General features: G+C 35.3%; 10 protein-coding genes, 2 non-coding genes and 3 pseudogenes across 28 annotated transcripts; 7 read left to right on the top strand and 8 right to left on the bottom strand.

Annotated features, from left to right (window-relative positions):
* Positions 1–5,985: 5,985 nt before the first annotated feature.
* Positions 5,986–196,702, bottom strand: Nbeal1 (neurobeachin like 1). Its single transcript, XM_047546399.1, is given in 56 exon segments — positions 5,986–13,898; positions 16,619–16,754; positions 19,000–19,148; positions 19,913–20,074; positions 20,461–20,577; positions 22,241–22,335; positions 23,435–23,607; positions 24,933–25,042; positions 26,581–26,670; positions 29,954–30,070; positions 31,636–31,733; positions 32,682–32,799; positions 36,052–36,161; positions 38,865–38,995; positions 42,100–42,240; positions 44,265–44,389; positions 45,144–45,239; positions 46,845–46,946; positions 49,108–49,241; positions 49,817–49,965; positions 54,643–54,769; positions 62,442–62,566; positions 64,706–64,832; positions 64,835–64,858; positions 73,878–74,043; positions 74,136–74,441; positions 79,277–79,405; positions 79,694–79,847; positions 80,813–80,988; positions 81,432–82,004; positions 84,448–84,536; positions 87,250–87,409; positions 89,164–89,322; positions 91,308–91,464; positions 92,353–92,455; positions 92,562–92,721; positions 93,167–93,300; positions 93,727–93,895; positions 96,477–96,566; positions 100,433–100,518; positions 102,415–102,718; positions 103,792–103,911; positions 104,669–104,801; positions 105,504–106,084; positions 106,174–106,272; positions 108,358–108,441; positions 131,922–132,028; positions 141,849–142,155; positions 146,525–146,610; positions 156,077–156,159; positions 162,295–162,422; positions 163,943–164,024; positions 164,713–164,874; positions 172,567–172,658; positions 195,308–195,579; positions 196,505–196,702. Coding segments are annotated over 55 exon segments (8,088 nt in total). The 5' UTR covers positions 195,359–195,579; positions 196,505–196,702; the 3' UTR covers positions 5,986–13,796.
* Positions 91,562–91,635, bottom strand: Trnae-cuc (transfer RNA glutamic acid (anticodon CUC)). Its single transcript has one exon. It is a non-coding gene; the product is annotated as a tRNA-Glu (tRNA).
* Positions 113,947–115,605, bottom strand: LOC124980619 (importin subunit alpha-1-like; annotated as a pseudogene).
* LOC124981315 (ADP-ribosylation factor 2-like) lies at positions 123,212–123,802 on the top strand. Its single transcript, XM_047547611.1, has one exon. It carries the CDS (start codon positions 123,239–123,241, stop codon positions 123,800–123,802), a length of 564 nt encoding a protein of 187 aa, XP_047403567.1. The 5' UTR covers positions 123,212–123,238.
* A 37,144-nt stretch (positions 196,703–233,846) lies between the features above and the next one.
* LOC124981255 (pre-mRNA-splicing regulator WTAP-like) lies at positions 233,847–236,794 on the top strand. The gene is given in 4 exon segments (XM_047547499.1): positions 233,847–234,042; positions 234,045–234,297; positions 236,056–236,621; positions 236,624–236,794. Coding segments are annotated over 4 exon segments (1,185 nt in total). The 3' UTR covers position 236,794.
* Positions 236,795–257,924: 21,130 nt separating this feature from the next.
* Carf (calcium responsive transcription factor) lies at positions 257,925–342,590 on the bottom strand. Of its 13 annotated transcripts, none has more exons than XR_007107941.1 (18): positions 342,445–342,590; positions 315,275–315,441; positions 302,450–302,568; positions 296,403–296,523; positions 295,680–295,907; positions 291,410–291,584; positions 290,257–290,386; positions 289,297–289,381; positions 281,314–281,503; positions 276,490–276,610; positions 273,347–273,490; positions 271,240–271,473; positions 269,186–269,348; positions 268,105–268,168; positions 263,493–263,623; positions 262,757–263,126; positions 261,793–262,118; positions 257,925–261,036 (listed from the first exon to the last, which is right to left on the bottom strand). XR_007107941.1 is itself a non-coding variant. In XM_047547451.1 (17 exons), the coding sequence occupies exons 4-17, from the start codon at positions 296,478–296,480 to the stop codon at positions 260,939–260,941; spliced, it is 2,211 nt and encodes a 736-aa protein (XP_047403407.1). In that variant the 5' UTR covers positions 296,481–296,523; positions 302,450–302,568; positions 315,275–315,441; positions 342,445–342,589; the 3' UTR covers positions 257,925–260,938. The 13 variants fall into 13 exon arrangements, 4 of the variants coding, with proteins under 4 accessions (XP_047403407.1, XP_047403408.1, XP_047403411.1 ...); XR_007107940.1 differs by having other exon boundaries at positions 261,797–262,118; XR_007107944.1 differs by having other exon boundaries at positions 261,797–262,118; positions 295,680–295,802.
* On the top strand, positions 319,460–347,627 carry Wdr12 (WD repeat domain 12). Its single transcript, XM_047547461.1, is given in 17 exon segments — positions 319,460–319,808; positions 323,190–323,287; positions 326,405–326,461; positions 326,464–326,498; positions 327,303–327,409; positions 328,601–328,653; positions 328,656–328,715; positions 329,237–329,320; positions 329,323–329,390; positions 330,688–330,703; positions 330,706–330,732; positions 337,659–337,744; positions 343,349–343,489; positions 343,602–343,707; positions 343,819–343,951; positions 345,919–345,991; positions 347,322–347,627. Coding segments are annotated over 17 exon segments (1,263 nt in total). The 5' UTR covers positions 319,460–319,767; the 3' UTR covers positions 347,400–347,627.
* A 9,072-nt stretch (positions 347,628–356,699) lies between these two features.
* Ica1l (islet cell autoantigen 1 like) lies at positions 356,700–416,912 on the top strand. 5 transcript variants are annotated; one of them, XM_047547459.1, is made up of 13 exons: positions 356,701–357,086; positions 374,575–374,684; positions 376,445–376,613; positions 379,488–379,560; positions 383,838–383,961; positions 385,523–385,721; positions 387,394–387,519; positions 388,961–389,059; positions 390,267–390,352; positions 392,729–392,772; positions 408,936–409,193; positions 411,226–411,303; positions 416,056–416,912. In XM_047547459.1, the coding sequence occupies exons 3-13, from the start codon at positions 376,452–376,454 to the stop codon at positions 416,169–416,171; spliced, it is 1,365 nt and encodes a 454-aa protein (XP_047403415.1). In that variant the 5' UTR covers positions 356,701–357,086; positions 374,575–374,684; positions 376,445–376,451; the 3' UTR covers positions 416,172–416,912. The 5 variants fall into 5 exon arrangements, with proteins under 5 accessions (XP_047403416.1, XP_047403415.1, XP_047403414.1 ...); XM_047547458.1 differs by having other exon boundaries at positions 356,704–357,086; positions 376,431–376,613; positions 408,933–409,193; XM_047547456.1 differs by having other exon boundaries at positions 356,705–357,086; positions 408,933–409,193.
* A 6,350-nt stretch (positions 416,913–423,262) lies between these two features.
* Fam117b (family with sequence similarity 117 member B) lies at positions 423,263–536,728 on the bottom strand. Its single transcript, XM_047545666.1, has 8 exons — positions 535,926–536,728; positions 465,109–465,260; positions 459,716–459,808; positions 458,137–458,250; positions 434,699–434,842; positions 432,542–432,767; positions 430,719–430,839; positions 423,263–426,982 (listed from the first exon to the last, which is right to left on the bottom strand). The coding sequence occupies exons 1-8, from the start codon at positions 536,524–536,526 to the stop codon at positions 426,664–426,666; spliced, it is 1,770 nt and encodes a 589-aa protein (XP_047401622.1). The 5' UTR covers positions 536,527–536,728; the 3' UTR covers positions 423,263–426,663.
* Trnav-cac (transfer RNA valine (anticodon CAC)) lies at positions 461,275–461,351 on the bottom strand. Its single transcript has one exon. It is a non-coding gene; the product is annotated as a tRNA-Val (tRNA).
* Positions 472,272–472,513, bottom strand: LOC124980275 (cytochrome c oxidase subunit 7C, mitochondrial-like). Its single transcript, XM_047545668.1, has one exon. The coding sequence runs from the start codon at positions 472,498–472,500 to the stop codon at positions 472,309–472,311; it is 192 nt and encodes a 63-aa protein (XP_047401624.1). The 5' UTR covers positions 472,501–472,513; the 3' UTR covers positions 472,272–472,308.
* LOC124980274 (mitochondrial import receptor subunit TOM40 homolog) lies at positions 511,224–512,384 on the top strand. The gene is given in 3 exon segments (XM_047545667.1): positions 511,224–511,470; positions 511,472–512,295; positions 512,297–512,384. Coding segments are annotated over 3 exon segments (1,095 nt in total). The 5' UTR covers positions 511,224–511,287.
* Positions 521,240–521,749, top strand: LOC124981314 (transcription factor BTF3 homolog 4-like; annotated as a pseudogene).
* Positions 532,728–533,498, top strand: LOC124981310 (intraflagellar transport-associated protein-like; annotated as a pseudogene).
* Positions 536,729–557,966: 21,238 nt separating the features above from the next.
* LOC124981372 (60S ribosomal protein L37-like) lies at positions 557,967–558,259 on the bottom strand. Its single transcript, XM_047547696.1, is given in 2 exon segments — positions 557,967–558,079; positions 558,082–558,259. Coding segments are annotated over 2 exon segments (291 nt in total).
* Between the last annotated feature and the right edge of the window lie 9,222 nt (positions 558,260–567,481).

The raw sequence follows: 567,481 nt of genomic DNA, 5'->3' as shown, positions 1-567,481 counted from the left end.
CTCCCAGTATGTTGTATTGTCGAAAGGCTTGATTAAATAAGTACTGTTAACTACTATTTCTTGTATTCAGTTCGTAAAATCAGCAGCTACACGTTGTTTGAGCAATCAGTGCTCGGTGCTAATGAACTTGACTACTATTCACACAATGAGCTATGTTTTATGAATTCTGTGCCTCATCCAGACCCAGTCTATTCTCACTACCACACAAATGGGTGTTGTGATGACCATGTTGATTCTGTTTTGATACATCTAGCAGTAAAGAAGGGGAAAACCACTTGGAACTCTTCAATGTGCTAGTGAAATGTATATGTTTGTATTTGTATATATACATAGCTTAATTTATACCTTATGGCAGTTCACATATTGAAATTATGGTTTGCTAATTTTATTGGAATTTATATAGTTATGAAACTGCAATGTGGCTATAAAAGAGTAAAGGATCATTATATCTGTATTGCATCTATGTACTTAATGGTTAAAAAAACAATGATAAAATTGGACATTAATGGAATTCATTTTTGGTTTACAGTTAGAATAAGTTTTAGACCAGAACAAAACCAGAGGCATTAAAGAGACTTTGAAGGATTAGAAATATGAAAAGATAATGAGTATAGGAAAAATTAGTAGAACAAATGTCCATATAACCTGGGATAGAAATTAAAGAAGAAAGTTCAAAAACAATAATGCTGAAAAGACTGTTGGTATAAAAGTACCAGTGGAAATAGGTTTCCTACAAATGCACTTTGAGAAAAATATTTACATTCTAAAGCAATTTCAGAAATCTGATATGGTAAAAGATTTATGTAGACTTGTGTTGTTTATAGTATTACTAGATAGACAACTAAAATGAATTTTAAGGAATTCAGATTTTATCTACAAGTGTAATGTGTCTTGAAACAGGGAAGAGGTAGGATGAATTGAATCAAATGTGTTATAGAGTTGTTGGGAAAAGTGGAACAAAGTACCCCAAAAGAATGTGACTTGAATATCAGGGTGGAAAGGAATTTCCTGATAGTGAAGTAGGATGTAGTCCCATTTCTAAGGAAAATGTTGAACTCCATCCCTGCTAGAATTTAAATTGAAAACTGGACAAAACTCAAAGAATTTATTATCTATTTTCCTTTGCCCAAGAAGAAAAAGAAAGAAAATCTCCATGCTGTAATGCATCTTTGCCATCTCTGTTATCTAGAATTAGACTTTTCCAGAAATAGGCTATTTCTTAGGAAAGAATTTAGCTATCACAGTTCTCCTAAATACAACTCTCATCTCATTTGATTAATACACATTTATTCCCACAGGTTTTATAATAAACATGGTTTTAGTGAATAACCATGTCAAAGATTTGGAGGGAGTGAAATTTAAATACTTCACTGAGATTCCTACAACTTTGTAATGTTAAGACCCAATTTCTTTTGAAAGAGGCCTTCTTTTGAATTCTTGACAGATTCTAAAAAGTAAACAAACTCCTTGACCCTCATTAAATTCAACATCCTGCATTTTGTTAATCACATTTTAAGATGAGAAAATCTTAACCTGGTCTTCTTTATTTTTTAAACATACTTTTCTAAGGGAAAATAGGCTCTTCATAATCATTATTTATTACATATGGGATTAATAGCCATAAATTATAGTAAATAAATCTTGTACCTGTTCCTATTATAAATATAAATTAGAGAGGTACTATAATAGATATTCAAGATTCTAAAGCATCATTGAGCCAATAGATCCAATCTGTTTCCCTGTTCAAATAGGGGATCCAGGTTTCAAAAGTGTGATAAAATGTTAAGCACATAACTGTAATTCCATAAATTTCCTTTGTATATTTTATTTAATCAGGTTGAAATAAACTGTATATAGAACTGAAAAAAAATTCTTTTATTCAATGATAACAGTAAATTCTGAAGGCTAGCACCTCATCATCAGAGAGTACTGCCTCCGAAATGATGCTCAAACTATGTCTTCAGCATGCTATTCCAGTGCTCTGTCAGGATGGTAGTTTGGGAGTGTCATGGGCTCTCTCTGGCATTTGTTTGCAATAAAGTGGGTCCTTTGGTCTGAGAATGTTATGTGGGATCCCTTGTCAGCAAATCAAATAATTCACAGTCCTCAGATAATGGTGCTGGTTGAGGTCATGTAGAAAGAAAAGGCAAACCCTTCATGTGTCTGTTCCTTTGTGGATGAACTTCTACCCCTTCCAGGAATGGAAGGGCCCCCAAATGGCTATCTTGCCAACAACTGGTCCATTCTTGAAGAATGATGCTATATCAGGGGCTAAACATTAATCTTTGTTGTTGGACATTTGGCAGTGGTGATAGCTTGATCAGCTTTGGTGAAAATTCATGCTGTTGTGCCCAAGTGCAGCCTCCATTTTTGACATTGTGGCCATAAGAAATCATGTGCTCACTTTGGAGAGGCCAATGAAGGGGGTGCCTGACATGAACCAGATTGGTCATTTTGTCCACTTGCTTGGTTAGTGCCTTTTTTCAGGGTGGATGCTCTGTGGTGGGTGTTAATTTTTCACATTTTCACATACCCAGGTACTTATCCTAGAGATTCCTGTCCCCAGTCTTTAAAAAAAAAGTTATCGTATTTTTATACTTTTATTTACTTACTTTTATGTGGTGTTGATGATTGAACCCAGTGTCTTACACATGCTAGGCAAGTGCTCTACCAGTGAGCTACAACCCCAGCCTCCCTGTCCCCAATCTGAATATCTGTTTTCCATTTGTGCCTCTGACCAGCTGCCCCAGGTATTCATCACTCCATGATTGTGTACGATTCTGTATGTAGTCTTAACATTAAACTTCTTTCCACACAAAGTGAACTGCATGGCTTATAATTGAAGACCTGTCTATTGAGATGGTTTTCCTGTGCTACCATCTTTCAATGCCACCATTAAGTTTTCAGTTTAGCTGCTACTCATTTTTGGTTTTGCTGAACATTCCATCTGTAAAATGAGCTTTGGCTTTTTTTTTTTTTTCTTTTCCACCAGACCACACAGGATCACCTATACAATCTCAGCATGCACTGGGCAACAGTTGTCTATTTACGGAATCTGGACTACTCTTGCCTGTGTCCTCTGGTCTTTGGGGGTCTTGGGCTGGGCATCAAGCACAGTTAGTAGAGCATTCATCCTGCAACTGGGGGGAAAATTGGTAGTCTAACAAGACACAACTGATGAAGGTAGTGTTGAGATACTGTTTCTTGGGAATAAGATATTAACTGCTATTTTATTTTCGACATATATTTTCAAGGATGTTTATAAAGCAGATAACCTTGGAAGGTGGACATACTCTTCTGAATAGGAGACAAATTTGCTTACTCACCAGTAAAGATAGTATCTCCTTTCAGAGCAAAGGATGGAGGTTTGATTGTGGTTTATTATTAAAAATTCAACTTTCCTAAGCTCAGATTCTTGGGCTGTGACACAACTATAAAATGTATTTTTATGCTTTTGTCTAGATGTATATAGTTGTGGGTTTTACACTTAGGTCTGTAATTCATTTCAAATTAATTTTTAAGTGAAGAGATCATTGTATTACATGTGGATAACCAGTTCTAGCACCCTGTATTCCAAAGAATGTTCTTCCTACATTGAATTATTTTGGCACATTTACAGACAATTCACCAGTTATGCTCAGGTGCAGATGAAGTCTTCTGTTGATCTATGTGTCTATGCTCATCCTATTTCTACTGTCTGGAATGTTATATATTGTTTTGAATTTCAATTTTTCATTACTAGGACATAGAAATACAATTTATTTGTGTGTATCCTGTGACTACTAGGTTCATTTATTAGGATTGTTTTGTGTGTAGATTTCTTAGGATTTTCTACACACACACAATTATGTTAGCTGCAGAGGACTCTTTTCTTTCAAGTAGCTGTAGATAGACAGCATGAGTCTATTTTATTTGTTTATTTTTATGTGGTGCTAAGGATCAAACTCAGTGCCTCACAAGTGCTAGGCAAGCACTCTGCCAATGAACCAGCCCTGCAGAAGATTATTTTTTCTGTTAATGTAAGAAACTAAGAGAAATAAAAGAACAAAAGCTGTCTCCAAAGACAGTGAGCACTGGAAATCAATGTACACATTAAAAATTAGCAAATTTATACTGTAGTATATATATATATATCACTCTTGTGAGCTTGTGTTAATCAGCATTCCTAAGTTTGATCATTTTTAGAATGCGGTCATATGCAGATCCTAAACCATGGAAAGTTCATGAAGGTAAAATCATCCTGAGAAAGTCTGCATCTGAAATCCACATACATTATTATGAATCTAATTGGTAAGACTATTTATACACAAATACTAATATACTTTTTTCTTTTTTGTAATGCTGGGGATTGAATCTAGGGCTTTTTACATGGTAGGCAAGTGCTCTAAAACTGAACTACACCCCAGACCCCTCCCCTATGCTTTAAATACTCTCTAGATTACATAGTACCTAATAAAATGTAAATGCTATGTAAACAGTTAAACTTTTTCTTTAAATGTCTCTGCACGTTCAGCACACATGCAATTATTTTTAAATATTTTTTATTTGCAGTTGGTTATTGAATCCATGGATGCAGAACCCTTTGGCCCAATAGGCTGTATTAATATGACACAATTGATCATATTAAAATGACCTTTTTATAGACTTTCTCAAAATTTTATACTCAAATAATTAAAAGTTCCAGGTGATCTGCATATTCCCTATCACATGCAAAATTTGATTTAAGTTTTTAGACCACCAATGTTCATTTCAACTTCTTTGACAATGTGCTCAAATTATGTAACCAAGTTCTCATCTTCTTCTGATTCTGTGATATACCTGGATGGCATTCTGATAGAAATGCTCACACAGGATTTTAGAATGATAATTCCTGGTTGGATAATTAAATCTATCTTCTTGCCATTAGTCATCATATCATAAGCATTTGAATGATTTGGCACATTGATTTTTCCTTCAAAATCCATGAGTTGTTAAAGGATTTGGGGTACAAATTTGAGTTGAATATATCTAAGAAGGTCCTTCTTTTAAAAAATTTCTATCTTGCTAAAACATGAATGATAATACACAATTCTCTGTTGCCTTTGCCTAACTTTTTCAGTGATTACGAAGTTATAATTAAACCATCTTTGAATGAATACACATTTCAGAGAATACTCCAAGTACGAATCAGGTAAAGAGTTTTACAAGAATTGAATAGACTAAAAATCATTCTACATTCAGCAATGAGTAAAGTAAAAAAAAAAATCTGGATAAAAGAAGTTTTAGAAGATTGTTTAATCTCATATTCTCATCAATTGAATGATGTGATAGTAAATGAAAAGAAAATATAGGTTCTAGTATTATTGTGTGAAACAAAAACACATTTATTTGATGCCTGATATGATGCTATGGACTTGTTCTACAAAAGCAAGGAAGCTTTAAGTAAGCCTATAACCTGGCTTTGATTGTCCAGTGACTCAGAAATCTCCAGATGAATTAATGCAGAAAATTTTTTAATTCTAGTGACATGTCCTTATTAAATCTTAGTACTGGAAATAGTGGCAATCAAGGATAAAGTTCATTCCTGTTGTTTTATTATTTTGGATCTACAGACTACAGTATAGGCAAGAACCTGGAACACAGTTTGAATTCTGTCTTATTGTGGATTAGGTTCTACTAATTTAAAAAAAAAACAGGATTAGGTCAATATTTAGAGTGTCAAAAGTTTCTGGAAAATGGCTGGAGGTGGGGTGTAGCTCAATGGCAGAGTGCTCGCTTGAGGCCCTGGGTGCCATCCCCAGCACTGCAAAAAAAGAAATTAATGAATAAAAGATTTTAATTATGAAAGAAAATAAGGTTTAAAAAACCCTAATGCATTATCTGATCAACTATAAGTACAGATTTACAATATATGATCATTTGCTAAGGGAAAAAATGCAAAATGTTTTTGAGGTGGTTTTGAAATGAAAGGCTATTATGTCAAAATCTGATTAAAGTAATATTTATTTTGCTTACATAGGACTACCAAAGAACTTCTACTCATATAAGAAAGAAACAATGGTCTATTTATTTTCGGCTTAACAAAGAATTTCGCCAAGGCTAAGTTCTAATTAGACTCTATAAATTGAGAATTACAGATCAACTGCTGAAAGTAACATCATCTTTTTATTTGATTCAAACTGATTTTCATATACAAAGCTAATTTATTATGTACAAAATAAATGTACATTCTTAAAAAGTGTTACAATACAAATTTCCAAGGGACTAAAAAAGTGCAAAATTTTTAATTATCATCTTTGATCATACTATACAGAAACAAATTCAAACATTAACTCATGTACACACACAGAATTTTTGAAACACATCACTTAATGGAACAAAACATACATCTTAATATACTTACTTTTAGAAGGACAAGGAGGGAAAGAATGTATTGCACCAAAATAACAGAAACTTCCTTGTACTAATCAAAATTATTTACATACCATTAAGTCTAAAACTTGCTTGAAAACTTTAAAACCTTTTTTTTTGGCATACGAATACCGAATAAGTCACAGTTTGCACAATCAATAATTAGATATAAATAAGGCTTAATGTTCTCTTTTTCATTGTCAATTCCAGTAGAATAAATGAGAAGGAACGCTTTTAAAATAAATACACAACTTTTTGAATTTCTTAAATATTTAAGTAGCAGCACAATTTCTAAGTACTTTTCTTTCTTTAGCAAATTATTCTGAATTCTCAGTTAACTCCTCTAAATATACAAGCATTCAAGACTGTCACCCTCTGTTAATAAACAGTGAAATGCTCCTACTCTTCTGGGTCCTAGAACACTGGCAAAAGAGACTAATCAAATATGCTTGAATTTTTCTGCCTTAATGGATTCTCATAGAAATGAGTCTGACAGAAAATGGCTGGCCAGACATTTATTTTTTGCTAAATTTTTGCTCCAAGTGTGTAAAAGCAAACAGTTGGGGAAGGATAGTCTATCTCTCAAGAGTCTCTGAATAAAACAGTCACATGGATTTATAACAAGCTTTCTTACATAAAGTTAACTATAAAATAAGCAGTAGCCACAAATAAGGTTTGGTGATCATGTTTATGAATTAGTCTTTGAGATTAGTAAGAAGAGAAGAGGAAAACATGGTTTAAAATGTAAAAGGTCTTCAACAGTAAAATCTACTATAATAAATCATAATTTTGGCAGGGCTAAAGAAACTATTATAATTTAGCCACTAAAAATTTAAAAACAGCAATCTAATTTCCAAAGGAAGAAATCAAATTATTTTCTTTAACCCCTACATAAGAACTGAAGAAGCTGAAATATTTTTCAGTTAAATTTGACTGCTGGTATATCCTTGCCAGAACCACTTATTTACTAATATAATTTCAGCATTCTGAAGAGCAAAATAGTTGTCTATTATAGATAAGGGCTCTTTTCCCTTCAAAATACAAGAGTAGCACTTATAAATCTGTAGGTCTAGTTCACTAAATGGTATAATACATGGTTTAGATAGTGTGGGAAGATGTTACCAAAAGAAAACATCAAAAATAGCATTTTAAAGTTGTCTAGTACACTATTAGAGAACCGTTAATTTTAATTTATCTTAAGTTGAAATATATTACCAAAATTAAAACTTAAAAGAATTGGAATAATAATTGTTTTAAAAATAGTTATATTTAAATCAGTAAAATTCTCAATCTCTTCTAAATTCTAAACTTTCTTAGGCTCACATCATAATGTGTTATAAGCAGCTAATCACTCTATCCACTCAAAAATGGTTATAAATAAATTTAAATAGTATAATCAGAAAAATAAGAGATTACACTCTATTTATGTATGATCTATCAAAATGTATAAAAGGATTCTACTGTCATGCACAACTAAGTAGAACAAATAAAAAAATTTTTTAAATAAAGTTAAATAATGAAACAGCGATCATATAAGTGTCACTGTAATAGTCAACTTTGAAATACGAATAGATTCTTTTTTTTTTTTTTTAGATAGGGTCTCACCATGTTGCGCAGGCTGATCTTGAACTCCTGGGCTCAAGTGGTTTTCTCACCTTAGCCTCTCAAGTAGTTTGGACTATAGGGGTGTGCCATAGTGCCCAGCTGAATAATTTTTCAAATGACAGAATTGTTATTATTATGGTCATATTTGCAAAATGTTTCCAAGGAAACATATGAAAACTGTACCATAGAAAAATGCTGAATTAATGACTTTCTACTTGTTCTTTTCCATCTGAATTTTCAGCTTGTAAGATGACAAGCATTAACAGGAAGATAAATACTACTGAATTTATGTGTTTTCACTTGTCACTAAAACATGTTTCATGGGTCTGAATCCTGCAATATGTTTAGAAACCACAAAAATGTGACAAAGGTCAGTGAGATAATAATCTAAGACGATGTGAGGAATTACTACCATATATCAGAAAAGTCTTTTAATAAATGATCATTTTTACATAAAGATCTCATACTAAATAAAACCACATCACTCCTATATTCTAGGATGGTCTTATATTTTCTTACAAAGAAAATTTAATTGTATTCAATTTAGGACTAAATATCTTAAATGTTAATAATGCTCTGTTACCCCTAACACTTATGGATAATTAAAGATCATGTCCATACAGAGGCTGTACCTAAGAATTTGTTAGAAATACTTGGAGAATTTATACAATGCTTCTTAATTAGGAGAATTCTATTGATTATAAGCTTCAAGACTACAAGAGATCTAATTATGTTTTAAATTAAGCATTTGTTACTCAGGGTTTTTTTAATTAATTCTCTTATTAAAATGTTATCTAATTCAAATGTGTAAAATAATGATTAATATTGGGAATTAATATTAGCAAACAGACACTTTTTTTAAAGATAAAATATTAGTTAAAAATTTCAAATATGAAAGGTCTGTGGAGTGTTCATGATAATAATGAACTGAGAAGGAAATTTGGTTGTTTCTGTACATGAGAAACAAAGATAATAAAACCAAGACAAAATGTCTCTCAGGATATTATACCTGATTTGTAAAAATAAATGGATATAATTTCTACAGTGGAAAACACTTCAAAATGTAATAATCCTGAGACATAATTTTTTATGCCAAGAATATCAAGTAAAGAGATTCAGTAAGACCAAAGCAGTGCCCGGACATCGTATATTTATAAAACTCTATAGACAAGTCTAATCTGCAATCTCAATTAAGAACCACTAGCCTAGAAAATGCTCATTTAAATTAAAGAGGTAAGGCTGTTGCTCACAGACTGATAACACTATTGTTGTCTTAATATCATCAGGCAAAGCACTGCTACAACTCTGATAAATACAAGAAAAAACTCTATAGAACAATGTTCTAGATGGGGTCATTTAAAACAAATCAAATGCTGAGTATATACAATACAGGCATGCATTAGGAAAAATAATGAGAATCGGTATTTGTTGAGAGTGGTAAAAGTGTTTAAGATTGCTTACTTATTAGAAAAGAACCGTTTCTACTGATGAGAGGAATACTTAGGGCAACCTATGAGTCTGGCTGAAAAATGAACAGATTAGATTTATAAAGTAAAAATAATGTTTCCTTTTTTATATACCATTCAAAAATTGTATGCTAAAGACAGATTTAAGAACTTGTTAATAGGGGCTGGGGTTGTGGCTCAGTGATAGAGAGCTCGCCTGGCATGTATGAGGTACTGGATTTGATTCACAGCACCGAGTATAAAGGTCCATCAACAACTAAAATTATATTTAAAAAAAAAGAACATATATTTATGGAAGGCAGACTTAAAAACATATTTGAAGAAACCAACAACCTTAAAATACATGTGCATGTACACATCATATTATATATTCAATATTATATTTATATTCAATATAGTATATTTAATATAGTCCAAGCACTTGCATCTTTTCATTGGAAAGACAGTTAAGATAACGCTGCTTATTTTATAATATAAATATATAAAAGGAGCTAACCTTCTTAAATTCAATTAAAGATTTCCTTAGTGATTTCTTTAGCAATAAGAATATAAAATATACTTAAAGGCAAAGGCTATGTCTCTATCATCATTAAATAAAAATCGAGTATTTAAGTTAATGCTGTTTGCCTACTTCTATTCAAGCAAAATATAAAGTCTTGGGTTAAGATTCAACCTTCGAATCTAAATTCTAATTATGAGGACATATATTTCTTTCAGAAGCTTAACACATGTTCAATATTGGTTCTTTGAAGGATAATTTTGATATACTCCAAATAAAGGAAACCTCACTGATACCTTTTTTTTTTTTTTTTTTTTTGTGGTGCAGGGGATTGAACCCAGGGCCTTGTGCTTTCAAGGCAAGCACTCTACCAACTGAACTATATCCTCAACCCCACTGATATTTCTTGATGATGACAAAAAGAATACTTGGCATTTTTTTTCCTACAAAAGGAATCACTGTAACATAAAGGAAATGAGCAGACATTTATTCAGAGCTGGTCTGAGCTTCACACACTAAAAAGATTAAACTGGTCAAATGTCATTTTTACACGTTTTCCTGATTTTCATGTCCGGATCTATTTTTCCTTTTCTCTTCCAATTTTATTGAAGTAATGACAGAATATTGATTGAGGAGAGTTGTAAAAATTCTTATAAAACTTATTTTTTAAGTACACTTAACAATTTTATTGTAATACTTCACCTCGCTTTCCAAAAGTAAAACATCAGTATAAATCGTTCCCATCATGAGGATGTTGAGATTCTTACTTTCATCATCACCAGTGTCAAGAAACAGAAGCAGATGAAAAGTTTTACAAAGATAACAGACTTGGTAACAGCCAAGGTGAGATATTATATTCATCAACAAAAATGCCCACCTATTATTCCATTTTAATATAGAGGTAATTTCTGCTATTATATAATATAAAATAATTTCTATGGATAACATCTAAAAGTGTATCTTATCAGTGATTTTATCTACTGATTTTTAATTCAGTGAGCTCTGCTGTTTAAGTGAGGAACATATTCCTCAACTAATAGTTCTACTATATTTGCTTATTTTAATAAATAAAAATTAAGTTCCACTCTTCTACACTGTTGCTAAACAGTCTCAAAATTCCACAATTTTCCCACTGACAAGTGAGGCTCAGGCAGAAGGATTGCAAGTTCAAAGCCAGTCTCAGCAACTTAGCAAGACCCTGTTTCAAAATAAAAAATAAAAAGGACTGGGGTTTTAGTTCAGTGGTTAAGAACCCCTGAGTTCAATCCTCAGTACAAAAGAAAAAAAAAATCACAATTTTGGATTTTACTTTTGGAAAACAAATATGAGGAGTAATTCTACTACTCTCAACATCTAGTATTAGTCTACATATTATACCGTGAACAAAGTTTCTTATTTGCATTATAAATACTGCTTATTCGACTTCTCTAACTCAAATGCAGCACAGTAAAACATCATCAATTTAAGAAGTTTTCTCCAATTATCTAAGTTTTTTATAACTTCAGTATCTAAAATAATTTTCAAATCCAATATTAAGTGATCTTAACAAAAAGGAAGGTGGGACTGGGGTTGTAGCTCAGTGTTAGAGCACTTGCCTAGCACATGTGAAGCAATGGGTTCAATCCTCAGTACCACATAAAAATAAATAAATAAAATAAAAGTATTGTGTCCATCTACAACTAAAAAAAAATTTAAAAAGGGAAGGTATCTTATATAGAAATCTCTAAATAAATAACCAAAAGAAAATGTACAAAGCTTTGATTTAGAAAAAAATTCTCTCAAAATAAATATTTTCGAACTAAAAAATCAATCAACTTGAAACCTCCTGAAGGAATTAAGATGAAGAATGAGATGGTTCTGTTGGCAACATGGGTGAAGCACTAGACTGGGAATCAGTTAAAAAGAAGCAATAAATCTCACTTTTAAATCATAATTCTCTATATTAACTTGTTAAGATTTTTTTCCAACTCAAATTCCTGAAGTTCTCAGAAGAGGACTTCACATTGACATGTCCTATTTTTGCATCAGGTGATTTCAGTGTTATTTACCTAAAGTGCAGCTATATTTTTCCTGAAAAAATATTTTAACTTGTTAGAAAGAAAATTATCCTATAATTTTTATTAGTCCTGACTCATAAACCATCAAACTATTCAAAAGTTTCCCTAAATAATCCTTTATTTCTTAAATTGTTTTTTACTCATAGGATTGTAAAGAAAAGGGTATAGAATACCATGGTCAACAGGAAAGAGAAAACCGAAAGAAAATTTCTCCAGGATTCAATGGAGAAGATGATCAGATGGAAGGAAATCTATGATTTGTGGAATAAAAAGAAAATTATTATTTTAAGAAGATATTACTGTAAAAATGTTTTGTTTCTCTTTTGTTTATAATCCCCTTTAAGAAAGTCATGCAATCACTCTTTCCTGAAAGGGCATTCAACATACAAAATTTCTGCACAATGTTATGGATTCATAAATTCCTCCAAACCCATGGAACCTCAGATTAATAATACTGATATACATAAAAGCTCTCTGACCTAACTCAAAAGATGATTTTATAAAAGAATTAGGCTTAACAATATTTTGGAACTCCAAATTAAATCAATCAAGCCTTTTACTTCAAAGTCTTGAATAATATAATAAAGCATAATGTAACATTTAACTACCAATAACAAAATTAACTGTAATCCTAAAAGTAATATATAAAATGAATCAGAAATATGTTTCTAAAAAAAATCACATCATCTGAATGGCTACTTTTAAGTCATATGTATCTTTTCAATTTGTTCATTAATCACAGAGATATTCCAGGTAAAAAAGTAATGCATTCCAGGTAAAAAAGTATGATTGCTAACTCTTCTAATTACCAGAGCAAAACACACTATTTGCTTAGCAAAGAAAAAGCCAAAACAGTTTGAATTTTGCAGATGTAAACTGTGCTGCAAGTGCCACTTAAAGGGTCCACTATCAAAATCACAATCAGTATTTTTGCTTAAATATACTATTAATAAATACATCCAGGGCTGGGGAGATAGCTCAGTTGGTAGAGTGCTTGCCTCATAAGCACACAGGCCCTGGGTTCAATCCCCAGCACCACAAAAAAAAAAAAAAATCCATAAAACGTCATTTTTAGTTTCTTCTTACCTACTCAACTTTTATTATTTAAAAATAATAATACAATCCAATACCTTCTCATTAGTAATGTGTTAAATAGTAGCAGAATGGGTCAATTTAATAGTTTCAATATTCATATTTTAATCTTACCATGCAAACCTGGAACTTTTGCTGAGTTTTGAAAATCCAACTGTGCAACAAATGGTTTTAAAATTATTCTCTCCAATCAGGCATTTCATAAAAATTGATATTTTTTATGTTGTGGTGAGTGAATAGAAAAATGATTATCTAAAGAAAGTCATATCTCTCAACTGTCCATTACCTTTACTCTTTTAATAGAGATACCTTAAATTTTGCTATTGAGAATAAGTGAATCGAACCTAATTTCACTTTAGAAGTTAGTTTTTTAAAATGGATCCTGTGATCTTCAGAAACAGGTCACTAAATTGAATCAAATTTATTTTCTCAAATTCATCTTAGTGTACATCAAGAATTGCTTAATAAGACTTGATTCATTAATATTCATTAATATTAACCAGAAATTTTTAAAAGGATAATAATATAACCTATATCTTTATATACTCCATATCAAACTGTAGCAATCCCTAAATTATTTTCAGGGATAAAGACCTTAAAACCTTTCAGAGAGTTGAGAGATGTGGTTAAAGTGACAAAGTAATAAATCAAGTTTCAGTTATTTATCACGGAAGATGGAAATAATAATCACTTGGAATCTTGAGTATTATATTCCGTTTCTCCAGCTGAAATCTGGCTGAGTCGCTTGCTAGATCCCCACAATTTTCGAGAAAGCTGACCTGAGCGCATCTGTTTAAAGTAATCCAGAAAAATGAAGAATAGATGTTAAGAAATTTAAAAAGGATACATAAAATCAATACATAAGACACTGATTTTGTAGAATAAAGAATAAATAAAGTTTTGTTAGCATAATCAGCATGATTAATAATAAAGTCTTGTGATTGTCATTTAGGTGGGAAAGGTCTAATATTAATATGTAAATTTAAAAAGAAAATGTCCCAATTATGTAAAAGTTACCAGAGTCATTTAACAAGCTTCTTACACTATAATCTACCAATAAGACATACAGGTTTGAGGATTTTCTTTTTGGTATTTATACTATTAATGCTACTCATAAAAACAAAAATAAAGTAAAACAATATTTTGATGAAAGTAATCTAAAAATATTTGATATAAGAAAAAATATTTAACAATAGAATGATTAAAAGTAGTTTAGAAAGCAAGAATAGCAAAAGGTAAGAATCACATTTTGTTCACCATTAAATCTGCAACACCTACCACCTTTCCTAGTACATACCAAATATTAATTAAATCAGTGTGTAAATGTCTTTGAAAACCACTTATACAGCTAGGCAACTAAAAACCCATATGATTTGTGTAATCACTTTTCTATGTACAATATTTTATTTTTTTATGGTACTAGGAACTGAACCCCAGACATCAACATGCTAGACAAGAGCTCTACCACTGAGCTATATCCCCAGCTCTTTTCATTTTATCTTAAGACTAAGTCTAAGTTACCCAGGTGGGCCTTGAACTTGTGATCCTCCTGCTTCAGCCTTCTGAGTAGACAGGATTACAGGTGTGTACTACCTTGCCCAGCCTACAATCTACTTTTTAGATTGGTGATTCCTCTGCCACCCTTTTCTTAATAGTAACTTTTCTCAGGTACATTTATTGGAGTAATAAAAGATAAGCCTCATACAAAGATACCAGTGGCTTTGGATGCTTGTTTTACATTTTTGCTTCCACATGTATTTTCTGAAACAGTATTTTCATTAACCTATTACTATCTTACCATCTGATCTATAAATATGAATTTCGTACTGGCAGAATAATATATAAGTATGATATGTGATTTTAAATATACTAATCAAGATTTAATGTTTTAGATAAAAATAAATCTGGAAACAGAAATGACTTCATAACTATTGATCTAGCTCATATTCTATAATATATTTATTTATATAATAATACCTTATATAATAAATTATATTTATACAATAAATTATATTTCAATTATGAAAGACTAAATATTCAATTCACTATAATAGATCCATAATTCAGTTAATACATCTAAAGATATAAAACAGATAGAAAATACTTTTATTGATGATTTATACAGCATTCAGATTCTACATATTGTAGACTACATAAATATTACAGTGGGAAAAATTATCAAAATTATTTTGGTAAGTAGTACAAAACATTTAATTTAGTCCTACAAAATGTACCTGCTTAGCTGTTTTTTCCAATCAATTTTTTTAAAAAAATGTATGTACATAACGATCATTTCACTAAAAAAATTTAGTAAGATCAGAAACTAACAAGCTTACCCAAGGTGGGGAAAGCATGCAAATTTAAAAGGCACTGGGGTAATCCACACAAAGTGAAACACTTGAAGAGTAAAGTTTGAGTAGAATTTTTATGTAATCATAACATTAGCAAAGGACAGGTGGGTATGATTTGGGAAATTCATTAATCAAGAAACTAAGTGTTTAATGGATATGTGCTCAACATGGCTTAAATTAAGTGAAATACTGAGATATAGAGCTGCTCATGTTGTTTTAGGGGATTAATACCTCTGAAACTAAATGTAACACTTTTAAGAGTATCCTGGAAAAAGAGTATAAGGACTAAAGGAATTTTAAAACATTTATAGAGCAAAAGATTCTGCTCTAAAATAGATTATAATCACTGATAATGTAATAATTTCTTCTCTTGAAATAACTCCTATAGATGCCATATAGATTTCTCAGAAAAGATCAATAATGACCTCCCCAAATTTATAATGATTAATTTAATTCTATGTAATAAATTCCTTGGAAAAACCACAAAATTACCTTGAGTAAGTCACTAAATTTTCCTATTATGATATTTAAATATTTAGTAATTGATAAACCATCAGTAAGTTAATTTACAGTATAGGAAACTCACTGAGAGTAAGAACATTAATATGGGGATATTTATAGTTCTAAACAGAAAATGATGATTTTGCAAAAGGACACTCAGTCATGTTGGGTATTTGTCAAAATTAAATTTAGTAGTTTTACTGTTTAGGCTAATTATATTTTATTTTTTTATTTATTTTTTTTTATTTTTTTTTTTTTTTGCGGTGCTGGGGATTGTACCCAGGGCCTTGTGCTTGCAAGGCAAGCACTCTACCAACTGAGCTATATCCCTAGCCCTATATTTTATTTTTATAAAGTCTTTAATGAACTAACATTCATGCAGTGGTCCTGAATCTAGATTTGAAATAAAATAACTTTCTATTCAACTACAGTGGTAGACAGAAACTGCCAAATGTGTATTTTCAATTATATCACAATATAAATATCACTCTTGAGTAACAACTTTATCCTCTGTTTTCATTTACTGCCCTTTGAAAAATCAAATTTGTTTTTGAACTTGTTTATCCATAACGGAGACTTCTGAATCAGTTGGAATGAAGGAGAACCAAAGGAATCCCCAATAGTACGGGAAATAAAATCCATGACGCTAGGTTTTACCTCAGCTGGCTTGCCAGCACCCACTACAATCAATTTGCCATCTTCTAAACCTACAAGAATATGGCTGTATTCTTTGGTTACACAAACACAGTGGATAGGCAATCGCATAGCTAATGGAGTGATGCTGAGATTCAAACTAGAAGAGAAATAAAAAAACACAGACATTATTACATGCATATATAATGGATTCACAGAATCTTATACCTGGAAGATAACTTAATGATCATCTAGTTCTACACTGTAATTTTACTTAGGTTCAGACAGTCTCAGTGACTCATCCAAGGGCCCACATTTACAGCAATACTTAAAATACTTGGTAAATCTTTATTCTCACTATGTTTTTCTTTTGATCGTCTATAATCAAACAAAATATTAATAAAACATCCATCAATCTAGTACATGAAAATTATTTTTCTTACTCTCTACAGAATCTCTCTTTTTAAAAAATATTTTTTAGTTGTAGATGGACACAATGTTTTTATTTTATTTATTTATTTTTATGTGATGCTGAGGATCAAACCCAGTGCTTCACAAGTGCTACCAGGCAAGCACATGACCACTGAGCCCCAGCACCAGCTGGAGAATCTTATTCTTTTTCCTCAGTTTCCAATCTATTCTATTATTACAAATCCTCTTCTGATTCATCAAACATCTGATGCAAATATCCTATCTGTTGCCTTACCAAAGGGTTGCTGATGGGATTAGGGGAAAAGTAAGAGACAAAGAAAACAAAACCAAACAAAAAACAGATAGAATTCTCTATGTAGATATTAACTACATTCTTGTCCTTAGTGACCTTCCTAAAACACGTGGAAATAAAGCTCTTGCATCTATCATTATTCTCTGAGTCTCAGATCATCAGTGGGCATTTGTTCTACTCCTACCTTAACCTTGTTGCTGAAATCTAGTACAGTATGTATCCTATACCTTTATGCTTTATTTTCTTATAGGTCACCTCCCTCACCTCCAGAAGATGGCCCTCCATCTCCATCTCAGTTCCTACAAATCCTTCATGGAGACTCTTTTTTTTTTTTTTTTTTTTTAGTTTTTTTCTGTAGTTGTACAGAATGCTTTTATTTTGTTTATTTTATGCAGTGCTGAGGATTGAGCACAGTGCCTCACACATGACAGGCAAGCGTTCTACCACTGAACTACAGCCCCAGTTCCTTCATGGATACATCTGACTACTGAGATCCACAGTAATCCTTACCGTCTTTAAATCTCCTCCTACACATGTAACTAACATAATATAATTTAGTTTTAAAATTTGTTCTTATTATTTCACAAACATTAGTACTTCTCTAACTAGTCTTAAACTCTTTAAGGTCAGTTATTATGAATAGCATCATAGTACTGGGCACACAAACCTCTTTCACTAAATGTTTTTTACCTTGTGGACTAATAAGTGGAAGTTATGTAAGAAAGCCAAAAAAGTTCAAAAAGTGTACACGAGTGTATGTGTTTTTGAGGTCAATAAAATTGGTCTATTTGCTTTGTCTGATAGTCCATTATGATAAATGCCTGTGTTTGCTTAATACAGAAGAATCCTATGATACATGAACTATATTCTAGAATAAAATGCTAAAAGATTCCATTGATTTTTCTAATTTTAGATTCTGTTAATAGTACTCCAAAACCAGGCTGTAAAAAATTCTTGGAAAGCTATAAGTGGAATGGATTTTATTTTTTTTTATTGTGGTGAGACAAACTAAAGTGTTTTTAAGGTTAACCTATTTGTGCATGGGGACTCTTCTGTTATTTAATGCAGTGAAGGAGAGGGATGTCTGAGTAATGAATATGTGTTAAAGTTTGGTATTCTTTGATTACTAGTTTAATTACACAAAGCACTTTTATTACATATATATCCCAAATATATTCTTTTCCTTTTCCCCTTTTTTACAAAATGTATTATGATTCATTTATATGCATCAAACTATCTTGGGCTGCCTCCTACCCTCAAAAATCTTTCTTATAAATTACTTCCTGGTCTAGAGTACTCTATCTTATTATATCCATATCAGATTCACTTTTATCCCTCTATTCCCAAATTCCCTTTGTGTTTTCCTTATTCTTACTAATTCAGGAATCCTTTATCTTCCTCAATTTTTCCACAGCTAGGAAATTTATAATAAATTTACATTACAACTAGAAATTTTAGATTCCTGGTTTCCATTTATGCTGGAAGTACTATTACCTTTTATTTATTTAAAATTTTTTTTTTTAGTTTTTGATGGACCTTTTTATTTTTTATTCATTTATTTATATGAGTACTGGGAATCAAACCCAGTGCTTCACACATGTGAGTCAAGTGTTGCTCTACCACTGAGCCACAACCCAGCCCCCTTTCATTAAGTGATAGTTCAATAATTTTTATTACTTACCTGTGGAGGTATCTTATAGACAGGAATCCCTGTAAGCTGCCTGTGATGATGTGCTCTCCAAATATACACATATCTGATATTTGTTCCTGTAGAACTTGAGATCCCAAATACTTGCCATTTATAGAAAACAAGTGTAATGCATTCTTATCCTGCAAAGAATGAATGAGGAAAATTTAATAGTCTTGAATAAAAGTTGAGTTTTTATATTGTTAACTAATTCTATGACTATAACAAAATGATTACAATTTGGGATAAAAATATGGTTGTATTTAAAGAGAAAGTGGGCTGCAGTGGTAGTTCAGTGGCAGAGGGCTTGCACTCACAGTGTGAGGCACTGGTTTGAGCCCTAGCACCACATAAAAATAAATAAAATAAGGCATGATGTCCATCTACAACTACAAAAATTTTTTTAAAGCTTTAAAAAAGAGAGAGAGAAAATGTATAGATAATATTAGAGTGATTTCAAATCAAACTGTTTAATAAACATTAAACAAGAAATCTCATCCCTAAAAAAGAACTAAAATCTCTTTCTAGTCCCAAAATACCCGGCATTCATAAAACAAAAACATTTCCTTAATATTTAAAAGCTTTATCACTGAAGGGAAATAAACAAATAAAATTCAGGTTTTATTTATTTATACCCTGCCTTGTGTGAAAAGAATTTACATTGACTATCATTTCCACATAATCAGAAATTGTTTTTAGAAATCATGTGTTATACAAACCAATACAAAATACAAATGTGAGGCCAAGATTATAGAGGAAGTCTAATAGTAAGGAAAAATGATTAAAAGAAAAACAGTCTTTTAAAAATATGGTGTTCTTTCCTTTCTCAAACTGCTTCATACATGTTATGGGAAAGAAAAGACATACTATCTGTAGTCTACACCTACTACATTAAAGTGTTACATACCTTGAGGGTAGTCTTTTCTTCGCTGCTGGAGTAGATGACAATATGTCCTTCCCAAGATATAGCCAAGTTGGGAATGGTCAGAAATAGAGAACTCTCACAAGGTGGTCGTAGAGTCCTCATGTACTGACCTTTCTGAATGGTGTGTACAATCACAGTGCCATCCTACAAACAAGAAACATTACAAAAGGAAAAAGAGAAAGAAAAACAACAACCACAAAAAAAAGAAAGTAAAGTGGTTGGAAAATAAACATGGAAAGGGAACTGGAAAATGATTATTCTACCAAGCACATATATACCTTGGGAAAAATTCCAGTTTTGGATTTCAAGTAGTATGTTATCTCATAGAATGCTGTCTTCCTTTAACTAACAAGACACATAAAATCCCCAATAGAATTCAGTATCTATGATTTTTTCCACTTTTCAATGTTCTACACAAACATGATATAAAATTTCTTTCCCAATTCTCCAAGAAAAAGCTTTTTAGATATAAATAATACTACTGAATTTCTATAACAAGTAATTAGGATTTCTTTAAAGTGAACTCTTACCCTTGATCCTGACACTGCCATGTCTAATTCAGTGCTGATGCCGACACTCAATACCTCATCAGTGTGTCCATAAAGAATGTGAAAAGGTTTAGATGCTAAGCCCACAGGGGCGCCTCCCTAATATTAAAACAGGAAAGAAAACATAAAGAGTTTATTACTTCTTTTTAATAACAAAGTTCATTCTACATTTAAACTTTCTATTAACAAAGTAATACTATAAGTTGTTATAACCACTGAGTTGAATCATAGTAGTACTCCTTACATTTCTCCTTGAATTTCTAACTTATTCTCAATTTTAAAGTCAAAAACTCAATCTGAATGGTTTTAATGCTGGCTGTCTTAGATTAATTTTTTCCAGGTATGTTACTGGTACTTTTAATTTATAGATTTATTCTTCATTAATTCCAAATAAACTTTTGTTTTGTATCTCTTCTCTTTCCCCATTTATTGAAGGTCTTCACCTCAGGGACCTCAATTATCTTTATGTTGATTTATCTTTAATATCCAGAGTTATCATTCTTTCTCTGTTATAATCATTTTACTTTTTCATTTGTATTCACTTTGATTACCTTAAATTTTTCTTTCATGCCATGAATTTGGTTTTAAAAACACATCAAATCTGTTTCTTCCTGTTTCTGTTTTCGATTTGTTTACATACGTAATGGCATTGGTTTTATTCTGTTTGATTCTTCTGTAACCTTCATTTTCATTTTACTATGTTATTTTATCTTCGAGCTTCTGTTTCAATGAACTGTTCTCCTAATAACATAATTTTATTGCAAGGAATCCTCTGTCTCTAAGTTGTTTTCTTCCAGAAGAAAAAAGATTCCTTCTTCATGTCTTAAGCATACTTTACTTATATGTTACTTTTTATACTATGGAATGTTTAAATAATTGACAAGTTATTTGTTTTATTCATGATTATTCTAGGCAACTCTATTCACACCATCTAATCCTATATAGTGTGCACTAACTTCTATGGACACTATTACCTCAGACACACTGTCTTCTTTCCCTTTGAGTGTCTACCTGTGTGCTTAGTGTATTTAAACTTACAAATCAAGTAGTTTCTATATTATTTAAATAATTTTCATTACCAAAAAATAGATATTCCCCAAATTCATTTAACATATTCATTTCATATCCTAATAAAGGCAGAACAAAAACTGATAAACATGATAAAGACAGAATAAAAGCTGATCTATTTCACTTAAGAGTAGATAAAGCAAGTGCAAGCAAATAAAATATGGCAACAAAATGTAATAGCAATACACCATGAATTATGCAGGTTTAATATAGGAATTTAAGGATGGTTCAAATCTGTTAAAGCAAGGTAGAAAGAAAACCAAGACAACTTTAAAGAGAGAGAGAGAGAGAGAGGCTGGGGTGGGGGGTGAGGGGAGGGAGAGAGATACTCCCTGAGTATTATTGAGAATATAAAAGGATGATGAAAATTATATATCTATAATTTCTAGAGAGTCCAATAGAAACGGTAGTAAGAGTATTATATTATTGAGACAAAAAAATCACCATTTTCCTAGGAAAGGTTAACAAGGAGAAGCTTTTGGAAAGTGTAGGGGAATAGGCAATGAATAAAAAAATAAACCTAGAAAAAACCACAGTGATCAGGACAGGACAGAATCTAGGTAAAAGAATGCAAGGAGCTCGAAAAGTTGTCATTTACTTCCAGAGAAAAGTTCATTATCCTATTAGAACATCTTGTTGGTTTTCTCAAAGTGAATCTATAATCTAATCCAAGAACATTTAAATGTGTGACTACCTGTTGAATTATTTGCCATATCATGCATGTGGTATCTCTGGAACCAGAAATCAAATGTATTCCACAATAATCTGTAGCTAAGCAAGTCACAATATCTGTAAGAAAAAGGAATATAACAAAATGAAACCTTGGTTTTGCTGAAAGATAACTTTAAGAGCAATTTTGGTTAATGTTCAAACCATTACTAAAGTTGTTATTCTAACAGGGAGGAATGTAGAAATGGCATTGGAAAACTACTGGCAATGTGTGACACATGAAAGAAGCAATATGAAAAATCCCCTAGGACAGCTTTCTTTGACATTATCCTTTTTTTTTAGAGTGAGGTGCAGATGTGGGGTATGTACAATGTCAATTAGAATCTGGGGAGGAGGTCAGATAGCTTGAAATGTATCCCCAGTTAATTTTGTTATACTTTTCTCCTCTCATCTCAATCACTTTCTCCTTCCACTGGGCATTAAAATCCTATGACTATGTGTCCTTGGGGTTGGGGGAAGGACATATTATCATGCTGTAAATTCGTAAATATAAAAAAATTTTTTCCTGAACCATAAACAGTTGAGTTATGTATATGACATGGGAGGAATCGCTGGTATAGAAATAGCAGCTGATTCCATTTCCCTTCACTAATAGGTTTATTTAAAAAAAAAAAAAGTCTGCTCAATGTTTTTATTTTAGTATCAAAGACTAAAATACTTAGATGTATCAGGGTAAACTACATTCAACAACTTTATCTCATGTTTTATTGTTAATAGAATAATAGGGAAGTTGATATTTTATTTAATGATGACATTTTGTTATAAATTTGTCTTTAAATCCTTATTTCTGTAAGTCAATTAAATTTATTCTAACATTTCTAAACATGATGAAGGTATATGCTGGGCACAGTGGTGTATGCCTGTAATCTCAGCAGCTCGGGAGGCTGAGGCAGTATCTCAAGGTCAAAGCCAGCCTCAGCAAAAGCAATGCTTTTAGAACTCAGTGAGACCCTGTCTCTAAATAAAATACAAAATAGGGCTGGGGATACAGCTCAGTGGTCAAGTGCCCTTGAGTTAAAAAAAAAAAAAAAAAAGGGGGGGGCGGCTGGGGAGATAGCTCAGCTAAAAAAAAAAAAAAGATAAAATTTAACACTTTATAGGAAGCATGTACTACGTTTAAATAGTTCAAAAAATTATGGAAAAAAATGTTAGTGCTTACCCATATGTCTGATGTTGTGAGAGATAACTTTGCCTTTTGCAAGTGACATAACTTGAATGCTGTTATCCCAGTGTCCAGCACTGAAGAGCAACTTTGCATCATGTGATACCACAAATAGCTTAGAAGTGATCTCCAGCCCTGGAGCAAAAGGACCATTCATACTACGCTGAGTTCTGTAAACACAATTAAACATTAGACTTTTTCTTGAAAGATTACTTGGTTTGATACCAACTATTTAAAAAATTTCTCTAAGATAAATAAAAAAAAATCTCTGAAGTTGTATTTAAAATGTATATTAAAAAATGATAAAATTTCAGAAAACACATTAATCTTACTTTCTTCATAGTCTTCATAAGCTAAATATATACATAACAAATAGTCACAATAGTTAAGCATAAAGAAATTGAGATTGATGAAGGTGTGAAAAAAGTTTAATCTTCAATTTCAAGTCAATTTAATAAAATTGACAATTCTATAAATGGTGACCGCAAAGTATAAAGGCAAGAATAGGACCAAGAAAATCAGTAAAAAACTAAAATCAAGGATCTCCTACACAAGGTGATATATTTGAGATAAATCAAATAAATGAATATCTAACAATGCTCACGATGACCTGATCTTCCATTGCAAGCAAAGCAAGCTTACAGGTTTTACCTGCTTCCGAATGAAATACCTATGAGCCTAGACAATTTTTTAGATTCTGCAGAAAGATACAGTGATTGCAGTATGTGTATAAAAAATGAGGAGTTAATTCTGACAGTTCAGCTACAGAACTGTTATTCCACACTAATTTGTTGAGAACATACTTTGAGCAAAAGATAGCATTACTGTTTTATGTGGGGTAAAAGGAAAAAGACATTATCCCCTAATCTTACAGAATTTTATTCTAGTTGAGGAAGATAAGAAAGATACAATGATAACAATTACATCATTTTAAATAGTTTTCAAATATATGATGCAATTGATCCTCAAAAAAACACTGAATGTGATTTAGTTAGAAAAAAATACAAGTAAACATAAAGCTAAGACAATTTAGAGTAAGAGAAACATTACCTTGAATTGGAATATAATTTTTGATTTAAAAAAATCACTAAGGTGATTCTTACTACCTAAAACACAGGAGATTTATTTGGAAGTTATAAAGTAGAAAATAATTAAAATTAAGTTTACAAATATTTGTAATTTTTTCTTTCATAGCTGCAGTTATAGAACTTTAATTTTGCCTTTAAACCAGCATCAAGTCAAGATATAACTTCAAAAGAGGGAAGGAAAGAGAAGTGGTGGAAAAAAGAAGACAAAATCTGGGTCTCAAAACATTACTTTCAAAATGAACATAAAAAAATATTTAACAACAAACTCCACTGTAATGTATAATTATAACACACCAATAATTCTTTTTGAAGATTTAAAAAAGAAAAAAAAAAGGTCAGAATCAATTTTTTCCCCAGCAATAAGGTACTGACTGTAGCTGTTCTGCCTTAAATGTTCATTTACTTACTTTGGATTTGTCACAGTTTGATCCTTGATGAATGTAAAGTAATTAGAAATGTTTCTGTCATAAGGCAGCCATCCATGAGTTCCAATAACATAATTCATGCTTACTGTTATCTAAAAAAAAAAAAAAAAGAAAAAGAAGACTTAAATGAAAGATTAAAGAAAGTAGTGAAGAATAATCAAATGGTCACTTATTTGGGGAATATTATGGGACAGTGTATTTAACATATGAAACCCATTAAATCTTCAAATAGTTCAAATGGAAAAAGGTCTATCTTATTGTAAGAAAAGTTGTCAAATATATCTTTATTTTTTTTCTCATAATTTCTCAAAGTTTATTAGCAACTACTGGCAGTCAGAGAAAATTCAAGGTTAAGCCTTATCATAAAAATATGACACATATATCATTTAGAACATATATCAGAAGAATTTATCTACCTACCTATTTATTTTTTTGGTATTGGGGATTGAGAAGTAGAACTTACGATGAACTGCTAAGGACTCCCTGAATTGACATAGTGAATACTTCATAAAGCTTTTTTACCTCTTGATCATAAAAGATAACAAGCTACCCCTACTCCTTGATTCACATAACTTTAAAAAAATACAGGGATTAAAATTGAAAATCACAAGAATTTTACTGCTGAAAAACTACTGTTATTTTCACATATCTTTCTAGAAATTTTTTTCTAAGCAAACATAATATGCATAATTATAAAAATAGGTCTAATTCTAAGTGACAAAATTAGAATAATACAGACTTAGGTTGTGTCCATGTGCCAAGGTCCCAGATGTCTTACATGCTAGATCTGTGACTTTGGGCAAATTACTTCTCTGAGTTTTAATTTCTTATCTGTAGAAGGGAAGTGATAGTAGTGCCTATAGGATCATTAGGTGAATTAAAGAGTCATATAAAACGTTGACCAAAGTGCCCTGAATATATGCTAACATATTCTGCATTATATCTCATTATTATTGTTATAGCTTTATAATAAACTTTAATATAAGACTCTATCCTCTATTTTCCCTGTATAAAATTTCCTGGTTCTTCTCACATATTTATTCTTCTAGATATTTTCACATATCCACATATTTATTTTTCCATATTAGAATTAGAGTAACTACTTAAAAGCCACATAAACAGAAGATGAATTTTGTACTTCATCAAATTAATTCTATAAAAATGTTCTCTGTTATTATTATCATTATTATTACTTTTGGTACTGGAGATTGAACCCAGAGCCTTGAGTAGGCTAGGCAAATACTCTATCGCTGAGCTGTTACCTCTCAGCCCTTTTTTTAAACTTTAGAGACAGGGTCTTTGCAAGTTGATCATGTTGGCCTTGAACTTGCAATCCTCCTGTGGCAGCTTCTGGCATAACTGGGATTACAAGCCAGTGTATAAGTTAGTCCTCTATTATTCTTAAAAATAGCTCTTAAAAATATAACTTTATATGTTTAATTTTTTTATGTGGTGCTGAGGATCAAACCCAGTGCCTCACACATGCTGGGCAAGTGTTCCTACCCCTGAGCCACAACCCCAGCCCAAAAAAGGTTTTTAAAAAATGTTATTTCCTCTTTTTTTTTTTTTTTTTTGGTAAATTAGAATGGATATAGACACCACAGCATGACAAAGGTATAAGTCAACTTACCAGTAACTCAGGGCTGCCTTGAGACATGAAAGAACGAGACTGATTTTTGGGAACAATGGCTTTTAATAGTGGAATACCATCACTAATTCCCTATAAAATAAAAGAGGTTCAGTTGTTGGCTTTTCTCACATTTATTAGGCACAGATTACTAAAAACTTTTGTTTCTTTAAAGAAGGATGAACCCTATGTTATGGCATTTTACCCTATTGAATCATATAATCATTTAATTTAAAATGTAGGAAAGGAATTATATACCATGTTTGGAGGGCATACTTGAAACTTCTGAAACCCATCACCTTCTTCTATTCCACTACTCTGCTGTTAAATAGAGATGTAGATTTCAAGGAGCAGCAATCATTTAAAACAGCCAGTGATTTACGATCTTTCCTTTTCCCTTGCTATACTGACATGAATATAAAGTAGAAAATATAGATCACATAAGAATACATTTATCAAATAGGTCAAATGGAAAAACTGACTATAATTTATAGAAAAAGTCTTTTAGGTTTAACTTCCCCAAAGTAGACCTCTTTTGTTAACTGAGGGTACTTCCTAAAAGCCCCAATGTTACGCTCAGAAATATAATTCTCAGAAAACATCTACTATTATCTTATTACAATGTGAAAGACAATGAGAATTTGAACTTAGTTCCCTAATATGATAATAGTTCATAAATGAAGCCTAACATTAGATGAACAACATTATTTGGTATCTACTATGTACCAAGTAGGAAGTGATGACCTACAGAGGGTTCTCTCTTTTCACAGGAATGTATGGAGAAACATCTCTTTTGATGACAAAAAGAGACTAATAAGTTATTAGTACCCAAGGATATCTTTTGTGTTTTTTAAAATAATTTTTTAGATGTGGATGGACCTTTATTTTGTTCATTTATTTTTATGTGGTTCTGAGAATCAAACCCAGGGCCTCACACATGCTAAGTAAGTGCTCTACCACTGTGCTCTACTCCAGTCCCTCTTTTGTGTTTTTATCCTGCTCCAGATAACTATTCTTGGGGGAAAGATACCATGTGATATGGTGCATACAGAAAAGGATAAATATGTCATTGCACATTTATATATCAGAGTATATTATCATATAAAAAGCTGTCATGAACATGTCTCCTTATGTGCTTTTTCTCTTTGCTGATGACTAGACATAATGAAAATAGTTCTATCAGCATTTATGTAACAAATATAATAATATATATCCATCAGACCATGGGTCAAATAGATTTTTACAGATTGCTTTATGGGCAGTAAAAAGAATACAACATTAGTATGTTATCCTTAAAAAGGCCTACTTGCAAGGTTGACTCTTGGTTACCTTCTGGGACTTGGCAGGTAAACAGCTCCTTACAATGCCATGAAACTTTTCCCTCAATGATAAGGATTGTTCCATATACCTACACTGTGTTGTGTAAAGTTTATACTGAATACCGGCTTTTCTCCTAGAGTTTGGAGTTTTAATATGTGCTAGGTATGTGTGACTAACCTCCAATAATAATCTTGGGCACGGAGTCTCTAGTGAGCTGCCCTGTTACACAAAAAGGTGTTTTCACATTTTATTACTGGAATAATTAAGCATATCCTGTGTGACTCTACTGGGTGATGACTCTTGGATGCTTGTGCCTGACTTCCCCTGGACTTCTCCCCATATGTATTTTCTCTTTGTTTATGTTGCTTTGTATTCTTCCACTGAAATACATTGATAGATGTTGACTCCTGTGAGTTCTCTGCAAATCTCAACCTGGGGGCCACCCAACACATCTTGGGAATTAGTCACCACTGCTCAGCACCATTTCTATGTTGTTCTGAGTTCTAGGCAACTAACTTAGATACTTTTGGAAAACTACCAACATTGTAAAGTTTGTATTGTTAAACCTGACATAACTATGTGAATCTAGATAAAGAGTGATTTTCCAAGTGCTCTCACAAAGATGTGAAAGTAAATCTATATTAAAATATAGTGATTACTACAACAAAATTCATTTAAGTAAAACTCATAAAGACATAACTAGTATAAATCCCATAAGATTTTTTACATTAAATTATCAAAACCTCCCTATGTTTTCCCATGGTAATGAACCTAAGAAACATTCTACAGTGATGCTTTATATGCAGGGTTTTACAAACTACAGCCTTTGAGATAAATCTAGTCCACCACCTGTTATGTAGGCGGTGAGTGAGCTAAGAAAGCTTTTTATGTTTTTAGATGGTTACATTTTAAGTGGTATTATATACCTACATAATACCCTTCATTTTACCTCATGGCTTACAAAGCCCAGAATATTCACTATCTGATCCTTAAAAAAAAGTTTGCCAACCTCTGCTGTATTCTGTGAGTGGTAGCTTGTTCTATGTATATCTCCAAACTATTTTTATTAACTTAGTAACTTTTAATCTTCACTTTTCTTTTTGCCAAAATAGTTAAAAATCATCTGTTATAAACAAATTCGTATGAATTTGCTCAGGTGTGAATGCATTTCATTATCACATTCTGAACTACCTGAAGTATTTCAATATGTATATTTAAATATTTGAATTTTTAATTTTAAATTTGAAGGTACGCTTTCACTTATAGTATTAACTATTCCTGTTTTGTTTGACTATTCCTTCTTTTTATTTATTTATTTTGATTCATGGTACACAAATGGGGGACAACTGTTGTTTCTCTGGTAGTACACGAAGTAGAGTTGCACCATTTGTGTAATCATACATATACAGAGGGTAATGATGTTTGTCTCATTCTGTTGTTTTTCCTTCCCCCTACCCGACTATTCCTTCTTATACTATCAATTAACAATTAGACTTATAGGGTCATATTTTATTGTTAGGCAGACAGTATATTAATAGCTATTAAAATATTAGCTCTCTACATATCAACTCGATCGTCACAAAAAGTTCGTTTTTTTTTTTTGTATGGGGATTGAACCCAGGAGCACTTTACCACTAAGCTACACCCCCAGTCCTTTTTATTTTTCATTTTGAGAGAGGGTTTTACTAAATTGCTGAGGCTGACCTTGAACTCATGATCCTGCTGTCTCAGTTTCCCAAACTTTTGGGATTACTGGTGTGTGCCACTGTGCCCAGTTCATAAAAAAGCATCTTAAACACAATTATTTGTTCTTCTTTGTCAGCAAAATATGAAGTAGAAGAAAGCAAGCCAAGAGAAATAGTTGAGACAATGACTCAGCTCAAACAAAAGCTTTCAATAAAAATGTTTTAAAAATCCAAGAATAGATTATTTCAGTGTAATGTACCATTTGGTATTAAATATTATAATACTTCTGCTCCATTTAAGAATTAAATAAACTTTAAGGTATACAGAATACACAGAGAAAACTGTTTGATATTACCAAGTCGTATATTACCTCTATGAAAAATGACTTGAGTTCAGGGAGATGTTGAAATAGATTTAAGGTTGAAGCATCTGTTTTGGTCTGCTTCTGTACTGCTTCCTCTGCTGATAATCTAGGAGGGTGTGGCTCCTTCAAAATAATTTTAAGAAAAAATTCCATAATTACATTAAAACATCTCTCACTGTGTTCCTTCACACAAACTGACTGCATATGATTATTCTGTAAAAAGCAATGTTGGAGGCCAATTGTCACTAAAGTATAGTAACAATTATAAAGTTAGCCTAAAAATTGAGTTGACAGAAGTATAACTATAAACTTGAGCTTAGATGCCCTATTGCTGTATAGCTGTGGAAATTTCAATCAATAAATAATTTACTTTATACATACTATATGCAAAAAAATTTACTTTATACATACTATATGCACAAAAGATATAATTAAGAGAAGGTTGCTGCCTTTAACATATTTATAATTTAGTGAGGAATAGAGATAAATAGCTAAGACATAAAGTGTTATAGTTAACTTTTAAACTAAGGCCTATAAGAACAACAAAAAGAGATACAGTATAACAAGGGGCTTATAGCTACTAATTCAGAGAAAACATGGCATGGTAAAAAGACTTTGGAGTTAGTCATGCATATATATCTTACCCTTGTCACTTTTTAGTTGGGTAAATGTAGAAAAAGTATTTAATAAGCAATTTTTAAAAGTATTTAAAAATATTTAATAAGTAAGGTATTGTGGATAGGTATTACTTTCTGTTAGGCTTGGCTTTATCATTTAAAATATGAGGATAATTGGATATTCACTCTGAGGGTTTAGGAAAGTATCTAACAGTGATTGAATTAGAAAGCATTTACTTAATAAATGGAATATTATTGTATATTCCTCATCTTTAAGTTCATATGTTATCAAAGATCAAGACATCTCTCAAAACTAGCAGATTGACTCCTCTGAATCCAAATCTATGGCAATAAGGAAGATAATGACTTAACTTCAGATATTGGAATGGGAAAAGACCAATACCAATATTTAATAATTTGATCACGTTATGTATTTTATAATTTCATTCTTAGGATTGGGCTTGGGGCTGATTTTAGCAGCTATAAACAACTGTAAGTTTTACATATGGAAAGAGTCTTTAAGGGTAGTTTTAACAGCAAACACTGGTACTGTTTTTCTTCTGTCAGAAATATGAAGTGATTGGCTTTCTGGGTAAATATAAAAAACCCTTCTTGTGATTTGTAACTACTTGGCTACTGAAATGGATTTTTATCCTTTTGCCCTGCTGTTGATGCTGGGAATAGAATCCAGGTACATGGTTGGCAAGTGCTCTAATAAGTGGATTTTTTTTTTTTGCTATGCACGGGTGGGGGAGGGCAGTAGCGACAGAATTTCATTTATGTTGTCCAGGCTAGTCTTGAACTTGAGGTTCTCCAACCTCAGACTCCAAAGTAGTTGGGACTACAGGAATCAACCATAATACCTGACTTCATAAATGGACTTTAAATGAAATATTTTATTATTTAAAAATAGGAATAATCAATTAAATACAAGGTAATTTTTTCCAAATTCTGGATAGTAACTCTGAAATAAGGTTTTAAATCATTAAAATTCTTAAAAATAATGGTAATACTATTCCTTAGCAATTCATTTCTAGACATCTTTGGTTGACAATAGCTTATATAATTTACCTTTAACAATTGGCAAGGTGTTTGCCCAAAGTTATTAATCATCCCTTCTAAGGCTTTTCTTTCTTTCTCATCTGTTAAGGCATCCAGATCCACAGCTCCTAAAACCAGAAGTAATAAACTCACTATAGAGTGAAAACAAAACAGTATGCTACAACACGAATATGTCAGAAATAAATTAGAATACAGATGTGTGTGTGTGTTTTTTTTTTTTTTTTTTTTTTCTGCAGTACTGGGAACTGAACCCAGGGACACTCTACCACTGAGTACATTCCTACCCCTTTGTATTTTTATTTTGAGACAAGGTCTCACTAAGTTTGCCCAAGCTAGCTTTGAACTTGCGATACTCTTGCCTCAGCCTCCCAAGTGGCTGGGATTACAAATGTGCACCACTATGTCAGGTGATTTTTCAGCCTTTTAAAGCAATCAGAAAACTTTTTTAAAAAAATTTTTCTAGTTTTACACGACAGTAGAATGCAGAAAGCATTCTTGATCCTGAGCTAAATAACATCATTTGAAGAGTTTGTTATTGATATTTCTAAAGGTCTTCTTTCAAAGATTGTTAGCAATTTAATATGTAATATTTAATGTAGAACTAACTAAGACATATATGCCAGATATCAAAAACTCTTAAGACAGCCAGGCATGGTGGTGCACACCTGTAATTCCAACAACTCAGGAGGTGGAATTGCCAGCCTCAAGCAATACAGTGAGTCTCAAAGTAAAGAATAAAAAGGATTTGGGATGTAGTTCAGTGGTAAAGCACTTCTGAGTTCAATTCCTAGCATCTAACCAAACCAAACCCCAAACCCTCTTTTAACACCAATAATTCACATTTGTAATTAGATTTGCATGCATATGTATACATGCACACACACACACTTAGTTACTATTCCCCAAAAAAGCAGTATCTTACTCTTTCAATCCAAAAGCTGTTTTGTTAATGTATTCTTTCCTGTATTAAACAGGTTCAAAATACCACAGGTGACCACCTACTGAACAAAATTTCCATCATGATAATGTAAGAGAAAAAGTATACAGGGTTATACCTTCATAGCTACAGTAATAGAAAACATTGAGGGCCTCCACTGCAGCTGGTCCCCTCTGTTTATAACCAAAAATCAAATCTATCCATTCATGAAGATGAGCTGAAACATACTCTGATTCCTAGAAAAAGAACAAATTTAATAATTGAGATACCATTCAACTACAATATAATTTTTATTCTTTAAAAAGAACAAATGAGGGCTGGTGATATAGCTCAGTTGGTAGAGTGCTTGCCTTGCAAGCACAAGGCCCTGGGTTCAAATCCCCAGCACCGCAAAAAAAAAAAAAAAAAGAGAACAAATGAAACATTTCTACACATAAATCTTTTCATCTGTACATAAAATTCTCTCAAAAACATGTTATTATTCAATAAATATTCACATATAGAACAAGCATTGATAAAAACTCTTGGAATGCATTCATATGTATCAAGTCTTTGTAAGTAAAAATTCATTAATTAACCCTGTATTACTGGACAGTGAAGTTATTCAGTTTTTGCATTAAAAAGAGTTGTGATGAAAAACAAAACATGTTAAACATTTATTCAGTATCTACTACATATACTGACTATCCATATGTACTGTAAGGTAGATGATTATTTTTTTGGATCTTGATGTATATATCTCCTAACTACTAGGGGTAGAAAATAACATAAATAAGCTAGTAACAGCCCAAATATCTACAAGAATTAATTAGAACTGTGAAATGTATCATTGTGTTATAGTTTCCATTGAAACAGTTGTCTAGAATTTTTCAGTTCAAGAAAAAAGAAAAAAAATTTAATTCAAGGAAACAATGAACCTTGGGGTGGAAAATGTAGCTGCACACACCAAGAGGTAAACTGAGCTGGGGAGCAGATGGAGAGTTTTTGGAGGTTATTGGCGATGAGACAGCGAGGAAGGATGTTACTAGAGACAGGAGAAGAAGGGACTCCTGTTCCAGATACATCAAAGACAGAAAGGTATCTGCCTGTGGATGTTTTCCAGATAGAAAGTTTTAAAGTGTCAATTGGCTTCTTTCAGTTGCCTATAATAAAGTGAGGGAGGAGTAAGATGGGTTAAAAATAAACTATTTAAGCACAATTTTAAGAAAATATAAGTAAGTCAGGTCTTGCTGGATTTGAAAATAAAACAATTTCAGAACTCTAGAGAGAAAATATTCTCAAACTGAGAAATGGTCTGAGACAATGATCAAATCAGATCATTACCATTAAAATATAGCTTTGGGTAAAAGTTTTCAGGGATTCGGCTATAAAACCATCTGTTAAGACTTCAGAAAGATTCAAGGTTGTACCTCTCAGTTCAACTAGAAAATGTAGAGTCTAAGAATCTTAACAGCATTTTTCTGGGATGATATCATTTGGCCCAAAGTAGAAAAGGGACCATTTTGTAAAGTAATGCAAAATGACTTTTGTCCAATAGAGTTAAGAAAACTCTTCAACAGGTAAATGGATAAAAAACTGTGGTATATATATACACAATGGAATATTATTCAACCATAAAGAATAATAATATGGTATTTTCAAATAAATGGATGGAACTGGAGAATATCATGCTAAGTGAAATAAGCCAATCCCAAAAGACCAAAGGCCGAATGTTTTCCCTGAGAAGTGGAGAACGATACATAATGGGGGTAGGGCGGTGGGGAGTGAGAAGAATGGAGGAACTTTGGATTATGTAGAAGGAAATGAGAGGGAGAGGGGGTATGAAAAATGGTGAAATGAGAAAGACATCATTACCCTACGTACATGTATGATTACACGAATGGTAAGAATCTACGTCATGTACAACCACAGAAACGAAATGATATACCCCATTTGTGTACAATGAATCAAAATGCAGTCTGTCAAAAATTAAAAAATAGATAATTTAAAAAAAGAGACTGAAAAAAGAAAAAGGAAAAAAAGAGAGTCCTTTGGCTTTCAACTTCTATGGTTAGAAAAGAAATTGACAAAGATTTTATGTAAACAAAGGTCTTTTTAATGGGAAAGAAGGGAGGAGGGGTGCTGGGATTGTAGCTCAGTGGTAGAATGCTTGCCTAGAAGGTGTGAGGCACTACATAAAAATAAAGAAAGAAAGGAGGAAGGGGAAGAACCAAAGACAGAATTGCGAACAATTGAGAATCACCCTCTGGGAACATAACTGGGCCCTAAAGAAAAAAATCTAAAAACATGTTCCTACTAGAATTTTGAATTGCAATAAACCAGTAATTACTGGGAGCCTCCTGTCATGCCCTCCAATTTTTGTTTTAAACAAGAATTCTACTGAAGTTCTTCTGTTTTGTCATATCACTGTTGTTATATGGAAGCAGATAATTTACTTTAGTCTTGAGAGCCAAAAGGAGGAACACCTGAGTGATTTTAGACACTTATAGACTTTATTTAGATATCAAGATACTAGACTTTAGGACTCAAGTCTTAATGCAGGGATAAGCTAACTACTGCGTGGGGGTCAATGTGATCTGTTGCCACTTTTGTAGATTAATAGAACTCAGTCACATCTAATTTGCTTTGACACAGCAAAGGCAGAAATTAGTTGTGACACCAAAACTTTCTGTTGGTCTACTGTGGGGAAAAAATAAGAGTCAATTATATCATCTGCAAGATAGTAACACAATTATCAATTTAAACTAGCCCTCACTAGTCCTTCAATTCCAAATTGAAAATTTAACTGAAAAACTGTAAGCTTCAAAAGGTGGCATTTAGAATTTAGTTGCTTTTGTTAGACACTTAATATATTCATTCTTCTTGAGATTTGAAACAAGTTCAAAACATCAAACTATACCAGTTTGGTAAACGGAACAGTTACACATACAGCAGGGAGATACAGAACTGGAATATTTAATAAAAGTTGAGTATTCCTTATGCAAAGTGCTTGGGACCAGAAGTGTTTCAGATTCTGTTTTTGTTCACTTTTCCTTTCTTTATTTTCTTGAGACAGCATCTCACTATGTTGCCCAGACTGGCCTCAAATTCCTCAGCTCAAGGGATCCTCCCCTCTCAATCTCCCAAGTAGTTGGAAATACAGGTGAGTGCCACCAGGTCTGCCTTGGATTTTGGATTTTTCCCATTTTGGAAAATTTGCATAGACTTGACCTGTTGAGCAAAAGTCCAAAATCCCAAATGTTCTAAGATCCAAAGTTTAGTTTAAATAAGTTTAAGGATGCTCAATCTCTCTTTGGTTATAATCATGGACTATAACATATTCTTACTGTATCAGAAGATTCTTATCTTAATAAAATTACTATATTGTACATTCTAAACATAGCATATATTACAAATTAATTTAGAAAAATAAAAATCAGATATTTTATCTCATCCTTTGGAAAATACATCTGTAACTTATTAATCTAATAATTAAACAAAAATCTTACCAGAGCTTTCCTATGTTTATAGATGAAATCTTCAGCTGACTTAGCCCATCTGGGGAGGATGACATTATTTACTAGTTCTTTGGAAACTTGTAGACGACCCAAGTTAAATTCTAAGACATATAAAAGATAAAAACATATCATTTTAGATTTAAATATATGAAGTAAATCAAATATAAATGAGGGCACGCTGCTAAGCAAAATAGATGGCTTTCCCCATCTTTAGTTTTTATCTATTGGCATATACATATTGCATTAATTTAAAAAGTATTAAGTTAACTTTTACAGGGGAAATAAGGATAAGAATTCTTTTATTGAGAAAAGGAGGGGGGATAATAATTACAACCCTCATGTTAATCTGAACAAAAATGCAGTATTAAGTATTCTTTTTACACTAAAATCAATAACATAGTTCCGCAAAAGGTAATTTGTAAAATGTAATTCCTTAAAACTTTTTGGTATAACTTATACCTTAAAAGTCACTCATTGGAAGAGTTGTATTTGTTTTTTGGAAGAATAATATATTTATATACCACTATTCTAAACAGATATTTGCATAATAAAATTTTGCTCATATAGTTAGAACATGGAATTTTGATGAAATTTTCCTAAATGTGAGGTTTTCTTGTGGGAGGAAAAGCGTTAACATAAAAGACCTTCAGAAAAGAAGGTCTTAAAATACCAGCCTTAAAATAACAGTGTGCTGCTTTAAAATACCATGTGTCCAAAGTTGGAGTAAGGTTTAAATGTCATAGAATAACAGGATGCACAGGATCTTTGGCTTTATGTTAAGCTAATCACTGTGTAGCAGATATTTTTCATTGTCCAAATTTATGGTTATTTCTCCTTTTATCTGCTAGCAGAACCTTTATTTCATTTGTGTCTTCATTTCTGTCCCACATTTCACATTCATTCCTGGTGACTGTTTTAGGGAATGACCCAGCTCTGGGGAAGGAGAAGAGGTTTCAAGAAAGGGTTCCTCACTCTGAAGAAAGGACACAATGGGCTAGGTACAGTGGTGCATGCCTGTAATCCCTGCAGCTAGGTAGGCTGAGGCAGGAGAATTGCAGTTCAAAGTCAGCCTCAGCAACTTAGCGAAGAAGCCCTAAGCAACTTAGGGAGACCCTGTCTCAAAATAAAAAATAAAAAAGGGATGGGGATGTGGCTCAGTTGGTTTAGTGCCCCTGGGTTTAATCTCCAGGGTCACGGGCTGGGGATATAGCTCAATAGCTCAATTGGTAGAGTGCTTGCCTTGTAAGCACAATGCCCTGGGTTCAATCCCCAGCACCAAAAAAAAAAAAACAAAAAACAAAAAACAAAAAACAAAAAAAAACAATGGATTAATAGTCCCATTTCTTTCTAAGGTACTGTTGTATCTACCTATGATGCTTAACACTGCTTCAGTCATTTGTAACTATGAGAGAGGAACTAGTCTTAGACAAAGTCAAAATACTCAGAATGACAGAGTGAAACACAGAAAGAAAGCTGGCTTTGATGATATTAAGCTATCTAGAACTACCATAAGTGTAAGTTTCTATTATTGAAAATACTAAAATTTCCTTGTTTGTACAATTTTAAGTTGGTTTTATTAATATTTGCTCCTGAAGGCATGCTACCTGATATATTTACTTTCTCCTACCCAGCTCATTTCAAACAAAAAGGCAATGTATAGTTAGAAATGGAAGCCATCAGAACACAGTCCTCAGCACTGTGTTTCTCTGATAAATGTCATGAGTTGTTGAGCTAAAAGTACCTTAGAATTTTCATTCAAATTTAGCCTGTTCATCCCTCCTATTCCAGATACTCTGGCTTTAGGAGACTTCAGTCTAATGGCTGACTGACCTTGGGATCAGACTCAGTCAACAGATCCACCTGAACTTCTGAATGTCACCAATTCTAACTGTATTACTCTGAGAGTAAGATGCCCTGCCTCTAAAACCTGTTCCAGAGTGCATGATCAAAGCAACATTAAGCCCTGCATATGCTCTTCCCAGAATGATAGACTCTTCTGATCAAGTAAAGTGTCAAACATTGACACTGCATGTTAGAGGAAGAAAGAGTATCTGGTAATGACCCTTTAACACTTTGGAATTGCCCTAAAGAACACCAGTAGTACCAATCTTGCCACGTTCTTTATTAAAAAAATAAATGTAATATTACTTAGAAAGTGTTCAGGTATTTTAAATGACTAGATTTAGCTCTATGCTTGTGTACTTCAAAAACAATAAGAATTTTCAAATGGTGTGATAAACTGAAGTCATTATTCCCAATTTGACTCCTCTCCTATGTTCTAAATCAGGAGTCTATCAACTTTTTCAATAAAGGAACAAAATATAAATACATTTGGTTCTGTGAATGATACAGTCTCTGCTGCAACTACTCAAGCATACTATTACTCTCTGAAAGCAGTCATACATAGATGACATATAAAAGAATTGGCTGTGTGCCAATAAAACTTTATAAAAATACAAGTTCACTTATGGATTTGGTCTGTGGACCTGTAATTTGCTGACCCCTGGTCTAAATCCTCATCTTATCTAATGCAAAGACTCTTAGTGACAGCATGTGGTCATTTTTGCTTCTCTAGTAACACTGTGCAGATAAATTTTCATACCAGTTCAGATTTGACTCATTAATCTTAGTTCCCTATAGAACTTCCCTAGAAGGGCATCAGTTAAATCCTGTCACTAACTAATCTATAGATAGAATGAAACTTAAATAAGCTATATGACATTATAGCCATGTTCTGAAAGTTATTTTTCAGGTTCCACCATTGGAATCTGCTAAGTTAATTTTTTAAATCATCTATTTCTTACGATTTTGATTTTCCAAAAACTCTGGAAAATAGAAGAATTCAGGAATAAGTTCTTTCACATCATATGGATTATCCATGAGAGCTTGCCAGGTGGCAGGGATGGAATGAAACTGTCGATCTGCACAGTCAAACCTGCATGCAGAAATTGAAAAAGAACAGTAAATATTGGATGAAAGCAACAATGAGGCATGAAACAAAACCTTCAACTCCCTTTAGGTTTCTGAATGATTAGAGCTGCTCTTTTCTTCATCTTTTTCTTTCATACCTAAAAATGTAATTTTCTCTTTGATAATAATCTTTCTTTTTTTTTGTCAAGAGCTAAGTACTATAATTTTAATTACTATTATAAACAGTTAAGATCACACTGGAGAAAAATTTCAAGTAAATGAAATATAATTTTTTTAAACATATTTTTTAGTTGTAGGTGGACACAATACCTTTATTTTATTTTTATATGATGCTGAGGATTGAACCCAGGTTCTCATGCGTGCTAGGCAAGCACGACAGCACTGAGTCACAACCCCAGCCCAAGTAAATAAAATATAATCTTAAGATACTTTTTAAAAAGGCATAAATTTTGCTGAATGTGTAACATAAAGTGAATGTTATTTAGATATTTGAAAATCAGAGTTTAAATAAATTCTAAACATTACAATATTAATATGTTTGGTTAATAGTTTTATAGGAATGCTGATTTAATCCTCGATACATGAATCCTCAATACAAACTTTTCTCAAAACCAAAGGGTAAGTTAGGGAGACAGCTCTGTGGCTGAAGCTTTTATATATTACTTGTACATACTATTAGCTTAATTTTATTTATTTTTAATTAATTTTATTTAAGTTTCATCATGGGTACTTAGAGCCTATGGTAGTTAGAAGAAGCTCAAGTGGTAATGCTGCAATTGTACTATGCTTTCCTTAACCATGAAAAGCATAAACTCCTCTGTTTTATTTGCTTTGATATTATGTTTCTGGTTTTACTTAGTAATAATGACCCGAGTCTAAAAAGTTAAGTCTCCAATAAAAGAAAAAAAGTGACACGATGATAACTTGGCTTTTTTTTTTTTTTTAATTTAAATGCCTGTTAATGTAGGTTTGAGTAGAATTGATCTTACAAGAACTTTGAATCTAACTGAGGACAGAAATTGGACCTCTTAAAAAGCTTAATGCTGGCCTGCCCACATTAAAGAAGAGGTACAGAGTTAACTGAGATAAAATTAGCGTATAAATATGATTCACTAATTTTAAGTGGCCAACTCAATGATTTAACTTAGTATAATCCTAGTTGTGCAACCAAAATCACAATTAATTTTAGAACATTTTCACTGCTTCAAGAAGAAACAGTGTACCTGTTATGGCTTAGATATTAGGTGTCCCCCAAAAGTTCATGTGTGTGACAATGCCAGGAAATTTAGTGGTGAAACGACTGGGTTATGAGAACCTTAAACTAATCAGTACATTAATCCAGTGGCATGGTTTAACTGGGGGTCAGGGTGACTATAGGCTAACCACAGGGTGTGGCTGGAGGAGGTGGGTCACTGAGTTGGTGTGTTTGTTTTTTATACTTTGACGCCAGTGAGCACAGCTCTGCTTCCTGGTGCCACATTCAATGCTGCTTTCCTCCACCACACACTTCCACTATGCTGTTCTGTCTCACCTCAGGGCCAGAATGACAGATTCAGTCATCTGTGGACTCAGAAATCTAAAACTGTGAACCCCAAATAAACTTTTCCTCCTCAACATTATTTTTGTCAGGTGTTTTGGTCACAGTGGCAAAAAAGCTGACTAAAACAGTATTGTATTAGCAGTCTTTTCCCATTCGCCTTATCTCGATCTCTGGCACCTAAAAATCTACTTTCTGATTCCATAGATTTTTCCATTTTGTACAGTTCACATAAATTATGAAACATGTGGTCCTTGTGTAGTTCTTCTTACATTTTATTTTGAGACAGTATCTTGCCAAGTTGCCACGGCTATCCTCAAATTTGTAATTCTCTTGCCTCAGCCTCCTGAATTACTGGTATTACAGGCATGCACCCTTGCACCTGGCCTCTTTATATATTTTAGATACAAGTCCCTTATCAGATTTTCACTTTCCTTTTTTTTAAAAAACTTTTTAATTTGTTGTTGATGAACCTTCATTTATTTATTTGTATGTGGTGCTGAGAATTGAACCCAGTGCCCCACACATGCCAGACAAGTGCTCTACTACTGAGCCACAATCCCAGCTCCAAGATTTTCACTTTCCTGATGGTATCCTCTGAAGTTAAAACAGCTCTGTAAAAAATCATTTATTCATAAAATCATAAAAAAGCTGAAATCCCATTTATACTTTACATCTTATGTAGGAAAAATTAGCTGCTATCATGGTAAATGTAATATTTTAGTGATGTTAAGTGATATTGGGACAGAGCTTCTTCTTGAAAACCAAGGTTTAAGATAGTGATAGAGGATACAGGATAACTGTGGGGGAGAGAAACTACACAGGAAAGAAAATAGTATGGGCAGTGTTTACATGGTTTCTGAATAGGTGAGGAAGACAAACTTGTAAGGAATAAAGCAACACAGAGACAAAATGCATATAAGTAGGAGCTCCCTGGAGGATACATTAAGAACCAAGTATTCATGGAGAAGTTAGTTTGTTAAGAAAACATGAAATAAAGTCAAGCTGTAATATTCACAGATAATATGTTAATACTGTGGTATCAAAGACCTATTTAAACAGCTGCTGTAAGAGCCCTGTACTGCTACTTCTTTCTTGTTTTCTTGATGAATACTCTTAGGAACATAAGCATTGCTGAGATTTAAATCTGTAGGAAATTTAGATTTAACTCTAAATCAACTTGAATTGTAAATCTCTGATGGATTCTCCAAATAGTATGAATCCCAAAGGTACACTGGGGATAACAGTAAAAAAAGAATTTTCCTTAAAGGTCATTTCTGTGAGTCAGTTTGAGTGACTCATTCTCAAACTAGTTTGGCTATTTTATCTGAATCAAAACCTAGTAGAGAAGAATAAAAAAGACATGGCCTGGTTGTGGTAGCCATGCTTACCTAGCATGTGTGAGGCACTGGGTTCGATCCTCGGCACCACATAAAAATTAAGATAAATAAAGGTATTAATGTTAAAAAAAAAAAAAGACATGGCCCTATTACAGAGAAGATGATGACAAAGCAAACAGTTTTCTACATCAACACAGTTGTAAGAAAATAGCTTATTTACTCCAAACATACCTTCCACTCTGTAGCTGGATGTGGAGGGTGGTGAATGGTTCTACACGAATGAGATAGTGCATGACCCCCGCAGAGTTTGAATAGTGAGTTCCATAATGAAATTTATCAATTGTTCCCATAGGATCCTCAAAATTTTCGTATCTAAAAAAAATAAATTACAGTTTTATAACCACAATAGCAAACTTACATAAGGGGACCAAAGTTTATGTGTTGAAAACAGTTTTTTTAAAAGTCCTTGTTCATATGCTTCATTATCAAACTATGTAGTTGTATCATCACATCATAGTAACATATAGAAAAAGCTTTATTCCTTAATGCTTTCTTCCAAACATCACCAACATGGGATTCTGAAACAATTTCATATTATACAATAATATTACATGTTCACTGTGGAAAATTAGAAAACAAAATTAAAATAAAAAAACTTCAACTATAATTCTACTTCCAAGAGATAATTAATATTAACTTGATGAATATCTGTCTTTTCTAATGTATAAGTTAATACATAGTGTTTCTTTTTGTTAGCATGGGGGATCAAATTCAGGTCCTTGCACGTACTAGGCAAGTGCTCTACCACTGAGCTGCACTCCCAGCCATGCAAATATTTTTCAACATAAAGGTGTTATATACATAGTTAGAAACAGTGGTGCATGCCTATAATCCCAGTTATTCAGAAGTTTAAGCAGGAGCTTCACAAGTTCAAGGCTAGCCTAGAACAACTAAATAAGATCCTGTCTCAAAATAAAATTTTAAAAAAGGGCTAGGGATGTAGCTCAGTGGTACAGTTCTGCCTAGAAAGGGCAAAGGCCCTGTTTTTTTGTTTTGTTTAGTTTTGGGGGGGTGGTGGTTGGGGGCAGGTACCAGGGATTGAACTCAGGGGCACTTGACCACTGAGCCACTCCCCAGCCCTATTTTGTATTTTCTTTAGAGACAGGGTCTCACTGAGTAGCTTGGCGCCTCGCTGTTGCTGAGGCTGACTTTTTGAATTTATGATCCTCCTGTCTTAGTGTCCCAAGTCACTGGAATTACAGGTGTGCGACACCGTGCCCGGCAAGGCTCCTGGTTTTGATCTTCAGCACTGGAAAAAAAAATCTGTACATAAAATTTAATATATAAATCTTATGTTTTAATAATCTTCTATTAACATCTTTCCAAATGATAAAATGTTTTTAATGGACATGTGGTATTTCACTACAAGGATGTGCCACGATTTAACTATTTCCTTACTTTTAGACATTTAGATTTCCATTTTTCTGTTATAAGCAATGTGATAATTAGACATCCTTTTGTGGCCAAGCTAATGGACAAATATATGGAATAGTAGTCAATAAAAGTAGGAAATAAAAGCCTAGTAATCTAAAAGAAAAAGGAGATGGTATATAAGTAAAAGGACTAAACAAGATTATTAGCAATGGATAAATAGTGACTCTGTAAGTTTATCATTAATACATGTATGACCAATCTGAATGATGACATCTGAATTAGTGTGTATAAAATAAGAATGAACAGTGTTTTGAAAGCAATAAACAAGGAATTTTTTAAAAACTGAAACAGTATAATAAGTTCTTTGAATACAGAGGTTCTGCATCTGCAGATTCAACCAACTGCAGATTGAAAATATTGAGAAAAAAAATTTTGTCTGTGTTGAACATGCACAGACATTTTTCCTTGTCATCATTCCTTAAACAATACAGTATAGCAATTATGATGTAAAGTATACAGGAAGATGTGCATGTACTATATGCAAATAGTATGCCATTTTATATAAAAAAACAAGCATATGCAGATTTTGGTATTTGCTGGGGTCCTGAAACCAATCCCCATTGATACCAAGGGATAACTGTAGTCAGTTCATCAAGGTTAGGTCAATTTACTAGTTAGTATTCAGTGGATTAAAAAATAATTTGTCAAAGTCATTTGTTCACGTGCAAAAACAGACTATCAAAATTTAGAACAACTTGTAGCCTTGATTACCAATAAAATAAGCTGAAATATAATTACTTGAAGAGCAACCAATACTTAGGAAAATTTAGTGAAGAATTATTGGACTGATAGCCAAAATTAGTCATACATTAAAAATAAATAACATCCAGCTGGCCTTGGAAGAAATCATTACAAACTCAAAAAACTAAGGATTTCTCTCAAAAGAGTTAAAAAGCACTTACTTTTCTCTCATAGCTTTGGCATTTTTATCATTAACTACCCCAATTGGTTTGGAAAGATCTCGAAATACAGTGGGGTTATTAAGATCCAATTCTTCTGAAGTATAATCTTGTAAAATCCAGGGAAACTAAAAAAGTCACAATTTACAATTTAGACATTCCTTACTAGAGAAGTTAATATCACCATATTTAACATCAAATGCTTACATAAAGACAGAAAGAGTTTCTAAAAATACCTTTCCCCTATTGCAAATACTTTAAGTATTTTAAACATTCATCTTTCTTTTTTGCAGTGCTGGGGAAAAAGAAAATATTCATCTTTAGTTCAATAGGGTTATTTTCTATAATCACACTGGAATACATTAAATAAATATTTTAAGTATTCATCTTTAGTTCAACAGTGTATTTTCTGCAATTATACTGGAACATTTTCAAGGAGGTAAAAGAAAATGACTTTTACTTTTTCATTATTCTTCATGTTGATATATTTCTTAAAAATATTAGGGGAGAAATATACATAAAGGTAAAAGGGTGTGTATATATGTGTATATATGTGTGTGTGTGCTTGTGTGTGCTGTACTGGGGATCGAACTCAGGGCCTCAAACACAGAAGGCAAGCACTCTACCACTGAGGTATGTCCCCAACCCCCAGATATATATATTAAAAAATAAAAACTATCATGCATATAGTTTTCTTTTTCTTTTAATTATTTTTAGTTGTCAATGGACCTTTATTTGTTTATATGTGGTGCTGAGAATCAAACCCAGTGCCTCACACATGCTAGGCAAGTGCTCTACCACTGAGCTACAACCTCACCATAGTTTTGTGTATTATAAAACTGTAAGGTAATTTAACATTTATGACATTTATACAAAGCTTACCACAGGATATTGTGCAAGGTCATTATAGGTTCGTCCTGCCATTGTATTTATTTGAATGAGGTAGTCAAAATTTGATATCTCTCTGTTCACCCATTTCTAGATAGTATGAAAAAGAGCAATATCAGAATTAGATAATCTATATCTCTTAGAAACTGGCAAGTATTACTAACAAGACCGACACAATCTTTTGTGAACATTATCTCTACCTTCTTGACAAAAGGATAAAAAAAAGGCTTAACATGGAGATAAATTGCTTTTCCTCAATTTACTTCCTTTTAAAAATAATCTCTAGGAAATAAAAACCAAATACAAATTTTATAATATAGTCTGAAAGGTCTTGATAAGAATAAGTCTTTAATTAAATGTTTTATTTGAATACCTTAAAATTTTAAATTCTCAAAAGAACATCCCAATCAAAACCTGAAATTTTCCTAAGTATATATATTAAAAAACTGTAATATAACAAAACTACCCTTAATGTGCCTAAAACTTAATATACCATAAACTAGTATTACTTCAACATTACAGTAGCTATCTAGAGAAAACTACCACTAGAGAGCAATTGTAGATGAGATTTTACCTATTAGAAAATTTTCTCAGGAAAGAGATAATGAATCACCTCCCTGTACCTGGCCTTCTAATTACTTTACACAGCAGGGGCATGGTTGAGTCTTGCTGATAGATTAGCATTAACCTTTAAGTTTACTATGTGCCTTAAGCAAAGGAAATACTTATAATGAATAGTGAGAAATGAAATAAACACACACACACACACACACACACACACACTCTTGCAATTATATATGTTCACATTTAAAGGATGCCCAACTATTTTAAGTGCCAGGTTGAGGAATCAGTATTTAATAAAGTATATTGCATAAGCAAAAGAGAATGTACTTTATTAAATAAAGCTTATTTCACTGGCAATAGTAACATGACTGGGTATAGTATAGACCATGGTGAAGTTTAGCACACATGAGGCCCTGTGTTCAATCTCCAGCACCAAAATGAAAGAAAAAAAGAGGAAGAATTGCTCATAGCTCGGGAACAAGAGCAACACAGAAGAAAGATGCATATCGGTCGAAGAAGAGAGCCAACCTGATTAAGAAACTGCTAACAATCCTAGAAAGCAAAAACCAACAGCCTTCTTTTGGGTTCTAGAAGTACAAATTCAAAACACATTGAGATATAAGCGGGAATATAATTCATGAGAGCATTAATTAGCTTTAGCTTGTAAAAGGGCAATTTTTTGATTGCCTTTTCCAGGATACTTTTTTCTATTTTCCTATTTGTTTGTTTTTTCTTTCTTTATGCATGGATTATTTTTATTTTTATGAAAAAAATTCCATATTTTTTTTTTTAAAAAAGGACGAAGTTATGAAGGGTATGCCCATGAAATGAATGATATGGCAGCTGAAGGGATAAGAAATTGGTGTATGTGAAGGAAACAGAAGAAGATTTAAAGAATTCAAAAGATGAGATTGGAAGAATAATAGTTGTAATAATCAAAAGAAAATAATTACAAGAAGCATGTTTTACTTTTTTTTTTTTGGGTGGTGCTGAGGATTGAACCCAGGGCCTTGTGTTTGCAAGGCAAGCACTCTACCGACTGAGCTATCTCCCTAGTCAAGCATGTTTTACTTTTAAGCAAAATCTCTGATATAAAATGAGTACAGTGATTCATGATTCAAAATTCCTTACCTGTGTCAGTCCTGATGCTTTGAATAACTCCTGTGGTGATCTTGTTCCATAACTATTTGGAGAATGAAGTGACAACAGTCTGCTATATACTTTGTTTCTAACCTACAAAAAATACCGTTATGTAGTTTAAAAACTGGTCAAACAAACTTGGGTTATGATCTTTGTAACAGCTTTATTGAGATATAATTCACCCTTCTAGTATAATCAAGAGTTGTGCAACTATCACCATTATCTAACTTTAGAAAAATTTCATCACTCCCCTCCATAGAAAGTCCATATTTATTAGCAGTTATTCCCCAATTCTGCCTCCTTATCTCCTGAACACCACAAATCTACTTTCTATCTCTACGGATTTGCCTATTCCAGACATCTCATATAACAGTGGATTATGGTTTTAACTTCTCTATTATATTTGGTGCTATGGTTTGAATATGTTCCTCAAAAATTCATGTACTGGGGCTGCGGAGATAGCTCAGTTGGTAGAGTGCTTGCCTTGCAAGCACAAGGCCCTGGGTTCAATCCCCAGCACCACAAAAAAAAAAAAAAAAAAAAAAAAATTCATGTACTGGAAACTTAATCACCAAATTCAGGTATTAATAATTGAAGGTAGATAATCAGGTTAGATGAGGTCCCAAGGGTGGGGACCTCATGATGGCATTAGAGGATTTATATGAAGAAGAAAGATTCAAGTTAGCATTAATTGCCCTATCTCACTATGTGATGTACTCTGCCATGTACGGAAAGGCCTTTACATGCTTGTACTGCATTCTTGGACTTCCTATCCAATAAAACCACAAACCAAATAAACTTCTATTCTTTGAAATAACCAGATATTTTGATATAGCAACATAAAATGGTAGTTGGTGAAGTTAAGCCATCTATCTTCTGCCAAAATTATACTGTATAATATAAAAGCATTAGATTTTGAATGAGAAAACTTGTTCAAGTCTGGTTCAAACTTAGTTCTGTTATTTCTTAATCATTTTAGAAAATAAAATAATTCAATGACTTTTATTTATGATAAACATAATTTCTACTCTTATAATGTTATGAATTATTCAGAGCTATATAAATGTAAAGTAATAAAATTCACCTTTGAATTTTAATTTCCTCATCTATGAAAAAAGGAATTAAATTTGCCATATATAACTGCAAGGTTGTAATAAAGATTAGATACTACATACAAAGGTGTTTTAAAAACTGTAAAGTAATTCAAAAAGTATTTAGCAGAGGCAATCTTGGTTTAATTGCATGACACAGATTTTCATAAAACATAATTAAATTTTACTTTTAATAGTGAAAGATATCCTTTTCTGAAAAGAGAAATGCATTTAAAACATCAGAATCAAATCATCTACAAGCAAACCTGGGTCCCAGAGATGAACAGAAAATTAATTATTGTCTGTGCTAATCTGGGTCTTCTGAGAAGCAGATGACAACATAGAATTAAACATGTAATTTTACTAGAGGAGAGCTAGCAAGGTGAGGAGAGCTTCAGACAAGCCTGTCCCCAAGTGAATGAGAAAGGGGAGGAAGGCTTGAGTCAACATCCAAATACCAGGCCCAGAGTAGTGGCAGAGATAGTACTTGCACCCAGGCAATCTAGCTACAAAGACTGTGTGCTCAACCACTTACACGATGTAAGAATTTACTATTCCTAGAGAAAAAGATGCCCCATTATTGTTGAATTTGAATCCAACCAAACAAAAAATTCAGTCATAGCTTGTATATTGCATGTTATATTACAACTGGATACTGTGAGGTATCTATTGGTTGACACACTCAAATTTTCTACTGACTACTTTACATAGATGTTTAGACTGAAAACAATCACTCTCCCAACATTCAAACATAAACAGATCCCAACAAAAATTCATACACTGATTAGCTCCCAAAGTGTGTGTGTATGTATATATATGTGTATGTATATGTATATATATATATGTACACACACACACACACACACACACACACACACACACACGTGGGGAAGTACCAGGGATTGAACCCAGAGGTGCTTCACTGAGCAATATCTCCAGTCTTTTTCATTTATTTTTTTGAGACAAGGTCTCACTAAATTGCTGAGGTTGTCTTTGAACTTGTGATCCTCCTGCCTCAGCCACTCCAGTCTCTGGGACAAAGTATGTATTTTTCCTCCAATATTCTAATCTTGACAAAAGACTATTATCCAAAGTCCCATATAGCTTATTAGCTGGAAGATCACAGTAAGCTGTACTCTGGGATTGCCAGAAAGGTAGCATACCTCTTTCTTGAAATTTAGAAAGTAGTTGGATTGATCAACATGAAAAATCTCAAGGGCCGATCTCCTTAAGTTGTAACGCCGTAAGTGAATCTCACGAACTTGAGAATGAGGCCATTTGAAATCAAAACCTACTCCTGAATAGAAAAAAAAATATTTGAATTACTCATGTTACACAGAAAGTATCTTCTTGTTCCAGTCAAAAGTAGCACTTAGGGAAAAGGTATTCTCGATTATAAAACCATTTACTAAATTTATAGGATGTTTAAACGGTTTCTTTTAAAACTATTTTAAAGTTCAACAGCTGTTCTACTGCCTACCCATGAGAATAGAGAATAATTCTTAATATTCTTAGAAACAGTTTTCTATGTTGGCATTTTAAAGATGTAATTAGTCTTTTATTATTACATAAAGGATTAGGTGAGAAGCTTATAAGATTAAGTATACATGCAAAAGTATAATAAATTACTATTGTATTTTATAACCTGTTTATTATAATCCCTTCAAGACAATTCTTTCAAAATAAGTAAAAAATAAAAGCATTCCCCTTTAACCCATTATTGAATAAATTTAAATCCATAATGAGTTTCCATTTTTAATTTTATATAACAGACTACAATTTCACTGTCCCATCTCACTGTACTCTTCTCATTCATGATTAAACTGGACAATTAATTATCGAACATAAATTTATTTCCCCAGAACTCCTTACCATCTTCTTTTTCAATGCTGCCATCATGGAAGTAAATATGTTGAGTAGTGATTTCTAATCTGCCAGGAATTACATCAATTATTGTAATGAGTTCACAGTCTTCTGTCAACACCAGTTTTTCTTTCTGATCCTGTTCTTCTTTCTCATCCCTATATAAAAAATAAAAATAAAAAACCCCACCCATAAATTTATTCTACTTAAATGGAAAAGAGTATCATATTCAAATATAAACCTCATGACTATAAAATTGATGATCAAGAAAGACTATTTGAGTTTCTTATAAGAAACACTTTAGTTCATATTAAATTACTTCAATACTACTCTTATTATCCAATGATTTAGTTTCATGAATAATATGCTTCATATTTTAATTTTATATGACTCATTTAAACAAAAAAAAATGAATAATACAACTGGCAGAAGACAGTTAAAAATGCAGCAATAAGGCTGGGATTATGGCTCAGTTGTACAGCGCTTGCCTAGCACGCTTGAGGCACTGGGTTCCATCCTCAGCATTACATAAAAAATAAAGAAAATAAAGTTTAAAAAATGTAGCAATATTGGTCATGTCACTTTAGTTATACTGGAGATAATAGTTATGTGTTCTGGAACACGTGAATTGACCCAGGGAATATATAAATCTGTGAATAAAAGAGTGCATTTTAGTGGTGTTTTGTAGATAATTATAAGTACTAATTTTGATTTGTTGTTATTTTGAGTTTTTTTTTCCCCTGGTTCTGGGGATTGAACACAGGACCTTGAGCATGCAAAGCAAGTGCTCTCCTACTGAGTTATATCTTCAGCATCTTCCTATGTTGCTGAGGTTGACCTTGAACTAGCTAGAAATACAGGAATGTACTACTGTGCTCAGTATCTAATTATGAATTTTAAATTGTAAAATGAGACTGTGAGAGTAATTAAAACTAGAGCATCACCATTATAGTATCCTCACAACAAAGGACCTAGAAAAATAAGAAGAGTTACTGTTGTAATTGTATTAAAGGAATGTTATCATTTATACTTGTTGGAAGGAGTAACTAGAAAGGGAGATTCTTCAGGTTGCCTAGGGAATTTAATTGCTGGGTGGGTAAAGAAATGGGAAACCCTCCCACATAGGAGAATGTTATTCAAGAAAATCTCTCAAGCCAAGTCAGGTGTATGTAGTGTTTTTGTTTTTGTCAGTACTGGGATTGAACCCAGGGCCTTGCATGTGATAGGCAAGTGCTCTACCATTGAGTTATATTATCAGCCCAAGTCAGCTGTTCTTTAGGCCTAGATATTTTTTTTTAATTGGTACACATTGATTATACAGAATATACATTTCACATATGTCTCATGTCTAGAATAACAACGGCTAAGTCTAATTTTGTTTCCAGTGAATTTTCATGAGGATACTCTACCAGTATCACCAACTTACCTGGTAATATTAAAACCCTTTCTTTAAAGTTAGAGCATTAAAAAATTACTAGAAAGAATGTTTTCCTAAGTAGTGAAATTCTAATATGTACAACAATAATGAAGTAGTGAGTAACTTAAAAGAAAAAAATAGTCTGAAGGCTATTTATATATAATAGTAGAGAATGTTTTGGTTCTTCAGTTTAAAATGAATGAGCCTGACATCCAGTAAATTCAGGTCAGAAATGAGGTATTTGAAAATGCTGAAAGAAAAAATTCTGACAATCAAGAATTCCATATCTAGTAAAGGCATCCATAATTAATAAAGGCAATGATTCTGGGACAACTGGATAAACACATGCAAAAATATGAATTTGGACTTTGATATCACATTATATACAATAAATTCAAAATCTGTGAACACCAATATATAAGAATAAAAAAAAAAACTCTTAAACCACAGCAGTAAACTTGAATAACTTTAGATTAGGCAAGGGTTTCTTACACATGTCACTAACAGCTTATGAAACAAAGAAAACAATAAATCATCAAAATTGGACTTCTCTACAAAGGATTAGTAGTGGTGTGTGCTTATAGTCCTAATTACTTGGCAAGATGAGGCCAGGAGTGGTTTGAGTAACATAACAAGACCTTATCTGAAGGGTTTTCTGTGTGTGTGTGTGTGTGTGTGTGTGTGTGTGTGTGTGTGTGTGAGTGTGTGTTTATAAATACATACATATATATTTTTTAAAATGAAGTGAAAGACAACCATCCAATGGAAGATAACATTTGCAAATTATACATATATAAACAATCCTTAAGACTCAATAATAAAAGACATATAAATGTACAATAAACACATATTCACCAATAGGGAAATATAAATACAAATTAGATACTATTTCAAACCCTCTAGGATGGCTGAACTAAATTTTTAAGAAGCACAACAAGGAAAATATTGAGTTGGGATACAGATGGAGAAATGAGAGAACTCAAACATTATTGATAGGAATGTAAATGGTGTAGTCATTGTAAAAACCAGTTTGTCAATTCTTCAATGAATTAAATATCATTATCACATAACCCAAAAATTCAATTCAGGTACATACCTAAGATAACTGAAAATTGATGCTCACACAAAAACTTATACATGAATATTTTCTAGTCATAATAGCCCAAAAGTAGAAGAAAACCTAACTACCTATCAATTTATGAACAAATAAACAAAATGTGGTATCCATAAATGGAATAGTATAGGGGCCACACTGTATGATTTATAGAAAATGTCCAAAAGAGGAAATCCATGGAGACAGAAAGTAGATGAATGATTGCCTGGGAATGTGGGGAGGGGAAAAATGGGGACTGACTATGAGAAGGTACAGGATTTCCTCTTGGGGTGAAAAAGTGTTCAGAAATTACACTGCAGAGATAACTGTACAACCTAGTGAATATTAAGAAATCAGTGAACCATACACTTTACAATAGTAAATTTTAGGTTAGATGAAGTATAAATTGATTTTATAAAGGAACTAAGGGAGGTATGTAATCCCAGTTATTCAGGAGACTGAGGCAAAAGGATCTCAAGTTGAGACCAATCTGGGCAACACAGTGAGACCCTGCCTTGAAGGGAAAAAACAATGAACAAAAGTAACAACCAAAAAGCAAAAAAATGAGCACAAAATGAAGACTTTCATGGGTAACAAAGACTGAGAGAATTTTTGGTCATCAGATCTTGCTTTAATACTAGGGTTGGAGTTGTGGCTCAGTGGTAATGTGCTCACCTAGCACATGTGAGGCACTGGGTTCAATCCTCAGCACTGTAAGGAATCCCACGGAAACCACACTGGACACGGGAAATCTCATAAGGGAGTTTATTAAGCAAACAAAGTGTCTCCCTGCAGGGTAATAGAGAAAATGAGAGGAAAGAAAGGGAATGAGAAAGGGCACGCGCTAGAGAGAGTGGAAAAGCAAGGAGGATAGAGAAAGTGAGTAGGAAAGAAAGAAACGCAAGAAAAGATGGTGGGGTAGCTATAATGAAGCAGTTGAATTCTGCTAACAGGGGACCGATAACCGAGAAGGATACTTGCAAGCCGTCTGATGAAACAAAGCTAGCTAGGATGTTCACAGATTGACAAGTGGTTGGGAGGTAGGGAAAATGGCTGCACCGGAAAGGGCGGGGGAGCAGCTTTATACATTACAAGCACCACATTAAAATAAAGGCATTGTGTCCATCTACAACTAAAATGTAATAAAAAAAAATACTAAACGAAGTCCTTCAGGTTGAAAGAAAATAAACAAATGGTAACTGAATGCATACAACAGAAATACATCTGGTGATTATATAGCAAATATAGACATGACAATAGTAACACAAAGGAGAGATGAATATATTTAATATTTACATATTCAAAATTTTAAAATGACTTAAGCTATTTAGGTCATCTATTTCTTCTTAAGGGTGGTTTGTTAATTTATGTGTTTCAAGGAATTTATTCATTTAAATAGCCAAGTTTATTGGCATAAAGTTGTCATTAATATTCCTTTTAATTACTTTAATATTTCTGGCAGTATCTCTTCTTCATTTCTGATACTGGCAATTTATGCTATGTTCCCTTTATTCTTAATCAACCTGACTGGAGGTTTGCTTTTCTGCTCTAGGCTTATTTTTTTTTTTTTTTTTGGGTGCTGGGGATCGAACCCAGGGCCTTGTGCTTACAAAGCAAGCACTCTACCAACTGAGCTATCTCCCCAGTCCCTAGGCTTATTTTTAAATAGCTTTTCTTTTTTAAATCTTTTTTGTTTTCTCTTCCACCAATTTTGCTTTTTTCTATATTATTTTCTTTTGCACTTAACATTTTATGCTGTATATTTCTTATTTCTTTTGGCAGTGCTGGGGATCAAACCCAGAGCCCTATGCATGCTAGGCAAGCACTCTATCACTGAACTACATCCTCAGCCCCTATGCTGCACATTTTTATCTAAACAGTTTTAGCTACATCTTAAGGTCTAGTTCCAAGAGATTCCAATTCTAAGAAACCTTCCTCAATAACTTTGGATGGTCTAGAGGAAAATGGGGTGGGAGGGAGTAGGGGAAAGAAAGAAAGTACACTGAGACAGGATTATCCTATGTATAGGTATGATTACATGAATGATGTGAATCTACATTGTGTACAACCATAGAAATGAAAAGTTGTACCCCATTTGTGTATAATGAATCAAAATGCAGTCTGTAAAAATAAAAATTAAAGAAAAAAGAAACCTTCCTCCATAATCCCAGTAAACTCAGATAATCAGATAAATTCCTAATTGCTGGTACAGCATTAACTACTGGATCTTGGAAATACATGGTTAGAATTTTAAGTAAATTCAGTTTTGCAATCCCATTTCTTAAAACAAAATCATTTCAAATTCCTTCAAATACTTATACATACATGTTTATTCTTGCTGTTATGTCCTCTTCAAGAAGTTCTAATTTATCTTCTTCCATATCACTAACTTTAACTTGTTTCACTACTTCCAAAAGCAATGACTCACTGGAAGGCTGTGAGTGCTGAACACCTGTTTAAACACAAAATATTTATTACACATGAAATAAAAAAATAATATTATAGTCCTTCTATAATTTGATTATTAATCTAATAATATGTGGTTATACAAAAGTACTTTTGGAATAATCTATGATATTTACTGATGGTTCTTATAATTATTAAACATGTTGCTAAAGAAATAAATTCTTTAAAAATATGGTAGTCATTATTATTTTGGCAAATGTCAGGAAAGTAATAGGGAATACTACTATTTAAAAAATTTCTAGATAGAAATAATTCACAAAAAAATGTCTGCTACATGAGAATTATGTTTAAATTTCAAGGAATAAAGTACATTAGACTCAGGATACTGAGAGAGACAAGCGACAAATAATTGCTGCTAAGTAAGATACAATCAAAGTGAGGGTTTGTATCGTGGACTGGGAAACTAAAAATAGCATTAAGAAAAACCACCACAGCTGATTTATTTGAGAATGTAAGACAATGATAGGCATCATGACTTTCTTGATTAATTTGAGGTATCATATGTATTGGTCAATATGTTAAATTAAAAAATAAGATCTAAATGTTGGCATTCACTTCATCTATAACCTATTCATTGAACACAAGATGCACAGGTGGCTATGGTAAAATATCTACAATTTAGTATACATATGACTCCCAGTGACTTCACAAACAATATTCTGGAGTATTTCACAGACCTATCTTCAAAAGGAGAGAAATGACAAACGAGATGGTTGGAAAGGGAGGGTTTCCTAAAAAGTAGTAGAAACCCCTTAAAATCTGTTCTGAAATACTGCTAGGTTAAATACATTAACGTACTTGGTTCTAGAAGAAGGCACTGACTCTCCTAAGACATGAAGAGTCTTGAGTTCTTTAAAAAATACTCTATTTTTATAAACAAAGGTTATAATGGAAAGGGCTGGAGGATTGCTAAGAATTCTAATTATATCAAACATTAACTTCTCTAAGGGAGAAGGACATTATTTCATTATAAGACACATACCAATTGATCTGAAGTATAGTATAATTTTATAATTAAAAACATTTTTTCTTTGAGAAATTACAATAAATGAAAATATGAAGTCAACTTAGATTTAGGACAAATACAACACCATTGAACTCATACAACCATTTATATATCAATTATAAATTGCCACCCTTCAGGTTGAGGTTGTGGCTCAGTGGTAGAGCATTTGCCTTGCATGTGTGAGACAATGGGTTTGATGCTTAGCACCGCATATAAATAAATGAATAAAATAAAGGTCCATCAACAACTAAAAAGATATATTTAAAAATGCCACCTTGGCAATCCAAGATGGCGGACTAGAAGGTGACTGCATTTCCAGTCGCTCCAGAACCCAGGATTCAAGAAAGGGAGGCAGTGAGAGACTCGGACTAAAATAGAGCCAGGGGTGAGTCTCCTCGACTGGGTGAAGCTCGGCCTGGACGGCAGGCCTGGATAGAGGTGGCTTATCAGAGTAGGGCAGGGAAGCTAGAGTCTTCCCCAGGCAGCCCTGGCACTTTGGCAGTGGGCTCCTCCCACACAGCCAGCTTCTCCAGCTTCTCGGAACAGGCCCCCCAGTGAGAGCCTTTCTGAACAGAACCAGCTCAAAGTCCTGGAGCCAGCGCAGCGAGTTCCAGCCCACAAGCGATTCAGGGACCAGGACAGGGCAGCCAGGGACTTGCCCAAGCAGCCCGGCCCCCTCCAGCAGGAGGCGCCTTTCAAGGCTAGCTTCCGGAGCAGACTACCGAGTGAGAGCCTTTCTACACAGAGCCAGTCACAAGTCCCCGAGCCAACGGAGAGCTCCGACCCGCAAGCAGCCTCTGGGATCAGGGGAGGGCAGCCAGAGACTTCTCCAGGCAGCCCTGCCCCCTCCAGCCACAGGCTCTTTCCACCAGGCGATCCAAGATGGCGGACTAGAGGGTGACTGCATCTCCTGTCACTCCAGAACAAGGATTCAAGAAGGGGAGGCATTGAGAGACAGTGACTAAATTAGAGCCACGGGGTGAGTCTCCCCCACCGGGTGAGCTCGGTCAGGGCGGCAGGGCCGGATAGGGGCGGCTTATCAGAGCAGGGCAGGGCAGCTAGAGTCTTCCCCAGGCAGCCCTGCACACTCTGGTGGTGGGCTCCTCCCACACGGCCAGCTTCTCGGAGCAGGCCCCCCAGTGAGAGCCTTTCTGCACAGAGCCAGCTCCAAGCCCTGGAAACAGTAGCAGTCTAGGGGCAGCTTTCTTTGGAAGCACTGCATTGTCAAGTTCCTCCAAGACTTCAGGCTACTGAAGGCTGGGAGGTGATACACTGGAGATCTACAGTGACACTATAAGCCAACAGAGGAAATCTGCAATATCTCAGAGTCCCATCTGAGATCTGACCAATATGAGAAAATAAGGGAAGAAAATGTCCCAAACAAACCTAGATACTATATCAATAAAACCCAATGACAGCACAACAGAAGAAATGTCAGATAGGGAGTTCAGAATGTACATAATTAAAACAATCAGGGAAGCAAACGAGGAGATGAAAGAACAAATGCAGGTATTGAAGGAGGAGATGAAAGAGCAAATGCAGGCATTAAATGATCGCACCAATCAACAGTTAAAAGACCAAATACGGGAAGCAAGAGATCATTTCAATAAAGAGTTAGAGATACTGAAAAAAAAGAAACAGAAATCCCTGAAATGAAGGACACAATAAACCAAGTTAAAAACTCCACTGAAAGCATAACCATTAGGATAGAACACCTGGAAGACAGAACCTCAGACATTGAAGACAAAATATTTAATCTTGAAAACACAGTTGACCAAACAGAGAAGATGGTAAGAAATCATGAACAGAATCTATGAGAATTATGGGATATCATGAAAAGGCCAAATTTAAGAATTATTGGGATTGAGGAAGGCTTAGAGAAACAAACCAAAGGAATGAATAATCTATTCAATGAAATAATATCAGAAAATTTCCCAAATCTGAAGAATGAAATGGAAAACCAAGTACAAGAGGCTTATAGGACTCCAAATATACAAAATTACAACAGACCCACACCAAGGCACATTATTATGAAAATACCTAACATACAAAATAAAGACAGAATTTTAAAGGCTGTGAGAGAAAAGAATCAAATTACATTCGGGGAAACCAATAAGAATATCAGCAGATTTTTCAATCAAAACCCTAAAAGCTAGAAGGGCCTGGAACAGCATTTACCAAGCCCTGAAAGAAAACGGATGCCAACCAAGAATCTTATACCCAGCAAAACTTACTTTCAGATTTGACGACAAAATAAGATCCTTCCATAATAAACAAAAGCTAAAAGAATTTACAAAAAGAAAGCTGGCATTACAGAACATTCTCAGCAAAATATTCCATGAGGAAGAGATAAAAAATAAAGAAGCAAATCAGCAAAGGGAGGAACTACCCTAAAGGAAGAGCCAAATAAAGGAGAAACCAAATCATGTCAAAAAACAAAAATGAGTCAAATAACTGGGAATACAAATCATATCACAATAATAACCCTGAATGTTAATGGCCTGAACTCATCATTCAAAAGACTTGACTGGCAGATTGGATTAAAAAGAAAAATCCAACAATATGCTGCCTGCAAGAGACTCATCTCATAAAAAGAGATACCCATAGACTAAAGGTGAAAGGATGGGAAAAAACATACCATGCACATGGACACAGCAAAAAAGCTGGAGTATCCATCCTCATTTCAGATAATATGAACTTCAAGCCGAAACTAGTCAGAAGGGATAAAGAAGGACATTACATGCTGTTTAAGGGAAGCATAAATCAGCAAGACATAACAATCATAAATATCTATGCCCCGAACATTGGCTCATCCATGTATGTCAAACAAATCCTTCTTAATTCCAGAAATCAAATAGACCACAACACAATAATACTAGGCGATTTTAACACACCTCTCTTACCACTGGATAGATCTTCCAAACAAAATTGAATAAAGAAACCACAGATCTCAATAACACAATCAACAATTTAGACTTAACCGACATATACAGAATATACCTTCCAACAAAGAACAAATACACTTTCTTCTCAGCAGCACATGGATCCTTCTCTAAAATAGACCATATTTTATGCCACAAAGCTACTGTTAGCAAATACAAGAAGATACTACTTTGTACTCTATCAGACCATAATGGATTGAAATTAGAAATAAATGACAGAATAAAAAACAGAAACTTCTCCAATACCTGGAGATTAAATAATACACTATTATATGATGAATGGATAACAGAAGACATCAGGAGGGAAATTAAAAAATTCTTAGAAGTAAACGAGAACAAAGACACATCATATCAAAATCTCTGGGACACTATGAAAGCAGAACTTAGAGGAAGATTTATTTCATGGGGCGCATTCAAAAAAAGAAGTAGAAATCAACAAATAAATGACTTAACACTACAGCTCAAAGCCCTAGAAAAAGAAGAGCAGACCAACACCAAAAGTAGTAGAAGACAGGAAATAGTTAAAATCAGAGCCGAAATCAACGAAATTGAAACAAAAGAAACAATCGGAAAAATTAACAAAATAAATAGTTGGTTCTTTGAAAAAATAAACAAAATTGATAAACCCTTAGCCACACTAACAAAGAGAAAGAGGGAGAAAACTCAAATTACTAAAATTCGGAATGAACAAGGAAATATCACAACAGACACGACTGAAATACAAAACATAATTAGAAGCTATTTTGAAAATCTATACTCCAACAAAACAGAAAACCTCGAAGACATCAACAAGTTTCTAGAGACATATGAATTACCTAAACTGAATGAGGAGGACATACACAACTTAAATAAATCAATTTCAAGCAATGAAATAGAAGAGGTCATCAAAAGCCTACCAACAAAGAAAAGTCCGGGACCAGATGGGTTCTGAGCTGAGTTCTACAAAACCTTTAAAGAGCTCATTCCAATACTCCTCAAAGTATTCCATGAAATAGAAGAGGAGGGAACCCTCCCAAACTCATTCTATGAAGCCAATATCACCCTGATACCTAAACCAGACAGAGACACATCAAGGAAAGAAAATTTCAGACCAATATCCTTAATGAACATCAACGCAAAAATTCTCAACAAAATTTTAGCAAATAGCATACAAATATATATTAAAAAGATAGTGCACCACGATCAAGTGGGTTTTATCCCAGGGATGCAAGGTTGGTTCAACATCTGGAAATCAATAAATGTCATTCACCATATCAACAGACTTAAAGTTAAGAATCACATGATTATTTCAATAGATGCAGAAAAAGCATTCGATAAAATACAGCATCCCTTCATGCTCAAAACACTAGAAAAAACTGGGGTAGTGGGAACATTCGTTAACATTATAAAGGCCATCTATGCTAAGCCCATGGCCAATATCATTCTAAATGGTGAAAAACTGAAAGCATTCCCCCTAAAAACTGGAACAAGGCAGGGATGCCCTCTTTCACCACTTCTATTCAACATCGTCCTTGAAACTCTAGCCAGAGCAATTAGACAAACCAAAGAAATTAAAGGGATATGAATTGGAAAAGAAGAACTCAAACTATCACTGTTCACTGATGACATGATTATATATTTAGAGGAACCTGGAAATTCCACCAAGCAACTTTTAGAACTCATAAGTGAATTCAGTAAAGTAGCAGGTTACAAGATCAATGCTCATAAATCCAATGCATTTTTATACATAAGGGATGAATCTTCAGAAAGAGAAATTAGGAAAACTACCCCATTCACAATAGCATCGAAAAAAATAAATACTTGGGAATCAATCTCACAAAAGAGGTGAAAGACCTCTACAATGAGAACTACAGAACACTAAAGAAAGAAACTAAAGAAAACCTTAGAAGATGGAAAGATCTCCCATGTTCTTGGATAGGCAGAATTAATATTGTCAAAATGGCCATACTACCTAAAGTGCTATACAGATTCAATGCAATTCCAATTAAAATCCCAATGATGTACCTTACAGAAATAGAGCAAGCAATTATGAAATTCATCTGGAAGAATAAAAAACCCAGAATAGCTAAAGCAATCCTCAATAGAAAGAGCGAAGCAGGGGGTATCGCAATACCAGATCTTCAACTCTATTACAAAGCAATAGTAACAAAAATGGCATGGTATTGGTACCAAAATAGAAAGGTGGATCAATGGTACAGAATAGAGGACATGGACACAAACCCAAATAAATACAATTTTCTCATACTAGACAAAGTTGCCAAAAATATACAATGGAGAAAAGATAGCCTCTTCAACAAATGGTGCTGGGAAAACTGGAAAACCATATGCAACAGAATGAAATTCAACCCCTATCTCTCACCCTGCACAAAACTCAACTCAAAATGGATCAAGGACCTCGGAATCAGACCAGAGACCCTGCATCTTATAGAAGAAAAAGTAGGTCCAAACCTTCAACTTGTTGGCTTAGAATCAGACTTCCTTAACAGGACTACCATAGCACAAGAAATGAAAGCAAGAATCAATAACTGGGATAGATTCAAACTAAAAAGTTTTCTCTCAGCAAAGGAAACTATCAGTAATGTGAAGAGAGAGCCTATAGAGTGGGAGAATATCTTTGCCAATCATACTTCAGATAGAGCGCTAATTTCCAGAATATATAAAGAACTCAAAAAACTCTATACCAAGAATATAAATAATCCAATCAACAAATGGGCTAAGGAAATGAACAGACACTTCATAGAAGAAGATATACAAGTAATCAACAGATATATGAAAAAATGTTCAACATCTCTAGTAATAAGAGAAATGCAAATCAAAACTACCCTAAGATTTCATCTCACCCCAATTAGAATGGCAATTATCAAGAACACGAGCAACAATAGGTGTTGGCGAGGATGTGGGGAAAAAGGTACACTCATACATTGCTGGTGGGGTTGCAAATTAGTGCAGTCACTCTGGAAAGCAGTATGGAGATTCCTCAGAAAGCTTGGAATGGAACCACCATTTGACCCAGCTATCCCACTCCTTGGCCTATACCCAAAGGACTTAAAATCAGCATTCTACAGAGATACAGCCACATCAATGTTCACTGCTGCTCAATTCACCATAGCCAGATTGTGGAACCAACCTAGATGCCCTTCAGTTGATGAATGGATAAAGAAACTGTGGCATATATATACAATGGAATATTACTCTGCCATGAAGAATGATAAAATTATGGCATTTGCAGGCAAATGGATGAAATTGGAGAATATCATGCTAAGTGAGATAAGCCAATCTCAAAAAACTAAGGGACGAATGATCTCACTGATAAGCGGATGAGGACATATAATGGGGGGTTGGAGGGGTTAGCGTTAGGGTTAGGGTTAGGTTTAGGGTTAGGGATAAGGAGGGTGGTAAGAATGGAGGAAGGAAGGACTGTATAGAGGGAAAAGAGGGGTGGGAAGGGTGGGGGGGAAGGGAAAAAAATAACAGAATGAATCAATCAACATTACACTATGTAAATTTATGATTACACAAATGGTATGTCTTGACTCCATGTACAGAGAAACAACATGTATCCCATTTGTTTACAATAATAAATAAATAAATAAATAAAAATGCCACCTTTCTTTCATAAAGAAACATTTAAAAAATAATGAATAAAACAATAATAACCAGTCCACCAACACCCTGCATTCAACAAATAATTAACAGTCATTGGAACTTACCTAAATTATCTCTCAAGGCACTAGCTTCCTCATGGGTTTTGAAATTATAATTTGGCACCAGTTTAAGTCTCATACGAGAATAATTTTCTACATTAGCTAGTTTCCAGTGGATTGGATTCTGTTTCCTAAAAAATATTCATAAGCAAACAAGTAAAATTTTTTTAGTTTTGAGTTATAAAGATTGGTTGACTGAAGTAGTATAAGAAAGTATTGAAGACTTTACATTTGTGCTTAGTACCATTTTATAAAAATATTTATCTAATATAATCCAACTAACCATGAGAGAATTAAGTTTATATATCTACACTTAATACACAAGGAACCTAAAAGGCTAAGCTATTTGCCTAAGATGCCATGAGGTTTACCAGTAGCAGAAATAAGATAGGAAAGGACTTTCAGAATGACAGCTTGATACCTTACTCTTTATCTGTTGAATGGAAGTTCTTAATTAACTACACAATGGGTTTATATTTGCAAACACCATTTTAAAAATAAAATAATTTCATTACAAATAAAAATAAAATTGTAAATGGATACAAGGTCTGAATATAAGGGCTAAAACTATCAAGGGGAAGAAGAAAAGATAAGAATAAATCTTTATGACCTTGGGGACTTAGGAATGGTTTCTTAGATGACACCAATAACATGCAACAAAAGGAAAATTACATAATGTGGACTTCATCAATGTTAATTTTTATATGTCAAAGACCACTATCAAAAAATGTGAAAAGATAATCTACATATTTACAAATAATCTGTCTGATAAGGACCTGTTATTAAAACTATGCATACAGAGCTGGGTGTGGAGGTACATGCCTATAATCCCAGATACTTGGGAGGCTGAGGCAGAAGGATCGCAAATTTGAGGCTAACCTGGGCAACTTAGCAAGACTTGGTCTTAAAATAAAAAACTAAAAGGGGTGGGGTAGCTGGGATGTAGCTTCGTGGTAGAATACCCCTGGGGGTTCAATCCCCAGACTGGCAAAAATATGTATGTAAATGAAATATATATAAATAAAAGAAACTGACAAATCAACAAGAAGTCAAACAATCCAATTTAAAAAATGTGCAAAAGAATCTAGTAGACATTTCTCCAAAGAATATACACAAATGGCCAAAAAGTAGAAGAAAGATGCTTGGGATCCTTAGTTGTTAGGGAAAAAAAAAGCAAAATCATAAGATACCATTTTTTTTTTTTTTTTTTGCGGTGCTGGGGATCAAACCCAGGGCTTTGTGCTTGCAAGGCAAGCAATCTACCGACTGAGCTATCTCCCCAGCCCATAAGATACCATTTTATACCTACTAGAAGAGACATAAAAAAAAAATCAGAAAATGACAAGTATTGATTAGGACGTGGAGAAACTGGAACCCTCATACAGTGCCAGTGGGAGCACAAAACAGTGCAGCTGATATGGAAAATTATTTGGCAATTACTCAGTAATTTAAATACAGAATCTTATGACCCAGAAGTTCCCCTTGTAGGTATATACCTAAAAAGATTAAAAATACTTTTACACAACTAATTTTAGCAGCACTAATTATAATATCCCCAAAGAGGGAAACAGCCAAATGCCCATCAACCAATGAACAGATAAACAAAGTATGGTATATACATACAATGGAATATTATTCAGTCATAAAAGGAAAAAAATACTGATATATGCTGTGATACAAAGAAAAAGCAAACACAAAACGCTACATATTGTATAATTCCATATATATGAAATATTTTGAAGAGGCAAATAATAAAGACAAAAAGAAGTCTGGTGGTCGTCAGGGGCTAGGGATAATGGGGAGTAACAGTATAAAGGGTATGAAGTTTCTTTTTGTAGTGATGAAAACATTCTACAGACAGTGATGATGACTGCATAATGTGTAATGTACTCAATGCCATCAAATCGTACATTTTCAAATGATAAATTTATTTTAAATGTATTTTACCACATTTAAAAAATGACTGCAAAAATGATAATATAACACAGCAAAACAGAAATTACTTCGAATCAATAGAATAAACTGTAAAATATTTAAATGCATAGCACCATTAACCCTAGCTCAAAGAGGTAGTCAGAAAGACAGAAGTAAACTGGTTTAACACTAAGAATTTAATGTCCAATATATCTTTTATTACAGGATAGGAAGGAAAGGCAATAACTGTATGATGAAAAACATACACAAACTTCTAATCATTCCAGACGTAATTCACAAAAATAAATTTTAAAAACCATACAAATTGGAATGAAAATAAATTATTATACTCCTACCTTTCAGCCCAAGGTCCCCTTTCACATGTAAGATAGAGGCGTACTGCCTTCCAGTGTCTAAGAGAGGCTAACTGTTGACTGCTAAGTTGTTTAAGCATATTATTATACCTCAAATTCTCCTGGCGTGTTTTCGATTAAATGGTTCCACAAAAACTCCTAAAAGAAATAGCAATAAATAAGAGCACTGAATCATATTTATAATATTGTTAATTTGACCATTAAAATCACATAATAAGAAAGAAGTTGGTGACCAACATGCTTTTATTATTCCATTACAATAATCTTTTAATGAACATGATGTAATTCTAGCTATCTATTTAGATTTTTTTTAAACTTAAAAAACAACCTGTAGCACTAAACATGTGAAGAACTTCAAATATGGAAAATGCCTCAACAAGGGATTTATAAAGTTGGGTTAATTAACCTTCTACTATCAGGTGAAATAATTTACCTTCGATTTATAAGGAAGGAGATGCAAGTTTAAGCTTTTTTTTTCATATTAAAACAGCTAACTTTATTGTCAATGAAAAGATACGCACAAGTAAAGCATTTTTTAAAAATATTTTTTTAGTGTTGATGACCTTTATTTATTTATATGTGGTACTAGGAATTGAACCCAGTGCCTCATGCATGCTAGTCAAGCACTCTAACATTGAGCCACAACTCCAGTCCACAAGTTTAAAGTATTAAGAAAAGTAATCACATTCCATATTGCCACCAATGGCCTAACAGTCAATCCCAAAACAAAACAGGAAGTCTTTCATAATGAAAAAAGTCATCTCTTAGCCTGCTGCTCTCTAAACAGCACCCTGGCTACCAAATGAATTCATATACTTATTCCAGTTTTCAGGGTAAAAAAGACTGGTAATAGTTTCTACCAAAAAGTATCATTAAGCCCTGAATTTAAATTTTATAGTTTTCTAAGAGACAAGTGGTAAAACTGGTTTATCTCACAATGACACTCATCTATTAGGATCTTAAATGACAGCATTGATTAGTTTCAAGCAAATCAATACTGAATTAAAAGAACCATTAAAGACATGGATCAAACATTTAGGCAGTATAACAGGACATGGTTAAAAATATAAGCCTTGGAGTTAGATCTGAGTATAAATCTTAACTACTACTCTAAGCTAATTCTCTTATCTTAGTCTTCAGTTTTGTCCTAGCTAATTCTCTGCAGAAAATGTCCTAATCTGTTAGGAGGTTGACAATAACAATCATCAGAAAGATTAAGATCTAAAGTGCTTAATAAATGCCAGAAAAATAAAGCTTTCTCAATAAATTGCAGCTGTTTTATATATATAAAAAAATTTGTGTGTGTGCTGCTGGGGATTGAACCCAGGGCCTTGTGCATGTGAGGCGAGCAACTGAGTTCTATCCTCAGCCCCAATATATTATTAGTGTAACTGTTACTCAATTTGTAGAAAATCCATGATCTGGGTTACAATATTATCAAATTTTAAAACAGATAATTTCTGAGAAAATCCAGGAAGTCAGGATAGCTCCATGAAAATCATACATTGATTTCAGAATTTTAAAGTTCAAGCATATATGGATATTCCTAAATTAGGTGTTTCTGTTAGAAATCTAACAGAAAAATAATAGGGGAAATGTTGATGAGAGTATAAAATGGTAGAATATCACTCAGGGCAATTTAACAGTATTTATCATAAGTACTATATACTACTATTTCCACCATCCTAGGGAAGTCACAAAAACATAACCATAGGAATATTCAATACTATACAATGATGTGAAAGGGTAAATAAGGTCCAACAATGGGATATAAATAAAAGACATGCTCTAATATCTCATACAATGGAATACTATGCAGCCATATAATGGTATAGGAAGATAAATACATTCAGCCCTTTTAATCTATGGGTTCTGTTTCCACAGATTCAGCCAAACGTGGATTAAAAATATTTGGAAAGGCTGGGCACAATAGTGCACTCTTGTAATCCCAGCAGCTCAGGAGGCTGAGGCAGGAGGATCACAAGCTCAAAGCCAGGTTCAGCAACTTTGCAAGGCCCTAACCAACTCAGTGATACCCTGACTCTAAATAAAAAATAAAAAGGGCTGGGGATGTGGCTCAGTGGTTAAGTGCCCCTGGATTCAATACCTGGTACCAAAAAAACAAAAAACCAAACAATTAGGAAAACAATTGCATCTATACCAAAAATGTACAGATTTTTTTCTTGTCATTATTCTCTAAACAATACAGTATAACAACTCTGAAATAACACTGACATTGTATTAGCTATTATAAGTAATCTAGATGACAAAGTAGAGAGGAGGATGTGCAAACACAGAAAACAAAAAATATAACATGGTTATGTGCAAATATGACACCATTTTATATAAGGAACTTGAGCCATCTGTAGATTTTGGAATCCATATGGGTAGGGAGATCCTGGAATAAATTCCCCACAAATACAACTGTATATTTTAAGATAAGAAAGGATTAGCACTTTAGATAGTTACATTTTGGTTTAACCAAATATATACATAAAAATACAGGAAAGATACATACCAAAATGTTAACAGTGATGGAATTACAAATATTTTTATATTTATTTTATGGAATGATAATTTTTATTTGGTAATAGGAAAATTAGGAATAATGTTAGGATATAACAGGAAATGGTAACAAGAAGGATAAAAGAGCTCATATAGAACAAGGTCACTTATCTGTTTAAACACACATACCCAACCACAAAGGGGGAATAAAGATCACAAGATAGTACTCCAAAATATTAAAAAATAACAACTAAGTTAGATTATAAATTCTTTCATTTTCTTTTTAAAACTTTGCACATTTCTTTTCAATATATTTTGCTTTTATGACCAGAAAAATCTTAATTAGTACTCAATATAATTTAACTTATTATTACTTAAATTTAAATAACTTACCTAACAATAAAAATTAAGTCATTTTTTAATTCAGAATGGGGCATTAAAGATAATCTGGTCCAAACTCCTTCTTATACAGATATGAATATTGGAGCCCAGAGAGAAGAAATGTTTTGCTTCTATGATTATCCAGCTAATAAGTATGAAACTGGTACCATAAGTCAGATATTCTAATTCTACTCCCTCAAATAGATGATGGGTAAGAATGAAAGAAAAATGGATTGGAAAATATTACTCTTTCTTTTTTATTTATTTTTTATGTGGTGCTGAGAATCGAACCTATGCTAGTCAAGTGCTCTACCACTGAGTCACAACCCAAGCTTGGAAAATGTTACTCTTAAAAGCTTCCGAGGCAGTAAAAACAATGGAAACATTTCCCCATTTATTCATCTCATTAGTTTTTTTGATAATACATTATTTTTCAGGATTACAAATATTTTTATATTTATTTTATGGAATGATAGTTTTTATTTGGTAATAGGAACATTAGGAATAATGTTAGGATATAACAGGAAATGGCAACAAGAAGGATAAAAGATCCTATGCTACCTTAAATTAGTATTTTTACCACTTTCAAAACAACGAAAAAAAAAAAAAAACCCACCAATTCTGACTCCATTTATCCTTTTAATGTTACCTTTTATTTCACCTCTATAAGTGTTTTAACCCCACAATAAGTTATTGATGTTTTTTTAACTATCATGATTCACTTATGTCTACTTAAATACTTCTTTCTTGAACTATTCCTTCTGCTTTGCAGTTCCATGCTTCTATGTGGCCTGAAGAAGGTCCTTTAATATATCTTGTAGTATTTTTCTCTCAACTTTTGTACGAAATGGTTTTGTTTTCATTTTTAATGCAAAATATGATTTAAAATATAGCAATAGTTAAAATAAATGTAACCTTAATTGTTTATGATTACACCAAATATGCTAATTAATTCTTCTTAAATTTGGGGACAAAATCTTCACAAAAATGTAGGTTTGGATGTTTGAGCTATATGCACATATTCTTTTTTAGAGACTGTACTTTCCAATTCAATAAGTGTTTTAAAATTGTTCTAATAAACTGAATATGCTCAAGTCATTTTATTGTTTAAATAATAAATTTAGTTACTTTAAAGATAACAATAGTTCTAAATGATGAACAGGTCTGTGTAGGTCTAATTACTTCTGAAAGACCTACTCACTTTGGACAACATGAAACTTTATGGGGTAACCAGTTCAACCACCAATGACATTCTTGGAAGACAATATCTGCAAAGGCACAAAATGCTAATAGCCATTTCCATTTTGAGAAATGAATGAAAAATGAAGTCTTAAAAGCTGCAGATCCTCAGCCTGAAATCGACTTCAGATCCTCAGCCTGAAATCATCAACTATTTCAACTCTTAGAGATTTTTAGTTTGGAGAAAGATCTTGGTCCTTGCTGAACCAGAGCTGTCCGCTGTAATTCATGTGAAAACAAACACATCCCAAGGAACTTGCTGAATAAAGTTCCTTAGCTCCTGCTTGTTATTTACAAAATCGAATAAGTGAGCTGGGAGCAGACAGTGATACAGAAAGCACCCTAAGACCTGTCTTTTGTTGCCGCTAGCAGGACAGCTTACTATTCACTACAATGAAGTGGCAAAGAATATAGCCAAGCCTTGGTGCCACCAAAGGAAGATCTTTTGAATTCCAAACACATGTTATGATTATTCTTCCACAGGGTTGATTTTGATTATATTAGTAATTTTGGCAGTTGTTCTGTTGATGAGATGATAATAGTATTAGTTCACTTTTGTATTCTGTCCTAAATGAAACTACTAAACAGCCATAAAGTGCCTTAATATTCTCCTCTAACAGAAAACCAGGCTGGAAAAAAGGTTTGGGAACCACTGATTTTCAAGATCTTTATTTCCCTGGAAGATAATTCTTTGGTATTTGTGTATCCCTTCATATACCACCAAACTCCTCCAAAACACTCTTCCAGAATATGTATTTGATTGGTAATAAAAACAAAAACAACAAGAAAATTGAAGCAAGCTTGTATGCTTAACACAGAGTGCTGTTTGCTGGCTAGATACTCATCTTTATATCTGTAGCAAATGATGTGTTCAATTTGCTCTAGATACTGCAGCCTTCCAAGCAGCCACAGCTATACTCAGGATTCAGTGTGCATCTGAACTAGCAAGTGCCCCCAAGGCTACACCCAGTTACTTGGGCAGCAGGTAGCAACAGCCCAGAGGGAGCCTTGGAGCAAAGGCCAACCCCACAGCATATGTGTTGCAGTTATTGCTATGAAAATCAACAATGGGGAAAGACCTGAACATTTAAAGAAATAATTTGTATGTATGTATGAGTGAAATGTAGCAGAGATATCCCAATGTCAGTAAACAGTTCTGTTTCTTATACCTTATAGAGCTACATTCAGTTATAATTGTTGATTACAACATACTTGAGGCATTTGAAATGCACAGCATCAAAAAAATACTATGGTTTAGATCTTAAATGCCCCCAAAGGCCATGTGATAAAGGCATGGTCACCAGGTGGTGGCACTATGGGAAGGTGATGGAACCTTTAGATGTGGGGCCTAATGGAAGGAAGTTAGGTCACTGGATGAGTGCTCTTGAAGGAGAGCCAGGGCCCCAGCCCCTTCCTCTCACTTTTGCTTCCTGGCTGCTAGGAGGTAAATAGACAAAGTAACAGTGTCAAGAAATCATGAACTGAAACCATGAGACAAAATAAACCTTTCCTCTTTATTTCAGGCATTTTGTCACAGCAACAGACAACTGATTAAAACAAACAGACTGAAAGGAAAATGAAGCTGCCAATCTAGCAAAAATACCATTTGAATGTTGTTTTTTTCTTTTCAGAAATTAAAGGATGCCATTCCCTTATCTTTTTCATAATTACTCTTTTTGTGTGTGTTTGTTTGAGATATTGGAGATTGAACCCAAGGGTGCTCTACCCCTGAGCTACTTCCCAACCCTTTTTTAAATTTTATTTTTAAATTCTGAGACAGGGTCTCACTAAATTGCCCAGGCTAGCCCAAATTTGCAATCTTCCTACCTCAGCCTCCCAAGTCACTAAGATTATAGGCATGCAACACCTCGGTCAACTCACAATTACTCTTAAAAAATCAGTTCTATAGGTTTTTACACTTAGAGTTAACAGTTTAATTGTAGCCACTCTAACACATATGTAATAGTTTCTGTCATTTAAATCAGCATTCCCCCAATGATTATTGATTTAAACATCTTCTCATGAGTCTGTCATTTATATATTTTCTTTGTTGAAGACTCATTTCAAATTATTTTTCTTTATTCTGTATATAAGTCCTGTGTCCATGACCTTATTTGCAAATATTTTCTCCCAGCACATGAACTGTTTTCTTACTCTTTAACAGCATCTTTCAACAAAAGTTTTTAATTTTGATTAAGTCCAGTTTTTAAATGTTTGTCTCTTATGTGTTATGTCTTTGGTATTTTACAGAGGAACTCTAATTTTAGGTTATAATTATTCTTTTTCTGTGACTCCTTCTACAAGATTTATGAAACTTGCCAGGTGAGATCTTAGTAAAAGTTTTAGATTTCACATTTAAGTGTATAACCCATTGGAGTTACAATATGAAGTGTAAGTCAGGTGCTTCCATGAGAAATGAAAGAAAACCGCAAAAAAATACAGATATCCAGTTGTTCCAGGATCATTTGTTGAAAAGAATGTTCATTCTTCACTGAATTGCTATTGCAACTTTGTCAAATTTCACACACACCTATGTATGACTCGATTTCTATATTTTCTATTTATTCTGTGGGTTTGTGTGTATATTCTTATGCCAATAGCACACTGTTTTTGATCAGTGAATTTAAAATACATCTTTAAATAGTAGCATCAGCCCCCAAATTTTGTTCTTCTTTCCCAAAATTCCTGTGTCTTTTCATATAAATTTTAGAAACTTCTCTTTATGTACAGAGAAGCTTCCTAGCATTTTTAATAGTATTGCATTCAATCTAGTTTCTTAGATACCTCAGGATTTTATTCTTTTTAAAGCTGTTGTCAATAGTATTCTTTAAAAAATTTTTTTTCTAATTAAGTTTTGTATTTTGATTTTATGCCCTGCAATCTTGCTAAACTCATTAATTACAGGTTTTAAAAAATAATAGATTCCTTGAAATTTTCTACATACAGAACCATGCTATCTGCAAATAGTTGTTTTGGTAAATAGTTTTATATGAGTGCCTTTTATATTCTTTTCTTGCTGCATTTGCTAGGATTTAAATAAAATAGTGACTAGGTTTAGGAAAAGTGGACATTACTACTAATTCCCTATCTGGAGGGAAAGCCTTCAGTTTTTAATCTCTAAATATGAAGCTGCTGTAGGAATTTTGTAGGGATTGAGATAGTTCCTCACTATTCCTAGCTTTGACCATAAATGGATGTTGAATTTTGTCAAATGCTTTTTTTGTAACTGCTATAGTTTTTCTTGACATGTCTATTAATGTGGTCTCCTATATTGATTGATTTTCAAATATTGAACTAGCTTTGCATTCCCAGAACTTTCTCCATTTTGTTGTGAAGTTATTTGTATGTGTACCATTGGATCTGGTTTATACCTATGTTCCTGAGGGATAGTGGTGTGCAGTTTTCTTGTACTGTTTTTGCATGGTTTCAGTATGACAGCAACACTGCCCTCAGAAAATGAGTTGGGAAGTATTCTTGCTCTTCAGTTTTCAGAAAAGACTATAAGGAATAGATATAATATCTCCATTAAATTCAAGAATTTGAGATTGAGACCACCTGGGCCCAGCGTTTTCCCTTGTGAAAGATTTATAACTATAAATTTAATTTCTTTAACTATGCAAGTTGTCTACTTATTTTTAAATAAGTTCTAAAATTCATGTCTGTCAAAAATTGATCAATTCAAGTTGTCAAATTTCTGGGCATAGAATAGTTTGCAGCAATCCTTTTTTTTACCATATTAATATCTGTGGAGTCAGTGGTGATATTACATTTTTATTCCTGGTATAAGTAATTTTTCATTTCTTTTTTTTTTTCTGGCTAGAAGTTTTATCAATTTTATTGGTTCTTTTTTTAGGGGGTATTGTTTTGTTTGTGTGGTGCTGGGTATTTAACCTAGTGGCACACCACCACTGAGCTATACCTCCAGGCCTTTTACATTTTGATTTTGAAACAGGGTCTAAATTGCATTGCTGAGGCTGGCCTCAAACTTGCCATCTGCCTGCCTCAATCTCCTGAGTCTCTGGAATTACAGGTGTGAGCCACTGAACTTGGCTTTGCTATTAATTTTAAAAGTTAGATTTTGGTTTCAGTGATTTTCTCTATTGTTTTTCTGCTTTACATTTCATTGATTTCTCTTATTTATTAGTTCCTTATCTCTGCTTGTTACAGGTTTAAAAATACTTGCCTTTTTCTAGTTAATTAAGGCATGAGCTTAAAATTATTAATTTGAGGATTTTCTTCTTCTTTTTTTTTTTTGGGTGCTGGGGATCGAACCCAGGGCCTTATGCTTGTAAGGCAAGCACTCTACCGACTGAGCTATCTCCCCAGCCCCTTCTTCTCTTTTAATATAAGCATACATTGCTATCATTTCCCACTGAGCACTAATGTGTATATTGATTCCTTAAAAGTATCTACTACAGGACTTTCAGTTTAAAAGACTTTGTACGAAATCACTATATAAAGAATACTTTACTATTATTTCAATTATTATTGATTAGCAGTTTTTCTTCTAATTCTGAAATAATTTTCAGACAATTCTTGTTTTCAAATTTCAGATTTGATATTACTTTCATGTAAAATTTAAATCCTTGGAATCAACACAAAAAACTAACATTCTTTCCGTTTTTTGATCACTGTGACAAAAACCCCAAACAAGGAAAAGTTTATTTGGGGCTCATGGTTTCATAAGTCTCAGGCCATAGACGGCCTTTGTTGCTCTGGGCCCAAAGTGAGTCGGCACATCATAGGGGAAAGGCCAGAAGAAAGCTGCTCAGTTCAAGGCAGGGTCCAGAAACAGAAAGGGGAGGGAGGAAAAGGGCTGCAGGGCAGAGGCACACTTCCAGAGCACGCCCATGAGGACCCAATTCCACCAGTCATACTCCACCTGCATAGTCACCACCCAGTCAGTCCATTCAAACTAGGATGGACTGATTAGGTCACAGCTCTCATAATCTAGTCATTTTACCTCAGAGCATTCCAGCATTAACACAGGAGCTTTTCAGGGATACTTCCTATCCAAGCCATAAAAAACATTTAATAAATTTTACCTGAAATTTGAGCTTGCTTTCTCCTCCTTCCCGGTCTCGTTTATGCATATTTACCATTAAGGCTTCATAACAATTCTTCCAGTAAAGTGCCATGTTCTCATGACCATCATAAAATGTATGAGCTTCATACTGCTTCATATAAGGTATGATCTTATTTAAAAAAAAATATACAGAATTTGATATACACTTCTATAAAAATGATAAATCAATAAAGCAATGTTGCTCAAAAAGATAAAACTTACATATTTTTCAATGTAAACTTGCCATTCATTTGAACTGCAATATTCTTGAAAATCTTCAAAAAATGAGGAGCTACCATTGGTAAAAGGTAAAGAAGGCAGGTGCAAATTCATGAAGAGAAGTTCATAAATTTTGGAAACCAGAGTACGAACAAGGGGAATCAGAAATGAGTAGATTTCAGTCTGTTCCTTGATCGACTGACTGAGAACATTTTCCAACTTCCCTAAAATATAACATGCTTCATCCTGATTTTCAATCACTTTGGTCTGAAGAAGGGTATTTAGCTTAGCTGACGCCACTGCACAAACCTGGAAAAAAACACGTCAGATAAGAAATAGACTAAAGTAGACATTTAGTGATAGCAAAGGTTCTGCCTCACTCTGCAAGTTCAGAACTTTCATACAATAACTGTGAAAGAATTGTGAGACCTGAAATATTACCTTATATCCAAGCTAACAACTTGCCCTGCTACACTTTCATAGATGTTGACAAACAAAATGAAGATTTTTATGTTAGGGACAAAGATTTACAGCAATAGGAATAGGTGCAGTATCAGCATTTGGACTGGTTCCCCAAACCACAATCCCCAACATGAGAGATGAAGAAGACTAGATGATACCTGCACATAGGTAGTGGTTATTTGGAGAGGAACAACAAGCTCAAGGAACCTGAATCTTTTAAATGGGCGGTCAGCTTATCTTACCTTTGCCATGGAAGGAGAGATTACCTTTATTATACCAGGCAGTAAACAAACCTGCCTCTTGCTCTATGAAGAAACATGATCTTTAACTTCCAAAGTTTTTTACTATGCAAACATTCTCAAAAAAATTTTTATTGGGCAGCTAGAGCCTCTACTGACTTGATATGCAGAAACACAAGAGACTCTTGGAGAACTGTCTTACCAACAAAGACTGCAGGAAGTACTGTCTTTCTCAGGTTAGGAATGAGGGAGCATACATGCCCAATTGACAGCCATTTTGTGTTCAAAATGGAAGCCAGCTTAAGACAAGCTGACACAAGACCAAGAGAAGTGGAGTAAGAAGAGAAAACAAGTGGAACCAGAGCCCTGACTGAATCATGACTTAAATTCATCTAAACTATGGAATTCTCAATGATTTGAGTCAATATATCTTAACTGTCATTCAGAATTGGGGTTTCTGCTATTTTGAAACCAAAGTATTCTAATACATGAAGACATATAGAAAATTGTTTACCAGAAACCTAAATTACTCTTAAAGTTCCCAAAGAAAATACATACTCAGAGCAGAAGCCAGGCCAAAAAAAAATGCTATACATTACTATAAGATTTGTGATAGGCTGCAAGTTTAGCTCAGTGGTAGAGTTCTTGCCTACATGAGGCCCTGGATTTGATCTGAAGCACTGCAGAGGGGAAAAAATTGGCAATAAGACCCCATGCAGAAAGGTAAATTAGCTCATTAAGGGGATTTATATTTTCTAGGCTAGAGAAAGATCTAAAACTTAACTCCAAACCAGGAAAAATTATATAACTGTATCTCCTTTTCCCTTAATTTCATAACCTTATTTTGAATTATTATATCCAATGTAAAGAAGAGCAAGAGAAAGTAAGAAATTATGAGAACCAGATAGTACCTCAAAGTTGTATTTGTGCCAAAAGCTAGTTTTGTTAGTACCAACAGTCTTTGCAGGCCAAGGTAATAAGACTACACGCAGTCTTTCCATGTAAATCTTGACAAAGCAAACAGCACTGGAGGAAATAATCTCTGAGATGGTTCAAAGTTTTAACTTCTCCACTAGAACATGAAGCTTCTCTACCCTCCTCACATCCCCCATTCCCAATTTAGTCTTTGAATCTGATTAAAACAATTTCAATATAGAGGTTTATATGAAAGAAGTGATAAAATCCCTACATTCAGAACAAAACCCAATGCTAATATTCAGTATTAGATCAGTATTTGCTGGATACTATATTTGATATTAATATTTGGTGTTAGCAAAGGTGTTTTTGTCAAGTGTTTTTAAAAATAGTGTACACATAAAATGTTGAATATCAAGTGCTTTGCTTTTAAATTAACATCATGGCATTCAACAACTCTACGTTTATACATTCATTTAAAAGTACTAAGGTACTTTAAATAAGTACCAGATAATTTCCTTGGCCTTCATTTTGGATATACACATAGCACATACATACATGTGTTCACACTGCCCTGACCCCCATTATACAGCACAACATTAGTGTCACCTGAGAAATTACAAAAAATATTGAATGAATTACTATGGATGATGCCCTACACAGTTATTTTTAAAAAGCTTCTCTAGGTGATCTCATGTTCAGCCAGGGATGAGAATCACTGAGCTAAAAAAAAAAAAAACCTGGAGAAACAGGGACTCCAACTAGAGATTATATGCTGTATCTAAATAAATAACCATACAATCCTACTTTGGAGGCAGGCTGGGAAATCTTGGTTTCTACATGAAATCTCCTAACACTTAAATAATATGGTTAGGCCAAATAAAACAAATTTCCTAGATAGATTCATTTTGCAAGTAGCTCTATTATAAACTTTATAGAGGTATTTCTGTCTTATCCTTTAAAATGTGCAACTTCAGGGAAGTACACTTTTATTTTTGAAAGGGGAAAATTAAGCATCAGACTACTAAGAAATATTTGAGATAACTAACTATTGGTAGATAGGATTAGTCTCATTTCTAAGTGTTGTACTTGTTTGCTCATTGAATAAGTATTTATAGAGCTCCTAAGAAGAGAAGGCACTGGATATTCAAGGTGAACTGCAGAAATAGACATTCTGCCCAGGGAAATGTCATTGAAAAAACAAACACCAAGGGTAACTACTGTAAAACAAACAACAACAAAAAAAAAGAGTTCTAACATCTAAAATAAATAAGTACCTTGCATGTTAGATGCAACTGCTTGGACAATCATTAGGCTAATATTAATGATAAAGTCAAAAAAGCTATCCTTGTTCTATTTCTGGTGGGAGGAAAAAAAGATACTATGACGAACATAAAAGTATATAAGGATTGCAATAGTTTAGATTATCAAAGGATATAGTATCAGTAGGATTAACAGACAAAGAACATTATTTTTTAAAGTTCTTAGTTTATGTATTTTTAAATAGTACTAAAAACTGTACAATTCAAACTTTTACCATCTATGTGTTTTTGTTTGTTTGTTTGTTTGTTTTTTGTACTAGGGATTGAACCCAGGAGCACTCAACCACTGAGTCACATCCCCAGCCCTTTTTATATATTTTATGTAGAGATAGGGTCTCGCTAAGTTGCTTAGGGCCTGGCCACGCTGTTGAGGCTGGCTTTGAACTCTCCTCCTGCCTCAGACTCCTGAGCCACCGGGATTAGAGGCATGTGCCACCATACCTGGGCCCTATCCATGTGTCTCAATACCCATTTTCTTGTTTAGTTTTTTTGCTAAACAATGAAATTCTACAGTGAATATGATACATTCATGAAGAAGAGGGGGAGAAACTAATTAATGAAAGTAACATGGGATGCCAGGTGGGATGCCTGGGAGGCTGAGGCAGGAGGATTTTGAGTTCAAAGTCAGCCTCAGCAAAAGAAAGGTGATAAGCAACTCAGTGAGATCCTGTCTCTAAATAAAATACAAAATAGGGCTAGGGATGTGGCTCAGTGGAAGAGTGCCCGAGTTCAATCCTGGCACCTGTCCCTCAACCAAAAAAAAGTAACATGGGAAAATTAGTTTATATAATAGTAAGAGAAAGAAAAAGAACTCAAAATTACCCAAATAAATGACAATTTCAATAACATGAAAAAGATATATTCATAAAAAACTACACAACAAAAAGGGAATTGTATACTATAATATTAATAGTGTTTTCTCTTAGGATATGGAATGTTGAATAATTTATTTTTTCCTCTTTATGCTTTTGTGCTTTTCCCCCCAACAAGCATGTGTTATATTTATGATCAGAAGAAAGTATTCACTAAAAAATATAATCATCAGATTATGGTCTCTTTTTCCTTGGTACTGGGGATTGAACCCAGAGGCCCTCTACCACTGTGTCAAGATCCCTGACCATTTTATTATCTTTTGAGACAGGGTCTTGTTATGTTACTGACACTGGTCTCGAACTTGTAATCCTTGAGTCTCAAACTCCTGAGCTGCTAGGATTACAGATGTGCACCGCTATACCAGGCAGATTATGGTCTTTTTAAAGTAGGGCAAACTTATGTCAGAATTTTAACTTTGCCATGTGTTTAGCAATATTATAACTAGTTTATAAATGGTATTAGAAAACAGTCCCATCCTGATTCTCTTACAACAAATACTAAAATTGCAATATTAGAAGAAAATAAAGGGCTGGATACCATTGTAGCTCAGTGGTAGAGCACTTGCCTAGAATGTGTGAGACATGGGGTTTGATTCTTAGCACCACATATAGAATAATAAAATAAAGATCCATCAACAATTAAAAAAATTAAAATAAATAAATAAGAGAAAATTAAAAGGCCAGGTAAATAGCTGTGGGATACTTATGATGAATCCAACCCAGGTCTCATGAATACCCAATGTAAACAGAAAAATAACAGACTAAAATTCACATGGAATTTTTCCAACCTTTTAAACTTTAAATAGAAATTTTAAATATTCTTTGTGAATATACTTAGTTTGTGTATATTTCTAAAATCTAGCACATTCATTAACACTTTGGTGTCTGATGAGTGAAAAAATAGGAAACACAAAGTAGAATTGTAAATTAGTAAAATAGCATGAAAAAACTTGAAAGGACCAATACAAAAAATCATTTTCTTAAAAAGGCAAGCCCTAAATTGTGTGTGTGGGTATACATGTATATATAATCTATGCAGACTATCTAGCACCTATCAAGTTATACTGAATGTGGATGATATGAACAATGCTTTTAATATAAGCTATTATCCTATAAAAGGAAACCTTAAAATTACATGGAGTCATAAATATTAGGAAGAAATAGTCAATTAACTACTTTTCAAGCTCTTTTCTGATCTTACAAAATTGAAATTTCAAGTAAAGTTAAGAATATTTTTTGAACTAATAAAACAGAGTACTGAAGAGGTATTATCATTTAGTTGTTATACAAATAACCACACCACATCCATATAGAAAATAAATTAATTGACAAACCTGCAAATTGCCCTTTTCAATGAATCCCAGAAGCAACTGGATCTGAATTTGAGAGAGCTTTACCCATAGTGGACTCTGAGAATACCAGACTGACAGAGAGTCAAAGAGCAGCATGATATCCTCTAAAAGCTATCATAAAGGAAAAATTGAGAAAAGCATTTAGTTTTTAATCTATGGATGGCATGTTTTTCTAAAACTAATACAAATCATAAATATTTCAAAACCAGTCTAATATATATCTGGCAAACACCAAAAGAATCATCCTAGTAAAAACTAACAAAATCTGTGACAATTCATCATATCTAGTCCATGCTTACTGCATTTAAGTATTAATGCTCTAAGAAAAGGAGATACAAAATTTCTCTTCGAATAATCCTTAAACTACCCAAAATACAATTTCAAAGGGTTATTACTGACCTTCTCAGTCCACATGCTTGAGTTAACTAGTCCCTCTGACTGCAGAAAGTCCTGTATGATCATCATGAGTCTGAAGGCATTTTCAGCCGTTACTGGATTAGTTTTTGTTTCTCTGTTTTCTGTGACTGCCCACTCTAACATCTTCTGTAATAAACTAAATGTAAAACAAAGTCCTCTTAAGACCATTGTAAGGGAGTGGGGGTTGTAGCTCAGTAGTGGAGTGCTTGCCTCTACTGGGTTCAATCCTCAGCACCACATAAAACAAATAAATAAAATAACAGTACTGTGTCCAGCTACAACTTACAGTATTTTTTTAAAAACTATAAGCTCGGAAAGATAGAACAAGCAAGGAAAAAATAATGACTATTGTTTATTTGCAGCACTGTCTATCTCCAAAGCTACACTATCGGTGGCAGGTATTACTAGGATATGTAGCTGTAACTTAACAATAAAGGAGGAACTTTTTAATGTTTGGAGTATCTGTCTTTAATACACTTAATATTAAGTCAGTTACCTGTTTTGCTTGTCTCTAAATAGGTCAACACAATAATATATATTCTATCTCTATATGATACTTTAAGTAGTTTCTATAACAACTAGACATTGGGAAAGTTAGGAAAGAAAACCTTATTATGTCTTACAGAGAGTCTAAAGGAATACAAAGAGGTAACTCTTCCCTAGTGTGCTATTGCTACACAGTCTTGTCATTTATAAGGAAATCTAAATACTTCAGAGGAATTTTTATGAAAACACTACTTTGTCTTTAGCATGCAAACATTCAAATTTGGACAAGCCTGTGTTAATATAATGCACCAAGTCCTGAGATTCTACAGAAAAAAATTTAAATAAGAAATGTAAAATCACTTAAAACTTAATTTATGTAAGATTTATGTATTCTCACATTAGAGTTAGTTTTGTATTTCTCTCTAGATTCTACTACAATGACAAAAGATAGGAAAGGAAATTGAGTATGGTTTCTCCTCCCACCCCCACAACTATGGAAACTGAATAATGAATACTGAGTGTTTAATAACTAATGTTATTTTAGACTCATGCCTACTCCTAAATGAGGGTAAACAAAACAAAACAAACAAAAAAACAAACTAACTGAATGCTTACGTTAGTTTTATTTCATCTGATGGTCGAATTAGCTCACTGGATATTCCTGGTTTAGTTAGTGCCGAAAATACTTGACCCCGTTCAGTCCACGTATCATCATCAGACTTTTCTAGTCCCTTACACAACACATAATTTAAAATATTTGTCACCAATTGAAGCAGCTCCTCCTCACATCTCTATAAAAATGATAAAGTAATATTAAATTATTGGAGAAAGGAAATGTTACAAGCACATCATAAGAATCATCACATATACTGACTATTTGTATAACATATTTTTAAAATGCCTTGAACCTGGAACCTCAATAGTCTCTGAAGATTCTTGAATATCCAGCATAAAACATGGCTTTGTTCTCAAGACATAGGTTTGGGGATGTAGCTCAATGGTAGAGCGGTTGCTTAACATGAAGGAGGCCCTGATTTCAATTCCCAGTACCACAGAAAGAAAAAAGAAATAACACATAATTTAGTCACTTCTAGACTTCTAAACCTTAAATCCTGAGACCCAGAACATGAATATAATATGAAATTATTAATAAGTGATTAATATTAATAATAAGAAGAGTGTATAAGTGACATCTAAAAATAAAAACACCACTTAGAAAAATAAGGAATTTTACCTCTTGGCTTTGAAGTGAAGAGAAGTCGTCATTAAAGCCCATATCATTTGTGATGCTACTTTCTTTGTCAGACTGAACAGAAAATGATTTAGTAGATTCTATTGGGGATGGTGTGCTAGGTAGGCTATCTGTCATTTGATTTCCACTATCACTCAGTTCACATGAATCAACTCCAGTGAGATCTAAACTCAAATGTGAAGGGTTACCATGCCAGAATTCTTCCTGATTCTCGGACTTGAAAGACAATTCTCCCACAGAACTATCTTCTTGAAACAATGGTGCATTTGAATCTAGAGAGTGTCTGTCCTCTAAACTCCACTGATCTGAAGACACACTAGATGAAGCAAAAGAGTTGATTTTTTCCTCATCTGTCTTTTCCTCGAAGTTCTTCTTAATATCTTCAGTTGATGTATTTTTATTTTCTTTCATTAAAACAGCTCTACTGTGCTTATGAAGAGAATTTCCATTTTCAAAATTTTCTTTTAAAAGAAGTCTAACTAGGGTGTCTTGCCAACCCACTTGTTGTGATATATGATATGCTGCATCTGGCTGGGAATGCAAAATCTGTAAAATCTGCAAAGAGATTAAGAAATAAAATTCTTCAAAAAGAACACAGTACTTTATATCAAAAAGTCTCTTTTCAGTTATTTTAATGACAAAGTAATTTAATGAGAAAATGTGAAAGGCTATACTTTCAAAAGATTATGTTTTTAATCAAATTATGTAAACTACATGGATGACTGACATTGTAGATCCAAATAATCTGAATATTACTTATGTACAAAGTAGGGATGCACTGAAATCTTTGTGAAAGATAAAAAAGGAAAACTAAAATGATCCTCCACATACCTGTAACCACTCATTTGTTCAGGCAGAAAGTATAAATAGGATGATGGTATATGTAAGATGTAATAAAGTGATATTATCAACAAAATACTTTCCATGAGCCTACTACATATGCTCAGCAAATATTACTGACCAACTGACTATGTGCCAGCATACTTTTAGGCCTAGGTTTATGGGAATGAATAGGACACAGGCACTTTCACAGAACCCAGGTATACCAAGAATGTTTTCTGGTCTCACTTTGTTTTTTTTTTCTCCCCAAGTAAAAAGTTAGTGATTACTCCTGGGAAAACTTTTTTTTTTTTTTCCCTTAGACAGTACATTAGAAAAATGTAACAAAAACTGAACATTAATTCTAAGATGGATGCTGTTGTTTAGCTCACATAAGTAGTTGAGATTAAACAGTAGATACTAGCGTAGCAATATGCATAATCTCTACTACCTAATTAAGTTAATTTTTTTGGATGAAAATAAGTTCTTAAAAAAAAAAAAAAACAGCCAGAGGGCTGGGGTTGTGGCTTAGTGGTAGAGCGCTTGCCTGGCATGTGTGAGGCACTGGGTTTGATTCTTAGCATCACATAAAAATAAAAAAATAAACAAATGGTAAAATTTTTTTAAATGTTAAAAAAAAGTCAGTAATTCAGTTAAGATTTTAAGGCATTTTTATCACAAAGTCAATAAACTTCTATGTAGATGAAAAGGACTTTGGCTCCCAGGGTACTGAATATCTTTCTTAACAGAAGTTCTAATTTTGACAAATTTTATAGATGAACAATGTTGAAGTAGATTTTAATATTAATAGTAATAGCTGGAGGTGGTGATACACTTCAGTCTTTCCAGCAACTCAGGAGGCTAAGGCAGGGGACTCACAAATTTGAGGTTAGCCTGGGCAACTTAGCAAGACTGTGTCTCAAAATAAAAATTAAAAAGGGCTGGGAGTAAAGGGTCAGCAGTAAAGTGCCCCTGAGTTCAACCACAGTGCCACCAAAAAAAAAAAAAGTACCAATATACATTGATAGAGAAAGCAATGAGTCAGTGAAGTTTCTCTCTTCACTAATGTCATCAGTCAGCAAGCTTCATTATTCTATAGCAAAGTACAATTTTTTTTCTTTCAGATTAAGTTTTGCTTGGCAAAGGAACTTTTCAAGATTTCATGACTTCGAAGACTTCATAAAATATTACTTCTATTTTACATGTATATAATGGATATAAGCCAAGTTACACTGAGAGCTGTTTCTATGTAATTGCATACTGAAAGGAAAGAACCACTTTATATGAAATATTTCAAATTCTTAGGATTAAGCATGAAGGGAGTCACTGTTACATACTGTAGAAATGAAAGTGGTACAGTTATTTTGAAGGACAATATGGTACAAATCCATCAAAATGTAAAATATGAACACTCTTTAACAAAGCATTTCTGTCTCATGGAATATGTCCTGAAATGTATTATTACAAACGGGCAAAGAGACATTAAAAAGCTATTCTTAACATCAGTTTATAACATGGAGAAACAAGAAACAACTTAATTGTCTACCAATAAGGAAAGAGATGATAGCTACAGAAGACTCATAGAATGAAAAACTATACAGCTATTAAAGACAAGATAGCCACTCCTATATATATTTTTTTAACCTACAGAAAAAGTACTAACATAATTAGGAGTAATAATTAGGAAGCAAATAGTAGAATGGTTAGAGGTTACCAATGAAGGAGAGAAAAGAACATAATCAGAAAGAGGCGAACAGAATAACTACCTCTTAAGGTTAAATGTGTACTCAGGAAAAATTATTGTTGGAAAACTTATAAACAAACCACAAAAAAACTTCAGCAATGTTGAAAAGATTCAGAAATCCTAAAATATGATGTATCAATTAAACATGGTTATAATCATTGATGGTTCTTGTTAAAACTCTGGTAATAAATTTTTGATTCTGGAAAGGGAATATTTCTAGAAGTCCATGTATAACTAAAAAGAACAAATTCTCATACTGATTTCTTATTGTCATATGAAGTTAATACACTTTAAGAAGGAAATTTTTATTTATAAAATAATATCATTTATAAAATAAGTGAAATTAAAACTTTCATCTGTTGCAAAATGTGCATGCCAAAGTTTTTCATAATTTGTTGATGTCGTTGTCAAAACAGATCTCGAAAGTTTACGAACCTTTCTGCAGAGGACCACTCTGACATTTATATATGTCCTGTGAGATATATACACCACAGATAACAGATCTTTGAAATTAATAACAGGATCTATGGCGGGAAAAGACAAAAAGTTAAAATTAAATTTCATAGATAGCCAAAGAAAGAGTTATAGGTATTATTTGTACAAATGCTAAAGTAATTGTCTCATTTTAAAATAAGAATTAAAGATATATTCAAATTTTACCAAAAACCAACAAAAAACCAGGTTTTAGACTGTCTGACACCCTCCTGAGTCAACCTTTAATTACTGTTCTTTTCTTGATTGTCTGAACATGAAAATACCTTCCATACTAAATGGCTCTAATAATATTTTTATCTTCTTACATATAGGTCTTATCAATGACTTCCAGCACTGGGAATAAATTCTAGTTTGTAGTAGGTACTGAAAAAAAAATTATTACAAAAAATAAAAAAATAAAATAAATAAAAAGAACATCTGGTCAGGCATGGTGGTGCATGCCTGTAATCCCAGCAGCTTGGGAGGCTAAAGAAGGAGGATTCTGAGGTCAAAGCTAGCTAGCCTCAGCAACTTAGCAAGGCCCTAGGCGACTCAGTGAGACCCTGTGTCTAAATAAAATATAAAAAAGGTCTGGGGATGTGACTTAGTGGTTAAGTGCCCCTGGGTTCAAGCCTTGGTACCAAAACAAAAACAGAATAAAACAAAAACCACATCTTATTTTCTCCCATTCTGGAGGCTCTATCTTCATGTTCTTGATTGGTTTTTAGTTTGATACTATCCCATTTATTGATTCTTGATTTTACTTCTTGTGCTTTAGGAGTCTCATTGAAGAAGTCAGTTCCTAAGCCAACATGATAGAGTTTTGGTCCTATCTTTTCTTCTAGTAGATACAGGATTTCTGGTCTAATGTCTAAGTCTTTAATCCACTTTGAATTGAGTTGATTTTTTTGCAGGGTGAGAGATAGGGGTTCAATTTCATTCTACTACATATGGATTTCCAGTTTTCCCAGCACCATTTGTTGAATAGGTTATCTTTCCAACAATGTATGTTTATGGCATCTTTGTCTAGTACAGATAATTGTATTTATGGGGGTTTGTCTCTGTGTCTTCTATTCTATTTCATTGGTCTTTATGTCTGTTTCAGTACCAATACCATGCTGTTTTTGTTACTATAACTCTGTAGTATAATTTCAACTCAGCTAGAGCCTAAGTCTCCAGAATATATTTTTAAAAAACTTAATATCAAAAAAAAGTAACCCAATCAATAAATGGGCTAATGAACAGACATTTCAGAGAAGAAGAAATATGACTGATTAACAAATACATGGAAAATATGTTCAACAACTCTAGCAATTAGAGAAATGCAAACCAAAACTACACTGAGATTTCATCTCACTCCAGTCAAAATGGCAATTATCAAGAATAAAAGTAATGATAAATGTTGGTGAGGATGTAGAGGAAAAGGTATACTCATATATTGCTGGTGGGACTGCAAATTGGTGCAACCACTCTGGATAGCAGTATGGAGATTCCTCAGAAAACTTGGAATGGAACCACCATTTGACCCAGTTATCCCATTCCTTGGTATACACCCAAAGAACTTAAAATCAGCATACAACAGTGACATAGTTACATCAATGTTTATAGCAGCTCAATTGACAACAGCTAACCTAAACAGCAACCTAGGTGCTCTTTAACAGATAATGGATAAAGAAAATGTGGTATATATATACACAATGGAATATTACTCAGCCATAAAAAAATGACTTTTGACAGTAAATGGATGAATCTAGAGACTATCATGCTAAGTGAAATAAGTCAATCCCAAAAAACCAAAGGCTTAATATTCTGATAATCAGATGCTAACACACAATGGGGATGGGGGTAGAATAGAAGTTCACTGGGCTAGAAAAAAGAGAATAAAGGGAATGGAGCAGGGATGGGAATGGAAAAAACAGTGGAATGAATTTGACATAATTTTTCTATGTTCATATATGAATACACCACCAGTGAAACTTTACCTCATGTACAACCACAAGAACGGGATCCTAATTAGAATAAGTTATGCTCCATGTGTGTATAGTATGTCAAAATACACTCTACTGTCATATATATCTAAAAAGAAAAAAACTTCAAACAAAGAACATCTGAAGTTAATTTTCATTTTGCCTTTAAGAAGAACATTTTTTAGGGGGAAAGGGAGTACTATGGATTGAAACCAGGGGCATTTCACCACTGAGCTACATTCTCAGTCCTTTTTATGTTATTATATTATTTATTTATTCATTTTTGTAGTTGTAGAAGGACAGCATGCCCTTATTGTTTCTTTTTATATGATGCTAAGGATCAAACCCAGTGCCTTGAGCTCTGCCACTGAGCTACAGCCCCAGCCCCCTTTTTATTTTTTATTTTGAGACAGGGTCTCACTAAGTTGCTTGGGGCTTTGCTGCTTTGCTAAGGCTGACTTTGAACTTGTGACCCTCCTACCTCAGCCTCCCAGGTTGCTGGAATTACAGGCGTGTACCACCATACACAGCAAGAAAAAGAATCTAGTGTCCTTTTCTTGTTTGAGGACTCAATTATTAACTTGATCACTCAATCAGTAAACATTTACAAGGTAAGGCAATGTGCTATATGCCCTTGGGAGACTAAAACAACAAAAGAATAGAGACTCAGTAGCTAAGAAAGGCCCTGCTGAATCAAATAACAGGTAATTTTAAAAGCAATCTGAGAAAAGAGGTTAAAAATCTTTCAGGAAAAATTACTTCTTAAATGTATTAGTATTATCAGCCTTAGTCATACCTGTATTTATGATTTGATTGGTAAGGTTTTTAATGAGAGAAGTGTTAATGGATGCTTCATTAAGGAGGAGTCCCAATCCTGAGTATCCAACTTCTCTAAGTCGAATACGTTGTTTACTACGTTCGTAAACATTTGTGCATTTCAACATCTGTTCCATAACCTGGTCAAAACAAGTAATATATTCTTCTCAATATAGAGTACTTAAACAGTTGACACAAGTTAATATTGAATAAGATATTATAGTACATTGAATTTTGGAGCATCATTTTATTCCTTAAGTATAAGAAAATGCCTGAGTGCTAAAAAAGAGAGACATGTCCTTATTAAGCTATTCTTAAAAAATGGATTTAGGAATAAATTGGACATTTGCAGTTCAGTGATTATTATGCTTGAAACTTTAGTTCAAATATGTCAAATGAAAAACATGTTCAGTCGGTAGAGTGCTTGCCTCGCAAACACAAAGCCCTGGGTTCGATCCCCAGCACCACAAAAAAAAAAAAAAAAAAAAAAAAAAGAAAAACATGTACACATGTAGGTCAGAGGAGGAACAACCTCTGGATCAATCTAGTATTCTATGTAACAGTTATAAAAATAATTTTCAAAAATGAGGAAACATTTATGAAGTAAACAAACCCATATGCTAACACAGGATACTGAATTAGCTCCATATTTATAAGGGGAGGTCAACACTTTTCAATAGAGGTGCTATATTCTTATATGAAAGGGTAATCCTGGCTGAATATCATGAACAATCCCTTTAAGATTGTTTTTGGAAAAATAACATTTAGCCAGGTATGGAGGCACATGTCTGTAATCCCAGTTATCTGAGAGCCTGAGGCAAGACAATTGCAGGTCTGAGGTCAGTCTCAGCAATCTAAAGTGATTCTGTGTCAAAAAAAAATAGGCTGTGGATGTAGCTCAGTGGTAGAGTGCCCCTGAGTTCAATCCCCAGTACTAGGGTATGTGGAGGAGTAAAGAAATAACATTTAATTTCTATAAAGGAACCTTCATGAGAGCAGATGCTTTAAAAAGCAGCTTCAAGAGAGATTGTTTCTGATCACTTTTACTCTACCTTGTTTTCTAAAATTTAAGAATTTCGAACACAGGCAATCCAAACACAATCCCATAAGTAGACTTCATAATATAACTCTAAAAATGAGTAACAACTGCCACCAAGCAATTAAGCATAATGAACAAGAGTATTAAGAAAAAAAAATGCATTGTGGTTATATTTGACCCCTCTATTTTTATTAACAAAAAGGTGAAGTAGGTGGCTTCAGGCAAAGTTCAGTCTTGGACATTGTGGATAGTTTAATAAACTATATCCTCTGTCCTTTGATAAGTCACTAATCTCTCTGACTTCAATTTCTTCACCTGTAAAATGGGAATACATATAATACTCCTTCATAAAGTTGTTGCAAGGATTAAGGAAGCTAATATATTAAAAGTACTTAGTGCCTGACACAACAGTGGGTACCACAGGAAGTTAGTTATTATAAACTGTTAAAATGTTCTGAATTGCCTACCCAGACTCACTATACATCAAAGAAGAAATGAGAGGTTTTATCTGAGGATGGCATGACAAAGTAGATATTCCACTGAGACAATTTATTAAATAATTAGTTGGGTATGTTTCTATTTGTTTTTGTTTTGCTTTGGTTTTATGGTTAAGAGGATCAAATTGCTGGTCTCATATATGCTAAACAAGTACTCTACCACTTGGTTATATCCACAGTCTGAAATATAATTGGTTTTTAAATATGCAAAGAACTAATATGAAATATATGTATCAAAATAAGAGGAATTTAAAATTAGAAAGATATGAAAAAGAAATAATAGTCAAAGAATGGCTAAGTTGCACTCAAATCCACATACTGAAAACATCACCAAATAAAAAGATGCTTACAAATGTACCTTAAAAATGATTTCCCTTAGTCTGTCAGAGTACTTCTGATTTAACAGCAAGGCATAAAGTATGTCAGCATTTCCTGGTTCAAACAGCAGTAAGAAAAGCTGACCTCTAGTTGGGCTGGTATGTAGGAGACTGAGGAGTACATCCAAAATTCCCAAGAGCTTTTTAAGTAAAAACAAAACAAAACAAAAAGAATCACCTCTATTTATACAAGAACAAGTAAAGTCATAAACTATGAAATAGTTGTTTAACTCAATCCTACACAACCTAATGCTTCAGCTTAACTGTACTGTATGATGTCTTCTGAACTAGCCCTGCTTTACTCCTGACATGCTGCTGGCTTATTCCATTTTCTCTTGCACATCTCTTGTTATTCATATTTGACAACTTTTTTTAACTTTATAAAATGCCAAGCATCAGATATTTTATTATGGCAATAAAAAATGAAGAAAAATAGTCATCTTTTTATCTGGCTCCATCTACTCCCTCCTAGTCAGAACCAAGTTGACATTCCCATCTCTTTTAACTCACTGGCCATTCATTTAACCACACCTTGACCTCTATGCTTTCCACTTAGTGTATGGTGAGTCTTTAATCTTTCAACACCTCTTAAAACCATACATATCAGGGCTGGGGTTGTGGCTCAGTGGTAGAGCGCTTGCCTAGCATGAGTGAGGCACTGGGTTCAATTCTCAGCCCCACATATAAATAAATGAATAAATTAAAGGTCCATCAACAACTAAAATAATATGTAAAATAATTTAAAAACAAACAAAAGACCACACACATCACATATCCTATGCTGTCCATTTGAAAAGGCACCTCTTCCACAAAGCCTTTCCTAGTCTTCTCAACATGTAAAACCCTCCTATGAAAATCTCACAGGATTTATACATAATATATTTCTTATAAATCTCCCTTTTAGATATTATCATACACATCTGTTTCATAGGTATTTGGTAAACTTCTGTAACTGCCTCCCACCCCCTTGAGTCTAAAAGTAAGAATGAAAATTTGTTCATCACTGAATTAACTGCAATGTCTAATATCATTCTGTATACACAGTAAATTCTCAACAAATAACCCTTGACTGAATTGACAAAGAAAATATCATTGGCCATGAATCAGATACAGTTATCATGAAGTAAAATAGCTATTCATCACTCCTAGTTCCAGGTATACTAGCTGTGTCACTTTTAAGTTGCCACATAATCACTTTGAATAGACATTTTCAAAAGTATAAATGAGATTAGTCATTCCTTGACTGTGCATTTTATATTAGTGGCTCTAAAAGGTTCTAAAAGACCTAGAGGGCTTAATCTAGTAGCTGAATCAGTAGTATGTAGTATTTACATTTCTTTCATTTATTTTTCAGACAAGGGAATATTCAAAAATATATATTTATTTTAGTTGTAGATGGACACAATGCCTTTATTTATTTATTTTTATGTGGTTCTGAGGATTGAACCCAGTGCCTCACTCATGCTAAGCAAGTACTTTAACACTGAGCTACAACCCCAGCCCTGAAAGAGTATTTTGAAAATAGATATTTACAATTTAATCCTTATGCAACATGTTTATGAACCTATGCTAATAATCATGTTAAAAAGCTACCCAGTAGCTGGGTGAGGAGGCGTATGCCTGTAATCCCAGTGACTTGGGAGGCTGAGGCAGGAGGATCAGGAGTTCAAACCCAGCCTCAGCAACTTAGCAACACCATGAGCAACTTAGCAAGACCATGAGCAACTCAGAGAGACCCTGTCTCCAATAAAATATAAAAAAGGGCTGGGGAAGTGACTCGGTGGTTAAGCATCCCTGGGTTCAAGTCCTATTAAAAAAAAACAAACTACACAGTAACTTTGTTGATATACACCAAATAGGCCATGAAAACAGATTCAGAAATGCCAGAGAAAGCCAGTATTTCCACATTTTACACATTTGAGTTAATTAGAATATTAAATTACAATGTCATCTACTTATTAAACTTTCAGATAGTAAATAAAATTTACTTCTTTAATTATGTAATATTGTATGTAATACTTTATAATCTTATTCTTGAAATAATTAAGCAAACATGTAAGTTTACAAGATGACAGAGCAACTTAAATATTAAAAAGAAAGATTAGATTTATCTGTGGCATAATACCTGTTCTTCTTCATTAGTAGCAGCTATGTAACACATTATACTTTGTATCTCTTCATGTGTTCCACCCTTGCACAGAAAATATTTAATTAGTCCATACAAAGAAGTCCTTATTGTTCGAATGTCATCTAGAGACAGCTCATTATATTTACAACTACTCCTAAAAGAGAAAACAAAAGTAAAATTGAAAATTTAACTTTTAACACTTTTGTACATTTTATATAAGACTTCATAGTTTTTTTTTGTTGTTGTTGTTTTTGTAGTACTGAGGATTGAACCCAGGGCCTTGTGCTTGAGAGGCCCACACTCTACCAACTGAGCCATATCCCCAGTCTAAGACTTCACAGTTTAAAAAGAGATCTTTCCATATAATTATTATAATTCATGGTAGTTTTGGCTTCTTTTCATTTTAAGGAAAATCTTTTTTGGGGGTGGTGTGGTAACCAGGGATTGAATCTTTTGAAGAGTTTTAGTGACAAAAACTAAAAATGTTAAAACAGCTTACATTTATACGACACTATGTAGCACACACAGTTGTATGTGCTTTTTACATTAGTAACCTATTTAGTTCTTATTTGTTTTGTTTGTTTTGAGGGTGGTGGGGGGTACCAGGGATTGAACCCAGGAGTGTTTAACAACTGAGTCACATCCCCAGCACTTTTTATATTTCATTTTGAGACAGGGTCTCACTGAGTTGCTCAGGGCCTTGCTAAGTTGCTGAGGTTGGTTTTGAACTCCTGATCCTCCTGCCTCAGCATCCAGATTACAGGTGTGTGCTACCATGCCTGGCGGAGGTCACGCTTTTCAGAGAGGAAGAAAATTCAAGCACAGAAAATTTGAATAATCTGCCTAAAGCTACACAAATAAGTAAACCAATGTTCAAAACTACTGTACGTGGATCCACTGTTGATCATTTTAACTTCCACACTATTATGCTTCTCTGAAGTTAAAGGATGTTAGAATTGCTGGTAATGAGAAAATCTACCCATTCCAGTCAAGCAGCAGAATAAAAACATATCAACCTAAGGAAGGACCAAGGATGTCATACCCATAATAAATCCTAAGTGTATCAAGGAGAAACTGCACACCATATTTCTTTCGGAAAATTCTCCTGCTGTCTTTAATGATAGTTGAAAGATATTGTATATGACCTAAAATAGAAAATTCACTTGTAAATGATGTTATCTACAATAGTCACATAGGTAGTTATAAGTTTCTAAAACAACTACAAAATTTTATCAAACAGACTACACTCACCAATTCTAAAGGGAAAATCTCCACGATTCCAAATACGGAAGTCAAAGAGTAAACACTGATACATTTGTTGCAGGAGTGGCATATTTTTCTCTAATGATACTTGTTCAATTAGTAATTGAATTGCCATCAATACATTGACATCCATTAAGGTGCCTGGCACCTGAAATCAAACAGAAAAGGGTTCCATAAATAACTGCTAATAAACTATAATTTCAAATCATTAATTCAGAACATCTACTAAATGTAAAAATTTTTAAATCTAGGGTATAAAAATATAAAACCTTAATTTTTTGCTGTAACACTAGAACACATTTTTCTAATGTCATATTCTTAAAAGTCTTATATTTCTCAAACATTCCACATAATAAAGATAGCAAAGTCACACACTTCAAAGATTATATACTGCTATTTAAAGTAAGTACCTCTTGTATAAGATAGTTCCATAAAGGTTTTTAAAAGCTGCTGCTGAAACAAATCATAATACAACCTGGAAGATGTAACATTGCAATCTTTAATAATGTATTTATTTAGTAGGAAGAATAAATCCTAACACCAACTGCTAATTACAGTCACCAGCTGTATGAACACCATGCAGACAGGCTCACCTTCTGAAGTAAGGCACCAAGAGTTGCAACTCCATGGGAGTGAATAAGATTGTCCTGGTTGATGGGATGTCTCTGAATAAAGTGCTTTATAATCAAGATAAATGTTGCAACCAGATTTTTCTCTAGTCTTGACTCTATGGAAATGAGAATGTCATTAATTATCATAATTCATCACCTTTATTTCCATTTTCTATATCATAATGCTTACTGTAACAAAGAAGAAATCTAGTTCAAAAGTTTGTGTCCCAGACTGCTTTGCACAATGAAATAAAAAAAGCAGCAATAAAATGCTATATATTTAAATGCATATATAAATATTTTCTCTACCACAAATTTAACAATGTAGTATTTTTCCACTAAGAGTATAACATACGGATAGTCAAGAGTAAAACCACCACCTTAAGTGTTTGGACTAAATTATTACAAACTTCCTGACCTTTATTAGTAAAATTAGGGCAGCTGCTACTGCTATAAATGGTTAAGTTTCTTTTTAATATTGGTATTTACTTTTCAGTAAATTCTCAAAATTTTCAATGACCATTTTGTTATCATCTGATCACCTGATGCCTTTGTGGAGGTCAGTAACATACTATCTCCTTCTACAGGTGTTATCAATTCAGGAACTATGCTTTCATTCATTGCTTCAGGAATCTGTTCTTCAGTAAAGTGGCTTATTTGTTCCAATAAAGGAAAGAGTACATTTAATCCACCTATACAGTTGATGATGTCCTGAAAAAAAAAAAAATAGTAATTTCTTAGACTTATAAAACAAGGACAAGGGTATCATTTAGTATCTACATAGCATATATAAAGTTATAGTACATTACTAAAACTTAAGTAATGTATAGGATAGTCTAATTTGAAGGAACCCTGGTGAGGGTAGATGTTTTAAATAGCAGTCTCAGGATCCACTGTAATCAACACCCAAAAGAGGCTCTTTCAGATCATTTTTAGTGCATTTCCATTTTATATAGTTTAAGGATTTCAAACACAGGAATTCCAAATATAACCCCATAAGTAGACTTCATAATGTAAATCTAACAATGTCCAAACAAACAACTATCACTACACAATTAAGTATCATGAACAGGAGAATCAAGAAAAAACGCATTTGGTGGTAGAAATATGACTAACTCCTCTACTTTTAGCTAACCAAAAGGTGAACAGGTGGCTTCAGTCAAAGTTCAAAGTCTTGGATATTTTAGACAGTTCAATTAAATGTACTCTATGTCCTTTGGTAAATCACTAATCTCTCTATAGTTTCTTCATCTGTAAATGGGAATAAAGGCAATCCCCCTTCACAACATTGCTGCAAGGATTAAGTAAGATAATACATTATGAGTGCTTTGTGCCTGCCACACAATGGGTGCCATATAAAGTTAGTTGTTGTTATTATCAACTATTAAAATGTTCTGAATTTTCATGTGGACCCAGATTAAGTCTGTAAACAATCTCTTCATATTTTTGTCTGCTGTATTTTTAAAATAAATTTTATTGTATAAATTTGATGTTTACAACATGATGTTATGGGATAATACAGATGGCAAAATGGTTACTATAGTGGAGCACAATAGCATATCTATCATCTCACAGTTAATTTTTTTGAGACAACAGTAGCTAAAATCTACTTATTGAACAGAAATCCCTAATATGATACAATTTTATGAACTATAGTCTTCATGTTGCACTTCAGATCAGATTTTTTCATCCTACATACTAGTCACTTTGTTTTGCCTATTTTTTATACCGATTATTTAAACATTTTCATTGATAAAAAAACAAAAATAGTACATATTAATAGGCTATCATACTGATTTTAAGAGCTTTTTATTTAGTAAATAAACTTATTGGATGGCAAATATTATTTCCCAGTGGTCATTTCCTTCTTGCTTTTGGTCTTTGATTTTGTTGTAGCAACAAATTCTATCCCTTTTTAATTTTCCACATCAGGCAAAAATCTGACCACTTAATTCACAATTCATAACACAAGGCACCAAAGATTGCTTTGATTTTTGAATATGTTTAGCATACCTGAAATAATTAGGTATCTATATGTAATGCATAAATGCATAATGCACTTGTAAGTGAAGCAAAAGTTAACTCATGAACTGTCAATACATCATACTATGTACTATGTTAACACAGGAGAATAAATGTTTTTATCTGAAAATCACAGAGAAAAATGCTTTGCACACCTTAAATAACATGAGATTAATACTCAATTCTGTACAGGCAAAATTATCCATCAAAAGAATAAGCATTTTTGAGATGTTAACTAAAAAAAATTCTAGCTGATTTACCAATAAGTTCCCTTATAACTATCTTTTATATTTCTTTTGATTCTACTTATGCTGTAACTGCTATTTAAAATATCTTTAAAGAAATACTATATTTAGGGAAAAGCAGTAATTACTTATTGTATATCCATGTACCAGGCACTGGTATAACAAGCAGTGGTCTCTCCTTTGAAATTCTTAAGGACTACTGGAAAGTCAAGCAAGCAGTTACTATCCACAATGGCATGTGAAATGATAAAGTGCAACAGATACCATGACAAGAGCAGTTAAAACAGTCTAGATAGAAGTAAAGTTGTGAGTTGTGACACACATATAAGATACAGAAGGCAAACAAGATTTGACAGCTAGAGGACAATGTGGGGAAGAGGAAAAGTGTTTTTTAATCATTGAGAGTAAAGATTTGAGTTGTCTGAACCTGATGTATACCAGACTGTAGAGAAGGAGGTGTCTGATAGAAAAGAGATAATCAATGAAATCTCTGGGAAGATTTAGGAGGTTGAAATGTGATACACAATTTTAGGGATTAAATACCTTAATGGACTAAAATAGCATATTTATGGAGATTATTATGCTCATGGCACAGTTTATAAAGGCAACTTAAACTTCCAGTGAATCAGTTATTCCACTATAGTCATTCAACTAATTTGTTTATCTTTCAAATTGTATATCGGTAAAACATTTTAAATGAGACCTATTACTCAGATCAACCTGGAGATGCTTAAAAGATAAAACCTTGCAGGTTGTGGTGGTGGTATACAGTAATCCCAGTGGGTGCAAATTCAAGGTCAGCCTCAGCAATTGAGTAAGGACTAAACAACTTAGTAAGACTGTCTCAAAAAAAAAAAAAAATAGGGGATAAAGATATAAAGATGTGGCTCAGTGGCAAATTGCCCTTGGGTTAAATCCCCAGTACCAAAAAAAAAAAAAAAAAAAAAGTCTTAAAAGGATCATTAAATTTATACTACGTTATCATTAAATTATAGTATGTTGCTCATCATTTATTATTAATTTACCTTAATATCCCAGTTCACTACTTTGTTTCCTGTTAATCTTCCATGCAAACAATTAGCAGATAAATCAAGGCAGATTGAATTCTTGCAGGCCTAAGAATAAAAGAAATCATACAACAAAGTACAATTAGAACAAAACCTAACTTTAAACATATAAGGAACATTTCACTACCATTTTAAAAGATAAATAATGAGAAGATGCCTACTATTTGATTTTCTTTCTTTTTTTACCCCACCCCCAGTACTGGGGTTTTGAACCTAATGTCTCATACATGCCAGGCAAGCACTGAGCTATATCCCCACCCTTTTTAAAAATCTTTAGACAGATCTTGCTAGATTGTCCAGGGTGGCCAAGAATTTGTGATTCTCCTGCTTCCACCTCCTAAGTAGCCTGGATTACAGGAGTGTTGCCACCACGCCTGGCCCATCTGAATTTTAGTATTATTGTTCGCTGAATGTCTTTTTTAAAGAATCATGAACTATATCTTAAAGCACTTACTCATCAAAATTAGGTCACTGAGTCTTATCAACTGATTGATGAGTTATACCTATAACTTCTCAGTTACCTGAGAGTCTAATTTTTTTTCTTTTTAAATCAATATATACAAACAGACTTATGGCTTTAAAAAACACAGCTGAACATGGTGGTACATGCCTGTAATCTCAGCTGATTGGGAGGCTGAGACAGGAGGACTGCAAGCTTAAGGCTAGCCTGGGCAATTCAGTGAGAACCTGCCTCAAAATAAGAAATAGGGGCTGGGATTGTGGTAGAGCGCTTGCCAAGCATGTGTGAGGCACGGGGTTCGATTCTCAGCACCACATTTAAATAAATGAATAAAATAAAGGTCTAGTAACATCTAAAAAATTTTTTTTAAAATAAGAAATAAAAAGGGCTGGGGGTTATAGTTCAGAGGTATAGCTCCCTGGGGATCAGTCTTCAGTAATGGGAAAAAAAATCAGTATTTTATTCCCATTACTATTTCCCTAGGCACAATTTCTCAATATACAAGAAATGTGTAATTCTAATGTGAGATAGAGAAATCACAAAATAATATATTTTATTTGATAATATGAAAATCCAATCATGGGCATAAGACACTATTTTCCCTTGTATTAACAACACACAATTCTGGTTTAATTCAGATTAAGAATTTAACCTGCAATTCAAAAAGTTGTTAAAACCATTTAACTTCCTTTCATGAAGTCATGTAACTTCACATTAAATCTGTGAATCTGCAGGTAATGAAGCATCTTCGAATTTGATCCCCATTCCAAAAGAAAAGAAACATACATTATATGGCTACTGCTTTCCTCTTAAAGCAACTGAGAAAATTTAATTTAAAAAATAATATTTAACAGTCTACATCAGTCTCAGAGACAGAAAGGTCTTCCTACAGCTGCTTCTTTAGTTTGAGCACTATTTACATATGACCTTTCTTAACATGATAATCTCCTAATGGTATGACTGCCTGCAGTCTCCTACCTCTCCAAGCCAACTTTTGTATTGCAGTTCAAGAACTTTTTCTAAAATTCAAACCCTAACATACTACTCTTCTGTGTAAAACCCTTAACCTGGCACACAAAGTTTGCTATTATCTGGTCTCTACTTGTTCTCTAAACTCATTTCCAGATATCTTCTTCCCCTGCTCAGATACATACATGAAAAATCCTATTTTATAGTCTATGCTTTTGTAGACGCTGCTTACTGTAATTCCTCCTCAAAACTGCCTTTTTAAGATACAACTCACATGTTCCTAGAAGAACAAACCACTTCCTGCTTTACACACACTATATTCTGTACATAACTGCAACACAGAAATACTGTATACTGGTTCAGGACATGCACTGAATGGGTTCTAAAGTTAGCATTACCATTCACTAGAATTATGAGGTTAGGCAAGTTACTTATCTTTACAGAGCCTAAGAAAACACAAAGCTTAGAAAAGATACCAATAATACCATATACATCTCAGGGCTTTTATGAAGATTAAGTCAAACAGTATAGTATTAGTATATTATAAATACATAATAAATTACAGCTAAAAAGTTCATAAAATTACATTATGCTTTTTTACATATTTATCTCACTTAGACAGCAAGATCCTTAAAATTAGAGACTTTAGGTCTTAAGTTAGTCATCTTTGTTTCCTAAGAATTTGCACAATTTCTTGTCAATTTGTCATAGAGAAGACAATCAACTGTGAACAAATAGATGACCAAATATCCCCTGCAAGAGGACAAAAATGAAAACACTGATGACTACTAAACAATTCCATACAGTTGCTTTTAGCAAATTTGCATTTGTTAATAACTAAGTTGTTTTAAAAAAATGTTTTATGCTCAAATGACTTAGGAAATAAAGGATAAAACTAAGTGAAAGGGGTTTTTTGGTAGGATTTTTAAAGTGTATCATTAATCTCCAAGAGGGTTATAAAGAATGCACCAGCTCCACAAACTTATTTAACCATGGAATCTTTGTATCATGATATCCCACAGTTTTGGAGAAACAGTCCTGTAGTAAACTGTTTTGTTTATTATGATATCAATCATACTGCAATTCTTGGGGAAAACCAATAAGGTAATAGCTATTTTTAATAGTGCAGAAATTTTAACTTTGAATAGTATAAAATCCAACCTTATATTATCCAGTTCAAAGTTATTTTAAACATTATAATCAACGCAATGCAAAGATCTTGACTTGCAAAGATCCAAGGTTAATTTTTAAAATGCTAATAAATATTGTAGGAAAAACTGAATACAGATTATATATGCAATTATGGATTAGTTTCTTATGTAGGTAAATGATTATATAGAAGTATTAGGGATGAAGTTTTGATAGTTTGTTGTTGTTGTTGTTTTGGTCTGGAGATTTAACCCAGAAACACTTTACCACTGAGATACATTCCCAGGGCCCCCAACCCCATACTTTTCTCTTTTTACTTTGAGACAGGGTCTAACTAAGTTGCTTAGGGCCTCCCTAAATTGCTGAAGCTGACCTTGAACTTGCAATGCTCCTGTCTCAGACTCCAGAGTCACTGGGATTGCAAGCATGCATCACCACGCCTGGCCTGACAGCTATTTTAATTTCCTTTCACAAATGATTTGAGAAAGCTAGCAAGTACAGCAAAATGTTAATAACTGGTGAATTTAGGAGAAGAGGATACTGCATATTTTGACTTCTCTCTGGGCTTGAAATTTATCAAAATAAAAAGTTGGGAGAAAATAAAACTGATCAGTTCATTTTATTAGGTCAGATATAACAAACACACACTCAAAAGTAATAAATTATGATTACATACCAGATTGCTAAATTAGAAAAACATATTCTATAATGTAGAATACCCCATTAGCAAAGCATTTCCTGAGTCAAGATAATATTTAATATAATGAAGACAACTTATGTTTGTAGTATCTCCTTTTTCTTTCCTCCCAGTTCTAACTTTTATCTTCCTTCCTTTTGCCCTTGCTGCCTTCAATTACTTTCATTATTTAAGTCCTTGAAGGAAAAAGGATGATAGGCATATAGAAAGTTTCTCTTTTCTCCTTTAGTTAACATTTCTTTTTTCCCTTCCTTCCTTTCTCCCTCTTTTGCTGTATCACATTTTTTTTAATACCAAAGTTTAATAAGCACAATTGTTTCATCTCTCCTTCCAGAAAACTAGGTGAATACAAGTTCAAACTGTTTCATTTACTGAATTCAGTTCATTAATACAAATTCCACCTAAAACTATTTCCATTTATACTATCAGAATGACATAATGATAACATTTGAACTCTAGTTGGAGATGCACCTTAATGTTTGCTGCTTCTCACATTTCTCTGAAAAATTGATAATTCAAAAAATGGCAACTAAAGCCCCTCCATCTCAACTATCCACTGAAATAACTAAAGGAATAAAAAAGAATTTTAGTTCACAACAGAGGTATAACTAGATGGACAGTCCATGCATTTGCTCTCACCTTTGCTGTGTAGTGAAGAAGGATGTTACCAGGCAGGTCAGACATGTCAGACTCTTGACATTTCCAAGGGCTTAAACAATTAGGACCTGAAAATTATTTATACACATACATACGTATCATTAAATATTTATGGTCTCCTTGGTCTGTGTTATCAGAACAAAATTTAAATTTAAAGAGTTTTAAGTTATGCAAATAATACAGTAAAGCATACTAGCTAAAACATTCTTAAGGGGTTTTGTTGTTTTGGCTTTTTTGGTACTGGGGATTGCACCCAGGAGCACTTATCTCTTGCCCCTTTTTAATTTTTTTTTTTTTTTTTTTTTTTTTTTTTTTGCGGTGCTGGGGATGGAAACCCAGGGCTTTGTGCTTGCAAGGCAAGCACTCTACCGACTGAGCTGTCTCCCCAGCCTGCCCCTTTTAATTTTGAGACCGGGTCTCAATAAGTTGCTTAACGCCTCACTAAGTTGCTGAGGCTGGCTTTGAACTTGCAATCCTCCTGCCTCAGTCTCCCAAATTACTGGGATTACAAGTGTGTGCCACTGTGTCTGGCTTTACTTTAGTTTTCATATCACCTCCAATATATCCAAAACCTAGAAAAGTTAGGGAGTGGATCAACCTTCACTCCAGAAAGGAAATTGTATATAGCATTAAAAAAATATTGTCACATATAACAAAGTCCACCTATTAATTTATCAAATGTCCACAAATTCAAATGAATAAAAAGACAGTAAAACATTCAGTCAGTGTGAATAAACACCACAGAAATGGAATAGCTCATGAATAGGAAAAAAAAATTCCCAACTTCACTAAAACTCAAAGAACAGAGTTGGGTTTGTAGCTCAGTGGTGGAGTACTTGCCTAGCACATGTGAAGCACTGGGTTAAATCCTCAGCATCACATAAATATAAATAAAATAAAGGTATTGTGTCCATCTACAACTAAAAAAAATTTTTAAAAAAAGAACAAAATGTAAACTACAAAGCCATGACTACGCAAAATGATTTATTACTAGCTTTAATTTATTTGGATTATAGACCCATCTTTAAACATTCTAGTGAGTTTCAAAGGTTTACCATAAACTTTGAAAGTCTGGAGAGTCCTATTCATGTCAAAACTCCTATGCAATCTAAAAAGGATATTTTGACAAAAAAATAAGCCATTCTGCAAAGTTAATGCACATGACTCTTAGAGACATAACATCTGAACATCCTGCTAGAATACAATTTTGTAAGTAGTTATGATCCATTGATAATGAATGTATGTGCTTTAAATCATGGTCAAAAGAAAAGGCCAAAACAAAGAGTATAACCTTATTTTCAGGTATCTTAATACATAAATTGTAAAAATGACAAGTTTTAAAACAAAATTTATGATTTCTTGTGGAAATAGGCTTATATTTTGTTTGATCAATTCATTAAAATCTGAAGAAAGAACTGGCAGTGTATGGATGGACCTAAAATTCAATGTAAAGATATACTCTCCAATATGACTGTTTGGAAATAGAGCCTTAAGGAAAAAAGTTAAAGTCATAATAGTGAATCCCTAATCTGATATGGCCCCTCACAAGAAAAGGAAGAGACACCAGAGGTCTCTTATTCTGTCCCTGTGCAAAGAAAGGGAAGACCATGTGAGAACACTGCAATTGGCAGCCACCCACAACTTGGAAGAGAAGCCTCACTAGAAAACAATCTTGATGCACCTTGCTCTTTGACTTCCATTTTCTAGAACTGTGAGAAATATATTCCTCCTGTTAAAACCACCCAGTCTGTGGTATTCTGCAATGGCAATTCTAGGAGATTAATTCAGGTAGTGTTATGGATGATATTTGAAATATTTTCCAAAGGCTTATTTTATTCATGCTTACAAAAAAAGGTATGATATGTGGGGGACTTTTTTCATTGAAAACAAATATACTCTTCAAATCAAACAATTTCTTTAGAAAAACTCTAAATTTAATTAAACAGTATAATGTACAAGCTTACCTGCTAAATACAATGCCTTCACCTGAGGAGGCTGTAGTGCTTCATAAAAGATAATAACAGACCCTAGTTGACCCTCTAGGGATGTGGGACATCCCCATTCACTGTCTTGGGTTCCAGCTGATATCAATTTGGTAACTAATTTTGATTTTTCAGTTGCTCCTCCCCAGGAGGCTGATGATAAAATTCCACCAAATGACGCCCGGTGAGGGGTAATGGGAGAAGAAAATGGTGGGTCTGGGATTTGAGACGGTGGAGGAGTGGTGGTTCTTTGTCCAGCTGAACCAATACAACAGGAAGTAAAAGGCTAAGAAACAAACAAAATATTACACCATTTTAAATAAATATCAAATTTCATGTTTAAAGTTAAACAGTGAGGGGCTAGGGATATACCTCAGTGGTAGAGTCCTTGCCTAGTATTTGCAAGGCCCTGGGCTTAATCCCCAATGATGGAGAAAAAATTAAAAATAAATAAAAATAAACAGCACACAAAACTAAGCAAATAAGTAGACTGAAAGTTAAAGTGAAAAGTTGTTTTTTTTTTTTTTACTGGATCATGATGTATGTACATGTATATACATAAGAAAACATTACCAAAGATCCCCTTGGCCAATAGAATTCAGATGTATTATTTTTATGACTCATTGTACATACTTGTGTTTTTTAAATATTTTAATGAGTGTTTATTATTATTTTTAAAAATTTTTAAACAGCTTTACTGTTATCTAAAATAGAGAAAACTACTTTGCCCCTTAAAATTTACAAGGAGAGAATTGCATGTCAGTATAATGCTCATTACAGGCTATCCTGAAATGGTCATCAAGAACAAGAAGAAATTACTCAACTCCTAGAAGGATTTAAGAAATAATCTACTCCATTCCATTGCCTTCAAAAACCTTTCTCAAAATTATCCAAAAATTCTCAAAAAACTTTTATATAAGTGGTCACTGAAAACCACCTCAGTAAAATTCTATCTTACCATAACATGCAAGATTTAAGTTTCTTCATTGTTATTTCAAACTTAATGTAAATGGAAGAGTTCATTGTAATACTCTTGTATGTCATAAGAGAGTTTTATTAAATTATCTAATCATTTCTTTGGCTTTCCTATTTTAAGTCTTTTTTTTCCCCTAAGTCTTTGATTACATTTGTTTCTTCCTTGAGTTGTTTTTCTTTTCTACACACAGTCTGACATCATCTAATGATAGATTGACAAATATTAATTTATTACATCTTATTATATAGACTAGGACCCCATATTTAGAATATACAAGATTTTAGGACCCCCTATTTAGAATAAACAAAATCTTCTACATTAACTGAAATATTTAAGAGTTCTCAATAAATTGGGCCTGAAAAGAATGGGTTAGATATACTTACTTCATTCATGGAAGGAAATCTGAGAGGGGCAGAAACTTTCTGTTGTCCATTGTCATAGATATAAACAAGACTCTGACCAAAGGGCCTTTTTCCAGGCATGTGAACAATAGTTATGTTGTGCTGGTGAAGTAAAACATACATTTAAAAGGCTAAAATTACAGTCTTTGGAATGACAAATGTTTTCAAAGTATTACTCTATAACTTGTTTGTGAGAACAGAACATTAAGATTAAACACAGTTAAGCACTGATTAAAATGACGTTCTTAAAGTGAGAACCATTTTTTTGTAGTACTACAAAACCATTAAACCTTTTCCAGAAAACTCTCAAAAATTATTAACATAGTGTCTTTTCTTCATTTTCCAAGGCTTTGAGTATTTTTTCAGAATCAATCTTTCTAATAAAGACAAATTTTATATTTTTAGAATAGCAATAGAAATGCATTGTTTTTCATGATTTCTCATCTCATTCTGAATTAAAATTCAAAATTAAATTTGCTTTTAGAAGACAAAGAAATCAAAACATTTTAATTTTTAGCAGAAATTAATACTATCAACAGTATTAACTTTCTGATAGACAAAACTCCAAAATGAATAGAACCTTAAAGTGAAAATTAACTAATTCAAAAAGCAGATGAGGGCTGGGGTTGTGGCTCAGTGGTACAGCACTTGCCTCATGTGTGAGGCACTGGGTTTGATTCTCAGCACCACATATAAATAAATGAATAAAATATAGGTCCATCAACAACTAAAAAAAAAAAATTTTTTTAAAGATGAAAAAAACTCCTTTTGAACATGCACCAAATCTTTTAAGATTAAATACGATGTTAAATACATCGATGTTTAAATATGAGTTAGATACGATGCCCCAAAGCCTTACCCAGAGGGAATCACAGAAACTGTGGTCAGGAAGCATAACTGTTGCATATTCTCTTTTGGTGCACACTGCCACAACCAACATACCTGAATGGGTAATAAAAGCTTCAAAACCCATGCCACCTCCTGTAAAAAAGCTAACATAAATATATATTATCAGAACTCCTGAAGGCAGCTGATCTGTTTCATCATCACTGAAGCCCACAAAATCATCATGAACATCTTTATCAGCACTGCTGTAGCTTAAATTCTACTGCCACACATCGGTCCAACCTTGTTTCAGAGACATTTTAAAAATCTTTTTTTTGTGGTATAAGAGTTAACAAATTATACAAGGCAGCATTATAACTAGAATTTCATTAGCAAACTATGGCAAAACTAAAAATTTTCACTTCTTCAACATTTTTCCAAATAAAATTCAGAAAGCACACATAAAGGTCTTAAAAATCACAAGTATTAAAAATTATTAGGTATTGCAGTCTGGATAGACATGCACATAGATTTTAAGGTCTTTCATATAAAAAGCGTATAATACCTTCAATGGGACACAAAGATTATTATTGAAGTTTATTATTCCCTTCTACATTTTTACAGTATTGTAAGAAGAAAACATGTTTCCAAACTAGCCTCAGAACTTAAGTAGCAAAATATTTGAGATATATAATTATTATTATAAAAATACATAACAAAGCACTTATAATTAAACTGTATGCAGCTAACAGACAAAAAAAGCTTCAGATAAATTGTTGTACATTAAAATATTTATAGAGGCTTTTTCCTATTTAAGAATTGTAGCATATATACTGCTATTTATTTATATTCCAAAATTGTACCATTACCTGTATAATTGTTTTCTTTTTCCTCCTTTGTTAGCAACACCAAGAGTCGACTGATCCTGATCTAAACAAAACCAAGCACTGAAAGAAAAGGCAGATCCTGGCCATTTCTGTATGGGAGGAACAGAAATTCCTGTCATACTATGAGACAAATTAAAATACTGTAGTGCACTCTCTAGACTAAGTTTTCGGGCCATTGTCAGTATTGCTCGAGTCACAGGAGTGGTGTAAGGGTGAATAAACTCAGATTGATCCACTCTCAGCAATCTTAGTAAGCAACGGATTTCTTCTGAGCTCACTGACTGACTCCCCAAGGAACCATAGATAGCAATCAAGTTCTCAGCACAAGTTCGATGAAGAGAAGAATGGGAATCAAGAGTTTCAATGATTCTAATTCCCATGTTTGCATTGACACATGTAGTTCGACTCTGCCTGTTAATGCAACATATTTTTTTCAACCAATCAGAGATGAAGATTTGTAGGTCATGGGATTCAAGCTCTGGAAGCCACTGGATAAGAAGCAAGAGAGGCTGGACATTACTAATGCCCAAAATTCCAACTGAAGTATGATCACCCTCTACAGCCTGAAAAAGCAACATAACAGATAAAAAGTTAGTTACCATTTTTTAAATGGAGATAAATTAGCTTCTTTCAAAAAAGGTTAAAAACTTACCATGTTCATAAGTTCTTTAAGTAGTTCCAGTGGGGGCTGACCCAGAGATTTTAGTACTTCAAACATATGTGTATAACCAATTCTTTCTTTAAATATTTCCTAAAGGGGAAAACAATACAGGAAAGCACATTTTAAATGCCTAGATTTGTTGAAATATTAAAAATATTGAATACAGATTTAAGCTAATGAACAATATTAAATAAAAAATTATAAATTCAATATTCTCTCATATTGCATGTGTTCATCTTTACATAGAATCTATACATCTTCTGGAATAACAAAGTTATAATAATCTATCAAAATGCAAAACAAAGTAAGCATAAATGTGTTTTAGAATTTTTTTATTATTTGCAGATTAGGGCAAATGACACTTAACTTTTTAAGTTGATTTTTTATTAATAGAGTATTAAGTGAAATTGAAACAAAAATAGAGGAAAAAATGAGAAGACTTGGGAAGAGAAGCCAGATAATGGTCTCAAAGAACCAAAGAGTTCTGGCAATTTTAAGTAATGGCCAGGAAAAAAAAAAAAAAAAAAAAAAAAAACCTGAATACAAAGAGTTTTTTCTCTGCTAAATAGTTTCAATGGTCTAAATTATCTGGAGTATTAATTCATTTTAGGAAGTTCTAAATTACATATATTTGTAAAACAGTAGGCACCTAATGTCATGCAGTAAAATATAAAGACAACCAACAAAACTAGAAAATACCAAATCAGTTCATTAAATTAGGTAGATGTACTTACATTCACTATAAAATCAAAAGATTTAAACAGAACCAGTAAAACTGGTTGTTTTTAGAAAGGGGAACTAATTGCACTGCAGGTCAAGGACAAGAGGAAAACATAACCTTTGGTTTTTAAACCATGCAAAGTATTACATAGTCAATAACTTCCTTACAGAAACTATTATTAAGTGGAGATTAAAATCAGAAGTCAGACTGTAAAATCCAAAAAGCTTATTCAATAGGAACCTAATCATGAGATACAGCAACATCCAAGGCAAAAGTTAGTTTTCTAAGACAAACCATCTAAGGAATACAACGTAAGGAAACAGGGAACAGGGAGTAATTAGTTCATTTCTGGTACCAGAAAAGTGAGGCATGAAGGATGTCAGAGGTAGGAGATAGGAAGGTAAAGTGGTAATAATGTCACTAACATCTACTGAGCACTTACCGTGTGCCTTGGACTTTAAAAAAATTTTTTTTTTTTTTTTTACTTCTAGATGGACACGATATCTTTATTTTATTTATTTATTTTTACGTGGTGCTGAGGATTCAACCCAGTGCCTCATGCATGCTAGGCAAGTGCTCTACCACTGAGACACAACTCCAGCCTCTGTTCAGCACTTTATATGGATGATCTTACTAAACATTATGACTACTCAATGAGATAGTTATCAGCGTATAAGTAACTGACAGCATAATTGAACAGAAGGACAGTCAGAGGTAGTGAATGAGAAAGGACAGAAAACCCTGTGGGTTAGTGACTATAATCAAAGAAGCAGAATCCCCATGCCTACACAATTTGGAAAAATAAATCCCAAAGTCACAGAGCAGATTACAAGATCAATGTGAAAAATATTTATGTTATGGATAGTCATAAACTGATTAAATAGAGAAAGAGGTTTTCCTTATTAACGCAGGAAAACTATAATATAAAATTTACTTCCTCAAATTAACAATAGACTCACTTAAAATGATCATTTCAACACCAGTGCAATTCTCCCATTCTTTGAAAAACACTGGAAATCTCCATTAGTTTACAATTCAGTCATCAATGTCTCTCTCTCTCTCTCTTTTTTTTTTAAGTTGTAGATGAACACAATGTCTTTATTTTACTTATTTTTCTTTTCTTTTTTTTTTTTTTAAATGAAGTGCTAAGGATCGAACCCAGGACCTCACATATGCTAGGCAAGCACCTGGCCACACATATGCTAGGCAAGCACCACTTGGCCACAACCCCAGCCCCATCGATGTCTTTTAAAATCCTGCAGTGTCCATAGGGCTTTGCTTGTCATTAAAATTATCAATAAATTATTCTTACACTAAGATGAGGTATTTTGTGAACTGCTTTATTTCAGGTATTAAGTCACATGTATTATAAACTTTTACATATTACTTTGGGGTTTACATAGTGAAAGTTGGCATATCTAAGCCATTTCAAAGCTTGGGGAAATATGTTTTACCTTAGCAGCTGGAGATTTGTTCATTATTGCTGTCAAAGCCTGGATGGTTGACACTGCCAAACAATCCAACCGTCCCTGAAACGCCTGCTGAAGGAAACCAAGAAATCAATAGAAGTCAAGATTTTTATTCACTTAGGAAACCTCTGTTCTGAAAACCTGAAAAAATACTTAACATGCATTATATTCCTCCTCCTATGAAATGAATTTGTGAAACACTGTAACCTGCAAGAAAAGTTACCTACTTAACACAAGTCATATGTCAAGAAGAATAAGGCAAAATTCACTCATTACATTAAATGTTTTGAGGGGGGAAAAAACCCCACCCCACCAAGCTCAATGCATGCTTTTAAAAAGAATGGACAATCTCAAGAGGAAGGGAGGGAGGTCTATAACTGGAAATTCTATTGTGTTTTAATTTCCCTGCAAAGATATACTTGAACTTTTTAGACTTAAATTCCACTAGCATGTATAATGAGATAGCTAAAATGTTTACTTAGTTTCCACACTCTATATTAAAATTGATCATCATACACCAACTAATCATCATCCTCACAATAAGTGATGTTTTATAAAAATGCAAATTTTGAGACAGCTTTGAAGAGAGAAATATGTATCTACAGTCACTGTCATGTTTTTGAAAAGACAACCTTTAGTGCTAAAAATTTTAAGAATTACAAACTAGCTCCATTTTGTTTATGCTTCATTATAATCCAGACATGTTAAATTTCAAGGCACTACCTGTATAGCAAAAAAACATAAACTACCACATATTCAAAAACTGAACATGACTACTACTCATAGGATTAGCTTGAAAAGCATAAAATGTTTATATGCCAATATATACGACTTCCATAAAAGCACAGAATAAGAACTAGAAAGATGTAAAAATAAATAGTCCTGAAAATCTGCTCTGGAGAATATATGATTGCAATCTGAAGTCAATCAATTCACAAATAGATTTTCCTCTCCATCCCCCAGCAAACAAATTCAAATGCAAAGGGGACTGATTAGATCTTTGTAGTGTTAAACTAAGCTCTATCACCTTTAGGTAGGGTATTTAATCTAAAATTCTGATTTTTGTTGATGCTGTTTATTAAATAATATTATTTAGAATAAACATGTATGTAATAAATATTACAGTACTTATTAAACATCCTGCATATAATGGAATTTCATACAGATAAGATCTATGCTAGATTTTATTCAAGAGTAAGCCAAAAAGACCTCATTATATCCACCATTTGGAACTGTAACAAACTTCTACAAGACTATTATAATTATTTTATTAATCTGTATAAGTAGGCTTAAATGGGACTAAACATGTATAGAGAAATCTAAAAAATTACTCTGTAAATTGGTATTTCACATTGAGAAAATAATAGACTAAAACATAGTTTATTTTTATACCACAACTCTGTTAACTAGAACATTAATATAATGTTAATAAAAGATGTAGTTCTCTTACATTTTGGAAAAGAAAATTAACAAAGCAAACTTTATTGGTAGTTTTTTCCAAATTAATTTACCTAACACACAAGAAGCAACACAAATTATGTAATTTTGCTTTATTATCTTCATAGGAGTTGAATTTTTAGAATAGAAAAAGTTGAGTTTATGCAAATTTAACATTCAGAGTTCAGCATCTTCTTCCCTTCCTCCAAGATTCAGGTTGTCCATTGAATTATAATCATTATTTGTCAATAAGAAGCAAAGAATCAAAATATTAACAATGACCATACATATTCACAAACAAAGTCCTGAAATCCCGATTAAACAATAGTGCTTAGAAAAGGAAGCCCCCAAAATATGAAGTCACCATCAGGTAGACAGCACTGATACTGGGATCCCATTCCTGTACTTTATATCTCCTCAAACTGAAGAGAACACACATGCACATATGGCATTTTACTCATTGTTTCTATTAATCACCAAGATAGATATCCTTTATAAGAAAGTAATTCTTATTTTAACATTTAAATAATTTTCAAAAATAATTGATGAATATTAGAATTAGATAAAGTTTATGTATTTTTAAGAAACAAGAAGAAAAGTACAGGAAAGTTATTCCCATTGACTGATTTTGGACTTCAGCTGAAACAAGATGCAGGCTTTGTAGATACCTGGTCCTCATTCATTTCTGTCAGTAATTTGTTGGCAAGGTCTTTCTCGTTCTTGTCTGCCACCTTATTATTAGCATTTAAAAACAGCTGTTAAAAACAGAGACAAGAATAACGGAGATAGAAAATTAAATTGTTACCTATAAGCAGAATTAAACCTAAATGGATTCCCATGTTTCTTGAAAACCAATCCAAGAATCCACTTGTGAAGTATATCACTTCCAGAAATTGCAGATTATTTGCTTCTTGGGTAACAAACTAATATTAGTTTATACATTATATGACTGATTATCATAGATACAATTCAACCCTTAGAACTCAAAGTTACGGGCTGGGGCTGGGGCTCAGTGGTAGAGCACTTGACTAGTATGTATGAGGCACTGGATTCGATCCTCCACACTCCATAAAAATAAATAAATAAAGGTATTGTGTCCATATACAACTAAAAAAATTTAAAAAAAAAGAACTCAAAAGTTACTAGGATAAGAAATAACAATAATTAAAATTAGTTAATACTCCTAACTTCTTACAGAAACAGCAAGAAAATGTCTCAGAGGAAGAGGAAAGCTGCTACTGAGATAGACTCCATATATTACAGTAAATAATAATGCACTTAATAAAAGTAAGTTTGTGAAATACTATTTAACTATTGAAAGAATTGTACCTGGAAATACTTCTCATAGTCTCAAAAGGCTAATGTATAACCCCATAAGTGAGGTCAGGGTACAGCATTTCCCAAATTTATCTCACCGCACATCATATCAGAATACTATAAAACAATATTCTTCAAAGTTGTAAAGAGTTGAACTTAACTTATATTAGTTTGTATCTGGAAAAGGAGATTGGGATTATCTATGGGACACATGGGGATTACCCTTTTCAGAATTTAAAAAAAAAAGGAATCAAGTATTTTAATTTTAGACTATTTGTTGTTTTGTTCTATGGCACTGGGATTGAACCCAGTGGCATTCTATCATTGAGCTATATCCCCTGTCATTCTTCATTTTTGTGTTTATTGATTAGGTGTTTATTAGTAATTAATTGATTGCCAGCACCATCATCCTCTGACAGAAATTCTTCCCCTTACCCACACAGGACGTGGAAAAACCCCTGTAAGGAAGAAAATTCTATTCTATAAAACTTGAGTTATGTGGTAGCCAAAAATAAAAATATCTGCTAACAGGGAATTGGTAAAAAGATTACAGTACATGTACTTAATATCACATCGTGTAGACATTAAAGTCATGGCACATGGAAACAGTAATATGTATTACATGAATCAAAAGCATGAGAATATATGTACAAAATGCTCAGATAAAACTTCAAAATGTAGTTGAACTTGGGGAATTCAAGATGGCAGAGTAAAGGAAGGCTACATTCCTAGTTGCTCTGTGGATTGGGATTCAAGCAGCAGGAGTACTGCTTCTCAGTGAGGTGAGTGAAAGAGGGAGTTCACTAAAATTCAATATTGAATGTGTTGTAGAGACTCAGAAATTTTGGTAAAATGAACAAAGAAGAAAGAGTGCAATGAACCTGAGCCAGCTGTGGAAGCAGCAGAAGAGCTGGTTCACCACAGAAGGAGAACACAGAGAAACAGATTTGGTATGGAGAAACGGGATCAGAAAAGAGGCCTGAACTTAGCTGATCCAGAGGCTGTACTATGCACTGGTGCTTGAAAAGTACTCTGTTTCCGAACAGGCCCAGGACAGCTGAAGATGGGAATCATCTTGAAGCAGTTGCACTACAGCTGCTGCTGCAGAGCCAGGACACTGCCATGCTGTCCTCAAGTGCCTGCTGTGGGGCCTAGGATGTATCTAGAGAATGGGAGCAAAACAGGCACAGAGAAGATTGTACCCAGGGGGATTCAAGTCAGAAAAGTGAAGGGAGCCCTATTCACTTCTTCTTCGAGTCTGGTGGCTTACAAGATCAACTGAAGTGGTTTGAGAATCTGAAGATGTAGGTGTAAATACACTCAAGGACTAGTCTTGGGACGTCAGAGTGTGTAGAGGACTGGCTCCCCTGCCTCAGGAGTGGAATTCTTGGGAGGCTCCTGAGATAGATTCCAGGCCCTATGGGTGCATTAATCAAATCTCTCCAGAAAGACACTACCCATCAAAGCCCCTGAGGCATTAGACCTAAATCCCACCCACCTGAACTCCCCTCCTAAAACTGTATATCAGCTTCACCCTGCAAGTGCACCAAACTGGTCTGTATGAATAAAACTTTGACTGACAGTAGTTCTCAATCTGTCCCACCTTATATTGGTGAAAAGGGAAGCTGAGAATTGATGGAATGTGTTGTTACATATACATGCAGACAATGTAAAAGAATATAATTTGGTTGGAGCTGGTGTTGTAGCCTGGTAGAACACTTGCCTAGCATGCGTGAGGCACTGGGATCAACTCTCAGCACTGCATATAAACAAAGTAAAGGTCCGCTGACAACTAAAAATAAATTAGAAATTTAAAAAATGTTTTAAAAAATAAAAGAAAAGAATATATGGTTGGGGTTGTGGCTCAGTGGTAAAATGCTTGCCTAGCATGGGTGAGGCACTGGGTTCAATTCTCAGCACTGTATAAAAATGAATAAATAAAGGTATTGTGTCCCTCTACAACTAAAAAAAAAAAAAAATTAAACAAAAAAAAATAGAATATAATTTGGCTAACGTCACTTCCCAGCATTTCCTCCTCCCTCCCTGTCTTCTACCCTTGGTGCCTTTCCTTTACAGATCTCCCTTTGATTTTCAGGAGATCCACCCCACCTTTCTTTTCCTTTTCCTCTCTAGCTTCTGCATATGAAAGTAACATATGATCCTTAACCTTCTGAGTCTGATTTATTTTGCTTAACCTGATCGTCTCTAGTTCCAATCATCTTCCTGCAAATGTCATAACTTCATTTTTCTTTATGGTTGAATAAAACTCATTTCTGTATATATACCACATTTTCTTTATTCATCTATCTGTTAATAGAAACCTAGGCTGGCTCCATTGTTTGGCTGTTGTGAATTGTGTTGCTACAAACATGAGAATGCATGTATCACCGTAGTATGATGACTTTAATTCTTCAGATGGAGCTGGGTCATATGGTGATTCCATGCCTAGTCTCTTCAGGAGCCTCCATACTGATTTCCATAGTGGTTGTACTAATATACAGTCCCACCAACAGTGTCAAAGTGTTCCTTTTTCTCCACATCCTCTCTAGCATTTATTATTATTTGTATTCTTGTTGACTGCCATTCTGCCTGATGTGACATGAAACGTCAGTGTATTTTTTTTTTTTTTTAAGTAGAAAAGGGTGGAATTTAATCTTTATTTACAGGACACTGTTAGATATGAAATTCCACATAGAAATAAGAAACTCATTTAGAGCACAAGTTTCATACAGTATGTACAGTTTGGAACTGTTCAAATATAGTTTTGTTGTAAAAAGTGCTACAATAACAAACCACATTTAAAAAGAGCTCTTAGTAGAGAAACAGTAAGACAACTTATAACCAAACATAGTACACAACAAACTTCATGCCTCAGCTGTACAGCCTAGCAGTTAAAGGTCCCAGGAGTCTCATCCTGAACTTGGAAGGTATAGCCTTCAGAGGTAGTTTTGGCACAACATTTGAACTTCCTCTACTGAAAAACATTTCTCAATCAAGTTTAATGAGGCCTGTACACAGATCATTTTCATGGTTCTGTAGAGCTTCAATTTGTCCAAGCCTCCACATTCTTATTCATTATACTCAGTTTCTCAGTTTCACCTAGTTTCTCAGCAGCCTGAAAGATAGTTGAAATGGCATCCAGAATAACCAGAATAATTTTGGTATCTCTCGCAGTTAGGAGGTTCATCAATGGTTCTATTATGCCACAATGAACAAGGTATACAATCTGTTCAACTATCCCACCACTTGTATAATTGGTCACAGCCCATACAGCTTCTTTGTGTGTCTTAAAGTCTGCCTTAGAGAGAACACCAACGAGAAATGGGACTAACCCATGATTGACAACTTGCTGTATCTGGTCCTGTCGGCCAGCTCTCATGTTTGACATTGCCCATGTACATTTGGAAATGTTCAGAAGCTTCCTTCTGAATATTAGTTTTGGGGTTAGTTAGCAGGCTTGGAAAGACTGCAAGTGCACCTGCATCTATCACAACCTGAGTCTGTTCGTCTGTTCCAGTCACAATATTCCCTATAGCTCGTAAAGCAGGAGTCACAATTGGCAATTCAGAAGCTCCCAGAAGCTTCCCAAGTTAGGGCACAACTCCTGTTTTCACAACCATTTCAATACATTCATTTGGACTATCAGTAAGGTAGGAAATAGCCCAGCAGGTATCCGCTAGTACTTCTGGATTATCATGATGCAGGAGACAAACTAAAGTGGGAAGAATTTGCTCAATAGCATCTAATGGGGGTGCAGGATTCTTGTTGCAACAAAGGTTTGAAAGGGTCCAGGTGAGATTACATAAGTAACCACATGCTAAAGTTGACATATCAGGAACTGCAAGAAGAGCCAGCAGTGGGTCCACTGTGCCACATTTGATAACCAAGTCTCGGAAAACTGAACCATCACCTGAAATGTTCCTAGAGCCCATACAGCTGTTCACTGATGTGAGCCTGCAGAGATGCCAAGAGAGAAATGAATACTGGGATAGCACCTCCATCCACCAAGGCCTTGGTCTGTTCTGATGTCCCAGGAGCAATGTCAGTGAGAGCCCACGCAGACTGAACTGAATGGGACTACAATCAGTTCTGCCCAAAAAGGACACAAATTTGGGAATCAAACCAGCCTGGAAAATATTGTCTATGAAAGGGCTGTTTTTCCCAAGAAAGCAATTTCCTGGCATCTTGAGTAGTTTGGAGTTGGCTTTCCAAATTGTTGCTCTTTATGCCTTTGACAATGTCATCAACAGATCAATTCATAGTGCCCTGGTTGTTGCGGTTTTCCTGTAGCGGCGAAGTAGCACCATCAGGAAAGGAACTTACATTGCTCCTTTTTAGCATCTGGTCATCCTTCTTAGGTTTCCTCAGCTCCACATTAACTTCTATTCGGCGCTGCTTCATTTCTGTACTGTCTTTTCCCTTGTTCTTGAATCTGTTAAGTCGGGCAGCTGGTGAATTAGCATTTTCATTGGTGGACATGGTTATGAGACAAAGAAGAAACCTGCACAGTGGGCTCAGGCTTCCACAGGAGGCGGCTCACAGGTTGTGGATCAGCTGCCCTCGAAACATCCACCGTGGCTCAGCCCAGAGATGGTGTCTTCAGTGCACTTTTGATTTGCATTTCCTTAACTGTTAGTGATGTTGACCATTTATTCAAAAATTTGTTGGCCATTTGTATTTCTTCTTTTGAGAAGCCTCTTTAATTCTTGCCCTTTTATTAGTTGAATTACTTGATTTTCTGAACTCTTTATATATTCTAGATGTTAATCCTCTGTCAGAAGAGTAGGTAGCAATAATTTTCTCCCATTCTGTGGGTTCTCTTCATTTCCTAACTATTTCTAACTTGCCTACCCTCCTAGCACATTTTCTTTTCTTCTAATTAACTATATTTTACCATCTTTCAGAGTTAATTGGTTTATATAACTCCTTCCCCCCCACACCATTAATGCTGATATAATTATTACTGTTGTGGGTGACATGTTTGACACCTGCTGTTTGATTTAAAGTCAGACCTAGTCATAATTATTGTTGACAACAGGTGATCCCACCATTTCTATTTTTTGTGGTAATTAATGTTGTGGATGTCATAGTAGGAACTGAGTATTTACTTTAATGCTGTGTATTGTTTGCCTCAGTTGTTGCTATGGTTTGCTTTGCCCTGTTCTGTGAGGTGCAGGGATCTAGAAGGACAATACAAGTTTACAGGGTAGCTACGTGGCTGCTGAACTAAATTTAACTAAAAAAAGCACATCTTGATCCACACACAAATTAATGATGCTCTATCTTCAGCTATACTTTAATACAAAGAACAGAAGTGACAAAACCCAAACTAACACTGAGGCCTCAAGTAGAAATAGATAGGGGTGGGTGGGCCCTCAGGTCCCATCTACAGATGTCCACTGCTACAGCAAAAACAGAATTAACCTAAAGGCTATAGATACCATATCTACAAGGGGGCCTAAATCTAGATCATGCTAGGATGCTTTGGCAAGTGAAGACTCTGCCAACCAGAATGCAAGAAAGATGAACAAACAAGGTAACACAAGACCTCACAAAATTCATAATTTACTGGCAACTGATCCCAGAGATAATGAAGTGGATGGAATATCTGATTAAAAAATTTAAAAGAATCATTATAAAAATGATCAATAAATTCCAAGAGAACAGAAAAACAACTGACTGGATTAAAAAAGTCAGTACATGATATGTATGAGAAATTCAACAAGGAAATGGAAATACCAGAAAAGAACCAACTAGAAATATTGGAAATGAAAGACACAATATATCAAATAAAATGTTCAATTGGAAGTCTCTCTAATAGAGTATACCATGCTAAAGACAAAGTAGCCAGCCTTTAATTCAGACAGTATTAAAGAAAAGAAAATAAGTAACCAAGATCAGAATATACAATAATGTTGGGAAAACATTAAGAAATCAACTTTAAGAATCAAGGAGGGTTGTGGGATGCAGGCTAATGGAATGGATAACCTCTTCAGGGAAATAATAAGAGAATAATTTCCAAACATTCAGAATGAGATGGACATCCAGATACAGGAGGCATTCAGAACCACAAATAAACAAGATCAACAAAGAACCTCTCCAAACACATTAAAATGCCTAGCATACAGAACAAGGATAAAAATTTTAAAGCCTTAAGAGAAAAATGTCAGGTCACATTTAGAGGCAAGTCTATTAAAATCACTTCTGATTTCTCAGTACAAATTCTAAAAATCAGAAGGGCTTGGGATGATGTGTTCTAAGTTCTGGGGAAAAAAAAAAAACAAAAACAGGTCAACCAACACTACTATATCCAATAAAGTTATCCTTCAAAACTGAAAACGAAATAAAAATCTTCCAAGATAAGGAGAAACCAAAAGAATTCATGACTACAAAACCAGCACTAGAGAACTTACTTAAAGAAATACTGCATTTGGAAGACAAAAAACAAATGTAAGTTCACGAATGAATAAATCTCATGTGAAAAGTAGCAAAGCAAATGAGAAACAGGACTAAACTAAACATGACAAATAAATCAAAATAGCACAAATTAATAAACATCTCTCTATAATAACACTGAATGTAACAGGTCTCAAACTCTTCAATTAAAAGACAGGCTTGGGCTGGGGTTGTGGCTCAGTGGTAGCGTGCACACAAAGCATGTGTGAGGTCCTGGGTTCAATCCTCAGTACCACATAATAATAAAATAAAGGTATTATGTCCACCTACAACTAAAAAATATATTTTAAAAAAAGACATAGCTGGAAGAATGGATTGAAAAACAATACTCAACTGTATATTTTTTGTCAGAGATGCACCTTATAGGCAGACAGCCACTGGCTGAAAGTGAAAGGATGCAAAATGATATACCATGTGAGTGAAGCCTGAAAACAAGGAGTAGCTACTCTCTTAACTGACAAGGCAGATTTCAAACCAAAATTAGTCAAAGAGACAAAGAAGGTCACTTCATACAAGTAAAGGGAAAAATCCAACAAGAAGACATAATAATAAATATGTATGCCCTAAATGTGGGTGCAACCCATTACATAAAAGAGATACTACCCAAATTGAGGCCTCAGATAGAACATAGTACAATAATACTGGATAACTTCAACATGCCTCTCTCACCATTTGATAGGTCATTCAAAAAAAATCTCAATAAAGACTCTTTGTACCTGAAAAACATTATATTTCAACCACAAATAGTTGAATAGACTTTTCTTCTCAGTGACTCATGGAATCTTCTTCAAAACAGATCATGTTTTAGGCCACTTTAGAAAAGCAGTTCTTAGCAACTACAAAAAAAAAATTGATATAATTCCTTGAATCTTATCAGATTATAATAGATTATTAGTAATTAGCATGACAAAACCCTACAGAAACTATATAAACACACAGAGATTGAACAATATATTTTTGAATGAAGAATGGGTGATAGAAATCAAAGGAGAAATTTAAAAATTCTTTGAAGTCAAATGAGAATAGTGATACAGCATACTAGAACCTTTGGGACAACATGAAGGCAGTTCTAAAGAAGAAAGTTCATAGCTATTAGAGCCTACATAAAAAAATCAGAAAGATCCCAAATAACAACATAATGATGAATCTCTAGGTCCTTGAAAATAAGAACAAATCAATTCCAAAACCAATAGAAGGAAGGAAATTATTAAGACCAGAGTGAAATCAATGAAACTGAGAAAAAAATACAAAGGATCAATAAAATGAGAGGTGGTTCTTTGAAAAGATAAACAAGATAGATGAGCCCTGAGCCAAACTAATCAAAAGAAAAAAAGAGAATATCCAAATTTAATAAAATTAGAGATGAAAAAGGAGAAATCACTATAGACATCACAGAAATATAGTGGATCATTAGGGACTATTAAAAAAACTTAAACTCCAATAAGTTGTTACACCTAGAAGAAATGGATATATTTCGAGATAAACATAAGCCGCCAAAATTGAATCAAGGGGACACTGTTTGGAGCAGTGATTTCAATCACTATATCTGACTGCCCATGGACAGGACATGACTGTGCTGGGAACTTCTTGTGCAAAGGGCAAGTTGAAGCTGCCCAGGAGCTATGGTGACACCCTGTTCAAAAGAGGTTTTGTGCATGCCACAGCACTACCAGTCTCAACCCTGAATTAAGACACCAGCTACAGGGAGAAAATAATTGGAAGTGCAAGTTAATTATAATTGGGTTACCCAGGACTTCGTCATTCATCCTGCATGCTTTGTAGGAACAGACTCTAAGTTGTTCATCCATCATAAGGGAAAAAATAACCATCAGGTCCCAGCTCTTCTGTCTACATTTGTCTGTTTGTCTTTTCCCATCTCCCATTACCCCTTGTGACCATGCAGTTGCAGCAGAATATAGAAAATTTAAACAGATCAATAGCTTATAATGAGATAGAAGCAGTAATATAATGTCTTCCAGTAAAGAAAAGCCCAGGACCAGATGAATTATCATGTAAAAAGACCAGAATACATCTATTACTTCTGAGAGAACTGCTGTTTTTCAGTATAATATCCTCCATATAGTCCAGAAAGCAGGGTTGAGGGGAATCAAGAAAAAAATTAGCCAGTTTGAAATAATTATGTATAAGATAGTAGGAAGTAATCCATTTTAGTTGACTTTACAAAAATGATTAAAGCAAACAAATTTGAGGAGGAAAGAAGTCCAGTTTAGAAATTTTTCCTTTTGTAAAATAGTTTATTTTTTGAGAGAGATGGACAAGTGAGATATTGTATGTTAGCTGTTACTTTTAAAAAAAATTTTTTTAGTTGTGGGTGGACACAATACCTTTATTTTTACGTGCTAAGGATCAAACCCAGGGCCTCATGCATGCTACGAGAACATACTACCACTGAGCCACAACCCAGCCCTAGCTATTACTTTTAATGGATTTATAATCTCATGATGGAAAGCAGGTTAATATCCATAAAAGTTATAAAACATTAAAATCTGTGTTTTTTTAAGTTGTAGATGGACACAATACCTTTATTTTATCTATTCATTTTTATGTGGTGCTAAGGATCAAACCCACTGCCTCACACACACTAGGAGAGTGCTCTACCACTGAGCCACAATTCCAATCTCATAACAAAGATTTGTAAAAACCAAAAAATAACTGTGTCCAACAAAGAAAAGCCCAGGACCAGAAGGATACTCAGCTGAATTCCATAAAACCTTTAAAGAGGAACTAATGCCAGTACGCCTCAAATTATTCCATGAAATATAAAGGGATGGAACACTTCCAGATTCATTCTATGAAGCCAGTAAAACATTCATTCCAAAACCAAATGAGGACACATCAAGGAAAGGAAACTACAGATAAGTATCCCTAATGAACGCAGATGCAAAAATTCCTTAATAAACTATTAACAAATTGTGTTCAGCAACATATTAAGAAGATTATACATCACAACCAAGTTGATTTTATTCCAGAGATGAAAGATGGTTTAATACACACAATTCAAATAAATGTAATTCATCACAAAAACAGAATTAAGAACTTAGTCATCTCAATAGATGACGGGAAGGCCTTCGACAAAATTCAATACCCATTAATGATAAAAACACTGAAGAAACTAGGGATAATAGGAACCTAAACATCAGAAAGGCTGTATGTGAAAAACTAAGTCAATCTCATAGTAAATGGGGAAAAACTGAAAGTATTTTCTTTAAAATCTGGGACAAGAATGTTAACTCTCACTACTCTTGTTTACTATAGCGCTAGAAATTTTAGCGAGAGCAATTAGGCAACAAAAGGAAATAAAAGGGATTAAAATAGGAAAAGAAAAAATCAAATTATCACTCTTTGGAGATGATTTGACTCTATACTGACAAGATCCAAAACAATCCACCAAAAGACTGCTGGAGTTAATAAACAAATTTGGCAAATAGCAGATTACAAAATCAACACACAAAAATCAACAGTTTTCCTATATACCAACAACAAATATGATGAGAAAGAAATCAGGAAAACAATTCCATGCACAATAGTCTCAAAACAACAACAACAAGGAATACACCTAACCAAGGAGGCAAAAAGACCTCTACAATGAGAAATATAGAACAATGAAGAAAGAAACTGAAGAGCTCCGAAGATGGAAAGATCTCACATGTTCATGGACAGGCAGAATTAATATTATTAAAATGGCTAATTTGCCCCTCAGTTGATGAATGGATAAAGAAACTGTAGTATATATATATATCATGGAATATTACTCAGCCATAAAGAATAATAAAATTATGGCATTTGCAGGCAAATGGATGCAGTTGGAGAATATCATGCTAAGTGAGATAAGCCAATCTCAAAAAATCAAAGGACGAATGATCTCACTGATAAGCGGATGATAACACATATAGGGGGTGGGAAGGGGGCAAGAATGGAGGAAGGATAAGAGGGATAAGAGGGTGGGAGGGGGGGGGGGAGAAAAAAAAACAGAATGAATCAAAAACTATTACCCTAGGTAAATGTATGATTACACAAATGGTATACCTCTACTTCATGTACAGAGAAACAAGATGTATCCCATTTGTTTACAATAAAAATGAATTTAAAAAATAAATAAAACAGAATGATTTTATTAAAAAAAGGCCATACTACCAAAAGCAATATACAAATTCAATGCAATCTCCATCAAAACACAATTGACATTCTTCACAGAAATAGAAAAAAAAATCCTAAAATTCATTTGGAAGGCTAAAAGACTCAGAATAGCTAAAGCAATTTTAAGACAAAAAAGCAAGGCTGGAGGCATCACATTATCTGACTTCAAATTATACTATAGTTATAGTAACAAAAACTGCATGGTACTGTCATAAAAAACAGATACACAGACCAATGATATATAATAGAAGACACAGAGACAATCTCATACATCCACAGTCATCTGATCCTTGACAAAGGGTGACAAAAACATACACTGGAGAAAAGACAGACTTTTTAACAAAGAGAACTAGGGAAACTGGTTATCCATATATAGAAGAATGAGACTATATATCCTTATCTCTCACATTACACAAAAATCAACTCAAAGTGGATCAAAGACCTAGGAATTAGACCAGAAACTATGCAACTCCTTGAAGAAAACATAGGGTCAATATTCCAACATACAGGCCCAAGCAACAACTTTCTCAATAGGAACCCTAAAACTCAGGAATAATACCATGAATTAATATTAAGATGGTATCAAATCAAAATGCTTCTGTACTTCAAAGCAGAGAAAGTCCATAAAAATGGGAGAAAATCTTTTTTTTTTTTGGGGGGGGGGGATCTTTACTAGCTACTCTTCTGACAGAAGACCAATATCTAGAATATATAACAGACTCAAAAAAACTTTACAACAAAAATACAAGTAACCCAATTAAGAAAAGGGTAAATGAGTTAAACAAACACTTCTCAAAAGAAGAAATATGAATGGCTAACAAATTTTTTAAAAATGGTAAACATCATTAGCAATTAAAGAAATGCAAATCAAAAGTACATTGAGGTTTCATGTCACACCAGGCAGAATGGCAGAATGATTAAAATATGGGTAAAGAACTTAAATAGTCTTTCTCCAAAAATATATAAATGGTCAATGAACACATGCAAAGATGCTCAACATCACTAATCATTATAAAACAGCAATTCAAAACCACAATGAGATACCACTTCACACACAACAGGATAGCTATTGTCAAAACACACACACATACACACACAGATATCAAGTGGAACCCTTGTGCACTATTAGTTGGGAATACAAAACAGTGTTAACAGTATGGCAGTTCCACAAAAATACTTAAAAATTCAATTACCATATGATCCAGTAATCCCACTCAAGGGTATATATTCAAAAGAACTAAAAGTAGTACCTGGAAGAGATATTTGTATATTTGTGTTCACAGTATTATTCACAGCATCTGAAAGGTGGAAGCAACCCAAATGTCCTTTGACATACGGGTGGATAAGAAATTGCAATACAGGAGGGGAGCTGAAATCTAAAGGTAACCGAGTCAGTGCTGTTCCTATAGCAGTTCTCAGAGAGGTGACAGTTATAGATTTAAACTACAATGGGAAATGTTTTTGAAAATTGTTTAAAAGTCTATTTGGGAAAAAAGAGATGCAGATTCTTATAGTGGGCTTGGAAGCAGTTGGAAAAACCACCATCTTGTATAAATTGAAGCTTGGAGAGATTGTGACTACCATCCCTACAATAGGTTTCAATGTGGAGACAGTAGAATATAAAAATATCAGCTTCACAGTATGGGATGTCGGTGGCCAGGACAAAATTAGACCTTTGTGGCAACATTATGTCCAGAACACCCAAGGTCTGATTTTTGTGGTTGATAGTAACGACAGAGAGAGGGTCAATGAGGCCCAGGAAGAACTAACTAGAATGTTAGCAGAAGATGAACTCAGAGATGCAGTTTCATTGGTGTTTGTAAATAAACACGATCTTCCCAATGCTATGAACGCAGCAGAGATAACAGACAAGCTTGGATTACATGACCTCCACCAGAGAAATTGGTACATTCAGGCTACTTGTGCTACCAGTGCAGATGGGTTTTACGAAGGCCTGAACCGGCTTTCCAACCAGCTCAAAAATCAGAAGCAACCTGAAACAGTCCATCCCCTGTGCATTGTGGCAAAGCCAGCTGGCCTCTGGGTGCATGTGGGCATGTGAGGAGCCTTGGTGGTTGTGTGGCTGGGAGTGGGGGCAGTTTTCTCACACTGTGCCTTATACACACTATAAGAAAACCAGTGTTAAGTTTTAAACACTACCTTCTATTTCAATAGCTTTGATCATCATTTTTGCAGTTAATGGAGGAGTCCTGAGGCTCCCTGGTGCACGATAGCCAGAGTGGTCTTCAGGGTGGAAAGGGAAGTTGAAGAGGAATAGAGATAGATCCAGTTAGAGTCCTGGGTCTGCCATCTCTGCATACCTACAGTCCTGTTAGACTTTGGTGTCATTTTGTAAGAAGGAAGGAATTACTTCCAAGTTAGCAGCTTACTTTTGAGTGCTTTAAAGCCAACGATTCTCAAAAAGAAAAGGTACTTACTACAGAGTGAAGAGGTTCAGATTGGAACATTTCCCTTAAGTTCTACTTTTAGCCAACTTCCTGATTTTAACATGTTTTAGTTAAAAGAAATCAGTGATTTCTTTGTTTGAGTATCAGGAGTGTAACTCTAGAAAATTGTCCAGTCTTTTCCTTAGGCTACTTGCTCCATTACCTGCCAAATGGAGACCCTTGGGGAGTAGCCCAGTGTGAGGCCAAGGCTCTTCCTGGAGCCCCACAGTCCATGGTGGAGTAATGGTTCCACTGGGGGGAATAGGGAGGGTCAGGTGGAGGAAGTGAGGGATATTGCTTTTGTGTTCTGGTGACACCATCCCATCTCAGGTTTTAGGCCCGGAGGCTGCTGTTCCCACTTCCCTACTGTGCCCAATGCTCTACACAAAGCAGGAGGCTCACTCCTGTGAGGAGTCTCACCATGTTCACTGTCTTAGTCCACCTTAGGATATTGGTTAGTTTCTCCTCCAGAATCTCACACCTGTGAGTTGTGAAAGTTTGTGAGAAAATAAAGAGGTTAATTTTGGGGAGGAAGTTCGCTCCCTGCCACCCCTGGCATTGCCCCTGAGTAGGTGCTAAATATTCTGTAAGAAATACCTCTTGCCTAGATCACTCTCCCTGGCTCCTCACTCCCACTTGGATGGAGTAACATCTTAAAACTGTTTAGAAACAGTTTTATGCTTTATGTTGTCTCCAAATATTAATTAGAGCTAGGCTCTCTCAGTTTTGAGGTCTTTTGTCCAAACAACTGTTAGCCACATTTGTATCTGAGCACTTCCACCATTTAAGATTTTAAAATTCATTTTTTAAAGAAGTCTTGATTCCAATTACAGAGATGGGAGGGTAAGTGAATTTTAACAAAAGTAAACCTTGTTCATTGATAACAACAAAGTTATAATAAGAAAAAATGGTAAATGTGGGACATAATGTTTTTCTTTAAAGAATGCTTATTGCAATACTGGCAAGTTCAGATTTGATTTTGAACAGTAATTCCTGAAAAATATTCAGATTGTATGCTTGAAAGTGGCAGGGACTGTGTCTCATACTTTTATATTTATGCTCACTCCAGTATACCTGGTATGGTGCTACGCTTCCTGAACACTCGTGAATTAGCTGGATAATAAAGAACTTGCTTTGGAAGGAGGAAAAAAAATTGCAATACATACTTACCATGTAAAATCATTTAGCCTTATTAAAAAGAAAGAAATACATATACATGGGTGAATCTTGGGGATATTAGGCTAAGTGAAAGAAGCAAGTCACAAAAGGACAAATACAGTATAATTCCACTTATATGAGATAAATATAGTAGTCAAATTCATTGAGACAGAAAGTAGAATAGTGGTTGCCAGGGGCTGAGAAGTGAAATAATGAGGAGATTTTTAACAGATGCAGAACTTCAGTTTTACATAATACACTAGGTAATTAAAGACCTGTAGTAGAGTCCTAGTGTAGGATGGGCCCTGGGTTTGATACCAAGCCCCTCAAAACAAAATAAAACATAAAACAAATCATACTTATACATAAAAGGGGGGTAATCTCCGATTGTAGTTTATGTTATTTTACATATGATGTTCTAATACTTCAAAAACTTGAGCTTTAGGTCCTAAAGACCATAAACAAAATATATTTAGTTTGAAATTTTTCTTGCTGCACTACTTTCTGCCAAAGAAGGGACACAGAAATGCTTTTCCGCTTCCTTTTTCATCCTCAGCATTATATTATATAATCCTCAGTATTCATTAGGGCTTCCCCCCCCACATATAATCCTCCTGTTCTAGGCTCTCAACTTTAAAATTAATCAATTCAACTTTATTAAGCTTTTACTGTGTAGCAAGGACCTACTGATGGGAAAGAAGAAATGGAATCATAATGTTCACCTTCAAATAGTTGATTGTCTAGTATGAAGCATAAAAAGAATGTGTGACACCCCACAGATTTATGAAAGATACTCTGCAGGACAAAAATATGTATCTATCTAAATCTGACAGAACCAGAAAATATTATAGTCATTAAACAGAAAAGGAATAGGAAAGGAAGTATTTCTAGTAGCTGAATGTCAAGAATGTGAAGGAGACAAAGAAGCAAGAATAAACACAACTGGTTCAAAAAACCACGAAGGGTTTAAAATGGCTTATGTAGAAAAGGTTTAACAGATAGGACTCAGCGAGATTTCTTAAGAGTCTTAAAACAGGTCATGGTAAAGAGATTTAATGATCACTAGAATATTTTTATGGTTTGGAGAGGACATACTAAGCGAAGCATTGATAGATGGCATCAGTGTGTTAAAAAGATGGTTTGGGGCTTCAGTGTGGAAGGGTATCAGACTGAAAAGGGAGAAAAGAATAAAACACTACAATAATCTGGCAAAAAAAAAAAAAAATTGACCCTAAAATAAAGCAATGACAATGGTAATAAAAGGCTCTATTGGGAAAATATTTAAAAGCAAAACAGGTGAGATAAGCAGACATGGACAATGAGAAAGTAGGGAAAGTCTACAGTAATTCCCAAGTTTCTCCCTTGAGAAAGTGGGTAGAATTGGTGTCTATTACTTAGACTGGAAATACAAGAGAAGTAGGTGTGAGGATGAGGAAGGAAAGAGAAAAAGACAGAGTAAGGGATGATTTGTTCTATTTTAGATGTGATAAATGTCTGAGTGGCATTCAATGGGAATTCCTTAAGAGAGATCAATATTAGTAAAAAAAAAAAAAAAAAAAAGCTGCAGATTATATGTAAAGCCATGGACATAGTTGAGACTATCCAAAGCATACGCAAATTAAGGTGTGGGAGGGTAAAAGCCTAGAATCAAACAGGTAATGCTAGTATTTTTAGAGAGGGAATATTCCAAAGAGACTAAAGAACAGCTCCTGTGGTACACAGGAAAAAAGCATAGAAAAGATGAGTGTGTAGGCATTAATGAACAATTTTTTTTTAAGTTTCTCAAGAAGGCAATAAGCAACAGTGATAAACAGAAAATGCCAGCAAAAATAAAAACAAGTGTCCATTAAACTTGGAAACTAGAAGGTTTTCAAGGACCTTGGTTAAAAGTTTTTTGGAGTTGCACAGAGGCAGAAACTAGACATGGTTTGAAATTAATGGAATTTGTCCTATCTCTCAAAATGCTCCAGACCCAATAACTACATATACTACCTTACTAGTGTACTTACAGGAGACTCTATCTCACCTAAAAATCAGGACAAAAGCAATCTTTCAATTGGGTCATACTAGTCATGAGATGCCCCTGATAGACGTACTAGTTGACAGTTCTATGTGTATAACAAAGTTCTATTATCAAAAGCACAAATGTGGGGCTGTGGTTATGGCCCAGTGATAGAGTACTTGACTAGCAAAATGGGTTCAATCCTCAGCACCACATAAAAATAAATAAAATGAAGGTACTATCCATCTACAACTAAATATATATATATATGTGTGTATATATATATATATATATATATGTATGCACACAAAATGCATTTCCAATTGTAGAAAACCGTGTTAATGAGAGGAAAATAGCAAAAAAACAAAAACAAAACAAAAACAAACAAACAAAAAACCCCAATTAGGAGATGAAACACCTTGGAACAATGGGTTAAGAGCAATCAGGCCACAGTGTCGGTCATCTCTGGAAGACTTAAGCACGTTTCATTGCTTATTTTTTTTTTGCAATCTAGGTCTAACTGAAAGATTTCCTATAAGTTCTAAGTTTTAGACAGCAGTTTCTGTGACAATGGGACACTTATTAAATTTTACAATGAAATATTTACTATCCAAGGAAAATTCAAATAATCCAGTATATCATTCAAATGATCACAAATACAGCATATAAAATGTGGAGGACATAAACCTATTTATAAAGTTATTTTTCAAGAAAAATGATTACTATATTCTGTTAAAAAAAACCTGAAATGTGAAGAAATTTTCAACCTCTTAAAAATGGGGTTTGAGGAATGGGGATAGGAAAGATAATAGAATGAATCAGACATATTCCTATGTCCATATATGAATACATGACCAGTGAAACTCCACATCATGTACAATCACAAGAATGGTATTCTATTAGAATAAGTTATACTCCATATATGTATAATATGTCAAAATACACGCTACTTTTATGTGTATCTAAAAAGAATTTTTAAGAAATTTTTAAATGGACTTCAAATTATTTTTTCTGTTTGTACTTGCTAACCATTTTCTTTTCCCAATTTTGCTTATATAAGCTGAAATTGCTGTTTCTTAAATGGTAAGTCAGTATGTGGTATGCTCTACTTATGAAAATAAGAAGTCAAGTTCTCCTTTTGTGCTTCTGCCCTTTAGCATCTATTTAATGCAGTTTTCCATACAGTCTAGTTTCTATATATTTTGTGTTTGGCATCAAAATACTGCTGCATTATAAAATGCAATCTTATGTTTTATGAAATTCACTAACAAACACATTAAGGTTTCTACAAGTCTGTACTAACTTATATAGCCTCTGAACAACTGCAGAAGAAGATAACACTAACACTGGAAAAACTGCCAAGTAGCTGGTAGCTTCAAATTTTGGTTTAGTATTATAATATGGTTTAGACATATCAAAAATATATTAATTCACTCTACTGATACTATTCAACTTGATACTTGATCTTACTTTCCCATTAACAGAAACATATTTTTCCATTAGGAATTATTACCAATTTTTAACCATGAGCAAAAATGTTAGAATTAATATATTTATATTTTATGGGAGAACTGTACAATACCAATGTATCTACTTTACAATAAGAATGCATTATTTAGCCAGGTGTGGTGGTGCATGCCTGTAATCCACCCCATCCTTGACCCGAGCTACTCAGGATGGGTTGAGGTGGGAGGATCTCAAGTTTGAGGGCAGCCTGGGCAACTTAGCAATACCCTGTGTCAAAATAAAATTTTAAAAAGCATTTGGGAATGTAGCTCAGTGGAAGAGTGCCTGCCTAGCACGCACGAGGCCCTGGGTTTCAGCCCCAGCTGAGGGAACAAAAAGAAAAGAGAAGAAAAGAAAAGAGAAGAGAAGAAAAGAAAAGAAAAGAAATGAAGGCCTTAAAGTTAAGAAGAATTAAACTGAAACTCTGGCTCTGCCACTTCTTGCCTGATCTATAAAGCAGTCATTATGAGGACAACATATGTTGTGTGACCTCAAATACAAACAAGGCAATTAATAGCCTGTCCATCATATTAGCAAGCACTTAATCATAATAATAGCCTTTATTTTTATAGAATTATAGGGGTTATTTCTTTTTTATTGTATCAATTTTTCCATAATGAACACTTTCAACAGAGAATATGTCTCAAAAATACATATATAATTAAAATTTTTCAACTGGACAATATGTTGAAAAGTCTTTGTAAAATGCAAACCTAAAAAAAAAAAAAATTACCCTCACACTAAACTCTTTCCTCATTGTATTAGTTAAGTGTTTATGTAAAATATTATAATCTGGTATTAAAGTAAACCAACTGAAAGATAAGCAATATCTATATTTTAGTGTAGTAAATTCTGACTTTAAAAAAAAGTTTTCCTGAGAAATGACCATCATTATTGATGGAAGTTAACAGTTATTCCAGAATTACAATATGAATGACGGTGAACAGTGCCACTTTTAAAACAGCATGTACAGCTTAACCTGATGCCACAAGAAAAAAATGAGTAAAAAGCAAGGGAAGGATAAGGCAAAGGAAATAGTCTTTGAGGAAAAAATAACTATTTTCCCTATCATGATATACTGTAACATTATAAAAATGTTATCAAAAGTGTAGTTAGGGGGCTGGGGTTGCAGCTCAGTGGTAGAGTGCTTGCCTAGCATGTGTGAGGCACTGGGTTCAATTCTCAGCACCACATATAAATTAATAAATAAAGGTACATCAACAACTAAAAAATATTTTTTAAAAAAGTGTATTTGGGGAAGAGAAACTATCTAGAACTCTAAGTAAAATCAATGGAATCTCTATGAACTAGAAATAATTTTCTAAAATCTAAATTCAGAAATAAAATGACACAATTTTATAGCCCATTTAAATTCTTAGTTAAAGCAATTAGTATGTATATCGGTATAATAAGGAATGATTATAAAACATTTAACAAAAACAGCTATGAAGATTGGTCATATTGATGAAATGTTACCTTTAATTTATTGAAATCTAAAAATGATTAAAAAGGACATTAATAGAAAGTATTCGAAGTCTAGTCAAAGAGGTCAAATCAGATATCTATTATTTAAAATTTCTAGAAAATATTTTGTGATCTTTATACTTTCATTTATTTGGAACTTAGCTTGCTAAACAGCAAATGCTTAGGTTTATCTGAAGTTGTTGCAAATTTTATAGCATAATAAATTTTGATTAAAAAAACAAATACCCTGGGTAGAGGGTGTACTTTAGTGGTAGAGCACATCCCTGGCATGCACAATGCCCTGGAGGATTGATCCCCAGCATTAAACCATTTACCATTCACTATGGTAATTGGTACCAATGTAATAAACACCAAAAGTTCTTACATAGTCTATAAGATGCTAAGTAATTTAGCCTTTGGCTCCTTCTGATTTTATCTCTAGCCTCATGGACTATATCTTGCTCCTTAAATATATTTAGAGTGCTTCCACTTCAGGAACTTTGGTATTCTGACTAGGAAACTGATATTTGTGTAGCTTGGTTCATTCACTTCCTATACATCTCTCCTCAAATGTCCTCTTACTGGAGTCTTTCACTAACCAAACTAGATACAAAAGCATCTATCTTTTTTATCTATCTCTTCCTAGGAATGCTGTAACCCTCAACCCAGTGTTTCCTCATAGCATTTACCATCGAATGGTCTCCTATATATTTTTGATTTCTTATTTGTCTTGTCCCCAACCAAAGTGTAAGTCCTGTAGTACAGTTCTTATTTTAATCAACAGTCTGAGAGCAGTATTTGACACACAATTGATACACTACAAATATTAAATAAGTCTACTTAGTTAACTAAAATGCTATTTCTTATACAAAAATATCATTTAGCCAATGACAAACAATTTGAGTTGGAGCAATAGGATTGCACTGAAAAAATTCATATTGTATATAAATATTCTCGTTAATCAGTGGCAGACATTATAAGATAGATAACATGGAATATTGTTTCCAGATCGGTAGAAGACAACATTTCCAACTGAACTAAAGGCAAAATCTAGATCATCTTAGTATGCTCTGATAAAATGGCTAGCCAAGAAATCAGAAGCAACTAATTTTGGGGTCTTCAGTTTCTTCCTGGATTAAATGAGAAAAAAAATTTATGTCATGAACTGAAATGCTCATCGTATAAAGAAATTAGTTTTCAGTTTGACTCTAAAGTACTTAGACAATTACAAATGATTTAATGTTAATTTCAATCAGTAAAGAACTTGATTACAATCAGGCATGGTGGTGCCTGCCTGTAATCCCAGCAGCTTGGAAGGCTGAGGCAGAAGGACAAAGAGCTCAAAGTCAGCCTCAGCAACAGCGAGATGCTAAGCAACTCAGTGAGACCTTGTCTCTAAATAAAATACAAAAAAGGGTTGGGGATGTGGCTCAGTGGTTGAGTGCCCCTGAGTTTAATTCCCAGTACCACCCTCCAAAAAAAAATCTTGATTATATAAAAGCAAACACAAACTATAAAAACAGTAATAATAGGCTAAAATTTGAATTAAAACATGGAAAACAAAAGTTTCTTAAAAATCAAAAGCAATAGTAATAGAAAAGTACCTTGCAGTTCTGTAGCAGTCGTATGAGATGTTCAAAGCAATTACTGTTAAGAAAAATGGCCTGAAGAACAGGCCTGTCTGTGCAATCCAACATGGCTGTGATGGTATCTAGGAAATAAAAACAAAATTATTTAATGGCAAAAATTTGGACTCATTCAAACATTTACTATTATCAAATTTAGGCTTTACAGTTGACAAAACAGATAAAAATTAATTTGGCAATAACAGGCATGAAGAATAGAAAACAAAATTTGTAATTATTACTTGATAGAAACAGTGAGCATTTTTATAATAATTTAAAATGCAATAAGTTTACATGACTTATATAAGTATTTCCCAGAGATTTATTTACTTATTCTTCCATCATAAGGCTCAAGTCTAACCAACTGTTTGTGTCCAACTTGCTATTAATAGGCAACAACTGGTTGTTTTATAACACTTATATTTATACATTATAAAATTAACACATGGTCCTGAAAAAGAGGACAATGTTATGCTCTCATTTCCTATTGAAGAGATATCTCCATCCAGAAACTAAAGACATCTATCCCGGGCAACACCATGTTTTGTTCCTAACAAAAAAGAACTCCATTCAATATAGACAAAAACTTATTTATTAACTTTCAATAACTATAAAACATGACATTTTATAACATAAAATAACAAAGTATGTAAGATATATCTTATCTTCCTATAGAAACAAATGTTATAATGAATCATTTTCAATAAGATTTTGATGCCCATATTCTAAACTGATTCTACATATACATGAAGCTATACACCAATCCATTAATGTTATGTCTGGGTGGTAGAATATAAAGAACTTCTTTTTTTCCATTTTTCTTATGTGACTTTCCTAGCTTAGCTGTAATGACAATATTTTATTTCTATAATAATGACCTGTTGGGGCTGGGGAGATGGCTCAGTCGGTAGAGTGCTTGCCTTGTAAGCACAAGGCCCTGGGTTCAATCCCCAGCACCCAAAAAAAAAAAAAAAAAAAAATGACCTGTTAGTTAATAACATTTGTATTTACCAATCTAACATGGCAATACAATAAGAAACCATATGTTGTTGAGGGAGCTTACAAAGCAGAACAGCAGAGACAACTATCTACAGAGTGACACAAACATCTACCTCAAAGAGAGGGAAAGAGAAAGACACACAGAGGCTTTGAGAAAAAAGAAAATCAAAGGCCTTCTAGACCATGGACAGATATAGAAGTAACCTCTACAAAATGTTATAAAAGCATATACAAAATCAATTCTTATCATAAGTAAAACATTACAAATGGCAATTTCTGAAAATCAACATTTTCTAGAAATCTGAAGTCACACTGACTATTCTTTCTAATATATACTTTTAGTGGATTATACTTTCTCTTCCCCTTCACTCCCTACCTTGTCTCATGCTAGGGATTAAACCCAAAGAAGGGCCAGACACGTTGGCACATGCCTATAATCCCAGTGGATCAGGAGGCTGAGGCAGGAGGATCAAGAGTTCAAAGTCAGCCTTAGCAACTTGGCAAGGCCCTGAGCAACTCAGTGAGACACTGTCTCTAAATAAAAAACAAAATAGGGCTGGGGATGTGGCTTAGTGGTCAAGTGTCCCTGAGTTCAATCCCCAGGACCCAAAAAAATAAAACAAAACCTAGAGGAGGGGCTCTAACCCTAAGCTGCAACCCCAGTCTTTCTTTTTTTTTTTTTTTAATTTTGAATTATGGTTTCAATAAATTGAGCAGGTAGGCCTCCAAACTTGCAATCCTCCTGCCTCAGTCTCCCAAGTATGAAGGATTATAGGTGTGTGCCACCATGCCTTGTCTGGATTACTTTCACAAAAGAAAGTCAACTTGACTCTGTTGTTGCTAAACTGAAGGTGTTGTAGAAAAACAAATCAATTCTATATTGAATTATTTGGAAGTTAAAATATCAAGTCACATGCTATCTGAACTAAACAATCAACACTTTCCATACAGTGGCTCTATATTTCAAAACAAATATGAGATATGAAAGTAAAATATAGACTCAGAGAAAATTACCTTTCTTTTATAATAGGTGCTTTAATAAATATATATAATAGTGAAAATCATTATGCCATATTCATGATGTACAAAATTTGATCAATTTCATTCTCCAGTATTCCCTCCCTCTTCCCTCTCCCTGATCTTGCTCTACTCTCTCCTTTCTATTAGTACTATTATTTTAACTAGTACATTGTAAGTACATATAAAAACAAAATTCACTGTGGTACATTTGTACATGGACATAGCATAATTTGATAGAATTTGATCCCAAGCACTTCTCCATGCCCTCTGTTTCTGATCCCCTTCCTGTATTCTACTGGTCTCCCTTCCATTAGCATGACATCCCTTTTTTTATTCTTTACTTCTCTTTCTCTAGCTTCCACAAGAAAGAAAACATTCCACCCTTGACTCTATGAGTCTTCCTTATTTCATTCAATACAATGTTTTCCAGTTCCATCCATTTACCAACAAGTGACATAATTTTATTCTTCTTTATGGCTGTGTATATACATTTTCATTATGCATTCTCCTGTCGACAGACACCTAGACTGGTTCCACAGCTTGGCCAATGTTGATTGTACTACCATAAACATTGTATGTACGTATCACTATAGGATGCTGATTTTAGTTTTTCTGGGTAAGATAGGATACCAGGGTCATATGGTGGTTCCAATCCTAGTCTTATAAGCAAGTTACATACTGCTTTCCAAAGTGGTTATACTAATTTGCAGTTCCACTAACAATGTACAAGTGTACCCTTTTTCCCACATCCTCACTAGCAATTTTTGTTATTTATATTCTTTATGGCTGCTATTCATTCTAACTGGAGTAAGATGAAACATCAGTGTAGTTTTGAATTGCATTTCCCTGATTACAAGAATTTTGGAATTTTTTTTTTTATAAATTTGTTGCCCATTTGTATTTCTCCTTTTGAAATATGTGTGTTTACATCATTTGCCCAGCTATTGATTGGGTTATTTGATGTTAAGCTTTTTCAATTCTTTATATATGCTGGATATTAATCCCCTGTCAAAAAAGGTAGTTAACAAAGATTTTCTCTCATTCTGTGGGCGCTCTCTTCATGATCTTGTTTCTTTTGATGTGCGGAAGGTTTTAAATTTGAAGCCACCCCACTCATGAGCTTTAAGGAAGTCGGTGCCTGTGCCAACATGTTGGAATGTTGACCCTGTATTTTCTTCCAGCAATAGCAGTGCTTCTGATCTAATTCCTGCATCTTTGATTCACTTTGAATTAATTTTTGTGCAGGGTAAGAGATTATGATCCTGTTTCATTCTGCTACATATGGATATACAGTTTTCCCAGCACTATTTGTTATAAAGGATAACTTTTCTCCAACATATGCTTTTAACACATTTGTCAAGGATCAGATGAGTATGAATCTGTGTATCTTTGTCTCTTCTATTCCTTTGGTTTCCATGTCTGTTGATATACCAATATCATGCCATTTTTGTTATTACTGCTCTATAGTGTATTTTGAGATCAGGTATTGTAATCCTCTTATTGCACAGGATAACTGGCTATTCTGGGTCATTCATTCTTCCATATGAATTTTAGGACTTTTTTTTTTTTCCTAGTTCTGTGAATATACCACTACTATTCTGATGGAAATTGCTCTAAAGCTGTAGATGGCTTTTGGTTATATGGCCATTTTGTCAATATTAATTCTGGCTACTAAAGACTTTGCATCTTCTAAGATCATCTTCAATTTCTTTCTTCAATGGTCTAGAATTTTCATTGTGGAGGTCTTTTATATTCTTGCTTTGATTAATTTTGATATTTTATATAGGCTATTGTGAATAGAAAGGTTTTCTTGATTTCTTTCTCTGCAGGATCATTACTGGTGTACAAGAAAGCTATTGATTTTTGTATATTGATCTTCTGCTACTTTGCTGAACTTAGCAGCTCCAAAAGTCTTCTGGTGCAGTTTTTTGGGTCTTATAAGCAGAGGATCATATCATCAGCAAACAGATAATATAACTTCTCCTTTTCCTGCTTGTATCTATTTAGTTTTCTTCTCTTAACTAACCACTCTGCCTGGAGTTTCACATATTACATTGAATTGGAGTGGTGAGAAAAGACAAGAGTGAGCAAGACATGCTTGTCTTGTTCCTGATTTCAGATTTTCTCCAGTCAGTATGCTGTTGGTTTTGTTATATATATCCTTTATAATGTTGAGTAAGTTTCTTCTATCCCTAGTTTCTTCAGTGTTTTTTTTAGCATGAATGGGTGCTGGATTCTGTCAATGATTTTTTTTTTGCATCTATTGAGATGATCGATCATATGATTACTGTCCTTAATTCAATTTATGTGATGCATTACAAATACAGACAGATTGGTGTATGTTGAACCAATTTTGCATTCCTGGATGAAAAAGCTTGATCATGGTGTACAAGCTTCTTAATTTTTAAATGTGTAATGCTGATATTATATTAAATATTTTGTATCTATGTTCATTAGGAATTGTCTCTAGTTTTCTTTCCTAGTGGTGTCAGTCTGGTTTTGGTTTGGGAGTGATACCAATTATATTATACCAATTATATTAATTTTAAAATATTTGCTAAGACCTGCTTGTGTCCTAAAATATGATCAATTTTGCAGAATGTTCCATGAGCTGCTGAGAAGAAAGTGAACTCAGCTGTTATTAGATGAAATATTCTATAAATGTCTGTTAGATTCATTTGATTGATGGTATTTTTTAGGTCTGAAGTTTCTTTATTGATTTTATGTCTGAATTGGCGACAGGGGTATGCTAAAATCATTCCAGTATTACTGTATTTGGGGTCTGACATTTTGTGCCAATAAGTGGGATTTTTTAATGTAATTAGGTGAACCAACATATAATGCTTAAAAATACCTAATACCATTGCATCTTCTTATTGTTTCCTTTACCAGGATGAAGTGACCTTCCACATCTCTTCTCATTAACAGTAGTTCTTGAAATTGTCTTTGTCAGATACACCTACTTTTTTAAATCCATTTGCATAGAATAACCTTTTCCTTTCAGCCTATGAATGTCTTTTGAATAAGAATCTTGCAAATAGCATATATTTGGGTCTTGTCTTTCAATCCACTCTGCCAACTCCATGATTTTAGTTGGAGAGTTGAGACCATTTACATTCAGAGTTATTATGGAGAGATGTTTATAGTTTCCTGCCATTTTGATTTGTTTCATACATTTAATTTGGTCTTAACTTTCAATTGCTTAACTGCTCTTATAGTGAGCATCAAGCATTCAGGAGCTCTGGGGTTTGTTTTTAAGCTCTTCTGCATGTAGTATTTATTTAAGCATTTTCTGTAGTGTTGCCTTAGAGATCATGAATTCTTTAGTTTTTCCTTATCTTGGAAAATTTTTATTTCTTCTTTGATTCTGATGGATAGCTTTGCTGGATAAAGCAATCATGGCTGGCAACTGTTTTCTTTCAGACCTTGAATTATTTCACTATAAGCCCTCCCACATTTTAGAGTCTGTGTTAAGAAGTCTGAAATTAACCTTATTGGTTTACCTCTAAATGTGAGCTCACACTTTTCTCTTGAAGCTTTTAATATTGTATCCTTATTTTTTATTAGGCATTATCTAAAGAGGTTCTTTTTTAAACTTGTCAATCTGGGGTTCTAAAGCCCCGTGTGTATATGTCCATTTCATTCCTAAGATTTGAAGATTCTTCTGATATTATTTCACTAAAAAGTTATTGATGGCAATAGCTTGTATTTCCATGCCCTCTTCTATTCCAACAACTCTTAAGTCAGGTCTGTTCGTCCCACAGTTCTTGTATATTCTGATCATATTTTTTTAATTACTGCTTACTGAGTATTCAAGTCCATATATCCTATCTTCAAGGTATGAAATTTGTTTCTACATAACCTTATCTGTTGGTCATACTTTCAACTTAATTTTTAATTTGATTTTCTGTGTCTTTTATTTCCATGATCTCTAATTGGTTTCTTTTCAGAATCTATATTTACTGAAATTGTCTGTTCCCTTCTTCATCTTCGCTATCAATTCCCTAGATCTTCTTTTAGTTCATAAATCATTTTAATAATCAACATTTTTGTAGTCTTTCTCTGTAATTTTATCCCAATCAATATCTGTGGGTTCCTAGTTCATTGCTATCAGTGACAGAGTGCTTGCCTAGTATGCCTTAGGCCTTGGGTTCAACACCCAGCTCCATCAAAAAAAAAAGAAAAAGAAAAAGAAAAAGAAGAAATAATTAAATGTATCATTTCCTTTATTGGAGGATTGTAAATCTGAGGGAAACTTGTTTGCATGTTCCCTTATGTTTTCATAGGTGCCAGAATGACATATCTGTTGAGATATATTCCCCTTTCTCTTATGTGGGGGTCCTTTGGTGAGTAGTTATCTCCTTGTAATAAATTCTATACTGATGGTATATCTTAGGTTTGACACATAGGTTCAGCATAATCCAAGTAATATTTTCAACTTCCAATGCCTCTTTTCTTTTTTAATTCTCAACTTAATTTTATTTTCACATTTGGTAATTTTTTTATTTAAAAAATTTTTTTTCATACATGTATGTAAGGTGATATTTGTCTCATTCTACTGTCCTTCCCATCCCCATCACACCACCCTTCCCATCACTCCCCTCTGCATAATCCAAATTTCCTTCATTTTTCCCTACCCACCCCCCACTATGAATCAGCATCCGTTTATCAGAGAAAACATTCGGCCTTTGCTTTTTGGGAACTGGCTTACTTCACTTCTCTAGCATGATATTCTCTCCATTTACCTGCAAATGCCATAATTTCATTCTTCTTTAAGGCTCAGTAATATTCCATTGTGTATATGTACCAAATTTTCTTTATCAATTCATCTGTTGAAAGGCATCTAGGTTGATTCCATAGCTTAGCTACTGTGAATTGAACTGATATAAACATTGATGTGGCTGTCACTGTAGTATGCTGATTTTAAGTCCTTTGGATATAAATCAAGGAATGGGATAACTGGTTCAAATGGTAGTTCCATTCCAAGTTTTCTGAGGAACTTCCATACTGCTTTCCAAAGTGGTTGCACAAATTTGCAGTCCCACCAGCAATGTAAGAGTGTACCTTTTCCCCCCACATCCTCGCCAACACTTATTGTTGCTTATATTCTTGATAATTGCTATTCTAATTGGAGTGAGATGAAATCTTAGTTTTGATTTGCATTTCTCTAATTGCAAGAGATGATGGACATTTTTTCATATGTTTGTTGATCGATTGTATTTCTTCTTTCGTGAAGTGTCTGTTCAGTTCCTTAGCCCATTTATTGATTGGGTTATTTGTTAGAATTTTTGAGTTCTTTATATATCCTGGAGATTAGTGCTCTATCTGAGGTGCATACAGTAAAGATTTGTTCCCATTCTGTAGGCTCTTTCTTCATGTTATTGTTTCCTTTGCTGAGAAGAAGCTTTTTAGTTTGAATCCATTCCATTTATTGATTCTTGATTTTACTTCTTGCACTTTAGGAGTCTTGTTGAGGAAGTCAGGTCCTAAGCCAACATGATGAAGATTTGGACCTACTTTTTCTTCTATTAGGTGCAGGGTTTCTATTCTAGTGTCCAAATCTTTGATCCACTTTAAGTTGATTTTTGTGCAGGGTGATAGATAGAGGTTTACTTTCATTTTGTTACATATGGATTTCCAATTTTTCCTGCACCATTTGTTGAATAGGCTATTATTTCTCTAATGTATATTTTTGGCACCTTTGTCTAGTATGAGATAACCGTATTTATGTGGGTTTTGTCTCTGTGCCTTCTATATTGTGCCACTTTCTACTCGTCTATTTTGGGCCAATACCATGCCATTTTTTCCAATGCTTCTTTGAAAGGAGAGAATGCTGCAAGTAACCCTGATAGTTTAACCCATCTGTCAACATATGCTATAAATGTAATTACTAATGATCTCTACAACTAAATTAACCCAAGAGGAACATGAGAGAGAGGAATAACATTCAATAGGCTAAAAGGATTACACATTAAAAACTACACTAAACTGGATTTGAAGATGGTATAAAAAATAAAATAGAAGTTGGGCATGGTGGCACATGCCTGTAATCCCAGCAACTCAGGAGGCTAAGGCAGGAGGTTGGCAAGTTAGAGGGCCAGCCTGAGAAACCCAGCAAGATACTCAGTAACTTAGCAAGACCTGTCTCACAATAAAAAATAAGAAGGATTGGGGATATAGCTCAGTAGTAAAGTGCCCCTAGTTTCAATCCTCAGTACCAAGAAAATAATATAAAATAAAACAAAATAGAGCTGTTTTATTTTATAAAATAAAACAAAGTAGAGACACATGTCTCTACTCCCAGTGACTTGAGAAGCTAAGGTAGGAAGATTGCAGGTTCAAGGCCAGCCTCAGCAACTTAGGAAGACCCTCAGCAACTTAGTGAGAGACCCTTACTCAAAATAAAAAAGAACTGGGGATTTAGGTCAGTGGTAAAGTTCCCCAGGTTTAATTCCCAGTAGGGGGAAAAAAAACATAAAATAAAGAAAAGAGAAAAATAGGAAGGATGGAAGAAGAGGGGATGAGGAGGCTGGAGGTAAGAGTGGGGGTGCAAAGGGAAAGTTAAATGGAAATAACATGGGTACAGAAGAGGCTGAAGTAGAATAGTTATATATAGGAGATATTTAGGTATTGATTAATATCATTCAGCTAATACATTAATTATCATTCAAAGGTTCAGATTAACTGAAGTTTTTTAAATAAAGTCTTTTGTATCTCGTGTTTCAAATTTTAGAAACTGCCAACTATGAGGAAGACACTCAAATGCAAATCTTGTATCATTTCCTTATTTCAGCCCTGACCCAAACCGTCCCAACTTACTAGGTGAATCTATATGCAGAATTCTACCTACTCCTTTCTTGGTCACCTTTGCTAGAGGGACAATGGGGATAAACTTTTTTTCTTTCTCAATATAGCTTTGCTGTTACATCAAGGGGTAGGAGTTTAATTCTATAAGGTCAATTGTCCAGTTCCCTCATCAGCTTCATCTAAAGACAGTTCTGGATTGATCTGTACTTCATTCTGAGTTTTGTGTACTAAACTTTTTTTTTGGTGGGGGGGTATTTTTCATTTAAAGCTACTCAGACCTAGATCCCTATCCTGCAAGTCATATTCTTAATTCCATGGATCAATTTGCCAATTTCAATGGAAGTACCCTTTGTTCTTCTGCATTCTGCAGAGTCCCGTCAGAGTATTTCTTCTATGATCAGATTGGTTTTCATATTCACCAATCCTGAGAAAAGCATAACCTAAGTGGCTCTTTGGTCTCGGGTATTCCAAAAGCAAGTATACCAAATACGCACACATGCATACATACACACAAGAAAGCAAGGAAGGAAAAAGAGAACTGTTTCTGAAAAACAATGTTAAGTTGCAGTAATTCCAAGTCTACTGGCTTGGGAAGTTCAATCAATGACTCTTGTTCCTTCAAGCTGTTGGTGTTTCCCTGTTTCAATAAGGTAGGGAGAGTCAAATACCTCTGATGGGGATTACCAGTTCTCTCTGTAGCCTTCTGATAGGCACTACCCAGCTTTTCTGAGTTTATTAGCTGCTCTGATTGTAGAAATGTGGGTGTAGCATCTGTTTCTTAAGTTCAGTGCAAAGTGTCTTTCTTCTTGTTGGAGGAGTGCTTCGCCTCCCCCACTGAGCCACAGCACAATTGACACTGCTGCCATCAGTTACCTTTATTAATTCTCTTTCTGTTCTAGGAACCAATATTTTTAGTTTTCTTCTTCATATTAGTTTAGAGTTGCTTCCTTCCTCTTTTCCCCCAATTCTCTCATTCTGCTGCTGCAGAACTGCTGATTTAACTCCATCTTGGGAAGCTGCTTACTGTGAAGTCCCCATCCTTTTTCTACTCTCAGAAAACTGTCTTTATTGAATACTTACTCAGCATTTTGATCTGCAGAGCTATGAACCGGCTTTCCCACTGTCTGGACCGTCTTTGATTGGGTAAAGCTGAATGATCTGAATTTAACAATTTAAAATAGTTCTCCAGAATAGTACTGGTTTCCACTTGGCGCTGGTCAGAACTGCTAGTAAGAAGAATGTGTACCACTTCTGTAAGGCACTTCAGAGTCAGTTCTACCTTTCTACCCACTTGTTCAGGATCTCCATCTTCCCAGGAATCACAATCTGCCAAAACTCGCATAAGAACTTCCATGGTGGCTGGAGAAATTGCTTGCAAAGCATTTCTCTGAAACATTAAAGACAATAAAAATGAAAACAAATCTGAGGATCTGTTAAAGCTTCCAATAACAAAGAGGATTAAGTCTGCAGGAAACTTTTTCTCTTACTAAATCAACACACATGAAATTTTTAATTTGATAGACACTGCTAGTATTTTATACATATTAAGTTTTCTGTTCCTCACTACTAACAGAAAATTTACTTCCTACCCTCCCTTACAGCTAAGGGCAACCATGTAACATAGTGCTGTTCAAGGATTTATGGCAAAACACTATGATGAGGATGTCATTTTACAAGTAAAAGGGAAAGGACCCTTCCTTTGCCCTTGGTCCTTTCACCTTCTTCCAGTCTAGAATGCAGAAATAATATTTGAAGCTACCTTTATATCATGGAAAGGTAAAACCAAGAATTAAACTAGCAGCCTACAGAGAACAGAACAGGAATATCAAAGGACCCTAGGGCTTGATCATTTCATTGAGTTACTGTACCAGCCCAGAATTGCTCACATCTGGATTTTTTATCTAAGAATTTAAAAACAAAATCAATTCAGTTAAGCCTCTCTTAGATTTTGTCTGTTGATCATAGCAAATCCATACCAATGGACTTAGAGATACACAATTATTGGCTTGGCTCTAATGCTACAAACGTATATCTGAAATACACTAAGTAACTGTAGCTATATCAAGGTGACCCACAAAACCTAGAAACAAGCAGTATATGTTGCCCAAAATTGTTAAATTCAAATATTATGAAACAGAACACAGTTAGGCAAAATCATGTGCAAATAATAGCCCTTGGGTCATTAAAACTTGTTATTATCAACATATAGCAGTTTTATCATTTTTTTCATCTGGAAGTATTTACCTCCTTATAGTCATACCACTGAATTTGACAAATAATAATAATTTTTTTTTAAAAAGACAGTGAATGTCAACTTTCCAGTATCTCTGTAAGAGAACTGGCACATGCCATTGCCATTACTTCCTTCACCTTTGTGCCCCAAACACCATGATAACCATAACTCCAGGAGTTATGGCCTGAGAGACAATAGTAAGGATAACAGGCTGACATTTAGAAGGAATTAAGTCCCTGAAGATCCTGCTGGGGATTGAACCCAAGGCCTTATGCACGCTAAGGGCATTCCCTACTAATGGGCTACACCCCCTCAATTCCACAACTATTTTTTTTATTAAATTTTTTTTTTATTTTTACGGACTGAATTTTGATTCACTGTACATAAATGGGGTACAACTTTTCATTTCTGTGGTTGTACACAATGTAGATTCACACCATTCATGTAATCATAAATATACATAGGGTATTACTGTCCATTTCATTCTACTATTATTTTTTTAATTGAAAGAGAAAAGTAAATAAATTAACCTGTTATAATTTTATTATTAGCTGCTGCTAACCTAGCTGATAAGACTGCTTTACTTAGTTTTTACAAGAGCAGGAAATTTAAGTACCATACTTACCTGTCATTTAGTCTTTACAACTATCCTGTTATTGTTTACATATTACAAATAAACTAAAACACATGTAAATAGTTTATCTAGGTTAAGCAACCAGTTTGAGATGGACATGGGACTCAAACCTAGGATATTCCCAAAACCACTCTTTTAACATAACACAAAACAGAACGGGTTTTGTGGTGTGTGTGTGTGTGTGTGTGTGTGTGTGTGTGTGTTTTCACAGATCTCAAATATGCCGATGGAAAATCCAGGCACAATGCCTTGGGAAAAGAGACCAGTCTTTAATTTTTCAGTTCCTTGTGATAAGATCATTCTTATACCTTCAGGTTTTCAACTCATCTAAATCCCCTTGTTTGGATTCATTCAGCAAGCAACAAGCAACCTTCTGACTTTGATATAAATCTAACTATAGCTATCCCCTCATCACAGGATTTTCAGAATTTTCAGTACGAAAAAATAAATGGGGCTTTTAATATCTACTTGATTTTCATGTTAACTTTTTACTACTTAAGTCTCAGGGACTGATTATCCCTGGACACTAACAAGAACACATCTCCGTGTGTTCAAAAACAGAATGGGATTCAAGTTCATTCTGCATTAGTCAATAACAATACCATTTCCACTTTTTTTATGAATACTTATTCATAATAGTGAAGAAATGATGAAAATGGAGAGATACTGACCCAAAGGAAGGATATCAGCTAATACAGAAAGATGACTAAGCAAACTTGAACTGGAAAATACATTACAAGGAGACTTCTTCCAGCAGGTGAGGAGGAAGCCACACAGCCCACCAGGAATACTAGGTAGGGATTTTGGCTGGGTACCAAAAGGGAGAGAGGTTAAAAAACACAAGTTTCAGCAGTGTTCTATAAGTCACAGGAGGGGAAAATGTTTAAAAAAATTGTTCACTGAGTACAAGGACATTTGATGAAAAATGATAATATAGAAAGAAAACAAAAACAAGCCAAAGATAAAGAAAAAAGGGGAACTGAGATAGTGTCAATAGATACTCTTAACCTCAGGATAGTATATACAAGATCAATGTTCAAGAAAATATATTTAAATTTAGCACATTAATTAAAAAGGGATTACCTAAATATACAAAATCACCTGTTTATGCAGTTTAATTGAAAAATGATAATTACATTCTCTCAAATCTCCAAATAAAATAATAAATAGTAAATAAATTGCTATAAGATGAAAAGTTCCTACTACTATAAGATAATGGGTTAATGAGGCTCTTAACAAATAAATATCTAAATACTAACCTCCATGATGGCTTCCTGAACATAGACAAGAATTTCTTCCTAATGCCCAAGACGATAAGGTAATATGCCTACAGGATTACTGATAAATCTTTAAACAAAATTTAAGTTTTAAAAACATAGGTTGGTAAGTTTTTTAATAAAATTATAATTTAAATATTATATTATATTATAAAGATATAGTACAGTAATGTAATAAAAAAATTTTGTGTGAAAAAAAAAGCTAGTGATTAAAAACAGGAACATTTTCAACTTGAGAAAAAAGAGAATTCAAGGGACTTATTAACTTGGATACAAATAATTATATCTGTATTTCCACTAATCTCTAACTGAAATTTAAATTTTCTGCAAATTTAAACCTAAGCTACAAAGCACAGTTGTGTAATACTACTTGTGATTTTGTCACTGATAGAAAGTTTTTTTTCATATAATCATTGCAGTATCTCAAAACACCACTATACTCATCTATTCTTTGAAATTATGTTATTAGATTTATTGCTATTGATTGACTGATTGAGATAGAATCTTGCCATGTTGCCCAGGTTGGCCTCTAACTACTGGGTTCAAAGGATCCTCATGCCTAACCACTCAGGTAGCTGGGACTATAGGTGTGAGCAGCCATGTCTAGCTCACAGTTAAATCTTTTTATATCATGTGTTATAAACAGCACACATTTTTTTTTTTTTGGGTGCTGGGGATCAAACCCAGGGCCTTGTGCTTACAAGGCAAGCACTCTACCGACTGAGCTATCTCCCCAGCCCCCGTACACATTATTAAGACACATATTTGTTTCATTAACATTTCAGTAATTGTTATTTCATTATAACTAGTTTCCTTTGTGACCTTATGTATTTTTCTTTGGACATTTAAAAATTCTGACAAGGGGCCTTGTCAAACTGCCAAATGGAGGGGCTGGGGAGACAGCTCAGCTGGTAGAGTGCTTGCCTTGTAAGCACAAGGCCCTGAGTTCGATCCCCAGTACCGCAAAAAAAAAAAAAAAACAAAAACAAAAAACTGCCAAATGGGGATGTGGTCCAAAAAGAACAAAGAGTTAAAAACCTCTGATCTAAATTATATGATTTAAGAAAACATAAAGAAAGTTTTTCTGAATTACAATTAGTAGTTATGCTCAAAATTTAGCAGAGATAACTTTTAAGATGCTCTACTTAGACTTTCTTTTTTGTAAGTAATAAAAAACAAGTTCAGTTTGTTGAAACATGACTAAAAAGTGTATATATGCATTTAGTAATTATAGGTAGAGTGACTAAATTCTTTCTTTGGAAACCAAACTGCTAGAATTTGATTTCATCAAGTTGACTAATAGGACTAACTTCCTCTATACTCTACAGTAAAAACAAGTCACTGAAAGTCAAATATGAACTTACAATACAAAAAACTGTTAAATCTGTTTATGTACCCAGTAATTTTATTGTTAGTGCTAATATTATTATTTAGTTTTTTTGGAAGATAATAAATAAAAGAAATAAGTTTAGCTTTAAACAAGATATAAACTCAAAAATATCTGTATGATTCATGAAGTTATAAAAAGACAAAGACTATATTAAATAATCCATGGAAAGCTTTCTGCATTGTTAACTATTATTTATATATTAATTTTCAATACTGTCCTCACCTGCCCACCAGCTACAATGGCTCCAAAAAGATGCAATAAGCAACACTTAAGACTTTCCTTGAGATGTTCACTTTCCTGAAAACATTCTGTGAATACACAAATAAACAAGTAAGTAAGATTTCTCTTTCACAACATGATTCATCTCAGGAATGTAAAATTAAAACATGAAGAGCTATTTGTGAAAACTCTAAATAGTGTCAAATGGTAAGGTTGATAAGCATTTTGTCATAGGAAAGGAGAAAAGAAATCATTGTTCAGATATAATTTTAGTTATTTTATTTATGATATCTCATTTAAATTCCCACAATATTCCATATAAAGATATCTTGCCCCCTTTAGAAATGAGCAAAATGAAGGTGAGAAGTTAATATTTTGCCTGAAGTAACATGGCTACTAAGTAACAGAGTTAGAAATTAGCCCAAACCTGACATAAAAAACGACTTATTTTTTACTACTACTCCTTTCTCTTATTTGTCTAAGTGACTTTAATTAGTCATTTATAAAATCAAAGAGTTGAATAAAACATTTCCTGGGTGCACTCCAGGGCTACTATCCAAAAATCTAGTACCAATAGTGACTTTTCTTTTAACATCATATACTATTTCATTAATTTCAAAATATCACAAATACTTGTGACAAAAAAAAAATAAAACTAAAACAGCTGAAAAAATTTGACAAGGAAAAATAAGTCTCCTTCTGACCTCTTCCTGGATCTACCTTTAAAAAAAGGAGGACTGGGTGTGGTGGTGCACACCTCTAAACCTAGCTAGTTGGAAGGCTGAGGAAGGAGGATTTCAAATTTAAGCACAGCCTCAACAACACAGTGAGACTCTGTCTCAAAATAAAAAATAAAATGGGCTAGGGATATAGCTCAATGGTAAACCACCCTGAGTTCAATAAAGAAAGGAAGAAAAAGAAAGGAAGGAAAAAAGAAGAATGAACAAATGAACTGTCTATATAGTCTTCCCTCAGTATCTTTTTTTTTTTAATTGTAAACAAATGGGATACATGTTCCCTCAGTATCTTTGAACAACTCATTCCAGAATACCAAAATCCAAAGATGTTCAAGTCTTGTATACAGAACAGTACAGTAATTACATATAACCTATGCATACCCTCCTGTATACTTTAAATCATCTCTAGATTATTTAAAATACTTAATGCAACATAAATGCCATATAAATAGTTCTTAATATTGTATGCTTTTAAAAATTTTTTTGAGTTGTAGATGGACACAATACCTTTATTTTATTTATTTATTTATTTATTTGTATGTGGTACTGAGGATCAAACCCGGTGCCTCACACTTGTAAGGCAAGCACTCTACCACTGAGCTATAACCCCAGTCCATAATGTCGTATTCTTTAGGGAATGAGAGAAGGAAAAAAAATCTGTACATGTCTAGTACAGATGAAATTTTTTTCCTGATTATTTTCAAACCACAGTTCAATCTGAAGATGAAGAATTCACAGGTATGGAGGACTGCAGCATGTTTCATGTTTTTTAACATAAATGAGTATTATTACATCTTAATAGATAAATCTACCTTTACTCATTTTTATGATCATAAAACATATAATGCTAAAATGATGTACATTTATTTAACTAGTTCTTTACTGATAAACTGTTACTCTTTCCCCTTTCTTTTGATAATTTTGTAAGGAATATTGTTCTGCATACATCATTGCACACTTAGAAATGACCATAATGAAAGAATTATTTTCAATTTTATACATAACACTATCAAAAAGAAAGTTCTGAGGTAAAACGTATTATAGAAATTTATAACTTAAAAATTAATGTGAGGCATGATGGCCCACACCTATAATCCCAGGGGCTGGGGAGGCTGAGGCAGGAAGATTGTGAGTTCAAACCCACCCTCAGTGATGGCAAGGCTGTAAGCAACTCAGTGAGACCCTGTCTCTAAATAAAATACAAAGTAGGGTTGACGATGTGGCTCAGTGGTTGAGTGCCCCTGAATAGTTCAATCCCTGGTCCCAAAAAAAGAAAAAATTAAGTCATTCCAGCTACATGAGAATACTTGGCACTACACACGCCTTCCTGCTTAAACAAAAAAATTTAAAAATGAGAAAACAAACGACTAGCAAAATAGGTTCCAGAAAGTCAGAGAACTGTGATACACAAAAGAAGGAAAACAAAATAATTCCAAGAATTACCTTAGATTTCTGTTCAAAGACACTTTCTGGGGTATAACACAGAAAGGGGCAACCAAAAAGAACATCACTATTTTCTGAGTTGAGGAGACAGATATCAATGATTGGTAGGTCTACACACTAGAACTTTGAAGCAGAGTACTTAAATGGAGGAAGGTACACAAAGAAACCGAAAAATATGCATAGGACTTGTTTTGTATCCAAGCATTAATCCTCTCATGATAGTGTGAAATTCCACCAGACAGGCAAACAACTAGAGAGAAGTTGTAGGCTGAATAATTTTTCTGATTTCATATAGAACTGGAATATGACAGAGTTCCATTCAGCCATAATGGACATGCAAGAAAGATAACAGAAGTAAAGAATGCAAAAAAGATATACCATGCAATCTGTAATCATAACACCGCTGGGGTGGCTATATTAATATCTAATAACACATGCAAGGAGTATTACCATCGTTAGACAGGAACATTTCATTATAAAAAAAAAAAAAAAAGCAGGCCATGAAAAGAAGGCTTAATGTGTTCTCTTACCATAAAGGAATTATAAAGTAATGAAATAAAGATATCTGGAGATCCTTTTCATGAAGATAGCACCAAGTAAAGAAAATCCCAATTCCTTCTAAAGCCCGAGCCAAACAAAGGTTTTGAAGGACAATACTAAAAGGTCTACAGTAACCAAAAAAGAATATCCATGTCACCCACTTTTGGTATCCAAAGACAATGAAGCCCAAAGACAGCCCAATTATCTTTAGAAGAAGGCACCTAGAAGAAACAATCTTGATCTCTATGCCTTCATCAACATCCTCCTAACTACTGCATCAGTCATGAAAAAGGAGACAATAATACACTTGTGTTCCTTGTGAATATCTATGTCAACAAGCACCAAACAGTGAAAATGTTCTACAACATTGAAATGGCCAAGGTCAACATCTTCAGCAGGCCTGATGGAAAGAAAAAGGCATATGTTCTACTGACACCTGACTATAATGTTTCAGATGTTGTCAACAAAATTGAAATTACCTGTGTCCAACTAGCCAATTCTAAACAGTTATGAACCACGTAATACCATTTTGATCAATAACACACTGAGAATAAAATGGTAATCCCATAAGATTATAATAAAACTGGAAAATTCCTATCACTTCATCAAATTATAGCTGTCTTATACATTATTCAAATGTCTGTGGAGATGCTAATGTCAACAAACTTATAGTAGTGCCAGTTGTATAAAAGTACTGCACACACAATTATGTACAGTACATAATACTTGATAATAAACGACCATATTACTGGCCCATGCATTTATTAAACTATACTTTTAATCTTTATAATATATTTATACTTATAAAAGTTTATTGTAAAACAGAATGCCATGTTTCACAGATAGCAAGCAGACTCATATCTTGTGTTTACCAGGTCTATTGACTGCATTTTTGTTTAAGTATACTCTATGATGTTTGCAAAATGATAAAATCATCTAATGATGCATTTCATAGAATGAGCCTGTCATTAAGTGGCACATGACTGTTTTTCACCATAAATGAAAAAAGGATCTGAGCCACACCTGTAATCCCAGTGACTGAAGAGGCTGAGGCAGGAGGATCACAAGTTTGAGGCTAGCCTGGGCAACTTAGTAAGACCTTGTCTCAAAATTAAAAATAAAAAAAGGGTTGAGGTTGTGGCTCAGTGGTAGACTGCTCCTGGTTCAATCCCCAGTACTTCAAAAAATAAAGAAAAAAAGAACCTGAAGAATCCCCAAACTTTTGCCAACAACACATTCCTTTCTCTCTCTAAAATTAAATTGTTCAACAAATTATATACAGTTATGGTATACAAAATGTTCTGAAATATGTTGCAGAATGGCTAATCAAGCTAATTTACAGAGGCATAACCTTATTTTGTGTCATGAGAACACTTAAAATTGCTACTCTCCTATCAATATTCAAGTATACACATTGTTATTAACTATAGTCAATATGATGTATAATAGAGCTCTTGAATCTTTCTTCCAGTCTAACTGAAATTTTGAATCCCCTGATCAACATCTCTCCAACTCCCCCAACAACACATTTCTTTTTTTTTTTTTTTCCCCCACATTTTATTTTGGTGCATTACGGTTGTAAATAATGATGGGATTTGTTCGTACATATTCGTATATGCACAAGATATAACATATAATTTGACCACTATAGGTCCCCAGCATTTCCCCTCCCTCCCACCTCCCACCTCTTGATCCCCTTTGACTATCATGAGATCTATCCCCATCTTTTTTTTCCTTTTTCTTCTCTAGCTTCCACATATGAGAAAACATACCACCCTTGTTCTTCTGAGTTTGACTTATTTTGCTTAATGTAATCATCTTAATCATCTCTAGTTCCATTCATTTTCCCACAAATGACATAATTTCATTTCTTTATGACTGAAACTCTTGTGTATATATACTACATTTTCTTTATTCATCCATCTGCTGATGAACATGTAGGCTTAGCTGTTGTGAATTGTTCTGCTACAAACATGGGTAAGCATTTATCACTGTAGTATGATGACTTTTAATTCTTCAAAATAAATACCAAGGAGTGGTATCGCTGGGGCTTATGGTGGTCCCATGCCTAGGGTTTTGAGGGACCTCCATACTGATTTCCACAGTTGTTGTACTATTTTACAGTCCCACCAACAGTGTAAATGTGTTTCTTTTCCTTCATATCCTCTAGAATTTATTATTGCTGTAGTTGTTGTTGTTGTTGTTGTTATGGTACTGGGGATTGAACCCAGGGGTATGTAACCACTGAGCCACATTCCCAGTCCTTTTTATTTTTTGTTTTGAGACAGGGTCTCACTAAGTTGCTGAAGCTGACCTTGAACTTGTGATCCTCCTGCTTCAGTCTTCTGAGTTGTTGGAATTACAAGGGTGTGCTACTATGCCTGGCTATTTGTATTTTTGATGACTGCCATTCTAACTGATGTAATATAAATCTCAGTTTAGTTTTGATTTGCATTTCGCTAATTGCTAATGATGCCAACAATTTCTTAATAACCATTGTGTTAAAAAAAAAAGAGAGAGAGATTGACAAGTATTTTAAATAAAAATTAAACTAAGCACAGCAAATTCTGTGAGGCATAGCTAGAGCAATGCTTCATAAAACAATCTACACCTTAAAATGTATATACTCAAAAAGAAGTGCTAAAAAAAGGTTTAATTAAAAATCAAAACTTCTACTGAAGCTAGAAAAAGAAGAGCAAATTAAACTTTAAGTAAAAGGGAGGTAATAATAGAAGTAGGGCTAATTACTGAAAAATAAATCAACAAAGAATATGATGAAATGAAAACATGGTTCAGTAAAAAGATGACTATAACTTTAAAATCTCTATCTTTAGACTGATCTAGAAAAAAGAAGAGAGAAAATGTAAATTTCCTACATCAGGAATAAAAGAGGGGGTATCAACCTAGATTTCCTAGACTTTGAAAAGATCATAAAAAAGTATTACAACTTTATACTAAGTCATTCAACATCATGGATGAAAAACACAAATGTGAAACACATGAATTTCAAAACCGAACAGAATAAATCTGAATAATCCTGTTTAGTATAAAACTTCACTCTGTAATTTAAAACCTCACAAAGTAAGTTCTAGGCTGAAATGGCTTTGTCAAACAATATTAAGGAAACCATAATAACAATTTCAAACCAACTCTCACAGAAAAGAGGGGAAAAGAAAACACTGCTCAAGTCTTTTAATATGGCCAGAATTATTGCTTAAGATATCCAACTATAGCATTTTGTTATACCACCCTGAGTACACTAAGACAAATTTTGCTACCAAGAATAAGTGCTACTATAACAAATGCTCTATTTGTCTATGACAGACAGACTTAAAATCCCTAATTGCCTACTCATCTGTCAGTCACATAGCACTAGTAATTGTAGCTATTATAATTCAAACCCCATGAAGCTTCATAGGAGCAACAGCACTAATAGTAGCCCATGGGCTTCCATCATCAATACTATTCTGCCTTGCTAACACTAATTATGAACGAATCCATAGCCGAACCATGATTCTAGCTCGAGGCTTACAGTCTATCCTTCCTCTTATAGCAACTTGATGAATTTTAGCTAGCCTAACAAACCTGGCTCTTCCCCCTTCTATCAACTTAATCGGAGAACTATTTATTGTCGTGTCATCTTTTTCATGATCAAATATTACAATCATTTTAATAGGACTAAATATATTAATTACAGCTCTATATTCACTTTATATATTTATTACCACGCAACGCGGCAAATTCACTTATCATATAGTTAGCATCAATCCAACTCATACGCGAGAAAATACTCTTATACTCTTGCACATTCTCCCTCTGATCCTACTATCTATCAACCCTAAAATCATCTTAGGCCAACTTTATTGTAAATATAGTTTAAACAAAACATTAGATTGTGAATCTAACAATAGAAGATAGTATCCTCTTATTTACCAAGAAAGAATGCAAGAACTGCTAACTCATGCCTCCACGCCTAAACCCGTGGCTTTCTTAACTTTTATAGGATAGAAGTAATCCGTTGGTCTTAGGAACCAAAAAATTGGTGCAACTCCAAATAAAAGTAATAAATCTACTTTCCTCCTTAACTCTTATATCACTTATCATCTTACTTCTCCCTATTTTCCTTAGTTTCACCAACTCATATAACATATCAACCTATCCAAACTACGTAAAAACATCTATTATATGTGCCCTAGCATTCTGTACCCTTCCCTCACTCATATTCATCAATTCTAGTTATGAACTTGTCATCTCTAACTGACATTGAATAACCATCCAATCCATTAATTTTACTATAAGTTTTAAACTAGATTATTTCTCCCTAATATTTATGCCAGTAGCAGATCTAGATAACAGATCTAGGTAACAGATAGAGGTTAAAGGAGTTTTGAGATATTAGAACTAAGGACCATTACAGACCCAGAAGGCAATGGTGTTTCTTCCTCCTGTTTCAAGATTGAAGTCAACTTCTCAGGTTTCAGTAGACCAGTAGGACCCCACCTAGTACCTTAAGGGCAGGGCTGCCCTCACAGCCAGCCATGTGGGTGGTGCCCTGAGAGGCAGCCTAGGTGCAAAGATGCCCTTCAAGGCCACAATATTAGGCTATTGGGTGGAATGAATGTATTCTGCATATGATAAAAACAAATTTGAGGGATCAGAGACGGAATGATATAAACTGAACTGTGCTCCCCCCACACACACTCACACACACACCAGGCTTCATATGCTGAAGCCCCACTTCTAAGCTCAGTTGTCTTGGTCCTTTGAGGATGTGACCAAGATTAAATGAGATTGTAAAGGTAAAACCTTGATCCAAGAGAACTGTTCTTGTAAGAAAAGAAAGACGCCAGTCTCTCTTTCAAACATGTAAGGACATATCAAGTAGGAGATCATCTGTAAGCCACAAAGACAGACCTCACCAAAAATCAAATCTTGCTGGACTGTTGGTCTTCCACTATCTAGCCTCCAGAACTGTGAGAAAATAAATTTCTGATATTTAAAGCCACCCAGTCTATAGTATTTTGGTATGGCAGCCAGAGCAGACTAGGACAATTATCTTGATACAAAAACTACACAAGATATAACAACGAAAAAAGCCCTAAAAACCTACTTGTTGCTTGAATATAGATAGAAAAATCTTTAAGAAAATATTAGCAAGTCAAAAGAAGTATTACATAAAAAGGATAATACAATTGTTAATCATGTCCAAAGGTGGTTTAGTACAGAATGCAATGTTAGTTTAACACTGAAAAATCAATCTATTTATTTCACCAATTAACAGACTGAAGTAGAAAAAAAATGACAACACACACTCAAAAACATACAAATCACCTCAAATAAATGCAGTAAAAATATGTGGCAAAAGTCAACATCTATTCAAAATAAAATTTCCTCTAATTAGTAAAGAGCATCAATAAAAATTCAATAGCTAACACCATATTTAATAGCTAATATACTTAATAGCTAACATCAAGACTTTTCCCCCTGAACATGTTAGGAACAAGACATAAAAATCTTCTCTCACTACTTCACCAGTATAAAAAGGCATATAATTTGGAAAGGAAAAAATAAAAGGCAACAGGATTGTACATATATACAACCCTAAGGAATAACATAAGAATAACTATAAATTATTGGTGAATTTACTTAGCAAAGTGACAGAGTACAATATCATCAGACAAAAATAAACCATATTTCTTTTTTAATTTTTTGAAGTTGTAGATGAACAGAATGCCTTTATTTTGTTTATTTTTATGCGGTGCTAAGGATAGAACCCAGTACCTCACACAGCAAGCGCTGTGCCAGCCCCCATATTTCTATATATATTTTAACACAAAATTGGAAAACACATTAAAAACAAATCATTTACAAAGGAAAAATACATAAAATACTTTGGGATAAATTAACAAAATATGTGCACGACTTATACATGCAGGATATAAAGGCTGTTACAGGATACTGTGCTTCTAAACCAGGGTGGCTCCCACACCCATTAATTTGGCCCCATAATCTCACTTGAAAGACCAAAGAATGGCCCTTGGACTGCTGCTGAACAGAAACACCTTATACTATTTCACTGGCATACTGTCTTTCTGGTCCTGATTCTTCTAAATGAGGCCAGTTCTGGGTGTGGCTCATTATGAATACTTGAGTTTGATTACCTAGCCAATGCCAGTATTACTGCTGGTGGTCATGCAGAGTGGCACTGCAGACATCCTCATAAGCAAAAAAAAAAAAAAAAAAAAAAAAAAAAACGATTTCTGTCTTATTTCACAGAAAGAAAAAAAAGGAAAACTAAAGCAAATATGGCAAAATGTTATGTTTTGATAAATGTGAGGAGGCAATATACTCTAGGAATAGAGTGTTTTTTTCCTATTATGTGAATTTTTCTAAATTCTTGAGAGAAGGCATAATCACTACTAGTCTGAGCATATTAGTAAGATTCTGTCTCAAATTTTAAAAAAACGGCAGAGGGGGCAGTTGAAAGACGTAACTAAGTGGTAGAGCAATTGCCTAGTATGCACAAGGCCCTGGGTCAGATCCCCAGCACTATGCAAAAAATAATAATAAATAAATATCCTGAAGTTCTAAAATATACTATAATCATTAAAATATTCAACTCATCAAGAAAGAAGAAAATCAGTTCTTCTCAAAAGAACAGAGTAACTAAAACGAAGAACAACAATCTCAGTCAAACAAATCAACTAATCCAGTGAGGTTCTCAAACAACCTTCATCTTATAAATTCATAAAGCTGAATTAAGGTTCAAATTAGAATAAGAATAAAGAATAATCATAGTAAGGTAAAAATAAAAGGAATTAAGAGTGCTACTTACGATAAAAGAAAGGAACAAACTCCACTGTGAGAGAAGCTGGCTTATATTTCTGTCTGCTCTTTTCCACAGAACTAAGGATTCGTCTATCATTAAAAAGAAGTTAATAACAAATTGTAACACGGGCAAGTAGAGAAGACACAATTACAAAAATTTAACATTTTACTTTTGATTTGTATACATCTTCAGAACTGACACAATCTTGAAAAGGAAGTGAGTAATTTAAATACTGCTAAAGGATTTCTTCTTTTAAATTATGCATCATGCTGGACATGGAGGTACACACCTGTACACCTACATTCCCAGCTACTCAGAGATTGAGACAAGAGGACTATAAGTTCAAGGTGAGCCTGGACAACTCAGTAAGACCCTATCTCCAAATAAAATAAAAAGGGTCTAAATGTAGTTCAGGGGTAAAGTACCCACCTAACATGAGTCAGGCCCTGGGTTCAATCCTCAGTACCAAATAAAAAAAAAAAAAAAAAAGCATGATGTAGCCAGGTTGTTTCCACTAACTAGAAATTGAAAAAGGAGCTAGCCCTTAAATTTTCCAATTTACAAAAGAATTAGTTCACAATACTACTAAATTGACAGTTAAGTCTAATGGCCTATTATAATACAATTGAAATCCCTAAAAAAACAGGTTACTCTGCCACTTTATGTGATTTTATCTGAACACAATGGGTCCAGATTATTAGCTTCTTTATCACTTTAAGGATATGGATCCAGTATGAGCTGGTTTTGTTTTTAGTAACATTTCCAGTAGCTTTTTAGCTTTTTTAAAAAAAAATTTTGGCAGTACTAGGGCTTTTATCCAGTCTCTTGGCATGCTAAGTGAGTGCTCTACCATCAAGTTACAACCTCAGGCCTTCTTAAATCAAGACAGGATCTCATGATTGCCCAGGCTGGCCTTGAACTTCTGATCCCTTGACCTTAGTCTGTGACTAACTGGGATTACAGTGTGTGCTACCAAAGCTGTTAACAATTCCAATAGTTTTGATGGATGTTTTCTACACACTTTGCAAAGGCCGATACAAATTACAGGTGCTTTTACTGAGAAAATTCATTTAAATTCAACACAAAATGAATCCATCATATGGGCATGGTGGTATAGAGATTAGAGAATAAAGACTATTGTTATGATATATTCAATAATGAACTGGTGAATTTTTTTAAAATTACAGGCATTTTTCCCCTCCCCTGAGAAAACACTTAATATTATTAAGTAAAGTCAATGAAAGTGAAAATACCTGAAGGATAGCTACTAAGAAATCCTGTACATCTAAACAAGATCTATACTGGTTTAAGATGCCTTCTTAATGACCATAATTAAGGTATTGAAATTACTTTCCTTATAATTCAAAACAAGGAAAAAAAGTTAACTGACCACAGAAAAAAACAAATAGAATTGGCACAGCAGAATTCACTGACAGCAGAATGGAGTTCTAAGATTCAGACCTAATGTCTAGATTCACTAGAAATCACCTCAGACATTATTTTCTACTGCACTACTTTCCAAATCTAAGCCTATTTCCAGTGTGCAGTAGGCATAAAAATGACCATACCTCCTATATTTAATTTCAAACATAAAATCTTAGAACATTATTAGCTCTCCTTTTTAAGATCTTTATCAAAAACTTTGTCTTTCTGAAAGTATAAAATTTACTGGAGTTTCAAATAAGAATTTTAGTTGTGTAGCAGAAAATTAACTTAAAAAGATGAAATTCAATTTAGCTTTCAGTTAGGTCTGTCCACAAGATTATTTCCATTTTGTGTATTTATTATAAATTATGGTATTAACTATTAGACTATCTAGGTTATATCCTATCCAAACAATCTGTGCTACAAACAGTAAGTATTCTCACCTGATTAAACATAATGAAAATGTACTTTTGTAATTTGTGATCAAAGATGCATTCTAAAATCCCTGTATTAGATGTAATATAAGAAGATATGTTTTATTATGTTATATAAATAACTTCCATATTTGTCATAAAAAATTTAATAAGCTAACATAAAGGAAAAGGTGAGAACTATTATATTAGAATACAAACATTAAAGACTGTTGTTTGTACTTAATGTTTTCAATTGGTTAACAGAACTAAAAATGAACTTTAATCTTGTACCATTTTTAAAACATAGCTTACTAGATGGCCCCATTATTATTTAATATTTGGGCCAAGCACCTAGCACTTGGCAGATTAATACATATATCAACTGGTTTCTGAGAGGCCTGCAAAACATTTGCTTGCATCTCAGTTCTATAAGTTTATGTCCCCCAGTGAGGTAGGTAATGCTTCTTTTTTGCTCTCTTATCAAGGATAGAACACAATCATTTATCTTTTTAACTTTTTATTTGGAAATATGTCCAAGCTCCTACAAAAACAAAAACACAAAGACAAAAGCAAAGCAAAACAAAAACTCTTCACTGAGAGGACCAGTATTATAAGATGTTTTAGGATATATGAGGTAAAATGAACTTCTTGGCCCCTTTATGGTAGACAGGGACATGTCATTAGTTCTGACCCATGAGCTCAGAATGAAATGTTATGTGTCACATGGCATGACCAAAAAAGAGCATTCAATCACCAATGTGAGAAGTTATAGTACTTTCTTCTCTCTCCTATGCAATAAATAGCAAAGCCTAACAAGCTGGCTGTTCTGTCAGCTTGAGACCTTGAGTGAGGAGGACAAGCTACCCGAATACACACAATACTAGACAGATAGCATGAACAAGAAATAAACTTTCATTATCCTATGCTCCTTCTTTATTAATGTACCATAATCTAGTATGTTCTAAGTGACACAAAATCTTTTTACAAAAGAAATTCAAAGACTTTCTAGGAAAAGGCATATAATTCAAGAGAAAAGGAAGTGTTCAGAAGGTTATTAGTACCTTCCCATTAATAAACAGTGAAGAAATCTAAGGATTATGTGATGGCTAATTTTATTTACAAGGTGTCTTTGGATAAGAATAACTGGTGAATTTGTGAGTTCTGATTGTTTTCCATAATGTGAGCAGGCCTCATCTAATCAGTTGAATCTGAATAGAAAAGAGAACTGGCTTCCCTGAGCAAGAGGGATTCTCTAACACACTAAGTCTACCATGGCACTTAATCTGCATCTTTGAATCTTTTGCATGTCCACCTGCCACCCAACCACCACTGGCTGTCTTGGGTCTTGTTATGGTTTGGATGTGAGGTGCCCCTCAAAAGCTCATGTGTGAGATAATCCAAGAAGGTTTAAAGAAGAAATGATTGGGTTACAGACCCTTAACCCAAACAGTGAATTAATCCCCTAGTGGGATTAACTGAGTGGTAACGAAGGCAGGTAGCATATGGCTGGAGGAAGTGGGTCACTGGTGGTGTGCCTTTGGGGTACATATTTTGTATCTGGTGAATGGAATTTCTCTCTATCTGCTACCTGATCCTCATGTGAGTTGGTGCATTCCACCAGACACTTACGCCATGATGTTCTGCCTCACCCTGGGCCCAAGGGAACAGAGCCTGTGGTCTATGGATTAAGACTGAAACAGGAACACCCAAATAAACTTTCCCTCTCCAACATTGTTCTTGTCAGTCTTTTAGATACAGCAGCAACAAAGTTGACTAAAACAGGCCTCACACCTGCCGAAACACTGAAGAGTTGGACTTAACAGCTTTCATAATTACATGAGCCAATTCCTTATAAAAATTCAATTCCTACCCCCCACCCACCCCACTCCCACTACACATCCTACTGGTTCTGTTTTTCTGAAGAACCAAACTCATACAGGCAAATTCTCTCAAGGTGTATAGTAAATGTAAAAACATTCAGAGGGGATTCTTGTATTTTAATAATTGAAGCACATGTTCCTATTATTTCTTTTCTTGCATTAACTAAAGGATATCTTTTTTTAAACAATGACAAAAACTATATATTTATTTAAGGTATAAAACGTGATATTCTGAAATATGTATACACTACAGAATGGCTAAATCAAGCTAATTAACATATGCAATATCTCATATACTATTCTCTTTTTTCATTTGGTAATGGGGATTGAACCTAGGGGCACTTGTCCACTAAGTTACATCCCCAGTCCTTTTTTTAATTTTGAGACAGGGCCTCACTCAAATTGCTTACAAAATTGTTAAGACTGGCCTTCAACTTGCAATTCTCTTGCCTCAGTCTCCTGAGTCACTGGGTTTATAGGCATGCACCACCATGCCTGGTCTCACATACTATTCTCTTGGCCATTTTTAAGTATAAAATACATTGGGTGAGGGGTTTTTTTTGTTTTTTTGGTTTTTTTTGTATTTTTAAATTTTTTATTTTTATTTAATTCTGAGGATAGAGCCCAATGCCTCACACATGGTAGGCAAGCGCTCTACCACTGAGCTACAACTGCAGCCTGTAAAATACACTGTTATTAATTATAGTCACCATGGTGTACAACTTATCTCTTAAACTTATTCATTCTATGTAAATGAAAATTTATATCCTTTAAACATTTCCTCAATTCCCTCATTAGGCTGTATTCTTATTTCAATAAATTATTATCATGGCTGTAATCCCAGTTATTTAGGAGGATGAGATGGGAGGATCTTGAGTTTGAGGCCAGCATGGGCAACACAGCAAGACCCCATTTAAAAAAAAACAAAATATCTCATTACTATATTAACATACAAAGTATATTGCCACAAAGTCTATACGGATGTTCTCTTGGTTATCAATCAACTCTTCATCTATTCAAAAATGGGGTATACAATGCCTGTAAAAACCACTTAGTAGTGAAAATCTGAATTTAACAAAATTGTGATCATGTTGCAGGAAGTGGAATTTATTTATAAATGGGCTCATGTTAAACTGACAGTGAAAATGGAAAAATCTTGAGCAGATCTGAGAAAACTTGAAAAGAGGTCTGAGGGTGATTATACAATTATTCCTATACTATGCCCACAGAGGAGAATGACATGTGAGCTTAAAACTCTTTTGAGTTCTGGATTGATAATTGAGCTATTTTCACTATGTTACAAACACACAGTCCTACATCTCTGCTTTCTGATGCTGGAGCAGACAATGCAAATTGTTTTTCTAGCTGCCTTCCTACTGGGATCCCGAACAGTGGGTATGAGATGGAAGCCAGAAGAAAAAATGAAGGATGCACTTCTTCCTATTATTCTTTGCTATACTTACCATTAACATTGCCCCAGCAACAGTTCCTAATTGAAGAAATGGCAACTGGTTCCTATCTTCAACTCACTTTTGGCAGTCCCAGAACAAGCCTGTTCCCAGCTAGTCACCAATACCAGAACCAGCTGAGCAAGTCTCCTTCTTCGGAGTTTCTAGAGGGTTAGAGGGCCTGTTCTCCAAACATCTTGATTCTGATACCTCCAATTTCTACCCTTTGTTCCCAAAGCCTACGGAAGATAACTTTCACGAAGTCACTATCTCCATACTATCTGTATGTCCCACCTTTGCTTTTTCAGCTAATGTCTGTTTAATAATTTCCTTGTATTACATTTTTTTAAATATCTAGTGTGGTTTTTGGTTGCCTTAACTGGACCTTGACCGACACATGCTCACACATAAAAATAAGTGGATAGGAGTAGTTGCTGTAGCTTACCAGTAGAACACTTGCCTACCATGTAGGAGGCCCTGAGTTCAATCCCTAGCACCATGGAAAGAAAAAGTAATAGAAAAAATATTGCTAAAAGGTATTTTGAGGGCTGGGGCTATAGCTCAGTGGTAGAGCACTTGCCTTGAATGTGTAGGCAATGGGTTCAATCCTCAGCACCACATACAAATAAGTAAATAAAAATAAAGGTATTTAAAAAAAAGGTATTTTGAAAATATGAAATATACGTGTTTGGGGGTGCTGTAAATCAAATCTAAAGCCTTGCTTGTGCTCTACCACTGAGCTACATACCCCTAGAACTAAAATGTTCTGTACCTGGAAATGTTCTTTAAAATATAGTGCCCTACTTATATCAATATGCTTTTAACATTTCTTATCAATTATCAGTAGTGAATAGCATTACAAAATACAACTTCAGAGTACACTTAATTATCTGGAAGTAGCATTTATCACTTAATTATTACCTCTAACATATTTCTCTCAGAGTTAAATCTGTGAGTATTATACACATCTTTACAATTGCTTTCACAGAAAAGATACTCTTTGAAGAATCATATATGTTTGCATTCAGGTTTTAAATAATATGATTTATAAGACATACCCTGAAATTCTTTGTCTCCAATTTCTATATGGATCATATAAACTTTCACAAAATGCCAATGCATGGATCACAAACTCTTCAATAGATGTCTGATCGGCCATTTCCTTCTCTTTTTTTTTGCTTTTTAACTAAGAATAAAGTTAAAAATAAAATTAGACATGTTTCATTCATCATCTAACAATAAATCATTTTTATTCAAATAAATCTAATTTCCTTTTGAGTCAAAAGGAGACATTTAATCATATAGACCAGATATACCCTCTCATATTTGACATTTTTCCAAGTGTTTAAAATAGATAACCTTTTTTGAAAAAAATGACGTTTTTAGTAAGATATGTGATAAACAGTAACTAAATACATAAAATCACAAACTGGGTCATTTTAAAAAGCCATTTACAAAACACCTTAATTTTTTAAGTTACAATGACATAACAGCTACTTGTATAAATTTAATATAAAATATTAAAAAAAAAAAAAAAAAAAAAAAAACACCAGGGCTGGGGAGATAGCTCAGCTGGTAGAGTGCTTGCCTCGCAAGCACCAGGCCCTGAGTTCGATCCCCAGTACCACCAAAAAAAAAAAAATCATAAATGGGCTAAGGAACTGAACAGATGCTTCACAGAAGAAGAAATATGATCAGTAAACAAATACATGAAAATATGTTCATTATCTCTAGCAATTAGAGAAATGCAAATCGAAACTACTCTAAGATTTCATCTCACCCCAGTAAGAATGACAATTATCAAGAATACGAGCAACAATAAATGTTAGTAAGGATATGTGGGAAAAGGTACACTCATACATTGCTGGTAGGTGCAACCACTATGGAAATCAGGATGGAGACTCCTCAGAAAACTTGGAATGGAACCACTATTTGACCCAGCTATTCCACTCCTAGGTTATACCCAAAGGACTTAAAATCAGGGTACTACAGTGAAGCAGCTACATCAATGTTTATAGCAGCTCAATTCACAATAGCTTAACTATAGAACCAACCAAGGTGCTCCTCAACAGATGAATAGGTAAAGAAAATGTGGTATATATACACAATGGAATATTACTCAGCCTTAAAGAAGAATGAAATTATGGCATTTGCCAATAAATGAATGGAGTTGGAGAATATCATGCTAATAAGCAAAATAAGCCAATTCCAAAGAATGAAAGGTCAAATGTTTTCTCTGATATGTGGATGCTAATTCACAATAAGGGTAGGGGGACAGCTAGGGAAGAATAGAGATACTTTGGATTAGACAGAGGAGGAATGGGAGGGGAGGGACATGGGGAGATGAAGGACAGTAGAATGAATCGGACATTATTATCCTATGCGCATATATGATTACACGACTGGTGTAATTCTACATCATGTACAACCAGAAGAATGAGAAATTACACTCCATTTATGTATGATGTGTCAAAGTGCATTCTACTGTCATGTAAAACTAATTAGAACAAATAAAAAGTAAAAATAAATTAAAAAATAAAATAGTATGTGTATGATTTCTGAAATATTTACTACCCGATGATCATTTTGGTTCTCTTCTCAACTATTGTATCCTCTGAAAACATTTAATTATATTAACTATAACATAAAAAAAAACCACAGTCTCAATAAGCACCAAAAAGAAATAAGAAATTAGTTCACACCTACTTGCTGAATATAGAGTGTTGTCATTGTGATGACATGATTAATATAGGAGCATGTTCCAATTTCTTCCACATTTGATAGATTTCTATGAGAAAAAAGAATCATACTTTTATTACATTTGAAAGGTGAACAAAATGTGTACTCAGCTTGAATTCTGAAAACAGGTATGGAAGAACAAAACACAAATTATGTTTATTAAAACATAAAATCAATATAGTTATATAACTGTTTTCCCACAAATGTAAAATATACCTCAAGCACCATTTAACTATTTTCAACAGAAAATGTTTAAGACAGCAAATATTATATAAGACCACAATTTCTTAGGACAAGTAGACTTGTATCTACTTATAGAAAAATTACTATCACAAATTAGAAACGGAAGAGAAAAAAAAAATCACCAATTTTTTTTTTTCTTTCTGTTACCAGGGGTTGCACCCAGGCATGCTTAGCCCTAGCCCCTTTTTCATATTTTTTATTTAGAGACAGGGTCTCTCTCAGTTGCTTAGGACCTCGCTAAGTAGCTGAGGCTGCTTTGAACCTGCAATCCTCCTGCTTCAGCCTCCTGAGCACCTGGGATTACAGGCATGCATCACTACACCTGGCTCACCTATTCTTATAACATGAACATAATTAATTATTTACATCTAGATTATTTCTTTACAGGTTGTATTTTCCCTATGCAGATTATTAGTTTAGATTTTGTATAATACTGTCACCATTATACCACATACTGCTTTATAGTTTTCACTTTGCTTTTTTGTACCACATACCTACAAAGAATAATGAAGAACTTGACAAGCAAAAGTGATAAGGCTTGTTGTTGCTCTTCTAACCCATCTGCCATTTTCTGAACACACTGTAGCAGCTGGATCCTCAGAACCTGCAGAATATTGTCAGGAAGCAGAGATATTCCCGGAGGTACATCATCTACCCTACAATGCAAGGGGCACAAAAAGAAAGGAGTGCTGAAAGAAGAGAAGAAAATTCTAGTACTGAAATGAACTCCATTTTCAGTCATCCTAAAGAATTTTTAAAATTCTTTCCAGATACTGTAAGCCTTCTTATCTGTAAGGAATAACCAAATGATTTACAACTACAAGATTATTAGGGCAGAATGATTAGTCTTATTTCAGGGGAGACAAAGAGACTCTATTTTTAAGTGTTCTTATTTTAAAGAAAATACTTAGAGTATAAAGTAATCAATTTTCTACTTAGAAACATTACACATATGTATACTATTTCTTATTGAGTTTGTTGTTGTTTTAGAGGGCCCTGGAGATTGAACCCAGTGGTGCTTTACCACTGAGCTACATCCCAGTTCTTTTCTTTCTTTCTATCATTTATTCATTCATTTTTAAATTTAATTTAATTTTATTATTTTTGGTACCAGAGATTGAACCCAGGGGTGCTTAACTGCTGAGTCACATCCCTAGTCCTCCTTTTTATTTTTTTAAATTTTGAGACAAGGTATCACTTAGTTGCTGAGGCTGATCTCAAACTTGTGACCCTCCTGTCTCAGCCTCCTGAGTCACTGGGATTACAGGCAGGTGCCATGATGCCCAGTTTGTATGTATACTATTTCTAAAAGAAACAATAACCAGTGAACAAAAACCAAGTATTTATTAGTTTAATATTTCTCATCTGTTTTACTGAACACTAATGAACTATATTATAGATTCATCAAGTCATGTGATCAAAGAGAAAAAATTTTTTAAAAGACGAATGAACACCACAAGCATAAGCATCATTTAAAAAAATTTTCTTTAGTTACTGATGGACCTATATTTTGATTATTTTTATGTGAGGATCGAACCCAGTGCCTCATGGTAAGCAAGCACTTTACCACTTAGCTACAACCCCAGCACATAAGCATCATTTTTTTCAATGTCATATAACAAGATTTTTGTTACAAATGATTTCTGTGTAAGAAGACTACATGATTCTTTAAAAGCAAAAGCTAACACAAGATGTGAGTGGCTCCTCTGGCGTGTCTCTCACAATAAAAACGCATACCTAGATTCAAAGGCCTGGATACTAAATTCTACCTTTGTAACATGAAGCTGGTCACATGATCTCTGAAGTTCCCTAATTATAAAATTTTAATATCATCTGCCCTATTTCACTGGGCTCTGAAATCAGAAAGTCAATATGCATTTTTGCTGTTAAATATGTTAAGAATTATTAAAATAATGTATTTTGAACATACCATCACTAAAGCCTAAGAATTTTCTCATAAGCCACTGTATATTAATTTCTCCACCTCTATTAAGAATGCCCAAATCTCAAGAAAGTAAAGAATTTCCATGATTAAATGACCATTGTAATGTACAGCAGTCTTGTTTTCAGATAATGTTTAATATGAAGTATTACTAGTAATTTACACTGGGTAAAAGGCTATTTAATTCACTGTAGACAGAAAACTCTGAAGGACATCACCACACAAATACACATGATAAATATAATCATCATCTTTCTGAATCACCCTACAACATAAATTAAGAAGTGATTTTATAAAGTAAAGACCTAATTTTAACTAAATTATACAGAAAGCAAAACCACAAAGCCCATCATGATCAAAGATGGCCAAATTCTATAACCATGTTATAAAGATACCATGTTTCATTTTAGTTTTGGAACTACTTCACTTACAACTTTGGATTTTTTCATTTTCTTATACACTAAAGAATTAAAAGGAGGTGCTTAGAAAAAACAGTAACTTCAAAATAATAAAGATTTAGATGTAATTTTAAAGACTACTTAAATCATTTGTCTCCATTTTCTAAAAACATATGTCAACAACAAAGAAAACAATGGATTTTTCCAATATTCCATAATAGTTATTTAAAGAGTACCTCCTTGTCCTTGGTCACCCCTGTCTATATTTGCATATTTTTTAAATAAATAACTAGACAGTCAAGAATAATTGGCTTTGAGGGCTGGGGATGTAGCTCAGTAACGGTAGAGCACTTGCCATATGCATAGGCCCCTGCACTATACGCACAAAAAAGAATAATTAGGACCGGAGGTGTGGATCAGTGGTTAAGTGCTTGCCTAGCATGCATGAAGCCCTGGGTTCAATCTCTATCAAGACACACACACACACACACACACACACACACACACACACACACACAAAATAATTAACTTACAGAGAAAGAGAAATATAGAGATTTTTTTTAAATTAGCTTTTATTACAAAATTGGCACTGGGTTAGAACATGACTTGTAAAGTTGAAATTTGTGTTCACATTCCTAATACAACGAGTATTTAAGAACTGGAAGTACTTTCCTACCTCTAGAAATAAACTGTCCAAAACTGTATGCTCTGAAAATCTGTTCCACTCTCTGACTACTGAACATCTACTGTAAACAGCTGCACATGATTGCGTCTAACAGTTCAAGAAGACTGCCTTAAAGTTTGTGCAAGGTTTTAAGTAAAAATGTTAAAGGCACTCTCTACCTCGCATTATAAATTTTCTTGCTCAGGAATTCTATAAAGTCAGTTTACTGTAGTTGAGTTTTATTCATGAGTTTCGTACCTTTAAGGTGACTTAACCAATTGTATACAAGGTCTTGCATATATTCTGCACTTGAAATTAATTTTGAATGTTTTGTATTAATAAACTCCGAATTCATCATTCAACTTTTTGACACATAAAAAACAATTTCAAATAAAACAATTACATTATAAATAAAGCAATGCTCTTAGCATTCTATATCTTAAGTTAAACACAGTGGCAGTATAAATCTACATGATGTTTTTTAAATGATCTTCCAAAAACAACAACAACACCAAAAAAGACATGATATGGATGATAACATCCTACTTTAGAAACCTCAGAAGCCTCATTTCAAAATTCCAAACAATCAAAAGCCCAAATCATAACTCCATATGTCCATGATTTAAAGTGAGTTGAAAATTATTCAAATAAAAAAATTTTAAAAAATAAATAAATAAAAGTACTACTTTTTTTTTTTTTTTCCCCACTGCTGGGGCTTAAACCCAGGGCCATGCACATGCTGGACAAGGGCTCTACCACTGAGTTACATTCTTGGTCCTAAAAATAAAGTATTTATACGCACAAACAATAAGAATATTCTTTTATTGGTAGAAACACTGCATAAACTTATTTTGAAGATACCTTAAGATTTAATATTTTTCAGTCTTTATAAGCCTATCACAAATAATATTTTAATAAAAATAAAATCATGCAGATGAATTTATAAATAATAAACTATTAATTTATAAATAATAAAAGGCTAGTCCTTTTTTTGCACAATCTTAATTTTCTTCAGTTCCATATCTTGGTCCAAAGCTCTAAGGATTTCTTCTCTGGATTATCATAATTACCTCTTTCCAATGAAATTAAACTCCTATCTCTCACCCTGCACAAAACTCAACTCGAAATGGATCAAGGACCTCGGAATCAGACCAGAGACCCTTCATCTTATAGAAGAAAAAGTAGGTCCAAATCTTCAACATGTTGGCTTAGGATCAGACTTCCTTAACAGGACTCCCATAGAACAAGAAATAAAAGCAAGAATCAACAACTGGGATAGATTCAAACTAAAAAGCTTTCTCTCAGCAAAGGAAACTATCAGTAATGTGAAGAGAGAGCCTACAGAGTGGGAGAAAATCTTTGCCACTCATACTTCAGAAAAAGCACTAATTTCCAGAATATATAAAGAACTCAAAAAACTCTACACCAAGAATACAAATAACCCAATCAACAAATGGGCTAAGGATAAGAACAGACACTTCACAGAAGAATATCTACAAGCAATCAACAGATACATGAAAAAATGTTCAACATCTCTAGTAATAAGAGAAATGCAAATCAAAACTACCCTAAGATTCCATCTCACTCCAATTAGAATGGCAATTATCAAGAATACAAGCAACAACAGGTGTTGGCGAGGATGTGGGGAAAAAGGTACACTCATACATTGCTGGTGGGGTTGCAAATTAGTGCAGCCACTCTGGAAAGCAGTATGGAGATTCCTCAGAAAGCTTGGAATGGAACCACCATTTGACCCAGCTATCCCACTCCTTGGCCTATACCCAAAGGACTTAAAATCAGCATACTACAGAGATACAGTCACATCAATGTTCATGGCTGCTCAATTCACAATAGCCAGATTGTGGAACCAACCTAGATGTCCTTCAATTGATGAATGGATAAAGAAACTGTGGTATATATATATAATGGAATATTACTCAGTCATAAAGAATGATAAAATTATGGCATTTGCAGGCAAATGGATGAAATTGGAGAATATCATGCTAAGTGAGATAAGCCAATCTCAAAAAACCAAAGGATGAATGATCTCGCTAATAAGTGGATGATGACACATAATGGGGGGTGGGAGGGGTTAGTGTTAGGGTTAGGGTTAAGATTAGGGTTAGGGAGCAGGGCAAGAATGGAGGAAGGAAGGACTGTATAGAGGGAAAAGAGGGGTGGGAGGGGTGGGAGGGAAGAGAAAAAATAACAAAATGAATCAAACAACATTACCCTATGTAAATTTATGATTACACAAATGGTATGTCTTGACTCCATGTACAGAGAAACAACATGTATCCCATTTGTTTACAATAAAAAATTTTTTAAAAAGATAAGCTTCTCCCCTTATGAATGATCTGTTTCCTATTCAAAGCACTGAACAATGTTGTCTTTTTCAGTATCAATAAGAACCATTAAAATCATAATAGTGTAAAATAAAAAAAAATTACCTCTTTCCTTCAGTCTCAACCTTCTCCAAATCGACCTCTACAATGCCACCAAAGTGACTTTTGAAAACAAACTTGACTATGATATTCTCACACAGGAAAGTTTTTAACCACACTCTTATCATTCGTAACAACAAAATCAAATACATCGGTATTGCACACATGATATGTCGCGCTCCCTGCCCGCAGAGAGACGAGACGCAAACCTGGTTCTTATGAGCTCTTTATTTTGCGCGCTTACTTTCTCATAGTTCTTTCTTTGTTCTCCTCTTTGTTTGTTCTCCTCCTTGAGGAACTTACACTTCAATATCTATAGTACAGTAACCAATCAGCATTTTCGCACGAGGGGAGAGCATTCACAGATACAGGCAGCAAAGGCAGGCATACAGTGGACCTGTACTGTCCATCAGGGAGCTCAGCCAATCCCTCGAACTTCCTCAAAGTAATGTCAGTTGTTTGTGCAAAAGTTAACTGCTCTGGCTCACTGCCAGGCGCCATCTTAGCCTTGCCACACCTAGGGCCAGGGGTCCGGCCGAAACCCCGACAATGATACTTTGTGATTTGGCTCCTAGGGCTAGGGCTACAGCTGGGTGGTAGAGTACTTGCTGGTATACACAAAGCCCTGGGTTTGACTCTGAGCACTGTGGTAGGAAGGAAGGAAGAGATGGAGGGAGGGATGAAGGGAGGGAGGGAGGGAGGGAGGGGAAAAACACATGATTTGGCCTCTATTTCATTCTTCAGACTCAACTCCACCTTCTGAATGCAGTGCTAGGGCTTACTGCACTTTCCTCCTTGGCAGATTTTTAATTCTTCAGATACTTTCTCATCATCAATCACTATCTATTCCTTCTTTCTTCCCTCAACACAATGCCTCTCTTTATTTCTCCTGCTTTTTACCCCAAACTCCTCTTCCCAGACAAGTACTAGGACTTCAAGGTAGCCTGAGATACAGAAAAGCTTTTAAGTGGCTAGGAAACTAAGAGTCCAAAACTGGTGACAGGCACAAGAATGAAAGAAAAGATCTGTGCTTGCAGTAGCACTTTTTCATAAAATTTTAATTCCCTCCTATTTTAGATTAAAAATCTAAATGCTTCAGTTCCTCTAAGATATTTTCTAAGACTTGACTTCTAAGGTCAAGAAAGGATGTAAGTTTCAACTCACATGTCTATGTTATAGTAAAGAATATATATCTGGTCTTTATCCCAGTTTCCTAGAATGGAGCTTCAAAAAACACAGGAACCATAATGACAGGAGCATCTTTTGTTATTCATAAAAAGCCCCTGTGGACTATACCTGAGTTTATGCAAATGAAGCTATTCATAGGAGGTCCTTAAGCAGTTTTAATAGAGAAGCTGGTCACATCAGAAAGACCAAGCATGAGACTCACCCTCACAATCACCTAGGCAGGGAGAGAGGATAGAGACTAAGCTCTATCACATGGACATTAATGTAGTAAGACACCATTAAAACTCTGAACACCCTAAGCTCGAAGAGCTTGCTGACTGATGAAACACACTGATGCTGAGGAAAGGGCATAGAAGCTCTGCATCCAGGACCCTTCTAGACCTTGTCCTACATATACCCTTTCTAATAAAACTGTAATCATAAGTTCAGCACTTTCAGTGAGTTCTTTTGAATCAATCTAGGGAATTACTTGAACCTGAGGAGGTATTATGGTTAGAATATGCGGTGTCCCCTAAAAGCTCCAGTGTTAATGCAGGAATGTTCAGAAGTGAAAACTAGAATGTGATCTGTAAACTAATAAGTCCATCCTCACTTGAATGGACTGACTAGGAGGTAACTGTAGGCAGGTGGGGGGTGTGGCTGGAGGAAGCTGGTCATTGGAGGCATGCCCTGGAAGTGTTCTTCCCTGCAGGCCTTTCCCTCTTTCCCTCCTCTCTCTCTCTGCTTCCTGGCCACCAAGAGGTGAGCTGCTGGGGCTGGGGAGATAGGGGCTGGGGAGATAGCTCAGTTGGTAGAGTGCTTGCCTTGCAAGCACAAGGCCCTGGGTTCAATCCCCAGCACCCCAAAAAAAAAAAAAAAAAAAAGGTGAGCTGCTTTCTTCTGCTCTGCCTTCTAGCCATGATGTCCTTTCTCCCCTTGGGCCCAGGACAATGGACTCAGCTGTCAATAGACTGAGACCTCTGATGAGCCCCAAATAAATTTTCCCTCTACGTTGTTCCTATTAGGTATTTTGGGTACAGTGATGAAAAGTGACTAAAATGGAGTGAATAAGAAGGCTGAATTTGGGCTGGGACCGTAGCTCAGTGGCAGTCTGAGGCACTAGGTTCAATCCTTAGCACCACATAAAAATAAACAAATAGAATAAAGGCATTCTGTTCATCTACAACTACAAAAAAAATTAAAAGAAAAAAAGAATGCTGTATTTATAGTCAGTTGATGAGAAACTTGGGTGTCCCCCAAGATTTGTGACTGATGTCTAAAGTGAGGGCAGTTTTATGAGGTCTTGGCCCTTGTTTGTAAGCTCTGGTGCTAATGTTGGGTAGTGCCAGAAATTAAGTGTGGGACACCTAGTGGATAGTGTCTCACCAAAGCAGAGAAAAGGCTTCTAGAGTTCAAGTCTAATATCAAGAAAGACTGCTATGATCAATTAGGGATGTCTGATGAGAGCAGGGTATGCAGGATATCAAGAGTGGTAATATAATTGCCATCCTTGTAGTATGTCACCAGTGATTTTTATGTTAAAACAGAAATGATGGGCTGGGGTTGTGGCTCAGTGGTAGAGCGCTTGCTTGGCACATGTGAGGCACTGGGTTCAATCCTCAGTACCACATAAAAATAAATACATAAAAATAAAGGTATTGTGTCCATCTACAACTAAAAGAAAAAAAAAAAAAAACAGGAACAAAAGCTAAGAAATTAGTGTTTCCACATACCTGGTAGGCAGTTTTTCAAAGTCAACATCTAAGAATTGTTCATAGCTAGAAACAAAATTGTCCAACCACAGCTTCAGGTAATCTGGATCTTTCTAAAATAAAAAATCATAATATTAGATAACTTGTCAGGAAAATTAATGCTTTCACACCCATTAAATAGCTATCTAAAGAAGGAATAATATGAAATCTCTAAGTAGTATTCAGGAACAGCTAAGTGCTATTTTAAAATGTGTATTAAGTATAATGAACCCTAAAATTGCTTCCCATGTCACTCAAAGAACTCAAGTATTAAAAATATCCTATAAGGCACTAAACAATTTGCCCTTCTATATCACCGTAATCTTATCTACTGTTACCTGTATTACACTGGCCTCCTGGCTGTTCCTTGGACATATCAGACATGTACCCGCCCTAAGACCTTTACTGTTTACTGTTTATTTTCTCTATGCAGAACATTCTTCTCCCAGAGACTTGAATGACTAACCCCTCATCTTTTTCCAGTCTTTTTTATCTTCTGTGTGGTAGAGGGAATTGAACCCAGGGTCTCACGCACCCTAGGCAAGCACTCTACCCACTAAGTTACATTCTTGCCCCTTCAAGTTATTCTTTCTTTGTAGTACTGGGGATCAAACCAGGAGTGCTCAACCACTAAGCTACTCCTTGGCAGCCCTTTTTACTTGAGATGGGGTCTCACTAAATTGTTGAGGCTGGCCTCAAACTTGCAATCCTCCTGCTTCAGATTCCCAAACTGGTGGGATTACAGGCATGAGCCACGGTGACCAGCTGCAATTCATTCTTTACATGACACATTTTCATCGAGGCAAAACGTCTCACTTACCTTTTACCTTACCCTATTATTTCCCAATTTCATGATCCTTTCTTTGTATTTATTAATTTATTGTCTGTCACTTCCCCTAGGATGTAGGTCTAAATACTCACAGAGAATATTTATCTTTTTATTTGTTAGTGGGCACCACATGCCTAAAACAGTGCCTGGTAGCAAAACAGTACTCAATATTTGTCTAATGAATTAAAGGGAAAAGTAAAATGCATAAATATAATCAAACTGGAAGGAAGCCTGGCATGGTGGTACATCCCTGTAATATCAGCTATGTAGAAGCTGAGGCAAGAGGATGTCAAGTTCAAGGCCAGCCTCAGGACCTTGGCAAGATACTATCTCAAAATAAAAAATAAAAAGGGCTAGGATATAGCTTAGTTGCACAGCATTCCCAGTATCAGGAGGGGGAAAAACATTAAAGTAAATTTTAAAATGATTCTAAAAATTCAAAAAATAAAAATAAATAAAATAGGTTGGGAATGTAGCTCAGTGGTAAGACATCCCTGATTCAATCCCTAGTACCACAAAAAAATAAAATCATATTTGAAATGGAATATTAATCTAAACATAAAAACTGAAATTAAAACTCTTCAGAAGAAAATATATCTTTGGCCCTGGAGATAAACAAAGATTTCTTAGCTAGGACATAAGAATCATGAACCAAAAAAGAAAACGTGTTAATTAAAATTAGGGGCTGGAGGTGTAGCTCAGAAATAGTGTGCTCAACCCCCAGCACCAAAAGAAGGAATGAATGAATGAATGAATGAATGAAAACTTCTCCTCAGCAAAAGATACTATTAAGAAAATGGACTTCAATTGATGAATGGATAAAGAAAATGTGGTATATATATATACAATGGAATATTACTCAGCCATAAAGAACGATAAAATTATGGCATTTGCAGGCAAATGGATGAAACTGGAGAATATCATGCTAAGTGAGATAAGCCAATCTCAAAAAACCAAAGGAAGAATGATCTCGCTAATAAGTGGACGATGACACATAATGGGGGGTGGGAAGGGTTAGTGTTGGGGTTGGAGTTGGGTTTAGGGAGGGGGGCAGGAATGGAGGAAGGAAGGACTGTATAGATGGAGGGGAAGGGTGGGAGGGGAGGGGGGGAAGGGAAAAAATGGCAGAATGAATCAAACAACATTACCCTATGTAAATTTATGATTACACAAATGATATGCCTTTACGCCATGTACAGACAGAGAAACAACATGTATCCCATTTGTTTACAATAAAAAGAAAAAAAAAAAAAAAAAAGAAAGAAAAAAATTAAAGAAAACCTTAGAAGATGGAAAGATCTCCCATGTTCTTGGATAGGAAGAATTAATATTATCAAAATGGCCATACTACCAAAAGTGCTATACAGATTCAATGCAATTCCAATTAAAATCCCAATGATGTACCTTACAGAAATAGAGCAAGCAATTATGAAATTCATTTTGAAGAATAAAAAACCCAGAATAGCTAAAGCAATCCTTGGCAGAAAGAGTGAAGCAGGGGGTATCACAATACCAGATCTTCAACTCTACTACAAAGCAATAGTAACAAAAATGGCATGGTATTGGTACCAAAATAGAAAGGTGGATCAATGGTACAGAATAGAGGACACGGACACAAACCCAAATAAATACAATTTCTCATACTAGACAAAGGGGCCAAAAATATGCAATGGAGAAAAGATAGCCTCTTCAACAAATGGTGCTGGGAGAATTGGAAATCCATATGCAACAGAATGAAACTAAACCCATATCTCTCACCATGCACGAAACTAAACTCAAAATGGATTAAGGATCTCGGAATCAGACCAGAGACCTTGCATCTTATAGAAGAAAAAGTAGGTCCAGAGCTTCAACATGTCCGCTTAGGACCAGACTTCCTCAACAGGACTCCCATAGCACAAGAAATAAAAGCAAGAATTAATAACTGGGATAGATTCAAACTAAAAAGCTTTCTCTCAGCAAAGGAAACTATCAGCAATGCGAAGAAAGAGCCTACAGAGTGGGAGAAAATCTTTGCCAATCATACTTCAGATAGAGCACTAATCTCCAGAATCTATAAAGAACTCAAAATTCTACACCAAGAATACAAATAATCCAATCGACAAATGGGCTAAGGAAATGAATAGACACTTCACAGAAGATCTACAAGCAATCAACAAACATATGGAAAAATGTTCAACATCTCTAGTAATAAGAGAAATGCAAATCAAAACCACCCTAAGATTCCATCTCACCCCAATTAGAATGGCAATTATCAAGAATACAAGCAACAACAGGTGTTGGCGAGGATGTGGGGAGAAAGGTACACTCATACATTGCTGGTGGGGCTGCAAATTAGTGCAGCCACTCTGGAAAGCAGTGTGGAGACTCCTTAGAAAACTTGAAATGGAACCACCATTTGACCCAGCTATCCCACTCCTTGGCCTATACCCAAAGGACTTAAAATCAGCATATTACAGAGACACAGCCACATCAATGTTCATAGCTGCTCAGTTCACAATAGCCAGATTGTGGAACCAACCTAGATGTCCTTCAATTGACGAATCAATAAAGAAAATGTGGGTGTATATATATATACAATGGAATATTACTCAGCCATAAAGAATGATAAAATTATGGCATTTGCAGGCAAATGGATGAAACTGGAGAATATCATGCTAAGTGAGATAAGCCAATCTCAAAAAACCAAAGGACAAATGATATCGCTAATAAGTGGATGATGACACATAATGGGGGGTGGGAGGGGTTAGTGTTAGGGTTAGAGTTAGGGCTAGGGAGGGGGGCAAGAATGGAGGAAGGAAGGACTGTATAGAGGGAAAAGAGGGGTGGGAGGGGTGGGGGGGAAGGGAAAAAAATAACAGAATGAATCAAACAACATTACCCTATGTAAATTTATGATTACACAAATGGTATGCCTTTACACCATGTACAGAGAAACAACATGTATCCCATTTGTTTACAATAAAAAAAAAAAATTAAAAAAAAAAAAAAAAAAAAAAAAAGAAAATGGAAAGATGGGTTTGGGAATGTACCTCAGTGGTAGGTTTGCCTAATATGCATGAGGTCTTAGGTTCAATCCTCAGCACCACACACACAAACAGAAAATGGAAAGACAAGCCACATGCTTTCAAAATACTCTCAAAAGAATTGTAATAATATATGACAATTGCCTAAAAAATAAATTTTAAAAGGACAAACCACTCAACTTTTAAAATGGGCACTTCAAAAAAGAGGAAACAAATGGCCAAAGAGCATATAAAATAGAAAATGGTGCTCAATATCATTAGTTATCTAGAGAAAAAAAAATTAAAATCAAACTGGGGGTGCTGGGATTGTAGCTCAGTAGTAGAGTGTTTGCCTAACATGTGTGAGACACTGGGTTCAATCCTTAGCATCACATAAAAATAAACATATAAAATAAAAGCATGGACTGGGGTTATGACTCTGTGGTAGAGTGCTCACCTAGCATGTGTAAGGCACTGGGTTCAATTCTCAGCACCACATACAAATAAGTGAGTAAAATAAAGGCCTATCAACATCTAAAACAATTTAAAAAAAGAAATAAAGGCATGCTATCCATCTACAACTACAAAATTTTTTTAAGTCAAATAAGATATCATCGCATACATACCCACTTTAATGGCAAAAATTAAAAAGTGACAAAAATAAATAAATAAAAAGACTGACAATACCAATGTTAGTGAAAATGTGGAATTAACTTTAACTCTCAGCTATTACTGGTGGGAGTATAAAATGGTATAATTACTTGGAAAACAGTTGGGCAATTTCTTTTAAACATAAAAAGCCATTACTCTTCCCTAAAAATGAAAAGAGTCACAAAAATATTGTACAAAAAGGCTCATAAAAGTTTTATTTTTAACAGTCCAAAGCTGGAAACAAAAATTCTATCAACAAGTTAATACATAAATTGTGGCACATCGATACAATGGAATACCATTCAAGAATAAAAATGATTAAAGTAGTGGTTACCCAAATATTTGTATGTATCAAAATTCATTACCTTTGACACTTTAAATATATTCATTTAAAAAAAAATTTTAGTTGTAGATGGACACAATACCTTTGTTATTTATTTATTTTTATGTGGTGCTAAGGATCGAACCTAGTGCCTCACACATGCAAAGCAGGTGCTCTACCACCAAGCTACAACCCCAGCCCTAAATATACGCATTTATGACCTGAAGTGACATCTCAATAAAGCTAAGTTGAAAAAAACTATGATCCCTCAGAAATTCTTTAAAAATATAAACTGTATCTTAAAAATGATGCTTGATTTTTTTTTTTATTCTGCCTCTTCAACATTTATTACAGTCTACTTTCAACATATGATTCAGGAAACTTACTGAGTAATTAAACATCACTGCTTAAACTCTTAGATAAAAGAAACATAAGCAACTTATTTCCCTAAAATAAAAGTATGATACAATTCAGAATCTAAAAGTATGTTCCCAGAATATGAGGGACTGCTGACCTTTTGTGTATTTGTTTTTTCTATTAATATACTGTTCCAAAATCAGCTTATAAATTACCACTGTCTACGTCATCACTGAGAAAGCAGAAGATGGAAATATTTCGACAAAACCAATCTTCTGTGAGAAATTTTTTCTATTCACTCATTCACTGATCCATTCTGCAAAGCCTCCGGAAATGCAAGTACCTGGAGTTTTCCTGACCCGCCCCCCATCCTGCATTCTTTTCTAATGAAACAGAGGATTACTTCTTGGTACAAGTTAAACACAAAACAGTCCGACAACACTATAAAAAATTAACACAATTCTCTTCATATTTTATTTAGGAACTCTACAGTATCTGGTTCAAATTCTAAAGGTCAGGGCTACTGAGTGTTTGGCAAGCACAGAGTTCTCCTAGGAATCAGAGCAAATATAAGGAAAGAAATGGTACTGTTTCATTTACTAAGATGAAAAGCACTTGGAAATTTTAAAGCACCTGCCATGTACTAAGTGGCATAGCAGGCATTTTTGCAATATGTCATTTTATTTACTCCCTACAACTATCCAGAAAGGGTTTACATTCTTCCCATTTTACGTGTCACAAAAGGGACAGTGTAAGGATATATAACTTGGCCAAAATCATACAGCTAATAATTAATAGTGCTAGAATTAAAATGCAAGGATATAAGAACCCAATAAGTGCTCTTTCCACTGCACTACACTCATTTGAAAATAGAGCTTTAGTAGGCAAAAAGAATAAAAGTGGAATTTAGTCAGGATCAGTAAATTCAAGACTAAAAATGGTTAACAAAAAGATAGACAATAACCTGAAAAAAATCCTAAAGGTCACAAAAAGAAAGATCTCCACATACTCAGAAACAATATTACTTAAATCTTAAACTTAGTCCCTATCACAACTAAAGACAGGTTTGGTACACTGAAACACCATAGTATGGACTATCTCCACATTTACACAATCTTTAGAAACACAACACACAAATGTGTTTAGTGCAGGAGTGCTAGGGACAATTCAGTTTCACCTGGACTTTAATCCCTGATGCTACCTTCTTCAACAAGTCACCCTATGTTTTCACATCAACTTCTTTCTCTACCAACATAACAGGTTAGGGATGTAGCCCAGTGGGAGGGCACTTGCCTAGCATGAGCAAGGGCCTGGGTTCAATTCTCAGTACACCAAAAATTAACAATGATATTACCTATTTTACAGGACTGGTTGTGAAAATTAAATAACCTAATACCTGTAACAGGCTTACAACAATGCCTAGCACACAAGTATATTCTCAGTAAGTATCAATCAATATTATCTTCACAACCTACTTTGTGCCAAAATTAGGACATCTACGAATGAAAATGTTCTATGCCATACATATTTAACTATTTCAAGATCCCCTATGCTACCTGATTTAAATGTTATTGTTTTCCTCTTAAGTCTGTTTGCATTTACTATTTGTGTGACTAAGATTCCCTACCTTACACTTCTTTGAGCTATTCACCCAAAAACAAAGATAATATTTCCTACCTCAGAGATGTTGAGAGTGCTAAATGAGATAATCACATGAAGTACTGAGCAGTACCTGGTACTTAAGAATTCAAAACATGTTGGCTACCACAATCAATATTATAATATAGACTTTGTCATCAAGTTTTTAGTCATTGTGGAATAATTTCTGCAAAAGTAAATATAATTTATTTATGATATGAATATGACTAGTAGATTTGCAGAGGGAAGACTTTTATTTTTCTTTATTTTTGAGACAGTCTAAGTTGTAGAAGTTGGTCTGGAACTTGTGATCCTCTGGCCTCAGCCTCCTGAGTAGCTGGGATTACAAGCCTGTGCTACCAGGCCCAGTTACTAAAAGATATTTACATTCAATTCCACTTTCTGATTCTCAAATTTTCAAGAGTATATCCAGGGCTGGGGCTATAGCTCAGTGGAAGAGCGCTTGCCCAGCACGTGTGAGGCACTGGGTTTGACTGTCAGCACCACATATAAATAAACGAATAAAATAAAAGTCCATCAACATCTAAAATAAGTTAAAAAAAATAAAGGTATTGTGAAAAAAATTCTTAAAAAAAAAAGTATATCCAGATACAGATTGTGCTTGTGCTAGTCATCCTCAGAATATAATGGAAAGGAATTAAATTTAAACCTATTCCTTAATACATACCACTTCTGATACACAGGTATTCCCTGGAACTGAAAATACAATAAATTTGAGAATTTTTACATAAAAAATACTAATTTTGCATGACTGATGTGATCCTACAAAATGTATAATCAGAAAAATGAGAGATTACACTCTATGTATGATCTATCAAAATATATACATTCTACTGTCATGTACAACTAATTAAAACAAAAAAATTAAAAAATACTAACTTCCTTCACTCTTTGGTTCATTTGTTCTTTTATCTTCTTAAATGGATGAGGTACTAATTATCTATTCCTGCATAACAAATTACCCTAAAACTTAGCAGCTTAAAATGACATGTATTGTTTCACTGTTTCTTAAAGGGAAGGAATTCTAAGGCAGTTCAAGTGGGTGGTACTGACTCAGCTTTTTTCAATGCCTTGTAATAACTATGCCAATTCAGAATGCGGTCATATCAAAGCTTGACTAGATTGCGGAACCACTTAAAAACTAATTCATGTTGTAACCGGCAAGAGGCATCAGTTCTTCACAAGATGGGCCTCTCCACTGAGCTCTCACAACAGAGGAGCTGATTTTCCCCAGAGTAAATTAAAAAAAAAAAACTGAGATGGAAACAACAGTGTCTTTTATAACCTAATTTCAGAAACGACATAGTGTAACTTGTCAAATTCTCTTGGTCACAAAGATCAAAACTGGTATGATGCAGGAAGGAACTGCACAAGACTGTAAATAACAGGAGAAAGAGATCTTAGAAGCTGGCTGCTACAGATGACTAGTTAATTTTCAGTCTTTTTTCATTTCTAACATATTTAAAGCCATAAATATCCCTAATACGGTAGCTACCCTCCTGTCAAGTTCTAAAATGTACTTTTCATCATTCAATTTTAAAAATCTAATTTTCCTTTATTATTTGTTCTTCAATGAGACTTAATTTAAAAGCATATTTCTTATCTTCCAGGAATTTTTTTTTAATCTTCTTGCTATCAGTTTCTTAACTACATTCTGGCCAAAAAAAACATTTGCTACTATTTCAATAGTTTGAAATCTGGGGCGGGCTGGGGAGATAGCTCAGCTGGTAGAGTGCTTGCCTCACAAGCACAAGGCCCTGAATTCGATCCCCAGTACCGCAAAAAAAAAAAGAAAAAAAAAAAAAAAAAAAGAAATCTGTTGAAACTTATTTTAAGGTCTATTATATTCTCGTTCTTTGTAAATGTGTGTGTATTTGAAAGAAATGTATATTGAGTGTTAAGTCTACATAAATATATTACATTGTAACTAAACCTTTACTGTTTCTATCAATTACAGAAAATTACTGAGAAAGTAATTTCACTACTAATTTTTATTTGTTTATTTATTTATTGGTACTAAGGACTGAATCCAATGGCACTTTACCTCTGAACTACATCCCCAACCCTATTTATTTTTTTTATTTGGAGACATTGTCTTGCTAAGGTGACCAGGCTGGCCCTCAAACTTGCGATCCTCCTGCCTCAGGCTCCCAAGTCACTGGCATTACAGACATGTGGCATTACACTTTAAAAAAAAAAAAAAAATTATACTCTTTAAAATTAAAATGCATATTTTTTTAATTGTCCTTAGAGAGGCAGCTAATGTATTTGTCATGGCCTATCCATGTGCAAACCAGGTAACAGGTATTCATATATTACCAATTCATACATCATGAATAAAATTATTAAACTTCAATTTATCTACTCATACATCATGAATAGTATTAAACTGCAATTTTAGCTACCAGCATTTTTATAAGTGTTCCATAAAATGCTAAATTTTATTATCAATGTTGTCTTAATTCTATAAAATGCAAAAATCTGTTCGTTTGATTTTCTTTAATCATAGTTCTCATACTAATTTTATAATCTATGCATTTCAATATCAACATATTTAGTCTTTCCTTTTTCCCTGATCTGTTTCTGTTGTCTCCTGTTGATTCTTACTCAAGGCACTTTTCCCTGAAGTTCCCAAGTGGAAATTAGTGAAGTGGGTTTACTTCTAGTTCACCTTTATACCAAAGGTTAAGCCTTGAGATTATAATGGAAAATCTATATTTCTCATTCTGCATAGTTTCTTGGCTTTGAATTCTGTCCACCCTCAAAGCCAGGAAAACAAAATCTCAAGTTCAACAGGCAAAAATGGTTTCCATTTATTGATGTTCCTGCTTTCACTAAGATTTCACTCTAATGCTTTGCTCTCTTGACAAATTTTCAAAGTTTTTAAGATAGTTAATTTTTATCCAGAAATTTGAGTAATTTCAGAATAAAGGTTAGTTCAAACATAGCATACTTTATTTCCAGAAATAAAAACCTACACTAAGACCACTTTTTCTTTGTTCTTTTTGGTTATGCCTTATGCTTGCCTGAATACCTTTTACTACTATTAAGCTACTATACATTCTTTAAAACCTTGATCAAGACTCAGGAGGATCTCAAGTTCAAGGCCAGTCTTAGCAACTTAGTGAGGCCTTAGTAACTTAATGAGACCCTGATTCACAAGGTTACTAAAATTGTTTTTAAAAAAGGCTAGGGTTGTGTCTCTGTGGTACAGCACCCCTGGGTTCAATCTTCAGTACCAAAAATAAACAAATAATCTCCCTTGATCAATGCCACCTCTTCCACTAAGCCATCTCTGATGACTCAGAACTTTTCCATCCTGATTGCCTTGGTTTTCTTACATCTGGGCTTATAACCTTAGTGGAAAACTGACTCTAGCTAGAAAAGCATGCCCTCAGGTGAAGTAAGTGAAGTCACAGTCAATTAGATAGATGAAAGCAAAAATGTTAATGAAAGGAAAGCATGTCACATCCAGGAAAGGTCTGTAAGCAACTTTAACATATATAAAAGAATATTAGAAGTAGGCTTAGAATATACCAATACCTACTATTTCAAATTTTACTCCCCCCCCCCCGCCCCCCTGGTCTGTTTGTTTTTAATACTGGTGATACGGGGATTGAATCCAGGAGTGCTTAACCACTAAGCCACATCCCCAGCCCTTTGTTTTGAGACAGGATCTCATTAAATTACTTAGGGCCTCGATAAATTGCTGAGGCTGGCCTCTAATTTGCAAAACTGCAGCCTCAGCCTCCCAAGTCACTGAGATTACATCTGTATGCTACTGAGCCTGGTTACTTTAAGTATTTCATAAACTTTAAATAACTATCATTCAGGATGGAAATGGAGAACATCATGCTAAGTGAAATAAGCCAGACTCAGAAAATCAAAGGTCAAATGTTTTCTCTCATATGTGGAAGTTAGAGCAAAATTAGTGAAGATTAGTGATATCTTTCAGATATCACAAAGATGTATAAAAGATCAGGGGAGTAGAAAAAGAGATTGAGAGGGAAGGAGAGGGCAGGAAAGGGAAGGAATATGGAATGAATTTAAAGAAATCACATTATGTGCATATATGAATATACAGGGAATTTCACCTCTATATATATACACACGGAGTATAATCAAAAATAATAAAAGACCATAACAGATATGAAGACCAATGGTACAGAAAAGAAGACACAGAGACAAACACACATAAATATAGTTATCTTATACTAGACAAAGGCACCATAAACATACATTGGAGAAAAGACAGTCTCTTTAACAAATAGTGCTGGAAAAACTGGAAATCCATATGCAATAAAACGAAATTAGACCCTTATCTCTCAATCTGCAAAAAACTCTCCATGTCAGCTTAGAAACCAAATTCCTCAACAAGATTCGTAATGTGCAAGAAGTAAAATCAAGAATCAATAAATGGGGCTGGAGCTGTGGCTCAATGGTAGAGCACTTGCCTAGCATGTAAGAGGCACTGGGTTCAATCCCCAGCACCACAAAATAAATAAAAAAAATAAAGATAACATGTCCATGAACAACTAAAAAATATTTTTTTAAATCAATAAATGGGATTGTATCAAACTAAAAACCTTCACAGCAAATGAAACAATAAAGAACATGAAGAGAGACCTAAAGAATGGGAGAAAGTGTTTGCCACTTGCAGTTCAGATAGAGCATTAATCTCGAGAACACATAAAGAATTCAAAAAACTTAACACCAAAAAAAAAAAATAAATAACCCAGTCAATAAGTGGGCTAAGGAACTGAACAGATACTCCACAGAAGAAATACAAATGGTCAACAAATATATGAAAAACTGTTCAACGTCACTACCCATTAGAGAAATGTAAATTAAAACTACTCTAAGTAATATTCCATTGTGCATATATACCACAGTTCTTTGGGGGGGCTGGAGATTGAACCCAGGGCCCTTTGCATGTGAGGCAACTGCCAACTGAGCTATATCCCCAGCCCATCCATAGTTTCTTTATTCATTCATCTATTGAAGGGTATCTAGGTTGGTTTCCACACTCTAGCTATTGTGAATTGAACTGCTATAAACATTGATATGGCTATATCAACTATAGATTTTAAGTCCTTTGGGTATAAATTGAGGAGTGGTGTAGCTGGGTCAAATGGTGGGTCCATTACTAGTTTTCTGAGGAATCTCCACACTGCTCTCCACAGTGGCTGCACCTATCTGCAATTCCACCAGCAATGTATGAGTGTATCTTTTATATACAATGGAATATTACTCAGTCATAAAGAAGAATAAAGTTATGGCATTTGCAGGTAAGTGGATGGAGTTGGAGAATATCATTCTAAATGAAATAAGCCAATCCCAAAAACTCAAAGGTCAAATGTTTTCTCTGATAAGTAGATGCTGATACACAATGGGGGGGGGGGAGGGATATGAAGGAATATGGATTGTGTAGTGGGAAATGAGGGGATGGGAGGGGGCAGGGGAAGGAAAAATGGTGGAATGAGACAAATATCATTACCTTATGTACATGTATGATTACAGGAATGGTGTGACTCTACATGGTGTACAACCAGAGAAAAAGTTGTACTTCATCTGTGTACAATGACTCAAAATGCATTCTGCTATCATGTATAACTAAAAAGAACAATTAAAAAAAAAACTACTCTAAGATTTCACCTCACCCAGTCAAAATGGCAATTATCAAGAATACAAGCAACAATAAGTGTCCGTGAGGATGTAGAGAAAAAGGTACACTCATACATTGCTGGTGGGACTACAAATTGGTGCAACCACTCTGGAAAACGGTATGGAGATTCCTCAGAAAACTTGGAATGGAACCACCATTTGACCCAGCTATCCCACTCCTCTGTTTATACCCAATGGACTTAAAATCAGCATTCTATAGTGACCCAGCTACATCAATGTTCATAGCAGCTCAATTCACAACAGCTAACTTATGGAATCAACCTAGGTACCCTTCAACAGATGAATGGATAAAGAAAATGTGGTAAATATACACAATGGAATATTAGTCACAAAGAAGAATGCAATTATGGCATTTGCCAGTAAATGGATGGCACTAGAGGCTATCATGCTAAGTGAAATAAGCCAATCCCAAAAACTAAGGCAGAATATTCTGATATGTGGATGCTGACTCTCAATGGGGGGCAGAGTGGAGGTTCACCAGATTGGACAGGGAGAAATGAGGGGAAGGAAGGGAGGATAGGAATAGGAAAGAAAGTAGAATGAATCAGACATCACTTTCCTATGTTCATATATGAATACACGATCTGTTTAACTCTACATCACGTACAACCACAAGAATGGGAAGTTTTACTCCATGTGTGTATAATATTTCAAAATACATTCTACTGTCATGTATCACTAAAAAGAATAAAAAATAAAATTAAAAAAAAAATAAAAGCTTGAAAGGAAAACCAGTAGAGAGGAGAAAGGAGAATGGGGGAGGGAAAGGTGAATGGGTAGAGAGGGACTGAAATCAAATTCCACATAAAAATGAACTGAAGGGCTGGGGAGATAGTTCAATTGGTAGGGTGCTTACGTTGCAAGCACAAGTCCCTGGGTTCGATCCCCAGCACCGCAAAAAAAAAAAAAAAAAAAAAAAAAGTAAAGAGCCAAGATTAATAGAGAAGAGTGGCCTGGGCAGCTATTTCCAAGGAACAGAACTGCGTTAAATCATGGAACCCAGGGTACAGAGAGCAGACAATTTTCGCAGTTTTCATAACTGTTGATTGTGCCTCTATAAGCCTCTCACTCTTCCCTTTTGAAAAGTCTTTTTTTCTTTTTCTTTTTCCTTTTTTTTTTTTTTTGGTACCAGGGATTGATTGAACACAGGGGTGCTTTACCAATGAGCCACATCTCAACCCTTTTTATTTTTAATTTTGAAACAGGGTCTTACTAAGTTGCTGAGACTGACCTTGAACTTGGAATCCTCCTGCCTCAGCCTCCTGAGCTGCTGGGATTACAGGCATGTACCACAGCATCCAGCTGAAGTCTCTCTTTTTTTTTTTTTTAATATTTTTAAATTGTAGATGGACACGATACCTTTATTTTATTTATTTTTATGTGGTACTTAGGATTAAACCCCATGCCTCACACATGCCAGGCAAACACACTCTACCACTGAGACACAACCCCAGCCCTGAAGAGTCTTTATTGAGGCATTCCTATTTCAGTTTCACCACTGTATGTTGTGTTAACAGAAAATATCAACTGTATCTCCTGAATGAAAAGTGCTTAGTATCAAGAGAATAGCAATTGAGAGTGACATATATCTTAAGGTTTTGTGTTTCAAGACTGATAACATTACTGAATGAGAGATTTTAAGTTCTTAAGATAAACATGAAGTTCACTTTACATATGGCAGCGTTATAAATAATTGCAATCAAGAAAGCAGACTGTGGTACATTGGATACTTGGTCCCATTTCTTAAATCCTCTGCAGATGTGCCCTGTAACTTTGTAGAAGGGAAAAAGAAGCTGTAGAAAAGGCAATACATCAGATATGATAACTGATCAAAGCTTGTATTTATGAAACTGTAGTCAACAACCTTTGGGGCTATCAGCAATTTTCAGGGATCTCTAAATTCCAGAAAGAATTTTTAAAGTTTATTTTCTTATTTCTAGTAACTTCTTCATACTTTAAGCATATCAGGGATGACTACTTTGTTTTTTGTTTTTTCTTTTGTGGTACTGGGGAATGATCCCAGGGGTGCTTTACCAAACTGAGCTACATCCTAAATAATTTTTTTATTTTTTACTTTGAGACGGGGCCTCACTAAGTTGCCCACCTTCTTCTGCCTTAGGCTCCCAGGTGGCTGGGTTACAGACATGTGACACCACGACTGGCTAAGGATGACTACCTTGTAATCAGTATTGTTATTCAATTTTAATGGTCATATTTACATTGGTACCAAGAGATCAGTGACTGTTCAATTTGTAGAGTAGTAGTTTTTCATATTATACACCTCTGGAGTTAGATGGGCTTTTGAGAATCTGAGAATTTTCAGATGTTCAGGTATACAGATCAATCAAGATCCTTGATTGGTTTAGTAAATAATTAGGAGGAAACATTAAAAAATGTTAAAACGGTTTGACAATAATTTTAAATCTATTGAATTGACTAATTAAAATTAAAATTATAAAAAATTAAATAGCTGGGGATGTAGATCAGAGGTAGAGTCCTTGCCTAGCATACACAAAGTCCCGAGTTAAATTCCCTAGTTCCACAAAAATAAACCAACAAGTATCTTTTATTGTTAACAACTCTTTTTTAGAATTGCTTTGGCTAAAGCCACCAACAATCTCTGAAATATTGAGTATACTATGTGGTCCATAATGCTCTTCCTGACTGTTGTTGAATCTGACTCTCCTGACTCTCCCTCATAACATCACTTTACTTTGAGGCAACCAGTCACTTTTAATTCTTTACATTCAAACTAGTTACAAACTCTTCTTCCTCTATCATCTTTATGTTTTAAAACAGGAAAGAAATATTTATTACATGCCTAAGGTTTTAGACGATTCCTCTACCTTCTTAAGTGATAATTTCCTTTTACTTTATTCTCTTCTTACTTCAAATAACTGCCACTATGGCAACTCTCAAATATTTATTTCCAGTACAGCCCTCCTTTTGAACTACAAATCCATATGTGGAGTATTTCTACCCACATGAATGCTTACCTGAAAGCTTTGGGGTCTTGTACTAGCTAACTTCGTGAATGGGATGTCCAAGTATCAGTTTCAAAAAAAAAAAAAAAAAAAAAAAAACCTTGGAAATTATTTAGACTCTTCTACATTTACAAATTATGCTATAGGTATACACATTAAGTGCTACCACTTCTACCTTCTACCAGAGAAATTTAAATTTTAATAATCAAAAGGAAAGAATAAAAAAATGTTCTTGCATCTTAACAACTTTTAGAGTAGTGGGTTGGATCCTCAAGTCAAATCACAAAAACAACATTTATTTCCTAAGGGGTATTCCCAGGTCTAGTGATATAAAATATACCCTTCTTGTTTTCACATCCAACTTCTAAAAACATACACACACACAGTGGTATCCACTTTAGCTGTTAATAATTTTTTTGTTTTCTTTAAAGCCAAAGAATATTTCCTTCCTTAGGTCATTAAGCCATAGAAAATCAAGATCCATTTCCATACTTTGCACATGATAGAGACTTAATAAGGATTCAATTAAGGTTCAATTTTATAGGTAGGCATGTATTAGTCTATCACACTAAGAACTTTATGTAGGATTATAACCAGAATTGTACTATATATAAATTGTCAATTTCCTGATTAGAAAAGCGTTCCATTTTCCCCAAATATGTATAAAAAGAGGTACTTGCCTTTTTATATGAATAAAACACCTCTAAATTCTATTTTGATTAAAAGAAAAACTTTTATTCTGAAAAGGAAGTTTACTCTGAGCTCACTGCAAAACTATCTATTTCAGTCATATTCCAGATTTAGAAGGACAAAGGCCAACAGCAGGAAATGGAGCATCACCAAGGTCCAAAACAAACTCAGTTTAGAGTGGGAAGAAAAAAGTTCAAATGATTATTCAAGATAATTAAGCACTCTGAATGCAAGACTAAATAAGTACAGATGAAAAATTATTTAAGACATTCATAAGTACAGTTTCATTATTATTGATAAAAAGATGAGAATATAGCCCTCTATTATCATACAACAAGACCAAATGGAAGTATCTGGGAATAATATTCCAGACACAAATGTGTATTTTAAAAATACAAATAAAGATTATATGTTTATATATCTTACTCTAAGGCACACTTAAATACAATCAATTCATTTTTTTCTCAACAACTTTGATATGTAAAATAGTTTTTGTTTTCATTTAACAGATGAGAAAACTGATACATGAAAAAACTAGGTAATCTCCTTTCAGGTCCCTAAGACCAGAAGCAGAACTGGAATTAAACCTTCCAATTCTGTTAGCTCTGCAAAATTTTCAGTGTAAATTGAAAAAAAAACGAATGAACCTTGAATTTCAACCCCACTGTCACATTTCAAAATGACACACTTTTAAGTCATTTTGTATTTTTACTCAGTTTAATGCATTTGAGACTTTATACGAGACAGAACAAAAATAGCTTAATTTGAAATACTTAAGAATTTGATACCTAAAAATTCTTAATCCCTAAGAATTTGAAAACTTCAGTTTCTCTCTTCTATATATTCTGGTGACCAACTGCAGCATTCCCACAAAGACTAAATTTCTAATAGAAATATATCCTTACACCTATCCAAGGGCAGCAGATGACATAGGGAGTTTATGATACATATATATCTTTCTTTGAAAATCCATGAATTCCAAAAAGTTGCACAATTCCAAAAGCTGGTATAAAGCTTTTCTCAATTTTTATTTCTCTGTCTGCCTTACCTTAAGCATGCTAAATGAAGAAATGTCAAAAGACAGCAGACATGGTGCCTACTACAGATAACATAAATTCTTCAGACATTAAACTTAAGTCATTTTGCCTTCTATACTTCAGATAAATGTATCCAAAACATGTTAGCTAGCTGTTAACTACTGAATTAAAATCCACATACAAGACTAAACTTTTTAAAATTAATTTTTAACTTAAAAGAGCTATAGAGCTATATGAAATGCACTGTTAATCAAATCCTTGACCCTGGGTGGGGATGACCATCTGGAGGCAAGAAAATTCAGCCTACATATTTTAAACAGTAGTCTTAGACACTAGTGATGAATCTTTAGAGAACAGAAACCTTAGATAATCAGACATCATTCTGCTTATATTATGTAATAACTACATAAGGTCAACAACCTATTATGAAGATTTATGCTTCTAACAATGCAATTAAACCCTATTCTTAAAAGGACAAAGTGAAAAAAAAAATAGTACTGAAAAGTTTGGTAACAAAACAAACTGCACACCACAAAAAAATAAATGTCAGGTGATTGATATGCTAATCAGCTTGACTTGATCATTCTACCACATATATGTGCATCAAAACATCACACTGTACCCCATTAACATATACATTTGTCAATTTAAGATAAAAATTACACAGGTTTTTACCTAAATTCTTTTCAAATATTAAGTTTAATATGTTAAGATCTATCTGCTAAACACTGAAACTAGTAATTTATCTTAATTTGACTTAAAGGATTTTGACAACCACACCCAAACTAATAGGTGGAAGATATAGTTCCCATTAGCACTCTTTGACAAAGCAGTATTACACAAAGGATATTTCTGAGGTAGTCCTACTACCTACAATACTTACTAAACTTTTATAATGTTCAATAACCACTTTCAAAACACTGTATTACATAAAAACACTGTGATGGTACCTTAATATTAACCCATTACTGACACACTGTGGACTACCTGTGCCAAGGTCAGCAATGTGGCAAAATGGAAGGTATCTTAACCTTACTGCTCTAAAGCAGACCTTTTATAAACCTTCAAAGTTGTCTTCTTTAATCAAGAAGTATTGTATACAATATTTTGTGTAAAGAGCAAACCAAGTAGGGTAGCACAATAGTAGACATTATTTAAATTTTAATAATTAAAAATGAAGAGGGGAAAAGTGCTAGGGAATTACATTAGCCAAACTATATTGTCATAAGGTGTGCATGTACAAATCCCATCAACATGTACAAATATAATGCACCAATCAAAAATATGGAGAGAGGGCTAGGGATATAGCTCAGTTGGTATAGTGCTTGCCTTGCAAGCACAAGGCCCTGGGTTCAATCCCCAGCACCACAAAAAAAAAAAAAAAAAAAAAAAAAAAAAAAAAAAAAAAAAGGAGAGAAAAAAAGATGAATTTGATTCTAAAAAAGAAAAATTTGATAAAAAAAAAACTTGGCAGGAGGCTAGCAAATAAGTCATTGTTCTGAAAATTGATAAGAAAAATCAAATATTTATGCTGCCTGCCTTCTCTTTAAGAAAATGTCATCAATAACTGATAAAGGAATATTTCTGTGTGTTCTAACAATAAATGAAAAGCATATAGTTTTGCAAAATCCTAATGAAATAATGCAGTTAGGCAAAAATCACTGGTGATTGTCTTCTACATCGAATACAGAACCTGACTCAGTTAAGTATCTATATCAGCCAGTTTACAATCATCAGCAGAAAGAAACAACTAAAATCAAGGGAAATTAATTGGCAAAATTCAGAATTTAAAAAACTCTGGGTCAAAAACCTGGTTTCTTCACAAAACAGCAACAAAGTGTGGAAAGGAGGAATCATAGATTTAAAAGCTTTACAGACATTTTCAACAAAATACAATGCAATACTTTGTTTAAATATTAATTTAAACAGTGGGCAAATAAGAATATTATGACACCAGCAGGAAATGTTAGTACATGACCACAAATTTGATAATTTAAAGAATTACTGTTGGACCATGTGTGGCAGCATAGACCTGTAATGCCAGAGGCTCAGGAAGCTGAGGCAGGAGGATGACAAATTCAAAGCCAGGCTCAGCAACATAGCGAGGCCCTAAACAACCTAAAGACACACTACCTCAAAATGGAAAATAAAAACAGGGCTGAGGATGTTACTCAGTGGTTAAGTACCCCTGGGTTCAATTCCTGGCATTAAAAAAAAAAAAAAAAAAAAAAATTACTGTGTTATGGATTAACTATGGGAAAGATCTTAAATTGGGATTTGCTTCAAAATGATTCAGGAGTAGATACAAGGGAAATGGAAGGCTACAGAAATGAAAAATGACTGAATAGGGCTGGGGTTGTAGCTCAGTGGTTGAGTGCTTGCCTAGCACATGGGTTCAATGTTAATAAGTAAATAAAATAAAGGTATTGTTTATCTACAACTAAAAAATATTTAAAAAAATATTTTTTTAAAAAAACCGAATACAAACTTATCTAAATTATCATTGTTAAAACAAGGTGACAGATACAAAACAGTTTACTCTATCTTCTCTACTTTGTGTATGCTTGAAATTTTCTATAATGAAAGCTTTAAAAGGGACAACTAAAAGGTTTTATACAACAAGCTACAGAATGAGAACCAAAAAAAAAAAAAAACAATAACAAAAAAATTTTTTAAAGCCTACCTATCCCTCAGAGGTCAAAATGAACAAAAATCTTAACTGGGAATTAACAAACAAAAATCTTTGCTGGGAAGTAAGACAAACATTCTCCCTGTATACACACTCTTACTCAACAAATAAGAAAAATGAGACCCAAAGAGGTTACGTCTTGCTCAAGGTCACAAAAGAGAATAGCAGCAGAGTCAAAACTAGACATCACAATTATAAGCCCAAAAAGAAGTCTAAGAAACTCAGAACTAAGTTACAGAAAACATTCTTAAAAAGATCTGAGCAATCCTCAAGTCATCTGAAAGTTCATCAAAACTATAAAAAGCAAATTAAAAAAAGGCATAAAAGTTTGTTGGATGGGGAAAAAGATGATTCTGAGGAGCTAACTGCTAGGAACAATAAAGCTAGAAAGTCCAAAGAACTAAGTATTCAGAATTCGTCCTCATTAGGAAGGAGAGTTAAATCTATGAGCCGGTTTTGGTAGGAATCTGATTCAAGATGTCTTCAGAAGATAAAGTTAATATCTTCTAAATAAATTATCTATGAAATGATGAAATATGATTTTAAATAATTATTCTTTGAAAACAATTGAAAAAAAATGTCTTATTAAGTATTCACATATTTTGTTTTGTATCAGAGATTGAACCCAGAGGATTTTAACCACTGAGTTACATCCCCATACCTTTTATTTTTAATTTTGAGACAGGGTCTTGTTAAGTCCTTAGGGCCTCACTAAGTTCTTGAGGTTGAACTTGCACATCCTGCCTCAGCCTCATGAGTCACTGGAATTACAGGCATATACCACTGCACCTGGCTACACAGGATTTAATCTTACACACAAAAACAGAATTTATCTTGCTATCCTAGAAAAAAACAGGTTTCAAATTTTGACCACAGGGGTCTGGAAATAGCTGCTCAGTGATAAAGAATATGCTAGGCACAAAGTAAGACCAAGTTCTATCCTTAGCACACCAAAAATAAAAATAAAAAAAGGAAAAAGAAAAAGAAAATTGACCATGATGGTCTTTCATTATTGAGGACAGAAATTTTAAAATGAAGTTAAGAGTCCACATTTATATTAAAAGTCATTAAGAGCCAGGCGCCATGGTGCACGCCTATAATCCCAACAGCTCAGGAGGCTGAGGCTAGAGGATCCAGAGTTCAAAGCCAGTCTTAGCAAAAGCAAGATGCTAAGCAACTCACTGAGACCCTGTCTCTAAATAAAATACAAAATAGGGCTAGGGATGTGGCTCAATAGTCTAGTGCCCCTGAGTTCAATCCCAAGTACTAAAAAATAAAATAAAATAAAATTCAGTAAATGCCAAGGAACAACCCTATCTTTTAAATAAGCACTGTGCCACTTAAATATTAAATCTACACAACAAAATTTATTAATAAACCATGTAGCCTCATTTACCTTTTGTCATTCTGAAAACAATGAAAGCTTATCTTTTTAATAAATCATTTTTAAATTACTGGACATTCATATTAAAATTTCATTTTAATTTTTGGTCAACATGTGTTAGTTTCTATTTTCAAGAGTCTGGTGAATTAGATTCCTTTTTTATTGGAAGAGTTGTCTATTTTTAAAAAGATATTTCTGGCATTAAATTACAGAAGACAAAGTTATTTTTAAAATCTGTATTAAACATTTCAAGGTATATGTCATTTAGTAATTTAATACCCATCAAACCAGGAAGTTAAAGAAAATTCCAATGTGATCTCTAAAATTTAATATTACAGATAAATGAGATCACTGTGAAAGAATAATTTGCTTTTTAAAGAGCTAAAAGTATAAAAAAAGGAAGCTGAAGGGATAATGCTGAAATAAAGGCTATGACTTGAGCACTTCACCACCCAGACCCAAATTAACTTAAATAGATTAGGGGTGTTTCTGTGACTCTTGCCAGTATATTCAGAGTAGATACTTGAATACCTGTTTTTATGACACACCCTTCTCAATAATCTAAAGTCAAAGATAAAATCAAAGCTATCATGTAAAATACACATAAAGACAAGGAAGAAAGGAAATTATTTTCGAATGACAAAAACAAAATGTTAAGGGAGCCACAATGGTTAAAAGCATTGATGTGAGTCAGGCACACTGTTTCAGGTTCACCCCTGCATCAGTTTTCTCAGTGGTAAAAGGGGATAACTGTAATACCAACCTCCCAGGATTGTAATGATGATCAACTGAGACAATGTTCTCAAGTGCTAGCCTTGTGGCAGTCACACAGTAAGCACCTCAATCAATAACCTTACATACAACTTACAAAGTTAACTATGAGAAAAATGTTTAATGCCCTCCTCAAGAAAATGGCTCTATCCTACTCCCACTTGAAGGAGAAAAAGAAAAGCATAAACAAATAAAAAACATTTTAGACAGGCATGATGGCAAATGTCACCCCTGCTACTCTGGAGGCTGAGGCAGGAGGATCACAAGTTCCAGCCCAGCCTAGACAACTTAGGGAAATCCTGTGTGGAAAAAAAAGGGCTGAGGAGGTAGTCCAATGGTAGAATGCCCCTGGATTCAACCTTCAGTAAGGAAAGGGTTGGTTTTATTTTTTTCTCTTAAGAGAATAATTTGACTTATACAATTCTGAGATCACTGAAGACAAGTATCAAATAAAACACACTACAGTTTTTAATAATCTGTCAATATTATGTATGTATTCAAACCTGAAAAGTGGGAAATGGAAAATCCCTTTCATGTTTTTAGTTTGGGGTTATTAGTATGAATAAATACCCTATTATCCACTAAATAAAGTGATAAATCCAGTCACAAAATTTTATAGTGAAGTATTTTTTAAATAGAAATAAAAAGGAAATCTGTTACCTTTGTACAATAAAGCATCCAAAGTTCAAAGAGTCTCTCTCTGGATGCCATTCTGGCTGTCACCCCGGGCACTTTAATTTTCCTCAAAAAATTATGTTCAAGACCACAGCAAGTTCATTTTATTTTCCAAGTTTCTCAGTCGTTACAGTAAAGCTCACAGCAGTAGAGCAAACAAAAATAAGTGAAACAAATGGACTGTCTGGTTAATAAAAGGCAGTTTCGGCGGTTACTCCAACATATTTTCATCAGTGGTAGCTAGGCAATTAAATAATCTGTGAAAGAAAAAAAAAGTCCAAAGGTTGGTTCAAAACAGGCCATAAAATCAATCTAGACTTGTCAGAAACAAGGGATTTATCTGCTTGAGTTGATACAATCAATGAGATAAACTCTTACAATGATCAGACTTCACAGACACTTAAGTTTCAGGAAAACAAGCAACAAACAAAATATATAATATCAATATTAAGACCTAGAATCCTCTAGAGCAGATTTATAATGAGTACTAACACCTCAAAATGCATTAAGAATATGTGCAAGACTCCCTTTCCACTCACATACATTCTATAAACCTAAGGACAAAGCACATATTTCTTCCCCCCACCATCCAGCCCCAGTGCTGGGGACAGAACCCTGGGCCTCGTGCATGGTAGGCAAAAGCCAAAGCACATACTTCAAACACATAAAATCTCACAGAAATTTCTAGTCCGCTTCTTAAAAGTTGTTGGGCATGTTTGTTGCGTTGCAGGGCAGGGCGTGGGGGAGGGCGGGAGGAATTTGGTTTGTTTGTTTTAACAATCCTCAGAGAGTGAAAGTCAACCTGTCCACCTGGCCTCTCTACCTCTCCATCCAGGAAGAAGAGTGGAGCACGCACACAGGGCTAGGAAAAGATCCCGGGAAGGCGTCCAAGTGTTACGGGGATCTTTAAATTTCCTCCCTGCATCCCAGACAACGCAAGCAGAGACAAACTTAAGATGTGCCAAAGCTGCCAAGAAAAGCGTCAGAAATGGGGCAAGGCGAGTTTGGCGTCCCCCGACCCCCGACCGATGCCAGCCGGACTACACCAGGACACGCCCGGGACAACCTGGCCCCCTCACAGCCGCCCCTCGCTCTACGACCCGTCTGCTACCAAGCACCCCTCCCACTTCACGCCGCGCGGCTCCCTCTTCCCAATCCGCCCCTTCCCCTCCCTGCGCTCACACAGGGTGCCAGCCGCCGCCAACCGGCCGCCGTCTCTCTTGCTGCCCTCGCCCCCTTCCCAAGGCGAAGCCGGGTGTCACCCCGCAGACGGGCTGGCGAGGGAGGCGGGGCGGCGACGGCACGAAGCGGGGCGCGAGGGCGGGAGGAGCCGGGGCGGGGTGGCCCTGGGCTAATCATTCCGGCCGCTTAGGATTTACCCGGCCCTCCGGCTGCCGCTCCTCAGTGGTCGCGCAGACCAGGCAGGGGCGGGGTGACCAGAAGCCACGCCCCAGCATACCTGCGCAGCCGCAGTCGAAAGCCGGGGCGCTCTGGTCAATCTTCTCCAGGCTGGGCGTGAGAAGGCCGACGTGCTGACGTCCGCGCCGGCCCCGCCCCTGCTGGGGACCCGCAGGCTGAGTTTTCGGCTACTGGCGTCATTTCCGCGGATCAGGAGGGCTTTTCGTTATGAGTTTGTAGAAGTGGGATCAGTATTGGGAGTTTGTAGTAACGTATTAAAAAAAAAAAAAAAAAAAAAGTAATCCTAGGAAAAAAAGTCGTTTCCCTGAGCGCGTTTGTTTTATGCCGCGAATTTCCGCTGTCGAACCAAAGGATTTATTTTACCACCACCAAAGACTGGGTTTTACTCTTTTGGAAGAAGCAAAAGGCAGACGACTGGGCTTACTAACTGTAGACAGCTTTCAGGGGATGTTTGTTTGAAAGAGGAAAAACGCATAAGATGAATCACTTTTAAAACATAAGTATTTCAATAAAATTATTGGGAAAAATTTCAAGCATCTACAAAAGTAAACTAGAAGTAGCTCCGTGGTAGAACTTGCTCACGTGTGAGGATTTGAGTTCATTCCTGCCAAGTTTCATAGAACCTCATTAAATTGCTGAAGCCAGCCTCGAAATTGCCATCCTTCTACCTCAGCCTTCCCAGTTGCCTGGAATCCAGGCGCGCACCACCAAACCCGGTTTGCCCTTCCACTTTATAAAAACCTGCAGCGGGGACCTGGCGCGTGTCTAATCCCAGCGCCTCAGAAGGCTTAGGTAAGAAGATCTAATGGAATGTTCAAGGCCAGCCTGGGCAATTTAGCAAGACCTGTTTCAAAAGAAAATACTGGACTCTCCTGTAGCTCAGTGGTGGCCGCATCCCTGGGTTCCATCCCCCAGCAAGGACCTGCACTGAATCCCGCACTTGCCTGTCTTTCTCCCAACTATTCTAATCTTCCCCTATCTCGCTGCTCCTCAAATTCGCAAAGCATACTCCAACGTCAGTCATTTTCACGTTTCCCCTGTCCTTGGTATGCTTTTTCCCTAGATGTCTGCACATAGTCTTCAAGTCTCTGCTCAAGACTTATCCGAGAAGCCTTCCCTGAGGCTTCATAAATAGTAACCTTTCTAACTTCGGTTTTCACTGTAGCACTTATCAGCTGGTATGTAATTTATTTGTTGTGTGATCCACTATAGTAAAATGTAAGCACCATGAAAACAAGGACTTTGTTCACTGCTGTATTTTTAGATCCTTGAACAATGTCTTACAAATAGGAGTTAAATATTGCATACTGTATGAATGAAGGGAAAGTCCTGTTTCACCATTATTTTTATACCCTATCTCCAGTTTTCCTATAAACTGTTAGTTTACAAGATTTTGGACTCTTCATAAGACTATTGCTTTAAAAAGATAAATTAGGGCAAAAAGTAATTCATGTTAGTTTATTACTTTCGGTATGGTACTGGGATTGAAACCTGGGAGCTCTACCACCACACACACACCCTTTTCATCTTTTGAGACAGTGTCTCCCAAGCCTCTAGCTTGTGATCCTCCTGCCTCAGCCTCCCTGTCATTGAGATCAGAGGCATGGGGCACTTATAGGCAAAGGTGAATAATATTGTATACTTGTTTCTCAAAAAAAAAATTTTTTTGGCGGGTGCGGTGGGTGGGGGTGTTTGGGGGTGTGTGGAGAGACGGCAGTGGTACTAGGGATCAAACCCAAGGATGTGACAATCCCTCCTGAGATTCAAGAATGGAAGTATTTTGCTTTGGCATCTATATGGGTAGGGGGACAGGCCTTAGCTTTGCCACCAGAAATGAGGACTCCGGGAAATTTATTTACCTTAGGTAATCTCATAAAGGACTAGTAACCTTTAACCTGCATGGCATGTGCCTCCTTTCTGTACCATTGGAGGTCTCAAGCAATGCACTGAGGAATTTCAAATCAGGGAACTTTTCCATACTGTCTCCAGGAGTCTGTTCACGTGGGCCCCAGCCACTTTTTGAGTCTGATAAATTCTGCTACATTTAGTAGTGTCTAGGTGTCAACTAGAACCAGCAGTCTTCCTCTGCTCAGGTTTTGGATAGTTCCCAAGAGCTGTGATACACTTTAGCTTTCTGAGTGGAAGCTTTAACAGCATTGAGACCTCTCTCTACCAGTGAAGTTACAGCTACTTTTTTTCTCCTAACGTACCTCAAGGTAAACACATTTATTACACCAAGACCACTTTTTCTTAATAAGACTGTGTCCTTGTAGCTTCTAAAATAGTCTGGACTTTTAAATTGAAATCATATTTCTTGTCTGATTTTCATGACAAAAGGCCTCCACATCAAAAGGTTCTGCCTGAGTCTGTCCTGTGCTTAAATAGCTTCTCAGCTGACAATAGGGTTAAAAATTTCAGTTTACCTCACTAAATTTCACTTTATATCACCAGATATAATGGTTAGAATGCCACCAAATTAACCAATGAAAAATACATCTTGCCAAGGTAATTGGACTATTCCTATCTTTTGGAAAGGTATTCTCTTTCCATAAAAAGAATTACATAAGGAGGTAAATCATATTTCTTCATCATGATTCAGAGCAAGTAAAACTAATTAGATTAACTTGATGAGTAGTGTGATCTTGTATAATAGCCTGCCTACAAGCCATTTCCACTCTGCCAATCTTCCAAATGAAGCAGATACTCAATTCTGCTAGGTTGAACACAGTTCCTGTTGGTCAGAGCTCAAAACATAAGGACTAATTTTTTTCTCTTCAAGCTTCCCTTTCCTAAATCCTATCCCTATTTTCTCAGCTTCCTGGATGAGTGAATTGGTGTCTGTCATCAACTTGGAAAGATTCTCAGCCTTTATTCCTTCAAACATTGCTTCTGTTGCTTTCTTTTGTCTCCTCCTAGAACTTCCATTACACGTAACAATTTTGTTGTTACTCTACTATTCTTGGATGTTCTCATCCGTTTTGTCTTTCCTTTGTTTTTCCATTTGGGAAGTTTCACATATGCTCAAGTTGAGAAATCCTTTCCTCAAGCATATCCAGCGTCCTAATGAACCCATCTTCAGTCTACTAACAAGCATTCTTCTTTTTGTTAGTGTTTTTGATTTAAAAAATCCTACTTAGAATTTCCATTTCTCTACTTCTATTGCCCATCTGCTCTTGTATTGTGTACTTTATACATTAGAACACTAAGCACATTAATTACAGTTGTTTTAAATTCCCACTCTGTCATATCCCTGTCATATGTGAGTCTGATTCTGATCCTTTCCCTATCAAATTATGTTTGGGGTTTTGTTTTGTTTTGTCTTTCCTTATAATGCACCTTCTAATTTTCTTTCTTGGTAGATAGCTAGACATGATGTACTGGGTAAAAGGAACTTCTGTGAGTAGGTCTTTATAATGTAGTGGTAAGGTTTTTGGGGGAGAGGAAACTTTCTCTAGTCCTGTGATTAGATCTCAGTCTTTTATGAACCTGTGCCTCTGAACTGTGAATTCACAAGTGCTTCTCAGTTTTTCCCCAACTGAGGCAGGAATGACTAGAGTAGCCCAGAGTTGAGCTTTTCTCTTCTTACACATGGAAGTCTGGAGCTGATTGGAGTGGGTTGTTTCACTTCTTCCAAGTAGGCTGTGCTCTGATGAAACTTCAATAGTTTTAAATTCTGGTAAAAGTTTCTCTTGAGCACAAGCCTAGTTTCAAGAACAGAAACCTTGCTTATTTCAAAATAGCACCTGCCCAACCCACACACACCCTGCTGGAAGCAAGAGGAGATTTTCCCCTAATATTCAAGCTCCTGGAGGCAAAGCTCACAAATATGTGGGGAGTGGGACTCTATAACTAGGCCCCTCTGACATTTTTAACTGGCAGACATGTCCACTCCAAGCCTCCAGTCATTTGTTAATTACAGTTCAGCTTTTCCAACCCTGGTTTTGGTTCTAAGGGGAGGTTTCCGCTCTGTAAAGTTGTGATTCTCTCTCTCTTCAGTTTGGGTGACAGCAGTTTTCTCTGTGATCTCATTCCTCTGATAGATCTAAAAATGACTGTGGATTTTTTTTTTTTTCAGTTTGTTTAGCTTTTTATTTGTTGTTAGGTTGGAGTCTTCCAAGTTCCTGGACACTAGAAGTGCTGTCCATTTCTTTTACATAGGTACCGTACAATTATCTAAGCTACAGTATTAGTCATTTTAATGAAAACACTCTGATTGTGATTACACTGATTGGAATGTGGGTGTTACTATAACTACTCAGCCACCTGTTTAAAGATTATTTTAATAGAGTAAATTACTTTATATAATTCCTTTTAAAATCCCAGATCTACAGGGAAGTGACTGCAGAAATCATGTAATTTAATATCTTCATATTAAATATTAAAAATAAAAAATAGCTGGATGTGGTGGAGCATGCCTTTAATCCCAGCTACTTGGTAGGCTGAGGCAGAAGGATTGCAAATTCAAAGACAGACTCGGCAACTTTGCAAGATCCTGTCTCAAAATAAAAAGGACTGAGGATGTAGCTCATTGGTACGGCACCCCTGGGTTCAATCCCCAGTACTGGAGGGAAAAAAAAGACCTGACACACACAAAATTTTTTTAAACTGAGGATTGAACCCAGGGGCACTTTACTTCTGAGCTACATCCCCAACCCTTTTTATTTTTTATTTTGAGACAGGGTTTGCCTAAGTTGCTGAGGCTGGCCTCAAATGGGTGATCCTCCTGCCTCACCTTCCCGAATCCACCACTGTGTCTGGCCTGACCCTGAATTTAACCAAGCCTCTAGACCAGCACTGCCAAGTAGAGCTTTCAGCAGTGATAGAAATATTCCACATCTAAACTGTTCAGTAGGGACTAGGCATAGCTGTTAGACAATTGAAATATGACTTCTGCAACTGAGAAATAAATTTTCAGTGTTTTGTTTTGTTTTTAATAGCCATATATGGTTAACAGCTACTGTTTGACAATGAAGCTACCCTGGAGTTTTTAACTGGCAGACATGTCCACTCTGAGATACAGCAATTAATTTATTACAGTTAATGTTTTCCTACCCTAGTTCTGATTTCTACAGGGAGGTTTCTTACTAATTTGCATAATAAGAAACACAGAAGATAGAGGAATAAATTAAATGACAGTTTATTAAAAATAAGACTCCCGGTATTGATCCAAAAGAATTAAGATAAGCATACTATAGCAATATATTCATACTCATGTTTATGGCATCATAATTCACAATAGTCGGAGGATCCAAGATGGCGGACTAGAGGTAGGCTGCATTCCTTGTCGCTCCGTAACTCAGGTTTCCAGCAGAGGATATCTGTTTTTTTTGTTGTTGTTGTTTTGTTTTTTGTTTTTTGTTTTTGCGATACTGGGGACTCAGGGCCTTGTGCTTTTAAGGCAAGCACTCTACCAGCTGAGCTATCTCCCCAGCCTGGATATCTGTTTCTTGATGAGGCAGTTTTTGCTACTTATTGATCCCATGCTGTTTACTCCATTTGTCTGCTGTGACCACCTGCAGTCTGCCAGCATAGACACCTTTTTGAGTGCAGATTGCTGTCAGGCACCTATCATCTGCCATTTGCCTGCCTCTTGCTTGTCCATCACTTGCCTTCCACCTATCCATCACCCACCACCCAAGATTCACCTCCCGATCATCCAATAGCAGTCAGCAAACTGACCACAGATAGCCAGTGGAGTGCCAGTTGCCTGCTGCTGCCTGGACGTTCACTATCACGGTACCTGCAGGTTTGGTTACACATGGCTGCCGCCATTTTGAGATAACAGCCAGGCCCCATAAGACCGCTGGCAGGACTAACTGAGTCCCATCTCTAGGATCCCTTAGCTTGACCAATCACTCCCTGCCTCCGGGGCCCTCATATCTACTGACTGCTCCCTGCCACCAGGACCCCCAGACCAACTGATTGTACCCCACCTCCAGGATCCCTCAACCAGACCAACCACACCCCCCACCTCCAGGACCCCTGCATGACCAACCGCACCCGCCTCCAGGACCTCCAGCTGACCACGCCAACACCCCGAGCTGCAGCTCCCCATTTGAAACACATTTGGAAGCCACAGTGGCCATCTTGGATAATCCTGGAAGCTGTATCTTCCATCTTTAGGTGGGGCAAATCCCATCCTGAGACACCTGCTGGAGACTGGAAGCTCATTGTCAGGTACCTCTCATTCATCAGGCTACTGAAGACTGGGAGGTTTGAATACTAACTATATGACTGTTGTAGTGTGGATTTTCTTTTTTCTCCTTATTGAAAAATTTTAAGTTTTTATTTCTTTACTTTTCTCGCTCTCTTTTTCTTTTGTTTACCTGTTCCTTCAGAGTCTTTTTCTCCCTTTTCGCATGCTAACAACCAACATCTTTCGATTACACTCTCACTCTTTCTATTATCTAGAACTTCTATATATTCTTTTCTCATCCCATTAACAGCTACATCCTACACCCCTCCACATCCTCTTTTTCCTCCATTAGAAACTGCAGACTTTACTTATTGCAAATATATTTGTTATACTGAAGATAATAATTGAATTCATTCTGTTTATTATGATAATACTGTTAATGCCCTAATAGGGGTTATTTGGTCTAGGGTTGCATACTGTCTGAATTGGGCACTGCTAATATTAATCTCCCCCTTAAAGAAACCTATAGGGTCACTGTAAGCCTATAGGGAGGAAACTGCAATATCCCAGATCTGCACTGCTAGAGGGAAGAACATGAACAACATGAAAAAACAAGGGAAGAAAATGACCCAAACAAATCTAGATTCTATATTAATAGAATCCAGTGACAGTATGGTAGAAGAAATGTCAGAAAAGGACTTCAGATTATACATGATTAAGATGATTCATGAAGCAAAGGATGAATTAAGAGAGCACATGCAGGCAATGAATGATCATGCCAATAAGCAGTTGAAAGAGCAAAAGATCATTTCAACAAAGAAGTAGAGATTCTCAAAAAAAAAAAAAAAAAAAAAAAAAGAAAAGAAAAGAAAAAAACCAAACGGAAATCCTTGAAATGAAGGAAACAATAAACCAAATAAAAAACTCAATGGAAAGCATCACCAAAAGACTAGACCACTTGGAAGACAGAACCTCAGATAATGAAGACAAAATATTTAATCTTGAAAATAAAGTTGCCCAAACAGAGGAGATGGTAAGAAATCAGGAACAGAATCTCTAAGAACTATGGGACATCATGAAAAGACCAATTTTAAGAATTATCAGGATTGAGGAAGGCACAGAGATACAAACCAAAGGAATGAACAACCTATTCAATGAAATAATATCAGAAAATTTCCTAAACCTGAAGAATGAAATGGAAAATCAAATACAAGAGACTTAAAGAACATCAAATGCACAAAATCACAACAGATCCACACCAAGGCACATTATAATGAAAATGCCTAACATTCAAAATAAAGACAGGATTTTGAAGGCCGTGAGAGAAAAGCATCAGATTACATATAGGGGGAGACCAATACGGATAGTAGCAGACTTCTCAACCCAGACTCTAAAAGCTAGAAGGGCTTGGAACAACATATTTCAAGCTCTGAAAGAACATGGTTGCCAACCAAGAATCCTTTACCCAGCAAAACTAACCTTCAGATTTGAAGATGAAATAAAATCCTTCCATGATAAACAAAAGTTAAAAGAATTTACAAATAGAAAATCTACGCTACAGAATGTTCTCAACAAAATATTCCATGAGGAAGAAATGAAAACCAACATGTAGGTCAGCAAAGGGAGGAGCTACCTTAGAGAAAAACCCACTCAAAGGAGAAACCAAGCCAAGTTAAAAACCAAAAATAAACCCAAATGACTGGGAATACAAATCATATCTCAATAATAACCTGAACGTTAATGGCCTAAACTCATCAATCAAAAGACATAGACTGGCAGACTGAATTAAAAAGAAAGACCCAACAATATGCTGCCTGCAAGAGACTCATCTCATAGAAAAAGACATCCACAGACTAAAGGTGAAAGGATGGGAAAAAACCTACCACGCACAGGGACTCAGTAAAAAAGCGGGGGTTTCCATCCTCATATCAGATAAAGTGGACTTCAAAGTTAGTTAGAAGGGATAAAGAAGGACATTTCATATTGTCTTAGGGAACCATAAATCAGGAAGACAAAACCATCATAAATATTTATGCCCCAAACAAAGGTGCATCCCTGTACATCAAACAAATCCTTCTCATTTCCAGGAATCAAATAGACCACAACACAATAATTCTGGGTGAATTTAACACACCGCTGTCAACACTGGATAGGTCTTCCAAACAAAAACTAAACAAAGAAACCATAGAACTCAATAACACAATCAATAAGTTAGACTTAACAGACGTATATTGAATATTCCATCCATCAACGAGCGAATTCACTTTCTTCTCAGCAGCACGTGGAACCTTCTCGAAAATAGACCATATGTTATGCCACAAAGCAGCCCTTAGGAAATGCAAAAAAATAGAGATACTGCCTTGTGTTCTATCAGATCATAATGGACTGAGAGTAGAAATCAATGACAAAATAAAAAACAGAAATTACTCCAACACCTGGAGACTAAATAATATGCTATTGAATGAAGCATGGATAACAGAAAACATCAGGGAGGAGATAAAAAATTCTTAGAGGTCAATGAGAATGACAATGCAACATATCAAAATCTCTGGGACACTATGAAAGTGGTACTAAGAGGAAAATTCATTGCATGGAGTGCATTTAAGAAAAGAATAAAAAGTCAACAACTAAATGACCTAACATTACAGCTCAAAGCCCTAGAAAAAGAACAGAACAACACCAAAAGTAGAAGATGACAGGAAATAATTAAAATCAGAGCTGAAATCAATAAAATTGAAACAAAAGAAACAATTCAAAAAATTGACAAAACAAAAAGGTGGTTCTTTGAAAAAGTAAACAAATAGAAAACCCTTAGCCACACTAACAAAGAGAAGGAGAGAGAAAACTCAAATTATAAAATTCACAATAGTCAAGTTTTGGAACCAACCTAGATGTCCATCAACAGATAAATGGATAAAAGAAATGTGGCATATATACAAAGGGAGTTTTGTTTGGTCATAAATGAGAAAAAATTATGTCATTTTCAGGAATATAGATGGAACTTGAGAGTATTATGTTAAGCAAAATAAGCCAGACTCAGAAAGTTCAGATGTTTTCTCTCATGTGTGAAAGGTAGAGAGAAAAAAAGAAAAAAAAAGGTGGGGGGTACTTCATGAAAATAGAAGGGAGACCAATAAAGTAGAGAAAGGGGATCAGAGGGAGGGAGGACAGAAGGGAAAAGGAAGGTGCTGGGAAATGAAATTGACCAAACTATGTTAGGTGCATGTATGAATATGTCACAATGAAACCCACTTATATGTGTAATTTTTTTAATTTATTTTTTAATTTTTTACAGACTGCATTTTGATTCATTGTACACAAATGGGGTACATCAATTCATTTCTATAATTGTGCATGATGTAGATTCATACAATTTGTGTAATCATACATGTACATAGGGTAATGATGTCTGTCTTATTCCACCATTTTTCATACCCCCATATTTATAATGCACAAATAAAAAAAAAATTTAAAAACATAGATTTCTGGGCACAGTGGTGCACTCCTATAATCCCAGCAACTCAGGAGGTTGAGGCAAGAGGATTGCAAGTTTTAGGTCAGCCTCACCAACTTAACCAGACCCTGTCTTAAAATAAAAAATGAAAAAGGAGCGCTGGGGTTGTATTGCAATGACAGAGTGCCTAGTCAAGTGAGTCACTCTTCTTCTTCTTCTTTTTTTTTTTTTTTTTTTTGATGAAAAAGGAGCCCAGCAGTCTGGGAGTCTGAGGCAGGAGGCTCACAAGTTCAAAGCCAGCCTCAGCAACTCAATGAGGCCCTAAGCAACTTAGCGAGACCCCATCTCAAAATAAAAAATAAGAAGAGTGGTTCAATGGTTAAGTGCCCCCTGAGTTGAATCCCTGGTACAAAAAAAAAGAAAAAAAAAAAAAAAAAAACAGAGGAGAGAAAAGAAATAGGACTGGGGATATAGCTCAGTGATTGATCACCCCTGGGCTCAATCCACAGTACCAAAAAAATAAATAAAAATAAAAACATAGATTGACAGGGTGACTTGTGCTGTAGCACAACTGTGTTTGATGAAACTGGAACTAGAACCTGGAGCCCCATAGTCCTGGGCTTCTTAGAACTAAATCAAGCTGACTTTTCAGAGTCTTTAAAATAATGAGTTTAGAGCAGGATTCCTCAAATTTAATAGTACAACATTTTGGACTGAATAAATCTTTTTTGTGGGGAGCTGTCCTATGCATAGTAGGATGTTTAGCATCTTCCAATTGTGACAACCAAAAATGTCTCCAGACGTGGCCAAATATCCCTGGAGGAGTGTTTTCAAATTATTCCCAATTAAGAACCTGTGGTTTAGCTGGGTGTGGTGGCAAAAGTCTGTAATCCCAGTGACTTGGGAGGCTAAGGCAGGAGGATTGCAAATTCAAATTTAGATTTAGCAATTTAGCAAGGCCTTAAGTAACTTAGCAAGACCCTGTCAAAAAAAAAAAAAAAAAAAAAGTGGGTGTAAGGAATCCCACGAAAACCACGCTGGACACGGGAAATCATATAAGGGAGTTTATTAAGCAAACAGATTGTCTCCCTGCAGGGTAAGAGAGAAAATGAGAGGAAAAGAAAGGGAAAGAGAAAGGACATGCGCTAGAGAGAATGGAAAAGTGAGGAAGAGAAAGAAAGTGAGTCGGGGGGGAGAAAAGCATGAGAAAAGATGGCAGTGAAGCTATCTTTAAAAATCCTGCTGGCTAACAGGGGACCAATAATGGAGAAGGATAATTGCAAGCTGACTGATGAACCAATAGCTAGCTAGGATGTTCACAGACTGACAGTAGTTGGGAGGCAGGGAAAATGGCTGCACTGGAAAGAGTGGGGAGAGCAGCTTTCAGACTGACAAGCTAGGTTGTGATGCAACATTATGGGGAGGAAGCAGCTTTGTACATTACATTGGGGGGAAGGGTGCTGGAATGTAGCTCAGTGGTTAAGTGCCCCTGGGTTCAATCCACAGTTCCAATTAAAAAAAAAAAAAAAGAACCCGTGGTCTAAAATCTCTGCTACCAGCATATTGTAGTCATACAAGATATTCTTTAGGAGTCCCACAAGAAGAAAGAGATCCAGCTTACCTGATGGTAAAGAATGTGATCTAGTTCTATAAATGCAAACTAACACGGGGCTTCCCATTGGTAGCTATTAGTAGAATAGTTAAAATCAAGCATAAATAATAATCATTTGTGAAGCACCTACTATGTACTTAGTACTATGTGCTTTATAGAGTTCATCTCTAATTCTCAGATTAACTTCAAAGCAGATAGAATTCTTATTTTATAGATTAGAGAACTGTGGTTCAGAAAATTTAAGTAACTGGCATAAGATCCCACAGACTACTAGTAATAAAAAGTAGCAAAAATCATACTAGCTAGCTGTATTTAACACTATATATTTTTACTCAAATATCCCCCTAACATAACCCCTTTAGCAGTCAGGACTGAGAGGCAGATATGAAAAATAAGATAGAGAAAGGAAAAGAAATAACCCCCTCCCCCTGTTTTTTGGTGGTGATACTGGACATTGAACACAAGGATGCTTTACCTCTGAGTTGCACCCACAATTCTTTTTTTTTTTTTTTTTTTTAATTTCAAGATAAGCTCTCACTACATTGCCAAGGCTGTCCTTGAACTTGAATTCCTCTTACCTCAGTCTCCTAAGAAGCTAGAATTACAGGGAAATAAGAGAATTCTTAAAAGAGGTCCAGAGGTTTGTTTAATGGGGAGAGTTGGCAGCAGAAACCACCTTGTAAGCTCTATGGCTAAGGAAGATTTCCAGTGGAAAGTGTAAGGAATCCATGAAAACCACGCCAGACATGGGAAATCACATAAGGGAGTTTATTAAGCAAACAGTGTCTCCCTGCAGGGTAAGAGAGAAAATGAGAGGAAAAGAAAGGGAAAGAGAAAGGGCACGTGCTAGAGAGAGTGGAAAAGCGAGGAGGAGAAAGTAGGGGGAGAGAAAGCAAGAGAGCAAAGATGGCAGTGAAGCTATCTTTAAGAATCCCGCCAGGTTAACAGGGGACCAATAATGGAGAAGAATACTTGCAAGCTGACTGATGAACCATTAGCTAGCTAGGATGTTCACAGACTGACAGTAGTAGAGGGGGGGAAATGGCTGCACCGGAAAGGGCGGGGAGAGCAGCTTTGTACATTACAGAAAGCATATGTGAATAAGGCCTTGAAAGATTGTTAGAGTTTTGGTGTCCAGCAAGACTTTCTCTGAATTTACGTGGTCATTCTCCCTGGGGTAGAAGGAACAATGACATGAGGTAGGGAAGATGTAGGTTACAACCAGGTTACAGTGGATGACTGCCTGAAAGCCAGTTCAATGATTTAGAATTAATTCTGTGTAAAATCAGAGTGTGTAAATGGGGATGTAACAAGATTAAAGCTGTATTTGTTGTCCCGGATCTTGTGATATCTTGCCCAAGGCAACATGTAAATTTATACACACTCACACACACACACACACACAGAGTAATTGAAATTAGGTTGAAACTTGAAAGAAAACCACTTTCATCTATAATGAATTTTCCATGGTGACTGAGAAATTAATTGACAGTTAAGACTTCCACATTCTACAGTAGAGGGAAAAAAAGGAAATTTTTATGTAAAAAATTAGCATTTTTCTCTTTTTAAACTCTTCTACCCTTTTATGTAAATGTGAAAGAAAGAACATTTTGAGATTGGGAGATATTTCTTATTCTAGGAAAGTCAATTCTTCCAGGTTCAGTGGCACACACCTGTAATCTCAATGACTTGGGAGACTGAGTCAGGAGAATTGCAAGATCAGGGTCAGCCTCAGCAATTTATTGAGATCCTCAACAACTTAGTAGACCCTATCACAAAATAAAAAATAAAAAGGCCTGGGAATGTAGTTCACTGATAGAATGCCCCTAGGTTCAACCCCTATTACTACCAAAGAAAGTAAGTCAATTGCTGTAATGCAAATTCAAGTTAATATCTGAGAGATCTTTACTTGTTATGTATCAAGAGACATTTCTTATAGGAACATGCAACTATAAGTAATAAAAAAGGAAAATATCTTTGTGTAGTCTGTCTGCTGTAGTACCACAGTTTTCCTTACATTTTCCACAATAAGAATCTAAGAATGGGCTTTTTCTCTCCTACTCACTCACTTTCTTTCTCCTCCTCACTTTTCCACTCTCTCTAGCACGTGCCCTTTCTCTTTCCTTTTTCTTTTTCTCTCATTTTCTCTCTTACCGTGCAGGGAGACACTCTGTTTGCTTAATTAACCCTCTTATGTGAAAAATAAAAATAAAAATAAATCTAAGAATGCATGCTATTTCTTGTCATTAATCTCTTAGCATTTCTGAGAACTGTATCTGGCAGTGTGTTTTCAGATATTTGTTTTGATGCATCTATTCATTTCATTGATTAGCACTTATTACTTTTTGTTTGAGTAAAGAGTAGATTAATAATTGGTAGTATATTTGGAATTAAACTGATGAAAAAAAATAATGAGATCTAGTTGCTTTAGTCAGCTTTGTTCATTGCTGAGACTGAAAGACCTGACAAGAACAATTAGAGGAAAAGTTTATTTGGGGGTTCATGGTTTCAGAGGTCTTAGTCCAAGAAGGTTGCCTCCATTCTTTGGGGCTAGAGGTGGGGCAGAATATCATGAAGGAAGAGTGTGGTGGAGGAAAGCACATTATCAGCAAGCAAGAGAGAGAGTTTTCCACTATTCAGGGACAAAATACAAAAGGTAAGTCCCCAATTACCCACCTCCTCCCACCACTCCCCACTTGCCTAAGTTTACCACCCAGTTAATCCCTGTAAGGGGATTAATACACTGATTGGGTTAAGTCTCTCATAACCCATCATTGCACCTCTGAGCTTTATTGAATTGTCTCAAACATGAGCTTTTGTAAGTAACACTAGTGTTTCAGGGTAAATGATTATGTGACTCATGGGATCTTACTTTTTTATATATCAAAAATTTAAATAGTAGTAACACTTGAAAGAAAAAAACAAATCTGAGATTCAGTAGTTCCTACTTAAATTGACAGTTTGATGTATATTAAGCGGTCTGCTCAACAATGATTAAAATTAAAAAATGCTTCACAAGTTTCTAAAGACATTGCTGAAATGTTACACATTTCATTTTCCCTATTTTATTATAATAGATTTAATGTAGGGGAAAAGATATTTGCTTATTGAGAATTCAAATTCTGTATTTATTGTCTGTCAAAATGATCATTGATTTTTGCTTATCACATGTCTCATGGCCATAAAACAGATTAGTAATTCAAGATTATGGTTTCTAGCTGTGAATAAGCAGATGGAAAATAGTGCCCTAAAGAGATAAGTATGAATGAAACAAAAGTTTGTTTCAGTACAAAGTTAGAGGGAGAAGTGTAGAAAATTTAAAAAAAAAAAATCTTGTGTGTGTTTTTTTCCCCTCAATGTGCCTTTTATGTTTCCAAATGAGAAATCAAGTAACCTCTGTAAAGGATGTACCTTTAACTGAATAATTTTTAGGAACAGTAATGGCATTGCAAAAATCTAGTTTTCTAATTACATTTTCTTATTGTTTATAGTTACCCACTCTAGCCCATTAACATCTTTCTGATGTTTTAGTTATACCAAAAGATAATTTTTATTAAAAAAAAATCAGAACTACTGGGGTGAGGGTAGAATGGAGAGTTTAATGGTACAGAGTTACAGGTGGGAATGAAAAAAAGTTTTTGGAGATTGATAGTGGTGATAGTTGTATAGTAATGTGAATGTACTGAAAGCAAATGAACTACTCACTTTAAAATGATTTAAATGTTGAATTTTATGTTAAGTATAATTTACTATATGAAAAATTAGAGGAGGGGGAGAGAGAACCAGTTGTTCCACTTGACCAAGGTGTGATAGAGGCCAAATCAGACATTTTTTTGTAATATTTTATGCATTGTAAATATTTTCATCAACCTACTTGGGTTGATATCTGAAATAATAGAGATATTTTAGTTATCTTAAATAATAGAGGTAGTTGGGTGTGATGGCACCAGCCTGTAATCCCAGTGACTCAGGAGGCTGAGGCAGGAGGATTTCAAGTTCAAAGCCAACCTCAACAACTTAGGAAGACCCTGTCTCAAAATACAAAATAAAAAGGGCTAGGGAGGCAGCTCAGTGGTTAAGCACCCCAGGTTCATTCCATGGTGCCACAAATAAATAAAATAATAGAGGTTATGGAATGGTTACAAATTTCAGACACGTGAGTGATCATTATTTGACCAGCTGAATCGGTGCATGAGTAACTAAAAGAGCAACTTCCTATCCCATTTAGGTTATAGAGTCCCTGTTTTCATTAAAGTGATATCTTTATCATCATGAATCTTGCCAACTTCCTAAAGTTATGAATCTAGGAACCCAATTATCTTCCGTCACTCCAGTCCTGTACCAACCTACCTATGTAAGTTAAGGTAAGCAGTTAAGCTAATATAATACAGATACCAAAAGCAACAGTGGATAATAAGAAATATATTTCTTCTCTTTGAACAATCTAAAGGAGGATTAGCTGTTCAGGTAGTAGATCAGCTCCATTTACACATTGAGATGAAGGGACTCCCTTTTTCTCTTCTCATTGCTCTTCATGTCCTAGGATATTGTTTTCATTCAGTGCACAATAAGGGAGAGAGTGGAAATGAAAAGCAATTTCCTTTTAAGCTAGTGACATGGTATTTGCCTATCATTTCTTCTCACATTCCTTGGGCAAGACCTTAGTCAATGGCAATGTCCAATTGGAAAGTATATTAGAAAACATTACTTCTCAAATCCAAGTACCTATTTAATACTATGGAAAAATGGATGTGGGGGGCATCCACTAGCATAGGTTTGTATGGCATCCAGTAGGGTAGTATAGAAATTTACAGTCTGCTATTTTACCCTATTCCCACCATCATCATGATGACTAAATTTCGTTTGATTCTCTTTAACATACTAATATCTTCAAAGACTAAAAACTTCTAGGACTGAGGTTGTGACTCAATGGTAGAGTGCTCGCCTAGCATGCATGAGGCCCTGGGTTTGATCTACCACATAAAAATAAAATAAAGATATTGTACCCACCTACAACTAAAACAATTTTTTTTTTTTTTTTTTTTTTTTTTGCGGTGCTGGCAAGCACTCTACCAACTGAACTATATCCCCAGGCCCCCAAAAAGGTTCCCATAGTCTTCTTATTCAAGATACTACTCCTGTATAATAAAACATCTCAAAACAGTAGTATGAAATATTTTATTGTGCTCACAGACCAGAAATTTGGACAGAGCAAAGAAAGGATGAATTGTCTCTGCTTTACAATGTCTGGGTTGGGCTGAAAGATTCAAAACCTAAGTGTGACTCAGTGGTTAAGGGCTGAAATAATCTGGAAATGTCTTCATTTATATGTCTCATGGTTGAAGCTGGCTGTTGGCTGTGACTTCAACTGGGTTGTCAGATCAATCACCAATCTTGTTTTGTAAATGTGGCCTATCTGCATGGGTTGGTTTAGTCTTCCCCACAGCATGGCTGCTGGCTTCCAAAAGCAAGCATTGCAAGAGAGCAAGTTAGAAGGGTATGGTGTGACCTTAGAGGTCACACAGCACAATTTCCACCATACTCTGTTGGTCAAGGGTATTAGTTAGGAACTGCATTTGTCTGCTAGTAACAGAGAAGGTTTAAAAATAGTGGCTTAAAAAACAATAGAGGAGGGGTTGGTTGTAGTTCAGTGGTAGAATGCTTGCTAAGGCACTGGGTTCGATCCTCAGCACCACATAAAAATAAAATAAAGGTATCGTGTCCATCTACAACTAATTTTTTTTTTTTAAATAGAGGATTATTTTCTCCCGGAAAAATCTCAAGACCAGAGACAGGTGTCAGTTTAGCACTTTGTTCAGTGGTTCATGGATGCCAAGGATGCCAAGGATACTCATAATCTCAGATGACTTCTTAGGCTCTGGTGATAACACCTGAGTTCCTGATAGAACTAAAAAGAAAAGAGAAAAAAAAAGAACAGGAACTTGCTTTGGGCTAAGAACTCTTCAAAGACATTTTGTAGAAATTCAATTGTTTCAACTTAGATCTCATTGATCACTCTTACCTGTAATGATGACTGAAAAGTGCAGGGTTTTAGCTAGTCACATTGCCATCAAGGACAATATATAATCTTTTGCTAGAGAAACAGTGGGAAATAGATATAAAATAAGAAACTAGCAGTCTCTCCTGCAGTAGGTATTTTAAAACAAGTCACAGAACATCATTACCAATTTTGTGAACAAATAACTCATTCATTATTCAAAAACACAACAGAGTTCTTACTACTTGTAGGCACTGTTATAGAGACTAGAGTATAGCAGTGAAAGTGCATAAAACAAAAAAATCCCTGCCCTATTTCTTTATTTCTCTCCCTTTCTTTCTTTCTTCTTTTTTTTTTTTTCAGTATCGGGGATTGAACCCAGGGGTACTATACCACTAAGCTATAGCCCCAGTAATTTTTTAATCTTTATCTGAAGACAGTATCTCACTAAATTGCTGAGGCTGACCTCCAACCTGCAATCCTCCTGCATTAACCTCCTGAATCTCTGGGATGTGTCACTAAGTGTCACAGGCATGTGTCACTATGCCCTGCTCTCAGTTATATTTCTACATACAAACAGGAGGCAGAAAAATTAAAAGATGTTTAAAAGATATTATTTCAAATAGGAGCAAAAGATTAATTACATTCTACACAATAGAAAACAAAGGAATAGTTTTAAACATGTTCTGAGACCAGTATAACCCTGATTCCACAAGCAGACATTTAAATGAAAAATCAGCATGTCAAAAGATAAACATGAATGAATTTATTATTTAATTATTGTTTAATAGTTGAATTATTTAATAGTTGAAATCTATAAATGTAATTTCCCACATTAATAAGGCAAACAGAAAATAATTTCCCAGACTTAATAAATATTAACTATTTTTAAACATTTTTCTAAATAGGGACCTTTAAAATAATTTCTTATAAAATTCAGAACAAGCTGGGTGTGGTGGTGGCTTCCAAAAACAAGCATTGCAAGAAAAAGTCATACTAAAATGTATATGAAAAAGTATATATATGAAAATGTATATAGAAATGTACATAGAATGTATATAGAAAATGTATACAGAAAAAGTCATACTAAAATGTATATGAAAATGCAAAACAACAAAAATCTTAAAGGATTAAAGGTGAAAATATCTAAATATCCCATAATAGCCAAGATGTTCTTCAAAAAGAAGAGCAACTGGACATGGTGGTACAGGCCTGTAATTCCAAGACTCAGGAGGTTGACACAAGAGGATCTCAAGTTCCAGGTCAACTTCAGCAATTTAGTAAGATCTTCATCAACTTAGTAAGAACTTGTCTCAAAAACAAAAACAAAAACAAAAACAAAAACAAAAAAACCTGGGGGTGTAACTCAGTGGTAAAGTGCCCTGGGTTCAATCCCCAATACTGAAAAAAATAAAAAATAAAAAAATAAATTTAAAAAAGCAATGTTTAACATTGCTTAACACACATCAAGATTTATTGTAAAACTATGGTAGTTAACACAGTGTTGTATTTATGCAAAGTTGGACAAACACATATGTTACAGAGTACAATCTAGAAATACACCCATACAAATAAGGTCATATAAATAATGACAGAGGGGACACTGCAAAGAGGTGGGGAATAGATAATTATTAAACGATACTGATATAGCTGACTCTTCATGTGAAAATAAAAAAAGAAATTTGACCCAATCTCATACCATATAGATGAATTCACTCCAGGTAATAAGTATATCAAAATTATAAAGCTTTATTTTATTTTATTGTATTATATTGTGGTAGTGGGTAAATTATAAAGTTTTAGTAGATATTTTCATTATCTCTGGATAGAGAATGTTTTTCCTTTATTGTTTTTATTTTTTCCTATTTTATTATAACAAAATTTATCATATTAATCGTTTTAAGTGTACCATTCAGTGAAATTAATATGCACAATGTTGACCAACTATCTACTATTTCCAAAATCTTTCATCACCACAAACAGAAACTCTGTAACCATATAGCAATAATCCCCCATTCCTGTCCCCATCCAACGCCTGGTAACCTCTAAAAGTTCATTCATGTTATAGAACTTCATTCCTGCAGTCTCACCCTGATTCCACTAGTAGTTGAACCCATAGAAGCTTTAACAATGAGTTATGTCCCCAGTCCTCTTTTTTTTAACTTTTAATTTTGAGAAGGTCTTGCAAAGTTGCCAAAGCTAGCCTCAAAACTGCAATCCTCCTGCTGCAAGAAATCTCAAAGATCAAGGTGGCTTGAAAATAAAATTAAAGTACACTTTGGAAGAAATATATTAGTTCCCATATTAATATAGTCTCTTTTCTGAATTCTTTAGGTTGGCAGGATATTCTTCTTTATGGTGAATTGTGGTAGTTCATGAATTGTTAAAGGTACATCTGATTGTGACATTATTTTTTGGAGTAAAAACATCTTAAGTTCAGATCCCAGGTTCTGGATACATGATTGAACAAAGTACTGAATCTTTCTGAGTTTCTTTTCTTTTCCATAAAATTAAGAATTACATCTAGAATGGTTATGAGGATTAACTAACAAATATAAAGTACCTGGCACTCAATAAATATTATCTAGTATAATTTTTTGGAACTCAATAAATCTATATTAAGTGAAGAACAGTTTTACTTTCTAGCATTGTTGGGAGTTTTAATGTTGTATAGCTTGGGGAAGGGCAGGCAAGTTATGAAGAAAGTCCATGATGCTAGAGCACAAGTCTTAGGTGATTCTTTCTTGTGCACTTTTTAAAACACTGTGGTTTATATTGTAAGTGCCATGTACTTACTGAAAAAATAAATGATTAAATGTATTGTCATTCACTGTACATTTAATTTTATGTCTATGACCAAAGTTCATGTATTATTTCATAAGCAAATCTACTTCCTCTTTTATAAGAAGTGACTCTGTATTTCCGTCATTATCTCTTGAAAATAAATGTTTTAGGGTCTTTATTGTGAGCAGAATTATTGCAAAGCTAGAGTAACTAAGGAAATTTAAGATTTTTAAGATTTAAATGTTTGTAGCTTAGATAATCTCAAATATAAAAATTACCCAGCTGAGTACCAGAAAGCTACCTCCAAGCGATTCTGTTTATATAACTTCAACTCCAATTATCAGACATGTACTATAAATATAGACGTCACTCATTTCCTATAGTTCTATGTCTTCAGTTATAAAATAGAAAAATAATAGACATGGCTTTATAGAAATTTTGTGAAGAGTTAAGCAACAGGTGAATATACTTTGAAATAAAGTGAATTTAAATACCTATATAATCAGAGAAACATAAAACTCAAATAAGATATAGTATCTTGTTAGGTCAGATTTAAGCAGCTGTATGGGAGGGAGCAGAACAACTAAGGCAGGGGGCAGCGCGACAAAAAGCAACCAATCAAATGTGGACGGGTAAACCCGTTGACCCTTCCATCCACTATCACTCAGCAGGACTCCCTCCTATTTGGGCCAAAAAGACTCTGGGCAGCTGGGCCACGTGCGATTTTCTCCGGCTCTCCACCCTGGCCTGTACCCCAGGGGGCTGAGAATTTTGCTGGAGAGCCAAAATCCAATAAAGCTTGCTTGAGCAGCTTTTGTCCAACTTCTGTTTGGCCACCGCCCTCACCCTGGAGCTTACACATCTATAATGAGTTTTTATGCAAACTATACAGTATGTTGCACAGTATTACAATTATTACCATTATAAGACATGAATCAAATACAATAGTATCTTAAGGAAGATACATGTAGAAAATTAGGGTATAATTTTCATAATGCATGCAATAACAGCACAAATTATTACTATGTAAATAAAATGAATGCTAGTATATCCAGTTCTTAGTAAAGACACATATATTAATCTAGAAAAGTAAGTGCAAAATGTTGTGGTATATCAGCATACCAGTAATGATTTCAATATTTCCTCTGAAATGTAAAGCTAAATTATATATTTTTAAATATTTTTATTTTCATTAAACTTATCACTTTGAAAAAATAGTTATTTTTCACTTTCCATTGAGATAAAAAATATTTCATTGACAAGAAAACCTGTTTTCTCTCATTCTAGGAAACTGGCAAACACAGAAACAAAGTAACTTTCCAGAGTGAATGATTATTAGTTTCATTAATCATCAAAATATTTCTTTGACTCAGGCACTGAGCAAAAAAAGAAAATATCATAAAATTAGTAATACTTCTCACTTTATATTTTTATTAATGCACTTAAACAGATACTCATCTGTTTATATAAACCATATTATGTATTTGGAGACAACCTGATTCTCATATTTCTCTGCAGTTACTCTATAATACCTTGGGAGTCTCATCAATAGATAGAGAATTACTGATATAGATAACTAACAAATACAAATAGAAAGGAAGCTAAATCTCAGTACACAGTGAAATTTCAAAGCAATACTTAAGTTGTATCTTAAATGTTAAATGTACTTTTTGAATTACTTTTTTGAAGTCTAATTAGTTTTAGACAGGGTCTGATAATGTTGCCCAGGCTGGCCCTGAAAGCTTGGTCTCAAGTGATCCTCTTGCCTCAACCTCTCTAGTCCTGGACTGGAGATGTAGCTCCGTTGGTAGAGAGCCCCTTTCAATTCCTAGTACCGTAAATAGTAATCATAATATACAACGAAATGCAATCCATAATCATTTTAGCCATCTTTTCCTCCTTCATATATATATATATATATATATATATTTTTTTTTTTTTTTTTTTTTCTTTTTTTTTTTTCGGTACTGGGGATTGAACCCAGGGCCTTGTGGTTGTGAGGCAAGCACTCTACCAACTGAGCTATATCCCCAGCCCTCCTCCTTCATATTTTTTAAAGTGTAAATGAATAAAACTCTAGCTTCTGTGCTTAATACTACAGAGTTAAAATCTATGGAACTGTAAACTCTAGTATAATTAAAAATTAACATGACCATAGAAATAAAAAGACCTTATGAATAAGGAATTACTATTATACAACTAATATGGAAGTCTGTTATTCTGAAAGTCACACATTGTTTTACAGATAGTAGGAGCTAGATGTCTTTATTTTGCCTTGTTTTTTCCCTTCAACTTTTGGTTAAATTATTTTCTTATGCTGGGGATCAGACCAAGGGCCTTGTGCATGATAGGCAAACACTCTACCACTGAGTTATATCTACAAGCTCCTGGCTAAATTCTTCTTGAAGTTCCAAATATACCCTTATTTTTTATTAATATAATTCTGATCTCAAAACATTCAAATGTTAAAGAAACCTGAAAAGAAAGGAGAGATTCCCTTAAGACAGTATATTTACATATTTTAATCATCATTTTAAAGCCAGAATTTATGCTGCCATTTGACCACATGGTAGGTAAAAACAAAATAAGCAAAATAGTTTAATACTTTATTCGATCTCAAGATTGAATGACAAGAAAGATTCAAAAATCACTTCTAAGTGATTAAAAGAACTAGAGAGTAGAAAGACAAACTTTTTAAAATAGTTTTATGATCAATCCTAGAGATATGATACCCTTGCTTTCAAGGGGAGGGTGATATATGTAGTGTATAAGAGGCATTTAGACTGGAACTATCTTAGAGCATAATGCCTCTTAGAGATCCCATTTATAATACACTGAACATATGACTAAGGGATTGAAGAAATTGCTTTAATTAGAAACCAACCTATTTTGAGGTCCTTATTGCCATTACCATTCCCTCACAGATTTTTTGTTTGTTTATTTGTTTGTTTGTTTCTCTTCTGCCATTTATTAGCTAGAGATCTCAGGAAATTTATTTATTTATCTATCCATTTTATTTTTAAGTTTCTTCCACCTTTAATTTTAAACAAGTTGTTAACCCTCAGAAGAAAAAGGAAAAACAAACTAATATTACAGAATTTCTAAACAGAAATGATAATAATTATGTATCAGGACCAATGGCATATAGTTAAACAGTAATCAGGAAAATTCAAAGCGCTAAAAACACTTTAAAAACATTTATCATTAGAATGAAAGAATCAAAATTAATGAATTAAGAGCTACTTCTCTCTTAGTGTATAGATGGAGAAGAGGGTGGAGAAGTAGGTGAAGCAGGCAGCCTCTTAGTTCTTTCTTTTTTGATAGATCATACACAAATGGAATGTAATTTCTAATTTTTCTGATTATACATATTATAGGATCACATCAGTCATGTAGTCATATATGTACATGAGGTAATAATGTCAGTTTCATTACTATCCTTCCTATCCCCAGACCCCTTCCCCTCTCTTCACTCCCCTCTACCTAATATAAAGTAACTCTATTCTTCTCTATTCCTACCCACCCTTACTGTGAATTAGCATTCGCATATCAGAGAAAACATTTGGTTTTGTTTTTTTTTTGGGTTTGGCTTATTTCACTTAGCATGATATTCTTCAACTCCATTTACAGCAAATGCTATAATTTCATTTTTCTTTAAAGTTGTGTAATATTCCATCATATATATATATATATATGTCACGTTTTCTTTATCCATTCATCTGTTGTAGGGCATCTAGGTTGGTTCCATAGCAGCTATTGTGAATTGAGTTGATATAAAGATTGATGTGATTTTAAGTCCTTTAGGTATAAAACGAGGAGTGGGATAGCTGGGTCAAATGGTGGTTCCATTCCAAGTTTTCTGAGGAATCTCCATACTGCTTTCCAGAGTGGTTGCACCAATTTGCAGTCCCACCAGCAATGTATGAGTGTGCCTTTTCCCCTACATCCTCGTCAACATTTATTGTTGCTTATATTCTTTTTTTTTTTTTTTTTTTTTTTTTTTTGCGGTACTGGGGATCGAACTCAGGGCCTTATGCTTGTGAGGCAAGCACTCTACCAGCTGAGCTATCTCCCCAGCCCCAAAAGGTTTTTTTTTTTTTTTTTCTTTGTGGTGCTGGGGATCGAACCCAGGGCCTTGTGCTTGCAAGGCAAGCACTCTACCAACTGAGCTATCTCCCCAGCCCTTATATTCTTGATAATTGCTATTTTTATGGGAGTGAGATGAAATCTTAGGGTTTTTAAAATATGTTTATTTATTAGTTGTTGATGGACCTTTATTTTATTTACTTATTTATATGTGGTGCTGAGAAGCGAACCCAGTGCCTCACACATGCTAGGCAATTGCTCTACCACTGAGCCACAACTCCAGCTGGAAATCTTAGTTTTGATTTGTATTTCTCTAATTGCTAGAGATGCTGAACATTTTTTCATAAATTTGTCGATAGATTGTATATCTTCTTCTGTGAAGTGTCTGTTCAGTTCCTTAGCCATTTATTGATTGGGTTATTTGTTTTTCTGGTGTTTTTTGAGTTCTTTATATATCCTAGAGATTAATGCTTTATCTGAGGTGCATGTGGTAAAGATTTTCTCCCAACCTGTAGACTCTCTCTTCACATTACTGATTCTTTTGCTGAGAAGAAGTTTTTTAATTTGAATCTATCCCATTTATTGATTCTTGATTTAATTTCTTGCGCTTTAGGGGTCTTGTTAAGGAAATCAGATCCTAGGTCAACATGGTGAAGATTTGCACCTACTTTTTCTTCTATTAGGTGCAGGGTCTCTGTTCTAGTGCCTAAGTCTTTGATTCACTGTGAGTTGAGTTTTGTGCAGGGTGAGAGATAGAGGTTTAATTTCATTTTGTTACATGTGACTTTTCATTTTTCCCAGCACCATTTGTTGAATAGGCTCTTTTCTCCAGTGAATGTTTTTGGTACTTTTGTCTAGTATGAGATATCTGTATTTATTTGGGTTTGTCTCTGCCCTCACAGATTCTAAAGTGAACTCAATTGACCAAGTTTGAAGCATTCCTGGTGATGTGTTGTTATTGTCTTTAAAGGATTGTTTTGTTTTGGTACTGGGGATTGAAATCAATGTAGCCACTAAGCTACATTTCCAGTTCCTTCTGGTTTTGTTTTTTGAGACAGGGACTCCCAAAATGGGTTAGGGCCTTGCTAAATTGCTAAGGCTGGCCTAGAATTTGAGATCCTCCCGTCTCAGTTTCCAGATTGACTGGGATTATGGGCCTCCCAGGCATGTTTCTGGTGTTTAACTTCTGAGTCATTCCTTCTTAACTAATTGATGTCAATGTTGGAGGGCCTCAGGGCTAGATACTGAGCATTCTTCTTTTCTTTATCTGTATTTTATTCTCAAGTAAACTCTCTGATCCCTAGTTTTAAATACCATTTATATATGATAATCTATAAACATGTTTATCTCTAATTCTTACCTCTAGGTTTGTATTTCTAAGAGCCTATTGAACATTTCCATTTGTAAATCAAATGAATCAGGTCCAAAAAAGATCTTGTTTTTCTCTCCTAAATCAATTCTCCCATGACTATTTTTTTGTGATGGAAAAACCAGACCTGATTATAAAATAAAATTATAGAACATTATGATTAAGAACTAATGCCTGGGAAAAGGGTTAATTCTCCTCCCCTTCTGTAAACCTTTCTTCAGGAAACCTAATTAACCAAGGGTCCCTACCTATTGGATTGTAACTAGCTGTCTCTAGGAGTCTGACTACTTCCTCTTAAAATGTAAATATCCCTGTGCCAGGCTTTCAAGGGCAGAGATTCAACAGTTGCCTGTGAAAAGAGTTGTTTCTTCTTATACATTATAATTTTCTAAACTCTGTAGGAATGTAGGTGTATTACTTAATTGCTAGTATAAACTGTAGGTTAACTGCTGACTAAACTATAAGCTCATAGGCTTGGTTCTTAGAAATATAGCTCTTAAGGAGGCAAACTCAAGTCATTTTGAGTTGCTGCCTGTGGTAAAGGCCACTTCATGATAACACTTGCATGTGTTTTACTGCCTTTGTTCTGCACCTGTGAACTACTTATTATAAAATTTCTGTGCATGGTTCTTGGTCACATAGGTCAAGAATTCTAACCCATCAATGTTGCAATGGTTAAGGAATGATGTCAAATTTCCTATATAGAGCCCCCTGTAACCTCAGCTCAGGGCCCAGAATTTCAGAGCACTAGCTTACCTGGGTCTGCAGATAAAACAAACCTGAGTTCTCCAACCCTCCAAGTGGTGCTTGGTCTCTTGCTGAGTTTTCTGTAACACTTCAACTCAATAAAATTCACTACCATTCTATTCAGCTGCTCAAGGCCAAAACCCTGAAGTCATTCTTCCTTCTTTTTCCTTCACCTCACCCTAACCCCAACAACCCCAGTCAGCAAGTTTGGATGATTCTATCAACAAAATGTACTCCAAATTTGTCCTTTTCTCTTTGCCTGCTGTTATCACTCTAGTTGCAACATAAGCTTTCACCTGTGCAACTGCAATAACCTCCTAATCAGTCTCCTCATTTCAATTTATGTCCTTCTGTGGTACATTATCCTACAACATATACCCAGGGCATACTACTTCCCCACATAAAAATTCCTATGGTATCACTTCTCCATTTAAAAACCTTTATGGTTTTTGTTGTACTTAAAATGATATTGGCTCTATGATTAGCATGAATCCAAGCCCTTTGATGCCTCTCTAACTTCATCTCATACCACTTTCTCATATTGATCTCTAAGCTTATGTTACTTTGACCTTCCATAACTTCTTGGTACAGAAAACTGAGTTTTTTGTTTATTGCAGTAAGGGAGAACATTACCTTCACAGATCTTAGCATCATCTCTGAGGGTAAAGGCATAGCTTCTGCAGAGCACCATGGTAGATCCAGAGAAAGCTGGGGCCATGTTTCAATTAGTTTGTACAGCAAGAGCTCCGAGGGACTTATTTTCACAGCTGCTACAGTCCACCTCTTGCACTGAAGTGATTTGTGTCTTCCTACAGGCTCTAGGTACAGCTCCTTCCTGACTTCTGTGGGCCTATTTTCTTAGAGGCAAACTCAGAAGGACTCATGCTGAAGTTGATCTTGGGATTGCAAGTGGCACTAGGGTTCTCCTTTTTCCACCAGCTACTCTAGTTTCCCTCAACCTCAGCTATCAGCTCATTAGGCCTTCGTGGTTTATTGGTGATGTGTGACCCAAATTTTAATTCCTCAGTGAATCTAAACAATCATACTGTTTTCAGGACAACAAGGTTGCCGTGTGTTCATTCGCAGTTACAATAGAATATGGGGGTATCAAAAGGTGCCCAAATGGATGATCTGAGTTCCACATGTAGTTCTCCTGCCCTTCTGCCTCCTGCTGATGAGCATACACTATCAATGCCAAAATGCTGATGTCTCTATCCACCTGTTGGTCTCTGGACATTAGGGCTCCGAAGTGCACTGAAGCAGCCATGTTATAGTTCAATAAAAACTTTGTTTCCCCTGTCAAATGTGTGTTCCCTTTGGGGGAACAGGACCTCTTCCCTGATGATCCAGAGATGAAAGAATGGAAAGCATAACATCTCCTAGTGTTATCCCTAGGAATGATGGTTTATGAGGACACTTGGGTCTTGGGCCCCTATATTCTTCCTGTTGGGAACGCAGAATCTTACAAAGGTCTCTGATTTAATGTACATACTGCATCTTTAAGGATGGTACTGATCGTCTCAGTGTTGTGTCTGAGTTAATATTGCAGCTCTGCAATATTAAAAGTCATTCTAAAGTACAATTTATATGAGAAACAAACGAAGGGTGGGGGCTTGCCTAGCACATGCAAGGCTCTGATTCAATCAATCCCTAATATTCCCTAAATATCCATTATCTTGCATAAATATTCCTCTCTCACTCCCTAATTAATTATACCAAAAAAACTCTTAATTGTTCCCTTTAACAAAAGTGATCAACCTTTTCCCTCAAGCAAAACTAGAAGACAGAAAACCAGGAAATGTTTAATTATTTTTCTACACAAGTATGTCTTTTAGGGAGATCCAAGATGGCAGACTAGAGGGAGGCTGCGTTCCGTGTCGCTCCGTAACTCCGGTTTCAAGCAGAGGATATCTGTTTCTTGGTGAGGCAGTTTTTGCTGCTTATTGATCCCCTGCTGTTTACCCCATTTGTCTGCTGTGACCAACTGCAGTCTGCCAGCATATCGACGACTTTTTTGAGTGCAGATGCTCACTGTCAGGCACCTATCATCCGCCATTTGCCTGCCTCTCACCTGTCCATCGCCTGCCTTACACCTATGCATCTCCCAACGCACGAGGTTCACCTCCCGATTGTCCAACAACAGTCAGCAAACTGATCGCCCACCACCAGTGGAGCACCAGCTACCTGCTGTTGCCTGGAAGTTCACTGTTACAGTACCTCCAGGATCCCTCAGCCCAACCAATCACTCCCTGCCTCTGGGACCCTCACATCAACTAATTGCTCCCTGCCACCAGGACCCCCAGACCAACTGACTGTGCCCTATCACGGGGACCCCAGACTGACTGCACCCAGCCTCCAGGATCCCCCAACCACACCAAACACACCCAAACTCCAGGACCCCTGCCTGACCAACCACACCCCGCCTCCAGGACCTCCAGCTGACCACGTCCACACCCTGAGCTACAGCTCCCCATTTGCCAACACATTTGGAAGCCAGAGCGGCTATCTTGGATTATCCTGGAAACCGCTCCGATCTTTAGGTGGGGCAAATCCCATCCTGAGACACCTGCTGGAGACTAGAAGCTCAATGTCAGGTACCTCTCCTGTATCAGGCTACTAAAGACTGGGGGGTTTTATTACTATATGACTGTTATACTGTAGATTTTCTTTTTTCTCCATATTGAAAAATTTTGTTTTGATTTCTTTACTTTTCTTGCTCTTTTCCTTTTGTTTACCTGTTCCCTCAGAGTCTCTTTCTCTCTTTTTTGCATGCTAATATCCAATTTCTTTTGATTACACTCTCACCCTTTCTTTAATCCAGAACTTCTGTATTTTCTTTTCTTATCCCATTAACAGCCACATTCTACATCCCTTTGCATCCTCTTTGTCCTCCATTAGAAACTGCAGACCTTATTGCAAATCTGTTTGTTTTACTGAAGATAATATTTGAACTCATTCTTTTATTATGACAATTTTGTTATTGTCCTCATAGGGGCTATTTGGTCTAGGATTGCATAGTGTCTGAATTGGGCACTGCTAATATTGATCTCCACTTAAAGAAAAGGTTTTGGAAACCTATAGGGTCACTATAAGGCTATGGGAGAAATCTGCAATATCCCACATCTGCACTGCTAGAGGGGAAGATACATGAACAATATGAAAAAACAAGGGAAGAAAATGATCCAAACAAATCTAGATTCTATATTAATAGAATCCAATGACAGTATGTTAGAAGAAATGTCAGAAAAGGACTTCAGATTATACATGATTAAGATGATTCGCAAAGCAAAGGATGAGATAAGAGAGCAAATGCAGGCAATGAATGATAATACCAATAAGCTGAAAGAGCAACTGCAGGAAGCAAAAGATCATTTCAACAAAGAAGTAGAGATTCTCAAAAAACAAACAAACAAACAAACAAACAAAAACCAAACAGAAATCCTTGAAATGAAAGAAATAATAAACCAAATAAAAAACTCAATGGAAAGCATCACCAAAAGACTAGACCACTTGGAAGACAGAACCTCAGATAATGAAGACAAAATATTTAATCTTGAAAATAAAGTTGCCCAAACAGAGGAGATGGTAAGAAATCAGGAACAGAATCTCCAAGAACTATGGGACATCATGAAAAGACCAAATTTAAGAATTATTGGGATTAGGAAGGCACAGAGATACAAACCAAAGGAATGAACAACCTATTCAATGAAATAATATCAGAAAATTTCCCAACCTGAAGAATGAAATGGAAAATCAAATACAAGAGGCTTACAGAACACCAAATGCACAAAATCACAACAGATCCACACCAAGGCACATTATAATGAAAATGCCTGACATTCAAAATAAAGACAGGATTTTGAAGGCCGTGAGAGAAAAGCATCAGATTACATATAGGGGGAGACCAGTACGGATAGTAGCAGACTTCTCAACCCAGACTCTAAAAGCTAGAAGGGCCTGAAACAACATATTTCAAGCTCTGAAAGAACATGGTTGCCAACCAAGAATCCTATACCCTGCAAAACTAACCGTCAGACTTGAAGATGAACTAAAATCCTTCCATGATAAACAAAAGTTAAAAGAATTTACAAATAGAAAGGCTGCGTTACAGAATGTTCTCAACAAAATATTCCATGAGGAAGAAATGAAAAACAATAATGTAGTTCAGCAAAGGGAGAAACTACCTTAGAGAAAAACCACTCAAAGGAGAAACCAAGCCAAGTTAAAAACCAAAAATAAGCCCAAATGACTGGGAATACAAATCAGATCTCAATAATAACCCTGAATGTTAATGGCCTAAACTCATCAATCAAAAGACATAGACTGGCAGACTGAATTAAAAAGAAAGACCCAACAATATGCTGCCTGCAAGAGACTCATCTCATAGAAAAAGACATCCACAGACTAAAGGTGAAAGGATGGGAAAAAACCTACCATGCACATGGACTCAGTTAGAAAAGCGGGGTTTCCACTTTATCAGATAAAGTGGACTTCAAGTCAAAGTTAGTCAGAAGGGATAAAGAAGGACATTTCATATTGTCTTAGGGAACCATAAATCAGGAAGACATAACAATAGTAAATATTTATTGCCCCAAACAATGGTGCATCCCTGTACATCAAACAAATCCTTCTCAATTTCAGGAATCACATAGAGCACAACACAATAATTCTGGGTGACTTTAACGCACCGCTGTCACCACTAGATAGATCTTCCAAACAAAAACCAACTAAAGAAACCATAGAACTCAATAACATAATCGATAACCTAGACTTAATAGACATATATAGAATATTCCATCCATCAACGAGCGGATTCATTTTCTTCTCAGCAGTACATGGAAACTTCTCCAAAATAGACCATATGTTATGCCACAAAGCAGCCCTTAGGAAATGCAAAAAAATAGAGATACTGCCTTGTGTTCTATCAGATCCTAATGAACTGAGAATAGAAATCAATGACAAAATAAAAAACAGAAATTACTCCAACACCTGGAGACTAAATAATATGCTATTGAATGAAACATGGATAACAGAAAACATCAGGGAGGAGATAAAAAAATTCTTAAGAGGTCAATGAGAACGACGATACAACATATCAAAATCTCTGGGACACTATGAAAGCGGTACTAAGAGGAAAATTCATTTCATGGAGCGCATTCCAGAAAAGAATGAAAAATCAACAACTAAATGACCTAACATTACAGCTCAAAGCCCTAGAAAAAGAAGAACAGAATAACAGCAAAAGTAGTAGAAGACAGGAAATAATTAAAATCAGAGCTGAAATCAATGATATTGAAACAAAAGAAACAATTCAAAAAATTGACAAAACAAAAAGTTGGTTCTTTGAGAAAGTAAACAAAATAGACAAACCCTTAGTCACACTAATAAAGAGAAGGAGAGAGAAAATTCAAATTACTAAAATTTGTGATGAAAAAGGAAATATCACAATAGACACCACTCAGATACATAACATAATGAGAAGCTACTTTGAAAATCTGTATTCCAACAAAATAGAATCTACCAAAAACACTGACAAATTTCTAGAGACATATGCTCCTCCCAAACTGAACCAGGAGGACATACACAATTTAAACAGATCAATATCAAACAATGAAATAGAAGAAGCCATTAAAAACCTACCATCCAAGCCCAGGACCAGATGTATTCTCAGCTGAGTTCTACAAGACCTTCAAAGAAGAACTCATTCCAATACTTTGAGAAGTATTCCAGGAAATAGAAAAGGAGGGTACCCTACCAAACTCATTCTATGAAACTAATATCACCCTCATACCCAAACCAGGAAAAGACACATCAAGGAAAGAAAATTTTTGACCGATATCCTTGATGAATATAGATGCAAAGATCCTTAACAAAATATTGGCAAACCATACCCAAAATCATATTAAGAAAATCGTGCACCATGATCAAGTGTGGTTCATCCCTGGAATGCAAGGATGATTTAACATCCGTAAATCAATAAACGTAATTCATCATGTCAATAGACTTAAGGATAAGAATCATATGATTATTTCAATTGACGCAGAAAAAGTGTTCGACAAAATACAACACCCCTTCATGCTCAAAACACTAGAAAAAATAGGGATAGTAGGAACATACCTGAACATTGTAAAGGCTATTTATGCTAAGCCCATGGCCAACATCATTCTTAATGGAGAAAAACTGAAACCATTCCCTTTAAAAACGGGAACAAGACAGGGATGTCCTCTTTCACCACTTCTATTCAACATTGTCCTCCAAACTCTAGCCAGAGCAATTAGACAGACTAAAGAAATTAAAGGGATACGAATAGGAAAAGAGGAACCTAAGCTGTCACTATTTGCTGATGATATGATTCTATATTTAGAGGATCCAAAAACCTCCTCCAGAAAACTTCTAGACCTCATCAATGAATTCAGCAAAATAGCAGGCTATAAAATCAACATGCATAAATCTAAAGCATTTTTATACGTAAGCGATGAAACATCTGAAAGGGAAATGAGGAAAACAACTCCGTTTGCAATAGCCTCAAAAAACAAAAAACAAAAAACAAACAAACAAAAAAAAACTTGGGAATCAATCTAACCAAAGAGGTAAAAGATCTCTACAATGAAAACTACAAAACCTTGAAGAAAGAAATTGAGGAAGACCTTAGAAGATGGAAAGATCTCCCATGTTCTTGGATAGGAAGAATTAATATTGTCAAAATGGCCATACTACCAAAAGTTCTATATAGATTCAATGCAATTCCACTTAAAATCCCAATGATGTACCTTACAGAAATAGAGCAAGCAATCATGAAATTCATCTGGAAGAATAAGAAACCCAGAATAGCTAAAGCAATCCTTAGCAAGAAGAGCAAAGCAGGTGGTATCGCAGTACCACAACTTCAACTATACTACAAAGCAATAGTAACAAAAACGGCATGGTATTGGCACCAAAATAGACAGGTAGATCAATGGTACAGAATAGAGGACATGAACACAAACCCAAATAAATACAATTTTCTCATACTAGACAAAGTTGCCAAAAATATGCAATGGAGAAAAGATAGCCTCTTCAACAAATGGTACTGGGAAAACTGGAAATCCATATGCAACAGAATGAAACTAAATCCCTATCTCTCACCCTGCACAAAAATCAACTCACAATGGATCAAGGACCTTGAAATCAGACCAGAGACCCTGCATCTTACAGAAGAAAATGTAGGTCCAGATCTTCAACTTGTTGGCTTAGGATCAGACTTCCTTAACAGGACTCCCATAGCACAAGAAATAAAAGCAAGAATCAATAACTGGAATAGATTCAAACTAAATAGCTTTCTCTCAGCAAAGGAAACTATCAGCAATGCGAAGAAAGAGCCTACAGAGTGGGAGAATATCTTTGCCACTCATACTTTAGATAGGGCACTAATTTCCAGAATCTATAAAGAACTCAAAAAACTCTACACAAAGAATACAAATAACCCAATTGACAAATGGGCTAAGGATATGAACAGACGCTTCACAGAAGATCTACAAGCAATCAACAAACACATGAAAAAATGTTCACCATCTTTAGTAATAAGGGAAATGCAAATCAAAACTACCCTAAGATTCCATCTCACCCCAATTAGAATGGCGATTATTAAGAACACAAGCAACAGCAGGTGTTGGAGAGGATGTGGGGAAAAAGGTACACTCATACATTGCTAGTGGGGCTGCAAATTAGTGCAGCCACTCGGGAAAGCTTTAGAAAACTTGAAATGGACCCACCATTTGACCCAGCTATCCCACTTCTTGGCCTATACCCAAAGGACTTAAAATCAGCATACTACAGAGATACAGCCATATCAATGTTCATAGCTGCTCAATTCACAATAGGCAGATTGTGGAACCAACCTAGATGTCCTTCAATTGATGAATGGATAAAGAAACTGTGGTATATATATACAATGGAATATTACTCAGCCATAAAAAATAATAAAATTATGGCATTTGCAGGCAAATGGATGAAATTGGAGAATATCATGCTAAGTGAGATAAGCCAATCTCAAAAAACCAAAGGATGAATGATCTCGCTGATAATCGGATGATGATACATAATGGGGGGTGGGGGGTAATAAAGGAGGAAGGAGGGACTGTATAGAGGGAAAAGAGGGGTGGGAGAACTGTATAGAGGGAAAAGGGGAGGAACAAAAAAATAACAGAATGAATCAAACATCATTACCATATATAAATGTATGATTACGCAAATGGTGTACTGTTACTCCATGTACAAACAGAAACAATATGTATCTGATTTGTTTACAATAAAAATAAATTTAAAAAAAAGTATGTCTTTCATATTCATAAATTTTATGGAGTCTATATATGGAACAAAATCCAAAAGCATTTTCACCTCCTGAAAAATTTTATCTCTAAATGTGTAAGAATAATAGTTTAAAAAAATTGTTTAGTGACTAGTATTTTGTCCCTGATTTTTTTCTTTAGATTTTCTCCAAATATACAAAGATTATATATCAGTAATTTATTCAATTTAACATTTGTCTCAGCTATTTAAGTTAGCTACAGATCTAGAAATTATAATTTCAGCTAAACAAAGTTAAGAAATTTAATATTATGAAAAATCATAAGATGGTAAATTTTTTAAAGATATCCATTGTTAAAATTTTAGTTAGGCCTAAATTCTTGTAATCCTCATTTGCCGAAAGAATGATAATACTAATAACCTATTTGACCTATAAAATCAATGCAAGAAATATAGCTTAAATTATGAGAAAGTCAACCTTCTTGTATATACTTATTCAGAATATCGAGTTGTCATTAATTTTACATACTAATGAAGCCAGAATTGGGGACAGGCAGTTAATGTAGAAATAGGGGATCGGGTCAAATCGAGGAAATGGGGGCCATGAAAACCATCTGCCTTTGGAAGTCGGAGACTGCCCTGGGAGAATGGAATGTCAAGGAACTGCAGAGCCCAGATTGCCAAATTTACCTGCCCTTGTCAGGGACTACAGACAAGGAGATGCTAATTAATGCCCCCTGGGTCCTTACCTGCCTATCTTTTCTCACTTTATGCAAACCCAGGCCCAATCACTGGAATGAAAGAGATAAGGGCTGCAAATTAGTGCAGCCACTCTGGAAAGCAGTGTGGAGATTCCTTAGAAAACTTGGAATGGAACCACCATTTGACCCAGCTATCCCACTCCTTGGCCTATACCCAAAGGACTTAAAATCAGCATATTACAGAGATACAGCCACATCAATGTTCATAGCTGCTCAGTTCACAATAGCCAGATTGTGGAACCAACCTAGATGTCCTTCAATTGATGAATGGATAAAGAAAATGTGGTATATATATACAATGGAATATTACTCAGCCATAAAGAATGATAAAATTATGGCATTTGCAGGCAAATGGATGAAACTGGAGAATATCATGCTAAGTGAGATAAGCCAATCTCAAAAAACCAAAGGAAGAATGATATCGCTAATAAGTGGATGATGACACATAATGGGGGTGGGAAGGGTTAGTATTGGGGTTGGAGTTGGGTTTAGGGAGGGGGGCAGGAATGGAGGAAGGAAGGACTGTATAGATGGAGGGGAAGGGTGGGAGGGGAGGGGGGGAAGGGAAAAAATGGCAGAATGAATCAAACAACATTACCCTATGTAAATTTATGATTACACAAATGGTATGCCTTTACGCCATGTACAAATAGAGAAACAACATGTATCCCATTTGTTTACAATAAAAAGAAAAAAAAAGAAAAAAAAAAAAAAAAAAAAAGAAAGAGATAAGGGGGAAAGAACGGGAGAATAAAACCTATAAAAAGGACAAGATTTGCTCAATCCAATGGATTCCGCCTTTGGGTCCCCTTCTTCCACCTGGGAGAAGTCTGCTTTTACTTTTCTTTAATAAAGCTTCTTACTTTCGACTCTACACTTGCCTTGGCGTGCTTCTCTGGCAGTTATACTTCAACACCTGAGGAAGCAGGACTCGTCACCGGTAAATGGCAGTATCACTAGTGTCAGGTAGATCATTGCTTTTAAATGCTTTAAACCAATATGATTAATTCATTCTAATTTGTCTAATGATTCATCTATTTTTTAAAATTTATTGAAACATTTAGAATTTTTGAGTTTTGTTTATACATAATATCAAAATTTTCTTTTAAAAAATGTATTATTTAGTTGTAGATGGACACAATACCTTTTTTTACTTATTTATTTATTTAGTGCTGAGGATTGAACCCAGGATCTTACACATGCCAGGCAAACGCTTTACCACTGAGCCACAACCCCAGCCTGATTCATCTATTTAACAGGAATATTCAATAAACATCTTCTACATGACATATAAGCTTTGTATTTATACATAGAATTGTCTTTTAAAAATTATTTAATTCCTGTTTGAAAGTCTTTTATCTTGTTACTAAGCCCTTTCTTCTTATCTTGTAGTTTTAATCAGAAACGTATCTTTTTAAAAAGCAATTAAACAAACATAAAGCATCTTATTGATTTTTCTTTCTTTTCTTCAGTAGATATTCCTAAACACATAATGACAGAATAATTTTTCATCAGTTAGTCTTTAAAGCTTCCTAAAGGAGAGGAAAGGGAAGAGAAACAAAGAAAAAAAGTGAAATAACTAAAGTCAAATACAATGTTATCACTATAAAAGGTTAATTATCTTTCCTTAATTAAGGAGAGTGAAAAGTTAAGATGGAGGAAATCCTTTATTGATATAAGTGCACATGAGCTCAAACACATACACAAAACAGTCAATACAACTAGTTTAAACATTAACCCAGACCCTTGACAATTTGATTTGTGTGATTTAAAAAGTAAGGAATTGGGAGCGCGGCAGGGCCGGCGGCTGGGCCTAGGTCCTTGTGACTGGCGGCGCCCGCGCGGCCGCGGCCTGGAGAGGTAGGATTCAAGATGACCAGCGAAGAACCTCTTCCAAAAAAGGTTCGACTCAGTGAAACAGACTTCAAAGTTATGGCACGAGATGAGTTGATTCTAAGATGGAAACAATATGAAGCTTATGTTCAAGCTTTGGAGGGCAAGTACACAGATCTTAACTCAAATGATGTAACAGGCTTAACGGAGTCTGAAGAAAAACTAAAGCAACAGCAGCAGAGTCTGCACGCAGGGAAAACATCCTTGTAATGCGACCAGCGACCAAGGAACAAGAGATGCAAGAGAGTACTACTCAAATTCAGTACCTCAAGCAAATCCAGCAGCCGAGTGTCGCCCAACTGAGATCAACAATGGTAGACCCAGGGATCAACTTGTTTTTCCTAAAAATGAAAGGCGAACTGGAACAGACTAATGACAAACTGGAACAAGCCCAAAATGAACTGAGTGCCTGGAAGTTTACGCCTGATAGGTAAACAAATCATACTACCCAGTCAAGACTTCCCTGAGAGTCCCACTATGAGAAAACTGTGGTGGGACAGCCATGTACTCGTTTCCATACCAAGACTCAGACTTTTTGAGCCAAAAAAAAAAAAAAAAAAAAACACATTCTTATACCGTGCAGCTTGTAATGGTTAATGTAAAACTTACCAGATGAACCTTGTTTCAGGTTTTTTCTCTTCCCCTTCCCCTTGCTTCTGAGGCCTGATGTCATAGGGCTATTCCGAAGAAGAGGCCATCTCCGAAAAATTCCCCTTCTAGAACATGTAGACACCTGAGAAATGTTTCTGTTTGAAGAAAATAGAGGGAGAAACAGAAGTCTTAAGTCTGTGGCACACTGTGTCTTCAGACAGTTTGGAGGATTGAAAACCTAGAGATTTAAAACCATGAATTGAACATGTAAAATTCCAGTAAAATGTAAAAACGGAATATGCATCGCTCTTAACCTTGAGCATAATGACTTAGAGACATTGTGTATCAGTTTTGCCAATAAGACTATGGACTTCGTGATTGTTGTTGAACTTCTGGGTCAAAACTCAAATGAGGTGATTTTGCCTTTAAAGGGTTTGTTGCTGAGAACCAACTTTAATAGTCACGAGAAAATAAAATAACAGATGTCCGAACAAGTAGTGCATATATCTAACCATTTAGCTTAGGGCTCTATATCACATAACAGAGCCTTAAATCAATGCGGTTTTCATCATTGATTTGATCTTTGGTTGCAAAAACTAGACAATCTTAACTGACGACTGTACAAACATGAAGGTGTGGTATCCAACTTCAGGTTTAAACTGTTTGAAGCATTATAAACATTCATTTCACAACTAGATTGTATAAGGATATTGGCTGAGACTCACTGCATTGTTTTTTTCCAGTAGTGAACTTTGTGAAACCCCATCCTGTTCAACAGGCACATGTCAAAAGAGCATTGTTGTTGGTGTTAATGGGGGAATGTGTTCCTTCATTGTATTTGGAACTTTTGTATTACACTCTTGACATTAAATTAAATGTGCCTTGGAATAGTGTTTTTTTTTTTTTTTTTTTTTTTTTTAAGTTCAAGGAATACTATGATTTTGTTGTATTCTTAACATTTTTAATTTTGGGGGGCTGTGGAGAGCAGATTCATTTTGGAAAATTGTTGCTGTGCTCTTCAAAGTGAAGGAAAAGTCTATCTCTTTTTTTTTTTGTGGTGCTGGGGATTTGAACCCAGAGCCTTGTGCTTGCAAGGCAAGCGCTCTACCAACTGAGCTATCTCCCCAGCCCTCTATCTCATTTTTTAAAAGACCTACTTTATTTCATCTGGTACCATAAAAGACAAGGAGACTTGATACTTGTTACTTTTTGACGCTTTGTCCCAGGATATTGTAGTAGAAATTAATGTGGGACAATCTCACAGGGTGTCTGCCAGAAGACTGGGGACACAATGTGTTGGAACTATGGGCTGGCCTAACTGAGACATTTTGTGAATTGAAAAAAGGTATAGTGACCATTTCTAGCAAAATTCATTTGATCATTTAGATAAATGAGGCATTATTTTCTTCATGCTTCCATCCAATCCTGGAGGTGAATTTTTTTCGTCAGAACATTGTGTAAGTCACCAATTTGAATTTTCACTTGGTGATAATGGAGTCTGAGATGAGCGGAAGATAAATGTTCCAGCTTGTCTCAGCGTTTAAGTGCAGTTTTAACAAGGTTGACTTAAGTTCTCTCTTAATCATTCAAATCAATTCCAAACAGGCAAAAAGTTAATGGCAAAGTGTCGAATGCTTATCCAGGAAAACCAAGAGCTTGGAAGGCAACTGTCCCAGGGTCGTATTGCACAGCTTGTAGCAGAGTTGCCTTTACAGAAGAAATATAGTGAGGAACTTAAAAGCAGTCAGGATGAACTGAATGACTTCATCATTCAACTTGACAAAGTAGAAAGTATGCAGAGTACCATTCCAGTTCTTCAGCAGCAACTGAAGGAGACATGCCAGCAGTTGGCCCAGTACCACCAGCAGCAGCAGTCTCAAACCTCAGCCCCAAGTACCAGCAGGACTATATCTTCTGAACCCGTAGAACAGGCAGAGGCCACAAGTAAAGACTGCAGTCGTCTGGCAAACGGACCAAGCAATGGCAGCTCCTCCTGTCAGAGGACGTCTGGGTCTGGATTTCACAGGGAGGGGAACACAACAGAGGATGACTTTCCTTCTTCTCCAGGGAACAGTAATAAGACCTCCAACAGCTCAGAGGAGAGAACTGGCAGAGGAGGTAGTCGTTATGTAAACCAACTCAGTGCGGGGTATGAAAGTGTAGACCTCCCATGGGCAGTGAAAATTCTCTCACACACCATTCAAATGACACAGACTCCAATCATGACCCTCAAGAGGAGAAAGCAGTGAGTGGGAAAGGTAACCCAACTGTGGGTTCCCGCCACATCCAGAATGGCTTGGACTCAAGTGTAAATGTGCAGGGTTCAGTTTTGTAATATTTTTCCAGCAAATTTTTATAGTGTCATTTAATTTTGGAGAGGATACTATCCAGAAAATTGATGCATACTTTGTCACAACTTGCCTTTTTATGGGTGTGTTTTTGTTTTGTTTGATCCCCCCACTTTTTTTTTCCCTTGCTTCAATACCTCTGCCACTTTGGAAATTGTAACAGTTAATTACTTTGAATGTTGCTAAAAGGACATTTTGTGTAGGGTCAAGTTATTTTTATATGAGTTAATGTGAAGTTGTAAATGGAAATCTTAAAGTATAACACAATGATGTCTGTATAAATCTGTATCTCTAGAACCCGTGCTGTGTAAGGGCATTCTTCCTCATGCTGTTAAATACTTCCGCACCATTCAGACTTGTTAGAGTAGATGTGGGTTTATGACTGCCAAGTTTGCCCAGTATCATAGATTTTATCACTAAGAGTTGAACTTGTTGATGGAATCCTGTAGTAGTTTCAGTGTTAGATACAGTTTTTTCCACCATACATCTGTGCATTTTCTCTTTAGGTGACTGAATGTTTAAGATGTTTGTGTGCATAGTTAACTCAATTTTTATGAACTGTTGTATCCTGTTAATGCATATTGCTCTGTGACTCCAGTATATCTTACCTGTACTGACCAAACCTAAATAAAGATTTTTACTGTAACTCTTAAAAAAAAAATAAAAATAAAAAGTAAGGAATTATTAATATTTGAAGTATGGAAATGAGAGGGGAAGGTGTCTTCCATCTTAAAGAAACTATTCTTTCTCTTTTAAATCAACAAGACCATCTCCTCATGAAGTTTTGAAAGGAAAGGGAGAAAAATCAGGTGATGGGGTAGAATGAAATGGAGGAACACACAGGAAAGAGGAATAGAAGGATAAAGAATATTATGTTCAAATTGCGATTTTGAGGGATCTAAAAGAGATAGTTTTAATATTTCACATTTTTTCTCTTCCCTTGGTCAAACAATCTTTCAGAGATAATGTCATAATCTAAATGTATTATGGACATTTCCTCTTGCCTAAAATGTACACAACTGGATACTTGGGATATTGATTCTTTTTTGCTCCAAATTGTCCCCTAAGAGTTCATATCAAAATTTCCCCAAAGCAACCATTTTAATTCAAAATACTTATATCATCTAGAAAGTTAAGAATATGCATCTTGATTTTAGTTTAAATACATGTGAGATATGAGTCCAGTTCAGAGAAAGTATAGACCTACCCTGAAGATAAACCCATTAGTCTGACAATAGTCAGTCAAATTGGGTATGTTGAATCTTGGGGAATCCCTCACCACCACCATGAAAACTAGAATTTCAAGGGCAAAATAAAACAAGGGCAAGCAAAGTTCTGATGAGATATTCACGTATGACCTGAGACAAAAGTTTGTACAAATGATGTCACTTTGAAGAGAAGACTGAAAATCTAAGCCCACAGCCATCCTCGATTCTATGCAAAATGAAGAAATAAGATAAATAAATAATAAATTGGTTTGTTTATTGTAACATCCAAATTTAATTTGAATTTGACTCAATTCTATGAAACTGACAAAGATGATCTTCCTTCCTTGCTTTCTTCACCTCATAAGGACTGGTCATTTATGTTTTTTGGTAGTCTAGAATGGGAATCAGGTGGTTTATCTGTTATTCAACTGTGAACTCTCCTCCTCAGGCCAAATGATTATTTGATAGAAATTATAATCATGGGGGCTGGGGAGATAGTTCAGCTGGTAGGGTGCTTGCCTCGCAAGCACAAGGCCCGGAGTTCAATCCCCAGTACCGCAAAAAAAAAAAAAAAGAAAGAAATTATAATCATGGGACAATGCCATATAAATAGAAATGAATAGGAATAGTTAATATTATTAATATGTAATATTTATTGATCACTTTCTGCAATTAAAACCCATGCTCTGAGCTGCATCTCATTTATTTGAAAAAAGATAAACAGTAGTACTGTCAGTAATAATGCAAATTTTTGTCAAAATGAAAGTTTTTCAAATTTAAAATCCAGTTAATTACTGAATTTTAAGAAAACATTTCTTTTTTATTGTATATATTTAAAATATTCAATATGATGTTTTTATATGCTTATTTTGATATACATACACATAGTGAAATTACAGTCAAGGAAATTAACATGGCATCATCTCATACCTTTCTTTTTCTTCTCTTTCTCTCTCTTTGTGATAGAGTACCTAAATCTACCCTTTTAGCAAATTAACAATAATAAAACATAATATTATTAACTATATAGTCCTCATGTTCATTAGATCTCTAAATTTATTCATCTCACATTAACTTCAACTTGGTACACTGACCTACATTTTCTCATTCTCTTCCCCACACCCACCATCTTTTTATTCTGTTTTTATTGTAAAGAAAAGGTTTTTTTTTTTCCTAGGTAGTACTCACTAATGAAAAATTTGGAGTGTTAGAATTTAGAGTGTTCATTGAAAAATAAGAAATCAAAGTTCAAACCCAATTTGAACTTACCTCATCATTGTCATTGGAGAGACCCTGTGCAGGAGACTCAAATGAATTTAGAAAAAAACAGTTTCCAAGTAGAGTGCTTAGGAGGTCTTGATCAGAATTTGATGGGAGCTATAAGATCATCAAATGCTGGCTTCTTTAAAATATTTCCAAAATAACCTGTTGATAAAGCAACCTGTTGAATTTTTTGCTTATTGAAGTGAGGGAAAAATATTAACCTTGATGGTCTTAGCAGTGTCTCACAGCTGTTAGTCAGAGGCATAATATTTACAAGTTTTTTTCCCCATTGGATCTAATTTAAGATTAGTTTCAAAGTAGGGGACAAGACTGAGATTAAGCAAAGGTTTTTTGCTTTGTTTTGTTTTGTTTTTCCCCAGTACTAGGAATGGAACTCAGGAGATGCTTTACCACTGAGCTACATCCCCAGCCCTTTTTTATTTTTTGAGATAGGTTTTAGCTAAATTGCTTAGACTGATCCCAATCCTTCTGCCTCAGTCTCCTGAGTAGCTGGGATTACAGGCATGTGCCATCATGCCAGGCTGAGCAAAGTCCTACCTCACAGTAAATCCTCAGTTGCTTTAATCATGATTGGAGAAAAACATACAATCCATGCTGACTGATCATATTTTAAATTTATGAATGTGAACCTCGAACCCAGTGGAAGTATTAATATACTTTCCTATTCACTCTCCTACTCTTCTAGACATATTCTTTTAAAAATATTTTTTAGTTGTAGATATAATACCCTTATTTTATTTATTTTTATGTGGTCCTGAGGATTGAACCCAGTCCCTCACACATGCAAGGCCACTTGGTTCTACCATGTGGTTCTACCACTGAGCCACAAACCTAACTCCTCTTCTAGGTATCTTATACCTTCTCTTTTCTCCTCAATCTCACATGACCTCTCCCCGCTTGCACCCACATTTACTTTTACTGAAAGACACTCCTTATTTTCCTAAGAAAACTGAAGCACTCAGAAGTGTCACAAGCTCTCACCTATACTCACCTTTAATCTTGCATCTTTAACCATGGAATTTTTTTTGTCATCTAGCCACAGATGAAGTATCCATGGGCCTTTCTTTACTCAGGGACTAGATTCCTCCCCTTTTACCTGTATTAAAAATTTCCTGGGCAATTCTCTCCCTTCAACAAATTTCCCATCTCCTTTAGGTGTCTTTTCATTTATTTTCTATATAGTCACTTGAAAAATCTTACATGTGAATGGCCATTCATTCAAAAATATTTTCTAAACATCTGCCACTTTGATGTACCAATGAACAAAAAAGGACAAATATCCATGCCTCTGAAGAGTTTATCATCTAATAGAGGGAAAGAATAAACCATATAAACCATAAAACCTTTTTTTTTTTTGACACAAGGCAAGCTTATTTTTCAAAAAATAAATCAAAACATGTCATTCCTGTGCTCAAAACTCAGCAATGGCTTCCCATTTCCACTCAGTATAAGCCAAATCCTTTATAATGACTTGTAAAACCATACATGATCTGACTCCTTACTATATCTGTGATCTCCCTTGCCAGTATGCTCTCACCTCTTACTCCACTCAGACACATTAGCTTTCTTGTTGATCTTAAACACAGCAGGCATCTCCCAATCTTGCAGTTTCCTGACTGCACTGCTATGCATGGTCTCTTCATGACTGACTGTCTTCCTCCCTTCAAGAATTTTGCCTATGTTCAAGGCCTTAAAACACAAGCATATGCCCAAAATAAGAAAAAGAAAAGAAGTAATAAATATCAGAACAGAAATAAATAAAACAGAAGCTAAAAGAACAAGATGAAGAACCAATGAAACAGAGTTGGTTTTTTTTTTTTTCTTTAAAGAAAAACCAAATCGACAAACCCTTACTGAAACTAACCAAAAGAAAGAGAAGACCAAATAAAATTAAGAGGTGAAAAGGGGGTATTACAATAGATACTACTGAAATTTAGAGGATTGTAGGGATTATTTTGAAAAAATATGCTGATAAATTGAAAAATTTAGAAGAAATGGAAAAAGCTCTAAACACATATGCCCTGCTGAAAATTGAAACAAGATATATCTATATCCTCTTGTTTCAATTTTCATAATCATCTCAATAGATATAGAAAAAAAGTCTTTTGTAAAATTTTATATATATATATATATATATATATATATATATATATCCTAAATAGATCAATAACAAGTAATGATATAGAAGCAGTAATAACAAATCTCCCAATAAAGAAAAGCCCAGGACAAGTCAGATTCACTGCCAAATTTTATCAAACTTTAAAAAAAAGACCTTGGGCTGGGTTTGTGGTTCCGTGGTAGAGCGCTTGCCTAGCATGTGAGAGGCACTGGGCTCAATCCTCAGCACCACATAAAAATAAAAAAATAAAACGAAGGTATTGTGTCCATCTACAACTAAAAAAAAAAAATGTTTAAAAAGAAGATCTAATACAATGCTCCTTAAACTATTCCATAAAATTGAAAGGAAGGTTGGGTTTGTGGCTCAGTGGTAGAGAGCTTGCCTAGCATGTGTGAACACTGGGTTTGATTCTCAGCACCACATATAAATAAAATGAATAAAATGAAGGTCTATCAACATCTAAAAAAAATTGGAAGGAAAGGAACTTTTCCAAATTCATTATAAAAATCCAGCATTACCCTGCTACCAGTACCTGATAAAACATCAACAAAAATAAAACTATAGACAAAACTATAGACCAATATCCTTGATGAACATAACTGCAAAACAATAAGTCAAATTCAACATAAAAAAATACACCAAGATCAAGTTGGTTTCATTCCACAGATACAAAGCTGGTTCAACATATACAAATCAATAAATATACCACATAGAATCAAGGACAAAAATCACATAATCATCTCAATAGATATAGAAAAAGTCTTTTGTAAAATTTAATATCCCTTAATAAACACTGTATATGACAAACCCATAATCAATATCATGCTGAATAGGGAAAACCTGAAAACATTTCCTCTAAATTGATCATGAACAAGATAAGCTATCCACTCTCACCAATTTTATTCACTATAGTACTGAAAACATTGGCCAGAGCAATAAAACAAGAGAACAAAATAAAAGAGATACAATAGGAAAGGAGGAAGTCAAATTATCCCTGTTTACAGACTATGAGATTCTATGAATAGAAAACCCTAGAGAGTTCAACAAAATCTCTTAGAACTGATAAACCCAGAAAAGTAGCAAGACACAGGATCAACATATAAAAATCAGTAGCTTTCCTACACATAAAAAATAAAAAGTTGCTTAGGGCCTCACTAAGTTGCTCAAACTGGCTTTGAATTTGTGATTCTCCTGCCTTAGCCTCCTAAACCGCTGGGATTACAGGCATGCCCACCATGCCCCGCAGAAAGTTCTTCAGTGAAAAGTGACCAAAATCACTTGGCCCACAGGTGGAGAGTATGTTGGGAACCAGAGTCACTGCGGCAGAGGGAACCATTTTGAAGTACTGGATAGTAGCAAGCAGAAGGGGTAGATTGGGAACTCATAAAAGAAGTTGCCAACTTGACCCAGCAGTTTATTATTGTGGGGTCCATAGTGTGCCTGGACCAGAGTGATTGAAACAGTCACAGAGAGGATTGTGCCTGGGGTGATCCAAACTCTGGATAGAGAAGAGGGCACTCCTTTTGTTGGTGGAGATCCATATGAACAACTGGAAAGATACCAGTAAACTGGCCAGACAGATGTATCTAGCATTCTAGGTCTGATTCCTGTGATTTTCAGCGATTGGCATCTGCCTAGCAACAGGGTATGGGGGAATGAATCTCAAGTACCCACCACCACAGTTCTGAAGGTTAGCCAAGACTAAACCCCACCTACTTGAACTTCCAATTTAGAACTTTGCACTAGCCCCACTCTGGAAGTATATCATATATCAACACTCCCCAGTATATCCCATGCAACACTGAGAAGGGAAGCTGGGAGTTACTACAACTACTTTGGCTCCTGGCCATAATGGCTGTCAGTTTGGTGAGAAACAAAGAAGTAGAACTTAACAACCCTCAGCCCTTGACCCAAGGAAAAGCACAACAGCATAAGCAATGAACATCCAGCCTTGCCACCTCATTGATTCTGATAGCTTTACTGAATACAGCAATATTGGCTGGCAATTTTTTTTTTCTTTTACAGCTTAGAACATCTCATTTCAGGACCTCCTTGATTTTAGGAACTGAGTTGAAAAGTCAGAGGTGAAACACTGATTTACCTCTGAATGTGACCTAATGTTTTTCTCTTGAAGCGGTTAATATTCTTTCCTTCCTTTCTATTAGGCATTTTGATTATAATGTGTCTTGGAGAGGTTCTGTTTTGATCTTATCTATTTGGGATCCTATATGCATTCTGTATGTGGATGTCTATCTCATTTTTTTTTTAAATTTTTTATTCGTTGATGGATCTTTATTTATATATGGTGCTGAGAATTGAACCCAATGCCTTACACATGCTAGGCAAGCATTCTACCACTGAGCCATAACCCAAGCCCATCTATCTCATTTCTGATATGGGAACATTTTTCTGCTATTGTCTGACTGAAATGTTCTTAATGCCTTTACTTCTATTTCCCATGTTCTCTTCTACCCCTGTGACTCTCAGGCTTGTTCTCTTGATGCTTTCCCAGAGATCTTATACATTTCTTTAAAAATTATTTTTTAGTTGTAGGTGGAAATAATAACTTTTATTTATTTTTACATGGTGCTGAGGATCAAACCTAGTGTCTTACACATGCCAGGCAAGTGCTCTAGCCACAACCCTAGCCCAAGTTCTTGTACATTTTAATCATGCTCTTTTTTTTATTAATTTTTTTTGGTAGATGGACACAATACATTTATATTATTTATTTTTTTGTGTGGTGCTGAGGATTGAATCCAGGGCCTCACACGTGCTAGGCAAACACTCTGTCACTGAGCCACAACCCAGCCCTTGATCATGGTCTTGTATTTTTTTTCCTTGTTGTATACTGAGTATTCAAATTCATACACACTGTCTTCAAGGCCTGAAACTCTGTCTTCAAAGTTTGATGTTCTACTTTGTATACAATCTTAATTTCTTGGTGATACTTTTGAGTGAATTTTTAATTTGATTCATTATTTCTAAGAGTTCTGATGTCTTTTCAATAATTGTCTTTATTGAAATATTTTCATCATCTGTATTTGCACTTTGAATTTGTTCTTTAGATGATATTTTAGTTAATTGAACATTTTAGTACTCAGTTTTTTATAGTCTTTCTCTGGAATTGCATTCACTTTCATATCTGTGAGATCCTTTGTTGGGGGATTGTGAATTTTGGGAGGAAATTTGTTTGCCTGTTTCCTTGTGTTTTCAGAGGTCTTGGACTTGTGCATCAGTAGAGATGGATTCCTCTTCTTCTCTTCTGCCTGTCTTTTTGTGTGTAGAAATCTTTTTTGTTCTGGAACTTTTCTTTTTCTTTTTTTTTTTTTTGCCTACAAGAATTTTTTTTTATTAAAATCTTTTTTATTTTTACAGACTGCATTTTGATTCATTCTACACAAATGGGGTACAACTTTTCATTTCTATGGTTGTACACAATGTAGATTCACACCATTCATACCATTCATGTAATCATACATCTACATAGGGTAATATTGTTTCATTCTCCTATCTTTCTGTCCCTCACCCCCTCCCACTCCAATTTCCTCCACACCATCCAAAGTTCCTTCATTCTTCTCTTCCTCACACCACCCCCACCTCATTATATATTGTCATGCACTTGTCAGAGAAATCATTTGGTCTTTGGTATATGAATAGATGTCCAGGAGTGGGAACTGTGAACCCACTCTGGTTGTTCTTACTTGGGACCTGGTTGTTGGTTTTGGGGTATTGTCTTCCTTATTCTGTGTGTTGAAGTATTGTTGAGGCCTGAGTGGGGCTAGTTTGTGTGTGGGCTGAGATTCCCTCTTACTTGACTGAGTTGTGAGTGCTGCTCAGCAGCAGGATCTCTACTTTGGGAACTTGAAGACTCCCATTACTTCCTAGCCCCTCTTGAAGCGGGGGTGGGGTGGGGTTGGGGGGTGGGAAGGAATAGCAATAATGTAAGCCACCAACACACAGCCTTTAAATAAATGTCTGGTGTCTATGATGACCCACAGAGGAATGGTGGGGTCAGCATTTAAAGCATTAAACAACCATGAACTAGATCAGATATTAAGTAGCAGTTGTCTACTACATCATCCACTATATTAATAATCTCAACAATAAGAATGGTACAGGAAATACATAATTATTATATGATTCTGTCAGATAGTGGAATTACAGTTCATTAAGTGAAGAGAAAATAGGTTAAAAAGGCAAGAGAATGTCTGAAATATTGAAAAAGTGAACAGAGAAGCAGGAGGTGGGTAGCAGATGATATCTCCAAAGAAAAAGGAGAAAAAATAAAAGTAATAAAGGAGAGGAAGAGGGAACAGGAAATTTTAGCTATTTGGGTGGAAGAGAGTAATAAGGGGTAATGAGAAAGGGTGATAAAAGGAACAAAAATCAAGGTACAAAAAAGTGTGAGACCAAACCAAACCAAACCCACATAAAACTTTACCCCACCAAAGTCAAACCAACGCTAACTAATAAAAAGGTGAAGAAGAAAGCAATTAAAATGAAAGTTAATATGAAAAATATATACAAAGAAGACATATATTTTTCTTCTCAAACCCATCAGCACAGTAAGAACACACACATAATGAAGCAAAATGCTTCTTATCCTTCTGTGTGATTATGCAAGACAAAAGTTTAATAATCTGGTAATAATTTGGACTTTTAAACTTATCAAGCATAAATTATATAGAATTAAAAAGAGACTGGGGACAAATAGTGATAGAATGCACAAAGATTTTGAAAGAGAAATCTCTAGGTATGGTTATTTTCTGGCTTATCAAGTTCTTTATCCTTGTCAATTTAATTCATATTTTGGAAAAAACTCAAAGACATTGAGTTTGAATGACATGTTTTGAGAATAATATAAATTTGTTGTTCACTAGTCATCCTAAAATGTTGCTGTTACAAAGAGGGCAAAATAAAGACTTTTAAAGATATGGTAACCCTGAAAGAATTCATAAGAAACAGAGCTACACAACAAAGAATGATAAATGAGTTCTTTAATCAAAAGGAAAAATGACAACAGAAACACAGATCTATACAATGGAGAGAAGAACATCAGAAATGATGGCTATGGGGTAAATATAAATATTTTTTCCTTATTATTTTCTTTACAAGATAATTGACTATTCAAAGCATAAAATTATAACAATGTATCATAAGGTTTATAAGAAACGTAGAAATAAAATGTATGGTAACAATAGCACAAAGGTTAAGAATGGGGAAAATGGAAGAAAAAGATTCTTATACTGTGTGTACAAAGGTGCAATAGTACTTGATAGTATACTATGATGTCAAAGATGTATACTCAGACATTTAAGTATTAAAAAATCAAAACAAAAAAATCAAAACAATTTATAGCTACCATATCAACAAAGGAGGTAAAAATAAATCATTAAAAAGCTCAATAAACAAAGTGCAAAGTGACTCAAGAGGCTGAGGCAGGAGGACCAGAAGTCCAAACTGAGCAGTTTAGCAATACTCTCAGAAACCTAGTGAAATCCAGTCTCAAAATAAAAATAAAAAGGACTTGGGATGTAACTTACCGGTAAAGTGCATATGGGTTCAATCCCAAATCTAAAAACAAAACTCAATGACACCAAAAGAAAGCAGAAAAAGAAGTGGAACAAAGAGAAAATGGGAAAAGAGAAAATAAATTAAGATACTAGAGTTCAACCCCAAATATATCAATCATAACATTAAATGAAAATGGGGTTTTTCAAGATGGCAGACTAGAGGGTGGCTGCATTTCATGTTGCTCCAGGACTCAAGATTCAAAAGAGGAGATAGTGAGTGACTTGGGACCAACTCAAAGCCGCCAGGTGAGTCTCTCCCGTTGGGAGGCGTCCCGGATGGGGCGGTAGCCCCGGAACGCAGGGAACTTTGTGAAGTAGAGTGGCTCGGCGAGACGCCCCTCCCCCCGCTGGAGCGGTAAACACGGACAGCGAAGCGGAGCGAAAAAACGGAGCAAAAAAATGGCGGAGCGAAGGTTCCAGGACTGCGGGCAGCTTCTCTAAGGAGGGGCAACCTAAGGAGACTCGTCTACAAGGGTGAGGCTCCCAGGCCCAGGAGGTAGGTCCGGGCCCCTGGGAACTTTCCTGGGAAGGCTGCCCTGCCCAGGCGGCAAGACACACCTCCCCCCGCTGGAGCAGTGAACTCGGAAAGCGGGGAACTTTACAGAGGAGGCCACGCAGCACACCGCTTGGTTTTGGAGCAATCTTCCGGGGCTCCGGCGGCTGCCAGAGGAAGAGCTGGGCGGCGAGGTATTTGGACTCAGCAACTGCCTGAACAACGGGGAGGTGCTGTCCTGAGGAGGTGGAGGTGCGCAGTGAGTTGCTTGGTCTCCAAGCACCCACACAGAACACCGGGTGGCTGCCTGGAGGAAGAGACAAGCGGCGGGTCACTGGGGCTTGGAGCATATGTACAAGGCTCCAAGTGACTGCCCAGAGGAGGGGTCGCATAGCCAGGCGATTAGGTGCAAAGCACGGGCCGGTCTGGGGACCTAGGCACCTTTTCTTGAAAGAGCTACACAGAGACAAGCTGAGGGGCGGAGCGAAAGTTCCAGGACTGCGGGCAGCTTCTCTGAGGAGGGGCTACCTAAGGAGACTCGTCTGCGAAGGGCAGGGCTCCCAGGCCCAGGAGGTAGGTCCAGGGCCCTGGGAACGTTGCCTGGGAAGGCTGCCCTGCCCAGGCGGTAATTGTGGACTGAAGGGAACCTCTAGGAGGGGAACTGACCAGCGAGACCTCCCCACCGGGTGAGTCTTCCCCACCGGGTGAGGTTTTCCCACAAGGACGGTAAAACCAGAGACATAGGCCCAAACAGGCCTTGCCTCAGCCCGCAGTCTAGTTCCCCTTTGGATGACCATTGGTCAACAAGTAGAGGCACCTCTGCCCACTAACAGGGAATATACCCCACCTGAAGACCACCACCCCTAGAGAGGCAGCTTCCTAGGGGAACACCGCAGTATCAACTTCCTCTAAGACTTCAGGCTACTGAAGGATAAGAGGGGATACACTAGCAATCTTCAGGGACATTATAAGTCAATAGAGGAAATCTGCAACATCTCTGCAGTCCACTGATACCTGAACGACATGAGAAAACAAGGGAAGAAAATGCCTCAAACAAATCTGGATGTTACATCAATAAAATCCAATGACAGCATGGCAGAAGAAATGTCAGAAAGGGAGTTCAGAATGTACATAATCAACATGATAACGGAAGCAAACGATGAAATGAAAGAGCAAATGCAGGCATTGAATGAACGCACCAATCGACAGTTAAAAGAGCAAATGCAGGAAGCAAAAGACCATTTCAATAAAGAGTTAGAGATATTGAAAAAAAAAACAAACAGAAATCCTTGAAATGAAGGAAACAATAAACCAAATAAGAACTCCATAGAAAGCACAACCAATAGGATAGAACACCTGGAAGACAGAACCTCAGATATTGAAGACAAAATATTTAACCTCGAAAACAAAGTCGAACAAACAGAGAAGATGGTAAGAAATCATGAACAGAATCTCGAAGAACTATGGGATATGATGAAAAGGCCAAATTTGAGAATTACTGGGATTGAGGAAGGCTTAGAGAAACAAACCAAAGGAATGAACAATCTATTCAATGAAATAATTTCAGAAAATTTCCCAAATCTGAAGAATGAAATGGAAAATCAAGTTCAAGAGGCTTACAGGACTCCAAATACACAAAATTACAACAGACCCACACCAAGGCACATTATAATGAAAATACCTAACATACAGAATAAAGACAGAATCTTAAAGGCTGTGAGAGAAAAGAACCAAATTACATTCAGGGGGAAACCAATACGGATATCAGCAGATTTTTCAATCCAGACCTTAAAAGTTAGAAGGGCCTGGAATAACATTTTTCAAACCCTAAAAGAAAATGGATGACAACCAAGAATCATATACCCAGCAAAACTTACCTTCATATTTGATGATGAAATAAAATCATTCCATGATAAACAAAAGCTAAAAGAATATACAAAAAGAAAGTCAGCATTACAGAACATTCTCAGCAAAATATTCCATGAAGAAGAGATGAAAAACAAAGAAGCAAATCAGCAAAGGGAGGAATTATCCTAAAGGAACTCTCAAATAAAGAGGAACCAAGTGGTGTCAAAAATAAACAAATAAATGAATAAAATGAGTCAAATGACCAGGAATACAAATCATATCTCAATAATAACCCTGAATATTAATGGCCTGAATTCATCAACCAAAAGACATAGACTGGCAGATTGGATAAAAAAGAAAGATCCAACAATATGTTGCCTGCAAGAGACTCATCTCTTAGAAAGAGATACCCAAAGACTAAAGGTGAAAGGATGGGAAAAAACTTACCATGCACATGGACCCAGCAAAAAAGCTGGGGTATCCATCCTCATTTCAGATAAAGTGGACTTCAAGCCAAAGTTAATCAGAAGGGATAAAGAAGGACACTTCATACTGCTTAAGGGAACCATAAATCAGCAAGACATAACAATCATAAATATCTATGCCCCAAACAGTGGCTCACCCATGTATGTCAAACAAATCCTTCTCAATCTCAGAAACCAAATAGACCACAATACAATAATACTAGGTGATTTTAACATGCCTCTCTCACCACTGGACAGATCTTCCAAACAAAAATTGAATAAAGAAACCATAAATCTCAATAACATAATCAATAATTTAGACTTAACAGACATTTATAGAATATACCATCCAATGAAGAGTGAATGAATACACTTTCTTCTCAGCAGCACATGGATCCTTCTCTAAAATAGACCATATATTATGCCACAAAGCTAATGTTAGCAAATAGAAGAAGATAGAGACACTTCCTTGTATTTTATCAGATCATAATGGATTGAAACTAGAAATAAATGAAAGAGTAAAAAACAGAAACTACTCCAACACCTGGAGATTAAACAATATGCTATTATATGATGAATGGATAACAGAAGATATTAGAAAGGAAATTTAAAAATTCTTAGAGGTAAATGAGAACAAAGAAACATCATATCAAAATCTCTGGGACACTATGAAAGCAGTACTTAGAGGAAAATTTATTTCATGGAGCGCATTCAATAAAAGAAGCAAAACTCAACAAATAAACAACCTAACACTACAGCTCAAAGCCCTAGAAAAAGAAGAACAGACCAACACCAAAAGTAGTAGAAGACAGGAAATAGTTAAACTCAGAGCTGAAATCAACAAAATTGAAACAAAAGAAACAATACAAAAAATTGACAAAATAAATAGTTGGTTCTTCGAAAAAATAAACAAAATTGATAAACCTTTAGCCACACTAACAAAGAGAAGATGAGAGAAAACCCAAATCACCAAAATTCGGAATGAACAAGGAAATATCACAACAGACACGACTGAAATACAAAACATAATTAGAAGCTATTTTGAAAATCTATACTCCAACAAAATAGAAAATTTCGAAGATATCAACAACAACAAGTTTCTAGAGACTTATGAATTGCCTAAACTAAACGAGGAGGACATACACAATTTAAATAGACCAATTTCAAGCAATGAAATAGAAGAAGTCATCAAAAGCCTACCAACAAAGAAAAGTCCAGGACCTGATGGTTTCTCAGCCAAGTTCTACAAAACCTTTAAAGAAGAGCTCATTCCAATACTTTTCAAAGTATTCCATGAAATAGAAGAGGAGGGAACCCTCCCAAACTCATTCTATGAAGCCAATATTACCCTGATACCTAAACCAGACAGAGACACATCGAGGAAAGAAAATTTCAGACCAATATCCTTAATGAACATCGACGCAAAAATTCTCAACAAAATTTTAGCAAATCGCATACTTAAAAACATTAAAAAGATAGTGCACCATGATCAAGTGGGTTTCATCCCAGGGATGCAAGGTTGGTTCAACATCAGGAAATCAATAAATGTAATTCACCATATCAATAGACTTAAAGTCAAGAATCACATGATTATTTCAATAGATGCAGAAAAAGCATTTGATAAAATACAGCACCCCTTCATGCTCAAAACACTAGAAAAAACTGGGGTAATGGGAACATTCCTTAACATTATAAAGGCCATCTACGCTAAGCCCATGGCTAATATCATTCTAAATGGTGAAAAACTGAAAGCATTCCCCCTAAAATCTGGAACAAGGCAGGGATGCCCTCTCTCACCACTCCTATTCAATATCGTCCTTGAAACTCTAGCCAGAGCAATTAGACAGACCAAAGAAATTAAAGGGATACAAATAGGAAAAGAAGAACACAAACTATCCCAATTTGCTGATGATATCATTATATACTTAGAGGAACCAGGAAATTCCACCAGAAAACTCTTAGAACTCATAAATGAATTTAGTAAAGTAGCGGGATATAAGATCAATGCTCATAAATCTAATGCATTTTTATACATAAGTGATGAATCTTCAGAAAGGGAAGTTAGGAAAACTACCCCATTCACAATAGCCTCAAAAAAAATAAAATACTTGGGAATCAATCTCACAAAAGAGGTGAAAGACCTCTACAATGAGAACTACAGAACACTAAAGAAAGAAATCAAAGAACACCTTAGAAGATGGAAAGATCTCCCATGTTCCTGGATAGGCAGAATTAATATTGTCAAAATGGCCATACTACCAAAAGTGCTATACAGATTCAATGCAATTCCAATTAAAATCCCAACGATGTACCTTACAGAAGTAGAACAAGCAATCATGAAATTCATCTGGAAGAATAAGAAACCCAGAATTGCTAAAGCAATCCTTCGCAGGAAAAATGAAGCAGGGGGTATTGCAATACCAGAACTTCAACTGTACTACAAAGCAATAGTAACAAAAACGGCATGGTTTTGGTACCAAAATAGACAGGTAGATCAATGGTACAGAATAGAGGACACGGACACAAACCCAAATAAATATAATTTTCTCATACTAGACAAAGGGGCCAAAAATATGCAATGGAGAAAAGATAGCCTCTTCAACAAATGGTGCTGGAAAATTGGAAATCCATATGCAACAAAATGAAACTAAACCCATATCTCTCACCGTGCACAAAACTAAACTCAAAATGGATTAAGGACCTCGGAATCAGACCAGAGACCCTGCATCTTATAGAAGAAAAAGTAGGTCCAGATCTTCAACATGTCGGCTTAGGACCAGACTTTCTCAACAAGACTCCCATAGCACAAGAAATAAAAGCAAGAATCAACAACTGGGATAGATTCAAACTAAAAAGCTTTTTCCCAGCAAAGGAAACTATCAGCAATGCGAAGAAAGAGCCTACAGAGTGGGAGAAAATCTTTGCCAATCATACTTCAGATAGAGCACTAATCTCCAGAATCTATAAAGAACTCAAAAAACTCAACACCAAGACTACAAATAACCCAATCGACAAATGGTCTAAGGAAATGAACAGACACTTCACAGAAGAAGACCTACAATCAACAAACATATGGAAAAATGTTCAACATCTCTAGTAATAAGAGAAATGCAAATCAAAACTACCCTAAGATTCCATCTCACCCCAATTAGAATGGCGATTATCAAGAATACAAGCAACAACAGGTGTTGGCGAGGATGTGGGGAGAAAGGTACACTCATACATTGCTGGTGGGGCTGCAAATTAGTGCAGCCACTCTGGAAAGCAGTGTGGAGACTCCTTAGAAAACTTGGAATGGAACCACCATTTGACCCAGCTATCCCACTCCTTGGCCTATACCCAAAGGACTTAAAATCAGCATATTACAGAGATACAGCCACATCAATGTTCATTGCTGCTCAGTTCACAATAGCTAGATTGTGGAACCAACCTAGATGTCCTTCAATTGATGAATGGATAAAGAAACTGTGGCATATATATACACTGGAATATTACTCAGCCATAAAGAATGATAAAATTATGGCATTTGCAGGCAAATGGATGAAATTGGAGGATATCATGCTGAGATAAGCCAATCTCAAAAAACCAAAGGATGAATGATATCGCTAGTAAGTGGATGATGACACATAATGGGGGGTGGGAGGGGTTAGTGTTAGGGTTAGAGTTAGGGTTAGGGAGGGGGTTAAGAATGGAGGAAGGAAGGACTGTATAGAGGAAAAAGAGAGGTGGGAGGGGTGGGGGGGAAAGGAAAAAATAACAGAATGAATCAAACAACATTACCCTATGTAAATTTATGATTACATAAATGGTATGCCTTTACTCCATGTACAAACAGAGAAACAACATGTATCCCATTTGTTTACAATAAAGAAAAAAATCAGAAAAAAAAAAGCATCATACTTAACAGTGAAAGAATGAATAATTTCCCCCAAGGCAAGGATGTCTACTCTTACCATTTCTATCAAAACTGTACTTTGGGTTCCAATCAGTGCAGCAATTGAGAAAAAAAAAAAATAGAGGGATTCGGATGGGAAATAAGGATGTAAAATAACATGATTGTTCATGTGGAAAATATGGTAGAATCTTCCAAAACAAACTTTAACAAACTTGCATGGTACAAGATCAATATATAAAATCATTACATTTCTACATACTAAAGCAATAAACAATCAGAAATTGAAATTAAAAACACTACCTATACTTAGAAATAAATCTGACAAGATACATAAAATACATACACAAAACTATAAAACACTGCAGAGAAAAATTAGCATTATTAAAATTTCAATTATCTCACGTATATATTCATTCTACATAATCCCAGTCAACATTTCACCATGCTTTTTATTTGTTTGCAGTGCTAGTGACCAAACCCAGGGCCTTGTGCATGCTAGCAAGCACTCTTACCTCTCTGCTACATCCCCAGTTTTCATCTTTTTTTTTTAAGAAACATACAATGTGATTCTAAAATTTACAGCTAAATACAAAGCAGTTAGAATAGCCAGAACAAAGTTGAAAATGAAGAATAAAGGCCAAGGATTAATACTACTTGACTTCAAGACTCATTATAAAGTTACAGTGATCAAGAGAATGAGGTCTTTGCATTAAGGTAGTTTCTCAATGTCAGTACTATTGACATTTTGAGCCAAATTTTTTATTGTGGGGGCTGTCCTATACATTGCAGGATGTTTAGCAGCATGTCTGACTCTATCAACCAGAAGACAGGAGTATCTCCCCAGCTACAACAACTCAACCTGTCTCCAGACTTTGTCAAATGTTCCCAGGGTCAAAAGATTGAGAACTACTGCTCAAATTGAAAACCATTGAGACAGATAAATAGATCAATGGGAGAGAAACAGTACAGAAACTGACTCACATTAACAAGAATTAATGAATTTCTGTCAAAGGTACAAATGCAATTCAGTGGAGAAAGTATAATCTTTCCAGCAGAAAAAAAATTGTGTTGGAACAAATGGTTATTCATATATAAAAAAATCAAATTTCGATATATACCTTGTACTATGTATACAAAACTTAACTCAAAATGGATCATGAAACCAAGTATGGTGGTACATGCTGTCTCTTTAAAAAAATTCATAGATTTAAACATAAAATCTAAAGTTATCTAGGTCTTAGATGAAAACATCAAATATTTTTGGGACCATGGGTTAAGCAATGATCTCTTAGATACAACAAAAAAGAATGAAACATAAAGAAAATAATTAGACTTAATCACAGTTTGGAACTTCGCCCTTAGAAAGATACTACCAAGAGAGTGAAAACATTTGCAAATCAGGTATCTGATAGTGGACTCGAATCCACCCCTGCTTCCCGTCCCCCACCCCAGGATTGAACCCAGGGTACTCTACCACTGAGATATATTCCAAGCCCTTTTTATTTTTTGAGATAGGGTCTCTAAATTGTAGAGGTTGATTTCCAACTTGCAATACTCCTGCCTCAGCCTTCTGAGTTGCTGGGATTAAAGATGTGTGCCACTGTGCCTGGCTTACAATATGCTTTTTTAAACTTTCAAAATTCATTAAGAGGGCTGGGGTTGTAGCTTAGTGGTGGAGCGCTTGCCTAGCATGTGTAACCCTCAGCATCACATAAAAAAATAAAAATAAAATAAAATAGGTATTGTATCCATCTACAACTGAAAAAAATTAAACAAACAAAAAAACCCCACAAAATTCAGTAAGAAAAACAAGGTGGTGGGTGTGGCTCAATGGTACAGCATTAGCCTAGCATGCATGAAGCCTTGAGTTCAATCATCAGCAAAACACACACACACACACCAATAAGAGAAATAATCCAATACAAAATGGATAAAAGACAAAAATATCTCACTAAGGAAAATGTAAAGATACAGATGGCAAGTAAAACATAAAAGAATGCTCAATTGTATTAGTCATTAGAGAAATGGAGATTAAAATCACATTTAGAATCTCTAAAATCTAAAAAACTATCCATAATAAGTATTGGAAGGATATGGAGATTTCTAACCCACTTCTGGTAGGAATGTAAAAATTATATAATTGCCGTAGCAAAATCAATTGGCAGTTTCTTTTCTTTTTCTTTCCTTTTTTTTTTCTTGTATCAAGTGTTGAACCCAGGGGTACTTGACCAATGAACCACAGTGTTTTTTTGTTATGAGACAGTCTTGCTAAGTTGCTTAGGGTCTCACTAAGTTGCTGAGACTGACCCCAAACTTGCAATCCTCCTGCCATAGCCTCTTGTATCACAGGGATTACAGGTGTGCACCACCATACCGACTAGTTGGCAGTTTCTTAAGAAGTCAAATAAAGGACTGAGGTTGTGGCTCAGTGGTAGAGCACTTGCCTAGCATATGTGAGGCACTGGGTTCGATTCTCAGCACTGAATATAAATAAATCAATTAAAGATCCATTGACAACTAGAAAAGATATTTTTTTAAAAGTTAAATAAATACCTATTATATGATCCAGTCATTCCACCACTAGGTATTTATGTAAGAGAAATGAAAGCATAAGTACATATAAAGACTTGTACACAAACGTTCACAGCAGCTTTATTTGTAATAGTCTATAACAACCCAAATGTTCACTGTCACATGAATGAGTAAATATATTATGGTATAGTTACACAATGCAATACAACTTAGCAATGAAATGAATGAACTATTTATATACACTACAATACACATGAATCACAAAATAACTTCACTAAGTGAGAAAATCCAAACCAAAAAGGGTTCATACAACAATTTCATTTATAACACACTGATCTCTAGCAGAAGAGTGGTTTTCTGGGGATGGTAGGGTCACATCAGGGTAAGGAGGAGAGAGGATGTATTATCAAGAGGTACAAGAAAACTTTAGGGGATGGTGGATGTGTTCATTATCTTGATTATGGTGATGGTTTCACAGCGGTAAACATATATCAAAACTTAAGCTATGTATTTTGAATATATGCAATTTTTTGTGTTATAAATTATACTATAATAAATATATTTAAGAATAAAATCCCTCCTGCTATATGATTCCCATTCTGTCCTCTGGCTTTTATTATTCTTATAACTAGATCACATTCTGAAAGGTTTTCCATATTAACCATACAATTTCCTTGTTTTTCTTAGGAATCCCTTTAGCATTCATTAACGTTTTTTTTTCTTAGATTACGATTTTATTTCTAAAGTTTTAATGATTTGGTCAGCAATGAAAACTTGTACTATATAACAATGGAATTCACAGCTACAATGTATCTGGTAAAAGTATACTAAGGTTTTGTGCTTATGGTTGAGTTGAGTTACAGCTGTTCAGGTATCAAAAAGGTACACACCATTTTAGATGTCTGAAGCCTAAACTAGCTGATGGGCAACAGCCAATTTAGTTTCTCTCTGGAGAGATTAAGATTTTCTATGGTTCTGAAAACCAGGAATAGAATGGAATAAAGGAGGGGGGAAAGCAAGTGGGGGAATAATTAATGATCCCCTCTCTTCTAATCATATCTATTATTATTCCTAATGCATAAAGTTGTATGTATTTTGGCACCATGATGTCAATGATAGAGGTAGAGGAAAAAATAATTACTTACACCATGTTATACACATTGTTTTAAAATGTTGATGCTTGACTGAGTTACAGAGTACTAAATACATGTACATTCCCAAATGTAAATAGAAGATATTGGTAATTATGCTTAAAAACTTTCAGGTTCCAAATTGCACATAAATCTTTAGTCAAAATTCTCAGGTATTAAAGTGTTCATTCAGCATCTTATTTAAGATGAACAAACTACCACTATCTCCAGGAAAAGCATATTAAAAAAAAAAAAAACAACAAGTGTAAGAAAAACAACACAGGACTTTTTTAATGAAAAAATTACATTATAACAAGGACATTATACATCGTTACAATATATATACACACATTTTAACCTCTTTTAAAACCTGGCACAAAGGAAACAACATCTTTTTCATATCCATGTGATTAAGTGTATATTTTTGATAGGATATAAAGAAGATGAAACGCGACCTGGCGGGCCTCAAAATTAGAAACTCTAATAGTTCAAAACCAGATCCCAAAATCTGTTTTCCATTACTTTTGTGGCTTTTCGGAAAATAGTGACCTTAAATAAGATGTTCAAACTGTTTTTTTTTTTTTTTTTTAAATTATACTAACTGCTTACACAGATAATTGCTGTTGAGGGAAAAGTCTACCATGGCTGTATTTATCTATAATTTATTGGAGTATATATAAAGTTCACTTGGAGACTTGGAACATGAAAACTACAATGAAGAAACAAGTTGAGTTGTAATTGTGAAATTCTGTTTAATTTGAATGTCTGACTCCTTACTACAACATTACACCTTGTGAAACTGACATGAAAGAACATACATCAAACTTTGCTGTAGAGCTGTTAGGAGAATGCCAAATATAGATAATGAAAATTTTACACATTTGTACTTAATACCCTGTGAATTAAAAAAATAATCAGATGTTTAAAATATGTAAACTGTTTTCAAAACGTGATGCCAAGCACCCTAGAACAAAATACTGACATGTTGTGATTAAACATGCATTTAGACGATAAATGAATTTTTAAATTTTCTCAGAAATCACTTTTGCAGTGCTAGGGATTGAACCCAGGGCTTTGTGCTTGCAAGGCAAGCACCCTACCAACTGAGTTATCTCCCCAGCCCATAGAAATCACTTTTGAAGAGCCACTCATTAAAATACTTACATGAAAGTACTCATAGTTCCAGTTTCTACCTAAAACCCCAAAGAGTATACAATTAGTAATTTAAACCTTTCTTCACTCTCTTGGTTTTTGTAGGGTTGTTTTGTTTCTTGTTTGTCGAGGGGAGGATGCACTGTTACTTTCTGTTCTCATAAAAAAACATCAGAAGAGACAATCACACAGAATGAAGTAAGAGAAATATATTTTAACTATGTTTTGTTTTTGATCAAGGACCAAAGTTGGAATCCTCTGACATCTCTCTCATCCTCACAGGTAACTGATCAGAGTTTGTATCTTAATAAGCATTTCTCCTTAGCAAGGCAACATCAAAAAAGAAAGGAATGTCTCCAAAAGAATATAATATAGTTCAATGGGTGAAATATTTAATAATACACATTTATCATTATAGGAAGATAAAGATCTATTACTTAAAATCTTGAAAAACTTTCCATAAAAAGTAGAAACAACAAATGAAAAGAATGTTACCTATTGTGCAACACAAAACTATAAATATGTTTGAACTTATTCATTTTAAGTACACATACACTAACAGATGTGGGTTTGAGGTAACTAAGATTCTGTTTAACTTTGCATAACATAATCAAATTTAGCAGCCTACTTCTACAAATGCTGACATAAAATATTTTCAATTCTTAAGAAAAAGAAAAGCAATTCTTATTAAAATCGTACATATAACTAAATATTAACTTTGCTTTAAATAGGATATAAATAATAATTTTATATTGAATAGAATATAAATCTAAAAAGTAAGCAATTTTAGAATTCTACCTATTTCTAATACATCAGAGCTTTATATTTAGATACATGTCATGTACCCGAAACAAAGTAAGTTAAGAATGAGAGACTGGACTTAGAAAAGCCAAAAGTGACATATTTATGTAAAGTATTAAGGTTAACTTTCATATTATATTGTCATGCTTTGAATATGAAACACTAATATCCACTTGAAATTCTTATTTTTTAAAAAATAAAATTGAAAATATGCTCACATATGATCTTTGGAAAAACAAAGCCTTTAGAGTTGATTTTTTTTTTTTTTTTTTTGGCACCAGGACTTGAACACAGGGGTACTTAACTACTGAGTCAAATCCCCAGTTTGTTTTAAAATTTTTTTATTTTGAGACAGGGTTTCACTACGTTGCTTAGGGCCTTGCTAAATTGCTGAGGCTAGCTCCAAACTTGCAATTCTCCTGCCTCAGCCTTGAGTTGCTGAATTACTGGCATGTGCCAATGTACCTGACTAGAGGTTGATTTCTTGACAGTTATGGGTGACATTTCTACTTTGCTAATCTTCCGGAAAACAGTTGCTTATAATGAATATACTGATTAATACTTATTTGGTGTTCGAAGTAAATATACTTAACAAGCAAATATACCAGATCAGATATTTTAAAGTTTTAAATATGAACTAAATTTTAAACTAAAACAACTTATCCCAAAATACTTTGAGTTCTAATACTATTGATTCAGTAAGAGCTCCAGCCTTAGAACAATCTAAATATAACTTAAGTTCTTTTCTAACCCAAACTGAATCTTCAAATTAAAGGGGGAAGAAACAACAAAAAAAAAGAAACTACTATCTACTATCAACAAAAAATTTCCTAAATTATTTGTAAACACCAAGAAATTCTATTATTCTTTCCAAATTCTCAATTTCTTCATCTTTTTACCCATTAATACTGTTTTACCTACAACATAGTGTAAGTTCATGCAACATATACTGATTTCTGTTGCTTCTCTGATTAATTCAAGTTAAAATTCTCAGTACATACCAAGTCATTTAAATTTCTACTATATGACCATTAACATGCTATTGGTTTGTAATTAAAAGTACAAAATTAAAAGGGAAGAAGCTAAAATGTAACTGTGTGGTTTTCACAGACGTGATTGCTGGGCTTTGTGTTATTATATAAAATCTATTGCTTTATCTTTTCAAATAATACAGACGACAAATATTCTCTCACCTGTTAATTAAATTTCTTTACAACTTTAAAATTCATGACATACATATATGAACATACACTCATCTACTGTTTTGTTGTTCTTTTTTGTGTTACATAAATCAAACTGGATATTTCCAGAAATAAGTTAGATAAGTGTTCATGTTTGGACTAAATTACTATGGGTAAGTTCTGACAATCTTTTGAAATACTGACTTATTAGATAACCAAAAAGCATAAGAATTACACAAAATAAGAAGGGCAAAATATCTCTTAATGTAAGTTAAAATATAGACTTGGCAACAAAAATATCAGTTTTAAATCAAAGCTGCTCATCAGTCTTCAGTTCAGTTATTACAATGCTGTGCTTTGACAATATTCATCTTCTTTTCTAAGACATCAGAAGTCACCAGAGTTGCAAATTCTGAAAAGCTTCAAAAATTTATGTAGCAGATAATTTCTTACAGTCCAATTTTTTTTGTTTCCAAGGACAATGTTGGTTCTTTGGGTTCTTGTTTAACTTGTTTCATAGAAATAGTACCTTCTGGGTTTTCTTCAACTTTAAAACCAAACATAAAAGAAAAATCCAAAGAGTTAATATATTTTATGACACTGGAATCTTTAGAATTATATCAAATTAGAAGAAAAACAAAAAGCAGTAGTTTGGAAAAAGAACCAAGCTGCAATTGAGAAAAAGTTAGTATATTTGAACACTCAGTGCCACATCTTAAATGACAACTCTGACTTAGCTGTGTGAACTATGTGTTTATCTGAAACATTTCAGAATCCATTTACCATTCTGATTTGAAAGCACTTATAACCAAGTTAATCTAAAGGTAGCATACAAATAGCAGTACTAATTAAGTGGTGATGGAATGTCTAACATCAAATTTTCATATCTCTTTCTCAAAAATATTGGCTTTTCAGTTGCTATTAGGAAATACAGGTTAAAGGGGCAATATTTGCTCAGAGAACCATGCTGAAAATACCTAATTCTTGTCTTCACAAGGAGATATATTGGAGTTTAGCCAGAGTCATAGAGAACTAGTATGGGATGGATTTGAGTGACTCCAAGAACTGATATCTAGGTGAAACAGTCCCTCAGATTGTGATCTAACTTGATAAATCATTCAAATTTGGATCCAAAGAGGGTCTCCTTTAAAGTAACCTGGATCGGTACTCCCAGAAATAATGTGGCACAACACAGAGGAAGGAAACATATTTGAATGGAAGAAAGCTTTGAAAGACAAGATGGATCTGGGTTCAAATCCTTGCTCTGTCACTTAGTAGATAAGCACTTTAGGCAATTACTCACCTACCTGAGCACTGGTTTTCTCATCTGTAGAATGGAGAGACCTCTAACTTTTCATGAAGGAGTCACATATACTTCTTTTTCTTCACATCTACTTAAGTTACTCAGCAGTTACAACTGCCACAGCTCTCTGAATAAATTTTCTTTGAAAGTAATGCTTTCAACAAATCTAAAAGATGTCAACTGTTTCTGAAAGGAACTATGTCACAGTTTTTTTTTACCCAGAAGAATGAGGATTGAGATGGAGGGAAAATATATGTTCCAAGAATAATTTCTTTGAAGATTTTTGCTCTTCAAAGCAAACTGCATATCGTTGACCACAAAAGTGACTGGTCCAGAACAATTCATATGAAATGAAGTGAAATGACATAGTTAGGTCAAGTAGAAGTTAAAAGTTTACTACTATGTCAACTTGGTTAGTAATAAAGTGAAGATAACAAGGTCCTAGACTAAACCCAAGTGCCTAAGTTTTATTAGTTCCCTTTCACCTTCCACAGAACCTAGAACATTTAACTTCGTAATTCAAAATATTCATTTTAACCTTTGTATTTGCCTACTTTATTCCATTTTTCTTTGTGTACATAAATCCTTTTTTGCCAAAAGCTATGCACTAAAATAGTTTTAATGATAATATTTTATCTGTTTTTATCAATGTTTTAAAGCATTCTAAAAACAATTTTCTGATTTCACATCAAGAGATTTTCCATGGGGAAAAAAGTTAATTAGGGAATACGAATTTCAATGGGATTAAATAACTAGAAATAAGGAGAAGAACGAAGTTATAAGTTTAAAAGTTCTCAAACTCATGCTAATGAAATATTCCCTCTTCTCTCTCATACTTTTGCTCCAGCTATATAATATTATAAACCCAAATGGGTAGAAAAGATAGTATTTTTTTCTGTAGTATGATACAAAAATGATAGTGCATAAAGACAAAAAGTAACATCATAAATTGATTTTAACTTACTAAGAGCTGGGTGGTTGTCTATAATCCGGATTGGAATGGTCTGCATGTCTCGCAAGAGAATCCTATGGATGCTTCCTTCCAGACTCCCTGTCTCCTCAATATCTCCAACTTCCACCAGCTGATCCACTGCAACTAGATTTTGATCTGGTTCTGGGAGATTACCCATGGTAGAGGCAGTACTACTATTTTGGGTTAGGCATGTATCTGTTTGAAGGCTATGACTTTGACCAAGCAGTAGAGTATTACTATTCATTACAGTACTTTCTACTGAATCCAGAAGTCTTGATGGACTGGAGGAGGGGTGGTTATTTACTGATACCAAAGCTGGTGATCCATCAGGAGAGGTAAATCTTGGTTGTAATTGCAAACCCTTTTAAATAGAGAAGATTTATATCAAAATATTTGAATTTATAACATATAATATTTTCATATGATATACTACTCTTTTGACAAAAACTGAAACAAAATACAAGCAAATAGTTACTAACAAATATTAAGAAAGAACAGAAACGAGAAAATTAATACAACTAAATTTGACTTCATTCATAGTCTGCTTTAACCTTTTTTGAAAGGATACTATTTTAATTATCATATTAAAATACAAAGAGGTAAGGAAATAAATAATGAAGAAGTATCTGATCATTTTAATGCTATAACAATTTTCTAAAATCACTAGAAGAAGAGATATGGAGAAAGGAGAAGAACCCCAAATTTGGTTATCTTACTGGATACTGACCTGTAATTGTGTAAATATTTTGGGCTGAAATGAGGAAAGTGAGGAGAGCAAATGGGTTGGTTCTGGAGACAAGGAAGTCCCTGCTTGATTTGCTTCCACTTTGGTAGTAACTGATTCTCCTGGTGAATTTCCTAAATTATATAAAATACAAACTATTAAAAAAATTATTTTTATGGGTCTTAGGATACTACACTCTATTACAACCCTTTCTATCAGAAGTAGAATAGCAAACAAGATCAAGGGTTTGCAAAAGACTTAAAGAAATCATTATCATCAAAAAAAGAAAGAAAGAAAAAAGAAAAAGGAAGTCAGTCAGCTCAATATTTCCAGAACCAGGCAGATCATCAGAATCTCTAAGGAAAATTTTAAAAGTACATATTCCTAGTATTATGGTTTAGATACAAGATATCCTCCAAAAGCTCTGGTGTGAGACAATGCAAGAAAATTTAGAAGTGAAATGATTGGGTTATGAGAGCCTTAATCTAATCAGCACATTAATTTTCATATGGATTAATAGGGTGGTAAATATAGGCTGGTAGGGTATGGCTACAGGAGGTAGGTCACTGTAGGCATGCCTTTGGGGTTTCTATTTTGTCCCTGGCAAGTGAAGCTTTCTCTACTTACTGACTGCACTGTCTTGAGCTGCTTTCCTCCTCCACATCCTCATCTTGGGCCCAGAGCAACTGAGTTGGCTGTCTATGGATTGAGACTTCTTAAACCCTGAGTGCCAAATAAACTTCTCCTCTAAAATTGTTCTTGTCAGGTCTTTTGGTCACATGAAAAAGCTGTCTAAAATACCTAGGTTCATTCTCCATTCCTTTTCCTAGTGGTGGGGTTTGAACCCATGGCCTAATACCCCAGACCTTAACCTCCATTAATTTTAATTTAATAGATCTGTTCTGGGATCTGGGAATATATTTTTTCCTTTTTAAAGACTCTGTATCTATAACTCTGATCTAGCCCATTCTTCATGCTATAATGCTAGACTACACCTTAAGTTTTCTACATATGTAGCTTCTCAATTACAAAGACCAAATTTCATTCATCTTCTGTAGTCCTAAAACTTAGGACAATGCTTGGCATTGGTCCTCAATAATAACAGTATTAAATTTCTTAATCCATAACTCATTTTGGAATAAGGGAATAGAAGTAAAAACTTCTCTTGTTATCTTAATTCTAAAGGTAATTGGTCCTTATGGAATTTGAGACATTCTCATGTCTTATTTATTTATTTTTGAGGTGCTGGGATTGAACCCAGAGCCTGTTATCACTGAGCTACAGCCCTAGCCCTTTCATGTAGTTCTTATTATGTTAACTCAAATATATTCATCTCCTTAAATCAATCAAAAACAATTTTACATCTGTAATCCCAGCTACAGAAAGCTGAGGCAGGTGGATAGCAAGTTTGAGGCCAGTCTGAGCAACTTAGTAAAACCCTGTCTCAAACAAACAAACAAGCAAATGAGAATAACAATAATAAAATCCCCACAATTTCAGGGCTTCCATAATAGATTTTTTTTTTCTTGGTGGTACTGGGGATTAAATCCAGAGGTACTTTATCACTGAGCTACCTTCTAGCCCTTATTTTTTGAGACAGGGCCTTGCTAACTTGCCCAGGCTGGCAACTTTTGATCCTTTTGCCTTGGCTTCCTGAGTCTTCAGGATTACAGGTATGCACCACCATACCCATCTACAACTGAGAAATTTAAAAACTGGTCCTGGTATCAAGACAAAGATGAATTTAAGTTCTGGCTTTTCTGGATGACCATCAACATACTACAAAACTCGGTTTGTAAACTTCAGTTTCCTCATATATAATGTAATCAATCCTTCTTCAGAGGACTGTTCAGAAGATTAAAGAGCTCTCTCATATTTATTGCCTCCTTCATTTCTAAAGTCCTTTAGTCTGCTGCACCTTTAGTATGATACTATTCTGCCTCTAATTGTACCTTTAGTGAAGAGACTATTCTACCTCTAAAATCTCAAATTTAGACATCTCATTCTCTGAACAAAATCTTAATTCTTCTACGCATTTTACACGGGTACTTTGCTACAACAATTCTTTTTTATTTTTTAAATTTTTTGTAGTTGTAGATGGACAGAACGCCTTTGTTTATTTTTATGCAGTGCTTAGGACTGAACTCAGTGCCTCACACATGCTAGTCAAGCACTCTGCCTCTGAGTGACAGCCGCAGCCCTTGCTACAATTCTTCAAACTTATGTGACTCTAGTTCCTGAATTTTCTTCAGATTCATTACTTTTCCTTAATAAGATTCTTTCATTATCCAGCTTAGAGTCCAAGGTATATAATTTCAGTTTCTCTTACAAGTATCCTAAACTCCCTTGCCTTTTGTTATATTCTGCTGCTAAAACTCTAACTCTGGACAAAAATGGTTTCCTATGCCTATATGTGGGAAGCTGATTGCCACTGAAAAAGAAACTCACTTCTACTACTGATACCAACCTCAACTAGACCTTCACCTGTATCTTACTTCTCTATTCAGAATGATTTCTTACATCCATTTCCCTCAAACTCACACCATCCTTGCTGCGGTCTTTCCTAATTCTTACCCTCACTTATACTTAAAAAGAGAAGCAAAAAAGAGAGAAATTTCCTCAACTTCCCATTCTACCATCTTCATTATCTCTTCAAGTCTCTTAAATAAAAAATACCTTCCCTCAACCCATATGCTCTTTATGGAAAATTCTTGAAAAAGTGGTTCAAATTATCTCTACTCCTTCACTATCTTCCATTCATTCCTCAATCCCTCTAATATGGTTTCCTCCTGATCCACTCTACTGAAATGGCTCCAATACTCAAGTGTCCAAATCTGATGTATCACCTTTTTCTCTCCCCTTTCCTCATCAATACCCTATCCTTTTGCCAGTGTTGCTGAACTCAGTAAATCCTATCATCAATCAACTGCTCATGGTACAAATTCAGAGGTCATCTTAGGATCTTTCTAACTCTATTGTCTCCCCAATTATTTAATTGATAACCATGATCTTTAAAATCTACTTTTAAAATAACTCTCAAATTTGTCTATTTCTAGTGTATGTACAGAGTCTATACATTTTACTATACATTTTCATCCTAAATTTGTCTATTTCTAGTGTATGTACAAACAGACAGAGTCTATACATTTTACTATACATTTTCATCCTATACAGGCTTCCTAAACCTGTTTTGCTTATCCAGTTTTAACTCTAACATTAAACCCACACCAGCCTTCTTAAGTTTCTTAAATGTGACAAAGCTCTTTCTTGCTTGGTTTTCACAAATGTAATTACTTTGATTGGCAAACTCCTATTTATTCTTTAGTTCTTAAAAGTGACATTTTCAAGTATCATCCCCTACTTTCTGTTCTGTCTCTATCACTAGTCCCACATATTCTGCACAACTCTTCCATTGTACTTTTCATAACTGTAATTAATTAGAATATATTTGTTTAATGTTCTTTTTCTCTTGATAAACTTTAAGTTTCATTAAATATGAAACTTACCTATCTTTTTTATGTCTGGCACTTAGCACAATGATTTAAATATATAAAGAATAAATAAATAATGCTAAACAATTTCAAAACCATTCTTTTTATTTAAATATATTTTTAGTTATAGATGGACACAATACCTTTATTTTATTTATTTACTTTTATGTGGTGCTAAGGATCAAACCCAGGGCGTCACATGTGCTAGGCAAGAACTCAACCACTGAGCTACAACCCCAGCCCTCAAAGCCATTCTGTACGGAAAGGTTAATAAGTAGAAGAATAAAAAAATACTATACATATGTAGTTTTTCATTAACTGATTCTAAAGCATTTATTTAGGTATTAACTTTTTAGCAGGCATTATCCTAAACAACAGTTATGTTAATTAAAATAAAATAAAATTCTTGCCTCTGAAGAGTTCAAGTTATGTGAGTACAGATATGTAAACCACAGGTTTCCATGTTAAACGCAGAGGTAAATATAAAAGAATGAGCAGCTCCTTTAATATAAAGTGAAGTTAAGGGAGCACTTAAAACTGGAGATTATTTTAATAATAAAGGGAGTTTGCCATGCAGAAGAAAAACATTTCTGGAAGACAGAACACATGCAAAAAGGTTGAAATAGGCTTACACTATTTAAAGACCAGAGGAGTAAGAACACATGAGAAAAAGAAAACCATATAAAATGAACATTAGTTCCCATATCAAAGTATCTTAAGGTTATTACTATTGGATTTATCCAGCCTATAGTTCACTATGCTAGTAATCCGCTTAATTTTCAGTCACAAAGAAGCATAAATGTTGGGGCTGGAGTTGTAGCTCAGTGGTAGAGCACTTGCCTAGCATATGTGAGATGGTGGGTTTGATCCTCAGCACCACATAAAAATAAATAAATAAAGGTCCATCAACAACTAAAAAAGAATATTTTAAAAAAGATGCATAAATGTTAAATATCAGGGAAATTTAAATAGCTGGAGATATTTTGATAAATCCCACAGAATTGCTCTTGCTCTTTTGGGTCATGGATTTCTTATCTATTAAATTTGATCATATACTATCTTAAGTTCCTTCCAGTTTTTACATGGTTTAATTTTATATTTTAAAGGAATTCAAGATAACGTACCTTCTGCAAACGTAACTGTCACAGTCTCTCTGAGAATATTCCCACTATCTGTAGTCCACTGAAGCTGAAATGGGAACATTTATTTCAATGAAAATAAAGTAGTAATAATGAAAAAATTTTAAAAAATTCATACAACTATCATATTTTATTGTCAAACTATATTTGTGTTTTATTCTATTACTCTACTTGTTCATATTCTCAAAGCACAAGTATACTATTGGAATACATTAGGTTCTCAAGTTTGGACAGCAATAATTTGTATAGCAAATCTGTTTTATTTCCTGATCTATGGATAGAATAATTAAAAGTTCTGTATAGAAAGAAATAGCAGTTCTAGCTTTAAAAAGTTCTGAATATGTTCAGCTGCTGAATTTGGAAAGTTAGAAGAACAAAGGATGCTACTCAGATTTTAATGCCATAGTTGTTGCCTGCATAGTAATTAGTAGTTTCTCAGTAATTATGATAAAATTTTCTTAGAAATTACTAGTATTTGGGGAAACTATAGTTTTAAACTATGAAGTACAATTGATATTCACATGTGGTATATAGAACTAACATCATCACTTTATGCAATCAAGTCCCAACTACTTAATTTTGATCATTATTTTTTAAAAATGAGGGAGTCAACTGTAGTTTTGTTGTCAACTGCAGTCCCAGCACTTGGGAGGCTGAGGCAGAAGGATCACTTCAGCTTAGGAGTTCTAGACCAGTTAGGGCAACATTTAGTGAGACTTGTCTCAAAATAAATAAACAAATAAATAGAAAGTGGGGGAGAATTAATTCAATAAAAGTTTGCTAAATAAATAAGTACAAAATAATTTCTATGGAGAAATTTGATTTTAAAGTGAAGATTACTATTCGGAAATCCATCATTTCTTTTCCTTGTGACAATAATTTTAAATAAATTGCAGTCATCACCTGATAGTCTATGGTTTACATTTTAATAAAAAAACATGCCACTACTGTTTCCCATATCATAGTCATTCAGATGGTCTAATAGTAGCCATCTCTATTAGGACAAATATTAGAGAAGCTGAGAAAGATTTTCTCATAAAACAAAGAATTGTGGATGTGATCATACCGTTGCTGGAATAATCTCTGAGTTATATAACATATCTCCATTTCTCAAGGATTTCTGTACCTCATGGATGTGATTTTTTATATCATTTACAGTTGGAAAAAAAGATAAATTATGTCTTTCAGGTACCTCATCAGGTTTGAACAGTTCTCTTTCCACAAATTTTCTGTGGAGAATATAAAATAGAACAAGAATATAAACTATTTAGTAATACTTGTAGATTAAGTGAGAAAAGTTCTCTTTTAGCATAAATTTCTGTAAAGTATAATTTACAGCTCTATAATCATTTATATTTTCCCACTTTAATTTGTTTCCATACATTAAATCATAGAAAGCACCAAGTTAAATTTTCATTGGTTAAACACCTAAACACATCAAAGTGAGCTTTGACAATTTTATGAATTTAAAGGAACAAATATTTTCAGATTATGAATGGTACTTTTAAAAGCTTATTGTGTCAAGCATAGTATTAACTAAGTATTTCCTTTAACTTTTACTATAATCCTATGACATAGGTATGGTTTCATTCCCACTTTAAAGATGAGGGAAGTGAAGAATGCAGAAGTTAAATAATTTGCCCAAAGTGATACACCTACCTAGTAAGTAAGAGAGTTTGGGTCTATATCCAAATTATATGCATAAACATCATTTTATACTGCTTTCAAAGGCATCAATTAATATGTGAAGTATCATATGCTCAAATTTTACAAGCAAAAGAGAATGGAAGGCAGCATTGCTATATAATTTATAAAAATACACAAAATAAATCATTAAGTTTAATGTACATATGCTTTGAACAATAATTATATGCAATGGGGCAAATTGCAGGGTTGTATTATCAGACTACTTTTTAAAAAATAATTTTAGTTGTAGATGGACAAAATAACTTTATTTGTTTCACATATGTGGTGCTAAGGATGGAACCCAGTGCCTCACATGTGCAAGGCAAGCACTCCACTACTGAGCTACAATCCCAGTTCTATTTGACTGTTCTTAATGAACCTCATTTCAAATAGTCTGAAATATGTTTCTTGCCTAGGTTTAGTAAGCAGTGGATGTCTTTACCAAATTTTGGCTTTGTTCTAAAGATTGCTATATTCAAGATAATAACTAGGTAAATTAAAATGTCCACTATAATAATAATGTTAATATAATAAGTAAATTACTTTTGAATATCAATAAAATTAGACCAGAATACTATAAAAGACAAATAAAATTTCATTAGCTAAAGAACTATCCAAATTTTTTATTGTAATAAGATATAAATGCATTTCAAATAGTTTGAAATAAATATCCTGGTCTAGGTTTTAAAATCTTTGGTTTTATAAGTTTTTTTTTTTCTAAATGTATAATATAATTCGATTCATATATCATTTTGAACTAGTTCAATTTGCAAAGAAAACAAAATCTGCACAAGTTCAGTGCACAACAGCTATGGTCTAACTACAGAGGATGCAGTGAGACTGGGCCAGAGATGCTACAAAAAGAGGGCCTAAATGGTGGGAGACCACAGCAGGGAGTGACTGCACATCATTCTCATGGATTTATTGTGTGGAAAAAATTCAAGTTTTGCTTTTTGGAACTTTCTGGAACCCACCCCCCAAGTATTTTCCACCTGAGATTGGTTTAATATTTGGAGGTGGAATCCAGGAATATGGAGGACTGACTATTACAAAGTTTAAGTCACACTGATTGACTGGCTGATTGAACTGCACCATCGATATTACTTAATTATATTGTTTATGTGATGATAAAAATGTGTTCAGTATCATGAGATCCATACTACTGATCCATTTAAAAATATAATATAGATCAAAGTATCTCAAAAAAAGGAACAGTCCAATTTACCAAATATAATAAGCCATATTAACCATGGCTTGCCAAACATTAATTGGAAAATAATTAGTTCATAATTAAGATTATTCTAATAAGCTAATAAGCTCTAATTCTTATTTATTCAAATAGCAGATACCTGGGAAAATATCTATAATCATAAATATATTATCTAAAACAAGCAAAAATGAAAAATGTAAAAGAACCATTTGTGTTTACTGTACCTGAGCTGTTTCCTTACTGCATATACTTGTTCTATTCCCTGTGATACTAATTCTTGAATTTTATGGGCTACTTGAGGATGTAGACGTGATGGCAATGCACAATTTTCATCTCTAACTGCAGTTTCCTCTTCTTCAATAGAAGACACAGGAAAAGGGGAAGGTGACAAAGGGAGGCAGGAAGTCTCTAATTCGTGATACTGATGAGCTTGCTGTGTAGGTAACTGTACATACCACCTGACAAGAAAGTATTTTAAATTATTAAATTTAAATATTAAAATTATTTATTAGATAAAGGCAGGAATCATAATTAGGTTAATACTCATCAAGAAGAAAATCTAAAACTCATCAGGAGAAGGAATAATCTTAGAAAAATTATATATGATTATGCCATACTGAATAAAGTTCTGGGGAGACTGGGGCTTGAACCCAAGGGCACTTTACAACTGGACTACATCCCAGTTCCTTTTTAAAAAGATTTTATTTTGAAACAGGGTCTCACAAAGTTGCTTAGGGCCTTGCTAAGTTGCTGAGGTTGGCCTTGAACTTGCCATCTTCCTGTCTCAATCTCCTGAATCACTGGGATTATAGGCATGTGTCACTGTGCTTGGCTCATATTGAATATAATTTAAAATGACCTCTGCTTAACTCTTCCAAGATTGCTTTCGGACCCAATTAAATAAAAATCTATATAAACTTCTACAGACTTTCACTAGTAGAGTGACGCAGGGTTTAAGAATACATGAAGAGGATATTGTAAATTTCATATTAAGCAAAATTTACCCCAAAATACAGAGACAACATTGTAAATCATCATTCTTTTTAAAAACATTTTTTAGTTTTTCAAAAAAAATTTTTTTCGTTGTCAGTGGATCTTTTATTTATTTATATGTGGTGCTAATTATCAAACCCAGGGCCTCACACATGCCAGGCAAGCACTCTACCACTGAGTCACAACTCCAGTACCTAAATTATCATTCTTAAGACTGTATATTTTCCATTCATCAAACCTTTGTCCCATATTACATTTCTGTGACTTATCTACCACCTATCAACCAGAGTGGATTATAATTTAGAGTCTATCAAGATTGAATTCTATGGGAGAATCTTTCCCCATAGGAGCTCAATATACTATGTCTATAACATTCCCAGCCCTCCTGCCCCATAAGCAAGAAAATCAACTAAATGTTGAATATAGGTCTATTGGACAGCAGTACAAAAATAGTTGCTAGGAGATGAGTTGATTTGGTAGGATACTGTTTTAATTGATATTTTTGTACAAACTTTTTATATTCTGATATTAAATAAAATGGAGTCTACTTTAAGTTACATACAATGTTCTCCAACTTGAAGGATCTAACTATTGATTCATTTCATTTTACATACACCTGAAAGATTTTATTAAAGATCACACAAGAGTTTGGAAGTGTAGCTCAGTAGTAGAGTATCTGCCTAGCATACATGAAGCTCTGGGTTTGATCTCCAGCATTGTAGGAAAAAAAAAAGATTTAAGTTCACACAAAAAATATTTTCCCTATACTTAATCTCATTATGTATTACCTACACTGACACATAAAGGAAAATAAGCAAGAAAGCTATTATTTCTTCCTATTTAAAATCTGAAGATAAAATGGAACTTCTATATTTAGGTTTAGAATTCATTTCTGGTTGCCAGACTAATCAAAGGTGGATACAAGTGGTTACAAGTTCTACTCCTAATAAGTATCTGAAACAAAAAAACTAAAGATATAATAAAACATATTACTGAATATGTATTTGTTATTTTGGGAAATAAACTTCTATGATGGTATTATATATAATGTGTGATGTATAGTATAATTCTTTGGTTCAAAATATCTACAATTATCTATAGTAAATTATACAAGGAAAATGAGATGTCTTCCTTATAAAACTATTTTTCTTTCATTCTTTTGTTTTTTTGAGTAGTCTTGTGCATTCTAAGCAAGTGCTCTACCACTGGGCTATACTCCCAGCCCTCAAGTCATTTCTTAATGAAATAAGTGAAAAACATTATAATTTCTCTTATAAAATAATTCTTGGAAATAGAGCTAATTAATTAGCAAATAAAAGAATTATATAAATGGTATACCTAAGAACACCACCAGCATCTACCAAGTTCTTCTTTAGCATATTAAAAGCTTTTTCCTGTTCCATTCTGATTATTTTCTTGTCAATTTTTGGGTCTGTAGGTACTCTATATTCAGGAAACTTCTGTACTTTTTTAATGTAAATCCTTTATTTAAGATAAAGAAAAATCAGTTTCATTATATTACAATCACAAGAAAATCTAACTTTAAAAAAGTTTAAACATTTAAGTTTAGAGACAGTTCAACTTATCTAGAAAGTATCAAGAGGCTTATGAAAGGCCACGTTCTAAGTGCATGATACTTAGCAAAGTAACAAAAATTATGACTTGAGTAAAAATAACAAAGTACTTTTAGATTATTTTCTGGATTTGCCTCTTCTCAATTCCCTTGGAAGCTATTACCTTAATGACCTTCTTATGTGCTGCTGTCTCCAGTCTTTTCTTTATATTCACTTGCTACATCAGTACCTCAATAATTTTTTTTTTTTTTTACTTTTACAGACTGCATTTTGATTCATTGTACACAAATGGGGTACAACTTTTCATTTCTATGGTTGTACACAATATAGATTCATACCATTCATGTAATCATACATGCACATAGGGTAATAATGTCTATCTCAAGCCTATTATCTTTTCTTCCCCCACACCTCCCACCCAATTTTCCTCTACATCATCCAAAGTTCTTCCATTCTCTTGCACCTCTCCCCTCGTTATGTATCATCATCCACTTATCAGAGAAAATATTCAGCCTTTGGTTTTTTGGGCTTGGCTTATTTCACTTAGCAAGATCTTCTCCAACTCCATCCATTTACTAGCAAATGCCATAATGTTATTCTTCTTTGTGGCTGAGTAATACTCCATTGTGCACATATATCACAGTTTCTTTATCCATTCACCAACTGAAGGGCATCTAGGTTGGTTCCACAATCTAGCTATTGTGAATTGAGCAGCTATGAACATTGATGTGGCTATGTCACTGTAGTATGCTGATTTTAAGTCCTTTGGGTATAAACCAAGGAGTGGGACAGCTGGGTCAAATGGTGGGTCCATTCCAAGTTTACTGAGGAATCTCCATACTGCTTTCCAGAGTGGCTGCACGAATTTGCAACTAAATCAGCAATGTATGAGTGTGTCTTTTTCCCCACTCCATGCCAACACTTACTATTGCTTGTGTTCTTGATAATAGCCATTCTAATTGGAGTTAGATGAAATCTTAGGGTGGTTTTAATTTGCATTTCTCTAATTACTAGAGATGATGAGCACTTTTTTCATATATTTGTTAATCACCTGTACATCTTCTTCTATGAAGTGTCTGCCCAGTTCCTTAGCCAATTTATTGATTGGGTTCTTTGTATTTTGGGTGTAAAGTTTTTTAAGTTCTTCACATTTTTATTCCTCCAGTATAAATTTCTTGGCAACAATGGAGGCATTCTGAATAATTCTAATTTATTTACCTAGTCTATTACTTAAAATATAAAATTTCTTGTCCTTTAAAGTTCATCTTCTCAATGTCCTGTCCTCCTCCACTATGGAATAGCAATTCTCCCATACCTTTACTTATGTGGTTTTCATAGACTACAATATCTTCCCTCTAATTCTAACAAAATTCAATCTAAACTTCAGCATCCAGGTTAGACTGCATTTTCTTTCCTAACATTAGTCTGCATGGATAGATTACTTTTCTGAGAAGCTACAAGGCAACCATACATTTCATATTATCATGTTCTTTTAATGGTTTGTTTCCTGTTCTACCAATAATACTTTAGGTTGTGTGAGATTAAGTAAAATCTATTCCTCTTTGATCTCCCTTCTTCTGACACCCAAAGTAGTTTCTCGGCACAGAGTAGATACCCGAAAAGTACTTGTAGAATGATGGAGAATAAAAATAGTTATTTACATCTACAGGTTTTCTTCCAAATTATACCTTAAGTTTTTGAACTGCTTATATTTAAAAAGCAGTTGAAAGTTTTATCTCATAGTCAGGCTTAAACATTGCATAAAGTTAACATGAAATTAAATATGAGAAGCCTCCAACTGGGGTTTTAAAACTTCCTAGAATGCTGAAGTTTATGAGCTGTGACGCTAAAACATAATGTTTCAAAGATTAACTAAGGCCAACCATTACACATTATCATTTGTCTTATTCTGTTTGACACAGGATATTGCTATGTTGCCCAGGGTGGCCTAGAACTCCTGGGCTCAAGTGATTCTCCTACTTCAATCTTGCAAATAGCTGGGATTACAGGCACATGCCACTGTATCCAGCTCATATTATCTTTTACATTTTACTTTGCTAATAATTTTAAATACTTATAATGTCTCAAAGGAAAACATTAGTAAAAATCTTTCATTGGTTCATATTTTTCATTCTCACCTAGAGCAATGACTACCCTGTACTCATATACTATCTAAAGCTTATGATGTTGATTTCATACATTGCTGGTGTGAATGTATTAGTAAAATCTCTTTAAAAAGCAACTTTGCAATACTTGTCAACATTTTAAAATAATATAACTTTGCTCCAGCAATTTCATTTCTAGGAATTTAACCTATTGATAAATGTGTACAAATATGCAAATATGTACAATGTTTAACTGTAGATTTGTATACAATAATAAAGAATATTTTTCATAGCATATATGTTCATCATTAGAGGATTAATTAAATAATACATCAACAAATGAAATATTATATAGCATTAAAAAAGAGAATATTCTTTTATACAGATATAGAGTAAGCTTTGAGATATACTAGGAATGATTAAAAGCAAAGTGTATAGTTAATACGTGTCATTACATTCATACTGGTATGTAGCATGATATCTGTGCACTAGATACAACTACGGGCTTTCAGATTATAAATAAATCAATGTGAATTCATAGTGGTGAAGAAGTTACACTATTACCCAACTTTAAGGGAAGAAAACATTTATGGGGATAAAGGTGAGATACGCACACACAAAATACCTTTGTAAGATGACTTTACAAATTGGCCTTACAGAGGGACATAGGGAGCTGAAGTGAAAGAGAACTTAGGATTCACTGTATATCATTTGGTATTGTTTAAACTTAGTAAATATACCCATATTTGCAATTAAAAAATAAGGACTTAGTGAGAAACAAATATAAGAAAATAAAGCTTACCTGGCTGGACAAGTAGCTTTGTAGAGCTGACATGACCTGCTTTCCTGTTCACTGATTTTTTTTAACTGGAAACCTTTCCTTCTTGGCCCATACTGACATTCCATTACCACAGCTCTACTCCCTGTGGGCCAAAACCAACTATTGATAGTAATTCAAGTGTCTATTCTAGACACTAGATTATAACTTGGTGAGAACATGTTAAAATCTATATTTTTAATTACACAAGTTAATGGAAAGAAAACATCAGTATGTCTTACTAAGATGTACAAACACAAATTTAAAAGTTTATTGTAAAATTTAGCAAATGTACCATAATTATGGTAAGGAAAATTGGCAAACATCACATTTACTGAATGTCTACTGATAACTTAGACACATCATTTTTAGTAATAATAAAATGTACCACTTTATAAATTAGCAAATGCTACATTTGGTTAATAAATATATCACTTGAAAATTTTATTTCCTTTTATAATTACTTATTTTCTTCTTTTTATTAGGTTAGACTAATGTAGTAAGCAGCCTCTAAGATGCCCCAGGGATTCCTGCCTCCTAGGATTCATTGCCTTGTGTAATCCCTTCCCCCTGAGTATGAGCTGGACTTATCAACTTACTTCTAGACAATACGGCAGAAGGGACAGGATATTATTTTTGATATTAGGCTATATAAAAAGACTGTACTTCCATTTTGGGTACATTCTTGGGCTTCCGCTTGGATTGCTCTCTCTGGGTGAAATCACTTGCAATGTGGTGAGGGAGCTCTGTGGAAAAACCCATGTGGCAAGAAATGAGGCCTGCCAAGAACCCCACATAAGAGAGACTGCTGGAAGCAGATCCTTCCCCAGTCAAGCTGTTAGAGGACTGCAGCTCCAGCCAACACTTTAATTTCAATCTTGTGAGAGAACCTGAGGAAGTTAACACCTTGCTAAGTTACTCTTGGATTTCTGACCCTCAGAAACTGTGAGAGAATAAATGTTTATAGTTCTCAGCCACCAAGTTTGGGATAATTTGTTACATAGAGATAAATAATACAAATAAATATATATGAAAACTATACAGCTTAAGAGTTTAAGTTGAATATCCATTCTACTATAGGATATAGCAAACTGTCAAAATATAAAATAAAAGTCAGTGATAAAGCTGATGTTAAATTTACAACTTATTAATGAGACATCATAAAGATAAAAGAAAAAGGTTAACAGATCGAGAAACTCCACTTTATAATACATTTAACAAAGAATTTTAATGAAGAATATAAAGAACCAAAAAGCCTTTTAAAAAACTAAAGAAAGAACCAAACAGAAAACTGGGCAAAGGCTGTGAATAGGCAGTTAAGAAAGAAAGAAAGGAAGACAGTAAAAAAGAAAGAAAAAGAAAGAAAGGAAGGAAGGAAGGGGCAGTAAATATACAAATAAAAGATGTTCGACTTAACTAATAAACAAGGAAATGCACACTAAAATAATGGTAAAATACTGTCTCACATTTCTCTGACCCTCAAAAATAATAATGTTTAACAATACTCCAAAATAATTCACTGATTAGTCTGAAGGACACAAATATAGCCACATGGGTAGTTTTATAAAGTACATAGCACACCTATGAGGTATTCTTGCAAAAACAAAACCTGCATTTAATCAAGGCTCTAAATCTAACAGTTTATAGAAATATGGGAGATAAAAGAACATGTTAAACTACACCATAGAGATGGAAACCGCAAAATCCAGAATACAGCTACCTCTACAGACCAAACTACCTAGGGGAAAAGAAATCTTTACATGAAAAGAAATTTAAGAGGTAGGTATATTAGCCAAATGCAATCTTTGGACCTTGTTTGGATCAGAATTTTGAACAAACCTATGGGGGGTAGGCACTGAGATAAGTGAGAAAATGTAAACAATGAACATTTTATAACATTAAGAAATTAGTGTTAATTTTTTTTGTTTAGTTATAGATGGACAGCCTGTCTTTATTTTATTTGTTTTATTTTTATGTGGTGCCAGGGTTCAAATTCAGTACTCACCCAAGTTATACAAGTGCTCTGCCAAGCAGCAGCAGCCCCAGTCCCAGTGTTAATTCTTTTAAAGTATGACAACGAACTGTCATAAGTGTTTTATATAGTTATAAACATACACAGATATATATGTATTTACATAAAAATATCTTATCTCTTAGCAATATATACTTTATAACATACTATATGCTTTAGTAATTATAGATGATATAGTATCTGGAAAATGCTGTAAAACCATCTGGGGGAATAAAGAAGTGAGTACAGATGAAATAAGGCTGACCATATGCTGATAGTTGAAGCTACATAATAGATACCCAGAGTTTTGGGGTTTCTTCTTTTTCTTCATCCTTTTTTTTCCCCCCCAGTACTAGATATTGAACCCAAGGCCTGGTACATGCTAGGCAAATGTTTTATCCCTAGATCTTTTTATTTTTCCTTCTATTTTTGAAGGGTCTTGCTGAGTTGCCCAGGCTGGTCTCAAACATGATCCTCCAGCCTCAGTCTCTCACATAGCTGGGATTCCAGATATGTACCACTACTACATGGAGTCTTGGGATTTCTTATATCATTATTTCTACTTTAACACACATATGAAAAGTTCCATAATATAATTATTTTTTAAAGTCTGGCAATGCAAAGTCATGGACTAAATGTGGGAAAGGAAAATTTTCATACATCACTGTCAGGAGTGAAAATTAGTTATGAGCAAATATAAAAAGCTCAGAAAACAGAGTTTTTTGAAACTTACTTGGCTGCAAAACCTGATCTAAACTATGTTATAGTTCTTATTCCACTTATAGTGATTATCCTTAAGGAGTTACTATTTGATTATGTGATGTTTTCTATAGGATATTTGCAAGGAGTGTTCTATAACATTAACTTGTTACCTTTCAAAAATGCAGAATTTTGAAATAAATTGGGCACAAAATGTTTCAGAGAAGAGTAATTTCAGAAAGCAATTGGAGATAATCTTGCGAAGATGAAAAGGACATACCAGTCATTCCACTTTAAGGCATGTACTCCAAAAACTAATTATACTTTTCATCAAAAGACATATATTATGGAATTTTAATGACAGCATTCTTTATAATAGCAAAAAGTTGAGTCGGGCATGTTGGTGCATGCCTGTAATCCCACTGACTCAGAAGGCTGAGACAGGAGATAGCAAGTTCAAAGTCAGCCTCAGTAAATGTGAAGCACTAAACAACTCATTGAGACCCTGTCTCTAAATGAAAAACACAAAATAGGGCCAGGGATGTGGCTCAGTGGTTGAGAGTCCCTGAGTTCAATCCCTGGTACCAAAAAAAAAAGCAAAAAACAACCTAAATGATAGTTAATGGAAAAACAGTCATACACTAGAATATTATACATTTTAGTTAAATTGTATTAAATAGGATCTATAAGCATAAATATGGATAGATCTCAAAACACAGGGGTGAGTGAAAATTTTACAAAACTATAGTTTTTCTATATTTTTAGATAAAATCTGTTATTGTAATTACAAATAAAGTATAAAAACTTAAATTGAAAAGAAAATACAAAATTCATGTAATGGCTACCTAGGAAGAGTTAAGGGGATTAAAACTAGGGAAGGAAAAAGGAAAACTGCAGGACTTCAAGTTGTTTTTGTTTCTGTTTTTATGCATGCTAGGCAAGCACTCTACAACTGAGCTATGCCCTGAGACACTTCAGGTTCATTTTTAATGCTGCATTTCTTTTATATAATACTGATGAAATCCAGGCAAAAACAGTTATTTTTATCTTATCTTCATATAGATACTTCTTTTTTGTTAAGTGCTAGGGATAGAACCCAGGGTCTCATGCATGCTAGGTAAATGCTGGATCACTAAACTATACCCCCAGACTTAAATGTTTGCTATTAACCTCAGAGATCCAGGATAAGACTGCAACTCTTCCAGTTATATTAGTGCTCCCAGAATCCTGCATTAAACCACTTATTTTTAGGTTCTTTGGAGTGTGACTAGTCCTAAGGTAGATAAATGGAGACTGCTTGAAACTCTACTACCTAAGTAAACTACACAGCATCTGAGAATACTGTAACACACCAAATGCTTGAGAATTCTACATATTAACTCCAGACTACATACTAATACCAGACTATATACCAGATTATATACTAATCCTATACAGTAACTCCATAGCTACAAGCTACATAAAATGAATATAAATCTGTCCTAAAAGACAAATTAAGAAAGAAAGAAGCCGAGCACAGTGGCACATTCCTGTAATCCCAGTGGGTCAGGAAGCTAAAGCTGGAGAATCTCGAGTTCAAAGTCAGCCTCAGCAACTCAGTGAGGCTCTAAGCAACTTAGTGAGACCCTTCTCCTCTAAATAAAATATAAAAAGGGCTGAGGATGTGGTTCAGTGATTAAGAGCCCCAGGGTTCAATCCCTGGTACCAGGAGAAAAAAAAAGAAAAGAAAGAAAGAAAGAAAAGAATATCTGGATTGGAGGCGGGGACCACAGCAGATAATCATATTTAAAATAATTAAATACCTTTTTATATTTTATTAAAAAGGTCTACTCAGAATATCAATATCTTTATTTTCTATTTAAAAGAATAATATATGAAGGAAGCATCATCTCTTCACCTGATTTATTAAAATGGAATTTTATGACATAAAGTAATTGGTTATATTTAATATAAATTTTTTTAGTTTAATGTACATTTTCATCAATTAACATTCAGTTGTCACCTACCAAAATGAAATTGTATCACCAGAGGAAAATCACATTATCACAATGGACTATAGCTGCTGCCGAATCATTTAAAATAATTATTCTAACAAGTACCTGCATTGACAAATGGAATTCCATCATATGGGACATATTGGGATTTCCACATCAAACGTGTAGCAGGCTTGGCTGGGCTTGGAGACTGGCGGGTTCCCCAAACACTCTGTGTTTGCTGCTTGTGAAATGTTAGGATACTTTCTAACTCAGTCTCACTTACACAGTAGCCACGGTATGAATCTCCAATTTTCTGCAAGTGGTAGAAATTAAACAAAAAATTATTAGCAAATATGCTTTACTGTATGATAAATTTAATGAGATGGTTGTCTAAGATGAAAGACTTATCTGTTTTCATAGGAGAATGTCTTTTGTGCACTCAGATCACTAGTCTTGTCACTAGTCAACCAGTGGGTCTGATTTGAATTCAACTAGTATATAAAATGGATATTCTTCAGGTACAGTATTATGGAATATAATGCCAAATCCACTGCTACACTATCTTTACAAAATCTTGTTTGAGAGAAATACTATTTAGAGAAAACAGCTTGAGAACATGTAATGTGCCCATTCATCCAGATATTTAAAATTCTATTGGATAAAATTCAGATCAGCATAAAACTAGCCACCAAGTACTAATTTCGTATGGGGCTTCTTTTTTTAAAAAAATTATTTTTAGTTGCAGATGGACACAATACCTCTATTTTATTTATTTTTATGTGGTACTGAAGATCAAACCCAGTGCCTTACACATGTGAGGCAAGCACTCCACCACTGAGTTATAACCACAATCTGGGGGGCTTCTTTTAACTGAGATTAATTTTGAAATGATACTATGAATCTATCCGAGATCCTATAAAAATTGTGATTGCATCTCCTATAAAAATGTTACAAGGGCTGGGGAGATAGCTCAGCTGGTAGAGTGCTTGCCTTGCAATCACAAGGCCCTGAGTTCGATCCCCAGTACCGCAAAAAAAAAAAAAAAAAAGTTACAAAATAATTTTTTTCATTATATCAGAATTCTTTTTATTTTTTGTTTATTTTTATTTTTGTGGTGTCAAGGATCAAAACCCAGGTTCTCAAGGATGCTAGGCAACGGCTCTACCACTAAGCTACATCCACACACAGCTCAATATTCTTTTTATGAAGATCCTTCTCTGAGATAAATTCCTATTTGACCTTATGGGTGAGAAAAGACAATGAAAGCAATATTTTAAAATAAGTCATTTTGGAAAAATACACAATTAAAGACCAGAAATGGAAGAGTCAGGAGATTAGCGGGGAGGCTCTAACTGTAAGTACAAAATAACAAATGTCTATGGAAGAAGCGGGGTGGGGGTTGGGGGGTGTGGATCTCTAAAAGAAAAGCTTTTAAAAGAATCAAGGAAGACATTGGTATAAAACTTCATACTTGAATGTCTAAGAAATGGTATTTATCAAGGCTGGGGTTTTGGCTCAGTGTGGTAGAACACCTACCTAGCACGTGTGAGGCACTGGGTTCGATCATCAGCACCACATAAAAATAAATAAATAAAATAAAGGCATTGTGTTCATCTACACTAAAAATACATTAAAAAAAGAAATGTTATTTATCATTAAACAGAGAATTTATGAAGTGGAGCTAGTAATGGTACTGTAGATGATTTCAGTTTGGGATACAGTGAATTTGAGGTAAAATTCAAATATAGCTTCAATTAAAAAGCCAGAGATCTGAAACAAGAGCAAGAATTAAGGAACTGGTGACAGGTTTAGGAATCATTTTATAAAGAGTTGAAAGTCAATAAAATAGGTAAGTTCTCCAAGAAATAAAAATGTAAAAAAAAATAAAAGAAGGCCAAAGTAAACCTTGAAGAATTTCTAGCAAGAACATGAACAGAAATAAGTACAAGCAAGGAAAGTAAAGGAATGGTCCAAAAATTTAAAATAGAGAAAAATGATAGTGAAGTTTTATTGAAGACAGGTAAATTTAACATAAATAAAGACAAGGTTAAACAAATACAGCTTTATAAGTTGTACTCAAAAGTGGGCACTTTGGGATGAATTGTGATAAATAACCAGTTAAATAATTCTGGGTAAGGGAAACTGATTGCTGACAGCTGTTACCTGGAAGTTCACTGTTACAATACCTGCAGGTTTGATTACACCTGGCTGCCGCCAATTTGAGACAACAGCCAGGCTCCATAGGACCCCTGGCCAAACGGACTGAGCCCCGTCTCCAGGAGCCCTCAGGCCGACCGATCACTCCCTGCCTCTGGGGCCCTCACATCGACTGACTGTTCCCTGCTGCCAGGACCCCCAGACCAACTGACTGCGCCCTATCACCGGGACCCCAGACTGACTGATTGCACCCGGTCTCCAGGATCCCGCAACCAACCAAACACACCTGACCTCCAGGACCCCTACCTGACCAACCACACCCCACCTCTAGGACCTCCAGCTGACCACGTCCACACCCTGAGCTGCAGCTCCCCATTTGCCAACACATTGGAAGCCAGAGTGGCCATCTTGGATAATCCTGGAAGCTGGAGCTCTGATCTTTAGGTGGGGCAAATACCATCCTGAGATGCCTGCTGGAGGCTTGAAGCTGATTGTCAGGGGCTATTTGGTCTAGGATAGCATAGTGTCTGAATTGGGCACTGCTAATATTGATGTCTACTTACAGAAAAGGTTTTGGAAACCTATAGGGCCACTATAAGGCTATAGGGGTAAATCTGCAATACCCCAGATCTGCACTGCTAGAGGGGAAGATATATGAACATGAAAACACAAGGGAAGAAAATGATTCAAACAAATCTAGATTCTATATTAATAGAATCTAATGACAGTATGTTAGAAGAAATGTCAGAAAAGGACTTCAGATTATACATGATTAAGATGATTCGCGAAGCAAAGGATAAGATAAGAGAGCAAATGCAGGCAGTGAATGATAATACCAATAAGCTGAAAGAGCAACTGCAGGAAGCAAAAGATCATTTCAACAAAGAGATAGAGATTCTCAAAAAAAAAAAAAAAAAAAAAACCAAACGGAAATCCCTGAAATGAAGGAAACAATAAACCAAATAAAAAACTCAATGGAAAGCATCGCCAAAAGACTAGACCACTTGGAAGACAGAACCTCAGACAATGAAGACAAAGTATTTAATCTTAAAAATAAAGTTGCCCAAACAGAGAAGATGGTAAGAAATCAGGAACAGAATCTCCAAGAACTATGGGACATCATGAAAAGACCAAATTTAAGAATTATTGGGATTAGGAAGGCACAGAGATACAAACCAAAGGAATGAACAACCTATTCAATGAAATAATATCAGAAAATTTCCCAAACCTGAAGAATGAAATGGAAAATCAAATACAAGAGGCTTACAGAACACCAAATGCACAAAATCACAACAGATCCACACCAAAGCGTATTATAATGAAAATGCCTAACATTCAAAATAAAGATAGGATTTTGAAGACCGCGAGAGAAAAGCATCAAATTACATATAGGGGGAGACCAATACGGATAGCAGCCGACTTCTCAACCCAGACTCTAAAAGCTAGAAGGGCTTGGAACAACATATTTCAAGCTCTGAAAGAACATGGTTGCCAACCAAGAATCCTTTACCCAGCAAAACTAACCTTCAGATTTGAAGATGAACTAAAATCCTTCCATGATAAACAAAAGTTAAAAGAATTTACAAATAGAAAGGCTGCGCTACAGAATGTTCTCAACAAAATATTCCATGAGGAAGAAATGAAAACCAACATGTAGGTCAGCAAAGGGAGGAACTACTTTAGACAGAAACCACTCAAAGGAGAAACCAAGCCAAGTTAAAAACCAAAAATAAGCCCAAATGACTGGGAATACAAATCAGATCTCAATAATAACCCTGAACATTAATGGCCTAAACTCATCAATCAAAAGACATAGACTGGCAGACTGAATTAAAAAGAAAGACCCAACAATATGTTGCCTGCAAGAGACTCATCTCATAGAAAAAGACATCCACAGACTAAAAGTGAAAGGATGGGAAAAAACATACCATGCACATGGACTCGGTTAGAAAAGCGGGGGTTTCCACCCTCATATCAGATAAAGTGGACTTCAAGCCAAAGTTAGTCAGAAGGGATAAAGAAGGACATTTCATACTGCTTAAGGGAACCATAAATCAGGAAGACGTAATGATAGTAAATATTTATGCCCCAAACAATGGTGCATCCCTGTACATCAAACAAATCCTTCTCAATTTCAGGAATCACATAGAGCACAATACAGTAATTCTGGGTGACTTTAACACACTGCTGTCACCACTAGATAGATCTTCCAAACAAAAACCAACTAAAGAAACCATAGAACTCAATAACATAATCGATAACCTAGACTTAATAGACATATATAGAATATTCCATCCATCAACGAGTGGATTCACTTTCTTCTCAGCAGCACATGGAACTTTCTCGAAAATAGACCATATGTTATGCCACAAAGCAGCCCTTAGGAAATGCAAAAAAATAGAGATACTGCCTTGTGTTCTATCAGATCATAATGGACTGAGAATAGAAATCAATGACAAAATAAAAAACAGAAATTACTCCAACACCTGGAGACTAAATAATATGCTATTGAATGAAACATGGATAACAGAAAACATCAGGGAGGAGATAAAAAAATTCTTAAGAGGTCAATGAGAACGATGATGCAACATATCAAAATCTCTGGGACACTATGAAAGCAGTACTAAGAGGAAAATTCATTGCATGGAGCATATTCGAGAAAAGAACGAAAAGTCAACAACTACATGACCTAACATTACAGCTCAAAGCCCTAGAAAAAGAAGAACAGAATAACAGCAAAAGTAGTAGAAGACAGGAAATAATTAAAATCAGAGCTGAAATCAATGATATTGAAACAAAAGAAACAATTCAAAAAATTGACAAAACAAAAAGTTGGTTCTTTGAGAAAGTAAACAAAATAGACAAACCCTTAGTCACACTAATAAAGAGGAAGAGAAAATTCAAATTACTAAAATTTGTGATGAAAAAGGAAATATCACAATAGACACCACTCAGATACATAACATAATGAGAAGCTAGAAAATCTGTATTCCAACAAAATAGAATCTACCGAAGACACTGACAAATTTCTAGAGACATATGCTCCTCCCAAACTGAACCAGGAGGACATACACAATTTAAACAGATCAATATCAAACAATGAAATAGAAGAAGCCATTAAAAACCTACCATCCAAGAAAAGTCCAGGACCAGATGAATTCTCAGCCAAGTTCTACAAGACCTTCAAAGAAGAACTCATTCCAATACTTTGAGAAGTATTCCAGGAAATAGAAAAGGAGGGTACCCTACCAAATTCATTCTATGAAGCTAATATCACCCTTACACCCAAACCAGGAAAAGACACATCAAGGAAAAAAATTTTTGACCAATATCCTTGACGAACATAGATGCAAAGATCCTTAACAAAATATTGGCAAACCGTATCCAAAAACATATTAAGAAAATCATGCACCACGATCAAGTGTGGTTCATCCCTGGAATGCAAGGATGATTTAACATCCGTAAATCAATAAACGTAATTCATCATGTCAATAGACTTAAGGATAAGAATCATATGATTATTTCAATTGAGGCAGAAAAAGTGTTCGACAAAATACAACACCCCTTCATGCTCAAAACACTAGAAAAAATAGGGATAGTAGGAACGTACCTGAACATTGTAAAGGCTATTTATGCTAAGCCCATGGCCAACATCATTCTTAATGGAGAAAAACTGAAACCATTCCCTTTAAAAACGGGAACAAGACAGGGATGTCCTCTTTCACCACTTCTATTCAACACTGTCCTCCAAACTCTAGCCAGAGCAATTAGACAGACTAAAGAAATTAAAGGGATACGAACAGGAAAAGAGGAACTTAAGCTGTCATGACGTGATTTGCTGATGACATGATTCTACATTTAGAGGATCCAAAAACCTCCTCCAGAAAACTTCTAGACCTCAGCAAAATAGTAGGCTATAAAATCAACACGCATAAATCTAAAGCATTTTTATACGCAAGTGACAAAACATCTGAAAGGGAAAGGAGGAAAACAGTTCCATTTGAAATAGCCTCAAAAAAATAAAATACTTAGGAATCAATCTAACCAAAGAGGTAAAAGATCTCTACATGAAAACTACAAAATATTGAAGAAAGAAATTGAGGAAGACCTTAGAAGATGGAAAGATCTCCCATGTTCTTGGATAGGAAGAATTAATATTGTCAAAATGGCCATACTACCAAAAGTGCTATACAGATTCAATGCAATTCCAATTAAAATCCCAATGACGTACCTTACAGAAATAGAGCAAGCAATCATGAAATTCATCTGGAAGAATAAGAAACCCAGAATAGTTAAAGCAATCCTTAGCAGGAAGAATGAAACAGGGGGTATTGCAATACCAGAACTTCAACTCTACTACAAAGCAATAGTAACAAAAAGGGCATGGTATTGGCACCAAAATAGACAGGTAGATCAATGGTACAGAATAGAGGACATGAACACAAACCCAAATAAATACAATTTTCTCATACTAGACAAAGTTGCCAAAAATATACAATGGAGAAAAGATAGTCTTTTCAACAAATGGTGCTGGGAAAACTGCAAATCCATATGCAAGAGAATGAAACTAAATCCCTATCTCTCACCCTGCACAAAAATCAACTCACAATGGATCAAGGACCTTGAAATCAGACCAGAGACCCTGCATCTTATAGAAGAAAAAGTAGGTCCAGATCTTCAACTTGTTGGCTTAGGATCAGACTTCCTTAACAGGACTCCCATAGCACAAGAAATAAAAGCAAGAATCAATAACTAGGATAGATTCAAACTAAATAGCTTTCCTCAGCAAAGGAAACTATCAGCAATGCGAAGAGAGAGCCTACAGAGTGGGAGAAAATCTTTGCCACTCATACTTCAGATAGAGCACTAATTTCCAGAATCTATAAAGAACTCAAAAAACTCTACACCAAGAATACAAATAATCCAATCAACAAATGGTCTAAGGAAATGAACAGACACTTCACAGAAGAAGATCTACAAGCAATCAACAAACATATGAAAAAATGTTCACCATCTTTAGTAGTAAGAGAAATGCATATCAAAACTACACTAAGATTCCATCTCACCCCAATTAGAATGGCGATTATCAAGAACACAAGGAAAATAGGTGTTGGAGAGGATGTGGGGAAAAAGGTACACTCATACATTGTTGGTGGGTTGCAAATTAGTGCAGCCACTCTGGAAAGCAGTGTGGAGATTCCTTAGAAAACTTGGAATGGACCCACCATTTGACCCAGCTATCCCACTCCTGGGCCTATACCCAAAAGACTTAAAATCAGCATACTACAGAGATACAGCCACATCAATGTTCATAGCTGCTCAATTCACAATAGCCAGATTGTGGAACCAACCTAGATGTCCTTCAATTGATGAATGGATAAAGAAACTGTGGTATATATGTATACAATGGAATATTACTCAGTCATAAAGAATGATAAAATTATGGCATTTGCAGGCAAATGGATGAAATTGGAGAATATCATGCTAAGTGAGATAAGCCAATCTCAAAAAACCAAAGGACGAATGATCTCACTGATAAGTGGATGATGACACATAATGGGAGGTGGGAGGGATTAGTGTTAGGGTTAGGGTTAAGATTAGGGTTAGGGAGCAGGGCAAGAATGGAGGAAGGAAGGACTGTATAGAGGGAAAAGAGAGGTGGGAGGGGTTGGGGGGAGGAAAAAATAACAGAATTAGTCAAACATCATTACCCTATGTAAATGTATGATTTTGCAAATGGTATGCTGTACCATCACTCCATGTACAAACAGAAACAACATGTATCCCATTTGTTTACAATAAAAATAAATTTTACAAAATGTACATGGAGTTCATGCTAAGAAATACAGAATTTTCTGTCATATTGGAGAAAAACATTCATACCAGTGGAAATAAAAATGGAGTATAAACTTAAAAAAAAAAAAAAATTCTGGGTTATTTTTAACTCACCTCACAGCTCCTAAGACGGCAGGCCCATATAGGTGTGTTAGAAGAGAGTGATTGAAGAGGAGCCAACAAAGGTTCTTCAAGCATTCTGGGATAGGGAAAAAATATATATAAACATAGAACATACACATACACACACACACACAAAACACATTTAATTTCTTCATCTTTTTAGCCAGTGTCAAAAGAATATATTGAGATCATCAATAAAAAATTGTAACTACAGATTGATTAAATGGCTTATTAATTATCATTTTCTTTAGTAATTGCTATTTTTTTAACTGAAAGGCCAAAGTTTGTTCTTTGTACCTGTAGTCTCCTCAAATTTAATTATTTCGTATCTCTTCCAAATCTTATTTTGTACTCTTCTTATTATATGATTATTTTCCATTTATCAAAAATAAGCTAATAAAACATCTTCAGGTGACTTGTATAGAGTAATAGTATGTAAGCTCTAAGATTGTCATAAATATTGTCTTACTTCAAAAATACTTTCATAGAACAATTAAAAGAATTTAGATACATAATAACATACTTTAAATATTTTTCTAAATTTAAAGTGTTAAGGCAAAAATAAAAAATGAAAGAGAAGTTAGCAAAAAACTGTAAACTTTGGCAGAGAGGAATCACATACATAAAAATGGGATGAAACCATTAAAAATGTTTAGGATCTATAATGGATATATCTTCAGTCTAAAATTCTATTAGACACTTGCATATTACTTTGAAAGATAACAGGTAAGCGTCACTGAGGAAAAGTAGCACTTTTGACATTTATAGCTTCTAGAGTAGACTTGTTATTTGCAAGAAGCCATAAAAATAATTAGAGACATTTAATGAGAGTTTCTGTTTTTTGGAACTTCTGATCTTTTGAACTGTCAGCCAGTTTCAGATGTGATAATTTTTTTAAAAAGATTTCCATGGTGATTTCAAAAGATGAGCTTCTCTTTCTCACTGACTTACCTGCTTGCTGACTTTTTGGGCAATCCAAGCGATGTGTGTGGATGAAGAATGTAACTACTGGTGTTGTCAGCTGGAACGTCCACTCTTATAGCTGGTAAGTTTCTGTCACTGGGTTTCTCTTCAGAGACATCTTAATAAAAAGAACAAGAAAAAAGTGACATCAGTATCTTGAATAATATTATGAGACTGTACCTACCTAGAACATAAATATTTGTAATAGGAAAAGAAAGAATTGTTCTGAAACTAAAGATAACAAAACTTAAAATGCTTTACTGAGAATGTCTCTGATAAACCTATTTACATTTAACTTGTAAATCTGACTACTGAAATTTTATAATTGAGTTTTTGGAACTTATGTCAAACATCTAGGATATAAAAGTGGTAGAAATTGTTATATTAAAGAGTTTTACATTATACTAAGAAAATGTAAAACTTTCTTGTATATTGTGTTTATAATGCTTTCTGCAAACTATGTTTTTTCCTTAACATTTAATGACTGTTAACAAAGACAGACAATCATAAAATGAAGGTAAACATATCTACCTTATGTCATTAGATAGGAAGGAGTAACAAAACAATGTAGCTATGATATTAGAAAAGAGATTCAAATAGAAAAGAGAAGTAAACAAAAAGAAGAGAACAAACAGGGATATTATCAAACATATAAAGAAAGAATATGTAAAAATAAATGGGGAGCATGATTCTCCTCTCTGAATTTGAAGGAATAAAGGAAAGAGGATAAAAAAATCATAGCTAAAAAAAAGTAATGATTCACATAACTAACAAAATATTATGAAAATGTAAATGTAAAAATCTTCTTGTAGCTAAGCACTATATTCTTGTTATTGTTGCTGTTATTATTACCATTATTATAATTAAGAAAAATTTATTTTATGCTCACTGGTCATTTGGGAGGAAGCAGGAGTCAACCAGCTTCATAGAATTCCAATATGAAATAGACAGCTAACCTAGACAGGAGTTGAAAAATGAACTTGAAATTTATTTGGGCTGAGAAATTTTTTTTCTAATTATTCAGTTCATAATCTTACCTAAAGAGATCAATGTTAACACTGACTTTTATAAGGTGATTTAATATAATATATATTTGTTCCTCAAAATATTCTCAAATCCCTTATCTCCCATTACTACTTACCCTGAGGACTATTTACATCCACAAGCTGCCCCTGAGGTATAATCACTTGTGCCATTCCTGACTGGGTAGGTGGAATTACACGAAGCACCTGTCCATTTTCTGATGGGCTAGCAACGATCATCTTGGAAGCATTAAACAAACAAACAAACAAACAAACAAAAACAAATGCATATGCCTACAGTGGTTTAACAGAATGATTAGTTAAGTAAATTATTAAAACACATAACTACCCCTATGATAGATATTATTTCCCCCATTTTACAGATGAAAACCTTGAGACATAAAAATCTTTTTCAAGTTCTCATAACAGATAAGTAGTGAAGCTAGGATTCAAAACAGGCAGTTTCAAAGCTAGGATTCAAAACAGGCAGTTTCAAAGCTAGGATTCAAAACAGGCAGTTTGACCCAACAACTTGTTTTTAACTACCTATGGTCTTAATCATTATAGTGCATGCATGAGGTCTAATTACCTAGTAATCTGAAAAAGGTCTGATTGGACTTAACACATTTATGTTTTGCTACTTACTGTATTATCCATTCGTGTTTGACATATTTGTGTGGCCATTATCTGTCTTATATTTTAAATCATTTTCATTAGTTTAAAACGGTTAACGTGGGCTGGGGATATAGCTCAGTCGGTAGAGTGCTTGCCTCGCAAGGCTAAGGCCCTGGGTTCAAATCCCCAGCACCACAAAAAAAAAAAAAAAAAAAAAAAAAAAAAAAAAAAAAAAAAAAAAAACGGTTAACGTGTTAGATATTTAACTAACCAAGATTTTTTTGTATCTCTGCACTTATACACCTGTCTTGGTCCATAAAGATTACTATGGAGTGCCCCATAGGAATTTATTGTACTTTTTTTTAGTTTAACAATTGAACCTACTGTCTCAAATTTAAAGGAGTATCAACCAAAAAGGCACGTGAAATTGAAGAAAAACATTTGGAGTCTACCATTTGAAAATACAGCTTATTCCAATATGTAACTGAAAATATATTTTTGGACTACATATAAACTTAATTACCTAATACTGGCCCCCACTGGCACAGTTTTACTGCTCTACTCAGTCTTCTGACCTCTCTTTTGCAGGTAACTCTTAAATCATTCAAACCCATTCTCCTAGATTTACTTATTATTATGCAGAACATGAGAACATGTTTGATGTTTGATGGAGACTGCATTCCAACTTTAAAAGAGTCATTTGAAAAATATGTGAATTTAAATTAGAAAAAAAATTAATCAGGAGGGAAAAACTTCAGCAAAGTAGAATACTTTAAACAAAATCATAAACTTTTCCCAGAAATTATCCTTCCCCCAGTGTTTATCACATTTCTTGAAATAAAAATATCTTGCCATACCTCTTATTACTTCAACATGAGAAAACAATTGTAAACTTTGATGATAACAACTGCTTATATTTGTTGAGTTCATACTAAGTGACAGGACCTTAGATATGTAAATTACCTCCTTCAATCCTCATCACATATATATGAAGTATATACCTTTAATAAATGAGGAAACTATCATACAGTGGTTACATAATGCATGTAAGATTATGCAGAACAATTTAGTAAGCTAAACTTTTAGAAGCAAGTTAAATTTCATATCCAAGCAAACAACTACTCCTTATAAACCACTACTCTGTACTGCCTCTCAAAATTTGGTAGCAAAAACAACATAAAAAATCCTGCTGAACTTAAAAGGCAAGAAAAATAATATTGTTTAAAAATTTTTCCCCTTACAAGATTGATACCTTTGAAAAATATGACTTTCTTCATTATTAGAAAATAAAAATGTTGTACTATTTTAATCAAATTAAGCACTACTTAAAATAAAATTAAACATGTATTTTTTATAATTTAATCATATGAAAACTTTGTTATTAAGACATCTATGAAACAACCACAGACATTAATTTTGAAACTATGTTTCCCAAGCACAGCGGAAGTTACCTTCATTTTCCCACTCTTTTGCTTATTCCACCTGGTACCTAAAAAATTATTTTCAATTCATGAATTTGACAATGGTGATAACAACATTACTTTCCTAATTAAAAATAGCTAACTATATTTCATCTTTGCTATGAAAACAAACAATATTGAAAAGTCATCTGCAGCAATACATTCTATTTGAGGCAGACCATAAAAATAAATAAAATTAATAAAAATATTAACCTTAGCTAAGTAGTCTTATATTTAATGGTCTCTCTGTGTTTCCAATAAACTCAAAATATCAACCCTACTTTACTTCAAAATCTAATCTATTGCACAGTCATTCACCACAGAATCTTTACAAGTTCCATGATAGCTTCTACATAAAAAAATCATATTGGAAAAAAATTCTATTTCTTTTAAAAAGTTCCACTTGATGGGAGATGTTGGTAATGAGAGAGACTATACATATGAGGGCAGGGGCTATTTATGCAGAAATCTCTGTCTCTTCAGCTTAATTTGACTGTGAACCTAAAACTGCTCTAAAAAATAAAATTCATTAAAAATCCAAGTGCAGTAGTATATATGCCTGTAGTCCCAGTTACTTGGGAGACTGAGGCAGAATTCTTTGAGCCCACCAATTCCAGACTAACCTGAGCAATATAGCAAGATCCTGTCTCAAAACACTAAATAAATAAAATCAGGTTAATTAAATAAAAAAACAAAAAACAAACAAACAAAAATTTCATAAATTCCACTAAGTTTCCCAGAATATCACTTTCTGATATTCTGGACATGAAAAATTAAAATGCCATTGTTTCACATAAAAATTATTTGTTGTATCTTAACCTCTGCTGGTGATCTAGTATGGTTATAGAAGCTTACCCCTTTCAGTCCAGGCATAGGCCTAGAAATATATCAAGCCTAAACAGAAAGAAAAAGGACTTCTTAGACTAGAGAAGTCCAGTGCCAAAGTGCTAAAGCACTTGCCTAACATGCACCTGGCCCTAGGTTCAATCTCTAGTACTAGGAGGAAGAAAAAAAAGTCTCCTCTACACTTTGGTACATCTCCACCAATTACTATCCACTCAACAATCTAAATAATTTAGCAGAATCAGAAAGAAGCAAAATGTCATAAACTCTAGGACATGCTAGGAAACGAAACAAGGATTAAATTTTGGTAAAATGTTTCCCTGTGGTATAATATATAATTGGAGTTATTATGCTTTTAAAAATAATTCTTGCCAGGTGTAGTGGGGCACAGGAAGCTGAGGCAGGAGGATCAAGAGTTTAGCCTCAGCAACTTAGCGAGGCCCTAAGCAACTCAGTGAGACCCTGTCTCTAAATAAAATATTTTTTAAAAAAGGGTTGGGGATGTGGCACAATGGTTAAGCCCCTCTGAGTTCAATCCCCAGTAACAACAACAACAACAAAATCTTATTATAAAAGTAATAAAGGTACATTGGAGAAGATATGGAAAATTCCGGCAAACAAATGAGACATTATTCTTCATAGTGTTATGTACATATACTCTTACTAAACAGAGTAACAAGTTTTTCTCAATAATTTTTATTTCAATTACTTAAATTATGGAATTTGGTCAAAAATACTTTTAGCTAACAGTTTATATCAGCATTCTCATCTTTTTCATTTGTAAGCATTATGATTCATGCAACACATTTCTACCTACGAACATCAGGAAGGATAGGTCTAATTCCCAGTATACTAATGGTATCTCCATTGCTTTTTCCTTAAGAGAGATACCAGTATGTGGCATGTAAATGAATGAATGAGATGTTGATAAATTAATAACTCTGAGTTCACTCTAAAGAATATATTGAGAAAAATATAAGTTACGTGTAAACTTGGATAGTTAAGAACTAGTTACAGACAATGCTGCATTTCCAACTTAGCTCAAAGCACCAGTGTACCCAGGTTTAAGTGGCTGAGAAGGACTGACTAAATACTATTTGTAGTCCTGAAACAAAAGCTTTTAAAATCCTTACATAAAAATTAAATTAACAGTTGGGTACAGTGGTGCATGCCTATACTCAGACAGGAGGATTGCAAATTCAAGGCCCACCTCAGCAACTTAGGCCCTAAGCAACTTAGCCAGACCCTGTTTCAAATTAAAAAAAAAAAAAAAAAAAAAAAAAAGGTTGGGGATATATCTCAGGGGTAAGCACAAGGGATTAAATCTCCAGTACAAAAAAAAAAAAAAAAAAAGTCATTACTACACAGTAACACAATGTAAGTTAACAGTGTTAAGAAAACAAGGTTATCTAGTAAGATTAATACATTTTGCTAAATAGCATAAAACTGGTTATTTATAAAAAACACTCACCATTTGTGCATTAGAATCCCCCAATGAATGAAGTTCATATGGAACAGATTGTCCATTTTGGTCCACTAGATGGAACTGCTCTTCAGAAAGAGTCTGTGTCTGAGGTAGGGGCCCTGGTATATTCTGTGAAATGAGTGAATTATTTGCTTGAGGAGCAGAAATGGGTAAAACTGTAGGAGTATCATTTTGTCCAAAAGAAGAATCCCTAGAGTCCATACAGGTTAGATGCTTTTACAAAGAAAAAGAAAACAAAACAAAACAAAACACTTTAGTCACTGTAAAATATATGATTACTATTTTTTAAAAAGAAGAATGTATATAATAAAAATGGTAACTTATTTTTTCAGGCAATTATTCATTTTTCTTTTGCAAGAGCTTTTAATTTACACAAGGTATTTCTCAAGTGAATTTTTAAATTTTATTTTATATTAATCTCAATTTTATTAAAATAAATTTTATTAAAATAAAATTAACCATGAGAATATATTCTAAGATAAAATATAATTAAATATACAGATTTTTCCTTGCACATAAACTTTTATGAATATGTTTAAGCATCACTTTAAGCTTTATAAAATTAATTGTATGACATAATATTTGGCTAAATATTCAAATTCTTAAATCATTAAATATAGTAACTTTTCCTTAAGCATGAAAAGTTGTTTAATGAATGGCATCTTGTTTTTTCTGAGAATGAAAAAAAGTTCCCAGCTGAATCTCTACCTCAAATTCCTCAGCATCTGTTTTTGACTCTTCATCATCATTACAGTTGACTCTTAATGAATCATTAGACTGTTCCATGCTGGCAACACACTCAATTCCATTTTCTCCTACTGTTTAGTAGCTGAAAGAGTTTAAATACATGATCAACTGAGTATTTAACATTTTTATGGAATTTTTTTATCTTAAACAAATCCCTCATTTACCCTACTGTGGTACCTTATACACTTTAGGTAAAATCATTTCTACGATGATTATCATAAAGACAATGTTTTTGTTAAATGACTTGTCAAGGCATTCTGTCTATAATACATTTGATATAGAGTAAAGATTAGGATTTTGTAGTTCCCTCATCCTATTCTTAATTACATCCCAATACTGGCTTATTAAAATTGCTTTTCTGTAACAGGGTTCTTATACCCTTACAAATAATTCTAAATTACTCACTTCAGAATGATTTATGCAAATAAAGGTTTTTAACTTTATGAATTGGATATGTCTTATTGTCACATTATATAATTTTAGAAAAGATGTCTGAGCCAGGTGCGGTGGCACATGCCTATAATCCCAGCTACTCAGGAGGCTGTATAGATAGGGATTAAGTATACAGAAGTCTCTCCTTATCCATGGGGGATATATTCTGAATACTCCTGTGGATGCCTATAACCTCAGATAGTACCAAACTCATACAGGCTATGTTTTTTTTCCCTATTCATACACACCTAGGATAATACTTAATTTATGTACTAGGCACAGGAAGACATTAACATAACTCATAATAAAATAGACAATTATAACAACATCCTCAGCTAGGTATGGTGGCTCCATCTGCAATCTCAACTACTTGGGAGACTGAGGCAGGAAGATCATGAGTTTGAAGATAGCTTAGGCAACAAATCAAGACTGCTTCAAACAAACAATATCTTGTAATAAAAGTTATTTAAATCTTATGAATTGTTTATTTCTGGAATTTTCCATTTAATATTGTCAGACCATGATTGACTAGGTAACTGAAACCATGGAAAATGAATACACAGTTAAGAAGGTATTACTGAACACAATTCTTACTATTACAATATAATTATATAACTTAATATTAGCTTGGCAAACCTTGGAAAATGAAGAAATATTCATACAAAATACTTTTTCTCAAAATGTTTCCTTTTTAAAAATAATTTTATTCATTTATTTATGTATGTATGTATGTATGTATGTATGTGGTGCTGAGGATCGAACCCAGTGCCTCACACATGCTAGGTTAAGTGCTCTATGATTGAATCACAACCCCAGCCCATGAAATACTTTTGAGTCATTTAGACCTAGTGATTTTCAATTGAGATGATTTTGTAAGGTTATAAAATCAGTCCTAATTTTATATATAGCTATAAATATCTTTGAATTGCTTCTACTTAGGATTTTATTTTATTCTACTTTTTGGTACCAGGGATTGAACCTAAGTCCTCACACACACTAGGCAAATATTCTATCACTGAGCCATATCCTTCGTCCTCCCTTTAGAATTTTAAATAATCACTTACATCTTGATCTAACTTATTATAAAAATTCCAGGGCTGGGGAGATAGCTCAGTCGGTAGAGTGCTTGCCTTGCAAGCACAAGGCCCTGGGTTTGATCCCCAGCACCACAAAAAAAAAAAAAAAAATTCCAGAATAATCTGTAGTTACTTCTTGGGCTATAGAAGAGCATTTTAAAAATATCTTTCTGCTCTTTTAAAAATTTCATATACTATATTACTCGAGAATAAAATTTTTTCAAAGAGGATTAAAAAGTAAAATGAGACTTCTGCTAATGGAAATATGGCAGATTAGACACTTGTAGAAGATTCATTTGTTATAAAACATCTGTAATTCCAGTGACTCAAGAGGGTGAGGCAGGAGGATCACAAGTTCAAAGCCAGCCTTAGCAATTTAGTGAGGCCCCATGCAACTCTGTGACAGTCTCAAAATAAAATATTAAAAGGGATGTATCTCTCTGGTAAGCACCCCTGGGTTCGATCCCTGGCACCAAAATCAAACAACCAACCAAACAAACAAAAAACACAAAAAGTTGACTTAAAATAAAATATTTTGTGACTGTCCACTCTGTTGTTTGTCCAAAAAAAAAAAAAAAAAAAAAAAAAAGGAAAGCAAAAGCTTTAGGAATCAACAAGAATAAAATACTCAGGAATGAAATTAGCCAAGGAGATTAAGTGCTTATACATTGAAATTACAAAACATTGCTGAAAATAATTAAAGAAGACCTAAATAAATGGGAAGTAATACTGTGTTTATGGATTGGAAGATAATATCATTACATTGGCAATACTACTCAAAGTGATCTATAGATTCAATGTAATCCCTATTATAACTCTAGGTTTTCTGTAAGGTAATAGAAAAGTTGATCTTAAAATTTATATGCAATTGCAAGAACTGAATAACCAGACAATCCTGAAAAAGAAAACTATTTTCAGATTTCAAAATCTACTACTAAGCTACAGTAATCAAGAATGCAGGGCTACAAAAATAAAAATAAATACAAATTTTAGAGTAGGGGGAGTAGCTCAGTGGTAAAGCACTTGCCTAGCACCTGTGAGGTCCTGGGTTTGATCAAAAGCATGGCAAACAAACAAACAAACAAAAAACATGGTACTGACATAAGGATAACATAAAACAATGGAATAGGACTGAGAGTCCACAAATTCTTATATTGATGATTAAATGATTTTTGACAGGGTACTAAAAGCATTCAATGGAAAAAGACACTCTCTTCAATAAATAGTGCCAGGAAAACTAAATATAAATAACTGTAAGAGCTAATACCATACAACTCTTAGAAAAAATCCCAAACAACCCAATTTAAAAATGGGCAACAGGCAAAGGGATGCAGGTGATGGCACACGCCTGTATTCCCAGCAACTCAGGAGGCTAAGGCAGCAGGACTGCAAGTTTGAGGCCAGCCTGGGAAACTAAGTGAGACCCTGATTTGAGAGGGGGAAAAAAACAGAACAAAAAAAGGGGTCTGGAGATGTAGCTTGGAGGTAGTAAGCCCCTGGGTTCAATCCCTAGTACCACACACACACACACACACACACAAAAGGCAAATATATTTCTTCAAAGAATGTGATAAAGAAACCATGTTGGAATGGCCAACAAGCACATGAAAAAATGATTGGTGTCATTAGTAAGATGCCACTTCATATGTACTGGATAGCTACATATATTATACATATATATATACACATTTTATATCTATCTATCTATAGGCATGTATTGTTATAAGTATATGTAGATAGTACTGAAAATATACACATATTATATATATGTGTATGTATGACAATCTGGAAATATAAATGTGAACTAGATATTTGATAATATTAAGTAATTTTTGCTGTGTTTTTTAAGTATATAAATGATGATATGGTAAGGTTAATATTTATGGATAAAATTATATCATGTTATGATGTCCAGGATTTGTTTCAAAGAATATCAAGGTCAGAGAAAGTGGTTAAAATATAAGAGTATAAACAAAACAAGACCATCATACAACAATAATTGCTAAAGGTGATAAATTAGAGCCAGGCACAGTGGCATACACTGTAATTCCAGCAACTTGGGAAGTTGAAGAAGGAGGACTGCAAGCTCAAGGCCAGCCTGGGATACTTAGGTGACTAAAAATAAAAAATAAAAAAGGGCTGGGGATGTAGCTCAGTAGTAGAGCACCCCTGAGAGTTCAATATCCAGTGCCACAAAAACAAACAAAACTGATATATGACTAACAGGCATTGATTTGTTCCTACTTCTGTATATTTTAAAATTTTCCTTTAAAAACATTTTAAAAATGAATAGAATTTAGGGCCAAACAGACAAATGCTCTGTCAAAGTGCAAGGTTTCATTATAACTACTTCAATTTAAACAAACAAAAAACATGAAAATAAAGAAACAGGACAAGCTTGATTGATTTGACATACTTAAAACTCCTTTCCTGACAAATAAAGAACATGCTTCTCTGAAACTCATAAGGAACTTCAAATACTAGATTGGAATCATAATGAAAATACCATGTATCAAAACTTGTTGTAGTTCAGTGGCAAAGTGCTTGCCTAGCATGTGTGAGGCACTGGATTTGATCCTTAGCACCATATAAAAACAAATAAATTAGATAAAATAATTTAAAAACACTATTGGATATAGCAAATGTAAAATTTCAAGGGAAATTTACAGCCTTAAACCCCTCTTTTAGGAAAAAAAAGAAAAGAAAATTTCAGTTATACAGGATGAATAGGTTCAAGAGATCTATATTGTATATCACAATGGTTATAATTAGTAACAATAAATTTTAATATTTGAAAGTTGCTGCAAACTAGATGCATGGTGATCTTAGCCCACACACACACACACACACACACACACACACACACACACAAGTAAGTTGGGCTCAAGATGTGGCTCAGTGGTATAGCAACTGCCTAGCATGTACAAGGCCCTCGTTACTATCCCCAGGACCACACACACACACACACACACAAACACACACAAAGAGAATTATACAAGATAACATATATGTTAACTAGCTCAATTTAACTATTCAACAATTTATACATATATGCAAACATTATGCTGTACCATAAATAAATATATTTTTGTCAACTAAAAAATAAAAATTTAGCCAGGTATGGTGGTGCATGCTGTCATCCCAGTGGCTTGGGAGGCTGGGGCAGGCAGGAGGAACTCAAGTTCAAAGCCAGTCTCAGCAAAAGCAAGGCACTAAGTAACTCAGTGAGACCCTGTCTCTAAATAAAATGCAAAATAGGGCTGGGGATGTGGCTCAGTGGTTGAGTGCCCCTGAGTTCAATCCTCGGTAACCCCCCAAAATAAAATAAAATAAAATAAAATCTGGGTGGGGGGAGACAACGAACTAAGTGATCAACTTTTAAGATTAGAAATACAACAAATGGGGCTGGGGATATAGCTCAGTTGGTAGAGTGCCTGCCTCGCAAGCACAAGGCCCTGGGTTCAATCCCCAGCACTGGAAAACAAACAAACAAACAAACAAAAAACAACAACAAATGCAGACACATAAAAAGAAAGACTATATTAAAGAGAGCTATTCAATGAAACAGACCATAAAGACACAATAAAAGAGCTAATAAAGCCACAGGTTGATTCTCTGCAGGGAGAGAAAAAAGAAAGACAAAAAATGTCAGGAATAAAAAAAGGAACTAACTACAAAAGATGAGGATATCATGAATAAATTCCTAGAAAAAATAACTTACCAAAACAAATTCTGGAAGAATTTTAATGGCTGAATAGTCCTATATACATTAAAGAAACTGAATGTGAAAAATGTTGCCACAAAAAAATACCAAGACAAGACATTTTAAGTAAGTTTTTAAAAACTTTTTTTAAAAAAATTCCAATCCTATAAATACTCTTTTAATATTTTTAAAAAAGAGATTACTCCAAACTTATTCTTTTTTTTTTTTTTTTTTTTTGGGTGCTGGGGATCGAACCCAGGGCCTTGTGCTTACAAGGCAAGCACTCTACCGACTGAGCTATCTCCCCAGCCCCTCAAACTTATTCTAAGAGGACAATATAACCTACATGCCAAAATTGACAAGAACAGTATGAGGAAGAAAATTTATAGAACAATTTTAATTGTTACATGCACTATGTTTTCTAGTTTCTACATCTGATGCTCTGACATCTGTGACCCTGCAATTATGGAAGAACTTCTCCCAGGAATAACCAATTTCTAGACTCTCCTATAAACTTGCCCTTCCTATGCAAACTAACTAATCCAGACACAAATACCCAGCTCAACTTCCTTTATGGGGCACTCACCCTTTGGTATACTACTTCCCTGCCCTAATTATCCAAGGGCCAGGTATCAGACAAGAAGGGACAGCCAATACACCTGAGTCTAATGAAATTATTCAAACTAGCCAATATTAAACCTAACTAGTCAGCTTGCCCTGTTTTGCCCATTCTTTTTCCTGAAAACCACAATAAAGGTTTTTTTCACAGTTCCCTACCCTCTCTAACTGCTACCAACCTTAGTGTTGTTTTGTGTGGCCCTGTATGGTATGGCATGTTCCTCTCCTCTTGGAAGCTCTGAGTAATAAACAATCTTTTTAAAGGCAATCAACTCCTGTTCTGTTGGCCTCACCATACCTGAATAGAAATAAAATCCGTTTTAAAATGATCATAAACATATAACAATCCAAACAAAATCTCAGCATTGTAAAATAAAAATATTGTATTACATCAAATCTAAGATGCCATTGAATATAATATAAGTGCACCATTATTTTATGTACCATTAAGAAAGAAAAGAGATGAGAAATAACGATACATACTTTCTTATCACTTGAAGTTTTACTTCATAATTATTGAAAGGGTCTTTAAATTTAAACATTTTTATCATATAAAACTATTGCAACTATTATAACTATATAGTGCATATAACTATATAAAGAGGGAAATACATGCAAAATACATCTAAGGTTTCCCTTTGCATTCAGAATCTGATTCTTAGAATCACTTCAATTCAATCACTGGTATTCAACTTTTTTTCTTAATCCTATCTTTAAATAAACTCACAAAGGGAAAAAACACAAAAACTGAGCTCTTAGGATGGCTTTGCAATTATGCAGAACAAATCTATTTTTTAATCCAGCTTTGGAAGTATTGATGAAACCTGGCTAACTGCCTTCCCTTCCCTTCCAAAACCCATTCTGGTAGCGGTTAGGTTTCAAGGGTTGAAAGAGCATTCCATCACTTTCAATTTTTAGTTGCAGATGGATACAAAACCTTTATTTAATTTTTTTTTTAATGTGGTGCTGAGGATAGAACCCATTACCTCACATGTGTGAGGCAAGTACTCTACCATTGAGCTATAGCCCTAGCCCATCTGTGTGTGTGTGTGTGTGTGTGTGTGTATGTGCATGGTGCTGGGGACTGAACTCAGAGCCTTGTGCATGCAAGGCAAGCACTCTACCAACTAAGCTATATCCCCAGCCTACTTTTAAGTTTTGATACTGATGCTTTTGGATGGGCAAAGACATAGCAGAACCTGCTCTTTGGCCAACAGAGATTATAAAATACCACTAGTTATAAATTATGTTAATTTCAAAGCTATAAAAATGTGGAAAATGTGCATTCCAGAAATACTAACATGTATCATGAGCAGTGGAATTTTCCCAGAACTGCAAAAGAGATAAGTAGAAATCCATAAATGGCATCATCACATTAACAGCTTAAGAGGAGAAAACCATAATTATCTCAACTAGCTAAGGTTAAAATTCGTTTGATAAAATTCAATGTCAAAATAATGAAAAGAAGTTTCAATGAATTTGCATGTTAAAGATCCTACTAAACTGGGCACAGTGGCACAAGTCCGTAATCTCAGGGGCTAAGGCAGGAGGATTGCTAGCTCAGCAAGTTAGTGAGGCCCTTAAATAACTTATCAAGACCCTGTCACTAAATAAAATACAAAAAGGGCTGGGGATGTGGCTCAGTGGTTAAGTGCCCCTGGGTTTAATCCTCAGTACCAAAAAAAAAAAAAAAAAAAAAAAAAAATCCTGAAAACATGAGACCATTGATAGAAAGTATTTTTTTCTTTTTCAGAATTACAAACCAATCTAGAACAGAGAAATATAGCTGAGCTCTTTTAGAGCAAAACAGTCTGAAGAAAAAGAAAACAATTAAAGGACTACTTCACTTTATAATTTCCTAATAGACACATTTTCTGATAAGTAATAAATTGTTTGTTATGGAATATAGGCCAAAACGTAACCCAATACAGAGAAAACATTTATACTAGAACTCTATCAACAAAGCATAATACCAACTGCCTGAAAGAGTACAATGGCATAAAAAGTATAATCTGGCCAGGTGTGGTGGCACATGCCTGTAATCCCAGTGATTTGGGAGTCTGAGGCAGAAGGATTGAGAGTTTAAAGCTAGTCTCAGCAAAAGGGAGGCACTAAGCAACTCAGCGAGACCCTGTCCTCTAAGTAAAATATAAAAAAAGGCTGGGGATGTGGCTCAATGATTGAGTGCCCCTGAGTTCAATTCCCAGTACCAAAAAAAAAAAAAAAAAGTATAATCTGGTCAATTCTTTTTGACAAAAGGACCAAAGCAATCAAGAGAAAAGACATTCTTCTCAAGAAATGGTGCTAAAATTAAATAAGTATATGCAAAACAAAAACTTCAACTTTTACACCTCACACAACATAAAAAATTAACTTAAATCAGGCAAGGTGGTGCTTGCCTGTAATCCCAGCAACTCAGCAGGAGCCAGGGAGGTTCCAGGTTCAAGGCCAGCCTCAGCAATTTAATGAGATCTCAGCAACTTTGCAAGACCCTATCTCAAAAGAAAAAAATAAAAAGGACCGGGACTGTAGCTCAGTAGTAAAGTGCCCCTGGGATACAGTACAAAAAAAAATTAACTTAAAATTAATCATAGGTTATAAAACTTACAGATGGAAACATAAGGGAAAATCTTTATGAACTTGGGTTTGGCAAAGATGACTTCAGTATGAAACAAAAAGCATACAAAAAATAAAAACCTACAAATTAGACTTTATTAATATTAAAAACTCTTATTATAAATAGGAAAAATGATTTACAAAATATATACCTGACAAAGGTCTTGTAGTCAAACTCTATAGAACTCTTAGGACTCAATGAGACACCCTCCCTCCTCAAAAGGCACTTCACTAAAGATACACAGCTAAAAAAATAAGTACAGTAGAGTGCTTGCCTTGTAAGCACAAGGCCCTGGGTTCGATCCCCAGCACCCAAAAAAAAAAAAAAAAAATAAGTACATCAAAAGATGCTAATCAGTATTAATCATTAGGGGAATGGAAACTAAAATCACAATGATATGCCACTACACACTTATTGGAATGTCTAAAATTAAAAGAACCCAGCATATTAAATGTACACAAGGACATGGAGCCATTGAAACCCATACGTTAGTGGTGGTAATATAATCAGTACACCTCTTTTGACAATCATTTTGGCTGTTTTTTAAAAGTTAGTCGTGACATACCAAATGATGTAGCCATTACAATTTTAACTAATTATCAGAGAATTTAAAGTATACACATATATGAAGACTTTTCTAAAAAAAACTAAAAATAGGTCTAGAAGGCATAACCTGGTAAAGGCAAAAAACAAAAACAAAAATAACCACCGATTTTTAAATAATCAGTAAAAATTACTTCTAAAGTAAACAACAGTGTTAATCCTAATTACCCAGGATATGTTAAGTAGCAGAGTAGTAAGGACCGGAGTGAAAAATTTTAAAAATCAGAGCTAAAAACAGTAGAGTTTATTGGTTCAAATATGAAGTAATTGTGCTACAAGAAAAGCTGAAGTTTATTAATATCAAAAAATGAGGTTAATGTTCTTGGCTACCTTTCCCTCATTCACCAGAAGGAAACTATTAGGAAATTTTTTTCAATACATTTTTATTATTTTATTCTTTTTCTGTCATTACAAAAGCAATGTGTTAGTGAAGCAACTTAGAAAGTTAAAGTTACAGTTGGGCATGGTAATGCATGCCTGCAATTCTAACAATTAATTCCCAGAGGCTGAGGCAGGAGGATCCAAGTTTGAGCCTGGGCTGGAAAACTTTGCAAGACCCTGTCTCAAAATAAAATAAAAAGAACCAGGGATGCAGATATGGTACAGCACCTGTAGGTTCAAGCCCCAGTATTGCAAAAGAGAAAAAGAAAAAACAAAAGGAAAAAATTTAAAGTCACTTATAATTTTACAGAAAACACTACTATTAAATTTTGCATATTATTCTAGATTTTCTTTAAACATATTTTATATGCAGATAATTAATTCAATAAGTTCATACTTAGTACCTATATGACAAGTACTATTCTATATGCAGGGGATATGAGGAAGACTAAGACAACCAAAGTCTCTGCTAGGTAAAATTTATATTCTGTATATTTTATTTTATCTTTTTTTCCAGGGCTGGGGATCAAACCCAGGGCCTCCTATGTAGTAGGCAAGCATGTTACAATTGAGCCACATAACCCGATTCCATGTTTTATATATATTTATACCTATATTTTGAATTTTTAAAAATTAGATTTAATTCCAGATGTCAAAGAGCAAGTGAATACATACTTATGCTTGCTGATTAACTAATGTCAGCATATGAAAAATTCAAGACACTGACCTGTATATAGAGATTTATTTTATTTTAAAGTAGTTTATTTTATTTATTTTTTAAATGACTTTACATTTTTTTTAGATGCTGATAGATTTTTATTTTATTCATTTATTTATATGTGGTGCTGAAAATTGAACCCAGTGCAGTACACATGCTAGGCAAGTGCTCTACCACTGAGCCACAACCCCAGCTCCTTTAAAGTACTTTAAAAACTCACTGGGTAATTAGTTTCTTCAGATTTACTGAGGTGCTTCCATAAATCTAACATTTTTTTTTTGGAATTAAAGAGCTTCAGAAAATTCAATTTAGGTCAGCTCTCGTGGCATACATATGCCTGTAATCCCAGCAGTTCCACAGGCTGAGGCAAGAGGATCACGAGTTCAAAGTCAGCCTCAGCAACTTATGGAGGCCCTAAACAACTTAGCAAGGTCCTGTTTCTAAATAAACTATAAAAAAAGGGCAGGAGGTGTGTCACTCAGTGGTTAAGTACCCCTAGGTTCAATCTCCAGTAACAAACAAACAAACAAACAAAAAATCAATTTAGACCACTAACAGTTAACAAGATTTTACTTTATTACTGATGTGGCAAAATATTGGGACATACGAAATGTTGAAGCTCAATGAAATAAAACAGGAGCTTCATGAATTTTTTTCAAAAAAGTAGAGGTAGTCAGACCATATGAAAATTTTATTAGGTTAATTAAGCTGGTGACTATATGATTTGCCATCATAAATTTGTTTAAAATTCAAAACAATCACAGATCTTTTAAGAATTCTAGGATAGTTTTATAAAAATAAAGTCATACTTTTAAGAGAGAACTCGATTTAGATAAGAGAGAATAAGTTTTTATAACTATAAAGAGTAGAAATCTCAGCTCTACTCTTTATTGTAAAGTCATACAATAAGCCACATGACCTATTAGAATGAAATGTTTAAATGTTAAAACAAAGCAATCAAGTCAATAACAAATGCATACTAAAAGAAACAGATAATCTGAATAGAACTACATGTATAAAAGAAAATGAATCAACAATTAATAACCTTCCAAAATAGAATGTACCAGGTCCAGAAGGTTTCATTGATGAATTCCACCAAGCATTTAAAGGAGAAATGTACCAATTCTCTACATCTCCTCAAGAAAATAGAAACAGAACATTTAGTAATTCATTCCATGAGGCCAGCTTTGCCCTAATACCGAACCACATACAGATATTAGGAAAACTACAGATCAATACCACTCATGAACAGCTACAAAATTCATCAACAGAATATGAGCCAGTCAGATCTAATAATGTACAAAAAAATCATTCAATATGACCAATTGGGATTTATTCAAGGTATGAAAGGTTGGTTAACATGTGAAAATAAATTAATGTAATTCATCATATCAACAGACATCAGAATCACATTAAGCATCTCATCAACAAAACCATTTGATCACATCAATAGATTCAGAAAAAGCATTTGATGAAATCCAATTCCCCCATTCAGGACAAAAACTTCAACCATCTAGAAACAGAGGGGAACTTCCTTGACTTGATAATGCACATAGACAAAAACCTGTATTTAACCTCATACTGAGTGGTGAGAAACTAAATGCTTTCCCCCTAAGATGGGAAAGAGAATGCAGGATGTTCTCTTAACACTCCTATTCAGCAACATATTGGAAGTCTTAGATAATGCAATCAAAAGGGAAATAAAAGATATACAGATTGAGAAAAAAGATATACAACCATCTTTATTCATAAATGACATACTTGTCTTTGAAGAAAACATCAAAGAACAATAACAACAAAAAAACTCCAAGAACTAAAAAGTAATTGTAACAAATTTTCACACACGTTAATCGCTTTCTTATGTATCAGTAATGAAATCTGGTATTTGAAGTAAAAAACCACAACACACCCCGTATATGTGTCAAAATACATCCTGTCATGTATAATTAAAAGAATTAAAAAATTTAAAAAATAGTTATATTGGGCATATTAACAAAATGGTTCTGAAGTTTATATAAAAATGAAAAAGATACGGAATAGCCAGCAAAATACTGAAGAACAAAGTCATAAGACTGACACAACCCAACTTTAGACTTACACAAACCTATGGTAATCAAGATAATATATTATTAAAAAAAAAAACTAGGTCAATCAGACATTATTACCCTATGTGTATATATATATATGATCATGTGCAACCAGAAGAATGAAAAGTTGTACTCCATTTATGTATGATGTGTCAAAATGCATTCCATTGTCATATATAACCAATTAGAACAATATTTTTTAAAAGTTAAAAAAATAGATTAATAGATCAAAGGAACAGAATGAAGACTCCAATAAAGATTCATGATAATATTCTCAATTGATCTTTGACAAAGGAGCAAAGGCATTCAGTGGAGAAAGGGCAGTCTTTCTAAAAAAATTAATCATAGATCTAAATGTTGTTATGGTTTAGATATAAGATGTTCCCCAAAAGCTCATGTGTTAGATATGAAAGAATTTTCAGAAGTGAAATGATAGGGTTATGAGAGCCTTAACCTAATCAGGGGACTAGATTCATTGATATGAATTAACTGGGTGGTAACTGTAGACAGGGTATAGGTGGAGGAAGTAGATCACTGTAGGCATGCTTTGGGGGTTCATATTTTGTCCCTGGTGAGCAGAGCTCTCTCTGCTTCCTGATGGCCATCTCCTGAGCTGCCTTCCTCTGCCATACTCTTCTCCCATGATGTTCTGCCTCATCATTGTCCCAGGCAACTACAAAGGTCCAGAGCTTTGTAGTTGGCTGTCTATGGACTAAGACCTCTGAAACCATGAGCCAAATAAACATTTCTCCTTTAATTGTTCATGTTAAGTCTTTTGGTCATAGCAATGAAACATCTGACTAAAACAGAAACTATCAAGAAGTGGGGTTGCTGTTAGGACTAACCTGACCATATGAAACAGAAGTTTTTGGAGCTCTTTGGAGTTTGTGGAAAGAATTTTGAAAAATTTAGAGATGCAAGCATGGAAAGTTTTAGAATAGTGTAAGAAGAGTTTAATGGGCTATTCTGGTGGGAGCTCTGAAAACCAGAATGCCAGTGTGACTGTGGACAGTAAAGACTGGGTTCATGAGAGTTCAGAGGAGAAAGACTATATTAGAATTTGGACAAAAGGTCATTTACATTACCTTATGACTAAGAAGTTGTCTACATTTTACACATACCCTAAGACTTTCTATGAGGCTCAAATTAAAAGATAATGGACTAATTAATCTGTGGAGGAAATTTCAAGGCAGTACAGTATTTAGACAGTGGCATGGATATTGCTAGAAGCTTTTAGCCAAGTTTGTGATGATCAGAAGCAGAAAACAGAGCAGAAAGCTTTGAAAATTTGACATTTGGCCAGAAAAGTGCAAGTAAAACTAGGGTTAAATAATTTGTGGTTGTTAAAGACATTGCAGCTCCTAAAAAGATGCTGAATACTTTACTCAGAATCAATAAATGTCTTGAAGACATTTTAGGAATTGGCAAGACCACACCCAACTCAGGCTCAAAGGTATAAAAGTAAAAATTCCTTTGAGAAAAGACCATAGGGGCTCCTGGTTTCTGAGGTGTTGGGGTGTAGGAAGTTTTTTCACTATGCTTAGACATCCAGGCACTCAAAAGCTGCTGATGCCATTGTCCCAGGAGACTTGGCTACTGCTCAAGATGGCAGCAAACCTTGGTGACAACATGATGCTGGTTTTGCAAGACTGAAGGATGCTGGAGATTGGGCCCATGGAGTGTTCCACCAAGATTTCAAAGGAAGACCTGGAAGGCAAAACATAGTGTAGCAGGGTTGGAGTCCAAATGGGTTGCTCCTGAGTGTGTGATATGTGAAGAAGTGAAAAAGAAGCCAAAGTTGAAGTTGAGACCCCCAAGATTAAGAGATGCCAAGAAATGTTGCAGGAATTCAGCAGAAACAGCCACAACAGAGGTCATGAAGGTTGCAATCAGCAAGGCCATGGGAGAGGGGCAACACAAGCCCTTTGGAGAGAACATGATGCTATGAGTCCCAGATTCTCGATGTGGAGCCACAGGACTTGTTTCTGTTGTTGGTCCCATCTATCTATGCTCCTATTTCTCCCATGTGGAATGGAAATGTTTACTTTTTTGTGCTTTTACATATTGGATATTGATTTTTACAGGGGCTCATACTGAGTTTGCCTTGAGTCACAGAAGAGACTTGGACTTTCAGGCAAAGCTTGAACTGTTAAGACTATAAGGACTTTTGGAAATGAACTAAATGCATTTTGCATTGTGAGATGGGCATAAGCTTTTGGAAGCCAGAGAATAATGTTATGGTTTAGATATGAGGTGTAGCTAGGTGTAGTGGCACACACCTGTCATCCCAATGGCTCAGGAAGCTGAGGCAGGAGGGTCATAAACTCAAAGTCAGTCTCAGCAACTTAGCGAAACCCTTTCTCTAAATAAAATATTTTTAAAAGGCTGGGAATGAGGTTCAGTGGTTAAATGGCTCTGAGTTCAATACCTGGTACAAAAAAAAAAAAAGGAAGAAGAAGAAGATATGAGCTGTTGTCTAATAACATTTTTCTTGTGCTGGGAATAGAATCCAACACCTTGTGTATGTGAGTTAAGTACTTTACCACTGAGCTACATCTCTAGCCCATGGAATTTGTCTTTTTTTTGCAGGGGTGGGTACCAGGGATTGAACTCAGGGGCAATAGACCACTGAGCCACATCCCAAGCCCTAGTTTGTATTTTATTTAGAGATAGGATCAGAGTTGCTTAGCACTTCGCTTTTGTTGAGGCTGGCTTTGAACTTGAGATCCTCCTGTCTCAGCCTCCTGAGTCACGGGGATGACAGGGCTGGGGGTGTTCCTGCCTACCATGTGGAAAGCCCTAGGTTCTATCCCTAACACCACCAAAAAAAAAAAACAAATGAAACATCAAATCACAAAAAGACATAAAGAAAACTTCAATGCCCATTTCTATTCCTACATGAAACAAGTCAATTTGAAAAGGCTGCATATCATTATGGTTCCAAATATATAACATTCTAGAACAGGCAAAACTATAGACACTGTAATAGATCAGTGGTTGGCAGAGATTGTTGGGTGTATAAAGCGGGCAGGAAGATGTATGAATAGGTGAAGCACAGGGGACTTCTACGGTGATGATACTATAATAGTGAATACATGATATCATGTATTTATCAAAATACACAAAACTGTCCAACAGAGTGAAACTTAATGTAAACTAGAGACTTTCATTCATAATAATATATCAATATTGTTCATTAATTTTAAGAAATGTGACATATTAATGCAAGACAATAATAGGGAAGCTGTGTGTTAGGGTGAGACGGGGAATGGGGTTTTATTATTTGTTCAATTTTTGTAAATCAGAGTGATCGTGAAATAAAGTCAATAGCAAATCATAGTATATAAACTCTAAAGTTATCTTGAAATATATGATTAAGTTACCACACTCATTCTGGACAATACTGGAGTTCAAGTATGCACAAAAAAATATATATTTTTTTTTTGCTAAAATTTGAAATAAAAACAGAAAGAAGCCAGGCATGGAAGCATAGATCTATAGTTCTAGCTACTCTGGAAGTTGAGGCAGAAGGATCCCTAGAGCCCACAAGTTCGAGGACAGACTGAGAAAAATAGAGAGACACCATCTTAAAAACAAACAAGTCAGAAAGTATTTTACTAAAAGGTTCAGTCAGTAAAACTGCACAGATCTGTGTATTTTGTAGTCATTTGATATAGGTCTGAATTTCAGTTTTATACTTAGTTGTCAAGCTGGGTAATCATTTTGAGCTTTAGTTTTCTCATTTGCAAACTAGGAATAATATTATATCCACTTCATAGGGCTGTTATGAACATTAAATAATGTATGTAAAGGGCATGGCAAAAAACCCAACACATTGTCAGTATTCAATAAATGTTTATTTTTATTTTTTAACTACATATGAATATACACCTATCTGGACTAAATAAATCCATTGGTTTTTGAGGGTAAAAATTCTAGTCATTTCATTGATGTAATTAAAACTCAATGGCATTCGCCTGTAATCCCAGTGACTCAGGAAACTAAAACAGGAGGATCACAAGTTAGACGCTAGCTTCAGCAACTTAGCAAGGCCCACTAAGCAACTTAGTGAGACCCTGGCTCAAAATAAAATAATAAAAAGGGCTGGGGATATAGCTCAGTGGTAGAGTGCCCCAAGGTTAAATCCCCAATACAAAAAACCAAAAACAAAAAAACTGGTCTTAGTATGAAGTTTCTAAATATATTTCTAAACATTCTATATCATTGAAAAACTGTAAAAATTTTATAGTTTTAGATGACCAATAAGCTCTCTTGAATTATTACTGCTTAATTTTAAAAATTCATACATCTCATTAAATGTAGTACAGAATGAACATAGAATTGACCTGCATTTAATGAAAAAAAATTCAAGTTATTAACTTCTCTGAACTTCAATTTCAGTTTAAAATCATAATTCAGTATGGGTGATCTTTAAGATTCCAGCCACTTCTAAGATTTTTGTCTCTAATAGTTGACTATCCTGATATCCTGATATTTTATTTAATTATTTATTGATTGTCTTCTAATGTGCACTGAGCAGAAAAATAAGAGAGCCCTAACTGAAGAGAAAACTTTTACAAAGTTAGATTTGACTGAAAATAAAGTCCTATTGAAGGACTTAATAAAACTGAAATATTTGTCAGGAATACAATTTAACATTCTAAAGTAAATTGTCTAGTATACAATTTGGAAACAATTAAGCTTTCTAAAATAAATTGAATATATTGACATTCACTGTCTAAACATGATGACATTAGGGTTAAACATTTCTTAATATTCTAGGGAGTTCTTTATTTTGATTTTTTAACATAAATACTAGTGTGACAGGTCAACAATAATTAATTTAATTATCTTAGCTATAAAGTAGTTTAATGTTTACTGAATGTTTCTATGCTTAATAACTATTAGCTAGAATTATTACCATTCTACTATTCTATGATGGAGGACATATTATTTTCAATTTATTGAGGCTCACTGCTCTTTTAGAAGATTATCCATAATAAGGCACTATACTAAAAGTGTTTTACCTTTATCATTTTATTTAAACCATTAAAAAAAATTCTGTGATTCAGCTACTTGCTCCAATTTGCAAGAACTCAAACTTTATGTGTAGTTTAATACCAAACTTGATCTCTCTTTCACAAAAGGAACTCTTTTGGGGTAACAAAGCACCTACCTTCTTTATTAGTCAAAAATCCATAGATTTAAGTCATTTTTTGATAGGTTAAGAAGTTAAAATACATTGTTCATTTAAAAAAAAATTTACCGTTGTAGATGGACAGAATGCCTTTATTTTGTTTATTTCTATGTGGTGCTGAGAATCGAACCCAATGCCTCACACATACTAGGCAAGCGCTCTGCCACTGAGCTATAGCCCCAGCCCAAACTGTGTTCATTTTTATTCTCAAATTTTCCTGGTTAAAATTTATTAGAGGCAGTTCTTAACACACAAAAAGATCTCCTGCAACTAATCTAAGGATCTCTGATCTCATCCAAAAGCAAGAGGTTTAACTATAAGTCACAGAAAATATTCTGCAGAACACATTCAGAAATGGAGTTTGGGAAGGAGTTGTAAAAACTGTAAACAGCTTAGGGAAAAGAACTGCAAAAGCATATTCTTTTTTATAGGTACCCCATCCTACAGCTAGTCCCTCAAAAATGTTTTTCCATTTTTATCTTTTTTTTTAAACTAACATTCATTAATAAAGTTTGTATTGGAATTAATATACATTTTCTATTAAAAATAAATACTCTAGAAAGAGTATTAGCCATTAATAAATTTGTGTAAATTTATAGAAAAGCTTTCTTCCTTTAAGATGAGTTAGAAACAACTATGCTGAGGGAGTGAAGAGTTTAATTTGGAGATAAGGAAGCAATTACATTACAGGCTGGGAGAACTCTGAGGGAACAGTCCTGAACTAAATGTGAAGACTGAAGGAAGTATGAACACACTATGTAAGTACACTAGTAAAGGGGTGGTGATGTTGACAGAGGAAGATTGTGAACCAACCATTTTTTCAGAACTTTGCCCAGATTAGGATTTTGCCAATGAAAGAAAGATAACTTGTTTATTATAGGAATGCAAAATGCAACTATTGTTAAAAAAAACTTTTCATGGTTACAGAAGGAAAATTCTATTTAAAGTAATTCCTATATTTAAAAAAATGGGTTTAAATATGAATACTAACCTAACCCACTGTTGAAATGGAGATTAAAAGCAGCTTTAAATTTATGAATACCCTTTTAGAAAAATAATTTGTAGTGAAAAGTGTTATTCCTTCTCATTTCTTCCAACAATTTCTATTATTTTCTACAGTCCTGACAACTGCAGAATGATTTAAAATACCCAATTTTCCCATCTATTCTCGTCAGTACATGCTATAAGTTATTATCACTAATTCCCAATTAACTCAACGTAAAGTTTTTAAGACATAGATACTAATAACATTAACTATAAAATGTTCTTTTGCAGCTGGTAACCATAAATAGAACAATTGCTTATAACAAAATATAATTTGACTTTTTCATTAAAATGTAATAAATAGTAGTTAAGTTATATAGCTGTTTCTTTCACTTAAGTGAAAAATAAAGTGATTACCTTCAGGCAGTGGCTCAAGTTTAAATTCCAGGCCTCAAGCATTCTGCTATCCCCAGAAGTGCCCTTTCATGTTCACAAAGTTCTTCCTTTTTGGAGGCACTAAATAATAATAGCTGTAGCTTCATTTATGTGAAAGTTATAACTGTGTCTTCATAGCAGCATTTTATCTGTAAGGAGAAATTATTCACTGTACATTTTATTTTCCTATACATGAATAAAACTATTAGATTTCATCATGCAGGTTTTATTAAAAAAGTAGCTACTACTGGCCTCAATTGGTAGAACCTTCAATTGACTCAGTTGAAGAGAACTGAAGACTAGACTACCTTTACAGATAATTACATGTGTCTTGGAGTAGGTGATTTAACCTCTCAATGCCTGTTTCCTTATCTAAAATTAAGAATTCAAACTACGGTTTTACTTCAACTCTCACATTCTATAGCAAATGAAACAAAGACCTTTGTAGCAATTCTTTTTCCTCAATGAAGACATTTTCTAACAGGTTATCTTTTCCAGCCAAAAGAAACTTTAAAATCTCCCCTGTGTCCCACCTCCCAATCCTAGTACTGATAAACTTCTTTCTTTTTGCTTTCTTTTGGGGAATCTAACCCAAAGCTTCACACATGCTAGTAGGTAAGTGATCTACCACTGAGCCACATCTCAGTCCCTCTAAATTTATATCTTAAGAAGCATTTGGATCAGATAAAGAAAAAATTATTGTTACTAATCAGACTTCAGAAAACAGTAAGGTATTCATTTTTTTCTGGCAAACTGCTATCTAGAATGCTATCATATCACATTATGAAAGTAGATTTATCTTATATCAAAAATAAAGATGTGGTGGTGCATGTAATCCCAGTGACTCAGGAGGCTGAGGCAGGAGGATTTCAAGTTCAAAGCCAGGTTCAGCAACTTCTCCAGGCCTTAAGCAACTTAATGAGACCCTGTCTCAAAATAAAAAATAAAAAGGTCTGGGATGTAGGTCAATGGTAAACCACCCCAGAGGTGAAATCCTCAGTATCAGAAACAAAACAAAACAAAACAAAAAAAAACCCAAAAAAACCAAAAAGCAACAATTAGAAAAAAACTAAAATTCGTGCTTCATTGTTTTTATTTAAGGGGCATTTTTATTGTTTACATAGTGAATGCACAGTAGATGAAAAGATACTATTTAGGCTGTACTTATTCATATCTTTAAAGGATCAAACTTAGGATACCAATGTTTTTACTTTGTTCAACAGCAATTCTGTTTGTTCTAAACTTTAATTTTTCAGGTGTAATTTCTCAAAAAACGGTCTTATCATTTAATTATGTTGTTGAATTTCGCCATAGTTTTCTGTATTAAAATTCGTTAGGCTGGGCACAGTGGTGCATACCCGTGATCCCAGCAACCCAGGAGGCTGAGGCAGGAGGATCACAAGTTCAAAGCCAGCCTCAGCAACTTAGCAAGGCCCTAAGCAACTTAGTGAGACCTTGTTTCAAAATTGAAAAAAATAAAAAGGGTGAGGAATATGGATCAGTGGTAAAACATCTCTGGGTTCAATCCCCAGTGCCAAAAAAATTAAAAATAAATTTATCTGTTAAAAACAACAATCTGAGAATAAACCCTTAAACAGGATAACTGAAGGAGGAAGCCACTTGAAATTTTAGAATTTCTTTTAATTCTATGGACCAAGTAGGGAACCCTCCACACACACAAACAGGAAAGAAAAGAAATATATATATATATATATATATATATATATATATATATATATATTCCAAGATATGATTCTCCAGATAGCAATCTGTGTTTCTGAGGACCACAGAAAATGAATTCCATAGGAAATTATTTTGAACAAAAGCTTGCCATTGGTTATCAAAAAACAAAAACAAAAAACTTGCCTTATATTCCTAATTAAATTTAAGAAATACATCCAAAGTAAAAGGCATTAGCTATGTTAGGTACTGTTTGGAGGGGACATCAAACATGACACTTAAGTCACTGCTTGAAAAAAAAAAACCAAAACACCATATGGGTGTTCAGCTATTTTGGAAAACTTAACTAATTTTTCTTTAAAAGGTCTCAAATGAAATAAGTACTTCACTGATTCAAGACTTCCAATTCGCAAACTGAGTCTTATTTTCTTAAGCATATTCTGTATTAAGATTCTCTATCTTCTCCATATTTTTCTATTTAAATTAAGCACAAATTATATTGACTCAGGTATTATTCTTAATTTGCTAAATTTCACATTGACAGTTAAATTTATTAACCTGCTATTTATACATTTCCAAAAGTTATTTTTAACTAATGATATTACCAATAAATATCAAAGTAAGATTTCAATTAAGAAAGTGTTTCAAGTGTCAGATATCCCAACTTATTTAATTTGTAAATCCTCATCATTACAATGACTCACATTTAAAGGGCCACACTTCTGTTCGCAAGTTCAACCATGACAAGCGTTTTTCTAGTACCTCTGCAGAAGTTTTTCTCATTTTATTCCTCCACACAAGTGGCCATCTCCCTCATTTACTCACATAGGTAAAGCTTCCAGTTAAGCCTGAATTCATAATATGATGGTAATAATAATATTTACTGAGAATTTATGTGGCATCTTAATTTATTTAGTTGACCAAAGTGTGGCAGAGAGGTTAAGTAAGTACTAGTCAGGATCCAACCCAAGCATTCTCGTTCCAGGGTACGCATTTTCTAAAAGTGAGTAAATTGAAAACAGTCGTGCTTTTATCGCCATTCCCCTCTAATAAATGATTGTATTTCACTTCCAATTGTTTAAATCACTCCTACATTTCCTACAGCTAATTTAAATATTAGGCGTCTACTTAATCATAATACATCTTTAAGAAACGTAAAACAGGAAAGCTTTAGTTTTCTTCACCTGCACACATACCGTTCCGCCCACAAATTTTGCAATCCAGTTCTGCCTGATTCTAAACTGTTCTCTCTTGAAGACCCCCTCTTGAAGCTTTGCTGGCGAACGCCTTAAAAAGTGACTTTGGGATCTGGAGAGTATTATCTCCATCCATCCTCCCTCAGAAAAACAACTATATTGAACTAGAGTAATTATTGGGACCATTGCGACCACAAGGCTTTGGGTAACTTCAAAACAACAACAAAAGAAAGTCAAAAGCCGGCGGGGGGAAGAAGGTGTGGGCGGACGCTTTTCCTCTTCTAAACTCAAGGTATAAAGGGGCTGAGAAACTGGGGAGGGGAGACGCTTAAAAGCCGGGCGCGAGGCAGCGTGGGGGACCACAGCTGGGCGCTCCCGCCAGAGGGGTGCGGGTCTTTCGCGGTGGTGGCTCGTTTTTGGGCTCTGCAACCCTTCTCAAGACACCTAACCACCTCCTTCTCCAGCCTGCCTCCCCGGGCCCGCGAGCCCCCTCCCGGGCCGATGGTAGTGGGCCTTGCCAGGAGGGCCCGGAGAAGCCCCGAAGAAGAGCGTGATGGGCGCCGTCAGTGCCGGGCTGCGACAGGGGCGGGGGCCGGCAGTTGCTACTAGCCCGGGCGGGTCAGGAGGTGACGCGAGGAGGTAGAAATGGGGGTTGGGAGGTAGCGTCCGGTCCGTCGGCGCAGATGACACTGCCAAACCTCTGTTTCCCCAGCCCTGCCGCTGCCGGGAGCCCGCAAGGCGAGGAGGGAAGTCCGCTGGAGCAGAGGGGAGAAAATTCAAAACGAGTCTACTCAACCTCGTCTTGGCTCCGAGGCCCCGCCATGGAGACCAGCACAATGCGCAGGCGCACCTCTCTGGGAGGCGCAGTGCGGTCCCATGCACTGAGACAACTATCGGCCACCGTCGCGGGTTTCCCTTCCGAACGTCCTTTTTCTCGTATTTCCGCCCTGCCTAACTCGAGCCTAGCGGTGAGAACTCAGGAAAAATCAGGGTTGGGTTAGCTTCTGGTTGAGAATATACATTTAAAAAAGGAACTTGACAAGACTTTAGTCAACGAGAGGAAGTTTAATAAATACCTGACTGGAGTTCGGGAGGATTTAATGCAAGTAAGAGATCTTGAGTGAAGCGTGACAAGACTACAGTTCCCAGTGGTCACAGCGTATGAGACGCGCTGCTTCCTGGGGATTGAAGTATCCGGCCTAACGACAGTATTTTATTTTTTAAAACGGATTTGAGTTGGGCCTTTCTGGAGCTTCATAATCGATCACAGCCTAAAGGTATGGGAAGAAATCTAAAAAAGATCAAGGGGACACTCTGCCTTTAAGACTCTACTTCCCCAATCGGTGATTCCTTAAATCTAGGAATAGGTAGTTGATGTTTGCGGACTGGGCCTGTGTCGGGAAAGGTGAACCTCGTGGTGCCTTCTACTGAGACGCACCAAGGGAAGAGAGCAGAAACCAGGCTTGGACCGCAGTTCTCGCCTACCTGTGCAGACTAATTGTAACCATCTCATTTTGTAGTGTTGACATTAAAGAGCACCTCTTTTCGGACTGCTAACTCGTACATTTTTGTGGGCAAGTCTTGCGTGTACTCCTCGCCATGGCTCAGCTCCAGACACGCTTCTACACTGACAACAAGAAGTAAGTAAGCGGCCCAGCCGTCTGTATTTTCTCTCTTCCCCAGGCTCGACCTTGTGTTCTTGTTTTTCCCTGATTGTCACTGCCTTTGCCGTCAGCACCCGCCCCACACACACACTTTATTCCTGCTGTTCTCCTAACTTGAGCCCGATATCTCCCAGTTAGAAGTGGTGCCTTGCAAGGCTTTCTCAGGAACCTCTCGGAGATGCCTCAGGATCACCTCCTTCCTGCTCAGTTTCCTGGGCTTCATATATTTTGAATTGTGTGTGGGGAGCCTGAAGGGCTTCGGGTTTGCTTTCTGAATGATACACACCATATGCGTAATTTGAACAGTGAACAAAGGGGTCGTATGGTTACATGAAGGCTGCTTAGTGGTGTTTCACAGCTTCTGAAAACTTAACTTCCTTTTTTTTTTTCTATATTTTTAATTGATGTGTTATAATGGCACCTAATGGTGGAATTTGTTGTTACATATACCTGCATGCACACAATATGAAAATATAATTTGGCCAATATCACTCCCCGGTATTTCCCCTTTCCTTGTCTTACCCCTTCCCCATGGTCTCTTTCCTCTACTGTTCTTTTTTTCTTTTTTTTTTTTTTTTTTCATTTTCTTTTAAAGTAGGTGATAGAAGATGCTTTCCTAAACCAGGATGGAAAGTGAATCTCTGAATAGAGGGGTTGATAGAACTGGTTTTTGATGAGAGTGTGAAGTCAGTTCAGTTACAAATTTGAGTATGTGTATTGTGTGTATGTGTGCTATATGCTTTTTATATAATGTATTTATGTATAAATGTCATTTATATACAAACATTTACCAATAATGTGTATGGGTGTGTGTGTGTGTGTGTGTGTGTGTGTACGAAGAGAGATTTTTACCAATCATTCCTAGAGCCATTGAACTTATTTGAAATCTACTTATGTACCTTGTGGTGTACATCGCTCTATTAATGTTGTAAGTCCCTTAAATGAATCTTAAGCTTCTTGGGTTGACTGAGTCAATGATGTTTGTCAAATTTTTCTGGTGCTAATGATAATTTCTCTCTCTCTCTCTCTCTCTCTCTCTACTCTCTCTCTCTACTCTCTACTCTCTCCACTTGAATTAAGATTATACCTTTTGATTTAGTGTTTGTATCTTTTATGAATTAACTTGTTAAATCATTTTCACTCCTCATATTGTTCATGGTATATATAAATCATATCATTGATGAACATGAATTTATATACTAAGCCTTAATACTTCTAGGAATGTGATAATGCACTAGCATAGCCACTGTATTTTTTAATTGAATTTTTTATTGAGATTTTGTTGATTCACACAAAGTTGTAAGAAATAATAGGTCACTGTATTTTAACCAAAGAAATAAATGGATAAATAGGTGTGTGTGGTTTTGCCCATTCTTAGATTTTCCAAAAGGCAACAAAACTTAGAAATTAAAATTCTGCTTCTTCCTTTCAATTAATACATTTTAGTCAGTAAAATGAGGGAGAAGTAGTATCATACATATCTGTATATAATTCACACTCACTGTACATGTGTATGCATGTGTGAAAGAGAATCATGCTATGCCCCCCCACTTTTATTGATCAAATAGTAAGTAAAAGGAAGAAGGAAAGTTTTAATTCTACGTTGTGTTACCTTTTGGAATAACTGCTTTCTGGGACATGACAATTATATAGCTATTATTATTCAAAGGATACTTGGAGGACCAACTGCATTGTATTTGCAGTTGTGCAACTATCACCTCAGTGAATGTTAGTACATTTTTCATCACCCTTTAGCTATCCTCACCCCCTGTTCCCTGCCCCTAGGTAACCACTGACCCATTTATTTCTGTAGATTTGTCTGTTCTGGATGTTTTGTATAAATGGAATTATTATTATTTGCTTATTTATTTAGGTGTTGGGGATTAAACCCAAAACCTAGAGAATGTTAGGCAAGAGCTCTACCACTGAGCTACATACTTCACCTAATATATGGTGTTTGTGACTGGCTTCTTTCACTTACTATGTGGTTTTCATGGTTCATCCATGCTATATTATGTATTCCTTCCTATGGCCAAATAATATACCATTGTATTGATTTATCACATTTTTTAAATTCATGTCCAGTTGTTTCCACCTTTTAACTATTATGAATAGTGGTTATATGAACATTAACTTAAGTTTTTGTACGAACATGTTTTCATTTCTTGTTGGTATACACCTAGAAGTAAAGTCTCTGGGTCAGGTGGTAATTTTACATTTAACTTTTGAGGAACTGCCAGACTGTTTTCCAAGGCAGCTACATCATTTTACATTACAACCTGCTTGTATGAGGACTCCAGTTTCTCCACACCTTCACCAATACTTTTTATTATCTGTTTTCTCATCACATGTACCCTAGTATATGATATTTCCTCATGGTTTGATGTGCATTTTCCTGACAACTGTGAACATCTTTTCTGTGCCTGTTGGCCATTTTTAAATTTTCTCTGGAAAACATCCATTTTAAAAAATAAATTAAAAAATTCAATTTTCTTTTTATTACAGTTGTGAGTTTTTAATATGTTCCAGATAAAAGCTTCTTATCAGATATGATTTGCAAATATTTTCTCACATTCTTTCTTACAAGTTTCCTAATCTGCTTCCTCTCTTGTGTTCCTCTAATCCAGTTTCTATTGCACATCCAGAAAGATCTAACTAAACAAAATTCTGATGATATTCTGTAACTGGTTACTGCTACAGTGGTGCTGTGTTGCCTACACAAAACAGTAAAAACTATTTCATAAACACAGCATATAAAGCATTCCCTGCACATCTCTTTAGCCTTATCTTTGGTCACTGCCTAAAGCCAAATAATACTTTCTGAAATAGGAACAATGCCTGGCTATTGTTTTGCTCTTCTCCCTACTTTCCTGCGTGCTTTTCCTGCCTACTCCCTCACCTGGCAAATTAACACTTTTCTAGATGTGGCCTGAGAATGATCTAGTTTTGGTCATCCTTTCAGACCTTGCACCACCACTCCTTTTCTTTGATTGAAATGACTTATCACTTCTTATTCTCTCATTTTACATCCATTATCACTTACAGCATTGTTCTTCAAAACTGTTTTTATTACCAGACTTTAACCTCTCTTGAGAATAGACATATCTTAATTCATTTTGTTTACTCAGTGTAGTAGTTATCTAATAAATGTTGTTGAATGAATAAGTACACATTTGTTAAAATATCTGTAGACTTAATGGTATCTACACCATGTACAGCCAGAGGAATGAGAGGTTGTGCTCCATTTGTGTACAATGTGTCAAAATGCATTCTACTGTCATGTATAACCAATTAGAATAAAAATTGCTATAAAAATATCTGTAGACTTGATTTTCACATATCATTTCCTTTTTATAGATATGTGGTAGATGATGTTCCCTTCTCAATTCCTGCCACGTCTGAAATTGCTGACCTTAGTAACATCATCAATAAATTGCTGGAGGCCAAAATGGTGGGTATATATGCTTTGAGAAGTTAGGGGGGCACAGTGCCAATAGCTACACTAAGATACATTACATTTTTATTTATTTGACTCAATACGTGAATTTTTAACAGTAATATAAATTGTAACATACAGATGTCCCTGCTGGATGATACTTTGAAAGAAAAGTACTCAGAAAAAATTATTTTTTAATCTGCTTTTAAGTCAATATGGAGGTAGGGTGGTTTTAATTTAAGAATAAAGATTTTTGTATACTGGTTGTGATATAGAGGTAATCAAGGCACTATGACTGTGACATGGAGGGTGGATTATATAGGCATAAAACAAGCATCTCAGTGCTTAGGTCCTACTTGCTAGTGAAGCTCAAGCTGCACATCTCTTGAGCCTTAAAGCAAAACAAAGGTATCTGTATATGAGTGTTTTATAACAAAATGCCAGTATTAATACTAGTATTTTATGTGTGTATGTTCAGAATCATAAAAAGGTAATGGATATAACAAATTTATAAACATGCAAGAATATTAAACATTTTAAAGATAAATACTAAGCATATATTACTAATAAATTGTTAAACTGCATAATGAGCATAAAAATATAGATGAAATAAGACAGCCCATGAGTTGATAATTGTTGAAACTGGATGATAAGTCTATAAAGGCTTATTATTCTCCATTTTTGTATATATTTGAAATTTTCTGTAATTTTTTTTTTTTTTTTTTTTGGTGCTGGGAATCGAATCCACGGCCTTGTGCTTGCAAGGCAAGCACTTTACCAACTGAGCTATATCCCCAGCCCCTGTAATTTTTTTTAAAGTAATGGAACAGTACATAAAATAGAAAACTAAGCATAAAAAATGAAAAATAACATGAAGTGTGATCTTTAAAGCAAAATTTGTCAAAGTAGTTACCATGTAAAGGCAAGCATGGGGCTGGGGAGATAGCTCAGCTGGTAGAGTGCTTGCCTTGCAAGCACAAGGCCCTGAGTTCGATCCCAGTACCGCAAAAAAAAAAAAAAAAAAAAGGCAAGCATGATTTTTATGTAGGTGTTTCCAATGCTGCAAAGCAGCTCTTCTATTGGAGGAATGCCCTAATTGGAAAAATGGTAAGAGTTATAAATTAATGCTGATATTTGCCCCGTCTTTATCTCATGTAGTCCCACAACTTTTTTGAAATTTGAGATGATGTTTTTGAATAGCCTTTTTTAAAGTTGGGATTATGCAGGGCCTGTAATATATTTATTGCTAGCAAGCTACAGTTCTGATTCATAGATCCTTACATAGCATTTTTGTTTGTTTGTTTACTTGATTGCAGTATTGGGGAATTAAACTCAGGAATGCTCTACCACTGAGCTACATCCCCAGCCCTTTTATTTTTTGAGACAGGGTCTTGACAAGATGCTGAGGCTGACCTCAAATTTGTCATCCTTCTGCCTTGTCCTCCCAAGTCATGGGGGTTACAAGAGTGAACCATCAGGGGCTGGGGTTATAGCTCAGTGGTAAAGTGCTTGCCTTGCATGTGTGAGGCACTGGCGAGCCTCAGCACCACATAAAAATAAATAAGTACAATAAAATTATTAAAAAAAAAAAAAGAATGCCATCACACCTGGCCTCGCACAGCATTTGCAGTTGGTCCTATTCTTTACTTTCGTTATGAATGTATATCAATTCCGATTTATAAGTTTTTAAACTTACAGACTAAATATTTGTAATTTGTATAAATTGAATAACTCACTACTCTTGAGTTGAAGATGCAATGATTCAGATTTAATATTTTTTAAAAATAGCAAGCCAAATAGTTGATGAAGGAATTCTTTTAGAAGGATTATAGCTAACAAGTATAGAAATAATGATAGAATTAGATTACCAGTTCCTAACTCCAAGTGAAAAAATTGATATAAGTGTGATTACCATTGGCTGCTATCACCATTAAATAGCTTAATGGCTGACAGGGAACATTATGATGCATTAGATCCGACTGACATCATCTGAGTCCAAAGGTGGCTCTTAAAAAGAGATAGAACTAAATGTTACTTGTATCCTGTTATGATGCAGTGGAAGTACACAACACTGCCTACGAATAATCTTGCTAAAAAAATGAAACTGGAAATCTTACCAAACTTAGGTCTGACTAGTTACCAGCTACATAGGTGATAGAGGAACCATTAAAGAAAACCCTGAAGAGGCAATTTACCAAGTCCAGAATGTAGGTAAAGACAGGTGGCTTACTTTCTTCATTGAATAAATGGCAAGGAGATAAAGGAGGGACACTGTTAAGAAACATATTAACAAAATATAATGTATGAACTTTGGATGCTGATTTTAAAAAGTCTTCTCTAAATGTGAACATTGGGTATTTGAAATTAGGAGGAATAATTGTTTAATTTGTTAACATTGTTGACTTTTTGAAGTCTTTATATCTTAGAGATATATAATAAACTACTTACCAAAGAAATGATGTGATTTTGGAGGAGGTTTTGAATTATACCAGTGAAGGAGTAGAGGGAGGAGTATGATGACTGTGAGTTGGTAGATATCAAAATGGATGGTGGAAATTCATTGTTATTTCTACTTTTGTATATGTTTAAAATTTCCACAGAATAGAAAGTTTTCTAAAAATCAAAACAGCTCAGTGGTAGAGAATGTGCTTAGTAAGCACAAGACCCTAACGTCAATCTTTAGCATCAAAATAGTAACACCCGGGGCGTGGTGCACAGCAGCTCAGGAGGCTGCAGTAGTAGGATCAAAAGTTTGAGGCCAGTCTCAACAACCTAGCGAGGCCCTAAGCACTTAGTGAGATCCAGTTTCAAATAAAGGACTGGGATATGGCTTAGTGGTTGAGCACCCCAGGTTCAATCCCTAGTACCAATAATAATAATAAATAACAACAAAAACAATAATTATTACACCAGCAATAGTAAGAAAAGACTTATACCAACAGAACAAAGTATTTCTGCTCTTAAAAATTAACATGGTATACTGAAATAATATTTGTCTGATATGCTACGAGAAATTCTGGAGAAAGGTCACCATGGGTTAATGTGTACCTTTTTGTTTAGGGGGTTCTCATATACCTCTTCCAGTAACACTGCAGACCCTAAGAATGCTAATAATTTTATTCTGTATTTTCTTTAGAGTTCCACAAACATGTGGAGTTTGATTTCCTTATCAAGGGCCAGTTTCTGCGAATGCCCTTGTTCAACACATGGAACTGGAGAACATCTCATCAGTAAGTTCAGTTACTACCTTCTGTATTTGCTTAAAGTATTATCAGATTTTATAAACTCTTTGTAGAATCAGTCAGGCTGAATCTATCTTTAACACACAAGATTGATTATTGTTTTCTTCTGAGAAATTAGAACTTCAGTTTCTATATATTCAATTTTGAAAACCTCTTATAAGAACATTTTATTCAAGAAAATGCAGGTGAATTACATGTTCATATTTATGAAAGAACTGGCAAGAAAGGGAGTAGCAAATACATGTATATTTATACAGCAATACAAAATAATTATATACATATAAAAACTATGACTGTTAGGTTACTATGATTCCTCCCTTCTCATTTTCAAACTTTCCTTAGTATTGTTTTTATAATTAATATATAATTTACAATTGCTTTTACAATTTTTGTGGTGATTTGAAAAAACTATGGTAAAATATACAAGTATATAATTAGCGGCATCAATTTCATTCACAATATTATTCTACCATCACCACTGCCCATTTCTAGAACTGTTACAATATCCTAAAAAGGAACTCTACCAATTAAATGGTAGGCTTTTAATCATTTTTTTTATTTTGAGGTTTTCTCATGTTTTTCCACCAGATTTAGCATGAATTTTCCAAGGCTATTAATATTTCTTAATATTATTCTTAGTACACCATTTGGTAAAGTTTTGACTTTTTCAGTGGTTCTAAATTTTCTGGGTTATAAAAGAAGATACATTAAGTTGGGGGTCCTTTATCTTTATATTAATATTTTGAAACCAAACCACCAATTGATTCTGGTTTCTGGTTTCTCTCTGACTAGGAAGAGGTTGTGGAACTAGAATATGTGGAGAAGTACACTGCACCCCAGCCAGAGCAATGCATGCTCCATGATGACTGGATCAGCTCAATTAAAGGAGCAGAGGAATGGTATTGATAGATGAATGTTCTCTCTTCTTACGCACTTTAAGTCTTTTCAAATCCACTATATGAATATTTTTTCTAATTCCCTGTTCTTTGTTGGAGTAATTTTTTTTATATCAGTGGTCACACTAGACAGAAAGATCTTTGCATTCAGTGTATTCAAAAAGAAAATTAGTATTTATTGGCAGGTTTTTCTTTTCTCTTTGAAAATGTGACCTTTATATTCTGTACAAGTCAAATGTCTTAAAGCATTTAATTTATTTGATTTGAGTATGTTGCTTTTAATACCAGGGATACAATTTATTTCTTAGAAGAAAAGTAATTTTATAGCCACAGATCTCCTGGCCTACTACCATGAAGATGAAGATCTTGCAAATTTAGGGCTACAATCTGCAGACTAGAATCAAGTAAGAAATATGGATGGCTCAAAGCAAATCCCTAGTGGACTGACTTGTAGAAAAATACCTCAAGAGTGAATCATAGGAGGAGCTTACTTCTTTTAAAGATGAGTCCCAATAAATAAAATAGAGGATCAAAGAAAAAAAAAAAAAGATGAGTCCCTGGAATTAGCACACAAAGCCATGTTTTTACTGCTTTTACTTGAAATGTTTTTTTCTTGCTTTGTTATTTTTTTGTGTGTTGGGAATTGAATCCAGGGCCTCATACATGATAGGCAAATGTTCTCCCACTGAGTTACATCCCAGCCCTGTTTTTCTTTTTAATGGTTTTCAGTGGTTAATTACAGAGCATTATTAGGCTTTATAAGCAATTTGCATAGTTTCCTTGGGATTAGTAGTATTTACAACAATAGTAAAAGTGAAATCTAGGGTTCATCAGTTACTATATATATATATAATATATTTTAGTTGTAGATGGACACAATACCTTTATTTTACTTAGTTTTTTTTTTTTTTTTTTTTTTTTTATAATGTGGTGCTGGTGATTGAACCCAATGCCTCATGCGTGCTAGGCAAGCATTGTACCACTGAGCCACAACCCCAGCCCAGTTGTTACTATTTTAGTAGATCAGGAAAACTCAAGTATAACATCTGATATATTTGAAATCTTCATATTAAAAGAACATTTAAAAGTATAATCTCCCATGGTTTACTTTGTAGTTGCCATAGAAACATAATTATTTCAGGGCTTGAAAAAAAACCTCTTTATTTGCTTCATAGATCTTTTTCCTCTTCATAGGATCTTGACTGGTTCTTATGATAAGACTTCTAGAATCTGGTCCTTGGAAGGAAAGTCATTATGACAATTGTGGGACATACAGATGTTGTAAAAGATGTGGCCTGGGTGAAAAAAGGTAGGAATTTTTGCTTAAACTAAGAAGAATACTAGATAGAAAAGGGCATTTTAAACCATAAATTGATGGCAGTGAATCTTTCTAAAATTATATTAGGTAATTATATTTTCACGTTTATTGAGTGTGTTAATTGCAGATCTTCTAATTTTGAAGATTCTTTCCTTTTAAACCATGTTAGTTTTTTTTTTTTAATTTAATTTTTTTTTTTAATTTTTGCAGTACTAGGGATTAAACCAGGTGCTTTACCTCTCAGCTACCTCTTCCCAGCCCCTTCAATTTTTATTTTGAGACAGGGTCTCACTAAGTTGGTTAAAGCTGGCCTCAAATTGCTATCCTCCTGCCTTAGTCTCCCAAGTCACTAGGGATTACAGGTGTGCACCATGTTAACTTTCTTTTAAAAGCCTCCTGTGCTCTTTTATTTTTTAAATCCGCAAAAAAATTTGAATTTTTCAGTTTAAGAACATGATGTGTATAAATTTTGTGCTAATTGGTTTCTTGTTCTTGTGTTCTCTTTTCTTCAGATAGTTTGTCTTGCTTACTACTGAGTGCCTCTATGGATCAGACCATTCTCTTGTGGGAGTGGAATGTAGAGAGAAACAAAGTGAAGCCTTACACTGCTGCAGAGGTCATGCTGGAAGTGTGGATTCTATAGCTGTTGATAGCTCAGGAACTAAAGTAAGTAGCTAGTATATTATTAGTACTTTGTTAAAGTAGAATTTAAGCATCTTATAAACTTTTTTTTCTCTACATAAATTCCTTGCAATTGTTGCACTTTCCTAATAATCAGTGGCTAAAGAATATGATTTTAAACCCAAATGAAATATGCATACAATAAAAATTTCTTCCCGTCTGGGTAGCTCCTGGGTTAGAACCTTAAATAAACTGTGAAATACTTAAGAAATCAGGTAAACAAGTAATTTCTTTATCTGACATTCTTAATCATAGTAATTGGATTATTTTTAGTCACTACTCTAAATGCTGTCATCAGTTTAAAATTCCTAAAATGATAATCTATTCTTTAGCATACATTAAGGTTAATGTTAAGAGAGTTTGTTTTACTATTAATGCTGATGTACTCTTTATTATGGCAAAATGGTAAATGTTATTTAAAAGGACACAACCTGAAAGCAATACTTTATTGACTTATGAGGGTTTAAAAACCATTTTAAAATTTGAAAGTTTTCCTAAGCCACATTGAAGTATTCTGGATTTAAGAGTATTTCCATGTTTGCCAGTAGAGTAACAGAGGAATTTGATACATCAAAAGTAAAGATTTGATTTTTCTTTGAGCCATACAGAAAGTTTACATGTTGTGGAGTTGAAATTTAAGTGAATTAATCAGACACTGACTTTTGACCAGAAGAGGCAGAAACTCATCTTGAACTAGTGTAGGCTTAAAGAAGATGTATTGTACTATTACATGCAACAAAAGATGAACCACCATATCATAGGGAGGGTGATGATGCATTTCGGCCTCAGGAATGGAGCCTGAATGTGGCCAGCACACCCTCACCCCTCTTGTCTTCTTAAGTCAACTTTATTCTCTCTTATGTCAAATTGCTTTCTCCACATGACAGTAAATATTTCTGAGGTCTTATAATCCTAAATACTGTCTGTCTGTGGAGAAATAATAATTTCTATTCTTGGAACATAGGGGTTTTTAAAGGTTCTAAATAAGGAAGAACAATAACTGGTACAGTGTAGGTCAGTTGCTCACCTTGATCTAAGTAAACACTGCCAGAGCACAGGGCCATATAAGAATGGCAGCTTCCTTGATTGCTGTGTAGATTGATAATACAGGTCCCAGGAGACTAGGAAACTGGGCAGATGATACCATGGTAGTAAGGATTTCAAAGCTTCTGCACTACAGAGATTAAATAAGCAAAGTAAAGGTTTTAAAGTCAATAGCAGAAAAAACAGGGTAAATATGAGTTTATCAACATGCTTTTCCCCCTCATATCTATCTGTTCAGTTTTGCAGTGGCTCCTGGATAAGATGCTAAAGATCTGGTCTGCAGGTAAATTAAATATTCCTATTACTTGACTTATTACTAATGTTTTAAGAATTCCAGTGGGAGGACTTTTTAAACCCATGTTTTGCTTTAAACATAGACCAGAGCTTTTTAGGATATGTATAAAGAGGTATATTATAGTGACACATTTCTTTTGTGTTTTAAGACCTTTTTTTTTAACCCTTATTTATTGGATGAGATTAAATTGCTCCAAGCATCAACAACGACGATGCAGTGGAACATAATCACCTTACTTCTCATAGTTCCCTTATTCAGAAACTTGCAAATAAACAAAAATATCTTTTAAGTAATTTGACTGACTTTGAGTCATTTACAAAAGACTTCTAGGCTGGGGATGTAGCTCTGATAGAGTGTTGCTTACGATGTGCAAGACTTTGGGTTTAATCTCCAGAACTTCAAAAACAGAAAGAAAAAAAAAAAAAATAGTGATTTTGGACTCATTTTACTGTTAGAGGAAATTAAACTGTTTTACTTTTATCAAATTTTTTCAATGAAATTTTACCACAGTTAATATTCTTACTTGGAAAACAGATAAAAAGAAACAATTGGAGGAGGAGGAAGGACTCTTAGAAGAAGATGCCTTCATAGTAGTAAGAGATACTGGTGGGAAGGAAAAAGGAGAAGGCATATACACAAATATTTGGATTTTAAAACCTAGTAGTTAGAACTATTAATTGCACAGGTCAAAGTACCAGAATACATCTGTTACTTCTGAGGGAATTAATGTTTTACAGTACAATATCCTCCATACAGGCCAGAAAGCAAGGTTGAAGGGAATCAAGAAAAACTTAACCAGTTTGAAATAATTATGCATAAGATAGTAGGCAGTAATCCATTTTAGTTGATTTTTATAAAAATGATTAAAGCAAACAAATTTGAGGAGGAAAGCAGTTTAGTTTAGAAATTTTTCCCATTGTAGTATTTTTTGATAGAGCCGGATAAATTATGTTAGGTGTTACTTTTAAGGGGTTTATAATCTCATTATGGAAAGCAAATTAATATTCATAAAAGTAACAACAATAAAATCTGTAGTTTTTAATCTGGGTGTGCTACCTAACCAAATGATATATAATAAAGATTTTTAAAAACCAAAAAATATGTGTCCAACAAAAAAAGCCCAGGACCAGATGGATTCTCAGCTGAATTCTATCAAACTTTTAAAGAGGAACTAATGCCGGTACTCAACAAATTATTCCATGAAATATAAAGGGATGGACTTCCAGATTCATTTGATGAAGCCAGTGACTCATTCCAAAATCAGATGAGGAAACATGAAGGAAAGAAAACATATCCCTGATGAACTCAGATGCAAAAATTCCTTAATAAAATATTAGCAAATCATGTTCAGCACCATATTAAGAAGACTGTACATCACGACCAAGTTGATTTTATTCCAGAGATGCAAGGATGGTTTAATGCACACAATTCAATAACTGTAATTCATCACATAAACAGAATTAAGGACAAAAACCAGTTATCTCAGTAGATAAAGAAGCCTTTGACAAAATTCAGCACCCATTCATGATAAAACCATTGAAGAAATGAGGGATAGAAGGAACCTACCTAATCATCAGAAAGGCTCTGTGTGAAAAACTCAAAGTCAACCTCATAGTAAATGGAGGAAAAACTAAAAGTATTTCCTTTAAAATCCGGGACAAGAGTGTCCACTCTCACCCCTCCTATTTACTATATTGCTAGGAATTCTAGACAGAGCAATTAACCAATAGAAGGAAATAAAAGGGATAAAAATAGGAAAGGAAGAAGTCAAATTATCACTCTGCATATATGATCCTATGCAGATCCAAAACATTCCACCAAAACATTCCACCAAAAGACTTCCATAGTTAATAAATAAACTTGGTGAAGTAGCAGGTTAAAAAAAACAGCATACAAATATTAACAGCTTTCTTATATACCAACAACAAATGTCCTCAGAAAGAAATCAGGAAAACAATTCCATGCACAATAGCCTCAAAATAAAACAAAACAAAAACTAGGAATAAATCTAACCAAGGAGGTTAAAGACCTCTGCAATGACAAGTATAGAACACTGAAGAAAGAAATTGAAGAAAATCTCAGAAGATGGAAAGACCTCCCATGTTTGTGGATAAACAGAATTAATATTGTTAAAATGGCATACAATATACATGTTCAGGGGCCTGGGGTTGTAGCTCAGTGGTAGAGCACCTGCCTAGCACATGTGAGGCCTTGGGTTCTCAGCACCACATAAAAATGAATAAATAAAATAACAAAGGTATCATGTCCATTTACAGCTAAAATATTAAATATATATATATATATTTAATATATATATATATACATGTTCAATGCAATCCCCATCAAAATACGATTGACATTCTTCACAGAACTAGAAAAAACAGTCTAAAAATTCATTTGGAAGAATGGAAGACTCAGAAGAGCCAAAGCAATTTTAAACCAAAAAAGCAATGCTGGAGATATCATAATACCTGATTTCAAATTATACTACAGAGCTATAGTAACAAAAACTGCATGGTACTGTCAAAAACAGACTCGTGGTACAGAATAGAAGTCAGAGACAAACCCACACATCTACAGTCATCTGATCCTTGACAAAGATGCCAAAAACATACACTGGAGAAAAGACAGCCTTTTTAACAAATGGACCTGGAACAACTGGTCCCTATGTAGAAGAATGAAACTAGACCCTTATCTCTTACCCTGCACAAAAATCAACTCAAAATGGATCAAAGACCTCGGAATTAGACTGTCTATGTAATTCATAGAAGAAAACATAGGTTCAACACTCCAGCTTTTAGGCACTGGCAGTGCTTTTCTCAGTAGGACCCCCTAAAACTCAGCAAATAATGCCAATAGTTAATAAATGGGACAGCATCAAATTAAAAACTTTCTGCACAGCAAAGGAAACAATTAGGAATATGAAGAAAGAACCTATAGAATGGGAGAAAATCTTTGCTAACTACTTTTTTTAAAAGTTTTTTAGATGTTGATAGACATTTTTTTAAATTAATTTATATATCATGCTGAAAATCAAACCCAGTGCCTCACATGCACTAGGCAAGCGCTCTACCACTGAGCCATGATTCCAGCCTTGTTAGCTACTCTTTTGACAGGATTAATATCTATAATATATGAAGAGCTCAAAAAACTTTGTACCCCCCCAAAAAACACCAAGTAATAAATGGGCAAGTGATTAAACAGACACTTCTCAAAAAGAAATACATATGGCCAACAAATACATGAAAAAATGTTCAACATTACTAGCAATTAAGGAAATGCAAATCAATACTACAGTGAAATTTCATTTCACACCAGTTAGAATGACAGTCATCAAGAATACAAACAATAAGGGGCTGGGGAGATAGCTCAGTCGGTAGACTGCTTGCCTTGCAAGCACAAGACACTGGGTTCAATCCCCAGCACCGCAAAAAAAAAAAAAAAAAAAAAAAAAAAAAAAAAAAAAGAATACAAACAATAATAAATACTACAGAGGATGTGGAGAAAAAGAAATACTTTTGCACTGTTGGTGGGATTGTAAATTATTATAGCCACTATGGAAATAAGCATGGAGATACCTCAAAAGACTAGGAATGGAACCACCATATGACCCAGGATAAATACTCTTTGGTATTATCCTGAAGAATTGAAATCATCTTACTACAGTGATACATGTATACCCATGTTCATAGCAGCACAATTCACAGTAGCCAAACTATGAAACCAGCTTAGGTGTCCAGCAGTTGAATGGATAAAGAAAATGTGGTGTGTGTATATATGTGTATGGTGATATTGACCAAATTGTTATATTGTATGTATGTACGAATATGTAACAACAAATACCAGCAATATGTGCAACTATAATGTACCAATAAAACAGTAGAAAAAATAATATCAAGCAATGATATTTGAATAATAAATGACTCAACCAAAGTAGAAAAAAATCCTGAAAAACAGCATGGTATTTGCATCAAATTAGACATGAATACTAATGGAACAGAATAGAAGGCACAGAGACAAACCCACATACTTACAGCCATCTTATGATTGACAAAGATGCCTAAAATATATATTGAAGAAAAGACAGCCTTTTTATTATTATTTTTTGATTTATTGTACACAAATGGAGTACAACTTTCATTTCTCTGGTTGTACATGAAGTAGAGTCACACCATTTGTGTAATCATACATGTACATAGGGTAATGATGTTTGTCTCATTCTATTGTCTTTCCTTCCCATCACCCCCAAAAGACAGCCTTTTTAACAAATGGTGCTGGGAAAACTGAATAGGTCTGTATTGAAACATGAAACTAGATTCCTATTCCTCACTCTGCACAAAAGTTAAATCAAAATGGATCAAAGACTTAGGAATTATTTAAGAAATCTCTCACAACTGCTAAATGAAAACAGGGTCAACACTCTGTCGTATAGGTGCTGGTACTGACTTCCTCAATAAGACCCCCAAAGTGCAAGAAATCAGGAATCAATAAGTGGGATGACATCAAATTAAGAAGTTTCTGCTTAGCTTAGCAAAGGAAATGATTAAGAGCATAAAGAGCCTACAGAATGGGAGAAAAATCTTTGGCAGCTATTCTTCCGACAGGGGATTAATATCCAGAATGTAAAAAAAAAAACCTCAAGAAATTTAACACCAAAAACAAACAAACAAACAAATAAAAAACAAATAACCCAACAAATAAATGGGGAAAAGAACTCATCAGAGGGGCTGGGATTGTGTGTGGCTCAGTGGTAGGAATGCTGGCCTAGCATGTGTGAGGCACTGGGTTTAATTCTCAGCACCGTATATAGATGGATAAAAGAAAGGTCTATCAACATTAAAAAAAAAAAAAAAAAAGCTGGCCAACAAATAAAAATTTATGTTCAACATCTCTAGCATTCAGGGAAATGCAAATCAAAACCACTAAAATTTAATCTTATTCTACACAGAATGGCAATGATCAAGAATACAAACAATAACTGCTGGCAAGGAAGGGGAAAAGGTACACCTGTACTTTCTTGGTGGGGTTGCAGATTAGTATATCACTCTGGAAAGCAGTATGGAGATTCCTCAAAAAAACTAGGATGCAACCATCATATGACCCAGATATTGCCACTCCTTGATATTTTTCTAACAAAACTAAAATCAGCTGGGTACAGTAGTGCATGCCTGTAATTCCAGCAACTCCAGAGGCTGAGGCAGGAGGATTGCAAGTTTGAGGCCAGCCTCAGCAATTTAGGGAGGTCCTAAGCAACTTGGTGAGACCCTGTCTCAAAATAAAAAATGGCTGAGGTTGTGGCTGAGTGCTCCTGGGTTCAATCTCTGGTACCAAAAAAACAAAATAAAAACAAACAAAAGCTAAAATCTGCTTACTATAGTGATAAAGCCACCTTGATATTTATACCAGCACAGTTCACAGTAGCTAAATTGTGGAATCAACCCAGATGTCCATCAAAGATGAATGGATTAAGAAATTGTGGTATATACATAGAATGGAGCTCTATTCAGCCATAAAGAAGAATGAAATAATGGCATTTGCTGGTAAATGAATGGAAATGGAGAACATCATACTATGTGAAATAAGCCAGACTCAGAAACTCAAAGGTCAAATGTTTTCTTTCATATATGGAAGCTAGAGTAAAATAAAGGAAAGGAGAGAAGGATAGGATATGATAAAGATATAAGGAAGACCAGTAGTGAGGTAGAAGGAGTTTGAGAGTCAGAGTGGAAGGATGGCAAACGGAAGGCAATGCAGAATGATTTCCTTAGAAACTGGTTATGTGCATATATAAATATACCACAGGGGATTTCACCTTCATGTGTAAGTAAAAAGAACCAATCAAAAATAAGCTGGGTTTGGTGGTACACGCTTGTAATCCCAGTGGCTCAGGAGGATGAGGCAGGAGGATCACAAGTTCAAAGCCAGCCTCAGCAACTTAGTGAGACCCTAAGCAACTCAGTGAGACCCTGTCTCACACTAAAATATAAAAAGGATTAATGACATGGCTCAGTGGTTAAGCACCCTGAGTTCAATTCCCTGGTACCAAAATAAGTAAATAAATAAGTAGAGGAAGGGAGTGAGGATGGGAGGTAAAACAAGGTATTATGAAGTGAAATCAGATTGCATGCATGAATGATTTTATCTGGATGAACCCAACTATAATGTATAATACTCTAATAAAAATAAATAGATAACATATACTGAAACAACAACAGAAGTCTGGGGCTAGGAATGTATCACAGTGGTAGAGCACTTTCCTAGCACATGTGAGTCCCTGGGCTTGACCCCAGCACCACAAAAACAAAAAACTGAATCACTTTTCTTTGTTAAAAAAATGAAATATTCAAGGAGAATAAACATGACTGAAATGTATCTCCTTCTTTTCCCCACATTTTTTTAAAATTGGTGTATTATAGTTGAAATGTATCTCATTTTAACATTGTTTACCTTAGTACCCCCTATGTAATGTAAATACAATCTAGTTGTAACTCCTAGAACTAATAGTAAGCACTTTTTTCATAGCTATTGTAAAGTGATCTATTTTAATAATAGTGATCTTAAAGATATAGCAGAGGGTTGGGGATATAGCTCAGCTGGTAGAGTGCTTGCCTTGCGTGCACAAGGCCCTGGGTTCAATTCCCAGCACCACATTAAAAAAAAAAAAAAAAGAAAAAGATATAGCAGAATTTCATTTTTTAATATACTTTTTGCTTTCTTATTTTTGAATATTAGTAATCTAGGTATTGTTTTTTATGTATAATTTTCTGTTAACACAAAATGATAAAAAATCCTTTTCCTAATGAATTGAGATAATACAAAAACTGAACTCAGAGATGCAAGAAATTCTTTCAGACAGCTTGCAATTAATATTGACAAAGTTTTTCCAATATTAAATCTTATTCTCTCTGATGTAGTCCTTACAGATGAAGAAGATGAAACGGAGGAATCCACAAACAGACCAAGAAAGAAACAGAAAACAGAACAATTAGGACTAACAAGGGTAAGTATTAGAACTGACAGTACTTTCTTAGATTTGTATTAATGAATATGTGGAAATTTAAGAGTCTTTCTTATTTGTATTTGTTTTTGTCTTACCTTCTTCAATTTACAGACCTTCTGAAAAAAAGAGATTACTTTCAGTAGGCGAAAAAATTATGCTTTCTTTTAGTAAATTTGTAAATTTTTCTTTGTAAACCTTGTACTAATGCTACATTTATCTGAATCTTGGAATTTTGTAGCATTGAGTTAGACTTACAGGTTGGTAGACTGATTATAGAGCTATTGTAATTGATCTCATCGTGCATTCTGAATTAGGATCTTTTGATTTTAAATCTTGCACTAGAGTTAAGTGAAGCAACTAATTACCTGACTTCAATATTATTTGTTTAATATATTATGGATATAATTCTTAATAGGGTTGCTAGTCATATTTCCTAATTCACTAGAAACCAGGAGTTTAATTTGGAAATTGCTTCTATCATTTAGTTTTTAGATCCCATTAAATTGAACTGAGAAAGTTCATCTAGATTTTGTTTCACTTAAAAGAAAATTTAAATGAAAAATAAAGATTGACTATATTCAGGGTCTATAACATGATGATTAGATATAATATATATATACACACACTGGGTAATAATTATCATGATCAAATTAATACATCCATCACCACTCTTGCTGTACATTAGATCTGTAGAACTTGTTCACCTCATAACTAAACATTTTTACCATTTGACCAACTTTTCCCAATTTCCCCTATACTTTAGCCCCTGACAGTCACAGGTCTACTCTTGCTTCCATGAGTTTGACTATTCATCCAGATTCTTAATTCATCTTATTTTATTATGAAGATATTTGTCACAGTGTGACCTAATCTGTTTTTATATGCTTAACGAGTAGGAAAATACTGAGCAAGGCTTAGGAAAACATTTTTCATTTATTTTCTAACAGTTTTAGTGAATGTGCAGTAATCAACCACATATTTGCACATTAGTTCTGTAGTCACTAATAAGATATCTTACAAAAACCGTTGAGGGGCTGGGGTTGTACTCAGTGGTAGAGCACTTGACTAGCATGTATAAGGCACTGGTTCGACTCTCAGCACCACATGTAAATAAATGAATAAAATAAAAGTCTATCAACATCTAAAAAATATTTTAAAAAATTGTTGAAAATGAGAATCAAGTTGATCATAAATGATTCATTGAACTCACGTAAGATGCAATAAACAATGAACTCACTGGTTCCAATTGAAAGTAGTGATAAAGAACTTCTTAGTACGTTTAAACGTACACTGCTGAATTGCAAAAGGAAAGATCTGGCAAGTACTCAGCTTCCTTACTTTTGTAGGACAAATTAAAGCTGGAAATGCCGTACCAATTAAATAGTGTATTCAGTGGTAATTTCTATTGATGTATTTCTCTGATCAAACCTCTAAAGAATGTATATGAGTAGAAAAAGATTTCTTATTTTTTTTAAAGATTTCTTAAGTTATTAAAATTCTTTATTGAAAAGGTAGGTTTTTTTCCTTTCTTTTTAAAGTTTGCAATTCATATAGTAAAGTGTATAGTTTAAATGTACACCTCAATTAATTTTTACAAAGATTTATACCCAAGTAATCACTACTCAAATCAAAATATGGAGAATCACCTAGCACCTAGAAAATTCCCTCTAGTCTACTTCACAGTCAGTAGACCCCCAAAGGTAATCTTCTGACCTATACCATCTTAGTTTTACCTATTTTTAAATTTCATATACCACAATTTTTAAAATCTTCTTTTGATGGGCATTTAGTTAGTTTCCAGTTTTGGACTACCATGAATAAGTCTGCTAAGAAAGTTTTTAAGACTTGGCTTTAGGATTACATGTGTGGTCATTCTGCAGAAGTAGAATTGCTGGGTCACACAGGGTATTGTACATGTTTTACTTTCTGAATGTTAGATACTGTCAAAAGTTGGGCTATAACAATTTTTCACTTCATTTAGCAGTAAATAAAAGTTCAAGTTACTCTACATCCCTGCTAGCACTTGATATGGTCAATGCCATGACTATTTTACCATGTAACATATACATACATTAACTAACTTTTTTAAAGTAGCTAGGACTCCAGGTGCAACCCTCTACACTTGGCTACACATTAACTTACTTTTTGAAAAGTGTATTATTTTACCCATTTTTTGTGGTGTCTAGTTGAACTTAATTTAAACCCCAACCCTTTGATATTTAATTATGAAATGTCTGTTCATATTTTGGCCCATTTAAAAGAAATATATTGCCTATCCTTTTCTTAATTTGCAAGTTTTTTATATATTCTAGATTCGTGTTCTTTGCTGAATGTATGTATTACATGTATTTTTAATCACTCAGTGCCTTTTATTTTTAGGGGAATGCATTTATAAAATTGCTTCCATTGTTCATTTGAGAGAAACAATAGTATATTCAGTTTCTCATTTAGCTTTATATAGGGCTTAAATACATGCATTATTTAATGCTCAAAGTCATTCCAGAAAAGTTCGAAGTGCTAACTACAGTGAAAATGTTGCTATAATTAGAAATTATAGAAAACTTTGGATTTTAAAAAAAGGAATACAACATATATCGAAGTCCTCTTCTCTCTGCATTCTGTTCTAGTACCTGACTTATATTAATATGAATAATGCTGCCAGTCATGTACCTGTCATTTGCCTCATATATTAACATAAAGTTTCTTCCTTTATAATTCTCAAAATAGCTTTTCTTCTTGTACTGTTCCGCTTAAGTTTGTTTATAATAATAATGCCAATATTGACTTTTCTTCTTTAAAAAAATTACGGAGAGAAAATAAAATGTGCTCTTTTTGGTTATACCTCTTGGCTTTTTTTCTCTGTGGTGCTGAGGATTGAACCCAGTGCTTCACACGTGCTAGGCAAGTGCTCTACCACTGAGCTACAACCCTAACCCAGCTCTTGGCTTTTGAGCAATGCATGCAACCAAGATACAGAAGGGTTTCTCATCCACCAGAATTCATGTTGCCCCTTTGTAGTTCTCACCTCCATACCCTCACAACCATTGATCTGTTCTCTGTTCTTACAATTTTATTTTTCCAGAATGTCACATAAGTAGAATAACAGTGTAATACATCAACCCTTTTTCCCATTTAGTATATAAGGTAGTGAGACTCGCCCATATTGTTGAAGGTATCAGTGGGTTGTCCCTTTTAGATGTGGAGTAGGATTCTGTTGTATGGATATACCATAGTTGTTTTAATCATTCCCAAGTTGAAGGATAGTTGGGTTGTTTTCCAGGTAGGCAGTTATGAATAAAACATAATACGATATTTTCTATGTTCAGTTTTCTATGTGAACGTAAGTTTTCCTTTCTCTTGAGTTACCACCTAAAAATGGGAGTTTATTCATATAAGTTTACCTGTTGTTTCTTTCTACCTTGTCATTTTCTATCCTATAAGCTTCTGATTACCTCTCTTTTACCTTTTTGTTTTTTTGAAAAATCACATCAGAAGTTGTTCTATTCCTACTTCCTTATCAGGTTTCTTTACTTCATTCAGGAAAATTTTAGAGACAGAAAAGCAATATTTGTATCATTGGTTCAGGAATTGACAAACACAGCCAAACAACCAATTTGGGCTTATTTTTTACATTATGAATACTTCATTTTATATTATAGACTATAAAAGTGGTTTTTACATTTTTAAGGGATTATAAAAACAAATAAGAATATGCAGTAGAAACTGCATGTGGCTGGCAAAGTCTAAAATATTTACTTGCTGGCACGTTACTTATAAAGTCTATTCCCTGATCTAGTGTAACCTTTCCAGTTATAGATGAGGTTATAGTTAAGAAATTTAACTGTGACAGTGACAAAAGTCGACTGACTGCCTCCTACTCCAGAATTCTTTTTCTCTCTCTTACATGTTCCTTATAGGCACTATACGTAGTTTGGGTTTTTTTTTTTTGTTTTTTTGTTTTTTTTTTGTTTTTTTGTTTTTTTTGTGGTACTGGGGATTGAACTCAGGACCTTGTGCTTGTGAGGCAAGCACTCTACCAGCTGAGCTATCTCCTCAGCCCTGTTTGGGGGTTTTAATTTGGAAAAGACATTAGAGATTTTGGAATACTAATAAATGAGTTGTGGACAGACATTTTTTAAAGATTAAACAATAGGAATTCTGGGTATGGTGTGCATGCCTCTAATCCCAGGCTGAGGCAGTAGAATCGCAAGTTCAAGGCCAGCCTCAGCAATTTAGTAAGGTTCTAAGCAACTTAGTGAGACCCTGTCTCAAAATAAAAAATAAAAAGGGATGGGGATTTGGCTCAGTGGTTAAGCAGACCTGGGTTCAGTCCCTGCTACCAAACAAGCAAAACAAACAAACAAAATTAAAGATGCTGAGGAAATGGAGTGCCAAGAATGTTTTGAGATTAATTTATCTAGAGAAGTCATGTAGAAATTGGTAGCACCTCAACTCAAACCTAGATCTGTCTGGCCTGAAAACTTATTTCATTAACTGAAGCAGGTTCACTAATAACTGATCCCAACAGAGAATCCCCCACACACACTGCATGGAGGACAGTAAAGATCATCACTATGCTAACCGCAGGGAGTAAGAGTCTAAACGCTTCTATCCACTGCTTATTTACTGATTGCATGAGTCCAGTGATACAGAACAGATTCACATGCAACAAGTTACATGAAATAGATTTTATCACTTACAGAGAAGCAGCAAGGGCCAACAGAAGCCTACAATCCATTGCAAGTCAATCTCCCAAGGCTCAAGAAAGCTGCCTGGGGTGAATGGAGTCTTGACTGTATGCACCACTTTCACCACAGCTGAGGAATCCCAAAAAGCAGCAACACTTAGGGTTTATACCCACAGGTCATGAGACCTACTGGGCAATGCTTTGAAGGACATCCTGTTTCTGGGGGGGCTGGAACTGAGCCCAGGCTGTTCCGGTCAGTCCATCCCTATCTCAGGATGTTACATTCCCAGCATATTCTACAGTTATTCTGAGAACTACAGGCTAGTAGAAGAGAGGAAAGAGACTGGGTCAGTCCAAGGCCATCTGGGGACTGGACTTTAATATGATGTTTATCCATTGGGAAAGTGAAATTAGTGTTAATATTAATACTGATTAAAATGAAAAGTAGAACAGATGAGGAAGAGTCAGAATATAGGGCTGGGGTTGTGGCTCAGTGGTAGATCACTTGCCTAGCATGTATGAGGCACTGGGTTCGATTCTCAGCACACATATAAATAAATGAATAAAATAAAAGTCTGTCAACATCTAAAAAAATATTTTTAAAAAGAGTCAGAATATAGTAGAAAGACAAGAAACTTAGGAGTGATATTTGGATTTAAACTCAAGTCCGCCACTTATAAACTGTATAATGCTGGGCAAGTTCTCTCAGCTTCAGTGTGTTCATGTATAAGATAAGAATAGATATATCCATCTTAGAGGATTATTATAAGAAGAAATAGAGCCGAATATCAAAGCTAAAACACCTGGCAAAAATACCTAGCATATACCATTGGAAGTTAATAACTACTACTATTGTTCTGATTACTCTGAAATGAAAATGCTTTTCCCTTTTTTGTGGGGGGTTTTTCCATTTCTAGACTCCCATGGTGACCCTCTCTGGCCATACGGAAGCAATTTCCTCAGTACTCTGGTCAGATGCTGAAGAAATCTGCAGTGCATCTTGGGACCACACAATTAGAATATGGGATGTTGAGTCTGGTAGTCTTAAGTCAACTTTGGTAAGAATTTCAGTACTTCCCTGATTAACTTTGATCTTCTAAGTGATAAACTTATAGAAATGATTACTTTTAACCTACCATAGTTAAATGTTCTTTTCTTTTTCCTTTTCAGACAGGAAATAAAGTGTTTAACTGTATTTCCTATTCTCCACTTTGTAAACGTTTAGCTTCTGGAAGCACAGATAGGCATATCAGACTGTGGGATCCCCGAACTAAAGGTGAGTTGTATAAACTACTGGGAGGTGTTTAAAAAAAAAATTCTCCAAATATTTTTTTAGGTTTTTGTCTGCCTATTTCTCTAGTACTTGTTATCTTTTTTCTTTGTTCAGATGGTTCCTTGGTGTTGCTGTCCTTGACCTCACATACAGGCTGGGTCACAGCAGTAAAGTGGTCTCCTACTCATGAACAGCAACTGATTTCAGGCTCTTTAGATAACATTGTCAAGCTGTGGGATACAAGAAGGTAAATCCTCTTTATGCTGTATAAAACAAAGATATCAATTACTGTTATAAAATGAAAAACATTGAGTGAATACTGAAATGATTATCCAAAGCTGGAAGGGGTAAAAAAAAGTTCTTGGTTATACTACCTAATATTCAAAAATACTGTTATTTCAAAAAAGCCAGAATCAAAGGAATTTTATTCATGTTAGTATGTTGTTTTTTACATTCTGAAAAAAAACTAATGCCATGTTACTTTATCTTTTATCAAATAAGCAAACAAAAATCAGAGTTTATAAAATCTATCTGACTTTGTTATAAAACAGGAAAAAATAGTTCAGAAGATGATCTTTAACCTTAATATAAATTGTTAATAGAAAATTAAATTAAAATATAAAGATAATTATATATTAAAGATATATTTCTTTACTTATAGGCTAGTGTTGTTATAATAATGTATATACAGTGCCCCCCAAAAATGCATACAGAACTCATTTACATATATTTACAAGTAGAAAAGATGCATTAACTAAATACCTGTTCGTGTGTTGTTGTTGTTGGCCTTAAATCTGCTTTGTAATATACTGTAATATGATCTTATGATACATGACATGTTAATATTCAGAAGATATTCTTTTTAATTGACATTTTACATAACAGTTAACATAAATTCTTTTCTTTTTTTAAATTTTTTTTTTTTGTAGTTGTAGATGACAGAATGGCTTTATTTTATTTATTTTTATGTGGTGCTAAGGATCAAATCCAGTGTCTCACACATGCTAAACATGCGCTCTGCCACTGGGCTACAGCCCCAACCCCAGTAACATAATTTCTGGTAATAATAGTAAGTACTACGAAGAAAGTGAAGCTGAGTAAAGGAACACTTCTTGGGGGAAGGCCCCTCTGTGATATTGCAGTAGTGAACACATAGTGGGAAGGTATGAACCATGCACATATCACAGCACAGGGAACAACAGATAAGGTGGGAATCTTGGCATGTTGGCAAAATAGCAAGAAGGCCAGTGTTGATGGAATAGAGTGAGCAAAGAGGAGAGTGGCAGGACATGAAGCAGCTAATGGTTACATCAAACAGAACCTAGTAAAACATGGTAATGAGTTTGGGTTTTATATTCTAAATGTGATTAGAAGGCTTTGGAGGGTTTTGAGCACGGGAGCAAGAATGAAAACAGAGAAGCTATTGTAATTCAAAACACAGGTAATTGTGACTTGGACTGTGGCGGCAGCATTACAGATAAATAACTGGGTACTAGGTATATGTTGTATTATCTTACAGATTCGATATGGAGAATGGAATCAGGATTATGTCCACATTTTCTGCTGAGGTGATTGATGGTGCCACTTCACCATGGTGGGAAAGGATAGAAAACTGATTTGTGAGGGAAAATCAGAAGTTTTGATTTGTTGTTTTAAATTTCTTGTGCCCATCCAGCTGTCAGGCAACTGGATAAACATACGTAGTTCCAGGGAAAAGTTTGGGCTAAAAATATAAATAGAGTTATTGGGGTAGAAAAGATTAGATAAAGGGTATATACAAAGCCATGATTTGGGGATAAAAGAAGTGCGAAAATGGCCTAATTATGAGTAAATCTTTAAAACTAAGTAAGATTTTCCTGAATGTATTTGTTGTAATAAATCTGTAGTCTGCTGATGATATAGGAAAAATAGTAGAAATGTTTGAGTCAAGACTCAGAATTTGAGGCTGGGCTTGTGGCTCAGTGGTAGTGCGCTTGACTAGCATGTGTGAGGCAATGGGTTCCATCCTCAGCACTACATAAAATAAATAAAGGTCCATCAACAACTAAAAAAAAATATTTAAAAAAAAAGACTCAGAATTTTAAGATTAAATGGTTATTAGGGCAAAGATGGTAAATCCTATAAAATTTTCAGAAAAGTGTAAACAATTATTCATAAATGTTTGTTTTAATCTTGTGAATATTTATATAACATGTTAATATTTTCATCTTTTAGTTGTAAGGCTCCTCTCTATGATCTGGCTGCTCATGAAGATAAGGTTCTAAGTGTAGACTGGACAGACACAGGGGTAAGAATTTATTAGTTACTTGGTGAAGAGGAAAATATATTAATAGAATAAACATGGTATTTGTGTTTATAAAAGTTATTAGTTTCAATGTATATCATTTTTATAATCTCTGCTCTATAATAAAAATCTCACATCTCAAAGAAGAATCTAATTTGTTTTCTGATAATAGTATAGTAAAATTTGAAAATTTGAAGCAATTATTTTTCTCTCATGAGTATCTTTTATGTTTTTTTGGTTGTAGATGGACACAGTACCTTCATTTTATTTATTTATTTTTATGTGGTGCTGACGATTGAACCCAGTGCCTCACACATGCTAGCCAAGTGCTCTACCACTGAGCTATCTTAATGAAAGATTTAAAGTCTATAAATTCACTACTTTAGACTAATTGGATCACAGTATTTCCCAGTCACAAAAATCATATGTAATAAATATGAACTATAAAATATTTGAAGAATTACCATTTCGTTTTGTATGTATATACATAATCTCTTATTGCCTAAGAATTCTTTCTAAATACAGGTCCTAGGGCAACTTGAATAATTTGCAATATTCATTTGCAAACAATAAATGCACTGTCCTTTAAAAACTTGGTTTTCTTAAGAAGGGAAAGCTGTATCAGTCTTCAAACTGTTTTATTATATATCTTGGAAAAAACTTCATAGAAAGTACAATAGCATACTATGCCTCAACAAATTCAAATTATCACTTTTGATGTTTTAATGTCTTGCATTATAATAGTGGTTGAGTATCCTTTATCTGAAATTCCTGGGATCAAAAGCATTTCAGAGTTCAGATTTTGGGATATTAACACACAAATGAGGTATCCTGGAGATGGGACACAGTCTAAACACAGAATTCCTTTTTATTTCATGTATACATTAATCATACATGTAACCTGAAAATAATTTTATATAATGTTTTTTGGTATATCTGTTTTGTCCTGACCCATCACATGAGGTCAGGTGTAGAATATTCCACCTGTGGCATCATTTTGATGCTCAAAACAAGAATTTTAGAGTATTTTGTAGTGTAGATTTTTGCTTTTATTTTGTTTTAGGACTGGGGATTGAACCCAGGGCCTCCTATATGCACTCTTCTCTGAAGTACCTCCCCAGCCCGATTTTGGATTAGGGGTGCTCAACCCAAACAGTAGTGAAATATTCTGTAATTGGTCTCCATAAGTGCTAATGTTCAATGTAAGTTAACTGCTCATCTGTAATTCCTTTTGTAATCAAATTATTAGTATTTATTTAAGCTTTAAGCTTAGCTATTACATGAAATAATTGTGTTTACTTATATATCTGTCTCTCTCTCTCTCTATATACAGCTACTTCTAAGTGGAGGTGCAGACAATAAATTGTATTCCTACAGATATTCCCCTACCTCTTCCCACGTGGGGGCATGAAAGTGAATGATGACTTGATATAGAGACTTTCTATAAATGAAGTCGGTAGAGAACCATCAGATTATGTTGATGAAGATGCAGTCTTTTAAATTAAGGTTTACACAAGATTTCTACCCTTCATAAAAGCTAACAGATTACTTTGTTTTCATTTTGTGTGTATAAAATAAAATGTTACTTGTATTCTCTACCCTACAGACTATAGAAATTAAACTGAGATTTTTAAACTTCTTTTTAAAGGCATTGATTTGAATTAATATTTGCTTTTAAAATACTATAAAAGAATATATTAGAAGTAGAGTACTTTTATTTCTGTTGGTGAAGCTTGGGTTCTTTAGATTTTTTTTTTTAAAAAGTATCTAGAAAGACTAATAGAAAATGTTACAGGAAGAGAAATGGAAATTCAATTTCCTTTTGGTAAAACAAGTAGTGTTTATAAGAAAATAAGACTTTGTATGTATTCGGAACATTAAAAAATGTAGATGTTGCCAATTAAGAATTCATTGAGTTATTTTAGATGAAGTACTTCATATTAAAGATATGTCAGATCCTTTAGAAATTGCATACAGATTTCAGGGTAACCAGGAATCTCTTCTTTCCCTAACCTATCTTCAGGTGAAGATAAAAATATGTTCTCCAGACAAAGTCTTTTGGTTGGTATTACATAAACATTCTACAAATTTTATAACATTAGCATTTATCTTTATGCATATGTTATATATCAGATACAAATGTCTTTTTAAAATATGACTTCAGTCTTTAATGGATTGGCATTCCTCAAACAGAGACCTCAAACTTACAACCTTTTAGTGTATGGAAAATCAGTTTGGTCTCATTATCAGACTATAATTCAGTGTATTTCAAATGAAACCTGGGAAACAACAGGTGTATTTGGCTGCAGTTGAGAGCCAAATTAACAGTGGATTGAACCAGTTAGGTGTTTAATTTTCTTGTATGTTAAAGTCCAGAGGAAGTGCAGGGCTTTTTTTTTTTTTTTTTTTGGTAGTGCTGGGGATTTGAACCCAGGGCCTTATGCTTTCGAGGCAAGCACTCTGCCAGGTAAGCTATATCCCCAGCCCGTGCAGGGCTTTTAATAGTGGTTTTGTTCCACCTTCCTTAGGGACCCCAGCTCCCTTCACCCTTAGAATATGGTCCTCATTTCATACAGACCAAGAGCTAGAGCTCCAGTTATCACATCATTTCTTACTGTGTATTTTAATGGGGGGCGGGGGGGACTGAATAAAGGCAGCCAGAAAATTCACATACAAAGTCATCATTTTTCTCATTCTTATCTGCAGTCTCTAAGCTATGTATTTTTGTGAGAGGACAAAAATGAATTCATAGTCCTATTTTCAATGGTCTCTGAGCCTTAAGGGATAGTTATTCTACATGTCTGTCTGAATTCACCCAACCTGGGCTGATCAAATGTAGTATGTTTATACTAGGTGGTTAAAATATAGGTAAAGAGGCCTGTTTATCAGACGCAATGGAAAAGGAAATGGCATTTATATAACTCATCCCTTATCTAGTCTTGTTTCTGGATCCACAGCAGGATACATTCACAGTAAAGGCATTCTCCCTTGGGATTGATATAACATTAGTGACCAGGTCTCTAAAACGGATTGTCTCTGATCTCTGCTAAATTTCTCTCCTTGGGTAACTCAAAAAGTTATATCTTATTCCCTATAAAGGAAGAATATGAGAAGCCAGTAGAAGCCTAGAAGGTCCAGTCCTCTTAAAACATAATGCTCTTCCTTCTCAGAAATTGGAAGTCTGCCTTTCATTGTTCCCTTTTCTTCCCGTTGAGGCTAGTGTTACACCAGACGTGGGTGCACTCATTTGCTCCTAAGACTCACTTGGAGAAAAGAGAGATGCTTTCCCAGTGCTGGGAGAAGGTGACCAGCAGGGGGTTACTGAGGCTGTTTGCCATAGTAATGTAATTCATAAATATGTTAATAACTGCTCTCTTACCTTATCTAATAAAGAAGTTCCTTTTCTTACAATTCTTCCTATTTAACAGTAAACTTCCTAAATTTAAAATTAGGTTTAGGGATTAGAGGCATTTAGCTCAGAGATACAGCGCCTGCTTAGCCTCTGTGAGGCCCTGGGTTCAATACCCATCACCCCCACCAAAAAATATAATATAAAAATTAGGCTTAATATACCTCATTGAATAAGTCAGTTCAAGGAAAAAAGCTGTACACCCAGATCTCTGCTGGGGTGTAGGAAAGGGGAAAAGCATGAGAGTATAAGACATGCGTACTCTACCTTTAAAAAGATAACACTCTTACATGGGAGCTAATCATTAAAAATGTATCTGCTACAATGTCCTAAGTGCATGAGGTAGAGAGGTGGCTTGGAGAAGGGAGCAGCAATTAGCTCTGGGAAGCAAGTTGGCTGTCAAGAAGGACATCTTAGAAGAGTGACATTGTATCAAATTCGCTCAGGTAATTGAGGGGCAGGATGAAGTTATAGGTTATTTCTAGCAGAAGGAGAGGCACAGAAGTATTAGAATAAAATACTATGAGTTTAAATACTATGAGGAAGGAAGTGGTCATAACATTTCTTCATTTACCAAGGAAGTCTATTCTCAAACCACCTTCAAAATCTTTTCATAGAGAGATGATCTTTTTATTTCGGAAAATATGAAAATAAAAACTTGTGATGACTATCTATAGATTATTAAGGTAGAAACAAATTCCTTAAAAATTTTTATTCTACACTGGATGTAGAAAAACAGTTTTCCGGGTAAAGGACCAATATTTGCCTTGTATATCTTTTTCCTTTGAATTTAGAATTCCACTTTGGAACTGTTAAAAATGCATAATATATGTCCAAATGCCTGCTAGTATTATCAGGGGAAAGAACAAATGAATTTAAATTGATATAAAATATACATAATTGCATAATAGAACAAACATCCCCATAAAACAAAACAAATACTATCTGGGAATTTCTGATAACAACACTGAAATCTGTTCACACATCTAAAATTCTTTTGATGTATTCTTGTTTTGAAATGTCACAGTTGCTTATATAAAGCAATATAAGGAAAATATTAATTATTGATATAACTGAAGCTCTGATTTTTAAAAGAGAAAATAGGATGCACTAAGACTGCAAGGAATATCCAATTAGTATCTTTTCAATGTTATTAATAGCCACTAATGAGAATCAGGTTTCATTACACAAGTAAAATTCCCATTTTGCTAATCCAGCTGCCAGGTACAAAATCAGCAGGGACTTTGAATTACTTCAATACTGATACTTTGATGTTTATGGACCTCGAATATCAAACATAATTATCTTAATGTTTTATTATGAAGGAAAATCTTTAACAGTGAAGTTTTTTTTTGTTTCTGTTGGTTGTTTCACTTGAATTAGGCTTTGGTCTAGTATCAGTACATTGATTTTGCAAATATAAAGAAGTAAATTATTTTGTCTACAAAAATGACAGAACTATCTTGCCATAACAATCTGCTGATGTATGTACTGAATTATCTGTATAGAAAAGGAAGATATAGTTAAGTTATTGAGAAGTTGTGCTATCAGTAAATACCACTGTCAGGATTTGAACTCCAATTTAACTGAGCGTAGAACTCAAACTCTAAAAAAGAAAAGTTGCCGTTTGGTTTCTTCATTGGCTCCAGGATTCCAACAGATACCCAAATTCTCCCATACACAAGTCCCTTACATAGAATGGTGTATTTGCCTATGACTTATGCAGTTTTCTTGCATTCAAGTTATCCCAAGATTACTTACTTATACCCTTGGCCCTTGAACAAGGGGGTATCTCCATGCAATTGAAAATCCACATATAACTTTTGACTTTCTCTAAACTTAACTACTAATAGCTTGCTGTTATTGGAAGCCTTACCAATAACAAAGTTAATAAATATTATTTTGTATGTTGTATGTATGTATGTATGTATTTTGATACTGGAGATTGAACTCAGGAGCAGTCAACCACTGAGCCACATCCCCAGTCTGTTTTGTATTTTATTTAGAGATAAGGTCTCACTGAGTGCTTAGTGCCTTGCTTTTGCTGAGGCTGGCTTTGAACTCTTGATCCTCCTGCCTCAGCATCCCTTGCCACTGGGATTACAGGTGTGCACCACTGTGCCGAGCTTCATGTATCTTATATACAGTGAAAATTAAAGGCAAACATGAGATCACTTTTTTGGGTGGGAGGCAGGTGGTGCTGGGGATTGAACCCAGGGCCTTGTGCATGCAAGGCAAGCACTCTACCAACTGAGCTATATCCCCAGCCCCATGAGATCACTTTTTACTGAAAGGTGCAATGTACTGGATATCTAATTAGCATCTTATGATTTTAAGCAGATACAACACTTGCACTCACTGCAATAGCAGGAGGTGGCTATGACATTATTGTAGTAATACAGTATGTACTACAGTTAATTTCAGTTATTTAATACGGCATATTTTTAAAAATTCTTTATATTTTTAGTTGTAGGTGAACACAATACCTTTATTTTATTTTTATGTGGTGCCAAGGATCAAATCCAGGGCCTCACATGTGCTAGGCAAGCATACTACCAGAGCCACAACCCCAGCCCTAATACTGCATCTTTATGTGTGTTTACATTCCTCTTGACTCAATGGCACAGTGTATGGTGTTTGTGTTAATTTTAATAAACTAACTTTTTAGGTTTGTATTTTATGGTAGTAAATGATAACAGACTATTATCTACACATATCTTTTACATTCAGGACATACCTAGCATATTTATGTGTATGTACGCATGTGTGTGTGTGTATATATATGTGTACATGTATATGTATACTTCTAGGCTAAACAGTTTTTTTTTTTTTTTTTTTTTTTTTTTTTTTTGGTGCTGGGGATCGAACCCAGGGCGTTGTGCTTGCAAGGCAAGCACTCTACCGACTGAGCTAACTCCCCTGGCTAAACAGTTTTTTAAAAATTTAAGCCACAAATCTAAAAAAATAAACATTAAAAAATCTGCGTTTAAAAAAATCCAGCAGTTCAAACCCATGTTGTTCAAGGGTCAACTATAATATCTAACATAAATGTAAATGCTATGTAAATAATTATTATACTGCATTGTTCATGGTATAATGACAAGGAAAGAAAATTTGTACAGATGCAGGGTTGCATTGTTCTGCTTTTTGCTACTGGAGATTGAGGCTAGGAAAGCTATACCACTGAGTTACTTCCCCAGCCTTTTTTTTTTTTTTTTTATTATTAAGGTGGTGTTTTGTTAAATTGCTTAAGGTCTTGCTAAACTACTGAGGCTGCCCTTGAACTTGAAATCCTCCTTCCTCAGTCTCCTGAATTACTGGAATAACATGCATATGCCATCTCACCTGCCCAGATGCAATTTTTTTTCTGAACATTTTCTATCTAAAGTTGGTTGAATCCAACCAACTGATTGGACACGTTATCAATTACTCTTTTTTTTTTTCGTGTCGGGGATTGAACCCAGGGTGCTTTGGGTTTGCGAGGTGAGCACTCTACCACAGAGCCAATTTTGCCAATTCTTATATCATGCAGTTTTTATAGGTATAAAAAATAAGAGTGGGGGCTTTGGTTGAAGCTTAGTGATGGAGTGCTTGTCTCACATGTGAGGCACTGGGTACCATCTTCAGTGCCACATAAAAATAAATAAAATAAAGGTATTGTGTCCATCTACAACTAAAATTTTTTAAAATAAGTGAAAATGTCTTCACTTACATAAAAGGTTATATAAACAAGCGCCATTTATTGATACTAAATTACCATAATGGTATGTGCAGCTTTGCATGTTTTTGTCTTTCAAATTAATCCAATTTTAATGTACCACTAAATATATTACTGCAATAATGTATAAATAAAAAAAAGATCCATTTCTGTATTTCTGAATTGTATGTGAGGGCTGGGGAGATAGCTCAATTGGTAGAGTGCTCGCCTCGCAAGCACAAGGCCCTGGGTTCAATCCCCAGCACCGCAAAAAAAAAAAAAAAAAAAAAACTGTATGTGAGCAAAAAGGAACATTTAGAAATTATCCTGTTATTAATTCATATAATTGAATTATGTTATTCATGTTATTAAAAGAAGCCACAGTTCAGACAGGTTAAGTCTCTGGTATGAAGGTACATGATCAGTTAATGATAGAGCTAGGAGACATACCTCTGAGTAACAAAGACTATAGAAAATTGATCTTGTTAGATACAATCTTATAGAAAATTTCATGTCAAGCAAGCAATTCTATGTATAGTTAAATAACATGCCTGGACCTTAGTAATACCAATTAAGTTCATTGGTCTTTTCCGGGGAGGAAATAACTTTTTTTAAATGTCTCTAATAATTCACATTTTTTAAAAAGCCATCTCAGTAATGTTGTGTCTTATTCTAGCCTTACTGGAATAAAAAAAATGTAGTAAGGTAGGGAGAGCACATTTAGCTTGCATTGAAGTAGTTACTATTATGAACATTTAGGAAGATGGCTCTCCATGTTCTCCTGCCACTAACTGTTAATGCTAAGCTCCTTGGTAAGATCCAACAGATTGCAAAGAAAGTGAAATACCTTGAAGAAATGAAGTAATTTCCATGACATTCAGCTTCATAGATCCTTAATGTAAAACCATACAAAGAGTAGAATAATTTTAGTATGTTTCCTAATATCATTTGAGGCTTTATTTGGGAGGTTAAGGAGAGGTTTGCCTCCATACTGCAAAGGTAAAAATAAAGATCATTTTTTAAAGAAACTAGGACTCCAGGGCGTAGGGTTATAGCTCAGTGGTAGAGTACTTGCCTACCATGTGAGAGGCACTGGGTTTGATTCTCAGCACCACATTTAAATAACTAAAATAAGGTCCATTGACAACTAAAAAAAATTAAAAAAAAAAAAAAAAAAAAACAAACCTAGGACTCTAGGTTTGGATCCCATTTGTGAGGCCCCATATACCAAGTCATCTAAGATTTTTTTCTAGTTGGCTTGTTGAAGTGTATGATGGAAGAAAATACTGTTTATACTAGTGTAAAGTATGTTATATATTGGTAGTGAAATGGCAGTTCTATAAATGTACTTCTAAATGAAATTAAAATCCTCACATAAAAGCATTTTAATGTATTAAATCTTTTAATTTTCTAAAAAAAAAAATAATGAAACACTAAAATTTACTGGGTTAATTTATTTGTTAAGGGACTAATACAAATCATTTAAACATCTCTTTATCAACTCAGCAGTTAAAGGAAGATTATTTATTCATTCCACTATGAACACCATGAGTAAGATCTAATTCCTGCCCAGAAGGAGCATTAGTAGCTGCATTGTTTGCCAAAACCATTCCAATACTGTGTCACTACTTGGACACTTTTCTTAGTTATTTATGAAGAAAAAGTGATTATGTATCAATGCTGTTTTATGGTAGCTTAGAAACATTGTGTATCTTTCCATAATTTTTCCCAATTAAGTGAACAAAACCTTCAGACCTGGCTCACAGCCACTGTCCTGACTTCCTGGTATGTTACTTGGAGAACCTTTCTGTTTCAGATGAAAGCTGAAAAGATAACTTATCATCCTTTTGAATTAAATTGCAGACCATTGGAAGAAACATTGCCTAAAACAGCTCAAGAATTTACCATAAGCGTGGCAACATTTTAAAAGTTATTTTGCTTATTACTATGTTAGTCTGTGTGTGTGTGTGTGTGTTTGTTTCTGGAGATTGAACCCAGGGCCTCATGCTTGAGAGGCAAGCACTCTACCAAATGAGCTACATCCCCAGCCCCTATGTTAGTCATCTATGCCTTTGGGATGTTCATTTCTCTTTAGATATTTTATACTGTATTCTTCAGCTGTCAATTAGCCATCTTTCAGTTTATTCATTGATGAAATAAACATTCATTAAGGACCTAGTATATATTAGGCACAGTACTAGGAGACTGAGGAAATGTATAAAACTGGAGAAGCTTTGGAGCAGCTCAGCATCTAAATGGGAAAGAAAAGCAGGTAGTTAATTACAATACGGGTTGAGTGAAAAGCATAATGTGCCTCTTGGGAAGGACATCAAACTGTTTATGAATCAGGAAAGACATCCCGAAGAAGTACAGTTTGCATGTTTGCAAATGCTAATTCTTACCGTTTTAAGAATCTGGACTTTGTCCATAATAGATAAAGAAAATGTGGTATACACCCATAATGAAGTTTTATTCAGCCATAAAGAAGAATGAAATTACATCATTTGCAGGAAAATGGATGAAACCTGAGAGCATTACATTAAAACAATAAGTCAAACTCAGAAAATCAAGGGTGATATGTTTTCCCTCATATGGAAACTGGAGAGAGAAAAAAAGAGGGGGGCAGGGGTGTCCTATGAAAATATAAGGGAGACCAATAGGGAGAGGAAGGGGACCAGAGTGAGGAAATGAGATACTAGGGAATGAAATTGACCATGTAAAAAAAAATTAACAACAAACTCCACTATTATGTGTAATTATAATGCACCAATAAAAATACTTTAAAAAAACAGTCTGAGAAAAGCTGTGGACTTTTCCCATAAAAAAAGACATACCAAAAATTTTCATGTAATTTCAACTATTCCTTGAGACTCAAGTAGCATAAGAATCTAAATTCATTTTCATTCCAAACTGACTCTTTATAAATAGTTTGCCCTTTTTTCTATTCTACAGCTACTTTTTTCTGGTGTTAGTGTGAGCACTTTGTACTACTAATATTCTAGACTCTTACCCCATCTTTATGTCTTTCATGATTTTACAGACCTTTAGTTATCATCTCGTTTTTTCCCCCTTGCGAGCTATGTGCAATGAATTCACATTTTAGGGAAATTGTTATAAAATTTGGAGTCACCATTTTAAAAGAAAGTACTTTGAACTTATTCAATTATCTCCTCCAGTAATGCAATTTTATTTTTGTCTCATTTACACTTTATTTCCTGAGACTTTTAGGCTCAATTTATTTTTTACTCTTAAAGATTCGTTTATCACAAACACTCATGGTTATCTATATGTGCATTTGAGGTAAATTATTAACAGTGGTGAACTTAGCCCTTCTTAAACCTTTAAAATAAGAAAAACAAACCTGTCCATGAACGCCTCCCGCGTGCAGAGTCCTGGTGTGAAGAAGCACCTGAGGACTCGGCAGTGACCCAGGCGGGCTTCGAGCCCCGCAGTGCCGGCAGCCGTGGGCCGCGCAGGGGCCGTGGGGGCTCGGCGAGGCAGGAGGGACCCCGCCGCGGGCGCGCGGCTCGGAAAGGAAACCAAGCACTCCTTCCACTTACCCCCGCCGCGGAGGTCTCAGAGTCAGTTCCTTCTAGTGACGTTCTTGCCAGTTCGGTGCTTGTCACTTCACTTTATTAAGCAAAGAGAACTTGGGCAAAGGAGGCACAGAGAGGACCCAGGAGTTCACTCACGAGTGAACAGAGGCGCCCGTCCGACGTGGGGTCGCTGGACCGAGGGCGGTGGACGCCTGGGCCGAGGGGCCGAGGGCGGCGCTGCTCACGCGCGCGCCGGGCCGCCGCGTTTAAATCTCCCGCCCGCAGCGGAGCCCGACACCTCCACGCTCCGGTGCGGAGGGCACGGGCTGCGGGAGCGGCCCGACAGCGTCGCGGGCTCGTGAGCGGCGGCTGGGACGGGTGCCGGGACGGACGTCCGTGAGGCCGAGCGCAACCCGAGGCGGCGGAGGACCGGCGCGACGCGGCTCCGGCGTCGCGGTGAGCGTCTGCGGCCTCCCGCCCGCCGCCTCCCTCAGGGTGGCGGTCCGGCCTGGCGGCCAAACCCTGGGTTCCCATGGCGACGCCGGGAGGCAGGGCGCCGCCCGCACGCGGTCTCCGGGCCCTCGCTGGCCGCCCCGGCTCCCCGGGGGCACGGCCCTGCGGCCTTCCCCCCGGGCGAAGCCGGGACCAGCGCTCTTCCGGGCCGACTAGGGGCAGCACCGCTCGGAGTGGCCGGGGCGGGGCTGGGTCCCTCCGGCGGGCGGACGCGGGCTCTGCCCACGCTCGCCGGGGAGGAACGCGGCGGCCTAAGGCTGGTTAGGTGGTTTCTCGCGAAGGTGGAGATCGCTGCGGTAGAGGCAGACGGCTCGCAGCCTCCAGGTGCTTTACAGCTGGCCTTGTTTGAACGTTGTTCTTATTTTTATTTCATTATTATGTTGTTATGGGAATGTCTTCCTTAGAAACTAATCGGAGACCGATTGGTAAAAACAACATAAGCAGATGTGCGGTTTGAGGTGAACCGCGGAATGCACCTGCTCCGGAGGGGTCCGCGCATAAATCCTCTGGTCCCAGGTGGAGAACCCAGCCCCACCGCACGGATCCAGCTCCTGTATCAGGTACCCGGCCACCGACATCACCTGGGCCATGATGTCAGTGGTCGGATACCTGATGCTCTTAAGAAAGATGGAGAAACAGGGCGGAGGCGGGAGATCCCGCCTCGCTACTAACCCGCGATGCTCTGGGTTTGCCAGTAGAGGAGGTGGGATTATTTTTCATGTAATAAATGATTTAATGCACAAAGCATGAAAGCTGTTATAAACTGTGGGTCACTAAAATAGCTGTTGGAAAGATAACGTTTCTCCGTGGTTTGGGTTCTTTTTCTAAGTATTATGTATTGATTTATTTGATTGGACACGACAGTGTACTGTGTAAGGTGATATTGCTTTAATCATCATCACATTAATATTTATGGCGTAGCCACAGGTTTCTCATTCTTTAGGAGGAATTAAGTATACACTTATCAGCTAAATAGACATCTAATGGCATTTATTTTTTATATGACCACATTTTAAAATCGTTTTTTGTTTGTTATTTGTGCCTAACATATCCAGTACTCTTTGAGCTCTTTTTATTGATTTAATAGTGCAAAATGATTGTACATCTTGGCATTGAGATAGCTATGTGTAAGGCATTGTTCTAATAACTATTAATTATAATTGCCAGGCAACCCGTTATGATTTTAGAGTTAGGAGGGTACTCATGGATCAACCAGTCCAAAGGGCAAAAACTGCAAACATGAGAGTGGTGGGAAAAGTAGGCTGCCTTATTTTATTATAAATGTTTATCATAAAAAATTAATACAACAAAATTTATACCAGTGATGAACTGGAACCACATATCAAAATATTAAATAGTACATATAAACAGGTAATGTACTATTTTGTTTTGTAGGGATACTTTGTGGTTTTATTGTATGATACATTGTACAATTTAATTTTTTTCTTTTATACTTTTTTACCTGTTTCAGCATTCACTGTACCTCCTTTAAAATTTTTTTCTTTTTATATGTTCTTTAACAACAGATGGGATTGTGAAGGACTCTCAAATATGTCTGGAACTGGAAAATTCCCTCAGATGAACCAGTCTTGTTCTTTAATAATATCCTTAATCCCTTCTTAAATTCTGTTTTTCATTCATCCCTTAAGTTTTGCCTTTTTTCCTGAAATAAAACTTTTTAGACATCTTAGTTCCAGTCACCTTCTATATATCTTATTTTGCCATTATTGACTAATTTACATATAATGGTAGAATTTAAATTTTTTTTTGCCAATTTATTTGTGATAGAAAAAGCATTAAGTGACAGTATATTTACAACAACCAACATTAGCCACTGATAATATTTTGTGATTTTTTTTCTAGTAGTTTTCTAATTTTTAATTTTTTTTGCCAAAGATACAACCCAGGGCCTGTTATAAACAGAAGTGCTGTCATCTAGGCTTATTTTTTCATTTATAGAGCACAGGCAAAGTATATTTAGTTTGATGCATAAGGGCCATAACTTTTCAAAGGGGTAAAGGAGCAGTGGCCTCAATTCAGGTCATCAGCCACATAAACACCCGCACCCAACGCCACCACCCCTGCGTGAAAGAGAGCCTGTCCTTTGAAACTTGGAAGCCAGGCATTGACTTCTCTCTATCCGTTGAAGTCCTAGATGTCTTCTGATAGATGGCTATTTCATCTACATTGAAAATCTGTTGTTGAGTTTAGCCTCCTTCATCAGTTACATTCTGGCTAACTTGCTGCAGCTTCTGCGTCTGCACTTGCTGCTTCATCTTGCACCTTATGTTATGGAGGCAGCTTCTTTCCTTAAACCTCAGGAACCAACCTTTGCTAGGTTTGACTTCTCTTCTGCAACTTCCTCACCTCTCTCCGCCTTCATAGAATTGAAGAGAGTGAGAGCTTTTCTTGGGGTTAGACTTTGGCTAAGGGAGTGTTGCTTCTGGTTTGATCTTCTATCTAGATCACTAAAACTTTCTCAACATCAGCAATAAGTTACTTTGCTTTCTTATCACTTATGTGTTCACTGGAGCAGTACTTTTAATTTTTTTCAAGAACTGTTCCTTTGCATTCACAGCTGGGCTAAGGGTAGGTCTAGCTTTCTGTCTATCTTGGCTTTCAACCTTCCTTCCTCACTAAGTTAATAATTTCTAGCATTTTATTTAAAGTGGGAGACCTGGAACTCTTCCTTTCACTTGAATCATTAGAGCCATTGAGGGTTGTTGTTTGGCCTAATTTCAATATTGTTCTGTCTCAGGGAAAAGGGAAGCCTGAGGAAAGAGAGGGGTAGGGGCTGACTGGTGGGGTGGTCAAAAAACACAACAGTCGACTGTTTCATATGGATATGGCTATTTGTGGCACCTCAAAACCAGTAGTAACAGCAAAGATCACTGGCCACAGATCATCAGATATAATAATAGAGAAAAAGTTGGAAATACTGCAAAAATCACCAATATATGACACAGACACTAAATGAGCACATGCTCTTGGAAAAATAATACTGAATGTTAAATATCTGCGAAGGACAACACAGCAAAATGAATATATTTTTAAATACATATACCATTTGATTCAGTTTTTATACTTCCAGAAGTTCATCTAATAGATATATGTATTTTAAATAATACGTATACAATTTTATTCATTGTATTATGGTTTGAAATATCATCTGAAAACAATCTAATTATCCATTAATAACAAGCCAGTTATATAAATTATGCAATCCACATGAAAATTAAAATTGTATTCCAAATGAGTGGTAAATTCCATGTCATATTCATTTTCCCTTAGCATTATACGTAATACTCACTGTCTTTTCTGTAGTGCTGAGAGGAGCCCAGGGCCTCACACATGCTGTCACTATCACTGTCTCTTATCACTGAGTACATCCCCAGCCTACACCTAATGTTGCTGAGGCAATGTCTGATGCCAGCATAAATTTACAGGTGGTCCTGTTTCTTCTCAGATACTGAGAACATTCTTCTCTTAAAATTTAGCAAAATTCCATGATGTATCTCAGTCAAGGTCATTCTGTATTTTAACTTTCTTTTTAACATGATGAGCCCTTTTAATTTTCAGCTGTATATCTTTGAATATTTTGCTATTCCTAGTATCTGTCTCTGTCCAGGAATATTACTTACATTAGATCTCAATTTTTTATCTTTTAAATTTGTCATCCTTGTTTTATCAAACCACTTTGTTCAAATATAGCCACTTTTACCTTGTAATCTTCATTTTTAAATTTTTTCCCCAGATCTATTCTCCATATTAAAATGGTTTTCTGAAGTATCTGTTCTGCCTGTAGTTTTTTCAAATTCAGTAGTATGTTTTCTTGTCTCTTATCTCATTTCTTTTAGTTGTTTTCTTATCTATTGTATAGAGTTGTATGTTATCTGCATGCAGAACCATTCTTTATACTTCTGTTTTATAGAGCAACTTTTCAGAGGTATATATTTTCTCTTTCATATTATAATGGAACCTCCTTTTTCTTATAATACTACTTTTTCATGATATTTCTTGTTGAATGGGGCAATTCTCTTTTGTCCTGACCTTTCCCCAAGAATGGTATAAGTAGAGTCATCTTAAACCCCTCCCTGTTTACATGGTAATTTCAATAACTGCCTTGGAGTTGGTGGTGGGAGACCGGATACTTATTCTGTTCAGTAATTGGCTGCTGGGTGCCATGGTCCTCACATGCTGTCTCTAGGCTCTTTTCCACAGCATGTGTTCATCATTGATTACAGAGGCAGGTCAGGGCAGGTAGATCTCTAATTGGTTGACTTTAGTCTGCTGTGCAAGGTTGACTACAGCTTTCTATTTCTGGTTTCCCTGTAGTCCCCCATTGTCATGTTTTGTCTCTATACAGGAAAAATAAAAACTGTCCTGGCCACTGGGGGTTTTAGGGAGTCCAATACACAGCATCACTTCCCCCCTGCCCCCTGCCATCCTGAGCTTGAAACCAAATGAGTTAGGCTGATAGAGATTAAAATATTAGCTTTAGTATTGAGAGATCTGTTGGAGGATATGTATGGTGTTAGGGTTTAGATGTGGACTATTCCTTAAAGTCTCATGTGTTTGGAGATAGGACTTTTGTGAAGTAATTGGATCATGAGTATCCTGACTTCATCAGTGAATTAATCCATTGATGATTAAATAAATGGGCTACTGGGAAGTGGGACATAGCTGGACAATGTAGGTTACTGGGGATGTGACCTGGAAGGGTTTTTCTTTCCCCAGTTAACCCACCCCTGCCCCCAGTTTGTGGCTTCCATAAGCTGAGCAGCTTTCCTCTGCCATGCCCTTCCACCATGATGTTTTGCCTCACTCAGACCTAGAGCAATGGAGCAGGCAGACCATAGACTGAAACTTCTGAATACATAAGCCAAAACAAACTTTTCCTCCTTTAATTTATTCATGTGAAGTTTTCTGGTTACAGAGATGCAAAGTTAACACAGATGGCATCAGTGGTCTTCTAATTCTTCTGTCCCCCAGTTCAGAGTTTGGAATAGCCCTCCCAAATGAAAATTTGAATCTTTAGAAGAGATCCTCTAAGACTTTTGCCTTTTGTAGGTTACAAGTGATAAGATTTTTTAAAGGGACTACATTTTCCAGTTGTAAGACTTTTGATAAATTATCTCTGACCAGTCAAGAAATAGAGAAGTTCTGCCCTGCTGTGGCATGTAGGCCAGCATATACTCATCAATCAGGTTTCTCACAGTGGGAGAAGGGGCAAGAGGCATGGAAAGACCCTCCTTATGGAAACCAGAAGTGTTGAAAAGATGCATTCCCCATGTTAAACATCAGGATTCCTTTTTAAGTTGTCTTTTTGCCATCCCGTGATAGGGAGATAGGCACCCAGTAGAATATTTCTGTTCTCTAACTCGGGCTTGTCTTTTCAATCCACTGAGTACTAATTGGTGTGTTTCTTCAGAATGCACTCAAGTTGTCCAACTGAATCTGATTGAAATTAGAGGAGCTATATGGCAGATTTGGATGTTCTCTTTAAATTTGATGCAGACTTCCTTGTATCTGGCATTTATTTATTAGCATTCAGTTTGGGTCAGGAAAAGGAATTAGGGGACCATACACTTATTCTCTCATCTTTCTTAAACTTTTTAGTCATTGCTCATCTGACAGATGGACTTTTATTCTTTCATTAGTACTTCTTTAGTTATGAAAGAGTTTAAATAACATTTTTGTATATTCATTGGATTTTTGAAGTTCTTTTTTGGTTACCTGTTCTCTTATCCTTATTTTTCAGTTGGTGAATTTGTCTTTTTACTACTGAGTTACAATGGTTACCTATTTAAAAAATATTAACCCTTTCTTCTTTATATGTTATGAAACCCAGTTAGTTTTCAAATTTGCTCATGCATTTTTAATATATGTTTAAAACTTCTATGCTATCTAATAAATCATTTCCTACATGATTACCGTGCCTGGTATCATGTTGAAAAGACTTCTGACCCCAAATTTATAAAACCTTCACCTACATTTTTGCATAGTATCATTTTAAGGTTTTAACATTTAAATTTTTAATCATCCTTATGTTGATTTAAGTATTGAAAAAAATTTTGTCAGATAGCAAATTGTTCTAATATCACTGTAATATATCCCTATCACACAGATTTGAAATGCCATTTGACTGCAGTGAACTGAATGGTGACTCCCAAAGAAAATGTCTAATATGGGAATACTAGCTCACAAGGTCAAGTGTTTGCAGATAAGATTTAATTAAGGATATTGAGATGAGATTATTCTTAATTATCTGAGAGGGTCCTAAATGCCATCACAAGACAGAGAAAGATTAAACACACAGAGAGAAGGCAATGTGAAAACAGAGGCAGAGATTAGAGAGATGTTGTCCCAAGCCAAGGAATGCCAGCAGCCACTAGAAACTGGAAGAAGCAGGGAGTATCTTCCACAAGAGCCTCTAAGGCAGCACAGCTTCAGAGTAGCTTGATTTTAGGCTTCTGGTCTTCAGAATTGGGAGGGAATAAAATTGTGCTATTTTAAGTCATGAACTTTATGATAATTTGACATAGCAGCCATAAGAAATTAATACATTAATCATATGATAAATTCTTTTGTATTTTTTGGTCTCCTTGTGGATATTTTTTCATTTGTTTTACTGATCTGTTTGTTCTGGTACCAGTACCAACCATCCTGTTCAATTACTAAAGTTAACATTGAGGGTTTTTTCCCCAAAATAATTTGTCATTAAAGTTGTACATGTATTTGACTGTTAAAAGTCAAATAAGATTAAAGGATTTTAGTGTCATGAAGTAGTCCTCCCAGTTCTGCCCACTTCTGGTCTCCAGTGGCACCTTTAGCCCCTGTTTCTCTGGTTATTTCCCACCATACTTCTATGTATGTATATATATTGTTTTTTTGTTTTGTTTGGTACTAGGGATTGACTCAGGGGCACTTAACCACAGCCACAACCTCGGCCCGTTTTTGTATTTTATTTAGGGACAGGCTCTTGCTGAGTTGTTTAGAGCCTCACTAATTTGCTGAGGCTGGCTTTGAACTCTCATTCCTCTTGCCTTAGCCTCCAAGATGCTAGGATTACAAGTGCGTACCACCATACCCAGCTATGTATTGCTTTTTGACATATTCATTTTAGGTATTATCTACTTACTTTTCTTTTGGTAGGTGAGGATTTAGCTATCCTTCACCACCACTACTCTACTTTCCCTTCTTTTCCTCCCCCAAATTATAGTTTTTATTAAATTAAGTGTTTTCATTATTATGAACTTTCAAGTACTGAGACAACTTAACAGGCTCCTATACCCACACCTCCTCTGGAACATTCTTTCCCTTCATTTTTGTTGGTGTAATGACTTTGTCTTTTATTACCTAATTTCGGAATATCTACCATTGATTTTTTTTTCCCCCAATTACTCTAACACTTCTGCTGTATGATTTTCAGTAACATGGGAAACATACCAGTTGTGCTTTTCTTCTGGCAATTTCCTTACAGAGTCCTTCATCTTCCTTCTGGAATATGCACTGCCCCCTGTGTAGTGGTCGTCTTGAGTTTCCCTTCATTGTTTTTCCAGTTTGGGTTTTGGTCTTCCAGTTTGCTTTGCTACTTTTGAGAAATCTGCCCTTATACTTAGTCCCAGTGCTTTGTTTGTGATCTGTTTTTTTCTATTAAAACTTTAGGATCTTGGGGTTAGGGCTGTGGCTCACAGCTCTTGCCTAGCATGTGTGAGGCACTGGATTCAATTCTCAGCACCATATATATATAAATAAAATAAAGGTCCTTTGACAACTAAAAAAATTTTTAAAACTTTAGGATCTTAGCTGGGCATGGTGGCACATGTCTATAATTCTAGCTACTTATATAAAATGGCATAGTATTTGCGTATATTCTAAATCAACTCTAGATTACTTATAATACCTAATATAACAATGCTGTGAACATACTTTATTGTTTAGGGACTAATAATAAAGAAAAAGTCTGTGCATGTTCAGTGTGAATATAATTTTTTCCTCAAATACTTTCCACCTGTGAGTGGTTGAGTCTGCAGAAGTGGAACTGGAAGATAAGGAGATCCAACTATATTGTGTACAACTTTGTATTTTCCAAAGCAATTTGGCTTGTTAGTTCATTTGAATCTCATAACATGCAAGGCTATACACCTGAGGACACTGGCCATAGCAGAGGGTTGGGAAAAGTAGTGACCTTAAATTTTCAATTAAGTTGGAAATATAATTCTAATGTTTCATATAGGATTAGCTTTAGTATTATTTTAAGATAAGAACTTAGTGTTGGATCAAGAACATTTGAAGTACAACTTTTCAGTCATTCCTTCAAAAAGATAAAATATTTTCTTCCCTTGTTTATTTCCTCTTCTTTCCTAATATATTGTTTATATTTTGAATGGTCTTATTGATTTCACTAACATTTTTCAAGTCTTATTTTCCAATTATCTATTTTAAAAGCCTCTCATAAATTTTTTTCTGAAATTTGACTGAAGTGTATAAGTAGTAAGTTGGTTATATCTTTGTCAGTCATGGTGGTACCTGGCCTGTAATCTCAGCTACCTGGAAAGCTGAGGCAGGAGGATCATAAATTAGAGACCAGTCTCAGCAACTTTAGCAAGACCCTGTCTGAAAATAAAGAACAGGACTGGGTATATAGCTCAGAGGTAGAGCTCTCCTGGTTTCAATCCCCAGTACCATAAAAAACAAAACAAAATTGTCTTTATAGTAAATGCTTAATCAGTCAGTCTAAAAAGTAAATAACAATCTGATTCATATCATTTTTGGAAAAATATCTAATTTGTCTTTTTATATAGCCTTTTCCTTAAAGACTGAAATTGATACTAAAATTACAGACTATTGATACTAAAGTTGATTACTAAAATTACAGACTATTGCTGTAAAAACTTTATTGTAACCAGAAATTCAGATGTAGTTTGTGATACAGGCTTCTGGATTTTGTTAATGACTTGTTTTAATTTTTTATACCATTCTTCTTAAATGTACCTAATTAGTTTTTGGAAACTATAGATTTTGGAAGTGGATTACCTGAAAATTTGGAAGCTAATACAGGAAATTGTAGTTAACTAACTAAAAGACAGGAGACAATTTTAATCACACCTTTGCTGCCTTCCAAATAGAAAAGAACACTACTTTGTGTATGTGTGTGTGTGTGTGTGTGTCAAGAGGAGGTCAAATGACCTGGACATATGCTATACATCAAGAAGTTCTTTATGTATATCTTTGAGAAAGTTCCCTTATTTCACAAACCTTGTCTTCTTTTATAAAAACTGGAATAATAAAATTTGCCATTTCCAACTCTCAGACTATCATGAGGATCAAAGGAAATAAAATGTGTGAAAATAGTTTAAAAACTGCTAAGTGGGGTTGGGGTTGTGGCTCAGTGGTAAAGTACTTGGTTAGCACATGTGAGGCACTGGGTTCAATCCTCAGCACCACATAAAATAAGTAAATAAAAATAAAGGTATTATGTCCATCTACAACTAAAATTTAAAAAAAAAAGATTAAAAAAGAAAAAAACTGCTAAGAATTTCAGTCTCCAGCACTGAAAAAAAAAATCATGGATTCTACAAGTATAATGATTATTCTTTTGGTAACTAGTAGTTCTAAAATAATCTATAACTTTTAAATATCTTAAGCACCCTCTAGGAAAATTATCTTTTATATAATTTTGAAATTTTTTTTGAAAAATTATTAAACTTTAGGTCCTTTTATAAGAATATTAGGTCAAGATGATAACTTCTCTGTGGGCAGTTTTCTGCTTAGTATGGGATTTGAGAGACTGTGATTCAATAGTGATAAGTAAATGCCATATTCTACTTTCGATAAATGTAGGTCTTCATTTAATTGGGTTTTCCCATAATCATTATCTTATTGGTGTTTATTACTACAGTGCCAAGTATAACCCAGAGCAAAACTGACACTTAATATATGCAAGGAACTGACTCCTTACTGGGATTATTTGGAAATTTCAGTTAATTTAGTCCTGCACCAATTCTAGTATCTCCATGTATTTGTAAATTTCAACTGCTCTAGTCCTATAATCATTCTGATATCTCAGTAACAACACCAAGTTTAGATAAATAATGATCAAGGTCCCCAATATTAACAGATTCACATTTATAACTTTGATGTAATTCTAATCTAATAGTAAAACTGTTAGTTTATAATATGCATGTTTAAGGGCAATTGGAAGGGCAGATTCTGTCTGTGACTTGATAGTGCTTAGCCTCACTAAATTTCTGAGTCTGGCTTTGAACTCATGACCTTCTTGCCTCAGCCTCCAGAGCCACTGAGATTACAGGTGTGCACCACTGTACCCCACTGATCATTTTTTTTAATCAGTTGCCTCTAATATGGTAATTTCAGTAGACTTCATTTTATCTCCATCTGGAAAAGGAAATGGACAAAACAATCTATAATCTAACCTATGCATTGATTTTCAGAGCCAAAAATCAATCCTGAATTAATGGACAGTTCATGAAAGATTAGTCAGGTGATTAAAATTTGATGTATATAATATATATGATATGTATTTGTGTGTATGTGTGTGTGAACAAAGAATAGACATTTGTCTCAATATAAACACTATAGCTTAAAGATACATATTCTTTGAGAACTGTGGCCTAGATTAGGGGTCTGCAAACTTCTTCTATAAAAGACCAGATAGGAAATCATTTTGGTTTTGCAAACCATGAGATCTGCTGGATCTGTTCACCTCTGCCTTTGTAGCAAGAAAGTAGCTAAAGACAAATAACAAAGTATACATTAAATACATTAGAATGATTGCCTCAGAAATGGGAATGAGGAAGGTATTGAAATGAAATGGATGTACAAATGAAGGAATAAATGGACAAGATGAGTCTTTTGGAGACTACTAAATATATTTAAAAAGGAAAATTGTTGCCAACCTAGAATTTTATATACCATTTACACATTATGAATGAAGGCAAAGTGAAGAGAATTTCATATATACCAAAAGAACTTACTACCCGTAGGTTTCACTGAAAGAACTAATAAAAAATAGGCCTTTGTTAGAACAAAGAAGGAAAATATAAAGGAAATAATAATGAGGGGAGTGAAGGGAGGGGAAGGGGTAGGAAGGCTAGTAGAGTGAAACAGACATTGTTACCTCATGTACCTATATGACTGCATGACCGATGTGATCCTACAACATGTATAATCAGAAAAATGAGAAATTATACTCCATTTATACATGGTATATCAAAATGCATTCTACCGTCATGTATAACTAATTAGAATAAAAAATAATTAAAAATGGTGAGCTAAATATTGGTGTGTTGATTATAAAAATATATATACAGCACAATCAGGTTGAGACGATATTTGGTTGTTACGCTGTAGTGATGATGTTAGTTTTTTGTCAGGAAATCTAATAAAATGTGAATGACAGAAAAAGTGGAAAAAAGCAAAGAAAAACAATAACAAAAATATAAAATCAGATGGTAAAATAAGCTTAATTCTACAGTTGTCACATTAAATGTAAATTGATTCATTTTGTCTAGTAAAACAGATACATAAATGTTAAAATGCACCTAAAATAAAACTGTCACACAAAAGTTGAAGTCATAGAAAAATAGATACCCTGTAAACGTATTCAAAGGAAAGATAGTATATCTATATTAATAGGAGAAAAATAGAAAATAAAACTAAATAGAAATAAAAAGGGGTACTCATAATGATAGAGGAACAATTTATTAAAAAGATAACTGAACATACATGTCCAGAACATAACCTTAAATATATGTATATAAATGTTCATGTACATGCACACAGATACATACATATGTATTGTATGAAAAATAGAAAAATCTACAATATAGTTTTAAACATTTCTTCTAGGAACTGATTAGTAGCCATTCACCTCTCACGTCTTCCTTTCTAGCAGAGACTGTCTCCCAGGATGAGTAATAATCTTATCTCACTAGGGTATGGGTAGATGGTCCAATTAAAAACAGACTTCGAGGAAAGGTTCTCTTCCATAATGAGAAGAGACAGGGAGGAAATCACCCTGTTATTTGGGTGACATAATGTGATACCTGGAATAGCAGCAACCATGTTCTAACCACAAGGAAAAACCATTGGTTTTAACTTCCTTAATGACATTTTACCATGACTTCATAATTCTTTGGTCAGTTTAGGTTATTAAAACATCTCAGTCCAGTATTTATGACTTAGTCCTGTTCACTCAAAATTTAATGAATTTATTAAAATAATTCTCATTGCAGTTTTCTCCCAGCCTCCCAGTATAATCTAATCTCACGGAGCTACCTTGAAATAGAGGAGGGTCAGCATACACTGTCTGTTCTTTACACAGGTCTTTTTTCATCTTTCCTTGTTTTCCCCAGTATTGGAGTAAGGAGGAAGAATGAATTGTATGTGGCCAACCTCTAGGATACCCCCACTGATCCCTGGCTCTTGATATTCACCCTTCCCTTGAGTATGGACTGGACTTAATGATTCACTCCTAATGAATAAAATAGAAGTGATGGGTCAGAGATTGGTCATAAAAGGCAGTGTAGTATCATTCTATTTTATACTATTCATTTTAGGGAAATTTAGGTGTCATGCTATGAGTATCCCTATGGAGAGATGATGTGACCAGAAACTAAAGACTTAATCTAATCAATGAGTGAAAAGAGACAAGACTTAGTGGACATATCAAGGAGTTCTAATACATGTATGACATTAATTCCAGAAGGAAAGAGAGAAACCAATTACCAAAGACACAAATAACAGGGCCTTGTGTTTTTAAAAATGACAGAATGAACACATTTATCCCCTTTTTTTTGATTACCCACTAAAATGATACTGAAGCGGGCAAATAAAGCAAAACAAAAATATATAAATTTAATTGAACTAAATGCAGGAGGAACTCTAGTACATTAGAGATTTCAGCATTTCTGGAAGACAGCAGGTATAAGAGTTCTGACTAAAAAGAAGAATAGAGAAACAGAGTAGAACGTACATAAAGTGAACTGCTATAGGTCAGGTAGCTGGTCTCCCTGGCCAATAGGAGAGCTAATTAAATATTCAGTCAACTTTCTCCCATATGCCTAATACTAAGCCAAAAGAATATAGTAGACTTTCCCCATTAGCAAAAGGGTGAAAAACGTTATTCTATAAGAAACTGAATGATTCATTGAAGAGAAATGGACCACCATCTTTCAAGGCTCCTCCCAGGATGATCTCTCTCAGAATAGATCTGCCATGCTATAAAAATCCCATGTCACACAGAAAGTTCCACTTGTCTCTCCTTAGTGGACTCAGACTGGAATCATCTCAGTCCAGGGACCAGAAGACATAAATGAAAAACCTCCAAGTGACTGCAGTAGTCCCTGGCTAATCAGTTGTTTGAGTTAATTTCATCTGTTCAGCACCTTCCACCTATCTGTGGCCCAGACATTCTATCATCGTAATAAAATGTTTAGTATTTTATGCCATAAATTTGAAGTGATTTGCTTCAGAGAAAATATAAATAAATCATGAAATTTCAAACCTCTGAGAACAAAAAGTAGATCCTGAAAACTTCTAGAGAAATAATACAGATCACCTTCAAAGAAACGATAATCAGACTAGCAGAAAAATTCCCATTACAAGGGCTGTAGCTGTAGCTCAGTGGCAGAGTGCTTGCCTAGCACATGTGAGGCACTGGGTTCAATCCTTAGCACCTCATAAAAATAAATAAAGACATGCTGTCCATCTGCAACTACAAAATTTTTTTAAAAATTCCCTTCATGAAATTGGGCCTTTGCAGATTTGATCAAATAAAGACAAGATCTTTCTGGATGAAAGTGGAACCTACCTCCATATGAATGATATCCTTACATTAAAAGGGAACTTTAGACACACAAATAGGGAATACATGTAATAATGTATCTATAAACCAAGAAATATCAAGGAATGCCAAACTCCAGAAGAAGCAAGAAAAGAACTTCCATAGACCTTTCAGAGAAAGGATGGCACTGCCTACATTTCAAAATGTTAGATACTTTAACAATGAAAGAATAAATGTAAGTTGCTTTAAAAAAAAATTTCCTTCATGAACCAATGTTAGAACACAATGGGAAAAGACCTTCCTCCAGTTCTTAAATAAAAGAGAAGAATAAAGCCATTTACAGGCATACAAGGACTTCGGCAGTTTATCTTCCAACTGCCTTTCCTGAGGAATTTACTTGAGTTTGTCTTTTTGCTGAATAAGGGTGAAAATTAATAGAGGGTAGTAACCAGAATAATTACCTTCCAAAGATGTGCCTGTGCTAATTTCTGAAATCTGTGAACCCGTCATCTCTGGCAAAAGAGACTTTACAGATATGATTAGGGATCTTTAGATGGGGACATTCTTCTGGTGCTAAGGATTATAAGGGTCTTGACAAGATGGAGGCATAAAGGTCAGAGGAAAATTCAATTTGATGACAGAAATAGAATTGGAAAGCTTGGAAGATGCTATACTGCTGTATTTGTCAGCTGTGCCTGCCTTATTTCACTTAGTATGATGTCCTCCAGTGCCGCTTGCCGCGGACCAGAGGGACGCTTCCGCTTTATTTGGATAACACCCTCAATATATAAGCAGTCTCATGCATAAGCAAAAGCAATTGTAACCAGATATGTCCATCCAATCCTATTAAAGGTCAAGCGAGCACGAGCTCAAGCATACATGTAAGATATATCTGTCCACGCGCTAGGCGACTGAACCAATTATCATACAGCCAATGGTAAACGCTTCCTGTTTTTCTCAAGGCGCATTCAGCACGCCCTTTGGCTCTCTGCCAGTCACCATCTTAGATGCATCTGGCGGAACCCTGGGCCCCGGGTCTCGTCCCCCACATTCCAGGTTTGCTCATGTTGTCACAAAAGAATTTCTTTTTTGTGGACCAATAGTATTGCATATACTACATTTTCTTATTTATTCATTCTTGATAAATTGTTAGCATTTCTTTCTTTTTGAGGTGCAAGGAATCATACCCAGGACCTCGTGCATACTAGGCAAGCACTCTACCTCTGAACTATACCACAACTAGCCTGACTATCAGCATTTCTGAAAGTACTCTGACCATGAATTCTCTCAGGTCTTTATCTGAAAATGTTCTTATTTTGCTCTTATTTTAAATTTTATTTACTTTGAGAGCAAGCTGATAGGATTTATTAGAGTAATAGAAAGAAAGCAAGTTTCCAAAGGGAGGGGTGTCCCAAGAGAAGCTTTATTTTCAAAGGCTATTTCAACAGATGTAGAATTATGAGTAGCAGATTTTTTCTTTCTAATACCTTAAATATGTCCTATTTATTCTAACTTTGTTGTTTTTGTCAAGAACTCACCTTTCGTTTGTAATTTTGTTTCTCTGTGTGTAATTAGTGCCAGTTTTTTTTGTTGTTGTTTGTTTTCAAGATAGATCTCCTTTGCTGTTTATATATGTATATATATCCTTAGATTTCAACATTTTGTGTATGAGGCACCTATTTGTGATTTTCTTGTGTACCCTGCCTAGGGTTTGCTCAGTTCATTGCATCTCTAAGTTAAAGTCATTTATGATGGGGTAGCCAGCACCCCAACAGAGCAGGTTCCTGCTCAGTGAGCTGCCTGGGAAAATAAAAGTCTGAAATAATTAGTAAGAAATAAGACAAAACCAAAGACTAGATTTAAAAAGCAGAGCACCTGATGGGTCTTCCAGTCCTGATAGGAACTGCAACTGAACAACTGAAAAAGGCCCAGTTCTTTATTTAAGGGGGAGAAAGTCAAAGGCTCAGATTTCAGTGGGAGGAGTTTTGTTTCAGTGCTTATTTCTCCGTGTCTAGGGGTCTAAACAGGTTGATTGGTGCTTGGCAGCTACACTCTGTATTTGAACTTGAGCTGTGAGCAGGTCAGGGTGCCAGCGTAAAGTGGGCTGTCTCACACCAGGGAGTTTCTGTCTGGGAGTTTCCAGGACAGTGACTTTCCTGCCTAATGCCTCAAACATCCTTCAGTTCTCACACAGTTCTTAGGTGGCCCCCAGCATTCATTCATTTTTGGGGGGATGTTTTAGTTCTTTGAATGTTTTCCTGCCCTATTCTATCTTTCTCCTTCCCGCCTCCTTCTGCCCCACCATCTCTCTCTTTTTCAAATTGGAAATTTAAAAAAAAAATCATATCCAACTTCACTTCTTCTGCTATCTTCAGTTTGTTCCTAAGCCTATCCACTCAATTATTAATTACAGTTACTAAACTTTTAACCAGAGTGGGGCACAGTGGTGCTTGCTTGTAATCCCAGTGACTCAGAAGGCTGACAGGAGGATCTAGAGTTGAAAGCCAGCCTCAGCAAAAGTGGGCCATTAAGGGGCTGGGGATATAGCTCAGTTGGTAAAGTACTTGCCTTGCAAGCACAAGGCCCTGGGTTCAATCCCTAGCACTGAAGGGAAAAAAAAAAGTGAGTTGCTTGACTGCTATTTTTCCTGGAGATGGGGTCACCTTTTTCATATTTGTATGTCTAGTGGTTTTTGATTGACTACTTGGCATTTTGAATGATGTATTTGCAGATATTTTGTTTCTATTAAAAAGTTTTGTTTTAGAAGGAAGTTGGCTGAACTCAAACTCTCAACTCTGTCTTCTCTGTAGTTAGAGCTGCTGAAATCTCCACTTAACTATTTCGTCTTTCAGTGGCTGACTTTTTGCCAGGACCCCCGGTGTCTCCTCTATCACCTACTGATTTAGTAATCAGCACAACTCAGGGAAGACTTTGTATACAGGTTTTGAAGATCACTTCCTCATTGGCTTTCTCTTCAAGATAAAACTCCTAAATTTCAGGTAGTTCTGCCAGCCTTGAACACTGATATCTGATATCTTAACCCAGCAGGACTTTGATTTCTGCCTAACCCACCCCTAGTGCAAGCAGATTTAACAATGACCTTAGTTAAAAACCACAAATACACAAATCTCAGCTTCTGCAGATTTGCCCTCCCAGCTACTCTCTTGACCTTGCCAGGAAATGTGTACTCATTGAAGGTACCATAACTTTCAGAGAGAAAGGAGGAGTCAAGTTCATTTTTCTCAAATTTCCAGTCAGACAAGGTACTCTTTCACTCTCGTGAAGGAGATGAGAGAATGGTGAGGGGACAGGAATATATTGTTTGAGCTATATCAACATGGAAGTTGATGTAGGGGTGGTTCTCCCAATACTCCTTGGCATTTTGTCTTCTTAACTGGTTGGGCCTAAGCCTGCAGTCAGCTTAGTAGAAGAGATCAGCAGTTTGTCATACAATTGGGCCGATTCTCATGCCAATAACTTATAAAATCTGGAGAGGAAACTGAAAGACAGAAATTGGATGAGAGAGGGGAAGATGGAAGTTTCCCTCAAGACTCTGTGTGTCAGAACAGGGTAATACATCCAATCCAAGCCTCCTATGTACCCATCTTTCTCTTTTCTCAGATTATGCCCAGCCAAGTTATCTAGAATAGCATAAAAGGACCAGCAATTAAACGGTGACTGTCTATACTGCCCAGGAACCAAGTAGGACAGCCAGAGGAGGATACCTGGAGGTATGTGGAAAAGCTGCCACCTATGGACTTTATAGGTCATCTTTGTGCTGTTTTATGCTTTTAATTTAAATATACTTTGTCTGATATTAGTATGGCTATTCTAATTTAATTTTCTTTGTATTTATTTGGTATATCTTAACCCACATCTACTTTTATTCCTTCTCTGACATTTAATTTTAGGTGGATCTCAAATAGCATATGATTAGTTTTTTTTTAATTTTTAAAATTATTTTAGACTCCTTGTATTTAAAGGGAAGTTTGAAGTTGTCGTTTAAATAATATTGTTTGTATTCTAGCACCTTGATTTTGTTATGTTTCCTTACTCCTGTTTTTACTACTCTGGCTTTTGCTTTTTTCTGAAGTTTTTCTTCCTCGTTTGCTTGCCCCCTAGTAACTTAAAAATTAGACATTCTATTTTTATTTTATTATTAAGAACTTCAAAATAAAAAGAAAATTAAATGCTACTTCTTTACCCACACATGGAATACAATAGATCTGTTGATGCTCCTGAAAGTGATGAATGAGTCACAAACCTCCCTTTTGTTCCTATTACCAGTTTATTGAAATAACGGTAGGCTTTAGAATCAAATTGTTGTTATTCCTCCTTTTTTTTTTTTAACATCTTGTTAAGAAAGTTTTTCACAATTGCATTTCCTTATGTGTATCACCATGCTATGTTAAGAACAATTACTTAGACATCAGTTTTTATGTTGATGGTTTGTGATGTCCATTTCTGTTTCTTTTATAATATACACCTCTGTATATCTAAGGTTTTTATTTTTGTTGGCTTATTGGATATTAGAGTGTTTCTTTTTTTTTAGATGTTGATAGATCTTTATTATATTCATTTATTTATATATGGTGCTGACGATCGAACCCATTGCCTCACACATGCTAGGCAAGCACTGTACCACTAAGCGACAACCCCAGCCCCTGAATATTAGAGTATTTCTTAGAGTGATCGTTAATATATCTGAATCTTTACATATCTGAGAATATTTATTAAATTGTATTCATCTGACATAGCAGTTATAACTACAGGAAGTTTTCCTGAGGAAATGATAGTAATAAATAAAGGCATGTACACAAGTGTCTTCATTTTTCAGTATTAATAGAAAAGCAAAATTTAGATGCTAATAAATGTCTACCAGTAAAGATTGGTGAAATAAATAGAATTATTTCTAGCATAATTATAACTTTTATCACCTTTGTTACCCAACCAAAATTAATGTATTATTAATCTTTTTGCCTGTTCCCTTTTCAAGTTATAATTATAACTAATTGAAGCCATACAAAGAAAGCATTAGCATATTTGTGAGCATCAATATTATACTTAATAATCTTTTTCAGTTTATCAATTAGATTTGACTAATTAAATAATTTATTGAGGGGCTGGGGAGATAGCTCAGTCGGTAGAGTGCTTGCCTTGTAAGCACAAGGCCCTGGGTTCGAACCCCAGCACCCAAAAAAAAAAAATTTATTGAGAAGTTTTTTTTAAAAACTTAGTTTTGCTGGGCTCAGTGGTGTATGAATGTAATCCTAGTGGTTCAGGATGCTGAGGCAGGAGGATCACAAGTTTGAGGCCAGTGTTAGCTATTTCATAAGGCCCTAAGCAACTTAGTGAGACTCTGTCTCAAAATTAAAAAAGGGCTGGGGATGCGGCTCAGTGGTTAAGTGCTTCTACGTTCTATCCACAGTACCAAAAAAAAAAAAAAACACAAACCAAAAAAACTCACTTAATTTTAGTCTCTTTATTTAAGTTATTCCATGGATTCCTTTGGACAACACAGATCAGAAGATAACCAGTCAGTAGTCAGCAGAATGCAAAAAAAATACTGGAAAACTAAACAGGTCTTCATTAAAGCAACAGGAAAAAAAGAAGATGAGCATGTGGTGGCATCTGATGCTGAACTGGATGCTAAACTTGAGGTAAATTTAACTGGTTACTTTTTGGGACTCCAAGGGGGTCTGTGACAAGCTTTCATACCAAAGAACTTAAGAGGATAAAGGCAAATTTTGTCATAGAGCATTTATTTGTAGTTGACTGTCAATCAGAGCTTCTGGATAAGAGGTTACAATCTTCCATAATTGAAGAATTTGTAGAACAAATAATTTAAATTAGGTAAATCATGAATTAAGTAATTTCTCTGACATCCATATTATAGTTTTTTAAGCTAAATATTAATGAATTAAATTCCCAATTGGAAATATATATATATATATATATATTTCATCTATACAATATATAAAGTGTTATATACAGTATAGTAATATTTTATAGTACTTTGATGTGAACTCTTATGTCTCACTGAAATAAATTAATTAAAATCAAATAGTGAATAAAAATAAGAATTTTTCTATTAAGGAATAAAGTTATTAAAGTAGTTCATAATACCTTTTTATTACTTATTTATTTATTTATTAAATCAAATCTTTATGTTATTTATTTATTTTATGTGGTGCTAAGGATCGAACCCTGTGCCTCACACATACTAGGCAAGCACTCTACCACTGAGTAACAACTCCAGTACAATACCTTTTTTAGCTTGGTTTTTCATTTTAAATAAAAGGAATAATTGCCCTGAAACAGCTTATCTGTGAATGTTTTATACTTTTAAGTAAGTAAGCTAATAAAAGAACCTCATGTAAATTAATGAATAAGTCTGGATTTTTAAGTTTAGATTACTAATTTCATGTACATATGCTAATTTAAGATGACTCTTAAAAATATTTCCAGGCAGGGGTTCTGTTATGCTTAGAATCTAACCATTATGTTGGGATACTCAAAAACATATGTCTAATTAAATAGATCTTGTTCTATTATTTAAATTCTGCGAATAAATAAATAAATAAACATATCATTGTCATAACAAATACGGAAACAGATGATGAGCAAGCTTTTACTATTTGTGTTAAAAAGTATTCCTCTTACTAGTAATAATTTTTTTTTTTTCAGTGCTGGGGATTGAACATATGGCCTTGTGCTTGTGAGGCAAACACTCTACCAACTGAGCTATATCCCCAGCCCAGTAATAACTATTTTTGGGGGGTACCGGGGATTGAATTCAGGGCACTCAACCACTGAGCCACATCCCCAGCCCTATTTTGTATTTTATTTAGAGACAGGGTCTCACTGAGTTGCTTAGTGCCTTGCTTTTGCTAAGGCTGGCTTTGAACTCATGATCCTCCTGACTCAGCCTCTATTACTAGTAATAAATGTGGAAAAATGAAGAGACCTTATTATACTGGAGTATACAGTAGTGTATGTTTTAACACAAAGGGAAATTGTCACTTTTTCTACATAATACTCCTACAGGAGTAGATGTTTTTGTAGTGTTTTACATTGCTAGGAAATCTATGGATGACATATAGTTATTATAAATTTGTCCATTAGACAGATATTTGGAGTCAGTCAAGAACTTTCTCCCACATTTACACTATCTTTTAAAGAATAAGAAATATTTTCATTGTAAAAATAAAAGGCAATAGTACATAATACTTGCAAAGAATTCTGGGGGAAAAATCAACCCTAATCACTTCATCCTAGGAGAACTGTCTTTTGGGTATTCTTTTCTACTCTTTTTCCATATGCATTAAAACATATTTAAAATTGCCAAGACCAGTTTCCAAATTCAATTCACACATATCTAAACTTACATGGAAAAGTAATTATTTTTTCCATGCAGGATTTTCATGCTTATTATTAATATTCCCTGGATTTGATCAGGTATCTAAATTACAGCTAAGTTGGACCAGAGATAGAATATGCAGGTTATTTGATATTGGGAGCTTATCTGATAATCAAAAGGTTAGGGCTTGATATTACAACACAGTGCCAAGGTCTTTTGAACAAAGCATCATAAAATTCTTCAGTGTAAGAAGACTTTGAGAGAACAAGATTGCACTCTGAAACTCATGCCGGCTTATTTATCTGGGAAAACCTAAATTTATAGAGATGTGTGAAGAGTTATATCATGTGTACAATGTATTTTCATCTCAGGTTTTCACATGCTTAACTTTCAAGTGAAAGTCTACTGGAATATTTATTTCTTTTCTGTTAGCAGTTAGCAACTATGGTAATGAAAGAATTAATATCCATAGAAAATTCAAACAAAAATAATCCAAAAGCAATTTATATTTGACATTAAATGTTATTTTAAATTTTAAATTTAATTTTAACTGATACATAAAAACATAAAATTATTTATTCTAATAGGGTACCATGTAATTCTGGATATATGTATATATATCATAATGTTTAAATCAATATGAACATATTTATTTTCTCAAACATTTATCATTTCTTTATGGTGAAACTTTCAAATCCTTTCTTATAGCTCTCTGAAATGCACAGGATATTATTGTTATCTTAACCATATATGTAACAGTACACCTGAGCTTATAATATGTGATTTTTATAGTAAGAGTTTACTGAACTGTTTTGCTTATACCAATGTTAGAAAAAGCTATATTCAGAGTTAACACATTTTAAGGTTATACTCTTTTCATCTGTAGTTGGGTGTATATTGGATACATTTTATTTGGTTTTAGATAATCGGAACTGAGAGGAGGATAAATTCCACAGATTTATCCCGTGTATTTATTATCATTTTTGCAAATCCAATGGGTGAAATCCAAATGTGTTTTTTATATCAAAAGTAAAACCAAAACTAAAATATGTCATAGTCAAGGAAAATAGATATACTATTTGTAATATAGACATAATATTTCACTTTTGAAGTTCTTATAAATTGTATTTGTTTATGGTTCTTTAAGTTGTCCTAATAAAATTTATATTTCAAGGTTTTTCACTCCATTCAAGAGACGTGCACTGAACTTCTGAAGATAGTAGAGAAATATCAGCTAAGACTTAATGGTATGACATCATGGGTACCTGATAATTCCCATTGAAAATTAATATTAGTTTGCATTTTTCCACATTTTTTGTTGGTGCATTATAGTTGAACATAATGGTAGAATTTGTTGTTACATATTTGTACATGCACACAATATAATAATATAATTTACTCAATATCACTCCCCTAGTTTGTATTTTTGTGTGTGTGTATGTGGTGCTGGGGATTGAACCTAGGACCTTGTGCATGCAAAGCAAGCACTCTACCAACTGAGCTATATCCCTAGTCCCCTAGTTTGTGTTTTTGAAAATGAGTCATTTAATGGAAAAGTAGTATATTGAACTACTTTGTGAGCAGTTTTTAATGGCAAAATATAAACATTTATGGTGATCTGTTCTCAAAATCTTTAGTACTCATCTTCTCTAGTTCATTGAATCCTTGACACATATTCAAAAGTGATGTTCAGTTTTCTTTTTTAATTTTTTAATATTTTTAAGTTTTGGGGATTGAACCTAGTGCCTCACACATACTAGACATGTCCTCTTACCTCTGAACTTCATCCCAACCCTGTTTAAATTTTGAGATGTGGTCTCACTAAATTTCTCAGATCGGCATGGAATTTGTGATCCTTCTGCCTCAGCCTTCCAAGTAGTTGAGACTACAGGTGTGTATCATCTCACCCAGCTGATATTCAGTTTCTTGCCCAGAGTCTTAAGTAGATTTGCTTTCATCACTTAAAAGCCTTCTTTCTTGACCCCCACTTACCCTCAGTTACCCCATTCCTCTGTTCCTCTTACAGAAAAATTTGGCATAACTGTGTGCAGTCTAATCCTCTCCCTTTGCTTTATTGTATACTCTTTTCACCCCTACCACTCCACTAAATTTCTCTTGTGAAGGTTTTGAAGAGCTAAGTTCAATGACCAATTCTCAGTCCTTACTTGGCTTATCATATCACCTAACACAGTTGAATATTATCCGCTGCTTGATACACTCTGCACTCTACTTCCGGGCACCACACTTCCCTGGTTTTCTTCTTAAACTTCTTTCCTTCTCATCCTGCTTTTGCTGGATTCTTCTCTCCCCTTGACCTCTTCAGGTTGGAACTCAGTCCTTGGATGTTTTTTCCTGCATAATTACAGTGGCTTACTGGATAGGGCTACCCCTATGATCCTGGTTACCTCTCTGATCACATTTCCTAAAACCTGTCTTACTGAACTATATTGATCTCTTTCACAGCAGGCATATCTGCACAAGTGGGTTCCCTAACCTTCCTTAGGTATGGCCAAATGTCATCTTTGCATTGAGGGATTCCCTGAACCCCATATCTAAAATGCAATACCCTTTCTCCCTCATAACTCCCTGTCCAATTAACAATATTTAACATTCTTTATTTATCCATTGTTTTTCTTCTCACCAATAGGATATGCTCTCCTTAAGGACAGGACTTTGTCTATTTTATTTCTGTGTCCCTAAAGCCTAGAAACAATGTCTAGAATTTACTCAGGACTCAATAAATATTTGCTCAATGAATGAATGATTTCTCATGAAGCTACGTAAGGTAATCTTACCACATTATAATTAAAGCTCATGTACTGTCCCATTAAATACAGAAATCCAGGGCTGAAGATGTGGCTCACTGGTAGAGTGCTTACCTAGTAGGCATAAGGCCCTGGGTTCAATCACCAGCACCTGAGAAAGAAACAGATATTCAGTATGGCATAATTACTCAAGGATTTTATGAGTACCTGCTATGTGCAAGGCTATGTACTTTTCTCAAGGAAATAGTTGGAGAAACAACTTTTTGTAACAAAATAAGAGATGTTACAAATAGTGTATAATTGAATTCACTATAAAGACATGACTCTGAATTCCTATAAGTGAAAAATAACTGTGGAACAGAGCAATGCAACTCTAAAAATGGGAATTGAGGTAAAACTTCAAGGGTTTATAGAATTGAATATATGGAGAAAAAATTTGGAGTCTAGGGAATGAACTTAAGGAATGAGAACAGCCTGCATGGGCAGAAGAGTTTTTAACTGAGATTACTAGGGGAATAAAGGAGCGAAGGAAGTTTGGGGTCAGATTATTGAGCATCATATATTTTACCAAGCAATTAAAATCTGTTACAGCCATTGGACCAAGGAAGTCTTATGACAAAAGTGATGTCAGGAAACATTAGAAAGTTTGTTTGTCTTGAATTTTGCCCTGAAATCACTAGATCTTTTAGCACTCTAGTAGAACATTTCAGAATAAGCAAGAGATTACACATATACGGAATTCATTATGTACTTTCTCTCCTTGAAGTTGTATATAAATATGTGTTTTCTTGGAGACTCTAATATTAATATATCTTCTGTCAGGACTGACCTCAGACAATATGGGAATAACATCAGGCATAAGCAGTAGATTCATACAATACTATAAATCTTTTTTTTTTTTTTTTTTTTTGATGCTGGGGATGGAATCTCTAGGACTTCATGATACATGCTCAGAATGCGCTCCATGGCTGAGCTGTACCCCAACCTCCAGTGTTATAAATCTTTATGGGAATTACTTGACTAGGGGAAGAACATATCAGGGTGGGATCTCTGTAGATGTTGCAGACAGGCCCCAACACACAGACAGCAGGGATTCAGTCTTACTCCCTGCTTTTCTGCACTGATAAATGTAAAACTCAGTGATGGTTATACTTGATAATGAAGTATACTAGTTTCTCAGAGATCTTTCTGAATCATCATACAAAAATGAGTATTTTTTCTAGTAGTTTTCACTGAGGTACATTTATAAAATTCTGATTCAAAGGAAATGTGCATCTCACAATTAATCAGGATATTAAATTAACATGACTTGCCCAGATCCCATCCACTGTGGATCAGGTGAGTTGTTCATAATATGAAAGATTGTTTTATTAAAGAGGATACGGGAGAACATGCAGTCACCCGCCCATTACACCACCATGTTCTGGAGTCACCTTGTAGATATCACAGGGAGGAGCAGCAGGAGTGAGGAATCTGTAGATGAAAAGGGCTAGTTCTGTTGCTGCCTTAGAGGAACACAGGGACTTCCCTAAAATTTTAACTTCAGTTTTTCTGTCAGTGCACTAAGGTGAGAGTAGGCATGACATTTGCTTTGATTTTGTTCAACTGGACATTTTATGACCTTTTCCCCTTATCCATCTTATTGTGGTTAGAGGATCACTTTATATGAGATAAGTGTTTCTAAAACTCTCTGTAGTGAGGGTCGAGTTTTTTGTTTTGTGGTTTACTTCTAATCTGACATTTTTGTAAAATAAAGTAAAAGTGGAATTTTAGAAAATGAAATTTAAAAGCATACAAAGTATAAATCTACTTTCTCTCTTTTTATGTGGGTTTGGCACTGAACTTGGGGCCTTGTGCATGCTAAGTATGCATTCCACCACTGAGCTACACCCCAGCCCCCACTTTTTTATTTTTAGATTTGACAACTAAAAGACTGTAGAATGAATTGGGAATAACTTTCCTATATTCACATGTGAATGCACAATCAGTGTAACTTCACATCATATACAACCACTAGAATGGGAAGTTATATTCCATGTATGTATAACATGTCAAAATACACTCTACTGTTATGTATATCTAAAAAGAACAAATAAAAAATAAAAATAAAAAGATTTGACAGCTATAAAATAGTCAAATTAGCAAAAGTCTCTACACACTTACTCTTGATTTATTTCTCACAGGCTGGTAACTGACAATTATTGATAGGTGCTAGTCTACAACTTTTAGGGTTTCTGCAGCAGAACTGTGGACATTTGTGGGTCTGGGATACTAGGACAGGAAACCAAAGCCAGAACAAGAGTCACTAATAAATCAACAACTATATAAATGGGAAAAATACTTTGTAAAAGGCAATGATCCTAAAATGTATTTCTGTACATTCAAAAATGTATTACTTTTGACTTTCTTTTCTTTTTTGTCATTAAAGATCAGTTTTCCCAAAGCAAGATCTATCAATTCACTTCAACAAAACCATATGGAGTGCTTGTAAAATGTATATCTCCAGACATATAAAATCAGAATCTCTGGAAATGAGCCCAGGAATTTGCATTCATATAAAATCAGAATATTTGGAAATGAAGCTCAGGAATTTACATTTTTACAATAAGTCTTTCTTCTTCCTTCCCCAAGTAGTTCTTAGTATTCCCAAGTAATATCAGAATTATTGATGTGAGAATTTTAGTTTGTGTGTGTGTGTGTGTGTATTTTAAATAAATGACAGAATGAAACAATTAACTATACTATAATTTTCCCCATAGTTATATCAGAGGAAGAAAATGAGCTAGGGCTCTTTCTAAAGTTTCAAGCAGAACGGGATGCAACTCAAGCAGGCAAAATGATGGACGCCACTGGCAAGGCACTCTGTTCTTCTGCCAAGCAAAGGTTTGCCCATGGCTTTTCATCATGTTTTTTTGTTTGTTTGTTTGTTTTTTTGTTTGTTTTTTTGTTTTTTTTAGTTGTCAATGGACTTTATTTTTTAAAATATATTTATATGTGGTGCTGAGTATCGAACCCAGTGCCTCACACATGCTAGGCAAGCGCTCTACTACTGAGCCACAACCTCAGCCCTCATCATGTTTATATCTATAGTCTATTTGACAATTTTGACAAATGTCTTAAGTTTGCATATTTGAAAGGAAAGGTCACCGATCATTCCAATAAAGATTTAAAGAAAAGAGAAACATTGCAGTATACAATTGTTTTGATGCCTAGCTCTTTATTATTAATTTTGTATTAAAAAGAACTATTTTAAAATTGATGTTCTTCATTGCTTAATTTCTAGAAATAGCCTTTAGGCCTATATTTGTATTTCTTAAGTGATTTAATGTAAGAGTCACAGAATGGCTAACATTTACAATATGTATATCTCCATTTTTTCCTTTCACATTTTATTTTCCAAGGCTGGGGATCAAGCCCAGGGTCCTTGCTTTTATAGGCAAGTGCTCTACAACTAAGCAGCCCTCTTTCACCAATTTTTTTTTTTTTTTTTGTACCAGGGATTGAACCCACGGGCACTTAACCACTGAGCCACATCCCTAACCCTTTTTATATTTTATTTTGAGACAAGGTCTCGCTCAGTTGCTTAGGGTCTTGCTAAGTTGCTAAGGCTGGCTTTGAACTTGTGATCCTCCTGCCTCAGCCTCCTGAGTCACTGGGATTCCAGGCGCCACTATGCCCAGCCCTCTTTCACTTTTATGATACTATACTATCTATGAGAACATTGGAACTTTTCTTTTAAATGGAATTCAATTTTTTCTTCTTAATTCTTGTTTTCCATTTATCATTTCACAATATTTTAGCATAAAATTATCCACCTCAAAGAATCTCCTGTGATTAGTAACTATAAGCCAAATCTTTGTATTTCAGAAGAAAAATATACAGGCCTGTAACGATGATGTTCAACTAAAGTGACTTTATTTCAAATCCACCACATCAGTACAGAAGTCCATCTCTACTGCCATTAAGTCAATAGCAGACTGGAGGAGTTGGATTTGTTTTGTTTGTTAAGAACTTTTCCCCATCCTCACCTGCTAAGAATACCATACTCAGTAATTCTAGCGTTTTATCTGATCTTCTAAACCAAGACTTGTCAAATGAAAGGCTTTGTATGAATTGGATCGTGCTTTATGAATGCAGGTTCTGTTACCTTCTGAACTCTTTTCTAAATGGCAGGATTACTTGGCAGATTATCTATACATTAACTAATATCCAAAATGTTAAAAAAAATTGTATATTTCCTTAATTAAAAAAGGAAGTACAGAAATATCATTATTAATTATTCAAAATTGAATGTTTGAGTCCTATTTGCTTTCTCTCTTTAACTATCTTGATAATGTCCTATTCATTGACTAATCTTTATAGCACATGTGCTTTGTGATTGGTTTAAACTTTTGTTTTGCATGTGGGATGTACAACCCTCTGACTTTTACCTCTCTGTCACCAGACTAGCCTTGTATACTCCTTTGTCTCGTCTTAAGCAAGAAGTAACAACGTTCAGTCAAAGGGCAGTATCTGATACTTTGATGACGATTAATAGGATGGAGCAGGCACGCACAGAATACAGAGGAGCTCTGCTGTGGATGAAAGATGTATCCCAAGAACTGGACCCAGACACATTGAAACAAGTGGAAAAGTTCAGAAAAGTATGAAAATATGTCATTTTCCTTTTCTTGATACATAAAATGTGGAACTGGTACAGAATGAAGATTATAAAATATAATTTTATGTTCATACTGGACTGTTTTTTAAAATATGTTTTATTATGTATTCTTGATTGCTTGGAGATTTTGATTGAAGTACAAAAGGTTGTTATACTTCTGTTTTTACCCTTTGAGTGGCATGGCATTCCCACCTCATCAATCTTTTTTATTAATCATTTCATCCCCCTCATAATTATACTTTAAATGTTCCTTATCTGAACTTTTGGAACTTGTTTGATAGAAAAAAACTGTTTTTTACTGAGGGAAAAATATGTAATTTAAGTAAAAATTTGTATAAAATTATTAATTTCAAGAAAAGAAGGTTATTAAATTTTTCATTGTCACAATACAAAGTTTGACCACAAACCTTCTAAGCAACCATCTATGTATGAACATGTGTTTTTGCTAAATAGGTTTATTATAAACCATATCCTCTAAATTTACTGTACCTGGACATTAAATTGCATTCATTCATTTCATTCAGAAGCTATAATAAATATAATATTTTATATTGATGGAGCTATATGCCATGCCAGCTGTTGTAAGTAGTTTGCCTCATTGATTACTCCCAATTTTGTAAAGTAAGTGAACACATGACCTCAATCCCCACAAATCTTTTATTCCATCCTTGTTACAATCAGAATTCAATGCAAGGGTGTGGTTTCACAACATTGTGAATGCCCTAAATACTACTGAATTTTATACCTTAAAATAGTTACTTGTATGTTATGTGAATTTCATTTCAGTTTAAAAAAAGCATGAATACAATCCAAATTCCTATCAGAATTCAAAAGCTCTGCATGGTCTGATCCCTGGTCCTTCTTATACTTGCTTCCAGTGTTCCAGGAAGGCTATGCTTTTCCCTATTCCTCCCTTTTCTGAAAACTTGATAAACTTTTTACCCCCTCCCACTCCTACAACCTCTGTTTTTTCCCTGGTGAGACATAAACTCACCAAAGATTGCCCTAATTTTATGAAAAGTAGTCACCTATTTTTGTCAACTTATTTGCTATTTTTGCAACCTGAGATTATCTTGTAAATTTATTTACTGTTTTTTCTTATGCCTCCCTACCCAGAGATGATAAGAAAGGACCATAATATCCTAGTTCCTTGAACAGTACTTCACATAATAGATACCTTATAAATATTCATTGAATAAATGAATTAAAAGTTGAATGTTCATATTACCCAATGACTCCTGCCTACTCTCTATATAAAAAATAGGCCTGAATTTAAATTTATGAATAGCTCCATGATTTAGAAATATTAGTCATGCTTTTCAACATTTTAAGTCCCTTTTCCATTTATTCTTCTTGTAGATAAGTAGTATCCATAATCCTGAACATCTTAGATCTTTATTTGGAATTTTTTCTTATTAACTACATAATTCCATCTATCATCTCATACTTTCTCAATCTAAAGATGTCTACTGGAAAGAATCTTTCACAATTCCTAAAAATAGATAGTCTTCATTAAACATGGAATATTAATGATAGTGGGCAGAGGAATTGGTATCCTTTCTTACAATTTCTTGTGCCTGAAAACATTTATTATGAGCTTGTATGCTATATTTATATCTGTATTATAGGTAATGATAGCATTTTTGTGATTACAGGTACAGATCCAAGTGAGAAATAGCAAAGGTTCTTTTGACAAATTAAAGATGGATGTTTGTCAGAAAGTGGATTTACTTGGAGCTAGTCGCTGCAATATGTTATCTCATTCACTCACTACCTACCAGGTACCCACCTCCATGGTCAGCATGCCCTTGCAGTAAAGATGAGTGGTGAGATTCCTTTTTAAAAGTTGTCTAAAGGGTGCAAATAAATTATATAATTGATCAGATTCCTTTGAGTCTGCTGTAATTGACTTACTTAGGTTACAACAGTCAGAAAATCATAAAGGCCCAAACTGAAAAAAGACTTAAGAGATTGTGTATTCCTATAGCTTCACCTTATTCTCCTTGGTATTCTGGGGAGAGAGACTTAGGGAACAGTTACCATGAAAATGGAAATGTTTCATATGAAGCAAAGATACTGTGGCCCAAAAAGTTTGAAAGCTCTTCTGTCATTTTATTTTATTTTTTAATATTTTTTTAGTTGTAGATGAACACAAAAATCTTCATTTATTTATTTGTATGTACACATGTTAGGCAAATGTTCTAACACTGAGTCACAACCCCAGCCCATTTCTGTCATTTTATGGATGAGAAAAGTAAGTGGCAATATTGGACTAAAAAAAACCTAAATTTTCTAATTCTAAGTCATGGGTTTTTTTCATTCTTTCATGTAGCTATCCTAAATAACTTTATCCTCAAAAGTCTTACTTCTGCTTTCTTACCCCAAATCACACATAAATAACATAAAATGAATAAGTTATATATTAATAAGCAACAGTTACTGATTTTAATGTATATTTATAAATAGCAAAGTAAAATGAACTGTACTTACATAAGAAAAGAATAATAAACTAAAGGAAATAGCTGTTTACGCTATCGGGAATCTACCTAATTCAGTTCAGAACTATGGAATTTAGGAATCAAGAAAGATAACATTTGAAAACAAAACATGCATGACTATCTGTGAAGCATGATACCTTAGGTCCAATAACTATTAGTTCAATTATTTTGTTTTCTCCACTCATTCCCTCCACTTTGAACTGGAACATTGAAGCAACAAGGAAATTTTCCAATTACTTGAGTTAGCTTGAGAACATATTTTTGGGATAAGTCTTTCTTGATCCCTCAATGAAAAACCAAATTAGTGGTAAATATTTTCTCCAAAAAAATGCTTTTATATGATAGCCAACATAAAGATTTTACATTATGTCCATCCTTCTATAGAGACTGACATTTTTATACTTTTAACATTTTGCCTTTGGATTCCTCAGGTGCTCTGATCCATCGGTTTTCTTTCTCTTAGCGGCAGTCACTCTCTAGGCTCCAGTGTGCATTCCAGTGCTGTTTATAAACAGGCACACATGCATGCAGATGTACATACTAACTTTCATGCAAAATTATGATTTATAGTTCTTTCTGGTTCCCCAAACTTGAACAATTGAATTTAGTTCCTGCTGTTTCTTATGCAGCACCTATTCATATACTACACTAGTGAGGAAATAGAGCACAGAACTAATCATGCAGGGGAAACAGAACTGAAGTGTCACCTTTTCTTTTTCTGCAGAGAACACTGCTTGGATTTTGGGAGAAGACAGCTCGAATGATGTCCCAAATCTGTGAGGCCTGTATTGGCATTCATCCATATGATTTTGTAGCTCTCAAGGTACATTTCTTCCCCGTGTTTTCTTGCTTTGATGTATTATGCTTCATTTGGGTGATAACACAAACTATTTTTTTCTAAGTTTAATTTCAAATTTCTAAAACATCAGGAAACATTTTCCTGCACTCTTTAAGCCAAGGATCAGTACTTGCCTGATTCCAAAAGCGGCCAGTAACACTAAAATCCATGGAAATAGTGCTGGCAGACTCAAGGTATTAGTGGACGTGGGGGAATTAAAAGGCAGAGGAGATTTGTAAAAGGCTATGAAAGGAAAAACTTAAATTTAACTTAAGGAATAAGTGATGGTAAGTGATTGTGTACATTAAAAGGTAAAGAAGTTAAAGACAATTTTCCTTGTTTTACTTTTATATTGATGCCACAGATATGCCACAGTTCATGATGCCCAAAATATGCTAGTTATGGTCATTACATATGTGTGATTGCAGCTGAAGAGACTACTAACATATTAGATCAGCTGTTACTGAAACAGTTCCATGTGAAAGAATCTTTTTGGCTCTGATTACAGAGCTTTTAAAATCTGTATGTCTTCTAGTCATCTTTGCATGTGGCTTATCCAGATGAGTCACACTGTGATAGTCATTTCTTCAATTCTGATAGCCTAGGTTTCAGTACCTTTTAACTTGCCATTCTACCTTGTTTTCAGTAGAGCTTGAAAAGTGTTGCTGTTGGATTTCTTCCATTTGAATGTAATATCTGCAATGGGTTCATATCCTGTAACCATATATTATTGGACTTTGGGATGGATTTTTATGTTATGTTCAAGATGCTCTTGAAGTTTGTTTTACTTTTTCTGTAGTGAATGCTTCACTGAATAGCATACTGTGTAGTTGGCAAATTTTATCTCCAGTTTCTGCTCAGAATTGAACCGAACACTCTAGCTATGTTTAGAGCATTGCAGTACAGGCTAGCCATACAGTTTGTCTTCTCTGGGGCTATCACAGAGTTGTTAAACCAGTTTGTCTCTAGTTCATATCACAGTATCTGTGGTTCCCACAGGCAGCCAGGGTAAAGGAGTACATATGTGGGGCTCAGTTCAAATCACATTAGCATGTATTTACCATCTTTCTCACTCTAGTTCAGAACTATTTTTATTTTATATTATTATTTAGAATTTTTATTCTCATTTTGCTTGTAATAGTACAGAAACAGATTCTTTCCCTCTACTTAACATTGAATTTCTTATCTTTAGCGACTGCAAGACACTCCAAGGAAGCTTACTGAAGATCACAAAGAAGAACAAATAGAAGGCAGTTTTGTCACTGAAAACCTCCATAAGTAAGCCAACAAAGCTATATGCTGTAATGGAAGTCATGGACACCATTTTGTGATATATATGGGAAGAATTGTTTCTTCTCTGGTTCATTAATACTTATTTCTACGTCTTTTTTCCAAATAACACATTTGTTTTCAAAACATTTGTTTTAAAGTGTTACATGTAGTTTTTCTTCCCCCATTTTTAACACTACAGGCAAAGTAGGTAACAGGAGTACTAAACAGATTGAGATGATTACTCCAGATTCTGTCATTTGGGAGTCCTGTATTAAGAGTCATGAGTACATCTGCTGCAGGGATAGCAGGAGAGAAGCAAGGGACAGGGACCATCAATTGTGAGAAAAGCTATTACAAATCTATAGCAACTTAGGAAGCTGAGGCAGGAGGATTGCAAGTTCAAGGCCAACTTAGCAATACCCTACCTCAAAATACATACATACATACATACATGCATACATACATAGGACTGGGAATGTGGCTCAGTGGTAGAGCACCCCTGGGTTCAGTCCCCAATACTAGAAAAAATATATATATCTTCAAAACAACACAGATGGAACTGGAACTGTCTACCTGAAAATAGGAGCTCTTATATGTACATACTTCTTGTTACCTGTTTCCCTTTTATTAAATCTCCCTTTGTTTCTCTTTCAGAGTGCCACTTAATTCTCATTTTAATCAGATTGACTCAATATAACAACACACTCAGAAATAAAGCCCAAATAGTGACAACCCATTGCTGAGTCAAAGGTGATCCTAAATATAAGGCATTTCCCTATTTTTTCTCTATGGGAAATCTAAACCAAATTTTTAGCTAACTTGAATATATAAATGTTTTAATATCAACATTTAGTAAAATGTTTAGTTTTACATTAAACTTACCTTAGTTACATATTGACATTTAAAATCATATGCTGCCGGGTGTGGTAGAGCACATCTATAATTCCAGCATCTCAGGAGACTGAGATAGCAGAATCTCCCATTCAAGATTAGCTTCAAAATAAGAAACAAAAAGGACTAGGGATGCAGGTTGGTGGTATGGCATCCCTGGGTTCAATTTCTAGTTAAAAAAAAAAAAAGTCATATACTAAATGAAATGTATTAATTTAGTTTTTTTTTAATTCTCACATTTCATGGAAATTTTATTCAGAACATCTTTTTGAGTTAAGTAACAGATTCCTAAGCACTTCACCTTCTCTTCCATCCAAGTTGTTTAAAAAACAGTACACATAACTGTCATTGGGAATTTTGTTTCAAGTTAAGTATCTTTTTGCTCTATAGGTTTTTTTAGTATTTGCAAATAAATATTATGTTGCTTTTTAAGTGTCTTTAAAGACTTATTAAAATAGCATCCAGTACTAGAAATTGTGAGGTTATACCCTAGGAATAATGACTCAAACTGTGTTTAATTTCTTTGTCTCGTTTTTTGATTATTACATGGATTCTGTGAATCAGCACATTAGATAGAAGCCTTAAATATCCAAAATTAGTATTGACTGAGGATATTTTGGGCAAATGTGTCTTCTTTCACAAACATCATTCTTTAAAATAGAACTGCCCTCCTTTTTTTCTGGGATATTCATTTATCCTCCAAGATTTGAAAATGAAATTTCTTACAGAGGTTCTCTAAAATACTGGTACCAGAGGTGTTTCGTATTTCATAACTTTTGGGATTTTGGAATATTTGCATATATATAATGAGATATCTTGGGGATGGGACCTAAGTCTAAACATGAGGTTTGTTTATGTTTAACACACATCCTATACACCTGAGGAAACTTTGTATTTTTAATAATTTTAGACACAATGGAATTTTTTCCTCTTGTGGTATCATGTCAGTTCTCAAAAGTTTTAGATTTTAGAGCATTCTGGATTTTGGATTTTCAAATTAAGGATGCTCAACTTTGTATTTAGCATAGGACCTATGATGCTGACATAGATATTTAGTAAATGATTATTAAAAGCATATAGATCCATACAAGAGATAGAAAATACTCTCAGATGTAGATTTTGTGAGATCTACCAGATAAATGTTTTTAAGTTTCCTAACTTTAAAAATGTATTTTGGAGTTAAAAGGTTTTTTTAACCATGCTGGGTGCTATGGCACATGCCTGTAATCCCAGCAGTTCAAGAGACTGAGGCAGGAGGAACAAGAGTTCAAAACAACTTAGTGAGGCACTAAGCAACTCAGTGAAAACCTGTCTTTAATAAAATATATTTATAAAAATAGGACTGGGGATGTGACTCAGTGGTTAAGCACCCTGGGTTAAATCTCTGGTATCCCCTCCCCACAAGAAAGATTTTTTTAACCTTATAAAACTGTTAAGGCAACATTAATTCCAAATGGTTTGACTAAAATCTGTGGATTTTCTTTACTTCAGGGTAGTGTTATCAGAAGAGGAAGCAAACTTTGGGAGTGAACCAGGTGAGATGGTAAATTCATTACTTGTAACGGTCAATTTTTAGATGTTAAAAGTTTATCCCAATCTTTGTTTAACACAGAGATTGTGTTAATATCCATTCAGTTTTTAAAAATGCTATATGTCCTTTTATAAGCCTGTTCTGTACACTTTCAAGTTATCTTCCAAGGAGTGTCTAATTAGAGGGTCTTATAGTCTTTAGGGAATCTGGCCTTCTCAGAGGTAGGTCCTTTTAAATGCAGAATTCTAATTTACAGTGCTGCATGATTAAGTTTCAAGTTTTCCTCATACTTAAATTTATATTCTTATTTTTAAAATAGATATTATATGTATAATATATGTATATATATGTGTGTATATACATATACACACACACATATATTTTAATCACATGGTAAAAAAAAGATTATAGACTTTGGAACCAGAAAAAGGTGAATTGGAATGCTTGCCGTTTGTTTTTTTTTTGTTTTTTTTTGGTATCGGGATTGAACTCAGGGGTACTCAACCACTGAGCCACATTCCCAGCCCTTTTTTGTATTTTATTTAAAGACAGGGTCTCACTGAGAGTTACTTATTGCCTTGCTAAGTTGCTGAAGCTGGCTTTGAACTTGGAAACCTCCTGCCTGAGACTCCTGAGCCGCTGGGATTACAGGCATGTGCCACAGCACCTGCTGAATCCTTAATTTTAAAAAACATATCACGTCTCTCTCAGTTGTCTCATCTGAAATATGAGTCATTTGTGCCTACCCTCCAGGACCATTAGGGGTAGAGATAATATTTACAAACTACATAGCACATAGCAATAAAAATGAGAGTTATTTATGTATATTTGAATATATAGAAAGAGATTCCATGGATAAAATAATTTAAGAAGCCATAATTATGAACTTATATATGTAACATAGCTTCAAAATATTTGTTCAAAAGATTAACTATGGGTATGTGTACCTAACAAATGGAGAATATACTTGGGCTGGGGAGATAGCTCAGTCGGTAAAGTGCTTGCCTTGTACACACAAGGCCCTGGGTTCGTTCCCCAGCACCCCCAAAAAAAATAAATAAATAAAAAAATAAAAGTCATAAAGGAAATATAGTGAACATTATTGTAATTTCACTATTCAGTCATAGTATTATCTTTTAAATCTTGCTGTGTGGGTAAGTATATCCCCTTTTAAATTCCAGATATTCATTTGGTCTTTCTTCCTTTTTTTTTGATTAATCTTTTTACAGGTTTACTCATATCATTATTCTTTTAATAAACCAGTTTGTGGCTTTGTTAATCTCTCTGTTGAATCTTTGTTTTCTGTTTTATTAATTTTGGTTCTTTATTTATTTTTACTTTTAGTATATCCAACAAGTTTTGAAAAAAAAAAACCTTTAATTCTGGGTGTTGTTGTCCACACTGATAGTCCCAGCTACTTGGAGAGTGAGGCGGGAGAATCACTTGAGCCTAGGAATTTGAGGTCAGTTAGGGCAACAAAGCAGGACCCTGTCAAAAAAAAAAAAAGGACCTACCAGATGGGGTCAAGGAGTAATTGAAGTGGCAAAGCTTCATGAGGCCCTACATCTTGTCCGGACAGAAACAAAACAAAATGAAAAACGCCACAAACAAAACCACTCCAAACAGCACTTTGTGTAGGTATACTTTAAATATCATAAAACTCACTCATTCCAAGTATAAGTGGTTCTTAGTTACTACTGAGAGGTACAACCATTTCCATAATCAGATTTAGAACACTGTCATCCCTTCAATAAGATCTCTAATGCCCATTTGCATTAATCCTCATTCTCATCCCCCAGCAAGCAACTGACCTACTTTCTTTGTATAAAAATTTGCCTTTTCTGAATATTTTCATTTAAATAGAATCATCTGATGGGAATAGGAAGACAGTGGAATGAATTGGACATAACTTTCCTATATTCTTTTATGAATACACAACTAGTGTAACTCTACATCCGTACAACCACAAGAATGCGAGGTTATATTCCATGTATGTATAATATGTCAAACTACTGTCATGTATAACTAAAAAGAACAAAAATTTAAAAAATAAATAAATAGAATCATCCAACATATGGTCTTATTATGTCTGGCACTTTCATTTAATACTTGTTTCCCTCTGCAGTACTGGAGATTGAACCTGGGGTTCATGTACGCTAGACAGAGACTCTCTCTCTCACTGAGTTACATGCTGATCCCTTTTTCTCATTTTGTTTTGAAACAGGGTTGCCCTGTGTTACCCAGGCTGGCCTCAAACTTGCAATCCTCTTGTCTCTGCCTCCCTAGTAGTTGGGACTACAGGTTCATCTGTGAGGTAGCTTGTGTTAGTAATTCTTCCCTTTTTCTTGCTGAATGAATTGTATGGCTATCCATACATTTTGATATACATTATTTTCCTTATCAATTTTTCTTATGTGTGGTACTGGGGATTGAAACCAGGGGTGCTCTACTACCGAGCTACATCCCCAGCCCTTTCTATTTTTTATTTTGCAACAGGGGTTCATAAAATTGCCCAGGTTGGACTCAGACTTGTGGTCTTCCTGCCTCAGCCTGCTGAGTAGCTGGATTATGGGTGTCCACCACCACACCTGACATCAGTCAAGTTTATTTTTAAAATTTCATTATATCCCCATGACTCATGGCCATGATTGATTTTGAAATGTTTCTGGGATTGCCAAATTATGAAAATATTAAAATTCATCTTTTTTGTTGCTCATTTTAACTAATTTGTATTGTGCTCAGATAATATGTTCTTATAACACTGATTATTTGAATTATTAGTCCTTCCTTTGTGAAATAAATAGTAATGAAATTTTATAAATGTTCCAAGTGCTTGAGAATAATACATATTCCCTAACTGTTGAGTGCAGGAGCCTGTGCATATTTTGTAATTTGTGTTGCTTTATATCACTAATTTTTGCTTACCTGATTATCAACAATTGAGATTTGTGTTTTCAAATCTCTGACTGTTGAACTGGACTTTTCAGCTTCTTCCTGTAACTAATCACATATTTTGAAAATTTTGAGGTGGTGAGTATATACAAATTTAGAATTTTATTATCTTTTTGGTGATTTAATCTTTTATCCATTATTCAGTGACCCTTTCCATCCTTAATAATCTTTTTGGCTTAAACTCCCATTTTTATGATATTAGTGTAGCTTAACTGTTTCTTTTTGATTCTGTTATCATTTTTATTTGTTGAGTATACATTTTCCCATACTTTTACTTCCAACTTTCTAATGTTCTTATATTCTGTCTCTCATAAACAAGATTTAACTGGATTTAAAAAAAAAAAGAAAAAGCCCAATATGACAATCATTTGTTTGTTTGCTTTTGTGACAGAGTGTTGCTCAATGACCCAGGTTGCTCTGAACTTGTCCACCTATCAAGTAGTATAGGTGTGTGCCACCCTGCCCGGAGGGCTCTAATTTAGATTTTGAGCTGTGCTTCTGTTTTCTATTTGTTTTATCCCCAACTCCTATCCTTTCGTCTCTGGCATTGACTTATTATTTGAAGTTTTTGTTGTTTGTTTTTAAAATTTCATTTGTCCTTTCTCTTTTCCATGAACTGATTGGAAGGTATACATTTTATTTCCATTTTTTGTGGTCTCTCTTTAATTTTATCCTGCCTACCTAATAAAGTCTAAGGTTTATCAATATTTCAGTTTCCCCAGAATATTAGAAATATCTTAGAATCCTAATCTCAATTACTGTCATAGCAGCTCTACAAGTATTAATATTTCTATCTTTTTCTAATTTCTCTCAAATTAGAAAATTATTTTATGAAATGATTTACCAGTATTTTTTCTTTCTTATTATTTCTTTATATATTTTAAATCTTCATTATGAATTCATTTTTCTTATCTACCCTTTAGTTTAAAAGTTCTTAGTGAAGATGTATTGGTGGGTAAACTTGGCTTATGTGTATCTGGATATATTGTTACTTTTTACTTTTGAAAGATGCTTTTGCTTAACAGACAATTTTAGGTTGGTTGGTATTTTCTTTCAGCACTTTGAATATACTGTTCCATTTTTTTCTACCTTCCATGGTTTTGTTGAGAAAAAAAAAAATTAGTCTGATTATTATTCCTGTATTGTGACTTTGACTTTTCTATCTGGTTACTTTTAAGATATGTTCTTTGGTTTTGGTGGTCTGCTCTTCCATTACAATGTGCAAAGCTATATAATTTTTGTTGTTTTAATCTGTGATGGTATAAATTGTGCTTCTTAGATCTGTCTTTTATCACTTCTGAAAAATCCTCAACCATTCTTATTTTTTTAGTGTGGTAAAATGTACATGGTTTAACCATTACTTTTAAAAATATTGCTTCTTTTCTATTTTCCTTATTTGCTCCTTCCTCCACTCCAGTTATCTTATGATGAACCTTTTCACTAATTCCTTATATCTTTTGACTTCTATTTCATATTTGCCATTCCCTTTTCACTCTACACAGCATTCTAGGTAAGTTATTCAGATCTGTTTCTCACTAACTTTCTCTTCTTGCATCTAGTCTACTGTGTAATGTATAAAGCAAGATTCCCCCCTATACTTTTTATTTCTGAAAGTTCTATTTGGTTCTTTTATGAATTTACCTAGTAGGTTTTTATAGTCCCTTGCTTTTTCTTGCTTTTGGACTAATTTGTATTTAAAAATACAAATATTTGAAGTCCTCTAATTTTCTTGTGGTAGCTTCTTTAGTGATTTCTGATTTTGAGCCAATTTTTGTTTGCTCTTAATCTGTGGGAATCCTGGAGTCATAGCAAGTATTTTGCTCATATTGCTTCCTTCCAGAGTTGAGGAATACTCATAGCATGGTGACCACTTTAACCTCCTTTTAGAACCTTTTAGCTCAGTGATGGAATTCTAGGATCAGCTTGGTTTCCTTGAGTTTGTTGAAGGCTTTGTCTCCAGAGAGCAGTGTCAACATGGGCAAGGACCACAAGACATCTTGCTGTTCATCTTTCCTAGCTCTGGTTTTAGACTAGATATTCGTTAAAAGTGTGTTTTATAATTTTAGCAAGGATTTTTTTTTTAAAGCAAGGATCCTTCTGAGTGCCTCATCTTCTAGATTTCCAGGTAGCATTTTGTATGGGTAATATTAATAAGAACATTTTGAAAATATTCAGTGTCCCTGGAACCAAAATAACACTAGCACAACTTGTAAAAGTGGAAACTGGAATAAATTTTCTTAAAATCATAAACATTCCATGCTTTAATTGAGTAACTTTAGGGACTATGTTGCGGAAGTAACTTGAAATCCTTCAAACATTTATGCTCTCAGATATTTACTCAAATGTTATTGCTCACAATGGAATAAAGATAGGTCTTTTATTTATTTATTTATTTATTTATTTATTTATTTATTTTTTTGTGGTGCTGGGGATCGAACCCAGGGCTTTGCACTTACAAGGCAAGCACTCTACCAACTGAGCTATCTCCCCAGCCCAAGATAGGTCTTTTAAATTAGCCCTTCCTCATTCATATACTTGTCTTTTTCCCATTTTCATGTATCTAGGATGAAAATCAAATGAAACCAACTCCCACATTAATCACCACACACACAGTGGAGTAAAGCAGACCATTATTGAAGATTTGGGGGAAGACAGAGGAGGGAGGTCACCTTCATCATAAACAGTACATTTCTTTGAGGATTCTTTAACAGATTTCTCAATTCTCCCAAATTATTTCTATGGCCTACCAAACTTTTGCTGGTCTGACTTTGCCATTCTCTATCGTCCATTCCTGTTCCCTCCTCAACTCAACTCTGATGCTCCTTCTTACTTCCTTCTCTGGCCACTTCTAGAATCTCTTACTCACTCCTGGTTTTTCCCTCTCCTTTTCCTATGTTCAACTAAAATCTTTGCTGATAAAGCCCATTTTTAAAATTTTTAACTTCTCTGCTTCTTCAACATCTTTACAATGTATTAGAACTTGAAAACCTAACTCATCCTTTAGCTTCCTTATCATAAAGCTAACTAACACTAAATTCCTTAACCCTTCCTTTTGAATTTGTTTTCCCCCTAATTATTTTGGTTATTCTAGTATTTTCTACTCTGCCTATATTCTTTTTTAGTATCTTAAACTGGTAGTAGACATATTACTCCCTGGATGTAGATGTGTTAAATCCTCTAAGCTCTTCATGCACAACATTTTTTTCAAAAATTGGGGATTGAACACAGGAGCACTTAATCACTAAACCACATTTTTTATTTTGAGACAGAGTCTCACTAAGTTGCCTAGGGTCTCATTAATTGTTGAGACTGGCCTTGAACTTGAGATCTTCCTGTCTCAGCCTCCCTAGCATGGTGGTGCCAGGCGTCATGCCTAGCATTCCTATGCTTTTGAAGGGTCATATGTAAAAATGTATTTGCCCAGACCTACATCCTGAAGCACCTCCCTTATGTTTTCTTGTAGTAGTTTGTAGTTTCATGTCTTACATTTAGGCCTTTCATCCATTTTGAGTTGATTTTGTATGTTGTGATGTGGATCTAGTTTCATTCTTCTAAATATGGATATCCCAGTTTTCCCACACCATTCATTGAAGAGACTGTGCTTTCTCCAATGTATATTCTTGGTGCCTTTGTTGAACATCACTTGGCTGTATATACATGGATTTATTTCTGGGTTTTCTATTCTCCATTGATCTATCTTACTTACTCTATCTTTGTAGTATGTTTTGAATCAGGGATTGTGATGCTTCCTTATGTTGTTCTTTTTGCTCAACATTCTTTGTCTATTCAGAGTCTTTTGTGGTTCCATACAGATTTTTAGAGTCCCCTACCGCCCCCTGCTGCCGCATCTATGAAGAATGTCCTTGATATTTAGACAGAGATTGCATTAGACAGGGATCTGCATTTAATCTGTAAACCACTCTGGGTAGTATACACTTTAACTTGATTCTTCTACTCTATGAATATGGAATGTCTTCTTTTGTGTGTGTGTCCTCTTCAATTTCTTTCATCAGTGTTTAATTATTTTCATTTTAGAGTTACAGTACCTCCTTGGTTAGAATCATTTCTTGATATTTTATTTTTATGGCCATTGTAAATTAGATTGCTTTCTTGATTTCTTTTTCAGCTAGTCTGTTATATAGAAACACTAGTGGTTTTTGTATGTTGGTCTTGTATCCTGTACTTAATGAATTTGTTCATCAATTCTAACAATATTTTGGTAGTTGTCATGTTTTTCTAAATATAATTCACATTGTCTGCAAACAAGGATAGTTTGACTTCCTCCTTCTCAATTTGGATACCCTTTACTTTTTTCTCTGGCTAGGACTTCCAGTACCATCTTGAATAAAAGTGGTCTTGTTCCAGATTTTAGAGGAAATCCTTTCAATATTTTCCCATTGAGTATGATGTCAGCTGGGATTGTCATATATGGCCTTAACTGAGTTGAGGTTTGCCCTTTCTATACCTAATTTGTTAAGAGCTTTTATCATGGAAGATATTGAATTTTACCAAATGTTTTTTTCTGCATCATCCATTGAGATGATCATATTGTTTTTATCCTTTGTTCTATTGATGTAATGTATTATATTTATTGCTTTGTATATATTGTACCATCCTTGCATTCCTGGGATAAATCTCACTTGATCATGGTATATAATCTTTTCAGTGTGCTGTTGTATTTGGTTTGCTACTATTTTGTTGAGGATTGTTATATCTGTGTTCATCAGGGATACAGGTCTATAGTTTTCTTAGTTTGGTTTTGGTGTCAGGATAATACTTGATCAACTTACTTTTTATGTACTTTTGTTTTGGAAACTGAAGATCACAAGGAAAAACGTTTTCAAGTGAGAGAACTTTAATCACCTTAGTTTTCTAACTTTGAAAACGGTAATATAATTTTGCTGTATATGAATACTTTATCACTTAAAATTTTTCAATTTCTATTTAGCGTTTATTTCCTTAATATTAGAAATTGCATAGGTCTCTACACAGGAATGCACTCATGTATGTCTACTTTATATCACAATGGGAATTAAATAATTCTGCTTGTATGTTTTGGTCCTGTCAGAATGTATCTGCATAATTGGGAAGACAGCTAGGACTGTTTATTTTACTGTGTATCTCTACCTTCCAGCAGTATAGGCATTCAGTAAATATTGAATAAGTGAATACAATTTGTCTATTCAATGTCATGGGTTACTAACACAATATTAGATGTCATTCAATATTAAGGAAACAAAAACCATTATCTACATGCCCCCAACAGTCCAGCTCATTATCTTAAAATGAAGTATTAAACTGGGCTTAGTGGCATATGCCTGCAATCCTAGCAACTCAGGAATCCAAGGCAGGAAGATTGCCTGCCTGGACAATTTAGTGAGACCGTCTCAAAAAAAAGGGCTGGAGATGTAGCTGAACCAATAACATCAGCAGCAAAAAAGAAGTATCAAGACTAAATTTTAAGATACTTTCTAAGCTTAAATAATTACCTTTGTTATATTATGTGGCAGACATTTTCTTTGAATTTTTCATTTGTGTTGACTTTACATGTTTCTTTTTAAAATATTTAAAATTAAAAAAATTGCAAAAGTTTCAAAACATTTTATTAATCTTTTCTTTTATTGGACCTGGGTATTAGTTACAGTCAGGAAGCTTTCCCCAAAACCATGTTTTTTCTAATATTTATGTAGAGTTTTTTAAGTGAATTTTTTTTTTTATTGTAAACAACTGGGATATATGTTGTTTCTCTATTTGTACATGGAGTAAAGGCATACCATTTGCGTAATCATAAATTTACATAGGGTAATGTTGTTTGATTCATTCTGTTATTTTTTTCCCTTCCCCCCCACCCCTCCCATTTCTCTTCCTCCATTCTTGCCCCCCCTCCCTAACCCTAACCCTAAACCTAACCCTAACCCTAACACTAACCCCTCCCACCCCCCATTATGTGTCATCATCCACTTATCAGCCAGATCATTCATCTTTTGGTTTTTTGAGATTGGCTTATCTCACTTAGCATGATATTCTCCAATTTTAAGTGAATTTTTTTTATAATAACTTTATCTAGTTTTTTTGTATGTGGTGCTAAGGATCGAACCCACTGCCTCACACACGCTATGCAAGCGCTCCACAACTGAGTCACAATCCCAGCCTGTTATGTAGCATTTTTTTTTTTTAAACCTTTAGCACTTCAGTTATTTGGAGTTTATTCAGGTGTATGATGTTAGTGATGGTTTAAATATTCCTTTTTTAAAAAATGGTTAGTTTTTACATAGTTTTTAAAGACTACCATCTTTGTCATATCAACTTCATATGCTATATTTGTACTTCTGGATTTTGTTTTTCATTGGCATGTAAATATATCAGGTTTTAATTATAGAAAAGTCCTTATATGTTTTAATATCTGATAAGGGTAATATACCTTCTTTTTCTTTGCTTAGATATTCTTGCATGTTTATTTTGCAGTACGCATATCAAGTTGGATAACTTCATGAAAATACTTATTGATAATTTTATTGTGATCACATTAAATGTGAAAACTGAAGGTAGATGATGTTGAGACATTTTAACCTTAAAAGACAAGACAACTGTAAATTTATTAAAGGTTACCTGTATAACTTTCAGATATTGTTGATAATCTTTTTTTTCTTGTCCTTTCTGTTGATGTGTTCTGTCATGTTTATTGATTTACATGTGTTGAACCATCTTGCATTCCTGGGATCTCATTTGATCCTGGTGAAAAATCTTCTTCATGTGCTATTGGATATAGTTTGCTAGTATTTTGTTGAAGATTTTTGCATCTGTAGTCATCAAGGATAGTGACCTGTAGCTTGTGTGTGTCTGTCTGTCTGTCTGTCCTTGTCTGGTTTTGGTTTCCAGGTAATGCTGGCCTTATAACATGAGATTGGATGAGTTCCTTCCTCTTCAATTTTTTTGGAATAATTTAAGAATAGCTAAAAAAAAAAAAAAAATGGTATCAGTCGGTCCTTTTTTTTTTTTTTTTTTTTTGTACCAGTGATTGAACCTGAACCCAGGGTTACTTTTACCACTGAGCTACATCCCTAATCCTTTTATATTTTTTGAGACAAGGTCTCACTAAATTACTTAGGACCTTGCTAAATTGCTGAGGCTGACTTTGAACTTGTGATCCTCCTGCCTCAGCCTCCTAAGCTGCTGGGATTATGGGCAAGTGCCACCATGCCTGGTTGTCCTTCTTTTAATGTTCAGTAGAATTCAGCAGTGAAGCCATCTTGTCCCAGGCTTGTCTTTGATGGCAGACTTTTTATTACTGATTCAATCTCGTTACTCATTATTGATCTGTTTGGGTTATTTCTTTGTTTCAATTTTGGTAAGGTTTATGTGTCTAGGAACTTACCTATTTCTTCTATGTTATCAAACTTATTGGTATTTATATTCATAATAATCACTGATAATTCTTTATATTTCTGTGGTTTCAGTTGTAATCTCTGATTTTATTTAAGTTTTCTCTTTTTCTTAGTCTGGTTAAGGGTTCATCAGTTTGTTTATATTTTAAAAGAATCAGCTCTTCCTTTTGTTGATTTTTTTATACATATAGAAAATATATATAAATACATATGTGTGTGTATGCATGTATCTTTTAGTCTCTATTTCATTTATTTCTGCTGTGATTTTTATTATTTCCTTCCTTCTACTAATTTTGGGTTTTGTTTATTTTGTATTTTTTGTTCCTTGAGATGCAACGATAGATTATTGGAGATATTGGGGGTTGGGAGACTAGGGATTGAGACCTGGGTCTTGCACATGCTAAGCAAGCACTATACCATTGAGCCACCCCAACTCTCTCTCTCTCTTTTTTTTTTTTTTTTTTTTTTTTTTTGGGTGCTGGGGATCGAACCCAGGGCCTTGTACTTATAAGGCAAGCACTCTACTGACTAAGCTATCTCCCCAGCCCCCCAACTCTCTCTTTTTTAAAGGTAGACATTGATTACTATAAACTTCCCTTCTAGTGCTACTTTTGCTGTATCCTATAGATTTTGGTATGTGGTGTTTTCATTAACATGTTTCAAAAATTTTTTTGTTCTTTTTTCCTTGATCATTAGTTGTTTAGAAATAAGTTGTTTAATTTCCATGTGTTTGCATAGTTTCCAGCATTTTTCTTGTTATTAATTTGTTTCATTGCATTTTAGTCAGAAAAGATACTGTGTTTTTTTAGTTTTCAAAAATTTGTTGAGACTTACCATATGATCTATCCTGGTGAATATTTCATGTACATTTGAGATGATGTGTACTCTGCTGCTGTTGAATGGAATGTTTTGTAGATGTCTATTACACTCACTAGTCTAGGGTACAGTTCAACTCTGTTCATTGGTTTTCTGTTTAAATGATATGTCCATTGCTAAAAGTGAGATATAAAAATTCTCTATTGTTATTTTATTGAAGTTTCTCTTTCCCTTTGTGTCTATTAATATTTATTTTACATATTTGGGTGCTCCAATATTAAGTGCATGAGTATGTCCAATTTCTTCTTGAATTGACGTCTTTATCATAATATAATGACCTTTCTTGTACCTTTTTACTGCTTCTTAAAGCCTAATTTAGCTAAATATGGCTATACCTTCTTTCTTTTGGATTACATTTGCATGGAGTATTTTTTCCATCCTTTTATTTTCAGTCTATGTGTGTGTGTCCTCAGAGGTGGAGTTTCTTGTAAGCATCACATAGTTGGGTCATTTTTTTTTTTTTATCCATTCAGTTACTCTATATAATCCATTTATATTTAAGGCAATGTTGTATAGTTAAGGTCTTACTTCTACCATTTTGGTATTTGTTTACTAGTCTCATTATAGTCCTTCCTCCCTCCTTCCCATCTTCTTTTGTGTTGATTTTCTGTAGTATTGATTCCTTATTATTTTTCATGTGTCAATTATAGACTTTTGCTTTGTGGTTACCATGAAGCTTAAAAAAATATTTTGCTTATAACAAACTATTTTGAAATGATGGCAATCTAACATTGAACACAAAGATATGAAAAGAAAAAAATATTTTAAAAACTGATAAAACCTTTACACTTATACTTCATGCCTCTCCACATTTTGAATTTTTGGTGTTCCATTTTACATATTTCTATATTACCTTTTGCTTAACATAATAATGTAGTTACCAGTATTTTACTTGTTCTTTAGTCTTCATACTAAAGATATGAAGAGTTTATGCATCATGTTTTCATTAGAACATTCTGAGTTTGTCTATATAGTTACTCTTACCACTGAGTTTTATCTTATGGTATTTTCTTTTTATTCATTATCATCTCTTCCTTTCAGTTTAAAGAGTTTCCTCTAGCATTTCTTGTAGGATAGGTATAGTGGTAATAAATCCTCTCACTTTTCGTTTGGGGATATCTTTATTTCTCCTTCATATCTTTTTTAGATACAGTATTATTGGTTACCAGTTTTTTCCCTTCACAATTCTGAGAATCTGCAATCAAGCACATTGAAATATCCTTATGTGTTGTTTCTTTTCTCTTGCTAACTTGAAAATATTCTCTATCTTCAACATTGAAGAACTTGATTATTATGTCTTAGAGTATTCTTTGTTGACCTTTGACCTTCCTGTATTGGATATTTGTATCTTTCTCTATGTTTCCCAAAGTTTCCATAACTTTCGTCTTTTCTCTTCATTCTTTTTATCCTCCCACTGTGTGCACCCAAATAACCTATCTTCAAGCTCACTGATTCTTTCTTCTCTTTGATCTATTCTGATATGATACCATGTAGCATATGTTAAATTGTGCTTAGTGTTCTTTTTAGCTCAGGATTTGATTTTTTAAAAATTATTTAAATCTGTTAAATTTCTTTGTTAAGAGTTTTGAATCATTTCTGTGTTTTCTTGAAGGTCATTGAGATTCTTTTTTAAAAAACTATTTTTAGCTGTAGTAACTTTATTTGTTTTTATGTGGTGCTGAGGATCAAACCCAGGCAAACATGTGAGGCAAGTGCTCCATCACTTGAGGTGCAACCCCAGCCTCTCGTTGAGATTCTTTAAAACAGCTATTTTTAATTCTCTGTCCAAGAGTTTGCAAGTATCAATTGCCGTAATCAGTTCCTGGTGCCTTATTTTGTTTACCAGGTGAAGTCAGGGATCCCTGAAGTTCTTGATGATTGTTGACATACAACATTTGGTGCACATTGCCTTGGATATTTCTTCCAGTCTTCATAATCCAGCTTTGGGTCTCTCCCTTCAGAAATTCTAAGCATTGTAGTCTCTGAACCTGTGGACATTTCCACTGCTTCAGCACTAGATGGTGCCCAGTGTCTAAGTTTGTTGCAAGTCTCCTTCCTATTGGTGTTTTTCTATTCTAGCACTGAAGGTTACCCCAAACCCAGGTTTTTCCCAAATCTGTGGTTGGTATATTATGCAGAATGACCTAGGGAATGTCTATAAAGTGTTCTGTCCCTACAAGCTCTACAGGAGGCTGGAATAGGCCCAGATTCCTCACTCATAGTCACTGGCCTGTGGTCAGACACCACAGGATTCTGTCTGGCTCTGCACTTCACTGAGGAGGGACTAGTTCCAAGCTCTTAGGCAGTGACTTAGTGCCTTCCTCCTTTTTCTTGCCCCATACAGGTTATTCTGTGTTGTGCTGACAGATTAGTAGAGGAGTGGAGTACTTAGTCCTGTGGTCACTAACACCCCAATGCTAGCCCACTGCCTGCTGAGACCAGCACAGTAAGGGCATAGGCTGCTATGGGGTTCCTGCTATGGTGAATTTACAGCCCAAGACTGCTGAGCTAGCCCCAGGTTATTCTGGCTGGTATATAAATCTGATTACGAATGGCCAAGTGTCTTTACCTGGCAATAGGTCAGGCCCAGAGGCTCCATCCATAGGCACTGGCTTGGAGACAAAGACCATTAGGATCTTCGTTGGGTTTTACCAGCTCAGCAACTGAGTTCCAAGACATAGTTCTGTGTCAATTTGCTGATCTTCTTCGCAGTGGCTGGACTCTTGTTCCTTGCTATGTGCCCAAAGTTGGGAGGGGTGGTGGAAGCAGCCCTGTGGCCTCCTGAGTGACAGTAAAGCTACGTCATACCCAAGTCTCACAGCCACAGTGACTTATGTGGTCTCAAGTTTGGGTGCCAAGCCCATGTGGGGTTTTCAGTGATGTTGGCTGAAACATAGACATGCCTGTCCCACCAGAGTCAGGTCTCTGACTGATGCAGGTATAGGTCTAGAGACTCTGACTGTGAGCACTAGCCTAAAGATGGGATCCCTGGGTTCTATCTGGTGCTGGGTCCAACCAAGGCGAGCCTGACATTTGTCTCTAAGGCCAAGTCCTATGCTTACTTTCCTGCCCTGAGCTCTAGTGGCTGGAGCATTGCTTCTTGCTCTTATGTCTGAGGGTGGCAGGGAGTTGATGGAGGCAATCCTTTTGGACTTCTGACTAAGGATTGTCCAAAGGATTAATCTGCAGATACTGGCCTTGGGGCAGGAACTATGGGGTCCTGTCTGGTACTGGGTTTCCCTAACAGACCTAGTAATCAGAGGCCTGCACTTAAATTTGCTTTCTCCTCCAAGCTGGGGGCATCTCACCCTACTGTGGTGGATGGAGTTGGGGGAGGGATGACATGGGAAACTCTTTCCTGCCTTTTCTGTCATACTACAACCAGGCTTGGTGGTCTCCCATCTGGCTCTTTCTTAGCTCTTGTGAAGTGATTAGTCATAAACAGTTGTTCAAATTTGTGTCTTTGTTGGGAGATGATGGTCTATCAACTGCTGGAGCAGACAGCCACCATCTTGCTCCCAATCCACTTCCTTTATTTCTTTAATCATGGATCATTTATTTCCCTGCATATAAGTCTTTGTCTTTAAATCTAACATTTGGTCAGTCTCACCTGCAGCTTCTGTTGCCTGCCTTCTTGCTGGTTTGGACATCGTACTTTCTTGTTTCTGTACATACCTCACATTTTTTTGTTGGAAAATAGACATTTTAAATAATACATTTTAGTAACTTTAGGTATTTGTACCCCCCTATGAAACTTCTTATTTACTTTTTCATTTGCTAAGTAAAAGGTTTAATTCTTTTCCTGGAATCTATTCTTCATCTTCCTCTCTCCCCACCCCCAGTGGTGGGACACAATATAAGGTGCCCTGTGATGACAGTTTCAGCAGAGTTCTCTGACAGTCTGTCCCTGACTATACCAGCTGTCATTTCCAGCTGATTGCTCTATTAATTTCAAAAATGCCCTGGAGCATAAATTGTTCCACAGATTAAACCAATCAACTGTGGGCTTGTCCCCAAGGTCAGTGTTCAAAATGTGGTCTGATATTAGCTGGCTTTTTCTCTGGCTCTTTCAGGCAAACCAGCCTACAGTTCAGCCTACATGTCCAATGCAACGGCCAGCCTTCTTGCAGTTGCTTTTCACAGCCTCCATTGTCTAGAGCATTCTTAGCTTGTACATCTCCCTACTTTGTTGAGAATAAAGCTAGTTCTTGTGTGAAGAGTTTAGGAGCTATCTTTTGGTGGTCTGCTGTGGTCTAATTGAACGTAGGGGTGCTTAACCACTGAGCCACATCTCCAGCCCTTTTGTATTTTATTTGAAGACAGGGTTTTAGAGACAACCACCACACCTGATTTTGTGAATTTTCAATGTGTGCCTGAGAAGGTTTGCTTCTAGTCTCAAGGTTTGTGTGCATCCAGAATAACTCCCTTATTGATTATGCTGTCTCAATCTTCCATATCTTTACTCATCTTTGTCCTCTTAGCTGGGTTTTACTGAGTGTAGCATATTAAAATCTCCTATTATTGGGCTGGGGTTTTGACTCAGAGTTAGAGCATTTGCCTTGCATGTGTGAGGAACTGGGTTTGATCCTCAGCACCACATTAACAAAATAATAATAAAATAAAGGCTTTGTGTCCATCTATTAACTAAAAAAATTAAAAAATCTCTTATTATTGATTTGTTACTATCTCCTTGTAGCTCCTATCTCCATTTTTGTCTATCATAGGTGGTCATTTATTTTATACATAGATATTTGTGTTATATCTTCATTGTGAAAACATGAACTTTTTGATCTAAATTCTGCCCCATAACTGGCCCATAAACCAATGATGAAATTGATTAGAAAACTGTTAATAAAGTATAAGAACAATGAAACTTTTATTCTGTGTCCTACTCTCATTTCCTTATACTAGGGAAAAAAAAAAAAGTCTTTCTGTTTTTCTTTTCAATCAGCAGTTGCAAAAGATTTACCTGTTGATTCACTGGAAGGAGAAGATTTTGAGAAGGAATTCTCTTTCCTGAACAGTCTCCTAAGTCCTGGTTCTTCAAGTACCAGTGAATCCACCCAAGAATGCCAGACATCTTATGGGAGCCCCAGTGCCAGTCTCACGTCCCAGGAGCCTTCTGTGGGGTCTGAGCCGCTTGCTCATTCCTCTCGATTCCTTCCTTCTCAGCTCTTTGATCTTGGCTTTCATGCTGCTGGAGCTTTCAACAGTAAGTGTCTTTAAACATTTGGATACATGTGCCTTCTTTTATATTTGTGAAGCAAAATTATATACTTGCTAGAATGAACAAGAATGAACTTGCTAGAATGCTAGAATGAACAAGGAGCTGGATTTTAACTTCAGTGCTACTAGATAAAATCCGCAGTCATGGTCAAATGGAAATGTATCAAATAGAGTTGCCACTGGAATCTGTCAACGAGACTGAAAGAAAGGCTGTTTCCGTGCTCTTCATTTCCTGGACTTTTCCTGGTATCTGGTTTATAACATTGGGCCTGCTAAGTTACCCCAGGACCTTTTCTGTCATCAAGGAAGATTTGGTATGTTTTCTTCCTGTGGGCTCAGAGTTGACAAGAAATAAAAGACTTGCTCTGGGGGCTGGTTGCAGGGTAGCCTTCTGCAAGGTAGTCGGAGTAGAGGCCTGCTGGAAAGGCTGAGGGTGCGGGATCACCTGCTTTGTTTGTGATAAGGGCTCCTCCTGCTCACCTGGAGCACCACTGTCCTTGTCCAGCTCTGTACCTTGGGAGTCATTTTGCTCCTACATTCTTGCTGATTACCAGATCCTGTTCCTTTTTTTCCTGAAACATTTCTCAAAATTTCCACTCTTCCTCTCTACTCCATGACCAGAGCTGTTTAGAGACTCATTTGGTTTCCCAGCTTGCTGCAAGAGAATGCCTAACAGGCACTCAATTCCAACCAGTTATTTCCCAAAGAAGCAAATTCTGATGTCAGTAGCCTGCTTAGATTTTCTAAAAATGAAGCACCCTAGGGTTGAGGATAAAACCTATCTGTACTGCATTTCCACTTTTTTTTTTTTTTTCTTGGTACTGAGGATTGGTACAGGGGTGCATAACCACTGAACCACATTTCCAGCCCTATTTATTTATGTATGCATTTATTTATTTAGAGACAGATCTCACTTAAGTTGCTGAGGCTGGCCTTGAACTTGCAATCCTCCTGCCTCAGCTCCCAAGTGCTGGGACCACAGGCGTGCACCACAGTGCCTGGCCTACTTTTTTATTTTTGAGACAGAGTCTTGCTAAGTTGCTGAGGCTGGCAAGAGCATGGTGTCAGTATCTGGCACATCGTGCCATGGCAGAAGGTGGAACAGTAAGAAAGCACTCCAGGCAGAGAGAGGATGGGGGCTGAACTTACATTTTTCTCAGGAGCTCACTCCTGTGACAACTAACCCACTCCCATGATAATGGCATTAATCCATTTACAAGGGCAGAGCTCTTACAACCTAATCACCCTGGAAAGGTCCCACATCCTAATACTATAACCATAGCAATTACGTTTCCACATGAGTGTTGGAGGGGACATTCAAACCAAATTATCTTACTTGAGCCTTCAACGATCTCTTTTACACAAGGAAAGGAATAGATAGGATAATCTAAATTCTTTCTAGTGCTGTGTTTCAATTATAGCATAGATGATTTTTCATGTTGTAGCAAACATTTCCCTGTGCTGTATGGAGTTTCCATAATTACATTTAAAATTACATAGTATTTTGTTACTTTATGTATCATTATCTGCTTAATTCCTTCCTTATTGTTTCTACTTGTTCCCTATCACAGATAGTGCTGTAATAAACATAACCAAGCATGCATTTTTTACCTTGGTTAAATTATTTCCTTAAGTTTCTAGGAATGGGATTAGCAAATCCAAGGGTATAACTATATTTATAGGTTTCAACATTCTAATTCTCAGGCCCTCTCTTCCCGATTCCTTGGAACTTCTTTCTATACCTTCTCTATTTTCATTTCTCCCCCCAAAACCTACAGTTTATTTCAAACCACTTTGAAAAATATAAGGATGTCTAATATAATTCTAACTGGGACTAAACTTGAATGATTGAATAAAATACACAATTGTAGATAAATTTTTAGTTTTTTTATACCTCTTAGACTACAGAATCTTACCCCAGTACAAAGACTAGAAGATTTATTTTTACCTTTTCTTGTTTCTCTGATGCTACTTCCTACCTGGTTAACAATGTATAATTCTTACTTCCTTCCCCCTAGGCTGGGTCTCCCAAGAGGGATCAGAACATACTGATAATGCACCAGTGCCTTCACAGAGTCCAAAGAAGTTTATAAGATGTAAGTTTTTAAAAAAATTTTTCCCCATTGTATTAAGAATCAGTTGAATTTGGATAAACTTAGAAAAGGTTCACTTTATATAGTCTTTGCCTCACATTGTTCAGAAAAGTATTTTGTCAATAATGAGTTAGTGTCAAAATGAAAGCTATTCTTGGCTATCCTTCACATTGAAAGCACTGAGTAGAAATTGTGAACTTGTCATAAATTTGTGAACTTGTACTAAATTTTGAACTTTAATCTCTTTTTCTTTTTTTTTTTTGGGGGGTGCTGGGGATCAAACCCAGGGCCTTGTGCTTACAAGGCAAGCACTCTACCAACTGAGCTATCTCCCCAGCCCTGAATTGTAATCTCTTATATTTTGTTTTAAGCTTCCTTGGCAGTTGACATACCATTTGGGATAAAAGACGTGTGTTTTGGGTTTTTTTTGGCTGTGCTGGGATAGAATCCAGGTCCCCTTGCACATGCTAGAGGAGCACTCGACCACACGCTACCCTTCCCAGCCCTGAAGCTGCTTCTTGATTACAAGGTGCCTACTGACAAAGATGGTATTCAGGCACTTAAGATGAGTACCATCTTAATCAGGGGTGTTTGTGTTGCTGGTGACTGAACTGAGGGCCACAGGCATCCTAAGCATGGGCTCTACCACCCTGCTTTACCCATCCCCAACCAGCTTTGACTCTACGAGTTCAGTAGTTTATGTTCACATTACTGTGAACACAAGTCTTCAGAACTTTTTCATCATGTCAATCTGAAACTCTATAGCCATGAAGCAACACTCCCCTTTTCCTCTTCCTTCAGCCCCTGGTAACCACCATTCTACTTTCTATAAGTTTGATTACTTTAGATCCTTCATGCAAGTGGAATAATACGATTTTCTTTTTGGCCATTTTCATTTAGTATAATGCCCTCAAGGTCCATTCATCCTGTAGCACATGGCAGGGTTTCCTTCCTCTGCAAGGCTGAATAACACTCCATTGAGCAGATACACCATATTTGGTTATCTATTCATTTATGGCTCACATTTTCAAAAGACTTATTGATACAATTTATTTCCTCCATTGGCTTTTAATACTGTGCTGTAAACAAGAGACCTCTTTTGTCTTCCCACTTATTATCAGTATAGATTCATGTTTTTTCAACATTTTCTGTTCATTATGTACTTTAATCATTTTGGTGTTCAAATTGCTCCTTTGTTGGCCTGTGGGAGCCTTTCAGGCTAACTTCTGAAACCTTGTGATATCAATACTTTTACATTTAGAAAGAATTTCAGACTTACAGAAAGGCTACAAAATTACTTCACAGTATTCCCATATGTTCTTCACTTAGGTTTCCCAAAATGTTACCATGTTTTGTAACCAGGATTCCCCCAAAGCATGTTGCTTTCTATTCTCTACCCCACTCACCCCCCACCCCCGTGTGAGTGTGTGTGTGTGTGTATGTGTGTGTGTGTGTGTGTGTGTGTGTGCGCACATCTTCCCAATGAAATAGAGTAGATATAATGCCCCTTGTCACTAAATACTTCAGAATCTGTTTCCTGAAAACAAGGACATTATTTTACATAATCACAGTATAGTGATCAAAATCAGAAAATTAACATTGCCATATACCATTATCTAATCTATAGACCTTATTCAGACCTCTGATTATTGACATGATCCCACTAAATAATCCCACTAAATGTCTTTATAACAAAAAGAGTTTTTGGTTTTTCCTAGTCTAAGATCCAACCTGGGATGAGACATGCATTTACTTGGTGAATCTCTCTTAAACAGTTCTTCAATCTTTGCCTTTCATAACCTTGACTGTTTTTGTAGTGTACAGGTATTTTATTTTGTGGAATATCCCTTGAGTTGGGATTATCTGATTTTTTTCCACAACTGGATGCAGTTTATTTATTTGTTTATTTGTTTTAGTTGTCAATGAATGTTTACTTTTTATTTATTTATATGAGGTGCTGAGAATTGAACCCAGTGCCTCACATACGCTAGGCAAGTGCTCTACCACTGAGCCACAACCCCAGCCCAGTTTATGCTTTTTGGCAGGATCAACAACATAGGAATGGCACTGTGCCTTCTTAGTAAATCACCTGAAAAGGTGTTGATGTCACTCCTAAGTACACAGCCAAGAGAAATGCATCTGTATAGTGGCCAAAATACGTGCAAAAGAATCTGATCACACTGCTGCTAATGGCCCAGAGTGAAATTTACACATTGTTTCCTGGGATGGGGGGGGGGGGTGCAAGGATGTCAAAAGGGGAGCTTCCAGGGGTGGTTATGTTCTATGTATTGATGCTGGTATTGTTTATGGACGCATTTACTCTACGCAAATTATTTTGGCTCTTTTTGTCCTCGCATTTTTAAATTGGTACAATATAATAGTTGTATGTAATGATGGAATTTGTTGTTACATATTCATACATGCACAAAATATAACAATATAATTTGACCAATATTACTCCCCAGCATTTCCCCCCTCCCTCTCACCTCTTGGTCTGTTTCCCTAATTTCCCTTTTGATTTTTTTAGGTGATCCACCCCTACCTTTCTTTTCCTCTTTCCTCTCCAATGTCTGTATATGAAAGAAAACTTATGACCCTTAACCTTCTGAATTTAACTTATTTTGCTTAACATAGTCTCTAGTTCCATCTATTTTCCTGCAGATACCATAATTTAATTTTTCTTTATGGCTGAATAAAGATGTGTGTGTGTGTGTCACATTTTTTTAAGTCATTCATCCTGTTAATGGACACCCAGGCTGGTTTGACAGTTTGGCTACTGTGAATTGTACTGCTATAAACATGGGTATACATGTGTCACTGTAGTAAGATGACTTTTTAATTTTTCAGGGTAAATACTGAGAAGTGGTATAACTGGGTTGTAATGGTGGTTCCATGCCTAGTCTTTTCAGGAGCCTCCATACTGACTTCCACAGTGGTTGTACTAATTTACAGTCCCACCAACAGTGTCAAAGTGTTCCTTTTTCTCCACATCCTCTCCAGCATTTATTTGTATTCTTGATGACTGCCACATTCTAACTGGTGTGAAATGAAATCTTAGTGTAGTTCTGATTTGCATTTCTCTATTTGCTAATGATGAACATTTTTTCATATATTTGTTGGCCATTTTTAGTTCTTCTTTTGAGAAGTATCTATTTAATTCCTTTGTATTTTGGTTATTTTTTCAACATATATATTGTATAATACATTTTCTATTTGCTATCCTGTTAAGAATCTCTGGAGGCAATAATAGTGTACACAAGGAGAGTTCCCTTTAAAAATATTTAACTGAGATCTTCATTTCCTATTGTGATTAATGAGTATAAAATCACCCCTCTTTGTATAATGCTGTATCATTTTTATACTCATCAGAACTCCTCAACAGGAGGCATTCTGTATTACCAGAGTAACCACCAGTCCTAGCTGATCTCTGTTCTTCCAGCATAATTCTTTTTTTTTTTTTTTTTTTGGCAGTGCTGGGGATTGAACCCAGGGCCTTGTGCTTACAAGGCAAACACTCTACCAACTGAGATATCTCCCCAGCCCCCAGCATAATTCTTAATGGCCCCTTTGCTTTCTCTCAAGTATCCTTCTCTACTGAAAGTCATATGGTTATCACACAAATGAGGAAAACAGCCCCTGAAGTTAAATGATTTGCCCAGTATTACTCATTAGTAGGCGGTGCACCTAGCACTCTAAACCAGACTTGGGTGGTATCACTGACACTTTTACAGGGTGCCCAGAAGCAGAACTAGAAACAAACTGGACACAAAAGACTCACTCTGCCCTGATCGTTGAGGCTTAGGATCACACTGCCCACACCCTAGCTCTCTGGTCTGCTGCACATGTTGACCATGACTGTCCAAGGGGGTTGCCTTTATTCATTGAACTTGGACTGCCCTCCACCCTCTGCCTGCCATGACTCATCTCCAGTTCTTAGACTGTCCTCAGGGCTCCACCCTTCTAGACCCCTTGGGCTTCAAGGGCGTACCCTTATGAGATGACCCACTGTTTGTGCCTCTGAGTATGGTCTATTAGTATAGACCTAAACATTCATCCTTGAATATCTGCTACAGTGAAATAGGTAGACTACCTTTTAAAACTCTTTTTTTGAAACTTGTATACTATTGATATATAAAATTTTTTAGGAAATGAGATTTATTTAATAAGAAGCTGGATGTGAGACGCAATGCACTATGTACAACGTTACATGTATCAAAAATTTTTAAAGAACACATGAAAAAGGCAAAGGAAATAACTGTAAACCAAAATGACAACCATTTGGTGTATTGATGTGGTAGAATTAGATTTTCATCTTATGTCTAACATTTTGGTAGTATTTTTATAATATATATAAAGAGATTTTTAAGCACTGAGTTTACAATGTAATCTCTTACTTGTAGGAAGAAAGTTACTTTTAATTTTAAACCTTATCTGAGAGTCTTCTATAAATTATCTTAAAATTATATGTTTCTAAGATGATTGTAGTAATTATTGCTTGCCTTTTCACTTTTCTCTTAAGTCTTTTCACAGAGCAGCATGCAATTACTCAATTATAGTAGAATCAATAAAGCACATGGTATCTGCATTAGCTTTGCTAAATTATCCTTAAGGGAATAGAATTGATTATTACTGTCAGTTTAATTTTTTATTTAAAAAATAATCTATTCCAAAATTATAAAAGTGGGACAAAAATATGATTTTAAAAAACTGAAACTCTTTGATGTATTTCTTTTTTTTTTTTTTCTTTTTTAATAGCCCCCAACAGTGGTAACCAAGACATGTCAGCCTGGTTCAATCTATTTGCAGACTTGGATCCACTTTCAAATCCAGATGCCATTGGACACTCAGATGATGAACTTCTTAATGCTTGACTGAAGTTATGTCATTTCAGGGGTATTGAGACATGAATTTTGCAACATATTGCCTTTGTGGAAAGGTTTATATTGCAACCCACACACAAAAGCATGGTGTTTGTGAATATAACACCTGTCAGCCGACTTTAGACAAATGGTAAGGACCACATTTGAATACATTAAGTATATCTGTAGTATCTTGGGTTTGCAGAGGTTGATACTATGTGAAAAATTTTAGAAACCACTGAGTCTGCAGTATTTAGATACCAAAATCTATGTCAAAATGACAGGGTAATTCTACCAATAAGGACTTGGGATTTTTTCTTTGGAAAGTGTTTCTAAGTTGCCCTGCTGGCTATGAGAATTCTATATGTGAATAAAGGACAGCATGTAAATTGGGTTGTGGTTTGGGGCTGGTTTTTAAATAAAACAGGGAGGGGATTTCTGTTGTGGAAAATAGCACTAGAACTAGACCAGCTTTTTCTTTAATTTGAAAGGTAGAGTAAGCTTTGAGAACTCAATTTGCTTTAAAGAAATCAGAGAAACTTGTACTTGTTTTCCCCCATTTGGAGGCTAAAATGTAAAGTTACCTTTCACTTATACAAAATCATGGACATCCCTAATTCATTTATTAAATTTTCATGGGGGAAGTAGCAGGTTGATTAATTTGCCAAGCCTATCCTCTGTAGAAATGAAAAAAAAAAAAAATCTATCTTCACATTTCTTAAACCACAAGCCTATGTAGCAAGATTCAAGACATTGTACAAGTATCTTTAAGCCTGATTTTTCATGCATTATGAAAAATGCAGTATTCACTGTCTTCTTGAAAAGAAAACAAAATTCTCTACCAAACTGGCAATGGTATTCCTGAAATTATTTAAAAACTTCTATTTGAATGGAGGCAATTTTAAACACCTTATCCTTATACCTATTTTGCAATAGTTATGACATATTTCTTAACATGATTCAACCCAGAATATTTTCTGGCAAAGATATAGAAAACTCTAAATGTGGGTGATATCATCTGAGGCTCTATTTGATTATTAAGTAAAAATTATGATTTAGGTTTAGAAGCTAAGTTTTGGAGATAAAGTTATTTAATGGAAGTTAGTGAAAGCTGATGAAAACATAGCTACTGTACACACATCACTCAATTTCCTATCCTTTTTTTTCTTTGGCCCACCCCTTTAGTTTTGAGGCAATTTTTCCAACTTTCATTTTTGTTATCCAGTGCATTGCAACACCATGAGAAAACATTTTCATTAAGCTGTTCACAGTAGCTTAATGTTCTAAGCAGGCTTATTTAGAAGGAAGTTGCTTAGTCACCGCACATGGTAAACATTTTTTAGGAATGGACTGTAGTAGGTACAATGCAGTCCACCTCCCATCCATAGCAGTCTGGCCTAAGTACAAAGTTAACCGCCCAGGAGTTCTCTAGAAAACTTCTAGTATGGCCAAGAACTGCACAGGCTAGAAAAACCTTATCTGAGAGTCAGGAACATGAACTCAGGAAAAGATTATGAAATCTTTCCTAGTATCTTTTCACATTATTCCTATTTTTATCTGTCTTTAATGAGCTTCATTATCTCTTCAGAAGCATTTTTTAACTCTTCCTTTTTATTCAGTAAAAATTTCCAGAATGCAAATTTGTCCTTATTTTGCCAAGATTTAATCACCAAGATAATGATTAAATTCTATGCCCATGGTGACTCATGGTGACTAAGTGCTCTCAACTTTGCCTCAGAAACTGCAAATTTTATTGTCCTGGTTTGTGCCATCTTACTCGGCAGTGGTGACCTTTCTAACACGTAGGTGTGCAGATATTAGTACATGTCCCTCACATTCATGCAAAGCAGTCCCCATTACCTGGTATCAACAGATACTTCATTAAGTAGGCAAAGCAGTGGTCTCTACAAACCAAAAGCCTAAATCCCACACAGTTCATGTGAAGGGCTAATAACCTCAAGCGCAAAAGTGACCCCACGTTGAAACACCAAGGGGTTTCTGTTGTTCAGCTGTCAGCTGTTTCCTTTTTCAACAGAGCATGTAGTTTGCCACTTAAGCCAGAAGCAACACTAATTGCCTCAGCAAGTCTAATCTAGAGCATTCATTCAAATAAGAATAAATCAATTATCCTAAACCAAGGGTCGACCATGAACAACTCTTTCAAAAGGGATACCTTTTATAATAAGTGGGGGAAAAAACCTACCTTCCACTTCATACCAGATGATAATGCAATGAAGCTCAGGAAAGCCCCAGAACTAAAATTTGCCTCCTCTCTAGTTTACAGACACGAAAACCAAGGCATAAGATCACATATCAGTGTAACTTTGTATTTTTTGAAATCTTTCTTTTAATCGCAGAACACAGCTCTGAAAAGATTAGAAACGAACTATTCAGGCAAAATAGGTTCCAATATTTGCACATTGAAAAAAAGTTTTTGTATTTCAACTATGGATAATTATTTCTCATAACTGTCTTTATAGATCATCTAGAAATGTAAAGGACTTAGAGGAATAGAACAAAGGAAGTTTAAATGTGCTCTATTTTTCTGAGACTCTTTTAATAAAGATTGCAAGGTGGCATAAAATAAGCTTGTTTCCTGAAGTGTTCAATCCAATCCAATTTTTGTTTCCCTATTTTAAAATCTGGGTTTCACCACAGGGCTATAGTAGTCATGAAGTAAATGACACTGATAAAGAATGAAAAAATTCAGAATGACAATAAAATCAGGGCAATTAATATCCTTGTTAAAACTGATTTACCTCTTACAGAAGAGGACCATCTAAGGTATGGGAAATAAAAGAATGTGTATTCTCTGTAAATACTTTCAGTAACAAACTCTCAAACTTTTGAACCTAGAAGTAACCAATGAAATATAAGCCACAGTATTTGACCTAATTTATTGAAGGCAGGAATTTAAAAAAGAGCCAAAGTGATCTAGTTATTTTTGTCATCCATAGTATTGGCAGGGCCCTGCAAGCTTTCCACTGAACAATGAAGCAGCCCATAATCTTGGGGCATAGTAATTAGGAAGGAAATAAAACCTTAAAACTGTAACTAATTCAGTAGTACTGAAAGCAATACAGTACAGTATTAAGGAGATTAAATGGCAAAGAAAAAAATACAGAACAGGTTGGGGAGAAAAATTATTAGAATCACACCCAGAGGCCCAACATAAAACACCGTCTCCCATCTTCTACATACCATTTGAAAGAAGATTAAAGAACTCAGTGGAAACTATCCACAGCACTTGTGTATGTGTGGTGCTGGCAATTGAATCCAGGGCCTCATGCATGCTTTGTCACTGAGCCACCCTACCCCTGTCCTTGGCATTTCAAGACAAGACATGATTCTTTACTCAATGGTGTAAATAAGTCAGTCATTCACCAAAGAGTGCAAGATGAAATAAACGTCTGGTTGGTGTTAACAGGAAGATTTTTAAGTGTATATTTTTACATCTGTATTTTGCATTTTGAAACTTCTTGCCTCAACAGCCCCACAAATAGGCTGTAAGCACCTGGGCCAGGAAACCAGGTGTACCAGTGTGATCCAGGTGTCCCCTGCCAGGAGTTTCCTATCCTTCATGAACATGACCATTATCTAGAAACACATAAACACACACTGAAATCCCCTCATACCTTTTCTCGTGTATTCCTTCCTGCTCCCAAGGTACTTGCCGGTTGGGCCTTCACCCTGTTTCCATCTGCTTGGTAAAGCACCTTCCCTCCCTCGGTGCTCTCTCCCAGGTGACCCCTCTTGGTGTGCTGTGACTGTCTCAGACCTGTGAATAAGTTTTTTTTTTTTTTTTTGCCTTGTGCCTCTCCTGTGTCTCCTCTTGTGACGGTACCTTACTACCTCCTAAAAAAGTCACAAGTTTCTTTTTTCCCCATTTCAAAAAATACACCACAGCCTTGCTGTGCAGAAAGAAAAAACACTATTAACACAATATATTTTCTGTTCTGTAGCACCTTCAGGCACACATTTGCTGCACTGTGATACAGGCAATTTTGTCATCTTCACTCCCCAAAATGGACAGACTTGTGTTGAGATTTAAAAATTCCCTTTGAGGCTGGGGGTGTAATTCAGTGGCAGAGCACTTGCCTAGTATGTGCAAGGTCCCAGGTTCAATCCCCAGTGTTGGAAAAAAAAATTAAAATAAAAATTACCTTTAGGTCTTTTCTAACAAGTCAGGCAAAGGAAAAAATTTATCAAAAATGATTGTAGTTTCTGCCTCTTTAATTTAAATCTGCTCCCTAAAGAAAAAAAAAATTTCTCTTTATGCAGTCATAGCAACCTTAAAAACTAGAGAGGCTAAGGATGTGGCTCTGTGGTTGAGTACTTGAGGATTTGCCACTAAATTCCTTAAGTCACGAAATGTGTCCAGTTTCCTTTCTTTGGCCCTCTGAAGCAAACTGCCAGCAGCTGTAGGAAAGGGGACCACAAAGGACAATAAACAGGGCAATGGCCTAATGACATAACCTGCGATGATACCAATACCTATATTTTACCAATGTCACTGGTACAGAATAAAGAGCAACAAGGCTTAGTGGTTAAAAATGAGTTCTGAAGTCAGACTTCATTCAAAAACAGGCTTTGACATTTCCCAGATGTAATGATGATGGCTAAGTTACTTAACCTAATTCCAACTTGTTATATGTAAGACAGTGAAAATAGCAGTCCCTGACGTCATAGGTTTATTGTAAAGCCTAGGATAAAGTAAGACGTGCTTGGCACCTGGCAAGCTAGTCATAAGCATCACCAATTTTTAATACAGTTTCTTAATACCTTGAGTGTATTATGCTTTACAAGGTAAAATGCATTTTAAGGAACTTTAGATGACCAAAACCTCTTGGCTTGTGGAATGAGTACTTACCTGGCAAAATGCAAGGGAAGATAACTAATGTTTGCTTGTAGTTTTGTAAGTTATTTTCACATTTACCATTTAAGTGATAGCACGATTGTCACCATTTCCTTTATCATGTAAATATAGGAAAACTGATGTACAAAAGGAATTGTTTATATTTTGACCTAAATCCATGGCCATTAATCAGTAGAGCCTGGATTAGTACCCAAATTGTCCCCTAAATCCAGAACTTTGTTTCTCCTTTAATCATCTGAATGATCTCAAAAACAGCTGCTTAAGGCATGGGACTTATACTCCTGTTTTCCAGCATCACAACTTCCCTGATGGTCTCCTGGAAAATATGACTGTTGAGCAGGACTAATCCACGAAAGTGAACTTATGGAGATAACTCTTAGTTTGAAGAAGATATAAATACTGAGGCCAGGCACATGCCTATAATCCCAGCAGCTTGGGAGGCTGAGGCAGGAGGACCTCAAGTTCAAAGCCAGCCTCAGCAACTTAGGCCCTAAGCAACTTAACAAGACCTATCTCAATTAAAAAAAAAAAAAAGGAAGAAGTTGCTCAGTGGTTAAGTGCCCCTGGGTTCAATCTCTGTTACCATAAAAACAAAAAAAAGAAAAACCTGAAAGACAAGTAGTCTATGTATGTGTGTTTTAGCAAGACCAGCAGTTTTGGAAATACTAACAAGGAAGTGGAGACAATGTCTTGAAGACTCCAAATTTCTTCTCCACATACCAGACCAACCAAAGACACACAGAAGTTGTATCTAAAAGTAATATTTTCCTAATCATTTTAATTATATTCCTCAATAACAAACACTTTTTACATTATAGTCTAGTACATGTGCAATCTCTTTAAGTTTTATACACACAAAAAATACTTTTCCTTATATATGAATATAATAGTTTTCTATCCATTTTTTAAAAGGTTGGTTGGACCCATTTAATTCATTTCACTTTGAAATTCAAACACTGAATCATAGAGATGGAAGTTTACTTATTGGTATAATCATACCATATCCTACTGTAAATTTTTAGAAATATTTAAAATACACACTGAATCATAACATGGAAAAAAACCCTGATATTTGATACGGTAGCAGGTAACTGCTATGAAGAGAATACTGAAAGCATTTCATATATTTGCTCCTCTCAATCTCTAAAGAAGGGAAAAAGACCAAAGGGAAGAAACAATGTACCATTTTGATTCTCCTTGCATTTGGTACCAAGGGAATTATATACATTAGTTATCTCCAAACTCTGGTTAAACTTTTTCATTTAGAAATTATGTGTGTGTGTTTGTGTGTGCGCACGTGTGTGTAAATAATCTTTTTAGTAATATTGACAATTGAACCCAAGGCCTCACACGTTCCAAGCAAGTGCTCTACCACTGAGCTACATCCCCAGCCCTAGAAAGTTTTTAAAAATGTATAACAAAGTGATTTGATGAACAAATTACTTTCAGTTAAAACATATCTTGCATTCTAAGTGATTACAGGCTGCTCTTAATTGGGTTCATCTGACCAGCTCTCCTCACCCCAAACAACTGTCTTGTATATATAATTACCACTGTCACAGAGGAAGAGTATGATTTAATAAGAATTTTTAAAAAGTCCTCTTTATGTACTTTAAAATGAAACTGACTACTCAGCTAAATCATCTCTAATAAACTGTGAAGTATTGATTTAGTTATAAACAAATGTCTTTTAGTGTGCTTATATTTTAATGTTTGCTTATTACACTTACCACAATGATCAGGCACCGTTAGTTCTAGAGTGTAAGGGTAACAAGGAACCTGCTGCTTAACACACACATTTTTTTGTCTGTGAAAAACAACATACTGTTTGTCAGACTAGAAATGTCTGAAAGAAATCTAATTTGAATGAGACGCTATTCATAAAAATACAACAAAAAAAACCTCTCAAGAACAGATTTTATTTTTTAACATAAAAGTTCTATTTTCTTGTGAGGCAGCAACAAGTGTTCAGGTACAGGGAATACGTAAGTACATAGTAACAATATCTATTACCATTGGAAATGCTCTTTTTGGGAGAATTTTGTTAGAAAACAAAATTTTTTAAAAATTGCATTTTAAAAAGATTTACACAGTGTCAACAGAGATGAATGATGCAGAGCTTATAAAACATAAATTATATTCTTCAACAGGACTGTATAAACAGAATATTGTTCAGGGCTACTCTGCTTATCACTCATTTGGGCAGAGCAAAACGTAAACCTTAAAGTGCGAAGCATTATTAGCTTTATTTTTGCAAATTCAGCATTCCACTGGTCCGGTTTTGAGACACTAAAAATACAAGCATTAAGGAATGAATGTGAAGATTAGAACAGCAAAGTAAATTTAGTAGTGGCAATTTTTATTTTCCTTAAGATCCTGACAACTTCCGTCCTAATCTTGCACATAAAGAAGGCTATAAATTCTGCCATTTTTTAAAACTTTCTTCCAGTGAAAAGCCACTATTTAAAAAAAAAAAAAAAATTGCCTTTCACGTTGCCAGATATTCCACAGTTAGCAATAGCACCTTCTAAAAGGCTGATTTGGCCTGTGGTTACAAAACATTTTAAGCAAAATGAAGAATCGGTTAAAAGATAATTTTGGCATCCACATTCACCATATTTAACCAGAGAGGCAAAATTGGTATTTTAAAAACATAATTGCTCACAAAAGCCATGATAAGTAATAGACTTAGTCATGATCAGAAACAGTAAATGTGTAAGTTTTATCATCACAAGGAAGAAATTAAGAGCAAAATATAATTAAGACTGACAAAGTGAATAACTAGAGAATAGCTCCTTTTGTGGGAAGATACATGCCACCCAGTTTTTTCTTACCGCAGTGGAAGTGAATTTCATTTGAAAAAGATTAAATTGCATAACCACCAAAGGTATTCCATTTACCTTCTGTTCGGTTTTCTAAAAAATACAATAATCATGAACAGTAATTTTAGGATAAAATGTTGTGCATTCTATTGAGAAAGGACCCATCTTAAAGAAATGAACCACCTGGAACTAAGGGTTAAATAAATCAGCCAGATGGACCCGTGGTTAATATTGTTGAAGACTGTGATAAAGCTGGTATGCTTAAAAATTAGCCCTTTGGCACTGGCAGTTATTTTGTACCTTGGAGCTTCTCCCCACAAAATCTCAGCTGCATTATGCCCAAACCAGGGGATGTGTTTGGTTGCCACACAATTAATTTACCTGCAAATTCTCATTTTCCTTACAACCAAACATTAAACTAAAAGTTCTATTAACAAGACTGTTAATAGTAAATCTGACACTTGTTCTACTCTGATCTTAATTACTTCAGATGGATACTTGAAACTCTACAGAAAGATGTGAATTCAACAATATAAAAGAGATATACTGTTAACAAAGTGACATTCTATTGTAAAACACCCTTGGAGATAGAAGGGGAAAAGAAGTGTAAGGTGGAGGAAAAAACATAGATTTAATAGTATTCCAGTAAAAGAAACAAACAAAAAACCCAAACCTGATGCTTTGAAAAAAAAAAAAAAAAAAATCAAATAAGCCCTTGTTCTTAACTACCTCCTTTCTGATGCACATCAATGCATATGATTTCGGTTTCCAATAGAGTAGATACTCTGGTGAAATGGCAAAGTCAAAAGGCATAAGAAAGAAGGCAAACAATGAAGGTATTTGAGAAATCAACCAACCAACCAGAAAATTTAAGACCCCCCAAATAACTGAGCTTTTATTGATTTAAAAGTCATAATTTACTAGTTCCCAGTAAATTAAGCTTTAGGTGTGAAAAAGTACCCCAATTCATAGTCCTATCAACTAACAATTGCAAACATTTGAAATGAATCTGTCAGATGTTTGCATGATCTGATTTACCTAAATACATTTTAAACTTAATAGGATATTTAAATTTTTTTTTTGTAATTTTCAGTTGTTGATGGACCTTTATTCTTATTTTTATACGCGGTGCTGAGAATCGAACCCAGTGCCTCACACATGCTAGGCAAGTGCTCTACCACTGAGCCACAACCCCAGCCCAATAGGGCATATTTTAAGTTGCTTAGATGTGTAAAGGTTGCACGAATATAAGTTCTTTCAGATTTATTGCTGCCACTAGGTTTTTCTTGATGGAATATGTCTGGACAAGCTGACATATTACCTTTGAAACAGTAACCCTTTGTAAATAGACTTAAATTTTTTTCTGCCTATAATATGTAGAGTAACAGGAACTTATTGCATCATAACATAATACATGAAGATACTAAAAGGACATTGCTTGCTGAAATTCATTTCTAAAATACAGCTGCTCCTTAACTGTACTTCCACATACCCAGAAATGAAATACTGCTGTCATATGATACTGGCAGTGGTTTGTATAAAGACAAGTCCAAATACAAAAACAGTATGAATTTTTTTAAGGTGCCTGTTGCTTATGCTCCAAAGTTCTTATCTGTTTTCTCCACTGTGTGGAATATTGGAGAGGAAACTAGCAAAATCTGTAGGCAATAAATCTCAGTGCCAACCACCATAAAGAAAAAGTCAGTCTCAAGGTTCTGTGGCTAAGGATCGCTATTCAATGGATTACACTCCTGGCAAACTACTGACCCTGACCAAATCCACAAGACAACAACATCACAAAAGCAGAGGAGGAAATCCATGCACAGCCATTGTAGGGTCTCTTGGGACTATGATACAGTGATGACTAAAGGCAGAATGACACCTGTGGCAGGGGAGGGTGACAGTTCGATACACACTTCACAGAAAACCAAAGGGCTCCTCAATCCTATTTAGCAATCAACACTGGATAGTTTCCTCTTGGCTCACTGACTCTTAAACCAAGTTCCAACATGGGTGAGAACACATTAAAGCATTTGTCTTCAGACTATAACTTTTCTGACCACATAGTGAAATGTGTACAGGAAGTGAAGAAAACAGCAGTTTTACAAATATTTCACCCAAAGCACAAACTTCTGACATCAAAAAACATAAATCACATAATGTACGAATATTGCTTTGTATCTCTTTTTATATATACTTGCTCAATGCATTTACTTATCAATTCTTATTTGGGAGAAGAACACAGTCATGAGATTAAGACTGCTGGGAAATGTCAACAATCCCTTTGGTCCCAAAGCTGAAAACAGCTGAGAAAAGCACACATCTAGAAAGGGAAACAAGAAACAGAGGCCACCAAAGAATCTTTTGAACATCCTGTTTGCTACGTTTCAGAAAATGTAACATTGGTATTATAAAATAGTCATTTTCATATAAAAGATGGTTCTTGCAGCATCATTCACGTCTCCCTTCAGGAATCATGTTTGCAGGGATCAGATTTTGTGGGTTTTTTTTTTTTTTTTTTTTTTTTTTAAACAAGTCTAATTTGAAAACAAAAACAATGTGATATTGTCCCTCCACATGAGAACTTTCTTATTTCAATCAGTGCTTTAAGAAAAAGCAGGCTAAGCACTGTGGGCTGGCCTTCTTGAGTGGGGCAGAGCAGTCAGAGGGGCTGCTTTCTTCCAGAAGCCTATCACTGGAAAGCTGGAGCACGTCACAGCCAACTGGGAGCCCACGGTGCCATCATAGTCAAGCAATCTGAGGAAGCTCTCCATTCTCCAGAACCATGGCCATGCAGCGTTGGGGCCTATCCTTCAGCTTCCTCTATCGGTTCTGGGGGTGGGAGTAGGGAGGCTGATGGCAGGACTGTACTGGTTCCTCTAGAGACTCGGTCTTGCTCTGCATTTGTAGACAGGGAGGCCACAGCAATGGGCTGAAGCAGAGTGGTTGTCATGCCAGTGGTGACTGTCAGGCTGTGGCCAGAGCCCTTAAGGGTAAGATCTGGTGTGGGAAGGAGTGGCTTGAGGATGCTGACGAGGCAGAAAGCAGAACCGCTTTTAGGAATGAAATTCACCTTGTTTTTGTCGGGACAGTAGAAAGCAGGAATTTCGTGAAGTTGTTTTGGTCTAGGACACAGAACAGACAACCCAATACATTAAGTCACTTAACACTGAAAAAAGCTCTTTAATTTTTTACAAACAGATAACTTATAGATACATAAAGGGAACACAAAACTGTAGCTATGTGAAAAGCTTCAAATGTCAAGGACCCAAGTGTTTTTAGGCATAACTCAAAACACGTGTCTTGGATGCCAGCAGGGCACCATTCACCACTGCACGGTCAGTGCTCCGGCTGGGGACCGCTGCCTGTCAAGGAAGATCTGCGATAACCAAGAGGAATAATTCCCTAAAGCCAAAGAAAATCTAGATGTTTAAAGATAAAAATATACTCCATTACTATGATTTTTCCAAGGTCTGCAGTATTCTAGGAGAACACAAGGAAATCAATGATATACAATGTTTACCTTCTGCTAAGTTCCCCCACTGTAGGATTAAACTTTTGCAGGCATGCATTTTCTCTTCAAGTGCTCTTAAAACAATAACTGAAATAATTCTTTGAGTTGACCACAATGGTTTTCTGAGCAACACAATGTAAATGTGAAATCAAAATAATGGTCCTTTGCTTTCAGAGTTTTTATTGAAGCAAAATTCTTCCATGTTCCAGATACTCCTGAAATTATCCCAAATTGTTGAAAAGTAGACTTTTGGTGTTAATGGTATTCCGTAAGAATTAAAAGTACTTAAAAATTAAATTGTTAAAACAATGGCAATGACCCAAAATTAAAATGAAATCAAGATGGAATAACCTGAATAAATTAAGACTTATGTTGAAAGAAGACTCACCTATGTTTTCAAGCCATAAACCGGAAGGGAAAGAGAAAAGTGTGTGCCCTGACTTGTGGAGACCCCACAAGCACACATAACCCTAACTGAAAACAGTCAGCAGAGGGGCTACAGATACACTTTCCTCTGGCTCTAGGGCCCATTTTGGCGCCCCAGATTCCTGGAGCCCTCACTTCACCATGTTGCACTCCCCATTCCCCCTTCCTGAAAGGAGGCCTTTCCTGTTTGTCACCGCTCTGGGCTCTCATGCATCCAGACTGAGGTGCTGCCCTTCCCATGGACTGGGGCAGGGAGTGGAGTTAGAGAAAAGGGGAGAAGCCAGGGAAAGAGAACCTGCAGTCTGTACCAAGGCTTTTGGGATTAGGTTCTTTAATAAGAAAGGAACTGGAAGCACAAAGGTTCGGGGCAGGGAACTTGGGGGAACTGGCCTAGAGAAGGTGAAGTTCAGTGTTGCTCTTGATTTTAATCCCCTCTCACTCATCGCTTTGTTCCTAATAAAGAAGTTGGACACACAGTAAATTTAAAAGAAAAAAATCACAGAACTACTTTTAAAATTTCATTTTTCCTTAAGTGGTTATTCCAACACAGATATAACTAAAAGATACCACTATACTGCAAAGAGGCCATGATATCTATGAATCAAGGACTTAGCTGGGACCAAGAGGAGCATATTTACCTTCATTACAAAGGACTTACTGAGTCCAGATGGCATGCTCTCATACGTGCTGTTATCAAAGAGTATGTGGAGGCAGAACAAAATGTGGTCTTGCCTCTAACCACCTATTTTCTTTCAGGTAAACAAATTTCTAGAAACCAGAGATAACCTCTTACCCAACCCCAAACTGCAGTTCAGGTCAGAGTTACTACTTTAAATCAAAAGTAAGACAAAGAAAAGTGTCCTTAAAACAATTATTAAATAAGCTAAACTTTTAAATTAGGAGCAGTAATCTACCTTAGCTTTAATGTTTGTGTCCATTGTTTTTTGTTCTAATTTTGGCATAGCTATGGCAAGAAGAAACTAATGTTTTTAAACTGAGTAACTTGTTTTATTGATAAAAGGTTAAAATCACCTCTACAAAATTAGTCTTTGGATCATAATTAAAATATTAATAGTTTTTTGTGTGCTACACATCATTTGCACCAGTAAAATAGTAAACATTATACTGAAAAAACAGTAGGTTTGCCTTCTAATAATAGGTGCATATGCCACAAAACATGTAATATGTTAAGGTTTACCTTTTTTTTTTTTTTGGCTGGGGGTACCAGGGATTGAACTCAGGGGCACTTGACCACTGAGCCACATCCCCAGTCCTATTCTGTATTTCATTTAGAGACAGGGTCCCACTGAGTTGATTATTACTTTGCTTTTGCTGAGGCTGACTTTGAACTCACAACCCTCCTGCCGCAGCCTCCCAAGTTGTTGGGATGACAGGCGTGCACCACCATGCCTGGCTATCTTAGTTTTTTTGATCTATCTGTGAATCCATACACAAACACACACACTTCTTTTTCCCTCTCCCATGAGATATAAAATATGGAAGAGATACAAATAGCTCAGTGAATCCTCATGCAATAGTGTTAAGTCAGATAACACGACACTAACCTATATGACAAATATTGTCATTCCCCTTTTTTTTTTTTTTTTGGCAGTGCTAGGTATCAAACCCTGGGCCTTGCACATGCTAGGCAAATGCTATACCGCTGATCTACACCCCCAGTCCTAGAACAACCCCATTTCCTCGGTACTGTCATGAAAAGGTCTAAGGCAGTGTTTTCAAATTGAGCATGAAGTCATTAAAGATGCTTACAGATGCAGAACTCAGGTCCTACCTCCATATTTACTGATTTATTAGGCCTGTGTTGGGCCCTGGGAATCTGCCATTTCAACAATTCCCCAGATGACTGTGATGCAGGAGTGCACAGAGCAATTCTGCAAAAATCCTTAAAACTCCGCTGGCATCAGTTAAAACTTACAGGCTGACATAGTGAAAAAAACTAAAATAAGCAGTTGCTAACACAAGATCTTTCAATTACTGTCACAGAAGCAGATAGGAGACTGACAGCTGGTGTTTCCTGGTAGAGGAGCTGATGGGATTCAAAGACAGTGCTCTTTGTGTGGCAAGATTATTCAGAATTTGTGTTAAAGGAAGCACCAACAGAAAAGCACATAAGAGAAACAAAAAGATGCCATAATTCAAATCACTCCAAGATGATGATGGAGAAAGAATTCAAATTGGGTGAACTGGAGGAGGGTGGACTATTTCCATATTGTGCTTTAATTTTCAGAATAAGAAAAAGCAAAAAGGGGTGATTCTTAGACTTGTAGCCACAATGAGTTGGCGGGCAAGGGGTAAGGATTATTATCATATTCTCAAATAATGTTCTGAGTTTAATTTCCACACCTCAAAAAAAAAAATTCCTGCTTCTTACTTTATCTTCATAGTAACATAATTGATTCTATAAAGTAACAGAATTGTTTCCTATATTGGCAAAGTATTTAAAAAACTGTTTAAAGAACTAGAGAAACAGGGGCTGGGGAGACAGCTTAATCAGTAGAGTGCTTGCCTTTGTAAGCACAAGGCCCTGGGTTCGATTCCCAGCACCCCCCCCCCCCCAAAAAAAAGAACTAGAGAAACAAAAGTGGGCAAAAACTGAAGTGGATTTGATCCTTGGAAGAAGGGAATTGCACTAGGTGAAACCTCCATGGTCTCTCTTGAGTAAACATGTGGCTAAATTCAATGTGTGAACCTGACTGGATACAAGTGCAAAAATGACAGCCGCAGAAGATATTCTGGGGACAAGTGAGGAGATCTGAATAACTGGATGTTCGATGGTATTAAGCACTGTTAATTTTCTTCAATGTGACAACAGTACTGTAGTTAAGTTGGAGTACTGGAGTTTCTTTTCAACTTATTTGAACATTCTCATAATAAAAGTTTTTTTTAGAGGGGATACTTACGAGCACTCCTCAAAGACTTTGACCCTTTCACAGCCCTCAGGAGGTTCCCTTTTGAACATGTAACTATTATTAGGTTTTGGTGAGGTTGCGTATTTGGGCAAAGGAGAATTGTTCCCATTCTCTGCAAGAAATGGCACACTGAATTACTAAGAAATACAACAAAAATATAGTCTCATGCTATATTTAATTATTCTCAGCATCCCCTACACAGGTGCTATTGAGGGGAGGAGTAGTGCTTTATTCATTAATGTCAACCCAATATCTAACACAACTCCTATTAAAAAGGATGTAATTAATGTTTGTTAAATAAATACATAAACAAATAAAATATTTGTACTTCTTTTCCATTTATAGTTATAGGCTAGGCCTGAATCACTTAATCCTTAGTATTGAACAATGATCTAGCTGGTGCCTTATTTCTATTCTACACACAGTAAATACACTCAAACACTACTTTCCATTTTTTCCCAGCACAAGCATCTGGAATGGTTCTTACCATTAACAATTCTCAGCCGGCTCTCAGAAACTCTCTGCTCCTCTAGTTAGTCTCTGTTTCAAGTAGTCAGAACCACTACCCAAACACTTCCTTTTGCTAGAAGCTTCCCCTCACCTAAAAGGGCAAGTCTATTCATTTTTCTGAACCTTCTCCAAAGTCTGCCACAAACTTTTTGAAATTTTCTCAAATTACTCTGATACTCATTATTCTGATATTCCTGTTCAATGCTATTGTCCTCAGTTTACACTATATTAACTTAAAATTCCCAATATGTTACATAACTGTCCTAGAGTTTTAATCTGTGTCAGTTAAACTACAAATTCCTTGCTGGCAATAGTACTATGACTCTTTTTTCTTATAAAAGAAACTCCTAAAAGCCAACCAATCATTAGCCTCCTAAAATTTCAAACAAATCTGAACACAATTTATGGAATTCCTACGTGTGAGAGCACAAAGTATGGAAAATCAAGGGGCACATATTAATAGCCATGTTCTATCTGACCTAGAAGATAACAAAAAAGGTCCAAATAACATTCCACAGTTTGAAGTGATTTTAGCAAATCTTCCAACTTCTGCACTTGCTATATTTTCAATGATTTAGGCAATTAATAGTAATGACTAGTCTAGTCATAACAATGGAACATTTTAGGACATTCAACATACTGGTATATAGAGAGTTCTAAATAAACTACTGAACTGAACAATGGAATTTACAAATAAATGTCATTATTATTGCTTTCAATTACATATAGTAACTAGAATTGGGCTAACAAAATATTGCCCTGATACAGATAAAATGATCGTATCTGTTTTAGAACATAGGACATTTGTACTTAATATTCAAACTGTTTCTGCCTCCATGTTATTTTTATGGTATAAAGTACTCTCCAACTTGTCACTTCAGATTTCCTTTAACATTCATCTTGCTTTTATATAAATCACTTTAATCCTTGTTAGAAATATCACAAATACAGATCCTAAAAAATACTATCTTCATATTCACTTAAAAGTATGAAGGTATAAAATCATGGAGTAAGGTCACAGAGAACAAAATGCTCTATAGGACAAATTGTTCATTTACTTGTTAACAAGAAGTTGTAATTAACAAGCGCAAAAAATTTTTTAAAATTATAAACAAAAGCCCATAAACTCAGCCAACTAGACCATTACCTAGGCACCATAGCAAATCTACTGTTTTAAACCTATGCTCCGACCCCGTCACTCTGAGTAGCATCCAGCATGTGTATTCTGATGGAAAGTGAAGAGTGAAAGCCTGCATAGGTGGTACGCAGCCATCATCCAGTGAGAAATTCTACCAGTATCATACCTTTATCCCTGGGATCGACGAGCAGGTCATCAGCTGAACAAGGACTCTCCTCGCTGCCTTCGTTAGAGATAGTGAGGAACGAGGTGGGGGACACAGACTGAGAACGGCTGCTATTGTTGCTTCCCCTGTCTGCCCCACCAGGGGTCTGTGTGTCAATGCTGCGTGTGCTGCTACTTCTCTGTGCCAATGGGGGAGGTGCACGATGCCCATCTGGAATATCTTGTGGCTATTATAAAAATTTAAAAATACATATATATATTTATGATGATTTTGATAGTCATCAGTTCTGTACCCAAGATCAACCTTGCCTGTAGTGCCAGAAACTCACAAATCAAATTCTCTCCTATTATTGTATCACTGTGTTGCTCATTAGTGAAATCCAAGACTAATCAGACTCCCTCCACTGAGCATTCTGGGTGAAGAATCTATCTTCACAGGTTCTGGCACACAGCAGGTAGACAATGCTTGTTATATATATGAATTGCACTGAATTACTAACCTAGTACTAAATGTTGTTATTTTTTGTGGTACTGGGGATCAAACCCAGGGCCTTGCACATACCAGGCAAGGGCTCTACACTGAGCTGTACTCCCGACCCTAAGTGTACATATGGATGGATGCCTATACGTGTGTGTTTATTTTGGAGAATGAATTCAAGGCTTCACATATGCTAGGTAAGCCCTCTACCACGGAGCAATATCCTCAACCCCCTTAATATTATTTTAAAATTATAAAGAATAATGGTAGTAAAAAAGAGAAGAAATCTAGCTGAAACACTTCGTTCTCTAGAAGGGGAAAAGGTTATCCCTGGACCAGTGATGATGACAGGCCCTTTTACTTCCTTTCTCCTCCTGCACACACCCCAAAAAGTTTTTTTTGTTTTTGTGGGTTTTTTTTTTTTTTTTTTTTGGTACCAGGGATTGAATCCAGAGGCACTTAACCACTGAGCCATAACCACATCCCCAGTCCTCCTTATATTTAAAAAATTTTTGAGACAGGGTCTTGCTAAGTTGGGGGGGTTGCCTTTGAATTTGAGATCTTCCCGCCTCAGCCTCCCTAGCCAGGTGTGCACCACCATACCTGGCTTGTCTGGTTTTTTTTTTTTTTTTTTTTTTTTTTTTAAAAAACCTTCCTAAATGAGGGAAAGTTTGAACAAAGCAGTGCTAATTATATGGTACTGAAATCAAGATGATGCTCAGAAGAAAGCCTGTGAGGCCCACGTGGCAGGAAAACCAGTTCCCTGCACACCTTTGATTAATTTACTTTATTACATCAGGGAAAGCATACCACATCATGCACAGGGAGGAGAGTGTGTGGTGAGTTGTTTTCTGTAAAAATCTAAACCAACATTTTTTTCTTGAGAGGATCTTAAACATCAATAAAATGTAACTTCAGGTTCCCTAATATTTTCCTCACCGAAGAAGAGAGGTTTAGATAAATATTCTCCATGATATGGTTTTAAAAGTCTAAATAGTAAATTCTCAAGGTGTTTTTGTACGTGAACCACTCGAGTGTATTCCAGTAAAAAGGGTAAGATGATTTCTACTGACGTTTCAAGAACATAAAGCCCAGCACGTTAATCAAAACCAAATAGCAACTGACAATAAGGAACAGGTATTTTGTAACCTCCCCACTAAATTAGTAAGCTAAATCTTTGTTAAATGAGAAGTACATAACTTGTCTTGTGATTTTTAAATACAGATGAACGAAAAACAATTTCTGTTTTAAATCAGATCAGCTGCCTCTATGAGATGCAAAGAAATGAAAGATTTCCAAATGCTTGCTAAGGTCAAAGTTTTACAAATGTAATAATTTTTCAATTTCTTTCAATGAAAAACAAGAAACCTAAGTTAATATGGAAAACAAAATTGTGATTTTTTTTTTTTTTTTTTTTTTTTTTTGCGGTGCTGGGAATTGAATTCAGGGCCTTTTGCTTGCGAGGCAAGCACTCTACCAACTGAGCTATAGCCCCAGTCCCAAAATTGTGAATTTTTTAACCTTTATTTTTATTTATTTATTTTTATGTGGTGCTGATGACTGAACACATGCTAGGCAAGCACTCTATCACTGAGTCACAACCCCTGCTCAAATTGTGAATTTTTTAATAATTAGAAGAATTTGTGTGTAAGGTTGATTTTAAGATAGAAGACTACTTACTATTAGTTGCTCTTCCTTTTCCCCAGTCTCTTTAATTATTATTTCAATCTCCTGATTCAATCCTTCCACACTATTCCGGAACCGGGAACCTGTTGATTTGGTGATGGGAATTACTGGAATAAGGGCACTCTTTGGAACAGGAGCCTTAAGAAAATGAGGTAGAGAAAGGAAGGAAAGAGTTAAATTTAACATTAGCTTTCAATTCCCTAGACTGAAGTATACTTCCTGTTGACATAATTAAAAAACAAATCAAAATGAAGTTACAGGCCTAACAAAAGTGAGTTACCAGACCTGCTCCTTAAGTATACATGAAATATAATTTAAAGCCAAAATGCAAGACAATCAAGGTAGAACTTTAGAAATTTATTCTTATCCATGATGAACTAGAAAGGGAATTGGGATAAATGAAATTACAAGAATGTCAATCTCAGAAATTCTTTCATGACTGTAACAGAGTTCAGATTTCAGAATATAACTTTAAGTACCATGTTAATCTATATTTCAGAAAAGAAACAAAAAAGTAGTTTACTATAGAAGAAAAAAAATTTTGATTAGAAAATCAACAACTTCCAAAGTATAGCAGCAAGACTGTAAAACTGAAAATAACTTTCCTATGAAATTTAATTATTTGTAGCTATTTTGAAATGAATTTTAATATGTTTTGTCAGGAAATGATGCAATGTATTTTTCTTCTTTTCCAAAGCCTATACTCTAATTTTTAAAAAATTAAAATTTTTTTCCATTATCACAGCATTACTTTTTAAAAGAAAAAAAGATTATATAATTATAGGATATTATTTGGTTTACTGATTAAGATACTCAAAATAAAATATGAAACAAGCATTACGGAGGTATCTGCCAAAGTTTTGCCAACAATATGCTAGAAGATCATCTAACACACTGTCCTGTTATCTCCTAAAGAAAGGCTACTAACCCATTCTTCAATTAGGCAGTTTCTTTGGAAAAAAAATCTCTCAGGGAAGCTGAAGGAGACAAAGGCTAACAGGGCCTCTGGTCAATTATCACTACTTTCATTCAATGGATAACTTTGTTGTCTGCTATAGAACTTAGCATTGAGTCTATGTTTTCTCAAGTTTTACTCCCACTCACCTTTAAAATTAATGATGATAATAAATAACAGCATGACACAATAAGAATACTTGGTACTCACAGAAATGTGTGAGAAAAAAGCCAAGAGGAGCAGGGGATGAACTCTGTGGTAGAGTATTTGCCTGGTATGCACAAGAATCTGGGTTCAATTCCCAGTACTACAAAAAAAAAAAAAAAAAACAGCCACCAGGAAACTACTCTAAAGCACCACGGGAATACCTCTCGGTGCTGGGTTAATGTTGAACCCTAATCTGCAACGTGGGACATAGCAACCTACTGCCTCACGAATGCTAGACACGTGCTCTACCACTGAGCTACACCACAGCCTACTAGTAGTTTTGAGGATGAAATGAGGGGACAGCTAGCACCATGCCTGACCTATAATGGATGGATCATTTACTGCTCAGTAAAAGCAGCTCCAATTTTAATTTTTTATTTTCCCTATTGCATATTTTTCTTTAAACAATGTTGTCTTTTCACATTTTTTTCAAAGTCTCATTTATTGACTTCTATGGATAATGTCTAATTCATCTTTCCCTTTTTTCTTTTTTTCTCATCATACCCTTAAGCTTCTCATATTTACTCTTTTTACTTCCATCTCCTTTTTTCAGTTCCCTTTTCCAAACTCAGCATTCACTACTGAAGGAAAGAACATGAAAAATCTTAGGTTTAGGTGTTCTGTGTTTTATCAAAACTTACATAGTTTAAAAAAAATGTTTTCTAGGTGTGGTGGTGGAGCACATGCCCATAATCTCAGCAGCTTGGGAGGCTGAGGCAGGAGGATCACAAGTTCAAAGCCAGCCCTCAGCAATTTAGTGAGGTCCTAAGCAACTTAGCAAGGCCCTGTCTCAAAATAAAAGTGATGTAGCTCAATGGTTAAGCACTCCTGGGTTCAATCCCTGGTACACGGGTGGGGGTGGGGGCTCAGCTCCCTTATCTTTGAGTCATATTCTACAGTGTAGATCTCTGATTCATTATAATTAATTTCCAAAATGATTTTTTGAGGAAAAGGTTAGCCATATTCACAGACCTATTATCTTGGCCTATTTTGTTCTATCTGATTATGTGTCCTGATTATATCCCCTTCTGCTTTCATAAGTGGTGACAACTCTACATCCATCTTGGCCAGTGGCTATATCAAAATCAGAGTCACAGGTCAAGTATTGGTGGAAAATAAAACTTTAACTTACTAATACTGCAAATTTGCAAAAACTTAAATTTGTGGTATAACCTGGAGTTAAACTATAAATTTCAAGTACACAGAGTAATCTGAAAGGTAAGACCACTTACAGGACTTTTAGAAGATGAATGATAGGATTATTTTGCAAATTTACCAATAGAAAATTATAAAGGTAACACTCAGTGTGGTTCCTCAAACTAAAATAGAAATATACATACCTAATTTCTTAACATTTTCTATTCCTCCTATTAGAATAAAGTCTCACATACCCAGATAATTTGCAAAAGCATAAAATTAAAGAACACTCTACCTTTATTTTTTAATGTTTACTTAACCAAAAGTCAATCTATGCATATACAACAGACCACATACATGTTTCATATTTCACACAGAAAAAAATTATTTCCTCCAAATACTGGAAACAAGCTATATGTTGGTAGAGGAACATTTTTTTTTTTTTTAAACAGATGATTTTGGGGGGGGGCGGTTATTTTTCATCTGCTATGACCACTGCCAAGAACAGAGCCAAGAAAACACAAGATGCTTGCCTGAGAAGGCTGGCTTTATGTTTACAGCTCCCTCAAATTCTTATGTTGAAACCCTAACTCCCAGTGTGATAGTGTTTTGCACAGGGGGCCCCTAAGGCATCAATTAAGGGTGAAAGGATGGGCTCTCATAAATGTCCTTGTAAAAGAGACCTTGGGGAAGCCTGCACTCCTCCCCAGCTCTGGGGACACAGCTAGTAGGTAGCTTTCTAGAGCCCTCACCACATACCAACTCTGTTGGCATCTTGATCTTGACTTCTAGACTCGAGAACGGTGAGAAGATAAATTTCTATTATTTAAGCCACCTAGTCTATCATATTTTGAGATAGCATTTGACTATGGTATACTCAATTTTATTTTTCATTTCTACAGTTTTCAGTAGGCTTAAGAAACTACTTAAACATAACTCAGAGATACAGTTGATTCAGAGAACTTGAATAAGTCCATAAAAATTTTACCCTGAGAAACTAATTAGCATTGTTTTATTACAAAGTAAAAACTATTTACTAAAGAATGAACAATAGAATTAAATCACCCAGAGGTAACAACTAATAATAATTTGATAATCATTTTTCTACCTAGTCCTTTTTCTACCCCGCATATACACTTTTCATCAAAAATGAACTTAACCTAGCATCTATACCTAGTGCTTTTATGTACCAAGTCAATTTTCAGCTGCATTATATTTCACTGTATGAGTACCTTAAGAAAAAATGCTCTATTACTAGATAAATAGTTTCTAATTTTTCACTATTCAATTAAAATGCTGTTAGGAATATCATCTTAGATAAATATCTGCACATATATGTAAATATTTCCTTAAAATAAATCCCTGAGGTATGAAGAACTATTTGGTGTAAAAACCAGGAAAGATTTTCAAGACTTTGATCTATAATGTCAAACAGAATAGAAAAATATTTTTATTCCTTGTACTTCTATCTGTACTGTATGAAAATGCATATTTTACCAAACTCTAACCACTAGGTTATTTTTTCTGAGCTTTTGCTAAGCTTCACAAATTAAAAAAGGTCTCATTCCTTTAATTTATATATTGTTGGGCATAAATGAAGGTGAAATTTTTAAACAATCACCAGTCACAGTTGCCTATTTTGTAGCACAAAAGGCAACTTAAACTGCATTAGCTAATACCATGTCACTAATACAATTTGAACAAAAGTGAAGACAGTGAGAATCCTTACCTCATTCCTAATTTTAGAAGATATGTCTCTAATGTTCCCCATTCAATAATGTTCGTGTTTTTAATTAAGAAAGTATTCTTCAATTTTTATGTTCTTGAGCATCCTTCTCTCTTTTTTTTGGATGTACTAGGGATTGAATCAGGGCTTTATGCATGCTAGACAAGTGCTCTACAGTAAGCAACAGCCCCCCAGTTCCTTTGAGAACTTTTAACATGAATGGGTGTTAAATTTTCCAGAAATTTTTATAGCATCAATCTAGATAATCATGTAATATTTTTTAATCTGGGAAAATTTTAAAGCAGGGATAATCAATAACCTACAAAGCTATTAAAATGTCTAGCCTTTAGCAATATGACGTCCATGTGCAATTTCCTCAATATGAACAAGCTATAAAAAGCCACTGGCAAGTTAACAGAATGTTCCATACCTACTAACCAATAAAAGGGAGAGAACAGGTACCAAAACCAATTATTTTAGGTTGCGAATAGTTGATCTTTCACACTTCCTTCCTGACATGAATGGTATCACCCATTCAAGATGCAAAAATGTCTTAACATATTAATTTTTGCTCCATGAGCTATAAAATGAGCTGTACACAATAATAATGCAAAGGGCTCACTATATTCTAAAATTCAAAACTACACACACACACACACACACACATACACACACACACGTATATTTAAATACACATAAATAAAAGAAAGTATCAATGGAAGTAATTTTTATTCTGAAGTGTTGATCATAATAAAAATTAATACTTAATTTAAAATTCATTATCAACTATAGGTGGGGTGGTGCACACCTGTAATCCCGGTGGCCTGGGAGGCTGAGGCAAGAGGATCACAAGTTCAAGGACAGCCTCAGTAACTTAGGAAGACCCTGTCTCAAAATTTAAAAAGGGAGAGGAGGGCTGAAGATGTGGTTCAGTGGTTAAGTGCCCCTGGGTTCAATCCCTGGTACCAAAATAAACAAACAAATCATTATTAACTACAAAGATCTAAAGAATTTTTAAAAATAGGGCTGGGGTTGTGGCTCAGTGGTAGAGCGCTTGCCTAGCACATGTGAGGCACTGGGTTTGATCCTCAACACCACATAAAAAAATAAATAAAATAAAGCTATGTCTATCTATAACTAAAAATAATCTAAAAAAAATTTCTAAATATAATAAAATTCATTATCATTCAATCTGAAAGCCAATTTGAAGATTACAGATTAACCACTGGCCATCTCAATGGTATATATTAATGAAAAATTAGAAAATAATAACATGTAGACTATCTAAAATAAGACATACCATCCAAAATAAGATAAACCATTGCTTTGAAAAACTCAACACTGTTACCTAAAGGCTGACTTTGATGTTAACAAGGAAAAAGAAAACATGGTTTTATAAAGATTGACAGTTATGTTTTAAAATAAGTAATATTTATTGAACCCTTAATATGTGCCAGGCACTATTCCATGCACTTTATATACATTATTTACTTTTATGTAAGCTCTGTAAAATTGTACTTATACTATCCACATTTAAACATTTTTTAAAAATTAGGCTCTAAGAAGCTAAAATGTAGTCATGATTATTTGGCCTGAACTTAAGGTCTTATAAAGCACCAAAAATATTGAAAACGGTTATCTATATTCTATGAAACTATATATGATTTTTCAGTTTTACCCTTTTCTTAAATTTGCCAAATTCTCTTAAGAGTACTTTTCTATCCTGTGATAATCAGAAATTCTATATAATGAATACTTTACTGACTTTAGATAATTAATAAAAATATTTTCCAAGATAGTGTAAATATATATCTTTGTTCTTGTTAAATTTCCCATTTCCCTCAAAGATGATCTCATTTCCACTGACAAGTTACAAGAGAGAAAAAAGGAAAATCAGTACTGTGATAAGTGTTCTGATTCAAGTCTGAAAGTTATCCTTAAAAAAATAATCCCCATGAATTAAAACAGTGATATGTTGAACACCACCAAAAAAGTTTGCATATATATATATATATATATATATATATATGCTTATTATATATATATTCCCCCCCACCCAGCCCCATTTAACTCTGTGAAAAACACTAAGAGAATGAAAAGGCAAGATGAGACTGGGAGAAATTATATGTAATTCACCTAGCAAAGGACTTTTATCCAGTCTATATAATAATCTCCTCAAACTCAGTGATAAGAAAATAAGTACATGAATTTAAAAATGGGTAAAACTTCACCAAACAGGATCTACAGATGGTGCGGGTATTAACTTCACTAGGGTAATACCAATTAAAATCAAGAAGAGACATTACTCAACAAGGTTTTAACTTTGGCAATCTATGGTATGTCCACATAATGGACACTAGATAACAAATACAAATTACTGATATATGCAGCAACTCAGATAAACTATGTTCACCATTGTTGGGTGAAAGGAGACAGTCTTAAATGATTACATTTTGTTTGATTAAATTAATGTGACATTTTCAAAATGGCAAGACTAAAGTGATGGGGAGATCAGTGTAAGAGATTAGGGCTGGAGGAAGTGTGACTATAGAGAGATAGCATGAGGGCTGGAGGAAGTGTGACTATAGAGAGACAGCATGAGGGAATTTTTTATCTTGATTGGATAGTGGTAGTGGTATAATCCATATGCACATTAAAATTCGCAGAACTGAGTTGGGCACTGTGGTGCATGTCTGCAATCCCAGCAACTTGGGAGGCTGAGGCAGGAGGATTGCAAGTTTGAGGTCGCTTCAATAACTTTGTGAGACCCTGTTTCAAAATTTAAAAATAAATAAAAAGAACTGGGATGTAGCTCAGTGGTACAACAACCTTGAGTTCAATCCCCAGTAATTTTCTCAAAAAAAAAAAAAGAAATTCTTAGAACTATATCCCAACCAAAAATTGTCAATTTTACCTAAGGCTGACAGGGTTATATTATCATACCCTTATCATTGTATCTTTAGGAATTTGCCTACAGTTATATGCTAAAGGACATAACAAAAAGAGGCAAGAAATTATTTTTAAAAAGCAGCTCACAAACGACTCAAGTACCCCTCAAATGTCAGATATAGCTCTTACAGATGAGCACAACTGAGTGTCAGCCACTCTTAGCTACCTATCTTTTAGAGTTCTTATTTTTCACTCCTTTTCCACTTTCAGGCTCACAGTCAGTAAATTTCTTACTTCCCATAACCCCTATCAGCACTAGTTCATCCTATGACAAAACTAGTGATAAAAGATGAGACAAGAAGAGAAAGGCAAGTAATGATATCCCTCTACACTACCATTCTCCCAATTATTTGCATTCTCTATTCTCCTACTTCCTCACTGCCAGGTTCTCTCTCCTATTTTTAACTTCAGTGAATTATATACAAGAGTCACTGAGCCTGGCTATTCCCCATCAGTCTTTTATATCCCTAAGGACAGTAACTAACACATGGTAGGAAGACTTTTTCATCTATCCTTGTCATTTTTTTTTCCTTTCCAATGGAAATACAATAATCTAACAAAGGCTCTAAACAATCCCAATTGAATATGTACTTCCTTCAGGGATAAGGCAGTGGAACAGGGAAGCTAACACTTTATTTTGATTCCTGGTGGATCAAGGAAGGAAAGAACCCTTTCTCAAATTAGTAGTATTAGAAAATGGAAAAGGAAACAATGAAGGGGAAAAGAAAACTATACCTCACTAGTTGGGAGTGTAAAGTATATTACAATGATTCTGTCATGCAGTCATCTTGTCTGTGCCTAGCCTCTTCCTGTGCTAGAATAAGTAGGTGACAGGGAAAGGAAGCAGACTGAGAAAGAGTTCAGGAGTTATTAGTATATATAATACAAATAAAATTTTTATTTCTCACACTGATTGATGGTACAGTTCTAAACTTAAATTCCTCTTATTATCATGACAAAAATAAGAGCTTGCACAAGGTTGTTTCAGATATGTATTTATTTTATAACTGTTGAACTATAGAAACAGGCAAAGAAGAGATGTATTAGTAAGCTTATTTAGTGCAGAAAGCTTAAGAGTTTTCTGGTTATCATGTTGAAGAATGCACAAACACAGGAACCTACCAGTGTAGTACCTAATTCCACATATTTGGTTGGTTTGCTGATACTTTCTACTGCAATTAAAGGCAGCATATATAGCACCAACTACTTGTCAATAGTTTATAATTTGTTTAAAGCACAGGAAAGAAAGGAAGGAAAAAGAAACGGGGATCATGGGAGGGAAGAAGGAAGGCATGAACAAGCCATTTCTGTAAGGCCAACATACCATTTTGGGATAAGTGAAACAAAGATTTAACTATAGCTTATGAATTAGCAATAGTTACATAGTTAGATGAAAAATAATCTAGTAAGAGTTCTGGGAAAGATTTTTACATTAAACATACTGTTGCTGTTTCAGAAATAGAAGGTAATAGTCCTTTGATTCCAAGCCTTATATAAACTACATTCAAAAATATCTAAAAATACAAAAATGATTCTACTTGAAATTTTATCTTTCATTTCAAGGATTCCTTGAAATGAAAAATAGCAAGATTTTATTTTTTGGTACTGGGGATGGAATCAGAGGTACTTTACCACTCTGCTACATCCCCAGTCCTGTTTTTATTTTGAAACATGGTTTTGCTAAGTTACTTTGAGACTTGCAAAGTAGCTGACACTAGCCCTCAACTTGAAATCTTCCTGTCTCAGCCTCTGGTATCATTGGGATTATAGGTATGTACCACCACCCTTGGTTAAAATCTGTTTTGTTAAATATACATCATTTTTATTGTGTGCATGTACAACAAATCCCACCATTATGCACAACTATCAACTATAATGCATCAACAAAAATAAGGAAAAAATAAAAGCTTCATAAGTTTTAAAAATTACATATAAATTAGTATGTTCAAATATTGGGTTATCAGATTAACTAAGGGCTCATCTTTGAACAGCTCTGAAAGTTATAAAAGTTCTTTATTGTGCTAAGGTAAAAATCTCTTTCATCAGATTTACTTTGAAAACTTCAACAAGTACCTCATATCCCAGTTTATGATTTTCTCCTTAAAGCAAAGGCATCAGCAGTCAGGCATGGTGGCGCATACCTATAATCCCAGCATCGTGGGAGGCTGAGGCAGGAGGATCTCAAAAGTTCAAAGCCAGCCTCAGCAACTTAGTGAGACCTTATCTCTAAACAAAATATTTTTTAAAAGGCTAGGGATTTGGCTCAGTGGTTAAGTGCCCTTTGGTTCAATCCCCAGTACAAAAAAAAAAAAAAAAAAAGTGTCAGTAGATTCCAGTCAATTACAAAGTTTCTAATTAGGAAGACAACCACTTTCAAGTTACATTTTCCATTTACACTCTCCATATTTCTATACACATTACATTCTGTATAAAAACTAAGAACTGATCAACACTAATTCTCCTAAGGTCAATCTACATTGTAACTTAAATATATGTAGCATTGTTTCCAAGTCTGGGAATAACAACTGTAGTACAACACACACGAGTCAGGAAAGAGAGGAATAATATCTATTAAAACATCATCTGGGTAGGAAAGAGAAACAGCTAAAGTTTGAAGGATAAAATCTGCCTTGAGCTGGTCGTGGTAATTCAGGTCTGTAATTCCAGCAACTCTGGAGGCTGCAGCAGGAGGGTCACAAGATTGAGGCCAGCCTCAGAAACTCAGTAAGGCCCTGTCTCAAAATAAAAAATAAAAAGGGTTGGGGATATAGCTCAAGGGTAAAGCACCCTGGGTTCAATTCCCAGTACCAGAAAAAAGGAAAAAAAAAAAAAAAAGTCTTTGAAGACAAGTAGGAAAAGGTCTGTTCAGTAATTCAACAGAAATCCATGAGAGAAAAATGAGCTGGAAACCCTAATAAAACAAAAAAACAGGAGCGCGGCGGGTCGCTTGGACTCGGAGTGACTACAACAGGGCTACAGGCGGCTGCCCAGAGGAGGCGGCGCGCGGTGAGTTGTCTGGACTCAGAGCAACGCTCCTGAAGGGGGGGGGCTATCCGCAGGAGGAGGAGAAGCGCGACCGGTTGCTTGGTCTCTGAGCAGCCGCACCAGAGCTCCCGGCGGCTGTCCGGAGGAGGAGGAAGTGTGCAGCGGATCGCTTGGACTCAGAGCGACAGCTCCTGAATACCCGGGGGGCTGCCTGGAGGAGGAGGAGGAGGAGGAGGAGGAGCTCAGTGGGTCACCTGGACTCGGAGTGACTGCACCAGGGCTACGGGCGGTTGGCAGGAGGAGGAGGTGTGCAGTGAGTTGCTTGGACTCCTAGTGACAGCACCGGAACACCGGGTGGCTGCCCGGAGGAAGAGGAGTGCGGCGGGTTGCTGGGACTCGGAGCGACTGTACGGGACTCCAGGTGGCTGCTCAGAGGAGGGGCCACATAGCCAGGCGATTAGGTGCAGAGCAGGGTCCCAGGACCTAGGAGGCTTCTTGGTGGAAGAGCCGCACAGAGACAAGGTGAGGGGCGGAGTGAAGTTTCCAGGACTGCGGACAGATTCTCTGAGGACAGGCAGCCTAAGGAGACTCGTCTGCGAAGGGTGAGGCTCCCAGGCCCAGAACGTAGGTCCGGGCCCCTGGGAATGTTGCAGAGGAAGACAGTCCAGCCCAGGCGGTAGTTGTAGATTGAGGGGAACCTCTAGGAGGGGAACTGACCAGCGAGACCTCCCCACTGGGTGAGTCTTCCCTGCCAGGTGAGGTTTTCCCACAAGGACAGTAAAACCAGAGACACAGGCAAAAACAGGCCTTGCCTCGGCCCGCAGCCTAGTTCCCCTTTGGATGACCATTGGTCAACAAGTGGAGGCACCTCTGCCCACTAACAGGGAATATACCCCACCTGAGGGTCACCAACCCTACAGAGGCAGCTTCCTTGTGGAGCACCACATTATCAACTTCCTCCAAGAAGGCAGGCTACTGAAGGGTAAGAGGGGATATACTAGAAATCTTCAGGGACATTGTAAGTCAATATAGGAAATCTGCAATATCTCAGCGATCCACTGATACCTGAACAATATGAGAAAACAAGGGAAGAAAATGCCCCAAACAAATCTAGATGTTACATCAACAAAATCCAATGACACCATGGCAGAAGAAATGACAGAAAGGGAGTTCAGAATGTACATAATTAAAATGATCAGGGAAGCAAACAATGAGATGAAAGAGCAAATGCAGGCATTGAATGATGAGATGAAAGAGCAAATGCAGGCATTGAATGATTGCACCAATCGACAGTTAAAAGAGCAAATACAGGAAGCAAAAGATCATTTCAATAAAGAGTTAGAGATATTGAAAAAAAACCAAACAGAAATCCTTGAAATGAAGGAAACAATAAACCAAATTAAGAACTCCATAGAAAGCATAACCAATAGGACAGAACACCTGGAAGACAGAACCTCAGATATTGAAGACAAAATATTTAACCTTGAAAACAAAGTTGAACAAACAGAGAAGATGGTAGGAAATCATGAACAGAATCTCCAAGAACTATGGGATATCATGAAAAGGCCAAATTTAAGAATTATTGGGATTGAGGAAGGCTTAGAGAAACAAACCAAAGGAATGAACAATCTACTCAATGAAATAATATCAGAAAACTTCCCAAATCTGAAGAATGAAATGGAAAATCAAGTTCAAGAGGCTTACAGGACTTCAAATACACAAAATTACAACAGACCCACACCAAGGCACATTATAATGAAAATACCTAACATACAAAATAAAGACAGAATCTTAAAGGCTATGAGAGAAAAGAACCAAATTACATTCAGGGGGAAACCAATACGGATATCAGCAGATTTTTCAATCCAGACCCTAAAAGCTAGAAGGGCATGGAACATTTTTCAAGCCCTGAAAGAAAATGGATGCCAACCAAGAATCTCATATCCAGCAAAACTTACATTCAAATTTGACGATGAAATAAAATCCTTCCATGATAAACAAAAGCTAAAAGAATTTACAAAAAGAAAGTCAGCATTACAGAACATTCTCAGCAAAATATTCCATGAGGAAGAGATGAAAAACAAAGAAGCAAATCAGCAAAGGGAGGAATTATCCTAAAGGAATTGTCAAATAAAGGAGGAACCAAGTCGTGTCAAAAATATATAAATAAATAAAATTTAAAAAATGAGCCAAATGACCGGGAATACAAATCATATCTCAATAATAACCCTGAATGTTAATGGCCTGAACTCATCAATCAAAAGACATACGACTGGCAGATTGGATTAAAAAGAAAGATCCAACAATATGTTGCCTGCAAGAGACTCACCTCATAGAAAGAGATACCCATAGACTAAAGGTGAAAGGGACTCAGCAAAAAAGCTCGGGTATCATCCTCATTTCAGATAATGTGGACTTCAAGCCAAAGTTAGTCAGAAGGGATAAAGAAGGACATTTCATACTGCTTAAGGGAAGCATAAATCAGCAAGATCTAACAATCATAAACATCTATGCCCCAAACAGTGGCTCATCCATGTATGTCAAACAAATCCTTCTCAATTTCAGAAACCAAATAGACCATAACACAATAATACTAGGTGATTTTAACACGCCTCTCTCACCACTGGACAGATCTTCCAAACAAAAATTGAACAAAGAAACCATAGATCTCAATAACACAATCAATAATTTAGACTTAATGAACATTTACAGAATATACCATCTAACCAAAAGTGAATACACTTTCTTCTCAGCAGCACATGGATCCTTCTCTAAAATAGACCATATATTATGCCACAAAGCTAATGTTAGCAAATACAAGAAGACAGAGGCACTACCTTGTATTCTATCAGATCATAATGGATTGAAGTTAGAAATAAATGAAAGAGTAAAAAACAGAAACTACTCCAACACCTAGAGATTAAACAATATGCTATTATATGATCAATGGATAACAAGACATCAGGAGGGAAATAAAAAAATTCTTAGAGGTAAATGAGAACAAAGAAACATCATATCAAAATCTCTGGGGCACTATGAAAGCAGTACTTAGAGGAAAATTTATTTCATGGAGTGCATTCAATAAAAGAAGTAAATAAAACTCAACTAATAAACGACCTAACACTACAGCTCAAAGCCCTAGAAAAAGAAGAACAGACCAACAAAAAAAGTAGTAGAAGACAGGAAATAGTTAAACTCAGAGCTGAAATCAACAAAATTGAAAGAAAAGAAACAATACAAAAAATTGACAAAATAAATAGTTGGTTCTTCGAAAAAATAAACAAAATTGATAAACCTTTAGCCACACTAACAAAGAGAAGACGAAAGAAAACCCAAATCACTAAAATTCGGAATGAACAAGGAAATATCACAACAGACACGACTGAAATACAAAACATAATTAGAAGCTATTTTGAAAATCTATACTCCAACAAAATAGAAAATTTCGAAGACATCAACAGGTTTCTAGAGACAAATGAATTGCCTAAACTGAACGAGGAGGACATACACAATTTAAATAGACCAATTTCAAGGAATGAAATAGAAGAAGTCATCAAAAGCCTACCAACAAAGAAAAGTCCAGGACCAGATGGGTTCTCAGCCGAGTTCTACAAAACCTTTAAAGAAGAGCTCATTCCAATACTTCTCAAAGTATTCCATGAAATAGAAGAGGAGGGAACCCTCCCAAACTCATTCTATGAAGCCAATATCACCCTGATACCTAAACCAGACAGAGACACATCGAGGAAAGAAAATTTCAGACCAATATCCTTAATGAACATCGACGCAAAAATTCTCAACAAAATTTTAGCAAATCGCATCCAAAAACATTAAAAAGATAGTGCACCATGATCAAGTGGGTTTCATCCCAGGGATGCAAGGTTGGTTCAACATCAGGAAATCAATAAATGTAATTCACCGTATCAATAGACTTAAAGTCAAGAATCACATGATTATTTCAATAGATGCAGAAAAAGCATTTGATAAAATACAGCACCCCTTCATGCTCAAAACACTAAAAAAAATAGGGATAGTGGGAATATTCCTTAATATTGTAAAGGCCATCTATGCTAAGCCCATGGCTAATATCATTCTAAATGGTGAAAAACTGAAAGCATTCTCCCTAAAAACTGGAACAAGGCAGGGATGCCCTCTTTCACCACTTCTATTCAACATCGTCCTTGAAACTCTAGCCAGAGCAATTAGACAAACCAAAGAAATTAAAGGGATATGAATTGGAAAAGAAGAACTCAAACTATCCCTGTTCACTGATGACATGATTATATATTTAGAGGAACCTGGAAATTCCACCAGAAAACTTTTAGAACTCATAAGTGAATTCAGTAAAGTAGCGGGATATAAGATCAATGCACATAAATCTAATGCATTTTTATACATAAGTAATGAATCTTTGGAAAGAAAAATTAGGAAAACTACCCCATTCACAATAGCCTCGAAAAAAATAAAATACTTGGGAATCAATCTCACAAAAGAGGTGAAAGACCTCTACAATGAGAACTACAGAACACTAAAGAAAGAAATTAAAGAAAACCTTAGAAGATGGAAACATCTCCCCTGTTCTTGGATAGGCAGAATTAATATTGTCAAAATGGCCATACTACTAAAAGTGCTATACAGATTCAATGCAATTCCAATTAAAATCCCAATGATGTACCTTGCAGAAATAGAGCAAGCAATTATGAAATTCATCTGGAAGAATAAGAAACCCAGAAGCTAAAGCAATCCTTAGCAGAAAGAGCGAAGCAGGGGGTATCGCAATACCAGATCTTCAACTCTACTACAAAGCAATAGTAACAAAAACGGCATGGTATTGGTACCAAAATAGAAAGGTAGATCAATGGTACAGAACAGAGGACACGGACATAAACCCAAATAAATACAATTTTCTCATACTAGACAAAGGGGCCAAAAATATGCAATGGAGAAAAGATAGCCTCTTCAACAAATGGTGCTGGGAGAATTGGAAATCCATATGCAATAGAATGAAACTAAACCCATATCTCTCACCATGAACGAAACTAAACTCAAAATGGATTAAGGACCTCAGAATCAGACCAGATACCCTGCATGTTATAGAAGAAAAAAGTAGGTCCAGATCTTCAACATGTCAGCTTAGGATCAGACTTCCTCGACAGGACTCCCATAGCACAATAAATAAAAGCAAAAATCAATAACTGGGATAGATTCAAACTGAAAAGCTTTCTCTCAGCAAAGGAAACTATCGGCAATGCGAAGAAAGAGCCTACAGAGTGGGAGAAAATCTTTGCCAATCATACTTCAGATAGAGCACTAATCTCCAGAATCTATAAAGAACTCAAAAAACTCTACACCAAGAATGCAAATAACCCAATCGACAAATAGACTAAGGAAATGAACAGAGACTTCACAGAAGATATACAAGCAATCAACAAACATATGGAAAAATGTTCAACATCTCTAGTAATAAGAGAAGTGCAAATCAAAACCACCCTAAGATTCCATCTCACCCCAATTAGAATGGCGATTATCAAGAATACAAGCAAGTGTTGGCGAGGATATGGGGAGAAAGGTACACTCATACATTGCTGGTGGGGCTGCAAATTAGTGCAGTCACTCTGGAAAGTAGTGTGGAGATTCCTTAGAAAACTTGGAATGGAACCACCATTTGACCCAGCTATCCCACTCCTTGGCCTATATCCAAAGGACTTAAAATCAGCATACTACAGAGATACAGCCACATCAATGTTCATAGCTGCTCAATTCACAATAGCCAGATTGTGGAACCAACCTAGATGTCCTTCAATTGATGAATGAATAAAGAAACTGTGGTGTATATATATATACAATGGAATATTACTCAGCCATAAAGAATGATAAAATTATGGCATTTGCAGGCAAATGGATGATATTGGAGAATATCATGCTAAGTGAGATAAGCCAATCTCAAAAAACCAAAGGATGAATGATCTTGCTGATAAGTGGATGATGACACATAATGGGGGGTGGGAGGGGTTACTGTTAGAGTTAGAGTTAGGGTTAGGGAGGGGGGCAAGAATAGAGGGAAAAGAGGGGTGGGAGGGGTGGGGGAAGGGAAAAAATAACAGAATGAATCAAACAACATTACCCTATGTAAATTTATGATTACACAAATGGTACACGCCTTTACTCCATGTACAGAGAAACAACATGTATCCCATTTGTTTACAATTAAAAAACAAAAACAAAAACAAAGAGAGTTAAAAACTGATGCTTAGAATGGTTAATTAAAAAAAAAAAAAAAAAAAATGGCATTCCTGTCCCAGGGGATTCTGGCCCAGGACCTCCAGAGTGCCCTTGATTCTTCCTTTCCTGTCACTATTTATTTCTGTCTTCCAGGATCATTATCTCTCATCTGGTTCCATGTCTTCAAGTTCTTAAGTTACAACTGTAATAAGGTCATAGCAGAACTATCTATTCTCTTGTTTTCCAAATGGCCAAATCTTAAAATCCAATCATAATCATATCTTGGACACATTCAGATTCCAGTGCAGAGCAGCAATTTTCATTTTTAAAGTGCAGCGTGACTCTCATTCCTTAGATGAAAACAGGTTTTCCCCTTTTCCAACTCATTATTCCCCTTTGTTCTCAAAGCTTCCTCTGCTACTACAATACTAGTGTCCTTATCCCAAAGTAAGAAAATTCTAGAAAAGGACTTTTTTGTTTGAGGTTGTAACAACACATGCACAATTTTCAATTCTTACCTCAAAATTACTATGTGGCAAGAGGCTGCATCTCCCACTCTTATTGATTCACTGTAGTCCTCAACCAGACAATTCTGAAGTATGTTGCTATGTTTTCTAATAAGACTATTTCTTGAAATATTCTTAATAAGGAATATGACATTTTAAGCATCTGAGAGCCTTGTCATTTCTGGAAACCACTAGCATGTTTTAAGATTCTCTCCCTGAAGAAACCTGGCAGTGTTTATTCTTTCTAACATCCCCTTGAATTTCCAGGAAAAGAATCATGCAATAGTACATGAGAATTCTTTTTTAATTGGGATAAATTCATTGTAGACTCAAGAAAAAGATCTTTTCCTTAACTAGTGGCTACAGACTATCCCACTATCCTAACATCTCTACCGTCCTTTAACTGTTGAGAGATACTAATTTCCCAGTAAAAATAATCTACATATCATGAAATCCGAAGAACTGTAATAACTTGTAAAAAGTCTGCCATCCCCCAAGTTCAAAGAATCTCCAAAAGATAAAGTTCTCAACCAAATAATAGAAAAACCCTTCTCTAGAGAAGAATAGGTACAGAAAAGGCTTTAAGCACAAAGAAACTGGACCCAACTAAGTAATCAAACCTAGGGAAAGTGTTTGAAAACAAATTTAGAAACTGCCTTCTATGCATAAAGCTCTGGATTCAATTCTTGGCACACCACACACACGTACACACACACTTCAGAAGAAAAAAAAAAGTCAGGAATAGCTATCTTAAGAGCATGAGATTCTGGATTTTGTTGTTTAAAAAAAAATGACAGCTATCCAGAAATAAAATTTCTCCACTTGACTTTATAGTTTTTAAATAAGTATCTGAACACTTTTTTAAGAGTTTAAAAAAGTTTAGCTAAGAAACTGGCAGAGAAACCAACTGATTTGTTCATTTCTTTTACATTAAGGTGCTGCCTAAGATGGCCTAAGGTACTGAGCAAGTAGTTTGTGCTGAGAACTGCAGTTTATATTTTTATCTCATTTAGTCCTCAGACAACACAATGAACAAGTAATATGATTATGAAAAGAATCTGAGGAGTTGCATACCTCTAGCAGCAGCAGGACCTAGATTTTAAGTTCAATTGTCTGATCTTGGAGCAGTACAAATCTTTACATTGTTAAATGACCTCTCAGTTTGCTTTTTGGATTCCTTTTAAGAATCTAATTAGGGGCTGGGGATATAGATCAGTTCATAGAGTTCTTGCCTGTCAAGCACAAGGCCCTGGGTTCAATCCCCAGAACCACACACACACACACACACAAAGAATCTAAATATTTCTATGCAATTATACTTTATATGTTTATTATTTATCTATATTCTTTTGCTGGCAAATTTTTGAATAATAGTTTTATCTATAAAATAAAAACAATTTACAATCTCATGCAATTCACCTACTTAAAGTATACAATGGGGGCTGGGAGTGCAGCTCAGAGATAGAAAACATGCCTAGCAGGTACACAGCTCTGGGTTCAATCCCTGACACTTCAAAAACAAAACAACCACCAAAACCTCCCTCCCCCCCCAAAAAAAATAAAGTGCATGGCTCTTTTTAAAAAATGTTTATTGAATAGAGTTGTGCAATCATTACTAAAATTAATCTTCAAATCACATCAAAAGAAACCCCTTACTTATTAGTAGCCATTCCCCATTTCTCCCCAAATTTACCAGTCCTAAGCAATCACCAATCTACTCTTTGTCACTGCAGGTTTGACTATTTTGCAATTTCCTATAGATTTCCTTTTGTGTCTGGCTTCCTTCAGTAAGCATGTTTGTAAGGTTAATTCATGTTGTAGCATGTATCAGCACTCCATTTTTTATGACTAAATATTTCATATTTCACTATGTGAATTACATCTTATTTACTCATTTTTCAGTTGATGGACATTTGTTTCCTAAATGTAAGCTATTATAAACAATGCTACTATGCTCTGTACTGTACAAATTTGTATATGGATGGTCATATGTTTTCAATTCTCTTGGCTACATATTCATACAAGGAAATGCTGGGTTATATGGAATTTCTATGTTTAGTCTTTTGAGGAACTGATAGAGTTTTCTGCAAAGTGAAAGCACCATTTTACATTTTTACCAGCTAATATATGAAGATTCCACTTTCTCTGCATCCTCTGTAACATGCTAATACCTATCTTTTTCTGGGTACTGGGGACTGAATCCAGGGGCTCATGCATGCTAGGCAAGCACTCTAACACTGAGCTATATCTTTGACCCTTTTATTAACTTTATTTATTTTTTTGTTGTTGTAGATGGACATAATACCTTTATTTTTATTTATTTATGTGGTGCTAAGGATCAAACTCAGTGCCCCATACGGGTAATGCAAGTGCTCAACCACTGAGCCACAACTCCAGCCCTTAATTTTATTTTTGAGACAGGGTCTTGCTAAATTACCCAGGCTGGCCTCAACTTGGTGATCCTCCTATAACAGCCTCCTGAATAGCCAGGATTTCAGGTGTGAGTCAATGTGCCCGGCATTATCTATCTTTTAAATTACAGCCATCCTAGTGGTATCTCATTTCAGCGGTTCGGGAGGCTAAGACAGGAGGATCGTGAGTTCAAAGCCAGGCTCAGCACAAAGAAAGGTGCAAAGCAACTCAGTGAGATCCTGTCTCTAAATAAAAAAAATATGTAAAATTGGGCTGGGGATGTGGCTCAGTGGTCAAGTGCCCCTGAGTTCAATCCCCAGTATTCCCCCTCCACCAAAAATAAAAGAGAGTATTTCACTGGAATTTTGAACTGCATTTCCCTGTTGCCAAATTATATTGAGCACCTTTTTCACATGCTTACTGACTGTGTATCTTCCTTGGTGAACTCTCTATTCAGATACTTTGTCCATATTAAAATTGGATTGTCTTTTTTTATTATTGAGTTGCAACAGTTCTTTATATATTCTAGACAACACTTCTTTATTAGATAAATGATTTGTAAATAATTTCTCCTATTCTGAGTTTTCTTTTTACTTTCTTGTTGATGTTCTTTGAGGCACACAGTTTTCAGTTTTGATGAAGATCAATGTTATGGTTTGGATGTGAGGTATCCCCCAAAAGCTCCTGTGAATACATGGATATTCAGAGGTGAAATGATGAGATTATAAGAACTGGGACCTGATAGGTCCATCCTAGTCTGAATGACTGACTGGTGGTAACTAGGCAGATGGGGCATGGCTACAGGAGGTGGGTCATTAGGGACATGCCCTGGAAGGCTGCATCTTCCCGTTGGCTCCTTCCTCCCTCTCTTCCTCCCTGTTCCCCACTCCCCTTCTCTCTTGCTTCCTGACCCTGCCATGAGCTGACAGCTTTCCTCTGCTGGGTCCTTCCCCGAAGATGCACTGCCCCACCCTAGGCCCAGAGCAATACAGTTGGCCATCTATGAACCGATACCTCTGAAACCTTGAGCCCCAAATAAACTTCTCATTCTCTAAGTTATTCTTGTTGGGTGTTTTTGACCACAGCAATGAAAACACTTGGACGATCAATTTATCTACTTTTTCTTTTCTTGTTTGTGCTTTTGGTGTCACACCTAAGAAACCATTGCTTAATCCAGTATCACTAACATTTTTGCTCGTTTTCTTCTAAGAGCTTTTAGTTTCAGCTCTTACTTTAGGTCTTTGATCTATTTTGAGTTACATATTGAGGTACTGAGGTAGGCATATTTTTAACATCATACGTGAAGGCTAGAACTGGTCTCCTACTTTACTCATCTCTGCATTTTCCCCATACCTTGTCAACCACAGATAAAATAAAGTAAAACCTCAAAACTCTGAGGTCCGAATCCCAATTCTGGCTCATGTGATCTTCAAAGATACCTGATCTCTCTTGGCCTTGAGAGTGCAGTCTGTAATGAGAATGAAATGCCTACAATACATATAAGTGATGAGTAGGGTGTTTGCCATTTGGTAGGCAGTTCAATAGAGTTCAACTATATATTATCACCTTCTAAATATCACTTGAGTTTGTCCATTTTCACCAGTTTCAAAGTTTCTACCTTACCTGAGGTCACCAACATTTCTTACTTGGATTACTAAGTCCTATTCTCAAACGATTTCCACACCTCTAAACTTATACTCCTCCAAATTCATTCTCTAGTCTGAGCCCATATTGACTATTATAAAATGCATATCTGATCATGTTCCAGTCTCCTATAATTAAAAAAATTGTCCCCTGGTGCCCCAAAGATGAAGTTCCAATGTGTTAACTACCAGGACATGGAGCCTTTTAGGTTTGGCTACTATTTACTTCTCCAACCTCATCTTTTACTACTACCCCTAAACCAGGGCCAAGACTACTACTACTAAAACACTGGCTAATATCTACTTATCCTTCAGAGATCAGACATCACCTTCTCTGAGAAACCTTTCTAGATGGCTTCATTCTCAGTCCACTCTAAACTCTCCCTATCAACACACTCAATTACACAATTTTATAATTAACTATTTCCTTATATCCCTCTAATGAGACTTGATGAGGATATGACAGTATTTCTTTATCACTACATTCCCTAATGAGTACTATAGTACCAGTCAAAGGGTAGATACTTAATAAATGCTGGGTGAATGGATGAATGGTCTTGAAAGTACATATTAGTCTATGTTTTTCCACTAGAAAGAATCTACTAAAATAAAGCCACATCTCCAACTTAATAGAAAAATTTTCATGTTTATAGATTCAGTTTTAATTAAACACAAATACCAGGGTCATAACTTTCTAATGCATATGTGTCTGATTTGTGGTTAGGTGTTAATAAAACAAGGTAAGCAGTCAAGACACTTGATGTATCAAGTGTGCAAAAGTCAAGCTAATGAATTTATTTTTCAAGGTGCTCTATGCAAAATCATGCTTTTGAATTAAACACGAATTTTTGGTATGCTTTAATACCATTAATAAATGAAAAAATTCAAGTTTCAAGGGAAAAAGTTCTGGACAATTTTACTACTATGAAATTATTGATGTTAGTGAAACTTAAATCACTTAAAAACTTATTAACTCCTATCAACACCCTTTAATTCAATAAAATTCAATCTTAATCTTTACTCTACTTGGAGTAAAAACACAGAATGGGAATAAAAAGTTTCTTTATCTTTCAGACATACACACAGGTTATTTATGGATGAATGAGAGGGAGAGGAAAGAGAGATCTGTGAAACCATCTAGGTCTTCAGTCTTGAGGGTGAAGAGGTATAGTTTTTTTTTTTTTTTTAAATATCTTTTTAGTATTATTTATTTATTTATATGTGGTGCTGAGAATTGAACCCAGTGACTCACACATGCTAGGCAAGCGCTCTACCACTGAGCTACAATCTCAGCCCAAGAGGTATAGTTTTTAATTAATATTCTAACTTGATACTTATTAGTCAATATAAAATTTTCGCTGATTTTGTAAAGTTTACATTTCTACTTCTTCAGAAAAAAATCCAGTTTGTGTAGGTTTTTAAATGTGTTAATGTCTAATTGTGTGTATATGTGTAGATCTCCCCAGTACTAGGGATTAAACCGAGGAATGATCTACCACTGAGCTATATCCCTAGCCCTTTTATTTTTTTACTTTGAGACAGATTTATTTCACCAAGTTGCCCAGGCTGGTCTCAAACTTATGACTCTTCTGTTTCAGCTTCCCAAGTAGCTTGGATTATAGGTGTCTGTCACCAGTCCCAGCTTAAAATATCTTATATATGGAATAAAGTTACCAATCAGCCTATAAATTTGTAAAAAATCAAAACTGACCACAATATTTTAGGACAAAACATAATTTTTAAAATGTGTGTCTTTCCCCATACCTTCTACTACAAACAATCCACATACACTTAGTAATCATCAGAAACTATTATCCCATAAAAGTGGTTGGTGAACTTTTCCTATAAAAGGTCAAGCAATAAATATTTTAGGTTTTGTTAAAACTACTCAATAACATTGTACCAAGAAAGGAGTCATAGACAATATACAAATAATAAGAGTGACTTTATTCCTGAAAAACCTTATTTACAAAAAACAGGTAGTGGACCACTTGGTTTGCAGGCCACAATTTGCAAATACCAGTCCTAAAAAAATGTTATGAAAGTCACAGAACTAAAAGCTGTCTAGTTTCCCTCTATCTGCTGGGTCTACTTCCTTATTGTTGAAAAAGAAAATTGAATTTAGGATTCCTCATTCCCAAAGCTTCACTTTTGGGATTTCAAAGATTCAATCAAGGACCTGAAATGAACTTAACTCCTGCCCTGCCAAGGGACTCCAGCCAATTTCAATTCAGTTAAAAAGAAGTGTTCCCTGTGCTAGCCATCAAGAGTAGTTCATGGGACTGTATGTAAGGATTTTTCCCTTCTAAAAGACTTCATGAGACAGGTATTATTATTCCCAATCTTCAGATGAGGAAACTGAAATTCAGAAAAGATAAGCTACTCATCCAGGGTTTTTGTTCTATATCCAGTGGTAAAGTCTCTGCATTATTCTGCCTCCAACATACTGAATCATTAAAGAACAAAAATGGCAAATCAAAATACAAAATCAGCTTTTGTAAGTCATATCTCATACTACAGAAAAAATCATTTGTCAACTTAATATTTTTTTTATGAAGGTTGCCAAGTCAGTATTTAAATTATTGTTTTAAACATGATTTTGGGTATTTTTGTTTTAAATAATCACCTACAAAGTAACAAATTACCAGAACAAATTTCTTGTCTGGATTTTGTGGTTTCTGTGCTCCTACCTGACTCTGGTTAATAGCTGCATGGTTGCCATGGAATGGAGACTGTCTTTCTTTATCTCGATGATGCCGACTGCTGTGTTTACTTCTCTGCAACTGCTGGCGTAATTTAGCAATCTGAAAAAGAGAAAAGCAAGTATACCAGAGTGATTTCCACACTAAGTAAAAATATATCCTTGCTTAATAAGAACCGTAAAACTACCCTTAGTAAGTCATTTGAACTTTAAAAACCAGATTGTAGGGGCTGGGGTTGTGGCTCACTGGTAGAGCACTTGCCTAGCATGTGTGAGGCATTGGGTTGATCCTCAGCACCATGTAAAATTAAAGTTACTGTATCCATCTACAACTTAAAAAAAAAAAAAAAAAAACAACAACAGATTGCAATATCCAATTGATCATACAATTTTTATACATATACACAATTTGTTTCTTTTCAAAAGAAACAACTATATTCCCACATTGTTCTCAGTCTTCAAGCTTCCTAAGTACTAAACAAATGAAGTTTTGGGCACTTAAAATAAATTACAGCTTCAAGAATTTAAAAATAAGGTGCTGGGGAGATGGCTCAGCTGGTAGAGTGTTTGCCTTGCAAGCACAAGGCCCAGAGTTCGATTCCCAGTACCACACACACACAAAAAAAGAATTAAAAAATAATAATAATTATTCTCTCATTGCACTTACCATAAAAGTCAACCTTGATTCAGATTTCTTTACTGAGTACCTAACTTTTATTGGCTCCAAAAATTAAATAGCATTTAAAGATCTTGTCAAGCCATGAAATGTATTCACAGATATAATCTTTAAAAAACAAATGTAGTTTCAATGATTATCCTGTTATTATCCTCTGCCTGAATTTTTCCTTTTATTTACACATTATGTATAAAATGCAAATGTCATTAATTATAGGCAAAGAAAACAGCAATCATAGCACAAAGCCATAATCCACTTGGTTATACTGAATTACCAAATTTCAGAAACATCACAGAAAAGTAATAAATGTGAATTTATTATAAATGTGAATCATTATAATTTTATAAATCTGATGTTTATACTGTATTGACAGGGACTCTCCTACAAAAAAAAAAAAAAAAAAAGAGAAAAGAAAAAGTTCTCACATCATCAGGTAAGTAATATGTACATTTCCCTATTCAAATCTTTATCCAAGTCGGGCGTGGTGGCACACATCTGTAATCCCAGCCAGCTCCCACGGCTGAGGTAGGAGGAATGAGAGTTCAAAGCCAGCCTCAGTAATTTAGTGAGGCCCTACACAACTCAGTGAGAGCCTATTTCCAAATAAAATTTTTAAAAAGGGCTGGGGATGTATGTGGCTCAGCGGTTAAGTGCCCCTGTACTGGGTACTGGGTTCAATCCCCAGTACCAAAAAAAAAAAAAAAAAAAAAAAAGAAAGAAAGAAAGAAAAAAACTTTATCCAATCAACACAGTAACTGTTTTTCTATTGTTCTTTTTCATTTAAAAAATAATAATTATCAGTGGAAAAAAACAAATTCTTGCTGCCTACAACTTTAAAGAACTAGCCAAATGGAAGGGTAAAATTTCCAGTTCCTTGGAACACTTTTCTGACCTCCTTAAGTTGATCCGTACTGCCCCATGATGCTGATCGTTTGTGAGATCCTTTCTTCTTTTCAGAGTACTCTTCAGCCCATGCACTCTCCGTCTATAATGGAAAAAAAGAGGGGTGGGGAGCATTTTAACAAAAATTACTTAATGATAATGTACGTCACATTTTTTCCTACTATAAAAATATATTATCAAAAAAGTGAGGTATTAGAACATATTTAAAATACCAAAAATTACTCACAATTCTCCCAGCATCAATTATATTTAGCATATTTCTTTCATTTTTATTACTAAGTTAGCAATAACTTATTATTATAGCATTTATTGAACAAAACAGAGGCATGCTAATAACAGCTAACATTCTTATGTTCTTATTATGTGCTAGGTACTCTGCTTTCTTATGCTTTATCTGATTTAATATATGTACAAATTTCTAGAAATTTTGCAGATAAGGAAACTGAAAATGAGAGGTTACATAAGTTGCCCATCTCACAGATATGAAGTGGGAAAGTCAAGAAATGAACCTGGTTCTAGAGCTCATAATTTTAATCTTTATACTGTCTACTCTTGCTTTAGGAATGTAAAAAGAATAGCCTCAAAAATGTTCTTTAGTGGTTATACCAAACCCAGAATTTAAAAATAGTGTATCAGAACTCTTGACACATGAAAATACGCTGTGCTGACACACTGGCACATGACGTAGTACCAGGTGTTGGGTGGCTAAGGTGGGGAGATCATTTGAAGCCACAAGTTGAAGATCAGCCTGGGCAAAGGAACAAAATAAATAAATAGGAACGAAATAAATAAATATGAATAAAAATTGCAGAGGCCATGGTTTTACTTTGCTTTTTTTTTTTTTTTGGGTGCTGGGGATCGAACCCAGGGCCTTGTGCTTACAAAGCAAGCACTCTACCGACTGAGCTATCTCCCCAGCCCGAGGCCATGGTTTTAAAAAAAAAAGAAAAAGAAAATATATTCAACCTCATGGATAATAAGAGATATGGAAGTTAAAACTTTAGGAAGACTAGGCAATTTGATAACAAACTCTCCTACATTGCTCGTCAAAGTGTAAACTAGTGCAGCCTTCATGGATGGAGATTTGGCAACTGTTATTATTAAAGTTATAAACACACATACTGTTTGATACTGCAACCCTACTTTTGGTAATTTATCCTGCAAACATATGAAATGTATATTTTAATGTGCAAAATGACATATTCATATGATTCCTTACAGCAGTGTTCTTGAAAGATTGAAATAATGTAAATATACTCAATTTATTTAGACTTCACTAGATAAATCATGGCATATCTTTACAACAGATTTGCAGCTATAAAAAATGAGTGAGAAAATTCACAATGTAAAAATATGAAATAATTCACAATGTAAAATATGACTTTTTAAGAAAAGTCTCAATGTTCAGTATGGTCTATATAGCAATTGCCTTATATGGGACACCTAGAAGAATTATCTCTGGAAGAATTTACATGGTAACCAAAGAAACTGATTATCAAAGGCTGCCTGTGAGAGGAAGATCTTTTTTTTTTTTTTTTTTTTTTTTTTTGGCAGTGCTGGGGATTGAACCCAGGGCCTCGTGCTTGTGAGGCAAGCACTCTACCAACTGAGCTATCTCCCCAGCCCCTGAGAGAAAGATTCTTAACCATATACCCTTATAGACCTCTTTAATTTTGTACTACATGAATATATATAGCCCATTCAAATCAATAAGAAGCACTAAAAAAATACTGCTCACAGTTTTGAGTATCCTTTGCACTCTTAACCTACCAATCACTAATTATAAAATGGTCTAGTTTCAAAGACAAAAAGAACAGATTTTCCAAAATCACTTATGTTCCTAATTAGTCACTACCTAAGCTTGAATCTCTTTATAGCTAAGAGAACTCCATTCTGACAATGAACCTTACACACCAATTCAGAAGAAAGGATTGCAATTCAGTCAACCATCCACTACTCTCCGCCCTGTTCCACCCTAAACTCTACTTTCAGTTCAGGACCAGCAACTGATATGTCATACCAGGGGTAACCCCTATTGTGCTTATGATTTTTCATGTGAGGGTTCACTGGCTCTGTAGTCAGTTGTTAAAACACCTGTCACAAAGACCTATTCATGCCAGCTGCAGTGGCACAGAGCTTTAATCCCAGTGACTCAGGAGGCTGAGGCAGGAGAATATCAAGTTCAAGGCCAGTCTCAGCAACTCAGCAAGACCCTGTGTTAAAGTAAGAAATAAAAAGGGCTGGGGATGTGGCTTAGTGTTAAGTGCCCCTGGGTTTCACTGAAAATATCAAAATTAAACTAAAACCAAAATCAAAGTAATGAATGATCTTAATACTAGAAATTATTTAATGTTAAATCATTCTTGATAATATGCAGCACAGTATTCATGGTTCATATGCTGATGTTAAACACATGGTTAAGTCCCATCCATCTCAGTTATACAATGCCTCTGTAATCTTAGACAAGTTATTTATCCTATATGACTTTTAATTTCTCCATTTTATAAACAGGAATAACAATCTATTCACTAAAGTTATAAGATGAATTAAAGGAGTTAATATATGCAGAAGGTTTAATTTTTAAGCACAGTGCCAAAGACAAAATATTCAGTTAAGTGTTAGTTGCAATTTTCATTCTATTATGCCAAGTACTCAAACTTTTTTTTTTTTTTTAATCTTCTATGGTCATGGAAGAATGTTAAGAATTCTTTGATCAAAAAAATTGGCTAAGAATCATAATTTCACTTAAAAACAGGATGGAAACAATAAATTTCATTTTATGAAAATATTTTTTTGTGAGTCCTAATCAAATATAAGTGATAACAGAACTTTGTAAACATAAGTGGGAAGAAACAAAGCCTGATTCTTTAGAGTAGTTTATGGGCTAGCCTGTCTGAGTGAGAGATAAAGCAAAAAGGGCAAGAGCAGGAAACTATTCTCTATGTATAAATGTCCATATTAATTTTCTACTCTAAAATAAAAAAACAACTTTCACATTTTTTATTGGCGTATAATAATTACACAGAAAAGTGAGTTTCACTGAAGCATATTCACACATGGACATAATTTTCACATATGTTATATTATTATTTATATTAAAACTTTGGGCTAAAGTCATGATGAATATCTTTTTGTAGATATAGTTCCAAATTCAAGAACTGTTTGCTTATACTTGCATCTCGGGCTGAATAGTTTCATATTTAACACAGATCTTACTTGCTAAGGTTCTCAAATAGAGATTGGGGGAAAGAAATTGGCTCTATATAAAAAGGAGGAAAAAACCCCTAGAGATAAGGGAGAATCTCTACAGATAGAATAATCCTTAATACATTATTTAAAAAACAAGGTTGCAGAAGAATGTATAAAATATTGTACTTCATGTATAAATAAAATCACCTTTCCCTTTATTTTTCCTTTTTTGCAACCTAAGAAAAATAACTGATGGATAATCAATAAGTACTAAAACTCATAGGTAAAAAGTTACTAGGGAACAGGACATTCATGTGCCAAACATTATCCCACAAACTACCTGATAAATGCAAAAGGAAAAAGTTCATTTACAAATGTGCAAGATAATTCATTTTTAAATTCCAATATTATTAAGAAAAAAAGTATTAGAATGTGCTGTTCTTAGATGAAAGGAGATTAAAAAGAAATAAAATATGATGTCTAACTTTTGGATTGGTTCCTACTTTAAAAATAAAAACAAGCAAAAAAAAAGGTCTAGAAACAGGCCTCTTTTAGAATCCTAGGCTAAAGGCAAAGCTATTGAGAGGCAACAACAGAACTTACTCAGATCAATGGAATTAAGTCTGGGAAAATACTTTTAACATTTTCCTTTCCTCCTAGTATTATATTCTAATTTCAGCCAATGGACTCAGGGTTTATTCAAAACGGCAACTGTTATTTAAAGAATAATTTAAAAAACAAAAATTATTCCACCTCTTCAGTTTTTCCATAATATCAAGATATTTTTTAAAATATTTTTTGTTGTTGATGGGCCTTTATTTATTTGAATGCAGTGCTGAGAATTGAACCCAGTGTCTCACTTTACCACTGAGCCACAATCTCAGCCCAAATGTTTTAATTTTCTGCAATAAATTCCAGATTTTTCTTGCAATAAAAAGAAACAACCCCTAAACAAGTTTGTAGATTTATAAATAACTAACTTCAATAATTTGACTTTGTATTAGTTTCTAATTTATCAAATATTTAATTTTACTAGGTTTTAATTATAGGCTATCTTATAAAGTTCCTAAACTCAGATCTTTTCCACAAATTGGAAAAGTCAATCCATAAACTGCAAAAATAAAACACTTTCACAAAATATTGACATCAACCTGTGACAGTAAAAAGAAAAAGGAAAGTCCTGAGACATGAAAATTCTAAGAGAAAATAAGATTTTTAAAAGCAAAAGATGACTGGTTTATGCCATAAGAAATAAAACAAAAGAAACAGGAAAGAAAACCAGGTACCAATCACATGAGCCACCAATTCATGCACTCAGATAAGCTACCAATTAGGTACATAAGCCTGAGGTAAGGAAGTTAAAAAAAGAACAAAATGTCTTCATTAATATTAAGAACCATGTTTGGACTGTAAAGAAGATATAAAAATAGCCAAAAAGCACATAAAAAGGTGCTCAACAACCAGGTGTGAGGGTGCACACCTGTAATCCCAGTAGCTTGGGAAGTCGAGGCAGGAGGATCACCAAGTTCAAAGCCAACCTCAGCAACTTAGAGAGGCCATGTCTCAAAATAAAATATACGTATATATTAAAAAAGAAGGGAGCACTGGGAATGTGGCTCAGTGATTAAGTACTCCTGGGTTCAATCCCTGGAATCAAAAAAAAAAGAAAAGAAAAAAAGAAAAAATGGTATTCAACAATATTAGTCATATACAAAAACACAAAGCAAAACCACAATGAGATACCACTTCACACTTACCAGGAGACTATAATAATTTTTTTTTTTTTTTTTTTTTAAGGAAAAAGAGTAAGTGCTGGTGAAGATGTAGAGAAACTAAACCCCTCATGTGTTTCTGGTGTAACTCAGGTGAAAACAGTCTGACAGTTCCTCTAAAAGGTAAACACAAAATTGCCATATGACCCAGTAATTCCATTTGTAGGTACAGAATAAAAGGAACTGATCCTTAAAAAACGAAAATCAGCACACTACAGGGATACAGCCACATCAATGTTTAAAACAAAACAATTCACAATAGCCAAGTTATAGAACCAATCTAGGTGCGCTTTTGGTAAGCCTCTCAGGAAATTCTAATATACACAAATGTTTCAGCAATTTGTACAAAGAGTAGAACAAATAATTTGAGAAATGACTTTCAGAATGAAACATTTCAAGTTGAGAATTAAAATAAACCTACCTGTGTAGCTTTGTCCCTCATGCAAGGTGCAGCTTGCCCATGACTATCACGAGGCCAGTGCCCCGCAAGGTATGGAGCTGCAAGCGTGTCCAGCGAAGAAGTGCGACGGATAATACTGGAAGGGCTTGAAGAAGGAGGTCGAGTTTTGTCACCTAGATTTAAGGGAAAAATATTTACTTTTAAATAATAGCTTAGGAAGGGCTGGGGTTGTAGCTCAGTGTGATAGAGCACTTGCCTACAAGTGTGAGGCACTGGGTTGATCCTCAGCACCACATAAAAATAAATAAAATAAAAAGTGTTGTGTTCCTGTATAACTGAAAAGAAAATTTAAAAAGCTTAGAAGAGAACAAGCAGGAACTAAGTTTTAAACGAAACTATATAGAAGTTATCCAACTTAAATATAAAAAAATAAGCAACAAAAAGGAACAAGTTAATGTGCAAGACCCTGGTTTTAATCCCATTACAAAACAAAACAAAACAAAACAAAACAAAACACCACAGGGCAGAAGATACTTGAATAACTTAGTGTAATCAGGAAAAAAAAAAACTTTTATCTAGAATTTTATACCTAGCTATGTATCATTCAAAAGCAAGGATGAAACATTCAATCTCAGATGACTGACAAGATTTACCAAGCAAAGACACCCTCTGAAAAATATTACTTTTTTAAAGAAAGGTACCACCAAAGAAAGAAATTGAAAAGATAGGATCAGGGTTTAAGAAGCAGCACTGACAAGCAAATAAATTAACAAACTAATGGATAAATATAAATATTTACTGTAAAAATAATAGTAACTAAGTGGTTTAAAAAAAAATACTAGATAACAGCATGAGAAGTGGGATAAGGGTGAAAGGACTGAAAAAAATTAGGACTCTTATTTTAGCCTAGGGAGTAATGTTTAAAAGTTGACACTTTGTAAATACCATGAACATGTGTGTCAGTAATCAAAGTGCGACCTGTTAACTTTCTTCTTTTGGGGGGATCATGGAGTACTGGGGATTGAACCCAGGGTGCATAACCACTGAACCACATCCCCAGGCCTTTTAATTTTGAGACAGGGTCTTGCTAAATTGCTGAGGCTGGCTTTAAACTTGCAATCTTCCTGACTCTCAAGCAGTTGGGATTATAGGTATGCAACACCACATCTCAACTTTCTTCTAAAGTTCTCTAGTCCCAGGAACTCTCAAGCTGCTATGTGATGATCTAAAATGCCCTTGACTATTATGACCCTAAAATGGGTGGAGCTGTGTATTTTCAGAATCACACTTAACTCATTTCTCATGCAGCTTATTAGAGACCTTGAGGTTGTGAGGGCTCCCTAGACCAGAGCAAGAGAGGGCAACTACTGAGAAGTAATGGGAAAGATCTAAAGAACACACAGACAGGGAAGGAAGACTCTAGAAAAAGGCAACACCTACTAGAGGGAAAAGGGAAGAGGAAAAGAATATCAGTTCTATATTAAATGTGAAACACAACCAACCACAGAATGTCAAGGGACCTTATAGAACTCTAGCCCTAATTTAATCATCAATACCTTTCTTTAACCATTCATTTAGGCACAAGCGCATTCTGTGAAATAGGTATTATCCTCATTTGTAAAATGGGGCATGGCAAATATGGGGTAGAGGAAAGAGGTAGGCCCGTACATGGAGAGGTTATTTGCCTCTTGTTCAATAGCTAGTTATGGTAATCAAGATCTGAAATCAGGTTTCTTTCCGCTATATTCATGTTGCTCCCCTGTGGTGAGAGGGAGGGTTTGAAGGCTTACTCCAATTCTATGCCTGTCAGATTTCTACCTGCAAATAAAGAATTGAGCAATTACTTCTCTTCAAGTAAAGAAAATCGAATGCTATGATATACATAGTCTCAATTGGAACAGACATGCACACATCTGAAGTTTCTCAAAGTATGTCTTAGAGCCAAAGAATCACTTTAGCATTCTCCTAAAAGAAATGTATACTCCAGGACCTAACCCTAGGCCTACCAAGTCAAAATTTCTAGGGGTGGGCCCAGTAATTTTCTACAGAACCACTCCTTGGCATCTAATAAATGTCTACCTGGATCTCTCTTTTTTTTTTTTTTTTTTTTTTTTTTTTTTTTTTTTGTTTACATGTTAAACCCTTGTTTTATACTTTTCAGGGAACTATGCAGGAATAATTTTTTTAAAAATCACATAGGAAGTCAAAATCATGGCCAAAAAAATTGGTGACAATTTTTCATATCATTAGTAACAACATTTAAAGTGCCTAATTATTATTCTACTGTAATCATGAACAGAAGGATGATTCATTCAAACTTCACAGAGGATAGCATAATACAACCGCCTTGTGATAACTCAAGACAAAGCTCACTGATCCCTTGCTGCTGAGATTATCCTGGGAACACATAAACCAAATCAACTGAAAGAATCAACCACAAGTTTTGCAAAAGGAGTAGTTTTAATTTCAGAGGAAATAAAAGAGGTATTTATCAATACATGAATGTTAACTATAAGATAATCAACGTGAATTTCTATAGAAAAAGAATGGCAATAAAGCAAATGTAATATATAAGGAAAGGTTATATAAAAAAGGGAAATGAAAACATTGCAAACATCCAATTTCTAGTTAATAACTAATTTGATTAACATGTTTCATTAATGAAAATTTATATTCTGCAACAATCCATACCAATTTTTTTTTTTTTTTGGGTGGTGGTGGTGACTGAACTCAGGGCCTTACACCTCACTCCTGCTAGATGCTCCACCATTGAATTACATCCCCCAATCCCGCTATGTGCCAAGTTCTGATAAACATCAAATGCCAGTCAAGATCACACATGTAGTTTAACCACTGCAAATCAATCTATGTATAATTTTCTATTAGAGATAACTCTAATCAGTTTCACTTATAGTTGACACCAAAATTAGAAAATATGTTCTGTTAATAAATGGATCTCACTAGAACTATATTCAGTGTGCACATCTTTTAAGACTGACCTCTCAAATCTCAGAGTGGCATTAAAGCATTTCAAAATTAATGATCAAGTTTAAGATTGTACTGATTTATAAAGAACACTTAAAATGAATTGCAGAAAACAGGATACAACAAAAGTCCAAAATGAAAAGAAAACTGAATGCATTATAGTAGATTCATACAGTATAATATAATAGGCCATTCGAAAGAATAAACACAGAGATTGACATGTTCTGGCATAAAGAATCATTCATGATAAACTAAGCAAGTCCTCATACATTTACAAAAGGCATGATCTCACCTCTGGTTTAAAAAAGTAGTTAGCAGTAATTATAGGAAGAGTCTGGAAAAAATATGCAACTAACTTTTTGGAGAAAGAATTAGGGTCTTAATTTTTATAGGCATTTCTGTGCTGTTTAAATTTTTGTAGGGAGTTTACAGTCAGAGAAAATATGGAAATAAAATTTAAAACTAAGTTACAGATTTTTTGAAATAATAAAATGTTGAAATACATAAAAATAAATGCATTAGATTTTTGGACTTTTCATAGCTTATATCTGGGTTTGGGGAAACTATAGGCCACAGGCCAAATCTGGTCTACACCTGTTTTTTTCATATAGTTGGTGAGCTAAAAATAGTTTAGACATTTTTTAATGGTTTTGAAAAACTCAAAATAATATTCTGTGAAATATAATAATAAAATTCAAATTTCAATGTCCATAAATAAAGTTTTACTGGGACATGGCAATATTCACTTATTATATACGACTACTTTTGTACTATAAAGGGAGAATTAAGTACATACAGCAAAGTCCTCATGTGGCATTCTCACAGCTCCACAATGCCACTAAGCACACCACAAATCATGATAAAGATGATATATCAAGTATCCTTAGAGATCAGCATTAACAAATGAATATTTACAATCAATCTGATGCAAAACACTAACTTTGAACCAAAATTAAATGTTACCCCTAAATTAAATGTAATCCCAGAAACTCGGGAGGCTGAAGCAGGAGGATTATAGGTTCAAGGCCAGCCTCAGCATTTAGTGAGACTGTAAGGACCCTAATGAGACCCTGTCTAAAAATAAAAATTAAAGAGTTGGGGTGGGGGATGTGGCTCAGAGGTTAAGTGCCCCTGAGTTCAATCCCTAGTATGTGTATATATATGTATAAACAAATTGAAAAAGAATTCAAACAAATTCTAAAAAGAATTCCTCCCCAGAACTGTATTACAAAAAAATGTAATTATCATTATTTTTAAATTCCATAAAAATTGTTTTTTTTTTTCTTGTTACATACCTATATAATATCTTTGGATTTTGCCTCTTCACCTGGTTTATTATAGAAAAAGTTTGCTGACCTCTGACTTATGGTACATGCCTTTATTTATGTCTTGATTTCTGTGCAAGAACACTCAATCTCTATTTTTCTCTCTCCCTCTTTTCTTTTGGTGGGGGGGTTGGGGGAAGGGGTGAGTTTATTAGCTAATTTAAATGGGGGTCTCACTATATTTTCCAAACTAATCTTCAACTCCTAGGCTCAAATGATTGTACTGTCTTAGCCTCTTAAGTGCTGAGACTATACGTACATGCTACCACACCAGGCTTTATATATTAAATAAAACACTTATTATTGTTAAAATATTAAATAAATGTATGCATAGGTTCTATTAACAAAACCACCATTCTAGTTCGATATAATGACAAATACTTTGCTCTTAAGTCCCTGTACATGTGAAAAGACTTTTTGATACCCATCTTCAAATTGTATTAATTATTGTTTTAGTTAGAGACTTACACAGTTACAAGTATGAAAGTTCAGTTGCTGGTTATGTGACCCACATAACAAAAAGGTTCAATTCCATTAAGACAATGGTTACAGCAGCTCTGTTGCCAATAATCATAAAAGTAGCTTCACAGATACACCTCAAATACACAACTGACTTTCAAAATGACAATTATTTCACCAAAACAATGTCTATTTGTTATAAATATTAACCATCTCTCCATGTATAAATTACTTTTTACAGTATGTTTTGAATCAATGGAAGAGAAATACATGTAGTACATATCCTTAAGTTCAAGAAAACATGTCCCCTATTAATTAATTATTAATTATTATTAAATCTGAAACTTGAAAAGCCATAAATACACATACAAATTTTCTTCTACCTAAAGTTATACATGGTCACAGGCAAAAATACTAAACATCTTTGGTTTTGAACTTCATTTATTTAACCCTTCATTTAAACATTTTCATTACGGTGATCAGTGCTAGGTCCTAGAAAATACAAAGAATAAGTTATAGCCAGGTAAAGTGGTGCATGATTGCAATTCAAGTGATTTGGGAGGCTGAGGCAAGAGAATCACAGATTCAAAGTCAGCCTCAGCAACTTAGTAAGACCTGCCTCAAAATAAAAAAATAAAATTAAAAATAAATAAAATGGGTTGGGAATCTAGCTCAGTGGTGAAGTGCCTCTGGGTTCAATCCCCAGTATCAAAAAAAATAAGATATAGCCTGCAGTAAAGAACACACTATACTCCTAGCTTGTCATTATACCATTTCCATTCAAGTTCCCCAAACTAATATGATTTTCTACCCTAATTATAAGAGGTTGTAAGAGGGGAGGGAACCTCAAAGAGGCAAAGATGACCCAAAGATTCTTAGCCTAAGTGAACAGAACCTAAGTGATTTACCACCCAGCTACTCTCCCAGCCCTTGTTCATATTTTATTTTGAGAAAAGGTACTGCTAAATTGATGAGTCTGGCATTGAATTTGTAATCCTCCTGTCTCAAATTTGCAAACAGTTGGGATTACAGGTATGTATCACCATACCCAGCTAAAGACTGTATTTATAAGGAAGTCCAAAGGAAGAGACAGACAACTGACAAAACACTTTGTGACCTGGCATCTCAATTTCACTTCTTCACTACACTGTTTCAATCCCTACCAAGCCCACAGATTTGCAATCTACACCATGCCCTTGCATGCCTCTAGGTCTTCTTTACTTAAATCAACCTCATAATCCTTTTCTTTGGCTTGGCTAAATCATGCTTAACCTTTCAGATTCAGTTCAGATGTTACTTCCTTTGGAAAAATCTTCCTTGAACACCTACTCCAGTCCAAGAAACGTATCAGCAGCTAGCTAGGTCAGGGCCCTCCTGTGTGCTGCTGCAGCATGGCTCACTGAAAAGGTTCTTGGACGGTTCCTGTGAGATTTTGCAGGGGATCAATTATATTCCTCTCATCCCTGTAATTAGATGATACCTGACACAGGGGATATTTCCTTAAATGGTAAATGAAAAATTAATTTTACTGGTTAACTACAATAGATCATTTATCCTAAATGAGGTGAACTTGAGAAGAAATGAAGAGAATGACTTCTAATGATACTATCTTCTATCAACAAGGATGGTTGTATGCAATAAATTCAGATACTTTATTAATTCAAAAAAATAAAAAAATGATAGCTCCAATTTGACTTGTTTAAAATTTAAGTCTTCGGAAAAAAATTCCACTACTTAAGAATAACTCCCCTGCCATTTTCTCTCTCCCTTGTGCTTGCTGGCTCTCTCTCTCTCTCTTATTTTTTCTCTCTCTCACTCACCCTGCAGGGAGACACTGTGCCTGTCCGCTTAATAAAACCTCTTGCGTGAAAAAAAAAAAAAATTAAGCCCTCAGAGTGGTTTTTTACATACAGTAGGGTGTGGCACTGAAAATTTCAGTCAATGCCTCAGGCTCTGGAGTTCAGAGTTCCTCAATTACCAGTACCAACCAGTTCCACTGGTTCCTACATAATTACAGTGGCAGAAGCAAAGCAACCCAAATCATGGCCTGTAGGTATTACTTTACACAGGTTATACACAGTTTGCTGTATTAGACTGGGTGTTTGTAAAACCTGACCTTGATCAGGCACTGATTTAAAAGCTATACTCCCTATTATCCACAAAAATCAACAAGCAGAAAAGATGAATTAGACATTCATTTGTTCAAAAAGCACAAAAACATATATTTTCAAGTATGATAATGACAAATACATAAAGAAACAAACGTAAAAATTCCCAATAGGTCAACTTCCACAACCACTTTTGTATTTATTTATTATTTTTTTAATTCATGTCATTAGTTTATTTACAAACATATCCAGTATGCTATAATTCAAGAGTTTGATTCATTTTTCAGAGAATGCACCTTTTAAAACATTCTTCATATCTGTTAAACATATGAATCACAACATCCCTATTTCTTAAGCAGTTGGTGTCTTACTATAAAGAAAGGTGCAGCAAAACCTGATCCAAAGAATAAGGTCATCATAACCAGTAAGCGCCACTTGTTTTCCACTGAAAATGGCAAATTCTTCCCGGGGCCCTCCTCACAGTGGCTCCGACGGACCACCAAAGTCGTGAACCTCCGAATGCTCTGTCCCAACATGGCGCTGCTGGGGCCTCTGCCCCACTTTTGTATTTATTTCCAGAAATCTGTCTTACATTTATACACACTCACTATATAAATGAGGTCTTATATTAAGCATGCAGTTACTTATTGTTGAAAGAAAGAAAAGGGGGCATGTGGAAGACATATTTCCAGGGTAATAAATCTATAATACATGCCCCTCTTTTTTTGGAACTGAGAGTTGAACCCAGGGGCACTTTACCACTGACCTATATCCCCAGTTCTATTTCTTTATATATAGACAGGGTCTCCCTAAGTTGCTTAGAGCCAAGTGGCTGAGGCTGACCTTCAATTTGGGATTCTCCTGCCTCGTCCTCTTGAGTGGTTGTGATTATAGGCATGCACCACTGCATTCGGCTCACACCATTTTAATAAGATGTATACTCTTTTTAAAATTTGTTCTTTTTAGATATACATGACAATAGAGTGTATTTTGACAGAGCATAACATTCTAATTAGGATCCCATTCTTGTGGCTACACATAATGATGTAGAGCTTCACTGGTATTCATATATGAACATAAGAAAGTTATGTCTGATTCATTTTACCGTCTTTACTATTCCTATCCTCCCTCTCTTCCTTTCATTCTCCTTTGTCTAATCAATGAACTTCTATTCTTCCTCCATACCCCCATTGTGTGTTAGCAGTCGCATATCAGAGAGAACATTTGGCCTTTGTTTTTTGGTGGGATTGGCTATTTCACTTAGCAGGAATCTCCAGTTCCATCCATTTACCGGCAAATACCATAATTTCATTCTTCTTTATGGCTGAGTAATATTCCGTTGTGTACATGTACCATATTTATTCATCCATTCATCTGTTGAAAGGCACCTAGTTTGATTTCATAGCTTAGCTACTGTCAACTGAGCTTCTATAAACATCAATGTGTTAAGTCCTCTGGGTATAAACCAAGGACTGGGAAACCTGGGTCAAATAGTGGTTCCATTCCAAGTTTCTGAGGAATCTCCACATTACTTTCCAAAGTGGCTAAACCAAGCTGTAGTCCCACCATCAATGTATTTTTAATTTGCATTTCTCTAATTGCTACAGGTGTTGAATATTTTTCATATATTTGTTGACCATTCGAATAGTTTCTTCTGTGAAGTACCTGTTCAATTCCTTTGCCCATTTATTCACTGGGTTATTTATTTTTTTGGTGGTAAGTTAATTTTGAGTTCTTTATACATCTGGAGATCAATGCTGTATCAGAGGTAAAGATATATGCTATCTTATTGGATGATACACCATAATGATGGACACTTTCAATGACATACTTTTTACAACTATCTCTTTCTGAAAAAAATTCTAGATACCAAATTGCTGCATGCAAGGTGACACATAACCTAAAATTTTAAGTATTACCAAATTACCTTCTTCCAGAAAGAATTTTGTAAAAATCCACAATGCCATCGAAGCCAGAATTAAGGACAGGTAGTTAGTGTAGAAATAGGGGATTGGGTCAAATCGAGGAAATGAAGCCATGAAGCCATCTGCCTCTGGAAGTTGGAGATTGTTCCTGGAAGAATGGAATGTCAAGATCTCCAGAGCCCATTGATTACCAAATTTACCTGCCTTTATCAAGGACTGCAAGCATGGAGCTGCTAATTAATGCCCCCTGGGCCCTTAAACTGCCTGAATCACCTTGGCCCTCCCCCTACCCATGGCTTCTCACTTTATGCAAAACCAGGCCTAGTCACGTAGGCAGGAAGGAGAGATAAGGGGGGAGAGAACTGGAGAACAAAAGAGACTTTAACCTATAAAAGATGTAGGGTGCGCTCACTTCCTGGGACTTTAGAACATCAGCCATGGCCCCTTCTTCCTACCGGGAGAAGTCTGTATTATTACCTTTAAATAAAACCTGCTTAATATGCTTGCCTTGGTGTGCTTCTCTAGTGTTCAATCTTCAACATTAGAAGGAGCAGAACTCGTCACCGGTAAACGGCGGTATCACCATTAAGAAGGGTAACCACTTTTCCACATATAAATAAGTATATTTTATTAAGTTTTGTCAATCTAAAAAGAGATGAAAAATAACATTTTATTTATTATAAACTTTAGACCCAGCCTCTTATTAATCTTACTGAGATGTTTTCTTTTGGAGAAGAAACTTTTTTAAATTGAAGGTTGTTTCTTTAGTTTCATCATAATTTTCTTCTATTAAATTCAAGTAAAAATGTAGCTAATTTTATTTTAAAGAAGGTATATGATACGATTAAATTCTTGTAAAATTGCTTGTTCTTCATCTACTGTCTACACTTCCTACACACATACATACTTGCATACTCCTAAAGTCTCTGGAAGGAAACACAAAAATCTGATGACAATGACTGCCTTTAAGAAAGAAAACTAACTGGCTGGCAGACACAGATACAAGGAAGACATTTCACTGTATTCCCAACTGGTATTTAACATATGGATATATTATATGTTTTTGAAATTTCCATTCCTTCAATAACTCCATATATAGGCATATACACAGAATAATCAAATGCAAAGAAAAAAAAGGATTTAGAGCTGGAGAAGTAACTTGGTGGTACAGAGCTAGGCTAACATGCATGAGGCCCTGGATTAATTCCCAACACTATGCAAAAAGAAAAAAAAAGATTTAAATATAAAGATATTCTTAACATTCATAATCAAAATCACAATAGTATGTCCAAAAATTAGAGAATAAGGAAACTGAAGAACAATATATAGTGAAATATTAAAAACATATGGAGTTATATTTTTGACACAGTAAGTTTACAATCTAAGGAAAAATTCAAGAAAAAAGTTTCCATAATTGATTCCTAATTTTGTATCTTCTTTTATTATTTCCATGTTTCTTCTTCAGTTAATTTCTCCACCAAGTTTTTACTGAAACATTAATGGACAACATACTAAAAATTGATAAAGGCAAGGTGTTACCTATATTCATCCTAATATGAACTAAACATTAATTTAACCAAATTGATTTCTTATAGGAATGGTATCAAACAAAAGGATTATGTTAGAAATTTAGAATTCCAATTAGTAATTATTCTTTTGTTAAACATGAAGTGTAATTTACATAAATTAAAAAAATTTTTAGTTGTAGATTGACACAATACCTTTATTTTGTTGATTTTTATGTGGCACTGGTGATCAAACCCAGTGCCTCCCACATGCAAGGCAAATGCTCCACCACTGAGCCACAACCCCAGCCCTACATAAATTTTTTAATATGCAATTTGAGGAATTTTGAAATTAAGTTACCACTACAATCAAGATTTGGAATACTGCCATCACTCTAAAACAATGCTTCATGTCACTCTGAAGTCACCCTCTCACCCATGAATCCAGGCATACTCAGACCTGCTTTCTGTCATTAAAGTTTAGTTTTGCCTTTAAAAAGATACACTCATACACTGCTGGTTGGCATGCACAGTGGCATTATGAAAAGCAGTGTGGAGATTCCTCAGAAAACTTGGAATGGAATCACCATTTGACACAGTTATCCCAGCTCCATGGTTTATACCCAAGGGACTTAAAATCAACATACTATAGCGACACAGCCACATCAATGTTTATAGCAGCTCAACTCACAACAGCTAAACTATGGCTGGAGGAGACAGATTCTGGCAGCATACCTGGAAGGATTCATCTTTCCTGGGCCCCTTTCTCTCTTTCTCTGCTTCCTGGCCACGAAGAACAGGAGTAGTGCTCCTCTACAACCCTTTCAAAATGATATGCTGCCTCACCTTGGGCCCAGAGCAATGGAGTCAGCTGAATCTCTACAACTGTGAGCAAAAATAAACTATTCCTCCTCTAAATCATTCTTGTCAGGTATTTTGGTCACAGTGATGTAAAGCTGCCTAACACACGTGTGGATACATGTAACTGGGCCATAAGGTGCCCAGATATCTTATTAAACATTATTCTAGATGTGTCTGTGAGTAGTTTCTGAATAAGATTAACATCTGAATCAGTAGACTAAGTACAGCCAACTGCCCTCCCCTATGTGGGTGAGCTTTACCTGATGCTATGGAGGACTGAACAGAACACCAACACAAAATGCACCCATAAGGGAGAATTTACTATGCTTGTCTTTGAGTTGGGAAATCAGTCTCCTGCTGTCTTCAGCCTCAAACTGCAACTTAACACCTTCAGCTCTCTTGATTTTCAAGCCTTCAGACTCAGATTATAACTATACCTATACCATGAGGCTGACTCTCCTAGGTCTCCAGCTTGCCTACCACAGGTCAGGGACTTCTCGGGTCTTATTACTGCATGAGTTAATTCCTTACAATAAATCTGTGTGTATGTGTGTGTGTGCATGTGCATTTAAGGTATCAATAAGACATACATATATTTATATTTATGTCTAGACTAATACAATCTGCTACAATTTGGTTACCCTCCTCCATTTGACACTTCAAAATAAATCATATTAAAATGTCCAAATAAGTTTTTCTCTGGATATATTTTCACTTCTCTTAGGTAAACAGTGGCAATACTGGACCAGAGGGTAAGTGTAAGTCTCACGTTATAAGAAATAACTAAAATGTTTTCCAAGCTGGTTGTGTCAATTCACATTTCCACCAACATAAGCAGTAGAGCTCCAATGGCAGTGAGATTGGTATTATGGAGATTTTTTCATTTCAGTCATTCTAGTAGATGTGTAATGGCTCGCTATGTCTTGAATTTACATTTGCCCAATAAGTAAGAAAACTAAACACTTTAGAGTGTAGACATTCATATATGTACTTTGGTGAGGTGTCTGATAAAAGCCATTATCTGTTTTTCAATTAGGCGGTTTGTGTACTTTTTTTCTTCTTTTTATTTGGCAGTACACTGGATTGAACCAGGGGCTTCACAATGCCAGGCAAGTGCTCTACCACTGATTCACATCCCTAGCTTTTGTTTTGTTTTGTTTTGCTTTTTGGTACTGGGGAATGAACCTACGGCACTCTACCACTGAGCTAATCCCCATTCTTTTTAATTTTTAGGCACGGTCTCACTAAATTGGCCAGGTTAACTTCAAACTTGTAATCTTCCTGCCTGAGTAGACAGGACTGTAAACATGAGCCACCATACCTGGGCTTCCTGGCCCTCTTTTCTCATAATTTTATCTCGTGACAGGGTTTCATTAAGTTTTCCAGACTGGCCTCAACATTGCCATTCTCCTACTTCAGTCGCCTAAGTAGCTGGGACTATAGGCACATGCCACTGGGCTCAGTTGTTTTGTTATTTATTAAAATCAATTTATGTATTCTGGATGTAAGTCTTTTGTCAAATACATATGAGCATTTTTGTTAGTCTGAGGTTTCTCTTCTCATTTTTTAAGGGTCTTTCAAATGGCAATTTAAAAAAATTCTTTGTGAGAGTTTGTAGGGTTTTAAAAGTATGTTTTTTTCTTTTATTTTGATTATATTAATACCTAAAGGTAATAATAATTATAATAAAAGTAAGGATTGACGTACATATTACTTCTATCTTTATTTCTGCTTTTAGCACCACCATTACTTATTCGACTCTTGTTCTTTTCAGCTTCCATGTTTAATGTTTAATGTATATTAAGTTCTTCATCCCTCATATCAATCCTGTATGGAAGTAAAGATTCATAGAGGTCAAGTAACAATAAGGGTACAGAGCTAGCAAAGGTAGAGCCAATATATGAATATGTCCAGCTGACTCAAAAGTCCCATTATTCATCACCCTTACCAAAAAATGTCCCCATTTTAGTGGTGATTTAAGTGTTTTTAAAAAAATTATTTATTTTGATTTATTGTTCACAAATGGGGTACAACTCTTGTTTCTCTGGTAGTACACGAAGTAGAGTCGCACCATTTGTATAATCATACATGTACATAGGGTATGATGTTTGTCTCATTCTGTTATTTTTCTTTCCCCCCACCCCGCCCTCCCCTCTTTTTCCTCTATACATTCATCCTTCCTCCATTCTTGCCTCCCTCCCTCCCACACCCCTGTTATGTATCATCATCCGCTTATCAGAGAGATCATTTGGCCTTTGGTTTTCTGGGATTGGCTTATCTCCCTCAGCATGATATTCTCGAACTGCATCCATTTACCTGCAAATGCCATAATTTTATTCTTCTTTATGGCTGAATAATATTCCATTGTATATATATACCACAGTTTCTTTATCCATTCATCAGTTGAAGGGAATCAGACCAGAGACCCCCCCCCACCTTAGAGAAGAAAGAGTAGGTCCAAATCTTCATCATATTGGTTTAGGACCAGACTTCCTTAACATGACTCCCAAAGCACAAGAAATAAAAGTAGGAATCAATAATTGGGATAGAGTCAAACTAAAAAGCTTTTTCTCAGCAAAGGGAACGATCAGCAATGTGAAGAGAGAGCCTACAGAGTGGGAGAAAATTTTTGCCACACACACTTCAGATAGAACACTAATCTCCAAAATCTATGTAGAACTCAAAAAACTCTACACCAAGAATACAAATAACCCAATCAATAAATGGGCTAAGGAAATGCACAGACACTTCACAAAAGATCTACAAGCAATCAACAGATATATGAAAAAATATTCAACATCTCTAGTAATAAGAGAAATGCAAATCAAAACTACACTAAGATTCCATCTCACCCCAATTAGAATGGCGATTATCAAGAATACAAGCAACAATAGATGTTGGTGAGGATGTGGGGGAAAAGGTACACTCATACATTGCTGGTGGGGCTGCAAATTAGTACAGCCACTCTGGAAAGCAGTGTGGAGATTCCTTAGAAAACTTGGAATGGAACCACCATTTGATCCAGCTATCCCACTCCTTGGCCTATACCCAAAGGACTTAAAATCAGCATTACTTCCCCCTAAAAACTGGAACAAGGCAGGGATGCCCTCTTTCACCACTTCTTTTCAATATCGTCCTTGAAACTCTAGCCAGAGCAATTAGACAAACCAAAGAAATTAAAGGGATACGAATTGGAAAAGAAGAACTCAAACTATCCCTATTTGCTGATGATATGATTGTATACTTAGAGGAACCAGGAAATTCCACCAGAAAACTTTTAGATCTCATTAGTGAATTCAGTAAAGTAGCGGGATATAAGATCAATGCACATAAATCTAAGGCATTTTTATACATAAGTGATGAATCTTCAGAAAGAGAAATTAGAAAAACTACCCCATTCACAATAGCTTCGAAAAAAATAAAATACTTGGGAATCAATCTCACAAAAGATCTCCCATGTTCTTGGATAGGAAGAATTAATATTGTCAAAATGGCCATACTACCAAAAGTGCTATACAGATTCAATGCAATTCCAATTAAAATCCCAATGATGTACCTTACAGAAATAGAGCAAGCAATTATGAAATTCATCTGGAAGAATAAAAAACCCAGAACAGCTAAAGCAATCCTTGGCAGAAAGAGTGAAGCAGGGGGTATCGCAATACCAGATCTTCAACTCTACTACAAAGCAATAGTAACAAAAACGGCATGATATTGGTACCAAAATAGAAAGGTGGATCAATGGTACAGAACAGAGGACACGGATACAAACCCAAATAAATACAATTTTCTCATACTAGACAAAGGGGCCAAAATTATGCAATGGAGAAAAGATAGCCTCTTCAACAAATGGTGCTGGGAGAATTGGAAATCCATATGCAACAGAATGAAACTAAACCCATATCTCTCACCATGCACAAAACTAAACTCAAAATGGATTAAGGATCTCGGAATCAGACCAGAGACCTTGCATCTTATAGAAGAAAAAGTAGGTCCAGATCTTCAACATGTCGGCTTAGGACCAGACTTCCTCAACATGACTCCCATAGCACAAGAAATAAAAGCAAGAATTAATAACTGGGATAGATTCAAACTAAAAAGCTTTCTCTCAGCAAAGGAAACTATCAGCAATGCGAAGAAAGAGCCTACAGAGTGGGAGAAAATCTTTGCCAATCATACTTCAGATAGAGCACTAATCTCCAGAATCTATAAAGAACTCAAAAAACTCTACACCAAGAATACAAATAATCCAATCGACAAATGGGCTAAGGAAATGAATAGACACTTCACAGAAGAAGATCTACAAGAAATCAACAAACATATGGAAAAATGTTCAACATCTCTAGTAATAAGAGAAATGCAAATCAAAACCACCCTAAGATTCCATCTCACCCCAATTAGAATGGCGATTATCAAGAACACAAGCAACAACAGGTGTTGGCGAGGATGTGGGGAGAAAGGTACACTCATACATTGCTGGTGGGGCTGCAAATTAGTGCAGCCACTCTGGAAAGCAGTGTGGAGACTCCTTAGAAAACTTGGAATGGAACCACCATTTGATCCAGCTATCCCACTCCTTGGCCTATATCCAAAGGACTTAAAATCAGCATATTACAGAGACACAGCCACATCAATGTTCACAGCTGCTCAGTTCACAATAGCCAGACTGTGGAACCAACCTAGATGTCCTTCAATTGATGAATGGATAAAGAAAATGTGGTATATGTATACAATGGAATATTACTCGGCCATAAAGAATGATAAAATTATGGCATTTGCAGGCAAATGGATGAAACTGGAGAATATCATGCTAAGTGAGATAAGCCAATCTCAGAAAACCAAAAGACGAATGATATCGCTAATAAGTGGATGATGACACATAATGGGGGGTGGGAGCGGTTAGGGTTAGAGTTAGGGTTAGGGAGGGTGGCAAGAATGGAGGAAGGAAGGACTGTATAGAGGGAAAAGAGGGGTGGGAGGGGTGGGGGGGAAGGGAAAAAAAATCAGCATACTACAGTGATGCAGCCACATCAATGTTCATAGATGATCAATTCACAATAGCTAGATTGTGGAATTTTAAATTTTGAAACAATTTATCAAGTACTTCTTTTTAGAGTTCATACTTTTTGTTGTTATTTTTAGATCTACATGACAGTAGAGTATATTTTGACATATTCTACATACATGGAGTACAACCTTTTCCAATTAGGATCCAATTCCTGGGGTGGTACATAATGTATAGAGTTACACTGGTTGTATATTCATTTATGAGCAAAGTAAATTTATGTCCGATTCATTCTACTATCTTTCCTATTCCCATCCCACCTTCTTTCCCTTCATTCCTCTTTGTCTAATCCAACGAATTTCTATTCTTCCTCTTCCTACCCTCCTTTATTGTGCGTTATCATTCACATATTAGAGAGATCGTTTTTCTTATTACTGGATAGATCCTCCAAACAAAAACTAATTAAAGAAGCTGTAGAACTAAAAAATACAATTAATAAATTTAGACTTATTAGACATATATAGAATATTTCACCTATCAATGATGGAATACACTTTCTTCTCAGCAGCACATTATCCTCTCTAAAATAGACCATATCTTAGGCCACAAAGCAACTCTTGGCCAGGAAAAACAAAAAAACCAAAAAACCTATAATACCTTGCATTCTATCAGATCATAATGAAATGAAATTAGAAATCAACAATAAAAAAAATAGAAGTTACTCTAATTCCTGGAGATTATGACCCATGGATAGGGTAAGAAATCAGGGATGAAGTAAAAAAAAAATACTTAAGAATAAATGTAAATGAGAATAGCAACACAACTTACCAAAAATCTCTGGGCCACTATGAAGGCAGTTCTAAAAGTAAAGTTTGTCAGGGGCGGGCTCTGAGGGCCCCAGAGCCGCACCCTGGTCTGATCTCTAAGATGGCGCCTGGCAGCTTGCCAGAATAAGCCGTACTTGTAAGTAACTCTGATTGGCTGCTGTAGACTGATCCTTGATAGGCTAATATCTCAGAACTCTGATTGGCTGCTGTATATGAGGTGATTCTTGTAACTGCCCGGAGACTGATCCTTGATAGGCTAATATCTCAGACTGACTCTGATTGGCTTATGCTTGCTATATAACCCACTTTCTCGAATAAAGGTTGTTGTTTGTTGGTCATTGGTCGTTGTTCGTTGTTCGTTGGTCTTTGTCTTTTGGGCTTTTTTGTTCGTGTGAAAAAGAAGCGTACGCGTTATCATTGCCTCCGTGGGCGGTGGGCGATGATAAAGTTCATTGCACTGAGCACAGTCTTTCAAAGAACAGAAAGTCACCAAATAAATAACCTAACATTATATCTCAAAGCCCTAGAAAAAGAATAAATCAACACCAAAAGCAGAAGAGCCAAAATCAATGAAATTAAAACAAACAAAAAAATTAATTAAAAAATCAACGAAACAGAAAGAAAGTTCTTACTTTTTGTGTCCTAAGAAATCTTTGGAGTAGATCCTAAGGTCAAGATTTGTTCCTGTTTTCTTCTAGAAGTTTCTCAAATTTAGCCTTCACATTTTGTGTACAGTTTGAGGAAAAGGTCAAGGGTTATCCTTCCCCTGATATGGATATTCATTTCTTCCAGAACCATTTGTGGAAAATACTGTTTGTTTCACTGACTTATCTTTGACACCTTTATTGAAATATGTGAACTGTTTCTGGATATTCTATTCTGTTCTATTGATCTGTATCTCAGTCCAGGCAGTACAGTATAGTTCTTCAACTTTATTAACATTCAATAATGTTTAGGCTGTTTTGGTCTTTGCAGTTTCATATAAACTTTAGGACCAACATAAGAATTGTCATCCTTGACTTGTTCCTGATCTTATGAAGGAATATATTGGCTACTGGCTTATATTATACACTTATATGTGGTATAATCAAGCAACCTTTTATTACTAGGTTCTCTTCTAATCCTAGTTTCCTAGGTGTTTGGAACATAATGAGATACTGAATTTTACCAAATACTTTTTCTGTAGAAACTTAAAAGATCATGTGGCTTTCCTTCTTTGTTTTAACAGTGAAGTAAAGTTGATTCTCATTATTAGTAGTAGCCATGGTCTAAAAAGTCACATGAACACTGAATTTGCACATACCAAATTATCAGTCCTACAGGAAAAATAGTGTTATATTCCTGCAAGCCTCTAATCACAATATTTTCCTCAACCACTCAACATATAACCTCATGCAATGCATTTTTCTGCTTAAAAATGTTAGCGCTTTAACAATATCCTTGGGGGCCATTTTAACAACAAAATCATTAACAGAAAGCAAAAAAGTCACACTTAATAGACTGAAAAGGACATTTGTTCACAGTATGAAAGACAAAAGAAGAAACAGTTCCTTGTTTGACCTTAGCTAGGAACATGCATGTGGGTAGATCAAATTTTCCACTGTATGTATTGACTTTGCAGTTACAAATAAATCTTAGCTAATAGATAAATCTGCAATTACAGAATCTGCAAATAATAAGAACTGACTGTATACTGATTTTTTTTTTTTTTTAACTAATCAAACTTGCATACTTAGCATAAACTCTGGATTAAACTTACTAATATTTTGTTAAGAAGTTTTGTTTGGTGCTGACGATATAGCCCATCACATACAGTGCCTGCCTTGCATGCGCAAGGCCTGGGTTCAAATCCCCAGCACTGTAGGATTGTGGAAAGAAGTTTTGTTTGTAATGAAGAACATTGTTCTGCAGTTTTCTTAGTGTCACTGTGTAGTTTTGTTACTAGAATACCATTTCCTCCTAAAATGAGTTGGGATATTACCTCTTAGATTTTCAGGAAGGGCTTATGGGCAAGTAGTATTATTTCTTTCTTTGAAGTTTGATAGAATTCACTATTTTTTTATAAGTATTTTTTAGTTGTATGAAGATTTATTTATTTATTTATTTATTTACTTACTTATTTATATGTGGTGCTGAGAATCAAACCCAATGCGCCGCACTGAGCTACGACCCCAACCCCAGAATTCACTATTAAAATCACCTGGTCTGGAGTTTTCTTGATGGGAAGGTTTTTAAAAAGTATCAGTTCAATTTTTTTTACTAGATACAATGACATGTAAAGTTAAGTTTTCTATTTCCTCTTGTGTCAGTTTTGATAGCCTCTTTCTTAAAATTTTTAGTTGTAGATGGACACAATAACTGTATTTTTTTATGTAGTGCTGAAGATCAAACCCAGTGCCTCACACATGCTAGGCAAGTGCTTTACCACTGAGTTACAAGCCCAGTCCTTGATAGCATCTTTTAAGGAATTTGTCTAGCTCATTCAAGTTGATGTATTTCCTGGAATAAAGATGTCCACAATGTTCCTTTATTATATTCTTAACTTATGTAGGACCTGAAGTTCTACTTTCATTCTTGGCATTGATAATTTGTATCCTTTCCTACTTCACCAATCTAACTAAAGGTTTATCAATCAAACTGCAATGTTTAGACCAATTAATATTATATTATCATAATCTAACATCTTGTTATTTATTTCTTATCTGTCCCATCTGTTCTTGTTCTTTTTTCCCTCTTTTCCATCATAAATTTTGCTTGGTTAATAACCTACTAACCCATTAGCTATCTAAAGATTTTCAATATATATCTTTTAACTCATCATAGTGTTCAAATAAAATCATGTCACTTTACATATAACACAAGACCCTCAGGACTGCATACTTCCCTTGCTGTTTCTTGTCCTTTGTTGTATGACTGTCTTCGGTCTTATGTATACATTAAAATCCATAATATGCTATTATTATTTTGTCTCAATGCAATTTTCTTTTAAAGAAATCACATGATGACTAAAAAATTATCTTATCTTACTCATTTGCTATTTCTTACTCTGTTTATTTCTTTGTAAGCTAAGTTCCCATCTGATATCTTCCTTCCCCATGAAGAACTACCTTCAAAATTTCTTATAATGCAGGCTTCTCTCAGGTTTGTATGTATGAAAAAGTAGCCTTCAGCTGAGCAAGGTGGTGCATACCTGTAATTCCAAGTACTGGGGAGGCTGAGGCAGGAGGATCAAATTTTCAAGACTAGCCTGGGTAACTTCAGTGAAACCCTATTTCAAAATGAAAAATTTAAAAAAAGGCTGGGGATATAGCCAAGTGGTGTAGTGCCCCTGGGTTCTATTTTTAGTAAGTAACAGACACACATACAGAACAATCCTCATTTTGTAGGATATTTTTGCCAAATATAAAATTCTACAGGGTTTGGGTTTGCAGGTTTATTTTTACCTTCCAGCACTTTAAAGATGCCATTTCCATCTTTGTTCTGTCATATACTGTGTCTGGCAAGAAATCTGTCAACCTTTTTTGGAGGCAGGTGGGTGGTTCATCTATACATAAAATGCCCTTATTCAGGGCTTGGGTTGTAGCTCAGAGGTAGAGCACTTGCCTTGCACATATGAGGCACTGGGTTTGATCCTTAGCACCACATTAAAAAAAAATAATAAAATAAAAAAGCTCTTTTTACTTTACCTATTTTAAAATCTTCCCTAGCACTAGTTTTTTGCCATTTGATTATGATGTACCTTGGTATGGTCTTCTATTTATTCTGCCTGCCAGGGATTAACTGAACTTCTTGAATCACTGAAGTTTGTAAAACAATTTTTATAAAACTGGGAAAATTCTTAGCCTTTTTTTTTTTTTTTAAATCGTCTTTGGCCTTTCCACCTGCTTCTGGGAGTACAATCACATTCCTACTGTCTCTTAGATCACAGAGGTTCTGTTCATTCTTTTAGTATTTCTTCTGGGTTTAATTTTTAAGTAGTTTCTATTGCTATGCTTTCAAGTTCATTGAGCTTTTTCATCAGATAAAAATTGCTGTTATCTGCTATTAACCCCAGTCATTTTTTAAATTTCAATTATTTCTCATCTTTAGAAATTACAGTCAACTTTTAAAAATATTTCTGCCTTGAAATTATTTTCCTTTAAATCTTTGCAAGTATTGCCTGTTTTAAAGTATGCCTGCTAACTTCATCATCTGTTGTCATTTCTCTTTCCTTTTTGAGATGGTCTCACCATGTAGCCCAGGCAGTCTCAATTCACACCTTAGCTTCAGCCTCCAGCTGGAATTATACACAGCTCATCTCCTGTTACTTCTTACCAGACTGTCTCTAGTTACTTAGTTTTCTCCCCATTATAGTTTACATTTTCTTGCTTCTAGTAACTTCTTTTATTGAATATTGGATGCCGTTATTATCTTTTGAAGTATCTGAATTTTGTTATCTTCCTTTAAAGATTGTTGGGCTTTGTTCTGAAAGTCAGTTATGAAATCTATAGATCAGCTTGATCTTTGAAGTTTGTTTTAAGCTTATGTAAGACAGTCCTTTTTCTGTTAATTTAACCCTACTGATAAGAGACATGGTAGAGACTTTTGAAGTCTCTACTGAACATCTACTGGATAATCAAAATATTACTCTATCTGGTCAACACTTGAACAACTCCCCAACTCTGAGCTCCTCAGTCATTCCCTGTCCAGCTTCTTGGATTTTTATAGTATGCAGAGTCTAAATATCCCTTTAGCAAAGGCTAAAGGAAATTCCTATATAGACTTCTAGAGCTCTTGTTCTACACAGCTCTCTCTTCTCTGAAACACTGTCTAGCACTTTTCAGCCACTACAACCTCTCCAAACTCCAATCTCTATCACATCAATTCAACCAAACCCATTATGCTCTGACTGAGACTCACCTTGCCTGTGTATGGTCTGAAATGCATATTCTGGAAGAAATGAAGAGCAATCAAAGTTTGCCTTACTACACTTTCCTTTCCCCAGGAATCACATTCCCACAGTGCCTATTGTCTAATATCTAAAAACAGATATTGTGTCTGTATCTTTTGTTCAATTTTCTTATTGTTTTTATAAGAGGAAATATTTCCCCACCATGGATGGAAAGAGAATTCTCATTATGTTCAAGAAATCATAATTTAAACTCAATTGACTCCAGATCATCCACAACTAAAAACACATTTTTTGCTGTGTGAGTTGTTGTATTCATGGTACCATTTTCTATGCATCAAAGACTAAGTAATGAAGAGAAAAATGAAATAGCTAAATACAACTAACACTGAAAAATTATTATTAGGTATCATGCTAATTGTTTTTCATGCATTACTTCAGTAAAACCTCACAATAATTCTTTGAGGAAGAAATTATTCATTAATTCAACAAATATTAAAGCACCTAGTGAAGACTCTTCTAGGTACTGATACAATGGTGAGCACAAAAGAAAACATACAGGGCCTTTAAGACTTTATATTCTATCATATATCACTCTATACTCCAGATGAAGAAAGTGAGTTAAGTAATCTGTCACACAATTTATAAGAGGCCAAGCCAAGGCTTGAATATAAACCTCTTTAAAACTAAAATATGTACAAGATCTAAATCACTACATTAAAAGGTCAAAGACCAGTGAGAAATACAGATAATTAAGTACATATAATACAGTATGCAAAATACTATAAGAATGATTGATATGTGCTGTTCAGAGGAGGATTCACAAGACACCTCTTGCATTTTACTAAAGGCATCAAGAAGAATCCCAGTACTACTTTAACACTGTGCTTGGAAATCTCCTTACTTATTTCACCTACTTTATTAGCACATTTCCTACTCCATGCTACTGAAGGCAAGTGTTAAGCTTTATGCATCCACATAACAAGTATCTCCCTTACTCCAATTTTCAGTAATATACTTCTCATTTCTGAGTCCTTGCCCACAACTTCCTCAAAGTCCAGAATCATACTAAGTCTGTATAAGGAAATTTCTCTATCATGATTGACAAAATTCTTCAAACTCTACTCATTCCCAGTGCCACTCCCACATTTCTACATAATTGTTAAGGAAGTACTACCCCCTTGCAGGTACCAAAATCTGTATTAGTTAACTACTGTTGCATAATAAAGTACCCCAAAACTTAGTGACTTAAAACAATGAACATGTATTATCTCACAGATTCTTGGGACCAGAAATTCAAATGTAATTTAACTAGACTCCTCTGACTCAGGATCTATCATAAGGACACAATCAAGACATCATCGGGTGGGGCTGCAGTTACCAAGGTTCAAGTGGAAGAGGATCTGCTTCCAAGTTAATTCATATACTGGCAGACCTTAGGTTCTTGCTGACTATTCTTGTTCAGAGACATCAGCTCTTAACCACCTGGGCCTCTCCATAGGATGACATAAACACAGCAAGTTGTTTCCCTAACAGAGTGAGGATTCTGAGAACAAGAAAGTGAGAAAGGAACAGCAAGAAAACAAGACAATCTTTTTGGTAACCTCAAGTCAGAACAATCCATCACTTTTACTATAATCTTTTTGTTAGAAATGCATCACTATACCCTGCTCAAACTCAATGAGAGGGTAATATACAAAGGCATAAATACCAGGAGATGGGACCAACTGAAAATCATCTCAGATGCTGCCTAACACTGGGGGGGGGGGGGGGGGGAGGTGCTAGAAACCACAAATGAGGGTTACCCAAGAGAAGAAGAAATACCTAAATGAGCAAGCAGAAGTTTTATGCAAGTTGATTAAATTCTTAAAAATGGGAATTTGACAGTAATAGAGCAGGAAGAGACATGCCTAAAGAACAACAGAGAAATGGTAAACTACAGATCCTAGGAATTGTATGTACCTTTATAATGGCTAAAACAAAAGGACTAAAACAATACGGCCAAAGAAAGTTCTGAATGCTATACTAAGGACTTTGGCTCCTATCCTGAAGGTAATAAGAGAAATGACCATTAGATTTGCATTTTACATAGCAGTAAAATGGAGAAGAAACAGGAAGATTGTGAAGCAGCTACTGCAATAAACCAAGTGGGCATGGCAATCAGAATCAAGAAATATGAAATATTTCAGAACAACTCAAGAGATTAGTAGTACTGGGTCCTCTTGGGGTGCCTGTATGCTATGCCCATCTTGAAGGGAGGGGAAATAGAAGTGCAGCAGTGTGGAGAGCAGTGACAGGATGGGAGAGCAGTGACTGAGATTGGGGGTCTCTGATGACCTCATGCCTATGGCAATGCCCTGCATGAGGAGGCTCTGTGCAAGAGTCCTATCAGCTCTGACTTTGATCTCAGGCACACAGCTCCTGGGAAGGAAGGAATGCTTATGCTAGACAACCACAATGTTTTACCAGCTCTGTTTCTCTGGTTCCTGCCCGCTTTACACGAGCTTTAAACAATGGGCTTTCTTGAGAGCTACACAAAGCTCCTAATATTGCACTTTGCAACCGTGGAAAAGATACACAGATGTCCTAGTTTCTGTAACTTTCCTGAATACGAAGAATAATGGTTGCATAGTCTTCAACCTGATAATGAGACATAGGCATAACACTTTAGATCTGCATCTCCATCAGAGAGCAGAGCTCCACCTGATCCCAGCTTAAACTTCAAAATCTGTGTTTGTGAGCCTTTATTTTCCAATCCCCCTTTGCCCTTCACTGGACCAAAAGATTTGGTCACACTGGTCGCAATATTTGGTTGTCTGAATGGATCCCAACAAAGGGGAACTTTCTTCAGACATTAGAAGAGGGGATGCTCCCGGAGGCATGCCATATAAACCAAAAAAATCCTCAAAGGTAAGGTGGTCAGGGGAAGTGAGTCAGAGTCAGGTATGAAATATGGGAAACACAGGATGCAAAGAAAGGGATCATTATGTGTCTGTCCTTAGAGACATCCTTAGGATGTTCTGTGAGAAGAGCACAGCTGTTATAATTTATAAACTTTATTACTAAAATTTTCCCCTGGTTTCCTACAGAAGGAGTGGTTAATGTAAAGACATGGGCGACTGGCACCCTACTTAAAGTTAGGCTTACGGCTCAGCTCAAGGAACAAAAAAGAAAAAAAGGGGGCTCTCCAAAGAGAATATGAACTATAACACCATGCTTTAAGAGAAGAGTCTTACAAAAGGAAAAAAAAAAAAAAAAAAAAAAAAAAATGATTACAGCAGTTTCCCTTACCTCTTATTTTCTGCTGGATCTCTCTCTCTTCTAGGTTTATATTTAAAAATGTAAATTACAGAGCCTGCAAGATTTACAAAGCTTATGAAAACCAGTTAAAACAAAAGGAAAAAAAGTGCCCCTTTTAAAATTCAAACTGCTTGGCTGGCTATCTTATCTGTTTTCAGCTGGCTTTCTAAACCAGTTCCTCCCTAATGCTACAGTACAGAAAGAGAAAAGTGAAAAGATTCTGAATGTACAAGCTTTCTTTTGCTAAAATTTCTTATTTTTTTTATGAGGACTTCATAGACTTCCATTGTTTCGATATCTGAACTGACTCTTATCTGAGTTAAAAGTACACTCTGACCTGATGAAGATGTTAGCATTGAGGCCATGTAATTTTTTTTTTTTTTTTTTTTTAGAAAACTCTTGTTTTATGAAATTCTACACAAATTAATGTATTTTTTCTGATTAGTATTATTTTAATCTAAGTATTAAGGTTTTTACACTCTGCCGTTGTTCAGAAGCCAATTTCTCCAGAGTTAGCTCTTAAACATATTCAAAAATTATTTTTAATAAATCCTAAGGAGGACATAGACATGGTGATGTTGGGAATAAGTCTGATAACCATCAAGGACAAACAGCCACTAACCTGAAACCTTTGATTTCGGTGTGCATCATGGCTGTTAGATTTTTTGCCTAGCGATTCCAAATGGACAGGCCTGTCCTGTATTTAAGTCAAAATATTAAAGTCTGATGGCTCAACTTTAATTTCTAATAGGTTAAATTTAATAGGGGCTTTAATATACATCAATAACATTGCCTCCTACCTGTAGAGCTCCACTTACAAAAAGTTACAAAATCTTTGTTTCTTGTCTGTTTTGTGTCTGTGTGCACACCTGTGTATTGTGTTGTCAGGTCTATGTATTATGTACATGATACCAAAATTGGCATTTAGAAAAATGAGTGCTCAACAATTAAAATTTAAATAGAGAGATAGATCCAAATAATTACAATCAGATAATCCGCAAAAATAAAAATGTCTTTAAAATTCTAACTCACACATTTTTTTCTAGGTGATTAGAAAATAAATTGTTGATTTCTATAAAATGTTTAAAATGTAATATCCATTGTTTCTAGGAGTTTTCTTCAACAGGAAAGAGATGGTTAATACTGCTAACTACATTTGTCTGATATTTTTATTTTACAGTTAAAATGAATAAATTACATTTAACATAAATGGGATTAATCTTCATAAATGTGTTTTCTTAAATGGATAAATTTTAAAAAGGAGTTGAAGATTGCTTTGTTTCTGGGTCTTCACTAAAGCAAAATTACTGAGGTAAAGTTCTAACAGGTATACTTCTATATGCAAAGAGTTCAAAAAGTTTCAGCTGTTGTTCAATTAAAGTACTGTAAACAACAAAATATTTCATCTTATTAAGAGGAGTAATTGGAAAAAATTCGGAAATTTCTTAAGGATTATTTTAAAATGTGAATTTGAAAAGGGATCAACAGCTGGGAAAGAGCTATAAGGTTTGTGAAGAGAAGAAATAGAAGGTCTGAGTACGTGATGAGAAGGTTTGTGTAAGTGACAAAAAGATTTGTGTCAGTTGGACAAGGTTTGTAAAGGTGATCTCTTCTCCAGACACAGGTAAAATATTAATATTCTGATATAAACCAAAGTTTAATCCTCTCTATATTAAAGTAATAATTTTTTTTAAAACATTACTTTGCTCTTACTTATAATGATAATTTCTTTTATCTGTGAAGTTTTAAAAAAAATTTCCAACTCTGGTTGAACAATAACTATTATATTATTTAATTACATTCCAGATTCTAAATTTTTCTTCAAAAGTTAAACTAGGCTAATATAAAAACATCCATGTAATTGTGGTGCTGTTAACTGATTTCTTTGTATTCTAAAAGCATTCATATAGTCTTTTAAATATAAGGTTTAGGAGAACATTTAACAAAGCTGATGTTCTCTGTAACAGTGGTCTACTATAAAAATAAATTTAATTAACAAATTATGTGATTTAATATGTTGTAATTAGATAAAAATAATCTGTTATAAATTACAAAATTTTGTGTTACTCTCTACACTGAAAGGTAAACTTAAATATATTTTTAATGGACAATAAGGAAAGCCTGGTTTATTTAAAGGTTGATAATATAGGATGTAAACACATTTTGCCATTTTTGCACAAAAGAGGATTAAAAGCTCTCTTGACTTGTTTAATTCATATTTCAGATGTAATGTCAAATTATGTTAACTGATTCATATGGACTCAAAAATGATGTATAAAAACTTTATAATATTTAAGAAAGAGATTAAAGATTAGTTTAAAAAATAAAATACCTTATCTAAGATTTGTCAAGAGGCCACACCTCATCTGAGTTAAGATTCTGCCTCCCTTATTGCATGTTAAGATAATCCCTCAAGTTTATTTAAAGTTCAAAAGAAAGATTTTTTGTTATAAAAATTATTGTAATCTTAAAATAAATAGGAAACAAAATATATATAGCCAAATAAAGGTTTGGGATTACAAAAAATCGTATTATTGACTCATAGCTATTATACAGTCTAAATATGTTTTTACTCTTTTAAATTTCATTTTATCTTCTCCTTGTAAACTTTATAACTGTTGTATATTAGTTACTTACAGAAGTCCAAAAGGCCTCTTTTTTATATTTTATATTTGAGCGGCCTAATTATAGGACACTTGATTTATCCATAAAACTTATACAATTGATTTTTACATATTTTCAATGATTTTCTTAAGTTATTGGGAGATTTTAACTGGTTAAGGCCTAGCTTACAATTATCTACTGCAGATTTGAGCCCTTTATTTGATATATTATGTGAGACCCTCTCTGGCCTCTCCTCAACAGCTTACTACAGAAGCAAGGGCTGCCTTAATGAAAGTGGAAACTGCTATCAAAGACTGCACAACTTGGGCTGGGGAGATAGCTCAGCTGGTAGAGTGCTTGCCTTGCAAACACAAGGCCCTGAGTTCGATCCCCAGTACCAAAAAAAAAAAAAAAAAAAAAAGACTGCACAACTTACTAAACTTAATTTACAGGAGCCTACACATGTGCTAATGTTTCCTACTTCTCACACCCCTACAGGGGCCATACAGTAGTCTTTAAAAGTTATTAAATGTCTCCACCTTGTTTAGTCTCCAAAATCTTTAACTCCCTTTCATAATTTTGTTAAAGACAAAAACTGAGTCTTCTTTCACTATGGTGCCTATTTCAGTTTAACAACAATATCAATTTTGACAATCCTTACAAGCCTTTCAGGTAACTTTTACTAATTTTCCTAGCCAGTAAAAAAATTCACATCAAGTAATTTCCCACTGTTTGGCTGCTTTTGCAGTGCTGGGCTGTCCGTTACAAATTAAGACTGATAATGTTCCAGCTTACACTAGTTCATCTTTTCAACAATTTTGTGATCAATATCATATTGAACACTGAACTGGCATTCCTTATAATCCTCAAGGCCAGGCCATTGCAAAATGAGTTCCTTTATCTTTGAAGTTACAAGCACCAAACAAAAGGGGGAAAAGAGAACCCTACAAAATTGTTTGCCATGCTTTTTCATGTTAAATTTTTTAAACTGTGATACTGAAGGTCGCACTGCAGCTGAGCGACATATGGCTCATACAACAGCAGGCTCAACAGATCTGATCTGGTGGAAAGACTTACAAACAGAACAATGGAATGGGCCAGATCCAGTGATTATGTGGGGTAGGGGTCATGTTTGTGTCTTTCCAGAAAGTGCAGCTCATCCTCCAACCACAGTTCAAATGAATGAAGTTCACACTGGAAGTGTTGATCCCCACACCCACCCAGCCAAGAAAGTGATGTTAGGAAAGAAGAAGAGAACCCAACGACCCCAGAAGGCTAATATGAAGACAACTGACTCTGATGCACCAGGCTAAACAGATGGTAAATCAACAGGGGACCACTAAAACTCCTGCCATAATGCTTCTGGCCAAGGTGTCAGGTAAATAGAGTTCATGGGCAAACTTACTGGACTTACTTTCCAGGTCCACCTTTAGTACACCCAGATATGTGGACTGGAGAATCTATTCCAATATTTACTAATCACACACACCTGACGGTAGACTTTTCAGACAAATGCATTACACCTCTCCATTCAGTTGGATTTAATTATACTGGATACTGTGGGAGTCTACCTAGATGTTGGTCCCACAATGATAATACTGTTTAAAAGTGATCCCAGAAGATAAGACAGCATATGGGGGAGCCAGGGGAGCCAAACTCACTAGCCCTTGGGATGTAACTAAATATATTCAGACAGTTATAAAAATGGGACTGACTGATGACATAACCGTGTTTCCCATGGAACATTACCAATACATTACTGTCCTAATCATACTACTACAGAATTGGGTGCCTTTCTTAAATGGAGTGTGCCAACAATTGGCCAGTACATCATAATATCTATGGCAGTAATGAATATATTTTGGATTGGTCTCACAAAGTTGATGAGAAGCACTTATATCCAAAATTATATCCAAAATCTATGACCCCTGGAGGATTTATATGTAATGTTCTGACCTTCAGTGGTCTTTGGCGTTTGATAGCAGTCCTAGATTTTGTTAACTTTACTAGTACTCCCCTACCTGATCTTGTAAATAAGGATTGTAAAGTGGCTGCTTGTTATGGCTTGCAAGCATGTGTACAATCCCCTTATGTTTTAATTACTGAAAATGTAAAAGTAAACAGGATAAGAGAGAAGTATCATGTAACTTGTTATAACTGTAATTTGACTAATAGTGTTACTATGTATAATAGAGGACAAGGAACACTTGTGCCAAGACAACCTTCTTTTATTATGACTCCAGTTAATATTTCAGAGCCCTGGTATTCCAATACTGAAGTTCAAGTTCTACAGATTTATGCCCCGTAAGACAAACACTGTTGGGCCTCTGGGCCTTGTTGTAATTGTAGTCACCTTGATATCTGTTTTAGTCTCTGTCATGACTGCTGCTACAGTTTATCCAAAAGCATACAAAATGCTCAATTTGTTAATGATTTGGCTCAGAATACTTCTAAACTTTTGTAGAATCAGACAAATATTGATAAGTTGGAAAAATTAAATGCTTTAGAAGCTACAGTTATTAATATTGGAAATGAACTTGTTGCTCTTAAATTTAGACAAAAGCTCCACTGGCATGCTAACTACAGATATGATTTTATCACAGGAGCAAAATATGCTTCTCAATGGGATTGGGAGAAAGTTAAAAATCATTTAATGGGTATTTGGCAGAGAAATGATGATAGCCTGGCTCTTATGGAGTTACACCATCATATCCAGGACATTCAAGAAAGTCAAATTGATTCTATGGATCCCCCATGGCTTGCTAAACAAACACTTAATGATCTAAATGGCTTTAATCCCTGGAATATGCTAGAACATACAGTACGGTACATTTTTGGAATTACATCTTTGCTACTAATTCTCTTGTTGGGACAATAGGATGCCAAAATTTCTAAGGAGAAATCCAATGACTCCAAGTCTTAACCCATCACTCGCATTTAAAAAATATAAAAGGGAGAGATGTGGAGAGTGGTGACTGAGACTGGGGGGTCTCTGATGACTTCATGGCTGTGGCATGCCCAGTGCCTGGGAATATTTCTGTGCAAGGGTACAGGATGCTTAGCTGCTGTGGCGGTGCCCTGTGTGAGGAGGCTCTGTGAAGAGTCCTATCAGCTCTGACTTTGATCTCAGGCACACAGCTCCTGGGAAAGAAGGAATTCTTATGCTAGACAACCACAATGCTAGACAACCACAATGTTTTACCAGCTCTGCTTCTCTGGTTCCTGCCCACCTTATAGTAGGTTTAAACAATGGACTTACTTGAGAGCTACACAAAGCTCCTAATATTGCACTTTGCAACTGTGGATTGCAACTGTGGAAAAGCTACATAGATGTCCTAGTTTCTGTAACTTTCCTGAATAAAAAGAATAATGGTTGTACAGTCTTTAACATGATAATGAGACATATATAAACAAACACTGCTGGCCTAACTCTTTAGATCTGCATCTCCATCAGAGAGCAGAGCTCCACCTGATCCCAGCTTAAACTTCAAAATCTGTGTTTGTGAATCTTTATTTTCCAATCCCCCTTTACCCCTCACCAGACCCAAGAGTTTGGTCCCACCAGTCACGACACAGCAGAGGTGATACAGTATGGAATTTAAAACCACACTGACCAGGTCCAAATCCCACTACATCAGTTATTTTGTCACCTGGTTAAGTTCTTTAACTATACTGACCTTCTCTTATCACATGTGTAAAATTAATAGGGTTGCCAGGATTAAAGGATATAGAGCCCAGACAAAGTAAAAAGTAAAAAGTATCTAACATCACTCACTACATTTCCAGTTTCAAGCTTAGGCAAGTGGGAGCCAAATTCACTAAGGTTGATACAGAATATCAAATTACTACTTAGTGAATAGTTTTATATGTTAGTATATATAAAAGTGTATCTAGAGTTCTGTGATATGAGGAATTTATAAGTAATCATGTATAGATAGGTTAAAAAATGGGTTACAGAAGATGAACCTTGGGGGGGGGGGTTGCAGCTCAGTGGTAGTGCACTTGCCTGGTAAGTGTGAGGCACTAGGTTCAATCCTCAGCACCGCATAAAAATAAATAAGTAAATAAAGATATTGTCTACATCTACAACTAAAAAATTTTTAAAAAAAGAAGATGAAGCAAAAGAAATAAAATAAGTACTGAATGGAAACCTAGGAAACAAGAACATTTCAGGAACCTGCAAAGAAAGAACTGCACTGGACTGCCATAAAGGAAAAATACATATGAAACATCTAGCATGTAGGACATTATATTCTGTTTCAAGATTCACTTCAATTATGTCAAGTCCTCCGGCAGAAATCACATCAACTAATAGTCTGAAGCATGAAAAGGAAGTAACATGTTAGACAATTCTTTCAAGGAAGTTCCCTATGAAGAGAAAAATCAAGTAAAAGTTGTAATAGGATAAAAGGAATGACTAAACTTTAATTCATCACTCTAGAGCAAGCATGAGAAATTTTTCTTCACTAAAGTCCAAAGCAAATAGTAAGAGGAAATGCTTTGTGGTGAAGACAGACCTTAGCTCTCTAGCATACACATAGGCCAACTATAACTAAAGGTCATACTACTGTAGTTTATAAGTGGACCATAGCTCCTTTCTGAGTTCCCATTATGCTCTCTCCTCTCTCACTACTCTTTTAAAGAATTTTTAAAAAAAGAAAAACCCTGAAATAAGCATCCACTTGCAATTAATAAACTTGTTTAACTTATATCTTTGAAGAATGATGGTTAAAAAAAAATACAAAAAAGTAAACAGAACTTAAGTCTCATATTTCAAAAAGTACACTGGATCTTAATGATAATCAGTGCACTCACCATGCTATACTTGTTAATGCTCACACCATTAGCTTCAACTCCCTCTTCCCCTTGTATAAGACCTTTATTTAGAAAGACCGTATGTGTCCAGAAGTGAGCTATCAACAATTCTGAACCTACAGTCCATTTTCATCCTCCAGTACTGCATACCTACCATGGAATTCATTCAGTAAACTTTCACTAAACACCTATTATAGACACAGAAATGAACAAAAGAGAAAGGTCCCTGCCACTAGAAAGCTTGCAGTTCAAGAGGGAAAGGGACACCACGAAAACAACAAATACAGTAGGAGCTAAGAACAGAAAAACAAAGCAGGACAAAGTGGGAAACAAGTTGCATGAGTTTGCTGTTTTACAGAGAAGTTAGGCAAGGCCTTTTTCAAGTAGCATTTGAAAGGGAAGGGAGAACAGGCAGCGAATGAGGCAGGAATAACCGAAGAGTGATCCAGCTGGAGAGGACAGCAAGTGAAAAACCCCTGAAGTAGATGCACTCTTGGTCTCTTAAAATCACTTCACCCTTTCCTTTCCAGAAACTCTACCAATCAAAGTGTAAGGTTCACAAACACAATACCTTTCTAACCATTCCTCCCTTTCCAATACCCATTACTACTATCCTAATTTCAGGTTTCATCACTTCATGCTTTAACAACTCCACAAACCTAGTCTGTCTGCACTTCTCCCTTCATCTCACTCCATGCTCTGCCAAATCTGTTCATGTTACTACATCCCTCAAAGGTTTTCAATTACTCTGCAGTATGCACTGAATAAAATCTGTGATTTTTTTAAGATATATTTTCACTTTTCAATTTTTAATTGACAAAAACTATGTTTATGGTACACAATATGATATGTACCATACTACATTGTGGAACAGCAAAATCAAGCTTAACATATGCATTACCTCACACACTTAGCAATTTTAAAAAAATCAATAATTAAAAAAAATTTTTTTTAGTTGTAGATAGACACAATACCTTTTATTTATTTTTATGTGGTGCTCAGGATCAAACTCAGTGCTTCACACATATCAGACAAGCACTCTACCACTAAGCTACAATCCCAGTCCCAAAATCAATAATCTTAATTCAGCATTTGAAACTCCAAATTTGCCCCAGCCTATATTTCCAACTTTATTTCCTAGTACTCCTAGAAAAAGCCAGCAGAATATAGTGGTGAAAACAGAGACCCTGTGGTCAGATTGTCTAGATCAAAAACTTCGATTTGTTATTTCTCTGTCCTCTCAGTTTCTTCATCTCTGAAACAGGGTCATTACAATACTCCTTTAAAGACTTGTGAAGATTAAAATTAAAATAAGAATTGTCCGTGATACAGCATACAAACGTAAAAGTAATTTCATGTATTAATCTTCATATATACCTCCCTATACTCCTCTCCTGCCACTTCCTTCTAATGTATTCAGTATTATGATATGCATATATGGAATGTAATTTTAGTAAAATGAGTGAGGTTCCATGTAAATTATACACCACAATAAATGATAGGTTTGATGATGGAATACTTCTGGAAAACAGGTTGAACAGTCCTGCTGTCAGTCTCCAGAGAGAAGAGTGTTAGAATGATTTTGTTGCAATTGTTCATTCTCTCATTTATAATAAGGTACACAGTAACAGTTTTTATTGTTTGTTAACACTTTTTATTTTGCAAATAAAAATTCCATCGTCGGTTAAAAACAAAAAGTTATATGCCACAAAAAGTTAAATAGTCCCACCCCCGCAGCGGGAGCTCTACAAGTAAAAAACTCTCCAAGTTGAACAATAAAAATGTGTATAACTTTGTATACAGTATGACATCTTTTTACTAAATTTGTCAAGTTTATAAAATAAATATATGTAACATGATATATGTAGACATACATACACATACACCCCACTCATATGTATGTGAGTGCTACAGTTTGGCATTTTGGGGGTGTGCCCTCAAAGGGGATCACAGGACCCAATTCTCGTCCTCTCTCATATTTCCTGCCACACGCTCCCCAACCATTGCCATCTGGCACCCCCACCAGAAGCCTAAAAGCAATGGATCCACCTGATCATGAACTAGAATCTCAAACTATGAGACAAAATAAACCTTGTATCTTTACACATTAATTATCTCAGGTATATTGTTACAGTGATGGAAAGCTGATTAACACCATGCATGCATATGTTCATGTGTGCATCACTACAAAAAAATTCTGAAGAATATTTTGAAAACTCTTAATAGAAAATATAAAAAAGAATATTAACTTTCATTTTAAAGGCTTCTAAAGGGCTTGTAAAATAGAAAATGTCAAAAATTGAGACCTACAGAATGAATATCAATTAGTTAGGAATGATGGGAGCTCTTCCAGTCAGGATAAAGAATATATAAAGGGCCTGAGGCAGAACAGGGTACTTCAGGAAAAAAAAAAAAAAAACAAAATCAAAATATGACCAGTGTGATCATGCCACGTAGATGGGGGAAAGTATATGGTTAGATGAAAAAGTCTCACAGTTTCTATATCAAAGTCATAATACTACAGTCCTCTGAGCCTGACCCATCTGGCAAAGGTATCTTTTCCTCTCATTTTATCCCTGACAAAAGTCAATCTACTGTTAAGACCCAGTTCAAGCATCCTCTGTAAGGTTTCCTCAAATTTCTAGGCCAGGAACAGCTCTTCTGTGTTCCCCAAGGACTGAGGACTCAAGCATTTGCTACTATGTACTGAACTCATCTCATCTCTCATGCTAGCCTGTAAGATCCTTGAAGAAAGACTCTCCTCTGTCGTTATACCTGCAGTGTATAGCAGGAGTCAGCAAACCCCATGGATCACCTAGGAATGGTTACATTTCTAAGTGCTTGAAAAAATAGAATACTTCGTGTGTGCTATCAGCTTTTCATCATTGAGACCAAAATACCTGAGAAGGACAACTTAGATGAAGAAAAATTTAATTGGGGCTCATGGTTAGTCATCTCCACTGCTCTAGGCTCTAGGTGAGGCAGAACATCATGGTGGAAGGGCATGGTGAAGGAAGACTGCTTAGTTCATAACCAAAAGGGATGCATAGAGATAAAAAATGAGAAGTCAGGGACAAGATATAATCCAAGAACATGCCTTCAGAGACCTACTTCCTCCAGCCATGCCCAACCTGCCTATAGTTAACACCTAGTTGTTTATTCCACTGATGAGGTTCCAACTATCATAATCTAATCTTTTCACCTCTGAACACTGCTACACTGGAAATCATATTTCCAACACATGAGGTTTTTAAGAGACACCTATATCCAAACCATAACACTGTGACATATGAGAATTATAGGAAATCCAAAATTCAGTGTCTATAAAGAAAGTTTTATTAGAACACAGCCATTCTCATTTATTTATTTTCTATAGATGCCTTCTTGCTACAACTAAAAAAAGAGAATAGATTATAATTGAGTTATGTAAGTCACCATTCCAAAATATTTACTATGTGACCCATTAGAGAAAAGGTTTGCTTCCTAGTACAAAATCTAATTCCTGGCATGATGCCCTGAATTTTCTTTGTGGTTTCCTATCACTAAAGTAATCTGGAAGTTAGCAGGAGGGGGATATCCTTTTCCAGAGTAGCAATATATTCTTAATATTACAATTTCCTATTTAAAATTTAAAAATATCTACTATTTTCAAAGCACAGTCTAGTATAGAAACCAAAACTATAACAAAAATTCTTCTTAACACAATTATAAATCTATTTTGAAGATAACAAGATTTTTTAAATTTTCTGGTTGTTTTACATATTTATTTCAGAATAAAAATTAACTTACTTTGAACAAAACTGAAAAGGTATGATCTCAATCTCATGCCTATCTATGCCCACTATCCCTGAATCTGAAGTTACCAACCTCTTGTGCATTCTTCAAGAGATGTTTTTTATTTATATCTTCATAGGGGCTACTAGTAAATGTTTATCAACCAACTTGCTAGAAAAATAAAAACAGAATCAGACTGATTTCATAAAACCAATACAAGTCACTAGCCAAGAACTTGGGAAGAGAGGTACACAACCGGTCCTAACAAGCACTGTGCACTGGTTTCAGTCCACTAGCTTTATGTGTGTGTGTGAGCATATGCATAAATATATATATATATATATGTGTGTGTGTGTGTGTGTGTGTGTGTATGCATATAACATGAAATATACATGTGGATATATTTTTACTCAAATGAATACATACTATACATAACTCTGTACATATTGTAGATATATTGTGTACCTATGTATTCTACATCTTTCCTTTTTTTACCTTGACAACAAAACTCTGTTCATTTCATATTTTAAGTAGATACAGTGCTGCCTTGTTTATAGTTGCAACAAGATTTCATTTAAATGTAAAATTTGACCTTGAGTCACATAAAAAGAGACATAAAAACATACCTGGTGTTGAGTGATGCCTCATGTTAACAGACCCTTCTCTACTGGCTGGCTTTTCCAGACTCATTTATTCAGCTGAAACTACAGAAGATTTTCACATACACAGGACAAAAATAAGACGGTTCCTGAACACTGTGTTTTGAAAATGCTGTAAGTACATAAGCCCCGTATCTAAATCCCCATATAATAAAACTTTATTTTTAAAAGTTTAGACTAGATTCAAGAACATATTATCAATGGAAATTGTGAAAGTTTTATATGAAACAGCAATTTTAATCATTTAGAAAAATTAGTCATTGGAAATCCTTTTAAAACTTACACACTGGTGCTGCCAAAACATTAAAGGGGAAATTAAGAAACTCCACTGCATTTCTTTGTTAGATGTTTGACATTAATGACTTAGATAAAAATAATAAACCTCAATTTTGTGACTAAGTAATTGCCCTATATTTTATACTGCTTGTGATGTATCAATAAAATTTCACCTATTTTGAGGATATACTGTAACTTTCATTATGTATAGCTGAATCTATCAATGCTCACACACATCCATTCACAGCCACTATAGAGAGCTGCAGTTTCTAAGGCCAGTTCCCTAGACAATTTCTCAGCCTCTGCCTCTCTCTCCCCGACAGCTCTCTAGCTGAAGGGGCACACTTAAGTTTGGTATCCGGGAAAGGAGAAGTGCCCTGGATTTAACACTCCCAGAAACTTCAACCAATAAGACATAGGAGGTAGCAAATAACTACCCTCAATGAGACAATTCTATGTAAGGTATATTCCATACCATCGATCAGAAGGTGCTGAGTGGGACTGAAGTCTAGTTAGTTAGCCACTGTGGAATACTACTCATTAATGCTTCCTATAGATTTTCAACCCTTCCCTGTCTCTTTCCTACTTCTCCAATGTCCCTTCCTGGGATCATTCTTTAAATGAATTATTTGACACCAAATAGATTGTTGCCTCAGGGTCTTCTTTTGATAGAACCCATACTGAAACACCATGTAGCACTGATTTTCCAAACTATGTCATTAGACTACAATACTATAACTCTCCTGTCAATATGGTCAATTACATGGGAAGCAAGATGCTAAAATTATTAACTTATTTGTCTGGCTCTTTGGACATCAAACTGAAGATCACAATGATCCTAGATTTAGAAACTGAAACTAAGAAAAAGACCAATACTTTCAAACTTTCAAATTTAGTAATCCTTGGCATACTTGGCAAATGTATTTGAAGCTTTAAATATAAGAAATCAAACTTCAAAATGCAAACACCATGGATTAGTTACTACATATGCCTGCTCAGTATACTCACTCCCCCAGCTCCCCGACATCTTTTGGTAACAGACCTTAGTCCCTGAACACTGAGCACAACATGACTAGGGCTAAGTTAAAAACAATACTTCAGCCTTCTGGGTACAGTAACTGATTCGGGAACAGGCATACAATCTAATATAGTCCTTCCCTGGAAATTTTCTAGCTAGAATTAGTGAGGCTGTCAGCCTCCTGCCTTGTGGGTTCTTACAGATGAAAACAAGTCTGGAATGTCTGTGGTCCTGTTCCCTGCTATACAGAGAAAGTCCCTGCATTAGAAAGTATACTCCTTGAAGACAGAAACTTTGTCTTATTTCACCACTTTTTTCCCCAGCAACTAAAATAGTGTCTAGCACATATCAGGTACTTCAATAAATACTTGTTGATCGAGACAACAGGTCAGAATGAAGCTGACAGACAGACCTATATGAAAGATTATTAGAAGTACTGAACCCATTCTATTCTTGTGGCCAGATCTATGCGTGTTCTTCAGTATTCACAGAGATTTCTTCATTCTACTTAGTTTAAGGTGGGTTGGCATTTGCAAAGAGAAGTCTAGAAAAATACCACATTAACCAAAGGAAAAATCCAACAAACTGGATAAAGCTCTTTGCTTTAACATTGCTTTTTTTTTTTTTTTTTTTTTTGGTATCAGGGATTAAATTCAGAGGCACTCAACCACTGAGTCACATCCCCAGCCCTTATTTTTTATTTTATTTAGAGACAGGCTCTCACTGAATTGCTTAGCACCTCACTGTTCTGAGGCTGGCTTTGACCTCAAGATCTCTTGTCTCAGCCTCCTGAGCAGCTGGGATTACAGGCGTGCACCACCGAGTCCAACACATTGCTTCATTTTGACCCAATAAAGTACTCACAGATAAAGATTTCAAAGAAGGAAAAAAAGCAATACTCATCTAGCATGTTTTCTGAAAGATGATTCACTTTCACACAGACATACCTGAAAATCTCCCATTTGAAACAATATGAAAAATATTTTTCTTAATTATGTTCCAAATAATATTTGCCAAAATACCCCCAAGGATAGTTTTTGTTATTGTTGTTTTGTTTGTTTTTATAATTCAAGTTTGATTCAGTTAACAAAGTAATATCCAGAAAAATCATCTGGAAAATTTCAGGAGAAAACATCTTCTGGTTTACCCCCCAAAATAAGCAAACTTTATCCTCTCTTATTTTGTAGAACTAACATTTTATTGCACTTCTGACAATAAAAAGAGAGCAATTGTGGATTTCCACACTATGTAACATTGAAAAGTTTATTGGAAAATAAGAAGACCCACCCATACTGATTACATGATTGGTACAGAAAAATATGTGTTTTTTTAAAAGATTAAAGGGTTTTTTTTTTTTTCCTTCTAGAATCACCACTGCTTTATTTTTGAAATATCTGCTTTGAAATTTCTAACATCTTGGCATAACATTTGTATTTACCAAATCAGGATGTGGATTTAAGAGGATAAAAACATTTCCATCTAAAATGCCCTATTTTCCAAACAATTCTACCAATTTTTCCAGATTATTCCTGTCCATTGATTTATCATTGTATTTATTCTCTATGCTTCAACCAGAATCTGTGAATGTAAGGAACTTCTAGAATCAAGTATGTCTTATTTTGGTGTTCTTTCAAAATATTCAGCTTAGTACCATACCAATTTCTGATAGGTTCACCTTAGCTAAATTATGTTATGTAACACTAGAGCAAAATTTTAAAAACTGGACCTTAAAATTACACAGACATAAGTGGAAATCCTACATTTAGAAATTCTCTGAAATACTAAATTACTTATTTGTTTATTTTGTTTTATTCATTCATTCATTTATTTTTGCAGTATTGGGATTGAACCCAGGGGCATTTTACCATTAAACTACAACCCCAGCCTCTTTGAGACAGGTTCTTGCTAAATTGCCAAGGCTGGCCTCAAACTTGTGATCTTCTGCCTTAGATTACCAAATAGCAAGAATACAGGTATGCACTATTACATGCAACTAAAATACTAAATTATTTTTTATTGTGATTCATATTAATTATGAAAAGTGAGTTTTACTGACATATCTGTACATTTACACAATATAATTCAATCAATTTCACTCCCTAGTATCTCCCCTTGCTTTCCCCTTACTCTTCCTCTATCCTAATGGTCTCCCTTCTATTTTCATGAGCACTCTTTTCCTTTTTTTTCTCTCTGGATTCTACAAATGAATGAAAACATGACTTATCTGAGTGAATCTTATTTTGCTTAAAATGATGATCTCCAATTCCATCCATTTTCCTGCAAATGACATAATTTCATTCCTTATGGATGAACGAAACTGCATTTTGTATATAGACCACACTGAAACACTAAATTCTTAAAAATTAATACTTAATTCTCTGGGCTCAGGTATCCTCATTTACAAAATGAAAATAAATGTAGCCTAATTTATAGGTACCCATCCAATGCACAAAGCATACATCCAAGTGCTATTTCCTTTCCCTTCCCCCTTTCTTTACTGAGCCAGAAAATGAAGACAATCTATCCAAAACTATTGCCCTGTATTACTTTTTAAAATTTTCTATTAAGGGGCTGAGGTTGTGGCTTAGTGGTGGAGCGCTTGCCTCACATGCATGAGGCACTGGATTCCATCCTCAGCACCGCATACATAAATAAATAAAATAAAGATACCGTGTCCATCTACAACTAAAACAAACAAAAACATTTTGAAATGTTCTTTTAAATAAATCCTTATGAAAAGTTGAGGGTGGCTGCATGAAAATCAAAGAGAAATCAGTAGGAAAAAGGAAAGGGACCAGGTGTGAAAAAAGAAGAGAAAGGGGAAATACTGGGAAATGATACTGGGCAGTGTATTGTCACATGCCGTGCATGTATGAATATTTAACAACGAAACTAAAAAGCTTTCTCTCAGCAAAGGAAACTATCAGTAATGTGAAGAGAGAACCTACAGAGTGGGAGAAAATTTTTGCCACTCATACTTCAGATAGAGCACTAATTTCCAGAATCTATAAAGAACTCAAAAAACTCTACACAAAGAATACAAATAACCCAATCAATAAATGGGCTAAGGAAATGAACAGACACTTCACAGAAAAAGATCTACAAGCAACCAAGAGATATATGAAAAAATGTTCAACATCTCTAGTAATAAGAGAAATGCAAATCAAAACTACACTAAGATTCCATCTCACCCCAATTAGAATGGCGATTATCAAGAATACAAGCAACAATAGGTGTTGGAGAGGATGTGGGGGAAAAGGTACACTCATACATTGCTGGTGGGGTTGCAAATTAGTGCAGCCACTCTGGAAAGCAGTATGGAGATTCCTTAGAAAACTTGGAATGGACCCACCATTGACCCAGCTATCCCACTCCTTGGCCTAGACCCAAAGGACTTAAAATCAGCATACTACAGAGATATAGCCACATCAATGTTCACAGCTGCTCAATTCACAATAGCCAGATTGTGGAACCAACCTAGATGCCCTTCAGTTGATGAATGGATAAAGAAACTGTGAGATATATATAATATATATATATATATACACATATATATACACACACACACACACACACACACACACAATGGAATATTACTCAGCCATAAAGAATAATGAAATTATGGCATTTGCAGGCAAATGGATGAAACTGAAGAATATCATGCTAAGTGAGATAAGCCAATCTCAAAAACCCAAAGGATGAATGATCTTGCTGATAAGCGAATGATGATACATAATGGGGGGTGGGAGGGAGGCAAGAATGGAGGAAGGAGGGACTGTATAAGGGAAAAGAGGGGTGGGGGAGAAGGGAAAAATAACAGAATGAATCAAACACCATTACCCCATGTAAATGTATGATTACACAAATGGTATGCCTCTACTTCAGGTACAAAAGGAGAAACAAGTTGTACCCCATTTGTTTACAATAAAAATAAATAAAAATGTAATAACGAATCCCCCCATTATGTATCATTACAATTCACCAATAAAAATATGAAATAATCTTATGTCAGAGAATTATTAGTAATTATTCCTTAAAAAGAACAGAATTATTTAAAAATGGTACTTTCTAAATGTTTTGATTCTAGAAAAACTGAAGTTTACATATAAGGTAGTTGTGAACAATGATGTAACCAGTGATGTCCCCCAAAATTTTAGAACCTAATTGTTTTGACCATACACACACACACACAAATGACTTAAGAGTGATTTTACATATTTATACACACACACACACACACACACACACACACATATATTTGTATTTTAGTTGTAGATGGACACCAAACCGTCATTTATTTATTGTATGTGGTGCTGAGGATAGAACCCAGTGCTTCACACAAGCCAGGCGAGCACTCTACCACTGAGCCATAATACCAGCCTCAACTTGATTTTACTTCTAATAGTCCTTTTGCCATACTGCCTTCACTTTGAAACTTCCTCCACTGCTCTTTCCAGTGGTTCAACCATGTTCAATGTCACCTATCAATTATGTCTTACCAGTCAGATCCCAAAGGCCTCAAAAAACTGAAACCTAGCAGAAATAAACACAGAGAGCATGCCTCTTTAACTAGATAATCAACTTGTGGTTTTTAGTTTAGCCCCTTAAACTACCTTATGAGGCCATTTGGCTAAAGTTTATCTTGAGATTAGTCTAAGACATATCAGAAAAAGTTGCACTGGACACCATAACACAGCTGTTCACACAGATCTAACTACTGAATTCACCATAATAACTAGACTCAAGAACAGAATACCATCACCTATCTTATGAAAACAGAGAAAACACACATGAAGTTTTTTCTGAAGTACTTTAAAAATAAAAACTTACTAAAATAGTCTAAATAGAGTCCCAGAGCAAGTCTGAGCTGTTATAATTTTATTGCTTTTAATCCTTTTAAAAAGATATGTTACTCCATTTTAAATCACTACTATAATACAAATAGATTTTTGATTAGCCTTTTTATTATAAAAATGAAAGGTAATGTTTAAAAATAATAATAAATGAGAAGTGAATAAAGTAGTGTGTGGAAGTTATATGTGATCCACTACCCCTTTCCACCCACTACTGGAAACAAGCAGTATCACACCACACACTTTTCCAGAATATAATACATAATAAATACAACTAAAAATAAAAACTGAATCTAGGAAGTTTTGGAAATAATGTTGATGTGAGGCAATGAAGGTCTGAAACGGAAAGTAGAAGAGGGACAAATTCAAAGACACCTGTTCAGTGGGAGGGTCTCATGAAAATAGAAGGGAGAACAGTAGAATAAAGGGAACAGGGAAGGGAAAGGAAAGATATAGGGGAATCGTATTGGCCAAATTGTATTGTTCTGTTGCATGCATGTACAAATATGTTACAACAAATCCCACCATTGTATATAGCTATTGAATAAAAAATGTGGAGACAAAAGAAAAAAAATTAAAATTAAAAAAATAAATAAAAACTGATATGGAAGGTGAGCTTCCCATTCTTCAAGTCTTTGCCCCTTTCATCCTCACACCTGGAGTTATATGCACATGCACAGTATGTATGTATGTGTTAAAGAATAATACCAACAAGTCTGCTATCAACATAATATTTTTACAATGCAGAACTCCATCAAGTCAACTTATTTTTTATTAGTATTCTAAAAACCCTAGGTAAATGATTTCAATTTTCAAGTTTATTTTCCTAAAATAATTTCCTTCTATTCAACTGCTTTTTTATATGTGAAGTTTACAATGAAGACTCAATATGTTTTTTTATATCATCACATCCTCTCAGTAGATCCTCTATCATCAAAAGCTTTCCTGCCAGGGCAATGGGACATGTTTGTAGTCCAGTGACTCAGAAGGCTGAGGCAGAAGGATTGTAAATTTGAGGAACGCCTCATCAACTTGGCAAAACCCTGTCTGAAAATAAAAAAGGGCTTAGGGTGTAGCTCAGTGGTAGACTGTTGCTGGGTTCAATCCCAAGTACCACCCACAAAAGTAGACTTTACCTTTGTAACAAGTACTGTCATGCCCAATTTTATCAGGGCAAATTGTACAGATACAAATTATATAAAGACTATTTATCCTTCCATAAAATTTTAGTCAATAACAAATGTACCATTATGCATTTTTTACATGTTTTTATTTGTAATATGTCAATACAAAGGTACATCTGAGTGGGTACATAAGTGGTTAATTCCAAATAGGTACATCTGATAGCTTCTACTGATGTCTTAACTGATTGTACTAAGCAAAATTTTTAAATCGTCTCTCAAGATTTTGCGTCCTAATGCAATATCACATTCATGATTATGTCATATGCCAAAAGACATTTTGCAGAGATAAAGTTACTAATTAGTTAGTGGGGAATTAAACAAAAGGAAGATTACCCAGGTGAGCCTAATCTAATCACTCTGGCTCGTTGCAGAAGACCAAGTTGAGAGGCACACGATTGCTGGCTTTGAAAATTGGGGGATCATGTGGAAAAGGGCTCATAGTAGTCTCAAAGAGCTGAGAATGAACCTTAGCTAACATGCAGCAAGAATACAGGCATCTCCAGGTGCAGTGATGCATGCCTGTAATCCCAGCAACTCAGGAGGCTGAGACAGGAGGATTGCTTCAAAGTCAGTCTCAGCAGATTAGTGAGGCTCTTAGCAACTCAGCAAGACCCTGTCTCTAAAAAAAAATAAAATATAAAAAAAGGACTGGGGATATGGCTCAATGGTTAAGCACCCCTGGGTTCAATTCCCTGTACCAAAAAAAAAAAAAAAAAAAAACACAAAAGAAAAACAGGCATCTCAGTCCTACAACCTCAGGGATCTGTAGAAGAACATTCTTCCCAAAAGTATCCAGCCAAGAACTCAACCCAGCTAATACTTGATTTTGACCTGTGAGACCCTGAGGAGAGAATAAAGTAGAGACCCCTTCCTGCCTCCACTTCTATCTTTATAACTGTGAAGTAATTGATGGGTATTATCTTAAGCTGCTAAACTTGTGGTTAATACACTGACTCATGGAGAAATTCATAAGCAATTCCTGCAGATTCATGTCTTGAAAGTGAACCAGGATTAATACTATAAGGCAAGTGAGGCACTCATCCTGAGTGCAAAATTAACTAGATAAATAACTCAATATAAATTATCCATAATGAATAAACTATCAAAAATTTAAAGATAGGATGCAATCCTACACTTGCATGTCTTAATTTACTTAATCTTGACCCTATTAGATCTTAACTTAAAAACTTGGTAACTTATTACCAAGTTTTCTGAAAAATTTTGTACTTAAGAATATTTCAGTGAAATACTACTTAACTCAATTGCTGAGTTCTCTGGTGTCCCCATAGTTTGTATCCAGGGTGAGTGCCTCACTTGCCTCACCCTAGACCTGATGCCAATTCTGGGGTTGATTATTCACAAAACACCATTAGTTATACAAATCACTGAATAGTTCACAGACCTTCTAGACAGCTCTACAAAGGTGCCAAGTCAATTCTTTCAAACATTTTTATTGTTTTGTCTAACATGTACCACTGCCCATGCCAAGGGCAGTGAAAAGAACAGTCAAAACTTGGGGACCAAAATGTTCTTTGAGTCAAAACATACACCTTCAAAAAAATTATTAATTAAATGTACTTAAATTATCAGAGTTAATGACATCCACCTTTACAGAAAGATCATGGAATAATTAGTCATTATTTGTGAAAATGAATAGGAAACATACACAAATGGAAATGTATTATATTATTTGCATATAAAAATAGTTTTCTGGAATGAGCTAAGCGGGGCGGAGCGATGGTGGCGGCGGCGGCAGCGGGTTCGGTTGCGCGTGGCGCACGGGGTGGGAGCGGAGCCCAGACCGGGAGCAGGCACCACCGCCAGCGACCATGGGGAACGTGTTGGCCGCTAGCTCGCCGCCCGCAGGGCCGCCGCCTCCACCTGCGCCGGCCCTCGTGGGTCTGCCGCCACCTCCGCCCTCGCCGCCGGGCTTCACGCTGCCGCCGCTGGGAGGTGGCCTGGGTGCAGGGGCCAGCGCAGGTCGAGGTTCGGAACGGACCCCGGACCCCGGGGGCTGCCACCGTCAGTGCCGCAGGGGTGGCTGACGACGACGGGGCCTGCGGCTGCCTGCCCAACCCCGGCACGTTTGAGGAGTGCCACCAGAAGTACAAGGAGCTGTTTCCCATTCAGATGGAGGGTGTCAAGCTTACAGTCAACAAAGGGTTGAGTAACCATTTCCAGGTGAACCACACAGTAGCCCTCAGCACGATCGGGGGATCCAACTACCACTTCGGGGTCACATATGTGGGAACAAAGCAGTTGAGTCCCACAGAGGCGTCCCCTGTGCTGGTAGGCGACATGGACAACAGTGGCAGCCTCAATGCTCAGGTCATTCACCAGCTGGGCCCTGGCCTCAGGTCCAAGATGGCTATCCAGACCCAGCAGGCCAAGTTTGTGAACTGGCAGGTGGACCGGGAGTACCGGGGTTCTGACTTCACGGCGGCCGTCACCTTGGGGAACCCAGACGTCCTGGTGGGTTCAGGAATCCTCATGGCCCACTACCTCCAGAGCATCACGCCGTGTCTGGCCCTGGGTGGCGAGCTGGTCTACCACCGGCGGCCTGGTGAGGAAGGCACCGTCATGTCGCTGGCTGGGAAATACACACTGAACAACGGGTTGGCCACAGTGACGTTGGGCCAAGCAGGCATGCACGCGACCTACTACCACAAAGCCAGTGACCAGCTGCAGGTGGGCGTGGAGTTCGAGGCCGGCACGAGGATGCAGGACACCAGTGTCTCCTTCGGGTACCAGCTGGACCTGCCCAAGGCCAACCTCCTCTTCAAAGGCTCTGTGGACAGCAACTGGATCGTGGGCGCCACGCTGGAGAAGAAGCTCCCTGCCCCTGACGCTGGCACTCGGGGCCTTCCTGAACCACCACAAGCGCAAGAACAAGTTCCAGTGCGGCTTCGGGCTAACCATTGGCTGAACTCACTCCGGCCGCCTTCCAGCCTTCCAGCCCTTCCTCCTCCTCCTCCACCTCCCCACCACGGAGGGAGACCTGAGCCCCTCCCCTTCCTCTCCCTCCCTCCTGGGAGGGGGGGGAGCGGAAAGGAGGGGACCCACCACCCCAACAGCTGAGGAGGGGGTCCTGGATCCGAGGGGGCGCTTCAGGACTCTGAGCGCCAGGGCCTGTGAGCCCAGTGGGCCTGGGGTCCCAGAGGGGATTCCGGAATCAAGGGGCGCTCGATTCTGAGCACCAGGGCAGAGGCGGCCAGACAACCTCAGGGAGGAGTGTCATGTTGTCCCCATCCTTCACAGAGGGCCCCGCCGAGCCGCCCTGGGGGCAGCAAAAGGAGCTCCTCGTTCTGTCAGCCCGCCCGGCCCACCTTCCCTTCTACCCCTCGGTATAAATCATGTTTATAAGTTATGGAAGAACTGGGACATTTTACAGAAAAAATGAAAAAAGACAAAAAAACAATATACATGGGGGAAAAAGCGGTTGAAAAAAAAAAAGTTTTCTGGATTTCACTGATAGGGCCTGTGGTTCAACATGCTTTTGTTTTTTGGAAATGATGAAATCGTGAAGTGCTGTACCCATATTTACACCCTTGAATCCGTGCATGTTTTCAAAGTATCTAACAGGGATTAAAGAAGTTATATGTGAACTCAACAAAATTCTGGTGTACAAAAACATTAAAGTATCAGGCATGATGGCACATACCTGTAATCCCAGCTATTTCGGGAGGCTAAGACAGGAACAAAAGTAAGTTCAAGGTCAGTCTGGACAATTTAGTGAGACTCTGTCTCAAAATTTAAAAAAATTTTTAAAAGGACTACAGATGTGGCCCAGTGGTAAAAGCAACCCTTGGTACCCAGTTCTGAAAAGGGAGGCGGGGATCGGTACTCAATATCCCATGTCCATGTCATAATGAATTTAATAATCCAACAAAGTACTGAATATATAATATACATAATTGCTTACGGAGTATTAGAAGAAACCACAAATGGAACAATGTTACCTATTAACGAAAAAGACTTTTTCAATAAAAACCAGTAAAATTCTACTAAAATATAGCCCAATAATAATACTATTTCCCGGAATAAAACAGACTATGAAGAATTATCCCTTTCCTCAAACAAAACAAAACAAAACACCAAAAAAAGAATTACCCACAGCTGGATGTGGTGGCACACACCTGTAATCCCAGTGGCTCAGGGAAGGCAGAAGGATCTCAAGTTCAAAGTCAGTCTCAGCAACTTAGTGAGGCCTTTGAAACTTGGCAAGATCCTCCCTCTAAATAAAATATTAAAAAGGGCTGGGGATGTGGTTCCATAGTTGAGAGCCCCTGGGTTCAATCCTCAGTACCAAAAAAAAGGAATTACGCACATTTAAGTGACATAGCAGAGCATCCTTAGCATAAGTGCTGCTGTATAGTTTGGATACTGAATGTGCCTAAAGGCCCATGTATTAAAGGCTTGCCACCAGGGTGACACTCTTGGGAGGTGGTGATACCTTTGAGAGGTGGGGATTATTAGTAGGAGGTCTTTAGATTTTTTTTTTTTTTGGGGGGGGTGCTGGGGATTGAACCCAGGGCCTCAAGGCAAGCTACTCTACCAACTGAGCTATCTCCCCAGCCCCCAGGTCTTTAGATTACTGGGGTGTACCCTTGAAGGATATTCTGGGATTCCAACCACCTCCTAATTCTCTTGCTTTCTAGCCATTAAGTGAGTTTTCCTCTGCCGTGATCCTGCAGTGATGTGGTCTCACCACAGATCCAAAAGCAACAGGGCCAATGACAGACTGCAATCTTCAAAACTATGAGACAATTTTTTTTCTCTTTACCAAGTTAATTATCTTAGGTATTTTGTTATAGCAACAGAAAGCTAACACAAGTGCACACTCAGGACCCAAAAGTTTAGTTTAATTTTAATTTTTGATCATATTCAAACCACAATGGAACTCAATATTTCTAGTACCAGTCAGAAAATGAGGTAAACTAGTTCACTTTTAATTTTCACTGTACCCTATCTGTAATAGCAAAGAACACCTAACAATACCATCTAGCAATAAAAATGTTGAAGTACACCTATTGACATGGAAATTGTCTCCACCATTTTAAGTGGAAAGAGTAAGTTATAGAACTATAAACATAAAAAGACTGCTTCTAATTCTTCATTACTCTGAAGCTAAAAATATAATTCTGTGCATAGTAAATGAATAAAAGGCTCTGAGAGTCTGAAAGGCCCAGGTTTGTACACTAGTTCCAGCATTTAACAGACATGTGAACACTAATAAATTAACCTCAACATTAAAATGGTGGTAACACCCATACACAAGAGCAGGTCAAGAATTAAGTTAATGCAAAGTACTTAGTATTGCAGTTGTCATCCAGAAGGTATTCCACAAATGCCAACTGCAGTTTCACCATTTTTCATATTATAGGCAGACTTTCGAATAAGTCTCTAAAACTAAAACTTGGAGAGGAAGAAATGCCTGTAGTTCTGGCTCATATGAACCAAATAAAAACATCTCTAGAACTGATTACCACTAAAAACTGCACAGAATATACAGAAGTTTGCTGGAGAGTCAAAATAAATAAATAAATAAATAATAGCAAGTAAACTGGGGAACAATATAAAAACTTGAAGAACTGATATGGAAGTGATTCTTTAAGTTTTCCCCTTTGTATATGTGCTAGACTAGATTCAAGGGCAGCCAGCATCTTAGAACTGCACAGGAGGGGAGGAACTTACTTTCTGTCTACGAGACTGGAAAAGTGACCCCTCTGCAGGATGAAGTACAGTTCTCTTCTGTACTTCTTGCCCTGGCCCAAGACAAGTACCAGTCACAAAACTACATTCCTATAGCAATAACCACAGTGGTACCCAAAACTTCTTTCTGAACAGAGCAACCAGTAAAAAAAAAAAGTCCCTGTGACTAGAAGACTGCAGGAAGGTATCAGGTTATTTCTTCCTCTCCTTGCTGTCACCATCCTACCCTGGAGACAGACCCAGTTGTAGGAAATGAGTGATAATGCATAAAGGTTAAAAATTCTGCCTTTTCAGTAAGAGAATGAGGATAAGGACTCCAGGGAAATAGAACCTGAAGATAAATTATGGAGAAGGAGGAGCTGGAAAAGGAGTCCCCACTTTGAAAACTAAACTGACATTAGAACCACAGCCCACAAAAGATAGCAAGATGCTATACTTTGAACTCTACCAGATTGACAGGTAAAAGAAAAAAAAAAAAAAATCAACATTTTCCATATCTCTCTAATAGAGCTCTTTAGAGGAATGTAAGAGTCAAAATACCCAAAAATGCAAGAGACGCCAACCCTAAGATGACTCAAGATTTTGGAATTATCAAAAACCTTAAAGCAGCTATTATAGCCTGTTCCCTGGAGCAAGAGCAAACACATATGAAATTAATAAAAAGATAAAACTTTTCACATAGAAATTATTAAAAAAAAAAGAGTCAAACATAAAATTGAACTGAAAAGCATAGTAATTAAAATAAAAATCACTGAAGGTTAGTCATTTAACTCAATGGAAGAGCACTTGCTTAGTACACCAAAGGCCCTGAGTTTGATCCTCAGCCCCAGGCAAAGGGGGAACGGGAGAAGTGAGGGAAAAAATAAAATAAAAATCACTGCAGGGGCTTAACAACAAAATGAACACGACAGAAGACAGACCTAGTAAACTTAAAAATAGATCAACAGAAATTACCCAATCTGAACAAGAGTGGAAAAAGAATAGAAAAAAAATGAAAAAAGCCTCAGGGAGCTGTGGGAGAATATCAAAAGGTTCATATCACTGGAGTCACATAAGGACAAGAGTAAAAAATAGAACAGGGGATAAAAATTAATAAAAGAATGACTGAAAACTTGCCAAAGTTCATGAAAAACAAACTTACAGATTTGAGATGCTCAGTGAACCCAAAGAATTTAAATTTATGCCCATAAATAATCATGTTGCTGAACATCAATGATAAAAGAAAAATATTCTTCAAGTAGCCAGAGAAAAAACCTATAAAAATGATTCTAATGACTATATATTTCTCATCAAAAATCACAGATGCCAGAAGACAACAAATCACATTTTTGAAGACTGTGAGATTAAGTGGAGATCCCTATATCCACTAAAAATATTCTATCAGGAAGACATTCCTGGGTCAAAGAAAACAATTCAGCAGCAGCAGACTATCCTCGAACAAATGTTAAATGTGGGTCTTCACAGTAAAAATGATAGAGGGAAACTAGAACTATAGGAATAAAAAGAGTTAATTAAATAATAAATATATGAATACATAAAAGATTATTTTTCTCCTCTTAAATACATTAAAATGACTGTTGAAATAAAAATTGTAATGCGTGGCTCAGGAGGCTGAGGCAGGAAGAGCACAAGTTCAAACCAAGTCTCAGCAACTTAGGAAGGGCCTGACCAACTTAGCAAGACTTTGTCTCTTCAAAAAAAAAAAAAAAAAAAAATTAGGGGTGGGAGGGGGGCAAGAAAGGAGGAAGGAGGGACTGTATAGAGGGAAAAGAGGGGCGGGAGGGGTGGGGGGAAAGGAAAAAATAACAGAATGAATCAAACACCATTACCCTATGTAAATGTATGATTACACAAATGGTATGCCTTTACTTCATGTACAAACAGAAACAACATATATCCCATTTGTTACAATTAAAAAAAAAAAACAAAAACAAAAACTGGGGATATGATTAAGTGCCCCTGGGTTTAATCCTCAGTACCCAAACAAAAAAACTGTAATGCTAATATGGTTTTCAACCTATTAAGATGTAATATACATGACCACTATAACATACATGAAAGAGGCTAAAGAAACATATGATTCTAAGATTTCCACATTTAACCTCAGTTTAAAGAGAATATTGAAAATTAGAAATGTATATTGTAATACCCATAACAACCACCAACAAAAAAATCTTTTGTAAGATACAGTCAAAATAATCAGAACATATACCTGTAATCCCAGTGAACTGGGAGGCTATGGTAGGAGGATTTCAAATTCAAAGCCAGTCTCAGCAATTTAGTGAGATCCTGTCTCCAAATAAAAAATAAAAAGGGCTGGGGATGTGGCTCATGGTTAAGACCCTTGGTTCAACCCCTGGTACCAAAAAAAAAAAAAAAAAAAAAAAAAAAAAAAAAAAAATTAAGTATATTAAAATAAATTACTAAAAAATAGTCAAATGATTCAAAAAAGGTAGAAAAGTGGAGAGACTAGAACAAACAAAAAATAGCAAACCTGTGTCCAAACATACCAATAATTCACTAAATGTAAATAGTCTAACCATAGCTAATTAAAAGAGACAGGATTAGATTAAAAAAGGGGGGGGGGGGGTAGAGATATAGTTCAGTTGGTAAAGTGCTTGCCTCACAAGTACAAGGCCCTGGGTTCAATCCCCAGCACTGCAAAAGATCCAGCTAGCTATATGCTGTATACAAGACAGCCCTTTAAATACAATATATACAGGATAAAACTATAAATATTATTATCAAAGTAGACTTAGAACAAGGAAATTTACCAGTGATAGAATGACACAGTAAAAGGTTTAATTCACCAAAAAAGATATAACAATACTAAATGTTAATACATTTTTTTAAAAACTTCAAAATACAAGAAGCAAAACCTAACAACTGAAAGAAGAAACAGAAAAATCAACTAATTTATTTCAAGAATTAATTACTTCTCTCTCAGTAACTGGTAAAACAAATAGAAAGAAAATCAGCAAAGATACGTAAGACCTGAATACCACTATCAATTTGGCTTAGAATGCTCCATTCAAAAAAAGCAGAACACCCAAGTGCACAGGAAACATCTGTAGAAGTGTATCACATCCTGGTACATAAAACAAACCTTAACAGATTCATAAGAAAAGAGATCATAAATATGTTCTCTGAAATGGAATCCAATTAACAAACAGGAGCTACTTCAAAAATCACCACATATTTGGAAATTGAACAAAAGACCCTTCTAAATAATCTGTGGGTCAAAGCACCAGCCTCACGGAAACACAATATTTTTAAGTAAAGTAAAATGAAAATACAACATATCAAGTTTTGGGGCGCATCTAAACAACTGCTTAGCAAATAATGTATAGCGTTACATGTTCTTATTAGAAAAGAAGGTCTCCAGAGACCCTGTGCCTACTAGAAGAAAAAGTAGACCAAAATCTCCACTACGCTGGTTCAGGAACTGAATTCCTTAACAATATCTCAGTCATAAAGAAGAATGAAATTATGGCATTTCCCAGTATATGGATGGAACAGGAGACTATCATGCTAAATGAAATAAGTCAATCCCCAAAATCAAAGGCCAAGGCTGGAGATACAGCTTAGTGGTAGAGTGCATGCCCAGCATGTGTGAGGCACTGGATTCTATTGTCAGCATCGCATATAAATAAATAAATAAATAAAATAAAGGTCCATCGACAATTAAAAACACATTTTTTTAAAAAACCCCAAAACTAAAGGCCAAATGTTCTCTCTGATATGCAGATGCTAACCCACAAGAAGGTGGGTTGAGGGGAGAATAGAAATTCACAGGATTAGACAAAGGGGAATAAAGGGAAAAGAGAGGAGATGGAAATAGGAAAGAAAAGTAGAAGGAATCAGACATATTTCTCCTGGGTTCATAAGTATACACAACCATGTTAACTTCACATCAACAACCACAAGAATGGGAAGTTATGTTCCATGTATGTATAATATATCAAAATATACTCTACTGTCATGTATCTCTAAAAAAATTTTAAAAATTTATAAAAACAAAAAATAAAAAATAAAGACCTCAAATTAATAATTTAAACTTCCATCTGAAAAGCTAGGATTAAAAAAAAATCTAAACCCAAGTCAAGTGAGAGGAAGAATATAATAAAGATAGGAGCAGAAATTCATGAAATGACAAAATATTAAAGAAATTAATGAAACCAAAAGCTGGTTCTTCAACAAGTTCTATAAAAATGATAAACCTATAGCAAGACTGACCAAGAAAAAAAATTACAAATTTCTAACAACAGGTATGAAAGGAAGGATGGAGATATCACTACAAATTCCACAGATTTAATTAAAAGAATAACGAGGGCTGGGGCTGGAGTTGGGGCTGAGTGGGGGAGCACTTGTCTCACATGCATGAGGCCCTGGGTTCGATCCTCAGCAACACATAAAAATAAATAAATAATATAACGGTACTGGGTCCATCTACAACTAAAAATATTTTTTAAAAGAAAAATAATGAAATTACCACAACTTCATGTACCTAAATGAACCAATTCCTTGAAAGACCAAAATGTACCAAAGCTCAAATCTCTAAAAATAGAGTCTAAATAGTCCTATATCTATTAAACTGATTTGATATCTTAAAATTCCTAGCAAAGAAAATTCCAGTCCAAGATGGTTTCACTAGGAAAATTCTACCTTAAAATTAAGAAAGAGATAATAACAATGCCAAAAAATCACTTCTAAAAAACAGTTGAGGACAAGGATACTTTTCAACTCATTTTATGAAGCCAGGATTACCCTGATGCCTAAACCAAAGACATTACAAGAACAGAACACTATAAACCAACACACCTCAGGAACACAGGTGTAAAAATTCTCAACAAAATATTAGTGAAAAGTCACTTTGGAAAACTGGTTGTTTGTTGGGGACTGAACCCATGTGTGCTCCAGCACTAGGATACATTCCCCAGTCCCTCTTTATTTTGAGACAAGATCTCACTAAGTTGCATAGGGCCTTGCTAAGTTGCTGAGGCTGGCCTCGAACTTGCAATCCTCCTGCCTCAGTCTCTCAAATCACTGAGATTACAAATGTGCACCATCACACCTGGCTGGTAGTTTCTTTTAAACATATACCTACTATATGACCCAACAACCCCACTCCTAGGTGTTTACACACACACACACACAACTATATACAAATGCTTACAGCAGCTTTATTCATAATCACCCCAAAATGTAAATCCCAAATATCCTTCAACTGGCAAGTAGAGAAACAATATGTGGTGCACCCATATAATGAAGTACAACTCAACAATAAAAAGAAATTAACTACTGATACATCCAACAAGTATGTTCTGCTACACGAATGAAGTTAGACTCAAAAGGCTAGGTACTACACAACTCATTTATATGACATTCTGAAAAAAGTAAAAGCAAATCAATTTCTATTACCTAGATATAAAGGAGAATGACTTCAAAAGGCATGAGGAAACCTCAGAAGTGATCAAAATCGTCTGTATTTTGACTGTAGTTATATTTACACAATTGTATTCTTTTATCAAAATTCATACAGTAGTATATCGAAAAGGATGAATTTTAGCATATACAAATTCAGTTAGCAAGTTAATCAAAAGACTATCAGACAGCTCTGGGGATGCAGTACAGTGGTAGAGTGCCTGCCAGCAAGAGCAAGGCCCTGGGTTCAATCCCCAGGACCTCAAAAGGATGGGAGGGAGGAAGATATCAGACAAAAAATAAGTTGACATATTTCATCAACCACTACTAGAAATACACAACTTAGAATAGACAACATCCAATGATACCCAAGGCCTCCAAACTATTAAGAAATAGACAAAAGTCAGTGTCTGTCTCTCAACACCACTCTGCCATTTCTCCTCCTACCACATTCTCTCTCACAGGAAGTCATCCATTCATTCAAAAAAAAACCTTTTCTGAGTCTCAATTAAAGCTTGCAAGTTCTCCCTTCCTGAACTGAGAGGAGAGAGAAACAGATTAATTATAAAAGACACCATAGATCTTGTTCTTGCCTCAAGCTGGTGCTGGAGGACCCTCCCTGATTCAGATATACCAAAAGTATGAAGCAAGAAAACAGCCAAACTTCAGGCTCAGATCTGCACAGGTGACAAGAGCACAGCTCACAGAAAGAAGGTGGAACACAGAACAGCTACAGCTGATGATAAAAAGCTTCAGAGTTCTCTTAAAAAAAAACTGGCTGTGAATAATATAGTTTATATTGAAGAGGTGAACATGATTATAGATGATTGGACAGTTATTGATTTCAACTATCCAAAAGTCCAAAGCTTCCCTGTCTGCCAATACCTTTGCAATTACTGGTCATGCAGAAGTCAAACCAATGACAGAAATGCTTCCTGGAATATTAAGTCAGCTTGGTGCTGACAGCTTAACAAGCCGTTAAGTTAGCTGAACAGTTCCCACAGCAGGTGTTGGACAGTAAAGCACCAAAACCAGAAGACAATGATAAAAAGAATGCCAATGTTCCAGATAATAGAAAATTTTGATGAAGAATCAAAGAACGAAGCTAACCAAAAAAATTTTTTGGTATTGTCAGCTTCAGCTGACATAGACTAGATTTAATAAAACAGCTCTGTGGTTCCAAAGTTTTACAGACATGAAGAATGAAGAACATCACCTGTTTCGAGTTCAGTAATATAAATATTTTGTATATTAATAATGCTGTTTGTTCAGCATTTTTCAGTTATTTGATTTTGTATTTTGCACTTCTTCCCAAGATCTTTTCTTTTGGTCAAAATATGAAGTATTGGTACAGTCTGAGGATGTTTTGGTTTTTGGTTTTTAGGGGGTACTGGGGATTGAACTCAGGAGCACTCAACCACTGAGCTACATCCCCAGGCCTATTCTGTATTTTTTTTTTTTTTTTTTGTATTTTATTTAGAGACAGGGTCTCACTGACTTGCTTGCGCCTCACTTTTCACTGAGGCTGGCTTTGAACTTGTGATCCTCCTGTCTCAGTCTCCCAAGTCACCCAAAAATTCTTAGGATAGCATTAATGGCAACTGCTTTTTAGAGACATGATTTCTTTTTTTTTATTTGTTCTAATTAGTTATACATGACAGTAGAATGCATTTTGACAAATCATACATAAATGGAGTATAACTCCTCTTTCCTCTGGCTGTACATGATGTAGAGTTACATGGGTCATGTAACTCTCATATATGCACACAGGTAATAATGTCCAATTCATTCCATTATCATTCCTACCCCCATGCTCCCTCCTCTCCCTTCACTCCCCTCTGTCTAATCCAAAATATTAGAGAAGTGATTTCTATCCTACAAGTCACCTAGCAATTCCTGATTGCAAACAAAGCACTATGACTCAAAATAGTCATGTGAGGTCACATTAGGTTTTTGCCATTAATTACTATTCTTCCTAGCAATATCACATATTTTATTGCTTTTACTGTTAACCCTTGAATATTATATAGTCTGTCTTAAATTCTAAAATCCATGAAGTCAAGGATGCCCTCTCAATACCTTATGAGCAGCTTTGCATAAAGTGAGAGTAGGTTCTAAAGTAATATAAACAGACATTACTAGTCCTTATAATTAGAAATATCAACACACATGCACAATGAAAAAAATAAATTAATGTAAAATGATTTCCTAAAAACTACCAGACATAACCCAGTAGATCCAGTAAAACATCAAGTGAAATAATAATTACAAAATTTTTGGAATGACAAATATAAAAATAATGGGCATTTTCTTTTATCTTCCAAATTTTCCACACTGCTAGATTGCTTTTGACTATTAAAATATTTAGTGTGTTATGCTCCAAAAGTCCATGGCCTATGCTGCTGCATATAGAATAAAGCAGCATTTAGAAAACCAGCTAATGATGACATTAACCAAAGCACCCAAGTAGGTTCAAAATCTCAGTCATTATTATGCTTTCATTTCCTTCATCCTTCAAATCTAATCAGTTAACAAACCTTATCAACCCTTTGCTTCTCAATAAGCTCTTTTTCATTCACAATACGACCACCCTATGTCATCAAAAGAAATTATGAGTGCTCAAAATAGAATGAGGGTAAATATAAAAATTTTTCCTATTTTTAACTGCTTTAAAAAATACCCACTTAAAGTACAAACGAGGTATTGTGAGGTTTATAACAGTGATAAGAAAAAAATATCTGACAAGTAACAAAATATTTGACAATGATAGCAAAGGACAGGAAGCAGGAAATGGAAGTATATTTACATAAAGTTCTAATGTGAAATATTAAACACCACAGATGCAGAACATTTCCATCTCTCCCAAAATTCTGCAAGAGAGTACAGCTCTATCTAGCACAGCCTCTAATACCATAGCAAAAGAAAAGTATATCTGAAAACTAAAAATGGACATAACAAGGAATTGTAAAAAAGAGTTAATCCAAAGAAAGATGGGGAAAAGAAGGCTTCACCTGATATTAATTCCTAAAATATATATTTGGCAACAGAAAGAAAAATACACACTTTCTGACGAAGACATTCCACTTCTAAGAATTTATCTAACAGATAAGTGCAAAGAGAAGTACATAAAAGAATATTCAATTAAGGTCCACTTTACAGCAAAAGACTGAAAATGATCTAAATGTTCACCAACAGAACCCTGATTAAATAATGTTTGGTCCATAATAAACCTATGTGACACAGTCACTAAGTATGCAAAGAATAATCCCAAAATTATATTAAAGTACAATCTGAATTTCTCTGAGAATGATCTGAAAGACAAATAGCAGGAAGACTGCTTCTTGTATTCTCTTTCCTACAGTTTTTATCATATGCATACATTAACTAGAAAGAAGGTGGGAGAGGAGAAGAAATAAGAGGGAGGGAGACATTGTGGTAGGTAGATTATACTGTCCAATTATAGTTAGTTCCTTGAGGACAAAGACTCCAAAAACATTTAATTTTACCAAGTTTACACTAGCTCATAAATATAAACGGGCCAATTTAAAATGTCACATTTCTGTCAGAATAAAGTAGAGCCAATTTCATCTCAATGATTACATGCTAACTTTGATCAGAAAAAGAGTATGATACACTTTTTAATTAAAATAAGAGCAAAGAAAGAAATGCTTCCTTTCAGTTGAAAATAAAATCTAGATATTCTCATTTCAAGTTCAACCCAGAACTGAGTGGTATTTGAAGGGGGTGGGGAGTACATTTTCTCCTTAAAGAGAAATACTAGGGGCTGGGGAGACAGCTCAGTCGGCAGAGTGCTTGCTTTGTAAGCACAAGGCCCTGGGTTCAATCCCCAGCACCCAAAAAAAAAAAAAAAAAAAAGGAGAAATACTAGTTTTTAGGGGCGGTGTATACAGCTCAGTGGCAGATCACTTGCCTAGCAAATACAAGACCCTGGGTTCAATCCCTAGTACCACGGGAAAAAATTACTTTTTACTTACACGTCTAGAATTAAGATCAAGAAATCAACGTATGTTGATGATTGTTAGGTCTGTATTTGACACAGATAGTGTCAAACTCTTAATTAAAATTAAACCTAAAACTGTTTAATCTATATTTTTCATACTAACTTGGTTTATATTAGTATCATTACAACAAACACTGTAAAAAATAACTACTACATTCAAGTTAAATACCTTTAAATTAAATCTACCAATTCTTTCCTTGTTCTTGATGTTTGTGAAACAAGAAAAAGTTCATTTTTTCAAAAAGAAGTCGAAAACTACAGAAAAATATTCATTACTTTGCTGTGAATGGCAAGATTCTTTCCATAGAAAGCTAGAATTTAACTCCTGGCAGATTAGGAAATATTCAGTTTCACAGTTGATAAGATTATAGCTAAATTTTCTCTTACACATCTGCATCAAAACTTGGTAGAAAAAATAAATGCCATTTTGGCTTATATTAATTATTTAATAAAAACATATTATGAGTCAGTCACAGTGGCCCACACCTGTAATCCCGCAGCTAAGGAGGCTGAGGCAAGAGGATGGAAAGTTCAAAGTCAATCTTAACAACGTGGCAAGGCCCTAAGCAACTCAGTGACACCTGTCTCTGAATAAAATACAAAAATGGGTTGGGGATGTGGCTCAGTAGTTGAATGCCCCTGGGTTCAATCCCCAATGCAAAATAAATAAATAAATAAATAAAAATTGTATTGTGATTGCTATATGTATTTTTAAGATGTATGCAAAAGATTGACTTCAAGAAATGTAAGTTAAATTGTATTTTACCCCAAGAAGAGCCAGCAAAAACACTTTTTAGTTTTAATAGTGAGGGACACCATACCACAGATCATATATCTCATTAGCATCTCATATAGTAAAAATTGAGAGTAAGACTATTTGACCATTTGAGCAAAGTTTAAAAAAAAGAATCATACAAGAATATCTTTAAAAAACATAAAACTGAAGTTTCCTCTACATCCCTGCTTGCTTCTCATATTGCTGCTATTACCAGAAGAGTATGGCACTATCTCTAGTAGACAGGAAAACCATACAAAATGAACAGGATAATAAGCTGGCCAAATAAACAAATACAGAGAAATCAGTCTATACTCAGAAAAACATTAATTATTACTAGAATATTATATCTCAGCTTACTGGTCATAAATGTACGGATTCCTTGAGAAATAGAAATTATTTTAAGAGTTTCTCCAGAGCAAAAAAAAAAAAAAACCTGAAAAACTGGAGAGGTTAACTAGACAGGCTCTGAACTTAAAGACACCAGACATCATGGGGCCTAAGACATTGAGAGCCCACACTTCATCACCCTACAGAAAGATCCCTCAGGCTACTAACCCAGTTCAGGCACACAAAACACCTAATCAGCATTTTAGTGTTCCATTTAAACATTAATAGAAAACTAAGGAAAGGTTCCAACAAGACAAAGATCAAGATAAAAAGAGCTGAGAACAATGCAAAAAGTAAAAGAAAGCTTTGAGGGTATTTACACATTTTATAAATATTTTCAGAATCAGACAGCAAGTAACACTGTTATTGAAAAATGAAAATATGGGGGCTGGGGCTGTAGCGCAGTGGTAGAGCACCTGCCTAGCGCGTGTGAGGCGCTGGGTTGATCCTCAGCACCACGTAAAATAAATAGATAAATTAAAAAAAAAAAAAAAAAAAAAGGTAATGTGTCCATCTACAATTTAAAAGAGAAAAAATTTTAATGAGGGGCTGGGGAAATAGCTCAGTCGGTAGAGTGCTTGCCTTGTAAGCACAAGGCCCTGGGTTCAATCCCCAGCACCCAAAAAAAAAAAAAAAAATTTTAATGAAAATATGCTAGCCAAAATGTAAAATTCAATATAATGATACAAAATAAAATAAATCTGCTAGAAAGAAAACCAAATAGAGTTGGAAACTAGAACAGAAATTTTTAAAATATATGTTTAATCCAGGAGGTACCACATCTGAATAACAGGGGTTCCAAAAAAAGATAATAGAAAGAAGAAATGATGGAAGAAAAAAATCTGGAAACCAAGTCTCCAAAAGAAAAATGCCCACAGCAAAAACAGCACACTGAATAGAAAACAAACAAGAACACCTCATATTAAGGAAATCTTTATTTCACAATGGTGATAACACTTTCACAGAGAAAACACATACAAAGAATTAAGAATCAGAATGGCATCAGAATTCTCAACAGCAATTCTAGAAGTTGGAAAATGAAGTGGTTTGTTCTTGTGACGCTGGGGACTAAGTCCAGGGCCTCCATCAGGCTATGCAAGTGCTCTACCATTGAAACACATGCCTAACCTGAAGTGCTTTCAGTATTAAGTTGAAGAATTCTAATTTATACTCAAACCATCAAACGTAAAGACCTATCTGCTTAAAGAACATATACCTCCCACGTACCCACTCTCAAAAATTATTGGAGGGCTGGGGAGATAGCTCAGCTGGTAGAGTGCTTGCCTCACAAGCACAAGGCCCTGAGTTCAATCCCCAGTACCGCAAAAAAAAAAAAAATTATTGGAGCATAAACTCCAGCAAAAGAAGATACAGAAATTGGCATATCCAAAATAGGAGAGAGTGCCAGGCAGGATAGTGCATGCCTGTAATCCCAGTGGCTCAGGAGGCTGCAGCAGGAAGATCATGAGTTCAAAGCCAGTCTCAGCAACTTAGCAAGGACTTATCTCTAAGTAAAATATTAAAAAGGGCTTGGGATATGGCTCAATGGTTAAGCGCCGCTGGATTCACTCTTCAGTACAAAAAAACAAAAGGAGAGGTGAAGGGAATTCCCAAAGAAGTTCCCAGACAATAGCTAAACCGCCAGACCTAAAGATCCATGGGCCAGTTTAGTATATGAGGATGGAAGACTCCAAAAGAGGTGTTTCCAAAGGAAAAAACCCAAAAGTGGCAAAATAAGGGATGGGGATGTGGCTCAGTGGTACAGCATTTGCCTAACCTACAAACAAAAGTATCAGTATCAGGTATTTAGACAGCCCCCCCACATATTTTTAAATAATTAAAATAAAGTTTCCATTATCAAAAGTTGGGGGATTAATTTGTGATAAATACATAGAAAACGAAGCAAACAAAAAAAGCAATTTTAATTTCAAGGACCATAAAAACTTATAAAGGAAATGTAAATGTAGCATACCCCAAGTTCTGATGCTAACAATACTTGGACAGTCATAATAATTTAAATATTAATAATGATTAACCAAAAGGTTGCTGTATCTATAATAGGAAGGAGGATTGTGATCAGAATCAAGTCTACTTTTCATAGCAGAAGTCACTATATAATAAATGAAATGAAATAAAATAAACTTCCTAAAGTAACAGTTTAAAGCATTTTATAAAATACTTAGAAATTAGTAAATAAACACTAAAAGAAACCCTAAGGATTGAAAGTGGTTGTCTCTACTGACAGGAAATATGAGGGGACAGAGTTGTAGCAGGAGAACCTATCTGATATTTTAAATTATATACACTTTGATAAAAAATAAACTTTTAATTTAAAAAATACATTATTAAGATAAGCACGCTATTTGTTTTCTTCCAGTAGTTTGGAAATGGAAATAGCTGACTTCTCAACTTCCCTTCTACTGCTATCTATCATCTTAACCGCGGCCTTAGCCCTTCCCTTCCGCAGCAAATGAAGAGTCCTTAGTTGTTTTTGAGATTTCCAGACTCTACACACACTGGATCCCATTGCTGCCTCTCACATGATCCATGATCTTGCTCAATCTACTACTATCACCTTCTCTTGTCATCTTTCTCCTCTGAATTCTTCTCCTAAACCTAGAAACATGCTAAAATTTTCCCCATCCTATAAGTAAACTCAGCACAACTCTTCATCCGGGTTTGTCACTTTCCTTTCACTGACGTGGAGTAATTTATACTCATATCCAACACAGTACTCAAATGACTTTCTCTCAGAGATCATCAACTGACCTAAATGCCAATTCAAGTCTATTCTATAAGCTTGGCCTACTTGTTCTCTTCATAGCATGTGAAAATCTTTAACATATCCTCCTTGAAATATAATCTTTCCTTTGACGTTCTCCTATCACATTCTCAGGCTTCTTTGCTTGCTGGTTTTTCTTTCTACCCTTAAAATGCTTGTCCTCAGCATTCTCACCATCATCTTATCCATTCTAGTGAGTAATCATTTCAATGTTGCCAGCATGCAAATGCTTAGCACAAAGTGTTAACAAAATGCTCAGTCACTGGACTGAAATGAATGAATTCCCAATTTTTTTTACTTACAATTCAAACTGCATCCCTGAGTTCTAAAACTGTTCTTTGCCACAATCTAGAAAATCACCTGGATTTCTTGAAAGCACAAACTTTCAGTAACTTTCCAGAACTGAGCACATTTTCCTTTCTCAAATCTGCTCTACACACTGTCATCAATTAGTACCACCATCCACACTATCAACTTCAGTACTTCTTTTCTCAATATCTACATCCAACAGGTCACTACGTCAAAGTTTCTTCACCCTCCTTCATCTATGCCATTCCTACTGCACCTAAATTCAGGTGCTCATCAAAGTCTTTGAGTTACTCTCTTCCATCCTGAATTCACATTTTATTCATCCTAAATATACATTTACAAAAGACACACTCACTACTCAATCTCAGAATACAAATACTAAGCTAACTTTTAAATCCTTGGATGAGGAGGATAACAGAGATGATATGAAAATAGCTAATCCTAGAAGATTCTTATACCCTGTGAGAGATTACCAGGCTATTTATTATCCTTATAACAACCCTCTACCATAAGTACTATCACTATCCCCTTTTTACAGATGAGGTACATTTGCCTAAGTTCAACAGTTTAGTAACAGAGTTCAGGATCTGAGCTCTGGCAGTCTGACTCCAGAGCACATACTATCAGTACAGAACACATTCTAATTCATTTTAGTTTACACATTCTACTCAGGACCATTCTGAAATTGTTAAATTAAGTTAAATTACTCTCTTCCTATGGCTTCCTCTTCCCTTCCCCAATATTTTCCTATACCCTACATTTTAAGCCTTACAGGACTGAACATGACATGCATTTTCATAAGTCTGAGAGACTCAACTGCAAAGTTCTGTTCCTCCATTTCCAACTCAAATCAAAAGCCTGGGCTGGGGCTGTAGTTCAGTGGGAGAGCACATGCTTGGCATGTGTGACACACTGGGTTTGATTCTCAGCACCTCATATAAATAAGTAAAATAAAGGTCTATTGACAACTAAAAAAATATTTTTAAAGAAATCAAAAGCCATTTCTCAGAGAACTTCTATACCCATCCCTATTAAATTATTCACTATGAGCCCACAACACTCATTATGTTATATACTATGTACCTGTCTTACATGGCTAGTTTGAGTCTTTGGAGTTTCCTGTATTTTTTACAGGATGTTAAAATACATCTTTGTACTGCATAATTAGTAACATACAGGGTAGTTCAATCAAACTTACAGAACTGAACTTAGAGTGAAAATTCTAGCCAAAATGTAAAACCAACAGTAAACTTCTATACTGCATCATCATCAACTGTAAAATACAGACATCACAAACCAAAAGGATTCCCTTAAGGTGTGAAATTAGCAGCAGCCCTCCAAATTAAGTGAGAGGCACTGAATTCTTAAGAGCTCTGTACTTCACAAGGTGCTAGAAAACAGAAACAAATGCCACCAATACTAAGTTCTAGTACCCTACTTTCTAATTGTGCCTATTAGTCCAGAGAAGTGCATCTTCTGTTGCTGTTCTTAGTATTCTCCCAACCCCAATAAACCACCAAATTCACACAACTTAATACATGCAGAGTAAGGGAAAAACTTCCCAAGAACATATCTTGCTATCAATATACCAGCTGCACCACAAAAATAACAAATACTGTGCTAATTTCTTTTTTTTTCACATGAGTCCTCTAGTTCTTTTCCTTGGGAACTTCTAGTAATAATTTTTCAATTTCAAGTACAGCAAAATCACTGGGGAGAAAAAGAGTGCAGGGAGTGCGTGGGGACTTGAAAGGCCCACAGTAGGGCCTGGAAACTTGCATTTTTAACAAATACCCTTCAACATTTTCCAACACCAACCACCAATTCTCTGACTCTCTGGACATCAAATGGATGTTCAAGATACAATTCAATTCTGATCCTAACTAGACAGAGTTAGCACAGACTCCACACCTTAAGGGCTTAGTCCCACAAGACTGCCCTCCACAACAGATACTACAAGTCCTTGGCCACCTATACTTCTGACCAACCAGTTATAAATCACATTTGGCGATTTCCTAGAATGGGTCACAGAGCTCAGGAAAATACTACATTTACATTTACTTACCAGTTAATTATAAAGGGCACAAGTCAGGAATAGCCATGTGGAAGAGATTCACAGTACAAGGTATGAGGGTGACTATAGTTTAAAATACTGTACAGTTGACCCCTGAACAACACAGATTTGAACTGCTCAAGTTAGTGTGAACCAAAATGATTTTTAAGGGATTCTATCACAATTTTAAAAAAAATTTACAGAACTGCATCATCTAGACATACCAAAAACAAAAAAAGTTTAAACATTAGATATGTCACAACTGCATAAAACACAGGTGTCCCCATATAGTTTACTATTACCTATAGGTAGTCTATTTTATCATTTCTACCATATAATATCCATCAGACTATTACAGAAAGTTAACATTTACGAAAACTTAGTATGCAAACACAGACCAAATATGGCCCCATTCTTAGTCAAGAGAAATGTAAACAAAAGTAAAGATGCAATATTAAATCATAACTGCATAAAATTAAATGTACTATTACTGTACTCCTATAATAATTTCAGAGCCACTTCCTGTTCCTATTTTGGTGAGCTCAAGAGTTTTGAGAAAAACAGTTTGACTGATCATCTATGCCTGAGCAGTTCAACTCTCTGGTAAATTGCAGGTGGCAGTAAAAAGTAATCTCTTTGAGGTTCTCATGTATTTTTCACCATGTAAATAAACATAACATACAAAATGTGTTCATTCACTATGTTTTCAGTGAAATTTCTAGTAAACTACAGGCTGTCGGTCAAGTTTGGGAGTAGTCAAAAGTTATAGGCAGATTTTCAACTGCTTCCCAAATTGTTTGAGTCTACTGGATTGTGTATTTCAAAATATACAAATATAAAACCATGGATTTTAAATGTTCTCACCACAAAGAAACCCTAAGTATTTGAGGTGACAGGTGTATTAATTAGCCTAATTTGACATTCCACAATATATACATGTATTAAAACATCACATTGTATCACATATATACATTATTTGTCAATAAAACTAAAAAACAATTACATACAACCATGAAAACTGAGGCTACACTGGCAATTTGTTACATCCACTAAAACTAGAAGCAACACTAATAAGATACACAAAAACTTCTTATACTGAGCTACTATGCTGTTTTTCTCTTTTCTTTCATTTATCCCTAACATCATATGAAATAGATATCATCACCAATTTTACAGATAAGAATGTTAAGGGTTACAAAGTTACTTCCCCACATCCCTTGGCTTGTAAGTGATAGAACTTGACAGTATTAAACCCAGACTGTTCACCCAAAGTCTACTCTCCTAACTTTTAAGTTATGCCACCTCCTTATTTTTAATATATGTACTTGAAATTTTACTAAGATAAAGTCAGGCAAAAGAAGAGAAGGTTTTTCACAAACTTCACAGCACTGAAGATGGAATGTTTAAACCATCTGTCAGGGGTGGGTGCTCAGATCACCTTACCATAGTAAAGAGAAGGAAATTCTAGATTAGGCAAAGATTAGCTCAAACCCAAGATGAATGAGGCAACAAGGTAGACATCCTAAGACCTTCAACTTAGGGACTTTTGGAGCCCTAAAAAGGTTATGACATCCATCTCACCCAATAAGACCTACGAGCCTGCAGGCTGATCTGAAAGTTGAGTCACATGATGTTTAAAAAACTATATGTGGCTGTATGGGATGTGTGGCTGTGATAATTTATCTTTGTTCCTCCAAGAGAGTAGACTTCTAGAATTTCCCTCTGAATAAAGATGCTAAAAGTGCAAGGTGACTAGGTGGGAGCCAAGGTGGACAACTGGGGATTAGGATGTTAAGTGGCCTCATGATTGGGATGCCTGCCCAAACATTGGGATTGGAGATAATGGATGAAGATCAATAAATGGAAGACGTCTTGGATAAGTTTGCTAATTGTCATGAGCAAACATACAAAGAATTTCAGAGCACTTTTACTCATCTTTCAAAAGAAGACAATGTGACCAAAACAAGAGCATCTGGAACTGATGCTTCAGGAAAAATATTTACCTCAGTAAAATTTACTCATAAAAATAAACCAAATGACTACCATCTTAGAAAAACAACTGTATTTCATCATACTTTATCACAGTGTTTGGAAGAACAGATAAATATGATAGATGAAGGTCAAAAAGTTGGCAAAGTGATCTGAACAGAGAAGGAAAGATCAAGGTAGACAACTTCCTAGATTTAGAAGACTTGGACATGGATGAAGAGATTAAGCCCCAAGTGAGCAAGGATTTCCTGCTGCTTCCAGGAGAAGTGGTAGAGGATGTAAGCACCAGTGTTTGTTCTTACAGTCCTTCTGTGAACCAGCCTCACTGCTGAAGTGAAGCCAAAACCCACTGTACAGGGAAGAGAAAGAAAAGGAGATAGTTTGTGATGAAGTCCAGCCCTCTCGCTTAATGAAGAATTTGATTATGACCACGTGGCTCTAACCCCCAAGTTCACTGCTGCAGATGGAGACCATCAGAGAGCTACTGAAGCAAGAGAGAAAGAACACCAATACAAACCGATGACTGATTTACCAAAGCACCCCTATTTTGTTTTGTTTTTATTCATTCAAGCAGCATTAGACTAAACGATACACCAGCCAGAAAAAAAAAAAGAACTATATGTAGTAGACCCTTTCCTCCTAAAATAAGAACTTTTACATTTCATTGATCTTGCAAACTGATAACTTCCCTTTAATCAAAACAAGTGCAGTAACTGAAGACTCTTCCAGAGTAAGTCATACAAAATAGCAAATTATTTAATCATACCATGTGCTAAGAAGTGAAATCTGGAAAAATTTTTTCCCACTCTACACAGATGATCACCAGAGTGAAAGAAGAATACATTCCAGGAAAGAAGCTATCAGACATTTACATCTGAGTAAGTAAGATTTAATAACAACCAATATCCCTTACACTGGTTTAGAGTGCTACACCAGGAGAGTAACTTTTCATGGAGGGTTGGGGGTGGGTAATCATGATGATTAATTTTACAGCATAAATATTCTATAGAATGACTCATCTGGGGGAAATGAAACTTTGGAAAATGTGCAAAATGGAATGGGCACACCAGGATCCTAAGATTCCAGGAAAAAAAGGGCCTCCTAGAAACCAGATGAAAAAAAGCACCTTCCTCCACAGTTTACCAATACTGAATTTAGCCTACTTCTCAGGCTGCTTCTCTGCTTTGAGTATCAAATAACTGACAGGATATCCAGATTCTGTATTCAGACGGGGGTCTCCAGGTCCTCCCTCTGCCTTACTGCCCACTCTAGTAGCTCTTTCCTTTCCACCTGATGCATTATGCTGGTTCCAGAAGGCCAAAGGCAAACTGAAGCAATCCTGTTCACCAGATAAGAACTGCCACAAAACTAAGTAGATGTAATTTGGTGTGCCATATCTTTCTCAGGTATTATCTTCTACATCATGAAACTCCTTCCTTAATAAAATTTGAAGACTTGGTCTTTGAAATACAACCAACCAGAGTTCAAATACCAACTCTGCCACTTGTTACTTAGGCTACGGTGAAGCTAAAATGAAAATTTGTATTTCATATTTTTGATATGAAAATCACTTCATAGGAGGAGTTCAACAAGTGATAGATATTATGGAGGGGAGTGAGGCAGGAAATCCTAGTACTCTCATTTAACAAAGTTTTTTAAAAGCATTCTGCATTCTCAAAACAGGGCTCTGGTTCTAATTAGAAAACACTGTTGATCATTTTCTAGAGTAATTCTCCCCCAAACTACTATCTAAAACCTTTCACAAAACAGTTTCATCCTCCTCTTTCCACTTCTGAAACCACTTCATCTGAGTCACTTGGTTAGAAAGTACTGTACTAAGCTCAGAATTTTCTGGCTCTGATCTGTCTTTAGAACCTTGCATGGGGTCCACAAGGGGCATTGCTGGCCAGAACCTGAGTCCTAACAATTTATGTCTGGGGCAAGTGGGCAAAGCATGTTTCCTGTGTTGCAGAATAAAATCCTGCTTCCTGATGTCAAAAAAAAAAAAAAAAAAAAAGGTAATATACTAAGCTTCCCGAAATTCCCAATCATTCTTCCTAGAAATTCCCCAAACAGGTAAAGACAAAGGTATATGTTGGCACACATATTACTGCATAACTAAAAACTACCCATTTCTTTTTTCACTAGGTTTGAATGGAGAGGCAGCCAAATGACTTTATTCCTTTCCACGTCCCTCAATTTGCATTTCTTTTGAGTCACTCCTTCTTAAATGACTACTTGGAATCGAACAGCTTCACTCAGGACATTTCCCAAGAAAGCTGTCAGGTATATAGAACAAGAAATTTTAGGTCTCCCCAACAATAAGAGAAGAAGGGAAACCGATGAATTTTGTTTTTGTACATCCAAAATTCAAAATCAGCATATCAGTAATACATCCTAAGGTTTAGATCCTTAGACAAAATCCATAAACCTTCCAAAGGAATCCTGCTTGTCACTTCTTGCTATCCATTTATCAAGTCTTACGAAATGCAAAAAAACGCTTCCATCCTCACGGATCTTCAGTGATCCAAATCGACCATTGCTCAAGTGCATTCAGTTCCACAGAGCGAAAATGTTTTGTGGAACAGAAATACTTAGCAGCACACATCCTCTATGCTAGCGTTAATCACGTCATTAAAACAAAGTCACAAACCACTCCTAGCCTCACCCTCAAGGGAAGGTAAGCAGTGACCAGCGCAGGACCAGAACCCCAGGTTTATCATTAACACGTACAGCCCAAACACAAGGTTAGCAGCTGCCACTTCCAGCGCCCGGGAACGCGCGGGACCGGCGGAAGGATGAATGAGGCCGGCAGAGGGCGGCGGCGGCTGGGTCACCGGGCACCGGGCAAAGGCGGGGCCTCACTCCCGGGGGGCACTCACCCCGCCCCCTGCGGGGGCCCCGCCCCCGGCCCCGGCCCCGCCCCCGCCCCGGGCTCCGCTGTAGCGCCGCAGTCTCTGCGCGGATCCCCAAGACCCTTCCCTGCCGCCGCCTCCCGGCCCCCACACGTACCTGCTTTGCACACCGGAGCGCTCGGACTCCTCTTCTCCGGGGAGGGGCGGCTCTGCTCTGGGGACCTCCTCCGGTGCCGGACGCGGGCTGGGGGTGGGGCCGCGCTCACCTCGCTGGTCCACAGGTGGGTGGGTGACGAGCAAGGCGACGACACTGTGCCCAGCAGCGGAGGCGGCGGTGGGGGTTGCGGCCGTGGGGGGCTTCCGCGAGCCCCGGGCGCGGCGCCGCGCGTGGGACTGGTGCCCCGCGTGGACGTCGCGGACGCGCCCGTCTGCGTAGCTACCGTGGGGCTGGTGCGCGCGGTAGTGCTCCCGCTGCCGCGCGTGGGGCTCGTGCTGCGCGAGGCAGTGCGCGGGCCCCCGCCGCCGCCGCCTGAGGGGCCTGAGGCGCCACCGCAGCAGCTGCCGTTGTTGTTGCCGCCGCCGCCGCCGCCGTTGCTCCGCGTGGGGCTGCCATGTTGCTGCTGCTGCTTCAGTTGGAATGGAACCGTCGCCCTCATGGGCTGCAGGCGGCTCCCAGGTCCCCCGGCCGTGGCGACCGCACCACCCCCGAGGGCGCCGGCCGGCGTGGGGGACCCATTGCGCCTCACCCGCTGGGACATGGTCCCCCCTCCCCGGTGACTGGGCGAGACGGGGGGGGTTTGCTGTTGTTGGGTTGCAGGGGGAAGATTCTCGGGGCCGGAGGGAAGGCCCCCGCGACCAGGTGACGAAGCCGGACTCCGGGTGCGAGGTGCGACTGGGCCGCGGCCGGCAGCAACGAGGTGGTGCAGCCGCCGCCGCCGCCGTCGCTGCTCCTCATCAACAATAGTGTCTCCTCTGCTGCCCCCGCCCCCCGCGGGTGCCCATTGGTGCAGCGTCAGCCGCGCTCGAGCCGCTCCACCGCGCCCATTGGCTGCGAACAGCTCAGGTCCCGGGCCCCCGGGGCCTTAGAGAGCCTGGGTTTGTGCGGAGACCGTCTGCTCTTTAAAGAGAAAGAGACCCGCCCCCCGGGGGGAGGAGGAGCGGAGGACGCAGGCCGTGTGTATGTGTAGAGTGCGCGCGCGCACGCGTGTGTGTACTCGTGAATGTACGCGTAGGCGCGCGCCTGATGAGGCGCGTCTCTCCCTTCCCGCTGGGGGGAGCCCTGGGGCTCACACTATGGAGTATTGCCAAAGGGACTGCCCAGAACCGTAGCGGTCCCCAGACAGTCCGAAGCTTTTCCTCCATAACTTATTTCCTTACTACAGTACTGTGTACAGGGTATTAACACGTACGCGTGTCTCTGGTTTTTTTTTTTTTTTTTTCTCTTAATCTTTTTGTTCTGTCCTCATTCCATCTGCCTATGGGGCAGGGCTCAAGAGGAAGAAATTTAATTATTCTTATTGGTGTTTTATACTCCACCCTTTTTTTTTTTTTCCTTGTCTTTTAAAATCTCTACAAAGAGCCAAATCTCAGATTAAAATTGCTGGTTAGACTGTGATTTTAGATAGTATTAATCGAGTTCAGTTACCAAATACTGTTACTACCTCAAGTAATCAAGAATTTAAGTAGCTACTTCATATTTCCCAATATCTCAGAAGGATGTCTCTACCTTACAAGTTTTATAAAGTGCTATAAGGGCCTTCTTTGACCTTCACAACCATTATCTGAGACAGAACTAGGACAGCTATTGATATTTTAGTCAAGTGGAGGAAACAAGTCTGTGATATGGAAGAATCTGGAAGGCAGGCACTGAAGCCAGTTCTAAAATGACCTAATGGGCTCTTCATCGAGACCAAAAAAAAAAAAAAAAGTTGAACCCTACACAGGCAAGTCCATGACATCTTTTCTCTTTGCTTCTTTGTTAGATAGACATTCTAGATAGATTTTTAACCTGTAAAAACATGGGGGTGATGAGTACAGTATGATTGGCTATGGACCTGAGCACCTATAGTCCCTATGAACTATAGCAGAAAGCCTTTGAAGCCTTTGAAGACCTAGAGAAGAGATTTGGATCCCAGATCCAATATTTACTCTGTGAGGGTGGGTTGGTCACTAACCAGTTTCCTTATCTGTAAAATGCAGCTGAACAGTACCATCTCTTTCATACACTTCTGATTATTAACCAAGGGTTCAATGAGAACATGGTGTATAGAAAGTGGTCAACTTGTAGAGTATCAAATGATTCAGAGGCTCATAATTCTTACCATTCATTCCTCTTTCTGTTCCTCTCTTCCCCACCACAAAGAGAAACCCAAGCCCTTAGCCCAGTCCTGCCATAAGTTGACTGGTACTCTGGATAGACCTGACATTACTACCTGTTCTCAGCAACCTGGAGTGAGGACCAAAATTGTTGCTTACTAAGTAGGAACACAGAGGAAACTACCAACAAGACCCATAGGGAGTACTAAGTCTGATCTTAAGGAGTAGGAGAAAAGACATGTCTTTAAGTAAGGATGTTATGGAAACTGTACATGGTACTTTATCTTGTACAATGTAGGAGCTGAATTAAACCAAAGGGAATCCAGCAGCTCTAGTATCCTAGGCTCTGTGATCAATTACTATGAATATCACCAAACTAGAGACTGTTGGGGGCAAGAAGAGGCTTTTAGATTTTCTCAGCTAAATAACTGGTTTCCAGCAGAGAGCTTTATTAGATCAAAGAGTAAAACTGTCCTTGGCTCAGTCATGAGATCTGGTGGAATAACTTCACTCTTTCCTATAGAAACTTAAATCCTACAGTGCCTTTTTCTTCTTATATGACATTTCACCTCACTCATCAGTTTAGAGGTTATCTTTAAACAAATAAGAACACTTTAGCTGAAGCACGTATTAACCATTTTAGCCACTTTGTACTAAAGGATATTTGTGAGGCTGTAAATAAAAACTTTGCAAGCAAGAAATCTAAAGAAGGCTAAAAAATAAAAATATAAATAAAACTTAGAAACTTGCTTGGATACTTGGATACCTTAGAACTGTTTAGCTCATTTTTAAGGTTTAATAGCAATGAATAAAAGCATTATCTATTGTGAAAGAGTCAAAGCAAACAGTGTGCATCAAGCATCAAGGTGACATATTGGTCTTTGTTGCTAGTTTATGAAGAGAATTCTTATATTTCTAGGATCAACAACAACAACAAAAAAACTCCCTCTAGTTCAACCCTGCTCATCTTAGGATATAATTCAAATTTTCCATTTTCTCTTCAAGGATGAAATGTAACTGTATGAAGTTGTAGGCAAAAAGCAACATATAGAAATTGGTTTGTGTGTATTTAAAATCCAGAAGAGGGGCTGGGGATATATAGTTTTAATAGAATCAGACATATCCTTTCATAAATATCTCTAAAATGTGATTGAATGGAACATTATACAGTCACTAAAATGATCATTATAAAACTACAAATTCCTTTTAAAGTGGAAAAATTAAAATTATGCATCAATTGTAGTTGCAACAACACAAAAATGTTTATGCATATAAAATGCTAAAGGATAAAATACATGAAAATAGTCATTTTTAAGGTAGGATTTGGGGAGATGTTTTTCCCCCTAGAAATGTTGAGATATGATATCCCAGTAAATGAGGAGAATTAACAGAACTTACATTGTTTAGTGATTTTAGTGATATTCTCTTCTTAAAATCTAACTGCTAATTTACCAAGACTTTAATGTTAGACCATGTCATTAAGAACTTCCATAGCCCCACACACATTCCCCATATTCCTCTTACCTCTCTAATGATGTCCAGCTCCCTCTTGCAGGCTCCTTTCTCACCGATCTTGAAATAGTGAGGTACCTTAGGACCGCATATATGCATCTCACTTACTCCTTAGACTGATAACTGTATTTATTTGTGCCCAGAATTCTACTGATCCTCACACTGCCATCTATTCAACTGCCTGCTTGGCGTCTTCTCTTATATATTTTGCAAGTACCGCAAGTCTTATCATCATCTCCTCACCACTCACCCACCTCCAGCTGGCTCCTCTTGCAGTGCAGCTTTCCCTTTCCTCGGTGCCTGGTACCACCTTCTACCCTATGGTCTAAATCAACACCCTGGCAGTCATCTTGACTTCCACTCTTTCCCATGGTAAGGCCAGTGAGTTGGTATATATTAATCATACTACTTCACAGAATCTAACACTGTTCTCCAGATCTAACTGTCCCCTCTAGCTGGACCTCTGTCTTCTCTGGCCTGTACTCTTACATTCACCTACCCAGTTTTCCTAGATCATCTCTACCCCAACCCTACTTCTACAAGCATTCCATTCCCCACTTATAATCCATTCCCCACACATTATTAGGTTCTTTTTTTTTTTTTTTTTTTTTTTTTGGGTGCTAGGGATCGAACCCAGGGCCTTGTGCCTACAAGGGAAGCACTCTATCGACTGAGCTATCTTCCCAGCCCCTATTAGGTTCTTTTAAAAACACAAACTTGGGGTGGGGTGTAGTAGGACACTTGCCTAGCACATGCAAGGCTCTGAGTTTGATCCCTACCACTGAAAACAACTTTAAAAATTTTAAAGAAAAGAAACCCTCTCGCTAACTTAATTGCCTTGCTCCACTGCCTAAACCTTTCCATTTCTCTTAAGACAAAGTCCACAGGCTGAGGCTTACCATACCTTCCATTTAACCCACCCACCTCTGCCTACCTGTTCCTGTCTAGGCTCCAGCTATGTTGCTGTTCTTTCATTTTTCCATACTCTGTTCCTGAGTCCTTTATACTTGCTACTTCCTCTGCCTGGAACACTTCACTCTAGTCACTTGGCTAATTCCTAATCCCTTTTTAGATTGGAGAGGCCTAGATTGTCTTGTTCTCCTCTTAAATTAGCTTCCCTGGGTTTATAGTAAGGCTTCCCTGTTGTGGTCATCATAACACAATTATTTGTTCAGTATCTTTGGTTAATGGCATGCTTGTTTATTCACTCAACAACTCAGTTGATGGCCTTCTGTGTGCAAAGCACTGTGATGAGTCTAGAGTGATGAAGAAACCCACAAGCTCCTTGACCTGGTAAACTTACATCTGCTGGAGGTGATGAGTAGGTAAACATGTATGTGCATGTATGCACACATGCCCATAAATGTGAATGAATTAACAATTGCCAAGTTCTGTAAAGAAAACCGTACAGTTCCATAAAAGAGAAAAATAGAGATTTAGCTAAGGTAAGTAGGAAGTCCTTTCTGAAGAGGCGACATTTAAGATGAGACCTGATAAAAAGAGCCATCATGGAAAGAACATTCAAAACAGAAAAGCTATGTTAAAGCCCAAGAAGGGGAAAAGGGGTATGTGCTTAAGGAACCAAAGGAAGGCCAGTGTCAGCAAGGGTCAGAGTAGTTCAGAGATGAAACTAGAGAGGTAGAGTATATGATATAGAGACTTTTAGACCCTGGTAAGTTTCAGATTTTATTCAAAGTACAATGGTTTATTTTGAGTAGATCTCGGCCCACTTATTGCCTGTATCAGCATAGTGTCTCAATCACATGAAACAACTAACACTGAAAATAGAAATGTAAAGCAACCTAATATTTACTGAAATCTACAGGATAAGCATGAAGTGGAATTTCTTTGCATAAATCAATAAACATGATTTAAAAATCTTTATGTCTCCAAGATTTTTTTTTTAATCACAACACAACACTAGTCTCCAATCTCTCTCCTCTCTAAATATTATTGCCAAAAAAAGTAAGCCAGACTTGGACCTGACTTTTCTTTCTTTCACCTCATTCTTTTACCTCCTAGAGTCCATTATTATTCCTTGAAAAAATGCCATGTCTTTGCTAAACTAACATATATCAATCTATCCTTTCTGACGTCACCATTTCTACATTTCTGCCAATTAATACAGATCAACACAACAGAAGCCCCAAAGCCAAGAGTCTTCCAAGGAAGATGTGGAAATGAAAGAATTAGTTGTGTTTTCAGTTTTATTTGTCTTAATTTGGTTTGGTTTGGTTTGTTGCTGTTGCTTCCATACAGGGAATCCACTCTGGCTACTGTATAGAGAATGACTTATAGGGGAACAAGAAGAAGCAAGAAAAGTGGTAAGGATCTTGCTGCAAAGAAGGATAAGCTAGGAGGATTGCAGAGAGGCAAAACAAAGTGGATGGATGCAAGATCCACGTTCTAGGAATTGATCAAGAATGAGAGAAGTTCATGGAGGAAGTCCTTCAGGCCTCTGTCTTGAACACCAGGGTGAAAAATGGTCTGTTTGTAGAGCTGGACCAGAGTAGAGGGAGGAACAGCCTTAGTGTTAAAACCAGTTTATATTTGGATGTATTATGTTTGAGGGTTTGTTTTTGAATAAATTATGAGTTATTAAGCTTAGTGCCATGGTATTTGCCTGTAACCCCAGCAACTTGTGAAGCAGAGGCAGGAGGATAGCAAGTTTAAGGCCAACCTCAGCAAATTAGAGAGGTCCTGTTTCAAATAAAAAATAAAATGGGTTGGGAATGTAATTCAGTGGTAAAGCACCCAGGGTTCAATTCCCAGTACCAAATAAATAAATAAAAACAGTCATCAAAAAGACAGACAAGACTCAAATTCAGGCCAGGAGGCATAACTGGGAATTTTCAGCATGTGGATGTTATCTGCAGTTGTGTGAGCAAATGAGACCACCTGAGGATCTGCCACTACTTACCTGCCTTAGGACAGTGCCTGGCATATACTAAAGACTCAGTAAATTACGATTTAAGCTCCTGTCTTCTCTTATTCACCCTTACGTTCTCATGCCTAGCACAAGGCCTGGCATATGGCAGGTACTCAATACTTACCTAAATTTTAAAAACTTTTCCACTAGTGTATGATAAAATTAAAGGCAGGAAATATATTTACTCATCTCTGTCTCTCCAATAACCAAACACAATAGTCTGAGATGAATGAATATTGTTAAGTGATGTTATGGAAAAATTTATTTCTAAGCCCCAAATTAATCTTATTAGAAATTCATCTGTGTTGATTTTTCTGAGCCAAGTCCATCTTCATTACAAATAATTCAATATAAAATTTTAATTAAAAAATAAAATTCCACAGTTCCCCATCTTTCATTTTTCTACTTTTCCATGTATAAAGTAATACACATTTATAAGATTTTTTTTTTTTGCAGTACTGAGAATCAAACCCAGAGCCTCATACATTATAGGCAAGTGCTCTACCACTGAGCTATACTCCAGTCCAACCATTTATAAGAAATTTTTTTTACTATCACATTATGGATATATATTTTTTTTGTTTTGTTTTTTTAAACCAAGGGCACAGTAGGCAAATGAGCTACCACTGAGCTACATCCTCAGACCTGATACAATTTTGAAACCTAGGGATTTTTGTCCCTTAAACATATATCTAAGATACCTTTTCACTAAATATACATCTAGATTCTCTTTCTTTTCAAAGAATACAGACTGTTGGCCAGTCGTGATGGCATACTCCTATAACCACTCAGGAGGCTGAGGCAAAAGGGTTGCAAGTTCAAGACCAGCCTCAGCAACTTAGCTAGATCCTGTCTCAAAATAAAATCAAAAGGGTTGAGGATGTACCTCAGTGGTAGCACACCCATGGATTCAAGCCCCAGTACAGGAAGGTAGTAGGGGGGACACATGGTATTCTATCATTTAGCAGTTTGTAATTTAAACAATACTGCTGCATTTTTAGGTTATTTTCATTTCTGCTATCACAGTGGTATAGTATTTTTACACTTACCATCTTTGCATTCTTGTATAAGTATTTTACATTTAAATATTGTATAAAAGCTATATGTGGGCTGGGGACGAAGGTCAGTGTTAGAGCACTTGCCTAGCATGAGTGAAGCCCAGTGTACACAGCTTAAAAATCAAGTATGGTTAAAAGGCTGATTTTTTTTTTTTTTTTTTTTTTTGTACTAGGGATTGAACCCAGGGGCACTTAACCACTGAGCAACATCCCCAACCCTTTTTATTTTTAATTTTGGGACAGGGTATCCCTGAGTTGCTTAGGGCCTCAATAATTGCTTAGTCTTGCTGAGCTACACCCCAGTCCAGCCATTTGTAAGAAATCCTCCTGCCTCCACTTCCGGAGTCACTGACGTGATTGGCGTGCTCCACCATGCTTGGCTAGAAGGCTGATTTTTAAAAAGTAGATATTTGCTTTATTTTCATTGCCCCTTTCAATCTTGCCCTCCAAATTGTTAAACTCTCTGAAAATGAAAAGTGGTTTGTTTTTGTTTTTTCCCATAAAAAGATACTAAAGAAGTCTTCTTTCCTCCTGCTCTGTCTGAACTAGGTAACTAGGTAGTTCTGGGTCTTCTGCATAGCACCCAGCCTGGGATTTCCCTTCACTTCTTGACTGTGTATGCACTCCATGTCCCCTCAAAGGACTTCCTTTTTTATTTGCTTGTTTACACCTTAGCTTTGTAATTGCTACCTCAGAAAGGATGTGCAGGAGGTAAATTTTTTGAGATAGTGAATGTTTGCAAAAGTCTTTGTCCCACACCTCTCCCCTTTTACTTGACTGAAGATTTGGCTCAAAAATAAGTTTCCTTAGAAATTCAAATGCATTGCTCCATTGTCACTCATCATCCAATGTTGCTGTTAATCAATCCAATGTCATTCTCATTTCTGATCCTTTATATAAGATCTCTTCTGGAAGCATTTAGGATATTTTGTTAATGGTTTTCTGACATTTCATTGTGCCTTATGTCAGCATTTTTTTTTTTTTCAGTTTCCTGGGATGGACACCATTTGTTTTTCAGATGGGAAAATGATACTGTATTATTCTTTGACAAGTTATTACCTGTCACATACTGACCCCAGCCTGAGAATATAGTCCCTGTGGACTACAAAGTGTATCACCCTACCTTTATAGCTAATTTCTGGTTAGTTCGGGCATTCTTCCCTCTGTATCCCTATTGTAGAGCCATCTCTCTGGGTATTAGTCTTCCACTAGGAGATCTTTCCTCCTTGGCTCCAATTCTTACTGGACTCCATTTGTACTCCCTCTCCTGCCCCTTCCGCCCTGGGAGTGCAATAACTTCATATTGTTGCTGTCTGGAAACTCCATGACCCTTACTTATTCCCTTAGTCCTTCCTGCTTTCTCCTCTGTAAGGAGTATCTTCACAAAAATCTCTTTATCTGTACTATGTGGGGTGAATTCGTTTTGCTCCTGGGACTCTGATCAGATTATATCAGAGACCAATATACTCTATTTCTCTTCCCCCAGTGCATTCTCCACCCGCCTACCTCCCTCCGTCTTCCAAGAAATACTGGGCCTCCTGGATTCATTGTCTAACTTTGTCTTCTATTCTCCATCTGTACATCATCTTTTGAATATACCTTCTGAGAAATTTCCTTGTCATCTCCTAAAGCTATGAATTTCTTATTTCAGCAATCATATATTTTTATTTCCAAAAGCTCTCTTTACTCCCTGACTACTCCTCTTTTTTTAAAAAAAAAAGTATTTTTAATATGATAAAATACACAAAAAATTTATTATCTAACCGATTTTAAGTCTATAGCTCATTGGTATGGAATACATTAATATGGTTGTGCAGTCATCTCCAGAACTCTTTCTTTTGCAAAACTGAAATTTTATGTCCAATGAAATAATTCCCCATCCCTCTCATTGCCCCAGCTCCTGGAAACCACCACTCTACTGTCTGTTGCTATGATTTTGATTACCGTAAAGTACCTCAAATAAGTGGAATCATATAGTATTTTTCTACTAATTATTATTATTATTATTTTTGTACTGGAGATGGAACCCAGAAATGCTTTACCACTGAACCACATCCCCAATCCTTGTTTTTTATTTTGAGACAGGGTCTCCCTAAGTTGCTTTGGGCCTCACTAAGTTGCTGAGGCTGGCCTCAAACTTGCATTTCTCCTGTCTCAGCATCCCAAGTCACCAGGATTATAGGTGTACGTCACTGCACCTGGCCTGATTATTCTTTTTTATCATAGCAGCCCATTGTTTATTCATTTATCATGGAGATTATTTTCCTGTATTGTCTCTGCTTTCCCCAGATTCCTTTGTTTTGGTGTCTGCTTTCATAATCAAAACATTCCTCAAATGTGAGCTCTATATACTCACATTAGACTTGTCCCTTAGTGGGTTTCATTTTGGAATCATCAAGCTAGGATCCACCTGTTTCATTGTAGGACCCTCAAATGCCATTTTTTGTGATGTTGAATTTTACAGAAGAAAATCTGCCAATCTCTGGTAGTCTTGCAGCCAAGTGCAGAAATTAGGGCAAATGCCTCAAGTTCAGCATAGACTTTCATTTAATGGGAGTATTTTTTTCTGGAGGAAATTCCTTGAAGTGAAATTGTAGTTTACAAAGGTATGCATTTTAAAATTTAATAGATTGCAATGCAATTTTGGAAGCATCCTAAGAAAAAAAGTTTAATGTGGTTAAAAAGAACCAAGTAAACACATTATATAAGCTTTAAATGTAAGCAGAATTTAATGAAGTACTTTCCTTATGGAATTAATGTTCTAAGAGGTAAAAAGATTGAAATAAGTTCTAGTTTTCCATGAATCCTACCTGGCTTCAGAATTAATGCTAACATAGGCTACTTGAAAGACTAAACTCCTCATCTTTCATTTTATTTTTTTAAATTTTTTTAGTTATAGACGGACACAATACCTTTCTTTTATTTATTCATTTTATGTGGTTCTGAGGATTGAATCCAGTGACTCACGCATGTGAGGCAAGAGCTCTACCACTGAGCCACAATCCCAGCCCTTATTTATTATGATTACTATTGTTATTATTATTATTATTCTTTGGTACCAGGGATTGAACTCAGGGGTACTCAAGCACTGAGCCACATTCCCAGCCCTATTTTTTTGTATTTTATTTAGAGACAGGGTCTCACTGAGTTGCTTAGCTCCTCGCTTTTGCTGAGGCTGGCTTTGAACTTGTGATCCTCCTGCCTCAGCCTCCCTAGCTGCTGGGATTACAGGCATGTGCCACCGTGCCCGACTAAATTCCTCATCTTTCTAGAAAGCAAAATGAGATTCTCTAAAGAAGCTGTTTGATTGGCATTGCCATAGAGGCAAAAATGGAAACCCATAAAGCAGTCCTTGGCCTTATTTATCTATAAGAACTTAATGAATTAGCAGCTAAAAACAGCTGCCTAAACCACATGATCTTTGGTAACTGATATCTGAGTTTATGACTTATCTGTTAACAGGAGACCCAACCTCAAGGTGGTGATTGCCCTATAGGTTGTGAGAATAGTTAGGGAAAGAAACTACTCAGTCATACTCCAGAGAGAGGAAGGTCATAGGGCGGGCACATAAGTAACTTCTATAGTACCCAAGTCATATCCAGGTCGTAAATGACCTGTATGTGCTTATCTAAGTAGGTTTTTCTTTTTTTAAAATTGGTGATCATCATACCCCATAAGGTTGCTCCATATTCTGTCCTAAATTTCTTACTACATAGCAGACAGTAAGAAATTCTTTATAAGCTCCACTCCAGAGAAGACAAGATTCAGCCAGACATAGACATTTCTCTTCCAAAATGATTGTAAGGAACTCTTTAAGTTTTTCTATCTCTTTGGTGACAGCTTGATGAAGGTAGTTGAGGACTGGTCCATGAAATATGCCTTGCCCTTTCAAATTCTGTAACAACCACTCAACATGAGCTCACAGACACCAGTCATTGCTGTGCAATAGCAATCACTTCACCACTGCAGAACCAGGTCTGGGAATTCTTAATAATGGGAAGCATAAGAAAGAAGATGTCCAAACAATATTGCACTTAATTCATTTCTTCTTGTCCTTTTGCCCTGTAGACATAGTTGAGTTTTGATTTAACAAATTACAGTTAAATGCTACAGTCTAAACACTAGCTCTTAGGCAACATTATTTGAGTTTCTATTTATGTACCAGATGCTGGGCTCTTTACAGATATTCTACCATTGTCAATAAATATTTGCAAGTGAATGATAATGAGAACACTAATATAAACCAAAGGTGGAATGCTTTGTACAGGTAGAAGCTGTACATTGGGTAGGTGGAGGGGGTGCAAGGGAATAGAAGTTCAATGGAGTAGACAAAAGGGAATGAAGGGGAGGGAGGGGGGATGGGAAAAGGAAAGGCAGTGGAATGAATCTGCCATCACTTTCCTACATACATATATGAACATACCACAGTAAATCTCACCATTGAGATTCATAAGAAATTAATTTAAAAAATAACTATGGGTAAATGTTAGAAAGAATAATAGAGGGAAGAAGCAGGGAGTGGGAGGAGGGAAGGAGAAGGAGAGGTACAGGGGACTGAATTTGAACAAGATATATTCCATGCTTTTATAATTATGTCAAAATGGATTGTACAGTCATGTATAACTAAAAACCAATAAAAAGAAAATGTTTTAGCATATTTATATCTTACAATAAATAATTGTCTTAGTTATGCAAAAGTAATTCCATTTGAAATTATTTTCAAAATAAAATTATTTCTAAGAAGTATGCATTAAGAAATATTAAGACAAAATTTTAAAAATTTTCTGCATTTTGATTGTCTGAAACTTTAAGATAGAGTAAGCAGGATAATTATTCTAGGCAATTTTCATGCATTTGAATGAACTTTTCAACCTTATTCTGTAATACTGTGACAATGGCATTTTTCCAAAAAATCTTCATTTTCTGCAACTGGATGTGTTCAATTATTATCTTTGGTCGCAGTTTTCTTAAAGTAATTTCTAATTTAAAAAAGTAACCTCTAGTAAATAAACAAACAAAAAAAGAACACTAATGTCACTAATCATTCATACTATCTTTTCTTAGCATCACTTATTCACACCAGAATACAGAATGAATTCAAGGTGCAGAGTGCTAGATTATTACCTCCAGTTACACACAGTGGGTTGTAGCTTAACCCTTATTTATGCTGTCCATGGTCAGCTGAGAAAAGTAACTGAGCCAGGCACTCCAGGGGATGATTTAGGAAGCTAACATGTGAAAAACTTAACCACTTGCTCCTCCCATAGAGTGAAAAGCTTAGTTGAATGCTCCCGTGTATTGAAAGCATAGGCCTGCCCAGACTTGGTATTTAGAAAACTAAAATAAGAATCTTTGTTTGACTCAGCAACTAAGTAGTTCTTTCACATGAGGCACAAAGACCTCCTTTTGAAGACCTCTCTAAGAAGAAAGGAGTGTCAGTGGATTAGCAGTCCTCTGACCTATGAATGATGACAATCACCTGTCATGCTACCAGTATTTTTGTATTTTTTAAAGCAATGTCCTTTAAAATTTCTACTGACTCCATTTTAAGAACTATAGTTCCAAGGAAGTGTTGCAGCATAGACTACTTCTCAATCTGTGCAGTCTATTAATAGGATGAAAAAGAGGAAACCAAAAGGGAAGTTGAATTTGTGCTCAGGATATAAATTACTAATAAAATGGCAATCCAGTCCTCCTTGCCCTCAACCCAAGAGGTTCTACACAAGCCAAAGTCTTAGCTTCCTTTATTTCTAACATTTTTTCATCAAGCTCTTTATTTCATTCTTCTCTTAGGAACTTCCCCAGCTTCTCATCATTTCCCGACTATAATTCTACCCATCTCTAAATCTTCTGTAACTCAAGAATAGAAGAATTTGGGGTGATAAATAATCTTAAACCAAACTTCCCCTTCTCTTTATTCTGGCAATTACAGTATTAGTCTGCCAGGACTTGAAGTTCTAAGACACAGAATGAGAATACGACAGCATAGCATTTAGTGAACACTCACTGCATGTCAGGCACTAGGCCACATTTACACTTTACAGCAACCCTGTACGCAGTTACTGTTATCCCCATGATTAGGAATGAGGAAAAGGAGGGAAGGAATTTCTGCCCTTGCTCTTTCATTTCAGGGAGGCAGTCTAGCACAGTGGCTTTGGAGCCAGAGTGCCTGGGTTAAATGCCAGTTCCTCCCTTACAGCTACATGATCTGGAGCAAGTATTTAACTTCTCATATCATTCTGTTGAGGTTTGAAAGGGTTAATTCACATAAAAAGCTCTCAGCCCTGTGACTGGCACAAGGTAAGCACTCCATGAATCTCAGCTACTATTATTGCCCAGCCTTGGAGGAGCCCTGCTAACAGGGCCATCTCTGCTCCATTTCCATAGCTGGTCCTCTAACCCGGGCTCTGCCTTTTCCATATTAATTCACACACAGCGGGGAGATGAATCTTCCTCTGACAATTTTGCATGTCACCTCCATGCTGAAGAGCCTCTGGTGGCTCTCTGCCACTAATTTTATCAGACCCAGATTTTTTTATCTTGGTGTTACGTGTATTTCTACAGATTCCCCAGTTTAACTGCCTCTTTCTGCTCCTATCCAAGCCCTTTTTACATGCTTACCATATGATCTTTTATTTACATCTTTTATTTTTCTAGAACATGACACAATGGAGCTTTCTTTAATCATTTCACCTTTTAACAATTGTCGCTGGGTTCTGTAAGTATGTTCATATCTTCAATTAAATTTGCAGTGATTACTCTTCCAAAAAGCCCTCTTTTGAGTCCACTCTGGTTGATAATGCCAGTTAACTTCTGTACATGTTGGAAATACTCTGCTTGTGTTAATTTACACTTGTTGATGTAACAGTTGGTATCTCTATACATTCTTAATTATTTCACAGCAATTTTTAGTCCTCAAGGCCAGAGATCATGGTTTCTCTTTCTTTTTGACCTTCCCTTTGTGCTCAACACGAGTGCTTCAGAAATTCTGCTGAGTGACTGATGGTGTGAAACTGTCAATCCAAGGGAGAAGGGCCTGTTGGAGGTCAAGTAACATCATGCCAGACCTGCGTTCTTTTAAGTCCAGGTAACAAATAATGGTGCGTTCTGCAGCTCTTGCATCAGGGTTATTCTCAGGATAAGGCGGGTCTCCGCCTCTGACAAACAGGGCACTCTTTCAATAGCAGCCAGAAAGCTGATCTCTTGGTTTTTCCATTCCTGGGTGTATAATCCCATAAAACAGGAGAAGGCGAAGGACAGGCTGCCATGACATGTATAGGGGCCTCTGCTGAGGCAGTACAAAGCCTGTAAGCAACCCCGCCATTGGGAGAAGAGTCAGGTTGCAACTCCTTGTCATCTGCAGTAGCAGAGTTAACAACCTGGCAGCTTTCCCTCCCTCTACTTAGAGGACATGTTCCACCTTCCAGACATCTCCGTGAGTCCCTGATCATGAAGAGATCCTATGACCTCTCTCTCTCAGTTCCACAAGAAGCAAAAGAAGACTGGATTCGTGGTTACCATGCAACTGTGGATGAGTGAGTGATAGAGGAGAGGAGGTCCAGAGATTTCAAAGTAACACTTGAAAAGGAACCCAAAAGAACTGAGTCATAGATAACCTTTAACCATTGTGCCAATTACTTCTTCGGTAGCATGACAAATGGAAAACAATAATTGAACCATTGTGCCAATTACTTCTTTGGTATAATGACAAATGGAAACCAGTAATTGAAACCACTGAAATGAAAAGAAATCATTCTAGTTATACCCAGCAGAGCAGAAAAGGTCTGTCAACATTCACACAAAAAGTAAGGATGATTAAATTCTATGGGGCTTAGGTGTGGCTTGTACTTTAAAGGTGGAAAAAAATTTAAATCCTTTTTAATTTGCAAGGTAGAATCGTAGGAGCTCATGAAGTTCAAGTTCTATATTTTTACAAATGGGGAAAATGAGGCCCAGAGAGGAAAGAGCCAAGGACAGAGCCAAGACAAGAGCTCAGCTCTCCTGAATTTCTAGTGCATCCACTGAGCAGAAAAGATGTCTGTACCTGGGCGAGGCTTTCACAGTCAACAAACATAATACCTTTGCAGAAAAATAAAGTTCTGATGCCTCCTCCTCCATGCTGGCCCCAAACACAACTCTGGTTTTTCTCAAAAGTTCTAGGTTCTCTAATTTGCATATTGATCTCATGTCCAAGTGCAGAGAAAAAAGCATGTGATGAGAGAGAAATAAAGAAGTATAACATAAAGCAGAAGCAGCCTCTTCCTCCTCACTCTTTCTTTAATCCCCTTTTTGTTTTGTTTTGTGGTATTAGGTCTGAACCCAAGGGTGCTCTACCACTGAGCTATATTCCCAACCCTTTATATTTATAATTTTGAGACAGGGTGTTACTAAATTGCCTAGGCTGGCCTTGAATGTGTGCTCCTCCTGCCTCAACTTCTGAGTCACTGGGATTACAGGCCTGAGCCACCACACCCAGCAAAAGGAGCCTTCTTAATGGCTTAGAGGTATTTAGTAGCAAAAAAGAGTCAGGAGGACCTGGATTCTCCTGGCTCTAGCTCTGCCACTAAGTAGCTTTAAAAAATCATTTAACAACTCTAGGCTACAATTTTCTCATTTACAAAATGAAGCCACTCTATGTTAAATGATTTCTAAGGTCTCTTTCATCTCTAATATTTTAGAATAATATTAGATTAGTATTTGAGCCACATGATGCTAATAGAATTTTATCACATCCCAGATTGGTAACAGAAAGTTATCTATAAAACAAGTAGATGGCTGACTGTGAATCTGTTTTTTTAATATATATTTTTTAGTTGTCAATGGACCTTTATTTTATTTGTTTATATGTGGTGCTAAGAATCAAACCCAGTGCCTCACACATGCTGGGCAAGCACTCTACCACTAAGCCACAACTCCAGCCCCCGACTGAATTTGTTTGAACAGATATTTATTGCCAGATACTTTGGCAGACCCAGGACAAAGCAGACATGGTTCATACTCGCAAGGAGCTGTCATCCTCAAGGAAAGACCTATAAGACTCTCTCTGTATACACAGATATCTTATCTAAGTAAGTTCTGACCAAAGATCAAGGAAGATTCAGGAGGGTTTTGGCAAGAGGGGCCTTTGCAATATTCTGATTTCTTTTCCCTTCTTACATCCCCACCAACTCCCTTATTATAGTGTGGAGGGCCAAGGGGTTATTGCAGGAACCCACCTGAAGTGGAGCATCCTAATTCATCTTTCTGACAAAAGTGCAGTTAGACACTGCACTATCTATGCTGTTTACCAAGACTCCTGTAAATAATAAGTATAAATAATCATTATCTCAAATTTAATCCTGGATCAAAGCAAAACACTAGGACTCTGGAGGGCATGACCATGACTCTGCTCTGAAAATGCATACGTCTGTATAAGCATCTGGGAAACTGAAGACAAGAAGTGGCCTATGAAGCGTGAACTATATAATATGATATGAAACAAAAGAATGAAATGTTAATATATTATTATGAAAATCGATTGGAAATACTTTAATCTGAGCACAAATTCTGAAAGTTGATTTTCTTCTAGCATATCTCACTATTCACTTTCATGTCACTAACAAACTCCTGAAAGTTTCCTTCATCCTCTTAAATCAACTCAGCCAACTCTTATTTTATGCCTTTTCTAATTCGGTTTCCAAACAACCAAGCTTCTCAAAGATTGCCTGCAGCATACTGACCTGTTCCTTGTACCTCTCTCTCTATCTCCCTGTTGTCCTTTCATTCTTTTTTTTCTTTCTGTGCAGTGGGGATCAAACCAGGGCCTTGCATATGCTCTGTAGGTGCCCCATCCATTCCTTTTTACTTTTTTTTTAATGGACACTTTTTTTTTTTTTTTTTTGGAGTTGTACATGGACAGAATGCCTTTATTTTGTTTATTTTTATGCAGTGCTAAGGATTGAACCCCAGTGCCTCACACATGCTAGGTAAGCACTCTGCTACTCAAGTACAGCCCCAGTCCCATCCCTCCATTCTTTATTAAAATTCTATTATTTGCAGAACATTTCCAGCACAATCCTAATTCTCCTCTGTCTTTTCTCCCATTTCTACTATGTCTTGCTGGCTTTCTGTTCCTAATCAGGGACACTGTCCTTGAACTTTTCTTAACCCTCACTATATATAGTTCTCTCTCCTATAAATCTCACAACACTCCCAAAGTTTAAACTCTTTCACTTCTGCAGAGAATTCTCAGTTCTAGAGGCATTCTCAAGGCTTGTTAGAGGTATTAGCAAGGTGCTTACGATATCCCCTTTACTGTAAGACTAAATTTTCAAGTTCGGCTATTTTACAGTACCACATCTACAGGTGTAATGTGGCTAAATTCATCACCACTCCATGTAAAAACCAGGGGAGTGACTATATTTCAGTTCACTAACAACAGTTCCAATGGCCACATAGGTATATTATACAAAGTGAAAGCTTAGCATGTGGAGACATGTACCCAGATAACCTTGAGTTACTTTATTATGTCTTAGCTTAGGTATTGCCATTTTATTCAAACAATACCTATTTTGTGCACAAATTATCCAAACTACTAAGATGGAGGAAAGGCAGACCTCAAAGAAAATGATAGACAGTAGAGCCAGACTCTGAAAAAAATTAAGAACCTTTAGAAGAAGAAAAATGTCTGCAGTCAATTCTTCCATGAACAAGGCAAGAAAAGGAACCAAAGCTAGAAATTAAAAAGATCAGGGTTCTGTCACCTTCCTCTCTTTTGGGGAACCCACTCCACGTTTAAATTTTATATCAAACTTGAAAAGAGTCAAGAGCCTGTCTGATCATAAATCCTAAATCAAGATTAATCATTCAGTATAATGTCATTGGCTTCAGCAATATCTTGTGATTAGACAAAAATCTTCTTGAACAGCTTCCAATAAGGAATAAAAGTACACTGAGCACTGCATTGCACAGTAAATGATTAGCTCATTATTATGGAGGGGCAAACAGTACCAGTAAAGAAAACCGAGTAAGCCTGGTGGATGGCACATGCCTGTAATCCCAGCAATTTGGGAAGCTGAGGCTGGAGGATTGCAAGTTTAAAGCTGGCTTCAACAATTTAGCACAGACACAAAGCAACTTAATGAGACTCTATCTCAAAATTAAAAAAATAAGAAGGGCTGGATATGAAGCTCTTGGTAAAGTGCCCCTGAATTCATTCCCCAAAACAAAAACCATAAACAATCAAACAAAAAAACACTGAATAAACTTTCACATCCCACTGAAACTCACTTTAGCAAGTGGAAAGAAGAAATGGCTAAAGGAAAACCACACCACTAGAGAACAGTTCTCTAAACATGCTTTTGACATGGGGCAGATTTTCCCTCTTCTTTCTTTCTGTATCTGCACAGATGCCTGCACGTGGGGGAGAGGTCTTTTAAAATAGTATACAGACTTAGTATAGGACTATTAAAATGTACAGTTAAGCAAAAAAATCAATAAAATAAAGTAAAATTATCCATATCACTTCCCAAGTACAATAAACTTTTCCATTTTTCTTTGCACCTGTTTATGTATTTCATCCATAAAAAGAGACAGAATAATATTATCCATATTATTTTGAAGCCTGTTATTTTCACTGATAACTTAAGTCATGTAATTCTATGTTGTGTATTATTCTCAGACTTTTTAAAATTTTTTTGTTTCTTTAGTTGTAGATGGACACGACACCTTTATTTTATTTATTTATGTGGTGCTGTGGATCAAACCCAGTACCTCACGCATGCTAGGCAAGGGCTCTGCCACTGAGCTACAACCCCAGTCCAGACTTTTCTTTTGGCGGGAAGGGATATTGGGAAGTGAAGTCAGAGGCACTCAACCACTGAGCCACATCCCCAGTCCTAGTTTTTTTGTATTTTACTTAGAGATAGGGTCTCACTGAGTTGCTTAATGCCTTGCCATTGCTGGGGCTGGGCTGGCTTTGAACTCGAAATCTTCCTGCCTCAGCCAACCAAGTCACTGAGATTACAGGCATGCACCATGGAGCCCAGCTCAGCTCACTTTTAATGGCAATGTAGTTCACTTTCTGTCACCATGTGTTCTGCATCCACAGATTCAACCACCTGCAGATCTAAATTTTTTTTTTTTTTTTTTTTTTTTTATTGCATTCATAGGCCAGGTGGTGACACATTCCTGTAATTCCAATGACTCAGAAGGCTGAGGCAGGAGGATTGTGAATTCAAAGTCAGTTTCAGTAATTCAGCAAGGCCCTAAGAAACTTAGCAAGGTCCTGTCTCAAAATTAAAAATAAAAAGGGCTGGGGATGTAACTCAGTGCCCCAGGCTTTAATATTCAATAAAGAAAATTGTATCTGTACTGAACATGTACAGTACAATACAATATAACGACAATTTATGTTTCATTTACTTTCTATTACATATTATAATTTAGATTTGATTTAAAATACACAGTAGGTTATATGCAGATATTAAACCATTTTAAATAAGGGACTTAAGCATTTGTGAATTTGGTATCTGTGGTAGTCCTGGAACCAATCCCCCATGAATACTAGGGAACAACTGTATTAAACATTCATATATGAGTTGGGCCCAGTGGCTCAGGAAGCTGAGGCAGGAGAATCACAGGTTCAAAGGAAGCCTCAGCAAAAGCAAGGCACTAAGTAACTCAGTGAGACCCTGTCTCTAAACAAAATAAAAAAATATATAGGGCTGGGTATGTGGCTCAGTGGTCATGTGCCCCTGAGTTCAATCCCCAGTACCCCTCTACAAAACAAATTCATACATGATGGGCTGCAGTTGTAGCTCAGTAGTAGAGCACTTGCCTAGCATGCATGAGGCACTGGGTTCTATCCTCAGCACCACATAAAAATAAATAAATAAAATAAAGGTATTTTATCTGTCTACAACTAAAATTCATAATGAACGAAAATATATAATTGAATCTTTGTGTGAATGTATCATAATTTATTTGCTTCCCAATTCTTGGATTAGGTTGCATTATGGGCTGAATTGTGTACCCTCAAATTGATATGTTGATGTGTTAATCCCCAATACTGCAGACTGTGACTGTATTTGGAGATAAGATTTTAAAAAGGTAATTAAGTTAAAATGAGGTCATTAGTGTGCCCTAATCTAATAAGACTGGTGTCTTAAGAAGAGGAAATTTGGGACTGGGGCAGTAGCTCAGTGGTAGAGCACTTGCCTAGCATGTATGAGGCACTGGGTTCAGTTCTCAGCACTGCATAAAAATAAAGGCATTGTGTTCATATGCAACTAAAAAAAAATTTAAAAAAGAGGAAATTTGCACACAGATATTTACAGAATACAGGGAGAAGATGATCATATATAAGTGAAGGAAAGAGACCTTATATATCCTTTATGCATATTTGCATACGTATGTGAAATATGTATATGTATTTTCATTCATACCATTTACCTATTGTTTTTCTCAAAAAGAACAGACCTCTAAAAACACAATAATTATTTCAGAGTTACTATGAATGGTATATTTGTTGCTGCACTTAAGTTTTTATAGGTGTTCCACATCTGGGACCATGGGACAAAATGGTTAGTTAAACCACACAGTCTGTGTTACTCTGTTATGGCAGGCCTAGCAAACTATATCGTACAGACTGTTTCCATTTATTTTTCCAATTTGGAATATCTTTGTATTTAACTTTCTGGACACATAACCACTTATATTCTTGGAATACATTTATAACAAGGCTTGTTGAGTCAAAGGGCGAGTATCTCTTTTCAGATTCTGAGATGTTTTGTCAAATGATCCAGGCCAAGGATGCACTTTCCAGATACTCTCAAGGCCACTGGGCTTTCTGGGACCAGATTTTTTGTTGTCATTGTTTCAGTTTGGTTTTTCTTTGCAGTACTGGGGATTGAAACCAGGACCCTGCACATGCTAGGCAAGTATTCTACCACTGAGTTACACTCCTGTCCCTTTTTTGTTGTTAACTTTTTTTTTTGTTTTGTTTTTTGGTACAGAGGATTGAACACAGGGGCGCTTAACCACTGAGACACATTCCCATCCCTTTAAAAAAATGATAATTTTTCTAGTAGATGGACACAATACCTTCTATTTTATTTTTTTATGTGGTGCCAAGAATTGAACCCAGTGCCTCACACGTGCTAGGCAAGTGCTCTACCAACTGAGCTACAACCCAAGGCCCCCCATCCCTTTTAAAATATTTTATTAGAGACAGGTTCCATGAGTTGCTAAGGGTCTCACTAAGTTGTTGAGGCTGGTTTTGAACTTGTGATCCTCCTGCCTCAGCCTCCTGAGTCACTGAATTACCGGCATGTGCCACTATGCCTGGCAGTGTGAACATTTTTTAAAACCACAACATTTATTGGGCGGCTAATCCTTGCAACTTTCAAGATGAACTGGAGGCTGTAGCCACTGTCCTCTTGGGCTTAGGAGTTGGTTCTTCACAGAATCCGTGCCTGAATCTGTGGTTTATGATTTTTAGGTGTCCCGTTTGACCAGTCCAGTCCTAGTTCATCTGTTAGCCTTCACACTCCAGTTATACTTTCTCTTGCACTTGTCAGGGTAGCCACATTTGCCACGGGTCAACTTCTGAAGATGGCGGAATTTAGAGCCACAGCAGTGGGACAACGTGTGCCTCTTATTAGGACGCTTTCCAAGTGACCAAGTTCCCTTCATCATCTTGCTTCTGGTGCTGAAACCAAACAGCCCTATCCCTTTTTATTTGATTTTCAAATAGGGTCTCACTAAATCGCCCTGGCTGACATTGAACTTGTTATCTTTGCCTCATTATCTGAAGCCCTGAGATTACAGGCATGTGCCACCATGCCCAACAAGGCCAGAATCTTTCATAGGTTTTTCCTCTTTTTTAAAGAATGATAATTACATGTTTTTCCAAGTTTTCATTAAAAATACATATTGCTTCTACAATAACAAACATTCATTTTTTAGATTTTTTAATTTGTTCTTTTTAGAGATACATGACAGTAGAATGCATTTTGACATATCACACACACATGGAGTCTAACTTCCCATTCTGGTGGTTGTACATGATATAGAGTTACACGGCTCATGTATTCATATATGAACATAGGAAAGCGATGTCCGATTCATTCTACTCTTTCCTATTCCCACCTCCTCCCTTCCCCCACTTTCCCTGTTACACATGGATTTATAGTTTTCTCAGAACATTTATTAAAGAAGCTATCTTTTCTCTGATGTATGTTTATGGCACCTTAGTCTAGTCTGAGATAACTATATTTACATGGATTTGTCTCTGTGTCTTCTATTCTGTACCATTTGTCTTCATGTCAGTTTTGGTGCCAATACCATGCTGTTTTTGTTACTATAGCTCTGTAAATATAATTTAAGGTCTGGTATTGTGATGCCTCCTGCTTCACTTTTTTCTCTGAGGATTGCTTTGGCTATTCTGGGTATCCCTTTTTCCAGATGAATTCCATGACTGCTTTTTTTATTTCTATGGAGAAAGTCATTGGAACCTTAATAGGATTACATTAAATCTGTATAGTGCTTTTGGTAGTATGGTTATTTTGACAATATTAATTCTGACTATCCAAGAACATGGGAGATCTTTCCATTTCTCTTTCTTTCTTTTTTTTGGATGCTGGGGATCGAACCCAGGGCCTTGTGCTTGCAAGGCAAACACTCTACCGACTGAGCTATCTCCCCAGCCCCGATCTTTCCATTTTCTAAGGTCTTCAATTTCTTTCTTCGGTCTTCTGCAATTTTCATTGTAGAGGTCTTTCACCTCTTTTGTTAGACTGATTACCCAAATTTTTTTGAGGCTATTGTGAATGGAATAGTTTTCCTAATTTCTCTTTCAGTTGTTTCATCACTGATGTATAAACCACAATTGACTTATGGGTGTTAATTTTATATCCTGCTATTTTGCTGAATTCATTTATGAGTTTTTTGGGTCTTCTAAATATAGAATTATGTCATTGGCAAATAGTGATAGTTTGAGTTCTTCTTTTCCTATTCAAAGCCCTTTAATTTCTTTCTTCTGTCTAATTTCTCTGGCTAGAGTTTCCAGGATTATGTTGAATAAAAGTGGAGAAAAAGGGCATCCTTGTCTAGTTCCAGTTTTTAGAGGGAATACTTTCAATTTTTCTCCATTTAGAATTATGTTGGCCTTGGTTTTAGCATATATAGCTTTTATGATGTTGAGGTACATACATACTTTTAAAAAGGGGAAAAGAGACTAACATAACACAAGTATTCTTGGGGTTATAATTCAGTGGTAGAGCACTTGCCTAGTATGTGTAAGGCAGTGGGTCTGCTCCTCAGCACCACATAAAAGTAAAGGTATTGTGTCCATCTACAAGTAAAAACATATTTTTAAAAGATTTCCATATTGGACTGAATTAAAATTAAATTGTTGCATAGTTTCAGTTTATTTTGATTTTGTTTTTGTTTGTTGTTTTTGCTGTACCAGGGAATGAGCCCAGAGATGTTCTACTACTGAGCTACATTCCCAACCCTTCCTTTTTATTTTTTAATTTGAGACAGGATCGTGCTAAGTTGCTCAGTGCCTAGCTAAGTTGCTGAAGCTGGCCTCAAACTTGTGATCCTCATGTCTTAGCCTCCCAAATTGTTGGTATTACAGGTGTTCACATATGCTCCCAGCTAGAGTTTTAGTTGTATGAAGTGAAAAGAGTTATGGAGACAGATGGCAGTGATGGTTGCACAACATTATAAATGTCTTTAATATCACTGAACTGTACACTTAAAAATAATTAAGAAGGGTGGCTAGAGTTTCAGCTCAGTGGCAGAGTGCTTGCCTAGCACATGTGAGGCACTGGGTTTGAACCTCAGCACCACTTAAAAATAAATACAATAAAGGTATTGTGTCCATCTACAACTAAAAAAGATTTTTAAAAAATTGTTAAGAAGGGGCTTGGCTTGGATTATATTGCTCAGTGGTAGAGTACTTGACTAGCATCTGCAAGGCCCTGCATTCAACCACCAATACTGCAAAGAAAAAAAAAAAAAAAAAAGATTAATATCTAAATCACCTAGAGTCCAAGCTAGTAGGGAGGCTAAGGCAGGAGGATCACTTGAGCCCAGGAACTAGAGGCCAGCCTAGGCAACACAGTGAGAACCTCTTTCAGAGGAAAAAAACAAAAACAAAAAACAAGTTAAGATCTTAAACTTAATTTGTGTGTGTGTGTGTGTGTGTGTGTGTGTGTGTGTGTGTGTTGCTAGGGATTGAACTCAGAGGTGCTCTACCACTGACTACATCCCTAGTCCTTTTTATTTTTTATTTTGAGATAGGGTCTTGCGAAGTTGCTGGGGCTCAAATGCTGGTGAACAGGTGGAACAATAGGAACTCTTCTTTATTAATGGTGGAAAGAAAATGGTACAGTCACCTTAGAAGACACTCTGGTGATTTGGTGATTTCTTAAAACTAAACATACATATAATCTAGTGATTGCTCTCCTTGCTATTTACCCAAAGGAGTATAAATGCTATGTCCATCCACACTGATGTTTACAGCAGTTTTATTCATAATTGCCAAAACTCGGAAGCAATTAAGAACTCAACTTAAGAATTAAAAAGCTGGGATACACCCATTCAAAGGTATATTACTTAGTACTAAATAGAAAAAAGCTGCCACACTTCTTTCTTTAAATGCATATTATTAATGAAAATAAGCAAATATCAAAACACTATACAATTCTAACTATATGACATTCTGGCTATTTTATTATCACTATAAGTCTTTAATTCTAAACAATGTCAGTGATAGAATATTCCTTCCTCCAAAATTCTTTGTTGATCTAAATTTTGCAGCAATAATTGCTAGTAGTGTTTCACTAATTTGAGATATAAAGTAACACATTTGTACTACTTACGTCTCAATAAATAGTTTATTTTACTAACTCTAACTCTTTTGAATTCTAGCCTGAATCTTAGTCATGTTTTGGTCTAGAAAACCCAGTTTAACAGGATTAGTAGTATCAATAACCTTTCCTAAAGTGAAATCATAACTTACCCATGGTGTACCAAAGTTTGAATCTACTAAACATCAAACTTGATTTGTTTAGGTGAAAACAAATCAGAGAAAGTTAAGCAATAAATAAGTGAGACAACATATATGAATGATATAGGAGAAAGAGCTAAAAAGGAAGTGGGAGGGGATTTTATAGTTCGGAGAAGGGAAAACTGTAGGAGAGATTTTTCATTAACTTTAAAAATAGACAAAAGCAAAAGGTACACTAATGCATTGCTGGTGGGACTGCAAATTGGTGCAACCACTCTGGAAAGCAGTATGGAGATTCTTCAGAAAACTTGGAATGGAACCACTACTTGACCCAGCTATCCCACTCCTCGGCATTTGCCTAAACGTCTTAAAATCAGCATACTACAGTGATGCAGCCACATCAATGTTTATTATAGCAGCTCGATTCACAATAGCTAAACTGTGGAACCAAGCTAGGGGCCCTTCAACAGATGAATGGATAAAGAAAATGTGGTATATATACACAATGAAATATTTCTCAGCCATAAAGAATAATGAAATTGTGGTATTTGCCAGTAAATGAATAGAGCTGGAGACTATCTTGCTAAGTGAAATAAACCAATCCCAAAAAACCAAAGCCCAAAGTTCTCTCTGATATGCAGATGCTGACTCACAATAGGTGGGATGGGGAGGAGTGGAGGTTCACTGGATTGGAGGAGGGGGAGGAGTGGGGAGAAGAATGGGGGTGGGGATGGGAAAGACAATAGAATGAATCAGACATCACTTTCCCATGTTCATATGTGAATACATGAGCAGTGTAACTCCACATCATGTACAACCACCAGAATGGGAAGTTATACTCCATGTATGTATGATATGTCAAAATACATTCTACTGTCATGTTTCACTAAAAAGAACGAATACGAAAATCACAAAAAATAGACAAAAGCATATCACGTGCTCTTTTCTTTGACAGAAGTAATTAAAAGAATAAACAGCCCAAAGTTACATACAGAAAAAGTTTAGGTGAGAAGGAGTATGAGTAGTCCCAGTAAGTGCCAGTAAGGCAATGGGCACAGAGGTAAGTTTCTGAGAGGGCCAGTGGCACACAGCTCTGCACTGCCCTGGCTCAGTTTGCCTGAAAGCAAGGGACTTGACTAGAGTGAATATTTATAAATGCTTCTTCTCTCAAATCCCACTATTCTAACAGAATGGCTGTCTGGAAACTCCTTTTGTCTCAGCTTTCCTTTCTCTGCTTTTCCTGACAATTTCCCCATCCAAGCCTTTTTCCTTTTTCTTTTCTTCTTACTTTTAAAATTGCTTTAAGAAAGAAAGAAAAGCTCCTAAAAAAACAATTAAGCGAAATTGGAAAAGAGGGTGATTTGTGAGAATCTATTTGCTTGGTGATGCTTATATATTGAATATTCTCTTTCTTTCCTTTTTTTTTTTTTTTAGTGGTGTAGGGAATTGAACCCAAAGCCTGTGCATGCTAGGCAAATGCCCAACCACTGAGCTACATTCCTAGCCCCTGAATGTTTATTTTTGGTTTAAAGTGTGCTGTACTGGGAAAGGATAATAGGTTCATTAAAAGTAGTCATATATATATATATATATATATATATATATATATGTATATATATATATATGTGTGTGTGTGTCTGTGTATTTATATTTATGTATAGATATGTGTATATTTATACATATATATATTTACATACATATATATTTTATTTATTTTTTTAATTTGAAGGTTTCAACTGGAGGAACAGAGAACTCCTATGGAAGAAAACAGTGCTCACTAAGCAGAGAGAGCTAACAAGCTCCCCTACTTCAAAGCTTTACTCAGGGCTGGCTCTTCTTTCAAGTTCATTTCAAAATGCCAAGCATTTCCTCTAGGACCTTACATTCATGTTATGTCTGGGATGAAATTTCTTGGAGCACATACAAACCAAAAGCTTAAAAGATTTGGAAGGTAATATAAATGGGCAAATCTTGCCGAATATGACAAATCAGGAGTTGCTGGGTTTGGGGAAAGACCAGGTCCCACCTAGAAGGTATTCGAATAAAAACAAATTTTAAATATTCTGCAGGCCAAACAAAACACAGCTGGCTGGCTGAGGTTAGCACTATGCTCATCATACTACTCTTTCCCTCAAGAATAGAGATTAAAGTATTCTCTGTTCTATGTCAGTTATGTAAATAACAGAGAAAATCAAAAGTAATTGAGAGGAAGGTCTAGATAGAGCATGATTAACCCAAATCCTACATACCTTAGGAGAGGCTATTTCCAGAACTTTAATAAATTGAATTGAGGAATCCTAGTTTTGGTTTCTTCTTTTAATTCTTCAGATCTCTTTGGGCTGGAAAATATAAAATATTTCTATGTAAAAATCTCTTTGAAAGAATGGAGATTTCCCCCCTAGGACAAAAGTTAATTGCTGAGTCAGATATGCTCTGGGAGCTCAATGCTCCCCTGATCACTTGAGATCACCTGGCTTATCAGGATAGACCAGTGACGTTTCAATCTTTCCTACTGCATTTTCATCTTTAGTAAAGCAGGTTATGGGCAACTGGATTTACTATCTGTAGACAACTTAATGGGAACTCAAAGACACAAAAATGTTATGGCAATAGAAAGATGACACCTTTCTGTATTATAATAGACAAAATAACACTGATGAGTGTATGCTATAGTTTGGATGATTGTCCCCCAAAGGTCCACGTTTAAAGGTTTGTTCTCCAGTATGGTGTCCCTGGGAGGTGGTGGAACTTTTGCGTGGTGGGGCCTCCTAGGAGGTGCTTAGTTCGTTAGGGGGATGCTCTTGAAGAGGATTGTGGGATCCTTGTCTTTCATTCTACTCTTCTTCCTGGCTTGAGATATAAATGATTTGCTCTGCTGTGTGCTCCAGTCAAGATATGGTACCCTTGCCAGAAGCCCAAAGTAATGGAGCTGCCCAATCTTGGACTAGAATCTTCAGAACTGTGAGCCAAAATAAGCCTCTGTCATTATAATTGCCTCAGGTATTCTGTTACAGTAAATCACTCTTCAATGATTATTTTTTTATTTAAATATTTGTTTTTAATTTTAGATGGACATATCTTTATTTTATTTACTTATTTATTTTTATGTGGTGCTGAGGATCGAACCCAGTGCCTCACACATGCGAGGTAAACACTCTACCAATGATTATAACCCCAGTCCCTTCAATGATTCTTAATGTTAGTAAAATGCAATTTTAAGGTAGACACTAAAGAGAAAATAATAATCAGAAATTGTTTCCTCAAAATAATAAATATTGATAAAGTCAAAGACAAAAATCGACCTTAAAAAATCTAAAACCTATTTATAAAATGTCTTTATAGAACTCTGCTAAACTCTAATAGAATCCTAGAAAATGCTAGAATTCCACGAAAGATACCTTTTCCAATGAGTCAGAAATTGTAAATTATATTTCATTTTGGAACTAAAGTCATAGGATATCGAGATCATGTTTATTTTTTCCTTTTTTGTGAGCGGGGCAGGGGGTATCAAGAATTGAATCCAGGGGTGTCTAACAACTGAACCACACCCCCAGCCCTTTTTATATTTTATTTAGAGACAGGATCTCATTGAGTTGCTTAGGGCCTTGCTAAGTTGCTGAGGCTGGCAAAACAGGCATGCGCCACTATGCCTGGCTATTTTTTTCCATATTTTTTATTGGTGTATTACAGTTGTACATAATGGTGGAATCTGTTGTTACATATTTGTACATGCACTTGAGATCATGTTTATTAAGGCCTGGTTTTGGATATGTGCTGTTCTGGAGAGTAGTAACAAGTAGGCTTTTTGCCTATGCCACATCTTAGCCTGTGGAAAGCACTGGGTTTTTTAAATATAAATGGTTTGACAAAGTCTGTCCTGCCGAGTATTCATAATCAATAAGAAAACATTACAAATCTAATTTGATAACATGGTTAGTCCTTGGAAAGAATGGAGAATTCCAGTTATTAGAACATGAAGTAAGAGAGCCACCTAGTGGTCAAAGTCGTGTGCAGCTTTGCTGCTGGGCGCCTGAGGAGTGATTTTATTGTTAGGTAAGAAGTGAAACACAGTTAAAAAAAAAAAAAAGAAAGAAAAGATAAAAACATTTTACTGATAGAGCTAGTTTTAAAACTTACTTATCCTTTTTATAGCCATGGTGCTGAATGCAGCATGTAGGTAGTACTGGTGCTTGTTTATTTAAAGTTCTTTGTAGTCACAGGCAGCAACACCCACACATTTCCTCAGTGCTTATCGTTTTATAACATTTTAACCCCCATATGTGCCACAAATCCCATAAACTAACTTACGAAATGACCTGAAATTAAATTACTTTCAAGCACAAAGAGTAACCAGATGAACTAGGAAGTCTGATTAATACAGGATAAATGAGAATGTACTCTAAAAATGTAAACAAAAAAAAGACTTGGTGTCAGCATATCTGTCAATTAAACTTTGGTACTTCAGAGACAGAAAATTCATCAAACTCCCTCTTGATGCAAAAGGCTGACAATCTAGTATAGGAAATAAAGTAAACACATAGCTATACACAATAGAGTGGAAATGGAGGAAGATAGGTTTCCAAAGGTATGTAGCCACTGCAGGTAGACAAGTTGGAATTTCAGATAGATAAACTTGAACCTGATGACCTGGTAAGAAGAAACAATGAGAATTAAGAGGAGAGAGATATAGTAGTTTTTAATTGTTTTTCTTACACTTTTTAAACGTGAGAAGATATGACTCCTATAGGGTATCACCAAGCGTCAAAAATAAGCCAGTTTAATAAACTTATTTACTTCAAAATAAATAAATGAAATGTTAACTTTAAAAAAAACTGGGTAGTTCTGAAGTTGTATGACATTGAAAGAGAATGATGTGTTTCCTTAACTATTTTTTTCTTTAGGATTTTAAGCATATTTTCCCTATCTTACATAAATGATTGATGAGTTTCACTATCATTGGGGAGGCAGGTAAGCAAAGGAAAACTTTCTGGAGCCGCGAAGTTAAACTGGCTGATTGAGGAGTTGATGGGAGAAGGAAGCACCTGGCAAGAGAAGGGTGGCTTTTCTTGAAGACCACAGATCTGCAATGAACCCCCACCTTCTTGCCATCTCTCCATTTTCCACTTTAGGACATCTTGTTTTTTGGCTGTACTGAGAACCAAATCCCTGGCTTTGTGCATGGGAAGCACACACTCTACCACTGTGCAGCTCCCATCCAGGCCTTCAAAGTCTGCTCTATACTCATTTTTTCAGGGTAGTGAAAAGGCCAGCCCCATATGTCTTAGTTTGCTAGGATACATTATTCTCTTTACATCTCATGCAACTTCAGAACTACTCAGTTGGGTTTTTGTTGTTGTTGTTTTGGTTTTGGTACTGGGGATCTAACCATGGGTGCTTTAAAACTGAGCAACATTCCCAGTTCTTTTTATTTTGAGACAGGGTCTAAGTTGTTGAGGCTGGTCTCAAACTTGTGATCCTCCTGCCTCAGCCTCCAGAGTCACTGGGATCACAGATGTGTGCCACACCTGGCTAGTTATTTATTTTGAAGTAAATAAATGTTTATTAAACTGGTTATCTATGACACTTGGTGATTATTAGTTCCAGTTGATCTAATGAGGCACTCATTCAAAGAGAACAAACTGGGTGTTTCTCTTTCTGGGTGACTTATCTAGGGAAAGCTTTCAAAAATTCAATTCTACTTAGTCTGCTTCATTTCTGGTCCAAATTCTTCCTTGTCTCTACTTCACTTGTCCTGTTGAAATCCCACCCATCCTTTCAAGACCTGGCTCAATAATCATTTCTTCAGCTGAAGTCTTCCTTGGCTTTTCAAACACACGGTTTACCGTTTATTTGGGCACTTACATATCACCTTGTTTAGAAGTAACCACTTCCTGGTTAGG

The sequence above is a fragment of the Sciurus carolinensis genome, chromosome 3 (assembly GCF_902686445.1).
Source record: "Sciurus carolinensis chromosome 3, mSciCar1.2, whole genome shotgun sequence".
NCBI classification, from domain to species: Eukaryota; Metazoa; Chordata; class Mammalia; order Rodentia; family Sciuridae; genus Sciurus; species Sciurus carolinensis.
This window is presented reverse-complemented; position numbering and strand designations above follow the sequence as displayed.

What these genes read in the sequence shown, in the direction of transcription:
- LOC124981315 (XM_047547611.1), top strand. Translation starts at nt 123,239, where the DNA reads ATGCAGATTCTTATAGTGGGCTTGGAAGCAGTTGGAAAAACCACCATC.
- Carf (XM_047547451.1), bottom strand. Translation starts at nt 296,480, where the DNA reads ATGGAACAGTCTAATGATTCATTAAGAGTCAACTGTAATGATGATGAA. An exon ending in AAAGCTACTTGTCCAGCCAG is followed by an intron (nt 273,491 to 276,489) that starts GTAAGCTTTATT and finishes TCTTAAATAAAG; the next exon opens with GATTTACATTAAAAAAGTAC. An exon ending in GATGCTGGTGGTGTTCTTAG is followed by an intron (nt 271,474 to 273,346) that starts GTATACCATTTA and finishes CTTTCTTGTCAG; the next exon opens with GTGGTATGTACAGTTACCTA.
- Ica1l (XM_047547458.1), top strand. Translation starts at nt 376,452, where the DNA reads ATGGATTCCTTTGGACAACACAGATCAGAAGATAACCAGTCAGTAGTC. An exon ending in AACTGGATGCTAAACTTGAG is followed by an intron (nt 376,614 to 379,487) that starts GTAAATTTAACT and finishes TTATATTTCAAG; the next exon opens with GTTTTTCACTCCATTCAAGA. An exon ending in GTCACTGAAAACCTCCATAA is followed by an intron (nt 390,353 to 392,728) that starts GTAAGCCAACAA and finishes TCTTTACTTCAG; the next exon opens with GGTAGTGTTATCAGAAGAGG.
- LOC124980275 (XM_047545668.1), bottom strand. Translation starts at nt 472,500, where the DNA reads ATGTTGGGACAGAGCATTCGGAGGTTCACGACTTTGGTGGTCCGTCGG.
- Fam117b (XM_047545666.1), bottom strand. Translation starts at nt 536,526, where the DNA reads ATGTCCCAGCGGGTGAGGCGCAATGGGTCCCCCACGCCGGCCGGCGCC. An exon ending in GTACGGATCAACTTAAGGAG is followed by an intron (nt 458,251 to 459,715) that starts GTCAGAAAAGTG and finishes TCTCTTTTTCAG; the next exon opens with ATTGCTAAATTACGCCAGCA. An exon ending in CAGCTATTAACCAGAGTCAG is followed by an intron (nt 434,843 to 458,136) that starts GTAGGAGCACAG and finishes CATTTTCTTAAG; the next exon opens with GCTCCTGTTCCAAAGAGTGC.